Raw genomic sequence first — 416,717 nt, 5'->3', positions numbered from 1 at the left:
GGAAAACCAAAAGTCTATGCCCCTGGGTGAGGGCATGTAGGTCTGGCGGAAGGGATTCTCAGAATCCGCAGGTTTATCACTCACACTTTCCTTACCACTAGCCCACTCCTCACCTGATGATTCTGTGTGTATCTTTACTGATTCGTTGGACGAGCTTTCCAGCTTTTCCCTCCAGGCAGTTGTTGTCTTGGTCTTGATGGTCTGTTCTTTCGTTTGACAGAATAGGGGCGAGCTCCCCGGAGGCCACCTTGCCTTTTTAGCTATGATCCCGGCAGCGGGGCACTTCGGGGAGCCCACCCCAAACCAGGCAAAAGCTTTTCCGAAAAACCCTGGAAGATCTTGTAGCTGAAGTAAGCAGTGGTGCTTGTAGTTATCCAGATAGACAGTTGTAGGTGTGCGCTGGTATTTGGACTCCAATACCCAGCATACACGAGTAGAAATGTATAGTTTCAACCTACTCAGTTTCAGAATGTAAGCCACTGGGAAGCAGAGCCGCAATGTCTAGCTCCGACGTGCTAGAGTTCAGAGAGTACGGGACCACAATAACCAGCATGCACTGGTAAGTCTTCGTAATGGATTAATGAATGCGGAACAGCACAGGCAGAACAGAACTCGGGTGTATTTAAAAAAAAGTAGCACTTCCAGCCTAGAGCGTCTGATGGCAGGTGAGACGCCGAGGGAGGAACACGTGCAGGAAGGCAGCGCCGGGGTGCGGCACAACAACGAAAGCAGAACACACAGGTAAGCAATCAGAATGGGAGGAACACCGCGGGAAGCGGTAAAAGGAAAGGACGGGCAGAAAAACAAGGAAGGAAGGCAAGGGATCACAGAGGATCAACGGGAGGTAGAGAACGAGCGTTGTGAAACTCACGTAGGTAGCAAGAAAGTTGCAACACACAGGTGTTCTCATTTCCCCGGTACTTGTAGGTGTAACAACAAAAAGACTAGACCACACCTTGCAGTGACTCTGAGTCTTAGTCCTTCTTCCACATCGCCCATCTGCTCCATACTTTCCATGGGCGATATATGACAGTATGACCCCTTCTCAGCTGTCCTCCTCCCGGTTTACCCGGGTGTAACCGATGAAACCTTCTGATAAGTTGGGCTGCAGATATATGACTGACTGGTTCCCATGAACTCTTAGACCTTGGGTACCCTTTCCATAGCACCATATACTGTAAGGTGCCTTTCTTGTATCTCGAGTCCAGTAATCTGGATACTTCGTACTCCTTCAAGGTTTCAATGGGTAGATTATCAGTTCCTCTCTTCCTTCTGTTGCGTGGATCTTCCACATATTCTTTTAGCAAAGAGGTGTGAAACACCGGATGTATCCTTTGTAGTCTTGCAGGAAGAGCCAAACGAAAGGCGACAGGATTGATCTTGGCAGTAATCTTGAAAGGACCGATAAAACGGGGAGAGAACTTTCCTTGATGTACCCATCTGGGTAAGAACTTGGTGGATAACCATACCTTGGTACCAATATCCCATTGTGGATTGGGTCTTCGCTTGAAATCAGCCCACCTCTTGTTCTCTAGACGGGATGTTTCAAGATTAGCCCTGGTTCTCTTGTGAAGCGACTGAAGGGTGTCCAAAAGATGGTCCTCAGAGGGTATGTTAGTAGACACTGGACCAAACAGAGGGATGTGTCTGGGATGAAAACCGTAGGTATAGGAAAAGGGACTCATGCCAGTCGAGGAATGTCTTGTGTTATTATATGAACATTCTGCCATGGGAAGCAAATGACACCAATCGTCTTGTTCCTGATTATAGAAGCACCAAATGTATTGTTCTAATGTTGCATTAAGACGTTCGGTTAGTCCATTGTTCTCCAGATGAAACCCTGAGGACAATGATCTCTTTATACCCAAAGCCTTGCACAAAGCTGTCCAGAACTTAGAGGTGAACTGTGAGCCTCTATCCGAGACTATGGATTGGTAAGTCCATGTAACCTAACCACATCTTTCAGAAACACCTCCGCAGTGGTACTTGCTGTTGGAAGTCCTTTCAATGGTGAAAAATGTGCTAATTTACTGAACGAATCAACAGTGACCATTATGGCTGTATGTCCATTGGAAATTGGTAAGTCTACAATAAAGTCAGTGGAAATGTGTTGCCACGGCCCATTTGGTAGAGTGTCCTGTTGCAGTAAGCCTAATGGTTTACAGTAAGCATATTTGTTCTGAGCACATATGCGACATGTAGCCACATATTCCTTGACATCTTTTTTCATAGTAGGCCACCAAAACTGTCTTGACACCAGTTCTATGGTGGCAAGTTGACCCTTGTTTCTTGCGGACGGTATATCATGACACCAAGCCATGGCCTGTTCTTGTAAATCCTGAGTGGGCAGAAACAAAGCCTCTTTCATAAACCACAGATCTCCTCTTTTGGTCATTCCCTTGTCGTCTGTCTTCGTGTTATTCTTTCGGGCTTCCTGTACTTGTTGAAGGAATGTGTTAACCATATCGATGAATCTTTTCCCTGCTAGAAGGATTTCTGGACCTTGGTATCCTCCACAATCACTCCCTTTACTGCGGGAAAGGGCATCTGCAAGTGGGCTATCTTTTCCTGGTAAATATGTGATAACGAAATCAAATTGAGAAAAAAATAGGCCCATCTGGCAGGTCTGAATTTCGGCATTCCATTTTCTGTAACACCTTTAAATTCTGGTGATCAGTACGAACCTGAAATGGACAAACTGCTCCTTGTAATAAATGTCTCCACTCCTCGCAGGCCTGTCTTATGGCCAAGAGTTCTCTTTCAAGCACTGAGTAGTTTCGCTCACTGGGACTAAGGGTTCTAGAATAATACGCTATGGGGTGTTCCAATCCGTCTTCTTTTTTTTGTAACAAAGCTGCTCCAATCGCACCTCCTTAGGCATCGGTCTCCACAATGAATGTTAAAGATTGACCCAGCTGTCTCAGGCTTGGAGCTGTCACAAATGCTTCTTTAAGTCTTTGGAATGCTTGATCCGTTTTCTGGTCCCAGAGAAACTTGATTCATTTTTTAAGGAGGTTTGTAATAGGAAGTATGATGTCCGAAAAGTTTGGTATAAACTTACGGTAAATGTTTGCGAGTTCCCAAGAACCTTTGTATGTCCTTTACTGAATTGGGTGTGGACCACTGTGTTATATACCTGCATCTTGGCTGGATCCATTTGTACCTGATCTGCGGAGAGGATAAATCCTAAGTAGGGTACCGAAGTAGCCTCAAAAACACATTTTTCAGGCTTGGCCAACAGACTATTGTGTCTTAACCTGTGGAGGACTTCTTTGACGTGTTGACGATGTTCAGTCAGAGTGTTTGAGAATATGAGAATGTCATCCAAATAAACCACCACTGAAGTATACAACATATCTGCAAATATTTTGTCCATGAATCTTTGGAACTGGGACGGTGCATTTACCAGACCAAAGGGCATAACCCTGTACTCGTAGTGTCCCAGGGGAGTCCAAAAAGCTGTTTTCCATTCATCTCCTTCACGTATACGAAGCAGGTGGTATGCCCCTCGAAGGTCTAATTTGGTGAAGAGATGTGCTCCTTGGACTGCCTCAATAACGTCTTTCATTAAGGGCTTGGGATACCTGTCTCGTATAGTCAGACTGTTCAGACCTCGGTAATCTATGCATGGCCTTAGTTCTGTGGTCCCTTTTTTGGAGATAAAGAAAAGCGGTGCCCCTGCTGACGATGAGGATTCCCTTATGAGGCCCTTTTGCAAATTGCTTGACAAGTATTCCTTCAATGCCTCCTTTTTGGGTAGTGATAAAGGAAACATCCTTCCAAAGGGTATTTCAGCCTCCGGAATCAAATCGATTCTGCAGTCTTCCTTCCGATGAGGAGGGAGATTCCTCAGTTGGGTGTCTAGGAACACGTCTTCATAGTCCTGATACTGGATAGGAATTGTATTCACACTGAGGACGGTATTTTATATTGTTGGGAGTACACAAGATAAGGCGGATTCACTAGTCAAACACTGTTGACAACAATGTGTGGATCTGAACTCTACTTTGTTGAGTTGCCAGTCAATTGCTGGTTGTTTTTTCTAATCCATGGTATACCTAATATGACTGGAAAATGAGCCGCTCGAATAAGATCAAATTATAGATACTGCGATTGATTTGGCACTCTGATTCGTAGTTCCTGGGTTTCCTGGCTGATGGGTCCAGATGTCAAAGGCGTGCCGTCAACGCCTTCTACTGGAATTGGTCTGATCTTGGGGCGTTGAGGTAGGTGGTGTTCATCGGCCAGATTTATCATCTACAAAGTTGCATGCAGCCCCACAGTCCAACATAGCTAAACATTCAATGGGTTTGGTAGAGTTCCAATCTAACGTGATCTTAACCACCATCAGAGTGTTATTGTTGATCAAAGCTGGTTGAGCATTAGCACAGGGATGCATAGATATCTCCCCTTCCTTATCCCTGTTCAAGGTCGGGGTCTTTCGTTTCCCTGCTTTCTGGGAGGGATTTCGGGGCAATCTCTCAGCAAATGTGTGTTGGACCCACAATACATGCAAAGTCCAAGGTCCTTGCGTCTTTTCTTTTCGTTGGCTGTAAGTGGTCCTCCATCAGTTCCTATCTGCATTGGTTCTTTGGATTGAACCTTTTCAGGGACTGAGGGTAGGCTAGTGAAAGGTATGAAAGACCTAGGCTTTTTCTTCTCAGCTTTCCTCTCCGACATGCGGAATTCTATCTGTAGTACCAATGACACGAGTTCCTGAAAGGAAGCAGGTCTGGCTACTCTGGCCAGTTCGTCCTTTATGTCTTCATGCAGACCCTGACGGAAAATAGCCTGCTCCGCTGTCTCAGGCCAACCTGCTTCTGTTGCCACCTTCTGAAAACAGGTAACATAGGTATGTACGTCGGAACTTCCTTGACGTATGTCCAGCAGGTTCTCAAAGGCAGAGTATAAAACCTCTGGTCTCTCAAATCTCTCCTTGAAACGTGCTACAAAGGCACCATAGTCGTTTAGAGTTGGGTCTGAGTTAGTTACCAGTGGGGTGGCCCAGGCTAGAGCATTACCAACTAAGTTTGAAATCAGAAATCCCACCTTTGTTCGGTCAGACTCGTGGGTCTTGGACCGAAAGGTATAGTGGATCGTGCAGGCATCCAGGAACTCTTTTAATTTCCTGGGGTTTCCATCATATTTACCACATGGTAGAGATATAGGAGGTAGTTCTCCTCTGGAATCTTCTCTCTGTTGTACTTGTTGCCTCAATGCAGTATTATCCATTTTTAGGGCTTGTACTTCAACCCTAAGGGCTTGTATGGCGTTTCGATTTCCTGGTATTGCTCCAGGCTGGCCATCTTTACTTGGCGTTGCAATCTCTCAGAATTAGCAGGTTTATCACTCACACTTTCCTTACCACTAGCCCACTCCTCACATGATGATTCTGTGTGTGTCTTTACTGATTCGTCGGACGAGCTTTCCAGCTTTTCCCTCCAGGCAGTTGTTGTCTTGGTCTTGATGGCCTTGTTCTTTCGTTTGACGGAATAGGGGTGAGCTCCCCCGGAGGCCACCTTTACTATAAATCTATGAGCCCGGCAGCGGGGGACTCTGGGGAGCCCACCCCAAACCAGGGAAAAGCTTTGCCAAAAAACCCTGGAAGATCTTGTAGCTGAAGTAAGCAGTGGTGGATGTAGTTATTCAGATAGACAGTTGTAGGTGTGCGCTGGTATCCGGACTCCAATACCCAGCATACACGAGTAGAAATGTATAGTTCCAACGTACTCAGTTTCAGAATGTAAGCCACTGGGAAGCAGAGCCGCAATGTCCATCTCCGACGTGCTAGAGTTTAGAGAGTACGAGACCACAATAACCAGCATGCACTGGTAAGTCTTCGTAATGGATTAATGAATAGAAATCCAGTGCGGAACAGCACAGGCAGTACAGAACTCTGGTGTACTGAAACAAAGTAGCGCTTCCAGCCTAGAGTGTCTGATGGCAGGTGAGATGCCGAGGGAGGAACGCGTACAGGAAGGCAGCGCCGGGGTGCGGCACAACAGCGAAAGCAGGACACACAGGTAAGCAATCAGAATGGGAGGAACACCGCAGGAAGCAGTAAAAGCAAAAGACGGCAGAAAAACAAGGAAGGAAGGCAAAGGATCACAGAGGAACAACGGGAGGTAGAGAACGAGCGTTGTGAAACTCAGGTAGGTAGCAAGAAAGTTGCAACGCACAGGTGTTCTCATTTCCCAGGTACTTGTAGGTGTAACAACAAAAAGACTAGACCGCACCTTGCAATGACTCTGAGTCTTAGTCCTTCTTCCACATCACCCATCTGCTCCAGACTTTCCATGGGCGATATATGACTGGGATGGTGGCATGTGGGTCTGGATGAAGAGATGTGGTCATGTGGGTCTCTAGGAGGAGTGGGTGTGTTGAGGGATGGATCAGGGAATCTGGGTGTGGGATTAGAAAGAGGTACTGGGCATCTTGGTGAGGGTCTGGAGGTAAGGTTGGGGCATCTGGGTGTGGTTCTGAAGGGAAGAATGGGGCCATTTGGGTGTAGGTTTGAGGGAAGGAAAGATGGGGCAATCTGGGTGTGGGTCTCGAGGTAGGCCGAATGTAGCCTTTATTGTGTGGGTCTGGATGTAGAGATGTAGGGTAATTCTGGAGGAAGAGAGGGCTCATCTGGATGTGAATGGGGAGATGGGGGCATGTAGACCTGGAAGGAGGGTCGGGGACATCTGAAAGTGAATGACGGGATGGGACATGTAGGTCTAGCAGGAGAGGGATGGTGATGTGCATTAGAATGGAGGTGTGGTTGAGGGCATCTGTGTAGGTTGGATGGGGGCATGTAGATCTAGCGGTGTAAGAGCCGGATGGGCGTGTGAGTCACAAAGGAGTGCTGGAACACCATGGTCTGGGTTTAGAGGAAAGGATGGCGGCATCTGGGTTTTGTAAGAAGGGATATTTATAGGTTTGGCTAGGGCCACATGAGTGATTTAATGTCCCATGATATACAATCTCACCCACAATTCTGGGCAATGAAACAGACATATATTTAAAACAAATTGAATCAACTGAAGCGGTTTCCATCTTTACCAAGGAAATCACAATGTTATTGATTCATTAAGAATTTGTCAACAAAACACATTTTCCCTGCCTGCATGAATCTCCCTACTGGTTTGCACATAAGCATTAATTTCCAGTCTCAATTCTATATGTATCATATTCTAACAGATTTTCTTTAATGGTAACATTGCTTTTCGGCCAATGTATGCATTTGTCTCAAAACACTTGAACAAATAAACATACATTTTCTTCAGCTTCCCTGTATAAAAGTAGGGTTGATTGATTATATGTTAGTCTCACAAAGTGTGCACGATAACGTAAATCTTTTAACATTAGGGAAACTAACCTTAGCAGTCCTAATATGTTGAATGCTGCCCTTTTCCGAACCCAAGACTATAAGAGTTATTGGTTTGCAAGCTATGGTCGTTAATTGTGTCGGTATTGGATTAAAATAGCACAATAAGAACATCTCCTGCATTAATAGACTTTGCAACATACCTTGATTAATTTAGATATGATGCATGAAACTCAGCTACTAACTGCTTATGATATAAATGCTCTACTGAAACAGACAATGTGTGTTTTACCCCAATGTAAAGAATAGCTGTATCACTTGACATAACCAATGGTACGATAAATTCGTTTTTAAGCAAAAAGGCATTCTAGACGGATTATTCGCCAAATTAAGATAAGAGTCATGGCTTATAGTAGGGGGCGTGGCTAGCTGCCATGAAGTAGGACGTCTTCAAGGCTAGCTCCTGCCAGATCCTTTAAGATCTGTTCATATTGTGTGATTTGCTGAACATAATTGCCCCGAAACCAGGCGTATGCAGAGATAAAGCGGCTGGGAGTGCGGAGAGCAGGAGGTGGATGGGCGGCTCAAACAGACTGCTGGCAGCAGACATTTTAATATCGACCGGACCAACAAAGCCTGAATCCAAAATGGTGCCCAGGACCAGAGGAAGGGGTTAAATTCAGAACGACCCCTGGAAGAGACAGGAACGGCAAATGCAACCCGGGAGACGTGAAACGGAGGAGTGAGAAGGGGAGCGGCCCACTCGCAAAGGATTGATAGCAGCTAGAGGCAGTTGGTGCTGCCACGAGGAAACCTGTGAACGCACATAGAGGTGCGCTCCACAGTGATCGGGCCGGCTGTCGGAGGGCCGGAGCTGACACATGGACCCAGGGGGAAAGGCAGTTGCGTGGACCCAGGAGCAGAGGCAGTGAGGTGGTAAGGACTAGCCACGGGAGACTGGTGGAGCGAGACTCACCCCCCTCTTGTAGTTTGGACCCAGGAGCAGAGGTTCGCCGGAGCAAGCCTGGGGTGAGAAGAGCTGATCGGATGAGGAATTCCTCATCCTTGGTAATGGCGGAGAAATAGCACAGCCCAGGGCCGCCCTAATATTTGGAGCCAGATGAGCCGGAGGCCCAGAGAAGGCGGCCGATTGCGAGTATTGAGAAGGCACCAGGGGAAGAAAGGGGAAACAACGGCAGTGTGTAACAGAGGCGGCAGAGAAGGCACCCACCAATCAAAAGACATAAAGGGCACCCCGCTGCTGCTTGGGCCTCTGTTAATCCCTACAGTAGCCCCATATACCTTGGAAGGCTTGGCCAGGTGCCTGTGCTGCGCCCACATCAGCTAGCTACACAGGATAAACAGGCCCTAGTGGGCTCCCTGATATGGGGCTGGAGAGTCTGCAGGGGACCATAGGGCGGAGACATCAAAGGGGAGACAGCTGCAGACTGTGAAATAGGGTCAAGGCAGCGAGGAAAAGGAAAGAGTTTGGGGCAATCTCATAACAGTCTCAACTGGTGCAGCACCCACATCCTGGATAACAGCAACGCCTGCATGGGGTCTGCACAACCTGAAGGATCTGCCTACTGCACCCTAACTCAGGCCCAAACCCCCCCTTTCAGCTGTACTCTGGGCACAAATATTTGCAGACCAGCACCACATTGCTCCACTGACCAGATGCCACCCAAATCGACCAAGATGAAGGCTGGGCAATCTTCTGTGGATAATTATTCTAAATTTGTCCAGCAGGACCCAAAAGGGAACCTGTAGCCCACGCAGGTGACCAGTGGAGACACTATGGATCTGAATAATCAAGTCATGCAGGTTATTGCGGATCTTAAAACCTCATTAGGGACGCAGATTGAAGCAGTGCAGATAGATGTGGGCTTACTGCGCCAAGAGGTCTGTGGCCTGGCAGAGCGCACCACTACACCGGAGGCCCAGGTGATGAAGAATACAGATGAGCTCCAGGAGATGCATACCAATATCCACATTTTGCAACAGAAGGTCGGCCTACTCGAAAAACCGGGTAGAAGAGAAAGAAGGGAGGGCCCGGAGGAATTACATCTGCATAGTGGTGATGTCGGAGGGAGAAGAAGGTGCGGACCCCACTACATATATAGAAAATATGTTACTCCACGAAATTGGGCTGGGCAACCTTACACAAGGTTTTAAAATTGAGCGGGCACATAGAGCACTAACTAGACGCCTGCCTCCTGGAGCGCCTCCCAGACCAATAATTGTGCAAGACCTGAATTGCAAGGACAGGGAGAAGATCCTGGCTCACTCAGGACAGGGAGAAGTACTACGGAGAGCCTCTGCTGATCTGGCGGTGTACTCGGACTATACATTCCTTGTGCAGAAAAGGCAACCGCAATTCACAGCTGCCAAAGCCAGGCTATGGGCCACGGGCCTGAAATATGCTCATTTACCCGGCGAGGATGAAAGTCTTACATAAAAACAGGGATTGGTTTATTGAACTTCCGGAGGAGGCACAAGCGTGGATGGACAAGGAGAAAATACGACCGGAGGAGAGAGATGAGACTGGAGATCATGAGAGTCGTTGACAGTGCATGCCTTAACCGGCGATAGCAAACCCTGGGAGAACCTCCCCTGCGGGCAGCGAACCATCAGCGCGCCCAGGGCCACAACAGAGAGTTCTTGGGAACCCCAGGATAAGCAGGCTCCCAAGAGGTGCATAACCCTTGTCCCAGGGACTTACTACTTGGTTTTGGATAAGAGATTTGAATTACTGGCTAACAACACACACTACGCGGAGAGAGACCTGATGTACGGCAGTGTTAAGCCGCATCCCCGAGTTTATTTTAGAGGTTTGCGATTGGGCCGACGCCCTACTGGGAGTGAAAAGGCAGCACGTATGGAGGTAAGGGCAGACAGCCTTCAAGAACTGATATAATGCTTATGGCTGGAACAATAAAGGTAATTACCTGGAATGTAATGGGGCTAAATGCATATGTCAAACGGAATAGGTTTATTCGTTCCTGAAAAGAAGTAGGGTGGACATTGCAATGTTGCAGGAAACACAACTCACACCCGAAAAGCAGATGCTGTTGGCAAACAAATGGAATGGGCAGGTGTTTGGAAAGCAGATGATTTTGGAAAATAAATGGAATGGGCAGGCATTTGGCTCATCGTATTCAGCTTATGCCCGGGGGGGGATCACAATATGGATCTCGCCTACGGTACCATTTAAGGTGACCCAAATAAAAACTGACAATGAGGGCTGAATGGTTCTAGTACAAGGCTCCCTTGAACATGTGGATACTTGCATCATCAACACGTATGCTCCCAACCATAACACAGCTGTATTCTTCCAGTCACTATAACGGAGATTGGGTCCATATATGAACAATAATGTTATATGGGGGGGTGACCTTGACTTCAAGCTCAACCCGACCTTGGACAGATCAGACGCTAAATATAGTAAGCCATCCCCACCAGCTAAGGCACTGAGCGCGCTCTTGGGGCCGTTTCACTTGATTGACATTTGGCAGGCACTTCACGAGGACACTACACATTACTCATATTACTCAGCACCGCATGCAGTGCATACGAGAATAGATTACCTGTTTGTGGGGCAGAAAACCGCCCATTCAATTGCTAGGGCTTAGTATGAAGGGAGGGTACTGTCGGATCACGCCCTGTTAAGTCTACTGTGGCGGCTTAAGCCGTCTCGGGCTCCACTACCCACATGAAGACTCAGAGGAGAATCTCTGCAAGACCCCCCATTTAGAGAATGTGTCAGGAAAGGCATTGCAGACTGTTAAACACAATGAGGGGAGGAGGGCGCAGTTGCGCACGACAGAAATGGCTGCCTGATTCCAGAGCTCCCGCTCCACTAGGGTATCCTGCGCCATAACATCCGTTATAACACTACCTGCGTGGTCTATCTGTTCTGGGAAGGCAGTCTAGTTATCTGTGGTCGGCCGGCCAAACTCCTGTGGGTCGGGACCTAAGAGCGCCAGAGATACAACCCCTGGCAGATCAGCCGATGCACGCGGCCCAAAGTATCCTGTTACTAGCTCCAGGACGATTCACACGAGTGCCGCAGCGCGGCTGTAGTGCTGAGGCCCCTGATGGGAGGAGCCTAAACTGTGGCCCAGGTCCGACGCCTTGCTGGTAATTCGCGGGACTATCTGCAAAACACGGGTGGTTCAATCGGACGACCTGACCTGCATTCCAGTCCGGCCCCGATGTGTGGAGACCCGCGGCCGCTGAAATCCTGAAAAAAAAGAACCCGTGGAGCCCACCTTAAAACTGGTAACGGGGTTCACGGCGGGCCCGTGATACTGGACCGCGAGGAGATCCGGAGACGAGAGTGGCCGGAGCTGTGTCAGGTAAGGAGGCACGACTGGGCGGCGGATAAGTGGCTGAGAAAAGACTCATCATTTTCTGGGGGCAGCAGCTGCAAACCCGGGGACAATCCCTCTGGAGCTAATATTCGTTGCTCTGCACTCCGCTGGACCAGCGAACTCCGGTGGTGCCCGCGGCAGGTTGGGGACACTCAGACGGCCCCCCCCAAGACCGCTGATATTTACCTTTGTTGGCAGCGCACTGAGCGGGCCGCAGTGGGCTTTCGCTCCGCGTGGGGGACTGGACTGAGTAGAGGCCCCAGCACATACAACAACTGCGGGCCGAAGCGGCTCAGTAATCCTGCTAAACTATTACAGCGCTTACTGCATTGCTCCAGTGCACAATTCCGACAGTACCATGGGGGAGCCACAGAAGTCGGGGAAAAGCGGCAAAACTCCGGGGAAGCAGAAGAAGGGCCCAATGGACGCTTACACGGGCAGTCAGAGTCTGGCTGCGCCGGCTGACGCCCAGGCAGATGCTAACGAGACCCCCACCACTGAGCCTAGTGAGAATTTAGACAACTTAACCGCAATAGTGCTGAATGGTTTCCGCGCAGTGAACACGAAATTGGACGACATAGTGTCCACTATCGGCTCCTTAAAAGCTAGAATGGAAAAAGAAAGTGCACGCATCACGGAGACCGAAAACAGGATAAGCACTAATGAAGACACTATCTCGCATCACAGCCGTGACATCATTCAAATCAAAGAAAACATGGTGAAACTACAGAACAAATGCAAGGATTTAGAGTCGCGTTCTAGGAGAAATAATATCCGTGTGGTGGGTGTGGCGGAATCTTTTGGCAAAGGCCAAACGGAGAAACAGCTCGAGGCACTGCTTAAAACACTGTTTGGACTGGAGGCATTCTCTGAACATTTTTTGGTGGAACACGCTCACCGCACTTTGGCTCCAGCACCTAAACCGGGTGCACCACCACGCACCATAATCGCACGAATCCTCAATTACAGAGACAGGGACACTATCCTACGTAAGGCGAGAGAGATGGGCACCCTTCAATATGAGGAAAGTCGCATCCACATCTCCCCTTCTTTCTCCTCGGGGGTACAGGCAAGCAGAAGATCCTACGAGCCAGTCAAGAGGCTCCTAAGAGAATGCCAGACCCCATACGCTCTAATGTTCCCGGCAAGGATGAGGATCCAGCATGCAGGGAGGGCCCATTTCTTTGAGTCTCTGGCCGAAGCCACGCAATATATTGAAACGTCCATACCTCTTCCTCCCAGAGGGGGTAGACCAGCCCAAAATAACAGACCCAGACCTGCAGATTAAAGAATACTTGACTCTTAACTCCTTCTAAGGCTCTAGTCATGATGAGTGTTTGATCAAGCTATACCAGGCAATTTGGTTGGTGGAGATGCCGAACCTGATCGACGGCCATGTGGAGCAGCATGGCTACCCGCGGAATATTCCATAAGTTTTGTTGGACACATCGTCAAGTTGGGGGTGATGATGAGGGTGGGATGGGGCGAGGGGTTTGGAGAATTCAGCTCCAGCAGTGACTTATGGTGGCAGCTTGTTGGGGGTTGGTGCCACTCTGCGGAACCATGTTCAGGCACAAAGAAGTTGGAATGTTTTGTTGGTTGAAAAGTAAAAGTGTGGTGGCATTGAGGCTGGTACCGAGTATATTGTACGGTTACTGTAAACCCGTTGAGTTTGACAATGGCTAATGCTTCGGTTCAGAGCCCAGGTAATGGACTTAAGGTTAAACTCCTGGCGTGGAATGTTCGGGGTCTAAATAACCAGGTTAAGGTCAAGAAGGTTTCCAACTATGTTGCCAGGCATGCCCCCCAGATCCTGATGCTACAGGAAGCCCATTTGGTGGGGATAAGTAATGCCCATATATTGCCCAGGTGGGGTCCCCTGAGGTTCTACACTGATTATTCATCCCAGTCCAGAGGGGTGATCACCCTCATTCATCCAGGCCTTGGGTTCAGGGTGGGTGGTCACAAGGTTTATCCTCAGGGCAGATATGTCATGGTCTGGGAGGAGGTGGCTAACCAACAGATGCTTCTGGTCAACACGTACGGGCCCAATATCGATGACCCTGCCTTTTACATGGATGTATACCAGATGATTTTGTCGCTTGATATCCAGAATGTGCTATGGGGGGGACGGTTCAATTTGGCTTTGGATCAGACTCTTGATAGATCCTCGAAGGTGGTTAGAACCCCTAGCAGGGCAGTGCTGAATCTGAGACATGTTTTGTCTCAACTGTCGCTGGCTGATGCATGGCGTGAGATTCGCCCTGATAGCAGGAGATATACGTTCTATTCTTCGGTGCACGACTCGGATTCTAGGATTGATTATTGGTTTGTCTCCACGTCTTTTCATGGCTGGGGTGGAGGGGTGCGAAATCTTTCCCCGAACATTATCAGACCATTGCCCAGCGCTGCTGGAACTAGTGTTCCGAAAGGCCTTGTGTCCTGCTAGGAGATGGAGGATGCCGGGTGGAATGTTGGGAGACCCGGGGACAGTGGAGGAACTTCATGTTGAGATCGCAGAATTTTTTTCTAATAATGTGGGATCAGTGGACAAATGCTCAACGGTGTGGGAATGCTTTAAGGTCTGGATAAGGGGGGTTTTGATGTCCAAATCTACGGGTATGCTGAAGGCTGTGCGAACCGAATTGTCCACTATTGAAGGCAAACTAGACGTTCTGGAACAAACATACACCAACACGCAAGACAAAGGAGTGTTCGCCGACATACACACACACCTCCAAGAGTTTGATAAACTCGCCATAAGGCAGGCATAATGCTTGCAAACCTACTTAAGCACGATAAGTAACCTACACAGATCACAAGTATACGCACAGCTCAGGGGAGGGTACTGCTCAGAGATGAAGACATTAACGGGGAATTTATGGAGTTTTACAAGGAGTTATACTCCAATAAAGATAAGAAAACACTTGCAGACATTGAGCTATACCTTGAAGCCCTCTCCCTTCCTAAACTCTCTGACGAATAACGCCTGGCTTTGGATCGACCAGTGACTGCGGAAGAGATTGCAGAAGCAATCCAAGCATTGGCTTCGGGCAGGGCACCGGGGTCGGATGGGTTGGGTGCCGAATTTTACAAAGAGTTCCACGAGGAACTCGTTCCGATACTGTTGCAAGTGTGGGAGGAGGCCCTGGAGTGCTGCAACCTGCGAGGTCACAGTATTAACTACGGGAACTGATGCGGAATAGGAAGCCCCGGGGAGAACAGGGATCGCATTTAGTGTCTTCGGGAGTTAAGATGTGGGATAGGGCTATGGAGGTGATAGGGCTCTCTGACCTGTTTTCGGGTCAAATCTCCCTGTTCACAGTAATGGCTGCCTCACAGCAGGCGAGACTAAAGATACAAGCGTACTGGGAATCTCACGGGGTGGGCGCTGTTAGGAAAGATTTCCATTTCGTGTGTAATTTTCCCTATAGTTGTGTACCACCCCAACTTTTTGCTTTGTTTAAACACACCATAGTCTGACTTTGCCAGAGGAGCACAGCCTTCTGCTGCACCCCCTCCCCCGGGCTTTTCGCTCACTTTGTCATGGGGAAACTGACATGCCCTTAAAGACAGTCAGTACTGGGAGACTTTGTTTCCCTTAGTCCTTGTTAATGTTGCAACTTTTCTATAACGTGTTGCAAGTGCACAAAGTACCTTACAGTACAGTGCACTTGGGTCTTCCTGTCATTTCTAAAGGCCATAGATACTCTTGAAGGATATTTTAGGAGAGGTGCAGATGTGTCTGGCTGGTGGCAGCTTATCTTTTCATATATTTTTAACTCTTTCTTGCCAGGTAAACCGCGGTTACCATGTTTGGCACAAATAGGTGGCCTGGCTCCAAAATGGCCATGCCACAAGGTTCTTTGTCCTGCCATTTGGCCATCTTGCCCCTTCACCTTCCCCAGGAGGACCTGAGTCAGTCCTTATTTGGGCAGGCATTCTCCCACGAAACGTCATGCTTTCGCTGGCTTCTGCATGCCATTTGTGTGTGCTTCCAGGATGTGGGCTGGACTGTCTTTTTGAGTCACAGCCGGGGTGCCAGAGAGTCTGGTATGCTGTGAATGCCTGGGACCACCATGGTCCGTGATTAGTCCACGTATGGTATGCCTGTATGTGAGCATCTCCCATTGGGTCCTCTTCGTTTTGGCGCAAAGGAGATTTTGGATAAGAGAAGGCTCCAAACATGTCGATCTCTGGAGTTCTCACTGAGCAAAGGATAGGATTCAAGTATCCAGAAACTACGAAGCCGAGTCGAGGAACTGCTAGTGACCCGCTGGAAGGTTTGGCACCCTCAGCCCGCTGTCGTCCCGCTGGACCCCTTTGCACTTGTCGTCCTAGAAGGTCTGCAAAGACGCTTCGACCCATTGGAATAGTTGAACCAACTATTCTTGGCACCTTCAAAACCTGCAAGTAAGCCTTTTCGGAAGTGTCCCTGGGCCAACCAGTGGGCTGACCAGCTTGCGCAGGACCTTTGCCCTGATACTGCTGCCGGTTTCGAGGAGGCCCTTGAAACTTGGTAACCCGCAAGCTCTGTGTTCATTGCACTCTCACACCGAATTTTGTACACTTGGCGTTGCCAGGTCTGGAGTAAGGAGAGAGCGCCCGAACCAGAGTAGGTGCAGATACCGTGTTGCCCAGCCGTGGTGACAAACTTTGCAAACTCATTGCAGCTGTGCTCGTCTGTGACCTGAAGCCTGTTACAGCGGAACTGGTCTGATCCATCCACCAGGAGCGGCGAAATCACCACTGTCTGATTTGGGAATCAACGCTGTAACTTCGTCGCTGAAAGCCACAGAGCCGTGAGAATGCCGCATTTGAACCTGCAACCTAAGTGTACCCGACTGCTGAAGTTTGGTCCGGAGTGCGCCGGGGGTCTGTGAGTAATTGCAACCCTAACTGGTGGCCCCTAGCACATCCATCATTATGCATGAGTGGCCCTTGAGGGCCCCTCTCCTTTCCACTGCTAGTGCGAACTATTTCCAACTCTTGGAACCTGCTCTGCTCGCAAGGGGAGACCCTCCTCAAATAGTGGGAACCTATTCTGCATCACCTCACGTGCCTTCCTGAGCTTTTACAGCCCCTACAAAAGACCCTGTTTCGTCCCATCTGCACTACGGCGTGCACCAACTTCACAAGTACATTTGAGCACTATGCTCCCATCATCTAAGGGATTGGACTGCCTCTCAGTTAGGATTGTGTTTGATGCAAAAGGGCCTAAAGACTATTTGCACTATCTATTTCCTTCCCTTTTCAGGTTTTGGACCCATTTCGTACATTAACCCTTTAGACCTCATCGGTCTTGTATGTATGTATAGGATTGTGTTGGCTTAGAAGTATTACTGTGATTTTTATTTGTGTTGAACCTTAAAGGCCTTGAAATAAATGCATTTGTATGTTTAATATATATATACACCTGACTGGGAGTAATTTGTAAGTGTCCTTTACTCAGTGTGCTCATTGAGGTCTTTTAGTCACCCTCACCCCTCCTGAGACCTAGTCTTGACCGCCGCTAATTCTACCTTGATTGGTCTGCCTTGTCCATTATGTTATCCTGTTCCAAGAAACTAGGTTGGCCTTCTGAACCTCTGTTCACCAGGTCAGAGTTCAGAAATCTGTCTTAACAGCCACGATAGGGGATCTATTGTGGCATGTCTCATTTATCCCTTTTGAAGAATTGGCTGGCCACACAGGCTTGCATAGAGGCCAATACCTATTGCATACCGCTGTTAAAAAGGAAATTGGGCGGAGGTGGACAGCATATAGGGAGTTGAAGGAACAGCATGCTGTGGTAGAAACCTTGTACGACATGTCAGAGGGGGGCATGTCATACCTAGGTTATATGATTTCCTGTTGGGAGGAGGAACTAGGAACCGCTTTCACAGGGCAGGGGTACTGGTATACCACAAAAAAGTGTCACGTCATGTGAGACTGCAATTGATTTAGCTACAGATTACGCATAGAGAATATGACGCCTCAGCGGATCTCAAGGTTCCCAGGTGCTGCAGAGCAGGTTTGCGCCAGGTGTAAAGGTGGCAAGGCGGGCATGCTCCACATGTTCTGGGCGTGCCCGATAGTTTTACAATACTGGCGGGAGGTGGTGTGGAGAATGACTAATGGGGGCCTGGTGTTGAACGTGGAATCCCCAGCAGCGGGCCTATTGGTTTCCAACACCCCAAAAGAGTAAAACACGTTACCAAACTGAAGGACTTGACTTTTGAAAATGACCCTCAGGTGAGTGGAAAGGCACCCGGGACTGCTTTGTGCCAATTTCATGTTTTGAAAGTATTTTACCTGCCCCGACGCGACGCGTGTCCTTTCACCCTCCTGGACCCGTTTCCTCATCCCTTGCAAGCCACCTCCCGCCTCCCGGCCCACTCCCCATCCCTGATTGGCCCTCTCCTCTGTCCATGGTTTAGGCCTAGTCCCCGGCCTCCTCGCCGCCTCAACACTTTTGAAAATCACCCCCAGGTGAGTGGAAAGGCCCCGGGACTACTTTGTACCCGTTTCATCTTTTAAAAGTATTTTCCCTGCCCTGATGCGACCGGTGCCCCTTCTCCTTACCGAACCGGTTTCCGCCTCCCATGCAAGCCACCTCCCGCCTCCCAGCCCACCCCCATCCCCTGATTGGCGTATCTGATGGTCATAACTGACCTTCCCAGGGCAGCCCTCTGCCCGTGCAGCCCCTACGGCTAAGGGCCCCAAGGCAAGGGCGGCTCCCATAGAGGTGGCTCCTTATTGTGTCTGCAGGTGTCAGCAGGGAAAGCTAGTGGCCAGCCATCAACCAGCAGCTACAGCCAAGTAAGGTGTGGCTGGGGCGGGAGTAGAGCAATCACTCTACCCTGGAAGCCCTACCGCACTGAAAACTATCCTAGCACTGTAAATGTTAGCCTGAATAGCACCTTAGGGAGCTGTTCAGTTTGACTTGAATCGCATCAGTTCTTGCTGCAATAATTTGCCTCTAGAAAATGCCCTCTGGATAATACTGTGATTTATTTGTACCACACACTTAGAAAATTGTTCTTGTTGCGTTGATTCACATCTAGAAAGAGCCATCTGAGATAATACTGTGATATATTTTGCTTGTCCCGCACACTTAGACATTGTTCCTGTTAGCTTTATCTGCATCTAAAGTGCCCAATGAGATAGTTCTGTAATTTATTTGCCTGCCCCGCTCACTTAGAACATGTTCTTGTTAGCCTGATTCACATCCAGAAGGTGCCCACTGAGATATCTCTGTGATTTACTAACCTGTTCTGGTGAAACTTAGAAACTGTCCTTTCTGCATTGATGCACGGCTAGAAAGTGCACACTGTGATATTTCTGTGATTCAGTTGCCTCTGCCGCACACTTAGAATTTGTTCTTGTTACATCAGTACTGTTAAAAACCGTTCCTGTTACATCCACTGTAATTTAGAAATGGTTCTTGTTAGACGGACTCACACCTAGAAAGTTACATTGATTCTCACCTAGAAAGTGCCCACTGAGATAGTACTCTGATTTACTTGCGTGCACCGCACACCTGGAATTGTTCTTGCTGGTCTGATTCACTTCTGCTAGGTGCCCACCGAGATAGTACTGTGAGTTGTTTACCTGTACCGCACAACTAGAAATTGATCTTGTTAGATTGATTCACATCTAGAGGGTGCCCACTATGATAGTGCTGTGATTTACCTGCCTGGGCCACTCACTTAGAATTTGTCTTGTTACATTGATTCAAATCTAGAGGCTGCCCACTGTGATGTACCGTGATTTATTTGCCTGTCCCACACTCTTAGGAATTGTTCTTGTTAGATTGATTCACATCTTCAAAGTACCCCCGAGATAGCACTGTGATTTACTTGCCTACGCTGCACAATTAGAATTGCTCTCACTAATTCGATTCACAACTAGAAAGTGCTTCCTGAGATAGTACTGGGATTTACTTGCCTATGTTTTAGGCGCTGCTAGTGCATCTAGACTTCCACCCTACCACTACCCTCTTTGGGCTCTTCCACTGCCCTGGTGTCCAGAATCCAGACCCGGTTCTCTAGGGCCTCTACATCTACTGTTCCTAGTACTTCAATCTCAAGGTGCTGCCCTTGACCTCCCCCCGCTCATCATATACCCCCTCTCCAACCCATCCTGATTCCTAGCCTCCCCGCACCATACCCCCCCACCCCCATGGCTCACCCCTCTCGGCACATGGCCCGCACTCTAGCACCCAACTTCACAACCCCCCCTTTATTCCCTACCTCATCGCAAACCACAACCCCTCCCCCGTACATCAATACACCCAGACGCCACCCGCCCACTCTCATCCCTCGTCCAACTCTAACATCAGAGGAGCACTCTGGACGCGCCAAACACCTGCCTCCTCAAGCGCTCATCCCCCATCCCCCTTCCCATCCTAACACATCGACTTCCACTCCCTATTGAGAACATCCTGATACCCCTGCCCATTATTGACCTCCGAAGCCAGCACAAATCCACCTCCACTTCCACTCCATCCTTGTCCCCTCTGTTTTCCGACCTCCCATACCGCCGACTCCCTCCCCTTGACCCACTGGGGAACTCGCCACCCTCTCGACCAACCTCAAATGCCTCCCTCCACCTTAACCCCTACTTGACCCCCACCAATAAACTGCCCCCTTCATATCTCTTCCCTTCTCTGAAAGTCGCTTGTCTCGCCCTTGCTAGAACGGTAGCCTCATCTCCCTCCCCCTCTGACACCCATCCTCTCTCACACCCCAATGGCACCAAAACCCACAAAATGCAAAAAATGTGACTGGTCCTCTCACTAGACCCTCTACTCCTCACCACTTCTTCTTCAACCCAACCTCCCAGCCTCTCCCTCCACTACCCCCATACACTCCCCTCCCACCTTCCCCAGTTTCCGCCCCCTTTCTCTTGAATTCTCACCCTGTAAACCTAAACCCCCAGCGCCCTCCAGACTCATTCCAAAATCTACCCGCCTAAACCCCCACACACCAACTCCGATGCAATGCATTATAAATCCTATTGATTTATAAACCGTAAAACACTGGGCACAGAATCTTGATACAATGTATCATATTACTTTACTGAATGAAGCAAAACGTTTTTCCATAGTAGATGCGCTGTCACCAATGAGTTAGATCCAAAAATGAACAGATAACAAAATTAACAGTTAAGTATTTAATCACAAGGAACCACAACATGGGTAAGTCCTATTTGTGCCTATGCCGACACGTGTTCCGACCAATATAGGTATTTTTCAAGGCACTGCTCAGTAAGGATTAACATAAAGCAACAGTTATTGAAATGCAACATATACAGATTCATCATGTCCGAGTAAGAGGTTAGGATCAAACATAAGCAGGACACAAGCCACGTGTCAATTTACAGTGAATCAAATATTTGAGTACATAATAGAATAACACCCGACATTATTGGGAATCAATAGATCAGATAGAAAAAAGGAAAAAAAAGAGAAAAAAAGAAAAACAACACAATGACAAAAAGAATACAAAAACTAAAATTAGCGATCTATGATATAAGATTTGTCCTCATACAAATTACACTGAATTATTATAGGATAAGGCAATTGCCATACCATGCAATGTGGGGCCCATCATTAGATTTAGTTGCCAAGATACATAAGTGAAGAGAACCAATGTGAGTAACATACCAAAGGTCAACAACCACAAAAAAAAGCCTGGTTACAGTTACTTGATAAATGATGATGTCTGACTAATGTTTAGAGTCAACCAACATATGGCCCTTAGCAATGTGCTAAACATTCTAGCTCGTGGATAGCCATGGCAGATGATGGTCTCCGATATACATCCTTATAGTATCAGGAGTAAAACAAACGTGTTTGAAGGTTTGTTAGAAATTAACACATCCGTGGTTGGGGGTCAGGGTATATTAGGACAGATATCCAGGCATCTGAACGTAAAATCCTCACTCTATGTGTTAACAAATAGTGGAAAAAGTAACCACCTCTAAATATACATATTTAAATGTTAACGAAATACCCAAATCGAACTAGTGTGTTCTAGTGTGATTACTTCGTCACATAGGGTTGGTGAGCACGGTCCATTTACTGTTGTGCACACAGTGGTGCCGATGCATGGATACACGGGGCAATCCCGTGCACCAGTAAGATCCTGGATGGATAAACAGGATGTAAATGCAAAGTCGCAAAGCACACAGCTAAAGAAAGTAAATAGTACCATCAGCAGGTTACCTCTAGAAAGATTTGTGTTGGTTTTGTCAAACACTGAAATATGCGTGAAGTGGTCAAAGCACAGATGAAAACCCCATCGAACCAGATCAACTAGCAACAAGTCCTACGAACAATATAAAAAGGAAAAGTGATCAAGAGCCTATCTCACATATTGTGACCCTATCTGGTAGAGGAAAATAGCCATTAACGCATACAGTGACAGAGTGCAAGGAAGGAAAGTAAAGGAAAATAATGTCGCGTGTCCGATGACACTCGCTGATTGATTGCCATCGGAAGTTACAAGATGCCTTGGAAATAATAACAATCAAATGATATGCCGGCGTCTCCCCCGATACGTTCTCAAGTGTCTGAAAGGCAGTTAGAAGGTAGTTGGTTGATTGCCTATATCCAGAGAAGGAGATGCGTCACCATTGTGGTCTGATTACATGTAAGTATATACCAGAAAAAACGTGTTACTTTATCCCGCGTATAAACTGATGTGATAAATAAGGGGAATAGATTCAGCCGCTTACCAAATAGCATAAGGGTTATGCCACAGGCCGTTCTGCCAAGCCGTATGTAACTGGTGGGTTAAACAACTGGCGTTTCCAAAAAAGAATGGTCCGTGCAGGCTCCAAACAATCCTACTACATTGAGCGTTCTTCCTGTCACATGTGCACGTCATGTCATGTGACAAACAAGCCAGATAAACAAAAGTACTTTATTGCTGATTCAAGTGTGGTACAGTTTGGACCATATTGCATATTCAATTTCTGACGTCATGGCTCACCTTGCCTGCTCAGAAAGAGGAAATAAATATTTGATAACATTTTAAACTAACTTATTCCGGGATGTGAGATCATGTGACCAGGGTCGGTCACGTGACGTCCGATGTAATGAAAATACAAACAAGTGGTTCATCTCTCTGGCGTAAATAAATATAATCCCGGGCAATCAAAAGAAAATGTGACTTCACCCAAGTATAACATATTTCCAGAAAAAAACTGAAAATGTCCGATTGGTAGAACAAATGAAAGAACAAACACGTAAATCTTAGAACGTTTTCCCAAATGCAAGATAACAATTTGTGCCCCATGATGCCAACTTTCAATCGCTTGAGAAGTGGCATAATACATTGTGGATTGGACTGAATAATACCTGGCATATGTTTGTTGACGTTATCAGATCATCTATAAAGAGGGACAGGTACATGATGGATGTGTGACATCGGGAAGCGAGCCAGCGTGCAAGCAAGCCCATTATTGATTACATACATGAGTGGTATGAGTACAGAAAAGATGGCAGATGGTTGTTGGCCAGAAGTTAGAGTTAATCAAACGGTCTGAGGTGTGGTGAGGCGACACGGACCCAAGTGGTGACGTGTAACTGTGAATAGGTAAACAAACTATGTTGGTTTGGTAAATTGAACCTTGTTACTTGGGCAGTGTGTAAAGCTTGATGTTCTCTAATGATGACTGACATCTTGGGATGTAGTAGTAACTTCTTTAATTAAGTTCTTGTATATTTTATGGGGTACATCAAGTCAGGTACATTCAAGTTTAGGGCAACATGCACCGGCATCCTCTCAGTCAGGGGTCTACATCTCCAACTGACTCTCAGAGAACACATTCATACATCAACATTCTCTCAGGCTACATTCTCTGTCACTCACTCCAACATTCCAAGCATTCAGCTCAGGATCCAGGGGAAACTTAATCACTACACAGTGCCCAATCCTAAATGTATGACCAGTACCCCATGGCACTGAAAATCTGAGGGAATTAAATGTAGACATACATTGGAGGCCATAGACAAATTGCTGGCTAAAAAATGGCATGTACATTCGTAACTATTTCATCAGAGATGGTCAAGTTACATGGAGATAAGTCTTGCACACAATTCAAAACCCTTAACGTAATGCCAGACATACCGGCAAGGGTGGCCAGTGTACCAGAGAGAAGTGAACCAAACACCTTCTTATAATCCTCATAGAAAAACATTAAAGTTCATGTTCCTTCTTCAATCCAAGCGTCGAGCATCTCAATTTGCAAATTGTTCGAGCTTCAAGTTGGTGTAGCAAAAGCTAGCGATCTCCCCCTTTTGGGTGATGTTGTAGACCAAGAAAGTGAATGTCCTCTTTTTTGTCCAATTGGTGTTGTTTCTGCCAGTGCACCGCAAAGGGTAACTTGGGATCTTGGCTGTTCAAGTATGAAAGATGTTCCCTGATTCTTACACGCAATTCACGTATCGTGTTGCCGATGTAAACCCTTTGGCAAACTTACTGAATTGCATACACATTATATTTAGATTTGCAATTTATGAAGTCACGTATACACATTGTTAATTCTTGATGACATGTAAACTTGGTAGTTGGTGTAAGAGCATATTTGCAAAAAGTGCATGTTCCACAATTATGAAAGCCAGAAGGGCTACTTTTAAGCCAACTTGAAGAAATTGGTGGATAGGGCTTAGGTTCAAGAAATGAGGGACTAAGTTTTGTTTTCAAAGTCATGTTTTTTATAAAAATAATCTTCGGTCTGTTACTGATGTATTGCCTGAAGTCCAGATCGAGTTTCAAAGGATGCCAGTGCTTATTTAACAACCTATACAGGCAATCATTGTCTTGGACATATTTGGTGATGAAGTTAACCTCATGGGTAGACTGTGTGACCTTAGGGTTGGACTGATTAAGAATAGAGTCTCGTGTGAGAAGATTGGTTTTGTGAAATGCCTTCTAAATGGTTGATGTTGAGTACCCTCGTTGCTTGAACCTTTACTCTATCAAACAACATTCCTGTTCATGTACTGCAATCTCCTTTAGCACAATGAAATTCTCCCACCGGGATATTGTTGATAACTGACCTTGGGTGGCAACTGCCAGCATTTAATGCAGCGTTGACTGCTGTCGCTTTCCTGAATGTTCTGGTTTGAAGAATATTATTGACTATATCAATTCTCAGATTGAGAAATTCAAGGGGGGTACTGCTAATGCACGCTGAGATTTTGATGCCAAACATGTTCTGATTCAGATATTGGGTGAACCGAGAAAATTGTGCCATTCCAAACTACTAGGACGTAATCTGTATAACGCTTCCAAACAACAATTTCTGCCACAAATGCTTGCTTGCTAAAGATATGAGTGTGTTCAAAGAAACCCATTAACAAATTCGCCAGAGAGGGCGCATATTTACCACCCATGGCGACACCTTTTGTTTGCAGATAATATTGTTTATTAAACAAGAATTGGTTATGATTAAGAGTAAAGGCGAGAAATGCTTTGATCATGTCAATATGTTTGGAGATGAGGCGGAATGCTCCCGGAAACACAACATCTATACTGTCAAGAGCAACATTGTGTTGTATAGATGTGTAGAGTGCTTTGACATTGAGGCTGGCTAGTTGGTATTGTGGTTGCCACTCTATTCAGTTGAGAATTGAGAGTGTCGGTGTGGAGTCCTTAAGATACGCAGGCAGTAATGGAACCAGGTCTTTAATCGCTGTATCTATGCATTGGGAAAGGCCTTCCATTGCCCATCCAAGTCCACTCATGATTGGTCGTAGGTCAGGTAATAAATGATAGGTTTTGTGGATCTTGGGAAGAAAATACATAGTAGGAATAACCGGATGTTGACGTACCAAAAAAGAAAGCTCTTTCGTCGCTAGTAAGTATGCCTTGTGAATACCAATCTTGGATGAGAGCCAATATTTCAGTGACTGTCTGTGTGGTGGGATTTTCGCTAAGTTTCATGTAACACCCTGGTTTTACAAGGTGTTTGTCTGCCATTTTCAAATAATCCGTAGTATTAAGTAGAAAAATATTCTCGTCTTTATCATCCTCTTTGATCACAATGGTTGTGTCGTTTGCTAGCTCATTAAGCGCAGACCTCTCTGCTCGGGAGAGGTTAGACTTCCAGATGGTAAAGCCGTTTTAGTATGATCAATGAGCTGATGTATCTCTTGCGTGACTGCTTGATAAAATGTGTCAATAATATTCTCACCAGTTGTCAGTGGAATACATTTAGATCTATTTTTATGTTCTACAATCTCCAAATTCCGTTGTTGCTTTCCTAGACCCTGTTGAATGGATGTCATTGATGGTGTAGGATCTGTGGTCAGTGAAATTAATAACTGAGTGTTCTCAATGTCTGCTATTGACAATGCGCTCACAGGTTCTTGTCTCTCCAGTGGATGATATGTTCTAACCTGGTTATGGAAACATTTCTTCAATTTGAGTTTTCTTACATATTTGTAGATATCTATTTGCAATTCAATAAGATCTGACTGTGTGCCGGGGGCAAAAGAGAGGCCCTTGTTAAGTAAAGAGAGTTCACATGGGGTGAGTGTTCTGTTGGACAAATGACACACTAGGTCTTCAAGACGGGTTCACCCCTGAGATTCGTGGTACCTGACCTGGTCAGTCTTGCGTTTGTGTTCCTGCTTGTTTCTGATCCTTGTCCCTCACCCTCTTCCTCTGAGGATGCTGTCGCTATTGGAATATTTTGACCTAAAGGGATCTGAAATCTAACCTGTTTTTGGAAGGCTGTGTTAGTAATGGTCTGATTGCCTTTCTTGTAAGGTTTGATTTCTGCTAAGAATCCACTTCGATGATGTTGCAGTCCAGCGGCTGCACTGTCTTCTTCCCTAACTGCATGTTCAGGATTTTCCTCTTCTGATTCTACCTCAGAAGAGACTGGGGTAAGGGTTGGCGTTTTGACATTAGGTGGCATGTTGTCTTGATTGAATTTCGCTTGGAAGGTGTAGACCCTATCATTTTTATTGTCCCTCTCGTCTCAATAGAATTTGCAAAATGTTCTCAATTTGATTTCATCCAGATATTCTTTCAGGAGCGTGCACATTTAGGTATAGATTTTTTCTTTTGTTCTAGCTTGGTTACTCATACTTTCAATTTCCTTTTTGATCGATTTGAGCTATGGCACGCTTTTGTTCACGTTCCGCGTGTTCTATCAGTAGTTTTAGCATTCTTTCTGAACTTAAAGTAAGATTCTCTTCCCATTGCTGGGCACGATCTTGATCATCTGAATGAGTGAAATCTGGAAATATCAAAATTCTGAGACCCCTAGGGATAATATTGTGTTCTAGATAGTTAGCAAGTGAAGCTTTCTCCCAATACTTGTTAATTTCACGTCTACCCAAGCATTCATGTTAATCCTTACTGCTTTTAATATTATCTCCTTCGTTGTTTACTTTATTTCTTTTGTAAGTAGCCGTGCCTTGAAAAAGACCTATATTGGTCGAAACACTTGTCGGCATAGGCACAAATAGGAATTACCCAAGTGGTTACTTGTGATTAAACACTTGACTGTTACTTTTGTTATCTGTTCGTTTTTGTATCTAACTCATTGCTGACAGCGCATCTATCATGGAACTACTGTTTGTTTCATCTGTGCATGTTAGGTTGCGGTAAACTACTGTTCCAATGGTTTGCAGCAGACCAACTCTACATATATACCAATAGGATTTTGATTAGCCCTATCGCGTATTTATCTGGCACTCCGCATTTGTGTCTCTACTTTACTGAAAGGTTTACATTCAAATAACGGGCTCAATATAAACCAAGTGCTCATAACTTGAGAGCTCTTACATGTCCCTTAGTAAACTACGCTAGGGTTACCAGTAGCAACCACACCATGATACATGCCTCCACGTGAGTGGCTTGGCCAATTAGTGCTCCTAGCACAAAGGGCGAATCATCACTCTTCCCGGTGGAGCCAATGAGATTTGCCCCAGTAGTATATCTATACCAGACAGTCTCCCCGGCGGAAATCGTCTGGAGCTCCAATCTTCACAAGGATAGCAGACCTTCACAGAGACCTGGACATCGAGATGTTGGACGAACATCTAGCGAAGCTGAGTAAGAACTTCTGCCAAGGACTGGATCAGAACCCAAACCCTCTGATCAGAAGACTACCTGCCACCACTGCAAACCCCTTCAACCGCTACCCAAGGCCCATCACTGCGAAGACCCTGTCAAACCAGCTCTACTGTGACAAGACCACACAGACCAAGAAGAATACTAACCCACGACTGCATAATCAACCTGAGAAGATGGAGTAATCAGGCTCAAGCCTCGGTATCCAAAAATCAAAGCTGATGGATAAATATCTATCAGTAAGAAGAAAAAGAGCCCAGCTGGATCGGCTTGATCACTGATAAGGGAGGTGCGTGCAACAGAGGCATCATGCCTCTCAAGGTAAGAAATGAGGTCTTGGAAAAACGACAATGCTTTTTCCCCCCTGTATCTTTGCACGGCGCAAGCACCGTCAAAACTACTAATCCGGCCCTTTTTTATTATTTATTATTTATTTTTACAATACTTGCAACACTGCGAACGTTTTCTGCATTCTTGATATACACTTATGACTCTGTATTACGGCTGCCACTCGAGTGTCTTGGCATATTCGAGTACCGCTTTATCAAAATCGCCCTTCTTCTACCAGCCATGTAATTGAGGAAGGCACTATTCCTCTGTAAGGGTCCAGTCACAACTGCACTGAAGAATCGTCTAAACGGTTCACTCACTCCTGTATTTCATGCAATGCACAGAGTGGTACAACTTCTTTCTTATTAGTGAAGTGCAGCATGAACAAATCCACGTCACACGACTTATTACACAAATATGGCCATTAGGCTTTCTTACTTGGCGTACTTCTCTGACCCATAGGAAATTAGTGTCCTTCATGAATATATACTAAATTAAAAATTGGTTTCTCCCACCAGGCGCAAGGACACTGTTTAGCATAAGAAGGTACTGCACCACGATGTCGCGCACCGTGTAACTTTAGTACAGACTGTATCTAAACCGCAGGATCGGCAAATTGTGGCAACGGCCTTCAGTGGCCACCCTCACCACACACTAGAAACTCCCCACCACTTACCCAGCTTGGCAAAACCATCAATTAATACACTACTCTTAATGAATACCGCATGAATATAGTGTTCTGGTATGTAAAAAGGCATACCCACTATCTTTTGAGATTACGAGATGTATGCAGAATCACAGCAGCAACTTAGAATCCCATCTGGACTAGCATCCACGCAGGCACACTCACCCCTAGGCACCCACCCATTGCACCCACCACCACGATCACCACTGTTGAACCTGGACGCAATGATAATCGCTTTGCCACGTGTGAGGGCTATTAACAAAGTTTAACACCAAGTCTTCCTTTTGCACCACAAAATACTATGTATGCACCAACATTTTCAAGTCCTGCCTCAAGCAGGAACAAGTAAACCCTAACCATGGTTCTCTAAAATGTTCTAACCCCACCTTCCCTCTCTCCACAGAAGCACTACTCAGTGCATCATACTAAGAACAATTCTAGGCATCAAGCCTCACTTTTGCAACCCCTCAAAATAACCTAATTTGGTAAGCTTAGTCCTTGCTACTCAGTTAATATGATACCCATGAGCTAAGCCAAACAGTGATACAAACAACATATTTTATTTTCTTTCTTTTTGTCCTTGGTGCAACATGATTTACTACAGCTATGTGGGCTTTTCCCAAAAACATGCAATGATGAATTTTCTTGACAAATCAAAACCTATACTTGTTTTACCAATATTGAATTTACTTTACATTCCAATATGTATATCAGTTGATCAGAATTCATGTTTATATATAACACTAAATGCACATGTCACCAACCTCATCACTACGCACTGCTCACCTCCCCATGCACAATTTGGGTTTCCTGCTTTGTTACACATTTTAAACATCAAATAGAAGGTAGATGCCAAAACGACAGCACTCGTCAGTATCAGAGTATTAATTCAAAGCATTTTCAATGTATTAGAAAAAGATAAATAACAATTAAACACAATTAGACAATGTTTGAACATATAATAAAAAGATTATAAAAATAAAGTGCTTGTGACTCTTTAAACTTCTAATGTACTAACAATAATTAGTCACTCGTACACATATGACATCAGTGGATTTCAGAAAAAATATCACTGAGGTTGTTAATCTGAAATGGCATCCGCAAGGATCTAGGTAACACTCTAGTACACACAATTACTAGGTTTAGCCCTCGACATGTTTCATTTCTCGATTTCCATTCAGACCTTTCTTCAGGAGGATGGTTGTTGGGTCACTTTAACTTTATAGACGATCTTAAATGATGCATCCAACATGCACTCTCAAAATGCACATGCACCCTGTGGTGGCTCGCCTGGGAGTGGTAGTCGTCTTTGCACACAAACTGGGCTCATCAAGGTTCCCTCAGTTTTAACTTGCGTCCTCAAAAGGACAGAGTAGTCTCCTAATCCTCTCCTGGTGGTTAGGGGTAGTGCTTTCAAACGCTTGAGTTTTGCAGGCGAATTCGATGTTGAGGAGCCTTTGGGCACTCAATCACTAACGTCTACTCTTCTCTCGATGGATGAGAGAGATCCGTAAGGTTTTAGGGCAGGAATGCCCCAGGGTAAAGGGAACGGGTTTACAACAGGTGCCTATACACGTTGTGTCCGTTCTCTGTTTTTTCTTAGTGAGGAATTTGCCTTCGGAGCACTTGCATTCCGTGTCTTGATAGGTCGGTTCCAGCCGCGAGGAGCGAAGTTGAGCTTGCAATGCTGCTACCATTGTTTTGGTATCTACCTTCTATTTGATGTATACTCTGTCTGAGTCTCCAAAGTAGGTAGTGAATTCACTATTTTGTAATAGTGACTTTTGGGTTTCCCTCTAGTATTTTTATACACATTTTAAACAACCTGACACTGTATCAATGTGCGACAACTGATTTTTGATATGTGTGTGATAGCCTTGATAAAGACCTTTGTGTGGTCAAAACACGTGTCAGCACCCATAGTAACAATAAAGACCAGAACAAGAGTGCTTTTTCAACAATAGTTCAACAACTATGATTAAGCAATTCTCATGAACAAAAGTAATCATTGACAAACTTGATACACAGCGCCAATATCGCGGGATTCCACCAAGAACTCTCTGATCTCATCTGATCTCATCACGTTAAGTAGCCAGTTGGGGCACATGAGCACTGCCCCAACTGGCTACTTAACGTGACACTTCGATTTGGCCCAGTTCAGCGCGGTACCCAGATGTTCCCAGTGCTCTCACCTTTTCTCTAATAAGCTTTACCAACACGGTATGCTATTACAAGTCTAAGAGCCCATATGAGCTGTGTGTTCTGAGCCATTACAAGTATAGTAGCCCAACTGAGATGTGTCTGTACTGAGCCATTACAAGCATAGCAGGCCTGAAGAGTTGTATTCTGAGCAATCACAGGTATAGCATCCCTGATGATTTGTGTATTCTGAGCCATTACAAGTAGAGCATCCCCGATTACATTTATGTCTTCTGAATCAGTAAACATTTAGTAGTCCTTTTGATAAGTCAAATGTTAAGTCAACACTTACAAATAAATGTGACCAGCATCTTAAAAACGCATACCTCTGATGCAGACTCATTAACTCACCTATCAACAAGAATTGAACCAACAGGTTACACAATCTCTGCAGCATGGTTATTGACCACTAAGCTGTCTTTCCCAACAGGTTGTTGACACTGAAAGGCACACAGGGTTAGGACACTTGCAGTTGCATGTGACGCCTGCTTGACATAAATGGTTTGTCAAAAGCTCAAAGCCTGTTTGAACTATCCTACATGAGTCAGGAGATTCAAAAAGAAGCTTTGAAATGTGCTACATTTTTGGAAGTGAAATTGGACATGGGAGAAGCAGAAGTTTTGAAAAGTGCAAGACCGAGTAGAAGGGATTAAAGTATATGACAGCAATGCCATCTTCTCACACTGTTTGCCAGTGTGCATCACACCAGCTCAGGAGGTTGGTGGAAAATGTTCAGACACTGTTCTTGCTCAATACTTTAGCTTGCTGCAGAAAATGCCAACGCATGTTTGTGCTTTGTCATTACAGCAGCTCTGTTAAGACATTCAGGTACTGTCCCAAAACATAGCAGTCCTGCTAAGAAATATGGGCATGATGCAATCAGCCCTGCTGTTAATATTTGGCATTGTGCAATGACATGTGTATAGCCTGAATATATAGCAGTCCTGTTGAGAGGTACCAGTACAATCTGTGCCACTGAAAATATATACAGCACTGCTTCTATCTGTATCCATTATACCTGCTTGTTGTGGGTGGTCAGAAAGGGAGTTAATGTTCAGACCACGTACTTAGCTATTTGTTGCTCTCTAAGAAAACAAACTGTCTAGTGCCCTTTCATGCACGCAAGCACATACAATCTTAAGACAAAATAACCACATCTTCATATAGAACTGCTTGCTGGAAGGCTCTTTTCAAGAGATCAAGAAGCCCAAGCCGCTAAATGCAATTGATGTGCTTCTGTGATGAAAAGAAAGCAAAGTATGAAATGCCCGTGCTGCTGCAACTGCCCTGCCTGTATTAAAGCGGATTAAGACAGAGGAAAATAAAATCAGAAATGCAGTCCTTGTTTAAGACAATTTTCTTTTTACATAATACTACATGTCTCCCAAAGCCAAGTGAAAAGCATGTTCCTGATTGATTCAAAATGCTTTACTAACACTAACCTACAAAATTCAAGCAGTTGAACAAAGTGAACAAAACACAAATTCCCTTTGACATTACTCAGAAAGTATTATCTTGATAGAATTATTAACAGAGCAGTGTGTTAAACAATTAAACAGACGAGGACTAATCCCAGTTGCTTCTTTGTATTGCTAAATTAAAGAGTGGATTTGCAAACTGCTGCTAGCCAGGCTGTCACCAGTGACCTCCATGATTTAAGGGCGTGCTGCCATAAATAGCATTTGTAAGTGTTACGCAAGGAACAATTAAAAGGGCTGTATTTATAAGATTTCTGTGTGTAAAAGGGCCCGAGACACACCTTATCTGTAGGGCTGGATGGAGCACTCCTCGGCTGGCTTGAACTGTCAGAGGGAAATGCTGTTTCCGTTTGACAGTTATGTTCCTCAGTCTTGCATAACCATGTAAAGCCGGGGGTGTTTTGCTTCCCCAACCTGGCTTGGCCCATTGGAGCTGCTGGCTGAGGGACTGCATGTTTGTATGTGTGAGGGAGATGCTCCTGCGCCTCCTCGGTTATACGAACGGAACAGGGCACTTGTCATCAGCAATCTTGTGTGGAGCTGGTTTTGGTGGGAGGATGGTTGTTGCAAACCCCATCTGCTCCCTCAGCCACAATCTGCTCCCTTTTCGAGGCGCTGGGGGCACAGGGGGCCAGGCACAGTATTTGTTTACTGGGCATCTATGATGGATGCCTAGTAACAAACACTCTGCTTGTCACTTACCTCCTCTCACCTCCAGCGCCTTGCATGCACTCATAATCACATTGTCTGTGTGCAAAGTGCTAGGTGGCCAGGGGGCAGGCAAGCCTTTTTTACTGGCCATCTGTGATAAAGCAAGCATAAGTGATATTATGTAGCTAAAATGGCACGTTAATGCACCCAGTCTAGCGATTACCTATTGTGGCATGAAATGTTGTGTTGGGCATCTGTGATAAATAAAGCATAAGTGCTATCACGTGCCTAGACTGGGATTTTGATGCAGCCAGTCTAGCCATTTCTTACTGCAGTATTCCATTTTGTAGTGAAATTTTTGATAAAGCAAGCATGAAAAGTGTTATTATGTTGCTAGACTGCCATTTTGATAGAGCCAGTTTAGAAATGTTTTCATACTGTGTCATGGCATTTTTAATGGTAAAGCCGACTGGAGTATGTTGTTACGTAGGGATGCCTCCATATTTTGGCAGAACATTAATTTGTTTTTGATGAAAATTTGTTTATTGGCATTTTTAAGTCATACATTGCTTAGCGATTGGCAATAGTCAGCATCGCAGTGCCATTATCTGAGATTGCAGAATATAGTAGATTAACTTAATAAACAAGTAACAAACACAAACTGTCTTCATGCATTTTAGCAGGTTGTATCTTCCACTATAGTTCAGCAGTATGGTGTTGGATCACCGATGCACAGCAGTAAGGGGGTGGCAAAGGCGAGTCAGTCTATTGTTCTCATTTCTCAGTGTGCTACTTACATTTCCAGATGGCATCCCGTGTTCAGGGGGGCATGTCGTCAGACTGGAGGAACACGTCTCTTATTAGAGCCTTCCATGCCTCAGATTTAACATTGGCCTCCCCATTACCCCCACCAGCCCCAGCGCCCCATGCTTCTGCGGCTGCCCACTGTTCCAATTCCCTTTTCCACTGTGCATACTGTGGGCCCGTTTTTGATTTCCATGCCATCGCAATTGCCCTTTTTGCCAGCATGCATACCATATCCATTAGCTTCACAGTGTGTTTGATCTTACTCAGTCTGGGGTATGTACCTAAAAGGCATTCTTTCGGGGACCAAGCATATTGTTTGATTTCACCTTTCTCGCATGTCTGTTCAATATTTGTCCAGAAAATACTCACTTTCCAACATCCCCAAAACATGTGCATCAAATCAGCTTCACCACAGCCGCACCACGGACATTGTGCCTCCGCCTGTCTATTAAAACTTGCCACTTTTTTCGGGGTCATGTATGTTCTGTATAGGACATTCATCTGTATTAATCTAAATCTAGCGTTCCTATACACTTCTTTAGGGTATTTCAGTGCCCTTTCCCACTCGTTGTCTGTGATAGTTTCACCAAAGTCCACCTCCCATTTGGCTTTTAGTGTGGTGTTGCGGGGGTTAGATCGATCATTTAATTGGGCATAAATCCTTGACACTGGCTTCCATCCATCGCTCAAGTTATATAATTTGGTCACTACGGGGTTTGTTGTTGGCTCGGTTGGCCAGCCGTCCCACCTCCCTCTGGCCACGTGTTTGAGCTTCTGATACCACAGGAACTGTCCCTTTGGCAACCCACCCTTCTCGTGAAGCGATTCCAATTCTCTGAATTCCCCCTCTTCGAACATGTCCCCCCAGGTATATATGCCCAGTATTTCCCATTGCTTCACTGCCAAAATTGGCATTTCGGGAGAGTAAGGATGCACCAGGTGTGTGAGAGTTTTGGCCCTCCTCCATATTTGTCTACCCAATTTAGCTAGCATTGGAGGGTGCTGCATGTGGCCCCATGGGATCCACAATATATCTTTCAGATATGCAGGTCTAGTCCCGCAAGAGGCCCGTCTCGGTAGAGGCGTCATCAGACAGCCATCTGGTAATGTGGCTTAGTTGCGCTGCCAGATAGTATCTTTCGAAATCTGGGAGTTGTATGCTCCCCGCTCCATGTGGTAGAGTCAACGTGACCAGTGACAGTTTATGACATGCCTTTCCCCATATAAAATCTCTAGTCAGGGCACCTAAATTTCGAAAGAATGTCGGTCTGATATAGTAGCAAATGTTCTGGAAATAATATAAAAACCTGGGCAGGATAATAATTTTAGCAATCGACACTCTCTCCATCATTGATAGCGGTAGTTTGGACCAAAACTTAATTGAGTTGCGGAGTCCCTGTATTATAGCCATTGTGTTGTGCTCGTGCATGAGTTCTGGTGTGTGTCTGACCCCCAAGTATTTGAATGTGTCCAACTGCCATTGTATCCCCACATCCGGTAAGTTTTCTATTGTTGTCCCCCTCAAACCCACGAGCAGGAACATGCAAGATTTCTGTTTACTTAAATGTATACCTGAGTAGCGTGCAAAGTTATCCAGTACTTCCAGGACTATTGGGGCATTATTCTGTGGGTCTCTCAAGTAGAGTAGGACGTCATCTGCGTATAACGAAATTACATGATATTTCCCACCAACTTGTATCCCTGCATCCCAAAACTGTAAACCGCAACCGGTTCTAGCCCCAGAATATAGAGCATAGGCGATAGGGGGAAACCCCGTCTAGTTCCCCTCTGTATGTTCCAAGCTCTCGAGACCATTTTGCCTGTTTTCACCCTTAGCGTGGGATCTTTGTATAATATTTGAATCCACCTCACAAAGCTATCCCCAATCCCAAATTCCTGCAGTACCTCTACCAGACACTCCCAGTATATGGAATTGAACATCTTAATGGCATCTAGTGATATCCCAGCCAGGTGTTCCTCGTCTCCCTCTGTTTGTGCCATAATGTGTTGTAGCCTACGTAAATTGGCAGTCGTGTTACGACCAGGCACAAAACCGTTTTGATCCTTGTGTACCAAGCTTCCCATCCCTCTGGACAGGCTCTTGGCCAGAATGGTGGTCAGTATTTAGCATTGCCAGGGGGCGATAAGAATCGCATTCGTCTGTTGGCTTATGTGGTTTGGGTATTGGGACTATTAATGTTTCTCTCATGATTTTGGGTAAGATTCTGACCTCGTAAGCCTCCGGGAACACCTCATAAAGTACCGGGTTCAATATTGCTTTGTATGCCTTGTAGAACTCTGGGGAGAGCCCATAAGTTCCTGGGGTCTTGCAGGTGGCCAGAGATATAATAGCCTCTGTAATATCCTCTAGTGTGATTACCTCATCTAAAGTCTCTCGCTGTGACTTGCTCAGCTTGGGAAGTTCAATTTCTTCTAACGTGTCGCGTATATCTGTCAGCGACACTGGGCTATTGTGGGCATACAGTTTGGTATAAAAGGCTGCAAAGGTGTCATTTATTGTGTTTTTTGCACTTCTCCATCTCCATCCTTAAGCATGGTCATCGGGTGTTTTGAGTGTTCCCGTTTGCATAGCCATGTCAGCAATCTACCCGGTTTGTCCCCATTATTGTGCATCCTAGTGGTGCGCATTATATAGTCGAATTTAGACAGCCGCCACCACACCAGTTGACAGCTTGTCCTGGCCTCCATTAGGCTTGCTTCGTCCGCCCTAGTCCCTAGGGTAGCGGTCTCCTTTTGTTTTATTTCTTCTTCCTGCTCCTCAAACTCCCTCTTCAGCATTTTCCTGGTTCCCCCTGCACCAGCTATAATCTCTCCCCTAATTACCACCTTCAGGGCCTCCCACACTGAGCCACAGCGATCCACGCAGCCGCTATTGATCGTGACATATTCTGTTAGTTTATCCCCATGTTCATCTTTAAAGATCGGGTCAGTGAGTGCCTCTGTAGGCATTCACTATAATGGAATGGGGGGCCTAGGGCCTTTCATTGCCCAGTGCATGAATAGGGGTGAATGGTCAGAGATAGATCTACCCATGTATTGTATTGATTCCACTTGTGTTAGGTGTGCCTTGTCAATGAAAATATAATCTATTTGTTTGCAAAGGCCATGTGGTGCAGAGTAGTATGAGTAGACCCTATCTGCAGAGTGGTGTTCCCTCCAGGCGTCTGCAAGATCCAGTTGTCCCAGTGTGTTATTTAATGCAACTGGAGCTGTTTCAGCCCGGTTCTGTGGGGGTTCAGATCTGTCCAGGTCCAGGTCCCTCACACAGTTGAAGTCGCCGCCCCAGATATAGAGGCCCTCCCGGTGCAGAGTTATCTTGGGTTGTAATTTACTGAGGTATGCCGGTATGCCATGATTAGGGAAGTATGTGTTTACTATGCAGATCTCAACTTGTTCAATTGCGCCCCGTAGTACCAGGTACCTCCCTTCCGTGTCTGCTTCAACCCCTAATAGCTGGAAGGGCACCCCAGGATTGATCCAAGTAAAAAAAAACGTGCATATTTAGAGTAGGGAGCCCCATGTCCCTGCCAGGCCCAGCATTCTTGTAGCTTGGTCAGGGCCTCAGCTGTGAGGTGGGTCTCTTGAAGAAATGCAATATCCACTTTCTTCCTGCGTAGGTAAGACCTGATCCTGTTTCTGCGTAAGTAGGACCCCATCCCACGCACATTCCATATTAGTATATTAAGCTGTGCTGCCATTTTTGATCATGCGGTACTTCCAGGCCCCCCTCCCGTCCCACTCCTCATGTTCTAGGCTTTTGCAATTAGAGCTCCCCCTTACCCCCCACCCCTGCACCCCACCAATCGTGCATTGAAATCGTTGGCTACCCCTAACTACTTCTGTATTGCATGAAGACTTTAAAACAGAAAAAGAACAGTTGCAACAACAAATGCAAACCAAACAATTGCACCCAGCAGCGTCACAACCGGTTTTGTGCTCGGGTGTCTCTGCACTGACCTGCCCCTTCCAGGGCATCCAGCGTGAATGTGTGCGTGCCGGCAACATGCCACCACTGGTCATTCCGAGGGTTAGGGCGCAGCACACAGGGTGAGTGGCCAAGCTCTGTTCCCAGCCGTTTGGTGAATGCTTCTGTGGACTTTCCATGACAATGAGTTGTTCCACTGGTAGTGACTCGAGATAATCTCGCTTCCTTGAGGGTGTCCTTTCCTCGGTAGTAGTGTGCTTCAAGAGTCTTTTTGCTGCCCATCTGCCAAATTATTGTGTTCCAGCCACATGCTGGCTGCTGCCAGTGTCTCTAAGAATATAGCTCGCCCCTTGTGGATCACCTTTAGTCTGGAGGGGTACAGCAGCATATATTTCAGGTTTAGGTGTCTGAGCTGTGCTTTAATCGGGACAAAGGAGTTCCTTGCTCTCTGCACAGCTTGCGTGTAGTCAGAATATATGGTTATCTTGGAGTCGCCTCGCTCTATCACCCCACCTTCTCTCGAATATTTAAGTATGATCTCCCTGTCCTGGAAGTTGAGGGTCTTTGCGATCATTGGCCGGGGGTACGAGCCTGGCGGTGGTTTCTTTTGAAGAGATCAGTGGGCTATCACGACCGCAAAGCCCTGCGAAAGTTTGCCTTTGCCAATTTATTGCTGTAGTAGGGACTCCATGTATCTGGTCGGGTTCAGACCCTCCGCTCCTTCAGGGATTCCGAGCAGTATGATATTACTCCGCCTGGCCCGCCCTTCCGCCTCCTCGGCTCTTGCTTCCAGCATCGTGAATTTTCCTCTCTAATTCAGCCACCTTGGATTTCAAGTCCGTTGTGGCTTCCGTGGTTTCTAATAACCCAGCTTCGGCTTTGGTCCCCCTCTGCATCAGGTTCCTCGCATCCTGTCTCATTAGCTGCATGTTGGCTGTGTTTTATTATATGTGCGAAAATAAAATCTGCAGCCTTTTATGCCAAAAAAGAAAACATGTCTCATTCTGCACCTTACTGGTTGGGGAAAGTAAGGGGCCAAAAGGAATGAACAAGAATAATGTATGTTGGCATAATAATGGGCAAATGGCCGGGTTATGCTGCTGCTACCTTTTGGCTCGCTCCCTGCTAGTCCCTAACCGTCAAACCCAGAACTCCCACACTCACCCCATTCCAAGCCTCACACAAACACTTCAAGTTCCACTGCCCACTCACATAGACACACAGCTCTCACAGCAGATGGAATAGCAACCGGTGGAATAAAAGCAGGCGCTAGACTATAGCTAGGCCCTAGGTTACAACACTGGGACTGTTTCTGGAGCCTTCATTTTCAGCGATTCCCTGCTCCTTCAGCACAAGGGTTATGAACTGGCCATCCATCTCCTTTCCCAAGTCGATCTTATGAAATGGCGCCTCACACGATTCTATGTCAAGACGGAGGCGAGCATTATGCTTCATCTTCTTATTTATTACTTTCCAACCGTTTTTTTTTTCTTCTAAAAACTTCATTTCCCATCAGTGTTAGGTCCCTGTCCCCAGTGTCCTGGTCATGTGACCTAGTCCTTCCTCTTCCTGTAACCTCCTCTCCTTTTCCTGCTCTCCAGAGATAAATACCCTTTTCATTTAGCTACGTATTCAGTCAGCATTTGTTTTAGGGTTATTGGCTATTTTACGTGGATAATCAAAGAATTTTCATTAACACATAACGCTATGCTAGAGCGCAGGGACCGTGCAGCGTAGAAAGGATTAGTTTATCCGTTAAGTGAATTTATTCGGCGGCCCCGTGCTGCATTATCAGCACTCCAGGGGCTTGTCTGAGGCTTTTCGGCTCACTCGCGTAACACACGAGTGAGCAAAGAGCTCCCAACCTTGTGGAACAAGTTGACAGTTCAATCATTGTTAAGATTGCAGTTGGAAGCAGTCAAAGAAGAGGAGGTTACAGGAAGAGGAAGGACTAGGTCACATGACCAGGACACTGGGGACAGGGACCTAAGACTGCTGGGAAATTAAGTTTTTTGAAGAAAAAAATAAAATAAACTGTTGAAACTGCTGGAGAGTAATAAATAAGAAGATGAAGCATAATGCTCGCCTCCTTGTCTTTAATAGAATCAAGAGCTCCCTGTGCTATTAGCAGGGGGAATCTTCATTGTCTTCGTGGATGACTCTTCCTCAGACGTAACCTCAATCAGACATATAAGGAAGCAAGCAGTGCTGTCACCAGAAATCAGTTTTAGGGAATAGGTGGGCAGGGGAGTGCAGGGAGACCACAAATACATGGCTCATGAAATAAGGGTCAAAGGGACAAGCTGGTCTAAGTGTACCTATATTTTATCAAGCTGGTTAAAAAAACATATCATTAAGCATGTTCAGATTAGGTTTAATGCAATCAAGGTTTTGCATCAAGTTGATATGTATCCTAAAAAGTTAACTCATGTTGACTGGATGAAGATAAAATATAGGTATACTTAAACCAGCTTGTCCTGTTGTCCCTTATTTCATGAGCCTCACCCCGCCGGACCATGTATTTGCGGTCTCCCTTGCTGTGAGGCGCGAGACCGCCTGGGCCCCCGCCGGCATTCACACGTGCGCACACACACACAAACCAAGGACCCACATGGGACGCGTGTTGGCTGCTCGGTCCCGGCGGCAACTGCCTCTCCGGACCGTCTTTATTTTCAATAACCACAACGCAACATCCCTCCTTTTTCCTCAAACAAGAAACAATTATAACATTGGCACACAACAAATGCAACTCGGGACTTGACAACCAGTTCTCACCCTGTTACGAGGCAGAGTCCATGATAAAGTCCTGGAACCTCGGCAGTGGCCTCCGCCCCGCCCGGCTCGGGTACCTTCTGGACTCCTCTCAAGGTGTCTCTGGGGCCTCAAGAACTTCTGGCGATCCCTCGTCCCTTGATGGTGATCCTTCCCCGGGTCCGGATGCCTCTGGCACCGCTGGAGGGGGCACCGTCTCAATCCACTGACACATTTCATGTGATGGTGCCCCTAGCATTGGCTCCGGTGATCATGGACCCCTTAACATGGGTCACACCCAGTGGCTGGGCCTCATACGGGAGCGATAGCTTCTCTTCCGGCCTCCTATTGCGGACCAGCACAGTGTCCCCCATGGCAATCACCTTCTCCTGCAAGTTCTGGCGGGCGCTCTCTTGCTCGTTGTGGACGGCCCTTTCCACGCGTACACGGTTGTTGTCAATTACTCCCGGACTGCGTCCTTTCACTTCGAGGGATCAGTCCTATGGGGGCCCGCTTGAAGAGAGCCTCTGCTGGCGCAGCCCCGGTGGACTGATGGGGGGTCGTGCGATACTCACGCAGAAATTCGAACAGATTGCGGCAGAGCTCCTCTCCCCCATTCATCGAGATGCGAAAGACCTTATTGAGAGTCCTCATAAAACGTTCCACCTCCCCATTTGCCGTGGGCCAGAGCGGGGTAACCTTTCGGTGCTTGATCCCCCTCTCCTCACAGTACTGGGCGAACTGCTGCCCTTGGAATGGCGAGCTGTTGTCCGAACAGATCTCAGTGGGGAACCCATGGGTGGTGAACATCTTCTCCAGGGCCAGAATGGTGTAATCGCTGGCTGTCGATTCCACCAGTTCCACCTCGGGATAACGGGACCACTGGTCAATGACTGCAAGAAAGTACATTCCTCTGCCCGTGGACCCGAAGTCGGCGTGCACCGTCCCCCAGGGTTGCTCACTTCTTTCCATGGCCTGGATGGGCGGCCCTCTTTCCGTCGGACAAGCCGCCTGGCACGGTATGCATGCCCGCACAAAGTCGTCCACCCTGTTCTCCAGGTCTGGGAACCACACCTTCAGCCTTAGGCGTGCTTTCATTTTTGCAGTCCCCTGGTGACCTTTATGAGCGAGCTGCAGTACTTTCCCCACCAGTGCTTGCGGGATGACGATTTGGCACCCTCTCAGCAGAAGGCCGTCCTCTGCCACTGACAGTTCGTTGCGGACCTTCCACAGTGCTTGGAGATCTTTCGTGCTCCACTCTCCCTTCTGGCATTGTTCGTGAGCACTTCGTGCCACTCACCACTATCCATGGCTTCCTTGATGACCAGGAACACCTCGTTCACATTCGGCGCGTCCGCGATCTCATGGCGCGCCAGGGCCACAGGCAAGGCGGCTTCCACCACGTGCTGAACCATTTCAACGCAGTCCACCACCTCGTCAGAGTCACGAAGGCACCCCGCCCCCGGGTGACGGGACAGATAGTCTGCGGGGTTGTGAGTGCCCGGACGATACTGTAACTTGACCCCATACTCCATGAGTGACAGCATCCATCTCTCAATACGCGGTGGGGGCTTGGACGAAGCACCGGCCATGATCGGAATTAGAGGCTTATGGTCAGTTATCACAACCACGGGTTTCCCCGGGATGTAGATCCGGAAGTGTTTACAGCCCCATAGGATAACCAGGGCTTCGCGCTCAATTTACGAATAGCGCTTTTCCGTCTCCGTCAGCGCCTTGCTCGCATAGGCGATGGGACGCATGGTCCCGTGTGGATCTGCCTGCATGAGCACCGCTCCCAGGCCCACCGGGTTGGCGTCCACCACTATTTCTGATTCCCTGTCCGGATTGAAATACACCATGGTCTCCTGACCCGACAAAGCGTTCTTGATATCAGCAAACGCCCTCTGTTCTTTCACCGTCCAGGCCCACGCCACGTCGTTCCTTGTCAGGGCCCGCAGCGGCTCCGACAGAGACACCAGATCACAAATAAATCGTCCACAATAGTTGACCATACCAAGCAAGCTCCGTATATCGGCTGGCGATTCTGGCGGGGCCGCTTCCCGAATGTCTCTTACTTTCTCCGGGTCAGGCGAGATGCCTCCTGCGTGGAACACAAAACCGAAGAATTCTATTTGGTCCTTCAGAAATCAAATTTTTTCCGATGCAAGGTCAATCCCAGGCTTTTGAGTCTCTCCAGTGCCCGCTCCAGACGCTTCAGGTGTTCCGCCTCCGACTGTGCGAACACCAGAATGTCATCGGACATATTGTTCACCCATTTTAGTCCCGCCAGGGCCCCCCGGATAGCGTTCTGGAAAACTTCTGCCGCCGACTAGACACCGAAGCTGAGTCTCTTAAACTGGTACAGCCCCTCGTGAGTCGTGAAGGTGGTAATATATCTCGACTCCGGGTGAAGTTCCAGTTGATGGTAGCCAGATCTCAGGTCCAGCTTGGAGAAAACTTTTTCTCCCTGCAGCTCGCCGACGATGTCATCCAGTGTGGGTGTAAGGTGTCGCACCCTCTTGATGGCCATGTTGGGCAGTCTCATGTCCACGCAGATGCGGACGGCTCCTGGTTGTTTGGGCTTTGGGGCAACAACAATTGGGGAGACCCACGGGGTCGGACCCTCAACCCTTTCAATAATGTCCAAGTCAATGAGCGACTGCAGTTCCTTCTCCACCTGTGCCCTCAGGTGGAAGGGTATTCTACGCTGTTTGAGGGCCGTCGGACTCACAGAGCCATCAGTGTGGAGCCTGATGGGGTCCCCCTTCATCTTACCGACCCCTTGAAAGATGATGTCAAAGTGCTGCAGGAGGCGGTCAATGTCAGTATGATAGCCAGTGTGAAATGTACAATGTCAAGTGCTTCAGAAGCAGCACAGCTCAAAAGGGAGGGCGGGGGGACGCTTGTCACAAAAAATCTCGCCTTGATCTTGTTCGGCCCGTGTGACACCGGCGCCACAAACACTCCTTGAATTGGTAGCGGGGTATCTCCCCCGAAAGAATATATCCGGGCCTTGGACTCTGTCAGCCTGGGAGGGCCTGGGAGAGCTTCATAGTGCTCTGCGGCTAGCACGCAGACTGACGCACCAATGTCTATCAGAACTGGAGTAGGCACCTCCCCAATGTTCACGGTGCACGTCGGTTTCCTGTAACCACTGGAGCCGGCAGCAATGTTGGAGATAAAGAAGATTTGCTCCTCCTCCTCTTCCTCCTCAGCAATGCCCAAGTCCTGCATGCCCTGCTCAACCGACGACACACCCCTCACTCTCCGGGGATTGCTCCCGCCAACTCTCGCTAGCCCTCTCGACACCGTCACTGGGGTGGAGCCCCTGCACACCCTTGCATAGTGTCCCGGCGTGCCACACCGGCCACAGACCCTCGTCTTCACCGGGCAATCACCCACATGCGGCAGGTCATACCCACAATATGGACATGACTGCCGAGTACCAGCCGCAGAGGGACTGTCCACCCTCCTTGGTGTCCATCGCGCCCTTCCTGGGGCAGCACGACCGATGGCAAAAGCGTCTTCACCCTTCCCAGGGTTCATGGCAGCATCCATTTTCGCCCCTCTGGACTCTGCCAGCTCATAAGCTCTTCCTGTGTCGGGGATCTGTTGCAGCGCCAGGCCCGGGTCACGTAGAACCTGCCTCCTCAGCTTCCCCGAGCTACACCCTTGCAGCAGCTGGTTTCGCAACATCTCCTCCTCATTCGCCCACCTGCAGGGTGCCTCAGCAATGGATGGAGATGTTTCCAGCCGTCTCCACTGGCTTCCTGGGTCTATGCTTCTTTTATTTTTTTGAATCCACGGCCCCTTAAATCACGAGGGCCATGGAGTGTCCAAAAATTGTTTCTGTAGACTAAGGATCGCAGCCGGCACACGAGCACCCTCCCGGGCCGCAACCGCTGCAATCCGCGATGCAGACAAGATGGCTGCCGGCCATGTGCGTAGGTCCGTGACGGCACGGAGAGGAGGCACTCTCTCCGAGTCAATCGGAGCAGTGACTCGTGTCTCTGCTGCCGCCGCTCCTCGTCACCAGTGTTGTGAGGCGCAAGACCCCCTGGGCCCCCGCTGGCTTTCACACGTGCGCTCACACACACACAAACCAAGGACCCACACGGGACGCGTGTTGGCTGCTCGGGTCCCGGCGGCAACTGCCTCTCCGGACCGTCTTTATTTTCGAGCGCATGCGCGAGCCTCGTTATGGGCTGCACATGCGTACAATGCGTAATCACTACGCAACATCCCTGCACTCCCTTTCCTAACAATTCCATCCCTCTGCATACACCTCTCAAACTCTAACCAAACACAATCACAAGCCTAAAACGCAGCATTCCGCACAAACTTCACAACAATGCAACAACAAAACAAACCACACATAGACTTGCACAACAGCACACGACGACTACGGACCGTAAAACACCCCCAAGCCCAGCCAACGGACCCACCGGGCTGAGGCTGCCAACAGCACATCATTGCTCTCTTACACTTTTCCAGCTTACTCCCACTAACCCACCCCCTCTCCTCCCCTTTTTCAGAGCGCCAGCGGACCACTTCGTTGGTGATAGTGCGCTGTACAAATGTCCTTTAACATTAACATTAACCTATTCCCTAAAACTGATCTGGTGACAACACTGCTTGCTTCCTTATATCTCCGATTGAGGTTCCGCCTGAGGAAGAGTTTGGTTGGGTACAGGGAAGGCCCCTCTTGATCTGCTTCTGTAATGCCACTGCCTAAAAACGTCTTCTGTTACCTCTATATTGTGACGTCCCAGTTTGTTGGTGTGCATGCGCGGGCCTCGTTATGGTCCCGCGCATGCGTGGTGGAATAAAGTGCGTCCGTGCGGCAGTTGCCGCCGGGACGCGGAGCAAGCAGCATCGCGTCCCGCATGTTCTTTTTGTCCGTGTCTGTGTGCGTGTGCCTGCGTGGGCCTAGGAGCCAGATACAACAACTGGCGACGAGGCGGGATCGCTGCCACAGCGTTCGCCCAACGGACGTGGGCGCACTATAAACATCGTCGGCACGCGAGTGCACGACGCGGATCGAGTGCGAACGTTTTTCGCCTCGAGGCAGTAGCGGCCTGCAAAGGTGCTTGTGCGCTGCCACAAAGCAAATTTTTTGAACTCTTGATTGTCCCCAGCAACCTGGGGATAATCCAAAAAAAAAAAGCCGGACACAAGGCTAGAGCGGCTGACCACGGCAGAAGGTACGTCGAAGAGCACACCAGCCAGGTTTGCGGCCTCTATCACCCCGAGAGGTGCCTGTGCGACCTGTGAAGATGACAAGCAGCGAGGATGAAACGGAAGTGGCGACAAGAGTGGTGAGGACGCAACAGGGATCGCTGCTGCCCATGCAGGAGTTTGACATGTCAGGGCCCCCGTCCAAGCTGGGACCCAGGTGGCTCCTATGGGTCAAGAAGTTGGAAATGTACTTTACTGCGATGGGGACTTCGAATGACGACGCAAAAAGGGCGACCCTTCTATATTCGGCTGGCCTGGACATTATGCGCATCTATGAATCACTCGCCCTACCAGTGGTAACGTATGACACTGTCAAGACCACGCTTGAAAACCATTTCATCCCACAGTCAAATGTCGACTACGAAAGGTTCCTATTCTGCAGAGAGAAGCAAAGGGAAGAAGAATCTCTCGATCAATTCTGTGCCAGACTCCGATTGATAGCCAGCACGTGTCGCTGGGACAACGACGAGCTGATGATAAGGAACCAGGTGCTCCAGGGCTGCAGCTCGGGCAAATTGCGGCGGCAAGTGCTGAGGGAGCCGGGGTGGTCACTGCAGCAGATACTGGACAGTGGAAGGACATATGAGCTAGCGGAATCCAGAGGTGCTAGCATGGACGTGGCGGTCAGGCCGAATGCAAGGGAGGAGGCTTTTGCCGTTTCCAAAAGAACAAAGCTGAAGGAGAAGTGGGCCCCGAAGGCATCAGAGAACAGGCATCCGTCCACGCCTGGGTCGATTTGTCCAGATTGCGGATATAACCTGCCACATACAGAGGAGTGCCCCGCCAAGACGAGGTCGTGCGGACGGTGCAATGGACTAGGGCACTATGCTTGCATGTGCCGCGCACCGGCCCCTGTACCCACCCAGAGAGGCCCCGCGAGAATGAGAGGCGGCGGGTTCAGAAGGCAACGCAGCATTGCAGCCCTCGAACAGGAGATACGGAGGCTACAACTCGCGGAGGAAGAGGAAGAAGAGGAGGAGGACGAAGAAGAGGTATTCTTCATCTCTAACATTGCCTCGGAAAACAAACGGAGGAGGCAACCCAGGTGTGTGGTGGACATATTGGGTGTGCCGACTCAGATACTCATAGACACAGGAGCCTCTGTGTGCGTGCTGGCAGAGGAAGATTACCTGAAACTTCCAGGCCCGCCGGCGCTGGACAAGTCCAGGGCGAAGATATTTACTTTTGGAGGAGACACCCCACTGCCACTCAAGGGTGTGTTCGTGTCACCTGTGTCGAAGGGGGATAGTACCATCAAGGCAAAGTTCTTTGTCACAGACGTGAGCCCTCACTCGCTTCTCAGTTGCGCGGCGTCGGAGGCCCTCAATTTGGTTCACTTTGCGTATGGTGCATACCAGATAGACATTGAGACACTATTGGACAGGTTCTCGGGCATCTTCGAGGGCATAGGGAAACTTAAAGCACCCCCAGTGCGCCTGCATATCGACGAGTCCATCAGACCGACAGCCCTCAAGCACCGCAGGATCCCGTTCCACCTAAGGGAAAAGGTGGAGGAGGAACTACGGTCACTAGTAGAGATGGACATCATTGAGAGAGTGGAGGGGCCGACGCCCTGGGTGTCCCCAATAGTGATGGCCCCCAAGCCAAAACAGCCTGGGGCAGTGAGGATTTGCGTAGACATGCGCCTCCCAAACGCTGCAATTAAGAGGGAGAGGCACATTACACCCACACTAGATGACATTATCGGAGAGCTTCAGGGGGCGAGAGTATTCTCGAAGTTGGACCTACGGGCGGGCTACCATCAGCTCGAACTGCACCCGGACTCCAGGTTCATAACTACTTTTACGACGCATGACGGCCTCTTCCAATTCAAACGACTGAGCTTCGGCATCTCATCGGCCGCCGAAGTTTTCCAGAACACCATTAGAGGGGCTTTGGCTGGCCTAAAAGGGGTGCTGAACATGAGCGACGACATTTTAGTCTTTGCGGACTCCGAACGGGAGCACATGAAGAGGCTGGAGGACACGCTCCTGAGGTTGAAGAACTTAGGGCTCACCCTTCATCGACAAAAATGCGAGTTCTTCAAGGACCGTATTGGTTTCTTTGGGTTCATCTTCCACACGGCCGGTGTGTCGCCCGACCCAGCCAAAGTGAAGGACATTAAGGAAGCCGCCCCCCCCGCAGTCCCCTATGGAAGTGAGGAGCTTCCTGGGGATGGTGACCTATTGTGGGCGTTTCATCAAGGGGCTAGCGTCGCTGGCGGAACCACTCAGAGTTCTAACGAGGAACGACGCTGTGTGGAAATGGGGAGCCAGTGAGCAGGAGGCATTCCAGACGCTGAAAAATGCCCTATCCGATGGGGACACCATGGCATACTTCAACCCCAAAGTGGAATCAGAGGTGGTGGTTGACGCGAGTCCAGTGGGAGTAGGGGCGGTGCTACTGCAACCTGACGAACGTGGGGACATGCGCCCCATCGCCTATGCGAGTAAGGCCTTTTCGGACACGGAAATGAGATACTCACAGATTGAACGGGAAGCGTTAGCCATCCTGTGGGGCTGTCGCCATTTCCGGTTGTACATACTGGGCAAACCTGTCGTGGTGGTAACTGACCACAAGCCGCTCCTGCCCATATTGGCTGGGGGTCGTCCAAGCCGCCCCCCAGGATCGAAAGGTGGATGCTAGCCCTGATGGAGTACGGGGTGAAACTCGTATACCGACCAGGCACGAACAACCCGGCCGACTACCTGTCGCGCCACCCCAGCAAGGAGAACTCTGTCACCGACATTGTGGCGAATGAGTGCCATGGGCTTTTGTGTCAGGTGGTGGAAGGGTCTCTCCCGATGGCAATATCGAGACTGGAGATGGCAACGTCATGCTCCAAGGACGAGGTGTTTACCATTGTCAAGAATGCCGTGAGGAGCGGCGAGTGGAGGGAAGTGCTTCACGACAACTCCCGCCGTCAAGCGGAGGCTCAGAGCGACCTCCGAGCGCTCTGGAAGGTGAAGGATGAACTCTCGGTCGTGGACGATGGGCTTCTACTTCGAGGGCGGCAAATCGTCATCCCACGGGCACTGAGGTCAAGGGTCCTCGAACTAGCCCACATCGGCCATCAGGGAATTGTCAAAATGAAGGCTCGGCTGAGACACAAAGTATGGTTCCCGGACTTGGAGGGGCGAGTGGAGAGTTTCGTGAGGAGGTGTATCGCATGTCAAGCAGCGGCCCCGGGAGACAGAGCTCCGCCAATAAGGTCGATGGAGCGTAGCTGCCGACCATGGGAAACTGTCCATGTGGAGTTTGGCTCGACTGGTCGGGGAATGTATTTTCTGGTGGCAGTGGACCAATGGTCCAGGTACCCCGAGGTGGAGGTGGTACAGTCGACGGCGACAGAGTTCGCAACGAAGGCATTAGATAAAATGTTTGCCACCCATGGTTTCCCAGACCTCCTGTGCTCGGACAATGGGCCACCGTTCACAGGCAGCCAATTTGCAACTTACCTCCGAGAAAGGGGGATCCGGCATCGCAGGGTGTCCCCGCTCTGGTTGCGGGCCAACGGCGAGGCCGAGAGAATGATGCGGACTCTCAACAAGGTCCTGAGGATCTCCGCCTGTGGCGGTGAAGACCTGGAGAGGAAGCTCGTGGAGTTTTTGAGAGAATACCGCACGACGCCCCACTAGTCCACGAGAGTGGCTCCAGCCGAGGCACTATTTGGGCGATGCCCGAGGGGAATGCTACCGGAAGAGGACGGCCGTCTGCCCGGAGTAATAGACAATGATGGTGTCAGGGAAGAACGGGCCAGGCGCAACGACAAAGAGAGTGAAAGAAGGGGTCTGCAAGAAAAGGAGGTGCGAGTGGGGGACACAGTGTTGGTCAGAAACAGGCACCCCGAGGGGAAGTTGTCCCTGCCTTTCGAGCCGCGCCCGTGGAAGGTAACGCATGTTAAGGGCACCATGGTGACGGCAGCCTGCGACCGAGGAACAGTCACGCGCAACCGGTCGTTCTTCAAACGCATTGAAAGACCGACTGAAAATGGGCCATCAGAGGAAGGCGTAGGGCCGGATGGTCCGCTAGGAGATCAGGAGGGCGAGCAGGGCATGGACTCCCCGAGACCTGAACGTGAGGATCCGACTCCACCTCCCGCATCACCAAGGTACCCGATCCGCCGCGAGCGGCGATTGCCCGGGCACCTCAAGGACTATGTCCTGGACTCATGTGACTGAGCTGAGCGATGCAAGGTGAGACTCTCAGGTGGTCAGATATCCGCCCACCCGGGTACCTAGCGTGCGGGGGGGAGGCACGCCTAGCTGTTTAATTTGTTTTGGTTAAAGTTAAAAAGGGATGTGACGTCCCAGTTTGTTGGTGCGCATGTGCGGGCCTCGTTATGGTCCCGCGCATGCGTGGTGGAATAAAGTGCGTCCGTGCGGCAGTTGCCGCCGGGACGCGGAGCAAGCGGCATCGCGTCCCGCATGTTCTTTTGGTCCGTGTCTGTGTGCGTGTGCCTGCGTGGGCCTAGGAGCCAGATACAACATATATGACCCAAACCTCTTCCGCCGTATGGGTCCGGCACTTGATCTGACCCTAATGACATGTCCGAATTGGTTACCCCTTTCTTTCTAGGCAGCATGGGTTCTTCGGTGAAATTCTCATTTGCCCTACCTCATCTTCTCTCCCCCGTACCATACCCTCAACCATACGTTTTCCCTGCTTTCTGCATCCTAAAAACACCAGCGCTGCTCCTATCCCCTCCTCCAGGGTCGCCACCCCCTTTGCCTTGTTGCGCTCTGCCCCAGCCTCTCTCCCCAAACCCACCGACGCTGTCCTTATTTTATGCACCAGCGCCACAATTCCCTTAACAAAACAAAAACAACACGTCCCTATCCTCCCACCACAAGACCATGTTTGGCTCGGCGGGCTTGTGTTGTGCCCCTGGCCCCTAGGGAAGTTCCTCACGCAGCACTTTCTACTCACTCTTGCTGACAAACATCAGTTGGGCTGTCTTTGGGCTACTTTTCCTGCCCTGTTGGGCTACAACTAGATTTCCATGTGCGTTCACCCTGCCGGGCAGGAAGTGGTTATGTTGTCAGTGTTTTGGCATCCCGGCTTTTTTCCTGTTTATTTTTAAATCACTATGATTTGGTGGGATGGTTACCTAGGCGAGGATTGCAGCCTTATCACGGTAGTTCGAGTTTCTTTTTTGTCATTTTGAGAAGAAAGAAAGGAACGAGCGTGGGACACAGCCTCGCTGCGCACGGTAAGCTGCTGGGCTATGTAATGCAGTAATAGTTTGCAGGTTCGCAGTGTCAGCAACGCTGAGGAGTTCTCCAGTGTCTTCTAGTGCATCCTTTTATTGTTCATAAAGAAACACGGTCATCTATAATGTCCTTTCAGACCAGTTGCTGCGTCAAAAGAAAGTGTTGTGGGGGGGGGGGGGGTGTAATGCAAGAGAAGCCGGATGCCAGTGGGGGCTTGTATTGGGGGCGAGCGATGCCTGGTTTCATTCACTTGTTTGTACATTTTGACCACTGACTGCACGTCATGTGCTATCACCACCTGCAGTTATTGTAAAAGGAAAATGCCACAGGTTGCTAGCAGAGGTAGCTGCGTGCACAGTCAGTGTGCGATAGAGGCGAAGGGCGAGGGGGTGCGTTTCCCCGAGTCACGCAATACTTGCCACCATCCATGAAGACAATCGTGTGTGGCGGATGACTTCCAAAGAAGTGCTCTTCGCCATTTCATAAGAGCGACTTGGGAAAGGGGGTGGATGGCCAGTTCATAACCCTTATGCTGAAGGAGCAGTGAATCGCTGAAAACGAAGGCTCCAGAAACAGTCCCAGCCTCACGCGCCATGTGAAAGAGCAGCATTAGTGGCGTCTCTAGAATCGGTATTAAGGAGAGCCAACCAGGAATCACAAATGAAAAGAGAGGCAGACATAAATAAGGGTCATCAGGCCAAATTGGCATAGCTGCCAGGTGTCCCAGTCCCATCCATGCGCAGCCTTTGAGGCAGTCAGGTTTTCACACTGCATGCTGTGACTTGCAATGGGGAAAACCAACGCTACAAGTTCCATTATGCAATTGGAAGCAGAAACCAGGACAGGCTCGAGGTTTCATGTTGCAAATAAGTTATGCGTCAAGTAATTATACACACCGAAAATTGTACTTCTCTTCAGTGTCACGAAAAAATCCCCTAAAAATTCCAACGGCATTTTGTCAGTGTTTTTTATTTAATGCATGTTACCATCTTTTGTTGGTGTAGGTTTAAATCAATTAATGAACACATACATAAAATAAGTGAATAGTCTAAAATCACTCAACTCTTCCCCTTCATCTAAAAGGTCACCCACAATTGCACCTGAGCCAAACACACATATTTGAATTCATGACAATTCAAACTCCTTCCATGAAGTACCCACGCATTGATTTTTAACACATGATCCGTAACACTGTTCCATCTAACCCTTCTATTTTTGAGTCTATTTAACAAAAACAGATGCTTGCAGATTACACGCAGAAAGGAGGCACTACCATCTTTGTTTATTTGCAGTGGGGATAGGAATCTAACTGAGCCCCCATAAAGATGTTTATAATTTTCAGTTTGGCTCACCGCCTAAATGAGACTGGTGTGGCTGAAGAGCAACTGCTATTGAATTTAAAGTCATATATGTGTCTGACCGGCACTGTTAATCCATGTATGCCTATTTACCAGGCATCTGTTAGCCCAGGAAGCCAAAAGTAGCTCCTGTTAATAGTTGGTTTTAAGCTCACCATGCGCTCCTAGGCTAGAACTCTTTTGGTTGTTTCATGTTAAATTGTAAGTAGCACATATAACAATTTTCTTAACATAGGTGGTGCCAACTACAGTGGTAGAGCAGTAATTGGTGATGGAATTGTGCTATCTGACCAGGCTGATAGGCCATTGTATTTTACATCTGTATGCAACAGTACACTTTATTAGAGGTATGTTCAGAGCAAAGCTCGGGAGCTTTCCATTCCTGCTTTGAATGTTCTTCTTGAACAATGCTGCATGGTCAAACTGAAGAGCTTGAAGTGATCCTCCATCAGCTGGAATTGAAGCCCCCCTTGTCACATGCCATCCAGGCCTGTCTGCCTGGCATACGCAATGTGCGCCTTCACCCTTTTAAGAGGACTGCTGACAGGATGCACAGTGTAATGCATTTTCCCAACATTACAGCACACCCTGCTAAAGAATGCTGGGCACACCATACGTCACCATTTCACAAGGATTAGGACAAAGAGGTAACAACTGGGCAAATACCCCTGCTCTGGACGCTGCTCTAAAGGCCGGATTCATGGAAATATGCGCAGAAATCCTGCAAGGGTGCCTAGGATTACACTGCGCGAGCCTGCGCGCAAGAATAAAGAATGCGCGCCCCACTTATTCATGGAAGTGTTTGCACAAAATAACTGTATTCGCAAGTCACGGCTGGAACGCCCCCGACACGCCCACACGCAAACGAAAAACTGGCAGATCAGCTATCTGCACGCTCCCCCGGACGTGAATACATGCATCCTTCAAACTGTTTGTGGGGACCCCGCAAGCAGACCTGTATCTCGGGGACCCTGCGCAGGGCCCCCTATATCTGTTCCCGGTACCCTGATAACCTGCGTATGAAATATCGTAACTCAGTCTAAATCATAAACCGTTCCTGCACCCTGGTACACGGCTTACGCGCATCCCTAAGTACAAATCGGAGGTACTCCCTGTGGAGGTGTAGAAGGAGCCCAAGGGGGGGCAGAGGATGTAGGAGGAGTGGGCAAGGTAGCCAAGGAGGAGGAAGAGGGTGCCAGAGTAGTAGCAGAGGGTGGAGGCAAGGAAGCCGAAGAAGGAATAGCGGGAGCTGGAAGGAAATTGATAAGGCGCTGGAAGCGTCTATCAAAGAGGAGGATGTTGTCCTGAGGGCCTTGGACCAAAAAAGTGCCATTGAGGTAAACATCGATGATGACCTTAGAATAGTGGAAGGAAGCCAGGAGGGCCTCCCACCGGGTGCCACCATTAATGGGAGAAGAAGAGTAAGGAGAGAGCACAGAGGCCATATGAAGAGTCCATAGGTCTGACGAAGGAACGACAAAGAGGATGTCGGTGAAGGTCTGTCTGGAGGAAGCGCTGGTGTAGGTATCAGCGATGGGGAGGCCATGGTTGGAGACCAGGATATCCGTTTTTGAACATCTTCCTACCAGACTTGATGAGGACAGGATAGTCCATAGAGAAACAGCTGGAGAAGAGATGACATGAATAAATAGTTTGAAACAATGAACACATATGCACTCCTATTGTTGTCCTGAAGAAACCTATTTGTTAGTTTTAAGATTGATAGTGAGGTGCTGAGGAGTGTAACACAACCTTGACACGAGGTTGTGGGTTTGGAAAAACTGGAAGAGGGAGGGTAACCACAAGATGTGGGCCCCTCGCGTCCCCGGCACACTCTAGGTACTGTCACAGACAGTCAATATGTACAGTTCTCTAGATATAAATGTTAATCATCATCCAGACATACCGCTAGGTCAAAAGCTTTGTAAATGATTCAATTATCGGTATTACCAAAGAGATTTATTCACATAGACTTTAGTGGATTTCTCTTATTAACATACATATAGTTTGCAAACAATAAAGTTGTGTGAAACTTTTAGAAGTCTCTGTAATTTCCTCACACGTGATAAGTCATCAAAATTCAAACATAAAAACTCTACGCGTTTCGGGAAAGCTCCCTTCTTCTGGAGTGGATGTTAAAGATTGTCAAGAAAAATTTCTGTCCAATGATTAATCTTCAATATTCTAAACTTCCGAGACGTTGTGTCTGGATATCTACAAGAGAACTAAGAATGATGTGTATTATTCTTATTTGTAATTTTTACTCAATCAAAAACAAGACTTTCTTACTAATTACTATAAGCAGACTACCATAGTGCGTCCTACCTCACATCGGTGCCACGAGGTTGAAACCCTGGGTCTAAGTGGATGAGATTAACATCTATCAGTCTTCATATGTCAATACTGGTAAATAAGTACCCTGCAAGACAAGGGTAGGTCTAATTAGTAAAGTATCAAAAATAAAGACACCAACTCATAAAAGGAGAATCCAAGAGAATAACAGAGAGATGTACCTTGGATATGAAACTGCATGGAGCTTGGGATTATTTCGCTACATTCTTTCAGTTTCCTGTAGTTCAAAAATCTCTAGTCCAAGTCATGCATTGGCAGGAGTGGCTGGAGTTTCAAAGCAAGAGGGGGTAGTGTGTTAGGTCCTCCCTTTGTATACCCCAATGGGGGTCCAAGATCGTAATTTAGAAAGAAAGAATTAAGGCTGAAATTAAATCAGTGTCAGGGCTTTAGTTTGACCTCAAGAATAACATATTTAGGTATTAGGTGGGAAATAGAGAGTGGGCAACTCCCAACAATCTATAATATCCTTCAGATAGCTTACCTTTTAATAATATCTGGCGTGCTGATAGTGAGGATCCTGCTCGTGTGCCTAATGAGAACTGGCTACTATTCGCGGTGCATTAGGTAACGAGACTGGCTCGTATATTCAGTTTAGCGGGAATTGACTTCCTGCAACATTCGCGTCATGTGCGTCACGTGCGCGATGACGTCTCGCGTGAACTCGCGACGACATCACGCATCGCGACGAGAGCACGAATCATATTAGACCAAGTTGAATTCACAATGCTGGTAGAAAATAGAGTGCTCGTGCATGCATTCTAATAAGAGCGCATTAGCGAAAATTGAAATAAGTGAGACTGTAGATATGATAGAAATGACTTCCCACGTTGGCCTCTGAGGAAGGTAAAACCTAAGTATGTGAGCAATGGGAATAATTAACGTGAAACGCTCAATAAATGAAGATCATAAGTACCTGAAGGGTATAGTCTCCCTAGGCCAGAGGTGCCCCGTGGTTGACCTCTGTCTCTAACCACATACCATTCCCGGCATAATCTAACTACCTCCCAGATTTAGACATCCCCCATCATTCAGATACTTACCCTGCCAAACCATGGCCTAGGGAGACTATACCCTTCAGGTACTTAAGATCTTCATTTATTGAGCGTTTCACGTTAATTATTCCCATTGCTCACATACTTAGGTTTTACCTTCCTCAGAGGCCAACGTGGGAAGTCATTTCTATCATATCTACAGTCTCACTTATTTCAATTTTAGCTAATGCGCTCTTATTAGAATGCATGCACGAGCACTCTATTTTCTACCAGCATTGTGAATTCCACTTGGTCTAATATGATTCGTGCTCTCGTCGCGATGCGTGATGTCGTCGCGAGTTCACGCGAGACGTCATCGCGCACGTGACGCGCTGACGCACATGACGCGAATGTTGCAGGGAGTCAATTCACGCTAAACTGAATATACGAGCCAGTCTCGTTACCTAATGCACCGCGAATAGTAGCCAGTTCTCATTAGGCACACGAGCAGGATCCTCACTATCAGCATGCCAGATATCATTAACAGGTAAGCTATCTGAAGGATATTATAGATTGTTGCGAGTTGCCCACTCTCTATTTCCCACCTAATACCTAAATATGTTATTCTTGAGGTCAAACTAAAGCCCTGACACTGATTTAATTTCAGCCTTAATTCTTTCTTTCCAAATTAGGATCTTGGACCCCCATTGGGGTATGCAAAGGGAGGACCTAACACACTACCCCCTCTTGCTTTGAAACTCCAGCCACTCCTGCCAAGGCATGACTTGGACTAGAGATTTTTGAACTACAGGCAACTGAAAGAATGTAGCTAAATAATCCCAAACTCCATGCAGTTTCATATCCAAGGTACATCTCTGTTATTCTCTTGGATTCTCCTTTTATGAATACGTGTCTTGATTTTTGATACTTTACGAATTAGACCTACCCTTGTCTTGCAGGGTACTTATTTACCAGTATTTACATACGAAGACTGATAGATGTTAATCTCATCCACTTAGACCCAGGGTTTCAACCTCGTGGCACCGATGTGAGGTAGGAAGCACTATGGTAGTCTGCTTATAGTAATTAGTAAGAAAGTCTTGTTTTTGATCAATTGAGTAAAAATTACAACTAAGAATAATGTCTTCTCTTGTAGATATCCAGACTCAACGTCTCGGAAGTTTAGAATATTGAAGATTAATCATTGGACAGAAATTTTTCTTGACAATCTTTAACATCCACTCCAGAAGAAGGGAACTTTCCCGAAACGCGTAGAGTTCTTATGTTTGAATTTTGATGACTTATCACGTGTGAGGAAATTACAGAGACTTCTAAAAGTTTCACACAACTTTATTGTTTGCGAACTATATGTATGTTAATAAGAGAAGTCCACTAAAGTATATGTGAATAAATCTCTTTGGTAATACCGATAATTGAATCATTTACAAAGCTTTTGACATAGCGGTATGTCTGGATGATGATTAACATTTATATCTAGAGAACTATACATATTGACTGTCTGTGACAGTACCTAGAGTGTGCCGGGGACACGAGAGGCCCACATCTTGTGGTTACACTCCCTCTTCCAGTTTTTATGAATAAATAGTTTAACATTTTATATGATCCTACAGGAAAGCAACAGCAACACATGGATGTTATATGGAATATTATCCATGTTACGATCTTGTACTGGAGACTTAAGTACCCAAGTAATTGGATGTTATTAGGGTACTTTAATGCCTGCTGTCCTGTGATTTGGGAATGGGATGGTCAGGAATGCATTTTGATGAACGATGACTGCAATATTATGCAAGCAATTTTCTGGGGAAATAAGGGGGATAGAGCGGAAGAGACCTGCAGTGTTTCAAATGAGGGTGCTGAATGGTATGATATGCGCAGGCTTACCATAAACTACACTCCAATTATCAATACATCTCCCCCATACGTAACTATATATTTGTACTTGATCATATTTTCAAAAGGGCTGGCTTTTAGAAATCCAACCCAGTGTAGTGGGTAATATTTCTAGTCGTTCTAAATTGTAGTTTAGACATCCAGGTGAAAATACCAGATTCAATTGGGTTGGAACTTGAAATTAGAGTCAATAAACATGCACTCTGACTCATATTAGATTGCTTTGTTTAGTAGGATTAATTAAGGTGGACAGATGAAACATTGAATTCTGAACAACAAATGCTTCACAACATGGACTACAGTGGCATTTTCTGAATTCTAGAGACTAAACTTGAATCCTTCTAGACTGAGTTTCGTAGGAAATGTTCAGCTCAAATTAATTAGCAACAATTTACATACTTGGGTAAACATAGAAGTAAATGTACGACAGAGGTAGGCAAAACAAGTACAATTTAGACATTTAGAAAAAGCGGTAAAAGCAGATATGCCCTTATTTATAAAGACTATAAAATAATGTTTGACCTTAATGAAAAAAGTAAATGGGGTTATCGTAATTGGCGTGGATATAAGAAAAAAAAGCAGGATCACTTATAGAAAAAAGAAAATATTGATAACCAGAATTTTCTTTTGTCATTGATTAACTGTTATTAGTAACTCGGTGCAATAACAACTGGAATAATGTGCAAAGTATTCTGATTTGTCAGTGTGTTTGTTTATTGACTCTATTTTTTGAATGAGCAGGCAATAAGTTGTCATCTAAATTTAGAATTTGCCAAGAGGGATTTTCCAATTACCACACCCCAAATAGGAGACGTGATAACTTCTTTGAAATCCTTGCGCGTCTGGCGTTGACCAGATGAGTAATGCCATATGCAAAACTAATCCCATTTTTCTGATCACAATACCTACATTATAGGTTTCGAGCCGTTTCATGCAACTGGAAAACTTCCTTTAATGTTGATACAAAGTATTCTTATTTCTATGTACAAAAAGGGAATGTGAAATGGCCCATTGAATTATCAGTTGATCACACTTTTCAACTTAACAGCCAAGATTAAAACATAGCTATGCTAATGTCCAATGCTATGGGTATTTTTGATTAAAATAATATATGTACAGAGGGCTTATATGGAGCTAATACTTGGGTGTATGACTCGCTATGGTTGCACAATATGTTCCAAGTAAAATACGAAGGAGATTTTTAGGCCGTATAAGTTGTCGGAAAGCCCCTAGACGCTCGCACCAGGACAAAATACAACCGACTTGGGGGGAAAAAAGGCCACCTCCTCTCCCTCTCTTCATCTCTGATCACCTAAATGCTATTCAAGATTGGTGTGCCGCCAATGATCTTTATCTGAATGCCAGCAAGATGGAGATCCTCCTCATCAGCAGACCTTCACCATCCTTTCCCCTCACTCTCTGGCCGGTCTCTCTTGGTCCTCCTCCTACTCCCACCTGCGAGGCTAAGAACCCCGGGTCATCTTGGACTCCACACTTTCCTTCTCCGCCCACATCTCTGATGTCTCTAAAAAATCTAACTTCCTACTGCATCTCCTCAGAGGTACTCTGCCTTTCCTCTCCTTCCCCCAGAAGCTCAAGGTCTCCCAAGCTCTGGTTCTCTCTAGGTTGGACTATTGTAACAGCATCTTTCTAAATCTACCTGCCTCTACTCTCCGCCCTCTGCAACTAATCCAGAACAGGACTGCAAGACTTGCCCTGGGATCGTATCCCTCCAGCTCTGAAATCTCTCCATTGGCTCCCAGTGAATGGAAGGATTACATTCAAAACCCTCTGCATTGTCCACAAGGCTTTCTGGGGCCTGAGTCCAAAATACCTTCAGCTATCCCTCCGCAAATACCTCCCCTCTCGAGCTCTTCGCTCCAATACCTCTAACTCCCTCCAGGTCAGCCGTTTTTCAAAGAAACGAGCTGGGGGTAGATCTGTCTTCGGCTGGGGCATCCCTCTGGAACAGCCTCCCTGCCACTCCAAAACTTGGAGAGAACCATCTCCAGTTCCAGAAGCACCTCAAGACCTTCCTCTTTGTTTCTGCCTTCGCTCCCCCTCTCCCCTGCTGATCTGTTCTCTCTTGGCACCGTGCACCTGGCCACCCTCTGTCCTCAGGGCCCAGGTACCTGCTCACTCTGCCACCTTCCCGCACTACATCCGGGCCACCCCTTGCACTGGGGTCTATATCTGTAAAAATACAGCCCCCCCCTTTTCTTCCTGCACTTATCAGACCTACCCTGTCTGCTGCCTTAAACCCAGCACTTGCCAGTTGCTGGCTGCACTACCACTGTTTGTTGACTTTATTATTTTTTTTATTATAATCTGTTTCTCCTTTGCTCCGCACTTTCCACTTCTCCCCCCTTCCATGCACTTTCCCCCTCCCCCTCTCCCGTGCACCTGCGCATTCTCTATGTCACTGAGCCTACTAAGATCGTTATTTTGTTCTCCCCTGTTCCCCTCCCTTGCCTTGTCCCGCTCTGAAACACTTGTGTACGAGCACAATAGAAATGAAATATCAATATCAATAGCTCGCAGCACAAATCATGTGACCTGGAAGTGAAGGCAGGAAAGCCCTGCTTCTGATCTTTTTGATTGATTGATCAGGGGCCTAACAGGTTTATGATCAGTGGTCTGGGGCTGGCTGGTACCTTGGAATTCAGGGGTCTTAGAGCTGTGGCATTTGGGTGCTATAACGTAGAATTGGGACTGGTGCCCTCCTTCTCGTGGGATCATATCATACAAAGACACTCACACTTGTGAGAAACCTGAAGGTGTCTCTCTAGCTAGTCCTTGGGGATCTGTCTTCCAGGTGGCCAGGACACTGCCATCACAATTGGATCTTGTTCCTGGGGGTGGACCACTGTGGTAGGATCACCTGGATGAGGGGGCCTCGGGGAGTGGGAGTGAGACACCAAAGGGTGAGACGCGGTATTCCCCTTCCTTTTGACACCTTTCCCCCATCCTCTCATGTAGGACATCTAACACCACTGCCCCCCCTATTCTCTGACACAAGCACTTTCATACAACACAAGGGACAACGGACTAACACCAGAGCTGTTTACCTGACATATCCCAATACAATGGTCAGGCAAAGTCGGGCAATTGACCAGAATCCCTTTCCCTTCGCCACAGGGATAAAAGGTGGAGCCCAGGAGCACAGTACGAGCACGGCGAACAGCACAAGACGGCTAACCAGGCACAACCGTTCAATAGAAGGAGAAAGGTGGCGGGAATCGAGAGGGTGGCAAGGAGAGAAGCAACCTTGCCTTTTTCGTCCCAGGCCTGAGGAACCTTCGTGAAAGAGGACATAAGACTGCATGCAATAGCACAAGTGTCTTGCAGCAGATGTCATCGGTACACTGGGCAAGCTTACGCCGATAAGCAGGAGTGAGGGAAGCTCCCGCGACCGTGGTACAGCCTGGGCCCCAGTGAAGCCGAAAGCCAACAGTTCATCAAAGCCGGTGAAATGAGGGGAGAACCGAGCTGTGTTGAATGAGAAGCGCAAAGTGACAAGTTTTAACCAAGTGAACTGTGAATGAAAGTTAAAACGTGTTATGGGGAAACAAGCTGCAGAGGGAAACCAGCACCACGTGGGTGCTAACTCAAGAGACTCTATACGATCCCCATCGGAGCAACAACAGATACCAAAAGGTCATAGGAGAGCCACCGAAATAGGTCTAAGTTATCATACTGAGGGTCTAGCAAAATCACAGTACAATCGAAAGTCTTTGATCTACAAGCATTTAAGGAAAGCAAGGGAAGTGAATCCTGCAAATTTTGAGAGTATTGAAACAGCAAGATGACCCCGAAGGAGGGATACCAGTAAAGAGGGGCGAAGTCTAAGGTCCCAAGGAACAGTGTGTTGACAGAAGTGAACCCGGCTGAGGGAGGCCAAGATTCGGGACGGGTCGGCACCCGGAAGAGGGGGACCCAAGGATGGAGAATCCTCACCCTATGTAAAACCAAGAAACAAACTTTTATATACTGAAGGGTCTTTCGTTTTGTTATTTCGGAAGACATCAGGTCATCGAAGGCAAGAGACTTACAAGTGAAATGAGACTTGCCGATCGACGGCCCTGATAATTGAAAGCTGAACTGTTATCTCGTGCTGCAAGAGTGTGCTGTGCTCCACGAACCCACCTTACCCCGTGCTTAAAACGTGGTGAAGGGAGACCCAGGCTACTGCATCCTGACATATTATTTAAGAACACTTATTTCTTTTCTTGAAAACTATCCTGCACCCTTTTTGTATTAGTAGTAAGGTTTGGTAATATGTTTCTTAGTATAGGCCCTTTATATTTGGCACGACGCCACTAGGACTACCTTATTTTCATTTGATGATTGATGCTTGCCCCCATCTTTTATTTAGGAATAGATTAGGTGTTTTCCTAACCTGCATACAACATTCATTGTTCAATAAACACCCTTGAACTGCGATCACTTGTGTCTGTCTTACTTGTTTCCACCATGAGTTCCTCCCACCCTCCTCCCATGGCCTTGCAGGGCACATTCTTCCCAGAGCGCCGATGTTGGCAACATTCTGCGACAATGAAGGGTTTATGTATCTGTGTAGCTCTGGCTGTTTTCATCAGTGCCTGGGATACATCTCATTCCTTTACTCATGTTTGTGGCCTACAACTGGAGTGCTGACTGTCACTATACCACAGGCCCTCGTGATTCTTTTTTCCGCTATTTGCCAAACAAGGTATGCTGCAGCTGTGATGACTCCCGGATCATCTGCATATATTGTAGACCAAAATTGTTCAGTTTGGAATGTACTTCCAGAGCTAGAGTTATCTCTAGCCCTTCCAATAATGCAGTCTCAATTCAGTATCTCTCGTAAGAATATGTCTAGATGTCTCGAGATCTAGTCTGCATAATCGTTTATCCCATTCCACATTACACCATGCTCCTGTGTATTCAAACACTGGCAAAATCTTTAGGTGTAAATAGCAAATGAAACGTTGAAGTCCCAAACAACAGTTTTGTCAAGCATTCTCTAGGAATGCCCGACAAATGTGCCTGCCTGGTATACACAATATATCGATTTTTCTGTTTTGTATTTTATCCCACTCCCGTGATTTGGTTTTAAGCATCTCATCAATTATGCCCAATTCACTTTCACGTGGCAACTCTAGGCCCAATTCAACGAGATGTTGGTAAACTGTCAACCCAAGATCACCATATGCTGTTTAAGTGGGCTTCACTTAGACTTTGTTCCAATATATTTACGTGGGTCACCATCCCAGACATTAGTATTGTTGGGAAGCAGGGATGATCGTCCCAGGCCCCAAAGAGGCTTTGGTTGAGGCGGAGGCATGAGAGTGTGTCATAGGGGCTTGTGGAGGTTATAGGGGGGAGTGTGGCGTCGATACAAGCTGCCTTATGTGTAGGCTATTATATGTTTGGGTATAGATTGCGCTGGGAGCAAAACGCCATCATAGAAAACAGCAGCCATTTTAGAACCGAGGCCTAGCATTGCATTACAGTCAGGGCAGTAGGCCCAGGCCCACAACATAGAGATAAGTGTGTGCATGCAGGGTCGTGTTGCAGCATGGGCAGCAGGGAGAAAGACCAAACCGGCAGAGATCCATAAACCTCTTTGTCTCATGCTAATAGCACTTGTATCCCAGGAGGAATGCACCCTGCAAGGCCATGAGGGGGGCGGGTGCTCCCTGTGAAATTTATTGCACGAGAAGGAGGGCAGTAGCCTCCGAACTTCACCAGTACAAACCCTAAGTTATAGTGCCCAGATGCCCCCGTCCCAAGACCCCAGCATTCCAGGGTACCAGCCAGCCCCAGACCACCCACCATAAAACTGTTTGATCAACCATTTATCAGGAAGATCACAGCACAACACCCTGGATCCCTGAGATATGTGCTGCAAAATGCTCGGGGGGAAATATAACAAACAAACATAAAACCAGGGTTGGGGGGATTTGGGAAGACGCTGACGCATCTGGGATTTGCAATGATAGGGAATGCAATGATTTGGGTTAGAACTTGCCAATTAGGAGCTTTGCGCCTGATGATGTACAGAGAAAAACCCCACGTGGAAGAAGATGTACGGGAGATGCTGGGACCAATGGCCTGCCATCCCTTATGGAGCAGGCGGTATATGTATAGGGTCATACCAACCACCCACTTAGATTTGTAACCCACTTCACTTATGAAACTGTGTGCCTTTTATAACTTGTTCCTAATGCCGTTTTCGTTGGAGCGCTCCCTGGAAGCAGAGTTCTTTGCTATCACGTACTCTAATTCATGAGAATAAACCTTGTTCTACTTGCAAGAGGTGTGCTGGGCCTTTTTCTCTAGTGGGTTGAATTTTTAAAGATGTGAGCGTTGAGGGGCTTCTCTATAGTATTCCACTCGATTACTGCGTGTTTTGTAATTTAACACATTTTTATTCTAAATACAAAAAACAAACGATAAAAGATACCAAGACAATACCTCATACAGTACCATCGGTATACACAACTCAATACTATTTAACTCTACTCCCCGCCCCTCACTACTCCTTCCCCCCCACACACATCCATAACCCTGCTTGATGTCAGTGTTGTCATAACTAATGAGACTGGATTCCCTTTCACTTACTCTAGGGTTCTGCAGCTCTCTCCATCTCCCTTGTCTCTGCCTCAAACAGGGCTAATAGCAACGTTTCCCAGGCCAAAATCCCCTCTACGTTTTCCCCATGGCTAAGCCGCACTGCCCCCCCTCCATATCCCTGTTTCAGCTAAAACCCATCTCCTCATTTCCCGCCACCACTCATTCGCGTCAGGGCCCTTGGGGGACGTCTATGCCATAGCGATTCTGCGTTGAGCCAATATGTACACCAGATCCTTCAGTTTAGTAATGTGTTTTGCCCCTTTAGGGCGCGGGAAGCGACCCAAAAGTCCAGCTGCTGGAGCCTCAACATCTATCACCAGACCCCCCCGCACTCCCCTATTCATTCTTCTCGCTACCCCTGCCAGTATTGTTCCACTATGGGACACCTGCAAAACATATGGAGCATGCATGCTTCCTCCCCCTTGCACCAGGGGCATACCTGTTCTGCAGCACCTGGGAACCGTGCAATTCCCTTGGGCGTCATATATGCTCTATGTGTAATCTGCAGCTGTATCAATTGCAGTCTCGCATTTCGCAACACCTTCTTATAATATATCAGTACCCCCGCCCACTGTGCATCTGTAAAAGGGGCCCCCAGGTCCTCCTCCCATTTACTCCTTATTGTCAGGGGGGTAGAGACTATATTAGATAATACTAATTTGTAAATCCTTGATATAGTATGTCCCCCCCCCGCCGATATGTCATATAAAATATCCACCATGGGATGCTGTTCTTTCAATTCACTATATGCTGGCCATCTCTGTAGTATCTCCCACTTAATAGTGTACAACAAATATGGGCCTTTGTGAAGGCCTGCATGGTCGGCCAGTTGTTCGAATGGAAGAAATGAAGCACCCCGCATTCGATAACCTATCCTATATCGTAGCCACCCCTTGAGGCACTTCCATACTGCCTGAATTGAGGCAGCCGCGACCAGGGGAATCTGGACCAAAAACGGGTCTGTGAGCCCTATCGCTGCTAATGCTCTATCCCACATCTCAACCTCCATCCCACACCAGTTCCTTTAAATAATACCTGGTTCCCTGGGGTTGCAGCATAAGTGTATCGGGTCGTCTGCTAGACCGAATAAAGTTTGGTACCCTAATGCTACCCTCTTCATATGGCCTATGCAGCGTGGAAAGTGCTATCCTGTTCCTCCCTCCGTTCCAAAGCAAGTTACTGCTAATACCATCCAGCCTTTTGAAGAAGGACCGTGCTATTGAATATGGTACATTCACAAAGAAGTGCAACAAGGTGAGGCAATGCGACCATTTTTAATAATGCAGCCCTCCCCATCAAGGAGAGAGGCAGCTTGGTCCTAAATGCCATGGAGCTCCTGATGCCCTCTAGGGCCCTGCATGTGTTGTGTACATACTCTGTGGCTGGATCGTGATATATGTTAACCCCTAAATACCTGAACGTTGGCCCCGTCCACTGTAATGCCAAAAACCGGAAGCGCCCCTCAGACCCACTAACGGGAACAGTGCGGATTTGTCAACACTTATCGTAATCCCTGATAACCCTGCAGATAGCTGCAATGCCTCTAACAGCATCTTAAGGTTGTCCTTAGGGTTCTGAATATACAGAAACGTGTCGTCCGCATACAGTGAAATCAAATGCGTGGTCCCATCTATTACTATACCTGCTCCCATGTACTCCCTCCTAAGGTATTGTGCAATTGGTTCCATAGCCAGGATATAAAGAAGTGGGGACAGTGGGCAACCCTGTCTCGTCCCTTTACCCAATTCCCATACTTCCGAAATACATCCACCAGTTTTGACCCTTGCCATCGGTCTAGTGTACACCAACCTAACCCACCGGATGTATGCCTGCCCAAATCTAAGTCTGCGCAGTATTGCATGTAACCAGTCCCATCTCACTGAGTCAAACGCCTTCACCGCATCCAGTGTGGCTATGGCTCACAAGATTTCCGAGTCCACCGTGCTGTCTAACACACGGTGCAGCCAGCTCAGATTTGGTCCGGCTGGACCAGTGTATGTATCACTTTCTTCATTGTGTCCGCCAGTAGAGATGTAAGAATTTTAATATCCTGATTTAACATTGACAGTGAGCTACATTCCATCTCTGATTTGTGGGGTTTAAGAAGGTGTATAATTACGGATTCCCTTAAACTTGGGGGGAGAACCCAAGCCTCGTAAGAGGCAGTATAGGTCTTGAGTCAATGTGGGACCAGTTGCTGGGCATATTCTTTGTAATATTCTCCGGGCAGTCCATCTGTGCCCGGTGTCTTCCCTGTCGGCAGGGTCCTGATCGTCCCCAGAATTTCGTCTACCATGATAGGTCCATCTAGACCCTTCCTGGTTTCCTGATCTAATATAGGGAGATGCATCTCGCAAAGCACCCCTCTTTATATAGGCCCTGATAAAATACCTGGAAGGCTGCGTTAACTCCTGTTTTGGGTGTTGCAGAGATCACCTTCCGACATTTGGATCGAGTGAATCGGGCTTCGCGTCTCTTCTTTTTTTTGTATAGCCATGCTAATAGTCTGCCTGTTTTATCTTCTTCTTTGTGTTGCCTTTCTATATATTTAGAGTAGTTTTGCTTGCCCAACCTCACCCGGTATTCAATGCATTTCTGTCTTAATTTCGCAGCCTCTGCTACTTCTCTGCCTTGCCCTTCAGTACGCTGTTCCAGTTCTCTTAGCTGCTCTCCCGCCAAACACAGCTCTCTATTAATAGTAGCCTGGACGTTTCCAGAGCCTGCAATGGCAGCTACCCTGACCACAACCTTCAGTGACCCCCAGAATGTTCCTACGCTGGCGACACTCCCTTCGTTATATTTGACATAATACACTATACTTTTTCTGACACAGTCACAAAATGGGGGATCCTGTAGGGATTCCCCTCTGAGTATCCACGTGGATATTGGGGCCCTTAGGGGGGGCTTAAGCCACCATTGTAGGCTTAACCGGGCATGATCTGACAGAACTCTACCTCCATATTGCGCCCTATCCATTAAATGGGCAATTTCCTGCCCTATTATCCTAGTTTGCACTGCATGCCGTACTGAATAATATGAATGTTGTTTAGCATCGCCATGGAGTACCCGCCAAATGTCAATCCGGTCGAATCCCCCCAAAAGGGCTCTCGGCATCTTAGTTGGCGGAGCTGGGCTACTATACTTAACATCTGACCTATCCAGGATTGGGTTAAGCGTGTAGTTAAAATGCCTCCTCCCCGCCCCAATATGATATTATGGTTGGGTGCGTACGTGTTGATAATACAAGTGTCAAAGTTTTCAAGGAGGCCCTGCACTAAGACCATCTTACCCTCATTGTCTGTTTTAATTTGGGTCATCTTAAATGGGACCGTGGGCGCAATCCATATTAGAACCCCTCTGGCATAAGCAGAGTACGCTGAGCCAAACCTCTGCCCATTTCATTTATTTGCCAACAGTGTCTGCTGTTCAGGTGTCTGGTATGTCTCCTGCAACATCGCAATGTCTACCCTACTTCTTTTCAGATACGCATAGACCCTGTTCCATTTAAAATATGCATTCAGGCCCCTTAGGTTCCAGGTAAGTACCTTTATTGTTCCAGCCATAAGCATCCCTTCAATTTGGAGAGGCTGTCTGCCCCTACCTCCACAGGTGCTGATGGTTCCATGCAATAATGTCGCCACATAAATCTCGCCATGCAAAAATATCGCTGAAAAATTGCCCCTTTTTGTGGCGACATTATTGCATGGAACATGCGGGGGACACCCCCGCAATCCCCAAACTATTTAAAAAGAAAAAAAAAAATGTTTTGCCCCTGTCCCAATATATATGGTCACCCAAATAATATCGCCACGACATTTTCCCGGCGAATTTACTTACGGCGACCATATATATGGCGATATTATTACCTGATACCGTGCTGATCCAATGCTGCTACATGGGATACCATTTGGGTAAATTCTACCATTACCCTTTTATTGACAAGCAGGTGGACGTACCCCAAACCCATTAACTCCCCAACCAATGACAACTGCCCAACGACTTGCTCCGCGTCCAGGCGTATCCGCTTCCCACATCGCCCCTTGGTGTTCATACTCCAGGATGGTGCACAGTGGGTGGGAACATAAAACAAGTGCCCCATAAACTAACCTCGGAGGAGGTGGCTCAGCGCTGCCGTAAGTCTAGTCATACTTTGTGTATTTTGTATGCTTGGCCAATGGCCTCTCCCGCCATTTAGCTCTAAGTCGGGAGACTGCCCTACCTTACAAGGTCAAATGTTAAAATGGCAAAATAATATAGCGAGCTCCTCAGCTTGGCATCATACTTTCTATAAACCCGCTTGTCCCGGGGCTCCCATAACAGCACTGATAGCACCGTAAGCTCGTCGAAAGTACATCGCCTCAAGAGGAAGACCATTTGACAGCCCTCATTGACCGCTACGGCCCACTCTATTTACTTCTCCCGTAATCTTCTCTCTCCTCTTTTCTGTCTGTACCTATTTTCTCCCTGTCCATCCATGCCTGGGCTTCCTCCAGGACGGCGAAGAACCAAGTCCAGTTCTTGTGTATGATTTTCAGTCGCACTGGGTAAATTAGCATGTATTTCAGGCCCGCTGCTCTGAGTCTGGCCTTAGCAACCCTGAATTGGTCCCAGCTATTCTGCACCCGGAAAGTGTAATCCGGATACACCGCTAACTCAGCCGAAGCTCTCTTCAATACTCGCCCCTGTATGGAGTAGGCGAGTATCTTCTCACGGTCTTTGTAATTCAATACCTTTGCAATTATTGGTCTAAGAGGCGCCCCTGGAGGCGGACGACTGGTCAGCGCCCTATGTGCTCTCTCTATTGTGAATCCTTGTCAGGTTGCCGGGCGTGATCTCTGGAAGCAGCATGTTTTCAATATATGTGGTGGGGTCCGCTCCTTCTCCTTCCGGTAGCCCCACTACCCAAGTGGTGTTCCTCCTGGCCCTACCCTACGCTTCTTCCATCCTATTTCCAAGCAGGCTGAGCTTCTGCAGCAACTCGTGCACATTGTCCTGCATCTCCTATACCGCATCTGTGTTGTTCTCCGTTTGAGTCTCGGGGGCAGTGATGCGCACTGCCAAACCGCGAACATCTTGTCGCATCAGCCCCACATCCAATTGCCATGCCCCTATCTGTGTCCATAGGGAGGCCTTGAGGTCTGTGATTGCCTGCATCACTTGGTTATGCAATTCCATACAGTTACCTGCCGTCGCCTGTGGGGGCTCCGTGCTTCCTTTTGGGTCCTGATGCACTGCCTTAGTGTAGTGTTCAATAGACGCTTGTCCTGCCTTCATATTGGCAGATTTGGGAGGAATTTAGTCTGCAGAACGCTATATAGGTAGTCTGCAATTCTTTGCCCCCGGATGTAGCCCGCAAATGCTGAAGCGCAACATCTGGCGCTTAAACCACAGACTACAGTGCTTTAGGGCTTCTTGACGCCCTATTATTCCCAAGCTATCTATCAGGTCCTAATGTAGCAATTCCAGGTCCTTCGCCCTCCACTGCGGGGCCTTGGTCTGCCTCCTCGCCCTTTTGTTCTCCCCGATCAGGTGTCTGAGCTCATTAATCCAGTAAAGTCATCCCCCTTCACAGCCAAATGGTGCGAGTGCCCTGTCAGCCCCCTTCAGCCACAAAATCATTATCACAATGAGGGGCATTGTAGATTGATATTGCCTAGCCAATGGGCATCTGCTGGCTTGGAGGCTGTGGCTGCGCTGTGGCTGTAGGCTGTAGTTGTGCCCCACATGTAACTTGTTTTACTTGAGCACCAGTGATTCAGTGATATCAGCCCCTCATCCCTTTTCTGCAGCCTCTACGGAGCCAAGCAAAGCGGCATGTGTTTGCATGCCCTTCTGCCCATTTTCCAATCGGACTATGCCGACACTGTGTGCTTCTTGCAGGGGGGGGGGTGTGATAGAGAACCTGTAGCAGCGGACACGTTATCGGGAAATGATAAAGAACAAAACGGTACAAAGGGGCAGACCTCACACATCACAGCAGGCGGAATGATTGCTACAGTAACGACACGGACTACAACTCCCAGAAGGCCTCCAGATGCATTCTTTAAATAAAAGCCAACAACGGGGAAAAGAAAACAGGGAAAGAAGGCGAGAATCCACATTTCCTTATATGAATAGACTCTCCCAGTTAAGGGTGAAAACTAACGCTGATTCCCAATGTGTAAAGCAGGAAGGAGGGGAATTAGCATCGGCTGTACTGCGCCCAGAGGCAGCACCTGTGATTAATTGCTGGGGAGGAGGAGGAGGGGTACAAGGGTTTAAAGCTGCACTAAACGCCTCAACGTGTGTCTCATTTTTCAGGAGTGGAAGGCGACGGCCGGCGTGGATTCCGAGTGGGAAGAGACCAGCTCACAACACCGGTGGGCTTATTAGAGGAAGAAGGGAACTCCGCAGGACGAACCCTTATCGAGACGGCAGGCAACACTGTGCGCGGAGCAGAGCACAGTCACCACGAGAGGGACTGTTCACAAGGTGATAAAAAAATACTGGAGTTTTGAGTTTTTCCTTTCACTTCAAGGACGGCAAGAATACTGGAGGAACTTTACATGACGGATCGCAATCAAAGGCTAGATCTCTCTCTACCGCGGGTGCTCAGTCGAGCGTGTGAAGGAAACCGCTCAGCACGGCACGAACGAAGGTGCTGACAGAGGACTTTAACCCGTGAGGTCACGGTATAAACTGAAGGGGGGGAAAAGTGGAAATAGTTGAATGGCCGTGACGAACTGCCGGTTTAAACATACCGATCCATTGTATTCCTTCATGGTATGATACAGTTTTCTTGGAGGTGAACCTGAACCTATGATTACGGTCACATTCTGAAAAGGAATTCCGAGAAGCCGGGTTGGCACTTTAATTTCGAATTGAGACTTTTTGCATAACCTCCCTTTTTGCAACTTGAAGTGTTATAAAAAAATAAATATCATTTGTCAAAATACTCTGGTGTCTCCGGCTCACTACTTAACAGTGGTGTCAGAAGTGGGATGCTGTAGAGACACGTCTACTTTGACATAATGGAAGCAGTCATCAAAGCATTGGCTGAAGGCCAACAACAATTACAACAGCTGGTACAGGTTCAAGGACATAAAGCCCAAGCAGATCGACAAGCCCTGCAACAGGCTTTACAGGTACAAACAGCAGCCCAAGAGCAGGGCAGGGAAGCTCTGCGAATTCTGGGAGAATCAGTAGCGGCACACAGGACACATCCAGCCATTCCACCCACAGTGCTTCAAAAATACCAAGCAGGAGACGATCCCAGTTTCTTCTTTGTGAATTTTGAACGCATAGCCCGAGCTGCACAATGGCCCCAGGACAGATGGTCTTTCTTTTTGGCGCCCCTGCTCACGGGAGTAATGCAAGGGGCATATCAGGCGGCCAATCCGAACGGGGACACCCCATATGTGGACATCAAGAAGTCAATACTGGAGAGGCTAGGGATGGATGAGGAATCCTATAGGCTCCAGTTTAGGGAAACCAGACTAAAACCTGGCGAGAGCCCAAAACAGTTTTACCGAATACAAGATCTAACGGAGAAATGGTTGCAAACCAATACCGCCATGATCGGGCAAATCAAGGAGAAGATAATGCTCGAGCAATTTATTGAAGCACTGCCAGGTCCTATCCAACGGTGGGTTAGGCAACATCACCGTTTGAAATTGTCCGAAGCCATAGATGTGGCCACAGCCTACCAAAAAGCTGGGATTCCTCGCAGTGTGGCAGCACCAACAGCAAAGCATTACTATAATCTTCCCGTCTTACGCAGTAACCACCGGGGAAGTGCACCTGAGACACGAGTCAGACAGGAACCTAAGGCAACCAACGGAACCAACCTAACAAAAGGACAGGCACCTCAATGCTTTGAATGCGGGGAATGGGATCACATCGCCCGGTTCTGTGCAAAGAGAAACAAAACCGAACCCATGGAAATAGGCACCTTACAACCCCAGGGGAACAGAAGAAGACTTCCCTATGTGATAGAAGTTACTGTGGATGGTCATCCTCAACAAGCCATGATGGATAGTGGAAGCCGGCAGGCAGCCATACAACCCCATGTGAGTGAACAAGATCCAGGACAGGTGAGAACTATTGACATTAAATGTGTACATGGGGACGTTAAAGGGTATCCCACAAAAGACGTTGTGTTAGGGTTACAGGGAGAAGATATACCCGGTAAAGTGGCTATTATACCCACTCTACCCGCACCCGTACTAATAGGGACAGACATTCCCGAATTTGATAAATGGTTGAAGGAAGCTCCCTTTTCACAAACTGAGATAAGAGGGAGGAATCCAAGGGGAAAACTCACCAAGAAACAGAAAAAAGAAAATAACCAGGCTGGGCATCCGGGAAGAGATATTGCCCTTATAGATTGGAGGGTTGACGACCATCTGCCATCCTTCAGGACAGAAGTCGGTCTTGACGAGACTCTAAAGCGAGCTCGCGAACAAGCTTTAAGCATAAAAGACTCACCAGTTACCACTCCCTATTTCAAAGAAAAACAAGGGCTTTATTACAGAGTGACCCGAGGAACAGACAACCACGAGAAGGAGCAACTGTTGGTTTCTCAGTCATATCGGAAAACCTTGATCCAACTGGCACACGATCATACTACAGGGGGTCACTTAGCTGAAAATATGACGGGAAAGAGGGTGTTACAGAATTTCTACTGGCTTGGGATTTATGCTGAAATAGCTAAATATTGCCAAGAATGTGTCATATGTCAGAAAACGAGCAATCATATCCCGGCTCGGGTACCCCTGCAAAGAATGCCTTTGATCAAGGAGCCCTTTCAAAGGATAGGTATAGACATAGTCGGTCCGTTAGAACCCTCCAGTAGAGGATTTCGGTTCCTCCTGGTCATAGTGGACTACGCCACCAGATATCTCGAGGCTTTTCCTCTAAGAGGTATCTCTGCCAGACAAGTGTGTGATGTACTATTACCATTCTTTGCTAGAGTGGGAATACCCTTTGAGATAGTGACAGACCAAGGGAGTAATTTCATGTCGGTAGTAATGAAAGAGGTGTGCAAAACCCTGGGTATACACCACTTGAGAACCTCGGTGTATCACCCCCAGACAGATGGGTTAGTGGAGAGGTACAACAAGACTATCAAACAGATGATAAAGAGAGCAACCAGCCCTACCGGTTTGGGATGGGATCGGGTATTGACATGGGTTTTAATGATACTCAGAGATACCCCTCAGTCCTCTACAGGTTACTCCCCTTTCGAGCTGTTATTCGGAAGACAACCCAAATCGGTGTTAAAGATCCTAAAAGATAAATGGGAGCAACAAGAAGACACGTTCCTCACCGAATATGTTCAGGACCTAAGAGAACAGCTGGGAAAACTGAGGGATTTTGCTCAGGAAAACTTGGGTAGAGCACAAGAAAAACAAGAGAAGTACTATGATCAGGGAAGCAGACCTAGATCCCTGAAGATAGGGGACAAGGTCCTGGTGCTACTACCGACCCACACGAACAAAATGCTGGCTCAATGGCACGGGCCGTATCAGATAACAAAAATATTAGGACCCGTGAACTATGAGGTGGAACAACCAGAACGTAAAAACAAGTATCAGAATTATTGCATCAATTTACTCAAGTTGTGGAAGGAAGGAACCCAAAGTGTGCTGTGTTCAACCTTATCAGACATGTCTGTCCTGGAACAATTAATCCCAAACCATCCTTGTGGTTTACGAGAAGTGCAGTTGGGGGAGCAACTAAGTGAGTCCCAAAAAGCTGAGTTGTTCTCTACTCTAAACCCGATATCCGAGACCTTTTCTAGCATACCAGGGCGTACCCATTTGGCTATGCATTCAATACCTACAGAGGAGGGAAAAACTGTACGCCTCAGACCATACCGGATTCCAGAAGCAAAAAGGGGAGAGATTGCCAAGGAGATGGAGAACATGTTAGAATTGGGAACCATTGTGCCTTCAAAAAGCGTCTGGTGTTACCCTATAGTATTGGCTCCTAAACCGGATGGCACCACTAGGTTCTGTATGGACTTTAGGCAACTAAATACTATTTCCCGGTATGAGGCGTATCCGATGCCCCGAATTGATGAGCTCATAGAAAAACTAGGTTCAGCCACATACCTAAGCACACTGGATTTAACAAAGGGATATTGGCAGATTCCCCTCAACCCAGTCGACCAAGAGAAAACCGCATTTGCCACACCACAGGGTCTGTTCCAATTTACGGTTTTACCTTTTGGGCTTCATGGGGCCCCAGCAACCTTCCAAACCCTGATGGACAAAATACTGAGGCCTCATGATCAGTATGCAGCTGCATACTTAAGACGATATTGTAATATTCAGCAAAACATGGAAAGAACATTTGGCACACTTAACCCAAGTAATAATGGCATTGAAAGAAGCCGGGTTACACATTAACCCGAAAAATTCGAAATTGGCAGCCAATACCACAAAATATCTGGGGTATGAAGTAGGGGGCGGAATGGTAACCCCACTGTTAGATAAAATCCAATCCTTGCAAAAGCTAAAAATGCCTGAAACCAGAAAAGAAATTAGAGCCTTCCTAGGATTTGTAGGGTACTACCGGAGATTCTTGCCTCATTTTTCTACCATAGCAGCCCCACTTACGGACTTATTAAAAACAAATAGACCCCTACATATATCCAATGAAGCAAAACAGGCATTCCAGACATTAATACAAATGGTTTCCTCCAAACCAGTTATCCAGTGTCCGGATTTCGGCCAAGAGTTTTACTTACTAAATGATGCCTCGGGATGTGGTCTAGGAGCGGTACTCTCACAGGGTACCGAACAAAACCTGTGTCCCATTGCATTCATCAGTAGGAAGCTCCTTCCACACGAGCTTCCGTATTCAACCCTTGAAAAAGAATGCCTGGCCATTAAATGGGCAGTAGAGTCCCTCAGATACTACCTATTGGGGAGGAGGTTTACCATCTTCACAGATCACGCACCACTGAAATGGTTGGCAACACAAAAAGACTCCAATCATAGAGTACTACGGTGGTTCTTAACTCTACAACCATATCACTTCATAACAGTTCACAAACCTTAAAGGTATCAATGTGTGGCGGACTATTTATCCAGAGCAATGGACATGCCCGAACGGCATAGGTCTTCGGGGGGAGTATGTGATAGAGAACATGTAGCAGCGGACAGGTTATCGGGAAATGATAAAGAACAAAACGGTACAAATGGGCAGACCTCACAAATCACAGCAGGCGGAATGATTTCTACAGTAACGACACGGACTACAACTCCCAGAAGGCCTCAACAGATGCATTCTTTAAATAAAAGCCAACCACGGGGAAAAGAAAACAGGGAAAGAAGGCGAGAATCCACATTTCCTTATATGAATAGACTCTCCAAGTTAAGGGTGAAAACTAACGCTGATTCCGAATGTGTGAAGCAGGAAGGAGGGGAATTAGCATCAGCTGTACTGCGCCCAGAGGCAGCACCTGTGATTAATTGCTGGGGAGGAGGAGGAGGTGCACAAGGGTTTAAAACTGCACTAAACGCCTCAACGTGTGTCTCATTTTTCAGGAGTGGAAGGCGACGGCCGGCGTGGATTCCGAGTGGGAAGAGACCAGCTCACAACACCGGTGGGCTTATTGGAGGAAGAAGGGAGCTCCGCAGGCAACACTGTGCGCGGAGCAGAGCACAGTCACCACGAGAGGGACTGTTCACAAGGTGATAAAAAAATACTGGAGTTTTGAGGTTTTCCTTTCACTTCAAGGACGGCAAGAATACTGGAGGAACTTTACATGACAGATCGCAATCAAAGGCTAGATCTCTCTCTACCGCGGGTGCTCAGTCGAGCGTGTGAAGGAAACCGCTCAGCACGGCACGAACGAAGGTGCTGACGGAGGACTTTAACCCGTGAGGTCACGGTATAAACTGAAGGGGGGGAAAAGTGGAAATAGTTGAATGGCTGTGACGAACTGCCGGTTTAAACATACCGATCCATTGTATTCCTTCATGGTATGATACAGTTTTCTTGGAGGTGAACCTGAACCTATGATTACGGTCACATTCTGAAAAAGAACTCTGAGAAGCCGGGTTGGCACTTTAATTTCGAATTGAGACTTTTTGCATAACCTCCCTTTTTGCAACTTGAAGTGTTATAAAAAAATAAATATCATTTGTCAAAATACTCTGGTGTCTCCGGCTCACTACTTAACAGGGGGTTATATCCTCCCCATCCACATCCTGTTACTGTGCTGGTCTTCCTTGCTGCCCGGCTCCTCCATAATCCGTGGCGACCAAAGGGCTCCACCGATGCTCTTTCTTTCAGAGGTGGTGGGGTCCACCCCCTCCTCAGCGCTGCGCAGCCTGGTGTGAGTCCGCTCCAGCAAAGCCCTGCTATCGTCCACCGGCTGCGGAGGTTCTGTAGCGATGTCTAGGGATATGCCTCTAAGTCCGTTTAGGTGCTCTTATCCCCTTTACCGGTGTAGGCTTTGGGGTCCCCCGCCCACCTGCTCGGGACCGGCAGTCCTCCGAGGATTCCTCTCCACACGCTTACAGCCAGCCTTCCTTCGATGGCACCAGATCTTCTCCCCAGCGCGCTGGGTGCTTCACTGCTGCCCAGGTTGGCCGCGCTGTCCAAAATTACTTTGTCCCGTTGGAATCCGCACACCTTTCCCAATGTACCCGGGCACAGTCACACGGTCTGCGTTAGGAGCTCCTCCCGGACGCCATCTTAATTCGGGCTTTGTCCTCGGTCAATTTAACAGATAATTTACATTGTGCAAACTTCCAAAGCGTGGGCAGTGATGTCAGCCCCAGATGCAATACTTCCACCGGAACACTACTTGAAAGACCCAAGATAGAGCAAAGCAGTTTGCCCTGTAAAGTATTTAGCCATCCAACATGCTTCTTTGGCAATGTTTCTAAGGCATATAATATGCAAGGGACTATGCTCTTGGTATAAACCACCAACATTGCTTCAATGGACCCCCCACATCTCTGTTTACAAAAATTATGAATCACCTGCCAAAGCCCCAATACTTTTACATATGTTGTTTCTTTGCAATGCGATCTAACAGGATAAGTGCAAATAGATTGGCCTAGGTAAACATATGTGTTAACAATCTCTAACTTTTTACATTCAATATGCCATCTAAAAGTAAGACTCTGATACTTAACTGCTTAACGGCTCCTAAGGTCATTATCTTGGTCTTATGTTGATTGACTCTCAGTCCATTCTCTTTTGCATATTCATTTAGGCATTTAATTGATCTGCATAACACAACCACCCCACTGAGCTACCTGCTAAGGTGGGGGGGAAATGATCACACTTTTCCATAGTAATGCTTGGGTCCGTCACATACAAATTGTAAAGGGCGGGGGCAAGTACACCGTCCTGTTTTAATCCTATATTAGTATCATTGTATTCAGTTAAGGAGCCCTCCTGTGATGTTCTAACTGACACATTGGTATTCGTATACAGCGACTGTATAAAACAGATCAAATGCGGATCAAACCCCATTTCTTAGGTTTAGCCAATAAACAATTCCAAAGAACACAGTCAAAAGCACAGTGGTACTCTACGAAGCATATATACAGGCAACTGTTGTTTCTGTGGCTTGCTCCTGCCACAAGCATCTGTATTACCCATTATAAGGAACTCATGGTGGCAACAGTAAAGACAGACACACGTGATCACAGTTCAAGGGTGTTTATTGGTGTTTATTAAACTGTATATGGGTGAGAAAAATGCCTAATCTAAACCTAATTCTAAGATGGGAGCAAGCAAATAATAATAAGGCAGTCCTAGTAGCGTCTTGTCAAATAAAAAGGGCCTATACTAAAAAAAAAAACTATTGCCAATCCTTACTGCTAAATTACAAAAATAGTGTGGGAAAATATTTGCCAGAAAGGAAAGAAGTGTTCACAAAATGAGAAGTTGGGATGTTATAGTCAGGGTCTCCCTGCCCTATGTTTTATCACGCTACAAGGCGGGACTCTCGAGCACAGCACACTCCTGGGCTTCTCCAGCACGAGGTTAAGTTCCTTTCAGCGATATCACGACTTTCTGTGGTGAAGTCTCTTTTCTACAAAGTCTCTTGCCGCTGAGGGCCTGAAGTGTCACCAATAACAAAACAAAAGTTCCTTTCCTTATTCTTTATGTTGAGTGATGACTCTTCACCTCTGGATCCCCCTCAACGGGCTCCGATCTTCTTGAATGTTGGCCTCTCTCCGCCGGGTTCACTATGGCCTTTTATTCAAAATCCCTTCACCTGTAGTATTCCTTGTCCTTTTAAACAACCTTTCGCTGTGGACTTACCTCATCCGGGTTCACTCTCAACACAATGTTCACAGGATTATCATGCTTCACCCCGCTTTGCAGGCACCCGTTAGCCGGGTGCACATTTGCCAGTTACACAGTTCGCTTTGCTTTCTCACAATACGGGATTCACTTTCCTTAGCTTTCCTCTTGGTTACGGGTCAAAGACTTTCAAGTGTACAAGGGGTTTTACTTGACCCTTTTTATGACCACTTTGACCTCCTACGTCGGTCTCCTAGGGCCTCCTGGTATCTGTAGTTTTAACAAAAAGGGGACCAACCAGAGTCTTTCGAATAAGCGCCCACGTGGCGCCGGACCACTCTGAAGCTGGTCTTTCCCTGGGTTTTAAAAGGTCAATAACCAATATTTCCTTTGTTCAAATCATGTTGCTGTTTGCAACCTTCGCTCAACAAAGCTTGGTCTATTAACGGTTCTTCCTTCGACTCGCTGGCTGTGCTGAACTCCTTGCGTTTCCTGTCTCCGGAGTCAAGGACAGTACCACGGTAGGAATCGCCTCCCTCTGCCTTGGCTATCATGTGTGAGGGATCCGTACACTGTTGACATCTGTTACTGCACACAATAGCTGTAGTTCCCGGTTTTATAATACCTCTTTCTGAGGCGTCGCAGGTCTGGGTCGGAAAGAGCAAGGGCACTTCCCTCCCCATCATCCTTTTCAGTCTCGCCGCCTTTCTCCTCCTCTTAAGCTGCTGTCCTGGAACAGCCGCCTCGTTGTGCGTTTTGCCTTGCTCTAAGTGTGCTCTTATGCTTCACCTTTTATCCCTTTGGGGAAGGGAAAGGGCTGTCGGGTGGTGTAATTGTCAATTGCCTGACTCTGCCTGATCCTTCTGTTGGGACACGTCAGGTAAACGGCCCTGGTGTTAGTCTGTTGTCTTTCTTGGTGTAAGAAAGTGTTTGTGTTGGAAAGGGGATTGGGCGGTAGAGCTTCTGAATCTCCTACGGGGTACGATGGGGAAAAATTGTTATAAGAAAGGGGTTACCGCGTCTCACCCGTCAGTGTCCAGCTTCCACTCTTTGAGGACCCCCCCATCGAGGTGATCCTCCCGCACTAGTCCACCCCCAGGAACTGGATCCAATAGCGATGGCCGTGTCCTGGCCACCTGGATGACAGATCCCTGGGGACTAGCGGGGGAGACACATTCAGGATTCTCACATTGCCCATATTTTACCCTTTTGCAGTAGTCCTTTACTGTTTTTACTGTTTCTCACTTTTCCCGTTTTTGCAATTGTAACAATTCTCTTCAGCAAGAAGATCATCTTCTGAAATGCATTGAGCGTTTAAGTCTCCGGCAATAATGACTGGACCAGCAGCCTCCTCTTCCTGCCATGCTTCCATTGTCCTTTTTAGATTTTCCACCAATAGTTGTGCACATGTCCCATCCAGGGGATCATACAATATGATGGCCATGGTCTTACAATTCGAACAGGGGATATCAAGTAGTTTATTGTGATTTTGATCACAAATGTGATCGTTTACACGCATATTACATTAATAAAGTTAGTAAGTAAAAGAGAAAAAAGAAAACTATCACATACATTCATTGTTACAATTGTTACATTTTAAAATCACATCAATGTCATTAATGCAACATACCATAGCTAGTACCCAGTTATGCCTAACTAGTTTAACATTTGTTTTACAGTCTGAGAGGGCAGTCGGGCAATAATTGTTAGGATCAGTCAGATTGCCCTTCTTGAAGATAGGTGCAATTATGGACTCTTTCCATGTCATATGTGTAGAACATGTACCAAGAACATCATTAAAAAAATGTCAGTACCAAGGACCAGGCGTCCACATTAGACTTAAGAATACAATTCGTAAGTCAATTAGGTCCTGGGGCATTTGGATTGGATGATTTTATTATCAATCGCCTTAAGTCCTCCTGATCATAGTCAATTTAACAGGGGCCGCACTGAGTCCCACCCAGTTGATCTTATTAGCTCATTGCACATTTCTGCCCAATATTCCTGCTATTGACTTTCCACTACTGAGCCACTTTGTAATTCTATCTTCCTAGCTGTATCCGAGTTAATCTGGGCCAGAAATTCCTAGTGTTGCTCTCCAGGAGAGCTAACCTCATCCTTTCACCATCCTCCTCGATTAACTGACATTTCTGGTTCCACTGCCAGTTCTTATAGGCTCTTAAGAAGGCCTTCCTGTTTTTTACAGTAAGCTTCAGCATCCAGTGCATCCTGCAAGATCTTCCCTAAGGTTTTTCCTGCACTCACATATTAAGGCATTGTAGACATGTATATGAGGAATCTTTCTTTTCGTGGTGTTTTTCTCTGTTTCACTCTCCCAAATGAACTCAGTAAACAATTTACTGCTACGCTTCCTATGTATGTATTCACTCCCAGCACCCTTAATCAAGAGTTCTGACTTGCTTGTTAATTTGGCTCCATTGCAGGTAAACCTTCTGAGTTTGTCCCCGCCACCACTTATGACCAGCCCCTGTAACAGTTCCATGGGTTGAATTTTAACATCATTCAAGTGTGGCGGACACCATGTTATGATCGCTCAAATATGTGGCGATAATCTCAAATATGTTACACCATTTATACAATGAACGCGATAATATTAAGTAATCAATGTTGGACGTTTGAGTGCCCCTTTTCCATGTTGCCTTTTTTGCCAGATCCCCCTTCACAATCTTGTTGACTACCAGCAAGTCCCAGTCTTCCAACAGCTGGGTCCATTTCTCACACGCTACGCCAATAGTGTTGCTAGGTATTTCAAAGTCACCAATATAATCTGTGTTGATGTCACCTGCTAATATTACATGGCAGCCCTCATTAAGACACCTATCCTCCACACACCCCTCAATGTGCTTTATAAAGTCGGTAATCCCCACTACCCATTCATTCCAACATACATTCATGATCAGGAGCCTTTGGTATGATCCCTCCATTTTATAATTGGCCTTAATGACCAAAATCCCAGGGAAAATAATTTGAGATTATTTCTATGGAGTTAAATTTAGCACTTGGAAAAGCACACAACAAACCTCCACCCGGTCTACCCACACCAGGGTACCTGGCCAGTTGTTGAATTATTTCAGAGCCATCTATCCAGATAGAATTCAGCAACTATGTTTCTTGTAGTAAGAATAGGTCTCCCTTTGAGAATATTTTGTTTTCACTTTCATGTTTCATGAAGCTTTTATAACCTCTTGTATTCCAGACAACCACTCTCAGCGTCTCTCTTGTCAGAGATCCCATTCCCCTAACAGTTCCTTCACCAAATCACTTTTTAGCACTTCAAGTACATCAGCCCAGTTCCCCTGCAACTCTCTTATGGAGAGATTTCTCTGTTTTTCTTTTAATGACTGTACCTGTGAGGATTCTCCTCCTTTCAGATCATTCATGGCCTCTTTCTATTTCCGTTCACCCTTATGTTCACTTTATTTTATTATATCTTTGATTTCCTTCCTTTCTTGTTCTCTTTCTTCCAAGATTGTGTTCCCCACAAACATAGATTTTAAATGTTTCTCAACTAGGTCCGTCCTTTTTTCATACAGAAATCTCACAACTTTGATATCATCTGAAGTAATACTCTGTAGCAATTTTAGACTATTTCTTCTATTCATCATGATGTTTAAATTAATGTTGGGTCTTAGTTCCATATACAGCTTAAATATCTCAGAATCCTGCAGCTTTGACCCGTCCAACCTTTTTACCCCCGTGTTCAAATCGTGCCTTTTTATTCATTGTATCTTTTACTGCAGGCACAGATTCCTTCCTATTAAAAAAAACTCCATTCAACGCTCTGTCCCTCTCCTCTGTGGCCCCTCTTTCTAGCAGTATAGAGGGGCCATTCACTTCATGGTCTTTACGAACCACCCTCCCTTTCAAACTTCCCTCAGAGTCAAGCCCCAAGCTCGTCTTATAGTCGGAGGCTTTGCCGGGGGTTCCTTCGAGGTCTGTCGTTTCTCAGATTTCTTTTTTTTTTAAAGATGGCATTCCAGGTTCTAATCTCTTTTTCTCTTTCTATCCAACTCCTCCAGTCTGGCCTGTGATAGGGTGTTTGGGTCTGGTACGTCTAGTCCTTGATTCTTACCTTACGGGCCAGGCACGTCAAATCTATCTTCTATATTTCGATCACTATCCTTATTGGTAGGCCTTTTCTGATTTTCATCTGTACTATTCCTGGGTGTTGTTTGACATGACATATGGCAGGCAGTTGTTATTTTTGCTTTTTCTACTAGACCAGGGAGTGGGTTGGTATCCTTATCCCCTTTTCCAGTTAGGTCAATGTAGTCGTTACTCCCTAAATCCTTCTGTGTGATAAATCTACTGTAGTAAGGCACGTAGTTAATGTGTCAACCGGCTCTGACAATACTAGGTTGAACAGTTAACTTAAAGGGTTAAATCTGAAAACAGCCTGGAGAGGGGTGATTGACAGTATCATTAACCAATCAGAGACCCTGTGTCCAAAGTTGTGGTCCTTTCTTCTGATAACACCTGTTTTTCTCCCGTTTTGCTTTGGTTGCTAGGAAATCGAGGGAGAGGAACTGAGCGGCGGTTATGAGTGGGCATATTAGCCTTTATCTGAGCAAAGAGTTATGAAGTTATAAAGGGAAAAGAAACAAGTTGCGCCGTTGCACTTTCCAAAGTTATCCACTCTGTTTTAAAGCGATCGTTTTATCGCTGGCTGAGACGAAGCTGAACGTTGTCGGTTTCGTGTTTGTACGAGAGCCCACTTGGCCTGAGAGTGTCGATGAGAGGCGGTGTGTTTCAGGCCAGCGGATCTAACGAAGAAGGCCTACGCAGCTGCCGATGCATCGCGGACTTCAAGGTCTGTCAACGTCGGACAGAGGACAAGGAGGCGGAGAGCAGTCACTGCAGCTGAACGATGAAAACGGCTGATCCTGTGGAGAGGCGGCGCAGCTGAAATGTGAAATAGCTGGTCCTGCGGAGAAACGGAGACGCTGTACCGGATCGCAGTGTTCCAAGAAAACGAAAAGAGTACAAGGTATTGGAGAGTAAGAGTGTCGACGAAGAGAAAAGAAACAGTGAGTTAAACAGTAAAACAGATGAACATCCCGGCAGCTATAGAAATTGTTTGACAATGAAAGGGAAAGAGTGAGTGAGAGCGTTGGAAATGGTAATTATGCCTGAAATTACAGACTGTGTAAAGGAAGTTACCAAGTAGCTGCTAATAGTCTGAATAGGTGGACATTGAGAAGATGTCCCATTAAATCCAGAATTCCAATCAGAACAGGAAAATAAAGACTGTTTAAAGACTGAAGGAAAGTTAAACAAAGAGAGAAGAGTGATTATAAGATACGACAAATATATGGTGAAGACTGCGCATAGAAGAACAGACAAGAGGAAAGGAAGAGTATTTATATATAAAAGACTGAAAAGTGAGTTATAGACACATGAAAGAAAAGTGAACACTGAGAAAGACTTGCAGGGATTTACCTGAACCTTCTCCAAGAGTACTATACATTCAGAAGCCTGAAGAAACCTGATCCAACACTGTATCCTTTTATTTTTACCTAAGGAAAAGAATAGTTACAATAAATAAAAGTTGTTTCTGAAACAAAATAACACCTACTTTCTGTCTCAGAGTTTTACTATTTATCACCTGGGTGAGACTATTTCACAACCAGGGAGTGGGTTGGTATTCTTATCCCCTTTTCCAGTTAGATCAATGTAGTCGTGACTCCCTAAATCCTTCTGCGGGCCTTTGGTCTTTTTTGCATCTTACCCTCTTCTCAGTTTGTGCCTTCTCCCTCTTGCCTCACAGAATCGTGTTCCAGTATTCTACCTGTGCACATTGTGTCAGCCATAGCATTTCTCAGATTTTTCCGAAATCCAGGCAGAGCTTATTTTTTTCCAACCATTTTAGATTTCTTCTGGGACTTTTTTGATAGTTTCTTCCCCTGTCCCTCTCCTTCATTCTGTTTCTCCTGCTGATGTTCCTCATGTGTGTGTATATATATTATCTGCCCAATTTATTTGGTCTGAATCGTTTGTGTGTTTATCTGGAGTGATATTTTTTATTTATTTATTTATTTTTTGCTCACCATTCGTATGTTTCAACATTAGGGAAGACAGTATATCTATTTTTACATTTAATTCACAGAGGATGAGTGTAATTCACAGAGGATGAGTGTATGTGCTGTACTTAATCTTTAATATTTTTATATAGTTCAACTGTTGCGCTAAGAATTGTATTGCGCGCTTAAATAGATGGTGACGATGGCTTAATCTGGCCATTTGCCTCCCTTGGAGTATGACGCAGATGCGTTGTATTCACTTTATCGGTTGTGCTCACACTCGTACTGTTCGTCATTTCAGCCAGTAGCTGTGATGGAGAGCATGTTCCTAAATCAGAGACATCCTATAAAGACTCTGACTTTTTGATATCTTTGTTGAGAGGCATGGGCAACTCCATGTTCAGTCTGACTGGGCTCAATATCTGCCTCGCCTTTGCTATTTACTAGGTCCACAGTGCATATACCCGCCCCCTCAAAAATGCTAATGTTGGTAAGATCTCCAGGGAACTCCGGGATGGAAGATGTAGATTGTGCCATTCCTCAGAGATCTGTACTAGAGCTGATTTGTTTATAATACGCACTGGTTTTAGGATCCTTACCTACTGTAACATTCAATTGGGGCTTCAAATCGGGGCAGTATTCCTCTTCATTCCCCCTTCTATTGTGTAATCAACACATGCGCTAGTAGTAGCAATACAATGATCCTGTTTTTCCTGATGATCATTTAGCATTTTATCTGACATTCCTAAATTACAGCAGATTGAACTAAACAATTCCTCCTCGGTGATTCTTTTTGCGCAAGCTCGTTTGAGCTTTACCAACATATTCAAATGTGCGCAATTGATCTTCTGCTGCCTTACTCAGTCTACGGCTACTTGATGTTTTGGGGGCTGCTGGTGTTTTCTGCAGTAATTCCAGTACAGAGGGTGTCAGTTGTTTCCTCGTTATTAGTGGCATATTTTTGCAGTTAGTCTTCCAAAAACAGAATAAAGGTGGTCTTCCAAGTCAGTTTCTACAAATTTGGCCAATTTAACAGAACGTTGCTTAATTTCAAAATCTTACCACACACCTAAGCTGTCAGCAAAGTGAGTTCAAAGGTTCTCCCGGTCAACAGGCACTCACTCACTGCGCCGGGTATGCAGTTTACAATAGGCCGGTACAGTGAATAGTGTCAATCTTAAAACTACCACATAATCGCAATATATCTTCAACCAATTTGAGAGTAGCTCCCAGCTGTTAATCTTTAACAGCTATTGAGTATCCTTATCAACAATGAATAGCATCAGATGTTCTTAAAGCTTTTTGCGTCAACCAATCTGTAAAGAAATCCCAACTCTTAGTCCTTAACAGCTATCTGAGGTCTGTGATTGAAAGAATTTGCCCCGCAATTGGACGTGGACGCAATCGGACCTCAAATGCATGAGCCCGCATTCACTCAAATGTGGTCCCAGAGCATGCAAGCAATGTAGGTGCTTCAATGCCAATAGTCAGTAGTTGTTCAATGTTTCCCCACACTGAGTACAAAGGCGTGAGCCCGCAGTCACACGAGTGAGATTCCAGAGCTTGAAACAATTATACAGGTAATGTGCTGGCTTCAATACCAATTATCAGTAATTGTTCAATGTTTCCTTAAACCTAGTCCAAAGGCAATATGCCAGCAGTCACTCGATTTGAAGAATCAGTGAAGGTACAGTATCGCAGTTGGTTCCCTGCCAACGTTTTCGGTAGTATCACCAAATACAGGCTTTTTAACAGTATTTAACCCAATTTAGGTGGGGGACTTTTTTTAATCCCCTTGGACATTTATCAACTCTCGCAGTGCCCACCCCCAACTCTCCATCCCCGCCAACAAATTCTTCTACCTTGATAGGCTTCACCTCATCGGGGCCCTTGAACATGTATAGTTGCTGGCACTCACACTGGCTACCCTCAACCACCCCAACTTTTTTCTACCTTCTCACCACCCAGGGACTTGCCGCCCCATCTTATGCCGTTCTATTTTCACAGTGGCTATCCAGTATCCTTAAACCAGGAACATGACTCATCTAATTTTCTGAATGGTAAGACACCCCTCCCAACATTCCTAAATTGATTCCTCCCGTAACCCTACTATACCTAACTATTATTTATTTTCTTCCCCCCTCTTTCGCCCCTTGACTCCTGCCCATTACTAACTAGGACTTTTTAATTATGTCAATTTCTTATGTCATTTGCTTACCGGACATGTATATGCATGTCACATCATATCCATTATGTCACCAACTACACTCATGGGACATGTATGTAAATATGCAACCTAACTCTGTGCTCTGTAAAGCGCTTTGGATTAAGGCGCTATATAAATAACACATCATTATCATTAACTAATGTCCATGTTGCAACTCACTTAATCACTCACGGCACCTTGCCACCCACCACATCACCATTATGATAATGTCACCATGGCGCCATTAGACAGCCTTGATAAAGACCCGAGGGTTGAAACACGTGTCTGTATTTTGCTATGCCAGCATCAACTTTGGTGCTCAGTCAAAACTCGAGTAACCTCGTAAATAAAAACAACACTTCACACAATTACCACGTAGCACAGACTATATATTTCCTTCACTATGCTACACGCACTACCTTAATTGGTATGAACAATTGAAGACCAGCGCCAATACAAACAGGGTTTTCTACCCCTCTGCTTCATGCAAAAGCTTTTAATCCCCCTGCAACGGGGATCAAAAGAGTATCAGAATGTGCACAGCTATGCGTTATGTCATGGTATTAATTTCTTATGCTTTGCTATACACATCACCCCCCGTAGTGGTCTCAAAGCGCCACTCCTTGCCCGTGTAGAGGTGGATTGTGACTCCGCCCAGTTTGGCAGCCAGGCTGTGGCCTGGAGAGGCGGGCGCTGCTGTTTACCCAGGAGGAAAACGCTGCACGAGCAAGGCGGAGAGCAGTTCTTCAGGATGGGATGGACATCTAGTTCCCGCAAGGTCGATGACTACTGGTACGGAGACTGTCTCCAAATCTCAGAGGGCACATAGTACGTGAAGACGGATAATGTGGAACCTAAACCTAATTGTGAGGGCTGTATCGCACCCAAAAGTCGTGCATATTGCACTTAAATTATTCTTGTCAAGGAATTCTTGTTCGAACTAAATCGTGTAATTGGATTTTTGCTCCAAGGCAGAAGCCTCTCCTTGGTCGCCCTCCTTTACCTTTTAATTGCTTCACGGATAAGACTTGTGAATCCGTCAATGGCAGCCATTCCTCCAGTTATCCTGGTCTCCTGCAAAAATAATAGATCAGCCACTGCAATTAAAAGTTTACCCTCTCGATGAGTGACAAATGAATGGAAGCCTCTCGTGATCCGTGATGGCAGTTGAATTGAATGAGGCATGCTCATACGTCACTGTTGCCAACTCTGTTTTACATTTGTCGCACATTGTGTGCCACTGTTAAAATATTCATTTTGTTTTATTTCGGTGTTTTGAAATGTTTGAATACTCAGCTCCCTGGTGCGTGTAGATTTTGTGTGTACCATGTTTAGTTACGTTTGGCTCCCCTTGCAGTATGTGGAACTTCAGAAACTGGACCAGGTAAATAGGTCGGCTGCTTATGTTGTAATTCAAGGCCCAGATTTTCAATCGAATTTGCGTATGTGCAAATGCGTTCCACCACAACCCGTGAAACGAAGGTAGAAATAACCCAGTAACTGCTACTTCCCCATTCGGGCAAATCCACACACCTATGTCATGGGAGGTAATTATTCTTAGTTCTGGGACTAGATGAAGTAAACTCAATAGATTGATGTATAGGTTATTTATAATGCGCCTCTCAGGAGGATAGCTCAGGTGCAAAGCGCTCACCTTGGAAGCAAGACTACACAGAGCACCACAGGTTCGATCCCCGGGTCCGCGCTTAGAAACCTCTGGGTATTAAGCGCGTTATTAATAACCTATCATATCATATACACTAGTTATTTATTTATTATTTAATATTTATAAAGCGCACAGCAGCCCGGGAGCATCGTGGCGCTGTTACAGACAGCTGAGCTTAGTTGCAATATACATACAAATGTACATGTTATGATAAATTTTTACATGGTACAGATATGGTTTCTGGATTGAGGGGGCAGTGTTAGGTGAATAGGGTGGTTTTGAGAGATTTGCGGAATGCTGTCAGTGAGGTCTCTGCTCTGAGTGTGTTCGGGAATGAGTTCCAAAGTTTGGGGGCAATGTATGGGAAGCCAATACCTCCTGCTTTTGCCATGTGGATGTGAGGGAGGCGCAGTTTGTTGGTGTGGTTGGTTCTTTTGGGACGAGATGATGCGTCTCTAAAAATGGTTTCTGAGAGATATATTGGGGCTGAGAGGTTAAGGCATTTGTGTGTTCGTGTGAGTGTCTTGAATGTGATCCTTTCTCTAATGGGAAGCCAATGGGCGTCTCTTCTGGCCTGTGAGATGTGGTCTCTTTTAGGTTTTCTGAGGGCTGCTCTGAGAGCGTTATTTTGGACAGTTTGGAGGCGGTTGAGGATTTTGATGGAGGTACCTGCTAGGAGCGTGTCACAGTAATCTAGTCTGGCCCCTAACGTAGCTCTAGCTATGGATAGGCAGTTTTCGTTGGATAGGAAAGGTGAGACTGCGGATATGAGTTTGGTAGTGTGGGCAGATGCCGAAGCTATGGCGCTGACTTGTCTTGTCATGAATAGCGTGGAGTCTAGATAGATCCCTAATGTTTTGACTCAGGAGGAGACTGGGATGGAGGTGTTATCTATGGAAAAGTTGCAGTATTATTGGTTGAGTTTGGCCAGTGTTTCTTTTGGGCCCATGATGATGATGATTTCCGCTTTATCCCCGTTCAGGCACAGACCATTGGCTGCCATCCAGGCTTGGATGATGGAGGAAATCCTTGTTAGGGCTGCAGTGTCCTTGTCGTATGTGCCTGTGAGGGGTAGACGTACCTGTGTGTCATCGGCATAGTTTGTGTAAGTAAGCCTGAGGAGTGGTATTAGAGGGAGAGTGATCACATGGGAGGAGACGGCTATCAAGGGGAAGTGGTGACTCCGTTAGGAGAGAAACGGTATTCTAAGGATGAAAATCAAATCATTATTCATATTTAATGGCATGTTATCTATGTACAAGTCCCTCCCATATAACTACTCAAGGATCCTGTCATGGGAATTTATCTAGACCAATAGCTAAAAATGAAACCTTTGAGCTGTCCCAATTACACCTTAAATCCTCACTACAATGTAAAAACACAAATCCTTTCTACAACCTCTCCTGTTTCTGATAGTCCTCAGTACATAAAACAGTCTAAATTGACTAAAGGTAAAAGTGGACAAATTAATATCACATCTAATATGCACTTCATTAACCATAATGCAAATGGTACTCTGTTGACGAAGAAGGGCCTAGAGGTGATGAAGATTCAAAGTGATACTTGTCAAAAGGTGCAGTCTAGTTGTTATAGACATAGGCACCTGAGCAGATATTTAAATCCCAAAATGAGGAACAGGTGAGGCGTGAGCAGGGAGGAGATGAATACTGTGTAGTTGATGAGGCCGAAGGAATTGGTGGGGCCAAAGCAGCCATGGGAAGAACAATGCCAAGAGAACCTGTCATTAAGAGTGAAAGCCCAGCAGATTGCAGAGTATGCGCAGTGTGTCAAGACGAGGCCCAGCTGAAGCAGAGGCATGCTCTCAGTTCAGCATATGGCAAGTCGGTGAGAGAGAAAGGCAGCAGAAGATCCACAGAGCTGTCAAAGTTCACCGAAGGTATGTGGATGCGGATCGGGCACCGAAGACTCATCACGGTACCTGACCACAAGACCGAGCTGCAGAATACAAATGTTGAGTTGGCGAAGTGTCTATGTTGACCCCAGGGCACTCCGTAAACATGTGATTAAAGAATAATGATTTTGAATACAAACTGTTAAAAAAAGCACATACTAATTGTAAATATGAAACAATTAGAGAAGTAAAGCAGAAATAGCAAGCACGCAAGTTTCCTCACAGGAAGGAAAGGTTACAACCAGCATTGCCAAGAGGCTATGAGGAAAAGGCAATAAACCAACAAATGCATGAATCCCCTTTCAAGAGACTCATGGCGGGGAAAGCTTATACCTCACATTACCCACAGACAAGAGACTGTGAAACCATACCAAGTCGACAAGGGCACAACTCTCTGAGATATCAACTGGGGACAACCTGTAACCCAAACTGCCAATAGTCCAAAGGTTGTCAAGAAGCAGTTAAGAGACCCTTTGGAACCAATGTTGCCATCAGAACTTGCTGGAAGGCGAGTATACCAGGAAAGGGCTAATAGTAGTCCTCATAGGCGAGTGTACCAGAAAACAAGAAGATGGTTTAATGTAGTATATCTGTGGTAAAAAGGTGTGGTGGAAAGACCTTTGTTGAAGCAAAGAATTATTAAGACTTTTTGTTTGACACTGTGTTATCCTGTCAACAGTAGTTTTGTGTGACAAACTGTGCTATCCTGACAACAGTAGTTTATTTGAAGGTGTGCCAAGAAAAGGTGTTGTGCTATCCTGACAAAAGTGGTTCATTTGAAGAAAGTGAAATAAGTCAAAACTTGTGGAACATTTTGCAAATAATAATTTTGGATTTTGATGTTGTGTTTTGGAAGAAGGACATTTACCTGTGTTAAACGGATATTGTGGAAAATGTCACTGGTTTGGACTGTGAACAAACATTTGTGGCAAAGACATTATGTTGTGTCTCAAGAAGAAACACAGTGGTTGGAAGAGACATTTTGTGTTATCTGGAACAGAAATGTGCTAAACGGAACTGTGGGAAGGGTGTCCAACCCTGGTCACAAGGAGTACTTTCAAGATTCTTTTGGGCTTAAATTGCAAGATTGTTTTGTTGGACTAAAGTTAGCCATAATTTACTGTATGTATTACTGTGAAGGTCAGAGACGTTTTGGACATTAGGCCATTATTCTTTAGTTTTAGTTTGCTAGGCAGGGACCTTCTTATTAGGTTAGTTAAAGATAGGCGTTTACCCAACCCTTTTTCTTTTAATAAATGACAAATTTTATATTAAAGTTATCTCTGTGGATGCCTCGCATTTCTGACCCCTCATCTTCGTGGGAGTACTTGCATAAGAAAGCAAACCGTTGTGAAAAGCAAAGTACCAAAAGGCAAGATATTGAAATAATGAGAGACTGTGAATGTTACTAAAGTCCTGGCAGGAGAGTGTACCTGGCAAGAACATTGCTAGTTTTGGACTCGCACCATATATGAAAGAGAGTAACCCAAGTCCTGACAGGAGGGTATGTATACGAGGCAAGAAGATTGTGAGTCTGGGACTCGCAACCAATTTTGTGTGCACGGTTATATGCATGATAACCAGGGGTCCTGCTGAGAACGTGGAAAGCCAGGAGAAGAGGAACAAACTCTTGGTCTTGAGTATGTGCATCTGGTATCCAGGGGAAGGGAAGCAGTACCCTGGTATTGTCTGTGAGGTTTGAAACACCAAGAGTGACGAGACATCCTCTTGACTTTGTAAAATATTTATGCTCATGATTCCCAGAGGAAGAGAGGCAGGACCCTGGTGTAGGGTTTGGAAAAAGCAAGAGAAGGAGAACTACCTTTTAGGAACATTCCGGCAGAAGGGAAGAAGCCCTTGTCTCTACTACTGCTTGAAGAACCTTTTTGTTTTAAAACTGTGAAGTTTCCTTTCATCTTTTTGCTACACCTGGAGCAGTGGAGCAAACACTGGACGTTTCTCGGAGGAAGGGAATCATTCCTGTGCAGTTAGGAGTTCCAATTTTCCCTTTGTATGTTTGTTTAAGTGTAAGAGTTGGAAATGGGCGTTTTGGACTATTGTTTTGACAGACATTCTGATAGTTTCCTTATTTTGTTACGAGGCTGGGAAACCCCTCTTAGATTTAGGGAAAGGTAGGATTGAACTTTTTCTGTTTAATAAAAAGGCTATTAGCCATTAAAATGCCACCACTGTGTCCGCGTCCTGCTTATGACTCCTTACAGCTGTTAAATCATGGGTGGTGGATCAATTGCCACCAAGACAGAAGTTCTCTTTTTTTCTTACTAATACTATTCCCCCTCCTCTTCCTCCTGTCCTCCTATTTCTTTTCCCCACTGCTCCGTTATCTATTACTGCTTCTACTAGGAACTTGGGTCTATATCTGGACTCTGATCTCTCATTTGCTCATCACTTACTCTCACAGTCCTGTTGTTTTCTTACTTGTTTCTTACTTTCAATGCAGCTAAACTGTTGATTTCTTCTCGCCTATTCTATTGCTTGTGTAATCCATTTGGTCTTCCGGCTTTATCGGTTGGCTCCACTTAACTCACTTTTCAATTCTTCTATTCTTCTTCTGTCTTCTTTCTTCATGTGATTCTATCTCCTCACCATTAGCATCTCTTGGCTGGTTATCTCTTCACGCTCGATTGAAATTTTACTTTCTCTGGTTTTTAAATTGCTTCATAATTTGGCTTTATCTTTCCTCTTTGGTCTCCTTTTATGTTCCTTCTTGATCATTGTGATATCAGTCTCTTTACTTACTAGTTGTTCACCATTCTCCATGCGCTCAATATTGCTTTCGTTTTTTTCCCTACTAACTCCTTTACACTGGAACACACGTCCTCTTTCTCCTCGCTCTTTATCCACCTATTCTCTGATCTGTAATGCCCATAATTGCCATCTTCTGCAGTAATTAAGGATATTTTAACGATTTTATTGTATTGTATTGTATCTAGTGTTTGATATGACATCTTCAGCGCTTGGTGTATAGCGCTTTATAAATAAAAAAACGATTACTGCAATCCTAAATGTACATTTGGCAATATTGGGTGGGAGCAACATTTCAATAGTGGATGCTCCCCTGCATGCAAGCAACAGCAAATCTGTATTTGCTTCCTCTGGTAAAGCCATGTACTAAGCATAAACCTATGATTGGTTTTGTTGGAGTCACTGGCAGATATAGCATTGCCCTGTCTTGGATTACAAACGAAAGTCTAGATGTAAGCTATCTTACATAAATGCATATTTCTAGCTCCTTTAATGAACTCCAAGTCTTTAATGGATTTGGATTTAGTACAGACTATCTCAGATTGTCCATCCTTGGCATGCTCCTCGCATAGACTGTAATCTTGGACCTTTGTGTTTCCTTTTCTCTCAGGTGACTGGTTATGGGTATCCTCTTTCTACCATCCCACTCAAAGCATCTTCTGCAATGGAATCCCCCGCTGCTAGCAAGATCCAGGGGAACCGCCACTCGGCTGACCAGCATGCATGTCGGATTCTGGCACAGATCAACCGGATGAGGGGCCAGGCGGACCTGTGTGATGTGCGGCTGGTGGTGGGGGAGAAGCAGTTTGTAGTACACAGGCTGGTGATGGCTGCCAGCAGCCCATACTTTTCTGCCTTACTCTCAGGAGGCTTGAGCGAGTCTTCTAAAGATGTGGTGCATATCTTGGGTGTGGAATCTGACACTTTCCAGCTTCTCCTAGATTTCATTTACACAGGTAATACAGGGGAGGATATGCACTGGGGGCTCCTTGTTATAACGAGATGCTATACAATTATTCATGGAGGGATGCAAGGGGTGGGTTCCTTCCCTTTATGAAACAGCCTTTTCATGTAGTAGAAGTTGTTCCCAGTAGGCAGCCAACTGCACTGTACACAGGGGTAAAAGAAGGTGGTTTTTGACCATACTGACAGAGTGATGCAACTCTTTACAGTGAAATGCTTCTGAAATCCGATTCTACAGAAAGGGGGCCTGTCTTTACTTTGAGTGGTGTTAAATGTTTTGATGTATTCTAACCCATTCTCTGCTCCTGCCATCCACAGGTACGGTTGCCATCAGTGCCGGTAATGTGCAGGAGCTGCTCACAGCTGCTGACATGATGCAACTCAGCGAGGTGGTCGACCTGTGCAGTGAATTCTTGAAAGGCCAGATTGATGCCTCGAACTGCATTGGGTTCTTCCAGTTCTCGGAGCAGATTGGATGTCGCGAGCTACTGGAGTTCACAGAGAATTACATCCATGGGCACTTCTTGCAGGTGCAAAGTGGGGAGGAGTTCTTGGCGCTCACCAAGGAGCAGCTGGTGTGGATCCTGAAGAGTGAGGAGCTGAGCATTGAGGATGAGTACCAAGTATTCACAGCCTCAATGTCCTGGATTCTGAAGGACCTGGGCCAACGTCGGCGGCACGTGGTGGAGGTGCTGGACCCGGTTCGCTTTCAACTGCTCCCACCTCAACAGCTTGTCAAGTACATTGAAGGTAGGAAAATGAGCTGGAAAAGGGGTATTGTGTACCCTAGTATTGGGAACCATTTTTACTTTTTTCACCTTATACCCACATTCTATTTGGAGGAAGGTCAGAATGTTAAGTGATATGTATCTAATCATAAATAGGTGGACATCTGACAGTTACAACTAAAACATTTACAAACGCAGAACACTAATGTTTTAATTCGTTGTCAGCCATATAGATTGGTAACATGGGTCCTGTTAGTCAATCTAGACAAAAGGTTCCTTGAATGGTGCCATTATGAAGTAACTTCCTTGAGTTAGGGATGTTGTTGTCCGCCCTTCCGCAATGCCTTCTCATGTTCTGTTTTAGTCTGGTTAACTTTGGCAGACATGCATTGCTAATATATGGTTTTTGTTGGGTTGTTCGACCTTTTAAGGCCTAAGTGGAGCAAGTTTTTTTAGTACTCAGGATCTTTTTTCCCATGTGTCCTTGTTAATGATGCTAAGGGAATGGAAAGGAGTTTTTTCTGACAGTGAGCAAACCTCAAGACTTAAGTTCTTTGGTGTTGCTTCATTTGTAGTGTTACAACGTCATACAACTGGGGTTAGTATGCTTTTTTTGCAGTAGCCAAATTTGTTCATAATGAGCAATTTACCGCCGGGAGGGAAAGGAGGTGAATTTTTCAAATATTCTAACAGAAATGACAGGGGGAACAGCAGGAGAAGCAATGAAGGGGAAAACTGTTTGCGGTAAGGAGGAACAATCATGCGGGACTGGTTACTGAGGGAGACATTGTTTTCAGTTCAGGCATTGAAACCATTATAATGATCTGTGCAAGCCTATATTCCTGTCACTGCATTAAGAGGAATCTGCAGGCGTTACACATGCAGGTTGGTGATGATTTTATTAAGGGCTTATTTGGTTTAGTGGTGGGAACATTGTGAGGACTTGGGTATGCAGAGGTTCTGCAGACCAGGGTTGATGTGCATTGGTAGTGCTCTCTGAGTTCCAGTCAAGACTTCTCTGGTGGAGCTGCAGGTCACCATGAGCAGCATTACCAGAGTGCACTGTGGGTTCGAGCACTGGGAGATGTACGAGGTACAGGTCAGAGAGCGGGGCATTGACAGAGCACTCTGTTCTAGGAGGATCAGCTGGTCCTGCAGTTCAGGACTAATATGCACTAGCAAAGCACTCCGAGTTCAGTACTAAAGGAGGTGCAGGTCTAAGTGAGGCACATTCACTGATTACTAGAATAGCAGCACCTATTTTCCATATTTTGGGGGCATTCCTGAAAAAGGTTGCTTTTAGGGTTTAACACCTTTTACAGGCGTTTTTCTAGGAGCAAAGTAAATCAATTCCTAGGCATCCACATGGCACTTGGAATTCTCACGTCTGTGTGGGATGCAATCAAAATTCAGTTAGGAGGCCTCTTGTGTGGACTGTACTGTACTGTTTTTGCAATCTATGCGTTCATGCAGCTCACCCTAGTACAAAACAAATTGCCTGCACCAAGGTCTCAGGAAGAAATGGCTTAGTAGTGACCACTCCAGACGAGGATTGCAGAAAGCCAGGATCGGCAGCACTCGGCCGTAGAAAGGAGGGCCACATCAAGCCGCATCAGGTTCTGGGTGGGAATAACATCGAAAACCGAAAGAGTGAATGAGATTGAAGAGAGGCTGGACATATACATTAAAGAAGCGGGGAGAGAGAGCAGAACCCTGGGCTTCTGTTTCGTTAATGGTGCTTTCATGCTTTCATGCTTCAGCAACAGAATAAGAATTTAAGGGGTTGTCTCCCCCCATACACCCATTCAGGTACATGTTTTTGCTGCATGTTTATGGTGTCTTGCCACAGCACATGTGGGCATTGTGTTATTTGTGCACATAAGTCAAACTCTTGCTATGTGACTACATTTCAATGTATACATATTCTGTTGGGAATCTACCATGATATTGTTGTGGTAGACTGATCTAAAGGAATATTGCATTTTGACAAATGGGCCGCCTCCATGTTCTTAATTCACTGTTTGCTGTAAGAAGCTTGCAGACACAGGTAATTGGGCACAGTTGGTCTGGCTTATAACACGGGATGCCATAGACAGGGATGCTGATTGCATTTGCACCTTTTTGGAATAACTGAGATTGCTGCAACTGACCTTGGAAATGCCTGTTTCTACATGGTCATCGGCGGAAGTCTTCAGCAGTGTCCTTGACTGGTTTCTTTCCTTTCTCTCTGACCGATCTCAATCTCTTTCTCTCTTTCTTCACTTCACCTTCCCTTCCCCTCAGCTGTGTTGTACCCCGGGGTTCTGCTCTCTCTCACCTCCTCTGTAATGTATATGTCCAGCCTATAATCAATCTCATCCACTCTTTCGGTTTTCAATGTTACTCCTATGCTGACGACACCCAGAACCTGATGCAGCTTGATCTGGTCTTCCCCTCTACGGCCAAGTGCTGCCGCTCATGGTTTTCTGCAATCCACATCTGGATGGGTCACAAGTGGCTCCAGCTCAACAACGATATGACGGAGGTTCTTAGTTGGTGCAACTCATGACACCTCGACTTGGTCTATTGCTTTTTGGCCGGCTGAGCTTGGCCCCCTTCCACCATCTTCCACTGTGGTTAAAGACCTGGGGATTAAGCTGTCAACCTTTCTTTCCATGCTGCCCCAGGCGAGCAGGGTTTGTCAAACTGTTCCTGTTAAGTTACAGATTTTGTGGAGAGTGCTTCCCTTTCTTGCTCTACTGTACTCTGGTTGTCTCCTCTCTGATTGCTGGGTCTGTAGATTATTGTAACTCTCTTTATCTTGCCCAAACTTCATCACCTCCAAATCCTGCAAAATTCTGTGGCTAATCAGGCCACTGGGGCCTCATGCCTTGTCTCTGCCCCTGCCATTCTCAATTCCCTGAATTGGCTGTCTGTTTCTAACTGTGTTAAATTTAAGGCACTCTGCATTGTACATCAGACCATCTATAAGACTGGTAGCCGAGTACCTGGAGAATAAGTTCATCTGTTATGTTCTATCGTGGCCATTCTGTTCTGCCACCGCATTGTTCATTTCTGTCCCCTGCTTCAAGCGCTCCCGTGTGGGGGCGCTCTTTGTCCGTCTGCGTGGCTCAGTTATGGAACTCTCTCTTCACAGTGTCCCTAATCATTTGTCATTTTAGCCTGCTGTTAAAACGTTCCTGTTTTCTGCTTGCTTCTTTTTGTTTCTTTCTGCTTCCATCCTCAGCCCCGCCTTCAGAGCTGTGATGCCCTCGCTGGTGTAGGTTTGCGCTTTATAAATGTACATAACATACATTGTGCACATACTTGCATATTGGAGGACACGCCATACAGCAATTAGGTTAATATTAGCATAGGATGTTTTGCATGACCTCTCGCTTTGTTTTCACTTTCGGATATTATGCACCATTAACTATGCAATATGCAGGCACTGTGCTTTCAGGATTTGCAGAAATATGATGAACAGCACCAGCTTGCAATGCAAGAGGTGCAATCGAATTTTCTCTTAGGCTATGCCTCCAACTCTCCACTTCTCCCTCCCCATTCACAATATGTATGCAGTATTCATGATTTGATTCTATCATAACCCTGCAATGCATTAATCCATTGTCTCATTTTTTCTTTTCTTCCTCTTTTTATGCCCTATGTTGTTGGGCTTTCAATAGTGTATTAATGGTATATCAATTATACATAATGGCGGTTTTAATGGGTCTGCGATAATTGACATGTATTTGTAAATGCAATTGGTTTCCTCTACACAACTTAGTTTTTTCTATCTTGTCTGGGCTGCACATTTCGGGTGCTTTGATAATTTTTACACAGTTTGTAATATTGCTGTTACTTATATTATTCTTAGTGGATTATGTCAATAGAAAGTGAAAGAACCTGTGTCGGAACACATATGTAGGCCAGTCTTTATGAATAATAACTGTATAACTCAGCATTATTGTCTTTACGCATGGTATTTGCTGATTTTTCTAAAGAATAAATGATATACCATGTTCAATTTATGACTTCTTATGGAGATGCCCTAATTGAATAGGTGCATATTTAGCTTGTTACCCAGCACAGTGTGTCAGGATCTTGCAATTGTTAGCCATATTAGGATTGATCCAAGACCGTAGAGGTTGCTGATGGCTTACCTGTTTAACTGCATTGTTGCAATGAATGACTCTAGTGTGGCCTCGATTTAGGGTGTGGCCCAGAAATGATACTTATTGTGAAAGTAAGTGGAAAGTATCATCAAAGGAAAGCTGTAGAGGCTGCGACAATATATAAAGGGTACAATTATTTCCAGCCAAGAACAAGAACTTCTCCAGAAATATGCAAATTCACCTGTGGTAAATCAGACAGAGGCTACGGACAAGAAGACATCTTTTCAAATGCCACTGGTTTATTAAAAGTAAAGACATGCCTCTCCTGTCCCTACTTCTATGATGGTGATTCCCTATTCTACAAAATAACAAATGGGTGTTTAGTCAGGACATCTTAAAAAATAAATGTCGTCCTCTGTCCAAATATATTCGTCGTACTGACTGACCCTACCACTAACAGTAAAGAAAACATAACTTAGCCTAGAAACAAGTTTGTACTCCCCCATTCTTGGCTTGGAATGGTTGGTGTGTGGCCCCCGTGTATCAGGTTCTCTCCATTGGTTAAAGCCTACGCCTGCTGGTGCAGTTCAAGCAAGTTTGTTCTCTTTCCTGATTTTCGAGAAAAAGGGGACTTCTGCCCCTTCACCAATGTCCTGCTCCATTCCAAAAGTTCAGTCCATAATTACAGTAATTAGTATTTGTAAAGCACTCAATCGCCCGTTACAATAGGGTTTGGCTTCCTGCGTGGATTCGATCACTTATTCAAGACTCCAGGGTGTTCAGTGTTTGTTTCTCATCCCCAGCTGGGCTAGTTGGTACTTCAGACCGTTTGATTCTTGTAACCTTTGACCTTTTGTGGGCTCTGTTTCAGGCTCTCCACACAGGGGTGGATTTGTCTCTTGTATCAATTTTAGCTTGGCATGGACCCTTTTGGCTCTACAGCTCTTCTCTGTGCAGGTCACTTCATTTCTCAGCCCTGGCTGGATTTGCCAGTCATTCTGACAATCTCTGACTCTTTTGTTTCATTTAGCCTGGCATGGCCACTTTGATTCTTTGGTCAGTCTCAGGTTTTCACTATTCACCCCCATTCATGGGATGCTGGGTCGCTCAGGCCTGGGTGTCCTGTCCAGTTTCACTGGCAGTATTTGGTGTGAATTGTTCTCACCCCCTCGTTATGTATTGGGTATCTATCAGCCCTGCCTTGGCTGCCCGTTCTCATTGGGCTTATGTGTTGCGGATTGTACTCACATACTGTGGGGGTGCTTTTCTGCCCTCCTCCCTTACCTCTGATTCAGCAGCGTTCCTGGATCTCGGCGGTTTTGCTCGTCAGGGAAGGAGGCTACGGGTGCTGCTGAGCCGCACTTCTTTTGCGGTGGCTCTATCGCGGAAAGTTCTCTGCTTGGCGTCATTGCTCCTGAGCGCATGGAGTCACGTCTACCACAGTTCAGTCTCTGACTTCTCTCACTTCAGGGGACCACCAGGTCTGCTCTGACTCCTCACCCTCCTGGCCTCTACAGCGGGCTCTGGAACTCATCGGTATGATCGGGAGTTGTCTTATAAGATGGGTCCCATAATCTAGTTTCTGCGGGATGACAAAAAACAAGCTATGGACATCTTCCATGAGGGTGAGTTGGCATTAGACCATGCTATCACAGGTTCAGTGGACATCGCCGACAATGGCTTTCGCCAGCTTGGGAATGGAGCGGTCCTTGGCAGACAATGACGGTTCAAGGTCACAGACTTTCGACCTGATGTCCAGTCAATAGGTCGTAGATATGCCCTTCATCGCGAAGAAGATAGATGAGGCTTTGCAGTCTTTTAAAATGGACATGGAGATCACGCACTGGGCACACTACAGCAAAGGTACCAGTCCTTTCACTCTTGGAAAGGGCATTATGGTTGAATTTAGCGGGACAACCGCTCCATGTACCAGTCTTAGTCTTCTACAAGTCACTGTACTCCTCGGGACCAGTATAGGAAGAAGTCCCAATCCTACAGGCATTTTCAGCGCTGGTGTAGCTCCTCCCAATCTAGGGGCCAGTCCGGCAAACAACCATGACCAAACCCAGGAACCCGGTCCTCCTGCTTCAGCATCCGTGTGATAGAACGACTGTCAAGATTCATCGAGGAATAGAGAAACGTCACGTCCGACGAATGGGTGCTATCCCTTCTGCAGCAGGGTCACTCGCTGGAGTTTGTAGACTTTCCATAAGACATTTCCCCCTGCTCAGAAGCCGGAGAAGTTGCGACACTTCCTGCTGCAGTGAAGGTACCGGAGGACGAAGTGGCCACAGGACTCTACTCCCACTACTTCCTGGTAAGAAAAAAGGCACTGCAGAACAAGCCAGGGGGTTGGAGGTCCATATTGGATCTAAGGGTGCTCAACAAATTTCAGAAGGTACAAATGTTCCATATGGTGACGCTGCAATAAGTATTGTCCCAACTGCAGCAAGGCGATTTCTTGGAATCCCTAGACCTCGAGGACGCTTATTTTCACATCCCTATTTGCTGCTCACACTTGTGCTACCTATGCTTCGTGGTGGCAGGAGTACACTGTCATTTCGGGGCCATTCCATTCAGCCTGTGTTCTGCTTCACGGGTGTTTACCAAGAGCCTCACGCCAGTGGTTGGTCTTCTGTAATGGGAGGTCATCCACGTATACACTGAAGGCCCCCTTCTGATAGAAGTCAACACCACGGCCACCATCCTGTGTCGGCAGCAGCTAGGATTCTCCATAAATTTCCCAAAGTCGTGCCTAGTTCCATCAAGGCAGGCACTCTTACCTCGGATCGAGACGATACTCGAGCTTGCACCTCCAGACCTTTGGATGATATGGTGGCAGCTCTTCTGTCAAAGTCTTTGCTGGGGATGTTTTCATTGTGCATCCGTTTGATCACTCACTGCAGGCTACGCATGCAGCCAGTACAGGAATTCCTGGATGCCTGGTGGATACAAGCCTCTAGTTCCTCGAACAACTGCATTATTCTGATGCAGGCTTTCAGGCGGAGCCTTCACTGGTGGTCGGTGAGGGAGCATTTGGTGAAGGGTTCTCTTTTCAGATTGCCGGACCATCAGGCCACTGTTAAGATGGATGCCTCGGTGGAGGGCTGGGGGTGCCCACAGGCAGAACCAACACACAAGAGTCCTATGGTTCGAAGAGGAAAAGAGCCTGCACATCAACCTGCCGGAGTTGCAGGCAATTTTATGGGCCCTGAAGTCCTTCCTCCCCCTGGTGGCGGGGAAGGTGGTACGGATCTACACTGACAATAAAACATCAATGTTTTATGTCTGCAGGCAAAGAGAACTTGGTCCCCACAGCTATCCAAGGAGGCCCAGGGCGTTGCAGCACAACATGTTTCTCATTCCCATCTGCCGAGGATTAAGAATGTCCTAGCGAGCTCCCTCAGCAAGTGGGAGCTGCACAAGGATCAACTTCACCTGTTGTTCAAGACGTGGGCCACACCGGAGATCAAACCTTTGCCACTTACGTCAACAGTCGGTTCCAGACCTTCACCAGCAATCCCCCCCCCTTCATGAAAGCTTGGGGGGTGCCTTTGCCTTTCCATAGGAGGGGAAGTTCCTGTATGCTTTCGCCTTGATCCCGCTGGTGCCCCGAGTTATCCACACCTTCAGACTGTATCAGTGCTAACTTATATTTTTGGCACCTACGTGGCCGAGACAGTTTTGGTACTCCAACCTCCTTGCCCTCTCGTCTGCTGCTCCTCTCAAGCTGCATCCACACCAGGCGCTCCTGTCAAGGATTCATGGGGCGGTGCTGCACCACAACACGGACTCACTCAATCTGATGGCCTGGCTCCTGTGTTCTTTGAATTTAGATCTTTGTCCCTTCCACAAGACTGTCAAGAGGTCCTGGCCCATGCAAGAGCCCTGTCCACTTTGAAGTGCTATAAAAGCAAGTGGAAACGTTTTCAGGTGTGGTGCAGAAACCATCAGATGCGGCCTCCAGCCTTCCAGCCACAAGATATCTTAACCTATTTGTTGTCTCTGGCTCAGTTGGCTATTGACGCATTCCTCAAGCAAAGTACACCTGGTTACAATCTCCAAGTACAACCGCTCTGCAGGGCAGGCCATCCCTGTGTTCCCATCGACTGGTGAAGAAATTCTTATGTGGGCTGTTCTGGCCTTTTCCACCTGTCTTTTGCCCAGCTCCAGCGTGGGAATTGAATGTGCTACTCGCAAAGCTCAAGAAGGTGCCTTTTTGAGCCTACGCACCAGGTGTCCATCAAGCATCTTACCTGGAAAACCGCTTTCTTGGTGGCCATTACATCGGCCAGGTGAGTGGGTGAAATCCAGGAATTTTCCTGCAAACCGCCTTATTTGACGTTTCACAAGGACAAGGGATTTCTGCATACTAGCCCAACTTTTATGCCTAAATTGCCGTCCTCTTTCCATCTCAATCAACAAGTGGTTCTGCCCGTATTCTTCGGCATGCCAACGTCCCCAGCAGAGCGAACACTACACACACTGGATGTGGTGTGCGTCCTCGAGTTCTATGTGAGGCGTACTAAGTCATTCCATTCTACTGATCAATTGTTGTGTCGTTTGGACCTCCTGGGCCAGGAAAGGCTCTGTCAAAGTCCTCCATCAAGATGGTTTGCAGCCTGCATTTCCTTCTGACATCAACAGGTCGGCAGGCCACTTCACAGCAGGCCCCGGGCTCAATACACCAGAGCGGTTTCTGCTGATCCTCCTCATCGGCACACCTTCACCATCCTTTCCCCTCACTCTCTGGCCGGCCTCCCTTGGCCCTCTTCCTACCCCCACCTGCGAGGCTAAGAACCTCGGGGTCATCTTTGACTCCACCCTTTCCTTCTCCGCCCACATCTCTGAGGTCTCTAAAAAGTCACATTTCCGACTGCACCTCCTCAGAGGTACTCTGCCTTTCCTCTCCTTCCCCCAGAAGCTCATGGTATCCCAAGCTCTGGTTCTCTCTAGCTTGGACTATTGTAACAGCTGCTTTCTAAATCTACCTGCCTCTACTCTCCGCCCTCTGCAACTAATCCAGAACAGGACTGCGAGACTTGTCCTTGGCCTCAAGCCCTGGAATCGTATCTCTCCAGCTCTGAAATCTCTTCACTGGCTCCCAGTGGATGCAAGGATTAAATTCAAAACCCTCTGCATTGTCCACAAGGCTTTCTGGGGCCTGGGTCCAAAATACCTTCAGCTATCCCTCCGCAAATACCTCCCCTCTCGAGCTGTTCGCTCCTCTACCTCCAACTCCCTCAGGGTCAGTCGTTTTTCTAAGAAACGAGCTGGGGGTAGATCTGTCTTCGGCTGGGGCCTCCCTCTGGAACAGCCTCCCTGCCACTCTAAAACTTGAGGAGAACCATCTCTGGTTCCGGAAGCACCTCAAGACCTTCCTCTTTTCTTCTGCCTTCGCTCCCCCTCTCCCCTGCTGATCTGTTCTCTCTTGGCACCATGCACCTGGCCACCCTCTGTCCTTTGGGCCCAGGTACATGCTCATCCTGCCACCCTCCCGCACTGCCTCCGGGCCACCCCTTGCACTGGGGTCTGTATCTGTACACATACAGCCCCCCCCCCTTTTTCTTCCTGCACTTATCAGACCTACCCTGTCTGCTGCCTTAAACCTAGCACTTGCAAATTGCTGGCTGCATTACCACTGTTTGTTGCCTTTATTATTTATTTATTGTTATTTATCTGTTTCTCCTCTGCTTTGCACTTTCCACCTCTCCCTCTTCCATGCTTTTTTCCCCTTCCCCCTCTCCCATGCACTTGGCGTTCTCAATGTCACTGGGCCTAGTAAGATCGCTGTTTTGTTCTCCCCTGTTCCCCTCCCCTCCCTTGCCTTGTCGCGCTCTGAAACACTTGTGTACGAGCGCGATAGAAATAAAATATCAATCAATCAAAAACCACTGCTTTCATCTCCGGGATCCCGCTGCCTGACAGCTGCCACGCAATCACCTAGAGATCGGTGCATATATTCACCAGGTTCTACCATGTCAACAGAGATTCCGCAGAAGAGTTGGCTAGTCGGTTCTGCAGAACCTTTTTGGGTGAGGTTAGTAAGTCTTCAGTGGTAAGGTGTGCTGGGAGCTTGCCTCTACCTTTATGTATTGTTGTAATACTACTTTGTAATCTTCTGTTCACAGCATGTGAATCTATGAAAGATCCAATGCTGGAGAAGAAATAAGTTACTTACCCGTAACTCTGGGTTTCCAGCATTGGTTTCTTTCAAAGATTCATATGTTCAGGATGGTTACACTTTAACACCTCCTCACTCAACTTCAACAGGGAGATTTCCTGTCTTCACTGGTCTTGGAGGACACCTACTTCCATGTTCCAATTCATCGTTCGCAGGCCGGCACTAGCTGTTCAAGGTGCTCCCTGCGGCCTCATGTCTGCCCCAAGGGTTTTTACCAAATGCCTTGCCCCTGTGGAGGACCACCTTTGTCAGGGAGAGAGGGGGCATCTACCTATACCCGTACCTTGTTGATTGGAGCTCCTTCTCTTTCTCAGACCACATGTCGCACCATGACGACAATGCTCTATTTGTCATCTCTAGGATTCACTGTCAATTACGCCAATACCATTTCACTCCTTCACAGTGGATGCTATTACTGTGGGAAGAACTGGCCGCTGTTTACTGCATGGCCACCCTGTCAACAGACAGTGATGTGGTCATCCCTGAAAATACCAACTTGCTCTCACAGAAGCAGACTGTGTTAGTCCGCTCAATGAAATCTCTCCTCCAGATGTCTCCCTGCATCCTCTTGATATTGCACTGCTGACTTCGGATGAGGCCCCTCCAAGAGTTCTTAGATGCCTGTTGGAAGCAATTGTCAGGCAAATTGGATGATGGGTTGTCACTCACATGCCTTGCACTGGTGGTCTGTGCCTGATAAACAACATATAACACATGAAAGACTTGTGGGAATTTTTTTTTATATATACCACGAGATTCGTCCCCCTAGTAAGGATTACGACTGTTTCAAAACTTGGAGAAACTCGTGGTTCCAATGTGGGGCCTCCTTAGGACAAAAGATCACCAAATACTAGCACACCTAGACGAAAAAACAGTAAAACCACTAGGTGGTACATACAATATCATATTTTATTAAATTGACATTTGGATGAGCATATGCATCTAATTATAAAATTCAGTATATAATACTGGACTATTAAAAACACTCATTTTTAATTTCATTTGTATTCAATACACTAACATTGTGCTATTGTACCCAAAATTATAGGCACTAAAAACCTATGTCACAACCTACTACCTTCACAGGTCGATTGTGTACATGCAATATCAAAACACCTGATCAGTGATAACAAATTCCCTATGTACACCACAAGACAGTCCCTACTCTCTAGGATACTCTCCCTTACTTCTATAATGTACTAATTGAGTGAATCCGCCTAAAACATGGAATGCGGTTCTAAACAATTCAATATAACATTACACAGTATTGGCTAATGTACAACACATAAATAAACCCAACATGTTTCATTCTCTAACAACAGTTGAAATAATGTGAGAACTTCTTCAGTGGTTAAACATGGTAATTTATCAAACCGTCACAGGTCAAACACTCTAAAAATTGTAGACTTAAAACAGGTCTAATTTCTTCGTGGTGACTTCCATACACCGTTAACACATTTATAATTACTGTGTGTAGACGGGTTGGTAAACTTGTCTTCTTAGTAGACACTGGTCGATCCCTGCTGCAAGCGCGGGCAACAGACAGTTAATCCTTCATAGGGTATTCTTCTCCGCCTGAATAGAGCGTGTCTCCAGGCTGCGTGTTGCCTGCAATAGTGATTTGCCGTAGCCGTTGCTCTCGTCTGCGTTACACCCAGAGGAAAACTTCTTTTTAGGGTCCTTGAACGCCGTCTCACTCGTACCGGAAAACGCCACGTGATCGATCATCTGGTCTGTGCCTGATAACCTTGTCCTGTGTGCACCGTTCCACCCTCTTACACACCAGGTCACGGTCACCACTGATGCTTCATTGGACAGCTGGGGAATGTACACCAGCAGCCATCATGCCAGAAGCCTCTGGTTTCCATCAAACAAATTGCTGCACATCAATGTCCTCAAACTGATGGCTGTTTTCTGGGCAGAAGCACAGGCCCTCTGTCAGTGGGCCCTGGCACATGGGATGTTCTTGTCCTTCTTCCATCTGCTAAGCATTGTAAGGGAGGCATGGTATCACAACTATGACACTGACACAAGAGTGAAAAGTTTCAAAACCTTTATATTTTTGGGGTTAGGAGAAACTCCTATTCAGCCCTATAGCTAATATTGTAGTAGTCTCCACCATCAACTAATAAAGAAAGTACAGTCCTAGTCAAATCAAAATGGCCTATATACAAATATGTGCAGAAGGCGGTATATGTATGCAAAGGAAAGTCAGTGTTATAACATAAAGAATCAATGTGGCTGAGTGAGCACTCCTTCCCACATTGGACAGCACGGAGTAAGGAAGCCCCTGAAAACCGGATGACACACTCTGTCTCATGTTCTCAAAACCAAGGCAGTTCAAAACGTGGATCGAGACCCGCTTGGCCCATCATGTTGAAGTCACTTATTCCATCTTTCAAAAGTTTGTTCGTAGTTCAACAAAGGTTCACATAGGTTTCCCTCGGTTGGGTTTGGACCTTTCAACCAAAATGTACCTGATTCAACATAGATGTCCCTCAGCCGTGCTCGGACCTCGCAATCACAGCACTTGCAGGGGTTCTCTTCCCATAACTTACAACACTTCTGGTTGTCTTGGGAAGGGTGTAAGCACACTTTGAATGGATTGTGTCCTCCAACGTATTCCACATCTTTGACATGTAATGTCCACAGTTGTGCACTACAGAAACTTTTTCGCAGAGCGTGTCCTGCGTTGATGGCCGACGTCACCGGATGTTATAAATAGGACGCATGGTTCCGTAGCCTCAGTTCCGGATTTCCTACAGACGTGTTTGCTTCGAGAACTCGGTGCGCCACGTGTGTTTCATTGTAGAGATGTCTTCTTCTTCGACCCCTCCGACTCCGCAGTCTGGCTTCAAGACTTGCTGGGACTGCAAGTCTAAAATGTCGATCACTGACCCGGATCACATTTGTTTGTGGTGCTTGGACGAGAGTCACGACACTGACGACTGTTCAAAATGCCAGTCGCTAACTGGCAAGGCCTTGCGGGAGCGTAAGGGGAAGCTTCAGGTGGGTAGCGGTTCTAAACCCAGTAAGTCCCGTAAATCGAAATCGTCCAAAGGGGTGTCCACCAATGACTTGAGCTGTGACTCTCCGCGTCGGAAGGAGGCGCAGGGTTCTCTGTCCCGGAGTGGTTCCCGGCATTCTTCTTTGTCGCGGCATTCTAGGAAGCGGCGTCACCGGTTGTCTTCCCCGTCCTCTTCGGAGGATGGAGCTGCGAGGAAAGTGGCATGCCCCACGAAGTCCTCGACTCCGGAGGAATGGGCTGCCTTTAAGAAGCAGATGCTGGGGATTTTTCAATCGCAGGGCACGGTTCCGGTCGTGCCATCTGATGAAGCCGGCAAGGAACGGTCTCGTACCGTGGCTTGCACGCCTTCGGGCTAAAGTCCGCGACGCGACTCACACCGGGAAACTTCGGCGCCCTCAGCGCCTTCAGGGATTTTTACCCAAAATGTACTGTTGGAGTTCCCTGATCTGGTGGATCCTCCAAGGAAGGCTACTGCTAAGTCTGTGAGGCCAGTGGTGGACTCCAGGCCCTCTTCTGTCTCTGAGCAAGGTTTTCACCTCCCTCTGGACGACATATGAGGAGGAAGAACGGTCTGACTTTGAGGACCCTGTTGAGCATGATGTGGCTCGTGTCTTTTCTGGAGACAGTCAATTGGAGGAGTTAAGGCAAACCCTTCATGATACCAGTGGGTTGGACACTTCTCCGGAAGTGGAATCTGGCAAGCCTGAGCCTGGGGCTCATGCTGAGTCGTCATACAGGTGGCTCATGGATAGGGTCACAGAGTACCTGGGCAGGTCCAGTCCTCCTGAAGATCTTGTACAAGATGATCTAACTGACATTTTAGATCAAGGTCCGTCCTCTGACCCGGTGTTACCTTTTCATCTCACTTTACAGAAAAGGGTGGCGGCTGCTTGGCCTGCCTTTTGAACATGCCCTTTGATGGCACACATTTCTTTGGCAACAAGGCTGACGAGAGCCTTGAGAGGTTTCAGACCTTGAAAGCTGCGACGAAATATTTAAGCACAGCTGTGCGTCAACCTCTACCTTTTCGTCCTAGGGGACAGCAGTGGAGGGGAGGTTCTTTTCGTTACTACTCCTCCTTTGGTAGATTGAGAGGGGCCGCCAGTCAAATCGGTCAGCGAAAAAGTACCCATGGTGGTCGGGGAAATAGAGGTGCCAAAGCTGCTCAGGTAGCTGCCTCTTTGCCTTCAGGCACTGCCGCAGCCGCTCCAAAACAGTCATGAGACAATGTTCCATGGTTCGCCGGTTGGGGGCAGACTGTCTCAGCATCTCAAAGAGTGGCGAGCCATTACTTCGGATGCGTGGGTTCTGGATTCTATAGCCGACGGCTACTGCCTTCCCTTCCTAAAGCGGCCTCACAACAATCCACCGGGGAAGATCTCTTTGAAGCTTCCGGATCCGCTCCTTGTGCAGGAAATCTTGACCCTGCTGGAGAAAGGTGCTATAGAACTGGTGCCTGTAGCGGAGAGGAACAAGGATTGGTATTCCCCCTTATTTTTTTATCCCAAAGAAAGACGGAGGATTGAGACCCATCCTGGACTTGTGTTGGTTGAACAAACTTCTCAGGAAGGACAAGTTCAAGATGGTCACTCTTTCTGAAGTCCTGCAGGCCCTTGAACTTCAGGATTGGTTGCTGTCTATGGACCTACAGGATGCTTACTTTCATGTGCCGATTCATCCAAAGCACAGGAAGTACCTGAGATTTCCGGCTGGCGACTTGCACTTTCAGTTTCGGTTCCTGCCCTTCGGATTGACCTCTGCCCAGAGGGTCTTCACCAAGCTAATGGTGGTGGAGGTGGCAGCGTATCTCGGGCGAGGGGGGAATTCATGTTTACCCCTACCTGGACGACTGGCTGATCTGTGCGTGCTCTCCCGAGCAAGCATTGGCTCAACTCGGTCTCGCCTGCCGCTCCCTCCACAGGCTCGGCTTCTCCCTCAATTTCAGGAAGTTGCATATGACACCTTCCCAACAGCTCAAGTACATCGGGCTGTGTTGGACATGTCCTTGGAGAACTGCTCGCCTCCCAAGGTGAGGGCTCATCACATTGTGCAGATGGTGGACAAGTTTCAACATGCCCAGTGTCTCCCGGCTTTCTAATTTAAGGTTGCTCGGCCTCATGGCATCCTGCATTTTCTGGTGCCAGAGGCCAGGCTGAAGATGAGCTCCCTCGAGTGGGTCCTCAAGATACAGTGGTTGCAGTTCTCAGGCAAGATGTCGGATCGCGTTCAAATTCCACTCTCGGTCTCCCAGGATCTTCTGTGGTGGGCCAACGAAGGGAACCTGATGAGGGGGGAGCCGTTTTGGCAACCGTGGCCGGAGGTGACTGTAGTGACGGATGCTTCCCTCACAGGATGAGGCTCTCATGCCAACGACTTGACCACCAGCGGTCGTTGGTGTCTGTTGGAGTCAAAACTCCACATCAATCTGTTGGAGCTGCGGGCCATCAGGTTGGCCCTGAAGGCTTTTCTGCCGTCTGTGCGGGGGAAGAGTGTCCTGATCATGACGGACAACACAGTGGCCGTGCATTACCTCAACAAAGAAGGGGGCGGGGGTTAGGGTCACTCCTGTTGTGCAGAGAGGCAATGCAGCTGGAGAGAGACAAGTTGAAAATCGATGCATAGGCACTACGATTCCCAGAATTCTAGGTTGTCACGTGATTAATATCACATGACAATTTAAGGAAACATGTGTTAGTGAACTGTTTCCGCTCGTCAGAATTCAGAAAGAAGTGTATACGGCGAATGCATCTAGACGCAGAGGTAAGAATCATGATTCCCATGTGAATAGATCACCACGAAATAGCTAGGAGTTTTCAAAATACTTACACACAGTATTATTTATCCAGAAATTCCAAAATAAATATGATTCCCGAGTTTGAACAGCGTGGCACTACAAAAACAGAAAGAATACATGTTGGTGCATTTAGAATGGACTTCGGAAAAAGATAAACATTAACGCTGACCGCGATAGATACTGTGATATACAGCGCACTCCGGAATTGGTGAGTGCATTATGCCTTAGAATTCTTAATGAACACATATTGCCTATGATGTTTGAAAGTTATTGACATATATACATTTATAAAATACATACACTTACCTCCATAGGGCACGAGTATCTGAACCCTTAGACATCTGCAAACCCGAGACTCTCTGGCACATGCCGTAACATCATGCAGGTATGAATGATTTACACACTTAGTTGGATTAATACCACAATCTTTTTGACTAAATAATTTATTAATATATATATTAATATCATTCACAGAATCTCAGAGAACTGTACCACAAGATGACGTTTCCATAATTCCACAATTTAATGATCACTTGAAGATACAAAGAAAACACAGTTGGAAAATATTGTTGTTTGGAAAAAGCGCATTGACTGTTTAAAGAAACTTTTGTTTAAAATAATTGAACTCTAATTGCTATTTGTTTAGTACATATATGATTAAAAATATTTTGACTGAAGACATCTCTTAGTAAGTTTTGATAAAATTGAAATTTGTTTCTAGATTTGAATTGTGACACTAAAATTTCTTCTGAAATAGTTGCTATAACTGAAACCTTAGATTCTAAGACAGATTTAATTATTCAAGTTGTTTAAACATTGTTTGGAATTGTTTGCAATACCAAATGGTGTGCAGGGGACGGGAGTTTCTATTACCAATAGGAACTTGGTTGTTTTTTTCAAAGCGCTTCAAGGCAAGGGAGGGAATAAGGAAAAATACAATGACATTCTCACAGGCCATGAACAGTAAGGATGTGAAATTAACTATCGTACTCGGCCTGACGAAATTTCTGGTAGAGCCGGTGAAAAACCAAAAGGTGAGGGAGAGGGGTGCAGAAAGGGAGGGGAGGAACAAAACAAGCGACTATCGTACTAGGCCTGACAACATTTCAGATAGTCCTGTAGGGGCGGGAGATGAGACAGACGAGGTTGCTATCATACTAGGTCCAGGGACAATTCTGATAGAGTAAGCGGAGGAGATATGAAAAGGGAGAAAGGGAGAGGAGGAGAGAACAGAGAGTAAGCCGTCAAAAAGAGTGGAGAAGCAAGAGGCGAAAGCGAATTGCAGAAGTTAGTAGTAACACATAATGTTGCAAGCCATCATACAAAATGAAGATGGGAACAGCATGATTATAATGAAGTACTCTTTGATCCTCTCTTTATATTGTTACGGTTTTGTGTTTTCTAACTTTACGTGGATGTGGCTCTTCGAGTCTCATCTTACATGCTGAGGATTTACTGAAGTCTATTTTAAGCTTATGTGATATTTACCTACCTTCTCTTTTAGGAACGTGGTGTTGTTGGTCGAACGGAGCATCATGTAGAGTGCCTGTCCCGTATTTCTCTGTGAGGCACTATTGTGAGCCCATGTGTCCCCCCTCCCCTTCCTTTTTATTTATTTGCACAAATATGATCTCTTTATTGCCTACTCGCCACTGAATGAACATACGTTTTTTCTCTATTGTGCTCCTCGTGCTGGCTAACCCTCTCACTCTCTGCTGTAGAGAAAAGGCCTCTGTCTACAAATCCATTATTTTTAGCATCTTGTGCGGAATGTGCACCCATGTATCTGACTAAAAAATATATTGATAATAAAATGTCGAAATGTTGTGACCGACTAAGTGCACTGCGTGTTTGTGTTCTCTGCTGGGGAGCCTAAAACGGTATTTCTCAGCATAAGTACACTCGGTCTTGACTATTCTGAGAGGTAGGCTTAAGTGCCTCATACTGGTTGAGGTGGTGTTAGATGAACAAATTCCACTCCACCGATATGTTGAGTCCATGTTTCACTGTATCTAGATCATAGATCCATTTTTGTTCACCTATTTATTAACACAAATCTCTGTTGCCGCCTCTTGGAGGCTGTTTAATGACTTGAAGGATGCACCATAGCATCTCTGTGCATTTGTGTTGTTTAGATATATAGTGTGCCACAAGAGGTTTTGAATATACTTTATTCTTTATACATGATTTGTGTTCACAAATCCTCTGTCTGATGTGTCTCTTTATTTTGCCTATATGTACAAGATCACATGGGCATATGATTGCATACACTGCCCATTGAGTGAGACAATTCGTAAAGCTTGTTTACTGGATCTCTCTGTGTCTTAGGACGATGCTCTTCGTTTTTAGTGTGTTCACATACAGAGCATTTACCACATCAGTGGTGTCCTACCACTGGGGGAAGGCTCCACAGAGGCATTTGTTGCTGTCTTTCATATGATTTGTCCGGGTACGAATGTACCAGAATATCCCTTAAGTTATTCTGCCTTTTTAACGGCATATCGGATTAAAGTCCTCTGTTACTATCATGTGCCAGTTTTTAAGAATAGTTTTTCTAAGAAGACTACTTATGGGGCTGAATGTGCTCACACATGTTAATTTGTCCAAGGTGTTTCTCTTTATGGGCTGAAGACGAGTGTCTCTATTAATATGTTGCGCTCTTTTATACGCTTGTTGTATGGTGGTAGCCGGATATCCCCTATCTTTGAGCCTGGTTTTTAATATCTTGCCGTGTTCTTTATATGCCTCCATTTGTGTGCAGTTTCTGCGGATACGCAGGAATTGACCATACAGGAGTCCTTCTTTTAGGCTCTGCGGATGAAAGCTTTGGTAGTCAAGGAGCATGTTTTTATCTGTGGGCTTCCTATAAAGGATTGTCTCCAGGTTTCCCTGGTCCGTTTTCAGAATTTCCAGATCTAAGAAGGGTATTTTCCTTTCACTATACTCTATGGTAAATTTTATAGATGGGTTTTGTGTATTCAGCCAATTATGGCCAGTAGGCCAGCAACAAAATCCCTGTACTGTTGCCGTTGGCGTAAGTTTTGCGACTGGTGGAGAGGACAAAATATTGATCCTTTTCAGTGTTCCATTCCTATGGTTTTGTCTTTCTTACTTTCTTTGTCCCACAAGTAGGTACCATTAAGGGCTACCTGGCGGCGCAGTCTATATATTTAAGCGCTCGTCTGAAGAATGCTCTTACTTTAAGATTCCTTTAGTCAGTCCTTTAAGACATTTCAAAACCAAATTCAAATCCCAAACCGGCATCTGCAAAGGGGGCGACGGGAACACATTAGTCCGTCCTTTAAGAAATTGAGAAACCAATGTGTTCCCGCTGTCCCCTTTCCAGGTGCCAGTTTGGGATTTGAATTTGGTTTTGAAATTTCTAATGGGTGCTCCATTTGAACCTTTGCATTCTTGTCCTTTGAGATTATTGTCCTTCAAAACAGTGTTTTTGGTTGCGGTTACTTCCGCTCGCAGAGTGAGTGAATTGCAGGCCCTTTCATCTAAGCCACCCTTTACTGTGTGCCACAAGGACAGGATTGTACTACGGGTACGTCCTTCTTTTCTACCTAAGGTAGTTTCTGAATTTCATTTGAGTCAGAAAGTGGTCTTCCTTCTTTCTATCCTCCTCCTCATCCTGGTAAGGAAGAGGAGCGCCTACATCGGTTGGATCCTAGGAGAGCTCTGAGCTTTTATATTTCTAGGATGTCCAGGGTCAGAGTGGACGATCAGCTCTATGGGATATGCTGGACACCGATTGTGCCAGGCTGTTACCAACCAGACCTTGTCCAGCTGGATTATCCTCACCATTACTGAATGATACCAATTGGCGAGTAAGGACCCTCCTGAAGGGCTGAGAGCTCATTCCACTAGGGGCGTGGCTACTTCCACCACCCTCCAGCGGGGAGTTCCTATTAGGAACATTTGTGATGCAGCCACATGGGCTTCTATCCACACCTTTGTTAAACATTACTCCCTGGATACGATCCATGGCCAAGATATGTCCTTTTTGTAAGGCGGTTCTTTATTCCACCATCTGATTGGATATTGTAAATTCTGCTCCCTTGGGAGTCTGTCAAAGATGTGGAATACGTTGGAGGACACAATCCATTCGAAGAACAAGTTAGTTACCAACTGCTAACGTTCATTTGATTGAATGTTCCTCCAACGTATTCCACATCGCCCTCCCAGCCTGCCCCTCTGGAGAATTTCCTAGGCGATTGCAGCTTACGTTTCCGCAAGGCTATGTGCAGTCAAGCAGGCATTGGATTGGTGCCACACGTTATGGGGGAAAAAACATAAACGGAGGCTGCGGGCGCCGTGCGTCCTGTTTATAACATCCGGTGACGTCGCCCTCGACGGAGGCCTTCTAGGGACATCGACCCGACGTCATCGACGCAGGACCCCTCTGTCGAAAAAGTTTCTGAAGTGCACAGCTGTGGACATTACATGTCAAAGATGTGGAATACGTTGGAGGAACATCCAATCGAAAGAATGTTACCAGTTGGTAAGTAACTTGTTCTTCTGTGACCAGCCCACTTACCATAAAACACCCCACACTGCCGATCCCAGGGTCGAACTTTGTGCTATAGCCATGAACACATGCCAGAGAGACAACAAGTCCAGCATAAAAACTTAGCACCTATTTAACAATTAGACTAAATAAACAGACAGCAATTTGAGTAAAATGGGAAGAATAAAATGCAAGTTATGAATCACAGATATTTAGAACACAGTCTCATCTTACGTTCCTTTTAGCCAACCTTTAGCACCCCGCTCAGCTCAACGACCGGCCTTTCATCTCAGGATGGGCACCCCTCTGGTCAGACACTGCACTCCCTGCACCGGTCAGCCCTTAAGTGAGAATGTGGCAAGCAAGGAATGCCGCTTGGGGGCGATTCAAAGCCTGGGCCCCTGCACACGTTCGGTACAAGCCCACGGGAGAGTCACTCCTGGTTATTGTGGGTATGCATTCTTATTGGGCAGTGCTGTCAGAGTGACGCAATTGGCTAGAAGCTTTGTGGTAAAACCAAAAACCATAACATGTTTTTGATGGAAAAACTCATTTCTGTTCTGCGCTCTTTCCCCTTCCCAGCTCTATACCTGGGAAGCGTTAGTTCCTTAGGAATGTAGGTTTTATCTGCACCTACCAAGGTCGCGCCTTTCCCGTGCAACCCAGTGTCTGTGTACTTTGAAACCTCTTGTGAAAGTGGAAGCTGAATGCTGAATACCAGGCTTGCAGTTAAATCTCTGTAAGCAACTTCAGGAGGGCTCACGTTTAAAATAGTTCACTATGCTTGATGTCTAGGCGCTGCTAAAGCATTACTAAGTCATCTATAAAGTTCTGATTATCAGCATTTAGTAAACTCATTGAATAAGCTATTATTCTTGGCTGTTAAAACACCTTACCTTAGTTTTCCTCACTATTACACATGCAAAATCAACGAGAGTGGCGCAGCCATCTTGTGCTAATCTTATCCGTTGCCCCATCGCCCTAAGTTCGACTGCCCACGCGGCACTAAATCATATCCCCTGAAGCTGACATCAGTATTCTTAGCGATATTCTCCACCTATTTTCATGACGTTGTTGCGCAGCATAGCCAAATGCGCCCAGTCATCACCTATGTATAAACGCCAGTTGACGCAGAAACTGGAATATCAACACACACATCCTCTCACAGCACAGCACGTCCCAAATCGGAATAGAAAACACTATTTTTAAAACAAACACCAATACTCTGCAATTTATAATGTGCTTTTATTTCACAATAAACGCTCCGAGAACATCCACCAATTTCGATGATCAACCAAATTTTTTATTTCGTTCTGTTCGAGCATCAAATCTTTATCATGAGGCACACAGTGTTCCTTTCGGTAGAAGAAGCGCATTCGATGCACATTGAATCACAGGGCTTCGGCATCAGCTTCTTGCTAGACCACTGTAAAAGATGACAGGTTGCTCCTTGTTGCTGGTACTGCCAAAGGGCATATCGGTCCCGGGCAATCGTCCCATATTAGAATAATAGTGATCTATCCGTTTAGGTGTATCTGCCACTGCCTGTTGAAAAAAACATCACTCGGTATCTGGAAACGGTGACATTCGCAGAAAGGCAGAATGTAGCTGTGTAGAAAACATAACAAAAATATATTTCAGTAGCCGTTCTTTATTCAAATGTATCCATTTACCCTTTAATTCTGCACCGGGTGAAACCTAATAATGAACACAAACCAGAAACAATGGAAACACAGAGAAAACATTGTGGAAAGTTGGAGTCTACGATGTTCTTGAGAGGTTAGTACTGTGGAGATTGTTTAGCTCGCAATGGAATGTGGAAGCAGACGGAAGAATTCGAACAACACATAGATGGCATTATAACGGAATATTAGCAACAAACTTGGGGTTTTGGTGGAATCTGGGGGAACCCAGATGTGGACTCGATGCTCACTGTGCTCAGAGAGGCACAGCTCCACCCCACTGATGAGGCACAACAAGGCTGAAACACGCGTATGGGGTTGCTGTATTTCAGAAGGGAATTGCCATAGCATTTCAGTGCTGGACTGGCCATGTGACCGGGGCAAAGACAAATACATACAGGTTGTTGTATTTGCGTGTCGTCTCAATATGCCTCAACCAACAACCCATTACAATGTAAGCAAGCAATACCGGTCAGAAAATGAAATCCTGACTCGTTTGTATATGAACTCTTCTTCAGTAAAACGTACATTACATTTGGTATTTCCATTCTCTTGGCGTAACGCAGAGTGTCCGCTCAGATCAACGGTTTTCATAAAATGAAATTACATGTTCCTTTGTCCATTTTTGATGGTATTACACACCTCCCTTCCTTCAATCCATAGCGACGACTCCCTTTCTTCCAAGGACGAACAACAATTGAACCTTCTTTGGAGCACCTATGCTAAGTTTGGTTTTGGTGAAGGAAAGCCACAAATCAAAAACATAATGCACAAGACACGTTGGTGTGAACTCCCCACAAGCAACATTAAACACAGTGACCTTCACACCATGGGAGCGATTAGCCCAGCCGACCAACGTGGCATTTGAAATATGTTCGAAAAACAAACGATGTTTGCTGGCATCCACCAATGCGGCGCTATCGTGAATACATTTTTACTCTTTTCTATATTGATATAGATTTAGTTATTTTATGACAACAGTTCCATTTAGGGTCCTCTTCATTGTCACGTCTGCGTGCGGCCCCTGTTTTCGCGGAGGAATGTGTTGTGCGGATAACGTGAGACACTGGCAAGTCATAAATCCAAGTGCCCTTCCATCTCCACTGAACTTCCCGTGCACTAACAAATGTAGGAGAGGCAGTGTATCCCGCCCCCCCCCCGCACCATTCTTCACCCCTCCTGTACCTATTTGCATCACCCATGTTTCATATAAGTGTATTAACGCTGTGCTAATGTGTTTACTTTGAACTCCATTTTGTGTCCTTACAAACACCATCTTTTTCTAGCCCCTCTGGCAAAATGTTCTCTCCCTCTCCCAGCGCTGCGCACAGCAAGCCCCCACCACCTCTGTCCTCTGTCAGCTCAGCGCGTCTCCTGTTCTCACAGAAATGCAGCTATTCATTTTTGCAAGTAGCGAGTATCGAGCCTTGACAAAATATGCCCATCCAAGAATGTGAGACCAAGGCATGCTCCAACCTTAGTGCCCCATCCATCTCAGCTGACCGACTCATGCCCTCTTCACCCCCTCCCTGCCAAGCTACGGTCCCCTGAACCCATGCCCCCTTTTCCCTTTGAATGCATCTGGTCACCAGACCCTACCCCTGCAATACCTCCAATTCACCTACCATATACCTAATATAGAGTGGTCATATATTTGGTAATAGTAACACCTATCCCCACTGTGTTTGAAATCATAAGACACCAAAGGCTGAAAATCAAAGATCTTCCCTTCTGATAAGGCATCTGAAGGAACGACCCCCTAACACATGCCCCCATAAAAATATAGGTCTAAATGCACCTATTTCACACCAACAGCCCGCTTTCATGATGTGTTTTGCTTACAGTCATTCGATTTTGATTGCCAATTTTGTTATTTAGCTTAGTCAGATAGCTGTACTTCATCTCTGTAGAACTTTGTCTGACCTTCACCCCGCCGAGAGGAGCCCAGCTGACCCACTTGCGGCCCTTCGGATCTCCAAAAAACCAGCCAATCCTGTGAAGCCAGTCCTTATATCTATATACTGTATCCATGTCTTCCTCCAATCCTGATGTAACACTATGCACCTATAGGGAAACATCAGTAGTGAACTTATAATGTACTGTTCTTGTAATGTTCGGCAGAGCACTCTCAGGCAGCAGAGTCCCCTGCTCCATTTTTTTGCTTACATAAAATATGGTTCCCTTGCAATTACTCTCCTGGTCTCATTCCCTAGTGGGACACGTATTTATTCTGTCCATTTGGACATGTGCATGCTAAGGCACTGCAGACCCTGCAGTTGCTTTCATGCTGATATATCCATCTGACTCTCCCGCGCCCAGTTCGGTGAAGGACCCACAATAGCCGGCCGAAAGCGGCAAGGCGGCAAACAGTGTTAAACTGTATGGCACCCTACAACAAGCACTTGTTGCAAAAAAAAACTTGACAAAGAGGATACATTTGGAAAGACAATTTGGACGCTATGGCTGCCAATGTTCAGCTTTACAGACACCAAGCAACCACAGACATGAATGTTATCGTTCGAGATATAAATGAATGATTCATAAACCAGATTAAATGTGCATAATTAAATACTTCTTAATGCTTTTAATAGCTTTGAAAATCGAGTTTACTAGCATTCCATTGTTCATGTACAATGTACAAACATTGTGGAACATACACCCCGCTGCTAATCATTTATGCCGGGAAATCAACTGTTGTACGAGGTCTGCTTTTGGTGGACAGACCTCGTTTGCAATGTTTTGTGGCAATGTATGTGTCCTAGGAACAAAATCAGGATCCACTCCATGAGTAAGCATGGCCAACGCTGTCAAAGTGAGATCTTTCACAAACTGGAATTCCATTTCCTGGTATATTGGCTTGGAAACACATTTTTTCTTTGTTTTACAAAGGCCATTGTGTAACAAAGCCTTCCAAAGTTTCCAGCAGTTCTCGATTGTTCTCTGCCTAGATTCTCGTTATGCGCTAGTAATGTTCTAGATTGCATACCGTCTATGCCGAAATGCAACCTTGTGGGTCTGTACTTTAGGCACATGTTGTGGAACACCTCCAAATCACTGGTGTGACAGAATTCTGTGAGTCCCTTCAAGTCTCTTGAAAGAGTTTTATCAACACAATCTTCTCAAGAGCTTTTTGTGGAGGTGAAGATGGAACCAACCACTTCTTCTTGCGTTCCTGCTCTTCCGATAAAGGTCCATGTGCACATTCATGAAAATATTGGTGTTCTGTCCATGAGTAAACGTTGGAACAGTGGTGCATCAAGTAGAATTTCCACAGACCCATCACAGGTTTTGGAGCTCCACCAAAGATGGTTGCTGAGAGACTGAGACCACTGTAAAATATTCCCCGTACCCTTTTTTCTTTTTTTTACCAGCAGCTCTGATTTTTTTTTATTGACTGATTTGGCAACGTGCCATTCATCAAATTGATGGCGAATGTTTGGAAACTGCTCTTGCATGGCTTTGGCTATTGAAACATGTCCGTCAGTGGCTACGAGGTCTATTTGCATTTCCCCCTCTATTGAAGATGTTCGAGGGATTCTATGAAACAATGCTTCTCCATGGCCACGGAGTATTTACATTGGGACACCTGCACAACCTCCAAACTCACAATTTGTTTTGTGTCCATGTCCTGAAAGTGGTATGTGCAGTACTTTGCTGAAAATCCAGAGGTGTCACACTGTCCGTCGCCAGCTAGCCTGAACCGTTTGCCAGAGAATGTGCTGTCAATTGATATTAGTTCAATTGTCCAGGCTTGACTAATAGCAGGGAATAAGAATTCTCTTTGATATTTGTAGTACTGCGTTTTAGCAAGGAACTATAGTCCCACAAATTGACAGAAACTGGAAAACTTACTAAAAGTCGAGCCACTGAAAAGTAAAGCTGCTGAACACAGTAGATTTCGAGCTCGCACTTTGCACAGCATCAGTTGAGCGGACCATGAATAGGAAGCATGAAGGTGGACACAGGTGGCTTGGATTTTCAGGTTAGTGCCTTGTACACAAGTCACATTCACCAATGGCTAACTGTATACTTTCCCCCTCACTGGATGGACACATTTCAGCATCAGTATAATCTCTACAAGGCAGCTGTCGAAAACAATGTATTTCTGCTCCTTTATTAGCCAATCGTCCTGCATGATTGTGGTTTGTGACTCTACTGTGGTGGACAAATCGGCCAAACTAGACAAACTGTAGTCTAGATCTTTGGCAAGTTCCTCGGTCAATTGTGTTGGAGCTTCAGTCTCTGTTAGTTCAGCTTGCGTTATTTGCACACAAATTGGAGAAAGCATCAACGTCGATTGTTTATTGGGTGGACCTTTTTTTGCGGGTGTAGTCTGTGTTAAGTGGTCAGTGAGGAATTCAAAAGCATCTTCATTATATTCAGGTTCATCTTGTCGAGTTCTCGCATTGTAGCAATGGTCCAACAACACTTTGCTGGCTTTGCCAGTCACATTCAATTCAGTTTCTGGCCATTGGACATAAGCATCTCGAGTCTGCTTATTGACTGGAACACATTGCGCCTCAAATAGTAGTTGTCCATGGTGAAATCTGTTTGGCAAGCAGCATCTTGGGTTTCGGTTGTTGTCTGTGTCTTTATACTACTTTTACTTCTGGGCCTCTAGGAGATGGGTTGTAAAAACATGTTCAATGTAAATGACACATACAGTAGATAGCACATTTAATAAAAGAAATGTTATGAAGAAAATACGAGTCCAAAACACTCCTAGAAAACGAAATTGTTTGTTAGTTACCCTTTTTTTCTTGATTTTCTGTGAAACCGTGGTCTTCTCTGTAAGACCGCACCAGCAAGCTGGTCCACCACCTCTGATCCATGTGCCTCCTCTTCTAATTCCACACCTTGTATACATTCATTGAATAGAATATTCATTAAAAAAACAAAAGTCAAACGCATTGAAAATTCAAATCTTTCATTGCACACATCGCTTACATACCCTCGCAAACAGTGAACGTCATTTAGTCAAAATATACATTTCGAATTTCACCTGTTTGATGGCAATTGTATACCATCAGAGATCATGTGCAAAACCTACTGATTGTAATGTTGCCCTCAAACATTTTGCAATGTATTCTTCATTAGGGAGGGAATGTAACGTTAGGACTGAAATTATAAAAGTTTGAAACACTGCATGTTTATATGAATGTCGCTGTCTAATAGTATCCTATGTAGGATTTACTTAATTCAAGGGAACTATCAGTACACATACCTCATACTCTGGACCAGCTCCAAAGGATGATGTGATAGTAGTAGTAGTAGTAGTAGTCGAAGTACCAGCATCCCCCTGTAACACAGTACTTGTTTTAGTATGGATGAAAACGGCGAAATGGAACAGAGACAATGGGATGCAGACATTGGTACATGTAAAGAGTAACCCATAAATGACACATGGTGTAAACAACCTACAGGATACATAAATGATTTCATATTATTTTAAATTCCAAGCATAATACATTCTCGTAATTGAATAGGTGAAATAAAATTACCTGATAGGCGCTTGAAGTTGTTGTTGACTCCGGAAAAGAAATGGATGTAGAATCTTGCTCCTTCATTTTCAGTGCATTGTCACGAAGTGGTAAAAGAAAAATTCGATTTGCATTAGATATGTAGGAAGATCCAACTGTCGATAATATAAACTTCTGCAAGTCTGTAGGGCTCACCATTGGTATACTGTACGTGGCAGTGCTTTTGTCACTTTCGAGGGTGTGTGCTTCCGTCAGTATGCTCTCCTAAAACAAAATTGACATGTCAAGCAGCCGATTACGAAAACATGCTTCTTCTTTTGGAGGGCACTATGGCATTGGTTTCCATGGTCATAATTACTTCAGTTGAGGCTCCATAAACCATGGACAGATGTGTAGTAAAATGTGGTATAGTTCAAATGTAATAGTCTGGTAAATATGCAAACTTTAGTAAGACATATTTACACCGAAAGCACCAATCCGTTCATGGAGTTACCTATTGAGTACCCCACCGCCCACAGCCAATTCATTACCCGGGACTCAACTGAGGCAGCGCGTGCATCAACCGAGTTGGAATTGCATTTGGAAGCAATTTACGAAACATTCTGGGTCGACCCTTTTTTGGGCTCGTCGATTGGTCATACATATCCTGGCGAAGTGCAGGCTGCAGATGCAGAATCGATTGGCCCTCAAGTCTCCAAAGACAGCCTGGGTTCTACTTTCGATCTCGTCCACCGCAAAACCACAATGTCGAACCATCTTCTTATTAAATGAATATCCTTCGGGAATGTATGCATGATTGTGCCCTGATGTTTGACATTGCTCCTAGAACTGCAACCCAAAACCATACTAGCAGGCATTTTTGAAAAGTCGATAATATCTGTATAAAAAAAGTATTAACAATTACAAAATAATTGTACTGAAAGCATGAGATTGATGGAATTATATCAGTTGTCTATTCCACGTTTGTTTTGTTCAAAGAAGCAAAACCTGTGTAGCGTAGTCGAATACTACATACATACAGAATTGATTGATATGGCGCTAATCGTAACGTGTTACTCATCCGTTGAATGTATTTTCATGCATCAAAAGGAAACAAGTTTATAGACATTGTCCGAGAAAGATGCGATTCTATTACAATTGACAATGATAAAATGTACTATATATCGAGATCAGAACAATTGAAACATTAGACAATGGTAAAGTCATTGAGATGAATGAACATTACACTACTGGGTACATTCGGTCGAAATAGATGGACATTTTGAGATCAGAAAGAGATGAATATAGTGAAGTTAAAAGGTGACCTGCCCTTACCTTGACTAACAAACAATTAGATTCAGCAAGCAGGGGAGTTAGTAGCAGGAGAACAGGTAGCATGATCAAAAGTTGACTTCAAGTGCTCAGAGATGTTCTGCGGATAAATATCAACGGGTTTATAAAGGATTAGAAAAGTGGGTGTGTATGTGAATGTGTGACATGTTTTCTGACACGTTCTGCTTCAGGGGAGCCTGGAGATGCAGGGTCTGGGGAGGCTGTGTGTACAATGGCCCCTGTGCGGAAGATACCTTTGAAGTGTACATGGTGTTTGGCACCTTGGCCGTTGCCAGCCCCCTTGGGAGAGCAGGGCCACAGGTGCGAACTGCCATTGATAGTGGAGGGGGGGGATGGATGGGTGAAAGGCGTGCAGACAAGGCCCGGAACACTGCTGAAGGGAGATGCATTTATGTGGATTGCAGGGGCGCAGTCTGCCAGAGGGAAGCCTGGAGACACTGGGTTTGTCACCTTTGCAGTTTATAATGGTGGGGGGGTGGATGGTTGCAGAGATGAGTGTAAAAAAGGGCACCAACTCTTGTTGCATGTCACTCATAGGAAAGTGACCGTGTCCCTGATTCACTGAAAAATTGAAACAACCATTCGTAGAAGAGCATTTGTATTTTATTTTGTTGCTGTTGTTGATGGCACAAATGTACTACACATTGTATACTTCGGGTTGCAGCACAGTGTGGAAAAATCCCCTGTACTGTCCGCTGTCACAGGGGAATTTGGCGCGAATGGCTCCAACGACTCAGGCAGGTATTACTCGTCAAGTGCGGTATCCAAACCTTCCATGAAGCCACCATATAAACGAACGATAGGCCACTAGCCTGTACCACCTATGGAAAAGAAACATACATACTGTATTTAAATGAACCTGATAAGTGTACACACCTTAGTTGAAAATGCATCCTGTATCATCTGGCATAGTTGCCCGTATAAATGTTACTTCATGGATCAATCAACTTGGGCTTTAAAGTGTAAACATCACAAAAGTGAACATCCATGCAATCCTTAACGTTTGGGGGACAGAGAAATGTTGTTTCTTAGTTGAAATTGAGACACATAAGATGACCACAGTGATTTCCCCAAAGGGCGAAAGAAGTTTTAAATTGCTAGACTACATTCATTTGGCAGTGATAGATGAAAGTTACGACAATATAGGAGACAAACAAGAAATGTTAGTGGCCTCAGTGGTCAAAGTGACATCAAATCTGGAGTACACTTACTCGTTACTTGGATTACGAGGGCGAACTGTTGCGCAAAATGCGTCCATAAGCACCATCATAATCCTCAACAAGGACCTTGTGAGGCAGGCACCTTGTGAGGCAGCCTGCTTGAAGTCATGCAGCTCAGTAACGCATAGCGGTGGTGTCTTCTTCCTATATTTAGGCCAAGCATCCAGAGTTTTCTCTGCAGCAGCAGTAGTTCTCCTCCTCATTTGGCACGCCCTCGCACCGATTGCAGTTACACCAGGTGGAAATGTCTTCCATGCGACTAGGCTCTGGCTCAGGATCCATTGATTTGTCTTCCCAACTGTCGTCCGATGCCCATTTGTTTCTGCATCTTTCTTTATCAACTAATTCCGCCTCAGAATACTCAGGCTCGTACTGGTAGGGCTGTATTGTTGCCATTATACGACCAAATTAAAATTGATAGTAATGCTAGTACAGGTATCTATTCGCACCGGCTCTGAGCAATGAAGATAGCTGAACCGAGCAGAAACGAGGCACAGGCTATAAAAAAACAAAACAGCAAAACGATTGAAAAAGCAACTCTGATGTTGTCTGTTGAGAAGCGGTCTGTCTATACTTATTGAGGAAAGAGGCGTCCTGGGGCACAGAGACCGTTGACATGAGAAGTGCATTCGCGTTGTGAAATGGGCCGTACGCATCTAGTGATGTCAGCTTAAGGGGTGGGGGATATGATTTAGTGCCGCGAGGGCAGTCGATGCAGTAACAGATAAGATTAGCACAAAATTGCTGTGCCCTGCTCGTTGATTTTGCATGTGTAAAAGTGAGGAAAACTAAGGTAAGGTGCATAGGAAATGTTTTTACGATCGATCATTTTGCATAAAACCACATGCCCGAACGCTCAGGACAATAACATTTTTGAGCGCACTATTCCTTTTAACGCACACCGGCCTTTCATGCCGTTCAGTAACTCACCGGCTGTGTGCATTTCTTTCTTGTCTGCAGCTTTAATTCACGAGCAGCGAAGGTTAATACCACAGGCTTGGCCTCGCCTCCCCAACTCCATCCTTCTCCCAGGTGGGTCAATGGCGTCCTTGAAACATAATGCAGTCTTCTTGTCTGGGAATTGGACTTCTCTGTGTATCTTTCACGGCTCTTCGGAGGCAACAACATCCTGCAGAGATCTCCTGGGTTTCCCTACCCTTTTCTCTCGTCCCTCAATCGGTCATTCAGCTCCAGTGGGTTCGCCTTTGCCCCAGAAGATGATCTTCTTGTGTTCCGCCTTGTTCAGAGCGTGTCTCTATGTTCCGCCTTTCATGTCGAATGAGATATGTAATGGTTAGCCTCTGTATTCTGTTGCCCTCATCCTCAGCCCAGTGTTTATGCAGAAAGAGGGTGTGAGGTTGGGACATTGGAGAATCCTATAAAGGATGAGGGCATGGGTGCGGTAAAAGGAGGTAATGCCCCTTCTAACCATCGGTTGCCTCACCCCCACTCCCCGAAGACCTCTCACCCAGGTGATCCTCCCGCACTGGTCCACCCCCAGGGTCTGGGTTCAAAGGCAATGGCTGTGCCCTGGCCACCTGAGAGAGGGAGATTTCCAGGGACTTGCAGGTGAGACACCCTTTGCTTTCTCGCAGCATCCACAACTTGATTGACTACTTTCTGAGCAGGGAACTGTGCTCCTGCCAGTGGGTTGCCCTTCACGACCAGCTTCATCTTGTCTTTCTGACGTGAGGTATTCCGGAGATAGACCTCTTGAAGGACAGCCTGGCGGTCGCTGATAGGCAAGAATTGAAGTAGTAACCCGGTGGGAGACTACTCAACCTTTGTCCTCTTGGTATTAGGTAACCCGCCTGTGAGGTGGTCAAAGAGGCAACAGAACCAAGGGAGGACCCTATTCTAGTAATGAGACCCAGCCAACAAAAGGTTAACACAGCAAATCAAAAGAAAACTACATGTCCCAGAAACCACCACGAGAAACGAAACCAAGGACGGGGCAGAGACAGAATTAAAAAGGGAAAACGGCATAGGTACAACCCAATCATACAGCATGGGAATAGGTGTAACAGAGACTGGTACTGGTACAATGCAGTCAGCCCGCATGTAGATGGGTGGCCCCAGAGACATACAGGGTGGGGTCAAACAGTGCATGAAACTGGGTGGAATGAGGAAAGAAAACGCCCTGCAGGTGTGGGGAATGGGAGAGAAAACTGGCTGGAGACTGAAGGGAGGGGAGGAGCAGATAGGGGCTTAAAAGCAGCAACAGAGAGCTCACCAGGTGTTTCTGATTACAGCTGCAAGTCGAGCCGGAGACCAGAGAAGAATGGAAAGGTGATTGCGACTGGGCGTACTAGAAGGCTCACTGAGAGGCACAGGGGAGATCCCTATCAGAGGCGGACTCGCTGAGGAGAAGCGCCAGCCGTCAACCATTAATCAAGGACTGTGCCTTCCGTGTGGATTTGTCTTTTTGTTTTCTTAACCCAGTGAACAGAGGGTGAGTCAGACTGAAGGCTAATGTCCGTGGAGAAAAAGAATTAAGTTGACTTTATTTTCCCTTTTAAAGATGCGAGAAGCCAAGTGGAGCTTCTTTTGAACTCTGGACTTCATTAACCCTTTCACGGAAACCAAACCTCCTGAAAACTAATACTGTTTGATGTGCACAAGGAGAGCTGTTGTTTAGGTTAACACCGCAATAAATCTTAAAATTGTTAAACCTACATCCGACTACAGCCTACTATTTTACACCGCCTATTGGTATAGGCCTGTACTACACAAGTTGGTAGTGTGACTGAGCAGTTAGACTTATCTCAAGAGGGGTAAATGTAGAGCTGCAGCATCGAAATTCACTAATACAAGTATCCAAATAACACTTACACTCAAGGTTTTCTAGTAAAATAATGTCATTATTTTTCTGATGCTTGTTAATCTGCTTAGAATCACATGCTGTGCATATGGTCCGACATCCAGTGGTAACCGCGGAGTATTGCATCTTGTCTTTCGGGGGACCGAAAGGGAACGTCGGCATAGGCGTGTCTGAAACACTATCCCTATCGTGACGTGTGTAGTACCCAAAATCCCTCACGCACCGAGGACCCTCAGATTGTTTTTTTCCGCTCAGATAACTGGTCGCCCTATAGCGGAGCTCTTCATGAGACATTGTTTATCTTACCGAATTGTCGGTTTAATCCCCATTAAGTCACTTCGTCTATTAAGAACATCTTCGACGAAGACTACGAGGGAACCGTCTACGGCTGTGGATTCCGGCACCTAAGATCCGGCTTTCGGACCTCCATGTGGTCGGGCCTTCTGGCCGGCCTACACAGTAGGGAGAGTGGGCTCGGGGTTTGCCATACTGCTATGGTGTCTTTCCTCTTTTCCACTTCTTTCCTTTTTGGTCTGGTCACCCTTCCCTTCTGCTATGGAAAGGACTCCATTTAGATTCTGCCCTCTGTGAAGGGTCAGATATCCGTGGAAATATGAGCACACTTCATGTACGCTTGTCTCCCCCTAGAGCACTAAAGCGGTGTTCGGCGTATAAACTCCTAAACCTAATCCCTTAAGGAGCGCCGGTTGAAGCGGTGGGCCGCGCACGGTATGTCACGCGTGGAGCCTCCCTCCCCTGCCGCGACACCAGCCGAGAGTGACGGGGGTACATCGGATGACCAAACGTCCAACGCGGACGTTGTAGACCTTGAGGCAGACGATTCTAGAGCCGCCACACCCGTCCCCGACCCTTCCAGGCTCGACTCCGGTCTTGCTACAGGGACCACACCCGGTGACAGGGGCGAACAATCGCACCACACAAAACACACAACCCAAGCGCCCTCGTCGAGGAAGGCACAAGCGCCATCGGATCGATCTGATCCGAAGCCTTCCCCGCATCCGCAGCAGCGCATGACGACTGGGCTTAATAAACATAACAAAGGCGCTACTCCCCAAACTACACACGCCGAAGTTTCTGAACAAGAAACTTTGACGAGTTTCAAGGTTTCCAAGGCCCTTGCAGGCCCGAAAACTACAAGTAAGCCTCTAACTACGAGTAGGCCTCTACCCGGGAAGCCATCATCGGAGGCGTTGTCCCCCGAAGATTCGGTAACTATCAGTAAGAGCATCAATAGGATTGCTACGGCGGTGAGCCTAGTACCGGTTTCGCCCACAGTTATGGGCCAATCCGCCAAAAGGTTTTCCACGCTTTTGGGAGACGATCCTGAGGACTCTTACGAAGAGACCCAGGTACCCCTCTCAAGCACACTGAGGAGATCCTCTGAACGCCTAAGGGCGGAGGACCCGGCTCCTGCTCAGCTGTGCCCATTTGGTTCATCCAAGTGGACCACGGAGCAATTTGAGGGATATATGGATTGGCTGCAGCAGGTTTTCGGGCTTCTGATCAACCTCCGCCGAAAAAAGCTCGGGTAGACCCTAACCCTCATACACAAGTTGCCCAACACTTAGATGTTCAACACTATGTTGATTATCAAGAAGATGTCCAGAAGGACACGTATAGAGACATCTATACAGAAGACTTCTTTTCTGGACAATTATGGGGCAGATCAAGGCGCAACGGGCAACTGGGAAGACACCCAGCAGGACGATCACAATTCTGATATCGTTTGCCTCGACTCTCCCCCATCCACACTGGTTCGGCAGGCTCCCCCGGTGGATGATCAAATGGCTTTCAACAACACATTGAAAAAAGCAGCGGAATTCTTTAAAATTGCCACGCTTGAGGCATTGCCTGAACAGGATTTCGCAGAAAACATTATTAATGACAAGCCTCCGGCTAGCCAGTCTCTCCCTCTCTTGAGCTCTGTGAAGAGACGGCTGGCCCCTTCTTTACTCACTCCCGCTCAGACGAGGGCTGTGAACCCAAGGGTGAAAAACTCTTCCAGCCCTGCCCCACCGACCCGCTTTACATCAAAGGGCACGCAATTCCAGATTCGCTGGTGGTGACCAACACTCGCAAAAGAGCAGGGGTTCCCCTTGCCACGGGAGAGTCACAAGGAGTCCAAAAGGTTCTATGCCTTAGGCAAACGGGTCACGTCGGCGGCTGCTTATACCGTCCGGATTGCCAATAACACGACGTTACTGGCAAGCTATGTCGACGCCCAATTGAACCTACTCCAGGAAGGCCTTCAGGAGGTTCCGGAACCAACCAGAGCCAAGCTTCTCGCCATTGTCTCGGAGGGCAAACTTGCCAATCAAAATGTTGTAAAGAATACCCTGGACTCGGCAGAGACAGCAGGCAGGTCTCTCGCACAGGGTATTCTCCTAAAGAGACACGCGTGGCTGCGCATGTCGGGTTTCAGGCCTGAGACCCAGACATCCATCATCAACAAACCCATAGAAGAGGCCAACCTCTTCGGGAAGGCGGTAGACGATGCGTTGGAGACAGCCAAGAAGGAGCATGAGACTATTAAGTCGCTGCACCAGATTTCCCAAAAACCCTCTTCACAGATGGGCAGCAATTCTCGGCGGTCTTTTCGAGGACAAGCCCGCGCCGCTCAAAATAATTTCGGCACGGGCAACTTCAACTCAAGTCAACCGGCTGCAAGCCCCACTTACTACCCCCAAAGGGGTCAGAAGCGCGGAAAGAATAGAGGCAGAGGGTCCAATTCCAGAGGTACATCAACCTCGGGTCAGAAATGACCACCAAGTTCAGGTCCCCTCCCATGTCTCCCCGGTCGGGGGGCGATTAACATCTTTCCACAAGGCATGGGAGGGGATAACTTTAGACGAGTGGGTATTAAAGATGGTATTCGCCCGACCCCCACAGTTCAGACCGCCGAAACATCGACGCCTTTCACCGGAACATCTGCAGATCCTGGTCCAAGAGGTGGAGGCGCTACTGGGAAAGGACGCCATAGAAGCAATCCAGATTCTTCATGTAAACAAGGGTATTTATTCATTATACTTCCTTGTACCCAAAAAGGATCTCACCATGCGTCCTGTTCTAGACCTGCGCCCAGCGAACAAATTCATAAAGCCCCAGAAGTTTTGCATGGTAACACTTCAAGAGGTGATCCCATTGCTAAAACAAGGGGACTTCATGACAACATTGGATATGAAAGATGCATACTTTCATATTTCAATGCTGCCAGCGCACAGAAAATTCCTGAGGTTCGTGATTCAGGACAAACACTACCAGTTCAAGGTACTCCCCTTCGGCATAGCCTCGGCGCCACAGGTTTTTACCAAGGTCCTGGCAGTGGCAGCGGCACACCTGCGCAGACTTTAAGTTCCAGTTTCCCTTACCTCGACGATTGGCTCATCACGGGGGACACATTCGACGTTTGTTTTTCGAACACCCAAAAGACAGTAGACCTACTGTTCAGCCTGGGATTTTCTATCAACGAAAAGAAATCCAGCTTAGTCCCCAGCCAAGTAACAGTTCCTGGGGGCTCTAATTCGCACGGAAGACGGTCTAGTCTTCCCTTCCAGCGAGAGGGTTCAGAACATGCTCTCTCAAGTTCCTCAGTATGTAGCCAGTCGGGAAGTGACGGTACGCAAAGCTATGCGTTTGCTAGGGATGATGGTGTCATGCATATACTTGGTCCCCCACGTGCGTCTGCGCATGCGTCCCATGCAGGAGTGGCTCAACAGCCAGTGATGTCAGGCCAGCGGACAATGGGAAGATCTGTTAGTTGTCTCGCCAGCCCTCGTTCGCTCTCTGCAGTGGTGGTTGAGGGAGAACCTCTTGAAGGGGAAAACCTTCACCACCCCTGCACTGGAAGCCACTCTCACAACAGACTCATCTCTCACAGGGTGGGGGGCTCACCTGCATCAACAGACGGCGCACGGAGTGTGGTCCCCTCAGGTAGCGTCCAACCATATAAACCTACTGAAGCTACTAGCAGTGTTCAAAGAATTGAAAACCTTTCCGGAGCACCTACAAGGGAAGACAGTGCAATGTATTATCTGAACAAGCAGAGGGGCACTCGCTCTCCAGGGCTATCCAAGCTGTCCCAAAACATCTGGATATGGGCTCTCAAACACAAGATGTTCCTGATATGCCAACATGTTCCAGGGGAACTCAATCTTCTGGCAGACGTACTCCGCAGAGATTTTCCTCTGCCAGAAGAATACGAATGGCGTCTGCACGAAGACATTGCATCCAACGTCTTTGCAGAATGGGGGTTTCCAGAGATCGACCTGTTCGCTACTCAGGAGAACGCCCAATGCCCAGAATACGCCTCCAGGTTCCCCTAGAACCGATCCAAGGGGAACGGTCTCTGGATAACTTGATTGGAGAGATTTGTTTACGCCCCCCTGAGTCCCCTTCTGAACAAGATAGTGCACAAGATGCACCAGGAACCAGTCACCATGATTCTGGTGGCTCCCATGTGCGTCCGCCAACCCTGGTTCGCGCACCTGATGGAAATGTCCCTCTCCCCACCAGTCAAGCTGCCCTGCCCGTACAACATGTCGTCTCAGGACAGGGGGGAGACTCTGCACCCATGCCCACAAACTCTGAACTTAGCAGCCTGACTCCTGAAGTCGTAGAGTTTGGACATCTGCAACTCCCTCAAAGATGCATGGACATACTGAGGGAGGCAAGAAAGCCTAACACACGTTATTGCTATGCCAGCAAATGGAAACATTTTGTCATTTGGTGCAGTTCCAAAGGCGTCAATCCCACCGATTGTTCGCCTTCACACATTGTGTTATATCTAACCCATCTGTTGGACTCTTTCAATTCCTTAAGGGTTCAAGCAGTACTAAGACATCTTTTTTCTACTGTTCCTTCTGACAACCCACCTCCAACTCCGGGTACTGCTCGCTAGTCTATGCACAGCATGTGATTCTAAGCAGATTAACAAGCATCAGAAGACATGCATTACTTACCGTAAAAGCATTTCTGATGATTGTATCTGCTTAGATTCACATGCGCCCTCCCTGCCTCCCCGCTCGGGGTGGAAGGAACATAGATTTCTTACTACTTTCTCTCTTCATGTACTCACTCACTATAGCCTTGGGCTCCCTCATGGCAGAAAAAATACAATCGGAGGGACCTCGGCGCGTGAGGGATTTTGGGTACTACACACGTCACGATAGGGATAGTGTTTCAGACACGCCTATGCCGACGTCCCCTTTCGGTCCTCCGAAAGACAAGATGCAATACTCCGCGGTTACCACTGGATGTCGGACCATATGCACAGCATGTGAATCTAAGCAGATACAATCATCAGAAATGCTTTTACGGTAAGTAATGCATGTCATTTATTTAATGGTCTGTTTTAAATCAGCATTCTTTAAAAAGGGCAATTTGCAACAATAAAAATACACTTCAAAATTCATTCTCAGAATAAAGGCAAAGAAAGTAGATACTCTTTAGAGATGCTTCATACACGCTTCCTACACCCTGAGGTGACTTCACTAACTAGGACAGTAATGGCTTTGTATATCACTTTTGCAGTTTGGAAATTCTGAGGTTCGTAGAAAGGAAAGGTTAAAGGGAGGAAAAAGGTTAAATGGGTTCTCCGAGCATGTGGGCACCTTTAAATCTCCCAATGAAGTCTAGATAAAAACCTTACCCAGCAATATTATTTAAAAACCAATGTATCACCTATGAGGGACACTAAGAATCAGTGAATGGACCAGAAGAGTCTGCAGGGAGCCAGGACAGCCAGTCAATTGGAGCAAAGTCTATGGAGCTGGGGCACTTCTTAGATAGCAAAAAGTCTTGCACAAAGTTGGAGAGTTTGTTGTAAAAAATCACTGTTGGGTCACAAACTTTTACACTTGTGAAAGTGATGGATTCAACTCTAGAAAAGCAGCTACTGCAAGTCTGAACGGAGAAGAGCAGAACTACAGACAAAGAGGTAAGTACCCCAAAGTCAGAACAGTACCTTTTGGTTAGAAGAAGCCGATCCAGCTGCGTTGCACTCGACTACGGATTTCTCAACCCCCTGCCACTCGGTTCCAGCAGCAGCAAGGAAGTACAGCCAGGTGGGGAAGGTCTTCCAGCAAAGTTCATCTCGGGGTTAGTTGGTCCCAATAACCCAAGGGAAGAAGCCGTCCTTTGCAGAGCTTTTCTTGTTGATCAGAAAAAGGAGTTTCAGCACAGCAGGAGGGCTTCACCGGGCAGTTCACCGATCCAGGAGGATGCAGCAAGCTTTGTTTACGGTTTCTTGATCAGGTGTTCTTCCCAGTGGTCGACTGTCTTCAGCCCAAGAAGCCTTGCCTCACACAGCAGAATGGCTGTCCCATAAGGACAGCCAGCGAGCCAATCAGGACTGGATGCATTCATATTACCCTGGAGACTAAGGATAGGGGAGTTTTGTGCACCTGCCTCACTTCTGCCCTTGCAGACACACTGGATTCAGAGGTGGGTTTCAGTAGTGAAGCCCGCCAAAGACAAAACAAACGAAGGGGTCAAACTTGGTTTGGCGCGCAGAGTAAAACCCAACAAAGACCTCACAAACAAATGGCGAAAAAAGACCACCAGGGCCATTTTGACACAATGGTCACCAATGGGCGCTATACTGCAGCTGAGGATTCAACCTGCGGTAGAAAACCACAATGGTAGGAAAATTAAACCACTGCGACCAGCCATTTAAAGTAGTGAGGGTAACATAAAAAATGTTACATGAGTAAGTAGGAAAAGGGGCTACTAAGTAGCCCCTCAGCACTCACATAAGATGGTGTGTGCTGGACCCACAAAGAGAAAAGGTAAGTAAAGTCAATTTCACTTTCGCTGCTCTAGGAAAGCAAGTAGCATATGGGCACTACTTAATGAAGCTAGGGGTAATAAGACACGGCAGTTAGCTAACCCTATTGCTAGCGCTGAATGGACTAGGTTTCTGGAGAATCGGAATGCAGTACTTGAGTGCGAGGAAATGACTGTTGTGGGCAAAACGCCATCTGAGCCTACTATAGACATCTCCTATAACTCAATTTTGTCTGAGATTAAACTGCCACCTTGGCCTCTTGTTGCTCTTTTTGCCTCGCCACATTCATGTGCGATACGCTAGACCTGAAGATGGCATCCATGCGTGGAGCTGAGAGACTCTGCCTATTGACTGTGGGGTAATACGATCCAAAAGGACTCTAAGAGAACGCTAAAGTGATTGAAGTTTTAAATTTAAACTGCCTTAAACTTACAGGGCATTCTCAGCCTGATAATGGGGGGAATATTCAAACCGCATATGAATCTATGGAAGATACCAATGCTGGAGAACAGGAGTTACAGGTGAGTAACTTGTTCCTTTAGCACAATGGAAGACTGCATGGCTTTCATAAAGTCACATTTTAACAGGTGTTTGAAGTTCCCATTTAACCTTCTTTCTTGGCTTCTCCTTTCTTCGTGGCACAGATTTTGTTACCTTCTCTCCCTGGGTTACATTCCTTGCTCTTTGGATGTGGGATCTTCAGCATGAAATTCTCCTCCTAACCCAACAGCCAAGAGTCGCCGACCTGGCTTGGACCCACAACAGGCTCTCCTTTTGGTTAGAAGGATGTAAGCCCACATGATCAGATGCTTGTTTTCTCAGGTCTTCACCAGGTTCTGAGCTCTAGCCCTCTGCAGTCTCTTGCCAACCTCTACAGGCTTTCTGGTTTCTCTTTGGGGCCCTGTCTCTGTCCATTGGTCTGTCTCTCTCCCACAGTCTGGTTCTCCCTTCTTTCACTCACTCTGGTGGTGGTTATGGTGCCCTGTTGTCTACTGTAACAGGAGCATGCCCCTTTCTGACTCTTCTACCCTCCCAGACCTTCACTTGGCTTTTTGTGTTCTGCAAGATATGTCTGCACTCTTGCTTTCCCTTTTCCAGACAGATGAAGCATAGTCTTTTATATGGTCTAGACAAGTTGCAAACTCCCTGTACTGCTGTATTGGGCACGTGTTTCTGCAGAGATCTGATTTGGAGGGAGGGGTTTGTAGTTCAGATCTCTGGGTCAGAATTTAAAAGGGCGGGTGGTAATCCTTGTAATACTGCCATCTTCTTTGGGCATTTGTTTTTTGTGCTGTCTTTTTTATCTTCTCTCCCAGCTTTGTTGCTGCCTTTGCAGGTAAAGGGGCTTAAACCTGGGAAATATGAATTTCCAGGTCCTGCTAGTTTCGCTTTTCTTTATGAATTTGGATTTGGTCTTTGCCGAGGCTAAATGTGCATGCCCTGATGTTCAATATGGTGGTTTTCAGGTTTCCACTATGCTCACCTGGCTGAGTGTGTTGGGAAGAGGTTTGTGAGGGAAGTACTGGGGTGTCTTTTTAGCCTCTGGCTGGTGCTGGTTGTATCTCACTGGTTGGTACTGTGAGAAGCTTAAGTATAGGAGACGGACACAGTGTCAAGCAATGATAAAGGAGATTGGGAAAATGCCTCCCTTGCCTTAAACGAGAGGTTTCCCTGCCTCAACAAAACTAACTAGTGGACCCGTCTTTGTCAGGATGTCCAACATAAATGTTTACCATCCTGTGTCCAAAACCTATTCTGACCCTCGCACTTAATATACCACAAAAAACATTCTTGGGGAAAATATCCAGAACTTGACCATCTTCCTGCTGCCTTCTGATAGTCCTCACACCCACTATCTTAGCAGCGGATTTTATATCCCAGGGTTGCACTACCCCTCCCTGGTCTTTCCCAGTGGGAAAATCCACTTCCCCATGTCTTTGAGTTGTCAGGTGCTTTGGGGGCCAACTGTGCCAGGGGGACAATACCCTTCCCGGGCCTTTCCCCTTCCCAAGTAGTGGTGAGTAACTGGTTTAAATTATGGTCCCTCTGTCTTTGGATGACTTGGTATTTTATCCTGCCAAGTATTGCTAACTCTGCTATCTCTGTTTTTTCCTATCAGTCGGACGAGGAAGAGCAGGATTTTTCCCTAAGCACAGGTGTGAATCTTGCTTTCTAAATCTTCTCCCTTTTAGTTGTAGTTTTATGGCAGTGATATTCCCCCCCCGAAGCCCAACACCTGGCCTTCCTGACACATACCTTCTCAGTAGCCCTTTTGCTGTGTGCGTCAGGTTGGTCTTCGGGTATGTTGTGTAAATCTGGGGCTGCAGGTGTCCGGTCCTACATGGGAGTGGTGATGGTGTACGAGGATACAACACTGATTGAAGGAATGGTTTCTGCCATCACGAGATCAAAAGCCATCCTTGTTTTCAAACATTCTATCCTGACCCTCACACTACAAACAAAATAATAAAGTGAAAAGGGAAATGGTATTTGCAAAAAAGTGTTCTTAGATAAAAATAGAACAGCTCCAAAGTAAATGTTCACCAAGATGGAAAATACCTTAGTTCCAGAGGGGGGACTCCCTTCCCCTGGATTCCTCACTGTTATCACACATCTCTTTGTCTAATAGTTCTTTGTGCATTTCTTGGCCCACAACAATCCTGTTAGGTAAAAAACTGTTTAGCCTTGCCTCTTTAACAAAAGTTCCTTCTTTAAAAACAACTTCCTTCTTTAACACAAATACTGTCTTGGCTTGTCACTCTTTGTAGGTTTGCAATTTGCCTGGTATACCCCACTGCCAGGACTCTTCATGCACTTGCCATTGCCTTGTGTACTCTCCTGCCAGGAGTTTGGCACTCGCATCTGCCTGGTGTACTCTCCTGCCAGGACTATTCTTGTACTTGCAACTACCTCGTATACATCCCTGCCAGGACTTCTCATATATTGTAGTTCCTCTTTACACCTCTTAGCTTGGTAGATCTACTTGTTTTACAGTTCTCTTAAGCTTTCCCCACATGCACATTTCATGCACTTATTTGTTATTGGGGTTCGGGTTGGACTCTTCCCTATCGATCTGCAAACAATCTTATTACTTCATGTTCCAAAACTTCATTACGTTCAAATAGTCTTTGGCGCGGTTTGATGAAGCGCACCAGAGTCCCCACGCTGCTCAGGCTGACTCACCGGCTCTATGTAGCCTTTTCGGGCTTGCTCACGCTTATGGGGCGTACCTTTTTCTGCTTGTTTCCCACTCTAGGCGGCTCCGACGTCTGTCTGGCATCTTCCACGGCTCCGCTCCTGCACGCAGGTTTCCTTTCAGCTCCTGTTAAGGACAAACTTGCTTCTCTCGGCTGCCGGATGCTCAGAAAGCCTCTCGTGGTTCCTGGCGTCTCCACGACCTTCTCTGCTCACACCACATAACTTTGCTTCTGTGCTAGCATCCGTTGCTTCACCACACCGCCTCATGCCTCCAGCTTCTCTCTGCCTGCAATGGAGATTTCACAGCTTCTCCTGAGTTCTCTCTCATAGTTGTTACCATTTTATAAATGTCCACCACACAGGTGCTTTCACTAGACAACTAGCATGCTCATTGGACTCGACGCTCCTGCTTCTCTGTATTAATTCCTTCATCCTCCTCGTCTCAGTACTTCGATGGTTGTGGAAATTGAAGTCTACTGATGCCAACTGGTGATTTAGGTGGTTGTGGGAATTGAAGTTCGTTGATAATTCTTGATGCCTAGTACTTGTAGAGTCTTTATCAATGATTCCATAAGGATGATCAGTTCTACATGAAGGAAAACCAGAACTGAAAAGGTTTTTCTTGTAGCTTTTACTCTTCAGGTTACGGAGGGGACATTGGCTCAAAGGGTGTTGGGAAAAGGTTTCTTTGTTTTCCCTATAGGGGTGAACTGACACATGGCAATAGGCCATTATGGTACTGGGAAACGGGGTGGTCTTCATGGGAAAAAGAGGAATACTGCGCCTCATCTAATGAAGCCATGACATCTCCGATGTGATCCTCCCTCATATAGCCGCCCCCTGGGATAGGGTCAGGTAGCGGCTGCCGTTGCATGACCACATGGGAGGAGGTCACCGCCGAGGAATCTGCGATGACTCCTTTGGAGTCATCACACCTGCCACAAGTGCTCCCATATCGATAGTGCATGAAAGGAGTCTGAGGTATTTTTGTTTCGAATTGTTTGAAGTCCACGAGAAAGACCTTTTTCATGTATCATATTGTGCAAGAGGACTTATATTTCCTGAAGGTAATGTCCACTCCTTTGACTAAAGGAGGTGGAAGGTAGCAGAGTCCTTGTGGCAAATGGGGAGCTGGCAGGAGTGGGTTTCCAGTTTAGATTTCTGGGCTAGGTGAAAGCAGTGTACATGGCCAGTCGCTCTTGTGAATGACTGCCAACCCAGCACCTGCTTTTTCCATAAGTGCTAAGTTCTTAATAGCACAGATGCAAAGAGTCTTCCACTATACAAAACCATTTCTCTAAAACGGAGAACGAATGGCAAGAAAATACAATGGTCGAATATCTTCTATAAATGATAAACAATATTTAAAAAAGCTGCCTCCTTGTATCACTAATTTTAGTATTTGTAATTCTATATGCAAATAAAATAAAATTAAAAATAAAAATAATTCTGGGTATTCAGTAGGAATTACATGAACTGTGGTATTGATAGAAGGTCAAAGTCTTGCACCTTTCATCGCCGGGATCATATAATATGTGTATGCTGATTATTGTGGAGGGATTCCAAAGCCCAAGTTTCTTGAAGGAACATTCTGTGTGAACAAACTATTACCAATCAAGGAGGCGCAGTTTATTTTGTAACCCTCCCACATTCCAAGCAAGTAGCTCCAAAGATGTCAGAACAGCAGGTGGGATGAAGGGAGGCAGGAGCAATCATTTTGTCCCAGAAGGATAGGAGCGATGAACGCCAGATTTCAATCGACTTCCTGGAAAGGACCAAATGCTGGCCCAAAACTACAACCGGGCCTGTCTGGATCCTGGCTGTGAAAATTAGCATGTTGGCCTGGTAGTACATTAAGTTGATGATTACTGTGCCCATGCATTTGCATTCCAGTGCCTACTGGAGAAAGGAATTCAGTAGCCAAAAGCCCTTCAGCAGTTTCATCACTGATTTTAATCTTAACTTAATAATGTAAAAGGATGGTTCAGCAGGATCCGAGAGCCTATCTGCCTCTAATATAACATTACCAATAATAGACATCCCCTAATAGGCCTGAACCAGTGCAAACACTTATTGACTAAGCATCTCTCCTCTGTGGCCACTGTTATTCATGTGGACACTCCACTTAGATGCATAATAGAATAATCTCTGACTTGCGGTGGTAGTTTTATCCAAGCTACCTGAAAGGCGAGCAGAGTTCATTTTAAATTGGTACTTGTTTGGCAACATGCTATACGATGCAGAGGTGGAGGATTACTAATGGAGTTGTTGGCTATTGTCACCAGCATGAGCGATCAAGGCCCATTTGTCTGGACAACAGGCAAAGTATCAGATGTTAGTGCTACTCCAACAGTATGCGTAAATCGTCTCTTATAGATGCAACATATGTTGGCATGTACAAATCCTTTCCCTTGAGCTTCTTGCACAAAGATGGGTCACCAGTAGATGATTTAACCCCAACGATGTTACATCAGTAATTTTAACAACTCTACTTTAAGATGCTTGCTTATCCTCATGATGAGCAGCTGTGAATTGACTTCCTGTGTTAAGAACATTTCCGTTGTCATAAATCAACAAGTAATACAAGTTGTCTGTATTGACTTGTCACAATGTGTTACTGTCGCTGGCCGCTTAGCAGGGGAACTACCATTGTGCATTATGGGCTTGTTTTCAAACAAAGTAACACAATTTTCCTTATCAATTTAAAGTAAAAGAATACATCTATTCAAACCAATAATATCTTTAGCAACCTTATACGACTCAAATGGCTCCTGGTCCCTGCCATTCAGATGCCCATGCTAAGTTTGGAGAGTATGCACCTCAACGGGGATCAATGACGGGTATATTCAGTATTTTCAGTAATTAAACCAGAAACCAGGGCCAAAGGTATGAAACATGGAGATACTGATTGGCATAGGTCAAGGTTGACTATATACAATATTTCTTATAAACTGATGTACGATATGAAGATGATTGGATAGAAGCACTCAGAGGAGTGGTTGTAATCATGAGTTCTGATGTTTGTTAATCTGCTTAGAATCACATGCTGTGCATAGGTCCGATATCCAGTGGTCACTGCGGAGTATTGCATTTTGTTTTTCGTAATAAAGGGGACGTCGACAAGGCGTGTCTGTAACACTATCCCTATAGTGACGTGCGGTGTACCCACAATCCCTCACGCGTCGAGGTCCCTCAGATTGTTTTTTCTGCCCAGCTTTTGGTCGCCTTTACGCGGAGCTCCTCGAGACATTGCAAAACATATTTCCTGGACCTTGGTCCTACTTATTACATTAACACATAGATCCCTCCCCTCGACGTAGCTGCGTAGCTGTTTCTCCGCCGAACAAGATCTTCGACGGAGGAGACGGGACGGAGGAGATCCTTCGGCACTGCCGAACACGTGGCCTGGCCTCGCCGGCCAACATACAGTAGGGAGAGTGGGGGTGGAACTATCTTGTTTCTCTTCGAGAATGCCATTCCTTTTCCCTTCCCTTTCCCTCGGGGTTGTTATCACCACAAATTATTGCCTCCGCTATGGAGAGGACACCATTTAGGTTTTGCCCGCGCTGCAAGGGCAAGTACACCTGGAAGGACAAGCATAAACGCTGTAATCGTTGCTTGCCCCTCGATCATAAAGAAGACGGCTGCGCGGCTTGTCAACTTTTAAAACCCAAAACTCTAAAAGAACATAGAGTCAAGAGGTGGGCGGCCTACGCCATGTCGAAGTCCGATTCCTCACCCGCCGCCGCCGAAAGTGACGAGGAAGGTGATAACACGACCTCCGTTGCGGAAGTCTTGAACCTCTCGAGGGAGCGCTCACGCTCCTCGACGTCAGTCCCCGGCCCCGATGGGCTCGGCTCACGCCCTGCTTATGGGGATGAACACCCCGGCGACAAGGACGCACAAAAGACTTCATCAGCGTCGAAGGAGACGCAGGGCACCCCGGCGTCTACCTCAGACCGTAAGAGTCTAAAGCCCCACTCGCAAACGCAGCCGCAACCAGCGATTGGGCTTTCCACAGATAAGGGCGCTACTCCAAAATCATCCGACGTAACGCTCCATGTAAGACCGCCCGTCGGAGTACAACACACAACGCCCGTAACGTTGAGACCAGAAACCTCCACAGACAATTTACTTGTCGAGAGCCTAGCGAGGATTGTTTCCGCCGATACCCATAAGCGGACGACAAAAGACACGTCGAATACAGTGAAAAGGGCTAAAGACACGCCGAAAAAGCCGAAGGGGAGCCAGGAACTGCCCCCTTCATCTAGAGGGACTCCTGGCCTACCGGAAGGCTTTTCAGACGGCGACGGAAACCTTTCTTCGACGCTGAGGGAGAGGTCAAAACGTTTCCAGGCAGAAAACACTAATCCCCCCCCCCCAGACTACTCAGGGGTTCCCCATGAAACTCTGGAGAGACTCAATTTCTGTATGGAGAAAATGGAAAGGTTTATGCAAAACCTACCAACACCCAAAAGACCAAGAGAAGGACCCCAGGAGGACCCCGGGGTCATATTTCCTAGGCTGTTTAATCCTTCACATGAGGAATTAGATGTGTATGACCACACTGAAGAGGAACGACATTTTCAGGAAGAGGATGATATTATGGGTGTAGAGGAAGAACGAAACCTAGAGGAGGAGGGTTTTCAAGAAGATCCAGATACAGGTGCAGGGGCCTTCGGAGAAGAACTAGAGGTAGTTACCTCACACCCCTGGCAGTCCCCATCAGCGTACTCTGACCCTGATGCCATAACCCTATCTCCTCCCAAAGACTCGCCTATTAGGAACACATCTTCTATAGATGACCAGCCTATGTTTAATGCACTGTTTCGCAAAGCAGCAGCGCATTTCGAATTAGACACAGGGGAGAACTCTCCTGACAGTCAAACCACTCCACTCCTTGCCTCAGTAAAAAGAAGAATCACCCCTTCTCTATCCACTCCTGCGTTGGTCAGAGGGGTCAACCCTCGAATAGAAAAACTCTTCAGTCCATCTCCTTCTGACCCTTTGTACGTCAGGGGCCACTCCGTACCAGACTCCCTTGTAGTAACAAATACAAGGAAGAGGGCAGGGGTGCCACTGTCCACCAGCGAGGCACCTCCAGACAAGGAGGGGAAAAAGATGTATGCCCTGGGGAAAAGAATCACAACTTCCGCAGCTTTCTCAGCAAGGATCACTAACAACAACTCTTTACTAGCAAGCTACGTAGCAACGCTGAAGGGGCACCAGAACCCCTACGTACACGCATTCTGGCCACAATCACAGAAGGGACACTAGTGAACCAAAGCATCGTTAAAAACACTTTAGATGCCGCAGAGACTGCCGGACCTTCCCTAGTCCAAGGGATACTCCTCAAACGCCATGTCTGGTTGTGCAATTCGGGGTTTAAACCTGAAACACAGGCTTCCCTGATCAACAAACCTATAGAGGATACCAATCTCTTTGGTAAGGTAGTTGATGAGGCTCTAGAAAATGCTAAAAAGGAGTTTGACACATTCAAGACCCTTGACCAGATTTCTAGGCCCCCTAACAGACGCGGCTATGGCAATAAGCGCCTTTTTCGTGGCCAATGCCAGCAGCAGAATCAACAGCAACAATACTCTGCCAACAACTGGTCCTCTAACCAGGGTAATAGTGGCCAGCACAATCAGAGAGGCCAACGCCGTGGCAAGGGGAGAGGTCGGGCCTCTACCCCTAGAGGCTCCCAGGCCAATAACAGCAAATGACCCGAAGATTCGGGTCCCCTCCCATGCATCGCTGGTCGGGGGCCGGTTAACATAGTTTCTTTCAGCATGAGAGGGAATAACATCAGACCGTTGGGTACTATCAACCATAACCATATTCAACAGTTCCCCAACATACAGACCCCCACGGGGACGACGCATGACACCAGAACACCTCGCCATCCTTCTACAGGAAGTGGAACAGCTACTGGAAAAAGGAGCTATAGAGGTTGTGCCTCGATCTCAGGTAACAGAAGGTATTTATTCAGTGTACTTCCTTGTACCCAAAAAGGACCTAACCATGCGCCCTGTATTAGATCTGCGCCCAGCAAACAAATTTGTCAAGCTCCAAAAGTTTCGCATGGTAACCTTACAGGAAGTAATCCCCTTGCTATCACAAGGGGATTACATGACAACACTGGACATGAAAGATGCATACTTTCATATTTTAATGTTGCTAGTGCACAGAAAATACCTCAGGTTCATGATAGAGAACAAACACTACCAGTTCATAGTGCTACCCTTCGGGATAGCATCAGCACCAAGGGTATTCACGAAAGTACTGGCAGTGGCAGCGGCCCATCTGCGCAGGTTGTCCATCCCAGTATACCCTTACCTCGACGATTGGCTCATAACAGGGGATTCTTACGAAACATGCTTCTCCAATACCCAAAAGACTGTAGACCTTTTGTTCCAACTAGGCTTCTCCATCAACGGGAAGAAGTCCAGCTTAGACGCCAGCCAGATCAAACAATTCCTAGGGGCTCTAATTCGAACAAAGGACGGCCTCGTCTTCCCCTCCAACGAGAGGGTCCAAAACATGCTGTTTCAGATCCCCCAATATGTGGCAGGTCGAGAGGTGACGGTACGCAAAGCAATGCGCTTGCTAGGAATGATGGCGTTGTGTATTTATTTGGTACCTCACGCGCGCCTGCGCATGCGCCCAATGCAAGAGTGGCTCAACAGCCAGTGGTGTCAGGCCAGCGGACAATGGGACGATCTAGTGGTGGTCTCGCAGGCCTTGGTTCTCTCGCTGCGGTGGTGGACAAAGGAAAACCTGCTAATAGGGAAACCTTTTACCACACCCTCATTGGAAGCCACTCTAACCACAGACGCATCCCTCACAGGATGGGGGGCTCACCTATCCCATCAGACTGCTCACGGAGTGTGGACTCTGAGCGTAGCATCCAAGCACATGAATCTACTGGAGTTACTGGCGGTGTTCAAGGCACTGAAAGCCTTCCAGGAACACCTATAAGGAAAGACGGTGATGGTCCTCACGGACAGCACCACAGCCATGTACTACCTCAACGAGCAAGGGGGAACCCACTCTCCAGGACTGTCCAAGCTGTCCCAGAACATCTGGAATTGGGCTCTCAGACACAACATGTTCCTACTGTCACATCATGTACCAGGGGAACTCATTCTGCCAGCAGACGAACTCAGCAGAGATTTCCCCCTGCCCGCAGAGTACGAATGGCGGTTACACGAAGACATCGTCTTCGACGTCTTCACACAGTGGGGTTTCCTGGAAATAGACCTGTTCGCAACTCTGGAGAACTCACAATGCCAAGATTACGCCTCCAGGTACCCTCAGAACCAGTCCAAGGGGAACGGTCTATCGATTCCATGGTCAGGGAAATTTGTTTACGCTTTTCCCCCCGACTCCCCTTCTCAACAAGATTGTGCACAAGATGCACCGGGAACAGGCCACCATGATACTAGTGGCCCCTATGTGGGCTCGGCAACCATGGTTCGCTCATCTGATGGAGATGTCTCTGTCTCCACCAGTGAAACTGCTATGCCCGTACAACATGCTGTCACAGGACAAGGGCAGGACACTGCATCCATGCCCTCAAACCTTGAATTTAGCAGCCTGGCTCCTGAGGTCATAGAATTTGGACATTTACAACTTCCACAAAGGTGCATGGACATCCTCAGGGAAGCTAGAAAACCTAACATTCATCACTGTTATTCTAGCAAATGGAAGAGGTTTGTCATCTGGTGTAGAGGAAGAAGCATCAACCCCGTTGACTGCTCTCCCACACAAATTGTTCTGTACCTGACCCATTTGCTGGACTCAGGTCTGGTATTCAATTCTATTAAAGTCCACCTAGCGGCACTTTCTGCATACACCACTTCCCAACTCAGTGTCATGGTGGAAAGTCCCAGTGATCAAAGCCTTCATGGAAGGGGTAAAAAGGATACACCCTCCAATAGCAAACCCAGCTCCCGGCTGGGACCTAAATGTGGTACTCACCAGGCTCATGGGTTCACCCTTTGAACCCATGCACAAGGCAACTCTTAAAGACCTCACTCTTAAGACTGCTTTTCTAATAGCTATCACCTCCATTAGGAGAGTATGTGAACTACAGGCTCTTTCTGTTCTAGACCCCTTTGTAACGGTGCACAGAGATAAGGTGGTTCTACGCACACACCCAAGGTTTGCACCGAAATTCATCTCGAAATTCCATGTCAACCAGTCAATAGAACTACCAACGTTCTTTCAAAATCCCTCAAATCTAGGAGAAAAGAGCCTGCATACACTTGATGTGCGCAGAGCTGTCATGTTTTATATGGAAGGAACTAGACCACTGAGAAAGACTAATCAGTTCTTTGTCTCGGTGGCAGCAGGAAGAGAAGGAGATGCAGTATCAAAGTCCACTATATCTAGATGGATTGTTCAATGCATCACTCTCTGTTATACTCTTGCTAAGAGAGAACTACCCTTCAAGCCAAGAGCACACTCTACTCGTGGCACTGTGGCATCCATAGCATTAATTGCAAATGTTCCTGTTGAGTCCATCTGCAAAGCGGCAACCTGGAGTTCTGTACACACCTTTACAAAACACTACTGTCTAGATGCACACTCTAGATCTGACTCCCAGGTGGGACAAGCAGTATTAAGACATCTTTTCTCTACTGTTCCTTCTCACAACCCACCTCCAACTCCGGGTACTGCTCGCTAGTCTATGCACAGAATGTGATTCTAAGCAGATTAACAAACATCAGAAGACAATGCATTACTTACCGTAAAAGCATTTCTGATGGTTGTATCTGCTTAGATTCACATGTGCCCACCCTTCCTCCCCGCTCGGATGGAAGGAACATAGACATCCTTTTATAGCTCTCTCTTTTCTGTACTCACTTGCGTCTAGAAGGCTCCCTCAGGGCAGAAAAAATACAAACGGAGGGACCTCGACGCGTGAGGGATTGTGGGTACACCTCACGTCACTATAGTGATAGTGTTACAGACACGCCTTGTCGACGTCCCCTTTTCGAATACGAAAAACAAAATGCAATACTCTGCAGTGACCACTGGATGTCGGACCTATGCACAGCATGTGAATCTAAGCAGATACAACCATCAAAAATGCTTTTACGGTAAGTAATGCATTGTCCTAGTCGGCAACAATGGCTTTCACATGATTAGCACTGGATGAACTGCAACACTTTCCTGGCTTTCTTAAATCCTATAGCGTATTCATTTCACATATTGACATTTGAATCAGAGACACATTTTTTGCGATTTTTGTGTCCTCTTCATTTGGCAATGGCAGATGATGGGTTTACTTTCACTCACGTCTCCAACACCCCTATGTAAAATACAAAAACATTAAGAAAAAAGAAGAATTTCAAACGAAAAATACATTCTAGCATAGCAGCATAACAGAAAATTATGTGAAATGCCTAAAACGTGTGCAGGAACGCCTCATTGGCCCAAGAATCTCCCCTAGTCTGATTTATTTCCCTCCACCCCTGCTCCACCTTCCCACTGATGGCTGGAACAACCATCATCAAGTAGGCACGACGATATAAGCTCTCCTATCAAGGAAGTCTCAAAGTTGGGTTGATGAAACCTAGACAGATAGGTGTTGGAGAAGATTAAGTAATATTTGTGTTGCGTCTTACCTTCTTCCTATATACTCTTAGTATGCATGGGAGTAGAATGTGGTGTGAGTGTTCTCTGCTGAATGTTCCTTGGATGACAGTTGGTGTGAGGCTGGTTTAGGGTGGCCGTTGGGTGTGGCCTGTAACCTGATCCTACTAAAACTGTAACTAAGTAAACTAAATAAAGACGTTTCCTTTTTCTACAAGGGACTGTGTGTGATCTATGAACCAAGCCACTTCAAAAGTATTTTCTTTTTGCTGTGTAACCCCCATAAACTTTAATGCGACATTCTATGCTTTTTACGATTACATGCTGACCTGCCTTTATTGTGGTAAGTAAAGCCCTCAGCGTTACTTGCCTTGCTTTTATCTCAATTTGTATGGGGAGACTGAGCAGGCGCTACGTACTAGTAGAATTCTTGTTATTTTTAAACTGAACACACCACCTCACTGTAGTATAATGGGATAATTGTCCTCCCTTTAACATTTTGTTGTTCACCTTTACTAATGCAGACACAATTTGTCCAATAGGGACTGGTGGCAGCGGTCATACCCCTGGAGTATCACACAACTCTTTCCTATCCACGGAAGCCAAATGCAGTTGACCCCTCCCACCTTAGTTGGCACCGGCTCCTGATTTTAGCATATACAGGTACCTCGAGGCAGCCAAAGGGGGAAGAGGGTTAGGGAGAGGTTGTGGATAGTTAGGGGGTGTTAGGATCACCGGTAAGAGGTTTAGGGATCTTGAAATGGATGGATATAGGGAACATGGGGAAAGAAACAAACTGTTCAACATACACTTGTTTAAACCAATGCAGCACCTCCGAACATCTGAACCTAGCTAAAGCCCTTCTTAACTCATCTATTCCTTCTCACCCCCTGACTCAGCAACAAAGATCAGCACATAATGAGTTATTGATGGCCATAGATAACTGCAGCAGCATACAACGTAATGGACAAAGCACAAGCAACAACATGCATCTTTTAACAGTGTGGTAGTCCTTTTGGAAATACTCCAGACCCTCCTGCCATGTCACCAGGCGTAGGTTACCTCATAATAATGCATAGAACATAAGCGGTTTGCCACAGGCATGAAATGGGACAAGAGCAAGCAGCCACAAACACCATAGCATTCCTCCGCTTCTTGTGTGAAAAAGTCCCCCAACCACCAACATTCTAATGTTCAGAGCGCAAGGGTTCCGCTTGCCACGGTATGCCCAGCATGAGTTCATCAGACTCTTCTCTGCATAGGGAAACACACGTGCGTTTCTTCGTGACACATGTTTGAAACCTTATCAGCGTGCGGAAGATAAATGTTCAGCAAACTACACACGGCGCAAGTCGCACCCAGGAAATGACTATGCACCCAAGACTCGCACACATACTCCTTGAAACACTTAACTGAAGCCTGGGGAGGTCTCGCCGGCACCACCCCAGGCAATGTGTTATCCCACGTTGGACGGACACACCGCCGTTATCTGCTCCGTGCCCTTATGAGGGACAGAGCCTTTCAGGAGCACGCCATCTCACCGCCTGGCCCGGGTCCTGCAGTCTTCCACGAACGCCTGCACACCTGCTCTCCTCCGGCTCGTGTCTACAACGCCAACAATTAGTAACAGGCAGCACAGGCTGGGGACTGTCTTAAATAGAGCGATTGACCCAGCACACCTGCTCTCCTCCGGCGCAACCCGAAAACCAAAGGCTCATGGGAATTGTAGTTTTTTGCCCGTTTTCACACAAACACTTTCTTGAGCTGCTTTGCAGCCTACGCAGACCCTTTTTCCTCACATTACCCCTTCCTCTAGGGCCCTTCCCAGGACCCGGCTAACCCGGATGAGACCGATGAAATAGTCTTACCAGATGGTCTGCATGCACTGCCTCCTCAGGCTCCCAAGAATCGTCCTCAGGATCACAACCCACCAGGAAATTAGGTTCCAAATGTGCTGCACTTCAAATTCCTCTTGACCATCCTTCATCGCCCCCAGAGGCTTTCTTGTCACCACAGTAGGAGCTGCAGGTTTAACCAAAAAAACCTGAAACACTGGATGAATCCTCATATGAGAAGCCAATCGCAATCATACTGCTGTATTAGACACACATCGTACAATGATAAAAAGCCCGATGAAGCAGGGCCAAAATGTACGGGACCCAAACAACTTAATGTGCTGAGTGGACAACCATACTCTATCTCCCACCACATAATTAGGACTGGATCATCTTTTTCGATCCACTTGCCTCTAAAATATCACCTTGGCCTTGTCCAGATTTTGGCGTGCCTTCTCTCATATCTCAAGAAGCTCCCGCATGCGTTTAGTCACTGCCGGAATATTATTAAACCTTTGAACCTCCTCTGGTAGCATTTGACAATCTTGCATACAGACAGAAATGAGGAGAGATTCCCAATGAATCGTGTTTGGCGTTCTAACAAAACTCTGCCAGCCAAAGAGCCCTCGGCTAAAAAACAACTCAGATATTGCTCCATGGTCTGATTTACTCTTTCAGTTTGACCATCCGCCAGCCCATGGCAACTAGTGGATAGTGCACAGGAGATGCCGAGTAACTTGCAAAAAGCACACCAAAACCGAGAGGTGAATTGCGACCCCAGGTCAGATACCATTGTTCTCGGCAATCCATGCAGTCTCACTATGTGCTGCAAGAATAAGTCTGCCAGAGTACCGGCGCTTGCAATTCCATCACATGGTACGAAATGAGCTTGTTTTGTCAGATAATCCACTACCACCAAGATTGTGTCACAATCTCCATCTCGGGACAGCTCTGTAACAAAGTCCATAGAAACAAATGCCCAAGGTTCCGTGGGAGTGGCCAATGGCTGCAACAACCCAGCATTCTTCAAATGATCTGCCTTAGATCGTACACAAGTCTCACAAACTGCCACATATTCCTGTACCTGGGAGGCCCAATCCTGCCACCAAAAATTGTTGCACCATGTCTTGCGTTTTCCTGACACCTACATGCCCTGCCATGGGAGAATTATGGCACCAAAACAAGGCCTTTTTCCTCAATGAATCAGTGGGGAGAATCAACTTCCCCTCTTGATAAGGCAGACCTTCTCGTATGACTCTGCCCTTGCCCTTCTTCAGCCACTCTATTCACCTTTCTTTTAGAAAATCCTGATGTATTTCCCCAAGCACCACCTCTGGCACTGCACCCACAATCTTTTCCACTGGAATGATACTTCATTCCACTTGACACTGCCCTCCCAGATTTACCTGCCTGGAAAATGCATCTGCCTTTCCGTTGCTCCTACCCGCCCTGTATGTAACCACAAAGTCAAACTCTTCAAAGAATTGAGCACATCTTAATTGCCTAGCACTCAAAGTCCTGGCCGATCTTAATATTGTAAATTTTTGTGATCAGTGATAACCAATACTGGATGTCGGGCCCCCATTAAATAATGACGCTATTCCAGAAAAACCTTCCTGATTGCCCAAAGTTCCTTGCCCTTAATGGCATAATTCTGTTCTTTCAATTTGCGAGAGAAATAGGCCACTGGAAGTAGAATCCCCTCCTCATCTGCCTGTAACAAGTTTGCCTCTATGGCCAAATTAGAGGCATCAGTCTCCACCTGAAACAGTTTCTCAAGATTAGGGTGACATAGAATCGGGGCCTCTGTGAATGCTGCCTTTAGCCTTTCAAATGCCTTCTCCGCCTCCTGATCCCAGTCGAATTTGGTCGCCTTCTTCAACAGTTGGGTAATAGGTGTAATGATGGCAGAGAATTCTTGATAAACCTTCGATAGAAATTGGAAAATCCCAGAAATGATTGAACACTCAGTGAACACACTGGGGAGACGGCCATTTGGTGACTGCCTGCACCTTCTTGTCATCCATAACTACTCCTACTGGTGTCAAAATAAAACCATACATTCTACTCTTGTGGCATGAAATTCACATTATTCTAACTTGACAAACAATTGATACTCCTGTAATCTGGCTAGAACTGCCTTAACATGCTGTACATGCTGTTCCACAGACTCCGGAAAAAATCGAAATGTACACAATCACAAACAAATCCAAATATTCTCGCAACACCTCCTGCATAAAATGTTGAAAAGCAGCCGGAGCGTTGCATAAACCCAAAGGCATCATCAAATACTCAAATAAACCAAACTCTGTACGGAAAGCCGTCTTCCACTCGTCACCCTCCTTCACCCTGATGAGATGGTACACTCCCCTCAAATCCAACTTGGTATGAATCTTGGCCATCTTTACCTGGTCTAATAATACTGAAATTAAGGGCAAAGGAAACCGATTCTTGATGGTCACCCTATTCAGTGCTCTGTAGTTGGTGTAAGTCCTTAAGGTGCCCTCCTTCTTGGGCACGAAAAACAGTGGAGATGAAACTGGGGATTTAGAAAGTCTTATAAACCCACAGGCCAACATCTCATCTAAATATAAATATTCCCGCAAATGTTGTCTCTTTTTCAGATATGACATACACCTGACTGCAAGGTGTAACCTAGCCTGCGGTTCCGACTCGATCACTCAGTCAAAGGGCCTATGGGGCGGCAACTGAGACGCAGCGCCCTTGTCAAAAACACCAGCAAACTCATGGTATGTGTCGTGCCACGCCCATGGAGTATTTGGCGAATGTGGAAGAACCAGCGCTGAACTACAAGTTCCACAAGCCCCAGGATGGACACTCACTACAGCAGCAACTGTCTAGTCCTCACCCAAGATGGTCGCTGCCAGGCGTGTGACGTGCCTATAACACCGGCACAGTACAGACGCAAGGTGCGTTGTATCTGTCACTTTGGTGCCTGCTGTTTTGGTTCTCAGCTCCTCAACGTTCATCCCCCTTCTGTTTGTTCCTTGTTTGCCTTACTTGCACGTACCTCTGTACGTGTATGTGTTTTGTTCTACCCTTCCGTATTTCACCCAGCTTTACGCCATCTCCTTACCTGCTATCCTCTAAGCCGGCAAGCCCTTGTTCTTGTTTCTGGTTTCGGTTGTACTTTTCTGACTTTCGTTTTCACTTCGGCATCTCACTAGAGTTTGCCTTTCTTACTATCCTTTACTGCATGCACCTGCACGAGCTGCCCGATTCTCGTGGTTTCACTCTGTTCTTATTCGTATGCTGTTTTGTGCTTTTCTTCTTAGGCTTTCTTCAGTCCCTCTATTGCAGACATCCTGTCGACTGGTCTATATATTTTCTGTCAGTCCTGCTGACCTACGACAGCTGCAGTGTTATCCTTTGGCAAGTCCATTTTGCCTACGGCAGCAGCAACATCACTCATTCCCTAGCTTACTGTGTCTACACCCTTTACCTTGGACTTTGGCTAACTCACTAGCCAGGGCATTCCCAAAATCACCCCAAATTGGGGAGCAGCAATCAAATCGAACGTGATCCCCTCCTCATGACCCTCGCCACACCACATGCTTACCTCTTGGGTCTAGGTGGTAATAGGACCTGTTGTCAAACACGAGCCATACACTGCCTGCACCAACTCGCTTTCTTTCTTGATTCTTGTGGGGATTCCTAACTTGGTTGAGTTTGGCTAGATATCAGTGTCTTTCCCGTGCACCATGATAAGTTGGCCTCCCAGAAACCACCCAAGAATTTATTCTGTAAATCCATCTAAGCAATAAGGCCAATATATTTAAGCAGTAAAATCTAAGAGTTACCAGAGCTTCTAAGTACAGCACATACGTTTCTCCTCTCCTCTGTATTCAAATGTTGAACGCACTGGGACAAGTCTATCACCTTCTGTACTTGATCGTTCCAAGCTCATACAGTCAGGTTATGCTAGAAATTAGTCAAGGCGATACAGTGGTCTACTTGAAGAAGGCTGTAAAGTGCCCTTATGTTATGGCCAAACAAAGCCTTACTTGACCCGAATACGTCCTATACCATGCAGACCGAAAGATGCCCAGCGTCGCAACAAAGGCATCCACAGTGACCTTGGACGACTTAAGGCGCACAGCAAAGCCTCAATGCAGGCTTTCTGGACTAGGGAGAAGCAAATTTTAAAATGCATACAAACTCTGAACACTTTGGGGATCCAAAGATGCCCATGCTGCCTTTCTCGCTGCTGCTCTGCTTCTGTAGGCACTTGTACTGTCTCTGACCCCATGGACACGGCAGGCCGCCCTGTTTGCCTCGTTCGTTAGCACTCCGATCTTTAATAAAAACCTTTACAAAATGATGTGTCCCTGGTGTCATTTCTAGGAACACAGTGTCTGTCGCCATAGAGCACTATCGCATTCAAAAGCTGGATATCGGGATGCAAAGGGGAGTTCTTCTGAATACTAGTGGTGTAGGGTGCCAAGAGACTTTCTTTAGTAGTGTCCAGAGCTAGCCCATCATGTAAGGCCATCACCCACAACCTGAGGGCGTCTCCTAGCTACAACTCTGTTGTCCTTCGATAAATTCATGCATTTTTAAATCTCAAACATCTGTGATGAATACAGGGAATTTGTCCCTTCTCCCCAAGGAAAAGCCACCCCCTTTGTGGCTGAAGAGCCTGCAAATCTTAACACCCTATATGAGACAGGGCTTACAGAATCTCACTGGGAGGTAATACCCACTTAGCGGACAAGGAATCTCCAAGTAAAGATTTAAATACACCTCCGTTGAAAGTAGAGTCCCAAATGATTGTTGTTTATATGCTGATTGAACAGAATAATAATGTGCAGGGCCATTTAAAAGTGAATGGCTTGGTCTCTGACCCCACTCTGTTAAACTCCATACCTGAAGAGGAGATCAATGGTGTCTCCTCTCACTCTCCTGTTCCCTTGTTCCAATGCGGAACATACGGGAGCTGAGGTCCATACGGAGGATGGAGGGTCAGTCTGAGGGCGTAAAGCGGAAACCACCTGCGCCAGAGCTCAGAGGAAAGGTCTATTTCTGGAGACGGGACCATGCAGACGGCTAGGTGGTGTGAGGAACTCGTGGTGACAACAAGTAAGACAGCCACAAGTGATCACAGTTCAAGGGTCTTTATTGAACAATGAAAGTGGTATCGGGGTTGGAAAACGCTCCAAACCTAAATCTAAGATGGGGACAGGTGTTGACCATCAAATGAAAAATAAGGCAGCCCTATTTGTGTCGTGTCAAATAAAAGGGCCTATACTAAAAAGAAAAAATCTATTGCCAATTCCTTATGCTAAATACAAAAGGGTGTGGGGTTAAGTTTCAAGAAAAAGAAAGGAGTGTTCTAAAATTATAAGTTAGGAGGCGGTAGCCTTGGTCTCCCTTTCCCACGTTTTGAGCACGGGATAAGGTGGAGTTGGTGCAGCACAGTACAGTCTCGGGCTTCTCTAGTACGAGACGACTGTTCTAAGGACTTTTTTTTTCAGGACCGTCGATGGCCAAGCCTCGTTTCCTTGGAAAGTCTTGCCTTCAGGCCTGATTGTGTTCAGATAATTAAAAACAAAAGTTCATTTAACTAATGAAAGTTTGTTACCAAAGGTCCATGGCTTCACCCCAGGGTCCCCCTCTTCAGGGCTGACCCTTCTCAATTGTATTCCAAAGTTCAAAATAGGGTGTTGGCTTCACCCCTTGGATCTCCCTCGGCCGAGCTGTGATCTCTCTTGACTTTAATGGGTGTCAATTCCCTTGGTGTCTCACTGTTCACTTCCGCTATGGGATTCACCTCCCTTTATATCACAGTGTTTTTAGATTAGTCTTTCGATTCTACAGAGATTTTGCTTGACCCTTTGTATGACCACTTTGACCTATTTCCCCAGCCCTTCTACAGCCTTCTGGTACTTGTAGTTTCTCTCATATGGGGCTCGACCAGAGTCTCTCGAATTAGCGCCCATGTGGTTCCGCTTTCCCTCTGCAGTTCGTCTCCCCTTCACACATTTAACAATTCATTCAAAGTTAAATAGCTTTGGTTCTAAACTTGCCACTTTGCGATTCTCATTCATTACAGCCCGGTTCTTATCAGTTCTCCCCTCGACTCACTCGTTGTGATGAACTGCTTGGCTGTTGGTTTCTTTGGGGACATGGGCGGTACCACAGGCGCAGGGGTTTCCCTTGCTCCGGTCTATCAGCATTGGTTTGCCCCGTGTACCGTTGACATCTGCTGCAGGACACTTGGGTTATTGTTCGAGATAATGAAGGGCGGTTATCTAATCCCATTAAAGTTAAAAACGTTGTTAAGCAAGGATGTATGCTTGCAGCTCTTTTTATTTAATCTCTACATAGCACAATTGATAAAGCATTTGGAAAATTGTGCTAATTGTCCAGTGAGATTTAATCTGACTAAAATAACAGCATTGTTATATGCCGACGGTTTAGCTATTGTGGACCATACATAAGGAATGAATTTGCTGCTTGAAGAAATAGGACGCTTCACTAATGAATTAGACATGAATATTTAGATCAATAAGACAAAAATCATGTTCTCACCAAAAAAAGTGAATCGACCCAAAATGGTCCTTAGCTGGAGAATAATTGAATACACATCCGTATATAAATATCTTGGAGTAGAAATAGACCGCAACAGCAACTATAACTCTTTAATCACCAGGAAAATCCAAGGAGCTAAACAGATAGCCAGATAGCCATGCTAGTTCTACATTATGCTGGTTATTCATTGTAATGCTATAAATATCAAGAGTATTGCCTGGCTCAACAAGGTTGAAGGCTACTTTCGGCACACGGTTTTATGCTTGCCATGTAAGTGTCCGACCCAATATATTTGCACCGAATTGGGTTTGGTATCGTTATCAGGTATTATATTACAACAACAAGATCTTTTTTGTATTGAAAGCTCTGTGCCACCCTGCGAGCCATATGCTTCGTATCATAGGGACTGATGTAATTCAAATTCAGAATGGGAAATAATCTAATCTATACGACTCTGAGTGTAGTGAACTCTTCTTAGAGTTAAATTGGGCTATGGATCACTCCATATGTGGATGTTAAAAGGCTATTAAAACCACCTTCAAAATGAAACTCCAGAATAATGATTGGGTCCAAACCTTTGAACGCATGTATGATCTTCATAATATTCAATATATTGAAGGTATAGTTTATACTTATCTTAAACCGCAAATATACCTGATTCGATGCCCTAGCTCAGCAGTGTGAAGTGTAGGCTTATGATGAGAACTAACCAACTACCAGTGAGAGCCACTTATGGGTCACAGTGGCATCTTACTGCTAGCCAACGCCAATGTAGGATATGTAAAGATCAAGAAAATCCTGAAACAGTTTGACATATTCGAAAGCCAGGAGGCGTGAGAGGCCAAATACGCACACTGGGTTGGACCAGAAAATAACCCACAAGGGGGTATGAGCAACTGGAAAGACGGGCATCCTAAGAAGCCAAATAGCCTTTGCCATCCTAAGCCCAAAGGTACCCCATGAGGAGGGGGTGGAAGCAATAATAAACCCAGACAGTATGAGAGGCAGATCGCTGACGCAGGGCTGAGAAAGCAGATACCCCATGGAGCGGTGGGAACAGTCACAAGCTGAGGAAGGCTCAAGTCCAAAGGCCCAAACCCGGTTAAAAGATAGGCTAACCCAAGAGAGACTGAAACACCCTGAAGACACCAAGTCAAAATAGAAGTCCAGAACAGGTTGTATTAAACAAGTAGCCGGTTTATAGGACCAATTGCTTCAGTTGAGGAGCACACTCTTTGAACTAACAAGGACATTTGTGTGGGGTGTCTGGAGGCCCCTTTTTCCAGTAAGAGAGAAAGGATAAGAGGCTTATTTTGAACTGTGCCAGCAGGCTGAGGCCTGAAAGAGAGCGAGCCAAAGACAAAGGGGGAAAAGCAATATTTTCCTAGGCTAAGTTTGTTTCCTTTTGTTATAAGTGGTAGTGTCTGATATTCGGTCTGGACGGAGGACTGAATTTATGTAGGACATCCTGCCAGCACTGTTTAAGGGAATAATGTTATCTTGGCTATAGTGATAGGTGTGTCATTCTTTCCTTTAATAATATGTCAGTTTCCTATATTTGACTGCACATCCCATAAATGTGGCCAAACAGAGTGGTGAATGTGACTGTGCAGCAAAGGCTTTGTTCTTCAGCTAAATAGACATGTTTAGTACAGATCAAACAGACTAATAATATCAAGCAAAGAATTGTCCACACAGAAGTACTGTAAATATACATAATGTTTATTAATATGTGCATTAAGTTGATGCCGTTCAACAAAACATTCGAAAAAAATGTAGTTGTCTCCTCCACCCCAGCTGACTCCAAATCCTGGTTTTGGTCAGAGGGGAAGTGTTAGTTACAGGGTTTCAAAATAATCAAAATATATATTGACTTGAATGGGAAATAAATATCTGCCGCACCTAGAACTACTGGTCTGATTTACACTATACCTATTTGAGGAGGGCGCTCTACTCCTGAAAGCATGCTATGTTGGTGTTAATCTGTCCAATGCATTTGTTAGAAAAGGAAATTATTGAGATCTCGGTTCAGTCCGCGGACTCTCTTCCTAATTCAGTGTCCATAGATGCTTCTGAACAAATTAGGGGGACGTGCAATGTTTGTGGCCATCGTGCAAAGCTGTTGATTGGTCAACTGAGAACAGTCACATTTCGAAAAGAACCACATGTTGGATTTACAGTCTGTGGCCGTTTCCTACAGCGAGGTAAGAAAAATAAAAAAATGATGCTTGTCCTACATATGAAACGCACACTGGGTAAGGGGATGGTGAGAATGTCTACAAAAGGGCAAAAAAAGGGTGTAATGTTTTTGGAGTTATTGTTGTGATACATTGGGGTGTGAGTGTGCATTAAGGCCCTGACCCTTAGAGCCATCCTTAAAAATATTATATTGTCGTTTTACAACAGCAGGAGCAGCGCACTCGGCGCTCTTGTCCACTCTTCCGCAAACTCCCATCCCGCCTCGCAGCACTCCCACACTCCCTGATTGGCCAGAGTCCCCTTAAGAGAGATTCCGACCAGGGTAGCCCACGGACAGGACTCAATGGGGAGGATGGAAGCACTGGCACCTTGTGCATCAGTGCCAGTGCTTCCATCAAAGTTGGAACTCGGAGTGTGCCGGTCTGGTAACAACGGTGCCGGAACGATTATTGGCACCGTTGTTACCCGACAGGCACACTCGTAATGAGACCCATTGTGTAAACTAAAGTCTTGGGGAAGGGCACCCTGAGACTTAAAGAAGTGTGAATCCTCAAGACCCTTTTGCTTTTGAACTTTGTTTCTTGGAACTTGGGAGCTACAGAAGAAGCTAAGAGCTGGAAGAAGCTCAGTACGTTGTTGATCACCATTACCTTTATTATTGACATCCCTACAAACGGTTTAGCTTTAGTTGTGAGGGCAAGGTTAGGTTTTGGACACAGACAGACTTTTAAGTTGAACTCTTTGACTCAGACTTTCCTTAGTTTCATTCAGGTCAGGAAATCCCACTTTGGTATAGGGCAAATTAGGCCTTCAACCATCCTGACATTTAAGTTAATAAACACCTTTTGTTTGAACTTTGTTGTCTGTGTCTTGCTTCATGAGGCCTTCACACTATGCAATTGTGGGGGTGGGGCTTATAGTTAAGGTGTGTAACTTCCTACACTTGCTGAATTTCAGGGGTTTTCTTGCATTAAATCAGCACCTTAATGTCACTTCAACTGAACTGTTTTCACTGAATTTCAAGGGTTTTGTTAAGCTGTACCTCCCACCACCTTCAATTCTGCCATTTTTTCTGATAACATAACTGATGTCATATCCTTCTTTATCTGTCTGTCTGTTCAGCTACCTAACTTCGGGTTGATCAAGTATTTTGTCTCTTGTGTCCACTAGATAAGAATGGATTACTAATTATGTACTGGGGAGAGGAAGAGGGATGTGGGGGTAATTCTAGTGATTACTATTGGGGTCCTGTGATGAGGAAGAGTGAGGTGTGTGTGTGTAGTGGGGGGATTGAGGAGGAAGAGTGAGTTGGGGTAGTTGGGGCAGGAGCCCTGTGACAAAGTGAGATGAAGGGGTTAGTGGGCGACTGACGAGGAAGAGTAACATGGGGGTAGTGGTGGCCTGATGCGGAAGAGGGGTGTGGGGGTAAATGTAAGATTACCATTGGGTACTGGGACAAGGAAGAGCAGTGTGGGAGTAAAGGTAAGATTACCATTGGGTGCGCAGATGAGGAAGAGGGATGTAGGGGTAATGACATGGAGTACTATTTGGTACTGGGAAGAGGGCTGTGATGGTAAAGGTAGGATGGTTCCTAGTGATTGCAGCGACAGCCAAACCATAGACAACCATAGCATTGACAAAAAAGCATCTAAAAAAAACATCGAAATGGGTGGTGGTTCCCCCTCACAGCCCCCTTTTTTAAATCATTAAAACACATTTTTACTAATCTAAACCCTTTACCATTGAAGAAAATGTATTCAATGGTTTTTTTTGCAATGCATTTTTTTCAATGTTCTGGTCTGTCGATGCTTTGTATTTGATGCAATGACCAGGTACCGGTAGGATTAATAATTGGATACTGGTACAAGGAAGAGGAGTGTGGGGGTAATGCTTATGCAATATAACCCGAGCGGTTGGGGCATTACCGACTCAGGTAATGCCCCGGGGCATTATCTGAGTCGGTAATGGCCCCGCCACGAGGGTTATATTGCTATTAGTACCCTGGCCCGCATTATGTGCTTGACCGGGGCACAGAAAGTATTTTTTTCTGTTCCGAAACGCTGTGTCCGCTCCCGCTCCCGAAAGAAAAGAAAGCAGCAGAAGGTAAGTGGGGTTGGGAGGGAAGGGAAAAAAAAACGTACCTGCGTCCCCAGCGAGGGACGAGGGAAGCCTCCAGCCGTGTGGAGGCGCGGATCTGGGATGGCCCTGCTCCGAGTCTCCAAACGGCTGGAGGCTTCCCTCGTCCCTCGCCGGGGAAGCAGGAACAAGCAGGTAAGTGGGAGTAGGGGGGAGGAGGGAGGAAAGGGAGTTTTAAAAAAAAAAAAGCCTTACCCGAGTCCCCGGCGGGGGGCGAAGGCAGCCTCTCAGCCCCGGGGAGGCTCGGAGCGGGGATGGCACCGCTTCCAGCCTCCTCATTGGCTGAGGGGCTGCCACGCCCCCCGCCGAGGACAAGGCGGCTGGAATCCCGGCCGAGAATCGAAGGATTCTCGTCCGGGTAAGGACCTGGCGAGAGCCAATCAGAATGCGTGTTGCATTCTGCTTGACTCTCGCCGGGTACTAGTAGTGATTACTATTGAGGTACTGTGAAGAGGGTGTTTGTGTGTAGTGTGTAGTGTGTATGTGTACGATTAATATTGAATACTAGTCCGCTACAAACTGCCTTTTAGCTCGGGTTGTGTTTTTTACATTGAAAGGCTTGGTTGTGCTGCGAAACTGGGATAACACTAACCAACAGTTTTCCTTCCCATAAATCACTATCTTGTATGTGTATGCAGACTAAATACAATTGCTGTATTACTTTGTGGGTGCGTGGTATTACTGATCGAACTGTCAAAACTCCTGTAACAATTGTATGCGTTCAGCAACTACTAACTAAGAAGTGACCATTTGGAAGTATTGACAAGTATATCTATGTGTGATGGTTTATTGTGCCAAGTATTTGACAGTGACTCTTGTGTAAATATAATCTATATTTTAATATGCATTTAAGTGTAAGTGTTTCTTTGATGTGCTTTACTTACTGTGTTCAGTGTAGTTACCTACAGCTCACATCTTCCTCTTAAGATAAGCCTGACTGTTCTGCTACTCCACCAAGGTCCTTGAGTAATAGACTGATACTAACAGTTGTAGATCTACAAACCACTGGGATAGCTTACTAAAGTCTTATTACCAAGTAGAATTTAGGAAAACTCCTCCTACAGTACCTGCCGTTTGACTGCCCTAGATTTCCCAAGCATCCCATTTTTAATACCCTGCAACCCTGCTATCCGCCTCTGGCAGAATTACATTCTATCTTGTTCAACAAGTGGTGCACACAAACATTTGGTAAGACTAAATGGCCATGGGTTAAAATGATTAGTTTCTGCAGGTCAGTAATCCCTGATAATATGTATGTGTGTGTAATGTATTTTGACATTTGACCTGTCTATACTGGTTGCTGTGCTGAGCGATCAACTTCTTTTCCAGGTATCCCAGACTTCAGCCTCCGGGTGGCCCTGCAAACACTGCTGAAAGAGTACTGCGAGGTCAGCAAGTCCCCCAAAGAGAGCAAGCTGTGCAGCTTCTTGCAAACACCGAAGGTGCGCCCAAGAAGGAAGGCCAGAAAGTACCTGTATGCAATTGGTGAGTATTTGGTTGTTCAAACATTGCGCTTCTCTAATGTAGGAACAAAAGGCTAAGGGGGACCTTTGACTCAAGCTTGGGTTTTTGTGCAAAAGTAGAAAAACCTGTATTGCCTTTGACACCTGTCGGTTCCTGCCGTGTTAGCTTCTCGTCATGGGAGTGAGCAAGTCATTTGGCTTGGTTGCTGAAATGTAGGACAAAGTGTAGTAGATTTCATATTGTTTAACAAGGATTAACCAGCACAATTTTGAATCTGCACAATGTGAACGCCCCTGATCACCATCAGGGAACTTCACATTTGGAGAGGGTTGCTCTGGTATGCAAGTTTGCTGAACCCACCTTGTAATGAAAACTGGTATTCAAACCAAATATAAAAAAGCTTCTAGCTCAGGTTTTGACTAATATTTCGGCAAGAGACATTTTTGTGTTTTTTCAATTATTTTTTTTGTCATTTTTTAGAAGACAAAACAAAACTGAAAAATAGCACATCAACCCTTCCCCTCCCCAGTCCTCAGATGAGTTGGACCAGCTTTGTATCAGTTGCAACATCTGTCCATCTGTATTTACAAATCCACTACCGCTGTATTGTTTCACTGATACCCTCTTGTGATGTGCCCAGTCACGTTCTGTATTTTGAGCAACCCAACTACAACATGCAGCTAGGCGGCACTCTATGGCAAACCGAGGAGATGGGAATTTGCTGGGAAAGCTCCCAAGGTGCAGACGTCGAAATCGCATTGTCCCAGTTTTAGATGTATGTGTTGTCCGACTTCATTGTGATTTGTTGTCTGGAGAGGACATCAACTAATTTAGGAGCATTCCCCAGTCAATTTCCATATCACTTTCCTGCCCTTTTCGCCCTTGGTTATGTAAAAACCATTTTCAGCGGCTACGCATATTTGCACATCATGAAGCCACAGCTCTATTAAGGGTTGCTTAGGGCATTTCCACGATATTGCCAAGCTCATTTTTGCAGGCAGCATCAGGAAGCCGGTGATTCCCTTCCTTCTCTGCCCCCCACCATACATGCCCATACGGATTCCACATCAGCCGTATCTGTTTCTCAGTTAGCCGGTGGGTGACTTCGCCCCAGAATTTCCTAATGTCTAGGCATGCCCAGAACATATGTACCATCTCAGCGTTCATGTCCCCGCACTTAGGACATGCTTGTGTTTCTGTGCTCTTAAATCTGGCGACCTTCAGGGGGTTCATGTACGCCCTGTGAGATATATAGAGTTGGATCTACTGCAGCCTCGCATTTCTGGACACCTTTTTATGATATCTCTGGGCCCTTTCCCAAAGCCCATCGTGCATTGGCGCCTCCACTTCCTCCTCCCAATCCCGTCTCAACTGGGTCACCTGCTTTCCCACCCTAGACATCAAGAGTTCATAGATTCGGGAGACTTCATGTCCTCCCTCTGAAATGTCATAGAATGTTTCTACAGTTTCATACGGTTGATCTGTAAGCACCGATTCAGGCCATTTCTCTCTCGCCCTCCGCACCATTCTGGTATAGGTAATATATTGTCCCGGGTGTAGTTCGGTTTCCCTTACTAGCTCTTCAAATTCCATTACTTCCCCTTCTTTCCATAGGTCTCCGAACATTGCTATGCCCACCGGTTCCCAGTGTCTACGGATCGTCTTCCTTAGTTGCTCATCCACACTGCCCAATGCCATTAGCAGCATCTGCGTGGAGCATGGGGTTGGGTTCTCCACAATCCGGCAGGCTTTACGCCATACCTCCCATCCCAGTTCCAGCAGCCTTGATCGCCCCCTCAATTCTGGTTTGGGCACCCATATCACCTCTTTCAAAAAAAACGGGGCGCATTCGGATCTTAACAATCTGAACTCCGCTGTGGGGGTCTTCCGACAGCCATTTTGCCACATACTGTAGATGACTGGCCGAGTGGTAGATCTCGAAGTTGGGCAGTTTTATACCCCCCTTATCATAAGTGTTTTGCAATTTCATAAAGCTATCCTATTTCTGGTGTTGTGCCAGATAAAACCTCTACATAGGCTTTGTAATTTACCAAAGAAACGCTTGGGTATCATAAAGGGGATGTTCACAAAGAAATGCAACAGCCTGGGCAATGCAACCATCTTCAGCAGCGCCACCCTCCCCACCATGGCCAGGGGGAGCTTAGCCCAGAATCTCATACTATTCTCCAAGTTTGCAACTGCCCTTTCCGTATTATGTGTATGCTTGTCTTCCACTTTGTGATATATGTCTACTCCCAAGTACCCAAAAGTTAGTCTCCCAGGGTATCTGCAATACTGGTAGGTTCTCCTGTGGGATCCCCATATATCTACCCAGAGGAAATGGACTCAGTTTCGTGGGATTGACTGCAATCCCAGAGAGCGACGCAAATCGCTCCATTACTTCCAGGATATATTGCAGGTTCGCCTCTGGATATCTCAGATATATCAGTATATCGTCAGCGTACAGTGATATATGTGGTCCTCCGTTCGTGTTAATTCCCACCGTTTTGTATTGTTCCAAATATATTGCTATGGGTTCTAGAGCAAGGATGTACAACATCGGGGACCTGGGGCAACCCTGTCTGGTGCCCCTACTTAGCTTCCATTTATCCGAGATAGTCGCCCCCGTCTTAACCTAGGCTATTGGGGAGCTGTACAGCAATTTAACCCATTTCAAATACCCTAGCCCTATTCCGTATTCCTTCAAGGCTGCCATCAGCCAAGGCCATTTGACCCAGTCAATGGCCTTCACCGCATCTAGCGAGGCAATTGCGATTTCCTGCGCATCCCCTTCTGATTGTTCCATGACTCAGTGAAGTCTTCTAAGATGATCAGATATGCTCCTATGTGGGACATATCCAGTCTGGTCCGGATGTATGAGCCTATCTATGACGCATCTCAATCTGCTTGCCAGCACCGACGTAAGGATCTTGCTATCTTGGTTTATCATGGATAGTGGTCTGTATGACCCACAGTCCATGCTAGGTTTGTTGGGCTTGAGGAGCGGGACAATGATTGCCTCCCTAAGGGATTCCGGCAATCTCCCCGATTCCCATGCCTCGTTCAGCATTTCTAACAATGAACCTCCGTCCCATACATTTTGTAAAACTCACTAGGGAGTCCGTCTGCTCCCGGGGCCTTGCAGGTAGGTAGCAACTAGACTACTGCTTCCAGTTCCTCCAACGTGACTGGGGCATCTAGGTCCCCTCTCTCTCTTCTGCGCCCAGCTTCGGCAAGCCTATGTCCACTAGTGTTTCCACTCTCTCACTCAGTTCCCCTCCTTCCACGTCTCCATACAATTGCTGGTAGAATTCAAGGAACCTGTTGTTCACTCCCTCTTGGGTGTCTAGTATTTGACCATTCTTCCCGTTTATTGCTCTGATAGCTACTCTGGGCGACTCCTTTTTGTATAACCATGCCAGCAGCCTTCCTGGCTAATCCCCGCCCACATGTTGTCTTTCCGTATACTTCTTGTAGCTTAAGTTACACAGCCTTTCCCAGTGCCCTTCGCACACCTGCCGTAATTTATGTATAGCTTCGGCGGCCACCGGGGAGCTATCCCCCTTGTTCATGATCGTTTCTAGTTCCACCTCGGTTTTTTTGTAGTTCCTGGATTATTCCGCCCTGGAGCCCTTTGGATTTTGCTATAGCTGATCCCCTTACCACCACCTTAAAAGCCTCCCACAGTGTGGTCGCAGATCCACACTTCCGGTATTCTTTTCAAAATATTCTATGACGTCCTCTCTGAACACTGTCTCTTTCAGCGCCTCCGCTCTGAGCCGCCAAATGGGGATCTTCGCTCTGGGGGGCAGATGTTGCTATGTTATGATCAATGGGGAGTGGTCCGAGAGGACCCTTGCTTTGTATTCTGCCTGCACTATCTCCCCAGTCACATCAGAGGAAACAAACATGTAATCCAGCCTTGTGTACAGGTTTTGTGGGGCCGCATAGTGCGAATAATGCCTGACTTGCGATTGGCTCAATCTCCATATATCTTCTAGTTGAAGTTCACCCACCAGGTTCCTCAAGGTTTTGGCAGCTGGAGTGGGTTTGTTCCGTTTCCCATCTGACCTATCCATTTCGCGGTCCAGCGTACAGTTAGTCCCACCCCCATGTGACTGATCCTCCCAGGTAAGGGCAGGCTTTGCCATACAGGGTCTTGAAATAGTCTACAGTATCTTGGTTGGGGGCATATGTGTTGATGATGCACACCTCCTTATTTTCGATCAATCCCCTTATTGCGACCACTCTCCCGTCCGAGTCCGCTGTTGTCTGTATTAGCTGAAAAGGCACATGCGGTGCGATCCAGGTAGTTACCCCCTAGCGTATGCCGAATATGTTGCCCCAATTGTGGTCCCCTTCCGTTTACCCCGTATCACCTCCTGTTTGTCCTTCGTGAGGTGGGTTTCTTGTAACAGAGCTATATCTACCTTCTGCCTCTTCAGGTACATAATAATCGTGTTCCTCTTTAAATAACTATTGAGCCCTCTAACATTCCAGGTCATTATCTTGAGGTCTCCCATTTTCAGCCATAGCGCACGGGCGTAAGCTCGTTCCCCAACTAATTCCACTGCAAACTCCCCAACTCCTCTCGGTCCCGCCTCCCATCCCGTGTCAGGAATGGCACTCTGTCAAGAGTGGCACAGGGTACCCAGGTAGGTGTTGGGTGGCTGTGCTGAAGTAAGGTAGCAGATAAGCACACGCAGCAGGAAGTTCAACAAGAAAGAAGAGTAGGAAACTGTAGCTGTGAGCCAAAAGGGGCAAAAGATACAAAGGTACAAACAAACTGGATTCCCTCTTGGGGTGTATGCTGAAATGGGAAAGAGTGTTCCACGAACCTTAGGAAACTCCAGCCTTCTGCAAAGATTGCTATAACAGAGGCCCACGCTGTATGCTCGTGGCTGGGAACAACAGCAGTGGTTGTCTGTAATACTGAAAACGCGACAAGGGAAGGGGCAGAGGTTGCCTGCCGGAAACCAACAGGCAAGCTCTGTACAAAGGGATTACATAAAACACATGAGAAGACAAGAACAGAAATATCCAGCGAAAAGGAAGCCAATGAGCAATCTAGCAGAAGGAAATGAAGGAAAGGCAGTTAGACTGAAGTAGATAACCTAAGGTGGAGTACAGAGGACTCAAGGAAGAGAACAAGGGAGCAGCAGTCAGGAAAACAGAAGGGCTTCAAAGTAGGAAGCGGGTCTGCACTAGGTGCAGGCAAACTGTAGTGGACTGCAGAGGACTTTAGTAGGCAGCAAGGCAGGGAGTCCAGAAAACCCGGACAGAGAGAGATTAGTAGTAGGCGACAGAGAGCCCAAAAGAAAAGGGCCGCGAGGTAGGGAGCCCAGAGGAGCAGGGCTGTACGCAGCTAAGTGTAAAACAGGCTGTAAGGCAGAGGAGTGTAGTAAGCCGCAAGGCAGGGAGCCCAGAGGACAAGGGCTGTAGGTAGCGGAGGGAGACGGGCTGCAAGGAAGGAGCCCAGAGGACACGGGCTGTAGGCAGCTGGAGTGAGGCTGGCTGCAGGGCAGGGAGCCCAGAGGACAAGGACTGTAGGCAGCCGGAGTGAGGCAGGCTGCAGGGCAGGGAGCCCAGAGGACAAGGACTGTAGGCAGCCGGAGTGAGGCAGGCTGCAGGGCAGGGAGCCCAGAGGACAAGCATCGTAGGCAGCCGGAGTGAGGCAGGCTGCAGGGCGGGGAGCCCAGAGGACAAGGACTGTAGGCAGCCGGAGTGAGGCAGGCTGCAAGGCAAGGAGCCCAGAAGAGCAGGGCAGCAAGGAGTGAGCCCAGAGGAGCAGGGCCGCTGACTGTAGAGGGCTGCAGAGGACTGTAATAGGCTGCAAGGCAGGAAGCCCAGAGGACAAGGGCTGTAGGTAGAAGGCAGCGGAGCGTGATCGGCTGAAAGGCAGGGAGCCCGGAAAGGGCACTGGATCAAAACAGGATAATGCAGCAAAAGGAACAGCATACAAAGTAAAGGGTCAAGGCAAACAGGAGCGGGGAGATCTCAAGATGCAAGACACTGTGCTCCTGCAGGGAGCTGCTTATATACAGCCCTGCCCTGTTCTGAGGCAGGCTAATTGACAGCACCTGGAGCAGCACACCTGAAGACAATCTGCCTCCTCCCTCTGGTTTTGAGCAGGTGGAAGCAGCACTGGCCGCTAGGACTTCTGGGGATTGTGGTCCCAATAACGATGAATGAGATTAGCCAGGAATTGAGGACTGTAGCCAAGTGCATTATGGTAAATATAGTTAATTGAATAAAATAAGAAAGAACCAAAGTTGAGCAACTGGAAATAAAAGACCAAGGTGTGAAAAGGAGTTGTTCAAGGAGTTTTAGGAGGATAAATGAGTACCAAGTAGTCCATGATGGTTGCCAATGCGTGCGCCAGCTTCGCGGGCATGACATCCCGTCCCCAACTGTTGCCCAGTTCCATCCCTGGATCTCGGGCTCCCCGCATTTGGTCCTGTCCTGGCTAAGCCGGTGCTAGGAGCCCAGCAGGGGGTTACCGCACTATCAGTAACCTGACTAGCCCATCTAATGGAGTATGATTTCGGGTTCCCTTTCACTCCCGCTTTTTCCTGAAACAACTCTGCCCGTCGCTACTTTGCATCGTATATCTATAATCAAGTCCCAATGTCACAGTTTATACAGCACCTCAGCCTCTGGAACCATTTTCTCGTTACTCCATCTGCTCCTGTCGGACAGTTCTGTGCATCCAGCCACTCTGTCGCTTCTTCTGGGGTCTCAAAGAAAATTGCTCGGTTCTTAAGGACCACCTTAAGCTTTGCCGGATATATCAACATGTATGTGTAGCCCGCCTCGTCACCTCTCCACTGTTCCAAAGTTCTGTTGCCGTCTCTGCACCTGGAGCGTGTAGTCCGGGTACGCAGTGATAGATGCGGAAGCCCTTTGTATTTTACCCTCTTTGCAGAAGTGTTCCAGAATCTTTTCTCTGTCGCGATAGTTTATTAGTTTGGCAATGATCTTGGGGGGGCTCCTGAGGGTGGGCCTTCTTGTCAGAGCCCTATGCGCCCTTTCCACCGCAAATCCTTGGGTGAGTGCCCCTCCTTCTATTTCTTGCAACAGCCATGGCCGTGCGCTGGGGATGTTTCCGCCTGAGCGCTCCTATCTTTGTTCCTGGACCCCTCCATTGTTTGTGGAGTTCTAGTAAAGTCCTCAATTGTGGGTTGCTTCCCCTTTGTCTTGGGCAGCTTGGATGCCATCACGCTGCAGTTCGAAGTGGTCAGGGCCAAGGTGCCCAGTGTTTGCGTTTAAGCTCCCCTGCTCAGTGCTAGGTTCCGTTTGAGGGCCATTCACTATATTGTCTCGGGTTTGTGGTTCCTCCCCGGGTTTAGGGTACTAGAGTGCTCCGTGCGGCCTCCAAAGTCTTATGCCTACTCCAGCCCCTCTTTAATCACCTCGCGGCGGCTGCGCTCCATGGGTTCATGTTTGGTCCGTGCTATCTGATGCTCCTGGGGAGGTGTATGTCTCTGTCCGTATAGTTGGTTGCCCGCACGTGGTTTGCAGGGCAGTGCACTATGCAGCCTCCACAAGTGTCCGCACAGTTCACTCCCCAGTGTCACATATGTTTCAGCCGTTTATTCTCCTGAGTGTGGGGGTTCTAGCAATGTTTATCTTGGTGTTTCTTGTCTCCCCAAGCCCCCAGGTAGATGCACTCCTTGATCCAGTGGTCACATATCACTGCCTGGATTAATTGTGTGCTTGTGGATTATGGAGTGGGGCCGTCTCTGCGTGTTTCCGGGGTGCCAACCTTTTAATATTCGGCCTATCTTCTGCCCCTGGCCGTTCACTACTAGGTACCAATGTGGTCTCTGATAATGCTCCTTGTTACAACTAGCTTGGCCGTACCATTTGCCTCGGAGTGCTAATGCGTATTGTGACCTCCCACTCCTTACAGCACCCTCAGTATGTCGGAGGCTAGCAGCTTTAGTTGGCTTGCTTGTGACCTCCCACTCCTTACAGCACCCTCAGTATGTCGGAGGCTAGCAGCTTTAGTTAGCTTGCAGTCTATCTGGATGTGCCTGTTTTCAAGCACTGTCTCGTAGTAGCATTCGCACCCCGGCAGGAGGTAGCCTGCATGTACCCCTGTTCCTACTTGCCTGGGTGTCCCATACTCGTCACGGAGCTTATTGGCAGTGGGGGTCATTCCGAGTTTGGAGGCAGCCATGGTGCTAATAACACCATGGCTGCCTCCAAAACCGGGTCCGGGTCTGGTCTGGCTGAATGGGGACTTACCGGGTCATTCCGACCTTGGAGGACCCGGTAAGTCCCCATTCAGTAAATCATTCCCCATTCCCATTTGAGCCCCCATAGGGCTCAATGGGAATGGGGAAGGCGCTAATTACGGGCCCGCAAATAGCGGGCCCGTTATTAGCACCCTGGTTCCTTAGCGGGACCCGCTAAGGACGTGTAGTCTGACCATACGTCCTTTGCGGGTCCTACTAAGGGACCTCGGAATAGGGCGGTAAGTATTTAGCGGCACTGACATCCTTACGGGTGCCCGTAAAACCTTACCGCCCACCTCGGAATGACCCCCAGTGTCCTGCACGCAGACTCTGCTCAGTTATCCTATGCGTGTATTCTGCAATAATGTGGCTTGAGGCCTTATGCATGTGAATATCATCTACTTCTTCCATTCAGGCCCCGCCCCAGTCAAAATATTATGGTCTGCCAGTTGCTTCCTGCGCACAGCATTTGGTCTTCTTATTGCAGCATGTTTCATGCCCAGCTAGGGTGCTGCCTATGTCTTAGGGTGATTTGTCATGCAATGCTTATAACGCTTAGATCTGTTTTCTGGGACATAACCAGCGTTGCGTATTCCATTCGTACACACACCGCAGTCTCCTGTTTAAGGTGCGGTAACGAATATCCGAACTGCCAGCTTTTCTCTCAGGCAGGTTCCATCCACCAACCTCTGAATCCACCTTGTTCATTGCTTCAACTTCATGAGCCTCCACGATCCCGCCTAGGCTTTAGCTGGGCTGCTGTCACCTCTGATCGCTCCTGGAACATTTGTAGCGTACCAGAGTGCCTTGCACTTCCACAGGCTATCGCTTCCACGGCTTCCCCCACATTGCACGCCTCCTTCCATCTGGTTCCGGATTTCGGCTGATCGTGAATGGTTGTTGCGATGCTGTCTGTTACGCTTGTGTGTCCAGCCGTAACCCCCGTGTACATCTGTGCGGTGCTATAATCTTGGGCACTCATGCACTTTTCAGCCTCAGTGTATTTCCAGCTTTCGGATATATTACGGAGCCTACTGCTATGTTGTGTGAGGCTTCGTTAGCAGGGGCGCAGCTCCTGTTGCCTGCGCACTGTTCCACCGTTGCCCTCAAAGTGCGTATACGGTAGTGGGGTCATGAGCCACTACCTCCTCGTGTAGTGAGTTGCCAGTGCAGGCACCCAGTCAGCTGTATGATCTGCGGCTCTCTCAATCTCTGCATTGATCCTGTGCGGGCGCCCACGGGGTTGCTGGTTCGTCTTACACTGAGGCAATCTCTTGTCGTGGTGCTTCCCTTCTCCAGCCCACCATCATCGCTGCACCGCCATATTGTTTCTTCCTCCACGCCGGGTCTCAGATTTCGGTCGGCCTGTTCGTCATTGTTTTGTCATCTTAGGTGCTCCTTTAGTGCCTAGTGGTGCTTGGCTTCTTTATATACATGGTGCTGCAACTATAGATGCTGATGCTCACGTTAACCTCCGTTTCAGGGCAGGATCGGTGACGGATCAACAGGAGTTGCAGGAATCACGTCCTACAGCATGGCTGCTTAGCCACTCTCCCCACCCCCCATCTTTTTCAAATTCCTTTCACTTTTAATGTATTAAGGTCCTACCATGCCCACCATCCTGCAGTGCCCGATACAGCCTCGATATTACATGTCTTTCTGTTCCCATGGTCAACATTGTGTGGAGTATTGATGTCCCCTCAGGTTCCTCTGGTAGTGACTGCCACTTTGACATGAAGGTTTTTAACATCCTGGCAAAATTCATGAATGGAACCCGAATTTTCTCGACCGATTCAGTGAAGGACAGCCACTGCCTGTTATCAAATATGTCCACCATCGGCAAGCACCCCTCATTAGTGCATTTGTCATCTAGTAGCTCTTTAATTACTGCTGCTAACCTCTCATCTGACCTTGTGGAGGATGTATGCGGTATAGCCTTCCTTTCATCCTAGCTTGGCGCAAGTACGCTTACACGCTAACTGCGCTTCTCGTACTAAGCAAGATGCCCTGATTGTCTCTTTGTGTCTATAGATCAGCTCTGTCCTGTTTCTTTATCTTGTGAGCTCTCCCAGAAAATGTCCATCTTCACCGTGTGTCATAGAGTGCCACCTGGCTGCATGTTGTAGTTGGGTCGCTAGCAAACTTAATTAGAAATCTGTGAGGGTAAGTCCCCCCTCCTGATATTTCTGCCACAATGTGGAAAGTGCCACATGCTGTCTCCCTATTGTTCATAGGAACTCCTATAACTTGCTATCCAAAATCTTAAAGAATGGCAGTCTAATCATATGTGGAATATTCACAAATAGATAATGTAACATCGTTGGAATCACCAATTTGCATATTGCTATCTTTCCCGTCAGCGACCAAGGCAGTTTAATTCAGACAATCATATTATCCCCTATGTCGGTAAGCTCTCTCCCTGTATTGAACTGGTATGTGTCCGCCGCTGTGTGGTGAGCCTGTATCCCTAGATATCTGAGGGGTCTGGCTCCAGCAAACCACCTGCGTCCGTGAGTTCCCTTAATGATTTCCATTATTGGTAAGACCCCTGATTTCCTGTTGTTCATTCAAAACCCAGACACCCTCTCAGAGTATCCCAAGACTTCAACATGTATGGGATATGTGGTCTTGGCTTCTGTACTACTAGAAGTGCATCATTGGCGTACAAGGATATCACATGGATGCCCCTCTACCACTGTGCCTGCCTCCTTAATTTTTTTCTACAGATACCAGCTAGAGGTTCTAGTACCCATGGTAGAGTGGGTTAACCGAGGTCCGTAGATTTGCATTCTCCCATACCTCTCTAGTACATGAAGGAGCCATGTACATGCCATTCAATCAAACACTTCAATAGCGTCTACTGAGACTACAGCCATTTCGTCCTCTCTGTTTTGCACTGTTTCTATAATATGGTGAAATCAATGTAAGTTCATGGTCTTATTCCTTCCCAATACGAACCTGCATTGGTCGTGGTGTATCAGATGTGAGTGCTCTTTCAGTATTTTAATGGCAATGATTTTTACCCAGTATTCTAGTCTCTGGGTGTATTAAGGAGATTGGGCGATATGACTCTCTAGTCGGTCTTATGCCTGTTGCTGTAACATGCACTCCCTAATAGCTCGTCCCTGCACTTGTTACCCATTGCCATTTCGCCTTCTTGCTTCTTGAGGCTTCCCTCCACTTCTTTAAGCGTGTTCTGAAGTATTGCCCTGACCCCATTTGTAGTGGCAATGTACTTCCCTCTGAATGTGACTTTGAATGGCGGGAGGATAGCTCAGAGGCAACACGTTTGTCCTGGAAGCAAGAAAATGCATAGCAACACAGGTAGGAATGCTGGTCTCATGCTTAGGAGCCGGTCTCGGGGATTAAGCTCATTATAGAAGAAAAATGATAGTTATAATGCCTCTGTATAATCCCAATATAGACTACAGACCTCTTGTTGAATTCAGTGTTTTCGTATAGTTTGTAGGATAGTATTTTCATAAGCCTTGTTTAGTAGAGATTCTGCCTGTAGTCTCCAGCTATGTATAGCACCACTAGGCCTTTCCCAGGTCAGCATAGCTGCCAGCGGGGAGAGGTCCGAGAGCGCTTTTCTGCATGTATTTCACATCCCTGAAACCGTTAAATGGATCCCTCCCTATTAATACGTATTTGATTCTCTGGTGCGTTCAACGTATATTGGAGTAGGAGTATCCCCTTGCCACTCCATTTGGTTCCTGCCACAGATCAACCAAGTCCAGGGCCCTCATTAAGTGTCTGCCGGCTCGTAATACCGGATCCGTCATTTTTACCGGACCGGCACACTCCATTTGTTTGTGGCGCAGTGAACTGCTGGGAGGCCCCCACCGGCAAAGAATTGCCCCCATTGCCTGCACCAGTCCTACCAGTGATGGGGACACACCCATTCCATGCAGTCCATGGAATGGGGACTTACCGGCATTGCCGGCACCCGTAAGACGAGGTTGCCTGCAACCCACCCGTACTAGGGGCGGGATACCGCAAACTAGTAATTAGGGCCTAAAGGTAGTTAATGTCACCGCTTAAATGAGTTCCCTGTACCCATTGCCTCCTATCTGTTACATAACCATAGAGAAATGTGTGCTATCTATATTTGGAGCATGTGCATTAACCAAGCATGCTTCCCTCCCATTACCGGCATTCTCCCTTCTTTGTCTTTGAGAAGCTTGGAGATCTGTAACAGGACTTCTTTGGCAATGCAGATGAGGACACCTCTCGAGCAGCATGAATAGAATGGACTGTGTACCTCTCCCCAGCCCCCAGTTCATTTTCATTTTGTTAGGTTCTGTCGATGTTATATGGGTTTCTTGAATTAATGCTATCTGTGCCACCATCTCTTAATCTACTCACCAATTCTCCTTTTAACAGCCTGGCCCCATCCCTCTAACATTCAACATCATTACTTTAATAATTCCCATGTTTACTGAGCTTAAAACCCTGCTGCCTCCCTACCCAGTCTTCCTCTCTGGAGTATGATTGCCAGAATCAAGCTCTTCAAGGTAAAAAAGGTCTGCATCCACATGCATCCTTCTGCTCCCCCCCCCCCCCAACCCTACCCCAGCCTCCTTTCCAGAACGCTTAACCAAAAACATAACTCAATGACATGAATACACATCTAAAAAATGCCACCCGGTAGTCATCCCAAAGGGAGCCAAAGTCTGAATGTAAATATTAAACAATAAGGGGGATAGTGCTGAACCTTGAGGAGCACCACAATTGATGGGAGTTGGGGCAGATGGAAAGGGAGGTAAGGACAGAGATTCTGACCAGTCTGATCGAAAAGAGTGAAACCAAGCCAAAACCGTGCCAGATATGCCTGCCGTGGTTAGACGGTTGAGAAGTATGGAGTGATCAATGGTGTTGAACGCAGCTGACAGATCTAAAAGGATCAGTGCGCCAACACCATCTTGATCAGCAATCAAGGTTAAATCATCAACTGTGGCGACCAGGACAGATTGAAGAACTGAGAATTTTCAGTGGAGGGGAGTGACCAAAGATTTCATTTGTTTCATAAGAAAAATTATTCGAGAAATGGGACTGAAATTTGCCGGAATAAGAGGTTCAAGAGGGTTTCTTCAATAAGGGGATTATCAATGTATGTTTTAGGCCAGGTGGGATGAGGCCAAGAGAAAGAGTGGTTCACTGCTGCAACTACATTTGATGCAATGCCGCGCATTATTGCTTTAAGAACAGGAAGAGAAATGGCATCCATGGCTGAAGTGGATTTCAGTTTGCTTGTCACTGTCAAGACATAAGATTGTTAACCAACCGAAGATTGCCTGACTGTGGTGACTCCTGTTTCAATCTCTAAATTTCCTGCAAGTCTTTGACATCACCTGCTTCACAGAAGTTTTTCGTCCTTTTGTGGAAATGGGTGTCCAGCTGCCTAGTCTCTGGAATGTTAATACATGTATCTTGACTGACCGAAGGTAAATGCTGTGTCCGAAACCGACCTAATGTGTCTGTGACCTCTGGGGCTCCCTCGACCAGACGACACACAGAAGAACTTAGTTGTTATTGAAGCCACAACACCAATAAGGTATGCAAATATTTTATTCAGCATAAGGATATAATGGGACACCGACATGGTGTTTCCATAGGACAAGGATCAACCCAACTGTCAACCTTAGAAATGGGTTGTCGTTCCATTATGGAACACCAGAGTATCATCGCGCGCACGCTGATGTACAGAATACAACATATGTCCCTCCTTTTTCAGAAATTTAAAAGAAGCGTAACAAACAATGAGAAGAACTAATAAGAAAAGTGAATCCAATTAAACATATTCCGAAAACATTCTTGATGACAAAAGCAAGCACCATCGCATAGACCTATTAATACCATTTTCAACATAGCAGCATAAAAGTTACTAATTCTAATTAGTTCACTAAGGAACTAGCCATATACAACAAAATCATCTAATTTTGCAGGACTCCTTCTCACTCGACCTCCGGCACCACCTCTGCACCCGGTATCATCACAACCAAACCTCACCACAACATCATTAGCACACACGTTGTCACTCCTTTGTTCATCCACCAACGCAATGCCTGCGTACAATGGCAGCAAGATTCACCACTATTTGTACCCTTCGCACTAGTCGCCCCTTCATCTGTTTACCAATCCTCTTCTCTACCATGCACGTTTCTGTCTGACTCATCAGTAATGCGACTTGTAATTTCAGGTGGTCTCACAATAGCCACGCAGCCCATACGTCCGCACCTTCTAACGCTAGTCACATGTTTCTGCCCACTTTCACCACTACTATAGGATCAAAATATCGTGATCATCCCTTTGGCACACTAAAGGGTTTCATTACCACACCACACATCTCCCACCGTAAAAGGACACTTAACAAACACTTCTTCTGTGACCTGCTCGTTGCCTTTATCACCTAAACAATGTGGGTATAATTCTGATCTCATATTCCTACCCCTCATCCTTGCAAGTGGCGCCACACCAGTGAAAACATGAGGTGTATCTCTGAATGCCCACATCATTTCCCGCATGCAGCCCTTCAACTCTAAACGGTTGGAGCAAGCTAACTGGATCGTCTCCTTTATTATACCATTAGTGCATTCCACAAGTCCATTTGCCTTGGGATTATACAAAGCTGTTCTATGGTTCTCAATACCATGGAATTCAAGATACTTCTACATCTCCCGTGAAACCAGTTCATCTCCATTATCCGATACTATAATTCTCAAATGATCTTCCCTCAAAGAACTTTTCCAGAAATGCTATCATATACTTTGTTGTGATGTTCTCCACAAACTCATCCTCAAACCATCTAGACGCATAATGAACCACAACAATAGCGTACCTACTTTCCTGCCCCAAAACACTCATGGGACCCTTACAGTCAATCGCCACCTTTTCCCATGCCTGATCTGGAATATCTACCTTTCCCATCTCCATGTTCTGTGTTTTCAATGTCTTTTCACTCACACTACAAGAAATACACAACCCCACCTCCTCATTGACCATGGTATCTATTCCGGACCCTTAATCTCCGCTTAGTGAGACGTTTGCCCAAATGACCATCCTGAGCCCATCTTATCCCATTCCAGGCCCCATACTGAGCTGCGCAAGTCATCTATAACCTTATAGAAGGTTGAGCTCACTACTGTTCCCATCTTCAATCCCCACTGAATATATTCCATAGCCTCCTTCATCTCTTGTTCTTTCTCTACACCCTCCAACCAAATCTCCTTAAAAGAACCTTTCTTAATGGTTTCTTCCACCTGAGAAATCCACTCATCATTGATATCACTCTCCGGCCCCTTAGCCTCGACAGGAGCTCTGGATAGGCAAACGGCCACTAGAACACAAAGCTCTGGAACATATTCAACCACGAAATTAAAACCCTGCAATGCAGTCAGCCACCAAACATTTCTTGGTGTTGCCAAACCTAAACCTCTTGTTGAAAACAAATGCACAAGAGGTCCTTAATTTATATGGTATACCTCAATAACTCAAGGCCCAATAGTACGCAAGACTTGTGTTCTGTAGTGGAATAACTTGCCGCAGTTTCTGTCGGAGCCCAAGACACACAGGCAGTGGGAACCTCCACCCCTCTCCTTACCCGACTTAACACATCCCCCAAATAATCTTGCACACATGCATCAACAGTTAAGATCATCTCAGTCACTGGATCAAACCTGCAGTGCATAGGTGTATTAGCCACCTCTTCTTCTATTGCATTGCATAATACTCAATTAGACCCAGGAATTATCTTAACTTGTTTTCTGGTGATTTGACCTTGAGGGTAGCCTTCACTATTTCCGGACGTGTTTCCAAACCCTCCTTTTATGATCTAAAGATGAAACCTGGTGTGCTTTAAACTGGCCCTTCTCAATCTTAACTGTTGAACCACCCCTTTCCAACCTTTGCAACACTTCACTCTGACGTCACGTTCCAACTCGCTTTTGGCACCCACCGAGATATCATCCTGGAAGCATTAAACTTCAGGAGTATCACCCAACAAGTCCTCCATGACCTTCGAAAAACTGCTGACACCAGACCAAATGGCATCCTCTTAAATTGATAAGCCCCCATCGGAGTAAGGAAAGCAGTCAACGCTTGTGACATGGAATGTAAATCCACCTGATGGTACTTGGACGATAGAACTAGAGTGCTATACCAATCCTCTTCCTCCATGAGATCTCATTCACTTTGGGCAAAAGATGCCTGTTTACCCAAATGTTCTGAATGAGATACCTTAAGTCTACACATAACCTAATACGACCATCACAACAATAGAGGATAACCATTCACTGCTCTCAACTGGATTTTATGACAGTTTCCTCGTGACCTAACAATGCCCTCTAAAACTTCCTGAGTGAATTGCTTGGACTTCACCCCTACACACCTAATTTGCCTTTCCTGCCTGGGATGTAACTAAACCCATTTTGCCTTGATGTTTCCACCCCAATAAACATTCGCTCTTAGAAGCTACGTATACCTTCTTTTGCTGTATGCAATTGTAGACCTCACAATACCAAGGATGCTAATTATGCCGCCCCCATATGCTCTCTGCCGTATAACAGTTTTTTAAAACGTGTTTCTTGCCTCCCCATATCTCCTTCTACTTCTCCGAAATGATGGTATAAGGTGCACCTGAATCTGTAAGCACCTTCACAGGGCATCCTGCCACCATGTCCTCCACCTCACGTGGTACATATTCACCATCATAGGCTTCCCCAACTTCACCCACAATATGGACCACTTTGTTAGACCAATCCACCACCTACGTATTTATGCTCTTGTCACCCTAAACTCTCCTGTTAGTTTTTCACAACCTGGCAAAATGCCCCATCTTCCCACACTTCCCTCTCATTGCAGGACACTCCTTGGAAGCCATCTGCTGGTCAAGGGTGCTGCTACTGTTTGGGGGCTGCTACGTTCTTACTCTTCTCTCCTGGTGGCCATGCACCCTTCTACACTGGAGCTGGAACAAAAGCAGCTTCCCAAGCCCGCTGCTGGTCAAGGGTTCTGCTACTGTTTGGGGATGCTATGTTGTTACTGTTATCTCTTGGGGGACATGACCCCTTCTACACCGGAGCCAGAACAAAAGCAGCTTCCCTAGCCCTAGCCGGCAAAGGCTGCTGCCGGTAAAGTGTGCTGCTACTGTTTGGGGATGCTACGTTGTTACTCTTCTCTCCTGGTGGCCACGACCCCTTCTACACTGGAGCCGGACAAAAGCATCTTTCATAGTCCTTGCGGGCAAAACCCACTGCCCGTCAAGGGCGCTGCTACTGTTTTGGGCTGTTTGGAGGCATTGAGATGCCATGGGAGATTAACCAACAGCGTAGTTTTCCTCCGACAGCGTGTGGGGATCCTGAGGAGGAAGGAACTGAAGACTGTAAGGAACAGTGTGGAATCATGCCATGATGAGTGAACCTTACAAGAATTACAATAAAGGCTGTAATAAAGGCTGAGAGTGTGAACAGAAATGCTGAGGGATCGCCTTTGAAACTTCATTTGACTTTGCCCATTGATTGTCTCCTGATTCGGCCCCTTGTTGACACTCTCTCTTCATTTTGCCGTCCTCACCATGCTTAAATGGCAAAGCGACTCCTAGAGGAACTGATCTCATTGGGCTAGTGTTCCTCTTACGAGTGGCTGGTTGGTTTGTCGGCCTGGTGGATTCATCCTGCAAGGGATAAAGGGTGCGGGTGCCTTGCTCCACGCAGGGTTGGAGGTGTTGTCTGTGTTGTAGGAGCGGAGCAGCATTTGAGCATCTGAGAAGAATTTTACTTATTGTTCGATATGATCTTCTGGTAGTATGTGGTGTGCTACGCCTGTGATAGAAACTGGGTTAGCCCGCTTTCATTTATGACTTGAGCAGCTTGGTGCGAAGCCTGTAATCTCACGTTGCTGAGTTGCCACTTTGGATTAAAAGCGCCACAAATGGCGCAAATAAGTGACTCTTCTCCTTGCTTTTTGCAAGCCGTTTTAACTTTTGGATTAATGTCACAACACAAAGCGCTGCAAAACTGTAAATCTGTCTACAGAGTTTGGGAAGAACTAAATGAAGAGTATTTATATTTCATCTTGGATCATTGTTGGAGGTGCACATTGGTTTGAGTAGTGGCGGAGAGGGTTCTTCTGTGGATGCAAACTTTATAATCGGATGCCACTCATTGGGGGAGCTGGCATGCCCTGTGGCGAATACTAATGTGGCTTTAGAGGACCCAGTTAATGTTGAAAATGAAGTTGAAGACCTGTGTCTTAATTAGAACACTATAGAAAGAAACGTGGTTAGTACGACGGTTCCTCTGAGTAATAGATTTTCAGTATTGCCAGATAAGGACCTGACGTGAAAAAGTTAAGCCCCAAGCCCAAGGAAGCAATGTAAAAGGAAAGGTGTCACTGCTAAAACTAGAGGGACAGTAAATTAGCGGTGGGTGAAAATAGAAGACATGAGCAAGGAGTACTAACAACTGTTGATAATTCATACCTTTTTGGTACTGAGATTAAGGATCTGTTGATAGAGATCAGATGCTTGGTTGCTGACAATTTTGGAAACTGTTTGCATGATCTCTTTGAGGCAATTGGACAGTAAGTGAATATATCTTGCACTCAAGTGTTAAATAATAATTAGGAGTATCAAAGGGCTTGGGGTGACGCCTCTGTCTCTGCTAGGGCCCACCATGTCACCCAGTACAAGAGTGACAATGTATGATATGATATTTTATTTATATATTGCGCTCTCACAAGTGTTTCAGAGTGCGACCAGGCAAAGGGAGGGGAACAAGGGAGAACAAAAACAACGATCTTACTAGGCCCAATGACATTTAGAACGCGCAAGTGCATGGAAAAGGGAAAAGAAATGGAAAGTGCGGAACAGTGTATTATTATCTACAACATTGGCAAGTAATAAGGGTTTGACAAGGGAATGACAAGCTTGTGAATTAGCAAACAAGCAGCAAAATTTGACATCTAATCTGAATCAAGATATAAATCACATGAAAATACAATCGCCCTATGGTCCTAGTTTTTTGGGTGTATTTGGGGCCAAAGAAGAGCATATTAATAAAACCAATATGTTTTGAGCGAAAACATTAAGAGGGTAATTCATAGAATTTCGCAGAAAAGTGTCGCAAGCGGCTGGCGCAGAGTGTCCGCGTGCGATTGACTGCGCCAGGCACGTGCGCTAAAACCGATTTCCGCGCACAGCGTATTCATGGATTTTAGGCTCCCAAACCAGCCGTGGCGCAGAGAATCGCAGCGACCCTGCCGCAGCGCCAGTTACGCCCCCAAGAACGCCCTTGCGCAAGGAAAAGCCATCAAAATCGCTAAATCATCGCAAAGGGCTGCGCTAACCCTGGACCAGTTCACCGGGCTGGCAAACAGCAAACGCCAAGCGGGGAACGTGTATTTCAGGGGTGCGCGGGAAGTTCCACACGCGATTGGCCCAGTGCGATCAAGGTATGTGTATTTCAGGGGTGCGCGGGAAGTTCCACACGCGATCGGGCCTGGGGGAGCGGGCTACGTGTATTTCAGGGGTTCGCGTGAAGTTTCTCACGCGATCGGGCCTGGGGGAGCGGGCTACGTGTATTACAGGGGTTCGCGTGAACTTTCTCACGCGATCGGGCCGGGGGAGCGGGCTACGTGTATTTCAGGGGTTCGTGTGAAGTCTCTCACGTGATTGGCCCCGTGCAAGCAGGGTACGTGTATTCCAGGGGTGCGCGGGAAGTTCCACACGCGATTGGCCCAGTGCGAGCAAGGTATGTGTATTTCAGGGGTGCGCGGGAAGTTCCACACGCGATCGGGCCTGGGGGAGCGGGCTACGTGTATTACAGGGGTTCGCGTGAACTTTCTCACGCGATCGGGCCTGGGGGAGCGGGCTACGTGTATTTCAGGGGTTCGCGTGAAGTTTCTCACGCGATCGGGCCTGGGGGAGCGCGCTACGTGTATTTCAGGGGTTCGCGTGAAGTTTCTCACGCGATCGGGCCTGGGGGAGCGGGCTACGTGTATTACAGGGGTTTGCGTGAACTTTCTCACGCGATCGGGCCGGGGGAGCGGGCTACGTGTATTTCAGGGGTTCGCGTGAAGTCTCTCACGTGATTGGCCCCGTGCAAGCAGGGTACGTGTATTCCAGGGGTGCGCGGGAATTTCCACACACGATTGGCCCAGTGCGAGCAAGGTATGTGTATTTCAGGGGTGCGCGGGAAGTTCCACACGCGATCGGGCCTGGGGGAGCGGGCTACGTGTATTACAGGGGTTCGCGTGAACTTTCTCACGTGATCGGGCCTGGGGGAGCGGGCTACGTGTATTTCAGGGGTTCGCGTGAAGTTTCTCACGCGATCGGGCCTGGGGGAGCGGGCTACGTGTATTACAGGGGTTCGCGTGAACTTTCTCACGCGATCGGGCCGGGGGAGCGGGCTACGTGTATTTCAGGGGTTCGCGTGAAGTCTCTCACGTGATTGGCCCCGTGCAAGCAGGGTACGTGTATTCCAGCGGTGCGCGGGAAGTTCCACACGCGATTGGCCCAGTGCGAGCAAGGTATGTGTATTTCAGGGGTGCGCGGGAAGTTCCACACGCGATCGGGCCTGGGGGAGCGGGCTACGTGTATTACAGGGGTTCGCGTGAACTTTCTCACGCGATCGGGCCTGGGGGAGCGGGCTACGTGTATTTCAGGGGTTCGCGTGAAGTTTCTCACGCGATCGGGCCTGGGGGAGCGGGCTACGTGTATTTCAGGGGTTCGCGTGAAGTTTCTCACGCGATCGGGCCTGGGGGAGCGGGCTACGTGTATTACAGGGGTTCGCGTGAACTTTCTCACGCGATCGGGCCGGGGGAGCGGGCTACGTGTATTTCAGGGGTTCGCGTGAAGTCTCTCACGTGATTGGCCCCGTGCAAGCAGGGTACGTGTATTCCAGGGGTGCGCGGGAAGTTCCACACGCGATTGGCCCCGTGCAAGCAGGGTACGTGTATTCCAGGGGTGCGCGGGAAGTTCCACACGCGATTTCAGCAGGGTATGTGTATTCCAGGGGTGCGCGGGAAGTTCCACACGCGATTTCTGCAGGGTATGTGTATTTCAGGGGTTCTGGGGAGTACTACACGTGAATTGGCCGTGTGGGTCCTCCCAGGTGTATGCTCCACAACCTCCACGGCCCCTGCAGGCAGCCCACACCACGGGGGACTACCCTGCACCCCTGCTCATGTCCCGCAGGCGCCCATCCACCATGGGCATGCCCCCCAGCCAACCCACATGTCACCTTGCACTACTGATCAACAATGCATGTCTCCCACCACCCCCACCCCCCAGCAGTGCAGGGGCAGCCTCCACCAGGCCCCCACTCATGTCTCCCACCACCCCCAGCCACCATGGGCACCCTCCACCAGGTCCCCACTCATGTCTCCCACCACCCCCACCCCCCAGCAGTGCAGGGGCACCCTCCACCAGGCCCCCACTCATGTCTCCCACCACACCACCCCCAAGCAGTGCAGGGGCACCCTCCACCAGGCCCCCACACATGTCTCCCACCACCCCACCCCCAAGCAGTGCAGGGGCACCCTCCACCAGGCCCCCACTCATGTCTCCCACCACCCCCACCCCCCAGCAACCAGGGGCAGCCTCTACCAGGCCCCCACCCATGTCCCCCTGCACCACCACCCCCCAGCAGTGCATGGGCACCCTCCACCAGGCCCCACTCATGTCTCCCACCACCCCCTCCCCCCAGCCACCAGGGGCACCCTCCACCAGGCCCCCACTCATGTCTCCCACCACCCCCACCCCCCAGCCACCAGGGGCATCCTCCACCAGGCCCCCACTAATGTCTCCCACCACCCCCACCCCCCAGCCACCATGGGCAGCCCCCACCAGGCCCCCACTCATGTCTCCCACCCCCCAGCCACCAGGGGCACCCTCCACCAGGCCCCCACTCATGTCTCCCACCACCCCCCAGCCACCAGGGGCACCCTCCACCAGACCCCCACTCATGTCTCCCACCACCCCCACCCCCCAGCCACCAGGGGCATCCTCCACCAGGCCCCCACTAATGTCTCCCACCACCCCCACCCCCCAGCCACCATGGGCAGCCCCCACCAGGCCCCCACTCATGTCCCCCTGCACCCCCACCCCCCAGCAGTGCAGGGGCACCCTCCACCAGGCCCCCACTCATGTCTCCCACCACCCCACCCCCAAGCAGTGCAGGGGCACCCTCCACCAGGCCCCCACACATGTCTCCCACCACCCCACCCCCAAGCAGTGCAGGGGCACCCTCCACCAGGCCCCGACTCATGTCTCCCACCACCCCTACCCCCCAGCATCCAGGGGCACCCTCCACCAGGCCCCCACTCATGTCCCCCTGCACCCCCACCCCCCAGCAGTGCAGGGGCACCCTCCACCAGGCCCCCACTCATGTCTCCCACCACCCCCACCCCCCAGCCACCAGGGGCACCCTCCACCAGGCCCCCACTCATGTCTCCCACCACCCCCACCCCCCAGCATCCAGGGTCACCCTCCACCAGGCCCCCACTCATGTCCCCCTGCACCCCCACCCCCCAGCAGTGCAGGGGCACCCTCCACCAGGCCCCCACTCATGTCTCCCACCACCCCCACCCCCCAGCCACCAGGGGCACCCTCCACCAGGCCCCCACTCATGTCCCCTGCACCCCCACCCCCCAGCAGTGCAGGGGCACCCTCCACCAGGCCCCCACTCATGTCTCCCACCACCCCCACCCCCCAGCCACCAGGGGCATCCTCCACCAGGCCCCCAATCATGTCTCCCACCACCCCCCACCACCCTGCCACCATGGGCAGCCCCCACCAGGTCCTCACAATCCCCAATCATGTGCGTAATGGTCAGCCTCCACAGCCAAAAAGCCCTACCAAGTAACCCATTCACCCACATGGAAATGGAAATCACATGTTACACCCCCAATGTTCATGAAGCTAATGAAGCCATGTCCGTCACACACAATGGTTGCAATTGAATGGGAAAACACACAACATGACATGCATGAAACCAATGAGATGATACCACACAGTGAAGTATGCAAACAAAATTGTATTGAAAAAAAATAAGAATGCTAAAGAAAGAAAACTAACTACAATGTGAATGTGAAAAAAGTAAGCTGCATGTCCGTATGAAAAAATGAAACTTGAAATCCAAATAGAAAAATTTTTTGTCCAAAGTCAAATGTAAAAAAATCTCCATGCAATAAAGAACTATGTACAAAAATAACAAGGGTCCATGAGCCCAACTGAACAAAGGAAACCTACTAAAAAATCTACCTAAAAATCAACTATATACAAAAAGTGGAGCAGTGTCCGTCGACTCCAAATCGTAATACGAAAGAAAGGAAACCTAAAACTAAAGAACTATATACAAAGGCGGCGGGCAAGTCCAGCGGCTCACTCTGTGGTGTCCCGGGCCAGGGCATCATCGAACTCCTGTTCGATGTCCCGGAGGCGGTCCAGTTCCATGGCCCCGAGGGTCCGCAGGGACGACGCTGTGTCCTCCTCCAACCCCCTGCGGATTGCCTCGAGGCACTCGGCCCGCCTCAGGGCCCTCCGCATGGAGTTCTCCGCCCTGACCATTGTGAGCCGCGCCTCTTCCGCCCGCCGCCGCTCCGCACCTATGGCGTGGCCCAACCGCTGCCACACGGAAGACACTCTCTGTCCTGGGTCCCCCTGCCCTCCGGCCGATGCCTGCCCCTCCGATGTCGAAAGCCCCGAGCCTTCATGGCTCCCACCATGTTGCTGCTGCTGCTGCTCTGCCTCTGCCCGTGCACTGCCTCCTGCTGCCTGCACATCCTCCGCCGGCTGGGGTGCACTTGTTGATGTGGCCACCCCTGCTGGACCACCGACTCCCGACTGTGGCAGGGATGCCTCCTCCACCAGCCTGGCCGCACCGTCAGAGGCAGCTCCACAGGGCACCCAGGTGACTGATGGGTGGGAAGATGGCACAGAGGACGACTGGCGCGTAGGGGGTCCAGTTGAGGAGGGGGTCAGAGCAAGCCCCATCAGACGGAGGAATCCGGCCTGGGTGACCTGTCCCAGCAGGCTGACGTGGTCAACGAGCCATTCGAGATGACGTGCAGTCTCTCCATGAAAAGACTGCAGGTCACCTCGCATGGCCCGTTGACGCAACGCCACACCAGCCAGGACAGGCTCAACCCGGACCTGGATAGCCACGTCCGCAGGCAGAGGAAGGCCAGTTGACGTCAGCTCATCCCCTGCCTGGAAACGGGTCTGGACGTAGGCATCCCTGCTGGTGCAAGATGATGCAGGGACAGGATCAGGGACAGGATTGCACACAGGCACCTCCGCGGCGGCCTGTGCTGCCTCCTGTCCCTGGTCCTGGACTGCACCACTAGCACCAGTGGGATCCCCACCTCCAGACCCCGTCTCTGGTGCTTGCACGGCCTCCTCCTCCACCAGACCCCCCACCAACCTGGATGACTCCGTGCCATCTTCCCCTGTTGGGCCCTGTGGGGTCCCAGCTGCCCCTTCTGCTGCCGAGGAGTCCAACTCCAACCTCCGCCTCTTGGACCTCCCCCCGGCAGCTGCGGCCTGGGACGCGGCACCGGACTCCTCACTCCCCGACGAGATGACAACACGGGAGGGGAGCCGGGCCTTGCGTCTCCGGCTGGCGGTCGGATCCCCGCCGCTGTGCTCCACAGCACCTTCTCCGCCCTCTTCATCAGTTGACGCTGCACACAGGGAGAAACAAAACACAGGCATCAGGGCACTGTACAATGGACACATACACACATGACAGTTGCACATGAGTGGCATTGGCAAACCTCAGACATGTCATCACAATCCCCAACACACATGTCATTGCAACTCGCACACATGAGCCATACCACAGCCATATCGCAACTGCCACCACCATCCATACACATACAACAGCATGAGCAGCCAAAGTTGACCCAGACATCACATGCAACACAGGAAGTGCACCACACATGTACACACACCACCACACTTGCATGCATGTGTACACCTCGGCCAAGTGTCGCACTGTTCAGACGGGCATCCATGTCACATCTGCCAATCAGGCTTACACATACCGCAGTCACATGCATCCATGTTGCATCACTGTTGCACCCTTGTCAAATACACACACATGCACATGTACACAGTGCTCATACATGCAGCCCAATACAACATACATGTGTGACATCACGGACATGTCTACTTACATACACATACATACAAACATGTGTGCACGCACAACTGCATTTGCCATGCAAGCCTACACACACAAGCACCATCCATGTCTCACACATTACAGCCCTCGCATGTGTCAGCCCCACGGCCATGTACACCCCCACCCATACTCGACCCCATACAAACAGATGTGCAACCTGCACAATACCGAATAATCACCACACGCACTGCTCACAATCAGGATGCATGTACACTCACCGCTCGACTCCAGACGGGTCTGCTTCTCCAGGACCTGGACGTGGAGCGCTGGGGATATGCGTTCCAGGACCCCCATCTGTTCTTCCGACAAGTGGCCCCAGCGCCCCTTGGCATCCGCTGCCTTCAAGAGGCGCCGGGCCTTGTTCAGGGTCCTGGACCTGAAATCCTCCCAGCGCTTCCTGACATGTTGGAAGTCCCGGACTGCCACCCCCTCCGCGTTGATGGCAGTCACGATGTCAGTCCAGATCCGAGTCCGTCCTTCCTTGTCGGCGCGGGAACTTCCGAAGAGGGCATCATACTGCCCCAGGACTTGCTCCACCAGGACACCAACTTCGGTGGCACTGAAGCTGGTGCCCCTCTGCCTCTCTGGCCGGGGGTTGTCAGTGGTCACAGATGGTGTTTGCCCCGACATGACAACCCCAGAGGCAGGAGTGGGTGGGCAACTGGGTCCTGGGGCTGGGCTGTGGAGCGATGGAATTCCAGTCGGGAGTCTTCGGTACCAGCAGGGGTGGTCACAGCAACAGCACCCCTGGCTGATGTGCAGGCAGCAAATGGCAGTGCACGTGGGCAGCAGGCAGTCAGGCAGCAGCAGATGGTAGGTGGGAGCGTGCTCGGGGCTCTGGGGGGCAGTAGTTCGGCCTTCTGGGCAGGAGCGTGGTCTTCCGTGTGCTTACGCGTGGCCAGCTTGGTACGGAGTGATTTGGCACGTGAAAATCCTGCACATCAGCGTGAAAATCGAGGAAAGGCCCTTAGCGCGTAAGCACGCATACGCGATTCTATTGGACCAAAGGCCCTCAGCGCGTAAGCGCGTCTGTGACGTGACCCGCACGGGTGTTTCCCACACAGCACGTGATGACAGAGCACACGTGGAAAGACTGCACGTCAGAGTCTCATCGCGTGTGATTGGTGGAAATGGCCCTACACGCAGAAGTGACAAAGCGTGTAATTGGAGGAAATGTCCCTACACGCAGAAGTGACAAAGCGTGTAATTGGAGGAAATGTCCCTACACGCAGAAGTGACAAAGCGTGTAATTGGTAGAAATGGCCCTAGCGCGTACACGCCGCGTAAGTGACGCTGGACGTGTGGGCCTGTATAAAAGGTACGCGTAGAACACCACTTCCTTGTACGTGCTTTTCGTGGAGAGCGAGTGGGTGAATTCTGTACTTCTTGTCGTTTCACACGCGATTTACTTCACGGCGTTTCAAGTTCGTATTCCCTGTTACCTCTGACAGCTTTTTCTCTTCTTTCGCTTTTACTGGTTTACCTGGGCCTGTTCCCTCAAACAGTGTTCCCTTCTACTGTTGTCCTGTCTCCTCAGACAGCGTACAAATCTTCTTTTGGCGGGGGTGTTGCCAACCAAACGTGCTCCTTTTACACGCTCGTTTACCAGGCAGACGGTGAGTCACGCACGTATCTAACATCTGTGCTTGCCCCGTGTGTAGCCTACCCCTTCAGAGGTCATTCTCGGCTGCGTGTGACACTCATACGTTCATTCTTGTGTTTCTGGGTGCCACAGCGTAGTGCAGGTTTTTCTTTCTGCACACGTGGTCTAGGAGGGGTTGCGTGCACGTCATCTCCCTTTTTTGGGCCTCCTGTGCGTTGCGTGACCCGTCATCTTTCCCCAGGGGTTACATTCAGCCTTGCTAGAGCACTAGGGTACAATTACCATCTGGTACCCAACCCCTTTGACCCCCAATTGCCCAGGACAATAGTCTACATCCACTCCCATACGCACATTAACATCAGTGCCATGGCTGGGAGGCGAGGATTCCGTAAGGGTGGCAAAGGTGGAAGAGCCACAAGTGGTGGCCGTGGTGGATCCGGTAGGGGACGTGGTCGTAACTTGCAGGGTGAGCCTGTCCCCCCATGTGTGGAGGACCAGTCACGGGCACCCATAATCCCCCCCTTCCCCCCTCCCATTGAGGCTGATGTGGCTGACACCATCCATGCTCAGCCCTTGTTGGACCAGCCCATTGTGGCACCAGACCTGGCTGACTCCATGGCTGACTTCCAGGTCAGCAGGGCTACGACACGTGCGCTGGTGCACGTTGATGCCATCATGCCACGTGGATCTGGGGCAGCAAGGTCATCTGCTGCACCAAGGAGGCGGGGCGGAGAGGCTGCAGGGGCAGCTGCGGCTCCATCCACCCCAGCCCTCACACACCCAGCCAGGACAGTGTCGGTCCTAGTCCATGCTGCTGACATTCCCCCTGACACCATCACACTAGAGCCAATGCCTGCACCAACTCCCATGCTGAGTGTGCAATCCCACACTCCTGATACAGAGTCCACCAGGGCTCCTGCCCCTAGTGTCCAGAGCGGCGCAGGACACTCAGGATCACCACCACCTTCCAAGCGGAAGAGGAAGAGTGCTCGTCCGGCACAGGCTGATGCCCCAGACACGGCTACACAGTCCGGCCCGTCCAGGAAGCCCAGCTTCACGGATGACGAACTGAATGCACTTGTCGAGTATGTGTCAGGACATGACAACGAGATGGTCATTGTTGCAGGATCCAAGACCACACCTGCACAACGCCAGGCACACTGGCAGACCGTTGCGGACATCGTAAGTGCCCTTGGAATTGTGAGGCGCACAGCCAATGATTGCTATAAGCGCTGGAATGACCTAAAGCGCAGGGCAAAGAGTAAGCTGGCCTCAAGTCATGCCGCAACTCTAGTGACTGGAGGTGGGTCTCCAGTAGTAGACATGGAACTCACTCCACATGAGTCAGTCGCTGGGACCTACGTCACGGAGGAACAGATCCAAGGCGTGGGAGATCTGGCTGATTACGAGGCATTGTCCGGTGAGTGCACATGCATGTGTGTGTCATCCATGTGCATGGTGTGTGTGTGAGGGCTTCTGTTTGTGTGCCAGGTGAGAGTGTGTGCGCCTGAGTCGTATGGGTCAGCCATGTGCTTCATGCAATCCTTCCTGCGCAGCTGCATTTGGCCATAGCAGTATCCCTTCTGCCAACAGTAGACATCTAGCCCAACTGCACGCCAGTTGCCCTTGAAGTGTCACCTTGCCACAACATATTTGCTTATTTTTCACTGCTCATTCAGTCAGTTTGTTTGCATTCCACTACTTTCACTAGGCATGTCGCTGTCCACTAGTCACATGTCTGACATGGGTATGGTAAAGTGGAGTGACTTTGTTACCTGGATATCATTTGTACACACATGTCCCTGTGCAATTGGACCATTTCAGACTGGCAGCTCCAGGTGAAAAATCTGACCTGTTAGAATTAGAAAAGCAATTACATGCGGGAACTGGACTGAATGAATAGGTGCTGCCCTCCTCTCCATCTTCACTCAATTGCAATGGTACATGCCATCTGTGTGATGGCATGTGTGTTTCACCTGGCAATCACAGGCCAATGTGTGATGCCACTGCCAGGCAGCATGCAGAAAATGTGTTCATCTTCCATCTTGGTGTCATCAGTGTGTGCCTTTTGCCTGCACTTCATACGCAGTGAGGGTGCATGCATGGGAGGGTTTTAGTCATGTGGGACATGTGTCAATCAAGTACTGGTTCTCTTGCTTCTCAGCCCTCATTGTGTGCCATGGTGCTAATGCCTGTTTCCATTTCTTTGTTTTCATGTCTTTGCAGGGGAAGACGCACCTGATACTGCTGGGGTTGTGGAGATGGCGCAGACCCAGGAGGGGTCCGAGGGCCGACCAACCACCAGTGAGGGACGTGGTGTGGGGGTGGGGGAGAACCCACAAGTGCTGCAGGTCGTGCTCTCAAGGGGTGTCTCTGGCTGCACCTCCCCCGAGCTGTACTCAGGTGTTGATTCGGATGAGACCTACGTGCCGTCGCAGGTGAGTGTTCCAGGGAGGGATTCTGTTCTGTCTCACCCACCTGCACCAGGGTCAGGACCCTCCATGGGGATGTCAGTGTTGGCAGCTACGCCTTCGGTGGTTACGGATGCAGGGTCACACTCCGTGACATCTGATCCTGTTCCTGGGCCAGCAGATCAGAGGGGGAATGCAGTCCTGCAGCCTCAGGCAGTGCCGGCACAGCAAGGCGCAGTTCGCCTTGCCCCAGACAGGTGTGGTGCCCGCCGACGTGGTGGCCGTACGCCACCCGGCAATACCGCATGGGAGCAATCCATTTACGGTATGGCAACCCAACAGGCTGCATCATCCGAGATGATGGCTCAGGCCATGGATAGGGAGGCCACTTCCATTGTCCCCCCAGAAAGGCTGATGGAGCGACTAGAGCAGGCAACCGACTCCATCTGCCAGTCACACAGGGAGGACATGTTGGGGTCCAACAGGGACAGGCGGGCGGCGCTGGCGACTCTGCAGGAGGCCATCTCCATTGAGTCCCATGGCCACAGGGAAGCCCTGAGGCAGGGGCTCCTTCACCTCAGGACGACTCTTGTTGAGCTTGAGGCTTCAACACACCAAAGGACAGAACAGCAGCTGGAGCGTCTCACCCGTACGCTCTCAGCTGAGATGCAGGCAACGAGGGCGGAGGTCCGGGCATCCCGTGAGTTGTTGCATGGGGACCTCCGCACACTCATCCTCCAGAACCAGACCTACCACACCCGCATGCTTGCAGCCATGGAGGAGCAGACTAGGGCCTTGCGTGGGCTGCCTCCCATAGTGCAACCACCTCCGGATGCAGCTGCACAGGTTGATAATAGCAACAGCAGTGATACTCCCACAATAGGGTAGCCGTGTGGGCCATGAGCCCATGGAGGTGTTTTATCTTCCCAGGATCCACGCAGGTGGGTTCTGGTGTGCATCCTGTCCTCGGACCTCCTGGGTGGCCTCCCCAACCCCCCCGGGCCCATCAATGGCCATTTTTGATTGTTTCTTATTTTTATTTTTATTTTGATTTCTTTTATTCCCAATTTTTTTGGGACGATCTGTTGGCTTCCGTGGTTCCTGTGGGCATACGCTGCATTGTGGCTGGGCACATGCAGGCTTGTAATGTATTTGGTTCAGATGCTTGGGTTTGAGTCGCACACACCCCTCCTGCTTCCCGTTTCCATGGGCTTGCAAAGGGTGTGCCCAAGTGACAGTGAATTACACAGTGACGTTGGACTCCCATGAGCTGTGTGGCCAGTCTGTAGTCAATACTGTGTATACATTCATAGTGCATATTGCTGTTGTGTTGTACACTGCATGTTGCATTGATGTGTAACTCTTCTTCTGTGTCTACCTCCCAATTTGCAGGTCCCTTCCTCATGTCCACACAAGGACCTCTAGTCTGGAGATGGGGACCATGTTGGCAGCAGTGCACCTACAACTCTACATGGCGACAACACTGCACAGTTGGTAGTGGTGGGAGTGCAGGCATTTCCAGGTGGTGAGACTACTAATATGTAACATTTGTGATGTCATGTTAATGGTACTACGTGCTCAAGTATGTTGTTGGTCCGGCATTGCTGTGAGCATTTCAGGTGTTGCAGGTTTCTAATAGTGCCACTGTACATAGTGAGACTGATGTCATGTTGTGGGGATTACTTTGTTTACCTGCAATTAGCATGACATGGCACGGTGTGTCGTGTGGCGGTGCTGGGGTTGGGTTGGCTGACATGGCACTGTCCTCTTGTTGCATTTTGCAAGTGGGTATTCATTTTAGCTGCTTCAATGTGTAACTTCACAAAACTGCATTGGTGGTGTCTGTGTGGGTAGGGATGCACACATTGTGACACTTCCAGGTGAACAATCTCAGGCTGACATGGTATTCCCGGTTCATTCTCCAGACATTCAGGATCAGTGTCAGGTTGAGTCATCATTGATTGTCAGATGGAATGTGCCAGGGCAGTGTGCACTCCACAGGGGTGTGATTTCTATGTGAAGTAATTAGCCACTAGCTGTGTACGGGCTGCCTCCCCCCGTGCCCTTTCCCCTCCCATGCGCAGCGGCTGTGCATGTGGTTGGGGATGTGGGGCCACCACCATGTCCACGGCCAGGCCCCGGCGTGTTGCAACGTTGTGCAGGACACATGCTGCCACTATGATCCTGCACACTACTGGGGGAGCGTATAACAGCTGCCCGCCAGAACGGTCAAGGGAGCGAAAGCGTGACTTTAGCACTCCGAATGTGCGCTCCACTATGCCCCTGGTTGTAATGTGGGCTGTGTTATATCTTACCTGGGGTGGCGTGGTGGGGTTCCGAATTGGCGTCATCATGTGGGGGCTGAGAGGGTAGGCACTGTCCCCTGTGGAGGTGGTGATTGGTATCATTGGTGGGGTTGTGACCTTGCTCAGTATCCAACATGCATGCATGTGCAGTGGCATACATACTCACCAAGCAGCCATGTATCGCCATGCCGCCCAGCTTCTAGGTCCCGGCTTAGGGTGGACATTCGGTAAATGAAGCTGTCGTGGGTGGAGCCGGGATAGTTGGCATATACTGAGGTGATGATTCCCTTGGCATTACATGCTACCTGCACGTTGATGGAACGCCAGTGCTTGCGGTTCCTATAGATGTGCTCAGATGCCCTGGGGGGACGTAGAGCCACATGGGTGCAGTCGATGGCACCTAGCACTTTGGGGAATCGTGCCACAGCGTAAAAATCCAGGGCGACAGCATGCCTTTCTGCAGGTGTTCTGGGCAGGTATATGTGCCTGCGGACTGATGGGCGTGCAGTGATGATGTTCAAGACCTGGTGTAGGCAGCGTGACTGGGTGGCCTGTGACACCCCACCCACTATGGCACTTGTCCGCTGAAATGATCCAGTGGCTAAGAAGTGCAGTACATTGAGGACCTTCTCCAGGGGGCTGAGTGCTTGGGAGCACAGGGTGGGTGATGTGAGGTCATCCTCCCACTCACTCACCAGGTCCAGTATGATGTGTGGTGGAAACCTGTACCTCCCATACACCTGGTCATCAGGCATCCCGAAAAGGCTGGTTCTGGGTGTGAATATTCTGGCCCTGACTATCCTCCTCCTTTGGTAGCCCACTGCCACTGCTGCTAGGAACGGTATGTTCATCCGGCCGTCTGAGCTTGTTATTGTTAAAGTCCGCAAATTTATGCTTTGCGCGTGTTCTAGGCGAGCGTGTGACCCGCGCACCCCTGGAATCCAGTTCCCAGTCCAATAGCGTGTGGAAATTCACACGCACCACGGGATACAGCGTGTGACCCGCGCACCCCTGGAATCCAGTTCCCAGTCCAATAGCGTGTGGAAATTCACACGCACCACGGGATACAGGTTCGCTGACGTACTTGCGTGTGTAAGTGCCCGCGCACCCATTAAATACACGTACATAGGCCAATCGCGTGTACGCGCACTTTTGTCCAATTACACGCGATGACACTCTGACGTGCAGTATCTCCACGTGTGCCCCGTCATCACGTGCTGAGTGGGGAACACCCGTGCGGGTCACGTCACAGACGCGCTTACGCGCTGAGGGACTCTGGTCCAATAGAATCGCGTATGCGTGCTGACGCGCTTACGCGCTAAGGGCCTTTCCTCGGATTTCACGCTGACGTGCAGGATTTTCACATGCCAAATCACTCCGTATCAAGCTGGCCACGCGAAAACACACGGAAGCCCACGCTCCTGCCCAGAAGGCCGAGTTACTGCCCCCCAGTGCCCCGAGCAGCCTCCCACGTGCCATCTGCTGCTGCCTGCCTGCCTGCCTGCTGCCACCGTGCCCTGCCATTTGGTGCCTGCACATCAGCCATCTGCAGGGGTCCAGTTGCTGTGTCCACCCCTGCTGGAACTGAAGACTCCCGACTGGGATTACATCGCTCCACAGCCCAGCCCCAGGACCCAGTTGCCCACCCACACCTGCCTCTGGGGTTGCCATGTCGGGCACTTCCACATCTGGCACCAGTGGCAACCCCAGGCCAGAGGGGCAGAGGGGCACCAGCTTCACTGTCACCGAAGTTGGTGTCCTGGTGGAGCATGTCCTGGGGCAGTATGATGCCCTCTTTGGATCGTCCCGCGCCAGCAAGGAAGGACGGCAGAGGATCTGGACCGACTGTGTGGTTGCCATCAACGCGGAGGGGGTGGCAACCCGCGACGTCCTGAAGCTCAAGAAGCGCTGGGAGGACTTGAGGTCCAGGACCCTTGTGAAGGCCCGGCGCCTCGTGGAGGGGGGCCGGGGCCGCATGAGTTCCATCCAGATGAGGGTCCTGGAACGCGTACGCCCAGCGCTCCACGCCCAGATCCTTGAGAGGGAGGCCCGTCTGGAGTTGAGCGGTAAGTGTCCATGCATTACTGTGTGAGACAGGGCATGTTACGGTGTGCTGGTTCTATGATACTTGCCTGTATGTGTGCCATAGGCCATGTATGCATGTATGTGTGCAGGGACATCATGGTAATGCATGTGCGACCAGTGATGTGTGATGCACATGGTTGTTGCATGTGTTGAAATGCCGCATGGGGAGCCCTATGCAGATTTTGAACATGAGAGCATGCCAGTCTCTGTACCTGGACATGGGTGGGGGTGAGGGATGGGTGCTGATGCCAGGTACATATATGGTAGCCATGTCTGTGTGCCTGACCTGCGTGTCTGTGACTTGTGCATGCCATGGATGCATGACACATGTGTGTGACAATGCACAGATTCAGTAAAGCAGCCAAATTACCCTTGTATCCGCTGTGTTTGGTGTGTTTGGGGCCAGATGGATGTGACTGAGGTGAAGTGTGTGCATGTGATGGGCATGAGCCATGATGCATGTGAGTTACATATCATTGAATGTTTCAAGAGTCCATTGGACATGCATGGAAATGTCCATGGCATGCACCATGCCTGTTACTGTGTGTGTTTTGCCTGGACTGACCCATGTGTTGTGGAGGGACATGATGGAAGTGTACTTTGACAGTGGTGCTCATCTGCTATTGCTTCCTGTCTAGGGAACCATTGTACAGTGCCCTGATGCTTGTGTTCTTTGTCTCCCTCTACGCAGCGGCTAGTGAAGAAGAGGGCGGAGACGGCGCTGTGGAGCAAGGCGGCGGGGATGCCCCCACGGCTGCAGCGAAAGGGGTGGGTGAGCCCCCACAGGGGCCTGCTACGGTGGGAGACGGTGAGGAGCCATCCAGGTTGGTGGTTTGCACAGAGGAGGAGGAGGCCGCCACTGGGGCACACATGGGGCCTGGTGGGGGCATCCCTGCTGGTGCAAGTGGTGCAGTCCAGGGCCAGGGGCAGGAGGCAGCACAGGTCACCGTGGAGGGGCCTGTGCATGTCGCTGTCCCTGACCCTGTGAGTGCACCACCATGCACCAGCAGGGATGCCCCGTCCCAGGCCTGTCCGCAGGTAGAGGGGATGTCCATGTCACCTGACTCCCCTCCACCTGCGGACGTGGGAACCCCTGGCCGTGCGGAGAAGGTCCTGATTGGGGTCGCGATGCGCACGGCTGTGATTCGTGATGCCGTGCGTGCTTCCCGGGAGGAGCACGCACGTCATCACGAAGTGCACCGTGCCGACGTGGCCCAATTGGGATCGGCCATGTTAGGGTCGTTGCCTGCATGTGTTGGCCAATGTGGCGGCCCTCTCCTCCTCTGTGCAGGCTATCCACCAGTCGTTCTCCTTGCCGTCTTCCAGCCCAGATGCCACCAGGGCCCCCTGTGGACCTGCCCCGACCAATGCAGCCAGCTCGGTGGGGATCCCATCCCTGCCACAGTCGGGAGTCAGAGATCCAGCAGGGGTGGACACCAGAGCAACTGGACCCCAGCAGATGGAGGATGTGACGGCATCATCGGGCAGGGCACGTGCACAACGGCGTCGGTGGTTCCCATCAGCCTGGATGCCGTCGTGCTGGCACAGGCAGTTGCGTCGGAGGCAGCAGCAGGCTCAACGTGGGAGGCATCATGGCTCGGGGCCATCAACATCAGGGGTGCAGGCATCGGCGGGAGGGCAGGAGAACCCTGGAATGGGAGTGGCTTCCGTGTGGGAGCGGTTGTGCCAGCGGATAGGTGCGGAGCGGCAGCGGGCAGAGGAGGAACGGCTCACGATGGTCAGGGCGGAGGACTCCATGCGGAGGGCGCTGAGGCGGGCTGAGTGCCTCGAGGGTCTTAGCAGGGAGTTTGAGCTTGACACTGCGTTATCCCTGCGGGACCTCGGGGCCAGGGAACATGCCCGCCTCCAAGCCATTGACCAGGAGTTCGATGATGCCCTGGCCCATGACAACAACCAGTGAGCCGTCCGAATAGCCCGCTGCCTTTGTATATAGTTGTATAGTTAGGGTTAGGTTTCCTTTGTTATTTTGATTTTTCTTTTGGTTGCGATTGGACAATGCACCACTTTTTTGTATATAGTTCAGTTTTTAGTTAGTAGTCATAGTTAGGTTTAATTTGGTTGGGCTCATGGACCCAGGATGATCTTCTTCATGGTTCTTCATTGGCTTATTTTAATTTTTCAGATTATTTTCTTGGACATTCATCTTGTTTTGTTTGATTTGCTTTGTGTTTTTTCTTATTTCATTTCCATTCTACTTGCTGTTCAATACATATTATTTTTTTAATCTTCAATGTGTCGTATCATCTCATTGCTTTCAGGCATGTCATGATGGGTGTTTTGTCATTCACTTGCAGCCATTGTGTGTGACAGACATGTGTTGAATTGCATTATTTAAATTGGGGTTGTAACATGTAATTGCCTTTGATATGTGGGTGGGTGTGATAGTTGGTTGGGCCTTTTGGCAGGGGATGATGTGCATTACGGACATGATTGGGGAATGTTGGGACCCAGGTGCAGAGGGCATGGATTGGACATGGGTGGGGGCCTGCTGGCAGGTGCCCCACAGTGCTGGGGGGGTGGGGGTGGTGGGAGACATGAGTGGGGGCCTGGTGGAGGGTGCCCCTGGTGGCTGGGGTGTGGAGGTGGTGGGAGACATGAGTGGGGGCCTGGTGGAGGGTGCCCCTGCACTGCTGGGGTGTGGGGGTGGTGGGTGACATGAGTGGGGGCCTGGTGGAGGGTGACCCTGCACTGCTGGGGTGTGGGGGTGGTGGGAGACATGAGTGGGGGCCTGGTGGAGGGTGACCCTGCACTGCTGGGGTGTGGGGGTGGTGGGTGACATGAGTGGGGGCCTGGTGGAGGGTGCCCCTGGTGGCTGGGGTGTGGGGGTGATGGGAGACATGAGTGGGGGCCTGGTGGAGGCTGCCCCTGCACTGCTGGGGTGTGGGGGTGGTGGGAGACATGAGTGGGGGCCTGGTGGAGGGTGACCCTGCACTGCTGGGGTGTGGGGGTGGTGGGAGACATGAGTGGGGGCCTGGTGGAGGGTGACCCTGCACTGCTGGGGTGTGGGGGTGGTGGGAGACATGAGTGGGGGCCTGGTGGAGGGTGCCCCTGCACTGCTGGGGTGTGGGGGTGGTGGGAGACATGAGTGGGGGCCTGGTGGAGGGTGCCCCTGCACTGCTGGGTTGTGGGGGTGGTGGGTGACATGAGTGGGGGCCTGGTGGAGGGTGCCCCTGGTGGCTGGGGGGTGGGGGTGGTGGGAGACATGAGTGGGGGCCTGGTGGAGGGTGACCCTGCACTGCTGGGGTGTGGGGGTGGTGGGAGACATGAGTGGGGGCCTGGTGGAGGGTGACCCTGGTGGCTGGGGGGTGGGGGTGGTGGGAGACATGAGTTGGACATGGGTGGGGGCCTGCTGGCAGGTGCCCCACAGTGCTGGGGGGTGGTGGGGGACATGAGTTGGACATGGGTGGGGGCCTGCTGGCAGGTGCCCCACAGTGCTGGGGGTGGTGGGGGACATGAGTTGGACATGGGTGGGGGCCTGCTGGCAGGTGCCCCACAGTGCTGGGGGGTGGGGGTGCAAGGGGACATGAGTTGGTGGTCATTAGTTCAAGGAGACATGTGCCTTTGCTGGGGGGCATGCCCATGGTGGGTGGGCTGCCTGCGGGACATGACCAGGGATGCAGGGTAGTCCCCTGTGGTGTGGGCTGCCTGCAGGGGCCGTGGAGGGTGTACAGGGTACACCTGGGAGGACCCACACTGTCAAATCACATGTGGAACTTCCCGCGCACCCCTGATATACACGCGCCCAGGCTATTCGCGTGTGGAACTTCCCGCGCACCCCTGAAATACACGCGCCCCCAGGCTATTCGCGTGTGGAACTTCCCGCGCACCCCTGAAATACACGCGCCCAGGCTATTCGCGTGTGGAACTTCCCGCGCACCCCTGAAATACACGTGCCCCCAGGCTATTCGCGTGTGGAACTTCCCGCGCACCCCTGAAATACACGCGCCCAGGCTATTCGCGTGTGAAACTTCCCGCGCACCCCTGAAATACACGCGCCCAGGCTATTTGCGTGTGGAACTTCCCGCGCACCCCTGAAATACACGCGCCCAGGCTATTCGCGTGTGGAACTTCCCGCGCACCCCTGAAATACACGCGCCCAGGCTATTCGCGTGTGGAACTTCCCGCGCACCCCTGGAATACACGCGCCCCCAGGCTATTTGCGTATGGAACTTCCCGTGCAGCCCTGAAATACACGCGCCCAGCCTATTCGCGTGTGGAACTTCCCGCGCACCCCTGAAATACACGCGCCCAGGCTATTCGCGTGTGGAACTTCCCGCGCACCCCTGGAATACATGTAGCCCGCTCCCCCAGGCCCGATCGCGTGAGGAACTTCACGCGAACCCCTGATATACACGTAGCACGCTCCCCCAGGCCCGATCGCGTGAGGAACTTCACGCGAACCCCTGATATACACGTAGCCCGCTACCCCAGGCCCGATCGCGTGAGGAACTTCACGCGAACCCCTGTAATACACGTAGCCCGCTCCCCCAGGCCCGATCGCGTGTGAAACTTCACGCGAACCCCTGATATACACGTAGCACGCTCCCCCAGGCCCGATCGCGTGAGGAACTTCACGCGAACCCCTGTAATACACGTAGCCCGCTCCCCCAGACCCGATCGCGTGTGAAACTTCACGCGAACCCCTGAAATACACGTAGCCCGCTCCCCCAGGCCCGATCGCGTGAATAACTTCACGCGAACCCCTGTGATGCACGTACTCTGCTGAAATCGCGTGTTAGACTTCCCGCGCACCCCGGTATCCACGCACACGTATTTTTTGTCAGCGGGTGTCCGTGTTTGTGGGTACCCCTTTGCACGTCATTTTTCCTGGAGGGCCACAGTATGGGACATTCATCATGGCAGTATATAGGTGCTATTTGTTGGCGCACCTTTTGGCGCACATTTCTTACAGCCGCAGAGACGCTACCGCCTGCTTTCTTGTGGCGGTCGTGTTTGTGCCTGTGCGCTGGTTTGAGCGTGCGCTTTTTTGCCCTATTCTATTCCATGAATACGTGTTGTAGGCGAGCGTGTGGGCGTTCCGCGCACTTGTGCCCTGTACTTCCCCCGTGACGCCCACGTTTTGGCAAGTTGTTCCCCATTCCGAGTGTTACGCCCGTGTTCCGCCTACTTTTGTTGCGTGCGCCGCGCTATGTGCGAATTTCGCTGTGGCCTGTGCGATTTTCGCTGTGACCTGGCGCACGCTGTTAGATGGCCTGTGCGCCAACGTGCGCCGCGCACTTTTTTATCGCACATCCGCTGGTTTTCTCACGCACGGCCTTCCATGATTCGACGTGCGCTGCTTTTCGTGCGATTTTCGCAATTGCACTGCGATTTTCGCTATTCCACTGCGATTCGCACGTTTTTGCCCACTTGCGCCGCGCTAATTATTCCATGAATCGGCCTGTAAATGATAGATCTAAAAAACACCTGACGGGACCTCCCTTTATTACAATGGTCAATTTTCCAAAGCCCTCACTGAAAGATTTCGAGGACAAGGAATCTCTGAAGAATAAGTGCATCTACTGGATCAGGAATGTTAAGGGCTGCTTATCCATCATAAGACCGGACATAGTTGGATATTCCTGAATCCCAAGGTCCGACGCCATTACTGACTGTATCCAGATATTTTTCTGTCATAGGATCTGGGGACAGAATCCTGGCAAAAGATTCCAGTACTCGCCCACCTGAGGGTACGCAAATTTGTATCAGTCCTTACGCTCCTATGTATTGCACACAGAAAAGAGTAGCAACTCCACTCCCTTCCCACTCGTGGCACTACCTCGTCTGACTTGGAGGAAGTGGATTGACTGGACCAGGAAAATTAGGTAATCTTTAGATATGGGCTGTCATATTCTTAAGTGGAACATAGCTGGGCACAGAAAAAATCTGGAGGACCCCTGTTCATGTGATTCCGTAAGGCTTTGTGAGCCTCTTGCAGGAAACATGGCTGTTGGAACCCTTGGTTTTTAAGGGATATCAAGCTTTTCAGTTCTGTGCAACCAAGGGTCCCACGGTAAGACCAATGGGTGGTTTATTGGTGCTATTGAAGGTCACGTTAAATTGGGAAGTTACTAACATCCCAACTAGTTCAGTTAATCTCCAACATCTTTGTGTATGTACTGGGAGTAAGGACCTGATTCAGTTTTTTCAATTTGATATGAGGAACTAGAGGCCTAGCGGTAGTGGAAAGATCCAAGAGATGATGAACCCGAGGCTATGATCTGGTTCACCAAAGCCATGAGTTATAATGGCAGGGGACCTCAATTTACTATTTGAACCCATAAGGGAGCTTGTGGGAGTATGGGAAGAACAAGATATTGCTTGGGATATCCCTACCCTGAAAGCAGAGTACCCACCACTACGCTATACACACAGCACGTACATTTTACAATTTGGAAATGAGCCTGTAACGGCCGTTTCCCTGAAGACCACCTGCGAATTTAACTTTTAAGGGGCACAGTTGTACCAGCATAATCGATGATATAACGATTACAGCTAAAGACTAGCACAGAATGAGAAAATCTATGATTCTGGAAAGGAGCAAATGTGATCATAACCCTCTGTGGGCCGTCCTTCAGATGGGCATGTTAGGGATTTCCCAACAGTGGTTGTGAAAAGGGCTGAATCTATCACTGTAGTAGGCCACTTGCGTAAATCAGTAAGGTGGTCTAGTGTGTTGGAACAAGATCTCAAGCATTCTGTGCATACAGCAGTCCTTTGTAACATCAAAATTATCTGTGCAGAAAATATTCAAAACCCTACATTATTAACTGAATTCAACAGTCTAATGGAGAATGTGATCCAATGTTTTAACTTGCATTCCATCTTAAGTAAAAAAAAAGTATAGTATTGTTAAATCCACATGGTATGACAAAGATTGTAGGATTGCAAAATGTAATATAGTAGAGTGCCCAAACATCTCGGGGGTAGTAGAGCGGTTTATAAGGCCCTGTTGTTAAAAAAGAAAAATTAGTTTGCCTCGCTGAGATTGGATGCACATTTGTTGGCTTATAAAACTCTTGACCATGTCTATTATTTGAAGCCGATAGGTGGCATTGAGGTAAACAGGGATACGGAGTGCCACTGTTGTATTGCGGGTGAAGCTTGGCGACCGCATTTCCAAAAACTCCTGTGATGATGATATCAGGGATGCTAATTGCCTTACCCTCAAGAAAATGGAGGGGATGCCCTGCATTTCAATGTTGAGGAGATCTGCTGGGTTTTTGTCAGCCAAAAGAATGGTAAAGCTTCTGGACCAGATCAAGTTCCTGGTGATCTTTATAAAGACGAAATAGGGATTTGGAGTCTGGTACTGTGTAACATCTTCAATGCCCTTATGGCTATCAGTGTTGTACCTACTTCCTGGCGAGATGCAGTTATTGTACCAATCTATAAGAAAGCTCCAATTGAAGTTCGAAGATGGGGGGAGACAAGGTTGTGTTCTCTTCTATTGAACATGTACATCAACAAAGATATTGAGGAATTGGTGCAAGGTTCCCACGATTGCTCTAAGATGGGCCAGCATTGTTTTATGCAGATGATGCAGTGATTTTAACCACCTCATTGGAAGGTTTAAAAGCAAATTTGAAATTATTTCTTAACAAATGTATGGAGTTAAAGTTAAAAACAGATAAAACAAAGACAATGATGTGATGTGACAATGATGTGATATGGCATTTACAACACGCCTACACACAAGTGTTTCAAGGTGCGACGAGGCAACGGAGGGAGAACAGAGGGAAGACAGACAGCGATCCTACTAGGCCAGGTGTCATTCAAATCGCTCAAGTGCATGGGAAGGGGGAAGGGGAACATGCAGGGGGAAAGTGAGCAGTGCAAAAACATGGGATAATAGAATAAATAACAATAGTAAAGTATGGCCAGCAGGTGGCAAGTGCAAGGCAAAAGGGTAAGTGTAGGCATCAGGTGTCAAGTGCTCGTGGAGGGACTGTAGGGATACAAAAAACAGTCCCCCAAGTGTGGGGGTTTCCAGGAGGGCAGTGCAGGTGTGCGACTGGCGGAGAGACGGACCTGGGCTCGAGATCAGAGGGTGGCCAGGTAAACCATTACAATTTCAGTATCAGCCAGGAAATCAGCAGGGGAGAGGAGGAGAAAAAGCAGAAGCAAATGGTCCTTAAACATCAGTTCGCAAAACACAGTGTATTGTGTATTACAGTTGATAATTGCAAGTTGCAACAGACATTATTCTATCATTATTTAGGCATCAGGTTCCACGAAAACGGTGGGTAGAGCCTGTAGCTGTATCAAGTTTGTTCTAATCTTGCAAAATTTGCGGGGTCACAAAATCCTCTTTTAGAAAACATGGTAGTGGGGCAATTTTACCTGCCCTTGAACTTTACAGTAAGCAGGTTGTTGTTGCAGCCTCCTCCTTTGGCACCAAACTTCAGGGCCTTTGTGCCTTATGAACACTTAACAGAATTGAGAATGGCTTCTTAAAGAGATTGCTTTTGTTGTCTAGAAGTGCTCCATCTGGCTTGGTACATCTTGAATTAGATCCAATTCCGATTCAAGAGTTGTGTTAGGTCTGGTCCTGGTCCCTGTATTAATGGTCTGGTGAGTGGTGATGTTGGCGTGGAACCTTGTATGTCTGAGTAGAATGTGGTGTGGTTGGAGTTCTGATCCAGGCAGTTGATTAAGATGTAGCCTGGATGGTGGGAGCCAGTGGGCTCTCCACAATATATTCCTAGCTCCTTTGGTGTTACCTGATGAAGCTTGTTAACCTGAAGTGGATGAATGAACTACCTATGAAGTAACCTTCAGCAAGTGTATCCTTTTAACTTACCTTTTAACATTACTCGCCTTAACACCTGTATTTTACTGGTTGAGACTGTGGTGTAGTTTGGATTTTGGCAAGTACCGTGAAGCATTGAAACATCTTATGGGTTTGGATGGGGGGACGTCCATTCCATGGCTTGCACATGTAAAGAAAAAGTTAATTGAATTGAAACTGGCCGAGTTTTCGGAATTTGCAGAAAAGCTCAGTAAACCTACTTTAGTTAAGACCAAGCAAGCTGTAAGAGCAAGGAGAAATGAACTGAAGGCACATGCCGCAAGTAAGCTCGCCTTGGGTTCGGATTGGCTGAGGGGGGAAAACAACCATTGGGTTTGAACATTATTTGGACTATATCCACCCACCGTACGAGAGATCCTTGTATATCAGATTTAGGCTGGGAATACTTTCTGCAAGTCATGGGATCAAGGAAGCACAGGGTCCTGCCTTCTCCTCTGTGGAATGGGGATTGAAACAATGCAAGAGTTTTGGGATCCTGTACAATTTATAGCAACATGTGTAAATAAGGGAGAGCTGTTAGTGCATGCATGCCCTCTCTATACAGATCCTGATCGCTCTATGGAATTTTAATCTTTCATAGTCTAAAGGGGATAGCACGGAGCGTGTTTCTTCGGCTCTCCAAGCACAGTCTTGTGGATATAAAAGGCCCGGTGGTTGGGCAGACTCTGGATTGCACACTACTCCGGGTGATTCACATAGCCTGCTCCCGCATGTACCCAGAATGGCTGCTCGTATTCTATACCGTTCATCTGCCTTTTTATAAGCATTTCTTAGCTTTGGCCCTCCTCTGAGGGATTGGATTTGGTTCATTTCTCTCCCCCTCCCACTTTGTTTTATCCTGTGTTGAGGGTCAGCCAAGTGCTCGGGTCCTCTAGAAAAAGGTTTCTTCCACAAGAGGATAGGCTGCTGGGAAGGAGGTGGATGTAATGGATGATCCTGTGACAAGGAGGAGGCCTGTACATAAAGTGCTTTCTTAACCTGGCAGACCTGTGGCAAGATAGTGTGAAACTATGGTGTGCATGAAAAAGACCCTTAATTGGGGTTGGAGGGAAATATCCATTGAATTGAATACTGATAAAACCCAAGGTCTATGACCAAACTACTTTTGAAAACTGATGAAACACCAGGTTCCTGAGAGACCTGCTGTAGAAGCTGATGAAACCGAAGGCCCGGTAGAGACCAGAAGTGCGCAAAGAGTGTTATGAAAAGTCTAGTGCACATTTAAGAAACCAGAGTCTGAGAGTAAGCCTAATATGGGGAGCCTGATAAAAGGAACCAAAGAGCGTGCTACCCAGGAGAGGTCTTCAGAGAGCTCGTAAAAGCAGGAAGAGACCAGACTGCCAGTCCACCCCAGAAGAGCCTTCCCAGGAAAACCTTGGTCTAGGCCTGGAAATTCTTGATTTAGATTTTGGGAACTCCTTCATTTATTTTGGGTCATGTTACGGGAACATTTGTGTGGACAGCCTAGGGTAGTCAAGAGGCTAAAAGACTTGCTAAGATTAGGTTTTTGAACTTTCTGCTAACCGCATCATCTGGACATTACTTTGTAGAATATGGCATCCCAAGGACTATAGCGGTAGGTTAAGAACTGTATGGTTTGGACACTGATCACCAAAGGTGTTTGACACCTCAGGGAAGCACGCTTTGTATTGATCATCCCTGGCACTTATTACTTAAGGAACATCCTACTAGTTCGTAGATTATTTCCTAGATCTAGTAGGCATTTGGTCCAACATTTTCCCTTCATGAAAGTCAATAAAGCTATTTATTTCATCACCTATAACGTGTCCCATTGCTCAGTCTCAACCGCCACTCTGTATTCCAGCACATGGACAAGATGTTGATGCTGGTGCCTAGAAAAGTGATGAATTCGGTTTTGATGCGCAATAGTTAGTGGTTTCTCTTATCTCTTATCTGGTTAAATCGGGCATCAAACTCAATAACTGTAAAACTTACCTCACTGCAGCTCCCAGCAGGGCACTTTTTTCGGTGTGCAACCATGTGGTTAAAGGCATCTTGCTGGTTTTCAGAAGCGCTTCCCACAAGATTGTAGAACCCGCTCTAGTTAGGATCTAAATAGTATGCTTTCCACGATCATGCACAAGCCTTTTGCGCTAAGGGCCTTTACAGGTGTATGGTAGTCAAGGCTGCTTTCTTGATGGCCCTCACTTGAACAAGAACAGCCATGAGATAGTTAAAGGAGACCATATGCTATGCCTCAAGGAGCTTCCTTGCAAACAATTTGTTTTATGAATGGATAGTTTTGAAGGACTCGTGACATTGTTCTGGCTGCGCTCCTAACCATTGTTTTTCACTCGTATGTGCCATTACATGGGGGGGGGGAGACCAAATGTGAATCAGGCTTAGTTCCACCCCAAAACGGGCAATCCACCTTGGTGATATACCTTCTTCACAAGACCTTATTGACTATTGTTTTTATTTATTCCTGGGTTATCTGCTTTTTCTCTAGCCCCATACTTGTCTATTCATCATTTGGTCCTTCTTCTCGCAGTTCCATTTCCACTGCCTTTAATTCCCTCCGTCGGTTATCCTTTGAACGCTGCCTTCAATATAATTTTCTTTCTATTGTTTTTAAGTGCCTTCATGGTATGGCTCCTCTTTATCTTTCTTCCTTGTGTGATGAATCCCAGTTTGACACTGCTCCCATAGGGGGTGCGACTTCCCAAGAGGCTAAGCAGGTGAGGCCGCTACTCGGCAGGAGGATCTCATGGGGAGGGAAATACTATATGGGACCAGTGAAGTCTATCATTGGAGCTAGTGGTATGTACACCCTCCACTTCTGTCCCCTTTATCCTCCTACCCTACTCAGTCCTCTGTAGTCTCCCACACTCCGATATATTTGTGTAGAGTAGAAGACCCCATTCACATAGGACATACTGAGACGAGGGAGATTGAGGACTATCCAGATGAAGTACATGGAAATACTGGGACGAAGATGAACTACTGAGAAGGAAAGAACCTACCATGGAACCAAGGTATGTGGTCCGTTCAATATAAACACTATGTCAATATAAAAAGGACTACACAATTTGTTTAACCCGCCCTGGAGGAGCCACAACACTGAGTCAGGCGAGATGCCGGGAGTCTGGGACGTCGAGACAGGAGGAGGCTGGTGTAGAGCAGAGCCTGAAGCAGGAGACTGCTCGCAGAACACCAAATGCCAATTCCCTGGCGTCTCTACACTTTGGTCAGTGTGGAAAACTGAGATCACACCGAACGGCTTCCGCTGCAGAGCTACCACAGCACAAAACCTGAACCGGAGATAAGGAGAGACTTCCGTCACGGACCGCAGACACCAAGTGAAGCCAGCAACCGGAAGCGGGCGAGAATCCAGGTACGCAGCTTACCGGGAAGGTGCGAGGTCCAGGGGAAGTCATGTGAAAGCCCCAAGGGGAAGAAGAGAACCACTGACAAGGTTCTGGGTCCCATACGAAGTTGAGGAAGCCCAGCAAGAGCCATCCACAAGTGTCAGGACCCATATCAAGTCGGGGAAGTCCTGTGAAGCATGCAAACAGCAGTCTGGGACCTGCATATTCATATTAGTATGTGAACTTTGGTTAACAAGTCAGAAGGGTCGGGTCTCATTATTAAAAAGAGAAAGACCTTTAAGAATAACTGATCTCCATCAACAAGTCTGACAGGGTAGTGAACCAGACTTGTTGCTACGTCAGAGCACCTGAGAAAGACAAGGGGAAGGGGCACATGCCCTCATCTATACTTTTTGTGCCCGTTTTGAGATGCCTGAGAAGGTTGGGGGCGACGGAGCCCCCCCTGAACATTGATTGGAAATAGAACTGAAGACTCTCTTTTGATATGGTATGGCATTTATAACGCGCCTACACGCAAGTGTTTTAAGTGTTTCTACTTATTTGACGGATTATCCATTTAGCAGAACTTCCGATTTAACACACTGTTTTTGTTTCCTCATTGGGAAGTGACATTAAGGTATCATCCAGAAGGAGAGATGATAGCTGGACCAAGAAGATCACCAGTTTGCCTTAGTTTAATCTAGAGTGTAAGGGACGGAAATGGGTTCGGACAGAGGATGGTGGACTTTTTTTTTACTTTATTGGACATCCTGACAGAATCCTTAGAAACGGTGCAAGAAAGCTTTTTCTTTTCTTGAAAAATGAAATAAGCAACTTGAGACATGTAGTGAACTCATTGGGTGAAGAGCAGCTTACGCTCCTAGGCCCAGCAAGCTTTGGGACCCCTGCCTGGCCAGACTCACCCCGATGACCACTGGAAAAACGGAATGCTGATGGATGCTAGGTAAATGGCATCTGCCAAGAGTGTGTGATTACAATCATTTCAAAGCGTTCCATTCACGCCTATTTGGTTTCTATCCAGGAGCTTCAGGTTAAAAGAAGTGTGCAAATGTTATAGTGTTGAGGTGAGTGCAGGCCAGTGTCTCTCAGAATCAAAAACCGAGACCCTCCACCACCCGCACGCCCCCGCTCCCCCTGCTGGAGCACAGTTTGTTTACCTTTGGAGTGAAGGACTATTGGCGCGCTTGATTAACACTGTACTGTACTGTACTCTTTTTCTGCCTGCAGATGTCGCTGCAATCCCATCCCCAGCTTGGGGGCTGAGGGTCTCGAGTCTATCTCGTGGGAACATGCCTTCGTGTTTAGTAAGAAGTGGCTTGCGCGAGCACCCGAGGCCGATACCGTCCTCACACAATAGGGCCTTTGCTTGATGCCTGGGATACAGTCGGGAGCCTTCAAAATGTTGCTACTTAGGAACTTGGCGAAAGTCCGTGCTCATGTGCCGCCGCTCTTGGGCACTATGTCCGTCTTTTTGCCCATTTTCCTTTTAGTAGTAAAACATGCATTCAGCGGAGCCTCAGTGGGTCGTTCCGCGACGAGCTCTCACTGAGCAAAGTGCTGCCTTTTCAGTGCACGTGTAGTCTGTCGGGTGATCCATCAGTCGCCATCGCCCTAGTGATCTCCACGCCCAGAAACTGTGGGGAGGCTTATTTTAGCGACTTGTACCACAGTATATTTTATCAGGCGCCGTATGGCCTGGTAAAGTTCGCAATCAGAGACGGACAGGGAGGGAAGCGACCAGCCAACATGAGTCTTACCCAGCCTTGGGTTACCCTATATACCATTCACTGGAGGAAAGTGAATGCCTTCATAGAAGATGGCCGGCAATCTGTTCCAGGCGTGCAGAAACATGTTAACTGCTGCACACCTTGCAGTGTCTATATGTTGTGTCTAATTAAATTGCTAACATTTTGACACAAGGTTGTCAACTGCTGGCTAGAATTCCATATCAGAATATTCGTTTAAGTAGCGCGTGCATTCGTTTTTTTTTATTTTTTTTTTTTATTGATATAGTTGGAATACAACTTTTCAATATTTCTAGTTTATCAAATACAAAAATATATCATAATTTCATTCATAACATTAAAAATAAAACAATTCATATATCACGAATAGGCATGATATATAGTAATAAAAAATGCACATCACATACAATTGAGGAAAACATCACCATGATCACTATTTGATTAATTAAAGAAAAAATAGAAAAAATAGATATAACAAAAGTAAAGGAAGAACAATTGATATGCTGAACTGTACTCGATTTTCACAAGGCCAGTGGAATGACAACGTGGCTAACATATTTTTACTAAACAATCTGTCAGTATTATTGACATTGTTTCACACATTCTTTGAATCTTCAGTACTATATGTCTCTAAATCAAGTGTTATTAAATAATTTACAATTGCAATTCCATTTTTGTTAAGAGACGTGTTATACAAAGTAAGCCATAATTGTTCAGCAGTTGTAATAAGCAAACCCTCAAAGTGATGTTTAAAGTATTTTATGCGATGATTTAGCAGCATAGGGCACTTTGTTACTAAATGAGGTAATGTCTCTGCTTCACTTGGATCTTTACAAAAGCGACAGATGTTTTGCAGTGATGGAATTAATTTCCATTTAGCCAGAGTTGCCCTTGTATGCCAGACATCCAATCTAAATCTGATGAAAAGATCTCGAAATCTCACATTTGGAAATTGCAACAGATACGATTCTGGTGTTCTGACTTTCTTAATTAAAGTACAAAAAAATTCTGAGTGCTTTGTTGCAAGACATTGAGATCTTGTTTGGATCCAATCTGAATGCATTGTTTTTTCCTTAGCTTTTTCTGGGTTATTAATCAGCAACTCCTCAGTGACATTTGATTCAAGTAGATACTTTTTAGTTTCTAATTGCCATTCTTTCATGTTTCTGTGAGTGGTTTCTTTCTTGTACTTTGACAAAATGTTGAGTAGCGAGCCTCCCTTTGAGGCTATAATGCATTTTCGATAGAGACTGCAGATTTTCCACATGTACATAGCATACAGGGACGTTAGTCCTAGTTCATATCGGATCAAACACATTGGTACAGATTTGGGTAAACGCAATAAGTTTTTCCAAAACGAGCCTTCTATGATTGTCCAGAAAGAAAAATCACGCCATGCTCTTGTGTCAGAGCCATATAGCACCGTCGGTATGGCTTTCTGGCAATAAAAAATTAAAGCTGGCTTCATGGAAAAATTGCCATATTTGTGGTTTAATATTCTTGCCTGTGATGTGGCTGTATTCATTTTGGTCCTGATTTCACTATAGTACGGGGCATCAGAAATAACGTTGTTTACATTTAGGCCCAGATATTTATACTCTGATACAATTTCCAGAGGTTTCTTCTGTATATGCCACAATTGCCGAATTTTTCGCTTTGCGTTGTTGGTAGCCACAATCATAATTTTGGATTTCTCTAAATTTATGGTCAGTTTATTCTTATTAACATAATCGTGTAATTGATCCAATAACATTTGAAGTCCTCTTGCTGTTTTTGCTAAACGTACGAGATCATCAGCATAGAATAGGTAAGGTATCGTATAATCTAGCAAACGAGGAGAATCAGATGTTATGTTCATGAAGTGGTTCATTATATCAGATATGTAAAAATTAAACAAAGAGGAAGCCAACAAACAGCCTTGTTTCAATCCCCTATACGTATATATGCATTTGGAAAGTTTTCCATCCATGGAGAGTCTTATCTGGATTGAGGTATCAGTGTGAAATTCTTGTATCCAATGCTGAAGATGAACAGGGCAATTGCTTTTCTGCAGTTTGTGAAAAAGAAGGTTTCTGGAAATTGAGTCAAATGCCGTTTGTAAATCAATGAAGGCCATGAATATTGGTTGTTTTAGTTGCCACTCTTTGTGTTTAATGGCATGGAGTATATGTAAATTTACAGATGTTCCAAGGCCAGCAATAAAACCTGTTTGGTATGGATCGTTAATGTTGGATTTATTTGACCACTCAACAAATTCGGCTAAGATTAGGCGGGCAAACAGTTTTCCAGGCACATCAAGTAGCGCTATCGGCCTGTAGCTTCTAGGATCTTGTCCATTATGTTTTTTATAAATGGGGAGAATAATGGATTTGCGCCACGACTGAGGTATTCGTTGAGATATAATTATTTGATTGAAAATGACTCTTAATATGTTGGCCCAGGCTTCTGGCTGGGATTTTAGCATGATGTTAGATAGACCGTCTGGCCCTGGAGCTTTAGACATACTGAGTTTTTTTATGTTCCTTAATATGTCGCTAGGATCTATTTCTAAATGAGTCAAGTTATATGGAGGCATGTAGGTGGGTTGGTTGGTCCATGGGAAGTCTGCATAGAATGAACTATAATATGCAACCCACACTTCCTCAGATACTGCATTAAGTTGTACAATAGATTGTTGGGGAGTATAGATGGTCTTAATTAGGCCCCAAATCATGGCTGAGCTTTTTGAGGCTATAGTTCGCAGCATTAACTGTGCATCTTTTAGTTGCATACTAGCTTTATGTCGTTTCAGCCAGTTGGTGTATCTTTTTTTGATTTTTCTTTTTTGCAAGATTCTTTGATCTAATGACAGATATTTTAAGTCTCGAATTTGCTTCCTCATTACGGCTTTCTCTTCCTTAACTAAATCATCCCAAATATGCTTATGATTTTTCTTTGTTTTAGCAGAGTTCATAATTGTGTTTGTTCTTTGCTCGAAAGTCCGTAAGGCTGCAACATAAGTTCCATCTCTGATGATGTCAGGACATAAAATGTCTGAAGGAAAAGAGATAGTTTGAAGTAATTCATTCAGATTTGTGGGGGTCCATTTATATTTCAAACCTGCTGATGCAACCGAAATCTAGGTATTATATTTTTCAGGTGGAATTGTTGAAAGAGATATTGACCATTTCCAGATCATTTCCAAGATGTCATGATCACTAATGTGTTGTTCAATCACATTAAAGGATGTTAAGGAGGAAAGAAGACTGGCATCAACAAAGATGTAATCTATCAAGGATGATTGGTTGCCTCTCTTCCAAGTATTTTTCGAAGGAGAATCATGGGCTATAGAATCATTTACCATGTAGAGGCCTCTCTCCTTCATAAGGTGGCTCCATCTTTTTATTGCATTTTGGTACTTGTTGCCTGATTTCTTTAAGCAGTTCATATTGAGATCTCCTGCTAAAATGGTATGATCTATATCAGGGGCTGCGGCAATGATGTCCAGGCATTTTTCTACACACCTAAAAAATTGTTCATCTCGAATGGCTATATGATTCCAATATAAGTTCAAGCAGGCTATCTGTCTCTTGCGAATGGTAAGACGAGTTAACTGTATGTGATTACTTGGGGCTGCCCAGAAGGTGACAGTGAGCTCTTTGGTGCATTTTACAGCTGTTATAAATCCTGCCATGGGTCTTCCTCTGAGCACATTTGAGGCTGGATTTAGCACTAGTTGATGGTTTTCCCAAACTGGCGCTATGGTTAACCAGACTTCTTGAAGAAATATAATGTCATATTCTGCCAATAAGCTCGTCAATGTGGTTGTTAGATGTTTATTGCCACGAGTATTCCATGAGGCCATGCTTAGTGAGAATTCCGAATTGGATTCGGAATGTTATTGTTGATCTTTCAGTAAGTGGTTGTTTGGGAAGGATACTGTTTGCGTGTTGCTTTGATTGGTCGAAGAGCAAGAGATTGTCATTGCTGTGGGCGGCCAGGATTTAGCTGAGATTACATTTGGAGTCTTAGATGGACTCTGTGCATCCTCCATGGCTTTGTCATTAGTGTTCAACAGCATGTATCCCAGTTGATAAAATTCATGTCTAGCTTGCCATATAATATTCCTCACCAAACCTGACGTCATCCATAATTTCACTACAGATGTGTCATGTGGATGTATAAATTCTACTTGAGCTATATCAGTTGTCGTTACATCTTGCAAGCTGTCTATGTTGCTCATGAGATTCAAAACTGCAGCTCGGTTGAGATTGTATAACCTGTAATCACTGGAGCAGCTTTGTAGTATTAAACTAAAGCACGCAGTGTTTTGATGTTTATTCCGTCGGTTTTTCATTTTGGGATTAGTCGTCTGGTTCCCTTGTTGTGATTCTTTAGTTATATTCATTGCCGGGATTTTTGGAGCTCTTACATCAGGATTCGGTTGAAAAGTTACATGTTTTGTAATACTCATGTTTGAGTGAGTCAGACGAGAATCATTCTGTATTTGTGTCTGTTGGTTAATCATTTGCAACGGTTTAGACATATACACTTTAAGTGATTTATGAATTTCTTCTCTTCTTTTTTCGAGTGTTGTTAATGTTGTGTCATCTGGAGGCGATTGTTCGAATTTCGGAGCAGAGAAGATGCCAGATGTAACAGTATGTGTAGGCTCAGTTGTTATAAGAGCCTGTTTCCGTGCTTCATTAATCAAATTATCCAGAGGAGGGTACATTAGATCCACATTAGGTGTGGGTTTGTTTAATGTATTATCCATACTCAATTTAAGTAAGGAAGCTTTGTCTGGATATTGTTGCATATTTTCTAATGATCGCAGCTCTTTTGTCGTTCGTTCTTCTGTCAGGCATTGAGATCGATTTAATAAATTGTTGGGTATTGTTCTTTTTTTGAGCCTTCATGATTTGTTGATTTTTAGATTTTTTAATTGATGTTCCATTGTCCATTGCATTTCTGGGTCCACCTTTTTGAACAAATATATTGAATGGTAATTTATTTGTTGTATTTTGATCTAATGAAGGGTCTCCAGATGCTTTAATAAATGGTAAATTGAGAGATTCGATTATTGCAGCTTTAGGTTGATCATCATGAACACAGCCTGACCATTGTGAGTTCTTCAAGGATTTTTTCTGTGGATTTTGTGTGTCTGCCGTTTGCAATTTTTCAGTGGTTGCTGTTTCTAACTCGATTTCATTCTTTGTGCCACTCAGTTTGATGTTCTTAGAGTTTTCTGCACACTTTGCGGAAGAATCTTCCTCTTCTGGATACAGCGTTTTGTCACTAACTCTAGCTTGTTCTAATGCTCGAGAGTGTTGATGGATTGTAGTAGCTGGATTCAATGTCAGAGTTGTATGGCATTTGGTTTCCAATATTTCTTTTAAAAGGAAATTCTGATCAACAAGACGTGAGTCCAAAGTTTCATAGAGTTTAGCTAAAGAAAATAAAGCAGTAATCATTGCTTGTAAAGTTAGATTTGCAGAAGAAGTAACGTCCGGCGATATTGCTAACTGAGGGTGAGGTTTGGACTGCCTCGGAGTTGGCTGAGTAAAAGAAATGGATAGAGCAGAAGACTCATTAAGTGAATGAGTAAACATCACAGGTGACTGAGATAAATGATTATAATCATGGGTCTCATTTATTTGTTTGGGTGAAGTTAGGGGCGATTGACTCGCCTGATCTTTTGACGATATTGCAGTGAGTATTTCTGAGTCCTTTAAAACAGAATTTGTGATTTGTACATCTGGGGTTGTCAGGACTGGATGTCCATCATTATTTTCGGCATGAAACTGGACTAACGTTGTGGCTTTATTTGCAGAAGGCAAAGCGAAATCACCCAGTAGATTTGTTTCTGAGAAAGCAGCTAATAGCGAGTCTGAGGGTGTACATAAATCAATTTGCGGATTTAAAGACGTTTCTGTAGATGAAATGATAGTTTGCTTGAGGTAAATGAGTATTGCTTATGATCTCAGACATGACGTTCTCTTTTATAGATATTTTGTCAGGGTAGAATTTGCGTATATCTACTAGACAGGACGTTGATTTTGGGCGTCCTGCTAGTTTATTTGTCTTAATTCGAGTTGGACGTTTAGGTGTGTCATTATTAGAAAAAAGCGCAATTGCCACTTGGTCTGGTGGGGGCATATCAGACATGAGGGTATAAAGTTTTACCATGTGGTTACCTAAATAAATTAATATAGCACTATAGGGGAGAGAACTTCTCACAGCCCCTAGGGTAATAGCTTCACAAGGAAAGTAAAAATAAAAATCATTTATATGTAGATTTTGTCCTTGTCACTTTTAAAAGCCAGAATACAATGTAGAAAATAACCAAAAGAATATGTGTAAATTATTTGCTGTCCTGGGAACGCCCGATAGCTTGAGGAGCAGCCTTAGTCCGTCTCTCCTCCCCAGTGACCAGCAACTAAAGTTCAAAATAGCAAACTCCTTGTATAAAGAGAAATAAGGATCCGTGGGTATCCCAATAGTTCAAGAAGAGAACAGTAACTCCCTGCTTGCCGTAAAAGGAAAAAAAGGTATGGAGTAGCTGGGATCAAAGAGAACAACTCCGCAGTCTACCAGCTAATGTCGTGGCAATTCCAGATAGAGTATTTTTATTTTATTTTTTATTTTTTTTTACTCTCACTAAGACTACCTTTATGCTAACCTTTTTGCTAAAGCTCCTTTGTCAATACATCAATGCGGGATGGCTATTATCTTCCAAGCCTGCCTCTGAGGTGAAAAACCTCAATAGAGGTGACAGAGGGCTGAGGGGCAACGCAATGCTTCAAATCTGCTTCAAATCCGTTGCAGCAGAATGAATCTCCGAGCCGCCAGAGCAAAACAGCAGGTAAACACCTCGTTGATGAGAAAACACGTCGCCCTTCCACCGCAACCGGGCTTCCAATGGGTTACACGTGGCTATACTCTGACACTCCAGCAAAATGCAGCCTCCTCTCTCAGCAAAACCCAGCTGTGTGGAGCTATGTAAAACACATGTAAGCTCAAAAAAATAAAAAATAAAACTGGCACATAGAGTGTAGCGCAAAATACTCCCAGTATCACAACGGGATATTACCTTAATCGATATTACCTTAATTCCGAGTGCTCACGAGGGAATCAGAGGGAACCAGAGCCACGTAGGCTCCCAGCGCTGTACGAACAGTGTGTGCAGTGCCCAATCTCAGGTTGCAACACACCACAGACGGCTCTCGCTCTCCGTTCCCCATTCACCACCGGGGGACACCAGCACACCAATACTGTGCACCGGCAAGCAAACCAGCTACCGCAAACCAGGTACCTCAAGCGATTCGTCCGTCCGATTCGTCCGTCCTCCTCAGTGGTTTTGTTTTCCTGGCTAGAGGGCAGCACCTCGGCGCCTCGGCTCACGCTTCACGCACAGAGCACAGCGCACCACTTCCAATTGAATCAAGCCGCACTGAAAACACAGCCGCTTCCGATTCATTCGCTGTAGTGATGTGTGAGTCGTACATTGGCATTCGTTTCCTTTTCTGGATTGGCACCGCACTAAATGATGTTGCTGTGATCTGGTATCCAGCCCTACAATTACAGACAAGAATAGGCCAATGCTCCCCATCACATGCAAATGGGGAGTAACAATACCCACACACAAAAAGAGTAGACACATGGGAACCTCTCCCCGACGCCAACCCGCACATCTCCACGGATATGTTTGCACTAGTAGTGAACAGTGCCACAGGGGGAAACTCTACTGCTTGATTTAAAATGCGAGAGGTAAAATAGATCTTTTCATTTGCATAATTAGCAAGGTGCAAACAAAATGCATTGCAACACATTGGGCCTCATTACACGGTAGGCGGTGAGCCATGGCGCTATTAAAATAAAATACCGGCACCGCCTTGGCGGAAAGGGGATTTACCGCCCCATTCCAAGGTTGGAGGGGCGGTAAAACCCCTTTCCGCCATTGCCCTTCCCCATTCCCATTTCTGCCCCATAGGGCTCTATGGAAATGGTGAAGGCGCTAATTACGCCACCGCAATTTTGCGGTGCCGTAATTAGCTCCGAGGTCCCTTAGCGGGTTGGATTTTAACGCCTGCAAGAAGCAGGCGTTAAATCCTCCAACCCGCAAAGGGACCTCGTAGTACGGCGGTAAGGGTTAACGGTCACCGTTGCCATTAACGGTGACCGTTAACCCTTACCGCCGTCCGTGTAATGAGGCCCATTGCGTTTTATAGTAAAACATATTTTTACTTGCTTATTTGATATTCTCATTTGGAATGGGCTTCCTTTATACTCACTAAAAATAATTTTGCTCCCAACTTTAAACCAGCATTGGCAATGCCGATCAGTTTTGACTTTTGTGAAGGCCTGGGAAATATACTTGCCAGGCACTGGCCATACAGGTATTAACTGGCCATCAATGGTTGCATCTGCAGGAGAGTGCCAGCACCTGAGCATATAATAGCAGTGCCTGGCAAGTGCCTAATATTTACACACAAGACAAAACTAATGGCTTTGCCAATGCCTGTTTTAACAGTACTTGAGTGAAGGACACGGATAGTGTTTATAAATCGAGTGGCTGAAAGCAGACCGGGGTAAGATTTTTTTTTTTATACCATTGTAGCGCCAAATAAGTCATTTACTCTCTGAGTACTGCTTTGAAAAAACACTAGCAAGCACGTCGGGCACACAGTTTCATAGTAAGGCTTGCTATCGGTATCTCAGAGATCCCAGGAGGATGTGTTTTGGGCGAGGAGGGGCAGGGAGTGGATGGAAATGGCTATAGGGATTTGCATGGCCATGGGCAGTCAATGGGTCGGTAAATAGCCACACACCTACAAGCTTTGTGTCCCTCCTCATATGCCATTTCTCCTTAGCTCCCTGGCTATACTCGTATGCAATAGTTTCATCTTATAGGTTGTGCTTTTGCTCCACCCAATAGCCCAAACTAAACATTATGGAATAAAATACTCCCAAATCCTATTTGGAGCAATGCTATTATCTATGTACACTGGCGCATGATAATTGTGTTTTCGTATTTATTAGTTATTTATTTATTAGTATGTTCTCAGCCATTGCTGGCTTTATATATACAAACATCTTATTACAACACTTCATTTGATGCACATTCTTCATCAATTAAAATTTACTTACAAAAATATCCTCTGATAACTCCTTTACAATTGTCTCATAAAATTTCATCATATGATATATCAAGTTCATGTCATTCCCTTCCATCAGTCTTTGCCATATTTTTTCTATCTCTTATCTCAGGAGATATTTTGCACAAAGTTTCCTTAGGCTTTCACACTAGCATATCAGATGTTTAGCCGTCTCAATTTGTTCCATGCCACACAATCTGCATAGCCGTATGCTTATCTCATAGCCCATTTTTGCAACAAGAATCTCCATCGTGTCACATCTGTTAAACTTGAACATTAGGTACTGTCTTACTGGGGCTGCAGTGGGAAAGGCATACTGATATTTAGGTTTCACAGTTGCCTGAGACCAATGTTCCAAAAATAAGCCACTTGTCGATTTTGTGGCCAGGGTAATCCTATCACGTTCCTTTGCACAGCTGTATATCAACCCTTGTAATCATTTTTTAATCTTGTCTTGCTTTAAAAGTAGCCAGCTCTCTGCATTACCCTTGGCCCATTTCAGAGATTTAAAGTGCTTATTGTGACCTTCCTTAGAAACATTTTCCATCAATTCCACCAAAAGTGTATTAGTAGTCAGCGTTCTCAATTTCGTATATAGCATTGCTGATTTATATTCTAATATATCTTTAGCATATCTAAAATCACCTTCCAATAAAATATATTCTCAAGAGACTACATTCGGTAATCTAAAAAAACATTTTAAAATGTTTTCTTCCAATTTACACATTTCATTCATGAACTTATTCGCCCATATCTCTGCTCCATAAAGTAGACTAGATATTATTTTACTGACATATAGTAACAACATCGTGTTCACTGATATTCCTCCTTGTTTACCAATAAATTTACTAATTGCACCTGCATTTTTTAGGCATAGGAGTTTAATTGCCACCCAGTGTTGTTTCCCCGACAGCTTTGAGTCTATTATCACCCCCAGATAACAATAGCAATCAACTTTCTCAAGCATCTCTGAATTCACCAACCACTTAAAGTTGTTAGATCGGCTTTGTTTCGTATTTACCAGAAAGGCCATCACCTTTGTTTTTGCTATGTTTATTGTTAGCCCGTTCTTTTCTGAGAATTGGGTCAGACAATTTAACCTGTTTTGTAGCCCTGTCGGCGTATAGTCCAGCAGGACCAAATCATCGGCATATCCTAGCCATGGGAGATATATCCTACCCATCTTCACTGCATCAACCATTCTCTCATCCATCTCATTCATGCAGTCGGCCAAGTAGAGATTAAACAACATGACTGCTAATCTACAGCCTTGCTTCACTCCACATACTGTGGAAATTGCCTCTGATAGTCCTTCTCCATCCAAACGTACTCTAACTGAGGTGTCAGAATATAACAATTGAATCATATGTAATAGACCGGCTGGAATCCCTTCTCAATTTACTCCATAATTTCTCTCTTACCACTGTATCAAACACAGCTGAGAAATCAATAAACACCACATACACTGGTAGTTTGCGCACGTTCCAGGTATACTCAACTGCTGATACTAAAATCATGATGGTTGAGGATTTTGCTCGAAACCCTTCTTGGTAAGTTGGTAGAATCTTATTTCCCTCTATCCATACATTTAGATCATCTAGAAGAACTTTCGCAAATATTTTTGCCGGAATATCCAGCATTGCCAACATTCTGTAATTTCTAGGATCTTTCCATTCGCCCTTTTTGTGTATTGGCAAAATAATGCTATCATGCCACGTTTTCGGGATCATCCCATTCTTGCCAATCCATACGAATAGTATATTAAGTGCTTTTGCCCATGCTTCAGGTGCTAGGCGTAGTAAAGCATTACAAGTCCCGTCGGGGCCAGTAGCTCTCGAGGTAGGTAATTTCTATATCATGGTTACTAAGGATGTTTCAGTATAGTTGCTTACCCATTGTACCCGCTCTACCTTCAATCTATCCTTTTTACCCATCTCAGATCCGAGAGTGTTTTTTACATGTGCGATCCAATCTTTTTCTGCCGCACTATTAATCGATAGGGTTCGTTTTTTCCCATCACTTATTGCCCTCCACATGCCCTGCTGATTATTGCTCCTGGCTTGTGCTGCAATATTTAGCCATGTTTCACTTGCTTTATTTTTTGTGTGAATTCGTAGCCACTTCCTATGTTGTTTTTTTAACCATTTGATCTGATTAGTGGCATCATTCTTCTCTGATTCGGCTATTCGTTTAATTGCTTTCCTAAGAGCACTTTTGGCTTTGTTGATTTCTTTATCATACGAATTATGCTTGCCGTGGGAAAGATTCCATCTTTCACTGTTGCTGGAAACACTTTCGTTTTTGGGAGGAGGCTTCTTTGATCTTATTCACTACCTTTTCATATTTCACGATAATTTCAGTATTGGCGGACACTTGACTATTATCAATCATAGCCCTGATTTGCGGCATTATTTACTTCTATGTTTCCACCCATATGGTAGTCGGCCTCCACTTGCTGGTGTTCCAGCATCACATATAGTGGCAGATGGTCACTTTCCTCACAGCTTTCTATCGCCATGTCTATAATGAAGCTATTGGCCTTTTCATTTACAATGATGTAATCAATTGTTGTTAAACTACCCCCTCCTACTCTCGTTGCGCCACGTTTAGCGTCTCCTTTAGTATGACCGCTAAGCATAATCAGTTTTTGACTGACGATCAGCTTACTCCAGGGTTTACCATATTTGTTGGAGAATCCCATTTCAGTTGGGCCAGAGCCACACTCCCCGCTCATATGATCATCTGGCAAGACTATGTTTGCGTTAAAGTCACCTGCAATTATAATGGGGCGATCAGCATTACATTCTACTATTATTTTTGTTAGTGTCTCTACATGTACTTTGTTCTGAATCCCATTAGGGGGGGTTATATATATTTATGAGCAGCAGACTCGGGAACCGGGGCGTATTCGTTTTAACAGTCACCCCTAACATCATCTCATTGGACCATCCAGTTTTAACACCGGTCCACGGATGTTTAATGGCTGTTAGTAGTTCACCTTTTGGGCGTCCTCTCGGTCCTTTGGACGCCAACCTTTGTATAGAACTCCATCCATCTATGTCCCATATTTCATATAACCAGTGTGACCATGCAAAAGCAGTCCATATGTGCTAACAGCCCACCTTCTTTTTCATAATGCAAATTACCTCTAGTATTCCATGAGATGATCATGTTGATGTCATCAGGAACTTTGTTCTAGACTTGGCATGAATTCTATTGGTAACCATTGTCAGTAGCCGACCTGTTGTGGTTCGCTGTTAATCACATCTTGACCCATTGTGTTACAATACTTCCTGGGTTGCCTTCCAATATTAGCACCAGCTTGTCTCGACAACTCTTTTTCTCCACTTCGCTGTTTTGGTGATTCCATTTCTATTGGACTTCTATCCATGCTTAGTTTTCTTGAATTATCAGTCCTTTTACCTCCTATTTCTTTCTTTTTTTAAAAATTCTTTTTATTACATTTTTAAAAAACATAAACAGCACCAACATTCATGCCCCCCCTCAACCCAAAGAAAAATCCAACAGACAAACAAGCCACTGTCCAGTGTTCCTTGCCACTCTTAAGGTGCCTCCAGGCCCCCCCATTACCTCCTATTTCTAACCTCTGATTCTTCACCTTACACATAGAAGTTTCTGTGCATGTATATCCTAATTTGGTGAAGTGATCATGATGGCTTAATATAAACTCAAGAATTGTGTCATCCATACACCACACATTAGTGGTAACTAATTATGGGGTTACTAATTGGTCAACTATATTGAAGTCACTTGATTTCACCGTCCGCAACAGGACCACCATCGCACATGTTTCAACTATACGATGTCTATTCAGTACCTCCATTGCCCCAGATTTATCTATTACTTGAAACTGCAATACCCTAACAAAATTTAGCGGATCTTTCTTATAGGTGGGCTCACACTCCTCCCCAATGGTATTTTTTCTAAATCTACTGCTTTTATGGCCTGTGGCTCCTGCTTCTCACCCTCCAGGTGTACTTCTGGTTCAGTGCGGGGGGGCTTGATCAAGTCCATACTCAGTGCTCTCTTCAATTAATAGAGTTTTTATGGCTTTTAGCACCTTAGTTATCTCTTGGCTTTTATTCATCCTCTTTTGATTCTTCTCCTTTTTCTTAATGGGCACTACCCACTCATCTAGGGTCGGGACTGATGATTTATTCGATAGATTAGCTGGCTTTGGCTCCTTTTGCGCTTTAGACAACTTCTTTTTCTGGCTTTTAATTCCACTCTTTTCGGCTGTATTGTGAATTGCCACTGTGTGTTTTCCTGAATAGTTAGGTTCTTTAGTCATGTGGATCGCTTTAGGCCTCACAGATTCAGCCATTGCCTCTATTACTCGTATGGGTATAAGTTCTTCAGCAATATGAGACATAACTTCCTCCCTTATTATACACCAATTATTACTCACTCTTTGGTTTCGTCAGACAATAGTCTTTGGTCTATTCTTTTATTTCCTGGTTTCCTTATCTTTTTCCCCCTTTTCAGCTTTTTTCTGAATCTGCCTACCTCAGAATTACATTCAATGGTGTAACCTACTACCTGATCATTCTGGATGTTGTCTATTTTAGCCATTGGACCCTCTGAGTCAACGATCTGTGGAGCGACCACATATTGTAACATTTCCTTTTTAGTTCCTACTTCCCTGATGGTCTTACGCCCTTTATCTATACTCTTGTGTAGCAAGACAGAGTGGACACCCAGCTTACGTTCTATGATTTCACATCTATCTACTATCTCAGTTAGTGCACGTTCCAGTGCTTCCCATAGCTCTTAATTTTTAAGGGGGCCAAAGCTCTAATTTTCTATCGAGCGTGTGCTATTAATAGAGATTTTACTAGTATTCAGTCTAGGATTGGGGAGGGACTCGTTCATGTTCTTCCCCCTGATGGATGATTCAGTATAAATTATTAACCCAGAGACTGGGTCGACTATGACCCTCTCATTTGTAGCTTCATCTATTTTACTCTGCTGATCTATATTGAGGCAATAAAAATCTTCATCATTTCCTTCATGGTACGTACTTTCTTTTGCCATTTGGGGGGCCATAGAGTCTAACTCATGCCAGTTCATCATTTTACATTTCTCCTCGTGGGTTTGCTTCTTTTATTATTCCACTTACTGACAATTACCATGTGGGGATGGTTTGACGCAGTACCTCCCCAAATGGCCATGCCAGTACACTCATTGTGTGGATCTATAGTGCTGGACATCTTGGCCTCATTCTTCATGTCTCCGCTGCTTGGGGCGTCAAGCAGCGAAGAGAGCAGTTTAGCACCAATACATGGCAGTCTACTCGAGAGGTCTTCTACCAAATCAGCTCTAATTTCTTTGATTACACTCTGTGACAGAGTTGGTTTGCTCGATTTAGTGGTCTCAATTTTACCAAAAAAGGTTGTCATTTTGGCTAACTTGGCCTCAGGTAATAGACCTTGTTTACTTATAATCTTGCGTTTACATGCTCGATTGGGTCTCTGCATCACTTCAGGCAACCTTGGTTCAATATTTGTCTTTGCAAATATTATATCTTAAATCCATCACCCTCTGATCTTCATTAATATCGCAATTGGCCACCCGTGAAAGTGCAGCCACTCACCAAGTCATTCCCCACTATAGCGCTCACACTACCATACGGTATTATTCTTCCCGTAATCAGCAACCATACAAGGTTTACCTTGCTCACTCTAGTGAGAGTTTTTCCTCCTTCTGTTAGGTTATGGGCCAGACGCTGCACACTCCGCCCCACGAACAGCAAACGGTACTTCCAGGTCCTTAGCATATATAGCTTGCTACCAGGCTCCGGGGGTGGGTCCACGCTCACGTGACCACGTTGTCAGAGAATTTTTTAAAGGTACATCCACCACGCGGTGTCACAGTAAAGCTGCTCCTCCGGCTGGATTTCTCAATGCTGTCCGTGTGACTCGAACAGTCCGTAGCTTCTCTTGCCAGCAAACAGTACTTCTGAGTACTTCGAGGTGTGTATTTATTAGTAGCCTCGCTGTGTGCGATCTAACAGTCTGGCCAGCCATTTCGGTATCATACCATTCGAATTCAAACAAGTGTTCGTAAGAAAGTCCAGCAAATTGCATTGCCGTGGTAGAACACGGGCAGGATTACCGCAAAGACCAATTCTTTGGAGGCTTAGCAGAAGGTGGACATCGCTTGCAGGAGCCTCAGGTTATTAAAGACAGATCTGTTAACTGCATTCACTTGCAGGATGAAGGACAATCTAGCATACAAAATAACTCCTTAAGCTTGAGGGATACATCGTGAGAGGCCGGCCACAGCAACAGTGGGGACGATGAGTCAACTGGGACCCATCCATCGACTCTTTGAAGCCATCCAGGCATTGCGGCCATTAGCATACGTCGCAACTCACAGCTTTTGTCAGCTGCCAGGGAATTGGTTCACTCAAACTCCATCCCCCTTACCCCTCCATTCACTTCCATGGACTCTAACCCACCAAAAACGAAATTGCTAAAAAAAAGTTTTGAGAGGTATGCATTAGGGGGTCACCAAGCACAATGTCACCTCCCTATGTTCTCTTTCTGGCTACCTGTGTCCTATCTCCAAAAAAGACGATGGTTGAAGCAAGGGTCAGGCACTTGGGGGGGCTCATCCTTAATAATTATGACTCGAGGTGACGGGCAGCGTCCTCTTTCACTGCCCTTCAATATAGCCTTGTATTGCTAATGATTAATTGTCGCATTTATGGACTGTTGCATCCCAGTGCCGTAATGTGGGTGAATTGTCCTGATGTTTGCCCTGGATGTGGGGGCATGCTATCCTTCAAGAAAGCAGGCAGCAACAGCGGGCTGGTACCTAGGGTTCCCTAGGAATCTGAGGATGGCCCCAAGCTCTACAAACTGTCTTCATATGTTGCATGCCTTGTAGAATCTCCCATGTGAGAAATACCTGTAAATAATTGTTGCATTTTAAAATGCTGCTCATTGTTACTTTGGGCTTCTATGTGCTTGAGCCAAAGTCTACACCTTTTGTGTCCCCTATGAATAAGACTGTCTGCTGAGATAGATTTCCTGGGTGGGTTTTGGGAGGCCAACCTTGTACAGTGAACAGGAAAGACACTGGACTGTAGCCAAACCCAATTAAGGTAGGTAGCGGCGCATTAAGGCTTAGGGCCTCATTACACGGATGGCGGTAAGGATTTACCGGTAAAATACTGGTACCAGTAAATCCTTACCGCCTTACTTCGAGGTCCCTTTGCGGGTTGGGGGATTTAATGCCTGCTTTTTGCAGGCGTCAAAAACCAACCCGCAAAGGGACCCAGGGAGCTAATTACGGTACCGCAATTTGCAGTACCGTAATTAGCGCCCTCCCCATTCCCATTGAGCCCTATGGGGCAAAAATGGGAATGGGGAAGGGCAATGGTGGAAGGGGGAATTACCGCCCCGCCAACCTTGGAATGGGGCGGTAATTCCCCTTTCCGCCAAGGCGGTGCCGGTATTTTACCGACATGAACCATGGCGCTGATAGCGCCATGGTTCTCCGCCATCCGTGTAATGAGGCCCACAGTCTTCAGAGGGTTATGAGTGGTCTAGCACTAAAATGACACAACACACTGAGCACTCCAATAACTCCAGTTATTCCGGTAAGTGCAAAAATCTACAGCGTGATTTATTAGGCCTGTGAAATGCACACCAAGCAATCAAATCTCTAGGTAAATTTGGTCACGTATACATTACTATAACATACATATATATGTTCACTCTTATGAGAAGATAGAAAAGCATTGTATTCAAAACCAGTGCAATATAGGTGTGTAGTATATAGTAGAAACACTTAAGTCCATCCCTGTGATGGATTGGGGCCTAGTGCCATAAAGCCATAAGTTCCAAAAGTTATACTTTTCAAGTAGGTTTATGATGTGACTGGACAACGCCAGCGGTCGTGAGTCAGGGTTCCAAAAAGTTAAGGAAAGTCCAGGTAAGTAACTGTCTCAATCCCACTACACTAGGGTATGCCCAGAAGAGGATCCTTAACTAGGACCAAATGAGGAGAGGCGACCCTCCTGGGAGTGTAGTGGACTCGCTAGGTGGAACATGGTATTCCCCTTTCCCCTTGGAGCCTGACAACGGCCCCGTAATTCCCCAATCCTCCATGGCATATTGTAATGTAATTTGAGACAGGAACACCCAGTCACGACTAATAGCAAAGCTTTTTCAGATTCTTATTTGAAAATGTCCGACAATGCTGAGACGAGAAAGAGGACTAGAGCAATTAATATTGTTGAGGCTGAGAAGCAAGAGACAATCTCTAATTGTTAGGAGAATTTGAAAAATAGGTGCTGGTACATTCAAAAGCAGCCCGATTTTGGAGTTCCTCCCCGACGATTCGGAGATGGAGGCAATCGCTCTCTTCAAGAAGCGGAAGTCTTCAAGACTCTTCTAACCTCTAACTTTGTGTTTTAACTATCGCTCCAAAAAGTCATAAATGCCTCCTTTGTATAGCTGGAAAGGGTTAATATACATTGCATTGGGGGGTTCAAAAGTGCTTACCTGTTTGAGAAAAGTGTTAACCATTGTTTCCTTCCCTAACCTTTTCCTTTTGATACCAAACTCAGTATTGCTCTAAATGTACCAGTGATATATCAAGGTCCACAGTGTCCTAGTTATTTAAGTCACCTCAGGGTGTAGGAAGTGTATGTGTGCCATCCCAAATGGGTATCTACTGATTTTATTGAAACTGAGTGTGTATTTATTAAGTATTTTTAAGTGTTAAATATTTGCTCCCTTCTAAAGAAGGCTTATTCTAACTGACTGTTAAAATAATAAATAATTGTTTAATCAAGAAAGAAACCTTGAGTGTAAGTGGTATTTGGATATTTGTCACTGTGAAACTCTTGCAACCCTACAGCCCACATGGACCCCTCTTGAGATAAGCCTGGCTGCTCAGTCACTCTATCAACTTTTATAGTACATGCTTATACCAAAGGTTGGATTAACTATAGCCAAGAGGGCAAGGCTGGTGCAGTCTCCCACAGGGTACTGTATACAATCTTGCCTAACAGATGGTCACCACGGACGCCTCCCTAGAGCGATGGGGTGCGCACACCAGACGTCTGCACGCCAGAGGCCTGTAGTTGCCAGAGGAGAAGGATCTTCATATCAACATCCTGGAGCTACAGGCCGTGTTCTGGGCCCTCAAGTCGTTCCTCCCGTCCCTGAAAGGCAAGGTGGTAAGGATCTTCACGGACAACACCACTACCATGTTTTACATCCGGAAACAAGGAGACACTCGATCCCCGGGGCTCTCCCAGAAAGCACAGGACTTGTGGCATTGGGCCGTCGGACAGGGGATGTTCTTCGTCCCTCTTCACCTGGCGTGAGTCAAGAACACTATTGCAGACTCCCTCAGCAGGGGTCTGCACCCCTGCCACAAGTGGGAGCTTTGTCAGAAGCAGGTGGACCGCCTGTTCGCCGAGTGGGGCAGGCCCCAGATAGATCGGTTTGGGACGGCGACAAACTCCCAAGTGCAAGAAGTTTGCCAGCATGTTGCACTAGCTGAGGAAACTGGGGGACGCGTTCTCCTTTCCGTGGGAAGGGCAGTCCCTCTCCTGCTACAAGTCGTCAACACACTCAGACGGTGTCCGTGCAAGATGATACCTATCGCCCCAACGTGGCCAAGGCAGATTTGTTATCCGGACCTTCTCAGTCTGTCAGTGTCGCCCCTGTCAAGCTGCCGGTAGTTCCGGATCTTCTCTCAAGGGAAGGAGGTGCAATCCTGCATCACGACCCAGGATTGCTGACCCTCAGGGCTTGGCTCCTGCAGCCCTAGAGTTTGGTGGATACGAGTTGCCTGTGGACTGCAGAGAAGTTCTCGCCAATGTCAGTGCATCGTCGACTTTGAAGTGCTACGGTCACAAGTGGAAGCGTTTCGCTATGTGGTGCAAGTCACAGAAGATTACCCCGCTGAGGGTCGCGGCCCTGCAAGTTCTTCGGTATTTGCTCTCCTTGGCCAAAGCCGGCCTAGCACACGCTTCTATCAAGATGCATCTGGCAGCTATCTCCCGCTACATCAGGTCTCCAGGATGATCGTCACTGTGGTCTCATCGACCCGTGAAGGAGTTCCTCAAAGGACAATCTTGATCTTTCCCGCCAGTAAAGGCTCCTACCCCAGCGTTAGAATTCAACGTGGTTCTGACAAGGCTCATGGGGGCCCTCTTCGAGCCTATGAATCAGGCCCTTCACAAGATAGATTGTTGTTTACCCTGATTTTAGATCGCTTTTAATTGTGACTGTATTTTAAGGATGTTACTTTGGATTTTATCTCTTGATGCGCTTATAAAACTATGTTTTATTTAAAGCTGTGGTCATTATATAGTGTGCTGTTAACGCTTCTAGCTTTCTGTTGGTGCTCAAAACCCAGTGGCGAATTGAATCAGAGCTAGCTGCTCTGCACGCGCACCATAGTTGAACTACAGTTCCCAGCAATATTGTAGTCCTTTGAACTACACATTTGCATTCCAGGCGCGAATGCGCCGGCGCGAATAGACACAGCCCGTCCGTGCTAGGGACGTACTACTAGTCCCGCTGTCGCTTCCTGGCAGAATGGGAATAACAGATGTGCTAGACGCTATCAAAGCTGCCAGAAAAAGGCTGGATTCTAACTGCCTCGCCATCCCGTATCAAGGTAGGGTTGAAACGGGGGATGGCGGTAATACGTATTTAGCGGCCACGCTAGGTGCTATGTCAACGCACCGCTCCCCCACACTTTCAAACACTGCTGGCAGGGTTGTCCCGCACCATGAGGACGCTATCAAGGCTCATGGGGGGGAAACCCTGTCACTGCAGACAAGAGGCGCCACTCCTGGGGTAGATAGGGTACACTACTGGGACAACTAAACCCAGTCTAATACAGCAGGTTTCACCAACTAATAACACCCATCTCTCACATCTGGTAATAGCTGGAACTACTCCCCTCCTCCCCCACGCCACCGTGAGGTTGCTTTTAAGGCCCACAAGAGTGGAATCTCCATAACCCAGAATGAAGAGGCGCAAGAGTGAACGAGGCAGGTCATGTCAATAGGAGATCAGCCCCTCATACACCCACAATGTACTATACCATCCACGAATTTGGTTGAATCTAAGGAAGTCGCTCCTACGATGGATAATAATGTGCCACAATTGAACAAGTTGCTTACTGAGATGCCCCCATTTAATTATTTTAACATTGCTCTTCTTAACACCAGGTCTTTAGTAAAACATACTTTAGCTGTTTCCGACTTTATTTTTGAAAAAGATGTGGACATAATGTGTATAACAGAAACATGGCTCACAGATGCCCATGGCCCGGTTATAGAGCAAGTGACCCCGTCGGCTATGCCTTTTTTGGGATGATTCGTAAAACATGTCAGGGGGGTTCTCTTGAAGTACCACCATTCGCAGGCAGCAGTGGAAGTGGAAAAAAGAACGAGTGGCTGTATACTAAAAGTAGGAGTCGGAGGGCCGCATGGGGTAGGAGGGTGGTTGTGGGAGGAGCAGAAGAGTGCTCTACCTGTTTTAGCACAGCATGATTCATAATGGGTAACTCCAGGGGTACAAATCCCAGAATGCAAAGTTAAAACCAGGACTGGAATAGCATCTCCCAACTGGAACGGATAATGTTGGCATGTATGAAGGGGAGTCCACGCTTGTACCTGGCTTTCAAATATACCAGCCATCACTGTACAGCGCCAGTAAAGTTATTATGGCTATGCCAGTAGCAGAGGCAGCTTCTGATGCCAGGATGTTGGGCAAGCGGCTCAATATGGTGTTCTGGCATTGTAAAAGTGCGTGGCCTAACATAGATTAACACCAGCATTGTGAGGGAGCCCTGAATAATATAGGGAGGTTCAGGTGTTCTCCACCTGACAAAATGTATACATCAATGAGTTGAAATTGTGCATTGTATTATTATTTATTTATTGTATATAGTTCTGGCCACCCATTCATATTCATTTATAGATCTTATATTTACGAATTCATATTGATATCATTTCATACACAACCTATCCCATTTAACCAAAAGCAATTTTTTTTTACATTTCATCAATCAAACTCATTAAATATACAAACAAAATAAAGTGCATTTACAAATAACATAGTACAAATCATTTTCACATATTTCGACAGTATAAAACATTTAACACATTCCCAACAATTTTCCATATAAAGAGGTTGCAACTGTGGACATTTAGTCAATATGTGCTTCACTGACTCCATATTTGATTCGATAGTACAAATACGACAGAATCGGTCTTCCGGAACTAAATTCCACCTCCCGCCGTAGGTTGCACTTACTAGCAACTGGTTAATGTTGGGGTCGCAGATATTTATGGGACACCTGATCCGCCATGGGGTACAAGTGTAACTGTGACAGGTGATTATAGTTATTTAGCCAGTCCCGGTTTAACATTCTGCACCCCAATGCACCGTTTACAAGCTCACATTTTTAACCTATTTTAAAGGCAGGATAACAACTTAACAGTGAAAACAAGTTATTTACCTGTCCACAAATGGGTCGGTCCTGAATTTGTTCACAACTTTAGCCTGTTTGTCACCCAATATCTACAGTAGCAGGCAAGAGGGTGACATTGAAGCCTGGATGAATAATTCGGCTTTGCGTTTGATCAATAGGGCTCAACTGAGGTGTTCCAGGGTAGACCCAGAACATAACGCCAAAAGTACGCTTCAACTAGATCTAACCATTTTGGATCACTATGGGTCAGTGCCTCAAGGCCTTACAGAATAGATGGACAAAACCATTGTCTATAAAAAGGGTAAGCGCACCCCTCAACGAGAAACCTGCATGGTCATTTACATGTTTACGAAACAAATGGCTGATTTGCTTAGCTCTTCTGCGTTTAGACTCAATGATGTCATAAGACTCAATGATGTCTTTATAGTCACCCTTGCTGGATAATTCCAGGCCTAGATATTTATATGTGAAGATGGACTCAATAGTCCCCAGATCAGTGTTCAACTTATATAGGTTTACCCTTTTCCTTGATACCAACATTGCTTTTGTTTTACCCGGGTTCACAGATAAATCGTGCTCCACACTGTACCGACAAAGTTCATTCAATACAGCCCGCATTCCACTTAGAAGATGGTCAGATACCACCAAGTGCTCTGCATACAGCATTGCATGAACCGAGATGTCACCTATCTTGGCCCAAGCGGGCCAGCAGCTCTGATATATAGATGTTAAATAACAGGGGCGGGCAGCATACAACCCAGCTTTACCCCCCTTTTAATTCGCAGCAGTCTCGACAGATTCCCACCATTGTCAAGACGGCTCTGCGCTGTGGTGTTAATATGTAAAACGACCAGAATCACTAACAACCAGCCTGCACTTCCCCAAAGGATAGAGCGGTTTGCTTGGTCGAAAGCAGACCTGAAGTCCACAAAAGTTATATATTCGGAAGGGGCATCACCCTTGGTAACCTGCTTGATTATTGTATCGAGTACTCGTATTTTATGGATGGTACACCAGCCCGCACAAAAACCAGTTTGGAATTGGTGCAGAATCTTATTTGTGGTGACCCACGTTTACAGATGTTCTAGAACAAATGTGTAGAAGACCTTACACGTAATATCCAACATAGATAACAATCGATCATTTCCGGGTACCAAACTATCACCTGCCTTAAATACTGGTACTGAAATAGATTTATTTTCCATGATTCCGGAATCATACGGTCTGTGCATACACTGTCAAATAAGGTACACAATACACTTGACCATAAATGGATGTCTCCTTTTAGTACAACCGCAGCCAGCCCATTAGGCCCAGGAGCCCTAGAAGTCTTCAAGTTTGTTATATGCATCCATAACTACCTTGTTCCTTGACCCTGTTTTCAATCTTAGAATTGAACATCCGCTCCTCCATTAAATTGACCCAAGTTTCCTCAGTAATAGGGTTCAATGTGTCCCGCTCTACAGGGCCTCTTACCCCAGACAAAGCTCTACACATTTGCCTGTGATCTCCACAGCTAACTGCCTCCAACATCGTCTGCCAGTTTACAGATTACCCCTGACAGTGTTTCCTCTTTCGCCAGTTGTTGAACTGATTTTTTAAACGTCTGGCCTCCTTTATATACATAATTTGCTAAATAGATTTCTTGTTTAGGTCCCTGAGTTCTTTACGATAGAGACGATTGACCTTCAATTTTTCTAGATCAAACACATGTATAGTTTTCTTTTCATTTGTAGTAATGATTGCCTCCCTTATTATATCTGAATTTTTTTTACCAGGGTGGTCAGCCATTCCTCAAATTCATCAGGTGTTCGGTCAGACAACAAATGGTGTTTACTTTCAACCTGTTCCTGCATAAGACCACAGCCTTTGGTAATATTCCTTTCAGTCCAAACCACTCTATTTTTGCCATGATTAGTTCCTAGATCCGCCTATTCACCTTTTTCTCTGATGGATTTCACACTATTCCAGACGAGACTTAACACTGCGTGGTCACACGCCTCCCTTTTTTAATATTTAGGCTAACCACGCTTTCCAGCCGTGGGCCATTACCACAGAAATAATTGAGAGTAGCCTCCCTTTTACCCAAAAACCATGTGGATCTACCCGGGATTTCCCATTGTGTTCTACCATTAAAGGGATTCCAGTTTCCACTCTCTCAGGAAGCCAAGCCACTTTATCCCATTCTTGTTTGCATCTTTTTACAACATTTTACACTCTGGCTCAATAGACCCACTATGGTGCATGGAACAAAACTCGCCACATCTGGCATTTAGGTCTCCACCCAGTATAATGAAATCTTTTGTAGGGGTTTTGACACAATTTGTTACCAGTGCATCTATATATATGAAAACATTTTCAGTTGATCTTGAAGGTCATACACCTTAATTATCAACAAGCGAGTTCCTTTCGCCCACCCATTCCAAGTAATTTCCACTGCCAAAACATTCCTTCTTCCTCTATAGGCATCACCAGCATCGAGTTTAACTCCTGCTTTACCCCTATCAATAACCCTCCAAACGAACAACCTTTACTGCCCTTTTTAGCCATACACAGGAACACCACAAAACCATCCAACATAAAAGGAACAGTAAACCAGATCTCCTGCAAACAAAACATGAAATGGTTATTTAAGAAGACTAGAGAGGGGCCCTTGGTGTTCCAGGACAGACACTTAAAATTAAAATTTCCTAGGCCATAATGGACAGGAAGTAAGTTCTTTAACCATCTCGATCCTGCATTATTCACTAAAGTGCTTGGTGCAGGTTATTGTTTGACGGGAACTCGAATGACAGGTTTGACAGAGTATGAACAATGTTCACAGCAAGTTCCTGTCTCAACAAACTCTGGCTCCCTGTCAAGTTCGTAACCCATAAACTCCAGTGATTCCCTTTGAGCTCTAATAAGGGCTGCAGTCACAGGAAGATGCCAATGTATCCGTGTCATGCCTCCTGATATAAATGTTATGGGTTCGATACATTCAAAATCCATAGAGGTAAGTATTCGTAATGCGAAAGAATTCAGAAGTTCACCTTTATTTATGTGGCCTTTTGTGCAGCGTAAGCCCTTAATACGTATTGGCAGTTTGCATATGTCCAATATGAGCGGGCCTCCGAGTTTAGTTTCGTGGCCGCTTTTATAGGCACTATACTATCAGTGCTCTATGCTAACAGTGGTGGGCCCAAAACCCCTGCTTTGCCATGATCATGGGAAGTATCCAGATTATTGATAGGTATGATATGATATGTTATTTATATCGCGCTTATACACAGGTGTTTCAGAGCGCGACCAGGCAAAGGGAGGGGAAACAGTGGAGAGAAGAAACACAATGATCTTACTAGGCTCAGTGACATTGAGAACGTGCAAGTGCATGGGGAAGGGAAAAAAGTGGTGAAGGGGGAGAAATTGGAAAGTGCAGAAGCATAAGAGAGGACAAGATAAATGTTACTCACCACTCCGAAATAGGCCCAAGATGTGGATGAGTGACCTTGGAGATGATGGTTGTACAAGAATCGATATTCAGCCTTCCATCCCAGCTCCACTGAGTACAAGACTCGGGCTTCCTCAAAGAGGGGCTCTTTTCTCTCTGCTGTTTCGATTGGGACAGACAGAGGTGTCAATTGAATAAAAGAGCGGGGAGAACACACACCGCCAATACCAATGCTGCAAAGAAATACAAAGATATTAGACAGTGTTGAAAATAAACCAAGTAATCAGAACATCAGTATTTTACAGGAAAATACCTAGGTAAGTATTGGATTGGAGCTTCCCCAGGATGAATCTACAAAAATATGAATAAGCACAATGAGTGGGAATAATTCTAAAGAGACTTCCTAAAGTATCAAACCAATAACAACTAACCTGAATATGGATATTTTGAGGATGGAAAGTAGTCCATGAAACAGAAGACAACGAAAGGAGAAAATAACAAACAGGAATGTTAGTATAGGGAAATAGCCCCGAACGGCACGAGGGTCGCAACTAGGGTTGGTGCAGTATCAGCAAAGCGTTTATATGCACTTGAGACAAGTTCACAAAATAGTCACTCAATGTCCCAGAATCCAACAAAAGGCAAAAATCCAAACAAGGCCGTGGAGAAAATTAATAGCAGGGGTGGAATTGCCAATTACAAATATGTACCTGAGCACACACGCATCCAGATAAGGCGTAGAAAAGTTCTGGATGGTTGATATCAAGTCACCTGCGAGGAAGCCAAAGTGGTTCCGCGTCAAGTAGCAGCTTGCTGGAATAAAATACCGCAAGAGACAGCAGGAAGCAGGATCCAATAATGTTCTGGATCAGAAGCCAGACGAGCACGACCAGGATAAAGGAGGAGGCAAGCCAATCCAGAAGCCAGGCAAGGGTCAAAACCAGGTAAGCATATTAGGAATTCATGCGGAGAAGACACGAAGGAGTAAACGGACGTAACTGCTGTAGCTTGTAACGCTAATTAGCAGCAACGAGCCCCTTGAAAGACGGTGGTTTTAAAGCCATATGGGGGCGTGTCTTGCCGTACGTTTTCCACGTACAGGACGTGTCAGCTGACACGGACTCCGTTGTAGTTTGTACAGGCGCCATGGCAACCTGTATCTGGTCCACAGAGGAGCTTGTAAAGGAGTCGTATTCTGCAAGGAAGCCCGAAGTGTAACAATAAATAATAAGTAAATAAATAAATACAGTGATCAGAACCAGTGGTAGTGCAAGCCTGTGCGGGCCAAGTGCAAGGTTAGTCAGATAGGGAGTATCTGATCAGTGCAGACGAAGAGTGTGGGGGGGTGGCTGTATGTGTACAGATACAGGCCCAGTGCAAGGGGTGGCCAGGGGGCAGTGCAAGAGGGCGACAGGGTGAGCAGGTACCAGGGCCCGAAGGGCAGACGGTGTCCAGGTGCAGCATTGCTGAGAGAGAAAGCAGATCAGCAAGGGAGAAGAGAGGGAAAGGCAGAGGCGAAGAGGAAGGTCTTGAGGAGCTTCTGGAACCGTAGGTGGTTTTCCTCAAGTTTCAAGGTGGCAGGTAGGCAGTTCCAGAGGGAGGCCCCCGCAGAAGACAAAGATCTACCACCAGCTTGTTTCTTTAAAAAACGACTGACCCTGAGGGAGTTGGAGGTAGAGGAGCGAAGGGCTCTAGAGGGGAGGTATTTACGGAGGGATAGTTGAAGGTAATTTGGACAAGTCGTTTTTATTTCCACCCGAAGCCACAGTGTTGGAAGCTGCAGCTCATCATGGTTCAGTAGCGAGCTAGTCAATGTGCCTGCAACTGTCGTTTCTTTCTCCGGGTTGCCTTTTTCTTGTTTTTCCTGCCCTCTGTTATTTGGAGGTGACGATATTGTTGAATTTCATGGAGGGACACTAATCCCACTCGGTGTAGGAGAATTTACAACCATTACTTTATCACTAATTTTGCTTTCTTCCTGTTTTGTTTGTGCGTAGGCTAAGACAGCACGGGTTGTGTGATATCTACCTCATGTACACTCGGCATCGTACTTCCTAGATCCATACAGTCAATGGGGGTGCTATCACATACACCTGTCTGTGGATCATTTCCATTCTCCCAAGAAGGGGTAACCAGACGGCCAGATTTTTGTTGAGAACGAAGTTCATGCAACTAGTTAACCTGTTTTTTTTACTTCTTCGTAAATGTGGCCGCTTAGTTTCAAAATAGTTTGATGGCAAAATGTAAAACTTATCTTGAGACCAGCGCACCTGAATGCCTCGATTGTTCATTAATAGAGACTATAGAGGGCTCGGCCAGCTCAGTGCTATTGCCCTCAGTTGGATACTCAAATTTTGGGCGTGTGTATATCTTTGGGGGTTCCAGAGTGAAGAGAACAGCTCAGGTGACGCTGACAGTCGCTGTTGCGAAGTCCCAGCTAAATGAGTACTGGGTCTAGTGCTAGATCTGATTATTGCCTGTATTTCCTCACCCAAACCATCAGCCGGGGCTGCTGCTCAATTGCCACACGCTCCGGTTGGGGCCTAGCTGAATTGCATAGACGGGCATAGTTTTAATAATGAATTGTCCTCTGTCACTGAATGAAATATCTAAAGTATATGCCTGATTTACAACTGGTATCTCCACCTCCCCCGGGTTTGGTATTTTATTCCCCAAGATGTTTTGCATCCCTTGATTCTTTGGAGCATTGGGTTTCGAAAATTCAGTAATTTTCCCGGGAGCGGCCTGAGGAATCGGTGGAGGCTCACAGGGGGGGTGGGGGGGAGTTGTCTTTTTCATTACTCATATTACCAGTGCGCTCGTCTCTAACAGACGCTCAACTTCCAGCTCTGCGATAAGCGTTTGATTTGCCATACGGTTTTGCATTACGCAAGTTATAGTTCTTTGTTTTGCCTGGTACTTTACCCAGCATTGTTATGTATAGCAATCAACACTTGCACCACAGTCAAAGAGGCTCAACAAATAAGTACCTTGAAAAAAACTCCTCTTACGGTCTTCAACCTGTGGAAACATGCGCCCATGCAAATCTAAAGTGCCACTGACGCCAACATAACCAGTGCTCACTCACCGCAGACACCGTCCACAGCGAACACAAGGCTTAAGAGGAGAATTGCAGCACGCAATAGCCGCAGTAGAAATGGAGAACAGGCTCTCCAGTAAAATCAGCCGACACTCCTTTAAGGAACACTCCTCGCCACACTCTCCAACGCTTCGCGTCCTGGCTATGGCTTAAGAGGAGGAGAATTGCAGCATGCAGTAGAAATGGAGAACAGACGCTCCTGTAAATTCAGCCGACGCTCCTTAAAGGAACACTCCTCGCCACACTCCGCATTTTATAGCACAAGTTTTTGAGAAGAAAAGGTTAAAAAGCCATACAACTTACAATTGGTTCTCTAGAGTAACACATGAAACAATCCATTAGAAGCAAAGTTGAGGGGTGCACTAGCAAGCAAGGATGGCCTAAAGAGTGATTGGTGCTGCCTGAAAGGGGAGGTGTATGCCACTAACAATAAATCATGAGACTCTGCACATTTTTATCTTGGGTTACTCGGCAGGATCTCAAGTGCTCTTGCTTGCATCTGTTCTGAATATCTTAAATCTGTCTAGGCTAGTTTGTCAAGAAGTCACTGGGGATCATTAGGAGTTTGCCAGTATCCTGGTGGGATTACTGCCAGAGTAATGGCAAATGGTACTACCGTTACCGGCACCCGGTCTGGCGGCATGTTCTCCATATTGAGAGTGCCGATAACACCAGTATTACCGGCACTGGTAAAAACCGGTGCTGGTGATACAGGCTATTGTTTGCCGGTAAGGTGGAGGAATGACCTCCAGCATCAAGCTGGAGGTCATTCCGGCAACGTTACCGAAAAACCTGGACTTTGCTTGTACGGTTACGTGCCAGTAAACTGAATTACTGGCACGATATTACTGCATCGCCAAACTCCTAATGACCCCCACAGTCTTTAAATAAAACACTCAGTATATAAATAATTCAATTAGCCAGGATCCTTTTGTTGCAAGTGGTAATGGTTTCAGGGGACCACAGACATTCGTTTTTGCCTGAGTATGAGTCCCCAGTATTCAGATTACCACTTTTGCAGTGAAATGCCCTTCAATATTAAAATGTACTCTCCATTTTGTAAATGCAAAAGCTGCTTGAAAAGTATGATTTGCAGACAGCATTTAAAGCGGATTGCTTTGGAATCCAACAGATTTGCGCAAGTACTAAATGCAGGTGAATTTCATGGGATCCATTAGTTTTATGCCTGCATTAAAATCTCATGCAGGCTTCAAACTGAGTGGTTTTGTAGGCAGAGCAGGAATGAGGAGGAGGAAACTTATTTGGCCCTCCTGTTTCCTACTCTGCCTGAAAAGCTTTGAAAAATGCCAGAGAGAGGTAAAACTACAAAGACTGGCAATAGCCTTTTATATCTTGTTTTTATACTTATTTCACCTCACTGCTGCATATCACCCTTATTCTGTAATCTCATATGAGAAAAGAGTGGAGGATAAAATATTAATTTACGGATTTGCAAAAAAAACAAAGAGCTTTTTGAGAACATGAAAAAGTAACATATTTTTTTATCTTTGACAAATATTTCTGTGATGGTGATTTTAGCCAAAACCCTTCCTAGCACATAATGCACAGATATATATATATATATATATATATATATTTCTTTTAAAGAGGCTGGGAGAATAGAGAAGGGGACAAAGGGAGACATTACAATATTGGTGGGAAGAAGGTTAAGCTGGATCAATACAGCTCATCGACCACTCAGCAACCCATAATTATTGAGGAGTGCTTTTTGGGATAAAAGGTCTGGTCTATGGTTACATAATGACCTATGTCATCTCCAATTCAGCCACTATGGACCAAACGGAGAATTTCTGTGCATTAAGCACCTCATAAAGCAAGTAAACGCATAGGGGCCGGAGTAGAGATTCAACATAGTCAATCATTCGATTATGGACACCACCATGCCATTTCCATAAGATCTAGTAGATATCAGATTATGCACAAAATAGGTATAAAAAGCACGGACAACTGATAAATTGGTAATGCTGCCGGCCCTTGCGTAGACCCTAGCCCCATGAAGTAAATCGTGGATGGGATACCAGTACAATACGATCATGCATCGGGGATGAGTCATGGAGACCTAGAAGTTGTAGTTTTTAACACACCTTTGTATTTTAACAAGGTGGGAGAAGATGCTTTAAGCATGCACTTGTCACATAACAGCTAAAGCTGGTAAATGCACTATGCACTTTAAAATCCCTACCCAGTACGATTAACAGACGTACGAGGTAAGGGTAGAAAAGCAACTAGGTCGAATTTTAATGGGTTTTAATGAATTTTGTTTCAGCAAATTTTCACCCGCACTAGCTGGAAAATTGCATGAGCATTTTGGTAAACAAAACATGTAAATCCAGAGGGTATGAGCACTGAGCTAACAGAAACAATAGCCAAACGTTTACCCAATGAGAAAATTATATATCCAGAAATGTCCGTTAAATAAGGCATTACCAAAGGGAAACCACACTAGTCAAAGATGTCTGACATGGAATTGGCTTGAAATGTTGATCTAAAATGTGGTCCTTTGTTGGTTTTTACTTTTGCTGCTACCCCTCCCCCTCTCTTCCTCCCTTCCCACTTGCCTAATGTTTTAAATCCGTACATGGTGAAGATGGCTAACTGTTGTGAGCAAGCGACGAGTCAGTCGCGAAACGCGTTAACGCCTCGAAATAGGAGGAGTGTTGCACTTGGGAGGACACATACTGGGGTCATTTTTCTATTTTGTGGAAACGAATTTCCATTTGTTTCCCCCCCACCCCCCCCCCGTGTAAATCAATAAAGGAAGATAACAAGCAAGAAAACGAGAAAGCGTTGGTGTGGATTTTAAATTCCCCCTCCCCCTTTTTTTTTTGTGGAAACTGGGTGAACATGGCATTGTGGAGAGTGCAGCTCGACTTTGCTACCTGAAGGTAGAATTTGCTAATATCTTTTAACGCTGGGATCGTGTCAGCGTGGAGCGCAGCACCAGTGTTGAGCTTGGAGGAAGAGCGCACAGTGAACACGAAGAAGCTGACTGTATGTCCTGTAGCGGCTCGGATTACTGCAACAGAACTGAAGCATGTTTACACGGCGGCGGCAGCAGCTGGAAACCCCATCAGCAACGCGGAACCGCAGGTTGGAGTACAGGTGGCAAAGCAGAGCGGGGTGAGTACAGCGGTCGCACGTTGCAGCGTGCGAGTGAAAATATACGGCAATTGTAATCGTATTTCTTCTCGCAAAAACAACACGACTTGAGAAGTCGATTCGGACTTTTCTTTGAAGTTCCACAATTAAGAAGCCCTAACTTTGTGAATCCCAGATTATAGGTGGGGTAACCACACATTCCAATACAGGCATAGCAGTTGGAGAGCATTTAACTCGTGACTTCCTTTAAAGGGATACTTGAAAACATGGCAAACTCCCAAGTGCACAAAGAAGCGACACTTTTACTGCTACCCCTCCCCCTCTCTTCCTCCCTTCCCACTTGCCTAATGTTTTAAATCAGTACATGGTGAAGAGGACTAACTGTTGTGAGCAAGCGACGAGTCAGTCGCGAAACGCGCTAACGCCTCGAAATAGGAGGAGTGTTGCACTTGGGAGGACCCATACTGGGGTCATTTTTCTATTTTGTGTAAACGAATTTCCATTTGTTTTTTTTTTTTGTTTTTTTCCCCGTGTAAATCAATAAAGGAAGAAAACGAGAAAGCGTTGGTGTTGATTTTAAATTCCCCCCCTTTTTTTTTTTTGTGGATACTGAGCGAACATGGCATTGTGGAGAGTGCAGCTTGACTTTTGCTACCTGAAGGTAGAATTTGCTAATATATATATATATATTTAATCAATTTTACTTTGCGTTCGATTAACAAACTATCAAAGTGCAAACAAAACGTCTCATAAATATGATAAATCTTCCTGACCTGTATTAACCCAGACCCTTTCGTTTATTTTGTCTCTCCATAGTGTGAGTTATAGTTTCCTCTAACTTTGGACTGACTGTAAAGTACTATGGCAGCACACAGCATTTTAAATGCAGTGGCTTCACTTTAATTTCTCTTTAATGTACTTGGGTGAACTACTGTTCCCAAGGGGTAAAGCGGGATTTCCAACCCCTTTACATTTTATTTAGTGAGCCAGCACACCCCACCTTATGTGGAGTTCTCGGGAGATGCAACGTAGCCCCTTGCTTACTAACCTGGTAACATTTCTGTTATAATTGCAAGTTTACTTGAATGGCTGGTGGCAGTGAAACTACTTTTATGACTCTTAGTCATTATTATCGTAGGCTGCTAGAATGGTGGGCTCCTTTTTTTGGCTCCATTTTTTGTTTTCCTGTTCCTTGGTTCGTCTTCTGCCATCCTGGGTGGGAAAGACCTTGGTTGAAGTTTTGTCTTTAACAGGAATCCTATGTATTCATTCCCCACAGAGGCTCCAGAGTGTCTGAGTAGGTAGGAAGCGAGGGAGGAGTCCAAAACTCTGCAGCCTTTGTCTTTCATCTTGACTGAAAGGAACCAGTTCCCACTGGGGGCTGGCTGTCCTGATTGGACAGGCAAACCACCCCTTTCTGAGAGTTTGCAGAAGCTGTGCTGTTGTGCTGGTTAATACTCTAATCCTGGAAACTGCTGCCAAGTCGACCACTGGAACCAATCTGAAGTGGAAGATGAAGAAATGATGGCTGTAACCATTTCCAGTGACCGGAGTGCCTTTTGTGTTACCGGAGCCTGATGTAACCCTTCCTTCAAGCGACCTGGGGGTCCCGAATGTGAAGACTCCTTCCCAGAGGTTGGCGATAACAACTAGTCTTGAGAATACCTGCAAAATGAGCCATCCCTCGACATGCTGTGACCTTGCTGGGCTGCAAACCGCCAATACAAGGGGATCTTGAGTCTGAGTGCGGTGCATGTTCTTCCAAAGACTGAATCCTGCTAAAACATTGGTGGACTCCTGCAGCACCCCCAGAAACATGATTTGAATCCCTGAAGTTTTCTCACCTGACTGCAGGACCGAGAGAGAAAGAGAATCCGACCAGCGAAATTCGTTCTTCATCTGGCTCTTGTAAAATGGTTCCAAATCCACAGAGCCGCAAGAATCAGAGAAGAACCCTTTGTTTTAATCCTCTCCCGTTGATGACTTCTGAGTCCATTTCTTCAGTCGCAAGACCAAAAACCCAAGGTCCGGATCTTGTGCTGCAGCATCCTGAAGGCATCCACCCAGATGCTCTTCTTTTCTCCTCAGGTCTTGTGTAAGCTTGGGTAATACTTAACTTAAGTCTGGTGTGCATCCTGTGAGGCTGGGTGGGTGATTCATGTAATTGGGAATTTGCCCATACCATTTGCCTAGACCTAATGCTGGAACACATATACGGAGCCGTTTCTGAAGTCCCTGAACACTTTGAACTAACTTTGAAGCTAATACTTAGTTATGTGAAGACATATCCTCTGGAACACTGACTTTCCTACAACTGGCACTATCCTGACTTGCCTACAGCTGGCTCCTAGAACACTAGGGCCCCTCTTCTGCCTCTGAGAAAACTCATGCTATAGACTAGGGAAGGATTTTATAAGGTCTAGGAAATGATAAAAAGTGTAAAAGTACTGGCTGGCTAAAGACTTTAGTGTGGTAACCATCTCTGTAATAAAAGAAGTTACAAAGTTACATTACGTTTATACTTACATTTTGGTTTTTGTTATTTTACTTACTTTGGATGGTGTTTTCCCCCTCTTAAAAGTAATAAGTGTTGGTACTGTTTTATAATTTCTAAAGTGAATGAGTGTAAAAGCTTACCAATAGGGTTTACCTACCTTGAGTAACAGATAGTCATTCTCAAAGTATATCATTGGGTTTTGCTTTCCCTGATCTGCTCTTGTGGACTTCAAGTGTTGGAGTTAATACTTCTCTTTGAGTTGCTTGGAACCCCCCTGAACAGTTTAATGGGTTGCTTACTTACAGGTTGCTTACTTAGCTTAATCACCAGACTATAATTAAGAAACAACAAACCATATGAAAATATTTCTGGTTGTTAGCTGATAACAATAATTTGTAACACTAACTTGCAGGAGGGGAACACGATCACCAGCACGAATGCTCGCAGTGTGAAGGGGGTTTAACGCGAGCTGTGAGGGATTTAAGAAACAGCTTACCGGCTTTCAGTCGAGAGACTGCGGGATACTATTCCTTTGATCTCGACTGGAGGGGAAACTTGGAGGACTGTGTGTTGAGTCCAGGGAACTCCTCATCCCGATAAGTAGCGTTCTTCTATATTGTTTAAGGAACTTGGTGTGCCGTGTCCACCACGCTCGCTCACGCCCAGTTAAAGCAGGCGGGTCCTAGTGCTCGACGCGGCGTTCATTGATAATTTCGGCGGACTATTACAATTTATAGAAAACATCTCCGAGTTCCTTCTAGGAACTATCACAAAGAAAGACTATTCAAAGTATAAAATAACAAAAGGAAAAGACTTCTCTGAGTCTTGCACTAGGGGCAAATAAATTAAAAGACACGGTGCAGGTATGAAACTACAGAGTAATCCTGGTCAGGATGACTGAAGAGCCCCGGTATGGGACGGTACAATATCTGAAGGGACTTTGTCCTCCAACGACACAGATGGTCATATTGAGCAGGATGGGTTGAATGCACACCTGCTAGCAGGAAGACAAAACATTGTAAGCACAAGTGCATATGGAGGCTTCCTCACACACACCAGTAGAATGTTGCGAGACGACGGAAGAACAACATTTTGGAATGTATCACTGGAAAAGAGGTCTGGAATTTACAGTAACAACTACAAAAATCCAGAAGAAAACAGAAGACAACTTTGGGAAAAGGAGATGTAAAAGCATAAATGATGAGGAGATGACATGGACGAAAGATAATACACAGAATTCCCGTAAAAGACTGAGAAGAGATAGTGGGACAGTAAGCATAACAGAACCTACAACTCTGGTATTGAATGCAAGCAAACTGACACCAGAAGAGCTGAATGCTTTTAGTCTCGAAAAGAACCAAGAGTCTGCCGTATTGGGAAATGAAGAAAGTCTGGAAGAGCGACAAATGGTTTTGGAATCAAGTAGTTGCCAACTAGAGAAACCTCAAGCTCGGGAAAGCAAATCAAATGAAAATACGTTCTCTGCACTAATTATGTCCTTAGCTCCTTGGTTTCAGTATTTGAACTATTGAAGGAAGAAGTGCAGTCACAAACGGGCACCCTCCTAGAAATGACAAAGGAGATGGCTACATTAGAAGGGGCAATAGTAGGCTGTAACAATGCAATAAACACAAATGTTCTGCAGAGGCTATAGGAATTGAGAGTGGAGTCTGGCAAACAAGGACTAGATCTGTCGACTATACAACAATCATTGGCAGCACGGAAAAAATATGAAGTCAGATTTCACGTTAAAACAGGACATATTGACGCAATTGCAAATCTTAAACCAAAGGAAGTCGGACACAAACAGAAAAGACCCTCAGAGGACTCCAACTCCCAGATGGATGACACCCCACTCTCGGAGTCAGTACTGGGAGAGTTTCGGAGACTAGCTAACGTAGGTGAAGGAATACAAGAGGAAGTGGCGGTTTTAACTCCCTCAAGGGTCAATCTAACAAATCAAACGGAGACTCTAGGGAATGGTGAGGAAGAAGTTTGTGTCCAGGTTGTTACATCAGTAGGGGAAAGGGAAAGGAAGAGAGAAGAGAGGAGACAAAGAAGATTGAAAGAGAACATAGTTCAAAGGAAAAGGGGGAAAGAAATTGAAGAACCAAAAGAGAGGGAAAAATAAGAACTCTGAAACAAACATATTCCTGAAGAAAATGGCTAGTACGTTGACAATGCAAACAGGGGTGGAACAGGAGCTAATTGAGCTAGACTCCGAGGATGGTATCCGGAGGAATACAGACATGTCTAAGAAATCAAAAGATCATGGCGAAAGTAATAAAATTTGTTCAGGACAGACCGGTACCTCCAAGGGGGAGAAGAGCTCATTAATGACATCGACAGGCTCACCAACGGAAAGTGTGAAGGCCGGTTCGATGACACCCAATGATATATTAAAGTTAAACGGGGGCATATCTATAGCCCTGATATTCTTAAGAGCTAAGTCAAAGGCAGGAGCGTTAAAACAACTTCCCAATGATGAGACCACTGGAGCAGTGAAGACCACTCAGAAGATTGCCCCGATATTCTTTAAAATGACCCAAGCGCAACATAAAAAGTTAGATACTGTAGAGGAAACAAAGATGGGGGAAGCTAAACATAGGATGATTGGCCTGATCGGGAACGGATCGGGAAAATCAAAAGAAGTAGTGGAGCCGTCGAACTCCGATAGTTACCATGGATCAAGTAGTGAATCGAAAAGAACAAGTGGAAAGGGAAGTTTAAAGCTCCATCGACATTTGCTATGCCGATTATTTGGCTGTCATTAACTGCAAACAAATATCAGATAAAATCTCTAAATAGAGGTGTGATTTTGTCAGTGTTGAAAAAAGTGCAGAGTCTTTTCCTTCTTAACAGCCAAGACATCGAGTCTGTGAGATTCCCGGACATTGATCATCCCCTGGTGGCAGAGGTTTGATGTGCATCAAAGTGTACGCAGCCATTGAAGGTGCAGAAATTTGACTTACTGGTATCAAACTCCAGGCCGGAGGTATTGATACCATCCGGTGGAGGGTGTCCGAAAGGTACATCAAATCAGGGTAGTAGAAATCCCACTACTGCAGGCCCCCAGATTACCTCCAAAACTGAGGTAACTCCAAGTGCCATAATTAATGAAAATACCCTGTCAGTGCTCCCGAGTATACTAACAGAGGGTTACAGAAACTTGGGTTAGGCCAAAAATCTCTTTGAAAATGTTGGAACATGCGGGGTCCTAATAATTTATCATCCAGATCCATGAAAAATTATCTTTTTGGGGAGGGAGATGTCCTAATGCTGCAGGAGACATGGATGATCAATCAAATTGCAGTAGAGGGGTATTATGTAAAGGTGCAAGTAGCTTCTCAGAAGGCAAGAGGCCGTCCGAGCGGGGGTATGCTTAAGGTCTTTAAATGCTCCAAATTCAAGGATATATTTCCATTTGAGTGTAAACACACAAGGTTTGCAAATATGCAAAGCAACATTGAAGAAAAAAACTTGGTACCTGGATGTGTTATTTTGTAATATATATTGGAATCCCGCATGTTCGGGGCTGAGCATCTTCTTAGACAATATAGCACTGTCTTTGGGGAAATTGAAAACATTATATGCTGGTGCTGAAATAATATTGGGAGGGCATTTGAACTCCCAATGTCTTCATTTGTCAAAAGATCAAACAAAACAAACTGGGCAGAGGGTGACAGAATGGCCATTTATGGGTGGAATTTCTAAATGTCTGGGATATGAAAATGTCAAACAGTAACCTTCCAGGGGACATGCCAGCAAAACCGACGAGAATCCAGGGAACCTCAGTGTCAACGTTGGATTACCTGTTTTTATCAAGCTCATTATTTGAACAAAAGGCTATGTTGAACATCCGGGAAGTGGGTGGTAGTGACCATCTTAGGTTAGAGCTCTCCTTTCCAGAGTTACTAATGGAAACACAAGTGAGAGACAACCAAAAATTTGACTCTAGGAAGGGAAGAGTGTGCCTCGTCAAATACAAAGCAGGGGGGTTGGAGAAACTAAACGAAAGGTTATTAGCCTTGCCCCATTCCACCCAATATGAGAACTGTTCCCCAATAGGATTTACAAAGTTTATCTGGTCAATCTGCCCGCTGAGTGTAAACGGAGATGGACCTAAACAAATGCATCGACATGCATATGATCGAGACAATGAAAAAGAAAAAAGAGCTGAATAGGAACTTACGGATGACAAAAAAAAACAATAAGGGAAATAGACAGGCCCAAAAAGCTGAAAAAAGACTCTTTATCAAGTACTATAAAGACTGGTCCATGTCGCGGAAAATAGAAAGACATCAAAGGGACGGGAATATATGTTAGATCTTTTAGGTAAAAGGAATTCTGGTCCGTCATCCAACAATTGGAGGCAAAATTGGTAAACCAGCAATGTAATCTGGTTACTGAAGAAGAATGGATTAGCTATTTGAACTCGGTTTTTGGAAAGCCCCAAAAACATTATGCCAATACAATACACAAGGGAATTGGCATCTAACATTCTACGAAACGTACATCGAAGAAGTAAATATGAAAGGGTCATCCTAAAAAGCGGCGGCCCCAAATGGCCTCACCTATCAGGTCATGAGGAACAGTCCGGGTCTGTGGGCAAGATTGCTTAATTGGCTTTTTAGGGAAATTCTGGTCAGAAAACAACTGCCTCCTTCCTTGGGAACTGCAACCATAATCCCTTTTTTCAAGACGGGGGGATAGGACGGTGGCATCAAACCACCGGCATCAAACCACCATCCTATTGTCCTCCTGGACATTGATAGTAAGATGTTTATGAAAATATTACTGGGAGAACTGGAGACCTGGGAAAGAGAAGTAAAGATCTTATCAAGACGCCAAACAGGCTTCTGGACGGGCCTATATACCGTTCTAAATGGCATGATGTTAAACCTGCTAAGTGAAAAAAGATGAGTGGCATGGGTTGATTTCTCCAAAGCCTTAGATCAAGTGGATAGGGGAAGGCTTTGGCAGAAACTGAGGGCAAGGGGAATACCAGAAGGAATGTTGGGGATGCTTATAGAATTCCACAGAGAAAATAACATCAGAGTGTGGTTGGATGAGGAGGGCCATCTGTCTGAACCTGTCAGGGTGAACTGGGGGATTAGGCAGGGATGCCTGGGGGCACCATTTTTCTTTAATCTTTATACAGCAGACATGGGGAACTTCCTGGCGTCCTATGCATTGGCAAGTCCAGTTTTGAACGGGGTAAAACTCCACTGGCTTGTCTATGCAGACGACGTGGTAGTCCTGGACAGAATGGCGAATGGATTACAACGGGTGCTAAATGTTCTCTACCACTATGCTTGCGAAAATGGGCTCTCTTTAAACCCAACTAAATCAAGTGTTGGTCTTCAGACAGAAAAATAAAAAGGTTGCATTTCATCAATTGTCAATGGGGGGAGAAAAGATAACGAGAGTAGAAGAGTTGGTATACCTTGGTTACAAAATATATGCCACCCGGCAGTATATAAAGTGGAGCATGAGATCGTAATGAAAATTAAAACCCTTGGCGACCCAGGTGAAGAAAATACTCTGGAGTTACGGACGATTTTCCATTATCCCGGTATTAAAATTCTACCAAGCAAAAGTAGTTCCAGTTATGGCTGTGTGGCAAAACCCCAGTTGTGGGACACCTCATGGTAAAAATGGGAAGGGCTTTTGTGGAAACACGTATTGGGGTTGCCAATGAGCCTTTCGATGGACAACCTTAGGTTTGAATAGGGCCCAAGGTCCTTAAAATCTCAGGCAGGGTGGAAATTGATATCACTTTTGCAACGGATTAATACTGCACAGGAAGATTCTTTGTATACAGTCATAAAAGCCCATATGGAAATAGGTAAATCAAAATTACGGAAGACCTGATGAAGGCTAAAAAGAAATGGGATGAAATGGATTGGATTCATGCTATTGGAAAAATAAGGTCGGGGGCTAATCCAAACCCCCTGCAGGTAGTAGATAGGAAATTGGGCTTCCTGGGTAAGTACCTAATACATTTTCCTGATTGGAGAATCAGGAACATATTCTTAAGATTGAGGCTGAATGTTACTCATACGGGTAAAGTCGTGGCAAAAAGGGGATGGGTGATCTAGCATTAAAGTTGTGTCACATCTGTAAAAATCCAGAACTCCAATCTATCAAACATTTGTTGTTGTTATGTGAAGGCACAATACTTGCTAGGCAACATTTCTTTAGTACATTTATAAATCTTATAATACACCATATGCAAGATTCACTGTGGGAAAGACTGATTGGTGGGCAATCACAAGAAATGACAATAGCGGTGATACAAATGTTAGAGAGTTGTAAGATTGAGCCCTAGGCTGTGGCCGAGGGCTGAGTATCTAATCAAGCAACCCTAGCATAGTGTAGCCCGGCTCCAACACTGTCACCAAATCTAAAGGAGAAGAGATTAGTTAAAAGAGAGATGTTGCGTACCATTCCCGCATAAAAGAGGGTGTGTGGTGTCATGGCATTGACTTTACCTGTTGTGCTTGGAAATGTTGTTTTTATTCAAAATAGGTTTTATTTTTGACTGTTCATTAGAATTTAATTGATTAATGTCTTGTTTTAATATGTGAAGTATGGAAGTGTAATGTGATTTGTTTGTGAAAGGTTAATTTTACCATAAACAACAAAAAAAAGAAATGAAGCCTTTAATTGGATTTAAGAAAAACTGTCACTGACACTCACTCATACATTATCTAATAAAGATTTTTTTAAAACAAACTCCTACAATTCAAGGATTATCAAATATATACAATTTGTATTTTTCATTAACACGAAGATATAAATAGAAAAATTGCCTCCTAGATAAACTGCTGTGACGAATACTATGATGTCGTCCCTTCTCATGAGTCCAGGTAAGTGAGGACGCTACCTGATAGTACCTGTTGGGGTTTTATCGGTTATTGTGGCATTCTCACTTCACAGATTAAGAAATCCAAGTGCAAAAATGTAATGAATAAGCTATGGAACTCAGCGGGAGGATTTCATGGGGATGGCTTCCCAATCTGGGATACAGGGGAAACATCATGGGCCAACACAGTATTCCCACCACTCATCCACCTCTTTCACCCCGCCCTCCTTACCTTCCTCTAATACTGACCGTCTCCCCATGTACTTATGTCAATCCTTGTTTACCTGTAGTACTGAGACGAGGAAGAGCAGGGCTGGCTACTCAGAAAACTGGGTGAAGCATTCCAGTGGCCAAACCTCAAGGAGCTTAAAGATGGAGGAGGGAATAGCATTGCTGTCAGTCCCTCCTTGGAGGCACCTCATACGGAAGTCCTTTCCCACGTGAGGGCAAGCTGTGCCTATAGCAGTGGACCGGAACGCAACAAGGGAAGTCCACGCCTCCTTACCTTTTCCGCCAAATGTAGAAATGCTGGAACCAGACATTGCAGTCTTCCCCGGCACATGAGTGTTGCACGGCCGAGCAGGTGTGCAGCTCCACAGAAGTGAAGCAGAGCTGTGTAACAAAGTGCGAACACAGACATGAGTGAAGAAGAGCCGGCAGAAGACATAAAAGACCTGAGAAGGAGGGGGATGACCAGAAGCCCCAAGAGAAGGTACGGGGGTTGCCTGGGGACTCTGGGTCCTGAGAGAACACAATGTAAAGGGGGTTGGGACCCACAGATACGAAGGCAATACGAAAGTGGACCTGAGTTTGAGAAACCATTGTGAAGGAGTCGGGACCCAAGGCAATCCCTGGCAGGAGAGTACAACAGGGTTGCCGGCTAAACTGTTGTAAGCAAACCTAAACAAGGTCTGGGGAATGGAGACATTCCCCTAACCACATTAGGCAATCCCTGGCAGGTGAGTGTAGAGGAGGAGCCAAGTGCCTCTACCGAAGTCCCGAAATAAGGTATCCATTGAGAAAGCCCTATACAATGTATCCACAGAGAAATAACATTCTCTTAAAGGAGGCTCTGGAAGAAGTGTGAAAGAGAAGACTGGTGTTGTCATATGAAGCAGAAGTGACGCATCCAGAAGAGATGCCAATGAAGAAGGTGAATAGACCTTATAGAATCTGAGAATTGAGCAACATTTCATGTGCGGAATGACGATTGCAAGTGCGGAGAGCACTGAAGAAAATGCAAGCCGTTTTATAATTGTACAAATGCTGAAACGCAAGTAAACTAAGTAATCATGAAGGCTGGCTAAATGTAGTGAATAGGCTGCAGGCTGTGCCGCCCATATGCCGAAGAAGGAAGATTCGAGAAAGGTTGTCTGGCCCAGTGTTAAGGGTTGGGGCAGCTAAGAAACTGGTTATCTATTCGATGAGATACAATGAACGTGAAAGGCTAGGCGAGCTCCTGCTTAGGTGTAATGGAAAAAAAACTAGAAGCGCCAGGTTTTATTCATTTAACCCCTTAACTGCCCAGCTATTATGTAAGTCTTTGCAAAAAGGACAAGCATACTCGTATTTGGCCCTTAAGGGGTTAATAGTGTTAAATACGAAAGAAAGAGGTCAAACACGGTCTACTGTCACATGGTCTAGATGAAAATAGACTTTGGCAAGCTACACCGAGACTTGAAGATAAAACCATGCTCACACTCCCTTCTATTCTCAGGCGCAGTAATACTTTGCAAGGCCGAGTTCAAAGACAATTCGAAGGGCAGACAGCAGGAGCAATGATGGATGATGGGCTAATTGGGTGGGGAGGCATGGTCAAGTCCAACCCACCAGCACCTGCGCTACCAGCGTGCTGCTAGCGAGTGGAATATTCCAGAAGGATGCAAGCGTGCCAACCAATCATAGAGGGCCACATAGCTAAGAGCCCTATAGTTTGAGACCCAAAGAAATGTGTATTTTATTACACTGAAGATGACGTGCACTAGGTAGGGGTGGTCATAGCAGTCAACGTGAGTCCCAATCACAATTGTCAGGAATTGGTGCTGGAGAGCAAAAAGGCGGGCAGTGTACTGTCAACTCAGTTTTCAGGAATAAGAACTACAGTTCCCAGCAACCCCTGGGCTAGTTTGTAGTCCTTGCGCTCTGCGCACATGGACAGCTGTGTTCATTATGAAGGACTATTAAAATCGCTGGCCGCCCGCGCTCAGGTGTGGCTTATTGAAGACTATGCAGCACAGCCGGTCACAGCGGTTGGCGTGAGGCGTTTTGATCTGCAGAGGTACGCCGAAGGAATTTCGCAGTACCTTCATCCCGGGCCATGGTGGTGGGCACTGAACCGGTCCGGTGTATTCAACACTCTGCAGCATCTGGTCCGGGTCGTCTCTCGGGAGGCCCGGGCCCTCCGTTAAGTGCTTAGAAAACGTTAATGTGCTGTTTGTGAGCATTTTCTTGATGGTGTTTAGCCCGCACAGACAAGACACTATGGGAAAAAGGGCGAAGCAGTTTTGAGTTAGTGCTCCGTAGCATTAAGAACCTTGTTTGGCATTAAGAGGCATAATGGTGCGCTACTGATAAGGGGGACATTATTCTCCTACTCGCCGCGAGTGAAAGCTCACGGACGTAACACACCATTCAACTACATCCATTGCCATGTTTAGTTCAGCAGCATTGCATGAATCTAAGGGATTGGCCTTTCAATGTCGTGCTTGTAGAGTTTGCTTTTGCGTGCCCAACGGGCCATGTGTTTGTTTCTCTCATGAAGGGGAAAATCCCTGTGTATGTCATATCACGCTTGCTCTTGTGCGAGTATGTGTTTTATGTGCTACAAACAAGTCTCTGTTAAATGTGCAAGTCAACAGGGGTGCAGGTAGTAAGAGCTTTCATGTGATATCAATTGGTGGTTGCAGGTTTCATGTTGAGTATGCTTATGTGCCATGTCATTTAGGTGAATTCCATTTTGTCACGGGTTACATGGTGGAACTCCCACACTGCGATAGGTAGGGTGAAGGTTCAAGTAGGAGGTTACTGGTAGGTTAAATACTTGTGACAAGCAGGTTTTCAGGCAGGATTGTGTAGGATTAACAAGTGGTATGTGTTTCTTTCCCTATACCCATCCACTTTACGTAACCTTTACCCTCATTCAGGTGTTCCTACTACACCATCCCTATCCACATCCTCTCCCTAACCCCTCTTCCCCCCCATTGGCTGCCACGTGGTCACATGTTACTCTAACATCAGGAGCCTGTGCCAACCACGGTGGAGGGGTCGATCTATTCGGCTTCTGTGGTTCGGGGGAGGGTGTCGAACCCTCACCCTTGTGTGATCCTTGAAAACCATTCTATCCCACATAGAAAGTATACCTAGATGTTCCCCGTAGACCAACCACAATCCAATTTAGGTTTTCTTATTTTTTAAGTAGTATGATGTCAATGATGACGAGTTTATACTATACAACTGTGTTTTTTCATGTAAATCGTTGAGAGACTTGAGCAAACGTCCGTTGATGTCCGTTGTACTCCCTGTTTTAGATAGTTGATAAGAAAACAGCTAAAGATTTGCCCACTTCCTGAGTCTTATTATTGGTGTAAGAGTAAAAGCTGCATCCATATCCATCCCATATAGCGCTACTTCGCTTAAAGGGGCTACGGACCCATCGACTAGTAGATTTCCAGTGCTTCGGATGATCAGACATCCTCTGCCATCTAGACTGAAGATCGCAAGTTTTCCTGTGGAGAGCGGCCGATATAGAAAACGTGCAAAAAGATCAATATAGGTGGGAAGGGTCCCTCTTTGACGAAATCCCTCCTGGTTTCCACAGGTGCTGAGTGGACGGAAGGCGACGGTCGATTGGAGGAGGGGAGACGATACCGAAGGCCTTGAGCTGAAGAGAGAATGGCGAGTAGATTGCGAGGACTGGCAAAATAAGGGAATGGGATTGTGGTAAAATAAATAAGTAACGGGGGTTGTCTAAAATAAACAAATAGCGTTTAGTATATAACGAGGAGCGTTTAAACGAGGAACGTTTTATAGAGCATGGTTTCCTACCTCAAGGCAGGTCTACAAGGAGGCATTTCAAAAACTCCAACAGGGTAAATAGGCGGCACATATATACAGGTTTATGATAGGGAATGACTCAAACTTCAATCAAGGTATTTTAGGGGCTAGGATTAAAGGAGTACCATGGTGTATATGTGAAAAGTCGACTAGCCTGTCTGTGTATTTTGTAATTAAAAAAATGTGTCAAAGAACAACAAGAATAAGCTGTAAAGTTGAAGTAGAGATAACGCGCTATTGTCTACTTTAGGTCATTGTCGGCGCCGACTGAAAAGGTAGATTGAGATCATTGAGAAGTAGAGGCTTTGAGCGGAGAAGGTTCAAGCGCGCTCATATTTGTTGTTTTTCTGAAACGTATCTGTGTAACTAACTGTAAGTATTGACAGTCAATTGATACTTGTCACAATGGGTGATGTTACACTACTGATGCATCTATGTAAAACGTTGCCAATACACGTGTCTAAGCTTAAACGGTAAAGTACGGAGTGGGTTAAGGGCACATCAGACAAAATGTTCATGCCATGGCCACAAGAGAGATCGCTGTCAAAGCAGTTTTGCATCATATGACCACATAGATGCACGCCGCGTTCACAAGGAAGAAATTGGAGAAGAGGATAGCTAGTTTAGAACTCTGGAAGATGTACCAGGAGGAGTGGGAGGATCCGCCGCCTGAGGATTGGATGCTAAATCAGTGTAGGGAGGAAGGTGTTTAGCCTTCTGCTCCCCCACGTACCTTGCCGAAAGTAAATGATGGCAGTACAGAAGACCTAGTATTGTATCCGTTAAAGGAACTAAAAGCGGCGATAGGATATAGTAATCCCATATATGAACCGCCTGCCTACAGCAGTGACGATAGTCCAGAAGAGACAAGAAGAATGGAGGAGATCTTTAATATCTTACAGGACAAGGAGGAGAAAAGCAAACTATCGAATGAGACCACAGACAGAACGAGAGATTAAGAAATGGAAAGGGGAAAAGGATAAAGCTGACGAGGTAACGCTTGTACAGAATGAATGGATGGGTGGACAGATATTGCTCAAGCTCGAAGGCAAAATGATCAAGTAAGTTAAGCAAAGGGAAGACGAACAGGTTTAAAAAAGACAGGGAACAAGAGAAAAGACTGAAAAAAGATGAGCACAATAGAAAGAATAGGCCGAGACGAGAACAGATGTATCAGGAAGAACGGCAAAAGAAGGAAGAAAGGGCAGATAACAAAGAAAGTATGACAACAGACAGAGCAATCGAAGAACGAGATAGGCAAGAAAGGAAGAGAAGAGGAGGAAGCGCTCAAATGAAGGGATAAAAGGATGCAGCAGAGACAAAGGGAAGAAGAAGAGCGAAGGGTGAACGAAAGAAGGGAGGAGAGAAGACATGAAGAGGAAAGGGTTAGATGGGACGCGAGAAAGCAAAAAGCATTAGACGAAGAAATGGAGCGAAAAAGGAGACAAAGGGAGCGCGATATTGATCACATTCAGAAGGAGTTAATGGAACCAGGTCCAGTAATATCATGGGGCAATATGGAGGAGTTCCTCCCGCCACAGGGAGCTACGTCAGGGCTGTATAGGGTAGCCCTACATGAGATTTGTGACAAAGGGCGCATCGGTGGTAGGATCGATAAGGCCTATCAAGACTTAAGGGAAAGCAGCAAATTAGGAAGCCGAGGGAAGGGAGAACAATCCCTGGTCCTCCAATCACAAAGCGAGCAAAGTGACCCATTTAGTCTGAAGCACAGCACCTTGTCCTTAGACAGGCTGACTTTAAATAAGGTTGAAGGGGACGAAAGGCATATTAGCTGGAGGCTAGATATGTCAGACTAAGAGAGAGAAACCTTCCGTGGGGAGAAGGGAGGACGTGCATGTGGTTTCCGAGGGATGTTGGCAGACAGACAAGGAAGTGAGATGGTCTGATTTAGAGCAGCCTAAGAATAGGACGCCAGATCCTATAGTGTATCCAGAGCGACCTAAAGGACGATCGCATAGCGAGAAGGGAGACCACCATATGTGAGTAGGCTGAGGTCATTGCCAGGAAGAAGGCGATCAGGAACCATTGTCCCCTCTATGGATAGGCAGACAATGGGAGCGGATTGCGGATTTGGGTTCACGCAGTTTCCTTTATTGGAGAAAGGTGGGGCCAGACCGCAGTATATTCCATTGCCGCAAATGGATACGAATAATTTAAGGTGTAAACTTCCCAGTTTAATGGCGGATGCAGGAAAATGAATTTATGAGCTAGAAAAGATGACGGGGGAAATACTCTAGCAATAGGGGGTCTTATAGCAGCCATTCCTGGGGAAAGGGCTGATGACATTTGGACGAGAGTAGGATATACTAGTGTCACGGGACAGAACACAGCGCACGATGGAGCGCCATTCAACAATTGTAGAGCAGATATCTGGAGAGCACTTAGGGTGCAGTATCCTGACACGTCAGATATGGGTGCAGTTATGGCACGTAAGGTGAGAGAAGACGAAGATCCTCTTTCTTACATTGAATCAGGAACAGTGGATTCTTGAAACGCGACAACCGTGGGGGAAGACAGTGGCAGTATTCTACCACATTTTATGTCAAGGATTGTCAGAGCAGGCACAGAGACAGCTCAAGAAATTAGTGGGAATGGAAACGAAGCCATGGGTAGAAATACAGTGGACCATAGTGCATCACTGCCGGCTGGAACAAGAGAAAAATAAGCAGGAAGATGCTAGAAAACTTGAGCAAACCAAGTTAGTTCAGAAGAAATTGTCAAAGTATGCCATTTCAGGGTCAGTGTTGACAAGCGGAGAAGGATTGGGAATACAGCAAGCAGTGGGTACATCGCAGGAAAATAGTCGGCACCAAATGGATCAAGGAGGGAATGGGTTTATGCCGCGAAACAGAGGAATGAGCTATAGAGGAAGGGGTGGTTTTCAGAATAATCAAGGCGGTTTTCATAATATGCAGAATGATAATCAGAATGTGCTAGGAGGATTCAACCGAGGGGGACTAGTCAGAAGAGCTCCTCCTGTATGTTGCACATGTGGGATGACAGGGCACATTGCGCGCACATGTGGAAGTCAAGGGTATGTACAGAATTGGCAATTCTCAAGAGGGCACAGCTTATCCTCCATCATACAGGTTTGCCCTAGATCAGACAGAGTATCAAGCACAAGTGCCGCAGATGCAACCGGCATTGCCGCCACGAGGAACCAAGTGTTGACGTGACTATAGGAGGCAAATCTTTTTCTTTTTCAGTAGATACTGGTTGATGTATACAAGAGGGAAAATATCCAATGTCGGGAAATGTTATGACTGCTCAAGGTTTCTCTGGAGCTACAAGCAGAGTTCCTTTTACTGATGAATTACCTGTCTCTATAGGAGAGTGTGACATGTCTGTTCCATTTTTGTATTCAAGGCAGACACTGGTTAATATTTTAGGGCGAGATTTAATGACAAAGCTTAATATGACGATTTCTTTTACTGCTGAAGGCATAGTGTGTTCTACTACAAGGATACATTATATGAATGTGGGCGAATTTATATTGGCGTTAACAGGGGCAAATGGCTCTGCGAGGAATACCACTAGAGCCAGAAGTCTTTCTTTATGGGGGTACGCATTCTGTTGACGTGGCTACCTGGATTAGTGGGAAAGATTATGAGAATACCTGATGAATTTGTGTTCAGGCCACAGATACCTCTGAACGAAGAGGGGGGAGCGACCTTTCCCCTAGAGTTAAATGCAGTCATAGTACGAGGGGAAATGACCATGCTCGAAGGAACCGATGACGAGGGCAGGCAATGGAGAACAGTGATTGCCATTGGGGAAGGGTATAGATTGACTGACGTCACTGACGAGAATATGTTCGAGATGATCCATCAGATGATGAAGTAATATTCCAGATGAGTATTACATTATGGATCAGAATAGAGAAAAAAGAGATCCCGCAGTGAATGGTCAAGTGCAGCAGCGTCCAGCATGTTTTGATGAAGACTTGGAAAAGGTACCAAACTCTTTGTGGACTACAGGCCCTTATGACATAGGCCTATTGAAGGGAATAGGGGAGGTTAAGATTAAGCTAAAGGCAGGAGCAGTTTTACCTTGAGCAAGACAGTATCCCATGTCTCGAGAGGCGTATGAGGGTATTTTTAAGACTTTTTCAGCTCTGATGGAACAGGGTATCTTAGTGTCGTCGGAGTCAGTGTGTAATACCGCAGTGTACCCTGTTCCGGACCACCATCACAGACCTGCAGTGATTTACCAAGTAAAACCTGTACCATTTTACCACTGCTTGTGGCTTCTCACTGTGTCTCTCGGGAACCTCGGACAAGAAGGTTTGACTGTTCTCCCTTGACTAATGTTCGTCCTAGCAATGAACCTCTCTGTCAGTTATATATCACTAACCGAGCGGGTAATCAATTGAAAGAGCAGGGCTACAAAACACCACCAGCAACGCCAGCTGTAGATCAGAGAAAACAGCAGTTACTGAATGAGACAGGTAACATGAACAGTCATCAAAAATATGGAACATGGCTGACCTCTAGAGCAAAGGAGATCTGTCTTTGCACATTCGGGACTCTGGTTTCTCTGAGGTGAGGTGATGACCAGGTCCTGTCCAAGATCTAATCAATACAATAGCAATGAGTCGTTAGCTATCAGATGTAGGAGAGAGCGAGAGGGATGAGGAAACAAGGGTGTTGATCTTACCAGGGGTTGGGGTAGCTGAGTGTGAAGGATAAGGTGTTCCAAGTAATCCAAAAAGGGTATCGGCGTACGTAAAAGGAAAGGGAAGGTTAGTAGGGACTTGTCTTCCTGTAGGCAAGCAGACACCTGTCAGCATAGCGTCTCAAGTCTGTGGACAAGCGTGGGGTCCAAAGTGATCCTGGGCGTGCTGAGAGTCAAAAACGGGAAGTCAAGGCGTGTGCAGGTTTGGCTTTGTGCGGGCAGTGGGGTATCAGATTGTTGGGCAAAGCAGTCCATGTGTCGTGAAGCAGGGTTTGGCTTTGTACGGGCAGCGTGGTATCAGAACATTAAGCAAGGTAGTTGTGAAGCAGTGTCAGCAAGGAGCGGTAATCGGGAGACAAAGACAGATCCACAGCAATCCAGAGTCGAGGATGAAATACCGGTAAGAAAACAGGAAATCCAAGAATACGAAGTCTGCAAACAGGAACGCAACTTCAATCAGAAGCGTTTGCTTCAGGTTGACTGCAGTGTTCTATATGGAACGGGGGCGGCGCACGCTACGTTCTGCTCTGTCACCTGACGGCGTGTTCGGCCGTTTCCCTTGACAACCTTGTAAACAGATGCATGTTGCCGGATGTATAACGGCCTCCACCACAGCAGTTTCCAATGCCGTAAAAAAGATGTAGTAACATGACGAGGTGGGAGGTGTTTCACAGCAGAATGACGATGCGCCCTATTTATTTATTTTAAAATGTTTATAGCGCACATACAGCCCAGGGGCATTGCGGCGCTGTTACTTGTGGCAGGCTTAGTTACTTAAATTACAGGGTGTGCAGTAAAATTGGCATAGCATACTCAAACAGAACATAATACAAAGGTACATACTTTCTGACATCATCCCTATATTTAGGGATTTAGTGCAGTTTTCTTTCAAAGCATTGCGTTAGGGCAGCAGTTAAATGAAGAGCAAGGTTTTCATGGCTTTACGGAATGCTAAGTGGGAGATTTCTCCCCATAGGGGTGGTGGTAGTGCGTTCCATTGCAGAGCTGAAAGGTAAAGGAAGCTAGCACCCCCGGCTCAGGCCCTCTTGACTCTGGGGACTGTGAGCATGTTTGCGTATTGTGTTCTGGTTGGTCTTATGGAGACTGATAGGTGGATTCTTTCAGAGAGGTATGGTGGAGCCGTGTGATGGATACACTTGTGAGTGAGGGCAAGCGCTTTGAAAAGGATTCTGTCTCTAACTGGGAGCCAATTTGTCTGTATTCTGGTGGCTGTGATGTGTTCCTTTTTGGGGATTCCTGTGGCTGCACGTAGAGCGTTGCTTTATGTTATCTGCAGTTTGTTCATGTTTTTTGTGGAGGTACCTAAGAACAGTGCATTGAAGTAGTCGAGTCCCACTTTACCCGCCAACTTTGCTTTGTTTGCTTCGTTTCTGTTTTATACTGGACTGCAATTCCCATAAGGCACTCTGTTGCTAGAAGTGGGTGTGAGTATAAAGCAGTACACGCACGCGCACCGAAGGAGTCCCGGTGAGTCCCGCTTTGCCCGCCCTCATCGACTACTGTGGACTGATGCTAGCAACTTTGCTTTGTTTGCTTCGTTTCTGTTTTATACTGGACTGCAATTCCCATAACGCATTCTGTTGCTAGAAGTGGGTGTGAGTATAAAGCAGTGCGCGTGCGCGCGCGCGCGCACAGAAGGAGTCCCGGTGAGTCCCCCTTTGCCCGCCCTCATCGACTACTGTGGACTGCTGCTAGTAACTTTGCTTCGTTTCTGTTTTATACTGGACTCCAATTCCCATAAGGTGAAACGAATATCTGTTACCAGTTGAACACTTACTGATTGTTTACTGAACAGGACCAACATTTATTTTACTTTCTTTTTTGCCCAGGCACTCTGTTGCTAGAAGTGTGTGTGAGTATAAAGCAGTGCACACCGAAGGAGTCCCGGTGAGTCCCATTTTGCTGCTTCGCCGCGGCGTCGCTCGGGGCTCGCCTAGTTTCGTTGGGACTCTGTGTTTATAACTTTATATCTTTGTTTATTTATTTATTTTCCTTTTTCAATTCCACATTTAGTGTTGTTGGGCTTTCGGTTCGAAGATGAATTAGCCACTCTACACATTACGCACTGGCATGCCAGTGAAGTTTGCCACGAATGAAAATAGCACGTTAGAGCCTAAACGGACCAAGTCCTTGAAAGGTTTTTTCCCGAAATTGCTCTACGCCGAAACAATGCCAATTGACACCATGCTTGTTGCCAGCTAAACCTCAGAAGGATTTTGCAACCGTGGATATACGAACCTTTTATCCAGGCCCTTCAACAGGAGTAATGAACAGGTTGCCTCTCCAGAATCAGGTGGGAAAACTCCCCGTTGGTGAAGGGTCAAAAAGTGGAAATGTTATGGCGCGAGCAAGTTCCTCTTCGCATATCACTGCTTGCAATACGCTGCTTTTGGCTAGTTCAACAAAAACTATTGAAATGATAGTGAATGATCAGGATACTAATCTCAAAAACCCTGGTAAAGATCTGTCTGACATAGTGGTAATCGATCTTGATTCTATGCATACTAGCTATTCGGTGCAAACGATCTCTGAGAAACTATCTTTTACACCGCAAATGTTCTCTGATGCTGAATTCGAAAGTTCTTACAACTGTTCATTGTTTTTGGAACCTACACCTAGGCACACACTGAATAGAGACTCACAAAACAGACAAACATCTTTCAGAGAATCTCAAGCTTTACAGAATGGCAGTAGAATTGTGGGATTGGCTCTAGACGTTATGAACACAACGATGAGCACCTTGGTTAAATTGTTTGACTCACTTAATGAAAAGTTAAACACTCAAGGTGCTCAGATTGCATCGATTATAGCATGGCAAACTACCGTCCAACTGGCTAAAGCAAAGGACACTTGCTTGGTTGATTCCAAGTCTACGTCCCCTTTGAAAATCAAGTACAGTGATCGAGCCTCCTCCCCTTTTAATGCTAGTCATTTTAGAGAGGAGTCTTGTCTCAACCTGGAAACAAATGATGTCACGTTTGCAGTGCCTTTATTCCCAAAAATTATCTTTGACCCAATGACATCTGAGACTGGAGAAGCTAACCCTCCCCCTCCTCCTCCAGAGTCAACTGCTAAACCAATCTATACAATTTTTGCCAAAACCATCAATGGGGAAATGTTAGCCTCAAAACCCATAAGTAAAGGTTTAGACAACCTTAAAAAAAAAAAACGACAGTAGTACAAGAAATAAAGAAATCTAAAAATATAAAGACTTAAAAAGGTGATGTTTCAAACTCTGCAAAACAGTTCATTAACGTACTTACCATTCCAAGCCAAAAAAGCACCATGGTGTCTGCCGCCATTACGAAAAAATATGTGCTTTTGAATCAGAAACGAAAAACCAGAGTAGGAAACCCTAAATCTTTATTAAATCCTACACCACACGTTCCTTTGGACAACTTAGTGGAGGCCATTGAGAATCACCAGTCATCACTAGCAGTTGGATTGTTGAATCCCCCAAATGGTCTCTTCTGGTGCTTCTAGAGAGCTGGATAACATTATTGACCTTACTGGGCAGACTTCCAGGCAAGATGAGATTAGAAGGGCTGTTGACACCTACATGACCAATTTTGTGCAACGATCGATAGTAGGTGCCAAGCAAACGGTTCCTTCTATACATATGGTCCCTGAAAAAAATTCATGGGAACATAGACAACCTTTATCAACCTTTGTTGCAAGTCTGGTGCTAATGCCCAAAAAGTAATCCATTTTGATCCCGGAAGAGAGGAGGTGGGAATCCAAATGCTAAGAATAGATTAGAGGCTGAGACCCCGGAGAATCAAGGGTTGGAAATAGCCATGATGTTACAAGCTTTATTGCGCAAAGTCCAACCTAAAAATATATCCTTTAGCAGAAACGCAGCAACAACCTGCTCTTGAAAAAAACATTCAGCAGCTCCCTTCGAGGGATAACGCCTTGAATTCCCTAATCATTGGCTGTCGTCCGGCTCCTCATCCACAATATCTCCTAAATTGAAAAAGCATTCTTGAGATATTCTCTGACATAAATGAACTAGAAGATGTGGGGTCAGCTGACATTGAACAAAGTTGAATTTATTGACAAAAACATATTGACAATTAGCTGCTTGAAGCTGCGCTCTCGATTGGTCCGCAATATTATATGGTCTGCCAAAAACCAACTCTTTGATATGGGCTTTTTGCTCACTATTGGGCCACTCACGGCTAATGATTTAGCCAAAACTCCATTGCAAGATGTTGATGTAGTAGCCAATGTAAATAGTGGGGAGTATTCTGGGTGTGTATTGCAATCTAAATGTAAATGCAACTGTGCAGCAACCAGTTAACTAGGTCAACAATTTAATAACAGGCCAATATTATTCGCTTCCTGGAACTCTTGTGGTCACTTGTTTAACAACCATGAAGTAAACTTAAATCAGTTTAATATAATCATGTTCCAGGAAACTATGCTCACTAACTCCCCCACCTGGCAAGATCATATTATGCACTTTACTTCTGCTTTGCGGGGCGAAAAAGGACACCCAATGTCTGGACATTTAACTTCCATTAAAACTAGTTCTACCATCAAGTTACTTTCAACCTACTCCCCAAATGCTTTTGTACAGTTAACTATAGTTTCAATGTGTTCAATTTTGTATGCTTTGATTAATGTTTACTGGAATCACAATGGCATTGCTGATGAAAGATTCTTTAAGGATATGACTTGTATGTTGGACTTTATTGTGATGTCACTGGAAATTTGTCATACTGTAATAGCTGGTGACCTCAATTTGCATTTTTTTTCGGTAAGGAAACCCTCGGAAAATCCCAGATTAATCCAATGGAAATATATGATGTCTTCTCGGGGTTTGTTCATGCTAAATGGATCTTGTGAGGGGGATGTCCCGCCAAGCTATACCTGGCAACGTGGAACGCACAAAGCAATCATTGATTACACATACGTTGACATAAAGTTGTTTATGAAGGGGGTGCCTTTTAAAGTAATGCCTCGAAATGACAGTGATCACCATATCTTAACAAGTCAATGGCTGATACCCTTGGCAACAGTCCAAAAGCCAGCATCAACTTATTCTGGTGTTGTAAGAGTAAATGCTCAATTAAACCGGATTAAGTGGTGTGAGGAAGCAATTCATCGATATGCCAGTTCTTTAACAGCGGCATTTACTCACTCGTGACTAAGCAATGAACATCCCAATATCTGTTATTATGATCTTATGCAAGAATTTGTCCCAACGGGTCAGAGTACTAAACGGCCAATACTATCGAGAAATCATGTTTTTGATATACAAGTCAAAAGGAAGAAAACTGAATATCGTGCTCAGAAACGCAATGCCACTCTTTTTCCCTTAAAATATAGGACTATAATTCTGACTAGAATCAAAACTAGACATAGAAATTGGATGCGTTCCTATCAGGCTACCCTTTATCAGAGGGATGGCGAGAGCATGTTGTCTATGACACGCAACCAAAACACGGCTCAGATGTGGACCACATTAAACACAGTCACGTCTAACTCTCAAACTATGGTACAGTCACATAATGTCTCTGAGAAAAGCTGGATTGATCATTTTGCCAAGATTTATGCGAGACCCACAATGGATCTTGTGGGGCATCAATGTGAAAATAGTGTACCATTCCATCTTAATTTTACAAAAAGCGACATACTGCACATTATTTCCACACTTAAGTCAATCCAAAACCCCAAGGTTGGACGGGCTTTCGAATATATTATTCAAGCTCAATCCAAACCTTTGGGCAGAAGTTTTGTTTCAAATTTTTAATAATATTATTACTACTCAAACCATTCCAGCCGCTTGGAGACATGCTGTCATTGTGCCATTGTTTAAAAAAGGCGACTACCAGCTGCCTCAAAGCTATCGTCCGATTGCCATATTAGATGCTCCTGGCAAATTGTTTAGTCATCTTATTTTGCAGGAGTTAAATGAATGGACGAAGCGTTAATTTAAGAGACCCGTTTCAGTCTGGTTTTGTCAGGGGAATTGGCACTGCACCTAATATGCTTGTGCTCAATTTGATTAAACACAAATATGTTGATGAAAATCATAATCTTTACGTTGCTTTTGTTGATTTCAGCATTGCATTTGATTCGATTGATCGCCAACTTTTGTTTAAGAAACTTCTCCAACATGGTTTTCCTTCTTCAATTCTCACACTGATAAAACTCTTGCACTCTCATACTTCCTTGCAAGTGAGATTGTCTTTAGAAGGTCTACTATCAGCCATAATTCCCACTGAACGAGGTTTAAAGCAAGGATGCATTTTAGCCTCTACTTTATTCAATTTCTTCCTGCTAGACATTGGTCTCAAATTTGAGAGTACAATTGCCGACTCACTGAAACTTGACCAACAGAAGGTTACTTGACTTTTATACGCCGATGATTTGGTGCTACTGTCATGCACACCTTATGGACTCTAAAATCTTTTAAACAAACTTCAGGAATATGTTACGGAGAACAATTTGATTATCAATCTCAAAAAAAACCAAGTTGTAGTTTGCCACAAAACTGCAATTAAAAAAAACGTGTAAATTAAGCTGGTCACTGTATATCCAAGAAGTAATTGCGGTTTAACAATATAAATACTTGGGTCTCCCCTTCACAGAAGTTTTGAATGATGACATCTTGTTTTGAATGAAGTTTTGAATGATGACAACCGTTGATGCGAAAAATCGCTTATTAATATCACAAGCTAAAATTCTACTGTTTAGATACGGTAAATTCACATTAATTCATATTATTACCTTTTTCCAACAAAAAGTTATACCCATAATTACTTATGGGGCAGAAACAGTACCACCAAAGCCAAGAGCCTTTTGGGACCGTCTCGAATCTTACTTCTGGAAGGGAGTTTTGGGACTGCCTCAATGCACCCCAATCCCAATGATTCATTACGAATTAGGTCTAACTCCTGTGTTTGTCCAAGTATTGTGGAAATTCTGTTCACTCTGTCGGAAAATGTCTAATTGGAGCTTCTCTTCCCAATGTTTTGGGTGTGTTAGCCAACTATTTGATAGCTTCTGGCAAAAAATTTCCGAAGAAGTGGGTTGATTGTGTTTAAGACACTTTAGTTCAAGTTGATATTTCCCTTGAACTACTGCTGATGAACCCAACAAAGGCTAAACTGAAGCTACTCCGTTTTGATTGGATAAATACACGTAATCAATGTTTAGAATATGTGGACTGTGAACTGGTGAAGTCATCTCATAAACAAATGCGTTGCCCTGAACCTTACTTAATTAAATGTGCCTCTAGTTTCGTGAGGGTTCAGATGATGCGTATTCGTTTGAACTTATGCTTGACGAGGCAGATTTTGGGAAGAAGACAATTGGTGTCACAAGACCAAACCTTTTGTAGATACTGTCTCGATCAGCAAAAAATTGAAACATTATGTCACTTAGTGGTTGAATGTCCAGCACTGAGTTGCGTGAGGCACACATATTTTCAAATATTCCGTTCCAACAAAAAAATTTGGAATTACTGTTAAAAAGCAGGTTCCAGGATCTTTAAGATTAACTTCAAGTGAGGACATAAAGGACATAGATAGTGGACAGACACCGGCTCCCATCACCCAGGGCCAGCCAGCAGTAACTGTCACTGAATAGAACACTCACCCAGAATATTCTATCATCCACATACAAACATTCCACATGACATCACCAGATACATCACCAGAGACAGACACGATACAACACACCTCCCTCCTTTACAAACCTAACCTGAACAAAACAAGTCACCCACCACATCAAAACTACCACCTTCCAAGAACATTCCACATGACACTCAACTGAACACGGACACTTACACAGCCAAAACCCAACCAACAAAAACATCACACCCTGACAAACCGAAAACCAAATACCCTCGCAAACATACTATCATCCAACTACCTGTTCCTGCCACGAACAAGCAACAGGGCTCTCACCCCATGACCGACCAACCTTTACCTAGGCAACATCACCTGCATTCCTGACCACCACACAAGTGCTTCGCCTCCTGCTACCTGCCCCCGCCTACAACAGCGCGGGTGTCCAGGCTGCCACCCTGGAATCTCCAGCAGGTCTCTAGACTGACACTCTAGAGAGCTGAGACCTCAAAGCCTCCAAAACCATCAACCACAACCTCACATCAACAGGGAGTACTGACTGGAAACACTGAACATCACTCAAACCAACAGAAACACCCATGGACTCAACACCATACACACCGCACCATACTAAGATGTACAATCCCTCGACACATTGAGAGCAGTGGCCACATACTCCCAAAGCGAACATCAGAAACTGGTAAAAATCGAAACAGTATATTTAGCCAGAATGACATCCTCAACCAGGTCAAACTATTGAAAACCAAGAGGCAAGACAAAATCCACAATTAAAAATCACAAGTAACATAGAAAATAATTTACTCACCAGGTATGGACATACCACTCCCACTATCACCGGGTCATTACTAGGCGTCCCCAGCTATCCCTTCAACGTCAGCTACTACAGTTCAATATGATGAGAAGGTTGAGAAACCTTAGAGAAGGCGCTACCTCCCCTTAAAACAACCCACATAGTCGTTCAAACTTTACCTAGCAAGAGAGATAAACTCATCAACCAAACCCAACTCGAAAGTTAAGACAAGCATTCTCCAGTACTGCAAAAGCATGGGCGCTACCCCGCTCTAGAACTACATCCTAGCAGTTCAACTTTTACCAATAACCTAACATGAGTACGCCGCTTCATGTAAACTTCATGGCACCATACATACATTGTCCAAACCATACCAAGCACACATTACCCAAAAATTAACTCACATGTTTAAAAACAGAAGAACACGCATAACCCATGCTAACTGTGAGTGCAATCCCTTACCAAACTCTCACTGACTCTCTCCCCATCCAGATACAGATATTGCATATTATGTACAATATTATAAAAGTCAAATTCATAACATGAATTCTAAGACAATAAAATGCATTACCCATATTTTGCTATAAATGAAGCAAAGCACCAAACCCACAACTCTTATGATCCTAAAGATCGATAGCCATTACTAGGCTCGATAGCCATTAATAGGCTCCATCACAACTTTAATGTCCATTAGCGATTAGAGCTCCAAAGAAATCCCTACCAGTCCATGTTGCTTCATGCAACTCTAAACGTTGCAAATCCTACAAAAAAAAGTTAGTTTTATCCATCTCATAGAAACATATTGATATCTACATGACCAACATAGTAACACCTTTTTGCAAGCTGAAGTCCATGTGCGAGGTTGCTCTCCACTCCAAACCTGCAATTCCTCAAAAAGGTTAATTCTATCACAAACATGCACTACCGCACATCTCAACCAAACACTAGCATCAAATACAGCCTTTGCAGTGCTCTAATGAAACATGTGCAAAATTAACAGATAAACGCTATAACCAATATTCCAACAAGTGAAAGAATGTACCCATACCTAACACATTTATTTACCTAAGAGTCCATAGCCATTTTAGACCCAAACATATCTAAATGTCCGTCACCATAAATCTACGTTAATATCCTGCACAAAAATAGCTGAAAATCCTCACCATGCTTATTCACCCACAAGAGTTACCCATACTAGCACTGCACACGGGTTCCGACCCCATCAACATACCCATTCCACATTAGCGAAATTTACCCTTCTATAAACACAAGGGACACGTGAGCAATTAGAAAATAGAATATTTGTATACACAAAATGCGCAGACCGCACATATGAGAAAAACACAATTCCCGAACCCTTAAGTGGATTTCCTCGCCAGGATGGCAGACTTTAGAAACAATTACACATCATCCAGCGTCAGCAGAGCTGTCATGAACGCCCACCAATTACCGTGTTCATTGGCCGCTACAACACGTTTCACTCGTGGAAATGGAGCGGCTTGGCTTCCTCTCAAAACACTGCTATAGTTTTCTGCCAACTCTCAGCTGGAGCTGGCCTGAAGTGTCCCGCAGAGGCTGCTGCACGCACCTCGGGAAAGCGAAAGCCTGGAACCAACAATTAAAAAACGGATACTACGGGATCCTATCGACGTGATGACATCACAATACGTCGATCCCACAGGGTGCTTTACTTGAGTTATCCAACCTGTTTTCCTGTCTGTCCATGATCGTTTAGTTTTCCTCGGGAAAGCACTTCCAGAGCACTGTGACGGCAGCATTCCGTAGCATCGCCATGTCCACCAGCTGAAGCAATTACGTCATCATTTCACTGGAGAAGCAGAGCTCAAAACAACTCCCGTGCTCAACCGTCAGCACATTAGTATGAGGGGCAATACTCATACAGTTACTGCAGTAAACAGCCATAGACCTGGTGGGGGGGCTACGATCCGCAATGCCCCTTCTGTACCGGCTTCATTATACTTGCATAAGCCTTTGGCACCAGCTGAAAATTATCAGCACCTCCACCACCCAGCCCAGCGTTACTTATGGAGGCAGCCTTTAAAGTTCACGAATGACTCCCGTTTTCAGCACAGTAACAGATTCCATTTCACGTGATAACTGATTCAGTTAATCCCTGGGGCACAGCTGTATTTGACCACCTGGCACATTACCATCTGCAGCCCCAAAGGGGTCATTTCTCCTACTGGCCCATACATTGCTAATTCCACACGAAAGGGGGCTTGTCACCTGTTCCTTCCCCTGGGCGTGGGTAAACATGTCAGGGCTTCTCCCTGGCGACCCCTGGGGCCCAGCTTGCCCACTAAGCAAGCGATGGGCACATAGACTGTATAGTCCTGCCGAGCCTTCTCTCCAGCCCCATGTGATGCCATTCATAATAGGTTGCTCTCCACTCCAAAGCCTACAGCTTATGGGCGCTGGTCCCACCAACAATGGGGCATTCTCCCTCCGGCTCCCCCTGCACCCTGGGCCCCTGAGTGATGGGACTTAGTTTATGGGGGCGGTGTTGTCCTTCTCCAGCAGCTTGTCCTTCCTGCACCACCCGCAGCAGGGTCCTCAGTCCTTCTGCTTGTGGCACATAGGTTGCCAAAGACTGACTCGTCGCCATTGTTAAAAATGCAGGTTCCGGGCTCTTTAAGATTTCTTCAGGTAAGTTTATTCCAGCTTAATAGTTACAATCCACATTGAGGACATAAAGGACATAGATAGTGGACACACACAGGCTCCCATCACCCAGGGCCAGCCAGCAGTAACTGTCACTGAATAGAACACTCACCAAGAATATTCTATCATCCACACACAAACATTCCACATGACATCACCAGAGACAGGCACGATACAATTACCTGTTAAATAACATGAACTCTTCTGTTCAGATTGCATTGGCTCAATTTGTCAAACATGTGACTCCTCATCGAATGATTTCAAAAATGTAAAGTTTTGTCTGAATTTGTAAAATCAGTATATATTGCATTGCTAAATTGGTTTTCATTTGTAGGCCTAAACATTTTGTAAAATTGAATTGAATGTTTGTTACTGGTTGTAATATGTGTTTCTTTTTGAAAGGTTGATTTATTCAGCCAAATCAAAATAAAAAAAATAAAAAAAAGTCTAGTCTTGATCCTGTGATGGCTCTGGCGATGGTGATGCAGTTGTCCTTGGATAGGAAGGGTCTGGCTGCTGTCATGAGCTTGGCATGGTATGCCGCTGATGAGGCAATGGCATTGACTTGCCTTGTCATTGTTAGTTTGGAGTCGAGATAGACACCCAATGTTTTTACTGAGCAAGCTACGTAGATTTTAATGCTATCGATCATAAAATGGCTGAATTTGGGGTCAAGGTTCTTGAGGGTTTCTTTTGAACCAACCATTAGTAATTCTTTCTTATCCGAATGAAGGCATAGCCCATTGGCTGCCATCCAGGCTTGGATCGTGTTGTAAATGTTGTTGAGTGTCCTGGAGTCAGTGTCGTAGTCCCCCGTTAGTGTGAGGAGGATCTGGGTATCGTCAGCGTAGACGATACCCTAGACATTCTACACTGTGCAGTTGATGGAATCCTAACACCTGTGCAGAAATCGAAGGGAGGGCCGTAAAGATTCATACAAGGCATGAGACCGATTAACCAGATTGTAGAGGCAGAGTTTCCTTTAGTTCCGAATCTGGCGACGATGCTATGTAGTATCCCAGCAGAAGCACAGTACTTTACGGTGATTGACTTGAAAAATGAGTTTTTCTCAATCCCGTTGCATAAGGACTCCAAAGACTGTACGTCATTTACGTTTCGCCAAACTACACTGATGAGCACTCGTTTGCCCCAAGGGTACTGTGAGTGAGTCTCCATCGAGCTTTAATAGGGTCCTGCAGATGGACTTAGGCAATATTGATTTGGAAAGCGTTGTGCTACAGCACGTAGATGATGTTTTTGTTTGTAGTACAACAGAAGATGAGTGCAGACAAGACTCGATTCAGTTAATGACTATTCTAGCAGACAAGGGATATAAAGCGGATAAAGAGAAGTTGCAATATTGTCAAGAAGAGGTGTACATAGGTCTGTTGTTTTCACATGAGGGCAAGAGAGTGACACCTGTAAGAACTGAGGCGATTATGAAAACAGTAAAACCGCACACGATAAAGCAAATGCAACAGTTTTTGGGATTATGTAACTATGTTAGAGCGTGAGTATTTGATTATAGTTCGTACACAAGACCCCTTTTGCAGGCTTTGAAGAAAGCACAAGTGAATTAGGAAAGAATAGAATGGAGGGAGGATTTGAAGAATTAAAAAAAGCAATTTGTAGAGCTCCAGATTTAGGAATTCCCAACTATGACGAGTGAATTTATTTTTGTTTTCACATACGAATGGGACAGTCATGACAGCGGTGCTTACACAGAGGACTACATTGGGGTATAAACCCCAGGCATATTACAGTGGGATTTTAGATCAAGTTATAAGAGGGCCCTTTCCTTGCAAACAGTCGCTGGCAGCAGCCACGTTCGCAATAGAGTAGTCAACTAGTATTATGATGGGGTGTTCTATGACATTATTTGTTGAGCATGCTTTGTTTGCCATTTGGGAGAAACCTTAGGATACATTGACATCTCAGAGGGCTTCTGCATATGAGGTGGTTCTATCGAATCCAGCATTCAAAATAGTCAGGTGTGAAATTGTGAACCCTGCCATGTTTGTAGCTGAACCTGTGGTAAACTGTGAGCATGTGCATGATTGCTCTAACTACAATGGAATTCTATGATGACATCCCGCGCATAAAGGAAAATGCGTTAGCAGGAGGGAAGATTCTCTTTATTGAAGGGTCTTAAAAAATGTATCAAACTGATGGGGAAAGGCGTTGAGGTGCTGCCGTGATGAAGCATAGAGCCAATGGGGATTTTGAGGTTGTAGCAAGTGCAAGACTACCGTCTCACGTTTCAGCGCAAGCAGCAGAATTAGTGGTGCTTTTTGTTGCGCTCGAAAATCGGGCAGGGCCAAAACTAACCGTGTACAGTGACTCCGCCTATGTGACGTCAACCGTGCAGGCAGGGCTAGCACGTTGGAAAAGGAGGGTCTGCCTTCGAGCGGATGGCAGTCCAGTGCAACACGCAGCATTATTGGACAGGCTTATTAAGGCACTACAACTCCCAGTAGCCATCCCAATAGTTAAATGCGCAGCACATACTAAGCAAACCGACTTTCTCTCGCCGCAACTAAGCCGCAGACGAAGAGGCCAAAAGGGTTGCATATTCACCAGATATTTCAAGTTTTGATACTCCAGATTTAAAGGAAAAAGTAGTCACAATTAGGATTGTAAATTAAGGGTTTAATCATTTGTCAAGATCACAGTTGATGGACGTTCAAGTTGGTGCACCACAGGAAGAGCAAGAATTGTGGAAACAAAGTGGGTGTTCTTTATCCCCCTCTGTAGTATTGTGGACAGCACTGGAAAGCTGGTGATACCTGTAGCCTTGTTTAGGGCAGCGCTTGAACAACTGCACTACCATGTGCATGTAACTAGGGAAAGACTTGCAGCAGCTATTGCAGAGGACTAGTTTGTGCTGAACCTGTTAGAACATGTTGCATTTTATGTAGTAAATTGCATTGTATGTCAAAAGTTTACCGCTGGGCATACACTGCAAACAATCAGAGGAGTAATTCCTCGACCGAACGGTCCCTTTCAAGTATTTACATATTGATTATGTTGATATGCTGCAAGTATGTAGTGGATACAGGTATACGATACTGGTGGTGTGTCCCTTTTCTAGGTGGATCGAAGCAAATCCCCGAACACACCATGATGCCACTTGCGCAGTAAAGTTTTTAGTCCGTGAAGTCTTTCCCAGATGGGGAGTGTGTGTGAGGTGTTGAGATCCAATAATGGGCCCCATTTTGTTAAAGAAATATTTGAACAGATTAGCATATTATTAAGTATAAAGCACACATTTTCTTCTGCTTATCATCCACAAGCTAACTGGATATGTGAGAGACTCAACGGTCTTCTTAAAGAGAGAATTGCGAAATTGAAATTGACATTGAAGAAGGGATGGCTGTATCGCCTGCCCCTTGCATTATATGCATTGAGGAATCAGCCTGGGTCGGACCACCACCACCTCACACCCCACAAATTAGTGACGGGGAGGCGAATGAGAATGCCTTTGTTTCCTCCATCGAGAAGCAGAGGTGATGCCCAGAAGACTGCAGAAATTTTAGGAAATTAGTTACGTGCTTATTTGACATGTATGACCGCCAGTATCTCTGTCATTTAAGATAAACTCAAATGCAAGGGGTGACTGTCTAAGGACACAGATGAAAACCATTCAGCAACCAGAGCCATGGAATTATTACCTGTACCTAGACTATTTGTTGGAGATTCAGTCCTAGTGCGTAGCTTCACAAGGAAGTGACACGAGCCGCGCTTTAGTGGTCCCTTTATTGTAGAAAATGTTACTCCCCAGCAGTAAAAGACCAAGAGAGACGCGCATGCATACATTTGAACAATGGTAAAGCCTTGCGCTGGTGAGACCGACGCACCCCCAACCGTTGATTCGGAAGCAAGACAAGAAGTTGTTCAGCACGTGCAACCTCGAAATAAATACAAGTGTACATTTGGACTGTGGCTTACCCCGGACACTCTTTATAGATATTATAGAAGGAGTGCAAAACTAAGTTCTTGAGTCACAGTAATCTTTTGAATTGGACTTTAGAAAGCATTAACATGCCAAGTCTGGGGTTTGAATTTGACGGCTGGAAACGTGAGCAGTTTCCAGACTCATTCCTCACAGAGTTTCTGTTCAGATAAATCAATGGTCCTATCCGATGTCGATGTCCATAGGCTCCTTCTCACTGTTTTAATTTTTCTTCTTAGAGCTTATCCTGCTCTTGTTGGGCGCAGTCCTAATATATGCACTTATCTGCACAATCCTAAAAATGGCCCTGTAATCAGGGGGCTGCTTGTGGCAATAGTTGAACAGATCCTGCAGTTGCCTGACCATTTAACAGAGTTGCCTGATTTAAAAGGGTTTTCATTCCTTAAAGCAGTATACAGGCATAATGAGGACTGTCGAGAATGGTACAGTTTTGGAGAGTGAGCAAACTCAACAACGTGTGGCGAATCGTTGATGGTGGGGATTAATGAAATGGTACCTAATATATCCGTGCTCAGCATTTATTATTGTTTTTCTGATTTTGCAAATCCATACTGTCTACTTCATTGGTCCAAGCAAGGTGATTCTTCCCACTCCAGTGACTTATGCAGAATTACCTGTTACAGAAAGACCAAGGTCATTTGTGATTATTCCTACACCAGTGGCGCACGTAAGGCCACCGATTTCTATGACGAGCGTTCCTATGATTTCCCCTGTAGGAAGGACCCTTATTGATATACTTTATGAGCATTATGCACGCACCCTGTTGATGAGAGCGAGATACAGGAGAAGTACAAGGGAAGAGGATTATGAATAAAATAATTATCTAGACAGCACAGCACATTTGGGGAATAGCATGTGGTATCAGCACATGAACCAGGTGGTAGAAAGGACATCGAAGGAGAGTTGCTATGTTTGTGCTCTCATACCTTATGCCATGGGAAATTCTAAGATATTCATAGCTATAAAAGTAGCAGTCCAGAAAGCTCACTGCTTGACGCACCTTGCACTCTGCCATACGAGACGTCAGTTCCAGGGTCGAACAGCATCCTTGCTATGGGTGATCGAGAAGAAAGCTCCAAAAGAAGATGATTATGTGCAAGATTTGAAGACAAGAGAGAGACCCCACACCAGAGGTCACGTGATAAGATATGAACAGCCTGGAATGAATGGAGCAGAAATAAGATAGCAAATAAACAAAAAGCTCAATTATCAGGGAAAGGACCCTGAAGAAATACAAAGATGTAAGGAGGGAGGTCAGCTGCAAATCAAGTGAACAGTGCTTTCTCCAGATGGATGGGAGGAAGTCCTGATTGTGTGTAAAGTGCCAGCACTAACCGGACGACCTGAAGCAATTGTGTGGCATGCAGAAAATGAAGGCAAGCATCATTTACCGAACATTACAAAGTTGCTGACATGGTTTGATGATAAAGGAGGATCTTTGCAAATAATACCTCTAGCGAATGCATCCTTGTTTTTCAGAAACAATGGAACAAGAAAGGTTGGAATGAATCAGCAGTGCAGTCTAATTTTTCAATGTACCAGGAATGAAGGATGGAACAGTAGTGATAATTGACCACTACTGGGCCTGTGGATCCAGATCTTATATGAAGTTGCCCAAAGACTGGGGAAGACTGTGTCCTTTAGTGATCGTTTATGTTCCAGCTTTGGTGATTCTGAAGAGCGACCTGATCATTGGAGATTCCAAAAGCGGATGCTCATCTAAGGAAGGGGAGATCCCTTGAATTTCCTAATCGAACAAAGAGGGAGAACTACTTTTCAGCTAAATCGATAGACACCTTTGATTCTATTCTGTATAAACACAGGTTATTCAGTCAGACTTTGGCAGTGTTCGCGACAATCTTCATGCCAGGAATTCAGACGATGGCGAATGCGAAATAGTTGCAAATCACTCGCTGGGAGCGCCTGCAGACGATCGACACTACCATGAAGGGATTCAACGCTATCAAAGCAGAGTTGAGAGCCATAAGACTTATGACCCTGCAGAATAGATATGTTCTGGGCATGATTACAGCCATGGATGGCAGAGTTTGTTCCAAAATCGGAGAATCATGTTGCACATTCATACCTTCTCACGATGACAAGAATGGGACCTTGACAGAGGCCATAACGTTGCTAATGAACTTGCAAATCAAGATTGAAGACAAAGTAGAAGATGCTGTAGATGACAGCTGGTTCGCATCGGTCTTCTCCTGGGTTCCACAATGGATGGTGAATATCTTCCAAGTTCCTTGTTGGTGATAATCATGTTTGGATTCTGTGTGATCAAAATACTAGTCACACAGTGCAAGAAGACGGAAAAGAAAGCAGTAGGAATAAAGATCATGATCAATGTGGAGTCAGGGTTCGGACCCAAAGAGCTGACCGATGAAGAAATCATAAAGTATATAGAAGCAGGCATTCTAGCACCTTAGGGAACGAAATTCCTGTATCCAAGAAACCACAAGAAGTATGTGTGAAGATGGATCTACTGCAGCCCGAATGGACAATGTAGTCACATGACCTGGAGTGTTGATGACCATGTAAAATCAGCAAGATCTCTGAAAGGAGTAATGAAGGTATGGACTCCGAAGACGCACTTTTTCAGAAGAGGATGTCTAGATGTGGAAGCTGGTGAGAGGGTGGTCGATTAATCAACCAGAGGGGGGGAGGGGAGTGTAGAGGAGGAGCCAAGTGCCTCTACCGAAAGCCCTGCCCCCATTTTGCCTATATGTTGTAAGCTGGAAATTGCAACATGCACAATGGCAATAATGGTCCCTATACCGCTAAGAATACTCGAAACAAGGTAGCCATTGAGAAAGCCCTATATGATGTACCCGCTGAGAAATGACAGTCTCTTAAAAGAGGAAGAAGTTTGAAGACTAATGAAAAAGAAGACTGGTGACGTCACATGAAGCAGAAATGACAGAAGAGATGCCAATGAAGAAGGCGAATAGACCTTATAGAACATGATGGCGAAGTGAAGAATTGAGCAACATTTCATGTGCGGAATGAAGATTGCACGTGCAGAGAGCACTGAAAAAAATGCAAGCTGTTTTTATAATTGTACAGATGCTGAAACGCAAGTAGACTAAGTAATTATGAAGGCTAGCTATACGTAATGAATAGACTTGCTGGCGGTGCCTCCTATATATATATATATATATATATATATATATATATATATATATATATATATATATATATAGAATCTGGATGTTCCACGTCGTGTTTTAGCAAACTACGACCCCATGAAGAGAAGGGCTGAAAGTGTGGCGCAGTAGAAGAAAACCGCTGACGACGAGGGAAGAATCGAGAAAGGTTGTCTGGTCCAGTGTCAAGGGTTGGGGCATCCAAGACTCTGGTTATCTATTCGAGGATATAAAATGAACGTGAGAAGTGAGGCGACCCCCTGTTGAAGTGTAATGGAAAAACACTAGAAGCGCCAGGTTTTATTAATTTAATAGTGTTAAATACGAAAGAAAGCGCTCAAACACGGTCTCCTGTCGCAAGGTCTAGATGAAAATAGACTTTGGGCAAGCTATACCGAGACTGGAAGATAAGACCATGCTCCCACTCCTTTCCATTCTCAGGTGCGGTGATACTTTGCAAGGCCAAGTTCAAAGACAATTTGAATGGGGGGGTGCTGTTAAGCAGCCTGAAAATGGCCGCCTAGCTGTTTAGCTCCGTGTGGCAGGGACCGAAATCCGCCATCATCAGCGGGATCCTGCACTTTCCTCAACACCACGCCGGCTCTGTGCACTGCCGACATTGCGCTGCACAACCTGCTGCATTCCTGGCCCGAATCGGGCATTGTAGGCCCCGCCGTCCCGCATCTGCAATTTTGGCCTTCGCTCCCGTGGGCGCCCCTGCGCTGCCTGGGTTCCGGCGTGGGCCCGCCCTCATGGGTGATCCTCTAACTTGGCTGCGGCACATGTGAGCGGTGCCGGCAACCACCTACACTGGTGAGGGGAGGCACGGGTGCCCGCCGGCTACATCTCCGCATCGGAACTTCCCTCCCTCCGATCCGGCTGCTCCGGAGGACCGGGGCGACGGTCCAGCTGGTGCCTGCTCTGCCCCATCCCTTGCTTGCTGTCGCGGCCCCGCTCCGGCGCGGGCGGCTGGACTCAGCGACCTGCTGCCTATCATCCGGGAGCACCGGAGCATTTTTCGCGGGCTGCGGCACATGAGCGGTGCCGGCGGCCACCTACACTGGTGAGGGGAGGCGCGGGTGCCCCCAGGCTACATCTCTACATCGGAGCTTCCCTGCCTCTGATTCAGCTGCTCTGGGAGATGGCCGGGCTGGTGTCTGCTCTGCCCGCAACCTGCTTCGCCGTCGCAGCCCTGCTCCGGCTCCTGTGCATGCCGCCGGCCCCAATGACCTGCTGCCAATCATCCGGGGGTCCCCGGAGCACTTTTCGCGGGCGGCGGCCTGCCGCGCCGGTCCAGGTGAGGAGCTGGGCTGGGTAGAGGCTTGCCCCCGCTAGTGCATGCTGTTCCCCTGCGGTGCCCGGTGCCTTTTCTTCTTGCCTGCCTGCCCGGCCTGGGCTGCCTCCCCCGAACCCTTGCATTCTGAGCCCGGCTGGCCGCTGGGGCCTGAGTCATCGGTGGGCGCGCTGAGTCGCAGGCTCCAGCCAGCTTCTCTTCCTCGCATTGGGGGCTCCAGATACCACCTCTCCCCACGCATATTCTGGACTGCCCTGGTGGGCACTGCCCCATACTGGGACCAGGCCTCCCTGCTTACCCCTGTGGGCCTGACTCCACACTAATAGCAGCTTCTGCCATCCTCTGCTTTTCCCATGTGGGACTTCAGTGCTGCCTACGGCCCCCCTTTGGTTCGTGCATAGGCCCAGTGGATCTCCTAACTGTAACTACACTAAAGGTGCCACAGACCACCTTAGCCATCATCTGACCCCAGTGGGCTGCATCGGCTGGGGAGAGGGCCCCCTACCACTGTATCTTGGCGCCCTATAATAAACAGGGCCTGCCCAATCTGGTCACCCCTCAACATACCTGCGATGCCCAACAAATCCAGGGGGTCCAACAAGACAGGCGCCATGGACAGATTTGCGAGGGTGGCCCCTCGTCCCAAGCAGGGCGCCGCAGCACCCGCCCACGAAGATCCTGTTTCTGAACCCTCTCCTGGCACGTCAGCCCCGGATCCCACCGCCATGATGGAGTCGATGGCTAAGAACTTTGCCTCATTCCATGAAAAATTGGATGATATTAATGCCAAAATCGCCTCTTTAAAGTCCCAGGTCAATCAGGCGGGATCGCGGATTACCGAGGACGAAAACAGAATTGGGGCTAACGAAGACCAGCTCCACACCTTGCAGGATGCCGTGGCCACCCTGTCCCGCGACATGAAGGCGGTGAAGTCAAAGTGCAACGACCTCGAATCCCGCTCGCACAGAAACAACCTGCGCATTATTGGGGTCCCCGAGAACGCCCTGAAGAGGCGCATGGAGTTGGCCGTTGAGAATCTACTTAAGGATCTATTGGGGAACCCCGCCCTATCCCCTTTCTTCACAGTCGAGCGAGCCCATCGGGCCCTGTCCCCACGTCCCAAGCCAGGAGACTTCCCCAGACCCATCATTGCCAGGATTCTCAACTACAGGGATCGTGACCTCATCCTACGCCTGTCACGCGAGAAGGGAGACCTACGCCTTGACTCTAATATCATCCGGATATTCCCTGACTTTTTCGTTAGGGTGCAACAGGAGAGATGTCAATTCCTGGGAGTCAAGAAACTGCTGCGAGAGCGCAATGTCCCATATGCCATCCTCTTCCCGGCCAGACTTAAAATTACTTTTAAAGAGAAGCTGTTCTTTTTCATGGTGCCCGAGGAGGCTGTCAAATTTATAGAGTCACAGATACCATTGCCTAGCCTCAACGGTAACCCAGAGGTGGATGACTGAATGCAGAGCACTTCATATCAGGGCTTTTGGTTATTATTGCTCGCTTCTTCATGTGTTGATAGTAGTGCAGACCTCCGGGCCCGCCGGCTGTACATCCGCCCGTATCGGCGGTTCCCTGCATCATCCTATTGTTGATGACTGAACTTAAGCCATGGTACATTATGATTGCGTGCTCAACATGGCTTGTCTCTTCATGTGTTGATAGTAATGTAGCCTTAAGGGCTCACCAGGGTGTACGGGCTGAGCACATATATTAATCACTAATGCTCAACTTGCCACTGGGATCCGGGGGCGGCTCACCGCCGTGCAGTCTGGCCTGCCATTCCTGAATGCTCCACCTGACGGGCTATTGGCCCACTTGTCTCCACAGGTCTGGACCTGGAGTGCACGGAGGTGCAGGCCTTTACCCCCGGCCGGCTATCACAGCTCATTCAGCAGTTCTGCTACCTGGTTATTATTGCTTGTTCCTCATGTGTTGATGGTAATACACCTTGCGGGTCCGTGTTTGTGCACCCATTATTCACTGATGCTGTGAACCTATGTATGGCTCATATATGTCATGCAAGACTCTGCTGGTACCCTAATGTCAATTATGTTCTTTATAGAGCCCTCCACACGCCAACAGCGCACCCCACTGCGATTGCAATGTCTAACTTTGTTGATTTGGAATTGGTTGTTGGCCCCGGTTGGGCCAATGGGTTGGCAGGCTCATATTGGGCACCGTCTGTTGTTCCCCTTTTCGTGGGACAGCTTGTATTTATGGGTCGGGGGCGGGGGATACCACTGCCCGCTTGGGTGGGGTGGTGTGGGAGGGGGGAGGCAAGGGGCGTTTGGGTGCTATGGAAAATGGCAGAGGCGGTTTGGCAGACCACAGGGCATCGGTGTGGTGGGATGTGCATTAGACTTCTAAGATACCAATGACTGCAATGTCTAGAAGCGCTCGGGGCTCAAACTACTATGTCAGGGCTCCAGAGGTTATGGCACACGCCAATAGTCATGGGCGCAAGAACTACCTGTGCAGGAAATGCACTCCATGGGCTCTTTGTTTAAGTATGTGTTATATAGACGATTGGGATGCCGGTAACAATAATGTCCTGGAATGTGCGGGGCATAAGCAATTACACCAAGGGTCGCAAGATTATGGCATATGGCTGCAGAATATTGCTTTTGCAGGAGACGCACTCCGCGGGCCCGCTGGCTAGGAGTATAGCGCCGACTTGGGGACCGCACAGATATTTCACCACCTATTCCACTCGTTCAAGGGGAGTGCAGACATTGATACATAAGTCACTTAAGTTTGTTCTCCACAAGAGTTACATAGACCCTGAGGGCAGGTATACTGTGTTGCATTGTGCCATTGCCAACAGGGACTATTTGCTGGTAAATACCTATGGCCCTAATGTTGATTCTCCCGAATTTATTGCCCAGGTGGTATCCATACTGATGGGATACGTGGGGGTGCAGATCGTCTTGGGGGGGATATAAACTTCATTCTTGATACATTGTTGGATAGGACTGGCACAGCCTCCAGACCCTTGCCAGGTGCAGCGCGTAGCCTCCTGACCCACTGCGCGACACTCGTGTCATCCGCCGTCACGGCCATAGCCGTAATTGCCAGATGTTTCCGCGTTGGAGCTGGAGACACAGAGGTAGGGTGTTTTAGTCCTTTCTCTGTGTTCTTGCTACCAGCCCCAGTTACGTGTGACGCAGCGCCGCTGGAAGTATTTTAACTCCCCGCCTCCTGGTAGACGCTGCATTGCAACCCACTTTGGACGCTTCCTTTTTCCGGGTTTCCTCGCTCCGATCCTCTGTCGTCCATTTTTCAGATCTGCCAGAGGGTTTTCCTGTTCATCTGTGTTCCTGCTTCTTTCCTCGGAACGCTACTCCTCGCTTCAATTTCCTACCGCTGCTCCGGGCGGTACTCCGGTGTGCTTTATTCCGTTTCTCTCTCTCTCTCTCTTCTGATTTTGGGAATCCTTCCCATACTGCTGGACTCCTCTGAGCTGTGCTTGCTGCATACCTTTTTTCCTCTTCCTGGAACCAGTGCCATATCTTCTAACTGCCACAAGGAGCCTCCGTCTCCCCTGACTCTACTACTCCATGGTTTAGACTGTTGGACCTCTTCTACTCTGCTATCCGCCTCGCTCCATAGCTCTCTTTAGCGACTATTCTGTCATCTGAATTAAAAGAGTCTACACTACTGCGCAGGGTTTTTCCCTTTTGGGTTTTCCCTGATTTTTGGCTTGGTTCCGGAAAGGGAGTCACGGGACAGCTGTTTATCTAGCGGTCATTGTGGCTTCCCTCCATGACAAGCACATTCATCATAAGAAGGGAAGAGACTACCTTGCACGACGACGTCTACAAGAGACCGACAACTCAGACAGCTCAGGTGAGGAGAGTGTGCTTGAGGGGGAGAAAGAGTTTGAATTGCACCACTCATCACAACTCAACATACATGACGCATGGAGGACATTGCATCCGCAAACGTGGGAATTCACTTACTATTCATCAGTGCATGACAGTTCTTCCAGGATCGACCTGTTCCTACTATCCGGCTCCATGCTGGGCAGGATGGTGGAAACATGCAGACATGCATGCACATTGTCTGACCACTCGCCGATTTCAATATCCCTGGAACTGGGAATACCACCTCCCACCATCAACACATGGCGCTTCAAATCGGCCGCTCTGCGGGCATTGTGTTCAGGGCGGACATCGTCGCTGATATTCATTCCTACTTTGAGCACAACTTGCCACAGTCCACCACCCTGAGGTTCCGCTGGGATGCTTTCAAAGCCTTCATTAGGGGGGCGTCCATCTCCAGGGAGTCGGGAGTCCTCAAACAAAAAGTCCTGCACTGAAACTAAACTACGGGACCTGGAGCAAGCTCATCCGTCCTCTGTTGATCCAGGTGTCCTCTCCCAGATCAGTGAGGAGCTCAAGACCTTCAATGAGCTGGCCAATAGGGAAGTCCAGTACTACAGCCGCCCACAGGCTGCACGGAAATACGGCGAGGGTGACAGACCTGGCAAAACGCTGGCCGCCTTGGCGAGGGGGGAGTGGGGCCAATCCCAAATTACCCGTGTTAAGGACAGTCTGGGGATGACACAGTGGTCCGAACAGCATATCCTCGAGGTCTTCACAGGCTTCTACTCTGAGCTATACTCCCAGCCCCCGGAACACAGCAACTCTCAGATGCGGGAGCTCCTGGAACAGATTCCCACCACTATCGTCTCCCCAGCGACAAGAGACCAATTAGACTCCCCCGTTACATTGGATGAAATAGTGGAGGCTATCTCTAGTCTCCCAATGGGAAAGGCACCGGGCCCCGACGGACTAACGGCAGAATTCTATCAGGAACATGTTGCTGTACTAGCCCCCGAGTTACTCGGAGTGTGGAATGAGTCACTCCGGTTGGGATCCCTCCCCGCGACATTACGCGAGGCCGTTATTACGGTCCTGCTCAAGCCTGGTAAGCCTAGTGATGAATGTGGATCATACCGGCCCCTTTCACTCATGAACTTGGATACAAAAATCTTTGCCAAGGTGATTGCTAACCGCTTCCTACCTGTTATGCCATACATGGTGCGCGACAACCAGTCACGGTTCATGCCCGGGAGATCCACGTCACATAATATCAGGAGGCTTCTTAACGTTATGGCACGAATCAATCAAGATGTGAGTGCAGTCGCGGTCACCCTAGATGCCCAGAAGGCCTTTGATATGGTGTCCTGGAAATACATGTGGTTGGTCCTAGAGACCATGGGTATTGGGCCTAGAATGATTGCATACATCAGACTGCTGTACACTTCCCCGGTCGCCAGGGTCCGAGTCAACTCTCAAACGTCCGCCTTGTTCCCTCTCTTCAGAGGCACCCGCCAGGGATGCCCGTTCTCCCCGATCCTGTTCGCACTGGCCATAGAGCCTATGGCAGACTTTGTCAGGGAGCGCCACTTACGCAAAGGGATACGGCTGCAGGGTACCCCCGAAATTATCTCACGCTACGCAGACGACGTGCTGCTGTTCGTTAGAGACCCAGACATCCACCTTGACCCTATTCTGCGTGGCATTACCCGTATTGGTACATACTCTGGCTTCACCATCAATTATACAAAATCCAAACTCTTCCCCCTCACGAGCTCCATGACCCAACTTGCCACGGAGTACCTGCTCCGCTGGTCCCCCTGACTGGATTAAATATTTGGGAATTCAGGTGTCTCTGACCAAAGAAGCTCTTTTAGCTAACAATTACCTGTCCGTGGCAGAATAGTGGAGACCAAGATAGCGCGCTGGCGCCCCCTCCCGTTGTCATTGGCAGGGAGATTATCTCTGGTTAAAATGATACTGCTCCCCAAATTGTTGTACACATTCACGAATGTCCCCATATGGCCCGGCAAGAAGTACTTTGCAGACCTACACAAGCTGTGCGCGCAGTTCCAGTGGCACTCTGGAGCAGTGCGGAAAAAATGGATTGCCATGACTCTTCCTTACGAGAAAGGCGGGTTCACTGCTCCTGATCTGATGCGGTACTGGACCGCAGCGCAGGCACAGTTTGCCACCTACAGGTAATGAGGAACACCTGTACTACAAGTGGCTTCCCCGCCTGGCAATTCCCGGGTTGGAACCCTCGAATGACACAGCCCTGGCACGACACTGGCGGTCTCTGGGATACCTAGCCCTAACTGACTTCTACCCGGATGGGCTCTTCATAACACCACAGACTTGGAAACCGGGTCACTCGGGATCACTGATGGAACTGCTACAATAGTACAGACTCCGTGCTGCATTCCGCGACGCATGGCCCGAGTTTCCCAATGAACCCCCCGACTCCCCTGGAATCTCCTACATCCCCAACTTGGGTGGGGCCCGCGGGGTGGTATCATCATTGTACAAACTTCTTCTCACGACTGACACGCCGCAGCTCTCTAGGGCGTGGGACGACTGGCCTTCCGAACTGGAAGTAGAACTCACTGACCAACTATGGGGGGAAATGTGCTCTCACACTAATAGGGTCTCCCTGAATTTTAGATAACGCACTATACAGTACAAACTACTGAACAGGCTATATTACAACCCGTGCAGGCTCTCCAGGTTCGCCCGCTCTGACCCACGGCTCTGCCCTCGCTGTGGTGCGGGGGATGCGGGCCATCTATACATGTTCTGGGACTGCCCGCGGCTAACCCCATTTTGGGATGAGATCCGGAAAACTGTCAGAAATCTGCGATACTTCTATTGGACCTGATCCGCTGGGTGTACTGTTTAGGGTATGGGGGGACGAGGAGGCCAGAGGGGCGGCTAAACTTTAAATGTGTGCTGTATAATTCCCAAAAAGTGTGTTCTACAGAGCTGGAAGATCTCTGCTCCTCCTACCTTCCGGAAATGGCTAAACTTATTGACTTGGTCTCGGAACTGTGAGGAGGAATACATCAGTACCCTCCCGGCCCAAAAACATTTGGACTGCCTTAATAGTTATCTTAATGGTCTGGACGTCCACTCCTCGGTTAATAATTCACCGTAATTATTGGTGTTATGTGCCCTGACACTATATGCTCTGTAGTGCTGTATTCTCCACGCGACTATTGTTCACTGCTCATATGTGATGTTGCTTTCTGTTGATTGTTCAGATTGTCATCTCATAGCTGCTCTGTTGCATGTCTATGTCAATTGCCTCTGCCAACAAAAATAAAAGTTAAACAAAAACAAAAAAGACAATTTGAATGACAGACAGCAGGAGTGATGATGGGCTAATTGGGTGGGGAGGCATGGTCAAGTCCAACGCACCACAGCACCTGGGGGTACCAGCTTGCGGGCTGCTAGCGAGTGGAATATTCCAGAAGGGTGCAAGCGTGCCAAACAATCGTAGAGGACCACATAGCGAATAGTCCTATAGTTTGAGACCCAATGAAAGGTGTATTTTATGACACTGAAGATGGCTTGCACTAGGGGTGGGCATAGCTGTCCATCTGACCCTAGAGACCCAATCGCAATCATATCCCCCATAGAAAGTGTACCTATATGTTCCCCGTAGACCAACCACAATCTTATTTTGCCACGTAGATTAATGATGACGGGTTTTTACTATGCAACTGTGTTTTTTCATGTAAATCGTTGAGAAACTTGAGCGAACGTCTGATTAATGTCAGTTGTAATCCCTGTTTTAGATCATTGTTAATAAATCTTTGGCAAGATTTGGCAACTTCCTGAGTCTGTCTTTTTATTGGTGTAAGAGTAAAATCTGCATCCCCATCCATCCCATATAGCGCTACCTCGTTTAAAGGGCCTACGTGTTCACGAGTACACCAGGACTGTTTTGAACTGTCAAAGTAAGCCTGGGGAAGGGAGACATTCTCCCAACCACAATAAACAGCTAAGAGGCACCTGAGAAGGGGAAGGGAGATATTCCCCAAACCATATTGAACTGCCAAGAGAAGCTTGAGAAAGGCAGACCTTAGCCCAACCATATTGAGCTGCCAAGAGAAGCCTGAGAAAAGCCAAGGGAAGGGAGACATTCCCCCAACAATGTTGAACTGCCAAGAAGAAGCCCGAGAAAGACCAGGGGATAGTTTCCCCCTACTTTGTGAACCATACCCGTCCTGAAGAAGGCAGTCATTCTTCTGGATCCAGAAGAGGAAACTCTGGTTTAGTTTGGTTATAAGTGTAAGGGAAAGAAGTAGGATTTTGACGCTGGATGGTGACACTTTATTTCTGGAAGTTCTGACATTTCCTTAGTGTTTGTTGAGGCAGGGAAACCCCTCTTAGAGTTAGAGATATCTAGGTTTCCTTCTTTCTTTAATATAAATAAACGTATTTGCCCAAAAGCATGCCACCTGTGTGTCAGTCTCCTCCTTCCACACCCTTACACTGCCAACAAAAACATGGTAAATCTGTATAACAAGCCATTCTATTATCAATAATTCATCTATACTGTTGCCTTATAAGGTCAAATACATAAACGGTTTCCTAACACGCACAGCCTTAACAATATACCTACATGTAGACATTGGTCCTAATTACAATGTTGCCGGTCTGGAAACATGGGTGCCGGTAAGCTCACCGGCACCCTTGTTTCCGGACCGGCAAACTATGGGCCTCATTACGAGTCACCCGGTATGGAAATAATGGTGGCGTTAAACCCGCCGCCACCGTTGTTTCCATACCGGGTGATTCGGAGTCCTACAGCCGGAGGTGTCATTCCCGCCAGGTCTGACCTGGCAGGTTTAACACCGCCCGCCTTCAGGCGGACGTGGAAACACCGGCACCATCACGAGATGGTGCCGGTGTTTCCATGGTCCCATTCCCATTGAGTCCTACCGGACTCAATGGGAATGGGGATTTACCGAATTCCGCCTCCGGAATTCCCGGGTCACCGGGGTTGTAATGCCCCGGTAATTCCGGGAATCACGGAGGCGGAATGGTAATACGAGTCCGGCGGTAACCGAGCCGGAAAAAACGGCAGGTTACCGCCGGACTCGTAATGTGGCCCTAACTCTCAAGATTCATTGGTACTTGGATTGGTGTTACTTGGGGAAGGGAACCTAAAGCACTGGTGAAAACTACATTATTCTAAGCTCAAGAGAGGTAACTTCGGGACTTTTGCTAAAACTGTTTCATGCTTAGGGAAGGGAGCTAAAAAGAAGCTGTGAGCTATAAGAGTCTTTGAACTTAACGTTGGACACAGTTTCTTTTGTTTCCTGACATCCCTACACGTTGTATAGGTAAATTGTGAGGGCAAGTATAGGTTTTGGGCGCAGTCAGTTTCTTAAGTTGAACTCTTTGACACCGACTTTCCTTAGTTTTATTTAGGTTGGGAAATCCCACCTTAACAAAGGGCAAGTTAGGTCTTTTTCCATCCTTACATTTACGTTAATAAAACTATTTTTGGGAATTCTGAATCTGTTATCTGTGTCCTTCTTCATGATGCCTTCACAGTGCACAAATAAACACATGTTCCAAAGTTCCACAATGCTCAGAAAGGAAGGTTGGGCTCCCTTCGCCTGAGTTTCTCAACTTTTTCGCAGCTCTGTGTCACAGTTCCTTTCTCTGTATATGAAATTAACCAATCCAGCGGGTATGGCTCCCTTCCCCTGGATTTCGCACTTCTAAGAAGCCTTCTTTCCTCTTCTGTTTATTTGCAATTGGATGCAGGTCTTACACTCAGTTACACTGCCTGGTTTTATTCTCCTGTCAGGACTTTACAACATACAGCTGCAAGGGGCATGGACCTTCCCTTGAACCTTCACTGTGCCTGGTATCTTCTGCCAGGATGTCCACATCAATACAAAAGGGGGTATGCTTCTTCCCCAAGTACCCTTTTTCTTGTTCTCTTTCAATGTCATTTACACTCGTGTACTTATCCCTTCAACTCCCCTCTTTCAATGTCATTTACACTCGTGTACTTATCCCTTCAACTCCCCAAGCACTGGGAATATGTAGAACACTTAGGATACAAGCCGTGGGACTTTGCTTCACACTTTTGGTAGGCAAAACATTCTTAAAGCACAACCCGGTGTCCCAGCCAACCACTGTGGGATCACTGGTGTTGTGAAGGCTTCCCTGTTTACCCCAACCTCTCTCGGGTGCTTCTTCACATTCGGCTTCTCTTCGTAGCATGGGCGGCTCGACCTTGTGGCGGAAGGGTGTTTGCCAGACACTCCAGCTTCCCTCACCGCCACAAAGCTTCTCCACTGCCTTATGTACCACTTCTGCATTTCTGTTGCCCTCAGGGGGGAGTCTTCGGGCCACACTCTGCCTTCCCTTCTCTTCATGCCTCTGCCCCCCCTCGCTCTGTACTCTCCAGGTTCCCAGCCTGAGCTGAGGAGAATTCTCCACTCTCCTCTGGAGTCGCAGCGCTCGACGGCCCAGCTGACAGCTTGGCTTTGTTCTGCTTCCCGACTCACATCGGGTATAGTTGATTTCTAATTCTTGGTTTCGTCAAGCCCTTTTGTATTTCCAGCTGCCAGTCAATGAGGGTGAAAAGACTAAACCGGTCACTCTGTCTAGGAGGAGTGATCACTATGCCCTCATTCATTTTCTTCGCCACAATTTCTTCCCATGTTTTAAGCTGGGGAAAAACAGAAATGTGGCTATTGGTCAATCTTGGATGCTCTAAGGTAACAATCCAATATGCCATAATCTCTGTGGTATTGAGCGGGCATCATCAGATTCTAAGGGAAAGGGGGGTTCTCCAGCATGGGGTCTGGCATGGATTCACATGCTCATGAATATTCCCCGTCGTCAGGCTGGGAATCCTCGGTAAAGAAAAAACCAGTATCAGTTTAGTTTCTGATCTGTCTTTCGTAGTAGTAACCAATCACTGATCTCTGCGTCATACTGACCACAGCCAATGACTGCCCTCTACCTAAGCCCCACCTCTGACAGCCATCTTCAGATTTGTACCGCACGTTCAAGTGTTGGGATCCTCGTGCTATTGCTCTCGAGCGTTAGTGCTATTTTTCATGTTTTTTCCTCAAAAACTTCGATTTTTCGGTCAAAAGAGCCTCAAGCTCCACCGTTTCTTCATCCGATCAACGGGGACCCGTGTCGGATTTGTCTACGCCCCTCATGGTGAAGATTTCGTCGAGCCACGCTTTTGGAGGACTCCAGAAGTTTCTCATGCCCATCTCGGACATGGCCCAGGAGAAGGGAAGCTCGACACCCGGAAAGCTGTTCAGGGTCTGCCCTGGATGCCAGCTTCAGAATGTCTTTAAGGAGGATGAACACTCCTTTTGTCTTTACTGCCTACATGAGGACAAGACGCACGTGGAGAAGGACTGTGCGTTTTGCGGCAATATGTCGGAGCGGACCATGAAGGACCGCCATCAACGTCTCGCCAACTGGCGGGAAGGGAAGAGCCCGTCAAGCGAGAAGAAGAAGAAGAAATCCGAGCGGTCTTCTAAGACCTTTGAGGACGCCCCGGCGACGGGGGTCCAACACAAGGCCAAGCACCGCGAGTCCGCTGGCACCTGGAGCGCCGAACGGTCGGGCTCTAAGGGCGCCAGGCAGGGCGCATCCTCCCCGGCACCATCAACCACGAGCCAACGCTCTGGTTCGGGTAAGAGGAAGGCCGAGCACCCGGCGAAGCTCCTGGAGAGGCCCTGGTCGAGCTCTAAGGCCGCATCGGAGGGAGAGCGAGGCAGTGATCCTCCCCCAAGGAGAAGGCGGTGAGCGCACCTAAGGTGGTGAAAGCCTTAATCCATCCGGCCAAGGCCTCTATCGAGACAGTCGCGGCGGCCCTGGCTCAGCCTGTGGAGGCTACACCAGTGGTGGCGACCTCGGGGCTCAGAGTCTCCCTGCCGCCGAGGAGGGAGTCCTCTGTTATGCCCATCGACAGGACCCCCGTGAAACCTCCGACGGAGAAAATAAAGGGGGGGGCAGGTGGTCGTCGTGGATTCGGCCTCAACCTCTGAGGAAGAGCTGATCGAAGTCTTAAGCCACGGCGTTGGCGTGGAAGAAGACCAGCCCGTCGGGAGGGACCCCGACGTAAGAGACGATGATAACGTCGAGGGTGCCGACGGGGCCCCTGACCGCCCGTCGGACTCCCCTCAACCAGTGCCGCAAGACAACTCGGCGGCCATTTTGTTGGCTATACAGTCCTTATGCTCGGAGATAAGGACGAGACTGCCGTTACCACCAGCGGAGGAACCGCTCCCGACGGGGGACCCGGAGCCGGGCCCTTCTGGGAGCCCTCCGCCTAAGAGAAGAAGGATTCATCCTCCACCTCCTTTTCAGCCATCGCGCCCTGTTCAGCCCTCCTCCCCGTCCACGACTCGTTGGGATGATACAGGGACTGACACGGCCGCGACGGGTACGGACGACGAGGTTTACGACGAGGATCTGCCGTCGTCACCTCCCACCCGGGCTTCCCCGCCCGACGAGATTGGGTCGTTTCACTCCATGATCGCCAGGGCATCCGAGCTTTTACAGCTCTGCCCGGAAGAGAAGAAGAAGGAAGGTTTCCTTTATCAACGGCGCGAAGCCAAGAGGAAGACGGTTCTCTCCGTACCTCTACTCGACGATATTTGGGATGAGGGCCTCGCCCTCCTCAAGAACCCATCCACGACGCCGGCTAGAAGGGATCGGTACGAGAAGAAGTACCGGGTCCCGGACGCGGCCCCCTTGTGCCTTCGGGCACATCCGACCCCGGACTCGGTCGTCTCCGCTGCGGCCAGGAAGAAAGCGGGGGGGGGCGCGGCCTCTACGTCGACCTCCCCGCCAGACGGCGAGTGAAAGAAATTGGATACGATGGGACGCAGGGTCATCTCGTCTGCAGCGACGACGATTAAGGCGGCCAACGCCTTGGCTATTGTAGCCCGCTACGACAGGGAGTTGTGGTACAAACTGGCCCCCCTGCTGGACTTCCTACCGGACGACAAGAGGGCGGATGCCCTAGAGATCTTGCAGGAAGGAGAGGTGGCGTCGGACCACACCATAACGATTGCGACGGACATCGCTGACACTGGATTTCGCCAGATGGGCAACGGCGTGTGCCTTAGGCGGCGTGGATGGCTCAAGGCTACTGACTTCCGTCAGGACGTGCAGACCAGGGTCTTGGACATGCCGTTCGACGGAAACAACCTGTTTGTGAAAACAGTGGACGATTCCCTTCAAGCCATCAAGGCAAACACGGAGACGGCCCGGGCTCTTGGGGTTCTCCAACAACGGCGGCCGCCCTTTCGGAGCGGCGGAGGCAAAGAGGGTGCCTCCAAAGGTTCCGGCGGCGGATTTTCTACCTACCGTCAAGCGGCCCGTTCGTCATCGCAGGAAGCTTACAGGGGACGAGGCAAGTCAGGCGGGCCCCGCCGTCGTCGCCAAGGAGGTCAAGGCGGCAAAGCCTCGTCGAAGCAGGACTGAACCGGCCGTGGGGTCGGGCGCCCACCAAAGCACCCCGGTGGGAGGCCGGCTGGCGAGCTTCGTCAGCGTGTGGGAGTCCATCTCCACCGACCGTTGGGTGCTGGACGCCCTAGCCCAGGGTCACGCACTCGAGTTTCTAAGAGGTGCCCGCGCGTCCCCCCTGTGGCCAGGAAAGAACATCACGTCCCTCAACTTCTCTTGGAGGTAAAGGCGATGCTCAATAAGGGCGCCATCGAGCTCGTCCCAAAGAGGCTTCGGGGCTCCGGAGTTTACTCAAGATACTTCCTCGTGAAGAAGAAGACGGGAGGATGGCGTCCCATCCTGGACCTACGACGACTGAACAAATTCACCAAGGCACGGAAGTTCTGGATGGTCACCCTCCAACACGTCCTGGGTCAGCTGGAGGAGGGCGATTTCCTGTCGTCGTCGGATTTGGAGGATGCCTACTTCCATATTCCCATCCTAAAAGGGACACCGAAAGTTTCTCAGGTTCGTGGTCCAAGGGCGTCACTATCAGTTCAGAGCCCTTTCCTTCGGACTGAGGTCGGCACCCAGGGTGTTCACCAAGTGCCTCGCACCAGTGGCGGCGCAGCTGCGCCGAGAGGGGATCCACGTCTACCCCTACCTGGACGACTGGCTCATCCGAGCGAAGTCGAAGGAGCTCGCCGTGGAACACAAGGCAAGGACCGTCCAACTTCTCACGGACCTGGGATTCTCCATAAACTACGCCAAGTCCCACCTGGTGCCCGCGCAAGACGCACTGTTTCTGGGAGCGAAGCTCGACACACTGTCGCTTCTGGCCTCTCCGTCGGAGGAAAGGACGAGGGCCATTTTGGGCAAGGTGCAGCGGATGCTGGTTGCGGACGCGGCCAGAGTGAGGTCCATCAAGTCCCTCCTCGGAATGATGTCTTCTTGCATTTACCTCATCCCCCTGTGCAGGCTCCGGATGCACCCGTTGCAGGAGTTCCTGGACGCGCGCTGGATCCAGACGACGGGCAGCCTCGAGGAGAGGATCACACTCGACGAGAGTTTCCGACGAGCGATCCGGTGGTGGGGCACCCGCGCGCATCTGACGGCGGGCATGGACTTCCAGACCCCCGACCACCAGGAGACAGTGACCACGGATGCCTCCCTGGAAGGGTGGGGAGCACACACCGAAAATCTGCACGCGAGAGGCCTTTGGCTCCCGATGGAGAAGTCCCTCCATATCAACGTCCTGGAGCTCCGTGCAGTGTTTTGGGCCCTCAGGTCCTTCCTTCCGTCCCTCAAGGGCAAGGTGGTGAGGATCTTCACCGACAACACCACCACCATGTTCTACATCAGGAAACAGGGCGGAACCAGGTCCCCAGCCCTGTCCAGGGAGGCGCAGGATCTGTGGCATTGGGCCGTCGCCCAAGGGATGTTTCTGGTGCCGTTTCATCTGGCAGGGATAAAAAACACCATCGCCGACTCACTCAGCAGGGAGCTGCGCTCGTGCCACGAGTGGGAACTACGACAGGATCTAGTGGACCGCCTCTTCCGACGGTGGGGCACACCCCAGTTCGATCTGTTCGCGACGGCGACGAACTCCAAGTGCCGGAGGTTCGCCAGCAGGTTTCCCCAGCCGAGGAGCATGGGCGATGCTTTCTCGTTCCCCTGGGAGGGCCTGTTTCTATACGCGTTCCCTCCATTGCCATTGCTGATCCGGCTCATCAACCAGCTGAAGAGGTCACGGTGCATGATGATCCTCGTCGCACCTGCGTGGCCGAGGCAGATATGGTTCCCGGACCTTCTGGACTTGTCAGCGTCCCCGTCAATCAAGCTGCCAGTGGACGCGGATCTTCTCTCCAGGGAAGGAGGCGCTATCCTCCATCACGACCGGAAGTCGCTGAACTTGCAGGCCTGGCTCCTGCAGCGTTAGAGTTTGGAGGATACGACATACCGGCCGACTGCAGAGAGGTTCTTGCAAAGGCCAGGGCGTCCTCAACTCTTAAATGCTACGGACACAAATGGAAGAGGTTCTCTGTCTGGTGCCACGCACAGAAGATTAACCCTCTACGGATTACGGCTCCCCAAGTACTGCCGTACCTACTGACGCTGGCCAAAGCTGGACTGGCGCACGCGTCCATCAAGATTCATCTTGCTGCGATCTCCCGATACACCAGAACCACGGGGCGGACGCCTTTGTGGTCTCATCGTCTGGTGAAAGAGTTCATGAAGGGACTGTTCAGATCGTTCCCGCCGGTGAAGGCTCTGGCCCCGGCGTGGGAGCTCAACGTGGTGCTGACTAAGCTCATGGGACCTCCGTTCGAGCCTCTGCACTTGGCTCCGTTGAAGTTCTTGTCATGGAAAACAGCGTTTCTTGTGGCCATCACCTCCGCACGACGGGTGGGAGAGATCCAGGCCCTTTCCTGCAAGGCCCCGTACTTGACTTTTCACGACACGAGGGTAGTGCTCAGGACGCACCCCTCCTTCATGCCCAAGGTGCCGTCCGACTTCCACCTCAACGAACCCTTGGTGTTGCCTGTTTTCTTCCCATTGCCTTCGTCCCCGGCTGAAAGGACTGTGTACTCGCTGGATGTGGCTAGAGCACTGAAGTTCTACGTGGACCGCACGAAGTGTTTTCGGAAGACGTCACAACTCTTTGTGAACTTTGGACCTGTCAATCAGGGGAAGGCTCTCTCGAAGGCTTCCATTTCCAGATAGCTCTCCGGCTGTATCATGTACTGTCATCGGTTGGCAAACCGACCGCTGCCTGGCCGCCCGAGAGCCCATTCCACCAGAGCGATCGCAGCTACCACCGCGTTCCTATCTGGTGTGCCTTGCTGGACATCTGCAGGGCTGCTACGTGGAGGTCGACGCACACCTTCGCGAAATTCTACTGCGTCGATCGGGATTCCAGGGAGGAGTCCAGGGTCGGCCAAGCAGTGCTGCGCAACCTGTTCGCCTAGGGTGAGCCTGGTGAGGAGGTAAGATTTGCTTAATGTTGAGTTTGATGTAATGCTTAATGTTGAGCCTTTGCCACCTCCCGTGGTTGTGCATGTGTGTACTGCTATGCATTCTTTATTCATGAGCATGTGAATCCATGCCAGACCCCATGCTGGAGAAGGAACAAGTTACTTACCTGTAACTGTTGTTCTCCAGCATGGGTCTGGCATGGATTCACATGCGAACCCTCCCGCCTACCCCTCTGCGGCTCTTCACTTGGTCATACTGCCACTTCATACTGCTACCAAATCTGAAGATGGCTGCCAGAGGCGGGGCTTAGGTAGAGGGCAGTCATTGGCTTTGGTCAGTATGACGCAGAGATCAGTGATTGGTTACTACTACGAAAGACAGATCAGAAACTAAACTGATACTGGTTTTTTCTTTACTGAGGATTCCCAGCCTGACGACGGGGAATATTCATGAGCATGTGAATCCATGCCAGACCCATGCTGGAGAACAACAGTTACAAAAGTAACTTGTTCCTTTTCCATGGTTCGTCTGGCGACATGAGGGCTGTCCTCCACCCAACCCCCATGGTCCCCCTTCAGTATCAGGCAGCTTCTGCCTTTACCTGGACTCATGGGGTGAGACTTTCCCCGGGAAAGGAGTCATGACAGATTCATCACAGAACGCATTGTATAACAATGCCTCTTGGTCTGCTCAGATTGAGAAACAGCATACTAAAAGAGAGACTGGCGGCTACATTGGCATTTTCCCACAAATTCTGAGGGAAGGTTATTCAGCTCTCAATGGAGGTTTGCAAGGTGAATGCTAGGTCGGCTGCCCTTTATAGGGCATCATTTGGGGTGATATAGCTTTACAACCCATGGAGTCAGCTGAAAGGAACTTTTTCAAAACATCATCATCCCTTTTGAGAACTCAGACTACCAGTCTATGCAGAGTTGGGTTTGCTTTCATTCCATAAATGTAACACGTTCTAAACAGCTTGTATTTTCCGTTACTTTAAATTGGCCAAAATATAATTTTTGGGGCGTGGGATGAGAGGGGCGAGTTGTAGCATTCACAAAGAGATTTGCAGTTGTCAAATTGGAAATAGCTTATTAATTCAACTAATTAATTCATTGGGGCAAAAAAACAGTAATCCACTTGCAGATATGCAGAATTAAAGCAACTTTCAGATATGAACCATACTTTGTGGATTGGCAACCTGTATACGAGAGTTCTTCCTTAGTTTACAATGCCATTCTTCGTTTGGCAGAGTTCGTTTTGAAATGACATACATCATTGACTATAAAAAATGTCCTGCCTGTATCTGGGAGTCAGAATCAGAAATGCATTATTCTGTCCTTGGTTTAGAAGGTTAAGGAAATAACTGTTGGTCCCATGCTGCAACAATTGGCGGTCCGAGGGGTGTATGATGCCATGATCTTTTCACAATCTGGCAAATGAGCTGAGAAGAAAATGGGCCTCATTACGGGTCCAGCGGTACACCTGCCAGTTGTACCGGTGGGTTGCCGCTGGAACCGTAATAATTTACTGGCACCTGACTTCCCAGTGCCATCGGCTCATTACGAGTCAGGCGACCCGGGAAGTCAGGTGCCGGTAAATTGTAAGTCCCTATTCCCATGGAGTCCTATGGGATTCTATGGGAGTGGGGACACAGAAGCACCAGCGCCGTTGCTAACTGCACCCGGCAGGGTCAGACCTGTCGGGCAAAGCGGGCAAGGCAGGCAAACACATAGGGCCTCATTACCAGTTTGGAGGTAGCCATGCCCTTAAAGAAGGCATGGCTACCCCCAAACCCGGGTCTGGGTTCCCTGAATGGGGAAATACCGGGCCATTCTGACCTTGGAGGACCTGGTATTTCCCCATTCAGGGGACCCGGTCCATCCCAATTCCCATTTGAGCCCCCATACGGCTCAATGGGAATGGGGAGCATGCTAACGGGCCCGTTAATGACGGGCCCCTTGTTAGCATGCTGGGCCACTCGCAGGACCCGCTGTGGACGTCTGGTAAAACCAGGCGTCCTGAGCGGGCCCCGTGTGCGGACCTCGTAATGGGGCGTTAAGGGGTTAACGGCTCCGGCACCTTTACAGGTGCCATTAACCCCTTACCGCCCTCGTGATGAGGCCCTTTGTGTTTGAACATTGGAAAAGCAACAGATGACCAGTTGAAAGACTTTGTCCCGTTTCTTTAAGTTTAGCTTGTAAGGGTCAGGATAGGATTTTGGACACAGGACGGAGAACTCTTTGTTTTTGTTCATTCTGACACTGACATCCTTTCGTTTTGTTAAGGCTGATAAGTGCTAGCGCGAGAAAAGTCTTTCTCCAACCCTTCTTTTACTTTAATAATAGTCTATAGCAATCAAAATGCCTCTGTGTCCGAATGTTACTCCTGATTCCTTACAGTTCCCTAAATCAAAATATTCTATCTGTCTAATCCATATACACTCCTTTGAATAACCTTTTAGTTTGGGTGTTATGCTTCAGCCATCCTGCCAAAACAGCAGCAGTCCCTAGGTGTATTCCTTTCACAGTTTGTAAATATATTACCACTGCCCTTGAGAAGGGTGGATTAGATGATGAGGGAGGAGGGTCACCAGGAGTCATGTTAGATGTTTTGAAAAGGTCTGTACACTCTTATCCCCTGGTGGTTGCTCCCATGTGAAAGGTATCAGGGTCTGGGTATTCAGGTACAGTTGGTCCTAGTTTTATAATGCTTGTGTGCCTTAGTGATTTATAAATGTAACGTAAAACAAGGCTTTGGAAGGGATTGTGTCCTCAGACGTATTCCTTATCTTTGATAGATCATCTCCCAGCTTGCTGGCCTCGGAAATTTATTTTCAGTAGAGGGCGCTGCGCGTCGACGTCCCTCAAGCCGATGTCCCTCGACGGCCTCCGTATCGGCGCTGACGTCACCACGCGTATATATAGACGCACGCAGCGTCCGTTGCTCTGTTCCGTTTTTCCGCGCTTTGTGGGGCCTCGGAATATCATTGCTCAGTTCTTCAGTCAAATATATCTATATATTCCTCGTGAATACCGACTCGTACTCGATGGCTTCCTCACCCGAACCGACGACTCCACTGTCCGGCTTCAAAAAATGTCGAGACTGTGGAAAGAAAATGTTGTTGACGGATCCTCACAGGATCTGTTTGTGGTGCCTGGGAATCAAGCACCATTGTTCGGAGTGCGAGGACTGCATGTCCGTGACGGCGAAAGCCTTGAAGGAGCGTAAGGGGAAGCTCGAGAGAGAGGTAAGGCAGTTAAAACTTCTTCGAAAGTTTCCTCGGCGGAGTCGAGACATTCGTCTCCTCGCCATCATAAGACATTCTCGTTCTAGATCTCGAAGCAGTTGCCATCACTCTTCGAGATCTAAGCATTCAAAAAAGAGACGTCGAAGATCCCCTTCCTCGTCTTCGTCTTCCGTTTCCCCAAAAAGGGTTTCCTGTCCCACAAAACATAGCTCTCAGGCTGAGTGGGAGGAATTCAGGAAAAAGATGCTAAGTGTCTTCGAGAAAGCGGCCTCGACCCCCTCGAAGACTGCTGAGGGTGATACCCTGGGTGAAAGACCCGAAAAATGAAAAAGCCGCGAGTCGCAGTACCCGGCGAAAGAAGCCACTCGAGAGCGTCACGAACCTTCGAGTAAAGGCAAAGTTGCGTCTTCTACGCCGTCGTCGAGGATCCCTTCGACACATAGATCAGCGTAGTCAACGCCATTATCGAAGGGTTCTTCGATGCACAGGTCAGTCGAGTCGACGCCGTCTTCGACGCCGAGAAAGGACAAACCCACGGCCACCTCACAGCCAGTGGCCATACCCAGAGCCTCGAGCACGAGAATGTCGTCGACAACCTCAAGTAGAATCCCAATACTCTCGAGTTCATCGAGGCCTCTACCACCTTTCTTGACGCCTTTTTCGATGGCTTCGAAGCCTTTAACGTCTGTGTCGACGACGTCAACGTTTTCTCAGCCAATCATGACAAATCTGGCTCCTTCTGCTCTGGAAATGGGATTTATACCATTTTCAAGACCTGACCACTCCAGGGGCTTATCTTCTATTTATGTAGAAGGGGAGGATTCAGATCAGGAAAGGCCTTTTGAGTTGCAGGGATCTGCAACTCCTGCACTAGAGGAATTTACCTCTGAGGAAGGTAGGTTGAAAGACCTCCATGAAACCCTACAGGAAGCAAGTGGGTTGGACACTTCCCCAGAAGTGGCATTTGCCACACCAGACCCTGGGGAACATGCCGAAACCCCTTATAGAAGCTTGATGGCAAGGATAATAGAGTTTATGGGATGGTCCACACCCTCACCTGCTTTTCAGCATGACAACCTCACAGACATCTTGGTCAAAGGTACACAGGAGGATCCTGTAGTGCCATTTCATGCGACATTACAAAGGAGAATATTGGCAAACTGGGAAACACCTGAGGTTATCCCTGCAGTTAACAAGAAACTATCAGCTAAATATCGGGTGTCTTCTGCTGACCCTGAATATTTATCCAAACACCCAACTCTGGAGAGTCTGGTTGTTCAGGCAGCTACTTCAGCAGGTAGTAAATCGGCTTACCCTACTGTTCCACAGGACAGGGATGATGAGAGATATGACTCTATGGCCAAAAAAGCCTTTTCTGCATGTAGCATGGCGTTGAAATCCATCAATGCTACTTGTACGCTCGCAAGGTTCAGCCACACACTTTGGGAGTGTGCTTCATCAGCGGTTGACTGCCTCCCGGAGTGAGAAGAAAGGGAAGCGTTTCTCAACATTATTAAGGATGGTAAGGACGCAATGTGCGAATCCCTTCAGACTGGTATCGATTCTGCGGACAGTATCAGCAGGGCCATGGCGGCAAGTACAACAACCAGGAAATTTGCTTGGTTGCGAAAGTTTAGTTTTGCTCCAGATGTGCAAAGCAGACTCTTAAATGTGCCCTTTGACGGCTCTTCTTTGTTTGGTAAGAAGGCGGACGACAGTTTAGAAAAACTACAAACATCAAAGGCAGCAGCAAAATCCTTAGGAGCTGCAATCCGTCAGACACCATATCACCTCTCAGGAACCTCTTGGAGAGGTAAGTCTTTTCGCTTCTATTCCGCATTCGGAAAGGGCAGAGGACAGCCGGTTCAAAGGGGTCAGAAGAAATTCACCCGAGGTGGACGGGGTAAAAGCACAAAAGCCGCAGCAGGTGCCTCTTTACCCGCGGCATCTGCATCAGCCGCCTCCAAACCGCTCTGAGGACTCTCTTCACAAAACACCAGTAGGGGGCAGGTTAACTCAACATCTGACGGAATGGCAGGCTATTACGTCAGATGCTTGGGCATTGGAGACAGTTGGCCAGGGTTACTGTCTGCCTTTTCTACGCATCCCTCAGTCATCCACCGGGGAACAGCTCTCTGAAAGTTCCAATTCCAGGAAATTGTAGACCTGCTAGAGAAAGGTGCCATAGAACCGGTACCTGTAGCGGAGAGGAACAAGGGCTGGTACTCCCCCCTACTTTCTCATACCGAAGAAAGACGGAGTACTGAGACCTATCTTGGACTTAGAAGAATTGAACAAGTTCCTCAGGAAGGACAAGTTCAAGATGGTAACTCTCTCAGATACTTCAGGCCCTCCAGCTCCAGGACTGGCTGGTATCTCTGGACCTCGAGGATGCTTATTTCCATGTGCCAATCCATCTCAAACACAGGAAATACCTGAGGTTCGCAATTGGCGGCTCTCATTATCAATTTTGAGTTCTGCCATTTGGGCTGACCTCCGCCCGAGGGTCTTCACCAAGCTAATGTCGGTAGTGGCGGCAAGTCTAAGGAGGGAAGGGATCCACGTCTACCCCTACCTGGACGATTGGCTTATCAGAGCTGTATCTTCAGAACAAGCTCAGATCCAGCTAGATTATGTCTGCCACTTCCTTCACAAACTGGGCTTCTCCCTCAATTTAAAGAAGTTACAGATGATACCATCACAGAGACTCCAGTTTATTGGAGCGATCCTGGACACTTCCCTGGGAAAAGCCTCGCCACCAGAGGTGAGGGCTCAAGATATTCTGCAGATGGTCACCAAGTTTCAAAATGCCCAACGTATCCCAGCCTTCGACTTTTTGAGGTTGCTAGGCCTCATGGCATCCTGCATCTTCCTTGTGCCAGAGGCTCGCCTGAGAATGAGATCTCTTCAGTGGGCACTGAAGACTCAGTGGTCACAATTCTCAGGGATAATGACAGACCTCCTTCAGATTCTGGACAAGGTGGCTCGAGACCTTCAGTGGTGGGCCTGCCAGAAAAACATCTTGAAGGGGGAACTGTTTTGGCAACCATGGCCGGAGATAACAGTAGTCACAGATGCCTCACTCACGGGGTGGGGAGCCCATACCAACGACTTGACCATCAGCGGTCGTTGGTCTCCATCGGAGTCCAGACTGCATATCAACCTGTTAGAGCTGAGAGCAATCAGGCTAGCGCTGAAAGCTTTTCTGCCATCTGTACATGGGGAAAAAAGTCCTGATAAAGACGGACAACACAGTGGCCATGCACTACCTCAACAAAAGAGGAGGCATATGATCACTACCACTGTGCAGAGAGGCAATGCAGCTCTGGTTTTGGGCAATCCAGGAAGCAATCTCTCTATCAGCAGTCCACCTTGCCGGAGAGAAGAACTTGACGGCGGACGCTCTGAGCAGGCAGGGCACAGTCTCCCACGAGTGGGAACTACCTCAGGAAGTCATTCAGGAGATCTTCGCCCTTTGGGGAACCCCTCAAGTGGATCTGTTTGCCACCAGTACCAACGGAAAGTGCGATCTGTTTTGTTCAAAGGAATTTCCCCCAAGAGGAGCTCTAGGGGACGCGTTCGTAGTGGACTGGGAGTTTCCAGTCCTGTACGCGTTTCCACCAGTCCCTGTCATTCCTCAAATGATCAGGAGGTTAAGAATATTCCGGAGAACCAAGATCCTAATTGCCCCAGACTGGGCCAGGAGAACGTGGTACCCGGACCTTCTGGACATGTCCATCTGCCCTCCAATTCGTCTTCCACTCAAGGAGAATCTTCTCTCACAGAAGGGAGGTGAGGTTCTCCATCCAGACATCAGAACCCTCAACCTTCACGCCTGGCTTCTGAAAGGTTAAGATACAAGGATTGCGACCTCCCTGATGACGTCATGGAAGTGTTGCTTTCGGCCAGAAGGCCAGCAACAAAGTCTTTATAAGGCTGCCGTTGGAACAAGTTTTGCAGCTGGTGTAGAGAAGAGAATATCGACCCCTTTTCATGTGGTACACCAACGGTGTTATCCTTTCTACTCTACTTGGCAAATTCAGGCCTTCAAGTTGGTACTATCAAGGGCTATCTCGCAGCGCTATCGATCTTCAAGCGCACTGCGGAGGAACCTTCGTATTTCAAATTACCCTTAGTAATACAATTTCTAAAGGGATTAACTGTCTACCCTCCAAAACCTTTCCAGGTTCCTTTATGGGACTTAAATTTAGTCTTAAATTTCCTGATGGGTACTCATTTCGAACCACTCCACTCTTGTTCGCTAAGATTTCTCACCCTTAAAACTGTCTTATTAGTGGCTTTAACATCTGCTAGAAGGTTGAGCGAATTACAAGCTCTATCTTGCAAACCCCCTTCATACAATTTTTCATAAAGACAAGGTTGTCCTACAGGTGAAGCCTAATTTCCTCCCAAAGGTGGTTTCTGAATTCCACATCACTCAGAAAATTACTTTACCTTCATTCTATCCGCCTCCACATCTGGGGAAAGAGGAAGAAAGGCTACATAGGCTGGACCCGAGGCAGGCTTTAAGCTTTTACATCAGCAGACTTGCTAGGATTAGGCAAGCAGACCAACTGTTCGTGGGTTACTCAGGGCACAAATTGGGACTACCGATAACAAAACAAACCATTTCCAGATGGATTATTTTGGCCATCCTGGAATGTTACAAACTGGCAGGGAAAGAGCCTCCTCAAAATCTTAGGGCTCATTCAACCAGGGGTATCGCAGCCTCCTCGGCCCTCCAAAGAGGTGTTCCGGTTCGAGACATATGTGCGGCTGCCACATGGTCGTCCGCACATACCTTCACAAGATTTTACAACCTGGATTCCTCCTCCAGTCAAGAGACTAGGTTTGGCAAAGCCGTATTACATTCGGTTCATTCCTAAAAGGAAACTCCCACCTTCAATTGCACACCACTGCTATGGGAGTCTATCAATGATAAGGAATATGTCGGAGGACACAATCCCTTCGAAGAACAAGTTACTTCTTACCTTGTAACGTTCTTTCGATGGGATGTTCCTCCGACGTATTCCTTATCGCCCCTCCCATCCATCCCCGCAGTAATACTTCCCTTGTGGTTGCAGTTTACGCTCCTTCAAGGTCAATACCCAGTTCATGTAAAACAACTGTTAACGTCAAAACGGAACTGAGCAACGGATGCTGCGCGAGTCTATTTATACGCGTGGTGACGTTGGCGCCGATACAGAGGCCGTCGAGGGACATCGGCTCGAGGGACGTCGACGCGCAGCGCCCTCTACTGAAAATAAAATTCCGAGGCCAGGAAGCTGGGAGATGATATATCAAAGATAAGGAATACGTCGATATATCAAAGATAAGGAAAACTGGCTCTTTCCCTGCCAGTTTGTAACATTCCAGGATGGCCAAAATAATCCATCTGGAAATGGTTTGTTTTGTTATCGGTGTTCTTCTGGGGCCTGGGTCCAAAATACCTTCATCTATTCCTCCGCAAATACCTCCCCTCTCGAGCTCTTCACTCCTCTACCTCTAACTCCCTCAGGGTCAGTCGTTTTTCAAAGAAACGAGCTGGGGGTAGATCTATCTTCGGCTGGGGCCTCCGTCTGGAACAGCCTCCCTGCCACTCTATAAAACTTGAGGAGAACCATCTCCGATTCCGGAAGCACCAAGACATTCCTCTTTTCTTCTTCTTCGCTCCCCCTCTCCCCTGCTGATCTGTTCTCTTGGCACTGAGCCCCTGGCCACCCTCTGTCCTCCGGGCCCAGGTACCTGCTCATCCCGCCACCGTCGGGCACTGCCTCCGGGCCACTCCTTGCACTGGGGTCTGTATCTGTACCCATACAGCCCCCCCCCTTTTTCTTCCTGCACTTATCAGACCTACCCTGTCTGCTGCCTTAAACCTAGCACTTGCAAATTGCTGGCTGAACTACCACTGTTTGTTGCCTTTATTATTTATTTATTGTTATTTATCTGTTTCTCCTCTGCTGCGCACTTTCCACTTCTCCCCCCTTCCATGCACTTGCGCGTTCTCAATGTCACTGGGCCTAGTAAGATCGCTGTTTTGTTCTCCCCTGTTCCTCTCCCTTGCCTTGTCGCGCTCTGAAACACTTGTGTACGAGCGCGGTAGAAATAAAATATCAATATCAATAAAACAAATGTAAATTGATGTAATCTAAAAATGTAATATGTGGCTTTTAAAGTACTCCTGCAATGTGTGGCTGGCTTTTGTTGCTTTATTTTACATGGAAGTGAGGGACAATAGGAAATGGAAACAAGCATCACTGTGGGTGTCAGGGGTTTGGGGGGAGTGGAAGCGTCCCCTAAACAGTTAGGTATTGTGCACAGGTCTCTGTGCTCTGGCAGGTCTACAATGGAAGGAGGTAGGTGGGTGGGTGGTTAGTTAGGGTTGGGAGGGAAATGGGCAAGAGAGCTTTGATGTACTTTTGGCAGCTTTAGTTCGGAAACAAACGTCACTGAGCGTTGGTGCGTTTTTGATTGCTAGCTGTCATATCTTGTTGAGCGTATGATAGTGCATGGGTGCTTTGTGTGTACTTGTCTTTGGTTTAATGTTGGGTGTTGTGAAGTGTGTTTGCTAGATGTATGGTTGTGTTTAGGTTAGTATTGGAGGGTGAGTATGCAGAATAATGTGTTTTTTAGTACAGTTAGTTGCACGCAACACATTTCCTACCCCCAAAATCCATCCAGGTGGGACACATTTCCCACCCCCAGAGATCCACCCAAATGCGATGCATTTCCTACACCCAGAATCCCTTGAAGTGTAACACATTTCTTACCCCCATAATAGAGCCCAGTGCAACGAGTGTCCTATCCCCAGAAATCCATCTAAGTTCAACACATTTCCTGCCCCCAAAATACAGCTAAGGGTGACGCATGTCCTACCTTCAGCAATCCATATAAGCGTGACACATTGAGATGTCAAAAACACCTTTATTTATAAGACATTGATCAAAATAAAGTGCAAATACAGGGTCATCTTCCTGTTTGAGAATACACACAGCTGTGTAAATATCAAAATGTAAATGTGTTTTAGTATATGTAATAATGTATATATATATGTCCGCCCAGCCCTACTCCCTGCCCATACCACCTTATCTGGGTGTAGCTGTAGGGGTGTGCCATCAGGCGTCCATGGGCACATCGGGGAGGGGAGCTGCCATGGGCCAGCTGCCTGGGCAAGGCTGCCTTGGGGCTCACTTTTAATAGGGCCATCCATCTCCAGGAAGACTATCAGGGATGGGGTGGGCGGGTGTGGTGCTGGGAGGAGGGCAGATGAAAGGAAATTGGGTGGAGGAGGCAGAGGGTGCCTCAGCCAATTGCTATGAAGATGGGAGGAGAGGGAAAAAAAGGGCAGAAACAAAGAACTACAGCACAAAGGTGGTGCCTTCTAAAAGCAATCCATCACAAAAAAAAAGGATTGGAATTCACACTAAAACACAGATAAAAGAACCCCAAACAGGCTGTAAACTCCTTACGAGGTATTTTCTGCACAGGATGGCTTAGGATTACTAACAGAAGCCAAAGCAAACCAATTTAAAAAACTCCAAAAGCAGAGGACAGACCAACATTACTGCCTCAGCCAATTTCTGTAAAGCTAGGGTGTAAAAAGCTAGGGTGTATTCGCACTGCACTGCATTGTAAGATGCTCTGTGCAATGTTAAAAAGTTACACAAATGTTAAAGGCAAGAAGCGGAACAGTTTCCCAGTACTGATTGCCTGAAGGACTGTTGAGTGTCCCCATAACAAAATGAGCAAAAGGTATGTGAAGTGAAGCTGAAGGCTTAACTTCCCCTCAAAAAGTCAGAAAAGGTTAAAAAACAAAGCAGAAAGTTGGCCATTTACTTTTATTTGAAATAATTGCATCTGTTGGAGGCGGCTGATTTTTTTCCCGATTGTTTTCCCGATGCTAGACGTAAATGCTGCCACATCAAATGTGGAAAGGTAGTGTGTTCCTCCTTTATGGTCGCCTGTCGAGAGATACCGACACCCCATCTAGGGGACTCTAATATTATGAGCTACTGTATCTTAATTATTAGGGCTAATTGTATAGCTACTGCGATGTGGGCATTTATGCACTTTTAAGTTTTATTTTATTAAAATGCTTGTTATATGCTGTCATGTGATTGTTTTATTTATTGTAATTGAGTACTGTTCAGAGTTCCAAATTGCTTGGAGCTATTTAGCTCCTGGTTATAGCCTATGAGAGCATGGTTGACATAACACCAACATTTGGCTCCCTTGGCCAGCTGTGGGTACAATGCAGACATACCTATGTGACATTAACTCTGTGTTTGGGAATTTGTATAAATGAGCTTTGGAAAACTTTTAAAGCATAACTAGTTGCTTATAATAGACAGTTATATGTTTGCATCGTATATGGGGGTTACATACGCAGAATGCTATGTAACCGCTCATGGGTTCCCAGAGAGAGACCCTACTTTAAGAGTGATACCAAACACAGCTATATAACCGCTCCTTCTAGTCAAATCCTTATTTCAATCCCTGACTGTTCTACGGTTGTTATATTATTGTCATGGATTATGCAAAACAGTAAAATAAGTCAATCACAAACACAAAGTTACATGAAGTTGACCAGACATCATGGTTCTGCCTGGTTTGGACTTCTGTTAACCACTAAAGTGGTTGTGCCATGAGTGAATGCCTGCTTATTGTTGTATTGTAGCAGTCTGATTCACACATATCTTGTGCATGCTCATGCTGATTGGGCAGTCGGGACATAGGGGGCATTTTTACACGACCTGCTTATTGCACAGAGGATTGTGGCTACTAATGTATATGTGCCCACAGCCATTTCTGTGCAATTATTGTTTTCGTGAAGGTATGTACTTTAGACACAGAAATTTGTGTGCACCTGGGTTTTTGTGCGTTAATGCACCCCTTAATGGATATTCATAAATGGGCAAAGCATTTTACATTAATCTCTATGGATTTCTACAGGTGCATACAACTGGCTGAATCCATAGGTATTCCAGTATCTCCGCCTTCATGAAAACTCAACGTGGACAGCGATACATGCAGTTTTGCTGCACATAGCGGAGGTGCGGGGGCGGGTGGAACCTCCACCAAAAACTTGGCTTCACACCCTTATTTAATTTTGTATTGTTTCTTGACCTTACCCCGCCCCCCACTCATTGTAGACTTACCGTTTTAGTTGATATTAGTTAGAAAGAAATGATATGTGTATTGCAGGCAGAGGTCATAGTCATTTGTGGGACAAACCAGATTATTGACCATTTGAGCATTGTAATACATATGCATATAACAATATCCTACTTGTGATAAGTAGATTTTCTTGTCTGCCTAATATGAGGTATTATTTAATGTACTGATTTTTTCCCCTCAGATCTTTAAGACTAAAAAAAAGAAATGAGCATATCTATCCCCCCACCCCCCTAGTAACAAAAATACAAAAGAAAGATATTCTCTATTTAAACTTGTCACAAAGGGCCCTACACTCTGCATGGCCCTTTTAAGAAGATCAGTCAGTTGGTTGAATTGCAGGGAGACATAGGAGTAACACATGTGGAGAAACACCCACAGGACCGAGATTCCCCAATGTGCTCCCCTGGCTGTAGCTCATGAGCCCAAAGTAGGCGAGCGAGAATTTTCAGGACTGAGACCAATACGAAGGAACTAGGTCATCTTCCAGAGAAGTTTTCCCAAAGACACCAGCTAACCTGCTCAGGACTGGGCAGCAAACTACTAGACTGCACTTGTGAGCCCTAACTGTGGTCTCCACATCTGGAGTGCATAAGGGTGGAACCCCTGGGCCTAACTCATTATGAGCCAGTAAAGACGACTGGCAAGAACTACGGGGCAGGTGAAAAACCTACCTCACACTCTGGGTAACTATTATCCCTTGCGGATTACAGGGCAGGGGGGTCAGGTTTAGAGAATATTGATTCCAGAAAAGTGACTTATGCTCACTTGTTTTGAACTCCAGGAGAACCTGCACTTTGTTTGCAATCTAAGGAGAAGACATCCTGTTATTTCAACCCTTATGTTTAACCCTTTCCTTTTGTTGCTTACAAAAACAATTGTTTAAGTTATTATCTTTGTTTATGCACCTCATTGATCCAGACTGTATTTTGTGACCCATGTCTCTTGTTTTTTATTGTTTACACATTCCATTTAGGATTGAGCACGTTCAGCGGTTAGCCACAACAGTCAATCTTTTCAAAATGAAATTGAAATGTACCTACACCTTCAAAACACAGAACTGTGGCCTCTTGGAACACTAAAAGCATTGATTAAAGGAACATTTGAAGAAAGCATCAATTTTCAATACTCATGATAGAATTTTGTATTTTTTTGGTAAATCCCTTTTTGTTTTTGGAACAATATCAAATTAAAAGCAATGACATTCATTGGGCATCATATTGTTACTGTGGAATATTGATACAAATGGATTGGCTGCTGCATTGCGAGTTCTGGGCTGGTAAATGAACATCACCCTGATGGGACCAGGACCCATTCTCTCAACAGCAAGAGTCACTACTGTTTTGAGAAAAATATTGAAGAATTAGATATGCGATTCTGCCACTTGAACGTTTGTACATAAATTAATAAAACTTACTTGTTGTTATTCAGTTTAATTGTTTATGGTCATTTGAGAACTACCTTCTTCCATTGGGGTTGGCTGGAGAGTAGATTATCTAATGGTGCTGTTGGTGTAAAATGATAGTTTGAGCACTAGCAACAATTCTTCCTGGGAAGCAGTGCCTGATCTTGTCGTCAGAGACCCCCTCTGCGTTGAAAACTAGTTAGCGTTCCCATGACCATCTAGAACGAGCTCAATTCGTCCTAGACCTTGCAACATAGGTAATGTTCTTGGCAAGTTTGAACAATAATATCAGCCAGTCTTGTTGAGGATGTATGCAGGAGCACAAACGTGTTTGAATACATCTTCCAGACCATTGCATTCCTGTAACTAGCACTTCACTTAATTTCCCAAATCATTTGCTCATTTGCTTTAATTGCTGTCCTTTTGCCCCAAATTTGTTTTTTTGACCCACCTTCTGTCTGCAGCCTACATACCTTCTGAGGGGAAACACCCCTGTACCCTGTAAGGGTGCAGAAGTATCGGACACAAAGATGGCATTGTGGTTGCTATAGACCTTTACTGTTAACAGAAAAATGTAGAAACATATCTTTCCTCAACTCTGAGGGGTTCTCCTGCAGCAACTAAGTCTTAGGAATCCATCAAGATGTCCCAAAAGCATTAATGACCACCGTTTTGCCAAAGCCTACCTCTGACCCTAACACTATAAAGGCAACTAAAGATGGTCTCTATTGCGTCCAAAATGTGGATCTCCTTCTTCTGGACTGCAGAACTTTCCCTGAGTTCCTGTATCTTTGCCAGACGGGATGTCTTCCCTTACCCTGGTCTTTTTAATGTCCAATCGTTACCAGAGAGGATGCCTCCCTTCCCCTGGTTTCTCTACTTCTTGGGTCCACCGCAATACCATAGGGGATAACTCCCTCCCCCTTCCCTTGTTCCTTTGCTTCTTTCTGTGCACTACTCTCATAGGAAATACCTCTTGGCTTCTTCTCGGTGTCTGACGTTATACCCGAGGGGGATGACTCCCTCTCCCCTGGTTCTTCTGCTTTTAGGATGCTGTAGAGTTTTCAATGAAGAGGAGGTATTGTGCTTCTCTCTCTCTTCAAAAGGTTCCACAGATGTGTTTTTAATTGAACTATTTCTTCACCAAAGATAGTGACCATGGTAATCACTTGCTGTTGGGTTTCTATTGTAGTTGTGAGTCCCAGACTCACACTTGTTTATCATTGGTTGTTGTCCCGCTGATGTACTATCATAACAGGTACTGTGACTATGATGATCCGGGTTGCCTCTTTGGTTGTGGGTCCCAGACTCACACCTGTTTGTCTCTGAGTTTTTAGTCCACCTGGTATACTAGTCTGCCAGGTACTGTGACGATGATGATCTTCTTGGAGGCCTTGATTATCTTTGTGGGTGCGAGTCCCAGTCTCACACTTAATTATCATTAGTTTCCATCAACCTGGTATACTAGCCTGTAAGGTACTGTGACTGAAGATTCCCTTGGAGGCACATAACTTGATAAGGGACCCACAGCACTCCGTCGTGTATCTCCCTTCTTTCAGGTCTCCCGCCAACTGTCCTGACTTCTCAGACTTTTGTGTTGCTTACCGATGGGTTTTGGTTGTCTGCAGATGCTTCCTGGCTTCGTGTCCATCTTCTGCTTGTTCCAGGGACTGTTGCGGCTCTGCAGCAATTCTCTGCTTCTGGGCTGCATGTCTCGGCTTCACCACATGCTGCGGCCTTCTTGTCTGGCTGGTTGCGCAGATGTTTGCCTGTCTCCGTGCCCCGACCACGGCAGACGTGTGAGGGATGCATCTGCCAACGGGCAAGCGTCTCATTTGCGGCACTCTGAGTCTTGGCTCCTCCAGCGGAATTCTGATTTCCTGCTTCCTCCTGGGAGGGTCTCTGGCTCTCTTCACAGTCCTCCTTCAATTTATATGTTGTGCTCAAACTTGGATGTACAAAAGGGACTAGTCCGCTCACCTTTGTTTTGCGGTACACTCCACATCGCTCTGCACTTCTTCCTCATCGCAGTGTGATAGTACTCCATGTAATCTCTATTCTCCCTTGTCTCTGTGTTTCCTGGGGTAGTGATATTTCCTATCCTACAGGGATACATGGGAGGGAAGTTGGGGTGTAGTGGGACCATACTGCCGTCTCCCTTATTGTCATCCCTCATCCCATAGGGGTTTCCCTTCCCCATGTGATCCTCCCATGGTGCACCATCCACAGGGAGAATATTGGGCACCGCCCTGGTCTCATAGGAAGGGCCCTCCCCTAGGGGAGAAGGGGCGACATCTTGGGATTCGTCACAACCCCCATGCTATTCCATAGCTGCCACCTCTGCAAATTTTCCTACAATACCTATGTCATAATGGCAGTGCTCCCCTCCAATGTAAACTCTCAAGTGGTCTTTTTCAACTTCTGTTCTTACCTCTTCGCAGTGAGACACATTATAATAGAGGAAGACGGGCCCTCTTTTTTCAGGTTCTAATGTTACAAGTGCTCTCTCATTAACCTCTGCTGAGGAATGACACTTTCATTTCTTTAAATACATTTTTTTTATCTGTTCATCAGCAGTATTATCACAATTCATAATCACAGCAAAAGTCACATTCCAAAATATCAAATACAGTACTTAGAAAACATACAGCACCAAACAGAATACAACCACAACCAAAAAAAAGAAACACCATACAAGAAAACAAGGCCTCTTGGGTCAAAATCCTCTATTCATGAGTCAGAGGAGAAAAGTACACAAACAGTGGGGATCGCCTCCCTGGGGAACAACATGGGGGGGAGGGGTGATTACTGCTCAGTTCAAACAAATGCCGTCCATGGTTTAACACAATCATCTCTCATTATCAAAGAGTTGATCAGAACCATACTTTGAAGGGAGCCACAATCAACTGTTCACAGGGGCTTATCTGATGAGCAGAACATTGCAAGGATGAGTGTGTTCCATGCCTCAATATTCTCTGTAGGTTCACGAATGCCTTCTCTCATGGCCCTGTACCAGGCAGCAGTCTCTGCAGTGCTCCATAACTCAAAATGCATGCGCCATGAACAGTATTGTGGCCCCTCCTTCAGCTTCCAGGACCTAGCTATTTGCTTCTTGGCAAAGATACATGCCAGGTCCATAACTCTAATCACGTGTCTGTATTCGCCTGGCATGGGATAGGCACCCAGTAAGCAATCTATTGGGTCTCATTGATATCTCGTGACACCAGCGCCAATACAGGCCAACTTTATCTGGTGCCAGAAGACGCTCACTAGCGGGCACTGGCAGAACATGTGACTAAAGTCTGCATCATTGGCCCCCCCACCATGGGCAGATGTATGCCATTTCAGGAGCAAACTTGGCTATGCGACTGTTTAATATAGGTACGATGTACTACATTTAGTTGCAGAAGCCGAAACTTTGCGTTACATGAAATTTTCTTAACCAACAGCAATGCATTCTCCCATTGAAAATCTGTGACCTTCTGACCCAAATCCACTTCCCAGCGCTCTTTCAGCCTCTTACATTCTTACAACCGAGACACCGTGCGCAATCCATCCTCCAGTTCATACATCAATGATAACAGTGCAACGGGTTCCAGTTCCTCTCGCCATTTCGCCCACTTTCTTTTTGCCACCTTCACAGGTTTGAGGTACTGTAAAAACTGCCCTTTGGGATGAACCTACACCAGGTCCCCCTATTCTCGAAAAAACCCATCCTTATTGTGAGAATCCAGAGGGTGTCCTCGCATCTACTCTCCTTGGGTCATCTTCCAAGGTGGCCAGGGAAAGGCCATCACATTTGGATCCTGACCCTGGGGGTGGAGAAGCAAGGGAGGATCACCTGGGTGGAGGGTCCATGGGGATTGGGAGTGAGGTGCCCACAGGCGAGACATTGTATCCCCCTTTTCCTATTGAAGACCCACCTAACCCTCCTCTAGCCTTTATAGGCTATTGTAAAACCTCTCCCCTCTTTTTCCCACATTTTACCCCCTACAGTACTGGGACGAGGAAGAGGCAACTAGGAGTGGTGAACACCAAAACCTCATTTCACCACTCTAGTACTGCGATGACAAAGATGCCTGTAGAGTGCTTTAAAGGTCAGGCATGTCCCTTTAACTACAGTCAGTCAAGCCCAATTGAGAATCCACACCTGCAAACTGTCAAGTGGTTGCAGGTGTATAAAGAGAAACCAAATGAGCAGGAAAGAGAGCAACAGGAAAGCCTGTGTGGGAGAGACCAGCAGGGGACCCTTCTTGTGAGGAGGCCACCATGGTGGGCCCGGAGGAGAAGCCAGGATACCGGAAGGTGTCCCAGAGATCCTGTGGAGCCCAGAGCGGCAGGCCATTTGCCTTCCACAGGTGTGTGAGCCGTGGTCGAGGGAAAGAGCGAAGAGGACGCTATCCACATCGTGGAGCAAAAGCAGAGCCGCCAGTGTGTGTGTGAGAAAGGAAGCACCCAGAGAGTGAGCGGGGCTTGCAGAAACCGGCCCGCCAGCCTGTGAAGCCGACTGGAAGCAGAAGAAGGAACAGAGGACGCTGTATGCGTCCGTGGCGCAGAAGCGGCACCACCAGCGTTTGTCAGGAAGCACCCTGAAAACGAGCGGGGCTCGCAGAGACCGGTCCTCCAGCCTGTGAAGCCGACTGGAAGCAGAGTAGCCGAATGCCTAAGTACCAGTGAGTTGAAAGGAATGGCACTTAGAGGTGGGGTGCTCATAAGGGGCTACGCATGAGGAACAAAGTGCCATATGAATTATATTAAATATCAAATTGAATGAAACTTTATGGGCAAAAGCAAATAGCTGATGAAAGCCAAAAGGGAAAGTGCCCATTTGGAAGAAGCTTATGAAAAAAGAGCACAAGTATGAAAAAGTGCAAAAGAAAGGTGGGAGGAATACATAAAAGCATCTTAATGTGAAATTTATGAATGGATACAGTTTGGCAAGGCCAAAGACTGGTATAAGATGTGTGGCACATAATGGCAAAGCCAAGAGGCTAACCAGGGGAAGCCAGGAAAGTGTGAACCTACACAAAACGCCAAGAGGCCAACAAAGAGAAGCTAAGTGAATGTGAATCTGTACACAGGGGCAAATGCAGAAGAACCTGGGTGGCCTGGTTCCTGGTTGCGTGACCTGTGATGGGTGGACCGTGTGGTCTGACAACTGCGCCTGGACCAGGGAGCCCTGAATTGTGAAAGCCAAAGACATTGTGAAATAAACCAAGAAGTGAGTGAACTGGTAATGCAATCCAGTAGGAGGGTCGAGTGGACCTAGATTTGTGTTGAACTTTGCAAGATTGAAACCAGTACAAGTTGCTGCGTTGAAATCTTGGATAAGGGAACCCTGAGACTTCATGAACTGCAAATACTATCTTCAGGAGCAGCCAGTCCGTGTCCGTCCATGAAAAACAGCAATATGAGGGATGGTGCCAGCAATTCTACTCGGAATATCTCCAGTTCAGGCAGCCTTCAGCAGGTTACTTTCACAAGGCACGTTTCATTGTGCCTATTGCCCAATGTCAATCCACACACCCTATACATGTCTTGTAATCACCAGTTCCACGGTGTGATATTAAATGCAGGCTCTCCCCTGATGGCAAGAGTGGGGTCGGCAACCCTAGCAGGCTCCTGCAGCAAAGCTGCCTCCTCAACATGTGTCCGTGTCTCCTTCTGCCAAAACACAGGCTCCAATAGTGCAGTGAGCCCAGCAGAGTGCCCACGCACATATCCTGCCTCCAACCATATGACATTGCCGGTCTTGCACCTCGATGCGACAGGCTTCATTTTAGTCAGAAGCCCTGTGGGGAAAAGCACAAGCTCTGTGGCGTGCACGTTCCAGTGGGGCTCACGCTGCAGCATGTTAGCAGTCCCAGGGGCTCTCCCGCCCAGCCCAGGCGTGCGACTCCTCCGTGCCCGGCCTATTTCTCCAGGGAGCCCTCTGCAAACTCCCTCGGCAGATCTTCCTGCCCTGATGCACTCCAGGGAGGACACCGTCACAGCAGGCACAGCGCTCGTCCGCCAGCTTTACTGCAGCTCCAGTGAAGGATAGAAGCACTGCACCGAGCCATGGGCAGTCAGGCTCTCACCAGATTGTGCCATTTTAGAATCTTCAGTCTTCACCGAGCCACACTCTGTCTTGACCTCCGTGGCTCTAATTATGACCAGAAACATCTCAAAAACTCACGGGACACTAGTGTAGCTACAATTTATTGAGTAGCAGTTCAGTAACTTAAAATAAAGCACTGCTGAAAAGGTAGTTTCCAGGCAGGAGCTCACTTCAGGCACGTCCTTACAGAATGGACACTGGCCACGCCCCCGAATGACACTTTCATAACTCTGTCTTGCATTTAAGCTATTGTTAAAATGGTGTCCCTCCTTTACTTTGCCTACAAACCTTCTGCTACACTTACTGAGTCTACCTTCACTTGGCAGACATTTAGTTTGTCATACATTTTCTTCTTTATGCCTTACTTCGCCTACAACTTCACATTGTGAGGGAAAGTGAAAAACAAAGTCAAGTTATGGAGAAGTAAATGGCCTAAGTCAATATATGGCTAAGTGAATGCAGGGGCAAGTAAAGACATGCATCTGTTAAATATGAAAATTCACCATTTCCTGTAGGACTTCAGTAGTCCATGCTCTCCTGAGAAGCATGGTCTCTTTTCTAGATCCTTAGGAAAAATGTGATGGCTAATCATTTCTGGCCGATTGTTGGGAGTGGAGCAGATCAATGTTCTTGTGGGTTGAGTTCACGGACACTAGAGCTCCTGTTCTCTTTGGGATTCAAACCATGTAATGTTTTGTCGATTTTTGGTATTCGTGCGTTGATCTTGTCCCTTGGGAACCCATTGATATTCTTGTAGGTCTTTGGGAGGCGGACCATCTGATTTTCTTGTGCATGTTTTTGCTGTGAGTTTTGGTCTGATAATTATTTTCCTCTTCCCAGGTGGGTACACTCGGCTGCAGGGTGGCCGCTGGAGTGACAGCAGGGCCCTGAGCTGTGTCGAACGCTTCGACACCTTCAGCCAGTATTGGACTACTGTGTCGTCTCTCCACCAGGCGCGCAGCGGGCTGGGCGTGGCATCACTAGAAGGGCTCATCTATGTCATTGGAGGTAAAAAGTATGCAAAGAAGCAAGGCATGGCCCTTAGCCCTGCAAAAATGATTCCGCAAACTGTTCCCTAATGTTATTCCTTTTTGCAAATGTGAGAATAGCTGCTACCGCTATTGCAGATGGTAAGAAATCCAGGCTTACAAAAGTTTCCATAGCAGACATTTTTGTGACAGTAAATATTTGTTTCCTTGTTGTAAGGATGTTTTTTTAAACTGGATTAACAACTCAGTCTGTTTGGAAGGGTTTGTTTGCTGGAGATAGGGAGAATAGAACAAATGATTAAAACTTAACAGATCATTGCAAATACCAGAATACTTAAGGTGCCCAGAGCCTGATTGTGTACTGCTGTCTGTGCGCTTTGGGGATTTCTGAGCCGGGTTAGTTTCTCTGTCTCGCTGAGCTGACCTTTGTTTTGCTCATATGGACTCTGCCCGTCCCCACCTATGTTTGTGTGCCCTGTTGAGGTTTTTGTTTGTCGCTATGGGTGGATCACAGCCTGATCCTGTGCGTTGTCTATGTGCTCCGTCCTCCACACAAGCTTATGTGCTACCCTGCCTCCATCCCTAGTATGTGCAACCCCTTCTTCCCAAGCATTTGCACAATTTCCCTGCTATGCCTGTGCACTGGCCTCTCCCGTTGTGCACTAGTATATACTCCTTTAAGCATTTCTGTGGCCGCTTCTTTGCACTAAATCTACACTTTGCCTGCATTGTAAATGTCCTTTTTCTGTTTGCTAAAGTCACGAGTTGCAGAAAGCAAAACATTGGTGTTTCAGTTTTGGCCGCTGCTTTATTTACTTTATATATTTGTCATAGTACAGACCTGGCTACAAGAAGTGGCAAGCGCTGTATATAGAACACTTATAACAGGAACATCTCGCACCTGACAGTCTGCACTTAGAATAGTTTGTTTTATGCACTCTGAGTTCAGATTGCATAAATGTGATGGTGGGGGAGGGGGTAGTATCAACATGTAATTGGGACAATAATAGAAATTCTTATGTTTTACATGTCAGACTGTTATGCACAGAGAGATGGTTATTTTCCCAGAATCACAACCTGTTCTGCGTTGCTAAGCAGTGCCTAACTGTTAGGTAAGGTTTTCTAATGTCCAACTTTAGGATTTACCTCTTGGTGTTCGGGTCCTAACTCTTAGTAGAGGCCTGCACTGCACAATTGGCTGAGCAGTCAGGCTCATTTTAGGAGGGAGGAATGTGAGCTGAGGAGCAGTACAATGAAATCAACACATGCACAGATCCAAGGAAACACTTAGTTATTATAATTGTTCTTTCGTTCCACGCTTAATACCAAAGACCAATTTCAAAGCGCGGGACCATGATTTAAACCTATGTTACTATGCGTTGTCTTGCTTCCAAGACAAACACATTGCCCCTGAGCTATCCTCCCGGCCTTAAATTAAATATATTCAAATATATTACATATTAATACCTAATTATAAATATATTAAAATATATTTATATATAAAAAAGGCACACAAGCAAATTTAAAATGCAGCAACTACTAATAACATTCAGTTATAAATGGAGTTATTAGATTGGAAAAGGAACAATTATGCAGGTGAGTAACATTTCATATACTGTTAATATCCAGCACACAAAGTGACTTCAGTTAAGGTCAGTAAAAGCACTTGCATGTTTCACCTTTGCAAAATTCAGTTTGAAGGGGAAGTAATGGTTAGACAGAACACAGCTAGAAACTGGTAAGTAACAATGTAACACTCTCCAAGAGGAATGTAGGCAGTCTGTTTCCTAACTAGAAAAGTGTTCACAGTACAGGTTGTGGAGGAACACCCATTGCCAATGCCAGTTGGATCAAGAAGATCGACATTTGGGAAACTAGCAAAGTCACAGTCAAATGGACAGCAGGAGTTCTGATGAAAATCTTCAGAGAAAAGTAACCAGTCAGTTGTTAATGTAGAAAGCACAGGAGCTCAGGGGGAGCCTTCCTGTAGGTATACAGGTTGTAAGACCTGCACAGTGTAGTTGTCAACTCCCAAATGTGGAAAACAGCACTCCCAAAACAAAGGAGCATCGGAAATGGCCTAAGGTAAATGTAACCCAAGCCCCACATTACCTGAAGAGTGAAGTTAAAATGTAGCTGGTAGCCTTCCTGATGAAGTTTTGAAGACCTGGTTTCCTGCTTCTTGGTCGTGGTGACGAAACGGGGGGACCTTCAGTGGACTTCTGTGGGAGAACTCGAGAAAAAGGGTCCGCAGCAAAGGATTCAGCTCACTCCAGCGGCTGTTTTGTGGTTTTGGTGCTTTTTTCTTACGCCGAGAGGCAACGGATATCGCTGGTCAGATTCTCCTCTGTGTCTTCATCCTGAACTCTGCTCAGGAGACGTTTTGAGAAGAATTGCATCTTCTGGAGGTCCACAAGAGTGCCTGCGAAATTTCAGCGAGATTCGTTGGTTGTAAGACGATGCACTCGAATAGGGTCCAGGTTCCCCCGGGTATTGGTGTTTTGCAGCCCGGAAAAGTCGTAGGCCATCGGGAGATGTTAGGGGAGTTTTCCTAAAGTCCTACTGACAGTAAGACTTTAGTAAGCTATCTCAGTGGTTTGTAGATCTCCAACTCTTCGTATCAGTCTGTACTAACTCAGGACCATGGTAGAGTGGCAGAGCAGTCAGACTCATCTTAAGTACACTGAACCTATTTAGATATGCACATCAAAGAAACATTTATAATTTATATAACATTTTATATTTATTATATTTACACCAGAATCACTTTAAATACCTTATACGTTTAAACTAGATCACTTCAGAATACTTAAGAATATACTAAAAGGACACTTTCACTTTTGTGTTTGTTTGCCGTTTCATTTGTTGCAACGTTAGAATAGGGAACAGACAATGCTGTTGTATTATTGGTAATTACACACACATGCGGTTCTTAGCAGTTTTATGGTAAGTCATTTACTCTGCAAACACGGTTAGTTAGAGTAACACTATTCTGGTTCAAGGCTCTAGAGAGGGTTTCTTCGCACAGCAAGTCTTTTAAGTCCACAAACACAACCCTAGCTAAAGGCAGTTCGGGGAGGGCTCAAAGTCTTGACAAACAGCAGAATACAAAGAGCTCCTGTGGATTTCCTCAAGTCTCTAGTGTTATAGTAGCATCAAGTTCCCAACTAACGATGGAGAACCTATTAAGGACTCGATGAAGGGACACAAGCAGAGGCTTGAGTCGGAGGTAAGAGGGGGTTGCCCGGGACAGCTCTAAGTGCACTCCAACGCTCTGGAGCGACTTTCTGGAATCAGGTAAGCAATACCTTTTTACCCACAGTACCTTAGGTTAGGAGAAAATGTCCATGCTGGATGCTCCGCGATGTTGCAGCTCTGGACAAGACCTCCGGATTCCCTGGTCTGATGACTGAAGGCAGGACAATGGATGGGATCTCTCAGCAGCAGTCTCGAGGGAGGACCTGATGACCAACTTTGAACAACTTCTTGGTTTACTCTGGGATGTGGCGCCTTTTCTGCAGCACCAACAAAGGACGCGGATCGCCCGGTCAAACTTCTTCGCTTTCGGCAGTCCGACGCTCTGATGAGTGGGTCTGGGCGAGTTGGGACAGATCTCTAGTGTCCTTACGGGTTCAGCAAAGATTTGGATGGATTCAGCCTTTCCACAACGATGCACGGGAAATGGGCAGCAGGTCTCCTGGTATTGGGGTTCTGCAGCTCTGGAAACAACTAGGACCTCGGCAGATTGCTCAATTCAGAGTTCGTCTTGGGACTGGTTATTCCCACCAGCCAAAGGGAAGGAGTCGGCCTCTTCGGAGCTCCTACGTCGCACAGAAAAAGGGGTCAGGGCAGCAGTGGTCGCTTCACGGTCTGCAGGCATATCTGGTCGTCTTCGGTTACTTCAGCTTCCAGTGGTCGACTTGCTTTTCACTCCAGAAGCCTTACCTTTTTATACAGTTCCAGCACACGCTCCTTTGCAATCTCTCTCAGAATTTTACAGAAAGGGGCATTTGGCTGTCCAATCAGGACAGCCAGAACCCCTGTGGGAGCTGGACGTGTTCAGGCACTCTGGCAGACAAAGGACAGGGGGGTGGTAAACTCCTCCCCCACTTCCTACCTGCCTAGACACTGTGGAGCCTAGGCGGGGACACACAAGGGTTCCTGCCAAAGGCAAAACACACACACGGACTCCCCCCCCCCCCCCCTCCCAGAATGTTACAAGAAGGCCTAACCAAGAACAACCACGCTAGTAATGGGGGAAAATGAAGGGAGGCTCCAAGTTGGTACTAGGGTGCCCCTATTGTGCACTACTGTGGCTATGGACATAGCCTGTGGTACAAAAGAGAAGGGGGATACTAGTGTAATAAAAATGCAAGTTCAGCACGGTAGGGTGGAATGCACTAATCAGCTGAGAGAGAAGCACTGTAAAAGGGGAAGGGGCTCTTTCTGATGCATGGGAAATCAAAGGCTTAATAAAACTAATCCCTAAATGCTGGGGCATAGGTAAGTATAATCGTGCATAGTGGCACAATGAAACTCAGTAAATAGGCCCTAAAAAGATTGCTTCTGCTTAAACGTGTGGAAGCATTTTGTTTGCTCAAAGGCCGCTGAAGCTGATTAAGTAGTTGAGTGTGCAATCCCTGGCCAGCGTTAAGAGAAGTACACAATGAGTGGTATTTTTCGTGGTCAACGGATTAGATCTCCCAGGTTTCCCCAGCGAAGAATGAATACATGACCATTTTATAATTCAAAGTCAATTATGAAATGCGATTTTTCTAGTGGGCTGGCAAGAACCACTGCAGTTTCAAATCTCCCCATAAAATGTATTCCCTTGGAAAAGGGTTAAAGTGTCCCCAATATGCAACATTTTGTGCAGCACTATGTCCGTGGCTCAGACTCTGATGGTGACATGGTGGGCAGCCGTTCTCATGTGAATCAGGAAGAGGTGACCAGGGCAGATTATTAAAATTCTGCTGGTCGCCTAAAATGTTTAATTGACATACTTTTGTGTTGTGTGAATTGGGGATGGATTGTGACATCACAGGGGATAATTGAGGGCTGTGTGGGAAGGTTCGCGAACCCAATTATGCTTGCAATATATGTTTTATATATGGGTTCAAAGTGCAAGATACAATTAAACTTGTGTGGGGAATTTTTTCATGTCTTACAATCGCAAATGCTATTTATCATGTCTTACAATCGCAAATGCTAATCTGTTTAGTAATCTGTACGAATTTGCTGTCTCAGCTGCGACTGGGACCCTGAATAAAATTGCATTACTTTTTGCACCGGCGAACACTCCTTTTTAACGACTTTTGTAATTTTTAGTGAGTTCTACAAGGCAACGCCGACACACTAGGTATCCCTTTGGCACTCCACTTAAGGTGGTTTGTGCCAATCTCTCAGACTATATAGTTTTGGGACAGATACTTGAGGCTATAGAAAAATAATCTTAAAAAGCAAAAACATACAGATGCCTTTTAAGAGCTATGGAGCAGACAGAGCCCACAAGAATAACTGAGTGGAAAAAGGCTCCACTCATTCAGGATTTAAAGAAAAATGGTCCAGAAGCTGGCGGTCTCACTAGGGGAGGGGATGAAGCATACAAATGATAAATCTCCCTAGCAGGGGGGATGGCCCAAATTGAAGAAGGTCTTGAGGCTGATTGTTCCCACCAGCCCAAAGGAAAAGGAAAATGTTGTCCTTGGCAGAGCTTCCCTATCGAGTTGAAAACTGGATCAAGACAGCTGCCGGGCTTCACCAGTACTTCTGCAGTTGTTGAAGGTGCTGCTGGCACTTCTGCTCGTCTTCTACTTCGGATTTCCAGTTCCAGTGGTCGACTCTGCCTGTTGTCCAAAAATCCTCGCTTTATATGCTGGAACACATTCATTCACTCCTATGGAGCTGTCAATCACTTTGGGATGGGCTGTCCTGTAAGACGGCCAGCCACTAGTTTAGTTGAAAGTGGTTTCAGTCAGGCAAATCTACAGACAAAGGACAGTGAACGTTTTGGGACCCTCCCCCACTTCCTGCTTTGTAAGACATACTGGACCCTGGACCGGCTTCTCAGGAGAAGCACTCCAAAGAAAACTTGCAAATAACCGACTCCCACATGGAATAATAGGAGAGCCCAGAAGGAACTTACAAAAGAAAAATAGCAAAAAAAGAAGACGGGGGCCATTTTAAGAAAATGATCATCCATGGGTCCTGTACTGCAGCTGAGAAATCGACCTACTGTAATCGGCACAAAAAGGTAGAAAAAGTATCCACTGCCACCAGCCATTTAGGTTTGTTAGTCACTGTAACATAAAAGTTACAGGAGCACCTCTTCTGACCTCAACTCTTCTCTCCTAACTTCTACCTCTATGCTGCTCCTCCTCGGAGTCTTCAATATTAATTTTGACTCTCCTGATGCAGCCTTTCCTTTCCGCAACCTCTGTGACTCTTTCTCCGTCACCATTCTTCTCTCTGGTCCTACTCATTCAGCCAGGCACACTTTTGATGGGCTCATCTCAGCTGACCTCTCCCTCTCCCTGTCTCTCTCTCCCTCTCCCTCTCCCCGTCTCTCTCTCCCTCTCCCCGTCTCTCTCTCCCTCTCTCTCTCCCTCTCCCCATCTCTCTCCCCCTCTCCTCTCCCCGTTTCTCTCTCTCCCTCTCTCCCTGCCCCTCTCTCCTTCTCACTCCCCCTCTCCCCGTCTCTTTTCCTCTCCCCGTCTCTCTTTTCCTCTCCCCGTCTCTCTCTCCCTCTCCCCGTCTCTCTCTCCCTCTCCCTGTCTCTCTCTCCCTCTCTCCGTCTCTCTCTCCCTCTCTCAGTTCCCCTCTCTTGGTCTGATCGTTTTCTCCTCTCCTCTCATCTGGAGCTCCCCAGCTAACCCTCTCTTACACTGCGTGCCTCCTTGTCAGTCATCCGACCGATGAAGCGTGTGTCAGTAGTGCCTTTACCGCCTCTTTTATCCCCCCCTCCACCCATGCTATTGACTCTCACTCTGACTCTGTCCTTGCTAACCTCCACCTCTCCATTTTCAACATCCGTGACATACTTGCCACTGCCATAAGGAGCTGCATGAAGCCTGCCTCCAAGTGCAACAGTTGGTATGATTCCGACCTAGCCTAGCTGAAAAGCAAGTACAGAGTGGCAGAACGGACGTGGTCGGCTTCGCACACATCCTGCCTGCTGCCTGCTTCGAAGCATTCCAGACTCTCCATCCGGTCCAAGAAGCGGGCCCACATTCAAACCTGCATCTCTGGGGCCACCAGCCACACAGCAGAGCTTTACACTGTCTGCGAGGAACTTGCTAATCCTACTGCAGTCTCTACTTCTCCTCTTCCTTCCCAAGCCCTCTGCATGGCTTTGGCCTCCCACTTCACAACCAAAACTCAAGACATCCTGTCTTCACTCTCCTCTTCTCCTCTCCCCCTGCATGTAGGCCTCCCTTGGCCCCTCTCTCCGTCCCTCGTTCTCACCCGTAGCATCAGATAGGATACCAAGATTGTTGGCTCTATGGTCTCCTCCAAACAGGTGCTCCCCTGCTCTTCTAGAACTATCAAGGACAATATTGCTGCCGTTGCTCCCTCTTTGGCTGAGTTCTGCAATCACTCTTTTGCCACTTGCTCCTTCCCTTTACCTCTCAAGCACTCCCTTGTGCACCCCCTCCTAAAAAAGCCATCTGCGGACCCTTCCTGCCAGACTTAGTATCGCCCTATCTCCATCACCCCCTTTTTGGGCAAACTATTGCAGAAGTTGGTCATCTTCCAATTAATCCATCATACTGAATCTGTTGGCTGTCTCCATGAACACCATTCTGGCTTTAGAGCAGTCAGAGGCATGGCAACTGCTCTACTGAACACCTGTGAAGACTTGCTTTCAAACCTTTATTCCAACTCTCCTTCTGTTCTCATCCTCCTTGATCTTTCCTCTGCCTTCTGGCGTGGCTGGCCTCTTATCTTTTGAATTGGTCCTCCCAGGTTCAGATGGGCCCTTTTCTCTCCTCTACCTTACTCTCCACTTGCAACGTCCATCAGAGCTCTATCCTCTCGCCATGGCTGTTTAACAGTTATCTTGCCCACCTGATCTCCACCTTCTCTCTTCCAGTGTTATGCAGATGATACTCGGCTCTCTTTTAAGCTTTCCTCTTTGCCTTCCTCTCCCTCTTCCCTCATTCCTGATTGTCTGACTGCTATTCAGGCATGGTGTGCTGCTAACGATCTCTGTCTTAACGCCAGTAAGATTGAGATCCTGCTCATTGGAACTCCCCCGCCCCCCTCTCTAACCTCTCTAATCTCCCAACTCTCTGGCCGCCCGCTTTGGGCCCCCTCCCCTCACACTCTTCTCATATTGCTGACCTTGCCAAGAAGGCTCACTTCCAGCTTCACCTCCTCAGAGGCATTCTCCCTTTTCCCACCTTTCCCCAGGAACTCAATGTCTCCAGAGCTCTGGTTCTCTCCAGGCTTCACTACTGAAATCTGCCTCTTTCCTCCCTCCTCCCTCTTCAACTAATCCAGGTACTGCATCTCTCCAGCCCTCAGATCTCTCCAATGTCTCCCGATGGCTGCAAGGATGAAATTCAAGGCCATCTGCATCGTCCACAAGGCTTTCTAGGCCCTGGGACAACCAACTTTCTCTCCCTGAATACCTCCCTGCTATAGCCCTTCGGTCCGCAAGCTCACTCTCTGCAGGCCAGACATTTCTCTGAGCAGAGAGTGGGGGATAGATCTCTTTCCTCGGCAGGAGCCTCCCTCTGGAAAAGCCTCTCCGCCTCTCTGACTTGAGCCGGATCTCCTTAAGTTCCAGAAGCTTCTCAAGACCTTCCTCTTCTTCTCCTCCTTCCCTCTCTCACTTCCTTGCTAAATGCAAATTGCTGTTGCGACTTGCTATCTGGACCCTTCTGTGTCATACAGGGGCCAGGCCCTCCCCTCGACCAGTCTACCTCAGTACCACCTTACCAGCAGTTACCTTCAGGCACCCTTCTGTGACTAGACTACTGAGTCTGCCCACCCCCCCCCCCCCCCTTGCCCTGACCCATTACCCTTCCCCTTATGCATATTGCCCTACTGGATCCCTTTAGCACTTACCCAGCCCCTGCCCCTCCTCCCCTTTCGGCCTAAATCCTGCCACTCACCTGCTGCACTTCATGTTTGCTGCACTTGCACGATCCGGATGTCACAAGGACTAGTAGGACAGTATATTGTTTTTATCCTCTGTACCCCCTCCCCCTTAGTCTTGCAGCGTCTGGAAGCACTTTCTGTTGTATAGGCGCCTTATAAATGTTCAATAAAAAATAGGTGGGAAACGAGTTACAATGTAACCCCTCGGCACTCCACATAAGGTGGTGTGTGCTGGTCCCACAAAAGAAAGTGTAAGTAAGATAAGTTATCTTACTACTCTTGGGAACTGTAGTTCACACAAGAGAATAAGATAAAATGAAAAGCGGAGTCCAAGGGACCCCTCAGTGACACTGCACAAAGTGGGCTGTTTGTCACAAAACTCAATGCCAGATGCCTGTATTGAAATGTATGGAGGAATGTATAACTCCACAGAAGCAGTAAAATAATGTTCCCAGTCAAACCACAAGAATGAGTGAGTGTTAAAAAGTTCCATTCACAAAGTAGAATACATCAAAAAATCCCAGAGTCCAGCAAAAAGTGCGGCGGGTCTCTCAGGTTAAAGGGAACTAGTACAGAAACTGAACATTCTCCATAACACTAACTTTGTGAGATACACCCTTGCATGCTTAGAATGTTATTCTCCAATGCTTGCTTGTTTGCTGAATAGGCTGCAACTTTGTTGATTCGGTCTCAACTTTGCTGACATACTCTTTTGTTTACCTTTCATGAATTAAGGTGAGAAGGATTCCATGATCTTCGACTGTGCAGAATGCTACGACCCAGTAATGAAGCAGTGGTCTGCTGTAGCCTCCATGAACCACCCACGATGTGGACTCGGAGTGTGTCCTTGTTATGGAGGCATTTATGCGCTTGGTAACTAGTCTGGTAACACCTTGGGGATACTTCGGGGATTGTATTGTATTGTATTGTAGCCGTTATTTATATAGTGCCCTCGCTTCTACATTTCAGGAAGGAGCTCAAGATCCTACATCAAGGAACTTCTCCTCCCTAATACTTGGCCCATAAGCCCTCCGCTTCCTTCCTAACCTGCCCCACTCCCCCCCCCCATCACTTGCCCTGGTGGCTTGTAGACCCCTTGCTGCCAAATTGCGTGCCCTTTCTCTCCCCCGTTGTTCGCTCCCCGCTCCCTTGTATCTGTTTTTCCCTCACTGTGTCCTTCCACCTATGTCTTATAAAGCACTCTGTTGCTTCCCAAAGCTAGGTCTGCGCTTGTTATATAACATAATAATAATTATTGCAGTGTGAGAAGCGCTAGAGGCTCAAACTGCATCGCCAAACCAAAAATGCCGGTCAGTAGGAAAGATGGAGAAAAGGAGAGCTCGGCCAAGTGACCCACACTCCAAAAGCGCCCAGACTGAAGGTGAATGTTAGACTAAAGAGCCTACTAGGAGCCTAGGCCTAAATGCTGCCATGAGCCATGCCTTGAAAGCAGAAGCTGGAGAATAATCTGCTGGGGGCAGCATCCCGCATACTGGTGGTATATGCTATCCCCCAGAGCCAACTATGTAACTTGGGAGAAACCCGTAGATTTGGGATGGGGGCCGAGGGGGGAATAACTAAAGTCTGGCAACACTCAGGTTGTACTGGGGAGAAATTCCTACTCTAGAGTTTCAGTAGGGCAAGCAGTGACGCAAAAGGTCTTGCGCCAGAAGGCGTTTCAAGACTACAGCATCCCAGGAGGCTGCACAACATTAGGATTGTCTGACATGGCAAACACAAAGAAGTGTGTAAGGCTGGTTGAAGCTACCATGACACTGTGAGGGATCTGAAGAATACTGCTGTGTGGTAAACCAGACATAATAAGCATATGATTTATCTGTTTACCACAATGTTTTAAAAAAGACAGACCAGGACACAACTTAAGGTTTCGAGACATTTTTATTACCCTTTTATGTATAAGACTAAATCAGAGGTGGTCTGGATAGTGAAATATCTCAAAAGGTTAAGAGTCGGGAGGAATTGTAAAACCAAAATCTGGTAACTGCACTGCAAACAAGATAAGAGACCTACAGACACGGATATGAGTATAAATAATAAAAGTGTATTAGCTTCAAGCGGACTCAGGTTCAATCCAGCAATAGCTGTGCAGAAGTGAACCATTTACAGAAAGAAATTTTTATGTGCTCCAGTTGACATGAGTTCTGCTGCGAGTGTGATGTCATAGATGACATAGACGGTGTACAGCTCCATGTTAAGTATAGGGTTTTCTGTGAAACATACATACATACATACATACATACATACATACATACATACATACATACATTTCTGGGAGTGATTCCATGCTCTATACGTGCTAACTTTCGGACTTTGCAAGACAACAGACCGTACTGAAAGGAAAACATTCCTACCAGCATTAAGCAAGCACCTAAATATCTCACAGATATATTTCCCCGAATAACTCTGTCAGGCTGACGTGCTCAGCATACGCGCACTGCCTCTCTGCACCACGATTCAAGCTTCAGAACGCTAGAGGCAGTAGCTTCCTTGTGGTGACTGCCCAACAGTGGAATCACTTACCTGCAGTGCTATTGTCTGAAAGCTCCTACTGGACCTATAGATGCATTATGTATGTTTTGCATATAGACCTCACGTCGAATCTGGGAAATTACATTTCCCGAATGTGTAATCGTGGACAAATCATGCCTCCCTCTGTGCTTCGGTTCCTATATCTGCCTGAAATGAGAGCACCTGGAAAAACACGGGTGCTAGACAGTCTAAACAATCTGAAAGTAGTTTTCCATCACTTCATGTGATGTCATCAGGTGTCAAGGGTCGTGTGATGTTACTTCCATTACCCCAGGCATTTTGTTGAAATTACGTCCCTGGTGATGTGAAAGGAAAGGGTCATACTCTCAACGAAATAGGGACCTCCCCTCTTGCTACAAAGGAGTCTGCAAAAGCAGTTGTTGGTCCTATAAAGTTCCAGCAAAATAGTTAAGTAAAAGTGATCCAGAGCTCCCTTTCAGTCTCAGCCAAAGATCAGTTCTCAAAAAGGATGTTGTCACTCCTCTCAAGGTCTGATCTGTGGGGTTTATCCAGTTCTTTAACTGTAGCTTGGACTGAAGACACTTTCCGGCCGCTAACCCTCAGCTCTCTGGCAGCAAGATGCTGTTTCCAAGGTGGTTTCCTCAACGCACTAGGTTTGCAGTTTGGCAACCAATTTCAGCTAAAATGGGACCCAGTTTGATGTTTATGTGAGGGTTTCTTTTTATTAAAACCTGGTGTGTGGAACGGTGGAGAAGTGTTTCCCAGATGTCTCATTGTTCCCCCTGCTTCTCTTTGGTTTCACTTATGGACTTGACCACGCCCGGTCTACACCTATATTCTTACTTTCCCCTGGTGGCCGTGTGCCAGCTCATTCCACCGCCCACTTTTTATCCAGCTTCGCCCTGCCAATCTCCCTCCCTAGACCCACTGTTTCTCAGACGGTATCTGCTACTCCCCCACTGTAGGTGTTCAACTCTTCAATGTCTCTCTAGAGGTTACCTATCTTAATTCAGTCTACTAATCTCTTGTCGTCTTTTCCGTCCTCTTTAAAACTCTCTTCTCCCTCAACCTCTTGCCTTCCCTTCCCCCTGGGGTATCCTTTTCTCTTGTTTCATGTTTCTTTCTTGTATCTTGCCCTTCTCATATCCTCCTCTATTATAGTTTTCCTTCTCGGTTATAGTTTTCCTCAGTATCATTCTCCAAACTATTCTGTACTGTAGCCTTCATTATAATCACACATTCAGTTCCGTTTACCTTCTATTGTTCTCTTTGTGTTCCTGTTCTTGCTATTTAACTTCAGGTGATACCCCTTATCTCACACTCTCAGGTTGTGTCGATCTGTCTCTGTTCTGATATAATCTTGCTCTCTATTTGAATCTCTCAACCGGACTCATAAAAGTGGTTTGTTTTCCTGATTGGACCTATGTACCCAGGGTTACATGGTGTCAGGCGGCTGGTTTAAAGGCATACAGGGCTGGGTACCATTTGGATTCCTATACTAGCATTATGGTTGTCTGGGGACTACATAGGGGGGTTCTGGGAGGTGCAATGTAACATAGGGACTGGGAACTCTATACATCTGATTCCCAAGGACTTTGGACTCCATAAACTAGTCTCTCACAGTAAACCCTAATGCCATGTTTTTACTGCTGCCACCATGCTTATAAGTTCACTGTACAAGCCCACCCACCCATTTGCTTGATCTCTTTCAAGACTCCTGGCTAAGAATAGTTTTTATCTTCACTCTTTCATTGGATAATGTTGGTGTTTTTTCTCGCTGACAGGTGGTTGGATCGGAGCAGAGATTGGAAACACTATTGAGCGATTTGATCCCGTGGACAATGTTTGGCAAGTTGTTGGAACGATGATTGTACCACGGTACTATTTTGGTTGCTGTGAGATGGAAGGTGTGTATGACAAATATGTCCAATATTGGACACTTCCGAATTGGGGTTTTTGTGTTTTTTGTTTGTGCTGGTAGAAAAGTTATTAATGGTCTCTTGGTTGACTTTTCTTAGAAGGGATTTTCAGAAGGAGCCCTGTAAGAAAGTTCTGAGAGACAAACCTAGAATATGAGCAAGGACTTTACACACTTGTTCTTGCAACACACTCTCGAGGTAGCAGCAGTTTAGCAGTAAGGCAGACCTAGGAGATCATGAGTTTGGTGTGCAAGTGCAGTTAACGCTCATTCAAGTAACAGAGTTTGACACAGGAATATAACAATATACATTTTATTAAGCCAAAACACACATGAAGTAATTTAGCATACTCTCAAAGGGAGTCTACACAACACTGTACGGTTAAAACAGTAATGAGTCAAACAGTCAAAACTATACTGCACTAGTAAAGTGGGGAGAAGTGGTTAAAACAAGGAGGTAAAAAGCAGTTTAAAAACACGCGTTTAGGAAAACTGGTTTAGGATTTTAAAAAAGAGGTTTCGCTCCCAATTTCCCTAAACTAAGGGGCTACCCAGGGGGAGTTATAGGCTAGAACTCATTCTTTGACAGCCAGGAAAGAGTATTGTTAGGGAGTTGACTTTGCACCCATGCAATAGCTAAGAATTTGGCAAGGAGGGTGAGCAAAAGCTGTACCCTGAATTCAGATGTTCATATCAACCAACCATGGAGTATTCAAAATCTTTGGGGGCCACCCCTGTTGGTGGGATCCAGGGGTGGGAGGTGCAGTGGCTGAAATACGTGTCTGTTTTAGCTCAGGTTAGCCTGCAGTTTGGATTTCCGGTTCCAGTGAACTTGCACCGAGATTGGCCAGAGGACCTGGGACAGAAGCCCACAACTCTCCCTGTGAGGATGGATCCAGATGACACAGCATACGAAGAAAAGCAGCCAGGAAAACCCGGGTAGGAGGCAGGAGGCTTAGCTCAAGGTGGTGGCCCTTCTTCAGGTTCCAGGGCAGCTGGTGCAGTACACAATGTTCCTGGACAACAAGCAGAAGAACTGTATTCGCTGTGGTCTGGTTTGCATTTTTGAATGCTGGGTGTCCTTCAGAGGTCTTTCTCCTCCTGCTCCTCTACTTGGGTCAGTCCTTCCATTCTGGGACTGTATTCCTGACCGCTTTACAGCTGTTTAACATTGTTTATGGCAAGGGTCTCCTGCCTTGGTGCGGGAATCTTTCACCTGTCAGATGTTTTGTGGATTCAATGATAGATATCGCTATGGTGCATTCACTAATTTAACAGCCCTGATATACAATCTCACCCCGCAATTGTAGGACAGAAACAGGCTGTGTCACAAATTACATCAAGGACTACATGCTAGAGCCTAACCTCTACCCCAAAGGCGGTCTAAATGCCCATCTGGGACTGTCGCATTTTTTGTGGCTTCGTATAGTATTGTTCCGGAAGCAAGGCTCTGGAGAAAGTTGTGTCTGCGCTTTAGTTCAAGAGAAACTACTACCCCTGAGCAGATTTACTATTGGATAGCAATATTGTCCTGTGTCCACCGTTTGGGTGAATCTATCAATGCTTATTATACTTGTGTGTATGATACAAATGCAATGCTATCAATGTCTTCCCTACAGTTTTTTTCACTAAACCAACAAGTGTTTGCACTTTCAATATAGTGGGCCTCATTACGAATCCGGCGGCAACCAGCCAGGGCATTACGACTCTGGTGTCCCGGGAATTCCGTAGGCGGAATTCGGTAAATCCCCATTCCCATTGAGTCCAATAGAACTCAATGGGGAAGTGGAAACACCGGCACCATCTCGTGATGGTGCTGGTGTTTCCACGTCCGCCTGCAGGCGGGCGGTGTTAAACCCGCCAGGTCAGACCTGGCGGGAACGCCACCTCCCGCCTGCAGGACTCGAGAATCGGGCGGTCCGGAATTAACAGTGGCGGCGGGTTTACCGCCACTGTTATTTCCGGACTACCTGACCCGTAATGAGGCTCAGTATACACCTAAATAGAAACACGTTATTAATCTTCCCACTCTCTCATTTAGCTTTTATGTATATTTCCTCTCTTGAAGAGATAATATAGGAACATAACAGTAGAATAGTACAGCAATATACTGCTCCTAATTTTAGCAATATAGAGTAGATGCCAAGCATTCTATTCTTCTAAAATGTTAAAACTAACAATCACAAGTGTGTATGTAGCCATTGTGACCAGTACAACTGAAAATCATACTCAAAATTGTTATGCTGTGGATTGGCAAGTTATGTGACGGTGGGTTCTATGGTTAGTTAACTAAAAACAGCCTACAAGTGATCAAGTGCTTTGGAGCAAAAATGACTGCAGGTAAAACATTTCAAGTCAATCCCTGGAAAGGATTCCTCTTGCCCTTCCTCTGTTCTTCGATGGATCCACTTATCCTGGCCAAAATAGTATGAGGGCAACACTGGCTATCTAATGGACACTGTATCGAAATTCAGTACCACCCTAAATCAGTGTCACAAGCGCAGGGAAGATTGAAAGGTTAACCTAACAAAAATACATCATGGTGTCTCTTTATAATCCTCCCATTGAAAAGAACATTGAAAATGTATGTTGAAAAAAATGGGTTAAATGGCTTATTCAGCCCCCAAAATATTGAAACGGTCAAAATATTAAAATTAGGACAAATTGGCAAAGTGCCCTGTGAGCAGTTTACTGAGGCAGTTCGGCTTTGTAACTAATGTTTGCCTCCAACTTATTGAGGCAAGCATTATAAATCTGAATTTGGAAAATTGTCTATGTGGCAATCTTATGCCTAAAGACTAGCTTATACCACTCTTGTCCTACTCATTAAATCTGTGTGCTTTTCTTACCCAGCCAGGACAAGATTGCGTGCCGGCAAGTCTCCTGGCTGTTAGCCTTCATTGTTTTCAACAGCGTAGTCTTTGGTGAACTCCCTGGACCTCCTCCAGGCTGCTAAAACAGCTGCTTTTTAAAGTCTCACTCCCGTTTCCCTGTTTCCCAATCACATTCTAACATATATTGTAATCAGAAGTGACTAGAACAAGACATTGGGCCTCATTACACGGTAGGCGGTAAGGGTTTACCGGTACCAGTATTTTACCGGTAAACCCTTACCGCCTTACTACGAGGTCCCTTTGCGGGTTGGTACATTAACGCCTGCTTTTAGCAGGTGTTAAAAAACGAACCCGCAAAGGGACCGGGGTGCTAATTATGGTAGCGCAATTTGCAATACCGTAATTAGCGCTTTCCCCATTCCCATTATGCCCTATGGGAATGGGGAAGGGCAATGGAGGAAGAAGGAATTACCGCCTTCCCAACCTTGGAATAGGGCGGTAATTCCCCTTTCCTCCAAGGCGGTACCGGTAAATTACCGGCATGAACCATGGCGCTAATAGCGCCATGGTTTACCGCCTACCATGTAATGAGGCCCATTGTGTTTACATTTGTATTGAAGCCAATCTTCTCGTTATATGTTGCTTATTGGTGAACCTGCGTATTTATATAAGAAGTAGTTTGTTATCTTGTTTAACACAATATTGCATGCTTCTGATTTATTTCCTCTTCAACTACTGTTTTAATAATAGTGTTAGCAAGTTGCTGCACACAACAACATAAAAATTCCAAGGGTGCAGAAGTAAACTTAGGACACCAAGGTGGCATGCTTATTGTTATAGACTTTTATTGAACTAAAAATAAGGAAGAACCCTACCCGTCCCTTTGACTAAGAGGAGTTTCAATCGGCCCAGACCCCCAAGCGCTTTTAGATGCGGCAGAGGCCTCGGAGTGTGCATTAGGGCCTCGGGGGAGGTTACAGGGAAAACGGGTGGGGGTGTTGCCTGGGGCTACAATGCGGGGAGAGTGGTACATGCTTTAACTTTATAGTATATTGAATGAAACGCCATTTTAGATACTAGCAGCCATATTGAAATTGAGGCCTAGTTCGGCGCTGCAGCCAGGGCCGCGGCTCAAGCCACACGCAAATGGAAATACGTTTATGCATGCAAGAATAGGGAATAGGTTGTAGCATAGGCACCGGTGAGAAAGGCCAGAGCTACAGAGATTCATAGACCTTTCATTGTCTCATGTTGCCAGTATTCGTATCCCAGAAGAAATGCGCCTTGCAAGGCCACAAGGGGGTTGAGAGCTATCTGCAAAAAGCAATCCCACGAGAAGGAGGACACGATCCTCCAACCTTCCACATCCCAGCTCTGAGTAATAGCACCCAGATGCCCCCATCCCAAGACCACCAGCATTCCAAGGACCCAGTCAGTCCCAGACCACCGACCATAAATCTGTTAAACCCCCAATCGATCAGAAAAGATCAGAAAACAGGGATTTGTGCTGCAAGGTGCCTGGAGGGGTAAAACAACACAGCCAAAACAAGGGTGGGGCGCTTTGGATGGGCGCCGACATGTCTGGAATCCAGTTAGTGTGTGCGATACAATGACCTTGAAGTATCCTCTTAGCCTTTGTCTACAGTACCAGGTGCACATCAGGTTAGAGATACAGCCTGCATTGTTTTATTCACATAATCACCAATTAATTGTAGCTACATGCCTGATGACGAGCAAGGAGGCAACCCACATGGAAGAAGATGGACAGACGCGCTGGGACCAATGGCCTGGCATCCCTTATGGAGTAGGTAGCCTATGTATAAGGTCTCACCAACGAGCCATTTGGATTTGTAATTTATGCAATTTATGTCACTGATGACGCTTTGTGCCTTCATAAAGTGTTGCTCATACTGATTTTGCCAGAATGTTCCATGGCAGCAGAGTGCTTTGATGGCGCATTTGTATTTTTGTGGAAATAATACTTTGTTTTCCCTGCACGAGGTGTGCTGGGCTTTTTTCCCTGGTGGGTTGCATTTTTTTGGTTTGAGCCCTGAGCGGTGTTCGCTGCCAGTGAGGAGCAGCTTGCAGGGCCGGCGGTCCTGAAGGGACGGAGCTGCTCTGCTGCTCTGTGAGAAGGCGCAGGCGGAGAGTACCGGGCGCTGTGTGTGGTATAGCCATTGGCTGGGGACAGTGCCCTACTGCAGGCTGGGCTTGCTGCCTCCTGGTGAGGTCTAATACTGGTGGACCCGCTTGCAGCAGCCAGGCCCGTGTGGCGTGGCAGTGGCGCTGCAGCAAACTGAGAAGTGCGTGGGCCTGTCTGATGTACAGCAGACCACCTGTGTTGTGCTTTCGCTACCTCAGTGGGATGCATAGGATGGAGTGATTTGCTTGGGGGGTACTGAAGGCATCTGATCTCAGCAGCAGCAGTTCTGGAGGAGCCGCATCTTAGCAAGTACATATATCTGGTGTCATTCATACTTTGTCCTGGGAGCAGACCTGAGGGGAGGCAGGATGCCTCTGGCATAGCAGCTTCGGGCAAGCCGGACCTGGCTATTTTCACAGGCGCTGTGCTACTGAGCGACGGACAAACGCTTATCCTGTATTAATGACTTAGGGCAGTGTTTAAGTAGCCGTATGAGGGAAATGAACGTTTGTGAGACTTCAGAACCTTTCCCTTTTTTTTATTTGAGAGCACAAGCGGCTTCCTGCGCTGGTTGCCGGGACACCCCGATTGACATTATGTTTCTGTAGCCCGTTTTATGGCATCTTCCGAAGTGGGACAGTAGAGAGCGGGAGAGGCAGTGGGGCCCGAGTATGAGTCATGCTACTAGGCTTCTAGTTTATGATTTGGGAGATGGTTTCTGGTTGGAGTCTCCTTTTGTTTTTTCTTTTTCACATTTTTTGGAGGGCGTGTTTGTCCTGTTTGTTCAGGGGTTTTGGCAGTTATCAAGGTGGCATGGTGAGGCAAAGCACAAGCGTGGCAAATAACTTTGCACATATTACTTTAGTGACGATGGTAATGCAACACACACTGGTGGTGCTGCAAAAATGCTGGATGGCTTTTGCTGGTTCTACTGGGAGCAGGGTAATTTTGGGGTGTTTTTCTTGCAGTGGCGGTGGGTCAGTAGGGATCAATGTGACCTTGGTAGAGCAGGAGGATGATTAGCGACCTGAAAATTGCTACATGGAATGTCAGGTGCCCAATAGTTACATCAAGAGACTTCAGATGAGTGCTTAACTGAGGAGGATGGGAGTACATATCGTGTTACTTCAAGAAACGCACCTCACTGTTGACAAACACACAGTGATTGTTAGGAAGTGGTGGGGAACTGTACGGCACTCCTTTCTCCACAAATGCTAGGGGTGTCCTAACATGGGTGGCATCATTAGTTCCTTTTCAACTGCTGGAGTTTTAATGCAACGATGAAGATAGGATGGCGTTGGTACACAGGTTCATTGAGAATAGGGAGGTGTGCATTACTAATACCTATGCACCCAACAACAATGACACAGTGTTGTTTTAATTCCTTCTACTCGAGAGTGGCTGCGTTCAGGGACGCTATGTGGATTTGTGGGTGGAGGGCTTCAACTGTACACTTAACCATCTTGTGGACAGGTCCGATGACAAATACCGGAAGCAGTCCCCTGCAGCCAGGTCCTTGTGCTCACTACTGGGGAATCGAGCCACCATGAAGGAGCTAGAGGTTACTCGCATTATGCAGCCTCTTCTAGGTTACATACCCGCATAGATTATATGATTATATGCATAGGTTTTATGTATACGGGCAGGACACTGCAGGGGATTTTACTGCCATTGAATATAAAGCTAGGGTCCTCTCTCTGCTCATGCTCCGCTGATCACAACCTGGTAGAGGTCTTCGCCCAGACCACCAATCCAATCTGGCGCCTTAGGGCTAAAGCTTTGCATGATGGCGTATTCAGTGAATACCTTGATGACAGAATAGCAGAGTATTTTGAGGCCAGTGTGGAGAAGTTCATCACTTTATCGGACACCTTTAAGACAGTGATGAGGGGGGAAGCTATTGGCAATATGGGTGGACATAGGAAGTAAATATTGGAGCATTGAGACTGCAATTGAACTGGCAGAATGGGGCGGAAGGGGGCAAGCGCGGTCGATGGCCATTTACTGGCTCTGTGTCGAAGGTGCATTAAGGATGGCTTTGCAAAATACTCCCAGAGGCTGGCTGCGGAAGAGGGACAAGCCGGGCAGGCTGCTGGCGTGGCTGTGCCGCAGGGAGGACCCAAAGGAAAATTATTTGTGCTATACTGTCATGCCTTCGGGTCGTTTCTCCGGCCATGTCCCGTCACCCAGTCACATGACCACTCTCACCCACTCACCTGTCTCCCGGGGCTCACGCAGGCAACCCAGTTTGGCTCGCGCACTAGCAAAACAATCGCCATTCACTCTTCAGTCGCGCTTGCGGCCGTTTCTCCATTGGCAGTTGCCATGGAGACTGGGCAGCCGCTCGAGCAGTAACACACGCGCTCGTACCGTTGTGGCCCGGTCACATGACTTGACTATACGATCACGTGTCCCAGGCACGCGGTCACGTGACGCTATCCGGTGTCATATGACCAGGAAGTAAAAGGTACTTAAACTGTGCAGTGCCTGTACACCACGCTTCACAGCTGATTTCCTTGGAGACTCTGTCTGGCTGATTTACCCGTGTTACCTATCCGGCTTCCTTGAACCTAGCTCTTGTTTTTGGACTTCTTGTGGATCACGTTTGGCTACGGCGACTTCGGCTCTTCTGTTCATCACGGCTTCTGACCTCGGACTGAATCACGGACTTCCTCTGGATCCTGCTCTTGTTCCTCCATTGATTCGGACGGTTCTTCCTGGCTTCAAACTTTTGCTCAAAGGGATACAACACTCTCTCCAGGTGGAGACTGGCAAAAAACATACGAACCTACCTCTTCGGTTGGTCCCTTGCCTACGTGAGTCCCGGAACCATCCTCCCTTCCGGGTTCAACTGTCATCAAGTCCCCGGTAAGACTCTGATTGCTCTCTGTTTTAGTACATGTAGTATCCTGTCTGCTTGGTTTATAATCATTACCTTTTTTCACAGCCGCCTTGGGGTTCCCAGTACTTCGGTTCCGGCTTCGGATCTTCTCCACCTGTGGCCTCAAGGGTTGCACAGGGAGTGATAAGTGTTTCTCCCTGTGCGGCACTTGGGGACGGAGGTCTCCTATATCTTCACGACTCTCAACACACAACAGACCGTGAAGCCTGTCGTGTAAGAAATGGAGGGTGCCGCTGAAGACCCCCTGGCCGCTGTCATCCAAGCACTCACGTTACTACGGGCCGACATGGTGGCTGCTAATGCAGCAGTCCATCAGCGTCTCGACCTGTTGCAGAGCGCCCAGCATCCCTTACCCGCAGACCCGGAGGTTGGTGACGCCACTCCAGCATCTGTACCCCTTGCACAGCCACTCCCGGCTCCCGTTCCGGTGGTCCTGCCCTCTCCCTTTCCTTTGGCTGCCGGGGACCCGAGGAAGTTTAGGACTTTCCTTAACCAGTGCAAATTGCACTTTTTGTGCCGACCCCTTGCTTTTCCTGACCCTACCACCAAGGCGGCGTTCACTCTGTCTCACTTAGCCGGCACGGCTGCTGCTTGGGCTAACCCACTGTTAGAAACCGATCATCCTGCCCTCTATGATTTTGACCAGTTAGTATTAGAAATGTCCAGAGTATTCGACACCCGGTATAAAGCACAATCCCATGATCTAGAGCTGCTGGACCTGTCCCAGGGTAAGGGCTCCCTCATTGAGTACATTACACGATTCAATCAACTAGCAGCTGAGACCTCATGGCCCGAAAGCAAAAAATCGGTTGTATTCTATAGAGGGCTAAGCAACCCTATGAAAGACGCTTTGGCTATGGTACCATCCCTACCAGTTCAGTTCCCGGCTCTGGTGGACTTGGCTCTCCAAGTGGATGCACGGCGCTCTGAACGCAGGGCTGAGGCTGGGTTTTCCCAGTCTGCCGGCTCTGCCGCCTCATCGCCTTACACTGAGTCCACCCGCGAGCCTATGCAAATAGGGGGTGTTAGGAGTCGCATCACCACCAGGGAGAGGGAGCGCAGAAGGGCTGAGAACGCCTGCTTTTACTGCGGCTTGGGGGGGGCATTTAGTGAAGGAGTGTCCTCGGAAACCCAAATCCAAGAAAACGGATTTTCGTCCAGCTCGATCCTAGATGCGGGGGTAGGATCGAGTTCTCCATGCCCTTCCCCGAATCACACTCCTTCGTTTGGTCGAATCAGGCCTATTCAAGCAGACGCCACCATACAGCCTGCCCCTGGTATCATTCATTCCGTACAGATCACTATTGATTCCGGGGCCTCCGGGAACTATATCGACATCACTCTAGCCCAAACACTGAACCTGCCTTTGATCGACAAACCCCGACCCAAACCGGTTCAAGCAGTCGACGGGTCAGAGCTTGTTTCTGGTCCCATTAAGCAACAGACAGCTCCCCTCATCCTGACCATCCAATCAGTCCATAAGGAAACCCTCCACTTTGATTTGATATCCATGCCCCAGTTTGGCATCATTGTAGAAATACCGTGGTTACGGGAACACAACCCACACATCGATTGGGGAACGGGAGGCATACATTTCGAATCCGAGCTCTGTCAGAACTACTGCCTGCCTGTGGAGAGAGAGACAGACTCCCCAGCATTAGCTCTTGGTGCGGTTGCCCAACTGTCAATACTAGGTGATGCAATACCCCCTGCCTCACACATAGTGGGTTTAGTCACCAATCACATTCCTGTGGTTTATCAGGATTACAACATCCTATTCGATCAGGGTTCCTCCGAAGTACTCCCTCCTCACCGCCCATATGATTGCCCGATTTACTTGGTTCCCGGGGCTGTGGTACCCTCGGGCCGCATCTATTCTTTGTCCCTGTCGGAGGATCTGACTCTTAAAGAGTACATCGATAAAGCGCTGCGCCTGGGTCACATACGACCGTCTAAGTCATCTGCAGCTAGCCCGATATTTTTCGTGCCCAAAAAAGAGGGCGACCTTCGTCCGTGTGTTGATTATCGTCGACTCAATGCCGTCACTGTTAAGAACCGTTACCCAATTCCACTCATCTCTCCTCTTCTAGATCGGTTAATCCATGCCTCCATATATACCAAGTTGGATTTGCGGGGGGCCTATAACCTCGTCCGCATCCGAAAGGGAGACGAATGGAAGACCGCCTTCTGTACGCGGTATGGCCTTTACGAGTATACGGTCATGCCCTTCGGTCTGTGCAATGCCCCGGCCACTTTTCAACATTTCATGAATGACATCTTCTCGGACATTTTAGACGTGTTTGTGGTGGTGTATCTTGATGATATACTCGTCTTCTCTCACACTCTGAAAGAGCATACTCAACATGTACGAGAAGTGTTGTCCCGGCTGCGAAACCACTCGTTGTTTGTGAAACCCGAAAAATGCCTGTTCCATGCATCTAACGTGGAGTTTCTGGGGTTTAACATTACACCTGGTGTTCTGGCCATGAATCACACCAAAGTACGGGCGATCCTCGAATGGCCAACACCACAAACCCTAAAAGCCTTGCAATCCTTCTTGGGTTTCGCTAATTTCTATCGGCGTTTTATCTCTGAGTTCTCTTCCCTTGTGTCTCCTCTCACGTCCCTTACCAGTCCTCTTGTTCCGTTCAAGTGGAAGGAGATACACCAGCAGGCCTTCGACGCACTGAAGAACGCCTTTACCACAGCCCCTGTGCTCCAGCACCCTGACCCTGACCAGCCGTACGTTGTTGAGGCTGACGCCTCTTCGTTCGCATTAGGGGCAATCCTGTCACAAGCCTGTCCCACTACGGGACGGCTTCATCCTGTTGCCTTTCATTCACGCAAGTTCAACCCCGCGGAAACCCACTATACCGTGACCGAAAAGGAGTTACTGGCGGTAATGGACGCCTTTCGAATCTGGCGTCATCACCTGTTGGGGGCCAAACATAAGGTCACGGTATACACCGATCACAAAAACCTGCAAGACCTGGCAGCCCTTAAGTGCGTAAACAGTAGACAGGTCAGATGGCACCTGTTCTTCGCCGCTTTTGACTTTCAAATTAAACATCGCTCTGGCTCTGAGCATAGCAAGGCCGACGCTTTGTCTCGCTCCCCTGGGAGGGTTTCGTTACCAGTGTTCCCCGACACGCTCTTGCCCCGGGGGCATGTTGTTTGCACTTGTACGCCTCCTCTACCGCTACTAGAGGCGATTCGTTCTTGGGTCAAGAAACACCCCGATCAACTGTCGGAATGGGACCCCGCCTTTCATGACGGTCTGCCGTATGTACAGGACTGCCTATTTCTCCCTACCACTGACACCAGGAACCTAGCCCTGGAGTGGTCCCATGACGCCCCGATCAATGGTCACCCGGGTCAGGCCCGCACCTTGGACCTCTTGAAACGCTGGTGTTGGTGGCCTTCCATGAGACGTGACGTGGGCTGTTACGTGGACTCGTGCTCAGTCTGTGCTCAGGGCAAACACCGTAGGGGTCGTCCATTGGGTCTTTTGCGCCCCTTACCCGTGCCACCCAAGCCCTGGCACACCCTGAGCATGGACTTTGTGACTGATTTACCCAGGGTCCAAGGTTACGACACCGTATGGGTAGTGGTCGATGTCTTCACTAAGATGGCCCGCTTCGTCCCTTGTCATGGTATCCCTTCTGCCCCTACCTTGGCCAAGCTTTTCTTCGATTCCGTTTTTTGTCTATACGGCCTTCCTTCTGTCCTGGTGTCCGATCGTGGTTCGCAGTTCACTTCCCGTTTCTGGCGTGCCTTAACCGCTCTGCTAGGTATCGATGCGCGTTCTCCTCCGCTTACCACCCAGAAACCGATGGTCCGACGGAAAGAACTAACCAGTCCATGGAACAGTATCTGCGCTGTTTGATGCTGCAGCAGCAAAAGACCTGGTTGCAGAACACCCGTTATGCTGAGTTTGCCTATAACAACGCTACACACTCATCCACTGGTTTCTCTCCGTTCTATGCCATGTATGGTCAGCATCCCCGTTTCCTCCCTGTCCCCGACACTACGTCCACCGAGAACCCTGCCGCAGAAACCTGCGTTCGGGATATGACGGCCCTCCATGCCCAGGTCCTCGTTCATCTGCAGGAGGCACAGGCTTCCATGAAAGCCTCCTCGGACGCTAGGCGCACCATGGCCCCTTTATATCACGTTGGTGCCCGGGTTTGGTTGTCCTCCCGACATCTCCGCTTGAAGGGCTGACGCAAACTGTTGCCCCGTTTTGTGGGTCCTTATGTTGTTTCCCGGGTCATCAATCCGGTGGCCTATCGCCTGGTTCTCCCTTCCTCTTGGCGGGTTCATCCTGTGTTCCATCCTCCCTCCTCAAGCCCTGTCCCTCCTCCACACGTCTTCGCCCCTCTCCTGCCCCTGTTTCCCTGGGGGCTCCTGACGTTTTCGAGGTCTCGGACATTCTGGGGTCCCGTTTCCTTAGGGGTCGCCTGCAGTACCTGATCGATTGGGTTGGTTATGGTCCGGAGGAGCGTTCCTGGGTCTCTGCCTCGGATGTCCAGGCCCCCCGGTTGGTTGCTCGGTTTCATCGGGCGCACCCTTCGTGCCCACGGGGTCGTGGGCCTTTGGGGGGGGCTCTGTCATGCCTTCGGGTCGTTTCTCCGGCCATGTCCCGTCACCCAGTCTCATGACCACTCTCACCCACTCACCTGTCTCCCGGGGCTCACGCAGGCAACCCAGTTTGGCTCGCGCACTGGCAAAACAATCGCCATTCACTCTTCAGTCACGCTTGCGGCCGTTTCTCCATTGGCAGTTGCCATGGAGACTGGGCAGCCGCTCAAGAAGTAACACATGCGCTCGTACCGTTGGGGCCCGGTCACGTGACTTGACTATACGATCACGTGTCCCAGGCACGCGGTCACGTGACGCTATCCGGTGTCATATGACCAGGAAGTAAAAGGTACTTAAACTGTGCAGTGCCTGTACACCACGCTTCACAGCTGATTTCCTTGGAGACTCTGTCTGGCTGATTTACCCGTGTTACCTATCCGGCTTCCTTGAACCTAGCTCTTGTTTTTGGACTTCTTGTGGATCACGTTTGGCTACGGCGACTTCGGCTCTTCTGTTCATCACGGCTTCTGACCTCGGACTGAATCACGGACTTCCTCTGGATCCTGCTCTTGTTCCCCCATTGATCCGGACGGTTCTTCCTGGCTTCAAACTTTTGCTCAAAGGGATACAACACTCTCTCCAGGTGGAGACTGGCAAAAAACATACGAACCTACCTCTTCGGTTGGTCCCTTGCCTACGTGAGTCCCGGAACCATCCTCCCTTCCGGGTTCAACTGTCATCAAGTCCCCGGTAAGACTCTGATTGCTCTCTGTTTTAGTACATGTAGTATCCTGTCTGCTTGGTTTATAATCATTACCTTTTTTCACAGCCGCCTTGGGGTTCCCAGTACTTCGGTTCCGGCTTCGGATCTTCTCCACCTGTGGCCTCAAGGGTTGCACAGGGAGTGAAAAGTGTTTCTCCCTGTGCGGCACTTGGGGACGGAGGTCTCCTATATCTTCACGACTCTCAACACACAACATATACAGAATGAAGGTGATGTTGTGACGACCCAAAGTGGGATAAATTAAGTCTTCTCCTGATACTATGAGAACCTGTATTCTGCAGGGTCAGCGGCAGTGAGGCCTATTTAGGGAAGCTTTGGATTGGATAGAGCTGCTCAGACTGGGTGGGGTAGGGGTGGATATGCTGGATGCCCCGCTCACTGTTGATGAGATTATATCGCTCTTGTCCTTGCAGATTATGTGGATGCAGGAAACCCGATTGATGCGGTTAGGCATTTGATCTCAATGTATGCAGATGATCTGCTCCTTTAGGTACACTCACCTGGTGAGAATCTACCCCACATTCTGGATGTAATAGATCAGTTTGCTGAGCTTTCTGGCATCTGTATAAGCCGCGATAAATCCTGCTTGTTCCTGTTGGTGGACCTTGCTGGTCTGCGCCGGAAGTAGCGGCTTAACTTGGAACTGCAATGGCACATGGAGACTTTTTAATATCTGGGGGTCGTCAGGCATGACCCACAGACATAACAAGCAGAGGGTTTTGGACAACGATTTTAAGTCTGTAATTCTGGCAGCAACTGCTCAAAATGGTGGTTCTGACCCACTTTGTATACAATTTTACCAACATTCCCTATGATATCCCCAGATATTTATTTGTTGCTCTGGATTCAGCTGTGAGAACATTTTTGTTTGGTTTGGGGGCGGAGCAGAATTGCACTTGGCACTTTTCAGAGTAACTTTGGAGGGAGCGGAATTGGGCTGCCCCACTTTGAGCTATACACCTGGCGAGCCTGTTGAAGTTTGATGTGGATTCGTTGGTGGACAAAGCCAGACTTGATTCAATGCTTTTGCAGCCATTGAATGGCAGGTATTTCCTATTTCCTGAAGGAGGTCCTATGGGTCTCAGACACTGACCTCTCGTCTGAGCCGTGGCTCTTCCAGCGGGGTAGGACCCTGTGGTGTAGGGAATGGAAGATGTTCGGAATCCTGGACTCCTACTCCCCTAATATCCCGCTTGTGACGGAAGAGGGCAGGTCCCCAAAACAAAGATTAGGAAGGACCGGGAGGGTCACGGGTAGTCACACTAGGAGATTTGCAGGTAGATGGCAAATTGATGGACTTTGCAATGTTGATACAGTGCTCTGGCATACATAAGGCTCTATTCTTGATGTATCAGAGCCTAGTGTGGAACATTGGACCAGATGGCCGTATTTCCTGGTAGGCATTGAGAAGGACGAGGTGCTGGACTCGATGTACGATGTGGTCTCTAGAATATATGAACTACTCTTGAATGAGTATAGTGAACCAGCCTTGGGAGTACGCATAAAATGGGAGGCGGACATAGGCAGACCATTAACAGCTGCAGAATGGGCACGAGCATTGGTGTACACTAAACAGGTCTCAGGGAATTTAAGATTTAAGTTCACACAGTTGTATATTATGCACAGTGCCTACCTGACCCTCCAGAAGATTTTGAGGTTCAGGGGCACTGGGGTACTCAACTGTCCTAGATTTTCACTTGACGTCGCTGATTTCTTTCACATGTTCTGGTCCTGCCCGGTTGTTGGAAGATTCTGACAGGCGATGATAGAAAGGGTGGCCAGGGGTAATATCGATGCTTGCTGTAACGCTCACCTGATTCCCGTAGAGGCGCCGGTCTTGACTGGGCGTATACCGTATCTTCAAAGGTGATGTGTAACACACGGCTGGCTCTTTGGGCTGGACCTCTGTGCACTGTATGTCTGACTCGAAGGTTAAGATGTCTGCAGATAGAAAATATGGGATTAATGAACTGGGTTATTGAATGTCTCTCTCTTCTTCCCTTTCTCTTCTCCTGTAGAACCCCAAAGGTTAACGCTCTCACCTTAGGTAAGTGAACGCCGTGCTTTCCATCTGCCTCGGGGCAGGGTGCTGTAACCAGTTTCTTCACTGGATAAGGGGAGCAGGCCTCTTGACTTCAGAGGACTGCTGTCCGTCGTTTACTGCACGAACGGTAAGTTTCGAGTAATTCTAATGTCTTTAAAAGTTTTTAGTAATGATGTCTCTTGTTTTTGCAGGGTTCCGGCAATGGCGGATGACGGGCTGAAGTGAGTTGAAGATGGAGCCTGTGTGATGAATGGAAGCGCCTGGAAGCACGTAAGTAAACGCTTGTTGCCTGCTTCACGATGCGCTCTAACTGTCTTTTTATTTTGCAGGTACAAGTTCGGAGCGGCTGCAGGGTGCCGGAATACCCACTGGGTTAGATGTGGAAAGGAGTAATGGCACGTGAGTATTAAAGTTCTCCAATGTCTTTAAACACACCTTTGTTTTGTCTTTCAGATGCGGGATGCAGCGCCGAAGGCCTCCGGAGCGTGCGAAGAGCTGGTAACCTTTTGTCTTTCAGATGCCGGAATGCAGTGCGAAGACCTCCGGAGCGCACGAAGAGTAGGTAAGCCTTTGTCTTTCAGATGCCGGAATGCAGCGCGAGGCGTTGGTAACAGCCGATGGACCAGGTAAGTGAAGCGCTGTCACTGAAGACTGTAATGCTAACCTGTTCTTTCTTGTCTTTATAGGTGTTGCTGAAGACTGGATTCAGGATGGTAAGCCTTTTTCCTTAGGCCCAGCATCAGATGCAGAAGACACGATGAGCGTTCTGCTGCAGAGGATGCAGAATAACGCAAAGCAAGATTCATCCTTCGGGTGTGGTTTAAATAGCCTCCTGTAGTGCTTAGGTTTCTCCTTCCACAGCCACGCCTAGGTAAGAAAAGAGTTCCTGCTTTCCAGAAGAGTTCCAGTGTTCTGAACCTAGGGAGTGGCTCCTGCCCCACCCAACAGGAAAAGTAGTTCCAAACAGAAGAGGATCAGAGGCTCAACTGGCAGGCAAGTAAGCAGCATGGTCTGCTGCAGGTAAGTCCACCCAAGCATTATGAGCCCGGCGCTTCCAGCGCTGGGACTGGGCATATTTATGAGCCTGGTGCCACTGGCGCCAGGACTGGGTCCAAAAGGTCCCAATTGGCACTGGTTGGCACTCGGAACCTGGGTTATGGATCTGCTTTCAAGGGAGTTGGGAAAACCCTGACCTTTTGGAAGCAGAGATCATGACACTTGCTTGGCCTGCAGTGGCCTGTTTGTTGGGCCTATATCCGAGAGAGGGTAAATACATGACACATTTCACCAATAAGAAAGACCTCATCTGTGAACTGGCTAACCAGAGAATCGCTATGGCCTGGAAGTTAACTGACAATTGTATTGCAATAACACTGGTATGCCCTATAAGATATGGGGCTGATGTGTCCTGAAGAAAGTCTTGCACAATCGGCCAAAATTCTCAAGAACAACTAATAGTCTGTTTTTTGTGTTTGTACGAAGAAGGCTGGAAACAGATTCACACATGTCCACGAATATATATGGGGACTTGTATAAACAGTTGGAAATGAAATGTATATTGCTAAATCACCCATGTGTTACTAACATCACCTGAAAACTAATGTACTGAAGGAGTAATCACTAGGACAAAATAAGTGTTATACAAATTGTCTACGTATTATGTTGTCTTTATGTTGTCTTTATTTGCAAATGTGACCTGACGGTCTTTTTTACTTATGTGGAATCATAAAATATATATATATATTTTGGTAACCACTTTTCCTCTCGTCTTTTTATATGTGTTGATAAAGAAGGGGTCATAAGCACATATTAGTTGGTACAAAGTTCTGTCACCTCCAGTGCTGACATCTAGAGGTAGCTTGGCGGAATCTTCTCCCTTTTCTGGTTCACTTTCCTGCCAGGCCTCTCTTTCAGTCTCTTTGGGTGTTCTTTCACCCCCTTTGTTCTGAACTGATCTCTTTCGGTGTTTGAATTCTTGACCCCTCTTTCAGCTCTGAAAAGCCTCTTAATTAGGCCTGGTTCACTATACTGCCAGGCCTCTCTTTCAGTCTCTTTGGGGCGTTCTTTCACCCTCTACATTCTCAACCTGTCTCTCGCTACTGTCCCACTGCGATGAGGAAGATGGCTCTACACATACTCCCAAACAAAGCCTCTGGGGTCTCCCAATGCCTTCTCGGCCCCCCACCGCTTATCTTTGTACTCGGTCTGCAAGGGTTCCGGTCCTCTGCAACACAGGCAAGCTTCTGTGGCTTCCCCTGAACTCTTATAGTCTTCCTGTGGTTCGCAGCGGCTCCACCATGCTGGTTTCTCTGCGCACGTCTGGTCTCGTCTAGACCATTTGAGTGGCTTGGGGTCTGCCACCAGACACTGGTTTCTCCCACAACCAGGTAAGTTTTGGTTCTTCCCCGCCTTGCCGTTCTCTGCCTCTCTGCTCCAGACATTTGGGTCTGCCACGGGACTGCTTAACGCGGCTCTGCTCCCCTGCCTGAAGCTGGTCCGGGGCATGCAGACTCCGAGAAGAGTCCCTTGTTAGTTTTTATGTCCTTGTTTCTTTCTGGCTTCCAATAGCTAACATGTTTGGATCGGATTCACGTAGGGCTCTGCATCACCCTGCCCTTCCTGGTGGCGGTGCTTTCGGAGTCATCCATATTCACTCTTCCCTCACTCATCCTCGTCAGTCTCATCTGCCTAATATACATATTGACTATGTATGAGGAAATTAGTAGACGCAAGAGACGAAAGAGAGGATGGGGGTATCTCCATCCTATATGCAGGGGTGTATGACTCGCGTTGGACAGCATGATGGTATGTATACCGATTCTCCCTCGACAGTCCTCAGTTCTCCCATGGAGGGGGTCAACACCCATGGGATCCTCCCACTAAGGACCACCCCTAGGGGGTCTCATGAGTAGCAGCCTCACTTCCCTCGCCCCATGGGATGGGTCTCCTTCCCGTGGAGAAGTGATAACATTGAGAGATTCGTCACACAACAAAAATAAAAATGGGTTTGGAAAACAAATTACAAAGTGGAGAGGACTAGCAGATAGACGTATTTGCTTAGGCAATGCCTTATTTTATGATTTCTGCATAGAAATAAATGTATTAACAGGAATGTTTCATATGTAGCTACAGTCTGATGTGGCCCAACTTGGAATTAGGAGCTGTTCATGCTCTAGCCATATAATTCAATTTGTGATAGCTGCATTTGTAGTTTAATCTTTAAATTATTTAAATAAGAGAACCAAAAGTGGTCCCCACACTTTATGTTGGGGATGACACTACAGTGAAGAATATTACATTGGTGGCTAGTTTGCAAAAATAATATTGACCTGCCTGTGTAAATCTCGCTTGCATTCATTACACACATGCAGTCGCTCCATCAATCAGAAAAGAATCATTCTAATGGGACGGTCTAATGTCTAAACACAATCTAAGTCCATAATTACATTGCCACCTATTGGCCACAGTGTTCAAATGCTTCCCTTTTTACATTGAATTGATGTTCTTTTAGAAATGCAAATATATAAAACATAATTTTTTCTCAAATATCAACAAGTATTGCTATCATGGAAACATTACATAGAAAAATAAATTTGCTAGATATTTCACATTAGCAATGTGTTCTAATATGCAATGTGGTGTGACCGGTTTCTATATCATGTAATGAAGTACACATCCGGTAAGCTGCGCTCTCATTTTGGAATGCACAGAATGATGATTTATCTACATTCTGTATCCACCCAAGATGGATTTTCTAATAGGACAACAATCCAACCATATCCTAGGAACATGCCAATCTGGGTTCCGTCCTAGCCAAGGTACAGAATCGGCATTGTTAGACTTAAAGAACCAGCTTGATGACATCAAGGACGAAATCGAGCCAGTCTTCCTTCGGCTCATTGATCTCTCAGCAGCGTTCGACCACAAGATCCTCTGCCAACATCTTAATTCTGAAGGTAATTGTTCGCCTGAAGCCTCTAAATGGATTGCCTCTTTTCTGAAGGAGAGATCGATTAGAGTATTTGCAGACAACGCCAGTGCCCCCCAGCTCCCATCGCTTGCTGTGTCCCAAAATCTTCACCAAACCACTTTTTACCTGTTAGACTCAATCGGCATAGCACATACCAACTATGCTGATGACACTTGAATTCTACTCCCCCCTCTATGGCAACTATGCGGAATAGGCTGACACAATAAATACTGCCTACTAGATACTTCGTCACGTAACATCCAAAAGATGCAGGTTATTCAGAACAATGCTCTCAAAGCAGCCCTCAATATTTCAAAACATGAACATATCTCGAGTGTGAAAACAAAAGTACACTGGCTCCTGATACAAGAACAGATTGCATTTAAAACCCAGTCCATCACTCACAGATGTGTCTCTAACTCTGCGCCTCTGTACCTTATGCAGAAAATCAGCAAAGTCCAATCAACAAGACCAATTAGATCTGTTTATACTCACAAGATCATTATGCCCAAATTCAAGCGAGCCAAAGCTGGCGTCTCGAGCTTCCGAGCCATGGCGACTAGACTCTGGAACTCCCTTCCACCCACTCTGCCAGCGTAACAATCCTACTGGGCATTCCGGAAGGCACTAAAGACTTTGCTTTTCAAATAGTCAGTCGGGTGTCACATCTTGCCAGCCTCCGCTACACTGGAATATTATTAATGTAACTGGCAATCCACTTAGCACTTTGATGCCTTCGGGTTTAGTGCGCGATTCGAATATTAAAATAAAATGATCCGTCATCCCCCCCCTCCCAGTTCTCTTGGATGATTTTGGTATATCTAATTTGGGGTCCTCTCACTTCAACACAGTGTCATTGGTGAAATGTTACTGTGGACTTGAAGTTGCATCTTTTCTATGGCGATGGAAATGCCATAGATAAGCTCCCTTTTATATTTCTATGTCTCTTTTAAATGACTAAGCCTTCACAGGTCTTTATTTAATAATCTACTGCCAGCTATTAAGCTTTAGGCAATGATTGATGCTCCCAGTTTCCGACTACACCTGTGAAAACCACACGATATTATTTATTTGGCTATGATTTGCGAAATGCTGCACACTCTGCGTTGGGAAATGCTATGCCTTATACTGCACACAGCACAAAAAAGCAAAAATAATATTCTTAAATGTATCTCATTTAGCTATGAACACAGTGAAACAGAATACTTTTCACTCTAAAATGCTACAATATCCTATTCACATTCTGTTGGGAATAGTTTATCCTCCACTGCACGCCGTAAACAGCAAAATGATGTGCTTTCTACAGTAAATCAGATTTTACTTGGCTTTAATATAGTGAGATTGCAATGTTGCATCTCACACTGAAACATTTTATTTGGAATGAGAGAGACCCCATCCATTGGCAGTCCTTCTCAGTCCACTCACTCCTGTGACTGAGCAGATAAATTGTTCTAGAGGGACTTTATCTAATTACTCTTGGGGGATTTTCACCCTCCCTTTTGAATAATTCTTTTTAAGGCACATAGCCAGTAAGGACCCCCGAGTTTCCAGGCAATTCCCAGTCCGCTAAGCCCTTTCTGGTTTCTTTACCTGAGACATACCTGGTTTCCTATAGAAAAGATCTGCTTCAGGCGTCCAATATGGATGAGGGCCTATTTTAGCTTTAGTAATTATCCGAGCTCAGCGCTCATCCATTTGAAACAGAGGCACCCCTTTTGGATCCCAGCTCTTTTCCCAATGCCCTTGGTTTCTACTTATATAATGTGTAGTTTTCCCACGCTGTCATGGTGACCTTACACTTTAAGATTGTTCAAGTCTTTTTACTGGATTATTTTATGGGCAGAAACTCCCAATAGAATATATACCTTAATTTTAATAGGCTGATCGTATTTCTGAATCTGAAAGGGTGGGGCTGTATACTTTGGACAATTTTGAACTCAAAATCATATTTATTCAATAGCTCTTCGTAGCATCATGGTACATAGATGAGATACGGATTGCCCTACTCTAATGACACTAACACAATCAATATGTGACCTGAATTTGTATGATTAAATAGGACAGTTATTAATATTTATAATTTTCTTAATCAACATCCAATTTTTACCCATTTTGTAGAGAGGAATCTCACAGGTTCAAAACATCTTTTCTTTTGTGTTCAAATCATAGGTTTGTGGAAGTTATGTCATTAGTTATGTTTAAATGAATGAAAAAATGTTAATTTAAAAGGCCCATTAGATATTTTATTTTGAGCTGCTCCGAGGACACTTGGTGAAGCTTTCTGTCCAGATGATGCGGTTAGCTGACAGGCCTCTTTGGTTTGTGCTTTCATTAAGACAACAGCATATTGGTTTTATTACTGGGGTAATTTCAAAAGATGAAACCATGGGTGCATTAAGCTGAGGTTTTTGTTATTTTCATTATTATTACAGTATTGATTGAGTGCTGACTTAGCTTTGAGGTCAGTGGAGAGCGCTTTACATAGGTATACAACAATACAGATACATAACTGAGCGCTTTGCAGAGGGATACAATAGTACAGATGCATAACGAAGCGCTTTTAAGAGGTAACAGAACAGATATACAGCGGGTGGGAAACAATGGGGCACAGAGGTGGAGTACAGCTGTACCTGAGGGCAATGAGGAGAGGGGCTGGAATTGTCTAGCGAGTCAGGTGGTGCGAGGGGCGATGTGATGGCCAAAGTTTTGATGTGGAGAGATTCCTTGAAGAGGTGGGTCTTAAGTTATTTTCCTCGTATTAACCAGCTTTCCCTTGAGGCATATGTTTGTGGATACTTTCAAGATTGTTTTGAGTCCCATGGTTAAGTCCTGGGTTTGAAATGCCGAGCCTTGTGTCATGCTGGTGGTCAGTCTAGAAGACCGTATTTGATGCCTAGTTGGAATGATTAAATGTATTCTTTTGGATAATCCCATGCAGGTAGAGGATCCATTAACTGGAGGCCTGGATTGTGATCATGCCTTTGAAGTGCTAGACACACTGTTTGTTTGATGCAAGATAAATAAGTCTGTCTCCAGATGGCCAAGCTAATTGTTTGGGACTTACAGCTTTAACCCACCAGAAATATATGCAGAGCCAAACCGAAGAATTAACTTGTTGTCCGGTTCCATGGAAGAGTCAGCAAAACTAGCATTGGCAATAGCTACATTAGAATACCTATCTGATAATGCAGATTTAAACAATAATGTCGAAGTTTGGTGTGAGTCTAGCCATTATTGTGCTAGACGCTCCAAAATGTCAGGAGAGAAGTTATCTCTATTAGGCTCATGAGATCTAGGTTGATGATATTCATAAGTGATTTATTCAGATTTGCCGACCAGTGTTTCGACCTTGAAGGTCTTTCTCAAGGCTAATCATGGGCATTAAAGTTAAAGCATGTATCACACATGTGTGTCATCACAGCAGTGTGCACAATGTCCGGTGTGATACATGTGTTAGTTAAAACAATACAACAGGGTGAATTGGTGTCAATGATAGAGCAGGGGTAGGGATGGTGACATGTAACATGACAGGGCATACAGAGAGGGGGAGGAATGGAGGAAAGGCAGAGTTAATATTGGGTAGCGTGGCGAAAGAATGCCACTGGCAGCAGGCAGCCATATGGAGGCTGGATGCAAAAACTGTAGGTTTCTTACCAGGAAGGATGTAAAACCGGCCGTGCGGCAGGCCTTGAGTGGTGAAGGAGGGAGACACCACCAAGGAGGCCATGAGCAGTGCAACCGCGGCAAGACCAGGACTGAACAAACCTGGTCCCAGCTGGAGGTATGACCACATTGAGGATGAGAGATGAATGAGGTACAACACTCTGGAGAACGCTGGAGAGCGAGACCGCAAATGAGTGGAATCCGCAAATCCCTTGATGGAGAAGGTACGTGGGTTACTTGCAGTGGAGGAGGATAGAGAAGCCAGAGAAAGCAAGGGAAAACTGGAAGAATTGCTCCCGTCTCATCAGATAAGACTGAGCTGAAGAAGGGATTACCCAAGAACTGTGATGAGGTGGCCACTGGGAAGCATGAAGATAACTTCAGAGGTATTGACGACAGTCATTGACGTTACACTGGGGCAGACCTGGCCATTTAAAGATTGAGGAAGGACTAGGGGTGCTCGAGAGCAGGAAGAACAGCGAGTAAAGCTGGCGTCTGTCCTCAGGGCACAGGAATATCAAACCCACGCTGCCCGAAGCATCGAGAGACTGTCTGTCTCGGAAGGAGAAACCAAAAGGAGCTATGCACCACGGGGTAAACCCAACTCGCTGCAGAAGCAGGAAAAATCCAGCCGTGGCTTCAGGACCATGTGGTACATTAAACACACCGAGACCGCCGCAGCAACCACTCCATGTAGCCGCATAGACCAAAGAGAAGAAAAGCAGGAATGCGTGCAGAACCAACTGCGACCTGAGACCCTTTGAAAAACCGCATTCCACAGTGAGGATACAGGTAACGGGAGTTGCGATCAATCCGAGTGGGGTCCAGGGAGTCCAAAGAGTCAAGTATTCCTCTGGAGTGAACTCCCTCGTCACAGTAGTGATACACAGAGAACCAAGAGTCAAGCATTCCTTGGGAGTAATTTGCCTTTTCACAATAGTGATATTTAGTGATCAAAGAGTTGAGCATTCTTCTAATCTCCCTCCTCACAGTGGTGATACGAAAAACCATAAATCTCAAGAGTTCCTGGGAGTGAACTCCTTCGTCACAGTGGGGAAACCAACACATGTGAAAGATACCAAAAGGACAAAGAACTGTCAGGGAATAATATCTCTAATATTCAAGATATAAAAAGTCATGATAAAGTGCCAGCAATAAAAAGAGTGGATAAAGCCTTAACTCGATTGTTTGCAACTCCTTGGGATAAAATGGAGACCTTTAAAGGACTATCAGGGAATAGTCTCCAGAACTCCTCCAGAAAGACCAGGACATGGGCCTTATTCTCATGGTCAAAGTGTATTTGATAAATCAGATCCTATTGCAATAGACTGCTGTTAAGTCAGCCTAAGACTGGATTGTTTCTTGAGGAGAAGGGAGCCATTTTCCTAGTGACCTTGATAAGAAGATTCATTGAATTCTTTTTGGTTTATTTCTTAGTGGTAGGGATAGAGTAGTTGGTTGGCCAGAGAACAGCATTTTTGTTTTTTGACTTAAATCCGGACGACTACCCGAGTTATTCTATGTTGAGGTAGGGAAAACCCCTCGAGGAATAGGGAGAGACAGGTGCTTTGCTTTATTTGAATATGTCTATAGCTAAAATGATAACGTGTCATCAGCCTCCTTAGTCCATCCCACCAAACTCAACATTTCTTATTTGTAGAGTTCTGTACTGTACTTTGTTCCAATGTAGAAAGGTACATTTTTTTAGATAAAAGTAGAAACATGTATTTAGGAAAGGGGCTATCCGCATCTGTTCTGGCCGTTTAAAGTTGGTCACAACCCAGTCCTCATGCCTGGAGTCCATTTTCACCAATGCACGTCCAATATTGATTCAAAGTGTGTGCGGATAGTCTGCATGGTTATCTAGTGACGACTCTCAAGTGAGAAGATAACTATCAGCATTGTACATGTGTAACTTTTCATAATGTTTCAAGAAAGAAATGATGCATGGTACCATTCCGGTATCACTTGCTTCAGATTCTGGCAGTCTCCATTTTTCCAAATGTTTCTTTTTACACACTGCCTGGAACGATGTTGGGGCTCCAAATACCCCACCAAATCTGCTACTCTGCATTCCTGGGTTCGTCAACAGCTATCCTGCTCCAGGGGCCTTTTTTTGCTGGTGTGCCATCCACGTTTTCCTGCTCAGCAGCTACCTTCTGCACTTTCTTCCAATCTCCTAGAGCCATCTCAGTCGCTGATTTCACTTTGGGACTGAAGTCCCACTTCAGTGAAAGGTGATTGTTCACTTTTGGGCCATCTGTGCCATTGCCGACTCAGTCCTTCGGTGACCAGCCTTCATTTCACTGTGTAGAAGGAAGAGTTTACATAACGGGCTGTTGTACGTTCATGGAACTGTTTTCAGGAAACAATACTTTAAGTACTTTCCTCTGTGTCCTGGTTTGGTGTGTTGTTCCTGAAATATCCCTTCAGAGGGACTTCAACCACATTTCCCTGTTAAATTGCATTGAGGGCTGTGCCCTGCTTGGCTGCATTTGACTCTGGGGATGGAACCTGGCCCTGTATCTCTTCTTGGGGGTCTTTTCTGATGTTGGTTGCTAACAACTCTGCACCTGTGGCGAGGCAATGGACGTACCTGACTGTTTCATCACAACCACAGGTCAGCCTATAGGCTTGGTTCCATTGGTTTCTATATGGGACTTTTACAACACTAGGGCTGCTCCAAAAGACACTGAAGTACTTGAACTGTGACATTTTTCTACATTCTACTGTGATGAATCCTGCAGAGTCCACACTGAACCCCCGCCTAAGATCTCCTCCCATGTGGCAAGGGGATGGCACACACTAGGTGAGGAAGGCATAGTTTAAACAGTAGACAGACATTATAGATGCAAGTTTTGAAAACCTTTATTTTGGATTTTCATGGGGTTGGTAAAATTCCTAACTGGCCCTAACTCTAAAATGGGAGTAATCTCAACGATAAAATAAAAAAACAAACAAGCCCAAGTCAGTCTAGTCAAAATAAAAGGCCTATACTAAGAAAACCTACCCTTGCCCTCCTTCTTAAATGACAAATGTGTAAAAGGGATTACAAAAAGGAAAAGTAATGTCTTTAAATAAATGTCAGAACAGCTTAGGTAACACCTCTCTCCCCCACGTTCAGAGGGTCTCAAGAGTTTCTTAAAAAGGATAGGTGGATGGCACAGTTCTACCAGGCTTGCACACACTGGCTTGCTGGTACAATTCAACAGATAAGGCTTGGGCTTCAAGCTTCTGACAGTCTAAACAATTCTTTAGGCATCGTCATACTTACAACAAATATATACAGTTCTTTACTTGGCTTTCACTTTGCCACTATTCAACACAGGTTTCCCTCCGCCGGGCTCTAGGCTGCCTCTCTTCATCTCTTCATTTCATCACAGTTCCGCACAGGCTTCTCTCTGCCGGGCCCGAGCCTGCTTTCACTTTTACTGTCGAAGACTTTCGAAACTGCAAGGATTTAATGTAGACCTCTGCATGACCACTTCGACCTCCTTTTAAACAATTTGACAATCCATAATCTTCACAGCACCAATGCTCCTTGGTACTTGTAGTTTTACTTTTGCCCACTTGGCCTCTTTCAAACTTCACAAGCAACACCAATTCCTCTTGGTACTTGTAGTTGTAGTTGTACTTTTGCCCTCTTGGCGTCTTTTAAAGTTCATGTCCTCTTCACTTTTGACCTCTTGCTGGTTTTCAAAGTTCATATAGATTGCGTTTCACTCAATAAACTCTCATTCTGGACCATGGTTACTTTTTTGCCTTAGTTTCCTGCTTTCCATTATTCAGAACATTTCACAGCAACTTTCGAATATGCGATTCCGCTTCGCAGGACCACTCTGTCACTTTGTATACTTTTCTCAGTATCCAATCATTGTTCTCTTCATTACACGTTTTATCGGCACACGCGCAACCTTCAACTCGTGTTATATGCCTCTTTCGCTCTTAACACACACCAGGCTTTTGTTTTCCATTGATGACTCACTGGTCGTGTTAATTGGGCTTCTATCTTCAGTGGTTTTTCCGTAGCAGTCAAGGCCGTTGGCAACACCTACTTTGCTCCTCCCAAACTCCGCTGTTCACCCAGGAGGGTAGCAGCCCTCCTAGAAGCACTTAGAAGGTATCTCTTTTCCGCTCACTCGTTTTCGGTCGTGAACACTTACGGCTTCTTGAAAGGATGGAATTCTCGCCTGGCTTTCTCTTGTTCTTCACAGCAGCCGATCAGCCCCTTAGCCTTCCGTAGCCTGGTTTGCATCAGCCCTGAAAGAACTGTTCCTTCTTGCACCCAGCCTCTCTCATACAGCTGTTTCTGGTCCCACCTTTTATACTCTTCTGGGCCATTGACAGGCTTCAGGTGTTCAAGATAATAGTTAGATGCCCGACCTTGCCTGTCCTCATTAGCAGGGCATTGCCATAGAGTAGGTAGGGTTGTTGCTTCTGTTTTCCTATAGGTAATCTTCATTATTCCTGGTTGCCTCCTCCTCCTCCCAGTACTTTGGCAGTCCAAGGGAAAACAGGAATTATGGGAGTTGTGCCCCACAGAAAGGGAAGGAAAGTTGGGTAGATTACTGTCAGAAAGGGGGATGCCCTGTCTCACCCTGGGGCACTCCTTCCTCAATCCTCGAGGGCCCTCTACCCAGGTAGTCCTCCCTTGCTATTCCTCCTAGGCTCGGGAGCGAAGAGAGATGACCCTTCCCTGGCCACTTGTGTAGGAGATTCTAGGGGAGTAAGGTGGGAAAAGTCCTTAGATTTTTCACAGCTACCTGATCCTAACCCTGGGGATGGTATCAAGAAGGAGGATCACATGGGAGGAGATGGATGTCAGGGGGAAGTGGTGACTCCTTTGTGAGGGACGCAGTATCCATCTTCTTGTGAGGATTAGTGTTCTGTAACTCCCAAATATCTGATGGCATGCTGTCATTGCACAAGTCCCTCTCATGAGGAAACCCAAGGAACCTTCTGTGAAAGTTACCTAGACAGAATAAGTTGCATACCTTGGGAGTTTTTGAATTAGATGGGACAACCTCTGATGTCCATGATTCTGTCTTAAGTCACACATCACTCATGTAACATCTCCCAACTCTGATAACATCCAGTTCAACAATCAAAAAGAAATTAATAGACATAAGACTCAAACCCATGATGGACTTCAAGATCCAGTATACAGGTGGTACTGGGACGAGGAAGAAGGACCAAGAGTCAATGAGGATCAAAGTTGCAACTGAAGGGAAAATATGGTCTAGTTGTTGGAAGGCAACGCACCTGAACGAGACATTTAAACCTGAGAATTAAACCTGAAAATGGACCACAGCTGTGGTGAAGGAAAGGAGTAAGGAGTAGCAACAGCCCCAGTCAGAAATGGACCAAAGCGGTTGGAGCTGCAGTAGGTGTATGAATGCCACCAGAAGCTGACGCAGGAAGAGAAGGTGTGAAGTTTTGCAGAGTATGCGCAGCAGGAAGCAGAGTCGTGGTCCGCAGCAGGGAGAGAAGGCGACGTGGGAGACATGCTCCAGACCCGACACAAGTTCCCTGGAGGTCGCAGAGACCCAGCCGGGCTGTCAGGGCTCAAGAGAGAGACCGTGCAGGTGGTGGATGGTACAGAAGAGCTTTCAATCGGATTACCGATCCGCTGAGGGCCTGCCACAGCAACCGGGAGTAACACGGAGATGCCAAACAAAGCCAGTTTGCTGTCCTGCAAAAGAAGGTAACCCTGGGACGCTCCAAGTGGAACTTTTAATTAACTCAGACAATTTTGAATACTGAGTAATTAGAAGAAGAAGGGCGCAATGTTTCATTTATGAAATGTCAACTTGGGGAAACCTGTAACCCACATTGCCAACAGCACAGATACTATAACAAATAGATAAAAGGGCAAAAAAAGCGCATTTCTCCTCTCCTGAGACACCAGTTTGGGAAAATCTGTAACGCATATTGCCACTAACAGAAGAGACCAACTGTAGTAGTATGTTTCCTGGCTTGTTAGTAGACCAGGAAAGAAACAGATGATTTGAAGAAATGTGTTGTGGTAAAAAGGTGTTGTGGAAAGACATTGGTAACATTATCATTTCGACAAACTGTTGCATCACCAAAGGTAGTTGCTGTGCTATACTGACAAAAGCATTCCATTGGAAGAATTTTCTTTTTTTTTTTTAAAAATGTTTATTTGGTTTTTTTCAACAAACATACAAAGAACATCAACATTCTACTTTGTGACATGCATTCTGCTACATATACATCTTGGTGGATGCTACATTCCATTGTTACTATTAATCCAGTCTTTTGGCGGCTTCCCCAGCCATTATTCATGATATTGTTTTAGCCCCTGTATTGAAGCGTTCGATGTGCACCGATAGTTGCAGTATGTTTATGTTGTGGTGCTATGACTCCCATTTAGGGGTTCCCAGCGTCCCTAGCGTCAAACATCTTCTGCGTCATTACATTGCATGCATCAAACTCGTCCCTTCCCTCATATGCTCCATTCTGCAGTACCCTGTGCCACACTGCAGTCTCTGCCAGTGACCAACGTTTCAGGTCTACCCACCAAGCATCTAGAATGGGCCCTCCAGTTGATTTCCAGGCCATCGCTATCCTCCTCTTTGCTAATACACAAATCAAGTCTTTCATTTTTGAAAGGTGGGCAACCTGCTTCCCCCTCCTCGGGAACAGCCCCAGCAGGTAGAAATCCGGGGGCCATGCTTGCATCTGGATCCCTCCTCTCTGCATCTTATCTGCAACCCTTTCTCAAAGACCCGCAATCACTGGGCATGTCCAGAACATATGCATCATGTCCATGCCCTCTTAGGTGCATCTTGGGCATGCCTGGTTCTTATTCTTATAGATACGCAACATTTTGTGTGGGGTGAGGTATGCACTATGTGTCACGCATGTTTGGGTAAGTTTGAATCTAGCGTTTCTAGAGAGACTTTTGGTGTACAGCAGTGGTCTCCGCCATTCAATGTCAGCGAAGTTTATACCCACGTCTCGCTCCCACTTACTGCGCACCGCCTGTTCCCCTGTGTCTAGGTCCCCAGTAGTAAGTCATATATTCTGGATACCGTTTGTCCCCCCTCTGATATGTGATACAGCATGTCGAGTGGAGTGCTGGAGTCTACTACACTTCTTGCTCCCAGCCATCCTGCCTACCACTCCTAAGTGCATCAGGATTTTTTTCCGCATGCAGTTTGTATTCTCTGACCAGCGTCAAAAATTCCAGCAGCTCGTTTTCCCTCATTAGGTCACCCACTGTGGCAAAATCTTTGCTCTCCCAGTGCTTTCTAAACTGTTTTGCTGCTTCTGGCCCTTTCCTATGAGTCCCACTATGGGTATATTTTTGGGGAATGAGTCTGGGGTGCCCGGTAGTCTCCAGGCCCTTTTCCACAAGTCTCTGCCAAGTTTCAGTTGGGAGTCCAAAGAGTCTAGCTCAGGGGCAACATGCTAGCCTTGGAAGCAAGACGACACGGAGTACCACAGGTTCGATCCCCAGGTGAGCGCTTAGAAACCTCTGGGTATTAAGCTCGTTATAAATAACATATCAGATCATATATCATATCTTGGTAGCTTCCTTTCTTGCACCCAGGGCACCTCTTTCAAGTAATGGTGTTTTAGCATGGGCTGCAGGAGCTGGGTGTCTAGCGTGGCTTCGTCCCCGTGCCAGTTTGCCACAAAATGCAGTTGTTGGGCACTCTCATCCTGCCCCCACTATAACACCTCTGCAGTGTGCAGAGGGCAATTCTGTTCCTCCCCGTTCCCCACAGGAATTCTCTTGCCATCCTGTCCGGTCACCTAAAGCATCTTCTAGGTATATCAAAGGGTACGTTGGTGAAGTGGTACAGGAGACGCGGGAGTGCCACCATGTTTAAAAACACTGCTCTGCCCGGTACTCTGAAGGGTAGCCTCCAAAGTTTCATGGAGATCTCCACTCCCTCCAGGGCTCTCTGCATATTATCTGTGTGGGTGGAGGCAGGGACGCGCCACACATTTATTCCCAGGTATCAAAGGACTCATCTGCCCACTTCAGGCCCAAGTTTCGCAGTTGTGCCTTGGCCAGCTCCCTCAGGCCAGGCCCCTCAACGGGAATAAACTAGATTTTTCTCTGTTTACTCTAATTCCTGGCAGTTTGGAAAACTGGTCTATGACATCTAGCAGATGCGGTTGGTTATCCTCAGGGTGGTCAAAATACAGTAGTACGTCACAGTGTATAAGGAGATCAAATGTACCGTCCCATCCAGTTCTATCCCAGCCTCCGTGTACTCTGTTCTGAGGAAGCCACCAGTGGCTCTAACGCCAGGATATATAGCATTGGCGACAATGGGCACCTCTGTTTGGTGCCTTTCTACACCTCCCATGCGTCTGACATTTGTTTCCCTGTTCTCACCCTCGCTTTAGGTGCCATATACAACAATTACACCCACCTCATGTAGGTGTCACCCACCCCAAATCACTCCGGGACCTTCATGAGCCAGTCCCACCAGACCGAGTGAAAGGCTTTGACTGCATCTTGGATTGATGGAATCTGGCAAATATGCTATTGATTTATTTTTGTGCTCTCACCACTGCCCTGTCTTCTCATGTTATACTGAAAGGGGACCCTGACGTCTATGGAAACAAGGCGAGTCACCACACACGATAGAGACGCCAGACACAAGGTTGTATTCCCAAAGCTAGAGTTTTATTGCAAAGCAAAAGTCTCAGTTGGCCAACTCGGTCTCAACGCCCCGCGACGTGTATTTCTAGACCTCGTGGGACACAAGAGAGCGAATTACGTACATCAGTTACATATATACAAAATGCATATCAAACAATTAGCTATGTCATGGTTAACACCCCTCTTAATTGGGTTTTTTTGAACTTGGTGTGAAGATGGACATCTCCGGCCACTATGACACCTTCAAACATCTATTCTAGTAACAATTTGCAATTTGTGAGTGCGTAGGCATCTTTCGGTTATTGAATAGAACATGGCGCTTCTGTTCTTGGAAGCGAGCTACATGCAAAGGGGGTTACATTCCGGACCTTGCTATCTATCAGGTGCTATTCGCGTACTGGGAGCTGACATGCTCTTAGCGGGCTCAGCAAAGGGGGGCCGTTAGAAAAGCATAATTCAAGCCTTTAGTGGTATTATTCTAACATATTCTATCATATAACGAGACTGGCTGGCAGCTGTGAAATGATTAAATGCCCTGCGGCTCTGCTTCAAGGCTACATTAAGGAGGGAGCCGGGCATTCTTCCTGGCGCTGCCTACGTTTGTGTTTCAGCAAAACTCTTGTTATCCTCTCGGCCCTGTGGCCTTGTCCTTTTCATATACAGAAACAAAAAATAGGGCTCCTGGTACGGAACCTATTCTACCCAGGAGGGTGAACTGAGCACAACATATACAAGTGAATAGGTCCAAAGACGCTATGCTCAAAACAGCCCCTCCCAAACAGTCAAAAACTGCATATACAGAGAAGGAATCACTCTTCAGTGTATGTATTGTCGAGATAAATCTCACTTCTTTATATATACCACTGTATGAATCAGAGTGAACATGAGTGATTCAAAAAGACATCACAAAAAAACGGTTTGTTAAACCGGATATACAGATGAACATAATACATATACCACACACCGAACCAAAATATATTCGGAACAGACTCCTAAAAGTGTGTGTGTAACAAAGAACAAAGACAAATTAGGATTCGTCAAAACATTCACATAATACTGTGTATAAATTCAAGAAAGACATTATAAAAGCCTATAGAACAATTGTAAAAACACAGAAAATTCGTTTTGCTTGTGTAGGCAGCATAAATATGCTGTGGATTGAGGGAGTAGTGCGTCAACACCAGGTGTTTCAGCCGTTTTCGGTGGGCTAGATGTGCCTCATCTTTAACACGGCCTTCATCAGGACGGAGATCTGTATAGGGTGACGTCTAAAGCTGTGGAATAATGAATATCACAGGTGAGTGTTAGGGATGTGTAAGCCACATGGGCTCAACTCTGTGTACTCCTCACAGTGGAGGTATCTAGGTCAGAACAGCAGAGCGTGGGTCTGACAGCAAAGCGTTGGTAAGCGTGCTTTGCTGTCAGACCCACGCAGATCTGTCTGATCCCGCCACTGAGGAGGATCAGCACTGACATCGTTGCAGAAAGGCTGTGCTCTGTGCACCATACAGAGCCGCGGAAGCTGTGGTTGTACTACTAGACACCACCATGCTGTACCTGGCTGTTCGGACCTAGATACCTCCACTGTGAGGAGTACACAGAGTTGAGCCCATGTGGCTTACGCATCCCTAACACTCGCCTGTGATATTCATTATTCCACACCTTTAGGCGTCACCTTATACAGATCTCCGTCCTGATGAAGGCCGTGTTAAAGATGAGGCACATCTAGCCCACCGAAAACAGCTGAAACACCTGGTGTTGACGCACTACTCCCTCAATCCACAGCATATTTATGCTGCCTACACAAGCAAAACGAATTTTCTGTGTTTTTACAATTGTTCTATAGGCTTTTATAATGTCTTTCTTGAATTTATACACAGTATTATGTGAATGTTTTGACGAATCCTAATTTGTTTTTGTTCTTTGTTACACACACACTTTTAGGAGTCTGTTCCGAATATATTTTGGTTCGGTGTGTGGTATATGTATTATGTTCATCTGTATATCCGGTTTAACAAACCGTTTTTTTGTGATGTCTTTTTGAATCACTCATGTTCACTCTGATTCATACAGTGGTATATATAAAGAAGTGAGATTTATCTCGACAATACATACACTGAAGAGTGATTCCTTCTCTGTATATGCAGTTTTTGACTGTTTGTTTGGGAGGGGCTGTTTTGAGCATAGCGTCTTTGGACCTTTTCATATACAGACAATAATGTTTCACAGTTGAGCAGTGTAAGCGGAAAATATACTGCAAAGCAATTGGAACAGAAAGCAATGAGCAATGGTTAGAAAACAAAATGGCGATTCTTATTACATCAAAATGGCTGTTCATTAGAACACTCGAAAACCTATATTCTGTCGTATCGTGCATGAGGCGGTTGGCCCACGGCCACCAAAATACGTTTGCGGTCTCAAATTAGATTTCTAGACTGACAAACCCTCCTTTGGCCGTATGCCAAACGTCTCATCTATTTATTGAAACTTCCTCTAGTGATGATGAATCTGAAGTACTTATGTCTGAATCTTGCATGCTATCGTGGTCATCATTGCCTTCAGTAATATCTATTGCCATCACTCTTTCATTACTCATCTCATTTGGGTCTGGGCTAGTTCGATCATGAGGTTGTTTTTTCTTTATCATTTGCATGCATCCTTCCGTACATCCCTCAGTTACCTCCGCACAAACTATGGGTAAACAATGTATACAACAACACGTTAGGAATATTCCGAACACCACTACTAGTATCGAGATCAGCTTCCATCCCCAAGATCGTAGTATTCCCCAAAACCAAGATCCTGTTTCCCAGCTCCCTTCTCCCGTGGGGAGTTCAGAGCTTAGAACGTGCATTTTCTTTATTGCCTCAAAGATCGTGGGGGAATAATCATCGACATAAACGCAACATGCTGATCCCACTATTTTGCAAATTCCCCCACGATCAACCAGGATCACATTGAGAGCCATTCTATTTTGCAGCGTCATTAACCTGATTCCCCTTTCTTCCAACGTCATGTTGAATAATATATCTGTTGTTGTGTTTATTGTATTCTTTAGGATTCTGGACAATTGCCTTATATTATAGGAGTTCACTATCTGTCCTAAGAATGGAACGAATGATTTTGCTACATCAGTTGCTATTAAAACACCTTTGTCAGTCCTTTTGACTCTAGTTCTGGATAAATTGGCCATGGCTGCTGTTTCCAAGAGGAATACTCCTGGGAACAATAGCCCAAGATAACATGTACCTCCCAAGTTTCTGGGCAACCAAGGGTATGCTTTCTCCCCACATATAAAATAAACCGGATCACCTACGTATACTGGTTCTGTTTCCCATATTAGTACCACCGTATTCATACAACCAGTATATATTCCGACCCAAAAAGATCCTTTCTTTTTCAGGCAAAAAGGGACAGTTCTTGGGCTATAATTCACTGTGTAAGATGGGGGAATCGCATCTTTGTTCCCTTCTGTTCTTACACGAAACGTCATTACAGATGTTTTTTCTGGCGGGGACAATCTATCTCGTCTATTTTGTCGTGTTATTTTTCGTGTGCTTTTCCTCGTGGGCTCTGGGGTTCTTACTTGTGCTTTATGGAAAATGGAACAACCCACAGGCTTCATTATTATCTCCTCAAACTCATTCATGTTGGTTCTGTCTAATTGACCCGTATTACTCTTATTCCACTTCCCATAGAACATTGCACCTAAAGATGTACTACATGCAGAACTTAATGGTAACGGCTGCACATACCACCCTATTCCTTTCCCAGCATGCTGTGGTAAATGGGCACATACCCAGCAGTTTGTTTTTCTTCAGGATTGCATGTGTCATGTTCATGATTAATAATAATGTATTATTCCCAAAACCTTACCTGTGTTTTTCTTCCATTGGGGGTAGGGATAAGTGATCACCTGAACCGGTCTTTCAGTAGTGGATATATTAATTATTGGTAAAAACATTTCTAATGGGTGTATTGTTTCTACCCACCATAATATTAGGGCTGTTGATATTGGTGCCACCACGCTCATAAAGCACATCATTATCGTTAGTGTCAGCATACAATTTGTTTTAGCATGCGTTCTTCTTAAAGTTATAGTCTTTACAACTGACTCATTTTCAGCAGTGTTGGTGCAGGAGGAGGCTGGAACCGGTCCCGGCATGTTTCTCGTCATCCTTCTTCTTCCTTATCACAGTTCGTTGTGGATATCTCTCTTCGTCGCGTTGGCTCTGATGTCTATAAATTCAATGAAATTCTCCCAGTTCAGTTTTGCCTGTCCTTTTTTGATCCGATGATTCGTTTTTAGGCGAGATCACTTGTCCCTTTTTATACTGCTCAGAGGACCTTTGATCAGTTTTCGCCTCAGTAACATGCGCGCCCAGCTTGTCCGCTCTGGTTCCGGACACATGTACTGTTTAATTAATTATCTCACATGCCATAGTACCATGTGCGCGCAGCTTGTCCGCTCTGGTTCCGGACACATGTACTTTTATGATCGCACCGAGGAGCCACGAGTCTTGAATTGTCCGACTTGCACAATTCTCACGCTTCTCTCCTCTACACTCCTGGTTCCTTCTCCGTCCATGAGCTGAACCAGAGGTTCACACCAAAAGAGAAAGAATGCAGATCACTTTGTCTTCCGAGGCCGCAGGTTGTATCGCCTTGCACCTGGTATCGTATGATCCGTGAACAGTGCCGGTGCACTTTCAGATTCAGGCTTGAAGTCAGCCTGCGGCACTTCTGCAGGTGCTGGTGTGCGCCGCGCCGATAATGCAGATTCGGTCTTTGGCGTGCTGGCAAGTGCTGGTGGGCGCCAAAGGGGTACACGATTTGTTTCTGCTGGTATTTGCAAGGCATATTTCACGTCAGTCAGCAGTGATGTCGATTCTGCTGGGCAACGTTGGGGCACTCTTTGCCCTTCCCCCTCTTTGGCAATCGTCTCAGGCTTTCTTTCACTTCATGTTTTGGCAGATCAGGTGGCTGCACACTGGCAACAGTTTCTTTTGTCTCTGCGACCGCTGTCTCTTTCCAGTCATCGGTGTCAGGCAAGACTTTCAGTGCAGTTGGAATCTTCTTGGCATGGGTGGCATGGATCCACGACTTCCTTCCATCCACCCGGATTGCTGTTTGCGTCGCCAAAAGTACTTGATGGGCCCGCGCCACCTGGGTGCTAATGATGACTTTCTTTCGAAGTTTTTTAGCAGCACCCAGTCTCCTGGCTCCAGCGCGTGCCCCGGACTGGTATACCGCATGGGTAATGCCTCCTGCACCTGCTGATGAATCAAATGCAATTTCTGCAAGGCCACAATAAGTACTAAGCACAGGATGTTCTATCTCACTGAGTCGTTTTGGCTGAGGTGCGCACCATACATTTGCCGGCCTCCCCATTATGATATTGTATGAGGAGAGCCCAGTTTTAGCCTGTACAGACGTACGCATGCATAATAGTGCTATTGGTAATGCATCCACCCAACTCAACTTGCTTCCTGCACAAATCTTGCTAATCTTTGATTTAAGTATCCTGTTGTGCCTCTCCACAAGACCGGCAGAACTTGGATGCCTTGAACCGTGGAATCTTATCAATCTGGAGACCTGCACATATCTGTAACACCACTGAACCCACAAAATGTGGTCCATTATCGGACCATAGGACAGGGGGCAAGCCAAATCTGGAAAAATACTCCTTCAACATTACTTTTGCCGTACTCGTCGCTGTGCAGTCTTTTAAAGGATATGCCTCCACCCACTTACTGAATGCACAGATTACCACCAAGACGTATTTTAAGTTTTGGCACCTTTCCATCTCTATGAAATCAAAATGAACTACCTCAAACGGCATGAAGGGCGGGCCAAAACTTCCTGTTGGTGTCACTGTTCCCTTTCCTACATTGTGTTGTAAACACGTGATACAGTTCTGCACCAACCTTTCTGCATTCTTTTTTATGTTTGCATTCTGCCATACTGTAGAAAGGTGCTGTATCATTTTCTTGGCACAGATGTGCTTAGGACTGTGGGCCATTGTGACCATTGCAGTCACATATGAATTTGGCAACATCCAGTTTCTAGTTCCCTTGTCCACCCAACAACCCTCCAAATCCCTCTGCCCATCCCTGTATTTCATTGGCCGTAGCCTCGGCCTGCATTTCTTTGACAGTCGCAACTCCATCTTCTATCATACAGGGTACTTACTCTGTCTGAACCGTCATCATCTTGGTATTTAAATCAGTCGCAGTTTGTTTCGCAATCCTGTCTGCAAACGCGTTTCCCTCTCCTATTTTGCATGTTACTTTTTTGTGTGCCTCGCATTTCACTATTGCTAGGCGCTTTGGCAATGTGAGTGCAGACAGCAATCGTACAATCAAAGGGCCATGTTGAATTCTGGCACCATGTGATGTCAGAAACCCTCTCTCAGCCCAGAGTCGTCCAAAGTTATGAACCACTCCAAACGTGTACTGACTGTCAGTATATATATTCACGTTAAAATTTTCAGAAATCTCGCAGGCTCTGGTTACTGCTATTATTTCCGCAGCTTGTGCTGAATTATAGGGGATTATTTTACTTTCTACAACACTCTCTTAGGGTAGTGATAGGGTATGCTGCAGTTGTCGTGCCATCTGGTAATTTAAAACATGAGCCGTCACAAAATAACTCTCCATCCGGCTCTTTCTGTGGAATATCACTTAAATCAACTCTCCCCTTGGTTTCTTCCTCAGTGACCATTAAGCAATCGTGGGGGGGGTGATTCATTCTTCCCAATTTCTGTTATGGTTAATGGCATTCATTCTGCAGGATTCAAAGCGCTACACCTCATAATTTGGATATGGGGCGCAAACAAGATAATCTCATATCTTGTCAATCTAGCAGAGGTGAGGCGTTGCGTCTGTGTCCTATTTAATAGAACGTCTATGGCATGTGGCACCATCAGAATTAAAGTGTGCCCCAATACCATCCCTTCCGTTTGTTTCACTGACGCAGCAGCTGCCGCGTCAGATCGCAAACATCGTGGTAGTGCGCGCGCTACAGGGTCCAGCGCAGATCAAAAATAGCCACACGGCCTATTTCTTCCACCTTGTTCCTGTGTCAAAACCGCCAATGCACATCGTTCACTTTCACACACAAATAGTCTGAAAATGTTCTTATATTTCGGCGTACCCAAAACTGGAGCCGAGCATAATGCAGTTTTCAATCCATCAAATGCTCTCTGACATTCCTCATCCCACTGCAAAGGCATAACCGCATCCTTTCTAGTCAAATTCACTAATGGTTTCACAATCAACGCAAAATTACCAATCCATTGTCGGCAATATGAAGCCATGCTTATTATGGCTCTGACTTCTTTTTGTGTCTTTGGAATAGGCATACAAGAAATACTTTCTATGCGTTCTGTCGTTAGTCTTCTCCCTCCTTTCGAAAGTAGGGAGCCCAAATAAACTACCTCCTTTCGATTTTACTGAAATTTCTTCAAACTAGCTTTATGGCCATGTGCCGCTAGGTGTGACAGTAGTAAAACAGTGCTTTCTTTACAAATCTCCTCTGTGTCTGCAGCTAATAATAAATCGTCTATGTATTGCAAAAGTACACAACCCTACAGAAATATTCTTTTGCCCTGACAGTGGTATATTCGGAACCAAGTGATGGTCTATTGAACACTTCTGTGCTCCTGTATCTACAAGAAAGCGGTGTTCCTCATTCCCGACTCTCATTTCTACGTAGGGTCCTCTCTGATTCACGGGAATAGACACTGGTCCCGACCCCTGTCCTGGGCTGTCCTATTGGGGAAATAACACATCGTCCGATGTGTAATCATTACTATTACTGTAATACGTGTTTGGCTGTGTATCGAAAACATTTCCACTCTTCCCTCTATTTCCCCCATTTTGATTTCCATATTGTTGATTTTGCTGTCCCTGACTCTGGTTTGGGGCATTTTGGTTTTGACCTTGGTTTTGATTACCTCCATTATTATGATGCTGCTGCATACTATTCCTATTTGGTCCATTCGCACCTGGGTGTCCTCTATGCTGTCTCCTTTGAACAGACCCATTTCTGTTCTGTAAATGCGGGCATTGCGCTCGCCAATGTCCTTCCTCTTTACAATATGCACACTGATTTGGCCCCACTGTTCCCCCATACATATTCAAACTACTCCTCACTTGTGCGTTGCCTCGCCCTCTATTATGTCCTACTACTTGCTGCATTATACCTGTGTCCTAATTAGACATTCCTTTAAGTCTGCCCCCACCTGTTTTAGCAACGATAATTTGTTCACGATCTCCTTCTGCCCCGGCGATGGTAACTGCTGCCGTTTATTATGCGACCCCTTTTCCCCCTTTCCAGGTCTCCCGACTTCCCTACTCCTGTACCCAGGTGCAGTAAACACTTTGATAGGTGCAGTGAATGTTTCGACATAATCATTATCTAATTCATCTCTAAGCTCAAAAGGTCTATACACATGTTCTCTTACTTCTTCATCCCTCTCCCTACAGCGTGCTAATGCATTCAGATCGAACAATCGCTGCAGTGGTAGTTTCCCAATTAGCTGTTTCCATCTCTCCACCAAATATTCACCCATGCATTCCAACACTACCTGTCTTTCGTTGCTTCTACGAAAGTCATATATCGAAGCCAATGTTGCAGTCCCATCATTCCCGTCTATATACATCTCTGCCTGTTGCTGCAATTCCACCTTCCTCTCCTTGCTGATTGCGCTGCAGGTTACCCTTGTGCACGGCCGTTGGTCAGTCCCGCCTCCTGCCCCCGTGGTTTCAACTTCAACCCCGGGAGGAACGGATGGTACCGAGTCTGTGTCTAAGGCGGGAGGTGCGGATGGGACAATGGGAACAGCGAGTGTCTGTTGTGGGCCTGGTTGGCTAGTAGGAAGTGTTACATGTGCAGTCTGTGGCTGTGGGAGGGCTTGAGCTACCGGAGGGGGAGCTTGAGCTACGGGCGGGGTCTGGGCAATAGTTACTAACGTGTCTGGTCTTTCTTCTGATCTTGGGCCTTGTTTTGTATGAGTCAATATATTTTCTATCAATTCGTCTGTCATGTGTAATTCTCGTTGTGGGTATATCTTTTCTATATTCAACTGGTCACGCCTGCCTGCCCTCCTTAGACTCTCAGTCCACTCCTCCTCTTCTTTTTCTTCCGCTACTTCACCTTTTGATTTATGCCTGCGCGCATGCTTTGCTCTGCTTTTAAATCGGAGCATTGCTTCCTTTCTGCAGTCTTTAATAGTTTTAAATGCCGCAGGACGCGCTTTCTTTCTTATCAACACCCTTTCCAAGTTATCTATCCTCGCCATCTTTGCCTATGCCAAGTCTCGCAGAATATTATCGCACCCACTCCATACTTCACATACATCTCATACGCCGGCGTTCTCCCAGGTGGTACAATTTGGCCATCTTCCAAAGATTGTCTACCACAGCGGAAAAACCCTGCTAAGGTGGACAATACCCCAGGCATGTTTCAACCTTCCCCTTGGTTAATCAACCTTACCTAGGGCGTTTGATTTTGCAAAGTCAACTCTCTCAACCAATATCAGGATGCTATGAATCGGGGAATGACTCACCTGATAAATCAAGTCTTCTGTTTACTGACGCACCAAAGGACGTCGTGTCTGCGTTTCTTGGCTTCCGCCTCGTTTCGGGACCCTCGCCTCCTTGTTCTCTAGCCAGGCATGTCGATCAGGGATCAGATGTGTGCAGATCTGCAAAGCAGTCTCATCACTTTTACAGGTCGCCCCGAACACCTCTTGATCCCGGCTCGATCGTCCCGTCCTCGCTGTTCTCTGCTTTCCTCAATTACAACGTTACACGAAGGAACAAGTGTGGGAGGGTCCCTATTCGGCGCCATCTTGAAAGGGGCCCCTAGGGGACCCTGACGTCTATAGAAACAAGGCGAGTCACCACACACGATAGAGACGCCAGACACAAGGTTGTATTCCCAAAGCTAGGGTTTTATTGCAAAGCAAAAGTCTCAGTTGGCCAACTCGGTCTCAACGCCCCACGACGTGTATTCCTAGACCTCGTGGGACGCAAGAGAGCGAATTACGTACATCAGTTACATATATACAAAATGCATATCAAACAATCAGCTATGTCATGGTTAACACCCCTCTTCATTGGGTTTCTTTGAATTTGGTGTGACGATGGACATCTCCGTCCACTATGACACCTTCAAACATCTATTCTAGTAACAATTTGCAGTTTGTGAGTGCGTAGGCATCTTTCGGTTATTGAATAGAACATGGCGCTTCTGTTCTTGGAAGCAAGCTACATGCAGAGGGGGTTGCATTCCGGACCTTGCTATCTATCAGGTGCTATTCGCGTCCTGGGAGCCGACATGCTCGTAGTGGGCTCAGCAAAGGGGGGCCGTTAGAAAAGCATAATTCAAGCCTTTAGTGGTATTATTCTAACATATTCTACCATATAACGAGACTGGCTGGCAGCTGTGAAATGATTAAATGCCCTGCGGCTCTGCTTCAAGGCTACATTAAGGAGGGAGCCGGGCATTCTTCCTGGCGCTGCCTACGTTTGTGTTTCAGCGAAACTCTCATTATCCTCTCGGCCTTGTCCTTTTCATATACAGACAGCAATGTTTCACAGTCGAGCAGTGTAAGCGGAAAATATACTGCGAAGCAATGGGAACAGAAAGCAATGAGCAATGGTTAGAAAACAAAATGGCGATTCTTGTTACATCAAAATGGCTGTTCATTGGAACACTCGAAAACCTATATTCTGTCGTATCATGCATGAGACGGTTGGCCCACGGCCACCAAAATACGTTTGCGGTCTCGAATTAGATTTCTAGACTGACAATACTATTGATCATGTGCCTGGGTACCTAGCGCCTACAGAGCCATGCTAGCTGTCTCCCTGGCTTGTCTCCTTCCCTGTGCAGTTTCTGGGTGTACTTCGTGTAGTCCAGTCTACTATCAGTCTTGCCTCATTCGCATTGCTTCTGCTAGTGCAATTTCTTCCTGTGCTAGGTCTCCCTCCATGCCTTCCAGGGTCCTCTGTATGTCAGCCCCCAAGCCTTCCATTTTCCCTATTGTCGTGCCTCTCGTGACCTCCTTGAAGGCTTCCCATAGTGTCCCTGTTTTTGCTACATTAGTATGGAAATATTCTGCTATTGTGTCCTCGAGGTGGTTTCTGAAGACGTCGTCTCCAGGTTGGTATCGGGGCCCTCTGGATGCCAATATGTTGTCAGTGGAGCGTGGTCCGATTGGACCCTGGCCCTGTATTCAGTTTCCCCAAACTTCCCCCAGGGTTTCAGTTCCTGAAAAAAGTCTTATTATGGTGTGTGTCCTGAGTAGTGCGAGTGTCCCCGTGTCTCCCCATGAGATTCTCTCCAAACATTTACTAGTTGTAAATCTTGCAGGATGTCACCTAATATTTTGGCCAGCGGCGCTGGATTTTTGTGCTTCTCGTCCGACCTGTCTCGTCGGTGGTTAAGAAGTCTCCTCCCCACAACCAGGTTGCCTCTCTGTATGAGGTCACTCTGCGGTATTTTTTATTTTATTTATTGTGTATGGTTTACAGAAGAAACCTTTACAAATTACATTCAATGAGAAAAGAAAGAAAAATCAATAAAATGCTTATATACATACAATACCATAAATTGATTACAGATAAAATACAACCCCAGTATCCTTCTTCTAAAAGTAGGAAATATAGAACAGGCCAATAAAATCAGTGCAGATTTAAAACCAATAAGAAAATTCCTGGTCATGGTTCCCTCTACATGCATAAATATCAGTAAAATGTCAAGTTATATGCATATACAGTACATTGGATGGTTTAAAAGGATTAGAAATTCATCATACAAGAGGATCAATAGGAGGGCCCAAACAAGTCTAATGATTTAATAAAGCCAGCCACCGCAAGTTCATCTATGGTTTTAGTGATAGACAGTGCGACCAAATAAGATTTGCTGCCCCCAACAGTCCCAGGGATTTGAATCTACCTAAATAAATAGCCCTGAGGCCTTTCAGTGCTATACAGTCTAAAAAGAAAAATGACGGGCTGATTCAATAACCCCAGGATTGTGACAAAAACGACATGTAAGATCCGATTCACTAATCTCCTTCCTTCTGTATAAAACTTCTTTAGTAGGCAGAGTGTTCCATCTAAGCTTCAGGAGTAGTGAGCGGTAATGGTGGTTAGGGAATTGTGTCAGAATAAAAGATAGGCAACCTCTCTTCTTATGATCAAATTGTAAATCACAGAGCGATGAATAAGTATGTAGTTTTTCCAGCGTAGTATTCCAATCACTACAGAAAAGGAGCTCTTTGACTTTGTTTGGATTGTTCAACAGAGTATCCCTATCAGTAGACAGATCTAATAAAGTCTTGTGAGAGAGGTCCCTAAATCTAAAAAGAAATGGATTCCGATCTAGAGATCCCTGTGAGAGGAGAGTTTTGCCCACATCATCATAGTGTGTCATGTTTATGACTGAGCAGGGCGGAAAAAAGTGCGAGGGCCCTCCGTAGGATTCTAGCTCGCAAAAAAACTAAACCCAGTTCAAACCTTATGGCCGCTATCAAAACACAATTGGGCAGTTTCATGACCTTTCTCCAATAGAAACCCTCAAGGGTGTCCCAGAACGTCAGGAGGACCAAATAATGTAGTTCCATTCCATATATTAATTTTGGAATCACCTTTCCCTTGAAGAAATCTACCACTGGCTTATAAGAGAACCCTGCTGTATTTGTTGTCTAATTTGATAGATTGTGAAGTAAGCAGGAGAAGTTTATGTCTGAGTGAGCGTCTTAATTCAGTGGCCGATGGTTGGGCCAAGATAAGGAATCCCAAATAGACAATTTTATGTGCTCTCATGATGTTTTCACCACCAATTTTCCACACTTGTTTATTCCCTTTTTTCCCCCTTAGAAAAGACCATTGTGCAGGTTTTGCTCGGGTTGATTTTTAGCCCATTAAGTATAGAGTATTCTTCAAACTTACATATGAGTCTTTGCAAGCCCACTTTGGTCTGATCGAAGAGAAGGAAATCATCAGCATATGCCAACCAAGAGAGCCTGAGATCCCCCAATTTTGCGTTCACCAAACCTGCATTTCCGAGAAACTCCCCTACATCTGCCAGGTAGAGGATAAAAAGACATGGAGCTAGAGAACAGCCCTTTCTAACCCCAATATGTGTGCTTATTCTTCTGGAGAGGGTTCCTTCTAAATCAATCCTAATGTGGACCCCCGAGGTCTCATACATTGCCATAATTAGGTTTAGGAGACCTAACAGGATCCCCCAATTTGATAGTTTTGCCCAGCGCCTTGACCTAACTATCAGATCAAAAGCATTAGACAAGTCAATCGAGGCAACGTAGAGAGTACCCCAAAATTTTCCCCATGTTGTGCTTTGTAGGGCGGTTAGAATAAAGCCGTTAAGTTTAGTTGAATGGCCCACCCTGAGACCTGTTTGTTGTTTCGGGAGGATATGATTTTCCTTAATACAGACATTAAGATGAGAGAGAAGCATGAAAGCAAAAAGCTTACAGTCCGCATCAATGAGAGAGATTGGTCTATACTTCTTGGGTTCGTTCACCTCTCTTAAAGATGGGAACAATATGGGCAGTTTGCCAACTAATAGGGACCTTAACGGTGTTAACTACATCTTGAAATAGCAGACACAGGCGTTTTGCCCAGATTTCTGGTTCCGCTTTCAGTGTATTGTTCGTCAGGCCGTTAGGACCTGGATCCCTGGATTTCTTAGTTTTCGCAATTAACCCTACTATTGTCTCATAGTCAATGATTAGTTCTCAACTAACATTTGGAACATCTTCCCTAGTTGTACAGAGTTTTAACCCCTCTTCCCCTCTACCAAAGAGTTCAGAATAGTGATCTACCCATTGAACCTCCAGGATGGCATTCAGTTGGTCAACGACCGCATCCTGGTCTTGGGCTGAGAAGATAGCCCAGAATGCCCTAAAATCTCTTTTGACCAGGACTCTTAGCATAGACTCAGCATCATTTGGAGGAGATTAGATTTTCTTGATTAACAGTAATTTTTTTTAGCTAGCTCCTGGTCATACCTATGAGCATGAGATCTTTTAGGATTACCCTTCCTGAGTGAGTCATATATACTACTATGGAGAGCATTCAGGAAAGTATCAAAGTGTAAGGTGTTAAAAACCATTTGTTTCCACAGAAGGGAGGTATGATTAAATGAAGAAATAAGCGGACAATTGAGGAGATTAATGTTAGTCGATGACCAACGTACCACGGTCCCTTGTCCCACGGTGTTGTGTTGTCATGGTCCGCCAGAGGGCAATATCTTCAATAAAAGGTTAACCAGGACATCTCCAAACTTGGACTCCAAGGCCAAAATACCAAATGGCGTGTCCAAGAGAACATTATTCCTAAGGCCGAGAGAAGCTCTTATTCCAATGAGAAGACCCCCTGAGGCCCTCCCGCCCAGACTAAATTTAGCATTTTGAGAGTAGATTTCAAAGCCGTCAAAGAAGGAGGGGGAAAGCATGCAGGTTTCCTGTAAAAAGAAACAGTCAGCACCGCTAATCATAGCTACTGTGTCAGTGTTAGTAAAAAGATGTACATTTCCCCTAGAATTCCAAGATAGAAAAGAGAAGGTGTTTGGGGCCACAGGATTGGTGGCTAAAACGAGACTCTTAAGGGAATGCTCATTTCCACAGGCCACTTGGGCCCAGTTTCTGGCATCACTCTTAAATCGGGGCGTGAACTGCCTTCGTTGGGGCTGCAGAGCCCTTTCCGGGTCAGTCTGCGGTATAGAGACTTGACAAATGTAGTCACATCATGGTTCGGGTTATATGTGTTTATTAAGCATATCTCCCTGTTTTCCAGTAAGCCGTGCACCACTACGATCTTTCCTTAGTCATCCTTTTTGAATTCTAGAACCTGTTGAACCATATAGCTTCCCTTCCCACTTCCTGGCTATCGTTGCTTGCCTATCCTATGTGTAAGGTGTGTTTCCTGCAACAGCGCTATTTGTATCCCCGTCCTTTTCAGGTATTCATGCACTCGTAACCTCTTAGTATAGCTGTTGAGTCCCATGACATTCCAGGTGGCTATTCCCAAGCCTTTAGTTCCCATCTGGGGTGGGCTCCCTGGGTCGTATCTTTCCCATGGTACAACGTCCTTTCGTCGCGGGATGTTTCTTCCTGGGGTTTTTGACCGCAAATAGGGTGTGGGTAAAAATTTGATGGCTTTTTTCAGGAAAAAAAATCGCGGTAAAAAACATCCCGCGATGAAATGACATTGAACCCTTTCCCACTGCCCTGTTCTTGTAGCTGTCCATCGCATCTCTGTCTTCCTCGCATGTCACAGTGCAGGTCCCTAACAAATATCCCCTCCTTCACCAGTATTCTCTTCAGCTTGGTCCGTCTTCCTCCCCTACAACCCCTAAAAACTATGACATCGAACACCCGCTTGTCTTTGTTTGCACCCTCCTCTTTCCGCCTCCCTCCCCTTTACTCTAAGAAAGCGCCAACAGTACGTTACCAAACCAAACATTGGCCCAGCGGTAGTGTTTTTGCTCAGGCCCAGCTGCTTCTCTCGCTCACATCTATCCTTCGTCGGGCAGCTTGCAGCAGCTTGATGTCTTCAAACTGGTGTCCAAAGTTTCAACTAAGGTCCTGGAGCCGCTTCCGGAGCATCAGTCTTGCGGGGCACCTGCTGTTGTTACGCTGTCCCGGGTTCTCATGCTCCCGCATTACTTCTCTCTATATATCTGTCACGACCCTCACCCAAAACCCCCTCTGGCAAACCCATTGGCCAGGTGGAGTCAGGACTCGGGCCTCTAGAGCCTGGCATCCTCTTCAAAAGCCCTCATGGGGCCAGTCCTGGCGCCTACGGCGCCAGGCTCATACACCATGAACAACAATGTGCTTGGGAACTACTTTATTGTATTGTCAGCCAACATGGAGGCATCCACATCGCTTGGTTCCTAAGAACCAAGCTATGCGGTCTAGTGTGTTGGGTGTGGCAGGCCTAGAACTACTTTCCCTGGTACTACTTTACCTGGGCTATATAAACCACACCCTGACTGCAGAACATGCTTCGTGTTACTTTGCAGCTTGCAACGTGACGCTCACCATGTCCAGCTATTTCCTCGAACCTGGGAGAAGCAGAACCTGCAAGGAGACAAAAGGAACATCATTAGCAGCAGTATCTTACCTGCAGTCTTCATCTTCAAACACTCGCAGCTACTGAGAACAGCTTCCTCGAATCTGCACGCCTCCTGGACAGAACGACCTGAAAGAGGAAGATAGAGGCACCATTAAAGAAAGCTGTAGAGACATTTACAAATTACGAACTGCTCAAAAGGCTTACCTGGCTGGTCGCCACTCGGCTGGCACCACTCCGGACATTCCACTCGCGCTGAAGAACACTGCGACCTACAAGGAAGGAAAACACAGGTTAGCAAAGGCAAGACTTTGCAGCGCTGCGCATAGCGCTTACTTACCGCATCATAGCGCTCTTAATGCGCCATCATGTACCAGCGGGGTTCAACCAAGCCAGTTCGCTGTGCTGAAGCTCCGCATACCTAAGGGAGAAAAAAAGAGACATTTTAAAGAAAGAAAGGCATGCAGGATAGCAACAAAACTAAAGAACAGCAATAAGACCTACCTGAACAATATCAAACGGGCCGGCGTCAGTAAAGTAACTGGATGTCATGACCACTGCCTCCAAGGTGTCAGACCTAGCCCAACATCCTTGGAAGCAGGGTCATGACCCTTATTCCAGGCACAAGCCGGCCCCCGTAGGGGCCTTTTGGACCTTGTCCTGGCGCCAGCGGCGCCAGGCTCATGCTCATAAAGGGACCCAGTCCCGGCACTGGAAGCGCCGGGCTCATATAAAAAGGATTGGTGCTTGGGTGGACTTACCTCCTGCAGACCATGCTGCTTTCCTACCTGCAGGATGAACTCTTCATCCAATCCTGCTGGGACTACTTTAACTGCTGGGTGGGGCCAGCACCACTCCCAAGAATTACATACTGGAACTCTTTTCTTACCTCTGAAAGCTGTGGAAGAAGACGCCTAAGCACTACTGAAGGCTATTTAAACCACACCCGATTGGTTTCACGTGCTTCGCGTTATTCTGCAATAGCAGCAGGACGCTCACCGTGTCGGCTCCAGCTGCTCTTCTTCTTCTGCACCTGAAAACAGGAAAATCTTCAACTTACCTTCCTGAATCCAGCTCCAGCCTTCCGCGACATCTGAAAAGGAAAACGAGAACATTAGAGTAGCACGAGAAAGTACCAGAGCTGCTCTTACCACCTTCCGGCGCCTTCCAAGGCCTCGTGCCGCCATTCTTCGTTCTCCAGCCATCTGCAACTACAAAGAATACAGGTTAGCGATAACTCTGTGATATCTGCTTACCTGTGCCACGGTCTCCGCGAGCTCCGTTCAGCGCCATTTGTCCGCACCTGTAAAATACAAGAAGGACATTATTAGAGCTCAGGACTCCATTTCTACTCACGCGCCTTAAGTGGTGATACCTGTCCATCCTCCGGCACTATCCTTCGGCATCAGTCTTCATCGCCGATTGCACCGCGACCTGAAAGAAAGGGAAAAAAGACTTTTAAAAGTGCATTTAACTTCAGATTAACTTTTTGCTTGCCGGCAGAAACTCCGGACTTCTCCACTTACCGGATCAGCATACCGGACCTGCAAAAGAGGCAAGATTCTGAAAGGACAATAAAAAGACTCGTATAAGGCACTCACCGTTCGTGCAGCTAACGACGGTCTTGCCTTCTGGACTCTACCTCCGCAATAAAAGGCTGAACTATCGTCCAGTGAAGTAACTGGCTACAGCGCCCCTGCACAGACACAGGATGGAGAGCGCCGCTTTTACCTACCTAAGGTGAGCACGTGCGGCCTAGGAGAGTAGTAGGAGTGTCAGGAAGGGGAAAGGGCCGAAACCCCGTCAGGCAGACGTTAACCCCTGTTTCTTCTCTGCCCGCAGACATCTCACTCTCCAGATTAAGATCACAGTAAGGAGCTGGCCCTTCCAGGGTGGTGCCAAAGACCTGCGAGTGACTTTGGAAGGTTCGGAGAACGCCCAGACCAGACCCGCGCCTCCGAGGGATTCAGGTGAGCGTTGCAGAACGCGAAGCCTACCACAAATATCCCACCCAGGCGCAATGGAAACCTCGGATACAGACCAATTGGCCCAATTGCTTGGGGAGCTGAGGGCCGAGGTACATGCATCTCGTCAAGAAACAAATGCCTTACGAAGGGAATTGATCGTTTCCAAAGAGCGAGCGGATGACCTGGCCAGGCAATTGCTACAAATTCAAGCTGGGCAAGCACCTTTGCCTACCTCGGGAGGGAATTATCCACTTACAACCTCAAGCAATCCGGTGCAGATTAATCTGCCAGGGAACGTGCCCCTGGCTCCACCAGAACGTTTCTCAGGTGATCCTAAACGCTACGCAGTATTCATCAACCAATGCCGCTTGCACTTTTTGTGTAGACCCGCTGCATTCCCAACTGACCAAGCTAAAGTAGCGTTTGTACTTTCCTATCTTAGTGGCAATGCGGCTGATTGGTCCATTCCTTTAGTGACACAGGATGATCCGGTCATCCAAAACTTCCAAGACTTTCAGGCCAGTATGGAAATGTTGTTCGCACGACACTCACAAGGGCAGGCCTTGGACAATGAACTCCTATCGCTAAGACAAGGTAACCAAGATCTCCTGGCGTACATAGCATCTTTTAACAGACTGGTGGTTGAAACCAGGTGGCCAGAAGACAAGAGGATCACGCTTTTCCACAGGGGGCTACGTGGAGAACTTAAAGATGTCTTAGCACAGGTGGTAAATCCTCCGCAAGAGTGCTCCGATTATATCGACCTAGTAGTTCAATTAGATCATCAACTACAGAACAGAAAGGCCGATCGCTCCAGATTTGAAACCCGGACGTTCTCAAAGACTCAAAACCCTGCTAAAGGAAATGATTCCGTGGAACCCATGCAGATAGGCATCGTGAAAGGACCTTTAACTCAAAAGGAACGAGAAAGGCGAAGACAGTTACAGCTGTGCCTCTACTGTGGGAAGTCTGGACACTTCCTTCGAGATTGTTCAGTGAAACCGGTCAAGAAAGCCTTGGGAGCTTCCGATAAGGATGCAAAACAACAAGAATCGGGAAACGACCTCGCCCGGCAAGCGTAGAGGTCCGCTTGCCGAGCGTAAAAACCAGTTCCTTGACCTCGCATTTCGTACTGCCCATGGTCCTCATAAGCCCCGACCAACCAAATCGTATGCATGCTATTAAGGCATTCATTGATAGCGGATCAATCGGTAACTACGTGGATCAAGATATGGCAGCTAGGATGAATCTTCCTTTATGTCCTAAATTGGTAAAAGATGTAATCACTACAGTGGATGGTACAGAAATAGTTTCCGGACCAGTCTCTCACACCACCGTGGAAGTGACGCTGCTCTGCCAGGACGGACATCGGGAAGGAATCGTGTTTGATGTAATCAAGGCCCCGCAGTTTCAAGTAATTCTAGGAGTTCCTTGGTTGGAAAAACACAATCCTCAGATCGACTGGCGAGCCAAGGTAATCCGGTTTCCAGAGTGCACCCAAACTTGTTATTCTCGGCCCGACATCAGGCTGGCAGCCATCGCTTCCGAGAACCTCCAATTGCCTCCTGAATACCAAGAGTTTAGTGATGTCTTCCAGAAAGATCAGGCCAACACCTTGCCCCCGCACAGATCATACGACTGACAGATAGACCTGATACCCGGATCCACTCCACCGTGCAGTAGAATATATGCTCTTACTAAGCCAGAAAATCTTCACCTCAGACAATACTTATACCAGTACCTGGCTAACGGATTTATTCGTCCCTCAAAATCTCCAGCTTCTTCAGCTTTGTTCTTCGTCCCGAAAAAGGAAGGTGACCTGAGAACGTGTATAGATTACCGCGCCCTGAACCAGATTACAGTCAAAAACAGGTACCCGCTGCCTCTGATTCCCGAACTATTGGACCAAGTAAAAGGCGCCTGCATTTACACTAAACTAGATCTCAGAGGAGCTTACCACTTGGTACGAATCAGGGAGGGTGACGAATGGAAGACGGCCTTTCGCACAAAATACGGATTATTCGAGTATCAAGTAATGCCTTTTGGACTATGTAATGCACCGGCCCCCTTCCAGTTCTTTATGAATGACGTTCTCCGAGAGCTTATTGATGTTTGTGTAGTCGTCTACATTGATGACATCCTGGTATACTCCTCCTCAGAAGCTGAACACCGACGACATGTCACCGCAGTTTTGCAGAGGCTTCGCCACCATCGTTTATTTGCTAAATTGGAAAAGTGTACCTTTCATGTAAAGGAAGTCGAATTTTTGGGGTTCATTTTGTCACCCAACGGTGTTCACATGGACACAAGAAAAGTGGATACTATCACCAAATGGCCGTCTCCGACTTCGGTAAAAGGAGTACAGAGCATGTTGGGCTTCGCTAATTTTTATCGAAGGTTTATCCCCGAATTCTCTCGAATAGTCCAACCTATCACGGCTCTCCTAAAAAAGAACAAAAAATTTGAGTGGACTCCAGAGGCCGAACAAGCCTTCCAAGATTTGAAAGCCAAATTTATTTCTGCTCCAGTCCTGAAACATCCTCGTCCAGAACTTCCTTATATCGTCGAGACCGACGCATCTAGTCTTGCAATGGGGGCAGTTTTGTCACAAAGAGATCCTGAAACACACCAATTACACCCTGTGGCGTTTTGGTCCCGCAAATTTTCGGCCCCGGAAATCAATTACACAATCACGGACAAGGAACTTCTGGTAATCAAGTCCGCCTTTAAGGCCTGGCGGCATTATCTCCTAGGAGCCCGGCACACTGTCACTGTAATTACTGATCATCGTAACCTCCAATATTTGAAGTCAGCCAAGGCCCAATCTTCAAGACAACTCCGTTGGGCATTATTTTTCGCAGAATTTGATTTTGTGATTACGTTTCGGCCGGGCGTCAAAAACGGAAAAGCTGATGCCCTTTCACGAATAGGCGTTAACGAACTCGCAGCTAATCCAGAACCAGTACCCATAATCCCCGAACAAAAGATTTTGGGAGTCATCAACACAATGTCTCTTGACGACATAAAAAGGAAGATCAAGCAAATAATAACTCCCGAAGATTCCTTGACTTGGCTGCAGAAAGGAAAGGATTTTACGATAGATCAAGATCTATTATACTTCCAAGGCAGACTTTATTTACCGTGTGATGACTTACAGAAACAGGTCATCACCTGCTATCATGATTCCTTAATAGAGGGACATCCGGGTGTAGCCAAAACCTCCGAAAAAATTAAAAGACATTTCTGGTGGCCGTCCTGGAGAAAGGATATCAAAGACTTTGTGGCCTCATGCGGCATCTGTGCACAAAATAAGAGCCAGAGAGAAAAACCAGCCGGGCTCCTGCATCCGATAGACATTCCACCGTGCCCTTGGCACACCCTCTCAATGGATTTTATCACGGATTTACCCCCTTGTTCCGGATATAATACAATTCTAGTAATTGTTGATCTTTTTTCAAAGATGGCTCATTTTGTTCCACTGAAAGGATTACCCACAGCTTCCATTCTAGCCCGAGAATTTCTTGAAAACATCGTTCGCTTGCACGGGTTCCCTTCAGTCCTAATCTCTGATCGAGGGAGCCAATTCATTTCCCATTTCTGGAGAAGTTGTTGTCGTCTTGCACAAATTGACGTGCAACTCTCTACCAGCCACCACCCTCAAACTGACGGGCAGACTGAGAGGACTAACCAAACTCTGGAACAGTATCTTCGTTGCATGTTACAACAATCAGAGGGTACTTGGAGGGACATTCTTTGGATTGCTGAATATGCGTACAACAACTCAATACATACCGGAACAGGTAAAACCCCTTTCTTCCTGTTGTATGGGGTTCACCCTCGGACCTCTAATTTAGATCCGCCTCAAGATCTCGGAACACCCGCTGTGGACCATCTTCATGCGACCATAACTCAAACATTTAAGGAAGCCGTCGCACACCTTCAACGAGCCAAAGAATCTTATAAGAAAGGTGCTGATCAACATCGGAAAGAGGCCCCTCAGTACCAAGTAGGAGACCAAGTCTGGCTGTCTACTAAACATCTGTCTCTAAAAGGACCACGCACCTTCAATCCAAAGTACTTAGGACCCTACACGATCACGGCTGTGATAAATCCTGTGGCGGTTAAATTAGAATTGCCCACTCGAATGAAAATACATCCTGTTTTCCATGTTTCACTCCTGAAACCTATGCAACCCGGAACCCGTCTGACTAAACCTCCAGAGCCAATCCAAGTAGACGGAGAAAACGAATACGAGGTTCGGAACATCTTGGATTCTAAGTTTTTCAAGTCAAAACTGTATTACCTGATTGATTGGAAAGGGTATGGCCCCCAGGAGAGATCTTGGGAACCTTCAGAAAATGTCCATGCTTCTCGTCTAATCAGAAAATTTCATCGGACCTTCCCCAACAAACCAAAGCCTCCGGGGAAGACCAATTTGGGAGGGGCCTTGAGGGGGGGTGCTGTCATGACCACTGCCTCCAAGGTGTCAGACCTAGCCCAACATCCTTGGAAGCAGGGTCATGACCCTTATTCCAGGCACAAGCCGGCCCCCGTAGGGGCCTTTTGGACCTTGTCCTGGCGCCAGCGGCGCCAGGCTCATGCTCATAAAGGGACCCAGTCCCGGCACTGGAAGCGCCAGGCTCATATAAAAAGGATTGGTGCTTGGGTGGACTTACCTCCTGCAGACCATGCTGCTTTCCTACCTGCAGGATGAACTCTTCATCCAATCCTGCTGGGACTACTTTAACTGCTGGGTGGGGCCAGCACCACTCCCAAGAATTACATACTGGAACTCTTTTCTTACCTCTGAAAGCTGTGGAAGAAGACGCCTAAGCACTACTGAAGGCTATTTAAACCACACCCGATTGGTTTCACGTGCTTCGCGTTATTCTGCAATAGCAGCAGGACGCTCACTGTGTCGGCTCCAGCTGCTCTTCTTCTTCTGCACCTGAAAACAGGAAAATCTTCAACTTACCTTCCTGAATCCAGCTCCAGCCTTCCGCGACATCTGAAAAGGAAAACGAGAACATTAGAGTAGCACGAGAAAGTACCAGAGCTGCTCTTACCACCTTCCGGCGCCTTCCAAGGCCTCGTGCCGCCATTCTTCGTTCTCCAGCCATCTGCAACTACAAAGAATACAGGTTAGCGATAACTCTGTGATATCTGCTTACCTGTGCCACGGTCTCCGCGAGCTCCGTTCAGCGCCATTTGTCCGCACCTGTAAAATACAAGAAGGACATTATTAGAGCTCAGGACTCCATTTCTACTCACGCGCCTTAAGTGGTGATACCTGTCCATCCTCCGGCACTATCCTTCGGCATCAGTCTTCATCGCCGATTGCACCGCGACCTGAAAGAAAGGGAAAAAAAGACTTTTAAAAGTGCATTTAACTTCAGATGAACTTTTTGCTTGCCGGCAGAAACTCCGGACTTCTCCACTTACCGGATCAGCATACCGGACCTGCAAAAGAGGCAAGATTCTGAAAGGACAATAAAAAGACTCATATAAGGCACTCACCGTTCGTGCAGCTAACGACGGTCTTGCCTTCTGGACTCTACCTCCGCAATAAAAGGCTGAACTATCGTCCAGTGAAGTAACTGGCTACAGCGCCCCTGCACAGACGCAGGATGGAGAGCGCCGCTTTTACCTACCTAAGGTGAGCACGTGCGGCCTAGGAGAGTAGTAGGAGTGTCAGGAAGGGGAAAGGGCCGAAACCCCGTCAGGCAGACGTTAACCCCTGTTTCTTCTCTGCCCGCAGACATCTCACTCTCCAGATTAAGATCACAGTAAGGAGCTGGCCCTTCCAGGGTGGTGCCAAAGACCTGCGAGTGACTTTGGAAGGTTCGGAGAACGCCCAGACCAGACCCGCGCCTCCGAGGGATTCAGGTGAGCGTTACACTGGACCGTACTCGCCCATGAAAGACAACGCGCCCCTGCAAAGAAGGCAGGACGGAGAGCATGCCTAATTCTACCACAAGGCAGAACCTTCCCTGCAGACCACATCAGGGCAAAGCTGAGAAGCATACCAGCGAGTAACCCAGCTGGGTGGCGTCCCTGTGGATACCAGGTGAGCGTAACAATATCCGGTCTCGTGTTAAATGCCATACTAGGTTTTGAAAGTGTCTGTTCCATGTTGTGCCAGCTGCCTTCCTCTATGGTGTCATTGTTCCTATGTGGGAGTTGCGGTATTCCCTTCGCGGCCATCCAGGACTGTGCATCTCTTGTGCTGTCAAAAAAGTGTGACCTCCCGTTGTGTAGTACCTTCCATTTAGGGGGGTATATCAGCATGTAGCGTAAGTTTGCTATCGTCAGTCTTTCTTTGGTTGGGCTAAACTGGGCTCTCCGTCTCTGTACTAGGGCATTATAGTCTGGGTATATAGCCAGTTTCGAGGATCCTCTCGTGATGGTTCCCCCTTTTCTAGAGAAGGCCAGGACCTTTTCACTATCCTTATAGTTCAGGAGTTTGGCTATTATCGCCTCTCAGGTGCTCCTGGCGGGGGTCTCTTTGTCAGTGACCTATGTGCCCTCTCGATCGTGAATCCCTGCGATAGCGTGGCTGGTCCCACTTCTTGTAGCAGCATGTTCTCTACATACTCAGTGGGATCTCTTCTCCTTCAGGGAGTCCGAGTATTCTTATGTTCTTGCGTGCTGTACCCTCTGCGTCCTCAGTGCGGTGTTCCAGAGCTTGTACCTTAGCCATTAGGTCTTCCACTTAAGTCTGAGCGCTAGTTATGTTTGTTGTGTTCTCTTGCACTTGTTCCGGTGTACCCAGCCTTGGCGCAGGAGGCCCACATCCACTATGACTGCATCAATTTTGTATTCTAATGCTGATTGAAGTGCTGCTATGGCCGCCACAATCGGGCCTTCTTCTAGTGTGGTCACCTGCTGTGTAGCGGCTGTCCTGCCCGTTCTCCCTGGTACCTCGTGTTCCTGTCTTCTTTTTGCTGTGTGTAGCCCTCCATAACGGTCTGCCGGCCTTTCCCTTTCAGGCCTTTCTCCGACTCTGTGAGTAGTGCACCTTGACGTAGTAGGGCGCTTCTTCCTGTGTTTTCCCTGCCTTTATCCGTCTACTGCAGTCCTTGGCACTGCCTGATACTCCTTAATCTGCAGCTATTCTGTATGCGGTCTTCTTGCCCGCTAGTGTCTTGGAATCTTATGTGTTCATTGGCCTAGCCTCTTCTGGCCCCAATCAGTGTTATTCGCTGTTAGTCTCTGCTTGCCAGGCTCCTCTCAGTCCCTACCCACAGGTGTCTGACACTCTTGGCAGTGGTGTCCTAACAGTGAGACGGAGCGCTCTCTGCTACCCGCGATATTTCCCGTGGTTGGCAGCCCTAGTGCTTTCACACGGTTGACTTTCCCTTGACTGGTGTGCTACTGTGCGCCTTAGCCATGCTGTAATGGTTCCCCATGGGCCTCCTTCATCACTACCAGGGTTGCTGTGGTCCCAGGCTGACAGTCCTCCCTTGCCCCTTCTGTACCTGTCAGGTCTCTGGGAAGGCCGCGCTCCTTGCTCTCAGCCTCTCCACCTCAGAATCAGGTTTTGCGCAATTTTCTTGGTCCCATCGCAGAGTTCGCTCCTCAGGGGACAGAGAAGTGGCCAAGTGTTGCAGCCCGCACTGCGGTCAGCGCTCTCCGTGCGGTCCTTGGTTATGCAGTCGCCTCTGTCGCCGGCTCACGCCACATCCTCTCGTCCCACTTGGTTCCCCATCAGGGTACAGTATGCAGGGGGCTTCTTGCGCTCCACTCTCCACACTGGTTCCTGCTGCTCCTATGCCTGGTTCCTTCTCTGGCACTTTCTCCATGCCACGTCTGCCATTTTGGGAATGTTTGCCATCGGCTTCCTGGATCTGGATACCAGGCTGGCTCGTCTCGGCTGCTTATCTCTTAAATCCCTCGTGCTTCACACCGCTTTCCTCTATCGGCGGGTGTGTTTTTTTGAGATAATCCGCTTTTATATTGCGCCGGAATTGGTATCTTTATCAGGATCTTGTGGAAGCTTGAGAGAAGAGTTGCTCTACACCATGGCTGCAAGCCATGCCTCCCTAAAAGAATGATTATTATATGCTAATATTTGATTTGAATCCTGAGAAAGACATTGGGCCTCATTACAAGTCGGGCGGTCTGGTAAAAAAGTGCTGGTATTCATGGATACCTGCACTTTACCGGACCACCTGACTACGGGTTTGCAGGTGGGGCACCTGGGTTACGTCCAGCTGAAAGCTGGAGGTAAGCCAGGCGCTCTATCAGCAAAAAAACAAAACGTATTACCGGCATCAACCACAACGGCAAATCCTAATGGGATAAACTCTGTTCCTTCGGCACTCTGGCAGCAATGCAAAGACCTTTGGACACTAGGTCATCTTTCTTCAGTAGTAGTTTGCTAGGTAGGGATATTTTTGTTAGGATAGGGACAGATGGGCATTTATCTTGCCCTTTTTATTTAATAAATGGCAAACTTTGAGAAAACCTTTGTGTCCATTTCCGACCCCTCACACTACACTATGTTCTACTGTGCGTTATGTTTCACCCGAGTACTTTTTTCCTAACATAGATATTCTATGTGTGTCCTTGTAATAAAAGTGTACATTTGTAAGTATAACAGTGTGTATTATATCATGGTAACTATTTGGAATAATTGTACCTCCATGCTTGCTTTCCGCCTTAACTTTGTTTGACTGCACTCTTACGCTTACAGTAGAAGAGTTTGGGCCGCATTACAGGTCGGGCGGTCCGGAAATAACAGTGGCGGTAAACCCGCCGCCACTGTTAATTCTGGACCGCCCGATCCTGAGTCCTGCAGGCGGGCGGTGGCGTTCCTGCCAGGTCTCACCTGGCAGGTTTACCACCGCCCGCCTGCAGGCAGACGAGAAAACACTGGCACCATCACAAGATGGTGCCGGTGTTTCCATGATCCCCATTCCCATTGAGTCCCACAGGACTCAATGGGAATGGGGATTTACACCATTCCGCCTACGGAATTCCCGGGACACCAGGGTTGTAATGCCCCGGTAATTCCGGGAATCACGGAGGCGGAATGGTAATATGAGAAAGCGGTAACCAGGCGGTTTTACCGCCTCGTTTGTCGCCGGACTCGTAATGAGGCCCTTTGTCTTTTCTTTTGGATGACACACAGGTCTACATTTAGGTTAGATGGTTACACAGCCCTTACCAGAGGGTTGTGCAAAATCTCTGTAACACAGGCCTGTATCACCAAGACTAGTACAGCAAATCGTTACATCTAAAAAAAAAAATATCAAAATAAAGTTACGTTGCATGTAAAAGGCCATATGAAAATGAGTTTGGGCTTACCCTGAAAGTGGCAGTCCACACGGCCTGCTAGGTCACATTCTGTCTGCATGATAACATACGTAATCCCAGCCAGGCATTTGCCTCATTTGGTGTAGGTTGATACACAAATCACAGCATGCTCTGTAACTGTGTCAGGACATAACCCCCTCTCACTTTACTGAACACCAAAAGGTAGTGAGTGGAAAGATTTACTTTTATCATGGCCAACTTACCATTCCATTGTTTCTCAGCATGTGCCATGATGTGCCATTAGAGAGGAGATGCAATCTTCTGACATCACTTTGCATTAGTACAGACTTAACTTGGAATCTCAGTATACAGGAGAGAGAAACCCCTTCATAGATGAAGATGCATGAATGCAACACAGAGGCATCTGGAATGTGACTAATGTTCTCTGAATAAGTCTACCCCATGATTGTTCTGCCTAATCCAGCTATAATCTTTCACCCCTACCTTTTCTCTTCCAGCTTTTCCCCCTTCGAATCTATTGTGTCCTCCCACGTATTCCTCATCTTATGATAATTATCCTTCCAGCTTCAGCTGCTTCAGAATTTCTTTGGGCCGGTTGGCGCTGTGTGCCGTCTGGTCGAGTCGATGTCGCTCGAGGGCCTCTTTTCGAGTGTCAACGTCATCATCAGTATAAATAGCGCACGCAGTGTCCGTTGGCACCGGTTCCGTTTTTCCGAGCTAACGCTTTGAAAATTTACAACGCGCTTTGGTTCTTCACTGAACTTCATCAGCTATTTTCAATCAACAAAAATGTCTTCCTCGTCAACTCCATCAACGCCTAAAATGTGCTTCATGAAGTGCCAAGACTGTGGGTCGGAGATGTCGATCACCGTCCCCCACTGCATATGTCTGTGGTGTCTTGGTACCAGTCATCGAACCTCGACTGTAACTCCTGTCAGGCAATGACCGAAAACTCTCTGCAAGAGTGTAAATTTAAATTGGCGATGGAGAGTTTGTCATCGAAGTCTCCTTCAAAGAGCTCAAAAATAAAATCTGATGAGTCGAGAGATTCTCCTTGACGGAAAAGATCTAAAATATCTCATTGAGCCATTCTTCAGAGAAGGCCAAGAAACAGTGTCACAGGTCTCCTACGACCTCTAGTGATTCCTCGGCCGAGGTAATCAAATGTCCAACTAAGTCGGACTGCCCAGCTAAATGGCATGTGTTTCGTAAAGAAAAGCTTAAAATCTTCAAGAACGCAGCCCGAAACCCCTCAAAGTACAAGCAGAAAGCCCATGCCCCTGTCGATCTGCATCAAGATAGCAAAGCAAAGTCGAAGACGAAATCATTAAAATCTTCGAATCTGAGCCATAAGCAAGAACTGAATCGAGAAAAATCTCAATCCTACGAGAAATCTTCAAGGGCTTCGGCAAGTCAGGAATCCAGTCCACCGAGTGATCCTTCGAAAAAGCATAAATCCACAACTCCGCCCTCACTAACGCCATTGGCATCGGAACCTTCAGCGCCGAAGTCGACTCTGACAGAATCAACTCCAACTTTGAAGTCGTTGTCGATTTCTTCAAAGTTGTCGTAGCCAATAGTGACGTAGGAAAAGGGTTTCAAACCCATTCCAAAGAAAGATGATTTCAAGTATTTAACCTCAATCTATGAAGACAATGAGCCTTCAGATGATAACACGTCACCATTTGGACTACAATAGGGCACCCCTAATGTGCCAGAGGAGTTGATTTCAGAAGAGTCTAGGTTAAATGACTTGTATGATAACCTACAATCAGCCAGTGGTATAGATACCTCTCCAGAACTGGAATTCGGTAAGCCAGATCCTACTGACCATGCTGACTCCTCATATAGGCAGCAAATGAGCAAGGTGGTAGAATCTTTAGGTTGGTGAAGGCCTACACCTTCTTTCGAACAGGATGACCAGTCAGATATTTTGGATGAGGGTCCCTAAAGAGATCCAATTTTAACTTTTCATATTGCTATCCAAAAAAGGGTCTCAACAAATTGGGAAATGCGCTGCAGTAAATAAACATTTTGCAAAAGCATATAGGCCTTCCAGCAGTGACCCAGAGTACTTAACAAATCACCCAACACCAGAAAGTTTGGTGGTCCAAGCAATCGGCATACCCCTCTGTTCCTCCTGATAGGGATAAGAGAGTGGATGCCTGGGCGAGAAGAATATTTACTGCTGGTAGTTTGGCTTTAAAATCAACTAACACAACCTGTGCCTTGTCAAAGTTACCACATTCCAGAACGTGAAGAAAGAGACAGCTTCCTGGCTCGTCTGGATACTGCAGACAGCTCAGCAGATCCATGGCAACTAGCACTGGGGAAGTCTGGATTTGCACCAGATTTGCAGTCTAAACTCCTCATTGTGTCCTTTGCCGGCTCAAGACTGTTTGGTAGCAAGGCTGATGAAAATTTGGAAAAGCTGCAGACCTCGAAAGTGGCGGCTAAATCTCTTAGTGCCACCGTTGGACAGCCTCATCACTCCTTCTCCAGTTCATCATCTTGGAGGGGTAAGTCCTTTTGATTCTAATCCTCAGTTGGAAGAGGACAAGCCAGACAAAGAGTTCAGAGAAGATTCCCTCATTGTGGATGAGGGAGAGGTGCTAAGTCTGCCCAAGCAGCAGCAGTTTTACCCTCAGCCGTCTTGACTCACAAGACCGTGGTGGGAGGCAGACTTACTCAGCATCTGAAAGAATGGCGGGGCATTACTTTGAATGCTTTGGCACTAGAAACTGTAGCCCAAGGTTACTGCCTACCTTTTCAAAATATGGCCTCAGGATCATCCACCAGCGAGCAACTCTTTCAAAGTTCCGGTCCCGCTCCTTGTGCAGGAATTTCTGAACCTGCTAGAGAAAGGTGCTATAGAACTGGTACCTGTGGTGGAGAGGAACAACGGTTTGTATTCCCCGTATTTTCAGATACGAAAAAAAGACAGAGGATTGAGACCCATCTTGGACTCAAGAAAATTGAACAAGTTCCTCAGAAAGGACAAGTTCAAGATGGTTACCCTTTCCCAGATCCTTCAGACTCTCCAACTCCATGACTGGACGGTGTTATTGGACTTTCAGGATGCTTACTTTCATGTGCCTATCCATCACGAGCACAGAAAGAGAGGAGGAATAGGGTCACTACCACTGTGCAGAGAAGCAATGCCACTCTCGTTCTGAGCAATTCAAGAAGGAATCTCTCTAGCGGCAGTTCACATAGGAGGAGAACATAGAGGAGAACACGGCGGCAGACGCTCTGAGCAGGCAGAAAACAGTCTCCCACGAATGGGAACTAGCTCAGGAAGTCCTTCAAGAGATCTTCACCCTTAGGGGAATCCCGCAAGTGGATCGGTTCGCGACCAGTGTCAACCGGAAGTGTGAACTGTTTTGCTCCAGGGAATTTCCTCCAAGAGGAGCTCTAGGAGACGCGTTCGTAGTGGACTGGGAGTTTCCACTCCTATACGCGTTTCCTCCAGTTATCGTCATTCCTCATGTGATCAGCAGGTTGAGAATGTTTGGGAAATCCATGATCCTAATTGCCCCGGATTGGGCCAGAAGTATGTGGTACCTGGACCTTCTGGACATGTCCATCTGCCCACCAATGCGTCTTCCACAGAGAGGACCTTCTTTCGCGAGAGAAGGGTCTGGTTCTCCATCCAGAGGTCAAGAATCTCAACCTTCACGCATGGTTTCTGAGAGGTTGAGAGGCAAAGATTGGGACCTCCTGGATTACGTAATGGAAATCTTGCTTTCGGCCAGCAACGGAATCTTTGTACCGCTGCCATTGGAACAAGTTGAGCAGTTGATGCAGTAATAAGAATGTGGATCCCTTTCTACGTGATACACCTATGGTGCTTTCTTTTTTGTTACATTTGGCTAATCTGGGGCTCCAGATTGGAACAATTAAAGGGTTACCTGGCAGAGCTATCTATTTTCAAGCGCTCTTCAGAGGAAGATTCATATTTTAAAATCCCTTTGATTGTTCAATTCCTAAAGGGTCTTAGCAACGTATTTCCACCAGTTGCATTCAAAGAACCTATATGGGATCTTAACCTGGTGTTAAAATGTCTAACATGCATTCCGTTTGAGCCAATACACTCATGCCCATTATGGCTATTAACTAAAACTGTTTTGCTAATCGCAGTAACCTCAGCCTGCAGGGTAAGTGAGTTGCAGGCACTTTCCTGTAAACCCCCACATACTGTTTTCCATAAAGAAATTTCCTGGCGACGCTGGATCTGGAGGATGCATATTTCCACATCCCCATTCACTCGAAACATCAGAAGTTCCTAAGGTTTGTTGTCCAAGGAAGACATTATCAATTCAAGGGATTACCTTTCGGCCTCAAATCAGCCCTGAGGGTGTTCATCAAATGTCTAGCCTCAGGGCGGTGTTCCTTCATCAGAAGGGAGTGTATGTCTACCTCTACCTGGACGACTGGCTGGTCTTGTGTCGGTCTCAAGCCCAGGCGGCGCAACGTACAGCGGAGATGTTCCACACTCTAATCTCTCTGGGATTCTCTATAAACTATACAACCTCCTCAAGATGCACTGTTTCTGGGTGCCCACCTCAACACAGTATTGTCTGGTGACCCAGTCGTAGGAAAGGATAAGGACTAGGTAAAGTCCAGCGGCTGTTGTCAACCAGCGGTGCTACAGTCTGGTCCATCAAATCCCTGTTGGCGATGATGTCCTCTTGCATCCATCTGGTCCCTCATCGCAGATTGCAAATGAGACCGCTTCAGGAGTTCCTGGATGCCAGATGGAAGCAGATCTCTGGCTCATGAACGACATGCCCTCAATCAAGTGTTCCAACAAGCCTTAAGCTGGTGTTCCATTCACCCTCACCTCTCGTAGGAACCCTTCAGGACCCCTGTGCATCAAGAGACGGTCACGACCGACGCCTCACTGGAAGGCTGGGGCGCCCACACGGGCCGACTGGTTTAGGTCTGTTTGACCAAAAATAATTGACCTTTTCTAATTTGACCAAATAGTTTTGGGTTGTTTTATTGTTCGAAAATGCAGGGGGAGACCCCACACCTTTCCCCCCCACCTTAACCTTTTCCCTTACCCCATACCACATATATATTTAATTTAATTTGACTGAGCGTCCCCCAAAAGAGTAGCAAAATATTGTGTTCAAATTGAAAAGGTCAATTTGCCCTGCAATCAAGTATACGAATACCTGTCCAAGGTGGTCAGGGTCTTCATGGACAACACAACCACCATGTATTACATCAAGAAGCATGGCGGGACGAGGTCTCCCATTCTCTCTGGAGTTGTGAAACCGTTGGTGCTGCGCGAATGCTCATCTGACGTTTCTAGACCCATTTCATCTGGCAGGTGTTCAAAACACCATTGCAGAGTATCTCAGCAGGGAGCTGCAGTCCTGCCATGAGTGGGAGCACCAGCAAGCTCAAGCCTTCCAGATCTTCAGCTAGTGGGGCCGGCCTCAGATCGACCCGTTTGCCAATACCAAGTGTCCGCAGTTTCGCAGCAGGTATCTGCATGTACGTCTGGGGGACGCCTTTTCGTTGCTGTGGGAAGGCCTGCTCGGCTATCTTAGTTGGGTTTTGGCTAACCTCTCAGTATCTCCCCAGTTCATAATAATGTCCTGCCAAAATCCTTCTTCCTAAGGCCGATTTTGGAAATCCATCTTAACAAAAGCCAAAGTAGATTGTCCATCCTCAACAGCACAGATCTAAAACACTGCTGGTGGAATATGGACTTTCCAGCCTCCTACTCCAAAAGTAGGTGAAAGGTAACCCTTCAGTAAGAATCTAATGGAGAGGGAGAAAAAATGTGCTCTCCGAAAAGCAGATTACTGTGTGAACAAGGGAATTTTTAGGTGGCATCTTCATAAATTTCACAAAACCATTTTAGGATGTTGCAATACCGTAGACCACAGTGTCAATGACACTATATGCTTTTACACAACCAGCAAAACAGGGGTGGGATTAATTGGGGCAATAGATAAATGTACTCTTGGGGTACCTTGGTACATATTTGAGAAGTGTACAGTGTAATGTTTCCCTCTCCCTAGTTCTGCGTTGGTCTACAAACATGTATGCCAATTTCAGTATTTTTGCTATGGTCATGCTAAAAGAGCCCCCCTCTAAGCCTGCATGTGGATTTATGTTTGTATTTCTACATTTCACAACTGGGGCTTACTTGTTTGGGGTGTTTGAGTTATGTATAGAACTTTATGCTATTAAGTGTGAAATGTGCAGTCAAGGACTGGGCAGAACAGCCAACTCGGTTATCTAAGGTTAATTGGTAAGGTATGAATGCTGCTCAAATGTTTCACACCTTCACAGCATTGGATCCTCCATAATCAATTACAACTAACATGTTTAGATGAATGTTGATGCAATCGTTGAATGTGCTTTCCCGATAAATGTTTATGGATCATGGCACAGCACAATACTCTCATTTTGCTAACTAAAGTTCTCAATCAGTGCATGGTCTCCTGTTTGTTTATTTATTTATTTATACTGCGCACCAGACCCAACGGTATTGGGGCGCAAAAAAGCAAAAGAGGGTTGTTCAGTTTAGGTTACATTGCTGTGCGTTACAATACAAAACATTAATAACAGTACAGGCAAATATCATACAAGTAGGCAAGAGGTAGCTAGAGACAGCGGACAGCAATTGTATACAGTAACAGTGGTAAGGGGTCAGATGTCATGTTCCTTAATCCAGCGGATAAGGTTGGATCTAAAGCATGGGTAAGACATATCTTCCCTTAAAGAGGGTGGGCGTGAATTCCAATTTTGGGCAGCTTTGACTGGGAAGCTGTTACCCCCTGTCTTCGAGCGTTTGAATCTGGGTACTCGAAGTAGGTTGGCAGGGGCTGTTCTGGAGGGGCGGATGGTAGATGGTCATTGGAATCTAGTAGTGAGGTACTGTGGGGCGGCCATGTGTAAGCATTTATGAGTCAAGGAGGCTGATTTGAGTAAAAGTTTGTCTTTAGAGGACAACCAATTGTTGGATCTCCTGAAGTCGGATATATATGGGCTTTCTTAGGAATGTTGAGAGCTGCTCTCAGAGCATTATTTTGTAGGATCTGAATCTTGTTGGTAATGTATTTATTACATCCTACATAAAGGGCATTACAATAGTCCAATTTGGACAATACCAGGGCTCTTGCTAGCGTAATACAATTGGTGGGTGTGAGGAAATGTCTAGCTGCTCTGATTAACTTACAAGTATAAGCGGTTGCCGAAGCCATGGAGTTAACTTGTTTTTTGAAGTTGAGGGTAGAATCTAAGTAGAAACCAAGAGTTTTGACTTCCTTAGCTACTGTGGTGTTGTTGTTATCTATGATGAAGTTGGAGTAGAGATGGCCCAATTTGTTGAGATTTGCCGAAGTGCCAACTACGCATTCTCATATTACATGTATGTCTGTGTTCCATTTTAAAGTTGTACAATCCTACCTTTGGCTCTATTAAACTGTTAGGTGTTACACCAGTCTATTGGACATATTTTACAGCTTTTGGTAATTGGTGCTTGAAGGTATGTTTTAACATTATTGATGATGCCAAGCCAGATGATACAGAAAACAATAGCAAGCCATGTAAAGCTGTAGGCTTCAAGCCTCTGCTGCCGATGTAACATTTTGGGAAGTATTTCAGTAGTCAAGAGGCTAGCCACTTGTGTGATAAGTTGTATGACAACCAGCCTTTGGGTTTGCTTGTACTTTGAGATGGAAATGACTTTCATCTGCCTTGCAAGGGACACTTGTTAACATCCTCATTCTGGTCCTTTCGTTGCTGGCTGGGCAGGTTTGCCTTGTAGGTCTTGGGAGGTAGGAGGTTGCAAACCTGTTGGCTGGTGGGCGGCTTGAGTTGTCAATATTAAGCGGGTGCCTGTAGTCAGAGCGTCCTTTGACTTGCTTGTGGTATTGGATTCCAGCCTTGTTTGGTGACAACATTTTTGTTTTTTAGGCTTAATTTACGTTATTGGTGGGATCAGCAATGAGGGAACCGAGCTCCGCACCTGCGAAGTTTACAACCCAATTTCCAAGAGATGGACAGCATTACCTTCAATGGAGGCCAGAAGAGCGTACCTTGGTGTGGCTGCTCTCAATGACTGTATCTATGCTGTTGGAGGATGGAATGAGAGAGAAGATGCCTTGAACACTGTGGAAAAGTACTGTGTAGAGGAGGTATGCATTGTTGCTGTTATCATTTACTGGCAACAAATTAACCTTACAATGAGTACTCTGGAACTGTATGGTGACCCAACATTGAATGGAACAGTCAATACTACAAAGGAAATCTGGAAAAGGTGACATTCTTGTATCCATATCTTTGTAGAAGGAAGGCCTGTCAAGGTTCAGTTCTTTCTTCTTTATTGCTGACCTCCTGACCTTGGGAGATTACAGGTTTAAATAGCCTCTCATCCAGTGAAGTCCTCCCAATGGTAGCAACCCATGACCAGACCTCACCTCTTAGATTTAAGAAAAGGTTGTCATGTAGAAAACCATTAGTGAACTGTTAGGCAAGACTTGATGTAGTAACCCTTTGGGAGACTACATAACCCTTGTCCTCTTGGTATAAGGTAACCCACCTATTGGCACAGGTCTGTACTACACAAGTTCGTAGTGTGACTTAGCAGCCAGACTCATCTCAAGAGGGGTACATGTGAGCTGTAGAGCTGTAGCAATGAAATCCACAAATGCAAGTAGCCAAATAACACTTATACTCAATGTTTTTAGTTAAAATAATTATTTATTTAATGGTAATTTTTTAAATAAGCATTTTTTAAAAAGGGCAATGTGCAACAATCAAAATACACTTCGAAATCCTTTTTCAGAATCAATACAAAGCAAGTAGATACTCTTTAGAGATGCTTCATACACATGCATTAGTAAGCTCCCAACCAAAATCCGCCTTCCACTGCACCTTTAATCTCGTATTCTTCATACTGACTGTGCTCAGCAAGCACCCATACAATCGAGACACCAGTCATCATCCTCCAGTTCATACATCAACATCCTCCACCAACATCTCACGCATACTAGGTGGTTGCAAGCCTTTTTCATAGGCTTCCGCATACAGGGGTAATGGGGGTGCAACCATATGATTAATAAAACACTGCAGGGAGACCATCATTCCCCCCCCCCCCTCCCCGAGGCCCCCGGTTGCCAAGGACGTAATCACCCCACTTAACGCGTCCTCCATCAAAGGCTTCTCTAGTGCAGCAGCTTGTTCAGTAGTGAGCCGTGGCAACCGAATCTGGGAGAGCGCAGCTCCTCCAGATCGGATGGTGTCATGTTTATATAGACTACCATAGAAGGTACTAAAAATGTCATTTATCCCTGCCTGAGATCACCAAGTGGCGCCGCACTTTACTTGATGTATAAGCGCCTTACAAATGCACAATAAATAAATAGCAGTCCTGCACAGCCATGCTAATAACCTCCCCAATTTGTCCCCTTCGCCATGCGAATATGCCACATGTACTGAGTAGTCAAATATGCTGAGTCTCTCCCATGCTTCCGTTCATTGGGTCTGCAGTAAGAAAAGTTCAGCCTCTACAGAAGAGTACGTAAGTTTGTCCAATTCTATAGTGTGAATCTGGTCTTCTAGAGCTCCCGTAGTCTTCCAGCAGTGATCACCTAATACCCCTGCCCACCCCACAACAGAAATTACTTCCCCCTCTTGTTACCTCTTTTAGTGTCTCCCACACTGTCCCCCAACTGTCAACACTACCCACGTTAGTCTCCAGCAAAGTCACAAGAAAATCCTTCAGCCGGCCTCTGAAGGCCTCATCCCGCAACAGCTCAGCTGTCATGCACCACATTGGGACAGGGGGCCTGGGTCACCTGTTGTCCCAACACACCATCAGCGGAGAGTGGTCTGAAACAGAGCGCCCCATATATTGCACGCTTGAGAATTCAGCCAAATGTGCAGCCCCCACAAACAGATAGTCAATTCGAATATGATATGATATGATATGGCATTTGTAACGCGCCTATACACAATTGTTTCAAGGCGCGAATATACAGTCTGTGAGGGGCAGAATAGGAACATCCCCTTTTTGTCTGCATTCAACTCCCATCAAATATCCACCAGCAAAACCTCCTTTAATACTGCATCAAGAGGGTATCAGGTAATAATGTCCCAATGGCGACATTACATATGGTGACATTATGTATAGGGACGGGTTGCGGGGATGCACATCTTGTAAAAAGAAATAAAAGAAAAATCAGAGGTTACAGGTTTGTCCCCCCCCCCCCCACATGTTCAATGTAATAATGTCTGCACAAAACTGACTTTTTGTGGGACATTATTACATGGAACCATTAAGCCACAGATGCTGGGGATGACCCGATCCGTGCAGAGATCAACCTGTCGAAGTCTGGGTCGCAAACACAGTTAAAATCCCCACCCCAGACAAACATAGCATTTCTCTTTTGGCCCAGCTGGGTTAGTCAATGGGCGAAGGTCGGTCAGTGTCACGTGGTTAGTGCAGTAGGAGTTTACTATGCATATTTCTTAGTTCTCCACATAGCCGTGTACCACCACACACCTGCCCTCCTTGTCTGCCTCCACATTCAAGAGTCGAAAGGGGACTGCAGCGTCTATCCATACCTAAACCCCTCTAGCGAACTTGAGTATGTGGATCCGTATCCAGTCCCACTTCATCCCCCCACCTCCTACCTGGCAACAACTCTCTCCTGCTTCTCAGCTCAGAGGGCAAGTGCGTTTCCAGTAGCAAGGCAATTGGTATCTTTTTTTCCTGCACAAATAGAATTGCGCCTGATTCCTGTGTAGATAGGAGCATAGCTCCCTGACCTTCCAGGTCAATATTCTAATCAACACAATCCAAATAACTCGGAGGCCACCCCATCAACAACCCCCAGCACTCCAGACAAAATGTACACCTTCCCCATTTCTCCGGCAGTAGTCTCAACCCCCATGCACACTCTTGTGTCCCTCATACAGAGCCCCAACGCCTGCAGCCCCCAACCCTACCTTGAGCCAACTCCCAGTATCCCAGATGCGACAGCCTCAACAAACCACAATAACCAAACATATTGTTAAGAGCTGTGCATCCCCAATAGTGGGGCAATAACCGTTCTCAGCAGCATAAAACCTTTCGGGCACACCTGTACCCTCAAGGCAAACTCTTGCCATTGGGGTATCGGGCCAAAGGTACTAGCAATGGTCGGGTACCAGCTGTGTTAACTATTCCGAGGTGTGTGTGTTGTGCTGCCGCTGCAAAGAGTCTCCCCGGACAGCGGTGACAATGCAAGTTTCAAGTGCATTCTGTTGATGGCTACACTGAGCTCACTTCGAGTAGTTCAGGAGCCCTTCCTTCTCCTATCCAACCTGTCATCCACATCCATGTCTGCCATGCCATTGTGATCCATCCACATATTCTCAGCCCCTGGGCTCTCGAAGATCGCTTTTCCTTTGTGTAGCACTTTCAGTCTGGCAGGGTAAACAAATATATATTTAAGTCCCATTTGACTGAGCCTCGCCTTTGTGGGAACAAACATGTTCCTCCTCTTTTGAATTAGTGGCGTGTAATCCGTCTATATGGCAATCTTAGAGTTTCTCCGTTGTATAGTGCTGCCCTCTGGAATACTGCAGTATCACCTCTCTGTCCTTGAAATTGAGGATCCTGGCAATTATGGGACATGGATTGGCTCCTGGGGGCAGCCTCTTCTGCAGCGAGTGATGTGCCTTTTCTATTGTGAAGCCCTGGGACTGCCTCCCTGGGCCAAGTTCTCAAATGTACGAGGTAGGAACCGAGCCCTCAGTGCCTTTAGGCAGGTCCAGCACCCATATGTTATTCCTTCATGACCTTCCTTCTGCATCTTCAGAGCGCAATTCTAGTACAGCATTCTTCGCTTCCAAGGCTTTCACACTCGATTGCAGGTCTGCAGTGGTCCTCACCGTCTCCTGTATAAGTGACTCCAGAGCCATGACCCTCTCTGCCAGGGATCAAACATCCTGCCTCTCGAGGTGCACATACACTTTAACTTCCTCGATCTTACTCGCCTGGGAGGATCGCAAGGCTGCAATAGCAGCCAGGATTTTATCTACTTGGCACTCCTACTGCGGCTACTCTGCCTCCTTAACCGGGGTAGGGTCACAGTGTTTCCTCTGGGCCTCAAAGGACTCCATAATCGTGCCCTTATTACCTCCCTTCTGTTCCATGGCTGTCATAGCAAGAGGCACACAGGATACACTCAGCGTGGTAACAACCAGTATAAGGTGGACTCTATATATATATATATATATATATATATATATATATATATATATATATATATATAAAAATGTACCCCCCTTTGGCTGTCACAAAGCAAAGATAGAAGGCAGGGGACCCTGCATCCAGCTCGCGCCTTCATTCCTCAGTGGGGCAGCCAGAGTGATAAGGGGTGGGGCACGTGCCCAATATGTCCAAGGAGGTGGCACCACCAGGCCCCTCTTACCAAATTGCCAGAGTTGCCAAACAAGCCTGCGCAGGAGGTAGTACAAAAAATAAAGGCAGCGGCTCAATGATCAACTTACATGTGTTGCCTTCCATACAGGGTTTTAGGGAGGATTCTCAGAAATGTGCTAAGACCCCCAGCCCTTTTGCTGGACTTTAGGACTCTTAATTTCTATCCTGGAGAGAGTGGGACCTTTTTCACACTCTTGTGTATTTTTCATTGATTTGAACACTGTGTTTCTTTTGGTTTGGAGTCTGACAAACCCCTAAGGCATCATCTTTTTACATTGTGACACACAGCACCTCCATTGCAGTGGCACAGGGAAGTCTTCCAGATTTTCCAAAGGTTTAAATACCTTCTCTTGGTTAAACTACTGTTTCCAAGCGCAGTGAAGGGAAATTGCCTTCTTACATTTGTAACTTTCTAGACCCAGCGCACTATTTATTTTATTTATTTGTATTGTAAAGCAGACTAACAGCCCGCAGGCATTGAGGCGCTGTTGCAGAGATTGTTTTATTTGCACATATTTGTCTTAGTTACGTAGGTGTGATTGGCTCTTGGTTAAATTGAGCATGAAAAAAGTGTTGCCTTAGTTACATGTGGAGATATTGGTACAGGAGACCTGCATTAGCTGTTCGTTACAGAGAACAGCAGTCAAGGATGAGGAGCTTAGTTGAACAACTGGGTTTTGATTAGTTTCCTAAATGCTAGGTGAGATTCAGTGTTCCTGGCTTGTGGAGGGAGGGCATTCCAGTGTGTTGCTGCCAGTACCCTCCTGCTCGCGCTCTCCTAGTTTTGGAAACGGATATCCTGTTGGCATATGCTGGTCTGGTGGGTACTTGCTTGACAACCCTTTGAACCAGGTATAGTGGAGCCCGGTTGTGAAAACATTTGTGCGTTATGGCGAGGGCTTTAATGGCTATCCTCTCTTTGATGGGGAGCCAATGAACTTCCTTTCTGGTGTCAGAAATGTGTTCCCTTTTGGAGATGCCAGTGGCTGCCCTAAGGCATTATTCTGGACTGTCTGTAGTTTGGCGAGGTTTTTATTGGAGGTCCCTAAGAAGAAGGCATTACAATAGTCTAGTCTAGTTCCGATTATTGCTCTTGCAATGGTAAGACAGTTGGGCTTCGAGAGATATGGTCTGACCGCCTTGATAAGTTTGGAATGATATGCAGAGGTCGAGGGAATGGCATTGACCTGCCTGTTCATTGAGAGGTCCGAGTCGAGGTAGACACCCAGGGTCTTTACAGTTTGCAGTACTGGGTTTGACGAATGGTCAATAGTAAAGGAGCTGCATTGTTTATCTAACTTCTTGAGTGTGGCTGGCGATCCAATTATCAGAAGCTCGGTTTTATCCCCATTGAGGCATAACCAGTTTTCTGCCATCCACGTTTGAATTGTGGAGTAGATTGACTCGAGGGTAGCCTTATCGGCTTCATAGTCTCCTGTAGCGGGGATGAGGACGTGTGTCATCAGCATAGTTGGTATATGTGATGCCCAGGATATCACATATACAATCACACCAAATCACACAAAATCACATCAAATCTTACTATAGGATGCTGGAGTGGTTACTTAGTATCCCCGTTGTCTAGTTTCTCATGTAAATTTTTTATGTTACCCTTCCTACAATTAATGGCTGGTGGCAGTGGCTTACTTTTTCCTACCATTGTGTGTTTCTACCTCAGGCTGCAATTGCAGCTGCAGTGAAGCACCCATGGGTGCCCATTTTGTCAAACTGGCCCTGGTCTTCTTTTTTCGCCATTTCTTGTTGGAAAGGGCATTCTTGGTATTTACTGTGTGCCAAACCAGGTTTGGTTCCTTTGTTAATTTTGTCATTGGCGGGATTCACCATGGCTCCAGCGTGTCTGGCAGGGCAGGAAGTGAGGGAGGTGCCAGAAACTCCCTGTGCTTAATCCCCTTGGTTACAGGAATGCACACTGTCTTGATATGGGCAAAATCTTCCTCGGGGCCAGCCCTTTGAGAGCAAAAATACCCAATTCAGCCCAAAATACAGGTTCTATTGTGCTGAGCAGTGATCTCATGCTAGTGACAAATGACACCCTCAAAGTTTTAGCATATTTATTCTAAGCAGTGAATTTCATATACATTTGGGATTCAAGTTAGAGAATATTACAAAGCATAAAACAAAGAGCAATGCAAAATATAGTGAAACATGGAACTTAGATAAACATAGAGAAACATAGAGAAATATAGAGAAACATAGAGAAACACAGTCTTACGTCCCTTTAATCAGCACTGGGAGACCTGGCTTTTCATAGAAAAACAATGCTGGAGGACACCGTGAGAGCCAATTCCGGGCACCTGTTTCTGCACGAATCAAGTCCACAGGACGATCTCCCCCTGATCCCATGTGTGCATGGATATTTTATAATCTCTTGCTGTCAGTCACCATGACGCATAGTTCCAGAACTTTCCCTGTGCAAAAATATGGGCTGGTTCATGGAAAAAACCCAGCTCTCTCTGAGATGCTCCCTGCTCGCTCCTACCCCCTCCCTTGGTTCCCATCTGCGCTGGCTGAGGAATGTCTTATCAGTACCTTCCCAGAGAAAAGGAAGATTAGCTTGGAGCCAGGGCTACCGTTAGTGAGGCTGAATATTCTAAGGGAAGCAGGGATGTATTAACCCCATCTGCAAGCTCTAAAAGGCATGCACTCATAGCTTAGTGTTTATAGCGCTTAAGACTGGCTATCTAAGCGCTATATAGGTGCCATGATGTTCCAAACACTCCAAAAATACCTATTAGCTACATAGCTGGGGCCCTCTCCCTGCCTGTCTATCAACAATGCATAATGTGACCTATTTCATACTAGGCCTGCATATCCCTTGTAGCTCACTACTGCATAATGGAAGTGCTACAACAGACTACTGTCAGCATTTTTAGCACATACTTTGAATACACTATTGGCTGTCAGCGGCTAATGCTGTCATCTAAAGCCCTGATTGGCAAGGTTGCAATTTCGTGTATCACTACACACACAAAGGTAATTGGCTGGCTGGCTGGCTGTCCTTGGAGGAAAGCCACCCTTCTGTCTGAGTGACAGCTAGGCTGCGAATGAATGGGAGAAACCTGCATAAAAGGCGAGGTCTTTTGCTTGGAAGGCAGAGTCGACCACTGGACAAAGGAATCCGAAGAAGAACTTGGAAGAGACGCTTGCTGCAACTCCTGCACCATTGGTTTGCCCGGTGAAGCCCTGCTGCAGTGCTGAAGCTCCGAATTCACCTCAACTAGAGAAGCCCTGCAAAGGACGACTTCTCCCCCTTGGGTTAGTGGGACCAATCGACCTGAAGACAAACTCATCTGGAAATCCTCTCCTTGCTGGCTGTACTTCCATTGCTGCTGCAGGAATTGAGTGCCAGGGAGAGAAACACCAGAATCAAGTGCATCGTCTATAAGCCGGACCCGAGCTCTAGGAAGATCCTCAGACTCCTTCGAACAGGGCTGGCCAAGCCTGAGCCACCTCAGCAGAGTGCTGGACCCCAAAAGCAAGAAAAGCCTGCAAGGTGTCCAAAAACCGCAGTGGGGATATTCGCGAGAAGTTGAAACCGCGAAATGTCGCTGATCCGAAGTTTGCCCATTGCTGCCGCTGACCTTTGAATCGTAGTGCAGGAGTCCACAGACGTCCTCCCTCTTGTCCCCACGACTGAGGCCCAGGAACAGGATCTGCAATACTACAACAGGAACAGAAGCCAGCTGGAGCCATTTTCTTCAGTCCTAAGGTACTGAGAACTAAGGGGTACTTACCTCTTGTTGTGTAGCTTGCTTGCTCTCAGTTGAGACTTGCATTTGCTGTCTTTTTCAGAGTTGCTTGCAGCTTTGCCCTCCACAAGCCTCTGAGTTTGTGGCCCAACAAGTGATTTAATTTTCTACAAAACGCTCTATAACATTGTGCACAACTTTTTACTTACTTGGAAGAAGTGCCTCAGCTCCCCTAGACTTTTCTCAATTGACATTGGCAGTCCTGGCTCCCTGAAGACTCTCCTAACCTCTGACTTTATCTGTCCCTCCAAAAGTCATACATTCTTCACTTGTATAACTGGGAAAGGGTTAATCTACATTGCATTGAGGGGTGCAAAAGTGCTTAACTGTTTGAGAAACTTGGTAACCATTGTTTCCTTCCCTAACCCATTCCTTTTGACACCAAACTCAGTATTTCTCTAAATGTACCAGTGATATATCAATGTCTGATTTATTGAAACAGTGTGTATTTTGAAGAATATTTAGGTGTTATATATTTGCGCCCTTCTAAAGAAGGCTTATTCAAACTGACTGCTAAATTAATAAATAATTGTTTAATCAAGAAACCTAGAGTATAAGTGTTTATTTGAATACCTGTCACTGTGAAACTCTGTTGCAACCCTGCAGCTCACATTGACCCCTCTTGAGATTTGCTGCTCATTCACTCTACCAACTTCTGTAATACATGCTTATGCCAAAGGTTGGGTTAACTATTGCCAAGAGGACAAGGCTGGTGCAGTCTTCCCCAGGGTACTGCATACAATCTTGCCTAACAGGAAATAAGGCGGGCTTTCTGGGGAGACAAGTGCTTCCAACAGGTCTGTCTTAGATAGTCATTCCCAATAGTCCATGCCTTTATCCACATTTACTAGGATTTCTGGTGTTCTGTACCACACAACTAATCACTACAATAAAGTCCATATCAGTCCTTGCATTGCAAGAAGTCATTATCCTGCCTAGTTCCATAGACCAATTCCTGGTCTCGACTCAGTAGTCGATCTTGCCATTTGATCTTGCCATTTGATCTTTTCATTTGAGGTCGACTATGGTAGGTGGAGTGACCTTGTCCTCACCCTTGCACCGTCTCTCTGCGGTCTCATGTCTGGGCATCCCTTTGTTCTCTCTATTCATATTAAGATCTCACTCACCTTCAGTGTAGCAGTACCCTTATGTATCACCTTCTAGGCCACTAGACTGGCTTGTTGGTCTACCTCCTTCTACCCCTCTACGTCTCTGCTCTACAACCCTCCCTCTATACCATATTCTTCACCCCTTTGGGCACGCCCTTCTCTACTCTCCAGTTCCCTTTCTACCACCTTTGGCCTTTGCGTACAACTGTATCCACTCTACAGATCCTCCTTTCTTTTCTCTTCTTCACCACTTTGGGTGCAACTATACCCACTTTTCTAAATCTCATGGTGGCCCTTGAGCCCCAAACTTCAAAATTTCATTGTGACTTCTGCCTGCAATCTCAAAATCTCTGGGTGACCCATGTTGCACAGTCTCTAAATCGCATTCCCACAACCCTCCAGTCTTTCTTACCAGGGACTGCCTTCAAGGGCTTGGGGGGTTCTCTGGGGCCCTCGGCTTCTTCTCCAGTAGTCTTCTTCTTTGTGCTCTCTCTCCCAAGCAAAGACTGTTCTTATATACTGTGTCTCACCACCCTTTCTGTGGATTTTAGGCAAGCATCTGCATATGTTAGAGTCTGGACTAAGCCATATCCGATTTGCTAATGTAATAAGCCACACACACTTGGGCCCACTTGAGGCTGATGGGGCCAGACTGAAGCTGTATCAGCCTCGTGGCCATTTTGGTTTTTACTTTCACTTCTGTCACTCCCTTCTAGTGTTGTCTTCACTGTCTGGCCTGGAGTCCCTGGTTTTCACAGAATGTGAATTCAAGAAAACCTGTGATGAGTATGACCAATCTTTCTGGGTGGGGGTGACTGAAACCTGGTATCCTATATCACTCTACCCATGTAAAAAATCTGACAACTAGACACCATCAGAGACTCAGGAAAACTAGCTGCCCTACTGCTGTTGGACCTATCAGCAGCATTCGACTTTGTAGACCATGACAAACTATGCGAAGCACTAAAAAAAGATTTGAACTTTTCTAATAACGCCACACTCTGGATCAAATCCTTTTTAATGGACCGCATCTCCAGAGTTGCCATCGGAAAATATGCAGCTGACCCTATTGCAGTCCCTATAGGAGTCCCCCAGGGATCCTGCCCCTCCCCTACCCTTCATAATGCATATACTAAACTCCTATTCTCAGCCCTTGATGATATGGGTATCATCTACACTAATTTCGCAGATGACACTCAGATCCTCATCCCCATTACAGGGGATTACACCCATGACACACATACCATCAACAAAGTATATGCTATAATTCAAAATTGGATGGCCCTAAATAGCCTTTGCCTCATTGACGAGAAAACAGAGGTTCTCATCGTGGGCTCTCAAAAAAGATTAAGCGCCCTCCATCCTGACTACAAACATATCAACATTGATGGCACACAAATCCCAGTACTCAAACAAGTCAAAACCCTTGGGGTATACATTGATGCCAACCTCACTATGCACAAACAAATATCTGCCCTCTCCTCTTCTACAGCTTACACAGCTAAACTTATTGCACTCAGCCGCCAATTCCTTACTCCCACAAACTGCATTACATTGGCCAGAGCGCTGATTTTATCGAAATTGGACTACTACAATATCCTATTTCTAGGAACATCCAAATCTAACATAAATAAAATGCAACTACTTCAGAACAAAGCCCTTAGAGCGGCGCTAGGCATAAAGAAATCCAATCACATATCCAACATCAGGGGAGAAAATCATTGGCTGCCAATTGAAGCCAGAATCATTTTCAAAACACTTAGTGTAGTCTATAAATGCATCTCAAACAAAGCGCCCAACTACCTTAACAATACCCTCAAGAAAAAAATATCCAGCATACTTAGATCCAATAAGCTGGCCCTCTTGGAAGTACCACAATACAAATACAGCCGAGCAGGAGGAAGCAGCTTCAAAGTCCTAGCTCCGTTGCATTGGAATTCACTAACTCTCAGTATCAAAAATGAGGTTACCTCATTAGGTTTTAAAAAACGCTGAAAACCTGGTTATTCAACAAATATTAAATAACCTCTGCTAGTCCCATTACTACCCCATTGACTGATTGCAATATAGTATAAGAAAGTAATTATTTGAATGCAACTGTACCACTGTATAAAAATGTCTTATTTGAATTCTTGACTTTAACTGGAACACTGTATAATAAGCGATAACATGTCTGTAATTTCGCCGTGATACCCGTGGGTCTGGGCGAGTGATAAATGTAATAAATAAAAATAAAATATTGTTCCCTTTGCCAAGTATCTGGAAATAAGTTTCCATAAAGACGTTTATTGCATTCAGTCTTCTAAGAGTGTTCTAACGGACATTTAGTGAATTGGGAGTAGATTTTTCCCTGTGTGGGTCCACTGCCTTAGAGTGCAAACTTAGTGAGCAAGGAGGGATATTGGGACAGCCCCCTCTCTGAATCTCCCCCAGGACCAGCATCCTTAATCCTGGGATTTCTGGCCCTTTAGCCACTCTTCTGAAAGCCCCAAAAGGTAGTTGGGGGCCAGGGGGGCTCCTTGTTACACTTTTTAACAGGTGCCAGTAGATGCCACTCTCCTCTCTATCAAGAGAATTAAGGCTATAACATGCACCTCCATCAGAGGAGTCTTAATCAGATTTATTGTCCATCAGGTTGTTCAGTGACAGGCTTATTGCGCACTGTGCACAGAGTGTGGGGCAATTTCTTTACCTCTCTCCGAAGTGAGTATTCTGCAGATTGTGACTCTGGTGAAATTTAAGAAGCCTGTCCCTGATACAGCCCTCTATAATTATCAACAAAAACGTCACCTCTGTAAAAGCTACCACTCAATATAGATCACTCCCATGTATCAAGAGAATTCGAAGACCAGCTGTGGTCAGAGCCAGATCTCTCACTGCTTTCATTTAGAGTTATACTAAACAGCTTTTCCACATCTAACAGGATTGTCCTAGAGACATTTTTCTCTTAACAAAGGAAGCTATGACCGATCTCATGCCTCTGCCATGACCGGCAAGGATAGGCCACTGATCTCAATGAAGAAGAACTGGCCCTTTGCTCTGCAGCATCTGATCTTCAATTTCAGTGGGATGGACAGATGAATAGTTGAATGGTTTTAAACTGGAACAAATGTCAAATTGATGGCTACCTTTAGAAATAAAGCGGAAGAATAATTTTTTTCATGTGCCTAGGTTTCTCCTTTGTATGTAATAATATTTTCTATTTGTTCTTTTGACCAGGAAAAATGGGTAGAAGTTGCAGCAATGAAAGTGCCTCGCGCCGGTGTTTCTGTGGTGGCAGTCAATGGTTTCCTCTATGCTGCCGGGGGCCGGGCTTCCAGCCAGGACTTTTCTGCCCCAGTCACATCGGATTCTGTCGAAGTCTACAACCCTCACACTGACTTGTGGACTGAAATTGGCAACTTGATCACCAGCCGCTGTGAAGGGGGTGTGGCCGTCCTCTGAAACCACCAGGAACTCTTCTCCTCTGTTTCCTTCCAAGCAGCAGTAATGCAGAGTTCATTGCTGCCTGGAGGCCTCCACACATTCTCTGGACTGATCAAGCAGAGTCGTGCAAGGAGGCTCGAGTTCTGACACTAAATTACTTCTTATAGACTGCTGTGACCTAGCTGTTAAGCACTTTGTATGGAGAATGTGTGCTGTAACACAAAGTAGTTTAAAATTAGATGTACTATGTGAAACCTGCTCCTTCGAGATCATGCTGAAACACAGTAGTTATAGCAAGAGGCCATGCATTATTAGTGTGGATTCTGAGAGGCCCTTCTGTGAAACAAAGGCCTTTACCGAGCTTTGTGCTTTAGCAGATTGTGAAAGCAGGCCCTGCTGGAACCAAACTGCGAGACAATGTGTGACGTACCGGTAGCTGTTAGAATTGAGGTATTTGCTGGAAGAAGTGAAATCCAAGCTATGACAACACCCGAAAAAGCTTTCTCTAGGCTGGGTAAAAACCATTTATTTTGGAGATAACCTGTACAAAAAAGAATAATTTCTGTCTGATTGAAAAGGCGTGGCATGTTTGGTCTATTTTCGAAGCCGACAAACCCTTGTGTGTCCTTCACAGATGGTCAGTTTGGACAAAAATGTAAAGATTCTGTGATAGGAACCAGAGTAGACCGCCTAGTTGACAGAATAGTAATGCATGGACCAGCACCAAAAATGACTTTGAAGCTGTCACATAAATTTAAGAGCAGTCTCACCTTTCCTAGCGGCAGGAAACAGGCCTTTGCTGAACATACATATTGCAGCATGGATTTAGACAAACTACTTGTGCCACTTGGTGGCAACAACCCTATATCTAGCCTATCATTGTCATTCAGTTGATTGTTGTAAGTCAAACCCCAGTGATGTTGACTGGAACAAATGAGAAAATCCTACAGCCAGTGATCCTGTAAGTCAGAGATTTTCAATCTTTGGCTATCTAGATGTTTTTGGACCTCACAATAATAATAATGATGTATTTCTTATATAGCGCTACACACCCTGGGGGCTCAGAGCGCTGATGAGGTGAGTGGTGAAGTGAGTTCTAGTCCAAAACATCTGGAGAAAACCAGGTCGTAGACCTCTGCTATAAGATCCTGAAGCCTTCTCTGCCATTAGGTTGGACCTGAAACTCCAAATATACTTTTTATTTGAAAATATAAAAAGCAATGAGGAACATTTTTGTCATAGTACCCACCTTCAAGAGGTTGTACATATAGGGCCTCATTACACGGTAGGTGGTAAGGGTTTACCGGTACCGGTAAGGGCACCGGTACCGGTAAACCCTTACCGCCTTACTACGAGGTCCCTTTGCGGGACCCGACCTTAGCGGCTGGTGTAGACCAGCCGTTAAAGTTGGGACCGCAAAGGGACCTTGGTGTTAATTACGGTACCGCAATTTGCGATACCGTAATTAGCTCCTTCCCCATTCCCATTGAGCCCTATGGGGCAAAAATGGGAATGGGGAAGGGCCATGGAGAAAGGGGGAATTACCGCCCCGCCAACCTTGGAATGCGGTGGTAATTCCCCTTTTCTCCATGGTGGTACCGGTATGGTACCGGCGGCAACCATGGTGCTAATAGCACCATGGTTTACCGCATTCCGTGTAATGAGGCCCATAGACTTTGATCTAAAGATAGGGGTGCTTGTTTCTTCAATGCACCGCACCCACAGAGCCAGCGTCATTTCTTTCTGATACTCGCAGGCCCTTTTCACAGTAGGGGCATACCTTTCAACATATCTCACTATCAAACGTTTACAGGATTTTATTTTAAAGTAAGACTTCAGGAAAGTCTTGGACATTGTGCCAGCGCTCTGACATTCTGCATTGTAGACCTTAGGAGGGAGGGGGAAGGTGGTTGTGGGGTTGGAGGGGTGAAGTCAAGGCTGTAGAACAGCTTAATTTCTAGACCTCATGAAGAGTGTAGTCAAAAAGCTATGCTGTGCTGCAAGACGTTCTCGCTGTTGGAAGCAAATAGGTACTCTTATGCTCAAATCTGACCCTGGATAACGCACCCACTTGGAAACAAGATGCCACACGTGACCTATGTCCCAGTTAACTTGTGCTCCTGGATGGCTCTCAGGAGGGGGGGAGGGGCAATCTCCAGGCTGTACAGGCTTCTGCAGGGCAACAAAACTACCCTACGTCCCAGCTACATGACCAAATGGGAAATAGACTTGAGCTACCCAATAGAGGATGAAACATGGGTGGATATTTGGGCAAGAAACTACTCCTCCTCAAACTGTGTGACAAATAAAGAATGTGCCCTTAAACTGCTATATCACTGGCATTATCCCACGGCTCGCTTGCACCGCTTCAAGAGCACCCTAAACCCCACGTACTGGAGGGAATGTGGGGCTCGGGAAACTATTTACATTTGTGCTGGGAGTGCCACCTCGCTCATTTGGTTTGGGAAAAGGTGATTAAAACTATTGAAGCTATCACCCAGATCCGACTTCCTTTGGAACCTGAGGTGAGCCTATTAGGGTTCCCAACCCAGTGGTGCTACCCCAGATCTGGGAGGACTGCAAAACAATCACCCATCTCTTGTTAGCAGCGAAGATCACGATTGCCCAAACCTGGAGGTCTCCCGAGGGCCCTTTGCTATCCTTTATGGTGGGTTAGAACGGAACCTACATCAGTTCAGACATTTGGTCTCCAATCTTAAGAGTATGACCAGAACTTCCCGCCGTAAGTGCATAAGCCACAATTAGCAAAAGTGTTCTTGCAAAACCATTGAGGGCAAAGTTGCTGGCGCATCTGGGCCGAACAAGGCTTGGGAGAGTACATGGCGGAGGTGGGGCAGGGAAAACATCAGAAGGTGGGGGTATGGAATTTCCGAATTTCGTACACGCTATATATGAATATATGCCTGTTCCATTGTTGGAATTCCTACAATGGTTGGAACTGATTTAAATAAAGTTGTTAAAAAACAAAGCAAAGGTATGCCGTCTTCAGAACTTGTAGGTCAGAACTACCAAGCAGACGATACACTCCATCCCCAGGCCCCACACGTGCAGGCACCAAACACTTGACTCATGTCCCTTCTGAACGGAAATACAAGACCACCAACTGATACTGATTCTCTTAAGGCATAGCCTTCGCATCATTTCTGGATTGTGGCTAAAGTCGGGGAACTGCACTCTGTGCTTAACTGCTCTTCCAAAATGGAAAAGTAAAAGAACCAATCACATAATCTAGGCCGCTCCCAACAGCTTGCGCTTTGGCTTCACTCCAGGAACTGAAGTCTTTTTGCATCCGGCTAGTTCAAAATACTCCCCTGCACTCTTGGCAGGATAGCTCAGGGGGTCTCGGGGAGTATAGCTCAGGGGCAACGTGCTCGCCTGGGAAGCAAGACGACACAGAGCACCACCAGTTCGATCCCCGGGTCCGCGCTTAGAAACCACTGGGTATTAAGCGTGTTATCAATAACCTATCCTATCATATATCATCATGTCACAGGAGTCTTCAGCAGGAATGCCTACACAGGCAATGGAAGACTGTATTCTCCTCTCCCATGAGACAATTCATCTGCATCCTGTTGAGCAAGAGTGAGTGATTGAATGAGAATCATCACTCAGTCCCGCTAGAAATAGTAGTAACTTATACTCTTTTCAAAAAATGTATAAAGGGAAGGGTTCCTACCTGTGCTTAAATATTGTGGAACTTGGAGCCTTTCACCTGGACATAAGACCTACAACATGACAAGCATTTTATATTTAAGCGAGCAAGAAAACTATCTCCACCTCTCTTGATAGAAGCTCATATGTTGTGAAACTTGGCAATTCCTCACAGTTTTGCCTTGCTAGTTCAGCATCCTTTGGTAGAGGTCAGACTTTACCAGCAGACCACTCGTAGACTAGGACACATGGAAGTTGTATTCCTGGCGGATAGGGTTTTCTGAATGTGGGATTCCACTAGCTTAGATCTCGATGACACAATATGAAACTGAAAATTACTTTTATAACCATCCATGCTACCCTGGGGGGAGTCTATTGGCATTGCCTTCTGAATAACATGGAAATCGTCTTGTGTGATGTTTTCACTATATCTACTGGGGTGACAAGGAATTAAGAGACTGACCAAGTGGTGCCATGGTGATTGTTATAGACTTTTATTCAAAATAAGATACAACCTATACGTCCTTAACTCTAATGAGGATTCCCTACCTAAACTAAAGACACTCGGGTGCTCGCTAGGAAGTCCATGAAAGTCCAAATCAAGAGGCACCGTCCCAGTCCAAATGCTCCTATGCTATCCCTGTCGCTACAATAAACAATAATAAAGTTTGGGTTCTGATGGTAACCCAGGAGAATGATCTCCTTCTCCTGGATGAAAGATGTCTCAAAGACTCCAAGTCTCCTCAAAGTAAAAGTTCCATTACAATTCCAAGCTTTTCGTAACAAACCACTCTACAGGATCCTCGTGGAACTAGGAGAATGGCTCCCTTCTCCTAGCTGGTTCCCCAAAGTTCCTTATAGTTTTCAACAAAACGTGTAGTTCCTTTAAAGGAAGCCTCAACACATTTAACTTTCTTTATACTCTTTATCCTGCTCCCACTGGGATGACGAAGATGCTCTCTGAGTCCCTCTCGACTCTCCAGCGCCACAATCCTGTGGAACTGCCCAGGGAATGCTACAAAGTGATTCACTACTTCATCTACTTCTTCATGATTTACAGGTTTGAGTCTTCCCTGCCCCGTCCTGGACTTAAACTTGTTCCCGTTACCTTCTTCCTGGTGACTCTTAACCTGCTTTGCCAGAGGTTGCGGGTCCACTCTTTCTGCTTCAACTTCTTCTTTTACGCTACTTCTGCGGCCTGCTTCTCTCCACATCCAATTACTGTTGGCAGTCTCAGCGCTATTATTGGACCAAATAGTCCACCCATGACAGGTCACTCCATCAACAGTCTTTTGTACTCTCTGCATATTCGCCTACGCGGCTCTGCAGTAGGCTACGATAGGCAGTCTCTGCACCATTGTCGGACCGTATGGTCCACTCGCTACTGGTTGCCGCACCACCTTTCCGTCCCAGGTCTACGGTGCTGGTTCCCATCTGACTCTGACTCCCAAGACGCTTACTCGGTGTGCCGCTGTTCGTCTCTTAAACTTTGGAGACGTGCCACACTGCAGTCTCTCGAAGCCCAAATTCGCCCTTACGGGATTAGACACGGCCACTTTGCTCGCCGGGATATCCTTCTCGATGTACAGCAGCCCTTGGCATACCAGAACAACATGGGCCATTGCTGGACGGGTCAGAAGAGGACAAAGAACCCAGTCCTTTTTTGCTCTTCAGTTTAAATAGCAAGGACAGCCCCAGTGTAACGTCAGTCCAATTGACAGCAGGTGTTTGAGCGTTCTGCTTCCTGTCTTGGGAGCCAGTAGAAATGCAGGCAGGACACAGGTAATGTGCAGGACACCAGCAGGTACAAAAGGAAGGTTTCTTTATAAGTAGCAGATGAAGGTAAGAAGATAGAAGCAGGAGAGATAGGCAGGGACATCCTCTCAGGTCGGGCTCCCATGCTGCTGTGTCTTTAAGTGCCGCTGCTGGAACCCCAAGGACCTTGGCAGCTCCACATTCCATTCACTCACCATTCCACAAGCTATTGCGCGTGTGCACACACACACACACACTACACGCATACACACTACACCATACACACACAGACACACACACTGACTACACATTCCTCCCGCTAGATTGTAGCGTTATCAAACTCTTCTGCATCCCTGTAGTTATGACATCAAGGTGGTTTGATATTTTACAATAACACATAGTTTCGGACGTGAGCTTATGGGTACAAGATTCGGGCATTAACATCAGCCTGCAGGGTTAGGGTTTAAAGGGGTTGTGTCTCCTAGTCGCGTCCTTATCCGCAGGAGAGGAGACCCTCTCCATGTGGTCCTCCTGCGTGTTACCACCCCTAGGGGGAATATTGGTTAGCAGCCTCACCTCCCTAGCCTCATGGAAAGGGGCTCCCTTTATGGAGAAGTGACACTATCTGAAGGATTGTCACAATGCACTGATCTCAACTAAAACATTCAGGTTCTAACGGAGAGGATGACCCACAATATTCTTGTGCCATTCAGGCCTAGGCCGATCCCTGTCAATTCTTCTTCGGTGCTCTGATGCTTTTTTGAGGCTGTCTTGCCGACTGGGACGGATATCAAGAGACAAATGCAGGGTTTCACATCAGAATCCTTCTACCCTTCACTTGAGTGCATAGTTCCAGAAGTCATTCAAACTGGCCACCCGAACTTGCCAGGATACGGCATGGAACTCTTGAAGGCCTTCCTCCTGCACATGTTATTCATACATTGACGTATCAATAGGCAACACTAGTTCCGTTTCTCCTACAATAGGCTACCAGAGTTTTGCAGGACTCCTCCATCAGAGTTGAGCTTGCAGTCATTACAGCATCCAAACATTCTTTTTTAGGCTCACATTAATTTACAATTTTTGAAAGGGCTGAACATAGAATTCCTTCCTTCCTGTTCCTACCTTAATAGAGTTTATTTCTCTAGGCTGATGAGCCCTCCATTACAGCCAATAAATAAGGTTTGATTTCTTCCGCTTTGTGGATTTCTGATGGTCCCAACTTTGGCGGTAGAGTGAATTAAATTTAGGCTGTATTGGCAGATGATCCAGTTGCAGTACCTCACAGGAATATGGTTTCTGATGGGTTTCTGATTATTTGGTTCAGCGTTTCACCAGGACTATCCACACAAAGTAAAAACAGCTCTTAAGGGTTTCCCTTGAAAGAAAAAGTCGAAACGCACAACCTCTGACACATTTCTTTCCAATAACAAACGAAGAAATGCATAATTGTTTGCTATTTTAAAATGTATAAATACATTGCTTCCATTTCCAGGCTGTCAAAAGGGAATTATTTAAAACTTAATGAACCTGTGGTAGATGCCCTGTTGGAGAACTGTTACAAGTAAGTAACTTTCCATACTGGCATGGCAGACTGGTTGATATCCTCATATCCTTTATCTTAGAAATGTACACCAGTAGCAAAAGCAGGGAAGATATCAAAGTTCATGAAAAAAGTTAGTCACTGCTGGTCATAAAATACTTGCTATGTTAAAATTATTTATTTAGTTGCTTAGCCCGAAGGGCTTCTTTTAAGAGAAGAAGAGAATTTTTATTTTTGCATAAAACCATGTTACTATTTTATATGAACAAAAACCATGTTACTGCTTTATATGAACATCCGTTTGTTGATCTAGCATCGCAATATTGGTAGGTTGTGTATTTATTCTACAAAACCTTTGATGATTGCCTTATAAGCACTGCATTGGATCACTGATTGCTTGCAAAGCACTTAAACATTTATCTCGCTGTTCCCATTATAATCAGACTGTCATTCTGATTAGCCCATGCAGACACACGCATACAGTTCCATTAAGCTGCCTACTTTGCTGAAGACTGCCACGATTGTCATTGTAGACATCCGTGGCCAATGTGACAAAGCCAGAGATGTTTTTCTGTTGGTCAACCTGTGTAGGTGTCTATCACTGCAGGACTGCTTATCATGCAGGAAGCCTACAGTGCTGCTTGCCACCACATAATGTCCACAGCACAGCACATCGTTGCTGGATTAAAGTAAATCTGTTTTTTCACTCATTGTCTTGTTTGTGATAGCCCTCCTAAAGGCACATTATGCTACTAGAAGAAGTGAAGAGGATGTCCTGCTAAAAAGCAAGCCTTACACTTGTATCCTTGGTGTGCGTTAACTATGTGTTGGTAATCATCCCACTCCTAAAGCAGTCAAAACTAGAAAATTGCCCTTTATCGTACAATAAAACGGAAGCCTACAAAATAATGTTGACACCCCCACAAAGCGA

General features: G+C 46.8%; 1 protein-coding gene across 1 annotated transcript; it reads left to right on the top strand.

The window, feature by feature from the left end:
- The first annotated feature begins 50,845 nt into the window (after window positions 1-50,845).
- IPP (intracisternal A particle-promoted polypeptide) lies at window positions 50,846-416,492 on the top strand. Its single transcript, XM_069642391.1, has 9 exons — window positions 50,846-51,061; window positions 93,736-94,081; window positions 94,407-94,838; window positions 161,622-161,777; window positions 315,446-315,613; window positions 325,435-325,572; window positions 328,995-329,117; window positions 395,996-396,216; window positions 408,610-416,492. The coding sequence occupies exons 2-9, from the start codon at window positions 93,790-93,792 to the stop codon at window positions 408,832-408,834; spliced, it is 1,755 nt and encodes a 584-aa protein (XP_069498492.1). The 5' UTR covers window positions 50,846-51,061; window positions 93,736-93,789; the 3' UTR covers window positions 408,835-416,492.
- Window positions 416,493-416,717: the final 225 nt, after the last annotated feature.

This window comes from Ambystoma mexicanum, chromosome 1q, assembly GCF_040938575.1.
Source record: "Ambystoma mexicanum isolate Mex_15411 chromosome 1q, UKY_AmexF1_1, whole genome shotgun sequence".
NCBI classification, from domain to species: Eukaryota; Metazoa; Chordata; class Amphibia; order Caudata; family Ambystomatidae; genus Ambystoma; species Ambystoma mexicanum.
Note: the sequence above shows the minus strand (reverse complement) of the source record. Positions and strands in the feature narration are given on the sequence as shown.

Coding starts and splice junctions, on each gene's coding strand:
- IPP (XM_069642391.1), top strand. CDS start 93,790: ATGGAATCCCCCGCTGCTAGCAAGATCCAGGGGAACCGCCACTCGGCT. Junction 161,778..315,445: donor AAAGTACCTGTATGCAATTG/GTGAGTATTTGG, acceptor TCCTCTTCCCAG/GTGGGTACACTCGGCTGCAG. Junction 396,217..408,609: donor AAAAGTACTGTGTAGAGGAG/GTATGCATTGTT, acceptor TCTTTTGACCAG/GAAAAATGGGTAGAAGTTGC.